Here is a 576716-nt window from a genome sequence, read left to right as displayed (position 1 = left end):
TCATGGACTGGGCAGGCTGCCTGGTACTTCTGCTCAGTAGAGGATGACCTGTTCTGCCACATTGTTGACCATTGGTGGTGAATTGACCAGATGATTGACCTGTGTTTGGATCGCCTCTGACTTTGCAGGCTGTCAGTATCAGCAGAGAATTAGCATTTCAAAACATGAAACAAACCAAAGGTCATTTTCACATTAACCACTTTACCATCGGAGGATTTTGCTGTCTTACGTCCAGGCCACTTTTTGCGATTCGGCACTGTGCGACTTTAACTGACTGTCGTGCGACGCCGTACCCAAACGAAATTTACGTCCTTTTTTTCCCACAAACAGAGCTTTCTTTTGGTGGTATTTGATCACCTGTGCAATTTTTACTTTTTGCGCTATTAACAAAAAAAGAGCGTAAATTTTGAAAAAATAACAATATTTTTCACATTTTTTTATATCAAATTCCCCCCCAAAAAAATGTAAAAATCAAAATTTTTTTAAAATTTTTGGCCAATTTGTTTTCTGCTACCTATGTTTGGTAATAAAATTCACAATAAGCGTATTTTGATTGGTTTGCGCAAAAGTTATTGCATTTACTAAGGGAAAGATTTCTGTCATTTTTGGTGTTTTTTTTTTTAACGAGTAATGGCGGCGATCTGCGATTTTCTTTGCGGGACTGCGACATTGCGACGGACAGATCGGACCCTTGACTGACATTTTTGACACTTTTGGGGGTACCAGTGACATTACTACAGAAATCAGTGCTATACATATGCACTGTTACTGTAAAAATGACACTGGCAGGGAAGGGGTTAATTTTATTGGAGAGGGAGGGGTTAATGTATGCCTGGTGCTTTCTGACATGTGTGGGGGGAGGTGACTGAATGACACAGGGACAGATCGCAGGTTCAGCTATGCTGAACCCTGCAATCTGTCACTGTTTGTCACTTAGGAGATCCGCCCGCTTTGTTTACACAAGCGGGCGGATCTCCAGACTCGATTTCCCGACGATCGCCGCTGCTCCTCCCCTGGCCCGACTCCCACTGTGACTGAAAACAGCGGGATCGAGCCTCCGGCGGCGCGAGCGGCGCCCACAAGGGGAGGAGTCCAGCGACGTAGACGGAATCGAGCCACTTTGCCGCAGTACAGTCCCAGTGACTGGTTGGCAAGTGGTTAAAGACACTATGTGGTTGATTTACTAAAACTGGAGAGTGCAAAATCTAGTGCAGCTGTACATGGCAGCCAATCAGCTTCTATCTTCAGCTTGTTTAAGCTTTGACAAAAAAAAAACAAAAAACTGGAAGCTGATTGTTTTCTATGCAGAGCTGCGCCAGAATTTGCACTGTCCAGTCTTTGTAAATCAAACTCTATGGGGAGAGATTTACAAAAACTGGTGCATACAGAATCTGATGAAACTGTGCATGGCAGCCAATCAGCTTTTTCCACTATGCTTTAACAATAAAACATGGAAGCAGATTGGTTTCAATGAAGAACTACCCCAGATTTTGCACATAACAGCTTTAATAAATCTCCCCATATGTGAGCTAATTGGCAATGATGGTGGTGGGCTTCTGTTCAACTCCAATGCTCCTACAGGACGCAATGCAAGTCACGGCATCGGTAATATAAAGACAACTGATCTAAGAAGGACTTCAGTTGGGAAACTCAGTTATCAGACTGATAAAAAGGACACCACACTGGAAAATGTCTAATGTTGGCCAGTGGTGAAAACATGGAATATAAATGGCAGTTGGCTGTGTTCCCAGTTACATATTTTAGTAGTCATATTTTTCCAAAAGGAGTATGAAATAAACAATAATAAAATGTAGAAGTGATCTGAAAATGAATCTGTCCTTAAAAGGTCTGTCCATATTTTTTTTTACAAAATACTGAAGAATTAAACCTCCAACTGGGTTTTTATATCTTTCAGAGCCTCAAGCTGTGACAGTGAGGTATCTGTGCTTACATACCCAGCCATACAAACCAGACATAGCCTTGGCAATTTGGCCCAACTGTGACTCATGTATTTATCTTTTTTTTTTACTTTTATAGTTTAGGGAACACAGCTGGGAGAATGGAAACACCCAAAGGTGGGCAAGAGCAGATTCAGGGTCTAGCAGGAAAATCTCACCATTGGTGGCCTTAGGAAGCCAGGAGATGTCACCCCAGGGCCGGGACAAGGGGTGGGGAGGAGCGGCAGCTGCCCTGGGCACTGTGTCTTTATGTGAGATGAAGGGGGGGGGGGGCGCTGCAAAAATATTGAGGAGGAGGGGATATGTGTTGGGAGGGGCAATTTGGGGGGGGGGGGGCGCAAGCAGGGGGTAAGAATTGCTAGGAGTAGTGATTTAAGAGGATTTGTGTTGGGAGGGGGGATGGGAAAGAGGATTTTTGTGCTAGGAGGGGGGATTCAGAGGGTTTGTGCTAAAAGAGATGATATGGTGAAGGGGGAAGGAAAATTGTGCTAGGAGGGGAAATTTTTGTTTGCGGGAATTTGTACAAGGATGGGGGATTTGGAGTGGCGGGGGGGGGGGTATACTCGGAGGGGAAATTTTAGGAGTAGGATTTGTACAAGGAGGGATGACTTTTTTGGGGAGGGGTTTTTGTGTTGGAGAATGGGGGAAAATATTTGGGGTGGGAAGGGAGGATTTTAGCAGGGGGGCAGATTTATGCTTAGGGGGTAAGCATACTTATTAGTGCTCTATTATTTGGGGGGGATTTTTGCTGACACATAATGCTCATACATCTTGAGGGGGGCACAGTTTGGCATGTTCACCCTGGGCTCTAGAATTACTGGTCCTGGCATTGGATATCACTAGGCCACTGCAACCTTACTATTGCCCTTGGATGGACCAACCCTTTGAAATTGTGCATAGGAAAATCAGGAAATGGCCTGTATTTGGAGAGTGAGCACTTCTCCCAAATTCCTCTCTTTAGCACTTGCCAAGCAGCTTTTGTCTAAACCTTTTCCCATACCCTGCTGGCTTTCAGAAGGCCTGGGTGTGTAGGATATGGAGGTCTGTTCTTTTATTAGATGTGTTTTATCATGACAGAGAAGTCTACACATTGAGAGACCGCTCCTGGCTTGGGTCAGGCAGCTCCTGGCTAAAGGTGACCCCATTTGGCCTGCGAAGGTTATTAAACTGGATAAAGGAGGAATGCAACAACCCCCCCATCTATATTACCGAGAATGGAATATCTGAACATGAGACAAACTTGAAAGACGTATGGAGAGAGCATTACTACAGATACCATATCAACGAGGCCATGAAAGGTACAGAACAGAAGTATTTCCTTATACTGTAAGTGAGCATATAATTGAGAAGTATATTAAAGCATAAAAATACATAACCTGAGGTTGCCATCAGGGAATACTTGTTGAAATGGTCAATAGTAAAGCTCTCAACTGTCTGAGGTGTGAAAAAAGGATACTTTTCAGCAGAAATTGTTTATGGAAAAGACATATCCTTGTCATACACGCAGCCCTCTTCCTCCAATCATCTTCATTAATTTGAAGTGTATCTAAAGCCAAGCCTGGAGACCATTGTTGATAAGCAGGGTTATCGACTCTGCGCAACTTTTTTTTCCCTGAACAAAACATGAAAAATTTACTGACAGAGCACATTTTTACTGACAACCTGAAATATTAGGCTGCATTCACATGTCAGCGTATGGATCGTGGGCAGAATCGCCGCGATTCCTGTGCGTTGCCCGTGATTTGCAATAGCGCCCCAAACGCTGAGCGATGTTGCCGCGATTTCCGCCTGCCGAATCGCGGTAACATCGCGTATAAAAAATCGCGGGATGCAATAGGCTCCAAAGAAGCTCTTGTACTTTTTTGGGCGTAATGCGTCCCGCGATTTTTTTTTGCGCGATGTTCCCGCGATTCGGCAGGCGAAAATCACGGCAACATCGCTCAGCGTTTGGGGTGCTATTGCAAATCACGGGCAACGCACAGGCGTCCCGCGATTTGCAACGATCTCCGGATCGCGGGCGGAATTGCGGCGATTCTGCCCACGATCCATACGCTGACATGTGAATGCAGCCTTAAAGAAACTTCTATAATAAACAAAATAAATCAGTATTGAAACAGTATAAAAAACATAAAAATATCAATCAATGACAATACCAACAACAAGTAACCTGCTTGGCTCTACAATTCAAGTCAAAACAGTGTGACAATATGTAACCCTGTAATTAAAGTACTTATGCGCTGCTATGTACAGTACATTAGTGTTTCTCAACCTTTTTTCAGTCAAGGCACCCTTTAAAAATTATTGACAGTCTTGAGGCACCCCATTCTAAAATGTAAAAGCTATTCTAATAGTTTTACATAATGCGGCAACATCCACACCTCCAAGTAGGGCCACCAACGTTTGAGGTGATTTATTCTTTTAAAGAAAATAGACTTTTGCAAACTGGTACTTACTAGTATTCCAATGTTTCTCTTCTCCCTCAGTTTTTCTCCATCACTCAGATAATGTGACTCCAACACAGATAGAGAGGGGCAGGAGAGGGTCAAACAGGGATGTTATGCTAACGACTTACATCCTGCTTAGAAACTAAAGATGCCATTGGTCGTTAGGACGCCAGCAGCTTGTAATGGTGCACAATGAAAACTTGTGACTTTGTGTAACTAAAAAGGCAGCCTTCATCCACATGGCAGCTGGTATACAATGTTTGGGCGATTTATAGGCATTTTCACCAAGGCACCCCTGAAGAAGCCTCAAGGCACCCGTGGTTGAAAAAGGCCACAGTAGATGATTTACTGGAACTCCCCTATACCTTTTAATGAACAACTGCAACCATTAATAAGTGAACTCAAACACTAAAATCCAAATAATAATTGTAAATAAACAGTGCGCTTATTTAAACACTTGTGAAATGTTGTGTAGAATATTTTTATTCCAAAATTTATAAAAAGTGTAGAATATAGAGAAAAAAAAATATCTTAAAACAAGCCTTTTTCAACCAGGGTGCCCAGGCACACTGGGGTGCCTTGAGGTGTCTTCAGGGGTGCCTTGGCAAAAGGCCTAGAAATTGCCCAAAAATTGTATGCAAGCGAGCGGGTGGATCAAGCCAACCTATTAATTACATAAAGCCACAAGTTTTCATTGTGCACCATTACAACCTTCAAGCCAACAGTGTCCTAACATCCAATTACATCATCGGTTGATGAGGAGAACGTCGGGCACCTGCACAGCATCTTTGTTTGTCCCTCCCCTTCCACTCTCCATCAGCACTGGGGTCAAATTAGCTGAAAGAGGGAGAGAAACTGAAGGAGAAGAGAAACACTGGAATACTAATCAGTAGCAGTGTGCAAAGGTGTGTTTGTTTTGAAACAATAAATTACTTCTGATGTTGGGTGTCCTATGCATTTGGATGTTGCTGCATTATGTAAAACTATTAGTTTTGTTTTTAGAATGGGGTGCCATGAAATTGTGCTGAATTTTAAAGGGTGCCTTGACTGAAAAAAGGTTGAGAAACACGGTTGTAAACTAAAAATAGATAGTGATGAGCCGAACACCCCCCCGGTTCGGTTTGCACCAGAACACCACAAACAGAGGAAAAGTTCGTTCGAACAAACGAACCCCATTGAAGTTTATAGGACTCGAACATCGAAAATCAAACGGCCTAATTTTAAAGGCTTAAATGCAAGTTATTGCCCCAAAAATGTGTGTGGGGTTCCGGGTACTGGCCTGGGGAACATGAAGCAATGAAAAAAAAAGTTTTAAAAAAGATAATTTTTAAAGGAGCAGTGATTTACTGATTTTAATGAGGTTTAACGTGAAACTATAAAAATGATAAATTCCTTTAAATATCGTGCCTGGGGGGGTCCCCTGAATGTGCCTGTAAAGTAGTGCATCTCTACGATGTATGTAGCCTGCTGCAGCAATACTGACATTTGTAAAGCAAAAAATGTCATATACAAATATACATACAAAATTCAAATGGCATGCACTTGCCATACAGGTGCAGAAAAATTGGGCCTTGGTTGTTGGTGGTGCCTGAACACCATAACCCCTCGCAGTTACTCTTGCTGGGCGCAGGAACGGGCCCTGCTGGTTAAAAATCCATACAAATTTGAAATCGCATGTACTTGTCATACAAGTACAGAAAAATTGGGCCTTGGTTGTTGGTGGTGCCTGAACACCGCAACTCCTCACAGTTACTCTTGCTGGGCGCAGGAATGGGACCTGCTGGTAACAATTCCATACAAATTTGAAATCGCATGTACTTGTCAGTTGTCATAGAAGTGCAGAAAAATTGGGCCTTGGGTGTTGTTGGAGCCTAAACACTGCCACCCCTCACAGTTACTCTTGCTGGGAGCAGGAACGGGACCTGCTGGTAAAAATTCCAAGAAGAAGAAAGAAATTGACAAAAATCAAGTATTGTATGTGTTCTTATCAGTGATCTAATGGGGGTGCTGTGCTGTCATCTGACCTGGCCAAGGTTGGGTGGCGGCTATGCAAACTGGCTGGAGTGATGGGGACCTGGAAAGTTAGTATTAGCAGGAACTGAAACTGAAATTGGGCCTTGGTTGTTGGTGGTGCCTGAACACCACAACCCCTTGCAGTTACTCTTGCTGGGCGCAGGAATGGGACCTGCTGGTAAGAATTATATACAAATTTGAAATCGCATGTACTTGTCATACAGGTGTCAAAAATTGGGCCTTTGCTGTTGGTGGTGCCTGAGCACCGTAACCAAGCCTTCTCAGTTACTCTTGCTGGGTGCAGTAACGGGACCTGCTGGTAAGAATTCCATACAAATTTGAAATTCCATGTACTATACAGGTCCAAAAAATTGGGCATTTGCTGTTGGTGGTGCTTGAACACCATAACCAACCCCTCACAGTTACTCTTGCTGGGCGCAGGAACGGGACCTGCTGGTAAGATTTCCATACACATTTGAAATTGCATGTACTATACAGATGCCAAAAGTTGGGCCTTTGGTGTTAGTGGTGCCTGAACACCGTAACCAACCCCTCACAGTTATTCTTGCTGCGCGCAGAAATGGGACCTGCTGGTAAGAATTACATACAAATTTGAAATTGCATGTACTATACAGGTGCCAAAAATTGGGCCTTTGCCTTTGGTGGTGTATAAACACCGTAACCAAGCCCTCAAAGTTACTCTTACTGTGCGCAGGAATGGGACCTGTAAGAGTTCCATACAAATTTGAAATTACATGTACTATACAGGTGCAAAAATATTGGGCCTTTGGTGTTGGTGGTGCCTGAACACCGTAACCCCTTACAGTTAGCAGGGCACAGGGACAGGGCCTGCTGTTAAAAATTACATACAACATTTAAATTGTATGCACCTGTCATACAAGTGCAGAAAAATTAAGCCTTGGGGGTTGGTAATGACCTAAACCAAAAACACTGTTGGAAGCTAGCAGGATCAAGGTAGAGGAATTGGGATAGGCAGCACATGCAGTCTTCAAGGGATGGCAGACCCCTAGCAAATTCAATCAGTTACATCAGCATCAGGGGCTTGATAGCTCTTGTTGATCAAGGACTGGTTCATTTTGATAAAAGTCAGCTGGTCAACAGAGTCTGTGGGCAGTCACACTCTTTTGTCCGTCACAAAATCTCCATCAGCACTGAGCATCCGTTCGGAAAGCATGCTGGAAGCAGGACAGGCCAGTAGCTCCATTGCATATTGAGCAAGTTCTGGCCAGTGGACCATCTTCAAGACCCAGTAACCCAGTGGATGCTCAGCTGGAAAGGTCTCCAAGTCTGCTCTTGCGCCTAGATAATCATGCACCATATGATGGAGACGCTGCTGATGGTTGCTTAAACCTAACAGCCCTGGGTGCTGCTGAGGACTAAAGAACTGTTTAAAGGCATCGGTCAGCCGACCGCCTTCTCCACTGCTCCTCCTTTGGCTGAACGATGCCTCAGAAAAACGTCCAGAAAATGTTGACCTCCCAGTGTCTGGAAAAGTGTCTGGAAAGGTGGATCACAAATTTTTTTTCAAGGCCTCCTCAAGATGTTTCATCCTCTGCTCTCTCTGTGAAGGCAGGATGAGCTCTGCAACTTTACCCTTGTAACGTGGATCAAGAAGGGTTGCCAACCAGTAATTATCTCTCTCCTTGATAGCACAAATCCTCAAGTCCTTTCACAGGCTTTGCAGAATCAGGGAGCCCATGCAACGTAAGTTGGAGGAGGCATGAGCTTCTGAGTCCTCTGGGTCACTAAGGATGACATTGTCAGGAGCAACCTCTCCCCAACCACGTACAACTCCTGGGGTTTCTGAGGAATCAAAACCATCCCTTGAAGACTGCTGTATGCTATCCTCTACATCCATGCTGCCAAAATCCCCCTCCTCCTCTTCCTCCTGTGTGTTTTGTGGCTCTGCAGGAATGATATATGCATAAAGGGGGTCTTGTGAGGAAAGGAATTCCTCCTCTTCCTCCCGCTGTTTTGCCTCAAGTGCCCTGTCCATGATTCCATGCAGCGTGTGCTCCAGCAGGAAGACTAGAGGGATAGTGTCACTGATGCATGCATCGTCCTGGCTCACCATCCTTGTAGCCTCCTCAAATGGTGACAGGACGGTGCATGCATCCTTTATCAAAAGCCACTGGCGTGGCGAAAAAAAGCCAAGCTCCCCTGACCCTGTCCTTGTGCCATACTCACCCAGGTACTCATTGATGGCCCTCTGCTGCATGTGCAGCTGCTGCAGCATTGCCAATCTTGAGTTCCACCTAGTGGGCATGTCACAAATGAGGCGGTTGGTGAGCAGGTTGAATTCCCATTGAATGTCAGATAAGCGAGCACTGGTATTGTACGAAAGGCAGAAATGGCCACAGACTTCTCTGGCCTGCCTCAGGAGATCTTGGAAGCCCGGGTATCTGCTCAAGAAACACTGCACCACCAGATTCAGAACATGTGCCAAGCATGGAACATGTGTCAAGTGTCCCTGTCGGAGGGCGGAGAGAAGGTTGTCGCATACAACCATTCCTGGCTCAAGCTATCGTGGCATCAACCTGAGCCTGTCCCTGCAGAGCTGATTGGTGAGCAGGTTGAATTCCCATTGAATGTCAGATAAGCGAGCACTGGTATTGTACGAAAGGCAGAAATGGCCACAGACTTCTCTGGCCTGCCTCAGGAGATCTTGGAAGCCCGGGTATCTGCTCAAGAAACACTGCACCACCAGATTCAGAACATGTGCCAAGCATGGAACATGTGTCAAGTGTCCCTGTCGGAGGGCGGAGAGAAGGTTGTCGCATACAACCATTCCTGGCTCAAGCTATCGTGGCATCAACCTGAGCCTGCCCCTGCAGAGCTGACAGAATCTCTGCACTGGTGTGACTCCTATCCCCTAGACTGACCAACTGAAGCATGGCATGGCATCTTTTAGCCTGACTGCTTGCATAGCCACTTAAACGCTTAGGAAGCACTGCTGCTTCAGAGGACAATTGAGCAGAAGAGGACATGGGGGAGGAGGTGGTGGAGTAGCCGGATGTGGCAGAACCAGCACCAGCTTTTTGAAGGCGTGGTTGCAAAACAAGCTGCAACACCGAACCCTGTCCTGCATCCTTCCCAGCTGCCAGCAGAGTTACCCAGTGCACCGAGAACGATATGTAACGTCCCTGTCCATGCCTGCTGGACCAAGGGTCAGCAGTAATGTGCATCTTCCTGCTGACCGCTCTCTCAAATGAGGCCAAAACACTACATTTTACATGACGGTAGAGAAGCGGAATGGACTTACGCAAAAAGAAATGCCTTTTTGGGATCTGCCACTGTGGTGCAGCACATTCCACAAATTCGCGAAAGGGAGCAGAGTCTACCAGATGAAAAGGCAGCAATTGTAATGCTAGCAATTTGGCCAAGCTAGCATTAAGACGCTGAGCATGTGGATGGCTGGGACAGTATTTCATTCTACAGTTCAGCAACTGGGGTAGTGAAATTTGCCTGCTGCTCAAATCAAGCGTTGGAGTACTGCTTGCAGATTGGGTGCAAGTCTCTGTGGCACTCATTCACTCATCATCCCTCTCAATGCTGGTATTTGAGAAGGCATGAGGTATAGTAGGGTTAGAGATCACAGATGAGGAGCAGGCGATGTATGCTTGTTTTGATCCGGTAGCTCTTTCAGGTGCTGTTGCCAACGGACAGCATGGCAGGTCGTCATATGCCTTGTCAAGCATGTGGTGCCCAAGCGGCTGGTGTTCTGGCCACGCTTGATCCGCTTCAGACAGATGTTGCAAACAGCAATGCTGCGGTCTACTGCACATGTAGTGAAAAAAGCCCACACTAATGAACTTTTGGGAGTCCGCGGGGAGTTTGCAGCACCCTGCACCTGTGGAGCTCTGTGCTGTGACGCAACAGGTTGGCTACTCCTATGGCGGCCCCTGGAGCACATCCTGCCTCATTGGGGTTGTCTGTCAGGTGCCTGTCAGGCACCAAAGTACAGTCAGTGACCTCATCATCCCCTCCCTCCTCCTTTGCAGTATGCTTCAGCTGTGGCAGCATGACTGCTGGTTTCTTGTCCGTCATTGTCACCCCCTCTCTCTAGACTCACGTTATTCCCTTCATCAACCTGTGAACCAACATCACAGCTTTCAAACTGCTGTGCATCCTCCAGCAGCATGTCACTGACACTATGATTGAATAGTTCAGTCGACTCCTCCGTGCATGATGGTGGGGCGACAGAAGGAGCCTGTGGAACGGGCCGCTTTGGCAGCTGCGGTGGAAGGCAAACTACTGTGAGCGTGGGTGTCCGAGGACGAGGAGGATGAGGACGGCTTATTTTTCCACTCCACCAACTCTTCCACATGTTGTGGCTGAATAACACGGACAGCACCAGAAATAAAGGACGGCGGTCCCCGCCTGCAGAGGATGCACCATGTCGACTGTGACCACCACTTTTCACAGTGGGCAAAGAGGCTGCGTGCCCTCTTTTTGTGGCCTGTGAGCGTCTGCCTCTCCTTGTCGGCCTTTTGGACATGATGTGAATAGAGTTCAATATAGGGTATACGCAACTGACCGATAGATACTCAATGACCTGATATGATGTATTTGATAGTCCTATATATATAGATCAGATGGATATAGGGTATACGCAAGTGACCGATAAAATACTCAATCACCTGATATGATGTAATCGATAGCCCTATATATAGATAGAATTGTGATGGATTTAGAGTATACGCAAGTGACCGATAAAGTACTGAATCACCTGATATGATGTAATCGATAGCCCTATATATAGATAGAGATCTATGTATGGTATATGGTGTATGGTATGCACTACTGAATATACTTCATTATCTGATCTCTGAACTTGTAAAAAGCACAAATCTCTCTCCCTCCCTACACTGCTATCAATGTCTCACAGCACTGTCTGACAAACTGCAAAAAAACTATTCTCTCCCTGCCTCAAACACGTTCCTCTCCCTGTCTCTTCGCCTGTACAATTACACTACACGCTGCAACTGCGCAAGCAGCCTTCATGTAGTGTGGGGTGTGTACTTAGCCCCTGAGCCATGTTTGGCTAAAGGCAGCCTGCCTTTTGTCCAATCATGGCAGAGATCATTTGATTGGCCAAAGCATGAGGTCAGGGTGCATGCTTTGGCCAATCACATAACATGCTGCACGCACCGCACGCACGCATTGTATTATGGGATCTCAAATTTCCCTCGAAGAAGCACATTTGTTCGTCATTCGACGAACGATCGAACGACCGATGTTCGAGTCAAACTTAGCTTAGACTCGAACTCGAAGCTCATCCCTACAAATAGATGCTAAATTGGATCAGTAATCCACCTTTCTTATACAGTTATCAAATGTCCATACCCAGTGTAGATTGTCAGCAAAAAATTGTCAGCAAAAAGCACACAAAAAAACTAAAAAATTGTCCAAATAGGGAGATTTTTAGTGATAATCCAATAGTGTGTGGAGATACTCAATCCACAGGAGACTCTTTCCTGCTATAAATCGTGCCCAAATAATTCTATATTCGCAAATATTAAGTGAATTGGCCGCTTACCTTAGGAAATGACCAGATCGGTTAAGCAGCGCCTTTTTGAATACATAAATAGATGGTCTTCAGGTTCTGTATACTTCTGCCTGATATGATCCGTCCCACTAGCGGTCCTCCTATTGGGACTGGTTACATCCACTCCTTACGCTTCTGGTATAACTCAGGATATATAACGAAGAGTGCAATATTGCTAAAAACTTCCGTTCTTTATTATAAAATTTTTTGAACACTCACATTTTATACATCTTTAAACAGCACTTTAAACAAGATAAACCTCGGCTGATTGCCTTCCCACCACTTTCCGGGTATCGAATACACTGGAAATCATGTCACTGGCCCCACCCAACGCGTAGCTACACTTGTCATGTGAGTTCTTTAAGTGACGCAACACATCGGGTGGGGCCAGTGACGTAATTTTCTATGTCTCCGATACCCGGGAGGTGGTGTGGAGGCGATCAGTCGAGGTTTATCTTGTTTAAAGCACTGTTTAAAGATGTATAAAATGTGAGTGTGTTCAATCAATTTTATAATAAAGAGCTGACGTTTTTAGGAATATTGTGCTATGAAATCTTCCTTATATATCCGGAGGTAAACGGAAAGTGTAAGGAGTGGATCTAGCCAGTCCCAACAAGGGGACCGCTGGTGGGACAGATCGTATCAGGCGGAAGTATACAGAACCTGAAGACCATCTATTTATGTATTCAAAAGGCCCTGCTTGACCGATCTGGTCATTCTCTAAGATGAGAGGCCAATTCACCTAATGTTCACAAATATAGAATTATTTGGGCACGATTTATAGTGGGGACGAGTCTTCTGTTGATGGAGTACCTGCACTTGCATTATCACTAAAAATCTCCCTATTTGGACAATTTTTTTAGGTTTTTTTTTTTTGTTTTTTTGCTGACAATCTACACTGGATATGGACATTTGAGAGTTTGATAACTGTATAAGAAAGGTGGATTACTGATCCAATTTAGCATCTATTTGTAGTTTATGATATGTTTTTTTCTTGATACTGTATTCTACACATATTTCACAAGTGTTTGAATAAGCACACTGTTTATTTAGAATTATAATATGTGAGCATGACTAGAATAATGAAAGGCCTAGGAGACAGCAGGAAAACACTGTGCTGCAACGGTGGACTTAGCCAGATCTTTCCTAGCAGTGGGTGGAGCTTAAAGGGAGATAATTAGAAACAGAATCTGCACCTAGTCGCTATATAAACTGTACACACATATCATAGTCCTTGTACACACAAATACCTCTTATACCCCCCCCCCCATAAAAAATATCCCCACAGATACACATAAACCTCAGAACAAAGGATAATTAAAAAAATAAATAAATAAACATTTCCATTACATATGTTTTTCTGCACTTCATTAAATCCAGAAACTGCTGGGGCAATAAACACGTTGATCAGCACTATATCATGTACACTACAATATATAGTGTGAAAGGATTAGGAGTAAATAGCATAAAAAACAACATATATAATTCAGCAGTCAGGAAAAGCCTCTTGTTCAGTTTTAAATTCCCCTTTTACATCAGAAGTCCCCATCAGAGTCCCTCTTATATAAAGAGTCTTCATAAAAGTCCCTCTTTACATCAGGGTCCCCAGAGTCTCCCCTTGGATCAGAGTCTCCAAAGTTCTTCTTCCTTACATCAGGGTCCCCAAAGCTCCCAATTACTTCATAATATGGACACATGCTGCAGATCACAACTGCAGGTCATTTTAAATGCAGTGCAGGGAATGCGCATAGGAATCGGGTTTCCCGAACCTCGTTCTGGTGTGAACAGGTCCTAAAGAGATTTTGTTGCTAGCATGGAGAATCGATTAGATGATACACAATATAATATATTTGTTTTCGATGTTCCGTCATAGAGTACCCATAAAACTTTATAGTAATCTCAATATTTATTGACAGCGGTATGCTGGCTTTCTAATGAGCTCTCAACCTTTTATAGCCTTGTTGGGAGTTAGGAAAGTCTCTCTACTGGGGTCTTAGAAAGGAGTGAAGACCCAAAAAAGGGATTGAGTCTAGCCAAAACCTCATTGAAAATGGACGAACACAGTTTGGATGTGGTTTTGCTTTAAATTTAGGTATTAGCGAATGCTTCCTATTGGTTGTTACAAAGTAAAGCTAGTGGAAAATGTTGGCCAAGCCATAGTAGGTAAATCCAGATTAGGAAAAACAAATCTGACATTTTGTTTTCTCGCACAGCTGCCAAACTGGACGGGGTGGACCTGCGTGGTTACACAGCTTGGAGTCTCATGGATAACTTTGAGTGGGCTAGTGGCTACTCTGAACGCTTTGGTTTGTACTACGTCAACTTCTCAGACCCGGCTCTGCCTCGCACTCCCAAGGATTCTGCCAAATACTACAGATCCATTATTAGGTGTAATGGTTTTCCCAATCCCCGGAATATCTCTCATCCTTGTTTCCAACCAGAGAATTTGCCTGAAGGTGAGTTGAGGGGAGTTTTGTGTGGCCTAACCACGTTGTTATGCTAAGTCATAGTGACTAAAGTAAGGGAACAACTTAGTTGTAAGTAAGGGAGGAAGGTGGGTAGGGCTTGTCTGTTGCTTGTACATCCTTTCCTTCTGCCTAATCACCAGAATAAAACAGGGGAGCTGTGATTTTTAGCAGATAGAGGGGCACCTTTTAGCACAAAGTATTTAGGTGAAGAACTCGCCCTGCATACCACCAGTGAACAAAGATTTTTATACTAATTTTTCAAAAAAACAAATGCAACCATTTAGAGATTGGATGAAAAGTTTAGTGCAGTATACATAGAAACGTGACGGCAGAAAAAGACCAAGTAGTCCATCGAGTCTGCCCGTTATTGGTATAGAGCGGGCAATCATTAAATGGAAGACCAAATGTGGGCCGTGCCACGCTTCAAATCAGACCGCCGCGGTACCGCTATTTAGCAACCTTTTCTTCCCCTGCCGTTGCTCTGTAATCCTCACAGAACAGACAGCAAGAGGCAGGACAGTTGTGGATGGAGGGCGGAGCTGTCCGATGTTAATAAGCAGGTGATTGTCTGCTAGGATGAAGGGTGGTCCTAGCAACCAATCATGATCTTGCAACACCCCCCCACATTCAGACATGCTGTGCCTCCCTCCAATCTTCGACACTCATCAAGAGGGGAATCTTGATGTGAAGGGGGAGGGGACTGTGATGCACAGTGGGGAGTGAGGACACTGATGTAAGGATGGATTCAGATCTGTGCATGTGGCTCACACATCATGGGTAGGTCAGCCCATTTTAATGGGCTGAACTACCCGCGAGAAACATAGAGAAAGAAGTCCTTGACCTTTCTTTTCCAAAATTGTGCTGAACCAAACCACATGGTGCTGTGGCAACATGCTGTTTAGCACATGCAAAAAAGATGCCAGGGATACTATTATTCGGACCTCTGCTAGAAGAAAATTTTACTGACTGGACCTCGGTGAATTTTAATTCAATAACCCTTGGTATAGAGTATAGATCTAGGTTTTTGATAGATAAATGGGACATATTTTCCAAGAGGTTTATACAAACAGAGGGACAACTGAGGAGGAGAGAGTGACTGAATGAATGACAGTTGGGTGCTCAGTGTACTCCAGTCAAAATGAAAGCACCAACCTCTCTACCTTCATACTGCCTCTATTTTTGATTACAATTTAGCTGTAGTGAATCAATCTACCCCACTACTTATAATGAATGACCTTACTACAGTAATATGATATTGTGGAAACTCTGTTCCTCTCAGTTAAACAGAAGCCATCCCTCATGTAAAACCTGAAAGTGCTGGTGTGCACACTGCATCCACATGAGGTACCTCTTAGATCTAGGCCCATTTATCCACCATGTGAGTCAGCTAGGTACTGGGACCCCTTCCTGCTGTCACATAGAACTGAACACTGCTTATTCTTAGGCAGGTGAGAAGTGAGCATTCCTCATTAACCCCTCCTCATAATTGAATGGAGAAAGGGGAGTTGGCAGATTTTTTTTTTTTTTAGGGGCTTTTCAGACTATGTCTGCCACTTTTTAATTCTAGGGCTTTATCTGTTCTGATAACATGTAAGCATGCTGGCCAGTGTGGAAAGTGTGGCTGCTGAATGATTGGCTGCCTCTGCCTGAGCAGCAAATTGGTGCCTCTGTCTCAAATCCAGCCCCTTGCCATGGATGAAAACAGGAAGCAGCTGCAAGGATCGAGTCACCTTAGAATGGAGGGAGATGGTGACACTTGTAGGTATATCGGCACCTAAATTGCAGTTTTTAAATAGTCAGCAGTGGGGATGGGGGAGTTGTATAATATGACTGTAAGTCACTCTACATAAGGACAGAGACTCTTTATATTAGCTATGTAAAAATAATTTTAAAATTAATTTTTAAAAAAAGCTAAGCTTCTTACTAAAGACCTTGTTTTGCTCTGCAGATACAACCACCAGCACTTCAAGCACCAGCAGCTCCTCCAGGAATACTCAGACAAGCGGCAGCCCAGAACCCACCAAGGGAACAGAATCTGTCAGTTTCCTGGGATTGGACATCTCTATGAAGGATGCCTCCACTGCTTTGTACGTGGAGTTTGCTCTGTTACTCACTTCTGTCTTGGGCATTATTTTATCTATTGTGATGTACGTTAAAAAAGGCAAGACACTTCAAAGTTCAAAAACTGAAGCATTCTAAGTGTGTTTGTTGCTAAAGTATAGTTTTATATAAAAGATCTTCCTGAATGGCCTGAAATAAATGACTCCAAACAAATATCGCATTTTATTTTTGTTTGTCTGAGACTTTGAATGGTTAACCACATAGTCATCCAAAATGTAAGTAAATGCAAGTAACCAGGGCATGCTAATTGACAATGAGGTGGCAAGATGGCTGCTTAGAACAAAATGGCTTTCTTAATGAGTCTATTTCTTTATCTTACATGCACACTGGCATATGGCATGGCCATAAATAAATCTGATGACTAATGGAACATTTGATTTACATTTGGGGAACCTGTTGCAAAAAGTTCCTGGAAAAGCCCAGATGGCTGTCTGGCAAGAAAACCACAAGCTATAAACATCCTTCGGTGGTGACCCTTGATAAACTACAATCATAAGACTATTAACTCTAAGCTTGCTGTAAATTTTACTAACCTTTGATTGGTCAAACTACATCTTGATACAACCTACCTTATATACGTCATTTTGTGTATTTAGTCTGAAGCGCGGAAAAATAAAGCAGATCAACTGATTCAAACTTCCTGATTCTGCCTTTATGTAGCTACATATTTGTTTTTGAATTTATTATCACTGACTAACAGGTGTTCAGTATCTGTACCTGAAGTAGAAGATTCCACGACAACTCCATCTCAGGTTCAATTCACCTCTAGGCGTGTACTCCTGTTTCCATATTCTCTGTAGAGCACCCCAGAAGCTTAAAATCCTACATTGGAAATTGCAACCATAGCTTGCATAGTTCCTGTGTAGCCCTTCCCTTTCCCACTGCCTGTGCCCAACTATTGAGGAGGACATGAATGGTATTGCTGGCCAAAAGGGAGGTGCAGTGGGCAAGAATTAGTGGGGCCTCACAGGGACCAGTAGTGCTGTTCTAAGAAATTGAATAACATGGAAAGACCCTTGAAATAACTTGCTGGTCTCAGGGAACTCCTGCTAATAATTACTATATCTACAGTTCAGAGTACACTATATTACCAAAAGTATTGGGATGCCTGCCTTTACATGCACATGAACTTTAATGGCATCCCAGTCTTAGTCGGTAGGGTTTAATATTGAGTTTACCCGCCCTTTGCACCTCTAATAGCTTCAACTCCTCTGGAAGGCTGTCCACTAGGTTTAGGAGTGTGTTTATGGGAATGTTCGACCATTCTTCCAGAAGTGCATTTGTGAGGTCAGGCACTGATGTTGGATGAAAAGGACTGACCCGCAGTCTCTGCTCTAATTCATCCTAAAGGTGTTCTATCAGATTAAGGTCAGGACTCTGTGCAGGCCAGTCAAGTTCCTCCACCCCAAACTCACTTATCCATGTCTTTATGGACCTTGCTTTGTGCACTGGTCCAAATCATTTGGTGGAGGGGGGATTATGGTGTGGGGTTGTTTTTTATGGGTTACACTTGGCCTCAGGGAAGGGAGCTCTTAAGGCGGCCACATACCGAGACAATTTGGACAATTTCATGTTCCCAATTTTGTGGGAACAGTTTGGGGATGGCCCCCTCCTGTTCCAACATGACTGGTTATCTTGATGCAGAGTATTTTATGGTGTTTTTCCATTCATAAAATACTGCACTATGAGATTATCTCTTGAGGTCCCTTTTAAAATGCATGTCTATTGAGATCCAAAGAGGCTTTTCGTGGAGCTAAGGAGTGATACTAAAGAGGATCTCTGGACCAAGCAGGGAGAGTTATCCTGGTCTATAACCAAAGCGCATATTGACCTTCTTAGTGATAAGAGGTCCGGTGAGTCAGAGTTGTTTGGCCATAGTCATGTGGAAACATGGTGGGGGAGCAGAAGATTTTTGGATGTGTCAAATTATTTTACTAATGAGTTTATTTTACTTCACTTCTGAAGTTTATATATTCACTTATTTTGATTACTTTATTGATTGGGAGTTTGATATGGAAGTATTTCATGACTGAAGTACAGTATCTCACAAAAGTGAGTATAGCCCTCACATTTTTGTAAATATTTTATTATATCTTTTCATGTGACAGCACTGAAGAAATTACACTTTGCTATAATGTAAAGTAGTGAGTGTACAGCTTGTATAACAGTGTAAATGCTGTCCCCTCAAAATAACTCAACACACAGCCATTAATGTCTAAAGCGCTGGCAACAAAAGTGAGTACACCTTCTGAGGACAATGTCCAAATTGGGCCCAATTAGCCATTTTCCCTCCCCGTTGTCATGGGACTCTTTAGTGTTACAAGGTCTCAAGTGTGAATGGGGAGCAGGTGTGTTAAACTTGGTGTTATCCCTCTCACTCTCTCATACTGGTCACTGGAAGTTCAACATGGCACCTCATGGCAAAGAACTGTCTGAGGATCTGAAAAAAAAATTGTTGCTCTACATAAAGATGGCCTAGGCTATAAGAAGATTGCAAAGACCTCGAAACTGAGCTGCAGCACAGTAGCCAAGACCATGCAGCAGTTTAACAGGACATATTCCACTCAGAACAGGCCTTCGCCATGGTTGACCTAAGAAGTTGAGTGCACGTGTTTAGCGTCATATCCAGAAGTTGTCTTTAGGAAATAGATGTATGAGTGCTGCCAGCATTGCTGCAAAGGTTGAAGGAATGGGGGTCAGCCTGTCAGTGCTCAGACCATATGCCGCACAGTGCATCAAATTGGTCTGCATGGCTATAGTCCCAGAAGGAAGCCTCTTCTAAAGATGATGCACAAGAAAGCCCGCAATCAGTTTGCTGAAGACAAGCAGACTAATGACCATACAGCGGTTTAACAGGACAGGTTCCATTGAGAACAAGCCTCGCCATGGTCTACCAAAGTAGTTGAGTGCACGTGCTCAGCGTCATATCCAGAGGTTGTCATTTAGAAATAGATGTATGAGTGCTGCCAGCATCGCTGCAGAGGTTGAAGGGGTGGGGAGTCAGCCCGTCAGTGCTCAGACCATACGTTGCACACTGCATCAAATTGGTCTGCATGGCTGTCATCTCAGAAGGAAGCCTCTTCTAAAGATGATGCACAAGAAATCCTGCAAACAGTCTGCTGAAGACAAGCAAACTAAGTACATGGATTACTGGAACCATGTCCCGTGGTCTGATGAGACCAAGATAAACTTATTTGGTTCAGATGGTGTCAAGCATGTGTGGCAGCAAACAGGTGAGAAGTACAAAGACAAGTGTGTCTTGCCTACAGTCAAACATGGTGGTGGGAGCGTCATGGTCTGGGGCTGCATGGGTGCTGCCAGCACTGGGGAGCTGCAGTTCATTGAGGGAACCATGAATGCCAACATGTACTGTGACATAATGAAGCAGAGTATAATCCCCTCCCTTTGAAGACTGGGCCACAGGGCAGTATTCCAACATGATAACGACCCCAAACACACTTTCAAGATGACCACTGCCTTGCTAAAGAATCTGAGGGTAAAGGTGATGGACTGGCCAAGCATTTCTCCACACCTAAACCCATTGAGCATCTGTGGGGCATCCTCAAATGGAAGGTAGAGGAGAGCAAGGTCTCTAACATCTACCAGCTCCGTGATGCCGTCATGGAGGAGTGGAAGAGGACTCCAGTGGCAACCTGTGAAGCTCTAGTGAACTCCATACCCAAGAGGGTTAAAGCAGTGCTGGAAAATAATAGTGGACACAAAATATTGACACTTTGGGCCCAATTTGAACATTGTCACTTAGGGGTGTACTCATTTTTGTTGCCAGTGGTTTAGACATTAATGAATGTGTGTTGAGGTGTTTTGAGGGGACAGAAAATTTACACTGTTATACAAGCTGCACACTTACTACTTTACATTGTAGCAAAGTTTCATTTCTTTCAGTGTTGTCACATGAAAAGATATAATGAAATATTTACAAAAATGTGAGGGGTGTACTAACTTTTGTGAGATACTGTATGTACACACAGCGCCCCTTTTTGACTTAGTATTACCTATGTAAATGTGGGCATACATAGTAAGGTGGCAATTTAAGTTTGGTTAAGTGTTTTCATTTGACAGGGGCGCAGGGGGATTTTGTGTACAGTGGCCCCCTGCATTTCAGCCTATGTGTCCATGCACACATAGACTTTTAGAGTAATTTAGAGGCAGAAAAAAACCCCACTGCCTCTGTGTTCAGGAGCAGCAGCATTTTGGTACAAAAAACTCTTTAGCGCTTGAGCGTTAATTCATTTAAATTGCCAGAATAAATTATTATTTTCTCTTACGTCCTCCGACAGTCGCCGCCTCTTCATATTCGTCACATATGGGGTATTAGACTTTGCTCCGAAGGAGTAGCTAGGCAACAGAATATGTTAACAATAAAGCTTTAACATATCCCACCCTCAAGGGGTGGTCCCCTCAGTCAATACCCTCCTACTTCCTGCAACCATATCTCAGTTTTAATGTCTAGCTTGTCAGGAGTGGCTGGCTCTCTCTGTGCTGGGACTTTTTGTCCCAGACTCTTTCTTCTTTTTGATATTTTGTTTGAGTTTTCTCTCTACCTTTACTTAGCTGTTATTTTTGTCAGCATTAGTTAGTTCTTCGGACGAAGAGGATCATGCGGACTGGGTCTCGGGCTGATCCCCCTGGTCGCAGGTCGTGGGTCAGTGGCTTCCCAGTCTGCCATCGAGCGTTCAGCCAGGTAACGCTCCTGGCACGGTGAACGACCCATCCCTGTTCGGTGCAGGGATGATTGGTGAGGTGGCTACCTCACCGGACGCTGTGCGGTTTCTGAACCGCCATTGTGTGCGTCTTGAATTGCGACTCTCCCTGCCTCATGTGCAGCGGCTTGTTCGCCTGTGCGGGTTCCCCACGCCATGTGAGGTAAGTGTATCTATGTGGGGACCTGTCTGTCTGGGGGGGGTCTCAGTCTGGGACTGTGTAACCTGCCTTTAATCACACTGCTTGTCTCCCTATATCTCGGCTGCATGCTGTGGGCTGCAAGGGGGGGGGGGAGCTGTATGACACTGAGTATGTCAGGCTGGGCAGTGTGAGGAGCTGTGTGCTGTGGGGCATGTTTTTAATGGCATGTTGGGGCATATACAGCGATCGCTGCGGCGATCTAACATGTATCCATAGTATGGGATAATATTGTGTGTGATTTTATGCACTGTGGAGCGGCGATTTCGGCGCCAAACGGCGCCATTTTACCGGCGCCCGCTCCGGCCGCATGGTTTACATGCACGGCGGCCATTTTCTTGTAGCCTCCATAGGCTTACATAGAGCGCCCTGGCAGCATCACTTCCTCTCTCCTGGAAGCACCGATCGAGGCAGCAGCAGCAGCGGAGTCTCCTCAGGTTTTATCCTTCTATTCCTGTATTCCATTGCCTGTATTCAGTCTGTATATTCCCTGTGGGGGTCTCATTGTGCCTGAGTGTGGTGCGGTGGGCTGCGCTTGCCGCGCTTGCTGTAAGGGGGCAGTTAACCCTTGGTTGTCTGGCATACAGGGGCAATGGATTCTCAGGAGGGCAAGTTTCCCACAGTATTGGTGGAAAGCCAGGGGACCGCTGTTTCCCCCCCAGGGGGGGATTTGGCCACTATTGTGGCTGGCCTTGCTGCACAGGTGCAAATGCTGGTGGCTGCTCAATCTACTAAACGGCCCAGAGTTACTCTGTCCTCTGATTCTGAGGGTGAAGGTGATGGGGCTGTTCTGGCGGGGACCCCCCTATCGGGGTCCCGCTCCTCTCTTGATCTAGTGGGGTCTGAGGTAGAGGCTGAAGTTGAGGGGGTTGATAATTCTCCCCCTGGCTCGCCTGAAGAGCTTGCAATCATGGATGAGTTGATTGCTTCCATTAAGCAGACGCTACGTTTGCAGGACGAGGTGTGTCCCCCAGCTGCCTTGGCGGCTTATGGGACGCAGAGAAAACGCAGGACGCCGCAGGTTTTTCCCTGCAATGCTGATTTTCAGCGCGCTGTTAAGGACCAATGGCGCGATTTGCGCAAGCCTTTTGCGGTACCAAGTAAATTTAAGCTGCGTTATCCTTTCTCGCCTGCCACTGATGAACGGTGGTGTGTGCCTCCGCCAGTGGATCATGCTATTGCGGTTTTGAACAAAGCCACTGCGATCCCTGCAGAGGGATCCCCTGTTTTCCGTGATGCCACGGATAGGAGACTGGAGTCTCTTGCCCGTCATACTTATTCTGTTACGGGTTCTATGCTTAAGGCTCTGTTTGCTTCTCTCATGGCGGCCCAGGCGATCGCAAGTTGGACGCAGATGCTTAGGCGCGTCCTAGTGGCCGATTCGGCCTCGGCGGCGACCCTGGATATGGTGGATCAGATCCACCAGGGTGTCATGTATCTGTGTGATGCGGACCTGGACCTGATTCCGTTGGCCGCGCGTGTGCACAGCGTGGCGGTGTTGTCTCGCCGCCTGGTTTGGTTGAAATGTTGGTCGGTGGACCAATCTTCACGTAAAACCTTAGCCAATCTGCCTTATGATGGGTCTCGCCTTTTTGGGGAGTCCCTGGATGTGTTGATTAAGGGGATTACCGGGGGTAAGAGCACTCTCTTGCCCCATTTCCCCAAGGCTAAGGGGGCTTCTGGGAAGAAGCATGCTCATTTTCGGCCCCCTCAGGGGTCCTTTCGTGCCTTTCGGCCGCACTACAAGGGCAAACCGTTCAAGGGCCAGGGCTCTCAGAAGAAACCCTGGTCTGGGAAACAGAAGTCCGGCCAATCCGGACCTGCGGCCCATAACAGTTCGGCCTGAAGGGGCGCCCTCACCCAGTTTTGGGGTGGGGGGACGCTTGCTCGGTTTTCTTCAGCCCTGGTTGGCCCGTGTGCGGGACAGATGGGTTCTGGAAATCGTTCGATCTGGTTACAAGATCGAGTTTCTCTCTCGGCCAGAGAGCAGATTTTTTCCCTCAAATCTACAACTGTCTCCAGAGCGCCTGCGGGATCTGCACCTGGCGGTGCGGGACCTGAGGGCTCAGGGAGTGGTGGTTCCGGTGCCTCTTCGGGACAGATTTCGGGGGTTTTATTCCAATCTGTTCACCGTGCCCAGAAAGGAGGGCAAGGTTCGTCCAATTCTGGACTTGAAAGCTCTGAACCGCTCTGTGCGGGTTCGCAAGTTCCGCATGGAATCCCTGCGCTCGGTGGTGGCTGCCCTGGTTCCGGGGGAATTCATGGCCTCCATCGATTTGAAGGATGCGTATCTTCACATCCCCATATTCGAGGGTCATCAGAGATACCTTCGATTTGCCATTGCGGAGGATCACTACCAGTTCGTGGCGTTGCCCTTTGGGCTCGCCTCGGCTCCGCGGGTCTTCACCAAAGTGCTTGCACCGGTTCTGGCATTATTGAGAGCCCAGGGCATTTCTGTCCTGGGGTATCTGGACGACATTCTGATTCGGTCTGCGACCAGTCAGGGTCTGGAGAAGGACCTGTCTGTCACGATGCAAACTCTGCAGGAGTTCGGTTGGACGATAAATGTTCCAAAGTCGACACTGAGTCCGTCGGTTCGTCTTCCCTATCTGGGAATGATACTGGACTCGGTGCAGGCGAAGGTCTTCCTGCCGGAAGACAAACTCAGGACTCTTCAGGAGGAAGTCAGGTCCCTCAGGGACGTTCCGAACTCGTCTCTGCGGACGTGTATGAGATGTCTGGGATTGATGGTCTCGGCCTTCGAGGCGATTCCTTTCGCGCAGTTTCACACGCGGGGTCTCCAGGCGGAGATCTTGTCCAAGTGGGACGGGCGACCTCAATCTCTGGATCTTCAGATCTCGTTGAGTCATCGCACCAGGGAAAACCTTCTGTGGTGGCTCCAGTCCCCGTTGGTGTCCGGGGGCAAGTCGTTTCGTCCGATCTCGTGGACGATAATCACCACGGATGCCAGCCTGTCGGGCTGGGGTGGTGTTCTGGGCGTTCTGTCCGCCCAGGGGACCTGGTCGGAGGGGGAGTCTTCCCTCCCGATCAACATTCTGGAATTGCGTGCGATAAGGCTCTGTCTTCATCGCTGGACGGACCGGCTGCAGGGCTGCCCGGTTCGGGTGCAGACGGACAATGCCACGGCGGTGGCCTACATCAACCACCAAGGGGGCACCAGGAGTGCCCGAGCGGCTCGAGAAGTGGCCGACATTCTGTCTTGGGCCGAGACTCATGTCCCGGCGATAACGGCGGTTCACATTCCGGGAGTGGAGAACTGGCAGGCGGACTATCTGAGTCGCCAGACCCTGGATCAGGGGGAATGGTCTCTCCACCCGGCTGTCTTCCAGATGTTGTGCGCGAAGTGGGGTCTTCCAGATGTGGACCTGTTCGCGTCTCGCCTCAACTACAAGGTGAAGAGGTTCGTGGCAAGGACGCGCGACCCTCGGGCAGACGCGTCGGACGCGTTAGTGGCCCCGTGGCATCAGTACAGGCTGATGTACGCGTTTCCACCGATTCAGTTGCTGTCCCGGTTCCTTCGCAGGTTACACTCGGAACGCAGCACGGTGATTCTTGTGGCACCGGACTGGCCTCGCCGGTCCTGGTACGCAGACCTCGTGAATCTGGCGGTCGACGCCCCCTGGCGTCTGCCTCTTCGGGACGATCTACTGTCTCAAGGACCGATTTACCATCCTGCTTTACAGTCGCTGGCTTTGACGGCCTGGCTGTTGAGACCGAGGTCCTGAAGGAGAAGGGTCTCTCTCCAGAGGTTGTTCATACCTTGATCAACGCGAGGAAGTCTTCCTCGGGAAAGGTTTATTACCGTACTTGGAAGGCCTATTTTGCCTGGTGTGAGTCCAGGGGGTTTTCACCCCGCACGTACTCGGTTTCCCGTGTGCTGTCTTTCCTTCAGCCGGGTGTCGATCAGCGTTTGGCGCTGGCTACGATAAAGGGTCAGGTGTCTGCGCTGGCCGTTCTGTTTCAACGTCCCGTGGCTTCCAACTCCTTGGTTGGCACTTTTATTCAGGGTGTGCGGCATCTGGTTCCTCCTAGGAGGGATCCTTTGCCCCCTTGGGACTTGAATCTAGTCCTGTCTGGGTTACAACGTGCTCCTTTTGAACAGATCAGGGAGATATCGTTGTCTATGTTGTCCAAAAAGGTCGCCTTTTTGGTGGCGATCACTTCGGCTCGCAGAGTGTCGGAACTGGCGGCTTTGTCCTGCAAGTCTCCGTACCTGGTTGTTCATTTGGATAAGGTGGTCTTGCGTCCTAATCCTTCTTTTCTGCCGAAACGAGTTTCGGAATTCCATCTTAACGAGGATATTGTTTTGCCTTCGTTGTGCACGAAGCCTAAACATCCAAAGGAGGTGAGACTACATTCTCTGGATGTTGTTCGGGCGATTAGGGTTTACCTTAAATCGACTGAGTCTTTTCGAAAGACGGACTCCTTGTTTGTTCTTCCAGAGGGTCCTCGGAAGGGCATGGCGGCTTCCGCCTCTACCATTGCCAAATGGATCAGGCAGACCATTGAACAGGCCTATGCCTTGCAGGGGAAGGTTCCCCCTGTGCCTGTGAAGGCGCACTCTACTAGATCTCTGAGTACGTCTTGGGCCTGTCGTCATGGGGCTTCTGTAGCCCAGGTGTGTAAGGCGGCGACTTGGTCGACCGTACACACTTTCACAAAATTCTACAAAGTAGATGTTCAGGCATCGGCGGATGCTTCCTTTGGCCGCAAGGTTCTTAGTGCGGCTGTTCCCTAGGGTCCCTTGTTGGGGACTCCTGGCTGTTGGGATAAGTTTTGTATCCCCTGGTTTTTTGTCTTTTCCTGGGTTGTTGCTCCTGTTGAGCACTTATTTTTGCTGTTGCCCAGCTGGTTTCCTTCCTTTGGTAAGGTTCCTTTCTTTGATGTGGAGACTGCGTTGCCTTTCGGCGCGGATGCGTTTCCCACCCCTCATGTTTGCACTGCTTTGGGACGTCCCCATATGTGACGAATATGAAGAGGCGGCGACTGTCGGAGGACGTAAGAGAAAACGGAATTTTTGTAAAATCTTACCTGTAAAATTCCTTTCTCTGAGTCCTCCGACAGTCGCCGCCCCCGCCCCTCTTTTGGGGTTTGACTGTATACTCTACTGCTATTCCACTAAAACTGAGATATGGTTGCAGGAAGTAGGAGGGTATTGACTGAGGGGACCACCCCTTGAGGGTGGGATATGTTAAAGCTTTATTGTTAACATATTCTGTTGCCTAGCTACTCCTTCGGAGCAAAGTCTAATACCCCATATGTGACGAATATGAAGAGGCGGCGACTGTCGGAGGACTCAGAGAAAGGAATTTTACAGGTAAGATTTTACAAAAATTCCGTTTTTTCCAATGTAATGAATTAATGCCCAAGAGCTTGATGCGCCTAAACACACTTTTACAAGCGTCTGACATTTTTTTCTGCCAAAATGCTGCTGTCTGGAGAAAATTCATCTAGGAGAGTTAGCAAAATGTCCAGTGTGCATGAGCCATTAAAAGGTCAGTGTTCAACTATGTAATGGAGATTTGAGGCCTGCAATGTTTTTACCTTCAGCTTACATTAATGATAATCTTTATTATTAATGTGACTTACAGTGAACTTCTTATGGCTCTAGAGTTTCAGAATACTGCTTGCAAATTCTGAGACTCAAAATGGGTGAATGGGTGGGAGTGGTGCAAAAAGTGGGGTATAGAAAAGCAAGACAAACTCTCCAAAAATCCTCTTAATCTCTGGACACGAAGGGAACATAAGGTTTTTCTGTGTAATGTATTTCTATTGTTCTGTGTAATTTTTTTCTGTGACTTTCTTTCCTTTATGTATTAGTAACATTCTGTTTTTTTACATTGCATCACCAATCTTTTTGTATTACTTACTTACTTACTTACTTTGTATTTTATTTGTAACATCACTGCTTTTATATTTGATTAATAGTAGGTGTAATTAAATTAGATCTTTATTTTTTAGCACAGTTATTATTTGTTATTCATTTTATTGATAATAGCCGCAACAGCATTGGCTAGATTATTTTATAGACAAAAGGTTGTAATCACTAATTATATTTATCATTAAGCAAATAAATGAGGTGGTAGAAAATTGCCAAAACAGATGGTGCCCCGTGTGAGGAGTTTCAATGTTTGGGTGAATGTTATTTCTTGTATGGAAGACAGAGCTGATCTATAAAGTGCTAACTCTAGAAACGCTAAGCATTTTTTACGTCTTTGTTTGTTTTCACCTCTGCCTCCCTTGTCTGAATAGCTAGACTAGCAAGCTTTTTAGAACTTTCACTTTTTTTTTTTTTACCTTTTGTCTGTACTAATAATTTGATGAGACTGATATGAACAGTATAATTAAAATAAAACTGTACTCAGAGTGAATCTAAAAACATTCTAACTGCTCAGTTGTGCCTTATTGCAGGAGGGTGTAAGTGTGAATGATAAGGGCTCCGATTGGACTCTGTGCTTTTCTGCCAAAAAAAAAGAAGTTTCAGTTTACCCTCGATTCCCAATCTTTGAGATTGAAATGCACCTGTGGGCCTAAGTCACACTGAATGATCTAGATGTGTTTGACTCTTTCTTTTTTGTAATCTACTAGCTGGGGATTGTAAACTTTGTAATTAGACCTGTGAACACTGGCTATATTGTAACTGCTACAAATCATTTTGCAAATAGTTGTGCCTCAATTAACTGCCTTCTGTACTCCAAGCACTCAAAGGGTTCTGATTATCCAATTTTGTGCTAATCTTTCTTGAGATAACAGAAGTAATAGTACTACTTTAAAAATTATTTTTTAGAATACTTCTGAAAAGTCCACGGGAGGGGGGATTTGAACTCGCAGGAATTTCAGGAAATCTCTAGGCTAATTTGAAGGAATAGTCAGGATAGGGAAAATACTGTTCTGACAAGTAGTGGAAAATCAGCAACGGTGACAGGGGCAGTACCTGTCAACCCAATCACTGGCCAGAGATTAGCTACCTCTGGGGCAACCGTTTAAGGTTGGTAAGTTATTTCAGGGTCCGGTATCCATGAGGATGGGTAACAGTATCAGCTCAAGAGGGCGTCTAAGTGTGGTAAACCCTACCAACTGACCCCAAGGGAAGAGATGATAGATAAATATGGACCCTGGGTGGTACGATATATTAGTGATTGGGAAGGTTGGACTGGAAAGAAGTATTCTAAAAGAGATACATTTAAGCTTAAAGCAATAATCACAAACCAGGCACTCCTGGGATGCCTGGAGGGATAGAAGTAAGCCTGTGAGGCTCCCCAGCGGTTGTTCTGCTTTTAGCCAACTAATGGCTCAGTAAAGAGATTCACACCCAGGGCAGCCATAGGAAAAAATCCAGTCCAGAAGTCAAAGCAATAATCACAAATCTGGTGCTCTTGGGGTGCCTTTAGGGTGGAGGGATAGAAATAAGCCTGTGAGGCTCCCCAGCGGTTTTTCTGCTGCTAGCCAACGAGCATAGGAAGGGTGCTGATACGGACAAAAGTATATGAGGAAGCAGCGCATGAACCACACCGGGATGCAATGGATAAGGAAGTCAGGTGAACATCCAGTATAGAAAGGGTTAACAGTTTATTGGTATTGATTACCGAAAAACAAAGTACATAAAATGCTTACATCCCCCTGGGCTGGAGTGGACAAGGGCACCTGGCAGCAAGCAAAACAAGTGCGAGGAGGTCAGTCCCCCAGGACTGCTGAGCAGTGTGTGCACAAGTCATCTTGATAAAGCGCATAGCGTGAAACATGTAGTCATGGCAACCATATAGCTTGTGTTCCACCCTGGTTTCTGCTGTTTCCCCACAAGTGGCGCCTGTCCGGCTGATGTCACCGCTACGGCACTACAGCAGAGCCCTTTCATCCTCCCACCGGCTGGTTTCCGGCTTTGTGCACACACGGCTCAGCAGTCCTGGGAGACGGACCTCCTCGCACTCGTGTTGCTTGCTGCCAGGTGCCCTTGTCCACTCCAGCCCAGGGGGATGTAAGCATTTTATGTACTTTGTTTTTCGGTTATCAATACCAATAAACTGTTAACCCTTTCTATACTGGATGTTCACCTGACTTCCTTATCCATTGCATCCCGGTGTGGTTCATGCTCTGCCTTCCTCATATACTTTTTACATTTAAGCTTAAAGCATGGGAGAAGCTGTGGTATGCTCATTACAAAAAGATGAAAGGCCCAAATGAAAGCTTGGCGTATATGGATGCTAGAGTCATTAAACAGGGCAGAGGAAGGGAATGTTTTTACTATGGGATTTAAGGAGAAATCATCCCAAACAACGCTTCAACATGGAAAGCAGTTTCTGCTTCACTTCAACAAGCAGAAACTGCCACACAAGTCAAAACCCCAAAGTTGTGGCAGTTATGAACAGGGGGACAATAAGCAATTGTCAGGACTTTGGCCTTGTCATGCAGTTGCCCAGTCCTTGTCAGCAAAGTGCTAAAGTGCTAATATAAACTGTCACCTTTCAGCAGCTGACAAAAAGGGAGAGCAACAAAAAAACTACAAGTTTGATACCCCAGTAAAAGGTGAATTACAGGGAGATTGTGAGGCACAGGAACAGGAAGAGGAAAGTAGAACGGCAAGGCAGGGAATGGATGCCATGCTGGAATTAGGAAAGAAAGTCTCCAGGCAGAAAGAGCACTTTCTGCTCCTTTGATGGAAGGGGATTTAAAATAAACTTCACTGGAAAAAGTTAAGTGCGCGGGAAAGACTCCGCTGATCTTTGCGGTCAGGTGGATAAGTAGACAGTATGTACATTTGAAATTGCAAAACACGTCACTAAAAGAAGCTCTAGAAATAGCCAAAAGAATCTCAGTACTTTATAAGTTTCTAATTCAAATTCTGATGCTAGCCACCAGCAACTAGTACTAGAAAACAAGAGATTACAGGAAGAAGTTCATCAGCTGACTCCACTGACTCCAATAATGGGACATTATTTCTCACACTGACACCAATAATGGGACACTATTCCTCACACTGACTCCAATAATGGGACACTATTCCTCACACTGACTCTAATGATGGGACACTAAAAAAGGGCAGAGGCATGTCCCAGGAAATTATAGGCCGGTTAGCCTGACGTCAATAGTATGTAAACTTCTGGACCAACCTTGTTCAATTTATTCATAACAGCATTGAGGACGGGATCAGTAGCTCGATTTCAGTTTTTGCAGATGACACAAAATTGGGCAGGGCAATAACTTCACAACATGAGGCAGATATCTTACAGAATGACCTGAACAAAATAACAGAGTGAGCAACTACATGGCAAATGAGGTTTAATGTGGAGAAGTGTAAGGTTTTGCACTTGGGGACTAAAAACATAAAAGCACAATACACTTTAGGGGGGGGACCTTTGGGGGAATCAAAATGGAGAAAGATATGGGAGTCTTAGTAGAGGATAGACTTGGCAATAGCATGCAATGTCAAGCTGCAGCTGCCAAGGCCAGTAGGATATTGGCATGCATAAGGAAGGGGATGTATTCCAGAGATAAAACTATAATCCTACCACTTTATAAAACTCTGGTCCGACCGCATCTGGAGTATTCTGTCCAGTTCTGGTCGCCAGTCCTCAGAAGGGATGTGTTGGAGCTGGAGAGAGTCCAGAGAAGGGCAATTAAACTAATTAGGGGATTGGAGGACCTAAATTATGAAGAGTGTTTACAATCGCTTGATTTATTCTCCCTGGAGAAGAGTCACCTGAGAGGGGACATGATGGCAATTTACAAATACCTCAATGGTGATCTCAGCATAGAAAAAAATCTATTCAGTCGCAAGGATTGCATGAGGACACGAGGCCATACAATGCGATTATAGGAGAAGCGTTTTAACCTCAGGCAACGCAGGGGGTTCTTTACTGTTAGGATTCTTTACCACAAAAGGTAGTTACTGCGGGAAGTATGGCTACTTTAAAAAGACTCTTGGATGTACATCTCAAGGATCAGAACATTAAGGGGTATGAGAGATGATTACGGCCACACACACCTACACAGGTTGAACTGGATGGACTATTGTCTTTATTCAACCTCAACTACTGTGTAACTATGTAGCTGGTAAAAAGACTGAAGTATACAGAAAGTGAAGTGAAATCATTATCTGTCAGCTGCCAGGAGCAGCTTGCTCAGTTTTCAAAAAGAGTGGATAACAAAGCAATTGATTTGGTTACGTCTGAATTCAATGGGACACCCACACCCAATGTATGTACCAATAGGAATAAATCCATGGAAGGTAGAGTTCTTTAAAAATTGCCTCTATATTGCCTCTATATCTTGTAAGCAACCAGAAAAAAACTTCTAATCCAGTTGTAGCTATTCCAGTTGTAGCCATCAAACAGTTATCTAAAACAAAGCCTTCCATTAAGAGACGCCGTACAACTTTAGATAAGATAAAGTGTTATGCATGTGGACTATTTGGCCACATAGCTTGATTCTATCTATCCTGTCCCATTGAAAAAGTTGTAAAACAAAATCCATATAGGACAACGAGATGTAATTTTGACGTTTATACTCCGCACGCTTTGCAACGTGGCCTAGGTGTAATAAGTATGAACAGTCTAGATCATGGGTCCCATTCCAAAATCCTAATGTAAAGAATGGGTCCATACAGGCTGAGAATGAGGAAATGACTCAGGATGGGTCCTTGAAAGAATTTCAAACTTACCAAACAGATTTTAGGGAATTGAAAGGAAGAAGTACAGGTTATTATAGAAAACATGCCAGTATTTGTGGTGTCTAGAGTTTGTCTTTAACCTAGCTAATTGTGAGAGTATGTTTGGTGTGTGAAACACATGGAATATATGTTGTGTCGTCTGATATTTGTTGTCTCAGATGCTGACAGCCCACTGACCCCCTTCTTTCTAGCCATATCTATGAGTGTAAAGAGAACAGTATTGTCATGCAAATTAACAGAGCCTGGTAAATCATAAAAGTGAAAGGTGAGATCTCTGTAAAAGTGAATTGAGATGTGTATTCACTATAATGTGTTGGTTTTCAAGAGAAACAGTTCTGAAGAGTGTCATTGTGGTGAGGTATTATAATTTGTAAATGAGTGGTACCACTTAAATATTTTTTACGAGCTGCTCATTTTTCCCCATGGTGAAAAATCTTTTTTTTTTGGAAATGAATGGTATACCATAAACAAAATCCACGTGGTAATAATTCGTTTTAGCTCAACAATTTTTGGTATTTGAACATTTTTTTTCTTTCTTAGTTGTTTTGAAACAGTTCACTTTTTTTATGCTAATGTTTTGTTACATGTACCTAACCATCGGTTTTAATTGACAAGGAAGAAAAAATGTAATGTTTATTTCTAAATTGTATTGGTGTTTTATCCCTCAAATTCAATAATTGGGTTTCATGGCTTTCAGAACCAAAGGAGATCGCAGCCTTCATAGATAACTTTATATAAAAATGTTTTATTCCCCGCGCTTTGGAAATCTACATGAACCCCTTCCGTCAAACAGTGGCTCCTACGCCTCAAGAAGGTGGCGGAGATGGAAGAACTTATTTACATTGCAAGAGACGCTCCTTCTAAATACCACAAAAGTGGGCCTGTTGGACTCACTACACCTCCACACCTGAATATGCCCGCCTCTGCCAATAAGGACCTTCTGTCCCTGGACTTTGTCGCTCCACGACTGCACTGCTCATTTTGGGCCTTCTCCCCCCCCCCCCCTTTTTTTTTTTCCTCTCCTTCCCCCTCCTCTTCTTCCCCACCTGTCCTACTCCCCCCCCCTCTCCCTTTTCCGCTTCTTCTCGTTTCGTGCTGGGCGCATAGTTGTCACCGGGCAGGCCCAGGCGACTGGCACCCCTCCTATCCTCTACACATTAGTAGCCTGACTATTATTTTATTTTTGCGGACGACTCCCCTCTCTCCTGTCCCTGGGTGATGTTCGACCAAGGTATGGGCCTTCCTAAGGACCTACCCGACCCAAGTAGCTGTGCTCCCTTTGAGGCTTCCTTATTCCTGTTAGCTTTTCTTTCTCTCTTCTCAGCTTGGTGGAATACTTGAGAATGGCTCCACCTTTGTACTTTGGACCCCAACCTTTGTTATAAAGCCTGATGGTTGTTATATTGCTTACTTTTCCGCCATAATGTTTTTTATGCTGCCTCCTTTTACCTACTTCAGGTCCCCACTAACTTTCTCAGTATTACGCATTGGATAGTTGTCCTGTGTTAACTTTGTTTTCAATACCGTTCTTTGTACGCCAATGTGTTAAATTGTGCCTGTTTTCTACTGATGTTTTTATGCACTTTTATACCTCAATAAAATATTTTCAAAAAAAAAAAAATGTTTTATTCTTTTTCCTGGTTTATCACATATAGATGTTTTAGGTTTTCATCACCATTATTTAGATGGGGCTTCTGATGTACGTCCGTTTGGCTGTGTTTGGTTCTAGACCTTGTGTGTTGTAAGTTCTGATCTAACAGGTGTGGAGCTCTGGTATTAATGAGGTTCTTTGCTCAGATGATTAGCCAAACCAACTAGCTAAAGTCTGCAATCCCCTATTACCACTGACAATATGATTGGTCGTCTCCAGTCTTAAGTGGGGTACACACTATAAGAAAATCGGGTGAACGATCATCCGATTTTCCCTGTTGTTTCACAGCAAATCGGAACCGATGAAGGAACATTCGTACAAAAATTCTCATTTTGTTGTTTATTGTTTCTGATCATGCGCAGTCTTTCTTTTCTGATTTTTCTTGTACGAAAACAAGACACATGAAATGGAAATCGTTAGTTTTGTCCCGTACGAGAAACATTCTGGAGTTTGTCCCTTCGAGAATTTTCAACAAAAATTCTTAATCGTCTGTAGAAAGTTCTGTACACACTATATGAAAATCGTACGAAAATTCTTTGGACGAAAATGTTCGCCCGATTTTTTTAGATCTTTTTCTTCGATAGTGTGTACGAGCCTTTACTTAGTTTCTATAGATGAAAATTTGATTAAGATTGCAGTGGATAATTGTCACTCTAACACCTATATTAGGTTAAAGAAGTGTTATGAATCTCTGTCAGTGTTACTGCATTTATTGGTAAGGGTGTTTTGGTATTGTCCAGAGACAGTGTTGGGGGTAACTAGTTACAAAGTAACGGATTACAGTAACTACATTACTTTTTTTGGTAACGAAGTAACGTAACTAGTTACAATACTAATTTTGGTAACTACACTACTTTACTAGGCTATAGGAGGTAACTACACTACTTTACTAGGCTATAGGAACGCGCTTTCCTGCGTTACCCAAGCCGTGCGATACAATCGTTATTTCGAAGAATAGAGAGGGATGAAGTTTATGACTTTTTGTTGCACTTTATGTTTAATTCTGTTTTTTTCAGGTTTTGTTCTCATGTTTCCCAAAGCCTGTGTTTATACAATAAACTCTATGCAGAAAGAGTGTCATGTATCTTCTTCTACACGGTCAATTAAGAAAGAGGAGTGTAAAGTAATAAGTAGTGAAGTTACTTTTCAAATGCAGTAACTAGTAAAGTAATCTCGTTACAATTTACAGAAGTAACTAGTAACTAGTTACATTTTTTGAGTAACTACCCCAACACTGTCCAGAGATTAAATTGGATCAGTATCATAGATCTGTTACAGATCTGTTTCCTCTATGCCCAAAGATCAGTAGTCATGCTGGTACTTGTAGTTCCTTAGCTTTAACTTGTAAGAGTCTGCTGTTACCTGTTATCCCACAAGACTTGTGTTTAAGACAACAACCCTGCTGTTAATTCAATTAGCCACACATCCAGCCAGTCCTGTCTTTTCAAACTTCGCTCATTGCCTCAGGGCGTTAGGCTAATGTAACTTTGTGTTCCTAGCAGCCTCTCTGTGTGTCCCCAAGTGTATTTCAAGCTTTATTCCTGCCCAGTGTCACTGTACAACTTTATCTGCTGTTAAAGTTTCCTGTTTGTCTGTTTTTACGTGGCTGTTTGTTATTGGCCGTCTGTGCCCAGTAGCAGAAGTTCCTTGAGCTAAATACACACTATGCAGTTTTTGTTGTTCAATTTCCTCTGGATTTCAGATATGTAGTACGAGGGCCTGCCTGATTGCATACAATTTGAAGGTGTTTAGGTCTGACCTCATATTATATGGTTTTGGTGAATCTGAAGAAACGTAGTACAGGAAATTTGTATGCAAATTGTATGGTGTGTAGCCAGCTTTGGACTCTGTGCCTTGGCCTTTACAATGGTCCTCACTTTTGTTATACGGGTGGGCATGCTGTATTCTTCTCAGTTGGTGCCCATAGGTGTCCTTCCTGTCCTAGACTCCTTGTGTAGTCTGTGTCCTGCATGCCAGTAAGGCCAGCGCCCCAGTGCTGTACTATGCCCCTGCCTTTCATTTGAGTCCTGTCTGAATAGTGTAGGCAGTTTATGTTGTATGGGTGAAGGATAACATTGTCTGATTACCGGATTAGTAAATGGGTTATAACTAAGGTATGCAACCTTTGTAAAGAATCAAGATTACATATTGGAAGGTTGATTTCAATCCGGGTATTCAGACTATTCCCATACTTAGATTAAAGAAAGACTTAATGGAGACTGTCTTAGGATCTGGGGGCGTGGCACTGGGTGCTTTAAACACTATCGATCTGAAGGTACTCAGGAACACATTGGGGAGTCTGGGACTACATGTTGGTGAAGGGGTTAGGAAATCCCACTTACTCTGTCCAGCACCCAGGTACAATGAGAGGTGTTCCAGGACCCAGAAGAAGTGATTGCCTCTTTCTCAGTGGAACAATTTCTACTTTGCAAAGAAAGGCAGGTGGGGGGGGGTAGTATCCAAGTTTACTATGAGTCATATGGATTGGTGGATGGTTCAGTTCCATGGTTGTCAAAACCTGACTTGCACTGTTCTCATCCCTGATTGCAGGGACTGAACATCGTGCGTATACCTCAGTCAATTTGGGTACTATTCTATCAGACTCTACCGTGTTACACCCCAGAGTCCATTATGTTCTGATGGTATATGAGTCTGGACAACCTCAGATGATTGATGCTGATGGGTGCTGGAGAAAGGAAGGTGTTGTGTTATCTCAAAGGAAACAGGACAGAATCATGAGTCAGCAATGCTGGCACAGGAAGGGGTCATGTCTAATGGATGCCGAGGTTATGTCCCAACCTGTCCTAAACAAAGTTAATAATACTTGAGAGCAGGGTACTGGTGCTGGTATCAAATGTCTAGTGATGCACTGTATTCAGCATCAGGTTAAATTGTACTCAACGGGGTACACTAACTTGGGGATCTATTGTACATCTTCTCTTGTCCTTGGCATGGATATAGCAGGAACACTGGGACATATCCCTAATACCCCAGAGAAAAGGCTTTATATCAAACCTGACCCCTCCCCTTACACCTACAAAAACTTCCTTTGGGATTTGGGGCGGAGTTAAAAGTTTGGTAGTTAGAACTTGGGCAACAGAATTTAGATAGCACCAACAGTTTCTGCAGTGCATTAATAGAAGGGCCCTACTCAAGGGGTTTAGAATCCAAAGGGAAGGGGTTGTACAAAAGGTAATAGCTGCAGGGGGAAAGTATCTGATGGAGTTGGCTGAGGTAAAGGTGGAGGCAGAGTAAGCTTCCCTGAATAAATTCTTTTCAAGAATCACTTAGTGGTGGACAGGGTGGGAGCTGGCTGGACATACTGGAGTAGGGAGTTCCATTGATTCTGGAGCAATCCTGATATGAGCCTGGGAGGAGGTAACAAGGGTGCTGGAGATCAGGATGTCTTAGGAGGAGTGGATGATTTCGGTGATATCTTGGGATCAAATTGACTAACCCAGGTATTGCATGCATTAGATGAAGGTGCTAAGGTTTCTTAATGGAAAGAGTTTATTCAGGTACAGTCCTAGGGCCACAGCTTTAGTGAACTCCACCCTGTTGCTGTCCTGATGTGGGTAACTGTTAGGAGACTAATGTGGAGTATTGTGCGAATTTAATAGAGGACTCTAAAACAATATAAAGTTATAGGAAAAACAAGATACATTTTGAATTTTTGTTTTGTTTTTAGGGAGAAGCCTCTTAATTGAAGTAATAAAGTGCAGTTGGGTTTGAATAAATTCCAAAAGTTTTTTGGTAACAGTTGTTTTATTCTCTCCTTTTAACATATATATTTTTTTGTACCTGGCTTGCAAACTTATAGTAACAGTGATCCTGTTCACCTGTTGATCACTAATGTGATAGAGGAGTTAACAATTTTTTATTTTTTCTTTCTCAATTTATTTATTTATTTTTTGCTAAGTTGCTGCTGCAACAGCTGCAGTGTATTTTTTGAGGCACTTTACAATAATCATTATTTTTCTGGACAGTTAGGTACTGCTTTTTTTTTTTTAAGAATACAGATTCAATGTTCTTTGACATAAAGTGAAATGTGTGTGATAAACCGGTCTGGTTAAAGCAGCGTTAAATCTGTAAAGTCATTTTTTTTGCTAGTTTTTTTCCTCTTTTCTTCCTTCCTTAGTTTCATATTCTTATCTTTAATTACTTTAAGTTACATTACCAGTCCATTAGCTGGTAATTTTCTTCTACACAGTAGGGGAACTACCAGAGTCTCAGCAGTCGCCATTGCGACTGGACCCTAGAGTTTCCGCCACTGTGGGAGGGGGGGGTCTTTCAGTCCATTCGTCAGTCTGTTTGTTTATTCATTCTGCCATGTGGGGGGTGTGGCCAACCCCTGAGGGGAGGTGGAGCTGAGCACAGGAGTCTGGAGCCCCGCCTAGCCTTTCCAGGGATTGAGAGAAGCAGCGTGTAGGGAGGAGGAGTAGATAAAAAAAGTCAGCTGACCAGCTGATACCAATAGAGATAGGGGGGAGGAGCTCTCCCCTCTGCAAGGAGACCCCATGGAGGCACATGTAGTGGATGCTGAGGGGGAATGGACTGACGGACAAGGTATGTGACAAATTCCTAGCACAACTGTACCATCCTCCACCACCTCTGCTTCTTACTGATCCCCCCCCTCCCACCACCACCTCACCACCATCACAGATCTCATCCTTATTCCCCCCATCACCTCTACAACAGCCCCACCTCCCCCTCACCACCACCGCTGTCACTGATCCTACCCCCTCACCACCACCGCTGCCACTGATCCCACCCCGTTCACACCACCACTGCCATGGATCCCACCCCGTTCACCACCACCATTGCCACTGAGCCCACCCCGTTCACCACCACAACTGCCACTGATCCCACCCTGTTCACCACCACTGCTGCCACTGATCCCACCCCGATCGCCACCACCGCTGCCACTGATCCCACCCCTTTCACCAACACTGCTGCCACTGATCCCACCCCTTTACCACCACTGCTGCCACTGATCCCACCCTGTTCACCAACACCGCTGCCACTGATCCCACCCCCCTCACCACCACCACCGCTGCAACTAAACCCACCCTTCTCACCACCACCCACGCTGCCACTGATCTCATCCCCCTCACCACCACTGCTGTCACTAATTCCACCCCCCCTCACCACCACCGCTGTCACTGATCCCACCCCCTTCACCACCACCACTGACACTGATCCTACCCCCTCACCACCATGGCTGCCACTGATCCCACCCCGTTCACCACCACCGCTGCCACTGATCCCACTCCATTCACCACCACCGCTGTCACTGATCCCACCCCGTTCACCATCACTGCTGCCACCGCTGTCACTGATCCCACCCCTTTCACCACTGCCACTGATCCCACCCATTTCACCACCACCGCTGCCACTGACCCCACCCCTTTCACCACCACCACTGCTACTGATCCCTGCTCACCACCGCTGCCACTGATCCCATCCCACCACCACTGCCACTGATCCTATCCCACCAACACCACCGCTGGCACTGATCCCACCACAACCTCTGCTGCCACTGATCCCACCACCACAACCACTGATCCCATACCACCCCCACCTGCGCTGCCACTGATCCCATTCCACCACCACCACTGCTGCCACTGATCTCATCCCCACCACCACCGCTGACATTGATCTCATTCCACCCACTACCGCTGCCACTGATCTCATACCCACCACCACCGCTGCCATTGATCTCATTCCCATCACCACCGCTGCCACAGATCTCATTCCCCTCACCACCGCTGCCACAGATCTCATTCCCCCCACCACCGCTGCCACTGATCTCATTCCCCCCCCACCACCGCTGACACTGATCTCATTCCCCCTTACCACTGCTGCTACTGGTTCCATCCCACCATCACCTCTGCCACTCATCCCATCCTATCCCCCCACCACTGCCACTCATCCCATCCCCCCACCACTACCACCATCACTGCTGCTTATCCCATTGCATATACCCCACCACTACTGCTGCCACTAATCCCATTCCCCCCACAGCTGCCACTCATGCCATCCCTTTAACGCTGCCACTTATTCCATCCTCCCCATTACCATTGCTGCTCATCCCATTCTATCCCCCCATCACTACCACCACCGTTGCAACTTATTCCAACCCCATGCTCCAGGGGGCCCATGTCTCACCCCTGTACACCTGGATAGAAGGCTATATAGAGGTACCAATCCCCCCTGCTGCAGGAAGAAAATGTAGGGGATCAGTTCCTTTATATGCCGCCCCTACCACCCCTTCTATCCAGGTGTATGGGTGTGACGCAGGGGGCTAGGTCGCCCCAGGGGTCAAGGGGGCCCTTCATGGTTTCTTGCACCAGGGCCCTGAAGGTTCTAGTTACGCCTCTGCTTCTAGACATTTAAAAGTAAATGTATAAGGAACTTTTGTTTGAATATCAGAGATGAGCTGTGAATTGTAAGGATTGGCCTTCCTGGCTGACTCAGCTTTAAGAGTCTAATGGGGATCCATGGGCTTATAATTGCTTTGTGCGATAATCTTCCACCCCTCAGTCTGCCTACTGCTTTAACCTGAGCCCCATGAGCAGGTGTGGTGAACCCAGGGACTGCAATCTGGCAATGGCATGCAGCGCTGACTATCCCTACCATCAGGGGCTGTGGCAGATATGGGTTGTTGCTCAGACTCTGCATACCCTGTGGGGATCCCACTTTACCTGTCCACATTATAACCCTTATGAGTCTTAATGGCCGTACACTAACATTCTCCTTTTTGTATTCATGCATGGCTGTCCTGAGGCCTTCCTTACCACTACCTGAAGAAGCAAAAATGACCACCCCGCCATAGCTTGAGACAAAGGTGCAACAACTGGACTTTCCTTAACCATGCTGAAAAGTGCCATCTTGCGGTCCTAACCAATATTTGCAAACATCACACAGTATTCCCTTGTTACAGGACTAAAAGATGCCCAGATCCCGCTATCGATGTTGGAGTTCTGCTCTTCCAAGGCAGAGGGGCGAGGAAACATCTCAGCACAGGCACTCATGCTCCGGATGTGAGTTCTCTGAGGCACCAGGATTTCTATGGCTTCTCAGTCTCAAGTCTATGTTGATGTGTTCATAAGAACAGATAAAGAGTTTAGTAGTGTTCAAGAAAAGAAGTGGAGGCCGCAGTGGTGGTGGGGGGAGGGGGGGGTTTGGCCTTCTGGGCTGTTGTGGGTGGGTATAAAACCATTGAGGGAAAGCATAAGTTCAAGAATGAACTTCAGGGGGAACTGTAATGGAGATTTGAGGCCTGCAATGTTTTTACCTTAAGCTTACATTAATGATAATCTTTATTATTAATGTGACTTACAGTGAATTTCTTATAGTGAGTTTTAGAATATTGCTCGGACATTCTGAGAATCAAAATGGATGCCATACACAGCTGTGAATTTTATCTGAAGCAACTAGCTGACAAAAGCCTTTTTTCTAGACCCGGGGTCCTCAATAGGCGGACTCTGGGCCGTGTCCAGACCCAGTCGCGCTTAAATCTGGCCCGCCGAATCGGTCTGTGCAGAAGCAGCTGCCTGTTTGTTTTCTAGATCATTGGTTGCTAGATCACCGGCCGCCTGGCATCTAGCAACCAGTGACGTCACACGCCCACCGCCCAGCATTCACAGCGGAGGATCAGGGGAGGCCCCGTGGGAGGTTCTGTCTCTGCACTTAACTTGTTGCAGAGTGGTCTCCGTATATGCTACTCCCCTCAGCAGTCCAGTTTCCTGTCTATCCCGGTATCAATGACATACGATCGCACCCCCCCCCCCCATCCACCGCATGCACACAGACTTATTTTCCTGATGAGAGGAGTGGACAGAGACAGTGGACAGCTTTCAATGGGAAGAGCTCAGTGTTCAGCCAGAGAACAGGGAACACCCCTGCAGGAGAGCCGTGCATAGCAAGCCCCGCCCCTCCCTTGCAGCTTTGATCTCCTGATTGAAATATAGATCATACAGCAGCTCTTGATCCCGCCTGCCTGAGCCTAGGCGAGAGCAGTCTGGGGCAATAATTGTGAGTAGCAGATATACCCCCTCTCTCTCACCCTTACCCCCTTTTTCTGTCTCCTCTCTCTCACCTCACCCTTCTCTCTCCCCCCTCTCCCTGTCTCTTTCACCCCCTCTCCCCCCCCCTCTACCTTTCTCTCTGTCTCACTCAAGTAAGTGCGGGAATGCTGAATGGTTTCACGTAAAATAAATCTATAATTTTAAAATGTTTTTAAAAAGATTAATGTATTTCACCTGCATATCCACTGAAAATACACAGCAAAAAATAGTTTGTACTACTGTAAACCATAAAAATGAAGTCTTACTGCATTTTTAAAGAATTATTTTCATTAAAGTTTTGGGGAATGCCTTTTTTTGTTGTTAACGTTCTGTATTTGGAATTTGACGGTCACTTTTCTGGACCTCGGACTGAATGGAAAATTGGTAAGTGGACCTTTCAAGTTTAGATTTGAATACCCCTGCTCTAGACCATTTGGTTGCATAATTCATGGACTCTGTGGAATGTCACTTCAAAGGAGGAGGGAGTTGGGAATGGAACAGGAAGTATCTGACTCTAAATGGTAGCTGGGTGTGTTAAAACGGTTGTATACTTAAAAAATAAAATAAAATAAAAAAACCCCTGCAAGACAAAGGCATAATGAGCAAGTATGCATCGCATACTAGCTCATTATGAAATACTTACCTTAGAACGAAGCCCCGTCACGGACCCCCGGACACTGCTGTGGGAGCTGACATGATCCCTCGGCGTCTCTCCCGGGTTCGGCGGCTCCGGCGCTGTGATTGGCCGGAGCCGCGATGACGTCATTTTTCAGCAAGTTCCCGGAAAGGAACGCTGAAGGTCCGCCGGACCTTCAGAGTGCATGCTCCGCTCGCATGAGCGGCTGCATGCAAAGAAAATATCTCCTAAACCGTGCCGGTTTAGGAGATATTAATTGTACCTACAGGTAAGCCTTATTATAGGCTTACCTGTAGTTAAAAGTCGCAAAAAGAGGAATACTACCGATTTAAAGAGGACCTGTATTAAGAGTCTAAGAATACCCTCTCCCCCCCCACTTGTTGATACCTGGATGGGTGGGAGTGGGGCAAAAGTGGGGTATAAAAAAGCAAGCCAAACTCTCCAAAAATCCCAAATCTCTGGACACGATGGGGACGTAAGGTTTTTCTGTGTAATGTATCTATATTTATCTGTGAACTTTTATTTCTGTGACTTTCTTTCCTTTATGTATTAGTAACATTCTGTTTTTTTACATTGCAACGTTTTGTATTAATAACTTACTTACTTACTTTGTATTTTATTTGTAACATCACTGCTTTTATATTTGATTAATAGTAGATGTAGTTAAATTAGATCTTTATTTTTTAGCACAGTTATCATTTGTTATTAATTTTATTTGGTAATATCCGCAACAGCATTGGCTAGAATCTTTTATAGACAAAAGGTTGTAATCACTTATTATATTTATCATTAAGCAAATTAGTGAGGTGGTAGAAAATCGCCAAAACAACTATAGGCCTTTTGTAGAAAAGTAGACTAAAAAGGCTACCTATAGCGCTTGCTTTAAATAAATATAAATATAAAGTGTTAAATTAATATTGCACAGTGAACAATAATACATACAAATATATAATATTTAAACTCAAAATATTCCAAAAGATCTGAACAAAATCCTTAGTGAAGAAAATTTTCCGTGAAAGTTCCAATAAATTATATATATGCAATGAGTTGTATATATGAAAGTCCCAAAAAAATATAAAAAATGTGCAAACAATATTATATAAAAGGTGATTCTTCAGTGCAGAAATAATTCTTGAGTAAAGTGCAGGTGCTGTGCGCAATAATAAATCCAAGTGACAGGGGTAAGATTCAATCACTCACCGAACGTTGTGGGTCATGTGTGCCTTATAGCACCAAGACCTAATCAGGCTTGTATAGCCCTCCGGGCTAAAAAACAATTTCTTTATCTTGCTTCTAGGTGAGTGGGATCATGGGGTCCCCCTCCGTCTCCTCTCCCCTCGCCAAGCCAAGATATATGCAAAAAAATGAAGCTCCAGATGGTGTATTACCTTTTTTAAAACTTTTTATTCCCAACCGGGCAAAAGTACATACATGCCAAAAAATGAAGTTCAAAGGAAATAGACAAACTTCAAACAAAAAAAACGCCAACATAAAATCTAAACGTCAAGCCAAAAAGGGCCAAAATATAAGTGTAGGGGAAGTCAGGTATATTCCTGTTCAAAATTGTAGCCTTGTGGGCCGCTTGTGACCGTATGTGTGCGGTGCAAACCAATCGGCGTGGACGCCAGCGGGAGAGCTTCTGGCTTGCGTTCCACCCTTCACATACGTCACCGCACTGTGCGTTCCAATCTGATCACTTCCGGTGACGTCTTCGGAGATCACTTTACTCAAGAATTATTTCTACACTGAAGAATCACCTTTTATATAATATTGTTTGCACATTTTTTATATTTTTTTGGGACTTTCATATATACAACTCATTGCATATATATAATTTATTGGAACTTTCACGGAAAATTTTCTTCACTAAGGATTTTGTTCAGATCTTTTGAAATATTTTGAGTTTAAATATTATATATTTATATGTATTATTGTTCACTGTGCAATATTAATTTAACACTTTATATTTATATTTATTTAAAGCAAGCGCTATAGGTAGCCTTTTTAGTCTACTTTTCAACACAAGTTTTTTTTACTATAGCAGCTGCTAAACATAATTTTATATAATTTTATATGATTTATTCACTGAAGTATTTATGTAAGATTTTTATCAACTATAGGCCTTTGCATGCCTTATGTAAGGAATTGTGAACTGTTGAACCATACGTGTCGTCATGTTCTTGTACAATCACTACTTTAGATAACTTACAAGGCTAAGTTAATGTGTTATATACAAGGAGAGTGGAAATATACGTACAATTAGATTAGACTTTCATTATGTTATAGAAGAGAATTTGATATCTACTTAAAGTGGCTATAGATCAGCCTTTCTCCATCAGAGATGTGTGGAATCTTAGGGTTCCTCCAGAAGTTGCTAGGGGTTTCTTAAGAAATTAGTAAATTTTTATCTTTTAGATTACTAACCACTGACCCCAATCTCTTCCCAATGACCACAAATGTAAGGAGCACGCTTCCTAGTGACCATCATGCTGATGTATAATAAGCAGTAGATACAGAATAATTGGTAGGGGTTGCCTGAGACCGAAAACTTTATTTCAAGGGTTCCTCTGTTAAAAAGGTTAAGAAAGGCAGCTGTAGATGATCAAATTACTAGAGATTCTCATGAATTCTAGCTTATTTGGTGATGACTGAGTGGTTTTCGAGGCCTAGACCAGTGGCTGTCAATTTACAAGGTTTAGCAAGGCCTTAGTTGTGGCCCTTGACATCGCCAAAGGCTGCACATAATGTTCAGTATATGTAATGCTAGAGAGGACTTTCAGACTGTGGACATGATATAAGTTTGGTTGGAGACTAGAGACAAGCTGCAGCTGCCGATGAGAAACTGGGGACAAGTTACTTGAGACTAGTGGAGATCATTGTTGTCTTACCAACCAATGCTCCCCTGGCAGAGTGCTGGGGTCTGAGGGTCATGTGCTGCCCTCAGGCTAAAGCATAATAAGTGTCCCTGACTGTCTGAGATATTCGTCATCTACATTTTTTTACCATTGACACAGCTGTAGGAGAATCACAAAGTAACTTGAAGACTGGCAGATCTCTGCACTCTTCATCCTCCAGGAGATATCTACCAGGCTGCAGATACCACGCTTGGACATCAAGGTAGTTGCCTTGTAAATAGATTGAGATTCCTCTGAGCTGTAACACTGAGGCTGGCCATCCACATAATGATTTACTATTGATTACTGCAGGTGGTCTTTGGTCCACGAAAGTTGCCAAAACAGACCAGTCCTAGCTTGTTCATCAAATTCTTTCCTTGACTGTTCTATTGAAGTGTCATTGTGTTACACCTATATCCAGCAATACATTTTTGGGCTGGAAAAAAAGTGCCCTTTCATTGGTGACCCCCCCCCCCTCCCCCTACACTGCAAGATTTATAGCTGAGCTCCAGGACAACTAAAAATCCTTCCTTACAGTGGGGCTGCACCCGCTCCGCAAGTGTATAGGTCTGGAGGATTTATAAAAGCAGTTTTATTTACTTGACCGTTTTGACTTGGGCTTTAAAGGGATTGTAGAGGTAGAAGGTTTTTTTTTTTTTTTTTTATCCTAATGCATTCTATGCATTAGGATAAAAAAACCTTCTGTATGCAGCAGCCCCCCTAATACTTACTTGAGCCCCATCTTTATCCAGCGATGTTGCAGAAGTTTGTTTTAGCTGCCCTGGACTCCCCTCCTCATTGGTTGAGACAGCTGTGTGACGCGATTGGCTCCCGCTGCTGTCAAAGCCATTAAGGAGAGAGAGGGTGGGTCCGGGTCACAGCTCCCTGTTTGAATGGACACAGAGAACTGTGACTCCGCTTGGCTGCCCCCATAGCAAGCTGTTGGCTGTGGGGGCACTCAACAGGAGGGAGGGGCCAGGAGCACAGAAGAGGGAGCCGAGAAGAGGAGGATCTGGGTTGCTCTGTGCAAAACCAACTGCACAGCGCAGGTGAGTATAACATGTTTGTTATTATTATTATTTTTTTTAAACCAGACTTTATAATCTCTTCAAAGCGCTGAGACACAGGAGCGCCATCAATAAATAACTTCTACATGTTCCACGTATACACTTTTTGAACTATTGAACTATACGTATCTTTTTTAAGCTACAGACCAAGTAAGATAATATGCCAATGGGTAAGTTCTAATGCAGCACATAGATACAGTATATGATTGCAGACTTATCTTTATACCTAATGCACCTTAAATATCTAAATGGTTATGAAAATTAAAGTGACACTAAACAATGTCCTTTCTCTCCACATTATACATAATTCATACACATCCAGTGCTTATTGGCTCTGTTATCTATTTTTCATTAAATCGCTTCTTACTGTATTTTTCTGCCTCCTTGTTATGTCCTCCATGAATTTCCTGAACCTCTCCTTTTCCCCCCTCACTTTCGGTTGTTTGTAACAAGCAGTGGATGTTAGTTGCAGTCATGTGCACTGCTCTATGCACTCTACACATCCCTTGGTTCATAGTCAATCTTGGAAGAGAGCATTGAGGGTGGCTACGTTCCTACATACAAGGGGACCATGGTGAACAAATGTAGCCACCCTCTAGAAGGAAGTCGGATCACCGCAGCTATAGAAAAAGGAATTTGGATATTTGGAAGAGGCTGAGAGCAACAGGAAGGAGTATTTTGAGTTAAGAATACATACTTGAATAGTATTTTTTCATTTTCAATCAAACCTTAGTGTTACTTAAATGAAAAAGGAATTCTTTACTGAATTAAGCTGGTTATACAGGTATGAAAATTCGGGTTGTAGGTGTGTACCCCCATCTGTTCAACAGAAGCCTGTCATTCAGCTTCTGTCAAATGGTCCTGCTGGAAAAACCAGCATTCGATCAGTGCTTGCAGCTGGATTCCTCCCATCAGAATAAAATATTGCAGCAGGGGAGATCCCTGCATCTACATAGGTTGTGTGGATGCAGGGATCTGTGAGGTTTTTTTTTTTTTTTTTTTCGTTCAACCCAAACAATTCTGTGTGTATATCCAGCTTTACTCCGTGCACATCAGTCTAATATAGTTACTTATTTAATGAGGATTTCAGCGCATGAGTGGTTCTGCCAGTCTGTCTGCAGCTGTAGTGAAGGACAAAGTGTCCCATAATTTTTTGATAGAGGCCGGAGCCTTAATGCTGGCTGATAATGAGTTCTTCCTGACCAATTTGTTTTCACCCTACAAGATTGGTAGCCAGTTTTGCAATCTCTGCATCCACTCTAAAAAAGTATTGAAAATGTTCACCAGGAACTTTTGCCTTTACTGGAGACTTAAAGTGGTTCTAAAGGCTGAATATGTTTTACCTTCATGCATTCTATTCACTAAGAAAGAAAATCTTCAGTATGCAGCTTCACCCACAGCCCCCCCAAATACATAATACATCCCGAGCCCCATCACAATCCAGCGATCTGCATGAGAGCGGCTGCTCTCCTGGGTCTCTGCCTCCTCCTAGTCAGTGAGGAGGGAGTGGGGGGCAGGGCCGAGCCCCATTTTGTGGGCCTTATGGACACACAGAGTGGGGTTCAGGAGCAAGCAGGTTTGCTATGTGGGCACTCGGAGAAGAGGAGGAGCCAGGAGTAATTTTTTTTTACGTCACAAACAGAGGGAGCAAAGGGGAGAAGATGGGTGATGAAAAGGAAAGGATAAGTGGACTGGGGGGGTGGGAGATATGGGGAGAAAGGATTAGAACATCTCGAATTTTCATAGGAGGAAGACCAGTTGGAGTTTTTGTATCCGGATAAGGGGTGCCCCCACCCCTTCACATTGTCTCTTGCCTCCTCCATGGGGAAGAATCACGATACATATTGTTATTATGATAGGGTCCTATCAGATGCACCTTTTATAAATGTTTGTTAGTGTATTTATGTTATGTTGTGCTTGAGATGTTAGTATATTGGAAGAATACTGTATTGTTTTTTTTATGGTGACATTTTGTAACTGTCTGGACTTTAGATATATTTTAGGGTATATAACTGCTGGTAGACTGACCATTTTGGTTATAAACCCAGCTGCTATTAAAGTGCTTTAGTAGCCAGGTTCAATAGCTTGGTTTTGGCTGAGAATATTGTCCTAATAACCTGTAAGGGTCTTCAGGTGACTGATTACATCGTTTAACATACATTATCTCACAAAAGTGAGTACACCCCTCAAATTGTAAATAATTTATTATATCTTTTCATGTGACAACACTGTAGAAATGACACTTTACTACAATGTAAAGTAGTCAGTGTACAGCTTGTATAACAGTGTAAATTTGCTGTCCCCTTAAAATAACTCAACACACAGCCAATAATGTATAAACCACTAGTAACAAAAGTGAGTGCACTCCAAATTGGGCCCCAATTAGCCATTTTACCTCTCCGGTGTCATGTGACTAGTTAGTGTTACAAGGTCTCAGGTGTGTTAAATTTGGTGTTATCGCTCTCACTCTCATACTGGTCACTGGAATTTCAATATGGCACCTCATGGCAAAGAACTCTCTGAGGATCTGAAAAAAAGAATTGTTGCTCTACATGAAGATGGCCTAGGCTATAAGAAGATTGCCAAGACCCTGAAGCTGAACTGCAACACGGTAGCAATGACCATACAGAGGTTTAACAGGACAGGTTCCATTGAGAACAAGCCTCGCCATGGTCGACCAAAGAAGTTGAGTGCACGTGCTCAGCATCATATCCAGAGGTTGTCTTTTGGAAATAGATGTATGAGTGCTGCCAGCATTGCTGCAGAGGTTGAAGTGGTGGGGGGTCAGCCCGTCAGTGCTCAGACCATACGTTGCACACTGCATCAAATTGGTCTGCATGGCTGTCATCTCAGAAGGAAGCCTCTTCTAAAGATGATGCACAAGAAATCCCGAAAACAGTTTGCAGAAGACAAGTAGACTAAGTACATGGATTACTGGAACCATGTCCTGTGGTCTGATGAGACCAAGATAAATGTATTTGGTTCAGATGGGGTCAAGCGTGTGTCAGCAACCAGGTGAGAAGTACAAAGACAAGTGTGTCTTGCCTACAGTCACACATGGTGGTGGGAGCTTCATGGTCTGGGGCTGGATGGGTGCTACCTGCACTAGTGAGCAGCAGTTCATTGAGGGAACCATGAATGCCAACATGTACTGTGACATAATGAAGCAGAGCATGATCCCCTCCCCTTGGAGACTGGGCCACAGGGCAGTATTCCAACATGATAACGACCCAGAAAACACCTCCAAGACGACCACTGCCTTGCTATAGAAGCTAAGGGTAAAGGTGATGGACTAGCCAAGCATGTCTCCAGACCTAAACCCTACTGAGCATCCGTGGGGCATCCTCAAACAGAAGGTGGAGGACCACATGGTCTGTATCCTCCACCAGCTCCGTGATGTTGTCATGCAGGAGTGGAAGAGGACTCAGCTGGCAACCTGTGAAGCTCTGGTGAACTCCATGCCCAAGAGGGTTAAGGCAGTGCTGGAATATATTGGTGGCCACACAAAATATTAACACTTTGGGTCCAATTTGGACATTTTCACTTAGGGGTCTACTTACTTTTGTTGCCAGCGGTTTAGACATTAATGGCTGTGTGTTGAGTTATTTTTTAGGGGATGGCAAATTTATACTGATATACAAGCTGTACACTCACTACTTTACATTGTAGCAAAGTGTAATTTCTTCAGTGTTGTCACATGAAAAGGTATAATAAAATATTTACAAAAATGTGAGGGGTGTACTCACTTTTGTGAGATACTTTATTGTTGACCTGCCATTCTGCATTGAGGAATTAATTGACAGAATGTACATTCTTGATGAGGTCAGTAGATACTTGCTTTTTGTTAACCCTTCCTCATAAAACTTTCTACTTGCAACAGATATCTAAAGAGTCAGAAGACTTCATGATGGAGCAGTACAAGAGGCTGCAATTAAATATGCAAATTAAATGTGTTTTTAACGACATCCAATTTGCATAACGTGAATGTGACCAGCTTTCAATGGAGCCAGTTCACACATGTCCAGTAATGATTAAGCACACAGTCAGTGTGTGAAACGCGTCTACCTTGTCACGATTGTCATATTTGGATGTCCAGTCAATAAACCTGGATTTTGACTCAACCTGGAGTGCTGCCAATTCCTTTTCTTTTTTCACACATGTCCAGGGTGGCCACAGTGCGGTTTTGAATAAGGTCCTTTGTGTTTTTGGGTTGGGTTCAGGTGCAAATTCAGGCAAAACTTTGCACCTGAATCGCATCTGAAGCCATGAACAGAAACGCTTCGGACTGCAAACCGCAGCCGGACATGTGTGAACCCAGCCTAAGCCAGGTCGGAGGATCACTGTCCGACAACTGGAGAATATGATCTGGTTGTCTGAAGCCATGGCAAGGGTGTATTGCAGTGATGGTGAGAATCCTGGAGCTTTAACAGTAGAGACAGATTTGCTTCATGTGGTTATTGTTCACTTACAGAACATAAAAGTTCCAAGTTGCAGTGATTGAAATAATCCCCACAGTTATTACATTTTATGCTTCATCATGGCCTATGAAGACCATACAGTACTTTTCTCAATGCAAAACCACACGTGCACACAAATTCCCTGGGAGGGAGCTGGAGCACCAGAGAAGAAACTTGACCGGAAAGATATAATAGTGATGACAGAGGGTAGTCACGGGGACCTAGATCATCTATCTGGGCTATATACTGTATACCAGAACATATGATGGACCTAGTATACCGGATGGTGTACCAATTTTCACAACTTCACTGATCACATTCAGATTTCCATCTATGTGTAAAGTCACCCAATAATAAAACATCACCCAAATAATTTTTGACAAATGTTCAAATTACCTTCTACACCCAATACCCTGCTGTTCTAGCTAATGATATCTGAGTAGTGCATTGACCCTGTAGGGTTCACATTCCTCAAATAGGTACCAGCTATACAAGTTGTCGTCACGCAATATGGCTAACTTTAGTTTTTCCCAACTATATAAAAATTAGAGAGATTAATGTTTTATGAAACCCATGAGCTATAAAACTTAATATAGTGGTATAAGTGACGTGGTTGCTGGATTGCTATTAAGTTTCTTTCTGAATGCTTTTTTTTTTGTGCAAATGGTCACCGTAGATTTTTACTTACTGACAGTATATCCCATAATAGGGCCCCTGTTCCCTATTATGGGATATACTAGTACTGATGGACCCCGTAATATGTGATATATTGGGAGAATTTGTTCACGCAAGCAAAATACAGGGGACAAAATGGGTGGAGTCCATAAGGGGTGGGGCTTCTGAGAAATGGGAGGGGTCAAATAGAAGGGCGGGGTCTTGCACCCCATCCATCTTAAAACTTCACCAGCCGCCACTGTTACTGAGTGGCTACACTGCCTTGCAGGCTCTTCCTAAAACCGCAGTGTAGCCACACTGACGTTTGAGCCCCCAGTCCAGACTGCAGCTTTACGTGAAGAAGCTTCATCCACACACACAAGCAGCAAAAACAGCCACCTCTGTTATCCACCTCTTGATTTGCCTAACATAATGTAGTGCTACCCCCGCAGGAGCAACTGGAATTTGAGTCCCTGTTAGATATTATTCCAAATTCATAATTCAGCACTTATTGGAATTATATTATATTCACAGCAAACTTGCAAAATATATGTGGTTTTATGATTAATCATAATATTAATATATGTGAATGACCTTGATCAGGTGATTAGTGATGAAGTTCTTCATCTGAGCTGAGGCAGTAAAATGTCAGATATTTCTGGTATATGTAGCTAGTTGGAGGAGGACATAAGGTATCTGGTATAGAATGTCATGGGAAGTCAAGAATAGACTGGATCCATGTAATATGAGGAATAATACATATATTTGTTTAAATAATGTTAGTTAGGATTAGTGTAATCTCAGTCATAATTAATAGTATTTGAATATATATTCTTAATGTTGGATAAGTTGGTAATATGTATTACTTTTGTGTCTATTTTTGGTATAGGATGTCACATGACATCAGCCACATTAGACACTTTAAAGAAAGAACTCCTGTCCTTAAGGGGTTGTCATGCGACTAGTATCCTGGAGATGTGACTCAGATTTAATGGTCGTTCTTCTCTGAGCAGGTCGTGGTAACCGAAACGAGACTCTAGAAAAGAATGGACAGAGGGCGCACCAGCCTAGCACATTATCTTTAAAACAGTTTATTATAAATAAGATAGCATACAAATCATACTCACAAGGCAAATGTGAAACACGAGCAAATTAAGTACAATAAAAGTCCACCGGTAATCTCCCCTGAGCATCTTCCACCGGTTCAGGCTATGGTGTAATCTCAGTGGAGATTCCCGGTGGACCTTTATTGTACATAATTTGTTCGTGTTTCACATTTGCCTTGTGATTATGATGTGTATGCTCTCTTATTTATAAAAAAACTTTTTAAAAGATAATGCGCTAGGCTGGTGCACATTAGACATGTTACAAGAATAGAGTGTTACATGTTGACTTGTCGATCAAAGTCCATATATGACTTTATGAATTTAGTACCACCTCTTGTATAGAAATAACTGAAGTTAGCAGAAAGCATGGATGCCATACAAGGTTTTGAGCATTGTATGGTTATGATGTCTACATGTAAGATAAATGGCTAAGGGATCGATATTCAGGGGGGCACACAGACACACAGACTAGGAGAGATCACACACACACATCACAAACTCCTACAAACACAAAGACTATCCAAGACTCTTTGACAACCTTAAACAGGTGCAACCAAAAGATGTAATTTCCTGCTTCTTCTTGTACTTGAAGATTAGAGTGAAGGACATAGGGGAACACACGTGTCTATACAGCCATGATTTCAAGTTGGACACATTTTTCATAAGTAGCTTTTATTCTTTATATTTTTTTACCTACACTGAATTGAACTGTTATACTTTTTACACTGTATTTATGATGCCAACTATGTGACAATAAATTCACACTTTGTTTTTAAGTCAGTCTGGCTATCAATGCTAATCATCTGGAAATGCCTAAAGATACTAAAATATTAGAGATCTTCATTATTTTACAGTCCCCCTATTCCTATACAGCCAGGCATCACACATTTTCAACTCTCATTCAGAGACAAGAGTCCATGGGCTTGTTTTTTGACGTTTTATTGGAGAAAACAACTTGGATAGGGATTATGGGATGCCCAACTTGACTTGAAGAACAACAGATTAAGACAAACTTCCTTCTTTAAGTACACAAAAATTAAGATCCTGGACTGTACTCCCTCCAGGATAATCGCAGTCTCTATGGAACTGTGGCAAGGTTCTTTATGAACTAGGAGCTATCAGTCCTCTTTAGTGAAATAGCACAAAGTTCCAAACTGTATGCAGGAGTATCGTGTCTCCTCTTTAGAACCTCACACAGTTCTGACACTTGCAGATACTTCCAGCCTACCTAGCTGCCTTGACTACCAGCCCACCTGGTTGCTTTGAAGAATGCCCCAGGCCAAGAAAATGTGATTTAGCTGAACACTGTCCCTGTGAAAGTATGCTGTGTCTGTCAGTCTTTCCCCTTGTACGTCCTGTGTGCTGAGGTACTCACACTGTCCCTTGATTCTTGCTGCACTGGGCAAGACTTCTGTTTAGACCTCCTGCTGTCCAGATCTTGCCAGCCAGGGTGTCTTCTGCAAAAGACCCAAAATGTAACAGAGATTCCTCTCCTTCATTTTCTTGGCTCAAGCCTGGAGGCAGAGCTCCCTGCCCTGGCGTCCACCTCCCAGCCTCACAACAGAAACCTCTGCATTCCATCTTCCACCCAACTCCATTTCTGGCCAGGCTCCATGATATTTAAGGGCTGGTCCAGCCACCCTGCCAGGGCCTTCTGCCTGGGGATTGGCCAGATACCCTCAAGTATGTAGATCAGGACCTCAGGGCCTCCGCCAACTAACTTCCAGATGCTTCTCCAATCTTCTAGAACCAGGGGGAGGTACCAGAGACCTGCCCTGTAGAGCCCTCCAATGTGACCAAAAGTAACCTGACCCAATAACAGATTCACACAACAGTGGAGGCTCCAGAAAATTGTTTTGGGGGATGCTGTAATGATGCTGATAGTATAAGTGGAGGAGCTATTGCAGTGTGCTTAGTGCGCCACCCGCTATGCTCTTGCGGGTGTGGCCAAAGGCGATCATGACTAAAAAAGTGGATGTTTTTTTCATTGTCTATGTCTTGTATAGATAAATTAGGAACTTGGGGCGCACTAAAAAGATTGTTGGAGTAAAATAAGCCCAAGTGGGATCAGCAATGATACCCCGGGTCAGCAATAACCCCAACAAGTGTAAAGGCCAGAACCACATAATAATTAAACTCTAACATGGAGCAAAAATAAACACCCATACTTTCACAATAATTGGCCCCAAGCACAGAGCCATAATTAACCCCAGCACAGCACAATACCAAACCATCAGCAAGGCAAAATAATACAGTGTCTCACAAAAGTGAGTACACCCCTCACATTTTTGTAAATATTTTATTATACCCTTTATTGTGACAACACTGAAGAAATTACACTTTGCTACAATGTAAAGTAGTGTGTGTAAATCTTGTATTACAGTGTAAATTTGCTGTCCCCTCAAAAAACAGCCATTAAGGTTTAAACTGCTGGCGACAAAAGTGAGTACACCCCTAAGTGGAAATGTCCAAATTGGGCTCAAAGTGTCAATATTTTGTGTGGCCACCATTATTTTCCAGCACTGCCTTAACCCTCTTGGGCATGAAGTTCACCAGAGCTTCACAGGTTGCCACTGGAGTCCTCTTTCACTCCTCCATGATGACATCTTAAAGCTGGTGGAGGTTAGTGACCTTGCTCTCCTCCACCTTCCGTTTGAGGATGCCCCACCAATGCTCAATAGGATTTAGGTCTGGAGACATGCTTCGCCAGTCCATCACCTTTACCCTCAGCTTCTTTAGCAAGGCAGTGGTCGTCTTGAAGGTGTGTTTGGGGTCATTATCATGTTGAAATACTGCCCTGCGGCTGAGTCTCCGAAAGGAGGGGATCATGCTCTGCTTCAGTATGTCAGGAGTGGCTCTGAGGAAGAGGTTAAGCCCCGAAACGCGTCAGCCGTCATCTTATCGGATATGGACGATTTTATGGACTATTCCTGACATTTGAGCAACTGAGCTCGATATGATTTATTTTCATCTATGTCTGTGAGTAGCCATTTTTAAATGTTACATGAATAAAGCCTGTTAATGAGGATAATGCGCTAGGTCGGTGCGCCCTTTCTTTGTTTTCTTTGCCTTTAGTACCGGTGGACTACCCCAGTCCGTTATGGGCAGCAAGACCCTAGCCATCTAAGACGCCAGTTGTGAGTCCCGTGAGGAGTGTGGTCAGGGGGCTTGGATTCCAAGCGCAGGAGAAAGGTGTTCACACCTTATTGTTTTTGGAGATGTCACAGTACATGTTGGCATTAATGGTTCCCTCAATAAACTGTGGCTCCCCAGTGCCGGCAGCACTTATGCAGCACCAGACCATGACACTCCCACCACCATGCTTGACTGTAGGCAAGACACACTTGTCTTTGTACTCCTCACCTGGTTTTTGACACACATGCTTGACACCATCTGAACCAAATAAGTTTATCTTCATCTCATCAGACCACAGGACATGGTTCCAGTATTCCATGTCCTTAGTCTGCTTGTCTTTTGCAAACTGTTTGTGGACTTTCTTGTATATCATCTTTAGAAGAGGCTTCCTTCTGAGATGACAGCCATGCAGACCAATTTTATGCAGTGTATGGTCTGAGCACTGACAGGCTGACCCCCCCACCCCTTCAACCTCTGCAGCAATGCTGGCAGCACTCATACGTCTATTTCCCAAAGACAACCTCTGGATATGACGCTGAGCATGTGCACTCAACTTCTTTGGTCGGCCTGTTCTGAGTTAAACTGCTGTATGGTCTTGACCACCATGCTGCAGCTCAGTGTCAGGGTCTTGGCAATCTTCTTATAGCCTAGGCCATCTTTATGTAGAGCAACAATTATTTTTTTTAGATCCTCAGAGAGTTCTTTGCCATGAGGTGCCATGTTGAACTTCCAGTGACCAGTATGAGAGAGTGAGAGCACCTGCTCCCCATTCACACCTGAGACCATGTAACACTAATGAGTCACATGACACCGGGGAGGGTAAATGGCTAATTGGGCCCAATTTGGACATTTTCACTTAGGGGTGTACTCACTTTTGTTGCCAGCGGTTTAGACATTAATGGCTGTGTCCTGAGTTATTTTGAGAGGGCAGCAAATTTACACTGTTTTACAAGCTGTACACTCACTACATTACATTGTAGCAAAGTGTCATTTCTTCAGTGTTGTCACATGAAAAAATATAATAAAATATATTACAAAAATGTGAGGGGTGTACTCACTTTTGTGAGATACTGTATATACCCAGCACAGCAATTAACCTCCAATAATGCACAATAACCTACCCCTTACCATGGCACAACAATTAACTCCCAGCATGGCAGAGTAACTCCCAGCACAGCAATAAACTCCCAGTATGTTGCATTATTAACCGGTTGCCGACCGCTGCAAGTACATATACTGCGGCGGTCAGCCCCGGCCAGGCAAAGTGACGTACCGGTACGTCACTAGCCTGTGAGCCAATAGGGGGCGAGTGCGCGCCGCCGGAGGTGCCCCCCCGCCCCCGCTCGTTCACGGACACCTCAGCGCGAGTGACCAGCGGACCGGATGTCCGCCGGTCACTCGCGATCGTCCGCGGTGAAGGGAGAAAGGCAGGCGGCTAATGTAAACAAAGCCATCTGTCATTCTTCTCTGTGTGACAGCAGAGATCTAATGGTCCTGCTATGTAGGACCATAGATCTCTGCTGTTACATGCAAAGCCACATCCCTGCACAGTTAGAAACTCGCCCCTAGGGACACACTTAACCCCTCCTTCTCTAATAAAGTTAACCCCTTCCCTGCCAGTGTAATTTTTACAGTAACAGTGCATATGTATAGCACTGATTACTGTAGTAATGTCACTGGTACTCCCAAAAGTGTCAAAAATGTCAGTCAAGGGTCCGATCTGTCCGCCGCAATGTCGCAGTCCCGCAAAAAAAATCGCAGATTGCCGCCATTACTCGTTAAAAAAAAAACCAACAAAAATTACAAAAATCTTTCCCTTAGATAGTAAACGCAATAACTTTTGCGCAATCCAATCAAAATATGCTTATTGTGATTTTTTTTACCAAACATATGTAGCAGAAAACAAATTGGCCAAAAAATTTTTTTGGGGGAATTTCATATAAAAAATGTAAAAAATATTGTTATTTTTGCAAAATTGTCGCTCTTTTTTTGTTTATAGCGCATGATCAAAAAATCGCACAGGTGATCAAATACCACCAAAAGAAAGCTCTATTTGTGGGAAAAAAAGGATGTCAAATTCATTTAGGCACAGCATCGCATGACCGCGCAATTGTCTGTTAAAGTCACGCAGTGCCGAATCGCAAAATAGGGCCTGGTCAGGAAGGGGGTAAAATCTTCCGGGGCTTAAGTGGTTAACCACCAGATCTACCCCGAACATTAAATAATAATAAACCTCCAGGAGTATAGCAGTTCATGTGCCCTCTTCAGTATGAAGTAGGGCACTAAGCAGTATGCGATGGGGCAGGGAACAGTATGCAGTGGGGGCAGTGAGCAGTATATAGTGGGACAGTATGCAGTGGGGCATGGAGCAGTACAAAGTGGTGCAGTATAAAGTGGGGGAAGTGAGCAGTATGCAGTGGGACAGTATTTAGGGGGTCAATAAGCAGGATGCAGTGAGCAGTATGTAGTTGGGCAGTGAGAAGTATGCAGTGTGCAGTAGAGCAGTATGTAGTAGGGGCAGTGAGAAGTATGCAGTTAAGCAGTATGTTGTGGCGGCAGCATGTTGGCTGGGCATATTGCAGTGGGACAGTATGAAGTAGGGGCAGTATGAAATGACACCCCTGGGAGCAGTTCCCAGCTATTTGTGTGCAGGTTAAGGAGCTGAAGCATTAAAAATGGAAGAATTTTCTGCAGGAGAAAACTTCTCATCAGTCACTAATAGCTGCAGGTGAAGACTCCCGAGGCTACCATCTCATCTCCTCCTCCCAGTCCAGTCCAGTCCAGTGCATTTTCAGCCAGAGAGGGCACCAATGTTTGTGGGAGATAACCACATCCCCGCCCGTCCTGCCCACCATCTCGATCAGCTACAGGATTAAGAGAGAGTCCTTACGGGCTACCAGCCCTAGGAGGCTAATCACCGGGCACTGCAGCTGAGGACAAAGTCAGGCTCAGCTCTTGCCGGTCCCCCTTACAACCTGATGGAGCAGAGGACTGCCTATAGCCTATGGGTGGCCCTGGTCAAAACGATGGGGGTGCTAGCAATAGCAGCCCCAAGCACCCACCTGGCGCCGCCCCTGTCACACAACTACTATGAGTCAACAAAATAAATTTACTAACACTAGTTGCACACTAGAGGGTGCTACAATACCTACATCAATGGAAATGTGATTACCACAATACCACAACAGGCTTTACCACAGCATACCACGCATTCTGGTGAATGTTATACAAAAAAAATTGCAAATCTGTTTTTGTTCTTTAGCTATTATTTGGCAGCTCATTCTTAATCAATGGGCCTCAATATAATATTAATCCAGGAGTGGACTGAACATTGTGATTAGGAGCTGTCGAATCTATTCTAGGAGCCAACGCATTTCCTGAGCCGTGTCCAGCCTCTTCCAGATCTAAGCAGCCAGCATACTGCAGTGTCCATTCAATTCTATAGAAGACACATAATGTAACAGGTCACAATGTGCCACACATTGTGTGTCCTTTTGATTGAAATGACCTGTAACTGCAGAGCACTAGCCAGGTGGGTAGATTCCGAAGAAAAAAATGCTTCTGTGCAAATGTTTTAGGCAGGTGTGAAAAATGCTGTAAACGGAGAATGCTTTCAGAAATAGTGTTAAAATTGTATTTTTATCAATTAACAAAATGATAAAAAAAAGCAAAATGAACAGAAGGGAAATCCAAATCAAATCAATATTTGGTGTGACCAACCTTTGCCTTTAAAACCACATCAATTCTTTTGGGTACACTTGCACACAGTTTTTGAAGGAACTTGGCAGGTAGGTTGTTTCAAACATGTTAGAGAACTAATGATAAAACGTTAGTGGATGTAGGCTGTCTGAAATCCATCTATCTCTTAATGTAATCCCAAACAGACTCCATGATGTTGAGATCAGGGCTCTGTGGGGGCAAAGCATGACAGCATGACTGTTAAAGCCCAGGTTTTAGGGGTACTGGTATAGCTGAGTCGGCGATTCCTACTACGCTCAATTCTAGAAGTCCACTTCCAGCAAGGTCTCTCATTGGATGTGGAAGGCATACTTCAGTTGGTATGAATCTATGGGCTTACAAACCAGAAGTTTGTTTGCGGGATGAATCCCCCCCTTCCTAAAGTTGGGTCTGGACCAGCGTGAGGCTTTTGCCCCCTTTAAAGGTCAAAGTCAAAGTGTCTGCTCTTTCAATTTTGTTTCAGAGACCATTGGCCTAACACTTTTTGATTTAGACCTTTGTTCAGGGGTTCTCACCTTTGCGAGATTAGTGTCTGCACTAGTGGCCTTATCTTGTAAAGAACACTTTTTGGTCTTGGGTAAGGTCCAGGGCTTCCTTCCTGCCCTGAGGTAGTCTCCACCTTTTACCTCAGGACATCACTTCATCTAAAGAAAAGTTCCCTCCTTTGTCTGAGTGTTATTGGCTTTGTATGACTTTCAGTCACTTTCAGCAAGACTGATTCTCATTTTATAATTTTGGAAGGGTGCCACAGCTTTTCATTTGACCAACTCTAGACACATCATTCAAGCTTATGATTTCAAAGATCGCGTTCCACCCTTTCCTCTCAAGGTGTACTCTACTAGATCTTTGAGTGCTTTTCAGCTTTAGGGTCCTTTCACACGGCCGCTCCGTGTGTCCGCAAATCATCCCATCCGTTTGCGGATGATTTGCGGACATAATGTAAGTGAATGGCATTGCGGATGTCAGCGGAATACCATCCGCTGACACCCGATTTTCCTCCTTTCAGTTCTGTTCCGTTTTTTCGAATGGAACAGAACCCCATTTTTTCATCCGTGTAAAAAACGGAAAGGAAGGAAAATCGGATGTCAGCGGTGTCATCCGCTGACATCCGCAGTGCCATATACTTACATTATGTCCGTATATCATCCGCAAACGGATGGGATGATATGCGGGCACACGGAGCGGATGACACAACTGTCATCCGCTCCGTGAAAAAAAAAAAAAAAAAAGTCCTGCAGCGGACTTTAGCAGCGGAGCGGCCGTGTGAAAGGAGCCTAAGGCATCTGTTTTCCAGTCTTCTGTTCACATATTCTCTGAGCTCTACCAGGTGGATGTTTCTGCTTATCTGATGCCAGCTAGGGATATAAGTTCTTTAAGGTTGTACTTTAAGCTGCAAGCAGTCCCTAGGTCTCTGTTGTTTTTTGGGCCTGTTAATGTTTGATGCGTTTCCCACGTCTCGGTTAGACTGCATTTGGAAGTGCTGAAGGTTAAGACATTCTGTATTCCTAAAAGGAATAAAGGGAAAGTAGGATTTTTGCACTCACTTTTTTGGAGTCCATTGAGGTATATCGTTGCCATTGCCATGTGATTATGGTCTTAGTTCTACTTTGCTACAAAACCGAGGCTTTTGGGTGGTGGAAAGGATTATCTTGGGCTGGTCTGCAGTTTTTTTGGCTTGCCAGTGTCCAATCCTGTAAGCAGCAAAATAACTCAAATGTTAAAACTTCCTGGGGTTGATTTACTAAAGCTGCAGTGTGCAAAATCTGGTGCAGCTGTGCATGGTAGTCAATGAGCTTCTAACTTCAGCTTGTTCAATTAAGCTTTCACAAAAAAAAAAAAAAAAACTGGAAGCTGATTGGTTTCGATGCAGAACTACACTGGATTTTGCACTCTCCAGTTTTAGTAAATCAACCCCCCTTGTGTTCTTCAATTGACTCCGTTGACGATTGTTCTTCAATGAACTCTTATGGTGAGTAAAAAAAAAATATGTTTCACCACTATTTCCCTTGTTCTAGTGTTTGAAATGTAATAAATGCATTATACTAAAGGTTTCATGGAAAAAATAGAGCATTAACCACTTTAATACAGGGCACTTCCCTCCCTTCCCGCCCAGGCCAATTTTCCCCTTTTAGCGCTGTTGCATTTTGAATGACAATTGCGCGGTCATGCAACACTGTACTTACACCAAATTTATGTCATTTTCCCCCCACAAATAGAGATTTCTTTTGGTGGTATTTGATCACCTGTGCGATTTTTACTTTTTGCTAAACAAATAAAAAAAGACAGAAAAGTTTGAAAAAAAAAAAAGTTTTTTTGTTTATGTTATACAATTTTGTAAATAAATAAGTTTTTTCCTGCACTGATGAGCACTGATGAGACTGCACTGACAGGCACTGATGAGGAGGCAATGATGGGGTGGCACTGATGGGGTGGCACTGATGGGGTGGCACTGATGGGGTGGCACTGATAGGCGGCACTGATAGGCACTGATATGTGGCACTGATAGGTAGCACTGATATGCAGCATTGGTGGGCACTGATAGGCGGCACTGCTGGGCACTGATAGGCGGCATTGATGGGCACTGATAGGCGGCACTGACGGGCACTGATAGGTGGCACTGACGGGCACTAATGGGCACTGATAGGCAGCACTGGTGGGCACTGATGGGCACTGATGGGCGGCACTGATCGGCACTGACGGGCGGCACTGATGGGCACTAATGGGCACTGATAGGCCGCACTGGTGGGCAATAATGGGCACTGGTGGGCGACACTAAAGGATGGCAATGATGGGCACTTGTGGGCAGCACTGATAGGGAGGACACTGTTGGGCACCACTGATGGGGAGGGCAATGGGGGGCTCCCTGAGCCCTGATTGCCATCCCTGGTGGCCATAGTGGACATCCCTGGGGTCATAGTGGGCATCCCTGGGGTCATAGTTGGCATCCCTGGGGTCATAGTGGGAATCCCTGGTGGTTCTAGTGGCATCCCCCCCCGAGGGTCTGCACTGGTAATCAATGATCTGATTACCAGTGCTGACCCCCCCCCCTGTCAGGGGAGCCGCCCGATCGGCGCTCCTTTACTCGTGCCTGTCAGGCACGAACTAAGGAAAGCCGATCAACGGCTGTTCCTGTTTTACTATGTGACCAGCCGTGATTGGACACGGCTGATCACATGGTAAAGAGCCTCCGTCAGAGGCTCTTTACCGAGATCGGAGATGCAGGGGTCAGACAGAGCGGTGTTATCCTGCCGCCGTCATATGACGTCCGGTCAGGATAACTCAACCACGTTCCCGCCGTCATTTTGTAATAGGGCGGGCGGGAAGTGGTTAAATAAACCTTTTGTGCTGTTACGTAGTGTGTGTGTTTATGTATGTGTGAACAAATATATATATATATTTATACACATACAGTATATCTGTATGTAAAGCAGACCAACCAGGAAAATATGAGAAGTACCTTAACCACTTCACATTGAGCGTACTGCGGCAAAGTGGCTCGTTATCGTCCAGCGTCGTAGGTCTACGTCGCTGGACTCCTCCCCTTGTGGGTGGCGCACGCCGCCGTAGGCTCGCTCCCGCTGTATTCAGACACAGCAGGAGTCAGGCCAGGGGAGGAGAGGCGGTGATCACGGCCGCTCTTCCCCGATCGTTGGGGATCGAGTGAGGAGATCTGCCCGCTTGTGTGAAGAAAGCGGGCGGATCTCCTATGTAACAGCATAGCTGAACCTGAGATCTGTGCCTGTGTCACACAGTCCCCTCCCCCCACACACATCAGTAAGCACCAGGCATACATTAACCCCTTGATCACCAATAAAAGTTAACCCCTTCCCTGCCAGTGTAATTTTTACAGTAACAGTGCATATTTATAGCACTGATTATTGTAGTAATGTCACCGGTACCCCCAAAAGTGTAAAAAATGTCAGTTAGGGGTCCGATCTGTCCGCCACAATGTCGCAGTCCCGCAAAAAAAAAAACGCAGATCGCCGCCAGATTGCCGCCATTACTAGTTAAAAAAAAACAATAAAAATGACATCAATTTCCCATAGTTAGTAGCTGCGATAACTTTTGCGCAAACCAATCAAAATACGCTTATTGCGATTTTTATTTTTACCAAACATATGTAGCAGAAAACAAATTGACCTAAAATGTTAAAAAATTTTGATTTTTACATTTTTTTTTTGGGGGGGGGGGGGGGATTTCATATAAAAAAAATGTGAAAAATATTGTTATTTTTTCAAAATTGACGCTCTTTTTTTGTTTATAGCGCAAAAAGTAAAAATCGCACAGGTGATCAAATGCCACCAAAAGAAAGCTCTATTTGTGGGGGAAAAAAGGGACATAAATCTAATTTGGGTACAGTGTTGCACGACCGCGCAATTGTCCATTAAAGTAACCCAGTGCCGAATCGCAAAATATGGCCTGGTCGGGAATGGGGTAAAATCTTCCGGTCTTAAAGCGGTTAAAAATACGCTCATTGAGATTTTTTTTGTCAAAGACATGTAGCTAAATACATTTTGGCCTAAATATATGAAAAAATTGAATATATTGGATATTTTTTAACTGTCAAAGTAAAAAAATATTGTTATTTTTTCAAAATTGACGCTTTTTTTTTATTAATATCGCAAAAAATGAAAAGCGCAGAGGTGATAAAATACCACCAAAAGAAAGCTCTGTTTGTGGGGAAAAAAAAAGGACGTAAATGTCGTTTGGGTACAGCGTTGCATGACGCAAAATTGTCAGTTAAAGTCGCACAGTGTCGATTCGCAAAAAGTGGTTTGGACATAAAGCAGGAAAATCCTCCGGTCCTAAAGTGGTTAAAATGAGATTATAATGTACTATTCATCAGCAGAACCAGTCTCCTCTGTCAGGGCCACCCAGCCATTTGTGGCTCCCTAATTTTCAATGGGTCCCTGTACTAAACCAAAGGCATCGTGTCCTACCCTTAATCATGTCCCTTTCCGATAATAATTAACATTAGTTTCTGTTAAAATACATTCCATGGATTCCTATATCATACTTTAGCAAATCTTCATCAATAAAAAGCTTTTCAGCAGTTTCCTTATCTGTAAGAAAGATAATAAGGAGTTTATGATCCCAGAGCAGCTATAAGTGTCCTAATACCAGTATGTTTGTACATTCTGATCAGAATGGCTCTAGCCTGGAGAGGATTTATTTTAGTTCTCCTCTCATTACTGTATCATGGAAACTGTTCTGCAACTGCTAAAGAATTGATTACAGTTGCTGGACCTCTTAGAAGGAACATTGAAGGCTTCTATAATGAAGCAAGGCCATATGATGTGTTTGATTGTCACGAAAATGATGTGCATGAGATCAGAGAGCAGATTTTGGTTCTGCACAAGTATGGAGTCACCCACTACAAGATACATTTAGAAGAGAGCTCCATGGTCAAGGGTGACAGTCAAGTGCAGTGTTACAGGAGCCTTCTCCAGGTCCTGGCTGAGGCTGGGATAAGACCTATAGCAGTATTGCATAGTGGAGATGGGCTACCCATCCCCCATACTACAGAGCGTAATATGTATGTAGACTATTCTGACTTTGCCTTCCGCACGTTTGGGGACCTGGTCCACACTTGGATCACCTTCGATATCCCCAAACATGAGACAATTGTTTCTTTGAAGGATCTGCTACAAGAACATGTGAAGATATCCAGCTTATACCGCAGCAAGTACTCCACAACTGGTGAGGCATCCTATTGCATTTTAAATTATATCGTGTTGAAGCCCTTTGTATAGGTTGTATTTTAGCAACTAGATATTTTGCCTGTTTTACTTATTATTGCACCCTTTAACAACTTGGCATAAACCAATCTGTCACTTCGGAGCAACTTTTTCTTCTGCTATGTCAGTTGGGTTCAGTCATCAGTGCTTTGCCAGGTCATCACTCTTAAAGGGCAGTAATCACCTGGTAGGAATTGATGTGGTCAGCATCCTGCTCTCTCCATGGTGACAGTGACAGTAGTTGAATGCCCATGATCATGCCTTGGTCTTGGAAATATGTATTATTAGATCCACTATAATTACAATAGTGGATCTGCATACTAGTAATGTGTAAAACATGACTCATGGCACAAAGAGTCACAACCAAACCCAACCAAAATTTGTATTTTTTAGTTTTTGATAGAGTGAGGAAGGGTTTTTTCACTTTTTGTTTAGTGACAGGTAATTAGTGAAACAGGCAACAGGCTAATCATAGAGAAAACACGCAACCAACTGATTGGTGTGGTGAAAAGAAATGTAGAAATAAAAACGCTTTCATTTGATGGAATTATTGATTATTATTTATTTATTAGTTTATTGATCAGTCTGAAATTCTTCATGAACATGCTGCTAACACATAGTAATGTAGCACTACTCCCATGGGAGCTGCTGGTTACGGATTACCCTGGGTTATCCATAGCAACGACTTGACAATATAGCATTTTCAAAGTGCTTGGCTCAGTCAGAAAACAGTCTAGGGGTTTTGGTTTTTTGTGGTTTTATTTGAGAACTTGGATAGGAGAAGGGATGAGTGGGATACTCCAACTTGAATAACTATGCACAATTGCTGGGACTACTGAATAACTGAATGCGGCAAGGCCGCTGCTTCACCTTGACAATGCAGTGAAGAAGTATTAAATGAGCTGTACTGTAATGTAGAACACTCTTCAGGGCCCTTCCTGGTACCCCCTTTGTCCCTATTCTTTAGGGTTCTCTACACGGCACCTCCTTTACTGTAACTCTCTGTGTGAGCTGGCTCCCTGATCCCCTGACTTCACTGGAATGGTCCCCCTTCCTGGGCAGACCTTTAGGCAAATCTCCTGGTACTCACGGACACTGTTTTTCCCGAGAGACTCTGCCAGCAGCTCCACTGTCAGCTTCACTGGATCCTCTGCAGCTCAGCTCCACACCTGGTTCACTAGGTCGACTGTCTAAGACCACCTTCCTCATACACAGCAGGAGGAGAGACAGCCGTCAGCCTCCTCCTGGGACTCTGCTTTCCGCCAAAGACGCCCTGTCACATGTCCCCCCAGCTTTTATGGGCAATCCCAGGATGCATTGCAAGAATGCCCTCCCACTGGGACTCCCACAGAAGCCAGTGTGTCACTGGCTGGGTTTCCTCCACTGTCCAGAAAGCTCCCTCATTGGATACAGTATGGACACTCCCTCAGACTCAGTGAATCACACCTGAAGACATGTAACAGGCAACCTAATAGATCAGGCTCCCCTGAAGGAGCAGAAGGAGCAATATATGCTTTTGCCTAGCACCTACCTAGGAGGGTGCTACAGTAACATTTCTCTTTCAAATTATAAAAAGTATAGTGGTAGTTTAACCCCTTAATGACCAGGCCATTTTTTGCGATTCGGCACTGTGTTACTTTAACTGACAATTGCGCGGTCATGTGACGCTTTACCCAAATAAAATTGCTTTTCATTTCCTCCCACAAATAGAGCTTTCTTTTGGTGGTATTTGATTATTTTTTTGCACTATAAACAAAAAAAGAGCGACAATCCTGAAAAAAAAAAAACAATATTTTTTACTTTTTGCTATAAAACATTCCCAATAAAAAAATATTTAAACAATCTAATTTTTTCATCAATTTAGGCCAATATGTTTTCTGCTACATGTTTTTGGTAAAAAAAAATATCCCAATAAGTGTATATTGATTGGTTTGCGCAAAAGTTATCACGTCTACTAACTAGGGTATAGAGTAATCAGCGATTTTTAGCGGGACTGCAACATTGCGGCGGACAGATCGGACACTTAACTGACACTTTTGACACTTTTGGAGGGACCAGTGACATTACTACAGTAATCAGTGCTAAAAATATGCACTGTTACTGTACTAATGACACTGACAGGGAAGGGGTTAACACCAGGGGTGATCAAAGGGTTAAATGTGTGCCTAGGGGATGCTTTCTAACTATGCAGGGGTTGTATTCACTGGAATAACACAGAGACCTGTGTTCCTAAATAGGAGGAACACAGGATTCCTGTGTTCATCACTGACAGAACAGCAGTCTGCCGTGTTTACATTGGCAGACTGCCATTTAGTCTCCATGGGGAGCGGTCGCGGGTGCCCGGCAGCACATCGCATCCAGCGGACCTGCTGATTGGCTCTCCCTCTAGCCAACCGGCATGTGTGTGCGCCTCCGTCAGCACACTCCCCCACTATCTGCCACATGACGTTATTTACAGGTACGTCATTTCACGTAACATAGCCGACTTGCCACAGTAAAACTACTGGTTGGCAAGTGGTTAAATAATGTCTTATCAAATTTCTATGCTATGGACAATACCAGGGTCGACAAATTCCAGGCTCCAGGTCGCGAAGAGAAATTGCGTCATGGTGCCTGGAATGCTGCCGGAATGCTTTCCCTCCCCTGCTCGCACCCCCCCCCCCCCATCCACTATGTATCCTGGGTTCCGCTTTCCCATCCGGGCCCAGGACCGAAATAGCGGGTGCCACCGGGCAGGCGTCACTTCTGGATCCCTGACAGTTTTCCCAGCCATCAAGGCCAGGAAAGAATGTAATGCAGTGTGATGTGCATCGCATTACATTCAGTGGAGTACAGGGGAGACATCCAGAGTCTTTAAGACTGCGCACGCGGGAATGAGAGCAATAATTCTAACACCAGACCTTCTTCATAAAACGAATGACCTATAGGGGGCTTTTAAAGGGTCACCTATGGAAAATATAGGGTACTGACGTTTGTCGCCATTTCACAGGCTCATGTAAATTTAAGGTTTGACACGTTGGCTATATTCTATATACCCGGTGCACCCTCAGCTTTTATATTTTACAAACAAATTGGGTAATTTATTGTTATTTTGTGCCCCCTAAAATTTAATTTATTGCGTTTTTTTTTTTTTAATGAAATGTTGTGTTTCCTAGAACTTTGCGGTAATAGCGTGTGACATAAAAATTGGAAATACCCCTATTTTATTCTCTCAGGTGTCTGCTTTCAGAAAATATATAATGTATGTGGATTTTATCCAATCTTCAGGCCTAAAATTATTTTTTAAATGTGTGAAAAAAAAAAAAAAAAACGGCTTCAGTCTGTGAAAGGGTTAAAGAATAAGTTTACCTTTGGGGAACATGTTACATGTTCTACCCGTCAACTTTGTGAGTTAAACAAAGACTGGCTGGCTCCTAGATTCAAAGTATGTTTGTCAAGGATTGGACAATACAATAGCTTTCAGAGCAATGCCCTACCCTCTGGACCCTAGGGTGGTCCATTTAAGACATACATTCGATTGTGCATTACTTTCATTAAGGCAGCCCTTTCATTTGAATGAACTGTCTAAAGCACCACAACAGACCAAACATTTGGACCTGCAGAACTTTCACTAGCACAGCGTTCTTCAATGAACAAAAGTGTGTTACTACATGCTGCAAAGCAGGAATGTTGGGGTGCCATTTATGGAAAATGCAGTGCACCATCACATGTAGCATGCTTTGCTGCAACACAATGGTATGAATGGGCCCCAAAAAGCCCTCACACTATTTCTTGATGTAACCCCAAACAACCAGCCCCCTTGACTACCCCGCCCCCCCCACCCCATCACCTCTACCAGCCCTCACACTAATCCTCCCTGTTTTCTTTTGACTAAAGCTGGCCATACACCTAAAAATAAAAGATTAATCAGAAGTTTAAACATTTCAAGCTCAAAGATGACACGAAAAATCTATTTGATAAAATTCAGTTGGATTTTATATTGGGCCAAATAATTCCTTTTGCTATAAATTATTATTTGTAAATCAAAACAATTAATGCAATGAGTTTTTGAAAAATTTCTAGAACATCTGATCCTTATTATGAAATAGTTGTATTGTTGCAATATATCCGGCATTACACATGGTATAACAAGTCCTAAGATCCTGTAAGTCATTACACCTAGCCAGATTTATAATTGATAAAGAAATGGGTTCTTATATCTCCTAAAAGCAGATATAATTAAATCTAATATATAACAATATTTTTTAAATTCCTCTATCAGGTGGACAGCTGTCAATTGCTGCAGATCCAACCCTTGTGGACGTATTCCCTACATTTCAAGAACATTTCATGGTAAACGTAACCCCTTCATTAACCATTTATTCTCATATATATTTCTGTTTTTTTTGTTGTTGTCTGTGGTAAATAAACAAAACCACCAAATGTACAAAAATCTAGCTCAAGCAAATAATATATTGTAAAAACTAAAGAAAGGGCCCTTGGTGAAACTCACTCTGGATATCTACAGATCATGTTTCAGGGACTGTCAAACCCCAAGCACCCATCTTCATTATCTGGCAACCCGAAACTGGACGCTTGCACGAACACCCAAATTCAACTGACATTTTTTGTTTACCGTGTTCAAACAAGTTCTTGCTAAAGCATGGTGATCTTCAAACCCCACAATTGTACAAGTTAAATGGAAAATGAATTGGTTGCTATTCCTAACGCTTCTGTTCATTAAATTTGAATGGATTTGGACTCCATGGATAAACAACTATTTCCCTATGGACTTTGACCATAGTATTCCTTTTGTATTAGGCTAGGATCCATCCTCAGATCTCCCATCCTTTTCCTCCCATTTCACTTGAGATGAGATGTCCCTCCCTTTATTTTACTTTTTTCTTTGCTGTCTTCTCACCTACAAGATGTTAGGCCCTGGACACGCAATACGTTACAACCTGTAATCAGTAGCTGACCTTGTTCTTCCCATACCTATGTGATTTTTGTAGCTCTAGGTACCTGAGCTTACATAGTGCCTCTGTTGTGCTAAACATACATCACATACCTTTTAATACCATCTGACGATATTATTTTTTAGGATTGCTGAAAACAGCTAAAAGTCAAATATCTGTTTATGATTAAAGAAGGATGTGGGCTAGTGAAGAGTCTCTCAATACCAGTACATGTACCACTGTTTATACCTTGTACTTGTCAACTGTTTTATTGTCAAACTCGTAAACTCTCAACAAAAACTTATTATCCACTTCTGGACCGGAAGGTTTTACCCCCTTAATGACCAGCCCATTTTTTTGTGATACAGCACTGCATTACTTTAATTGACAATTGCGCCGGCGTGCGATGCTGTACCCAAATAAAATTGATGTCCCTTTTTCCCACAAATAGAGCTTTCTTTTGGTGGTATTAGATCACCTCTGCGGTTTTTATTTTTTGCGCTATAAACAAAAAAAGAGCAACAACAGTAATTTTTACTTTCTGCTATAAAACACAGACAGTAAAAAAATTTAATTTCTTCATCAATTTAGGCCAATATGTATTCTGCTACATATTTTTGGTAAAGAAAATCCCAGTAAGTGTATATTGATTGGTTTGCGCAAAAGTTATAGCATCTACAAACAATGCAATATTTTTATAGCATTTTTATTTATTTATTTATTTTTAGTAGTATTGGCGGCGATCAGCGATTTTTAGCGGGACTGCAACATTGTGGCTGACAAATCGGACATCTAACTGACACTTTTGACATTTTTTGAATTTGTTTTTTTTTCTAACTTTATTCAAATTTCTGTGTTAATTTGGAGTAGACTAAGCATTTACATCTTTATATAACTGCATTTTTCCAGGAGTCCGTGGATTTCCTGGCACTAAACCTGGAATATAATTGCCAGGATGCTAACCAACTGCCAACATGGACAGCCTATAAGGTAAGATTTGTGGCCAGCCATAGTTCAAGTAAAAAAAAAATGCAAAATGTCTTTATTATTCTACTTTATGGTCCTATTAATTTTCATATAATTATAATAAACACATGACAGCACTTCAGTAAAGATCCTTGGTATCCTTTATTACATCAAATGGCTAAAAAGTAGCTTGACAGGTCTGCTTACATAAAATAATGGAAGAGCCGCTGAAGGAAGATCCAAATACTGGTACCAACACCCAAAGATATTTTACATAAAGAAATAGAGAAAGGAGACTAGTTCCCCAACTATCAAGTCTCCAGAGAATGAAGAGACACAGGACTTTCTAGGTACCTTAACCGCATATACATGTACGCAAATACATGTCCAAAAATTATATTCAACAAGGGAATATATAGATATAACCAAACATTACCCTCCCAGTAGATATCCAGCTATGTTTGGTTATATCTATATATTCCCTTGCTAAACATAATTTTTTGGACATGCATTCTATTTGTCTATTTTAAACTCACCTATGTGTTAAATAATTTTTATATCCTTTGCGTACATTTTTATGAGTTTAAGGTACCTAGAAAGTCCTGTGTCTCTTCATGCCAATGTAAAAGAGCTCTTTGAAGCCAACAATGTAGCCTCTGTGGCGGACAAAGAACTGCTTAACTAAGTTTAAATTATACGGATTGTTTGGGTAGGCCGCTGGTGAGTCTGTTGTTTTTCTAAAGAACAGACTGTCCTGCAGATGTTTTTGGATTTATTACCACTTTACCAATCTTTCTTCTTTACATTTTTAGAACCTGAAGAAGAATCTAAAGATTTTGGTCTTTGGTTTGTCTCTCACAAACTGTAATGGCAATCCGGAGAGTGGTAAAAATCTTATGGCATTTAACATACATACAGGTAAGAAAGTGTCAGATTTTATGATATTGTGACTACACCCAACTTAGACATGTTCCTCCACCTTACCTAGCATATACTTACTCTTCCTTTGCTCCCCCACACCTACATGCAAAGAAGCTAAAAGGTAAAAAGTACTTCCAGGTACCGAGGAGCATGTGACTCACTCCATGTGACAGCACAGGGCCAGTCAGCTGAATCCACAGCCCTGTGTGAGCTGTAACTCTGATGATTTATAGCTTATTCGAAGGATAGTCCTTCAATTCCAGCAGCTAGTCAGAGAGAGGGGGAATGAACTGAAGCTAAGTGAAACCCATACTTCTCAAATTTTGAAAATGGGAAAGAGTGACACCTATTAGCAAAAGTATGTAGGCATGGGAAACAGCCCCTGTCATGCCCCACTTAAAGGAGAATTATACAAAAAAAAAAAAGGATTAGTTGAACCCATAATGGCTTTTTTTTACCATTTCTAGTCCTTTATATTGGCTTTTGGAATTTAAAAATGCAGCAATTTAGAAATTCGATGAAAGGTTTAGCACTCGGAAACACTTTTTGAAAGGTAAATAGTGCATTTTATATACAACTATATAGATCAGACCATAATAAGGGACAAATGAGGAAAAAGGGACAGAGGGACATTCTTCCAAATCAGGGACAGTCCCTCGAAACCAGGGACAGTTGAGAGCTATGGTAGAACCCGTTGCTTTCCAAAAATGATTAATCTTGTGTTCCTTGACGGACACAGCTCCTCTAATTTTTGAGCATAAGATTTTAGCGACACCTACAGGATTAGGACTCAAGACGGAAAAGAACACAGCACCATCTATGGGCAGTCCCTTCTGGCATAAACACCCCCCTCTCTGCTATAGGCAAATCAGTTCTTCTGTCTAGTGTTCAGGAGATTAAACAGATGGCCTTGGGAACGGCCTGGAGGCGTTCTCTTCCACTATTTCCAGTTGAAATCAGAAGGAGAAGGTTTAGGCGCATGCTGGTAGGGGTCGGCTCTTTCCTTTCCTGTTATGGCACACTCTACTAGGGCAATTAGCGACTCCAGGGCCTCTGACATCAGGTGTTAGTGTCTCCATTTTGCGAGGCAACTTCTTGGTCATCTTGCATATGCTTTTCCAACTTTTTACCGAATTGATGTGTTTGCATCCTTGGGTGCTTGTTTTGGCCGCAAGTTTTTGCTGACTGCGGTTTGGAGTTTCTTGTCTCTTAACGGTTGTTTTGGGGTTGGCGTTTTTTTTTGCCTGGTTGCTCCCATTGTGTTTGGTTTGCCCACCCCTCTTTGCAGCACTGCTTTGGAACATCCCTATGGTGAGGAATTAGAAGAGCTGTGTCTGTAAATGAATGTAAGAGAAAATTTCTGTTATTCACTGTGAAATCCCAAACAAATGTAAGAAAATGTATTACGAATTCTATTACTCACTGTAAATCCTCTGAGTTCAATGACAGACACAGCACCCACGCCTTTATTGAAGGTTTTATGCATGAAATAACTGTGTTCTTTTCTGTCTAGTGTTCTACTCCTGTAGGTGGTGCTAATACACTATGGTCAAGAATTAGAGGAGCTGTGTCCATCAATGAACCCAGAGAGTAGGAGTAGCTAAAAATCCCTTTATTACACAGTACAGAGAATTTAAATAAATCTGAACCAACTTACTGTAATAAACTGAGAGGCAAAGTACATGTTCAAGCGGAGCTCCACCCAAAAGTGGAAGCTCCGCTTGTTTGCTTCCTCCTCCCTACTCCGCTGCCACATTTGGCACCTTTCTGGTGGGAGGGGGAGCGGGGAGCAGATACATGTCAAAACCAGGTACCAGCTCCCACCTCTGGGTAAGATCACAATCATTGTGCAGTGATCTATGACATTTCCGGCCCCTCCTCCTTCCCCCACATTGCCTTCTGGGAGACACACAGGTCCCAGAACACAGTGGGACCATTTAGAAAGCACTGGGGGGGGGGGGGGGGTGTTGGGTTTTTTTTTTCTCTCTTTTCTTGTTGTTTATCCTGATGTATGTATTATTTTTTTTTTATGGTTTAATTGGTCTGTATTTGTAAAAAATAAAACCCAATAAAAATTGTCAAATTTAAAAAAAAAAAGCACAGCACATCTTGCGCATGCGCAGTAGGAAACAGGCTGTGAAGATTCCCTTAGTGAAGATGCTGGCACCTACACCCAGAGCTGATGGATGGATCGGCTTGGGGGGCTGACATTGCGGGATCCTTGGACAGGTAAGTGTCCTAATATTAAAAGTTAGCAGCTACAGTAGCTGTTGACTTTTCCTTTATTTTTTTATTTTTTTTGCAGGCTGGAACTCCTCTTTCACTTTAAGGACCTTTCCGGCAGGCTTTGGGGTTGTGTCAATCGCATCAATTTGATATCAGTTTTATACACTACTGAGATCATTTAAAATTATTTGACAGATGCACTCGGCTTGCAGTTTTAAGACTGGGATCACACTTGATTCGCATGCGGCTCACATCAGGGGTGCGGTGCATCCCTGTTCTCCGTTTAAGGGGTGAATCAGGCCCGAATTTTTGCCTGAATTCGGACCTGAAACGGAGCCAAAGATGCACAGGACCTTTGTTCAATTCACTCCGCAGCCATCCCGGACCTGTGTGAACCAGCTCCATTGAGAGCCAGTCACGATCTCCTGTCATGAGAATTGGATGCAGGGAAACCCACATCCAATTTGCATGAGTGTGAACCCAGTTTTAATGAGAAAGAGAGGCCGGAAGCAAAAAAAAAAGTAGGCGAAGGTTAAACATAATAAGGTCAGCAGTGTTAAAACGTTTAGAGACAGTGATTGGGTGGAAATTAAGGTAAGGGTGGGGCAACAGATGTGGGGAGCGGGACCGTGAAGTCTGAAGGGACACTCAAGTAATGGATGAAGAAGAAGCTTCCCACCCTCCCAACCTGTTGATGGAGATCCTATTGGATTGTCGTAGTGGTATGGCGGTTGGGGTGCTTGGAGGCGTCCAAATTTTTCTGTGTAATATCAGAGTAAGCACCCGTCTATGGTATGGCATCCTATGGTCAATCCCAGTTACCGGTGGGTTAACGGGAATTTGTGGAAATGGAGGTTGTCTGTGGGAATTTTGGAATGTTGTTATGTTGTTTATGATTAATCAATAGACAATACGGCCAATTTTCACTCAAAAAGGTGTGTCAGTTGTTTTTTGGGTATAAGTGGGAAATGGGGTTATAATAATACCTCTGGTATGCCCTAGTCATGCAACACCCACTTGTGATTCACAATCAACACATGCCCTAAGGGCAAAATCTCAGTATTTGCAGATGATACTAAACTAAGCATGCCAATATCTTCTGGGCAGGATGTGGAAACCTTACAAGCGGACCTGAACAAAATTATGGGGTGGGCAACTACATGGCAGATGAGGTTCAATGTTGAAAAGTGTAAAGTAATGCACCTGGGTGCCAGAAACCAGAAAGCAAGCTACTCACTGGGGGGGGGGGGGGGGGCTCTGGGTGAGTCTAGGATGGAAAAGGACCTGGGGGTACTGGTAGACAACAGGCTTGGCAGTGGCATGCAATGCCAAGCCGCTGCAAGCAAAGCCAACAGAATACTGGGATGTATAAAAAAGGGGATTCACTCCAGAAATAAAGAGATTATTCTCCCACTATACAAGACTCTGGTCCGGCCACATCTGGAGTATGCTGTCCAGTTCTGGGCACCGGTCCTCAGGAAGGATGTGCTGGAACTGGAGAAAGTCCAGAGAAGGGCAACAAAAATAATTAGGGGAATGGAGGACATCAGCTATGAGGAAAGACTACAAGCACTGAACTTATTCTCTCTGGAGAAGAGACGATTGAGGGAGGATATGATATCAATGTACAAATATTGTACTGGAAACTCTAGCATATGGAAAAACCTATTCAGAGAAAGGAAATACAATAAGACGCGTGGCCACTCACTAAAACTAGAGGAAAGGCGGTTTAACCTTAAAATATGCAGGGGGTTCTTCACTGTAAGAGCAGTAAGGATGTGGAATTCTCTTCCGCAAACAGTTGTATCAGCAGGGAGCATTGATAGTTTCAAAAAACTATTAGATGGGCACCTTAACCTCCTTAGCGGTAATCCCGAGCGTGACTGGGGGTTGATTTTTCATATCAGGATCGGTAACCCCGAGTCACGCTCGGGGTGGATTGCAGAGAGCGCAGCGGTGTTCTCTTACCTTATCCTGGCGATCCAGCGATGATCTCTCATTGCTGTGACTGCCAGCCGAGAGTCCCGCCGCTCCTCCGTCCCTCCGTCGGTGTGATCACTTCCTAGTTCCGTTCCCTGCAGCAGCAATGCTGCATGGGAGCGGAACTAGGGAGGGAAATTCAAAAAAAAAAAAACAAAAAAAAAAAACGTTGCACAAAACACAAAACACATTTTATATATATATATATATATATATATATGCATATATATATATATGCATATATATATATATGCATATATATATATATATATATATATATATGCATATATATATATATATATGCATGCATATATATATATATATATATATATATATGCGCATATATATATATATATATATACACACCGGTATATATATATATGCATATATATATATATATGTATGCATATATATATATATATATGTATATATATATATATATATATGCACACACACATATATCTATATATAATATATAATGCATGAATTATAATCTAATCAATAATATAATTTTATTATATATATTATATATTAAATAATAAAATAATATTATTGATTCGATTATAATTCACGTGTTTGTGTTTCAAATTTATCACATCTGGGATGTCTACTAGACTCTTGTTTTGGTCAGGTTTAAGTCAGTAATTACTAAGAATTGTAGGCCTATAATACATAACGCCAAATTTCCATGAAAAGAATTGTACCGCTTTTGGTATGTAATTCCTGACATAATCATACCGCCAGGGAGGTTAAAGACCACAAAATACAGGGGTATACAATGTGTGGTTAACAGTAGACACACACACACATCATAGGTTGAACTGGATGGACTGATGTCTTTTTTCAACCTCACTAACTATGTAATTTGTTGCAGAGGGTAATAGAGCTGGATCCACCATCCGTGTTCCTCAAAGTATGAACAATTCTCTTGGGACTGTACACACAGCCACAGGAGTCACTTACTCCATTCTTTGTATGCTGCAAACTTACATGAAATAAATTGAAGGTTTAGCAGGCACCCCCAAACTCCACACCCACCCCACCACGGAAGCTGAAAGAAATAGAGGAGGTAAATAAGCCATATTGTAAGGCAGAGCTGCTCCAAGGCTGACATACCTTTCATCTGACACCTCCACCAGGACTACAAATCCCATATGGGGCGATACATGAAAAACAAATAAACTTGGATTTTTTCATAACGAGGTGACATAGGCCCACATTTTGTTATGTTACAGCCCTATTCCAAAATGGATTAAATTCATTATTTTACTCAAAATTCTACAAACAATACCCCATAATGACAACGTGAAAGAAGTTTATTTGAAATATTTGCAAATTTATTAAAAATAAAAAACTAAAAAAAAAATCACATTTACATAAGTATTCACAGCCTTTTCTCAATATTTTATTAAAGCACCTTTGCACCATTCTTCTTTGCAGGACCTCTCAATCTCCATCAGGTTGGATGGGGAGCGTTGGCGCACAGCCTTTTTCAGATCTCTCCGGGTTCATGTCTGGGCTCTGGCTGGGCCACTCAAGGACATTCACAGAGTTGCCCCATAGCCACTCCTTTTTTATCTTGGCTATGTGCTTAGGGTCGTTCTCCTGTTGGAAGATGAACCTTCACCCCAGTCTGAGGTTCAGAGCGCCCTGGAGCAGGTTTTCATTAAGGATGTCTCTGTACATTGCTGCATTCATTTTTCCCTCGATCCTGACAAGTCTCCAAGTTCCTGCCACTGAAAAACATCCCAACAGCATTATGCTGCCACCATTATGCTTCATTATAGGGATGGTATTGGCCATATTATGAGCAATGCCTGGTTTCCTCCAGACATGACGCTTGCCATTCAGGCCAAAGAGTTCAATCTTTGTTTCATCAGACCAGAGCATTTTGTTTCTCATGGTCTGAGAATCCTTCAGGTGCCTTTTGGAAAATTCCAGGTGGGCTGTCATGTGCCTTTTACTGAGGAGTGGCTTCCATCTTTCTACTCTACCATACAGGCCTGATTGGTGGAGTGCTGCAGAGATGGTTGTTCTTCTGGAAAGTTCTCCTCTCTCTCCACAGCGAAACGCAGGAGCTCTGTCCGAGTGGTCATCAGGTTCTTGGTCACCTCCCTGACTAAGGCCCTTCTCCCCCAATGGCTAAGTTTGGCCATGCAGCCCACTCTAGGAAGAGTTCTGGTGGTTCCAAACTTCTTTCATTTACAGATGGTGGAGGCCACTGTGCTCACTGGGACCTTTAATGCTGCAGACATTTTTCTGAACCCTTCCCCAGATCTGTGCCTCAATATAATCCTGTCTCGGAGGTCTACAGACAATTCCTTGGACATCATGGCCTGGTTTGTGCTCTGACATGCACTGTTAACTGTGGGACCTTATATAGACAGGTGTGTGCATTTCCAAATCATGTCCAATCAACTGAATTTATCACAAGTGGACTCCAATCAAGTTGTAGAAATCTCTCAAGGATGATCAGTGGAAACAGGATGCACCTGAACTCAATTTTGAGTTTCATAGCAAATGATCGTGTGTATACTTATGTACATGTGATTTTTTTTGTTTTTTAATAAATTTGCAAAGATTTCAAACAAACTTCGTTCACGTTGTCATTATAGGGTATTGTTTGTAGAATTTTGAGGAAAAAAATGAAATTAATCTATTTTGGAATAGGGGCTGTGACATAACACAATGTGGAAAAAGTGAAGCACTGTTATAATTTTCAGATGCACTGTAGTGGAAGCCAACACAATTGTTTACTCTATGTATATGGGGGACTGAACCTTTGGCCCTAGGACTGTAGAACCACAGGACTAACTGCTCCAAATTCATGTTTGAAACCTCTTCGCCTGTTCATTGTTGCTCGTGGCCATCAACACAGCATAATAATTTTTTTCTTAATTTTTAGGCTTGAATGGTTGGCTGGTTGCTATTTTCTTTCAAAGTGCCACTTCAACCAAAACCTTACAAGGGAAGGGAACAGTTAAAACCTTTGTCTGGACTTTATTGCAGTCTGTGTCTCCAGAGATTTTTCCTCACTTCATGTGTAATTTTCCTTTACTCCCTATCCTGACGACACCCCATCACTTTTATAAGACATAGGGTGTCACTGAGACAGGAAGTGAAGTGGCAACATAGATCGCAAATGGATGGAGGTTCCAACGCCGTCAATTGTAGCAAAAATGTATTTTTTGCTCTTTGTGTCAGTATTAAAGAGCTTTTTTTCACTTTTTGTGGAAGACCCTGTATTCCAATGACAGGTACAGGAAGTAAGACGAGATCTCCCCAACAGAAACAAAAATAGCAATAACAACCCTACTGTGGGTCTAATCCTTCTCTACTGTATCCAAAACAAGTTAAAAAGGGTTGGTTGAAGTTCGACTTTAAATAAAGAGTAGCCATACCTGTAGCCTATCCCATTCCTTATCTATTTTTCTCTTCTTGTTGTGTCTGCAGGTTATTATCTCTGTTTTCTTCTTTTCAGCTATAACTGGGACAGGCGCCACCTACTTGGGATATGATGTTAACAATTTCCTCCCTGTATCTTCAGGTAAAGTAGGGTAAGTATTTGCTGCTCTTATGGGGCCGGTTTACACAAAAATGGTGCTTATTTATTGGTTTAGTCAGAAGTCTGCTTACATCTTTTATCACTTAGAAGTGAAAACTCCCAGCAATAGTTAAGAGACCCCAAGAGATAGAAAAGAATGCTGGGTGAAGGGTGAAAAGAAGCTGAATGTATCAATAACTGTCCATAATGGTGTTAAAGTGAAATGATTATCAAGTAGAAAATGCAGGCTTAGAGCAAGAGAAGGGGGAAGGCAATCACAATTAAAATAATGTAGACTTATCTAGGAGAAGGCTTTCAAGTTCAAAGCTGAACTTGGTTCAGCTCAAAAATGACCTTGGTTCCTCAAGTTCAAAGATGACCTTGGTTCCTCAGCACATTGGAATCAACATCCATGCCATTAAACCTTTAACAAATACATACTTTGCCATTGTCTGGAAAACCAGGCCCAGACCATGCAGCAGTACTTCTCGGGAAAAAATGTCAAGCTAACACTATGTTATACCTTCTAGGACTCCCAGCTAAATTACCAGCAGTCTGCTGTATCCCACAATATGCATTCTAAAAACTTAGTTAAAGCTGAACTACACCCACTGATTTAACAGTTTTTAAAAAACAGTTACATCCCCGCCCAAGAATGTAATTGTCACATTGGTTGTGCTCTAAACCAAACTGTCAAACCATCACATGGCTGGTATCATAACTGATCACATGTGCAGCACCATGGCAGTTAAAGATCAAACAGGAGGCCAAGATGGCAGCTTCCTTGGCTGAAAAGGATAGGATTGTTTAGTTCGGCTTTAGGGCTGGCGCTGGACAGATCCTTTAGTTTTTAACTGTAACCCTAGCAACCAAGAGAAACCAAGAGAAGTGTTATTGTATGTTCAGCAACTATTTACAACAAAGTAACTTTTTCTGGGGAAATGATTTTACTCACTTCAATATCTGGCACCATGGGAAAAGGCTCATTGTTTCTTGTGTTGCAGATCACAGAAGCAGCTGGATAGATCTTCTTCACGGTCAGCATTCACCACTGTTTGGGAGAGGTTTGCCAGCCAGACATCGGATGAGCGTGATGCCTTCTTATCCGAAGCATTCCCTGGTAGTGTTTTGTGGGGTTCTTCTTCTGCTGCCTTCAAAGTTGAAGGAGCCTGGGCTGAGGGAGGAAGAGGACAGTCTATATGGGATGTGTTTGGACAACAAGGCAATGCTCAAGACAATGCCACTGGAAATATGGCCTCTGACAGCTACAACAAAATTGACTATGACATATACCTCCTAAAAGGTCTACAGACTAAGGTCTACTACTTCTCCATCTCATGGTCCCGAATCTTCCCAACGGGGCAAAAGTCCTCAGTTAGCACTTCGGGGGTGAAATACTACAATAAACTGATTGATAGATTAATAGAAGAAAATATCACACCAATTGTGGCTCTATACCACTGGGATCTGCCCCAGGCTCTGCAGGGGACAGGTGGCTGGCAGAATGAAGCCATCATTGATGCCTTTGGGGAATATGCTGATTTCTGCTTTAGCAGTTTCGGAGACCGTGTGAAGCTCTGGATCACCTTCCATGAACCCTGGGTGGTCAGTTATGCGGGTTATGGCACTGGAGAGCATGCCCCTGGAATTAAAGATCCAGGGAACGCCTCGTTTAAGGTAAAACTTACAAAAATAAAAAGCATAATGTTCAATATTTTTTTTTGTTCAATAACTTTTTATTAAAGGAAAAGAGTACATTCAAAGGATGCCATTACAATGTAAATAATCACAATAATCCAGTAAAAGACAACATAAAATCTGTTGCTAATCTGAACATGTGTTACTAGCATAAACTTAAACCTAGGTCTTAGACCATTGTTAAGTCATGGAATGCTATTAACAACCCAGTTATGGAAGAAACAGCTCCTATGTCATGTATAAAAGGAAGCATAAGAGAATAAGAGATGAAGCGAAAAAGGTTGTGAAGGAAAAGAGGCTATAGAATAGAGGGGGGGGAGGGGAATGAGGATTGGGGCTGGATGGTCGCCCAATTGACAAATGCGGGACAGTAGTAGCAATGTTCATACTTATGTTGCCAATGTTCAATCCGACTGGTGCATAACCTCTGTATACGCGCAGGAGGATGTAAAGGCGAACAAGCAGGCCCTTGGTCTCTGAATTCATAAGTAAGGTCTTCCATGTGACATATGTGGTCAACTGTTTGCAGCCATTGTTTTCGAGTAGGGATAGAAGATTGTTTCCAATATCTAGGTATGAGTGATTTGGCGGCATTATGTTCAACCTTGTTATTACATTTTTACGAATTTAACAAAACTGCCCCCCACAAGGGGGAAAAAAGTAGATAAGCACTTGGGTACAAATTCCCTTCATGGAGTAACCAATGTAGCGAAGACAAAGCATTTAATTAGGGTAGAGAAGAGAAATACCATTACATCTCAACAATTGCTAGAACACTAGAGGAAAGAGCAGGTTCTAAAGAGGTCATCTCTCTTATTCGACATTCTCACTTGCTATCTTACTTGCACCACATGCCTAAATAAAAACAGATTACCATCAAGTAGAAATTTAACTTGGTTGTCCAAAAGAAGAAAGAAGGAGGCTGGGCAAGGGGGAAACATGAAGTAGTTTAGAGAGAAAAGAAGGAAGTAGAAAAGATGTGATCAAGATCCACAGGACGTATTAGACTCTCTCCACATACCGCACCCAGGCTCCCAGGTCTTGGTAAACTTGAACTGGGTATTATTGAGGGTGCGCAAACATTTATCGTTATTGTATCGAGTAACGTATTTAATTGAGACCACCAATGTTGGTGGTTCCAACACCTAGCTCAACCTACCTGGTAAAACCAAACAAGATCCACAAAGCTGTAACAAACATCAGTGATCATTCATCAATAGCATGTGAAGTCACAAAGCACAACCAATGCATTTGGCCTAATTGGGTGCTTTTATGGCTCTTGAGTATTGATGCAATATACACACCACAAAACAATATAAAACATGCCATATATATACTGTATACAAAGTATATTCTGAAAATGATTAACGCCTCCACTTGAGGATAAAATCAGTCCTTTATTCTTTTTTCCATGAAACATCTAATCCTGTCTAAGAAACACTACATTATATGCAGATACCGCAATTTAATTTGATGCATATGATAAAGACCCTCAGGTTGAATTGTTTTATCTGCATATCCGACGTCTAGTGGTGGAAAAAAATTACTGCAAGAGACATCGCTGGAGAGTTGGTGAGTATTGCAGTCAACACCTCAAGGGAGACTTTTTCTTTTGATTTTTTTTTTTTTTTTTTTTTTCGGAGTTGGGTTTTAAGGTCTTATTTTAGGGGTTCACTGTAAAGAGATTTGTAAAGTGATTAGATAGAACAGGATTTGTAAAGCCAAAACTTTTTTTAGATTTAGACAGTAGAGAATGGCAAAGACCCCTGATGGTTTTTTTTTTTTTTTTTTTGCTCTCTCTATCCCATTGGTCCGATTTCATTTCACATTCAGTCTTAAGGTACAGAAAAGCGAACGGAGAGCTCCCTAAAGAAAGGGAAATGTGCTCCCTCTGAACAGCAGTAAAATCTGATAGGGGTTGTAATCCCAATCCTATCCAAAACATGGAAAAAGTTTTGGCTTGACATACACTTTAGACATATTTGAAATGTTTTGATTTGTCATTCTGTAAGCAGAACTGCCTGCTCAGTAAGACTCTTTCTTATGTTGTTTTCACAGGTTACCCATAATATTGTGAAGGCTCATGCAAGGGCCTGGCATGTCTTTGATGAAAAGTACCGTGCCGAGCAATATGGAGCAGTGGGTATCTCTCTGAATTCAGACTGGGCAGAGCCGGCTAACCCCAATGACCCAGAAAGTGTGAGCGCTGCAGAGCGATATGTCCAGTTCATGCTGGGGTGGTTTGCACATCCTATTCTGTTGAATGGAGACTACCCCGAGGTTCTGAAGACACAGGTACATCAGAAGAACACCCAGTGCCCCAGTATAGTGGCTCCATTGCCCACTTTCACTGAAGAGGAGAAAAACTATATCCTAGGTACTGCAGACTTCCTTGGGATCTCGCACTACACATCCCGACTGGTCAATGTCTCTAGCAGCTCTGCTTGTGAGTCCAGCTATGAAAACATTGGTGGGTTTACTACACATGTGGATCCATCCTGGCCAACCACTGCCTCTCCATGGATCTCAGTTGTGCCCTGGGGCCTCAGGAGGCTTTTGAACTTTGTCAAGGAAGAGTATGCGAAAGCAGTAATGTCAATATTCATAACTGGTAATGGAATGCCAACATCCACTACAGGAGATGTTTTCAATGACACGGCCAGAGTGCAGTACCTGACCTCCTACATCAATGAAGCTCTTAAAGGTAATGCCCATTGAATAGGAATTATGAAGTTTAAAAAGCTTAAGAATTGCATTCAAAAAATATCTGTTACTTTGCCCGTTTGCCTCTTAACACACTGATACTTACCTTCTTCTGCCATTCAATTATCAGTCTGTAGGAGCCCTCAGAAATACTAGAAATGTTATTCTAGTATGGAAGAGCATGTGACCTTCTCTTATTCCTCTTATTATGCTAGGACCAAACATTCTTACATTGGGGAGGAAGACACAAAGCTTACATAGGACTGTTTTCTTGTTCAACCAGCGAAGTGTGTCCATTCCCCCATCCACACATTTGATGTGGATGAGGGAATCACTCCATTAGAGTTGTTGTATTTTGCAAGCAGGGAGCCTTCCCCACCGGCAGAATACAATGACCAGTGTTGCCAGCTATAGCTGGTAGCACTAATCGTTCAGGAAAAACCTGACAGTCTGGTGGTACATAAGTTGATCAATAGATCGACTTATGTAAAAAAGTACAGCAACCCAACAGCTGTTGCAGAAAATACAGTGATAAACACCAACCACACTTCAATCCCATTTGGCATAAAATATTTAGAAAATATAATTTGACACATATCATACTGCGACACCTCATGTGGCTGCTAAAGGCTTTGGTTGGAAAAAATCCTGTGAAATAAAGCTAGTTACCCATCTCAAAGTGGTTAAAACAGTTAAAGGTTTTTTACGTTCATGCTTCTATGCACAAAGGTAAAAAAACCTTCTGTGTGCTGCTCCCCCCACAGCCCCTCCTAATACTCACCTAAGACCGATCTTGATTAAGCGATAAGCTTGGCTGTCCCAGGCCTCCCTCTCCTCATTAGTTGAAACAGCAGCGGGAGCCATTGGTCTGAGCTGTGGCTCTTTGTGTATGTGTCTTATGAGCTCATTGAGTGGGCCCGAGAGAGAACACGCACCAGTGTCCCCGTAGCAAGCTGCTTGCTATTGAGGGCACTGGTCATGGGGGGGGGGGGGGGGCAGGAGTGCCGGCGTGGGACACTAGAGAAAGAGGATAGGGTCTGTGCAAAACTATTACAATAGGCAGGTAAGTATAACATGTTTGTTATTTTTTCTTTTTTTAAAAAGCCGAACCTTTAATACAACTCTAATGAAATGTACAACATAGCGTATACAGTGCAGGAGACAAAATTATATTTTACAATACAGTGAATGTAGTCAGGACAACATACAATATAACATATATAGTGCAGGGGACGGAGAAATATAATGTACACCATAGCATTTACAGTGCAAGTGTCAGGAGTAAAATGTGTAACATGGCAAATACAAATCAGGGGTCAGAAGTATAATGTATAAAAAAGGTGAATGCAGTGCAGAGGACAGGACTAAGATACAGCACTGTATACAGAGTTTGTTGGTTAGTTATATTTTGCCCCCAACTTGTGGTCAGTGGGAGAAAAAAATGCCTCAAAGCTGGTGATATAATGGATAGCCCCACTTTGCTTCCCCTCTAAGAGAACTGCAGTGCCTGGGGATCTATGTGGGTGCCCAGTGTGGATAGCGTCTGTGCATAGTGTGGGTGAGCAGCATCTCACCTCTTGCTCCCCTCACCAGTTTTTCACTGCTTCATCTTCTAAGCACTGTTCCATTTGCTATGATGGACACCCTTTTTGATCAATAGGGATGTGCTGGAGCTAGGGAGGGGCCACATCAGGAAGGTTTGAGAGGCTGCTGGCTAAAGATGCACAGCTTCATACCTGCCACATATTACTTCCCCCAGTGATGCTTTAAATACTAATTTTTCATGCTTTACTGGATTATCCAATTGATACAATAAGTCATGCTTTACATATTTTTTTTCATATTCTGACCTTTGTGCCTCCTTATTCTACTTGCAGCATTCATTTCTGATGGTGTAGTTATAAGATCCTACATAGTCCGGTCCCTCTTGGATGGCTTTGAGGGCCCTGAGGGATACAGCCAGAGGTTTGGCTTACATCATGTTGATTTCCAAAACTCAAATAGACAGCGGACCCCAAAAACATCCGCCTATTCCTATTCCACCATTATTAAAAACAATGGCTTTCCTGGCTTCAAAACTGACAAAAAGTTCTCAAGTGCAAAATGGCCGCAGTCTCAAAAGTTGGTTTCCCAGTCGGCATCAGAGGTTCCTTCAAAAGCAAAAGTTGTGTGGGAGAAGTTTTCAGGGCAGACAGCCTTTGAAAGAGACATGTATCATTATGCAGCTGTTCCAGAAGATTTTAAATGGGGGGTTTCAACGTCAGCCTACCAGGTGGAAGGAGCATGGAATGAAGATGGAAAGGGACCCAGTATTTGGGACACATTTACACATGTACCTGGAAATATATTTGCAAATGGCAATGGGGACATAGCATCCGACAGTTACCACCAGCTGGATGCGGACTTGTACATGCTTAGAGGCTTAGGAGTTAACAGTTACCGTTTCTCCATCTCCTGGTCTAGAATATTTCCAACTGGACAAGGCACGCCAAATGAAAAAGGTGTTGACTACTACAACAGACTCATTGATGGTCTACTAGCAAGTAACATTTCTCCAATGGTGACCCTCTACCACTTTGATCTACCCCAAGCTCTCCAAGATTTAGGTGGCTGGGAGAATGACATTGTTATTGAAGCATTCAATGACTATGCTGACTTTTGCTTTAGGACATTTGGTGATAGGGTCAAGTTCTGGATGACATTCCACCAGCCCTACACTATTGCAACAGCTGGCTATGGGACTGGTATACACCCACCTGCAATAAAAGACCCTGGCTATGCTCCATACAGAGTAGGTCACAACTTGTTGAGAGCCCATGCCAGAGTCTACCATACTTATGATGATAATTATCGAGGAAACCAACAAGGTGTGATCTCATTAAGCCTCAACGCAAACTGGGTGGAACCCAATGACCGAACAGACCCAAAGGACATTGAAGCCGCTGACCGTTACCTGCAGTTCGCACTGGGGTGGTTTGCTCACCCCATCTTCATAAACGGTGATTACCCTGAGGCCATGAAATGGCAAGTGGCCAACAAGAGTGAACTACAGGGTCTTCCATCTTCCAGACTTCCAGCTTTTACAGATGAAGAGAAGACCTACATCCAGGGCACAGCTGATGTTTTCTGTATTAACATCTACACCACCAAGATAGTTCAGCAGAAAATTGTCAGCCTGTACCCTCCATCTTTCAGTACTGATATGGACATTGTAGAAAGATTTGATGATAGTTGGCCCACCACAGCTTTTTATGATGTTTACAGGGCAGTAGCCTGGGGGATGAGGAGGCTGCTTAATTGGGTTAAAGAAGAGTACGGAGATGTCCCAATCTATGTCACTGAAAGTGGACTTTCAATGGACAGTAATCCAGATTTTGATGACAATCCCCGAATAGAATATTACAAGACATACATTGATGAGGCATTGAAAGGTTTGTAAGCTATCTATCTATCTATCTATCTATCTATAGATCGCTGAAAAAGTCTCACAAAATCAATGTCTTTAATAATGATAAACACCAGCAGTCATTTAGGCTGATGAAAGACTCAGGGTTCTTAAACCAGGTACACACTATTATTTTTTTTTTCATTCAATCCCGTGGGTTGAACGAAAAAAAAACTGTCAGCTCCGAACTGGCATTACGGTAGTCGGAGCCGCTGTACTAACCATGCAAGGTTAGTTCAGCGATCTCCCCTGCTGAGCTGTTGTGTTCTGACAGGGGGATGGCCCCCTGCCAGATTACTCTGATCAGCGCTCTCCTTTGGGTTAAAGCCCCCCCAACCTTGTCTTCAGACCAGACATGGTACATGCAGGGTCCTCCGCAGATTGTTTCCTGTAAAGGACAGCCCTTAAAGTGGTTTTAAACTCAAAAGGGTATGGGGTGTTAATACTCGCCATAGTTGTCCCATGTCAGCTCTAAGACTGAGAGCTCATGATCACGTGACCGATTATCACTCAGTTCTGGCCTGCGTGGAGCCAAGGGCAGTGACTGTCAGTCACCGGCTCTCTTCTCGGAACCTCCTGCGCTCACAGGAACGCCAGGCTGGGTAGGTTACAAATGCAGCTGGCTGCAGCTCTCATCTTTGTGCTGGGAGGCGCAGCCAGGTGGAATGTGATTATATTGTTGGGATCCTTCAAAAGCCTGGAGCAGCTCATTTTTATTAGCTAATAGTGGGCAGTAGCCCTAAACATAAATAGGTTTTGTGGCTTACCGGTGTTGTGCATGTCTGTGGATCCACACAGCCCAGCTAGGGAGTGCTCCTGCACACGTAGCACGCGACACTCAAAGGAAAAAGGAGCAGAAAAAGCCGGTGGGGGATTTAAGGAATAGGAGGTAAGGGACCGTTCTGTGCAATATCGCTGCACAAAGCAGCTAAGTATAACACTTTAAAAAAAAAAAAAAAATAGCCTTTAATTTCACTTTAATGATACAGATTGTAATACTGATATAATGATGTCCCTCTCTGCATCATTTTATGTAAGTGCAATGTGTCATTGTGACACCCAGTGCTCAAAGCCTTGACATCAATTGATGTCCTCAGTCTGCAGGGTTAAATAATGCTGAACATTGTTCAACCCAAATGAAGGGGACATCTAGCTGCAGAAAGGAACTACAGCACCACTCTCTGGGAGATGTAAGTATTGCATCCAGAGCTGCATTTTGTTTTAATCCCCTGCTTGGAGGATTCAATTTGAGGTTTTTCTATATAGACCAGAGTTCTGTAATGATGGTTCTGGATGAGTGACTCACAGTATTAAAGCTCAACACAGAGGTTAGGAAAGGCAGCATCCATGTATCTGTTTACCTTTTATAGTTTCTGATGATACGTTTAAATGGAGGAAGCCTTATTTGTTAATTGCACATAAAACTGTGTTCCTTGTTTAGTAGTGCAGCATAGTGACTGTGCTTCTGTATTCCCCTTTTCCCACAAAAGTCTGTTGAGAGAGTTCTGTCAATAGCTGAGTGAAAATACACTTGGCTTTTAAACAATTTCTCACAGTAGACAAGGATGTTGACTAACTAGAGGATGTTCCTATGAATCTATAAAATTTGATTTTGAACATTTTTACTGTTTCTTTTGTGAAGCTTACAACATCGATAGTGTCAATCTAAAGGGTTACTTTGCGTGGTCCCTAATGGACACCTTTGAGTGGGACCAAGGATACCGACTGCGATTTGGACTTCATCATGTGGATTTCAATAATCCCAATCGCCCAAGAACAGCCAAGCGCACAGCCATTTATTACACCGAGGTGATACGCAACAACGGAATTGTACAGTCTAGAGATGATTATTTCCTGTATGATGAATTCAGCCCTGACTTTGCTTGGAGTGTGGCCTCCTCTTCTTATCAGGTACAGCAATGGTGCTTTTCTGGATTTTTTATTTCCCTGACAGATGGTTATAACAGATGCAATAACCTGCAGTGACTTATCAGATGTCAGGCTACTGCAGCCATGTTAGTTTAACCACTTTCCCACCGGAGGATTTTGCTGTCTTCCGTCCAGGCCACTTTTTGCGATTCGGCGCTGTGCGACTTTAACTGACAATTGCGCGGTCGTGCGACGCCGTACCCAAACGAAATTTACGTCCTTTTTTTCTCACAAACAGAGCTTTCTTTTGGTGGTATTTGATCACCTGTGCAATTTTTACTTTTTGCGCTATAAACAAAAAAAGAGCGTTTATTTTGAAAAAAATAACAATATTTTTCACATATTTTTATATGAAATTCCCCCCAAAAAAAATGTAAAAATCAAATTTTTTTTACATTTTTGGCCAATTTGTTTTATGCTACCTATGTTTAGTAAAAAAAATCGCAATAAGCGTATTTTGATTGGTTTGCGCAAAAGTTATTGCGTTTACTAACTAAAGGAAAGATTTCTGTCATTTTTGGTGTTTTTTTTTTTAACGCGTAATGGCGGTGATCTGCGATTTTTTTGCGGGACTGCGACATTGCAGCGGACAGATCGGACCCTTGACTGACATTTTTGACACTTTTGGGGGTACCAGTGACATTTCTACAGTAATCAGTGCTATATATATGCACTGTTACTGTAAAAATGACACTGGCAGGGAAGGGGTTAATTTTATTGGAGAGGGAGGGGTTAATGTATGCCTGGTGCTTACTGACGTGTGGGGGGGGAGGTGACTGTGTGACAGAAGGACAGATCGGATGTCCAGCTATGCTGAACACTCCGATCTGTCAGTCCCTGTCACTATGGAGATCCGCCCGCTGTGTTTACACACAGCGGGCGGATCTCCAGACTCGATCCCCGACGATCGGGGCAGAGCAGCGGCAATCGCCGCTGCTCCTCCCCTGGCCCGACTCCCGCTGTGAATGAACACAGCGGGAGCGAGCCTCCGGCGGCGCGCGAGCGCCGCCCACAAGGGGCGGAGTCCAGCGACGTAGGTCTACGTCGCTGGACGGGATCGCGGCACTTTGCCGCAGTAGCCTCAATGTGAGCGGGGCTAAAGTGGTTAAGACATAGTTGCCAACATTTGAAACAAATTTCCAGGGACATTTTGCAGCACAGCTATCAATTACTTACTTGAAAATGTACCACACCCACTTCCCCAAAGCTCCGTCCACTCTGCATAATTAATCTCCGCCTACTTATCATCAGATTATAGTGTCTACTCAATAAAGAGAGAATTACAGGAAATTGAAAAGGGAATTTCAAACTTAAGGCCAAAGTAGCAGAGTTGGAATAATTGTGTGTGCATGCAGTGTGAAAGTAAAACATGTGCGTATTTGTGTGTGCATGCAATGTGAAAGTAAACAGAAAAGAAACAGTGATAGGAGAGGATGGTCCGCCCCTTACCACAGCACACAGACGGACTTATCATCCTCTGGTGGCCACGCCTACTCACTCCGGACTGACCAATCTGCAAACAGCCAGGCAGCATCTGACCTCCTGGAGGTGGAGAAGGTAGGAGGAGGGATCTCCCTGATAGTCCACGACAGAGCAAAATTATCGGGATTCTGCTTCAGATTGCTATACCTTAACAGAATGCTATACCCACATCACTTCCGATGCGGCCACATCATTCAACAGCTAGTGCCGTGTCCCGTTTCCCAGTGCGCATGCGCAGAAGATGCTCTCGGGTCGAGAAAAATTTTACTGCAGATTGGAGAGCTGACTGAGAGGAGGCGGGGCAGAGCACTGACTGAGGGGGAAAGCGGCTCCTTCTGATCACAGCAGTGTGTGCAATGGCTATACATCCCTGTGCATATACAGTTATACCAATGGAGGGCTGTTCCCCTGATTACATTATATATATATATATATATATATATATATATATTGTAGCACCCTCCTAGGTAGGTGCTAGGTGAGAGCATTTATTGCTCCTTCTGCTTATCATGGAAGCCTGATCTATTAGGTAGCCTGTTGCATGTTCCCTGGTGTGATTCACTGGGTCTGAGGGAGTGTCCCTACTGTATCCAATGAGGGAGCTTATTGGACAGTGGAGGAAACCCAGCCAGTGACACATTGGCTTTTGTGGGACTCCCAGTGGGTGGGCACTCGCAGTGCATCCTGGGATTGCTCATAAAAGCTGGGGGGACATGTGACAGGGTGTCTTTGGCGGGAAGCAGAGTCCCAGGAGGAAGCTGATGGCTGTCTCTCCTCCTGCTGTGAAAAGAAGGTGGTCATAGGCAGTCGGCCTAGTGAACCAGGTGTGGAGCTGAGCTGCAGAGGATCCAGTAAAGCTGACAGTAGACTGCTGGCAAAGTCTTCCGGGAAAAACAGTGTCCGTGAGTGCCAGGGGACTTGCCAAAGGGTCTGCCCAGTAAGGGGGACCACTCCAGTGTAGTCAGAGGATCATGGGGTCAGCTCACACAGTGTGTCAGAGTAAAGGGGGTGTCGTATAGAACCCTGAAGAGTAGGGACAAAGGGGGTTCCAAGTAGGACCCTGAAGAGTGATTCACAGTACAGAACAGTTCATTAATTTCTCCTTACTATAGTGGCAAGGTGAAGCAGCTGCCTTGCCGCATTCAGCTAAGTTCAGAAGTCCCAGCAAATATGCATAGTTTATTCAGTTGGAGTATCCCACTCATCCCTTCTCCTATCCCAGTTCTCAAATAAAACCCAAAAAAAAACCCCTGGACAGTTTTCTGACTGAGCCAAGCACTTAGAATATGCTATATGTCAAGTTGTTGCTATGGGTAACCCAAGGGAATCCGTAACCAGCAGCTCCTACGGGGGTAGTGCTAAAATATATATATTTTTTAATCCCTCCATTTATATATATATATTGTCAGAATATTTATACTGCTCTGAATATAACAGTGTCCATTTATGTTAATAAGCAAAGATCTGTAAGGAAGGAGAATCTCAACTTATTTCCACAAATCAATATGTAACAAGTTCTTTTTAATTGATTAATTTCTTTTTAAAAGCATATACCAATCTTAGTGAGTACAGTCTACAGTATGGAATATATAAAAATATTTATTCACAAGACATGTATTCACTATAAATGATCAAACTGGAAATGACACAAAAAGATATTTTTACATAAAATACAAACTTCAAACAATAAATGCAATGTGATATGTAGCCTAATGATGAAAGTAAAATAAAAGCAAGATTACCTTTTCTCAGGTATAGCATAAACCATAGGTAAGTATTCTAAATAATCAGACCACAATTGTCTGCGAATGGCGCAGCCGACAGTCACTCCACTGCAGATGGAGCGAAAATTAGCTATGCAAAACGAGAGACTAAAATCGCAATAATGCGCTGAATCTGATATTAATAAAAATGTATAAAAACAAAAATCAGTTTTTTAGAGAAAAATCTACTATGGTTTATACGGCTGGGATTGTAATCTTATTACCCTTAAATATGCAATATAAAACATATAAGGAAGGAAATAAACAATATTGAATAAACTAAAAAAAAAAACAGCAAGGTATATTTACCACACTTAAGATGGCTGCTAGCTTCAAATGGTCGTTACCAGAGTCCTTAAGATGGATGCCTTCTTAAAATGGTGGCCAGTTAGGGAGGAGTTTCGTTTTGGCATCCCTCAAAGTTTCAGATAAATGATGGAGCAAGATGGAGTATGTTTAGATGAGTATATATAGATGGATGTGAGTAGCGTGTGTGTTGCAAGTGTAATGTTGTCAGTAGTGTAATGTGTCTCTCACATCTGGGTTCTCCTTTTTGTATGGTATTGAACAAAGGACTATTAAAATTACCATAAGTTAAACCCAGAGGGAGGAACATTATCCCCATTGGTTGGGATATCTTATCCATTAACTGATGAGGTCATAGTCACGCCTCTTTAATTAACCCAATACTTTGGATAATAAAATGAAAGGATGATTTCTTTATATTTAAGAGTAATCATAAAAGCAACATATAAACTTGTCCATACTCTCAGTACATACATAAATGTCCATCTAATATCTCCATCACTCATCTTGGCAGAGATTGGATCTGGTAAAGCCATTTATAAAGATAATTATTAATACAATATATATATTTATTGGAAAAATACTGAGTTACCCCCGAGACTGCATTTAGTAGCATCTCCAAAGGGGGCAGTATTATACTGTTCATTAGATTCAGCATATAGAATAATTACCATTATTATTATCTGATGACCTATCCCGACCTCTGGCTACTGAAAATCCATTAATTATTTGGATTCTGTCAAACACTTCAGACTGAGTGTCTGGAATATAGTATTTATGATCACCATAAACACTTAAACACAAACTTAAACTCTAAAATTAGGTAATTAGTATTCACTCTAAGTAAGATTATTACTGTAGCAAGAATATAAAACCAAAATATGATATAACATTCCTAAATATATATGTATACGTATACGTATAATTATTACTCATATTTTCTTACACACGATATAATGCATCTTTAACCACTTAAGCCCTGGAAGATTTTACCACTTCCTGACCAGGGGGTATTTTGCGATTCGGCACTGCGTGATTTTAACGGAGAATTGCGCGGTCATGCGACGCTGTACCTAAACGAATTTGACGTCCTTTTTTCCCCACAAACAGAGCTTTCTTTTGGTGGTATTTGATCACCTGTGCGATTTTTTGATCATGCGCTATAAACAAAAAAAGAGCGTCAATTTTGCAAAAATAGCAATATTTTTCACATTTTTTTATATGAAATTCCCCAAAAAAAATGTAAAAATCAAAATTTTTTAACATTTTCGGCCAATTTGTTTTATGCTACATATGTTTGGTAAACAAAATCGCAAAAAGCGTATTTTGATTGGTTTGCGCAAAAGTTATCGCGTTTACTAACAAAGGGAAAGATTTTTGTCATTTTTGTTGTTTTTTTTTTAACGCGTAATGGCGGCGATCTGCGATTTTTTTGCGGTACTGCGACATTGCGGCGGACAGATCGGACCCTTGACTGACATTTTTGACACTTTTGGGGTTACCAGTGACATTACTGCAGTAATCAGTGCTGTACATATGCACTGTTACTGCAAAATGACACTGGTACTGAAGGGGTTAACTTTATTTGAGAGGGAGGGGCTGTGTGTGTCCCTAGGGGAGTGATTCTAACTGTGATTGGCTGTGGCTTGGGCTGTAGGAACAATGATCAACGGTCCTACATAGTAGAACCGTGTGATCGTTGTTTCTACACAGGGGAGAATGACAGGCGGCTTGTTTACACTAGCCGCCTGACTTTCTACCTCTGCAGCGGCGATCGCAGAGTGACCGGCGGACATCGGGTCCGCCGGTCACACGTGCGGGGGGTCCGTGACCACGCGGGAGCGGGAGCGCGCCTCCGGGGGCGGGTGCTCGCTCCCTAGACCCTCACAGGCTAGCGACGTAGATCTACGTCACTTTGCCTGTGAGGGGCTGACTGCCGACGTAAATCGTCGTTAGGCAGTCGGCAAGTGGTTAAAACTTATATAGTTTAAATGTCTGATAGAGTACACTGGACCATTGTCCATTGTTAAAATACTTACAGACAGACTGGCACTACCATTATGTCTTATCTGATGAGATGTCCATGTACCACTTATTTACGATCAAGAAAGACAGAGATCTTCTATTGAAATTCTAGACTCTCTTGTAAGAGACATTTTGTAAAAGAACATATATGAACTTTCATTCACCTTCAAACAAGATGGAAGCTGTGCTGTTCAAAATCTATATATATATATATATATATAAGACTGAATATACATGTAGCTTTTAATAATTCAATTTTTTTCTCTTTTATTTAATCACCCCCAATAATCCTGACAATATATATATATATATATATATATATATATATATATATATATTCAGGAGAACAGCCCTCCATTAGTATAACTGTATATGCACAGGGATGTATAGCCATTGCACACACTGCTGTGATCAGCAGGAACCGCTTTCCCCCTCAGTCAGTGCTCCTGTCAGTCAGCTCTATGATCTGCAGTAAAATTTTTCTCGACCGGAGAGCATCTTCTGGGTATGCGCACTGGGACGCAGGACGTGGCACCAGCTGTTGAATGATGCGGTTGCACCGGAAGTGACGTGGGTATAGCATTCTGATAGGCTGTCAGAACACTGGAACAAGCCGGGACAAGTGCTTTTTTTTTAATTAAAAAAATTCAAAGCATTCGCTGAATAGCGCATGTGCCAAGAGGCCAACCTCCTGTGTCAGGGGACACTGGTACAGCTAGACCGGGGGGATGGGGAGGGGGTCCAGTACAAGTTCACCTTACAGATTATCTGTAAAGGTGAACTTACACTTTAATGTGTGTTACCAAAAGAATAAAGATTTAAATCCAGTCTCAGTGGATAAGTTAAATATTAGCCTCTGTATTCACTATATTATATTGGCAGGCTTAGGGCTTTTGGACACCTTTTTTGGTCCTTTCCCGCATTCAGATGGAGGAGGAGGGGGCAGGGTTAGCACAACATGAAAATTTTCTCTCACTTGCCATAGAACCCTATACGCCAGCAGGGTCCAGGTCTACATGACAGCAGGAAGGGCCCCAGTGCCTAACAGACCCACATCATGTGTAAATTGTCCACCTAAATTAACAAAGGCTTGTTGCGCAATTGGACAGTGTTCACACATGGTTCATCAGCCATTTTCAGACCACTCTTTTTCTTTTTGATGTATCATGAAATCACTAGTTCACCAGTTCAACATGTACTCGGGAATGTATTGTGCCCTAACCCCACCTCCATTCTGATCTGTAGATTGAGGGAGCCTGGAGGGCAGAAGGAAAAGGGATCAGCATCTGGGACCAATTTTCACACACAGAGTCAAAGATTCTAGATGGAGGGACTGGAGATATAGCATGCAGCAGTTACTACCGAATTGATGAAGATGTAGAGATGCTGAAGAGTCTGAAGGTCTCAAACTACCGCTTCTCCATCTCCTGGCCGAGGGTTCTTCCAGACGGTACAAGAAACTTTGTGAATGAACCAGGGCTCAATTACTACAGTCGTCTGATTGATGCCTTACTGGATGCCGGTATTACTCCCCAGGTGAGGCAAAGTTTTTTTTTCTCCCATTGTTGACCATAATTTCTGCTCAGCTAGGAGATACTTGGGCACCTCAACTCCAATCTTCAAACACCAACATTTTTTTTATTTTCAATAAAGAGGACACTGATGACCACAAGTTAGCTAAAGCCGAACATGCTGTAATTCATCCTTATGATTGCAAGATTCCCTCTTTAGTGATACAGCCCTAAATTAAAGGTGTTCAATCTGAAGCCTTGACACAACCTTTACTTGCTACCTTGGTTGGCTTTTGTGACCTTGTAACAAGGTAATTTTGGCAGAAAATATAACTTTAATCCATCTCTTCAACCTTGCTTAGAAATATACTCCGTTAGGCTTCTTCTAGTGCTGGTCACATGACCAAGAGCTTAGGTGTTTGGTCATGTGGTTTCTGCTGAAGGTGAGGATCAGCCAATCTGAACATTTATCCACCATTTCACCAGAATCTTCTACCTACAGTCCTAGGCTTTTAAATAAGAGACCAGCACTGAAGGGAGTCTGAAACAGCATTTTCTCCATGAATCCTAAGTATTTCATACCTTCTGTTACTCTTTATTCATCTGTAGGTTTAGAATAGCAATTTCAATATAACATGTCTATGTTGTAGTTTAAATTGAATAGAAATCTACAGTAGGGAAAATAATGATTTGACCCCCTGCAGATTTTGTAAGTTTGCCCACTTACAAAGAAATTAAGGGTCTATAAATTTTTTATCATAGGTGTATTTTAAATGCTAGAGACAGAATATCAACCAAAAATCCAGAAAAAACACATGATACAAATGTTATAAATGGAGTTGCAGTTTAGTGAGTAAAATAAGTATTTGATCCCTAAGCAAAGCATGACTTAGTACTTGGTAGAGAAACCCTTGTTGGCAAGCACAGAGGTAAGACATTTCTTGTAGTTGTTTTTTTTTTTTTTTTTTTTAATGTATCTGTTATTGAGAAATATATGTATTATTACAATCATAAAATAAAGAAAAGGAAGAGGGAAAAAAAAAAAAGAAGAAGAAGAGGGGGGAGGATATGGCCTCCATATACGAGCCCTATTTAAAGAGCCTATAAATTGTCTCTATGCAAAAATACAGATATGAGTGGCTCCCATGAGGTGTCCTAACAATTAAATACATAAAACACAAGAGAGGACATCTGAGTGTCCATTGGTTGGTATTCAGTGTTCAAGCGGATTGTTATAACCCATCAGATCATATGTTTAAGCGGAGGCCTTTCCAAAAAAAAAAAAAACAGTTAATGAAAGGAAAAAAGGGGAAGGGGTGGGAAAAGAGGGAGGGGGGGGAAGTCCCTTGGTGTACTTCAGTCATCCCCATTATCCTAAAGAGGTGTTAGCCAGATGCGATGCGTATGAGCTGGATTGGGTAAATATTACCCACCCAGACCAAATCCTCCAGGCCAGGGGTGCCTGGCCACGGAGGTCCATGGTCATATCCTCCAAATAATAGATATGGTTACCGCACACAGCCACTCCGCTATCGAGGGGGCTGCGGGCTGCTTCCAATGTTTCGGGATTAAGGCTTTGGCTGCGTTTAAAAGGTGAGGAGTAATAGATTTACGATATTGTGTAAGTTGAGTTTTAGTGTTATGGAAAAGAACTGTCAACGGATCTTTCGCAATCGGTGAACCCTGAATTATTTCAACTAAAGATAGTACTGTATTCCAAAATGGGCGAATCGCAGGGCAAAACTACCATATATGCGCGTGTGTGGCTCTAAGCCCGCATCCTCTCCAGCAGGTGTCCGAGAGAGATGGAAACATCTTCTGTAACTTGGCAGGGGAATAATGCCATCTAGTAAGAAGTTTATAATTGGCTTCTGCCATTCTGGCAGAAATTGCTGAGCTATGGGTCATTTGTAAGATAACCTCCACATGTGTCGAAGAGAGGGTACAATTGAGGTCCAGCTCCCACTTTTTAATAAAGGATGGAGTAGAGCTAGGAAGTAGTGCTTCTAAAGCTTTATAAAACTGAGATAGCAGTCCTTTACCTGGTTCTGAACGTGAAAGAATTTGTTCAATCGGATTCAAGGAGTGCATATGACGTAAAGGATGGGGTAGTGCTTTCACAAATTGCTGTAATTGGTAATATTTCCACGAATCCATGAATTTCTTTGGTGCTGAACAACATAATTTAGATAATGGCAGTATTCCCTCCGTCCCGGTTATATGATGGAGAAGAGTGGTTTTACCCTTAGAAAGCCATTGGGAAAAAGAAGGGTCCTTATGGCCCGGCGGAAAGTATCTATGGCCAAGAATTGGCATTAGCGGTGAGTTGTATGGTAACTTGTGATGTTTATGAAGCCCGTCCCAGACACGGAGAACCGAACTGGAAAGGGGTGACGCGGTATCGGCTAGATTTCTAAATGTCGGAGGTATCCAGATTTGGGCATATAGCGAAGTATTTGCCAATTTCTCCTCCAACTGGACCCATAGCTTTTCCCCAAGAGAGAATTTCCAGTCGGCTATCCGTACCAGGGAGGCGGCAGTCAGGTATCTATCGAAATCTGGCACCGCCAACCCACCCCGGTTTTTATCTTGCATCAAAAGCGATAACGCCAGACGAGGTTGTGAACGGCGCCACACGTATGTTCTTACCAAGGTGTTTAAAATCTTAATAAAATTCCCTGGCACATTAAACGGGAGCACCTGGAACATAAAGAGCACCCTGGGTAGCACGTTCATTTTGACAACATTTACCCTCCCAATCCAAGAAGTAGCCAGGTGCTGCCAATTTATGAAGTTAACTCTGATTGAGTTGAGTAACGGGATATAATTCACTCGGGCTAAGTCTTCTACACAGGCAGTGATGTAAACTCCCAAATATTTAAGTGAGTGAGATTGCCAAGTGAAGGGGAAGGATGAACGGATACTAGAGACTTCATCCGGGGGAATAGAAACATTTAAGATCTCCGACTTCGCAAGGTTAATTTTAAAATTAGACAGATTGCTATATCTGTCCAATTCCGAGAGAAGATTAGGAAGTGAAATCAAGGGTTGTTGGACATAAAATAGGACATCATCCGCGTACGCGGCATATTTATGTGACATTGATCCAACTGTAATGCCATGAATGGAAGGATTTGCTTGAATTCTGGCAAGTAGGGGTTCCAATGTCAAAGCAAAGAGTATCGGAGAGAGCGGGCAGCCTTGCCTAGTCCCATTAGAGAGCGTAAATGGTTCGCTAAGAATACCGTTAACTCTAATCTGAGCAGTAGGGGATTTATAGAGGGCGTTAATTAATTGTAGCAAACGAGGACCCAGGCCAAACTCCTGAAGTGTAGCCATCAGAAACTCCCAGTCCACCCTGTCAAATGCCTTCTCCGCATCTGTGGAGAGTATCAGGGTGGGCTGGGAGTACCGACGGACATAAGATACAAGGGAGATGGTACGTGACACATTATCCCTGACCTCGCGGCCAGGAACAAAGCCTGTTTGACTGTTTGCAATACAGGCAGGGAGGAAAGGGAGTATTCTATTCGCAATTACTTTGGCGTAAAGTTTAGCATCAATGTTTAGCAAAGTAATGGGGCGGTAGCTGGAGCATAAAGAAGGGTCTTTACCCTCTTTCGGAATCACTGTGATGTATGCTTGTAGGGTCTCCGAGCGTAGTGGTGAAACTTCCGAGATAGAATTAACATAAGAGGCCAAGTGGGGGAGAAGAATATCAGGATACTGTTTAAAATAGTAAGCCGAGAAGCCGTCAGGGCCAGGGGCCTTTCCCGTGGATGTAGAAGTTAAGGCAGACTGAAGTTCTTCCACCGAGACGTCAGCCTCCAGGCGTTGCAGTTTCTCTAAAGGAATAGAGGGCAAGTAGGCACCCGCCAAATATTCCATCGTCAATAATCTACGTGTTTCAGTGTCCCGGATAGATTTGGGGACAGAATAGAGATATGTGTAAAACTTGTAAAATTCAGCAGCGATTGATGTAGAGTCATGCACCAAGGAGTCATCCTTACGTTTAATTTTTGAAACAAAGGAAGCCGCCTTTTGTTTTTGCAAAGATCGTGCTAAAACCCGGCTCGGTTTATCACCCCATTCATACACCCTTTGAGAAACCTTACGATAGTAAGCTTTATTTTGTACGTGAAACAAGGCTTTAAGTTCCTCCAGTTTCTGGGTGAGTAGGGATAAGGTAGATGCCGCAAGGGATGCCTTATGAGAACGTTCAAGAACGTGAATTTCGGCGATGAGGACTCTTTGACGCCGAGTACGCTCCTTCTTCCTCCTCGCTCCCAACTCTATAAGCTTACCCCGAATATAAGCTTTGTGGGCCTCCCATCGCACAGCTGGGCTAACATCAGGCGAAGAATTGTCAGTAAAGAAACTGGCAATTTCTTCCCGTATGTACTGTTTATCTGGGAGTTCGTGAATTAGGTTATCATTTAACTTCCATGTAGATCTTTTGTAAGGGAGAGAGGGGATCTTCAAAACTAACCTAATGGGAGAATGATCTGAAATAGTAGATGAAGCTATACTAGAGGAGTCAACTATTTCGAGGTGGAAATGATCCACCAGGAAGTAGTCAAGTCTTGAGTAAGAATTATGTGTTTTGGAAAAATATGAGTAGTCCCTATCTGATGGGTGCATAATACGCCAAATATCTATTAGTTGAAATTCATAAAGCTGTGTACGCAAGAAGTTTAAACGTTTGTGTGCAATATAGGTCTTACCAGAGGATGTTTCCATTAAAGAGTCCATTGGGCCATTAAAGTCACCTGCCACTACCGATATTCCAACAGCGAATTCTTGAAACTTGCGCATGGTAGACACTAAAAAAGACACTTGATCTTGGTTAGGAGCATAAACATTAGCATAAGAACATACTGTGCCACCCAGAGTGCCCTTCAGGAACAGATATCGACCGCAATCGTCAGCAACCTTATGTGTAAGTTTAAACAATGATCCCTTGTGGAACCCAATGGCAACGCCTTTCGAGTTACGGGTGTCCGAGAGGCCATAATACCAAGTGGGATATGAGGGGGTATTCAATTTGAGATTAGAAGTATGGGTAATATGGGTCTCCTGGAGAAACACCACTTCTCCTTTTAATGCTTCCAATTCCCTAAATAAGCAGTGACGTTTAGCTGGAGTGTGAAGACCTCTCACATTATAGGATATATGTGTCACAGATGCCATGGCTATCGCACCGGGCGGGTACTAACCTCTACGTATTGACTAGCGAACACCAAGGGAAAGGGACAGGGAAAGCGTGAAGGGAAGGGACAAGGGGAGAAGGGAAAAGAGTGGGGTGAGAAAATCAAAAAAGAAAACTTAGGGAGGGAAAAAAGAAAAAAAAAGGGATAGAACAACCGCCAGAATCGGCGGTATTTTGGTGAGGAACACTCACCATTGAGCGAGAGGTCGGAGTCACCCGCCCGCGGTCCCCCCGGGAGTCCCGCTACCTGGGTGGGAACGCAGGCGAGGGAGAACCGCACCCCGCACATGGTCTTGTAATTGGTTACCAGGTTTGCACACATCTCAGGAGGGATTTAGGTACACTCTTTTTTTTTTTTTTTTTCTTTTACAGATCTTTTTTAAATAATTAAGGTTTCTCGGCTGTCACTTGGCAACTCGAATTTTCAGCTCCCTCCATACATTTTCTATAGGATTAAGGTCTGGAGACTGGCTAGGCCACTCCATGACCTCACTGTTCTTTTTTTGAGCCACTCCTTTGTTACCTTGGTGGTATGTTTTGGGAAATTGTCATGCTGGAGGGAAGAAGGTTCTTCTCCAAGATTTTACAATACATAGCCCTGTCCATTAGGCCCTTCCATGCGGCAAAGTTGGTCTGTACCTTTAGCAGAGAAACAGCCCCAAAGCATCATATTTCCACCTCCGTGCTTGACTGTAGGGATGGTGTTCTTAGCGTTATAGTCAGCATTATTCTTCCTCCAAACACGGCAAGTCCTCCTCCTCAATGAACATCTAAATGATTCAGAGAAGGATTGGGAGAAAGTGCTGTGGTCAGATGAGACCAAAATTGAGCTCTTTGGCATTAACTTGACTCGCCCGTTTTTGGAGGAAGAAAAATGCTGTATTATGTGTTTTTTTTTATTCCTGGATTTTTGGTTGATATTCTGGCTCTATCATTTAAAATACACCCATGATAAAATTAGACCCTTCATTTCTTTGTAAGTGGGCAAACTTACAAAGTCTTCAGTGGATCTAATATTTGTTTTCCCCACTGTATATGTTCATGGGTAGTAGAAGGCACCATCTGCCAACCATTTCTCAAGTGAAAGCTAGTGATTGACCAGGATGGATTTTGTGGCCTGATTGCTCGCCTTTCCTCTGAGTATTTTAGCTTCTGAGATATTGTTATATGACTGCACAACATAATGGAAGAGATTGCTTACTCAAACTCACTGTTTGCAATGTCCTATCACCATCTATCCCACTTTATCAAGATTGGCAGTAAAACAACTATATATTTATGTCTAGGTGACATTGTATCACTGGGATCTGCCACAAGCACTGCAGAATGTAGGTGGCTGGGAAAATGAAACTATAGTGGAGAGATTTAGAGACTACTCGGATCTGCTGTTCCAGAGACTGGGGGACAGAGTGAAGTTCTGGATCACCCACAATGAGCCATACATCGTTGCCTATCTCGGATATGGAGCAGGCTCATTTGCACCTGGTAAGGGTTATGAAATTACAAAGTCACTGGATTTATTAATTCATGGAGTATACAAATTGTCTCAAATTTGCAACGCTTTTGTTCTATGGCAGTATTGTATGTGACATTGTTAGCACTGCACTGAGCTTAAACAGAATCTGACAGAATGAGAATACAAGTAAATAATAATAATAAAAAAAAAAAAAACAGGTAATCCCCAGAAGGAAAGAAGGGATGCCACCTTACCCTTTAAAACTGAACACAATGTATATACAGTATATTATATTTCCTACTACAGTACTATCCAACAAATCAACAGTTTTTATAAGCCCTGTGAGATTCACATCAAATGTAGAGCATTTAACCTCCTTCCGCCCGCGCTATAGCCGAAAGACGGCTACAGCGCGGGCTCTAATTTCCGGGATGCCGTCTTTATACGGCCTCCAAGTGACAGGCTCCCCGCGCGCTCCCGCGAGCGTGCATCGGGGAAAATCTGTGTCGGCGTGTCCCTTGGACACAGCCAATCACAGATCGTGGTGAATGGCCAATCACAGCGGCCATTTACCACGTGATCGGAGCATCCAATGAGAGATGATCTCAAATGTAAACATATGAGATCATCTCTCATTGCCAGCTCTCCTTCCTCACACAGAGGCTGCAGTGTGAGGAAGAGGAGAGCGATTCAGCGGTAAGGGGACACAGAGGAATGTAATCAGGGCACTGATCACCAGTGCCCTGATTACACAAGAGGGGGAAAAAAATGCCATAACTGCCCACAGTGCCCACCATCAGTGCCCCCCATCAGTGCCCACAATCAGTGCCCATAGTGCTGCCAGTCAGTGCCCATCAGTGCCACCCGTCAGTGTCCATCAGTGCCGCCTCTCAGTGCCCATCAGTGCCGCCTCTCAGTGCCCATCAGTGCCGCCCGTCAGTGCTGCCTCTCAGTGCCCAGCAGTGCCACCTCTCAGTGCCCAGCAGTGCCACCTTTCAGTGCCCAGCAGTGCCACCTATCAGTTCCGCCTATCAGTGCTCATCAGTGCCGCCTATCAGTGCCACCTATCAGTGCTCATCAGTGCGGCATATTAGTACCTCCTCATCAGTGCCACCTCATCAGTGCCCATAAGTGCCACCTCATCAGTGCCCATCAGTGCAGCCTATCAGTTCCCATCAGTTCCGCCTCATCAGTGCACATCAGTGAAAGAGAAATATTTATTTATTTTCAAAATTTACTCACAGAAAATAAGAAAAACTTTTTTTTTTTCAAAATTTATTGTCTTTTTTCTTTTTTTTGTAAGAAATAAAAAACCCAGTGGTTATTAAATACCACCAAAAGAAAGCTCTATTTGTGTGAAAAAAAATGATAAAAATTTCATATGGGTACAGTGTAGCATGACCGCGCAATTGTCATTCAAAATGTGAGAGCGCTGAAAGCTGAAAATTGGCCTGGGCAGGAAGGGGGTAAAAGTGCCCGGTAGGCAAGTGGTTAAAGGACACCGCCACTCGCTTTTTCTTTTAAGGGCTTTCCTCGCCCATGTTTATTAAAGGAAAATTCATCTAGCAGAAAAATAACATAGGTTTCCCATGCAAGGGGTTCTTCTCCAGTCAAAATATAGAAACTGAAAATGCCAGCCCACCTGGCTCTCAAGCTCTCACTCCGTTGTGCTCAGTAGCAGTACCTCTGCTCTTTTCACTGGTCCCCAGACCATGAACTCCCAAAGCTGGCAGCTTCACTCTGGCCTTAGTCCTCAGGCTGTCACCTTGTCTCTTGCAGACAAACGTGTGCTCTGGCTGCCACCTGCAGCCTCTCTCTCAGAGAGATGGTGGGAGTCCTCCTGACTCTCACACACACACCTCGTGTCTGACGGCTGGAGTCCTCCTGACTCCTGGGGCCAGACCTCCTGTCTGCCCGGGTGCAGCTGTCTCCCCCTGGGAGCTAACCCTGGGCATAATATGAACCCAGCCCACAGGTGTGCAATCAGCAGGCCTGTCTTAATCAAGACCAGGCTTAGATTGTGAACACACACAGTGACCTGGGGTCTCCTCTCTACATATATCGCCCCCCCCCCTTGTTTCGCACCAGAAGAAGAAGCACTTCACCTTTCACACTGGCACCTCTGTGTCTACTACCACCCCCAGGGGTCCAAACCTGTCTGACCTTCTTCCTAAAGGGGCACTCCACCCACATTTTTTCTGGGTGTGCTTCCACAAGCACTTCCTCCTGACCTTTGGGGTCCTACTGATCTCTCCATCATCCCATCTACCTTTTTGCTCTGGGTTCCTAAATTTCTTTTCACCTTCCCCAGACCTACTCTCCCAGGACTGTAGGGGGCCTAGTTCTATTACACCTGTCTTACTACCTGACTCAACCAGCACTGTCTGAGTTTCAGGTCCACTACTACCTGTGGGGTTGCCCTTGGCCACAAATTCCTCAGAAATATACACATCATCAACGTTGTCAAAAACTTCAAGAACTATTGTCCAACCGCTTGTTAGGACAGTGTCTGTGGAGGGACCGCATACAGACAAGCAGTTACTCTCTATGGGACTTTCCCACAGTTTCACATTGCTCCCTGTTGTCCAACACTCCATCAGCGACTGTTCTACCAAGAAACATTTTTCCAAACCAGTCTCTTTAACCAATTTCTATTACCGCTGGTATATCCAGTACCTCTGACCTGTCCAACAGTGTTCCAGATTGCCTCTCATACACAACCTTTGTATGAAGCAATCCAGCACACTGTGAGACAACTTTCCACATTAACACCAAACATTGCATTAAATGATTCCACCATTGGCTTTCTCTGCACAGTACAGCCTGCAATATCCAGCTCCAATCAGCCATACCCCGTGGTACAAGTTCTACAAATGCAGGAGAGGATGGCAAAATATACACCGACTGTACACTCCCATGATGCTAGCATTACTTTTAGCACGTCTGTCACAAAATACACATCATTTTCCTCTGTATGCATTGTGGACAAAATTTCTGCTGTGCGTTTACACTCGCTCGGACCTTCAGTCATGAGAGGGCGAACCTCTGCAACAGCCAATGCACCTGTGAATACTGCCTCTGCAGCCTCTCCATCTACCGAAGGAGACACAGGACAAAGTATTTCAGCACCAGACGCATTGCCCATATCACTTTGGTTTAAACTAAACTGTGGCAATAGCTTTTTAATCATAGCAGGTTGCAGTATTCCGCCCCCGCCCTCATCATTGCGAGCACATGGAGCTTCATTTAACCACTTGCCGACTGCTCACTAGAGCTGTACTGCGGCAAAGTGGCTCTTGTAGGTCTGACAACGTAGACCTACGTCGGCAGATCCTCCCCCTTCTAGGCGGCGCGCGCGCGTCGCCGGAGGCTCGCTCCCGCTGTATTCAGTCACAACGGGAGTCGGGCCAGGGGAGGAGCAGCAGCGATTGCCGCTGCTCTTCCCCGATCGTCGGGGAATCGAGTGTGGAGATCCGCCCGCTTGTGTAAACACAAGCGGGCGGATCTCCGAAGTGACAGGCAGGGTCAGATTGCAGGGTTCAGCATAGCTGAACCCTCGATCTGTCCTTGTGTCACACAGTCACCTCCCCCCACACACGTCAGTAAGCACCAGGCATACATTAACCCCTCCCTCTCCAATAAAATTAACCCCTTCACTGCCAGTGTCATTTTTACAGTGACAGTGCATATTTATAGCACTGATTTCTGCAGTAATGTCACTGGTACCCCCAAAAGTGTCAAAAATGTCAGTCAGGGGTCCGCTCTGTCCGCCGCAATGTCGCAGTCCCGCAAAAAAAAAACGCAGATCGCCGCCATTACTCGTTAGAAAAAAAAACACCGAAAATTACAGAAATCTTTCCCTTAGTTAGTAAACGCAATAACTTTTGCGCAAACCAATCAAAATACGCTTATTGCAATTTTTTTTTACCAAACATAGGTAGCAGAAAACAAATTGGCCAAAAATTTAAAAAAATTTTGATTTTTACATTTTTTTGGAGGAATTTCATATAAAAAAATGTGAAAAATATTGTTATTTTTGCAAAATTGTCGCACTTTTTTGTTTATAGCGCATGATTAAAAAAATCGCACAGGTGATCAAATACCACCAAAAGAAAGCTCTGTTTGTGGGAAAAAAAGGACGTCAATTTCATTTGGGTACGGCGTTGCACGACCGCACAATTGTCAGTTAAAGTCGCACAGTGCCGAATCGCAAAAAGTGGCCCAGACGTAAGACAGCAAAATCCTCCGGTGGTAAAGTGGTTAAGACATCAACCTTTCCATTTTCATTGAGAGACTGCATTAACCCATTATGAGCATTTTCACACATTTCAGTTTTAGCATTTAAAAGATTCCTATTACCAGGTTCAATTGTCTTTGTACTCCTCACCTGGTTGACACCACACACGCTTGACACCATCTGAACCAAATAAGTTTATCTTGGTCTCAACAGACCACAGGACATGGTTCCAGTAATCCATGTCCTTAGTCTGCTTGTCTTCAGCAAACAATTTTCAAGATTTCTTGTTCATCATCTTTAGAAGAGGCTTCCTTCTGGGAAGACAGCCATACAGACCAATTTGACGCAGTGTCCGGCATATGGTCTGAGCACTGACAGGCTGACCCCTTTTTTTCAGATCCTCAGAGTTCTTTGCCATGAGGTGCCATGTTGAACTTCCAGTGACCAGTATGTGAGAGTGAGAGCGATAACACCAAATTTAACACACCTGCTCCCCATTCACACCTGAGACCCTGTAACACTAATGAGTCACATGAGGGAGGGAAAATGGCTAATTGGTCCCAATTTGGACATTTTTCACTTAGGGGTTTACTCACTTTTGTTGCCAGCGGTTTAGACATTAATGGCTGTGTGTTGAGTTATTTTGAGGGGACAGCAAATTTACACTGTTATACAAGCTGTACACTCACTACTTTACATTGTAGCAAAGTGTAATTTCTTCAGTGTTGTCACATGAAAAGATATAATAAAATATTTACAAAAATGTGAGGGGTGTTCTCACTTTTGTGAGATACTGTATGTATGATATAAAACTAAACACAAAAACAAAATTTCGGTGGCTACATTCATTTTTTTTTTCTTTTTCCATTAATTTCACATTAGTGATCTATCACCTGCCCACTAAGACACTTCCTGTGTTATGCTGGGTAGACCCAATTCTTTTTCCTTCAACCCAGTGATCGCTGTACTAACACAAACAATGTTAGTGCAGAAATCTCCCGCTGTCTTATTGTATTCTGATGCCCCATTCAGTAATACCCCCAGTTCTGCTGATCCCATACCTCCCAACTTTTTGAGATGGTAACGAGGGACACCTATTAGCAAACATATGTAGGCATGGGACACACCCCCTGTCACGCCCTCTTAAAGGAGAATTATACAAGTGCTTTTTACCACTACTATTCCTTTATATTGGATTTTTGAAATGTAAAAAAGGCAGTAGTTTAGACATTGGGTGAATGGTTTAGCACTGGGAAAACACTTTTTGAAAGATAAAAAGTGCATTTTTTATATAACTATACAGATCAGATCAAAATCAGGGGCAAGTGAGGTGGAAAGAGGGACAGAGGGACTTTATTCCAAATCAGGGACAGTCCCCTGAAATCAGGGACAGTTGGGAGCTAAGTAATCCCCTACTCAGTAGTAACCCCCAGCTTTGCTGATCCCCCACTCATTAGTAATCCCCAACTCTGCTGATCTCTCACTCAGCAGTAAATCCCAGCTCTGGTGAACCCCCACTCAGTAGTAACCCCCAGCTCTGCTGATCTTCTGGTTTGATTATCCTCCTCTCTCTCTAGTCCCTGCATGCCTCCCTCTATATTGTGCCCATGCTGTACAGCATGTGAGACCTTTGCTAGTTTCTCCCACCCTGGTCCCCCAGCTCTGCTGATTCTCCATGACTCAGTCATTTCTCTCTTCAGGCCCTGCTCACCTCCTGCTATATTGCTCCCATGCTACTCACCATGTGTTACATCTGCTAGCTTCTCCTGCTTTGGTGCCCCAGCTTTGCTGATCCTCCACTGTTCAATCCTATCTCATTGGTTCCCACTCAACTTCTGCTATAAGATTCCCACGTTGCACACTAGATGTGAGTGTGACGTCTGCACCAGACACTCCTAAAATATGTACACATGAACCAGAGGTGACTACTGATGATGTCTGTTTCGCTTGTTGGTTTCTCAGTGCATACTGGGATGTCTCATATCTCCAATACCTCCAAAACAAAGCAACGCGAACTCTGAGTCCCTTCAAAAGCAGCAGGTGCTGTTGCAGAATGTTGTGATAGACTTCTATGGAGGCTTTGGAGACGCTTTGAAAGAAGACAGTATTCTTTTAGACAGTTACCACTGGAACAATGTCACCATGGAAAGATATCCCCTCACTTTGTTGCATCAACTAAAAATATTGAATTTTTCCTTATTTTGAGTCCCAGTGACAGCGGTCCCCATGGCAAATGTCCTAATCGGGAACACAGATCACAATAGAAATCTTACAGGCATTCTAACCCTTCACCACTCTGTTCAAAGCTAAACACTTACCTTTAATTACACTCTGATATAAAATGATACATGCACTTTGATGGGACCCTGTTAATCAGTAATGTTCTCTTTCAATTACAAGGTATTCAGTCTCCCGGAGTGGGGACGTATGTGGTAGGACACAACCTGATAAAGTCTCATGCTGAGGCCTGGCACTTGTACAATGATAAATACAGAGCCACACAGGGAGGACAAATCTCCATCACCCTCAACTCTGACTGGGCCCAACCCATCAACCCATACAAACAAGAAGACGTGGAAGCGGCACGAAGATACTTGCTGGTACGTTGTATCTGTGTGACCATTAAAGCGGCATTAAACCCAAAACCAAAAATGTCATATATTGCAGATCTGGTGGCTGCCTTACTTTTATTTTTTATGCTTTATTTCCTTTATTTTTACCTGGTGATCTGACCAGTAAGTCTGCTGTTTTATAACAGATGTAGCAGTAGGCCTCAAATCTAAGTGTTCTGGGAATTCAGGCAGAAACTCGCATTCATTACCGCATTTCCAGACACAAGGTGAAAAAAGTGGCAAAATGCACAACGCACTTACGGTGCAAGTATATCTTAGTGTCTCAGCCTCTTGTTTTACTGCCCCTCAACCACAGGCATAAACTAAGTTTTACTGCTCCTTCTCACATTGCAAGTCTATAAGTTGCTTGATTCATTCCATTCTGTTTTATTATATATTCCTGCAATGAAGTCATATGAAGGAATAGCTGGGCATTATAACACAGTGTGTGCTCTTTGGTTCTATATGATAAATGTACCAGTAGGTATTCTTTTGCATTCTAAACAGGTGAACAATTAAGAAATGGTCAGGGTCAGGTATTATTATAGTCACTAGCTACTACACAGCAGCTGAGAAAGACATTTATGACTCAAGCTTTAGGCTGGGTTTTACAAGTGTCCGGCTGCGGTTTGCATTCCAGAGTCTAGTGTGTTTCTGTTCACCTGTTCAGGTGCGATTCAGGTGCAAATTTTTGCCTGAATTTGCACCTGAACTAAACGCCAAAAAGCACAGGACTCTTTTATAATCTGGATGCGGTTAAAAATGCATCCAATTCAAATATATGTGAACCCAGCTTTAAACTTTCAGCAAATCAGTCTCACTGCTCCTGTAAACCATTGCCTAGCTTTGCCACAGAACTGATAAATACCCCCACCCCCACAACTGTATTCAGCACTGGATTTCAATCACTGGGGAATCTCTCAGCTATAATAACCTCTTTACACAGAACACAGATAAGGTTATAGTGGATAACTGAACATCTAGGGATAATGAGAAAACAAATGTGTAGCCAATCAAAAGACAAAAAAAGCAGCTTCTTTATTTCTTCGGCCCACTGTGTCTAAGCCTCATTTACATGGGTGTAGTACAGCATGCACCCATGCCAGGGCCGTGTTTGCCCACACGGGGATGCACAGGTGTTCCATGTATCCCTGTACAGACAGATTAATTTATGTCAATTGGGATGCATGCAGTAGTTGCACAGACACAGCCGCTGCTCCCAATCTGACAGCTGTGCGGTGCGATTGCACAACCCCCAACCCAGACAGTGTTAGCCTTAAAATAATTTCAGTCCCGTGTGTATTGCATTATTTGGATATTAGGTTTTATCACATAAATTATAGTTCTCTGCTTGTTGCCTTAGTTTACCGTTGGTTGGTTTGGATACCCAATATTCAAAACAGGGGATTACCCTGAAGTCATGAAGACCAATGTGCGGGAGAGGAGCCTTGCCTTTGGATTGCCTGAAAGTCGGTGAGCATTACATGTTATATGTCACCTGAATACAGTATGTACTGGGACCTATGTTACATGACACATGAACACAGTATGTACAGGGACCTATGTTACATGACACATGAGTACAGTAAGTACAGGGACCTATGTTACATGACACATGAGTACAGTAAGTACAGGGACCTATGTTACATGACACATGAGTACAGTAAGTACAGGGACCTATGTTACATGACACATGAGTACAATAAGTACAGGGACCTATGTTACATGACACATGTGCACAGTATGTACAGGGACCTATGTTACATGACACATGAGCACAGTATGTACAGGGACATATGTTACATGACACATGAGTACAGAATGCACAGGGACCATTGTTAAATGACACTTGAGTACAGTATGTGCACATGTAACACTACATGTAACACAACATCAAAAGGCTGCTTCTTAGTCCACATGTGGGCTGTGGCCACATTCATTCCTATTGAACAGCCATACTCCAAGTGACCACTTGTGGCAGTAGTGAGTATGGTTTTTCCCATAGGAATGAACTGGGCTGTGGCCCACATTTGCGGTACTAAGTGGCCATTTTTGGGAGAAAGTCTATGTGGTTCTTAGTAAGGCAGCACAGTGAAGATCATTGATCAGAGCTGAAGGTATGTACGAGACTTAGAGGAAAGCACCCGGAGGGCAGGGAGAAGTTGATCATGGACAACTGTACAAAGGTGTCCTTTAATGTCATGTTTCTGCTTTTTTTCACCCCACAGTTTGCCAGAGTTCACAGAAAGTGAGAAGCAAAGGATTAAAGGGACATTCGATTTCTTTGGCCTGAACCACTACACTACAGCCCTGGCGGGACGAGCCGTCTATGACTTAAATTACCAGGCTTATGAAGGAGACCGGTAAATGTTAACACAGGGACATTATTGTGGTTGTTGTTCCAACATGAATTAGATATACGTGGGTCTAAAGGTCACCATGGACTGGGCAGGCTGCCTGGTACTACTGCTCAGTAGAGGATGACCTGTTCTGCAACATATTTGACCATTGGTGGTGAATTGACCAGATGATTGACCTGTGTTTGAATCGCCTCTGACTTTGCAGGCTGTCAGTATCAGCAGAGAATTAGCATTTCAAAACATGAAGCAAACCAAAGGTCATTTTAAATAATACAAAATCTCAGTAAAGTCACATTTTCACATATATGACACTATGGGGTTGATTTACTAAAACTGGAGAGTGCAAAATCTAGTGCAGCTGTACATGGCAGCCAATCAGCTTCTATCTTCAGCTTGTTTAATTAACCTTTCACAAAAAAAACATGGAAGCTGATTGGTTTCTATGCAGAGCTGCACCAGAATTTGCACTGTCCAGTCTTAGTAAATCAATCTCTATGGAAGAGATTTACGAAAACTGGTATATACAGAATCTGATGAAGCTGTGCATGGCAGCCAATCAGCTTCTAACTTCAGCTTTTTCCCCTATGCTTTAACAATCAAACGTGGAAGCAGATTGGTTTCTATAAAGAACTGCACTAAAATTTTGTACATTCCAGCCTTAATAAATCTCCCCATATGTAAGCTAATTGGCAATGATGGTGGTGGGCTTCTGTTCAACTCCAATGCTCCTACAGGACACAATGTAAGTCACGTCATCGGTATAATAAAGACAACTGATCTAAGAAGGACTTCAGTTGGGAAATTCAGTTATCAAACTGATAAAAAGGACACCACACTGGAAAATGTCTAATGTTAGCCAGTGGCGAAAACATGGAATATCAATGGCAGTTGGCTGTGTTGTCCATTTACATATTTTAGTAGTCATATTTTTACAAAAGGAGTATGAAATAAACAATAATAAAATGTAAAAATGATCTGAAAATGAATCTGTCCTTAAAAGGTCTGTCCATATTTCTTTCTTTTTTTTTTTTTTTTTTACAAAATACTAAATAATTAAACCTCCAACTGGGTTTTATATCTGTCAGAGCCTCAAGCTGTGACAGTGAGGTATCTGCTGTGCTCACATACCCAGCCATACAAACCAGACACAGCCTTGGCAAGGTGGCCCAACTTTGACTGATGTATTTTTTGTTTTTTTTTTACTTTTATAGTTTAGGAAGCAAAGCTGGGAGAATGGAAACACCAAAAGGTGGGCAAGAGCAGATTCAGGGTCTAGCAGGAAAACCTCACCATTGGTGGCCTTAGAAAGCCAGGAGAGGTCACACCAGGGCCAGGACAAGGGGTGGGCAGGAGGGACAGCTGCCCTGGGCACTGTGGGTTTATGTTTGATAGGGGGGGGGGGCGCTGCAAGGGGATTGAGGAGGATGGGATTTGTGTTGGGAGAGGCAATTTGGGGGGGGCAGTAGAGGGTAAGAATTGCTAGGAGTGGTGATTTAAGGAGATTTGTGTTGGGAGGGGGGATGGGGAAGAGTATTTGTGCTAGGAGGGGGGATTCTGTAAGTTTGTGCTAGAAGAGGTGATATGGTGAAAGGGGGAGGAGAATTGTGCTGGGAGGGGACATTTTAGTTTGGGGGGGGGGATTTGTACTGGGGGGGTTTAAGTGGGGGGTTTATGCTTAGGGGGTAAGCATGCATATTAATGCTCTATGATTTGGGGGTGGGGTTTTGCTGACACATAATGCTCATACATCTTAAGGGGGGGGGGGGGGGGACACAGTTTGGCATGTTCGCCCTGGGCTCTAGACTTACTTGTCCTGGCATTGGATATCACTAGGCCACTCCTGCAACCTTACTATTGCCCTTGGATGGACCAGCCTTTTGAAATCATGCACAGGAAAATCAGGAAATTCAGATGGCCTGTATATGGAGAGTGAGCACGTCTCCCAAATTCCTCCCTTTAGCACTTGCCAAGCAGCTTTTATCTAAACCTTTTCCCCTACCCTTCTGGCTTTCAGGAGGTCTGGGTTTGTAGGATATAGAGGTCTGTTCTTTTATTAGATATGTTTTATAATGACAGAGAAGTCTACCTATGGAGTGACCCCACCTGGCTTGCATCAGGCAGCTCCTGGCTAAGGGTGAACCCTTTTGGCCTGCGAAAGTTATTAAACTGGTTAAAGGAGGAATTCAACAACACCCCCATCTATATTACCGAGAATGGAATATCTGAACGTGGGACAAACTTGAATGACGTATGGAGAGAACACTACTACAGATACTATATCAACGAGGCCATGAAAGGTACAGAACAGAAGTATTTCCTTATAAGTGAGCATATCATTGAGAAGTATATTAAAGCATAAAAAAATACATAACCTGAGGTTACCATCAGGGAGATGGGGAAAAAAAGGATATTTTTCAGCAGAAATTGTTTATGGAAAAGACATATCCTTGCCATACATGCAGCCCTCTTTATTAATTTGTAAATAAAGCCAAGCCTGGAGACCATTGTTGATAAGCAGGGTTATCGACTCTGCACAACTTTTTTTTTCAGGAAAAAAAACGTGAAAAATGTACTGACAGAGCACATTTTTACTGACGACCTGGAATATTAAAGAAACTTCTGTAATAAACAAGTAAATTAATTTTGAAAAAGTATAAACAACATAAAAATATTAAACAATGACAATACCCGCAACAAGTAACCTGCTTGGCTCTACAATTCTAGTTAAAACAGTGTGACGAAACAATATGTAAGCCTGTAATTAATGTTAAAGTACTTATGCGCTGCTATGTACAGTACATTAGTGTTTCTCAACATTTTTTCAGTCAAGGCACCCTTTAAAAATTATGGACATTCTTGAGGCACCCCATTCTAAAATGTAAAATCTATTCTAATAGTTCTACATAATGCAGCAACATCCACACGTCCAAGTAGGACCACCAACGTTCAAGGTGATTTATTCTATTAGGCTCCGTTCACATGTAGGTGTTTTGGGGCGTTTCTGGGGAGTTTTTCTGCTCTAGGATCAGCTCTCAGAACGCCCAACAAGACAAATCCTATTCATTTCAATGGCCCCTGTTCACATCTGAGCGTTTTGACGCTGTGAGCAAAACGCCCAACGCTCAAAAAAGTACATGAGCTTCTTTTTGGGCAGATTACAGGCGTTTTCCATTGGTCTCTATTCAATCTAAAAACGCCTGCACAAAAATCGCGGCAAAAATCGTGGTAAAATCGCGGCAAAAATCGCGGTAAAATCGCGGTAAAAAACCGTGCGAAAAACGCTACGCTCAAGTGTGAATGTAGCCTTAAGGAAAATATACTTTTGCAAAATGATACTTATTAGTATTCCTATGTTTCTCTCCCCTCTCTGTTTTTCTCCATCACTCAGCTAATGTGACCCCCAACGCACATGGAGAGGAGCAGGAGAGGGTCAAACAGGGATGTTATGCAGATATTCTCCTTAGCAACTAATGATGCCATTGGTCGTTAGGACCCTGGCAGCTAGGAGGTTGCAATGGTGCACAATGAAAACCTGTAACTTGGTGGAACTAAAAAGGCAGCCTTCTTCCACATGCCAGCTGGTATACAATGTTTGGGCAATTTAAAGGCATTTTGCCAAGGCATCCCTGAAGAAACCTCAAGGCGCCCCAGGGTGCCTGGGCAGTGGGCACCCTGGTTAAAAAAGGCCACAGTAGATGATTTACTGGAAGTCCCTTATACCTTTAAGTGAACAGCTGTAACCATTAAGAAGTGAACTCAAACACTAAAATCCAAATAATAATTGTAAATAAACGGTGCACTTATTTAAATACTTGTGAAATGTTGTGTAGAATGTTGTTATTCCAAAATTTGTGCAGAATATAGAGAAAAAAAAAAACGATATCATAAACCAGCCTTTTACAACCAGGGTGCTCAGGCACCCTGGGTGTGCCTTCAGGGGTGACTTCAGGGGTGGATCAAGCCTACCTATTAGTTACATAAAGCCACAAGTTTTCATTGTGCACCATTACAACCTTCAAGCCTACAGTGTCCTAACAACCAATTGCATCATCGGTTGATAAGGCGAACGTCGTGCATCTGCACAGCATCCTTGTTTGTCCCTCCCCTTCCCCTCTCCATCAGCACTGGGGTCACATTAGCTGAGTGAGTGAGAGAAACTGGGGGAGAAGAGAAACACTGGAATACTAATCAGTGACAGTGTGCAAAGGTGTGTTTGCTTTGAAAGAATAAATTACTTCTGATGTTGGGTGTCCTATGCATTTGGATGTTGCTGCATTATGTAAACTATTAGTTTAGTTTTTAGAATGGGGTGCCATGAAATTGTGCTGAATTTTAAAGTTCTTTGACTGAAAAAAAGTCTGTCATAAACTACAAATAGATGCTTAATTGGATCAGTAATCCACCTTTCTTATGCAGTAATCAAAATTATCAAATGTCCATACCCAGTGTAGATTGTCAGCAAAAAACACCCAAAAAAAAAAAAACTCAAAAATTGTCCAAATAGGGAGAATTTTTGTGATAATCCAGTAGTGTGTGGAGGTACTCCATCCATCTGCTATAAATCGTACTCCATCCATCTGCTATAAATCGTGCCCAAATAATTCTATTTATGTGAACATTAGGGGAATTGGCCGCTCAACCTTAGGGAATGACCAGATTGGTCAAGCAGGAGGGGTTCGGGTTCCCCGAGAACTGGGCTGACTTTTCAGTCGGCTACCAGTTCTTTAGTAAGGACGGGCTGCACCTGTATGTGGATGATACATCTCTATTGAGGAGAGAGATGGCCACAAAGTTGGAGGGTCTTTTAAACTAGGTACCGGGGGGGGGGCTCAGAGGTAGAGTCAGTTAGTAGGGAGCAAAGGACAAAAGATATTATGGGGGTCAGCAGCGACAATGCAACCATAACGACAACCACTGGGGGGAATGTGCGGACAAACCACAAACCAAATAGGAATAAACTTAAGGATAAAGCACTACCCACTCCTACAACAACACTAAGAGGGGTATACACAAATGCTAGGAGCCTAGCTAACAAAATGGATGAATTGGAACTGTTAGTACATGAGGAGGACATAGACCTTGTGGGAATAACAGAAACTTGGCTTGACCCCTCACACGACTGGCTGGCCAATATTCAAGGGTACTCTGTGTCTCGGAAGGACAAGGAAGGCAAAAGGGGTGGAGGGGTAAGTCTCTATGTCAAAAATAATGTAAGGGTGGTAGAGTGGAGTGACATTATGGAAGGAATGTGTGCGGAGGTGGAACCTGTGTGGGTAGAACTCATTAGGGAAGAAGGAAATGGGAAAGTATTAGTGGGGGTATGCTATAGGCCATCCAACCAAAGGGAGGAGGTAGAGCTGGAATTTCTATCGCATTTGGGAAATGTGGCAAAGCTGGGGCAAGTCATATTGGGGGACTTAAATTATATCGACATTGACTGGGAAGAGGGAACTGCACACTCACTACAGGGCCCGTCATTTCATGAATCTCTTACAGGACAACTACATGTCTCAGTTGGTGGATTCTCCTACTAGAAAGAATGCAGATCTATTATTTACTAATGACCCAGATCTAATCACAGATGTAGGAGTCCGGAACAACTTGGGTTCTAGCAATCACCCGATGATCACATTTAGCATAAATCACAAGATAGCAAGGCAAGAGGGGAACATAAGAACGCTGAACTTCATAAGGGCAAACTTCCCTCAACTGTGCTCAATAATAGGGAAAATAAATTGGGACCAAACCCTAGGAATACTGAACACGGAGGAAAAATGGGAATGATTTAGGAACATATTAAACAAAAGTTTCTCACAGTGCATTCCAAGGGGTAACAAATTTAGAAGAGCCGAGGTCAAACCAGGGTGGCTAAAACATAAAAAAAAAAATGTAAAAAAGCTTATTAGAGAAAAAAAAATGGCCTTTAATAACTATAAAATCGGAGAGGACATTATTGGCTTTCCACCAATACAAGAAATAGAACAAGAAATGCAAAAAATGAAATAAAGAAGACTAAAATTGACTTTGAGAAACAAATAGCAGAGGAAAGTAAAAAGAACCCTAAGAAACTCTTTAAATATATTAATAGCAAAAAAGCGAGGTCAGAGCACGTTGCACACATAATTAACGATGATGGGAGGCTGGTTACAGAGGACACAGAGAAGGCAACTGTGTAAATGCTTTCTTCTACTCAAGGAGGGGTATACTGACCATGACTGTATGGTTAGCAAAACATCACAGAACTTTTCGCTATGGCTAACAGAGGGTGAAATCAAGGGAAGGCTTGATAATATGAACACAAATAAATAACCAGGCCCGGATGGCGTGTATCCGAGAGTACTCAAAGAACTCAGTAAGGTTATATCAAGACCGTCGTTCCTGATCTTTGCAGATAGTATTTTGACAGGAGCTGTACCAGGTGACTGGAGGAAAGCCTACGTGATACCAATATTCAGAAAAGGGCGGAGGCATATCCTGGGAAACTATAGGCTAGTCAGCCTGACCTTAATAGTAAGTAAATTACTGTAAGGGATGATAAGGGACTATTTTCAAGAATTTGCTAAAGTCAACAGTATCATCAGTACTATTCAGCACGGGTTTATAAAATTACGTTCTTATCAAACCAGTCTGTTAACATTTTACGAGGAGGTGAGCTGTGAGCTAGATAGAGTGAGCCCTGTGGATGTGGTATATCTGGATTTTGCTAAGGCATTTGATACAGTTCCCCACAAACGCTTAATCTACAAACTTAGGTCTGCAGGCATAGACCACAAGGTTTGTTCTTGGATAGAAAATGTATTCATAAATAGCATAGAGGACGGGATCATTAGCTCAATCTCAGTTTTTGCGGATGACACACAAATAGGCAGGGCAATAACTTCTCATCAAGATATAGAAATCTTACAGAATGACTTGAACAAAATAACAAAAGTGTGCAACTACATGGCAAATGAGGTTTGATGTGGAGAAATGTAAGGTACTGCACTTGGGAACTAAAAACATAAACGCAAAATACGTTTTAGGAGGAACCTCTGGGGGAATCAAGAATGTAGAAAGATCTGGGAGTCTTAGTGCAAGATAGACTTAGCAATAGCATGCAACAAGCTGCAGCTGCCAAAGCTGGCAGAATATTAGCATGCATAAGGAAGGGGATTTATTCCAGAGATAAAGCTATAATCCTACCACTTTATAAAACCATGGTCCGCCCACATCTGGAGTACTCTCTCCAGTTCTGGTTGCCAATCCTCAGAAAGGAGTTGTTGGTACTGGTGAGAGTCTAGAGGAGGGCAACTAAACTTATTAGGGGATTGGAGGGCCCTAATTAGGAGGAGCGTTTGCAAGTGCTTGATTTATTCTTCCTGGAGAAGAGAGATGCCTGAGAGGGGACATGATAGTGATTTACAAATACCTAAATGGTGATCTCCGCAGTGGCGGCTGGTGCATTGGGGGCGCCCATCCATGTGTCCAGCCCCCTAATCTACATGCAGGGTGCCGGACGCATGGATTCCAATGGGGTTTTTATTTTTTTGAAGCACGTGATTAGAGCCAGAGGCTCTAATAGGCTTCTAATAATATATAGAGTGAAAGGGTTAGGAGTAAGTAACATACAAAACAATATATTCAGAAGTCAGGAAAAGCCTCCCGTTCACATTTAAATTCCCCTTTCACATCAGAAGTCCCCATCAGAGTCCCTCATAAAAGTCCCCCTTTACATCAGGGTTCCCAGAGTCTCCCCTTGGATCAGAGTCCCCAAAGTTCTTCTCCCTTACATCAGGGTCCCCAAAGCCCCCCATTACATCATAATATTGACACCCTCTGCAGATCATAACTGCAGGTCATTTTAAATGCAGTAAAGGGAATGCGCACAGGACTCAGGTTTCCCGCACCTCGTTCTGGTGTGAACAGGTCTTAAAGAGATTTTGTTGCTAGCATAGAGAATCGATTAGATGGCACACAATATAATATATTTGTTTTCTGTGTCCTATCATAGCGCACCCATAAAACGTAATAGTAATCTCAAAATTTATTGACAGCAGTATGCTGGCTTTCAAATGAGCTTTCAACATTTTATAGCCTTGTTGGGATTAAGGAAAGTCTCCCCATTGGGGTCCTAGAAAGGAGTGAAGACCCAAAAAAAAGGGATTGAGCTTAGCCAAAACCTCACTGAAAATGGACGAGCACAGTTTGGATGTGGTTTCGCTTTAAATGTAGGTATTAGCGAATGCTTCCTATTGGTTGTTACAAAGTAAAGCTAGTGGAAAATGTTGGCCAAGCCATAGTGGGTAAATCTAGATTAGGAAAAACAAATCTGACATTTTGTTTTCTCTCACAGCTGCCAAACTGGACGGGGTGGACCTGCGTGGTTACGCAGCTTGGAGTCTCATGGATAACTTTGAGTGGGCTAGTGGCTACTCCGAACGCTTTGGTTTGTACTACGTCAACTTCTCAGACCCGGCTCTGCCTCGCACTCCCAAAGATTCTGCCAAATACTACAGATCCATTATTAGGTGTAATGGTTTTCCCAATCCCCGGAATATCTCTCATCCTTGTTTCCAACCAGAGAATTGGCCTGAAGGTGAGTTGAGGGGAGTTTTGTGTGACCTAACCACATTGTTGTTATGCTAAGTCATAGTGATTAAAGTAACCAGTTCGCTTTTTCTGTTACCTTGGCATTGAGGAAGGTGGGTAGGGCTTGTCTGTTGCTTGTACATCCTTTCCTTCTGCCTAATCACCACAAGAAAACAGGGGAGCTGTGATTTTTAGCAGATAGAGGGACACCTTTTAGCACAAAGTATGTAGGTGAAGAACTCACCCCAGCAAATCACCAGTGAATCACAAAGATTTTTATACTCATTTTTCAAAAAAACAAATGCAACCATTTAGAGATTGGATGAACAGTTTAGTGCAGTATACATAGAAACATGACGGCGGAAAAAGACCAAGTAGTCCATTGAGTCTGCCCGTTATAGGTATAGAGCGGGCATCACTAAATGGCGGACCACAGGCCAAATGCGGGCCATGTCACATTTCTATTCGGACCGTGGCGGTATTGCTATTTAGCAGCCTTTTCTTCCCCTAGCTGTTGCTCTGTAATCCTCATAGAGCAGACAGCAGGAGGCAGGACAGTTTTGGATGGAGGGCAGAGCTGCCCGAGGTTAACAAGCAGGTGATTGGCTGCTAGGAATGAAGGGTGGTTCTAGTAACCAATCACGATCTTGCAACACCCCCCTCCATCCAGACAGGCTGTGCCTGTGCCTCCCTCCAATCTTCGATTTGTGTTAGCAAGGTAAGACAGTGAGGGAGGGGGTGAAGTCACAGGGAGTGAGGACACTAGTGTGAAAAGCTGAAAATGAGGAATGTGTGCTGAGAACAGCGACATGGGGGGGGGGGGGGGGGCGTCATGATGACATCTAGGTTGGAGGAGCCTGAGGACTGTAATGTGGATGCACTGAGTACATTGAAGTGGGAGAGCTGGGGACTGTGATGTGGTGCACTAAGGACATCAAAGTGGGGGATGGGGGGCTGAGTACTGTGGTGTGTGTGTGCATGTGTGTGTGCACTGATGTGTGTGTGGGGGGGGGGGCTGAGGACATTAAACTGAGGGACTGAGTAATATGGGTGGTTAGGAAATGAAAGGGGGGGGCTGATAACTGCAATGTTGGGTGTGGGGGGGGGAGGCTGAGGACTGTGATGTTGGGGGGAGCTGAGGCTGTGATGTGGTGAGCTGAGGATATCATAGTGGGGGGGGGGGGGATAAGGACATTAAAGTGGGGAGCTGAGGACTGTGATGTGGAGGGGGGCATGAGGACTGTGATTTTGGGGGAACTGAGGACAAAAAAGTGGGGGGCTGAGGACTGTAATGTTGAGGGACTGATGATTTGTAAGGTGGAGGGAGCTTAGGACATTAAAATGTGGGGGGGGGTTGAGAAATGTAATGTGGGGGGCAAGAAGCACAGTAATGTGAAGGGGGCTGAGGGCAGTATTGTGGGGGTGGGGAGGGGGATTGGGGGGCAAGGGACAGTAATGTGGGGGGATGATGTAAATAGGGGCAGAGGATAGTACTGTTGGGGGGGGTCGATGCCAAGTAAGTGTGAGAACGTTACTGTGAAAGGAGTGGAGGTGGGGGTGATGTAAAGGGGGACCTGAGGACACTCATCAAGAGGGGATCTTGATGTGAAGGGGGAGGGGACTGTGATGTGCAGTGGGGACTGAGGATGCTGATGTAAGAATGGGTTCAGATCTGTGCATGTGGCGCACACATCAGGGTAGGTCAGCCCATTTTAACCACCTCCCACCCGGGCCATTGTACATATACGGCCGGGTGGGAGTCTCGTCCTTCTGATCGGACGTTTCGGAATGTCCTTCAGAAGGAGCGAGATCGCGCCGCCGCGGGCACGCGCAGCGGCGCGATCTCGATGTGCCTGTGTCCCTCGGACACAGCGCAACAAGATGCGTCAGGAGGGCCCTGTGATTGGCCCTCCTGATCACATGACGGCTGTGTCCAATCACAGCCGTCATGCAATGTAAATACAGCCGTTGTAACGGCTTCGATCTCTTCTCCTCCTGACAGATCCTGTCAGTGAGGAGAAGAAGAGGATCGATACTGGAGCTGGGGGGGATCAGTGAGTATTTCTAAGTACTCACTGATCACAGGGGGGGTCTGTGCTGGCAATCAGAACATTGATTACCAGTGCAGCCCTGGGGGGGGGGTGGGGTGCCACTAGAGCCACCAGGGATGCCCACCCATGACCACCAGGGATGCCCACCATGGCCACCAGGGATGGCAAACAGCCTGCCAGTGGTGCCCTCTTATCAGTGCTGCCCACCAATGCCATATATCAGTGCTGCCCACCAGTGCCCGTTATTGCCATCCATCAGTGCCGCCCATCAGTGCCCATTATTGCCCACCAGTGCTGCCTATCAGTGCCCCCATCAGTGCCCCCCATCAGTGCCAATCAGTGCCGCCCACCAGTGCCAATCAGTGCCACCTATCAGTGCCCATCAGTGCTGCCGATCAGTGCCCATCAGTGCTGCCTATCAGTGCCCACCAATGCTACATATCAGTGCTATCTATCAGTGCCACATATCAGTGCCCATCAGTGCTGCATATCAGTGCTACCTATCAGTGCCACCCCATCAGTGCTGCATATCAGTGCCACCCCATCAGTGCCACCCCATCAGTGCCACCCAATCAGTGTCTCCTCATCAGTGCCTGTCAGTGCGGCGTCATCAGTGCTCATCAGTGCAGGAAAAAACGTATCTATTCACAACATTTTATAACCTAAACAAAAAAACTTTTTTTTTTTTCAAACTTTTCGGTCTTTTTTTATTTGTGTACCAAAAAAGAAAAAACCTGGCGGTGATCAAATACCGCCAAAAGAAAGCTCTATTTGTGGGGAAGAAATGACACAAATTTGGTTTAGGTACAGTGTTGCATGACTGCGCAATTGTCATTCAACTTGCAACAGCGCTAAAAGCTGAAAATTGGTCTGGGAAGGAAGGGGGTTTAAGTGCCCAGTATTGAGGTAGTTAATGGGCTGAACTACCCGTGAGAAACATAGAGAAAGAATTCCTTGACCTTTCTTTTCCATAATTGCGCAGAACCAAGCCGCATGGTGCTGCAGCAACATGCTGTTTGGCACATGCAAAAAGACGCCATGGGTACCGACATGCTATTCGGACCTCTGCTAGAAGAAAATTTTACTCACCGGACCTCGGGGAATTTTAATCCGATACTCCTGGTATAGAGTAGAGAACTAGGTTTTTGATAGATAAATGGGACATATTTTCCTAGAGGTTTATACAAACAGAGGGACAACTGAGGAGAGAGTGACTGAATAAGGGACAGTCGGGTGCTCAGTGTACTCCAGTCAAAATGAAAAGCACCAACCTCCCCACCTTCATACTGCCTCTATTTTTAATTGCAACTTAGTGAATCAATCAACCCCACTACTTATAATTAATGACCTTGCTACAGTAATATGATGTTGTGGGAACTCTGTTCCTCTGCCTTAAACAGAAGCCATCCCTCATGTAAGCCTGAAAGTGCTGGTGTGCACACTGCATCCACATGAGGTACCTCTTAGATCTAGGCCCATTTACCCACCATGTGAGTCAGCTAGATACTGGGACCCCTTCCTGCTGTCACATAGACATGAACACTGCTTATTCTTAGGCAGGTGGGAAGAGTGCATTCCTCATTAAACCCTCCTCATAATTGAATGGAAAAAGGGGAGTTTTTTTTTTTTTTGGGGGCTTTTCAGACTATGTCTACCACTTTTTAATACTAGGGTTTTATCTGTTCTGATAACATGTAAGCATGCTGGCCAGTGTGGAAAGTGTGGCTGCTGATTGATTGGCTGCCTCTGCCTGAGCAGCAAATTGGTGACTCTGTCTCAAATCCAGCCCCTTGCCATGGATGAAAACAGGAAGCAGCTGCAAGGATCAAGTCACCATAGAATGGAGGGAAATGGTGACACTTGTAGGTATATCAGCACCTGAATTGCATTTTTTAAATAGTCAGCAGTGGGGATGGGGGAGCTGTAAAGTATGACTGTAGGTCACTCGACATAAGGACAGAGACTTTTTATTAGCTATGTAAAAATAATTTTCAAATTAATTTTAAAAGAAAAGCTAAGCTTCTTACTAAAGACCTTGTTTTGCTCTGCAGATACAACCACCAGCAGCTCCTCCAGGAATACTCAGACAAGCGGCAGCCCAGAACCCACCAAGAGAACAGAATCTGTCAGTTTCCTGGGATTGGACATCTCTATGAAGGATGCCTCTACTGCTTTGTACGTGGAGTTTGCTCTGTTACTCACTTCTGTCTTGGGCATTATTTTATCTATTGTGATGTACGTTAAAAAAGGCAAGAAACTTTAAAGTTCAAACTGAAACATTCTGTGTTTATAAAAAGAATAGTTTTATATAAAAGATCTTCCTGAATGGCCTGAAATAAAGTGACTCCAAACAGATATCGCATTTTATTTTTGTTTGTCTGAGACTGTGGGCCTAATTTACTATAACGCTACGCCGGTGTATCAGCGTTCTTTTGAACTTACGGCAAACTTGCCGTAAATACAATGCATAGCCGAATTCACTATAACGATCGGGAAAACGTAACTGCGAATGCGAATTTACCAAAGGGAATGTACAGAGCGAGGGAGTAAAAAAGTAGTCATGAAAAATGTACCACTATTTTCCTGGAAATAATGTTTGGAGCATGATAGCATGGCTGAAATGGTTCTGAAAGATTTGGTATAATGATTGGACATGTTCTGTTTTGAAACTTTTTAAAAAAATGATGTGGAAAAATAAATATCTAGAAAAGGGGGAAACGTAAAAAAAAAATATCTTGCAGCCTACGACTGTGGGGCCGCACATGTGCACATGCTCACACCTAAAAAATAGTTCTCAACCTATGCCTGGGAAATTGTAAACTACTGTTATAGTGAATTAGGAAATTTGCCTATGCGATTATGTGTGCTCGGCCGAAAAAAATAGGTGTAAGTGTAGAAGAAAAGCAAGTGTCATGCATTCATTCAAATTCTGCAACTCTGTTATTGACACAAAAGTATAAATTTTATTTGTGGTATGAATTGTTTAATTATTAAAGACAATTGTGTTTGCTGGCTTTTTTATTTTGCTTCTGTTTCCTTTTTATGTTCAACAATGTTAGTAAGCTGCAATGTTTTCATGTGTTTTAGCAACAGATATTCTCCTCTCTTGCTCTCTCTCTCTATATAGATATAGATATAGATATAAATATAGATCTATATCTATATCGAGAGAGAGAAAGAGAGAGAGGTACTGCCATGTCCATTTTGTATGCCCAGGGACTTTTGTCATTTGGGATAAATTTCTTGTTACACTGAGCATGAGCATGCTCAGACACTTTGCTGTTTGACATCTGAAATTAAATTTACAACCACTGAGTGGTCTGTGCAGACAAACCTTAGACCAAACAGGAATAAACTTAAGTACAATTCTCTATCCTCTTCTACAAAACTAAGAGGTGTATATGCAAATGCCAGGAGCCTAGCTAATAAAATGGATGAGTTAGAACTGTTAATACATGAGAAACTTGGTTCGACCCCTCACACGACTGGCTGGCCAATATCCAAGGGTACTCTGTGTATCAGAAGGACAGGTAAGGAAAAAGAGGAGGAGGGGTATGTCTCTTTGTCAAAAATAATATAAGGGTGGTAGAGAGGAATGACATCATGGAAGGGATGAGTACGGAGTTAGAATCCGTATGGGTAAAACTCCATAGGGAAGAATTAAAGGGGAAAGTATTAGTGGCGGTATGTTATAGGCTGCCCAACCAAAAGAAGGAGGTTGAGCTGGAATTTCACTGTTGTGTAACATGGCAGAGCTGGGGCCAGTCATCATATTGGAGGACTTCAATTATCCCGACATTGACTGGGAAGAGGGGACTGCACACTCACTAAAGGCCCATCTCTTCATGAATATCTTAATGGACAACTACATGTCTCAGTTGGTAGATTCTCCTACTAGAAAGAAATGCAGTGCTAGATCTATTATTTACTAATGACCCAGATCTAATCACAGATGTAGGAGTCCGGGACAACTTGGGTTCGAGCGATCACAGGATGATCACATTTACCATAAATCACAAGATAGCAAGGCATGAGGGGAATATAAGAACCCTAAACTTCAGAAGGGCAAACTTTCCCAAACTGTGCTCAATAATAGAGAAAATAAACTGGGACCAAACCCTAGGAATACTGACCACGGAGGAAAAATGGGAATGCTTTAGGAACATATTAAACAAAAGCACCTAACAGTGCATTCCTAATGGAGAAAAATTTAGAAGAGCCAAGGCCAAAATGGGAATGCTTTAGGAACATATTAAACAAAAGCACCTCACAGTGCATTCCTAATGGAGAAATATTTAGAAGAGCCAAGGCCAAACCAGGGTGGCTAAACCGTAATGTAAAAAAACGTATTAGGGGAAAAAAAAATGGCCTTTAAGAGATATAAATCGGAGGGGACTTTATCAGCTTCTCACCAATACAAGGAATCGAATAAGAAATGTAAATAAGAAACCAAGAAGGCTAAAATCAACTTTGAGAGACATATAGCAGAGAAAAGTAAAAGGAACCCTAAGAAATTCTTTAAATATATCAACAGTAAAAAAACGAGGTCAGAGCATGTTTCATACATAATTAACGATGATGGGAGGCTGGTTACAGAGGACATAGAGAAGGCAACTATGCTTTCTTCTGCTCAGTCTTTACACAGGAAAAGGAGGGGTATACTGACCATGGCTGTATGGTTAGTAGTACCTCACAGGACTCTGGATAACAGAGGGTGAAATCATGAAAAGGCTTGATAACATTAACACAAATAAATCACCAGGACCGGATGGCGTGCATCCGAGAGTACTCAAAGAACTCAGGTTACATCTAGACCGTTGTTCCTGATCCTTGCAGATAGCATTTTGACAGGAACTGTACCAGCTGTCTGGAGGAAAGCTAACGTGATACCAATATTCAAAAAAGGGCAGAGGCATATCCCGGGCAATTATAGGGTGGTCAGCCTGACGTCAATAGTATGTAAATTACTGGAAGGGATGATAGGGGACTATATCCAAGAATTTGCTAAAGTCAACAGTATCATCAGCAGTAATCAGCATGGGTTTTCAAAAGAACATTCTTGTCAGACCAATCTGTTGCATTCTAGGAGGAGGTGAGCTGTGAGCAAGATAGGGGGGAGACATGTGGATGTGGTGTATCTAGAATTTGCTAAGGCATTTATTACAGTCCCCCACAAACGATTAATTTACAAAAAAAGGTCTGCAGGTTTAGACCACAAGGTTTGCTCTTGGATAGAAAACTGGTTAAAGGGGCATGTCCAAAAGGTGGTAATAAATAACGCGTACTCAGAAGTGGGGTCCCCAAGGCTCAGTCCTGGGACCAATTTTGCTCAATCTATTCATAAATAGCATCGAGGACGGGATTGTTAGCTCAATCTCAGTTTTTACAGATGACACAAAATTAAGCAGGGCAATAACTTCACATCGTGAGGCAGAAATCTTACAGAATGACCTGAACAAAATGACAGAGTGGGCAACTACGTGGCAAATGAGGTTTAATGTGGAGAAGCGTAAAGGTATTGCACTTGGGGACTAAAAACATAAATGCAAAATACGCGCTGGGGGGGGGGAACCTCTGGGGGAATCAAGAATGGAGAAAGATCTGGGAGTCTTAGTAGAAGATAGACTAAGCAATAGCATGCAATGTCAAGCTGCAGCTGCCAAAGCCGGCAGAATATTGGCATGCATAAGGAAGGGGATATATTCCAGAGATAAATCTATAATCCTACCACTTTATAAAACTCTGGTCCGGCCACACCTTTAGTATTCGGTCCAGTTCTGGTCACACCAATCCTCAGAAAGGATGTGCTGGAACTGGAAAGAGTCCAAAGAAGGACAACTAAGCTAATTAGGGGATAGGAGGACCTAAATTATGAGGAGCGTTTATAAGCGCTTAATTTATTGTCCCTAGAGAAGAGACGCCTGAGAGGGGACATGATAGCGATTTACAAATACCTCAACAGTGATCTCAGCATACAAAAAAACTATTCAGTCGCAAGGAGTGCAAGAGAACACGAGGCCATTCAATGCGATTAGAGGAGAAGCGATTTAACCTCAGGGTACGCAAAGGGTTTTTTACAGTAAGGGCAAATAGATTGTGGAACTCGCTTTCACAAATGGTAGTATCTGCGGGGAGTATGGCTACTTTTAAAAGACTCTTGGACATACATCTCCAAGATCAAAACATTCAGGGGTATGGGAAATGAATACGTCCACACACACCTACACAGGATGGACTATTGTCTTTATTCAACCTCCACTACCATGTAACCATGTAACAAATGCTAGATAATGCACTCCTTGCTCTCCATCTCACACAAATCTTAACCCAAACTCCCACAGCTGTCTTCACAAACCACATACAATACCATTGCTCATGCAAATTTACAAATGATAAGCTTTTTCAACACAAAAATGCAATATGTGTACCAACATCATTAATCAAATTTAAAATGCCAATACCAACGTTCAGAGGGTAACATCACTATTCTACGCTCACCAATATTCAAAAAACATCACAGAGTAAATCAAGAAACAAAACTCCTGACGATGGAATTTCACCACCTATAGGTAAATGGCGCAAGAAATTTAATTTTTGCTTGTAGGAGGGTTCCATCACCATTGCACATTGCCATATGTGTTCCACGGGCAAGGACAAGAAGCAGCCTTGTGAATTCCACACCAGCACCAATTGCAGCCTCTTAACAATAAAAAAAGCCGCATAAATAGGAGTATGCTGACAATAATCAGACATACCAGCCTTGGACCCAGATGGCATATCAAAGAAAAAGGTTGCTCAATGCCACTCAGGACTTCCAGAGTACATCTGCATTGATTAACTTTAGGCACCCCAGAGACTTAGGGATGTTTAACACCACAGAAATGGAGGCTCCTTGCGTGTGGCAGCACAGTGGCTTAATGGTTAGCCCTTCCACCTTGCAGCACCGGGGTCAATGGTTCGAATCACCAAACCCTGCCACTACCTAGATAGAAGTTTCTTTGTTGCTCTAGTTTCATTTTCACAAGGTATTATATTTCTGACAGGTTTTATATAATGGAAAACCAAGAAATTACATTCTAGAGAAAGCAACTGTGCTTTTGCACCCAATCTACAACTGTGTGTTTGTGGGCAGATATGTGTGATCCTGCACTCCTATTTGAATGTTGTATGCTAGTCAGAGGCGTAACTAGAACCTTCAGGGCCCCGGTGCAGGAAACCATGAAGGCCTTCCCGGACCACTGACTTGGGCCCTTCTCGTCAAGCCTGGGGCTTTTCCCACTGATCTAGGGGCCCTTTACTCTCGTTGCAGGGCCCTTTATTATGGTTCTGCAGTGGGACCCTTTCACAAGTTCTGCAGTAGGCCCCCTTCCTGCCATCTTGGGGCCTCCCCACAGTGGTGGAATACCAGGGCCCGGTTGCAAGTGTGACCTTTGCGATCCTGGAAGTTCACCCACTGGTGTCAGTAGTTTTTATCTCTTGGTACTTTAATTGTATTATTTTTTATCATTTTATTTTATTTTTTTACAATGTCACTGACAATGACTCTGTCCATTCAGAAAAAGATGGAGCCGGTAAATTACATATTTACCGACCCCTTCCTGGTTCTCTATTGTGACACATTCCCTGCAGCAGCCGGCAGGAAAGGGAGCACAGTGGGGGGGGGGGGGCAGCATAGTGGGGAGGGGACCAGGGGAGCACACAGGGGCCCAGAGACAGCAGAACACAAGTGAACTGGATAGGAGGAGTGGTAGGGGCAGCATACAGAGGAACCAATCTCCTCCATTTTCCTCCTGCAGCTGTACAAAAATCCCAGAACTAGTGGGTTTTAGGAGGCGTTTTGCAGCTGGAAAAACGCTCTAAGGGCTCTTTCACACGGCCCGTGTTGCTCAGCGGGGATCGATCCGCGATCCCCGCTGAGCCGGTGGATGACAGCTCCGTCTCCGCTTGCAGAGCGGAGAGGGAGGTGTCTCAGCCCCCTCTGCCCTCCATGGGGGATCGGATGAGAGCGGACCGCTTGTCCGCTCTCATCAGATCCGATCCGATCCGATTACTGAACGGATGGAAAAATAGGGTTTCCATCTGTCCAGATTTCAAGCACAGGATCGGATGCGGATGGCAGCGGGTGTCAGCGGAGGTGTCTCCGCTGACACCCGCTGCCCCATAGAGCTGCATGGAGGATCCGATCAGATCCGCCTAAAAAACTGACAGGCAGATCTGATTGGATCGCCCGTGTGAAAGAGCCCTTACTCTGATAAAAGCAAAAAAATGCAGAAAAATGCTACTGCAAAAAAGCTAAAAAAGGCCTTCTACAACTACAGCTTTCTTCAAACGTTTTGATAATGTCCAGTGTGCATGAGGGTAAATCATTTTTTTTTTTGTTTTTTTTTTTTTGTTTTTTAATCACTGATCATGGCCAGAGCCTAGGAAATGTGTCTTTTTTCTGTTTACACTGCACAGATATACAGTGCATTGCGAAAGTATTCGGCCCCCCCTTAAATTTTTCGACCTTTTGCCACATTTCAGGCTTCAAACATAAAGATATAAAACTGTAATTTTTTGTGAAGAATCAACAACAAGTGGGACACAATCATGAAGTGGAACGAAATTTATTGGATATTTCAAACTTTTTTAACAAATAAAAAACTGAAAAATTGGGCGTGAAAAATTATTCAGCCCCCTTAAGTTAATACTTTGTAGCGCCACCTTTTGCTGCGATTACAGCTGTAAGTCACTTGGGGTATGTCTCTATCAGTTTTGCACATCGAGAGACTGAAATTTTTGCCCATTCCTCCTTGCAAAACAGCTCGAGCTCAGTGAGGTTGGATGGAGAGCGTTTGTGAACACCAGTTTTCAGTTCTTTCCACAGATTCTCGATTGGATTCAGGTCTGGACTTTGACTTGGCCATTCTAACACCTGGATATGTTTATTTGTGAACCATTCCATTGTAGATTTTGCTTTATGTTTTGGATCATTGTCTTGTTGGAAGACAAATCTCCGTCCCAGTCTCAGGTCTTTTGCAGACTCCATCAGGTTTTCTGTATTTGGCTCCATCCATCTTCCCATCAATTTTAACCATCTTCCCTGTCCCTGCTGAAGAAAAGCAGGCCCAAACCATGATGCTGCCACCACCATGTTTGACAGTGGGGATGGTGTGTTCAGGGTGATGAGCTGTGTTGCTTTTACGCCAAACATAACGTTTTGCATTGTTGCCAAAAAGTTCGATTTTGGTTTCATCTGACCAGAGCACCTTCTTCCACATGTTTGGTGTGTCTCCCAGGTGGCTTGTGGCAAACTTTAAACGACACTTTTTATGAATATCTTTAAGAATTGGGTTTCTTCTTGCCACTCTTCCATAAAGGCCAGATTTGTGCAGTATACGACTGATTGTTGTCCTATGGACAGAGTCTCCCACCTCAGCTGTAGATCTCTGCAGTTCATCCAGAGTGATCATGGGCCTCTTGGCTGCATCTCTGATCAGTCTTCTCCTTATATGGGCTGAAAGTTTAGAGGGGCGGCCAGGTCTTCGTAGATTTGCAGTGGTCTGATACTCCTTCCATTTCAATATTATCGCTTGCACAGTGCTTCTTGGGATGTTTAAAGCTTGGGAAAAATTTTTGTATCCAAATCCGGCTTTAAACTTCTCCACAACAGTACCTCGGACCTGCCTGGTGTGTTCCTTGTTCTTCATGATGCTCTCTGCGCTTTAAATGGACCTCTGAGACTATCACAGTGCAGGTGCATTTATACTGAGACTTGATTACACACAGGTGGATTCTATTTATCATCATTAGTCATTTAGGTCAACATTGGATCATTCAGAGATCCTCACTGAACTTCTGGAGAGAGTTTGCTGCACTGAAAGTAAAGGGGCTGAATAATTTTGCACGCCCAATTTTTCAGTTTTTCATTTGTTAACAAAGTTTGAAATATCCAATAAATTTTGTTCCACTTCATGATTGTGTCCCACTTGTTGTTGATTCTTCACAAAAAAATACAGTTTTATATCTTTATGTCTGAAGCTTGAAATGTGGCAAAAGGTCGCAAAGTTCAAGGGTGCCGAATACTTTCGCAAGGCACTGTATATATAATGTTTCAATCTTGTTTTTAAAGGAGCAGTGATTTGATGTAGTTGGTGCTGTGCGCACACAAATATGCATCATGTCATTAGCTGGCCCTGGTCACAGAGCATTTGCATGCAATATTGCTAGCAGTGCTGAGTGTGCACCTTTGGTCTTGCGCACTGATTGACAGCTCACTGCAAGTTCCTTCTCACTACTTGTAATTTGTGATTTTGTCGATCATGTGTCCAATTATGGTGGTCACATGGGCAGTCACATGGCCGTAAGCCCCCCTCCCAGAAGAGAAAATCCTAAGCTGGCCACCTCATCCCCTTAAACCACAACACACATGAATTACACAGGTTCTGAGGCAAATGTATTGCAGATAAGGCATCAAGTGAGTTTCATTAACACTTTAATTCGCCACGGAACCTGTGTAATTAATGTGAATGGTTTAAAAGGGATGAGGTGGAAAACATAGCAAACACCTTAAAGTGCCAATGGTAGCCAACGCCAAGGGGTTAAGGATGTTTAACCGCTTCCATACAGAGCAGTTAGACCCCCTTCCTGCCCAGACCAATTTTCAGCTTTCAGCACTCTCACACTTTGAATGACAATTGCTCAGTCATGCTACACTGTAACCAAACAAAATTTTTATCATTTTTTTTCACACAAATAGAGCTTTCTTTTGGTGGTATTTGATCCCAACTTGGGTTTTTTTTTTTCGTGATATAAGCAAAAAAGAGCAAAAATTTTGCAAAAAAAAAAACACTTTTTTTTAGTTTCTATTATAACATTTTGTAAAAAATTAATTTTTCTTCATACATTTGGGCCAAAATTTATACCGCTACATATCTCTGGTAAAATTAACCCAAATTAGTGTATATTATTTAGTCTGTGTGAAAGTTATTGAGTCTAGAAGCTATGGTACCAATTACTGAAAATTGATCACACCAGATGTACTGATGGCCAATCTCCTTTCTTGAGGCCCTGAAATGTCAGGACAGTACAAATACCCCCCAAATGACCCCTTTTTGTAAAGTAGACAGTCCAAGGTATTTAGTAAGAGGCATGGTGAATTTTTTGAAGTTATAATTTTTTCCCACAATTCTTGAGAAAATTAAGAAAATTTTTTTTTTTTCCCAAAACGTTGTCAATTTATAAGCTATTTCTAACACATAGCATATACACAGCAAAAATGACACCCCAAAATTCATTCTGCTACTCCTTCTGAGTATGGTGATACCACATGTGTGAGACTTTTACACAGCCTGGCCACAAAAAGAGACTCCACGTCCAAGTAGCACCATGAGGCGTTTTAGGAGCATAAATACACATAAAACTTTCTTACTACCTATCACACTTTTCAAGGCCCTAGAGCACCAATACAATGGAAAAGTCCACAAAATGACCCCATTTTGGAAAGAAAACACTCCACCGTATATTCTATGAGGCATTATGGGTCCTTTGAACATGTCATTTTTTCCACAAGTTTTTGGAAAATGTGGGGAAAAATTAAAAACTTTTTTTTTTTACACAAAGTTGTCAATTTATAGGATATTCCTAACACATAGCATGTACATAGCAAAAATGACACCCCAAAATACATTCTGTCACTCCTCCTGAGTATGGCAATACCACATGTGTGAGACTTTTTCACAGCCTAGCCATATAGAGGGGCCCAACATCCAAGGAGCATCATCGTGCATCCTAGCCACTTGTCTAGGCCTATTTTTGACATTTGGTGTTTACAAGCTAAAATCAGTTGTTTTTGCTAGAAAACTACTTAGAACCCCAAAACATTATATATTTTTTTTTAGCAGAGACCCTAGAAAATAAAATGGAGATTATTGCAATATTTTTTATCACACCGTATTTGCGCAGCGGTCTTCCAAACGCAATTTTTTGGGAAAAAATTCACTTTTTTGAATTAAAAAATAAGAAACCAGTAAAGTTAGCCCAATTGTTTTCCATAATGTGAAAGATAATGTTACGCCGAGTAAATAGATACCCAACATGTCATGCTTTAAAATTGCGCACGCTCACAGAATGGTGACAAACTTTGGTACTTAAAAATCCCCATAGGTGACACTTTAAAAATTTCTACAGGTTGCTATCTTAGAGTTACAGAGGAGGTCTAGGGCTCAAATTATTGGTCTTGCTCTAACGATCGCGACGATACCTCACATGTGTAGTTTGACTACTGTTTACATATGTGGGCAGGGTTTCAGTATGCGTTCGCTTCTGCGCGCGAGCTCACGGGGACAGGGCGCTTTAATTTTTTTTTTTTTTTTTACTATTTATTTTATTTATTATTTTTTATTTTTACACTGTTTTTTTTAAAAAAAAAATTGATCATTTTTATTTCTATTACAAGAAATGTAAACATTACTTGTAATAGAAAAAGGCACGACAGGGCCTCTTTTTTGTGAGATCTGGGGTCAAAAACTCCTCAGATCTCACAAGTACACTAAAAGATAGAAAAAAAAAAAAAATAAATAAAATGAAAAAAAAAAAGGGACCTTTAAACTGGTTGCTAGGCAACGACGTTTGCCGTAGCTCCGGTCCTCCAAGACCATAGAGTCGAGTGAGGGCAAGCTTGCCCTCACTCGACATCCTGTCTGTGAGGATCCGGGACCGAATCGTTTTCCCCACTGCCGGCGGGTCCGAATCACCAGAATGGGGCGGGAGGGGGGGGGGGGCACCTCTTCCGCCACCCCCGAAGGGTGATCCCACGGTGAATCCGCCGCTGGGACCACCCTTATCGGAAAGCCAACCGTCCACCATTTAAAAAAATACCAGGGTTATGGCAGCTATCTGCTGCCATAACACCGGTATTTAGGTTTAAACGGAGGACGTATATAAACCTTTTTGGACTTAGACATGGTGGCTGTATGAAGGGTGACAGGTAGTCGGGTACTTTGCTGGGCAGGTGACAGGTACTCTGGTACTGATGAGCAAGTGGCAGGTACTCGAGTACTCCGATAGGCAGGTGACAGGTACTCGGGTACTCTTATGGGTAGGTGACAGGCAGGTGATAGGTACTGATGAGTAGTACTGATACTGATAGGTGATACTGATACTGTACTGATGGGTACGGATGATCAGTACTGATACTGATAGGTGATAGGTACTGATGGGTACTGATGAGTACTGATGAGTAGTGATGAGTAGTGATGGGTACTGATGAGCAGGTGGCAAGTACTCGGGTACTTCAGGTGTCAGGTACTCTGATGAGCAGGTGGAAGGTACTCGGGTACTCTGATGGGTAGGTGACAGGTACTCGGGTACTCCGATGACGGTTACTTGGGTACTCCGGTGACGGGTACTCAAAGTACCAGAGTACCTGTCATCAGAGTACCCGAGTACCTGTCATCAGAGTACCCGAGTACCTGTCATCAGAGTACCCGAGTACCCGTCATCAGAGTACCCGTGTACCCATCATCAGAGTACCTGAGTACCTGTCATCAGAGTACCCGAGTACCCGTCATCAGAGTACCCGAGTACCCGTCAGCAGAGTACCCGAGTACCCGAGTACTGTCATCCTGTCATCAGAGTACCCGAGTACCTGTCATCAGAGTACCCGAGTACCTATCATCAGAGTACCCGAGTACCTGTCACTAGCCCATCAGAGTACCTGTCATCAGCCCATCAGAGTACCCGAGTACCTGTCATCAGAGTACCAGATGGGCTGGTGACAGGTACTCGGGTACTTTGATGGGCTAGTGACAGGTGCTTTTTATTGGGGGGGGGCAATCAGTGTGGTTGGGGTGCACTGTACTTGGTAACTAGCTGTTACCACAATCTCCTCCTCACACAGGATCAGTGTGTGAGGAGGAGAACATTTGTGACCGGCTGTGATTGGACACAGCCGGTCACGTGGTAAAGAGCCAATTTCATTGGCTCTTTACCTAGATCGGGGATGGGCTCTGTCCGAGGGATGAGCCTCGTCCCCGATCCCCGCACTGCGCACCCCCGAGGGGCGCGCATTAAGGAAGGAACGAGCGGCTCGCGCTGGAGCGGCTCATGTGATCGGCTGTGATTGACACAGCCGATCACGTGGTAAACAGCCAATTTCATTGGCTGTTTACCTTGATCGGGGTTGGGCTCAGTCCGAGGGACGAGCCTCACCCCCGATCGCCGCGCTGGCGGGGAGATCCGGGGGCCGTCATATGACGTCCGCCCGGATCGAGAAAGGATTCCTGCCGACATCATTTGACATGGCGCGGTATGGAAGGGGTTAAAGTGAACCAAGAAAAGCAAACCTTTCAAATAAATATAGTGCCTGGGGGTTTGCCTTAGTCAGCTTGTAAAGTGATGCATCTGTACTGTATCTAGACCATGCGTTCCCTCCCCCCCAAAATCACATATGGAAAGATTGTGCCAATTTTGAAGGGTGGCTTTTTCATGACAATTGCATCCTAAAAAACACCTGCACCCCCCACCAATGAATACGTTGACCTTTGGTGCTTGTATGGCTTTTAAGAGAAATAACATGCAAAAAAGTATCATATATCCACGTCATGGGGGCCCCTACCAAATCCATAGCAGACCTGCCATCACTGCCCCAAAGCACCTTGGCTCTATGTTGATACGGACATGGGTCTCTTCCACAGAACCCAGGCCAGTGGTTATGGCGGCTCTATGGCCAGAAAACTTATTGATGTCTGCATGCCTCCTTTAACAAGTCTTCCCCAGATCCTACCCATCTGAGAATGAGTATGGGTTGTGTTGAGCAACAAATATTTTCTACATAAAACTGAGGTAATTACACAATCAGTTTAGGGAAAGTCCTTTCTTTAAGTTACAATAGAAGACATCACTTTCCACCATGAAGATCCATTGTTAATTAGGAGTCCTGTTGCCCCACCAGCCCAAAATAAAAAAGCGCTGGTTGGTATTGTGACAAGGGGACGGGGTCACCAGGTGACATTGCCATTTGGCCCCGCCACTCGCCTATTAACAACTGCCATACAGAGGAGCAGCACATTGGTGATTAGCATTTGCTGCGGGTGGAGCTCCTGTTTTGGATATCCTTTTTTCTGTGCTGGCGGCCATTGTGATTGCCTATGGATTGACATTTGTGGCAAGTGTTTTTGTGTTTTTGAAAATTGCTTCCTAAAAATTGCTTTGCTCAAATGTGGGTTTGTCTTTGGCTGTTGGGCCAACTTTTTGGAGGGGAGTTAGTAGGGGCACAATATAGCCCATTCTCATTCACATGGCAGGTCTTTGGTGCAGGATTTGGGTGACACCTTTTAAAGGTGGCTTTACAATCCTGAGAAGCCCCCTGCATATAGCCCTCCCTCAAACACTGGCCAAGGTTGTGTGGGAAAAGCCCTTGTTCCCATCAACTTGGGGACAAGATACTTGGAGGTGGGTGTTTAGAGCTCCCTTTCCCAATGCAACCCCCATGTTGAGGTCAGCAATACTTCATTACATTTTGCCACTTTTTGGTGACATAGGTCATGTAGATACAGTAGATGTGTAGATAGCTGTATGTGTATCATCAGAAACTGGCCAAACGTTTTTCCTTTGTGATAAATCTCTAAAGGTTTCTTATGTATGTTTTGAGTTTTGCTAACACAATCTTAATGAATGTAAGTAAAACATAAATTGCTGTTTCCACAGAACTACTACTCTTCTGCAAATATGATACACCAATCAGCAATTTCGCCAAGCAGACCACTGTGCGGCGGGTGAAGCGTCAGCTGTGGCAGAGATTCTGCCACCGGACCACCCTCCTGGCCATTCAACACTCTTGGAGCAATCTCAAAAGACTCAACCCAAGAGCGCTGAAGAGGGCAGCAGCGCGAGTCTGTGTGGTAAGTGTGTGTGTGTGTGTTCACAGCCTTTTTGAATCTCTTTAGATTTTGTCTGTAAATTCTATCCTCTTTGTGTTCTTTTTCTAGACACAGCTGAGCAATGGTCTGCTTGGTGAAGCAGCGGAGGAGGAGGATGGCCATATTATGTTTTGTGGCCCCAGGGAGTGAGACATTCCAAAGGCTCCAGGAAGTGGAGGGTAAGCAGAAGCATGGGAATGTTGTACTTGCTAAATTTGAAGCCCTTTGGGGGGAGTGTGGAGCCTAAATAATGTTTTATTTCTAAATTTGGCTCCTTTTAATACAAACACTTCCGTCTGAACAGCTTGGGAGCAACATTGTAAGTAAACTACTCTTGAAGGTGGGCAACTGATATTCTTTCCCCTTTGCAATAATTGGGGTTGCTCTTCAAATGAGGACAATTAGTACAGAAATGTTTGAAAGTAGCCTGAATGGCCTACAATTCCTGACAACTGTATTTGACAGTGATCTGGGCTTGCCTACATCTAATCGCATGGTGAAAAAGTGCTGTGATTGGGCCAGCTAGTATTTACTAGCTGGGGGCAAAACACAGCTTACTGGGAATCGCAGAAAAACTGTTCAGAATAACCTGATTTCAGAACAACTTGGTGTAGCTTCGACTAATGTGACTGCATAGTGAATACATGATTTTTCAGGCTGCTTCAAATGACCTGAAAGTGTGAACCACTAGATACTTTATTGTGGGGGATGGGGATAGGGTGGGGCGCACCATAGTGGATGTCCTCCTGGTTAAAAAGATGCACAATGAATCTCATTGATATCATTGTTCCTGTATGTACTGCCTGGCCTGAGGAAATAGAGATATTCCCTAATGCGTTACTAGCTTTGGAACCAAAATTGTTGGGGTATATCGCTGCCATGTGGATAAGTAGCTGATTGTTTGTGTCTGAAAATTGTGTGTAATTTGTGCTGTTTTTTTCTATAGATTTTAGTGATGATGCTGAGGCTGATGAGGAGAAGCAGGAGGCCACCTCCCCTCGGGCCCACTGTAAGTACTTTGACTGTGAATGACTGTCTATTGCCTCCTTGTTCAAACTTGTAGGACTGCAATTTTTTGGGTGTTTTCTTTTCTTTTGTTGTTTATGTAGCTTCAGCCATGGTGGAGCAAGGGGATGGAGAGGAGGAGGGGGAGGAGGATGAAACGGAGGTGGAGCAGGAAGAGGTGGAGGTGGCCACTTCCCCTGGGGCCCACTGTAAGTACTTTGACTGTGAATGTATGTTTTCTTTGTCCTTGTTCAAACTTTAAGGACAGCAATTTTTGGGGGGTTTCTTATATTTTGTTTCTGTATAGTCAGCCATGGTGTCCAGGAGGGAGGAGGAGGAGGCAGTGGAGGAGACGGCAGAGGCCGAGCCAGGCCAGCCCTCAGAAGAGGACAACCCTCTGACTGGAAACCACCGTAAGTACCTTCAATGGGATTCACCCATTTAATGTGTGTGCTAGGGGATGTGTATATGGGTATAAGTTGAAGAGGATGTTGATGGGGACAAGGGCCTCTTCCCGACAACCCTGGGCTGTGGTTATGGGGATCTGTGGGTGGAGGACTTATCGGAAACTGGAAGCCCCCTTTAGCAAGGGGGCCCCCAGATCCCTGCCCCCCCTATGTGAATGGGTATTGGATACATCGTACCCCTACCCATTCACCCAAAAAGTTTAAAAAAGTAAAAAACACAGAACGCAGTTTTGGACAAGTCCTTTATTCAAAATAAAATTTCCCAAATAGTGTCCCTCGATGTAAATCCATTGGCAATCAAGATGCCCACTGAATAGAAAAAAAACAAAAAAGCTTTGTCTCTTCTTAGGCTCCCCGACATCTGCCAATTTGGAGCTTTGACAGCTCTTTTCTAGACAAGGGGCGGGGCTACCCGGTTACATCACCTGGTGGCCCCGTCCCCGTCTGATGTCACGTGATGTCAGAAGGGGGCGGGGTCACAGTGTAATGGGAACATGTGGCCCCGCCCCTTGCCTAGAAAAGAGCTGTCAAAGATCCAAATTGGCTGACAGTGGGGAGCCTCAGAAGAGGCAAAGTGTTTTTTTTTTTTTTTCCCCAAATTTTTTCAGGTCTGGCAGGCATTGTGATTGATAATAAATTTACATTACATCACATTACAAATTAGTGTCAAGTTTCCAATGATCATGCATTTGAGCTTATTGAGTTCAATATTGAGTTGACCGCCCTTTGCACCTCTAATAGCTTCAACTCCCCTGGGAAGGCTGTCCACTAGGAGTGTGTCTATGGGAATGTTTGACCATTCTTCCAGAAGCGCATTTGTGAGGCCAGGCACTTATGTTGGATGAGAAGGGCTAGCTCGCAGTCTCTGCTCTAATTCATCCCAAAGATGTTCTATCAGATCAAGGTCAGGACTCTATGCAGGCCAGTCAAGTTCCTCCACCCCAAATTCACTCATCCATGTATTTATGGACCTTGCTTTGTGCACTGGTCCAAATCATTTGGTGGAGGGGGGATTATGGTGTAGGGTTGTTTTTCAGGGGTTGCGCTTCGCTTCTTAGTTCCAGTGAAGGGAACCTCTTAAAGCGGAGTTCCACCCAGTGAACTTTTTTTTTAATAAAAATACCCCCGGGACAGTCAGGGCTAGTGCATTCCACAATGGATAGCCTCTGAACTGTCCTGGGTTGCACTTACTTTAGAAGAAATACTTACCTTGAAAATGTATTCTCCAGCGCTGCCATCTCAGGTGTGGGCAGCTTGAAGCCAAGTGCGATCCTTTTCTGTGTCCTCTTCCGCCTTCTTCGGTCCCACGATGCACTGCACCGGCCCTGCCGTCACTTCCAGTGCCGCAGCGTCATCCCTGCACAGCTTCTGGGCATGCCCAGAAGCTGTTTAGCAAGGTATGACGGCGCCTGCACCGGAACTGACCTCGGGGCCGGTGCAGGCGCATTGATTCCTGGGAGCGATGACGTTCAGCTCCCAGGAATCATTGCAAGCCAGGAAGTGACGAATCCCCGTGGCCGCCGAGGGGAGGAAGAGGAAGTAAGGTGAGTATATTTTCTTCTAAACCAGGTAAGTGAAAAAAAAAAATTGTCATTATCCATTTGTTTTTCAGGTGACCCCAGGCATGAAGATGGAGGTAAGTATAATTTTAGGGTGGAACTCCGCTTTAAGGTGTCCGCATACCAAGACAATTTGGACAATTTTGTGTTCCCAACTTTGTGGGAACAGTTTAGGGATGGCCCCCTCCTGTTCCAACATGACTGCTCATGACTGGTTATCTTGATGCTGAGTGTTTTATGCTGTTTTTCCATTCATAAAATACTGAACTGTGAGATTTTCTTGTGGTCCCTTTTAAATTGCCTGTCTATTGAGATCCAAAGCTTGTCTATTGAGCTAAGGAGTGATACTAAAGAGGATCTATGGACCAAGCAGGGAGAGTTGTCCTGGTCTAAACCAAAGTGCATATTGACCTTCTTAGTGAAAAGAGGTCCGGTGAGTGAGAGTTGTTTTCCCATGGTCACGTGGAAGCACAGTGGTGGAGCAGAAGATTTTTGGATGTGTCAAATTATTTTACTAAGAAGTTTATTTTACTTCACTTGTGAAGTTTATATATTCACTTATTTTAAGTATTTCATGACTGAAGTATGTACACATAGCGCCCATTTTTGACTTAGTATTACCTATGTAAGTGTGGGCATACTTAGTTAGGTGGCAAGTTAAGTTTGGTAAAGTGTTTTAATTTGACAGAGGTGCAGAGGGATTCTGTGTATAGTGGCCCCTGCATTTTAGCCTATGTGCACACATAGGCTTTTAGAGGAGCTTAGAGGCAGAAAAAAATAACCCACTGCCTCTGTGTCCAGGAGCAGCAGCATTTTGGTAGAAAAAACGCTTTCAATCACCAGAATAAATGATTATTCTGTCCAATGTAATGAATTAATGCCCAAGAGCTTGATGTGCCTAAACACAATTTTACAAGCGTCTGACGTTTTTTTCTGCCAAAATGCTGCTTCCAGGAGAAAATTCATCTAGGAGAGAAAATGTCCACTGTGCATGAGGCCTGAAAAGGTCAGTGTTCAACTATTGTCCTTTGCATGTCTTATGTAAGGAATTGTGAACTGTTGAACCATGCGTGTCGTCATGTTCTTGTACAATCACTGCTTCAGATAACTTACAAGGCTAAGTTAATATGTTATATACAAGGAGAGTGGAAATATGCATACAATTAGATTAGGCTTTCAATATGTTACATAATAGGACTTCATATCTACATAGGGTGGCTGTAGATCACCAGAGTTGTGTGGAATCTTAGGGTTCCTCCAGAAGTTGCTAAGGGGTTCTTAGTAATTTTCTTTTTTTCATATTTTATTTTTATTATTATTCAATGGACATTTTACAAGCATTGTAACAATCCAAAAGGCCACTCCATACAACATTTTAATTAAAAGCTTATTATACAGTCAAGATACTCTCAATCATCCATTTTCTTTTTTTACTTCAATTAACTAAAAAACAACTACAGAACCAAAACCCCAGGCAAAAAAAAAAAAAAAAGAGGGGAGGGAAGGGGGGGAAAATGACCTAAGAAAAATTTACAATTGGACCTCTTTAGGTTCATGGATCCAAAATCAGTAAGTTCCAAAATCCTAATCTATACTTAAAGACTCACATTCTTCCGAGTCATCGGCTCCATTTTAAGATATATTTATCAGATTGATGGCCAGCCCTTTCTTAATCCACACGTTTTGAGCGGATACACTTTTCCATTTAAGCGGAATACACATTTTAAAAGCATTCAGCAAATGGGGACACGCAGAGTTTCTATATTGTTGCCCTGAAATGTTAGAGACGTGTAAAAGGAAGAGTGCCGGATCCATAGGGAGCTGATGGTCCATAAACCTCTGGACTATTTCACCAACCCAGTCCCAGAATTGTTTCAATTTAGGATACGACCATAAAAATGTGTAGAAACTACCCTCTTCCTAATCCACACCTCCAACATCTATCAATATTTACTGGTGCAATTGTATTCATTTTCACTGGTGTTTGATACCATCTTGTTAATATTTTATAATTAACCTCTTGTATCTTTGTACATATAGATGTTGAAAATGTTGATTGAATTATTCGGTTTTTCCACTTTGGAGAAAAGGTACAATTCAGTTACCTTTCCTATACGGTTATAAAAGAAAGTTGGTAACGTTCATCCGGCCTGATCAAAATTGAGTATGTAGCACACTCCTAGAAAGGTGAAAGGTAAAAGCCTAGTTTTTTAGCTCTGCCTGCTCATCAGGAGAGTCTGATTGTTAGTTCTGCCTGTTGCATGTGTCCATGTGTAATTCACATGGTCTGAGGGAGTGTCCCCACTGTATCCAATAGGGGAGCCTGTTGGACAGTGGAGGAAACTCAGCTAGTGACACACAGGCTTTTGTGACAGTCCCAGTGGGAGGGCACAACCACAGTGAATCCTGGGATTGGACATAAAAGCCAAGGGCACATGTGAAAGGGCATCTTTGGGCAGGAAGCCAGGTCCCAGGAGGAGGGTGATGGCTGTCTCTCTGTCAGCGAGGAAAGTGGCCACAGTCAGTCGGCCTGGTGAGCCAGGGTGTGGTGCTTAACCAAGAGGTCCAGGATACTGACGGTGGAGCTGAAGGCAGAGCTACCTGAGGAAAAACAGTGTCTGTGAGTACCAGGGAGCCTGACAGGGGTCTGCCCAGGAAGGGGACCACTCCAGTAGGGTCAGAGGACAAGAGCTAGCACATTCGGTCAGTGAGAAAGGGGGTGCCAAGTTAGACCCTGAAGAGTAGTTCACAGAATAGTTTCCCCCTTCATATCTTCACTTCAGTGGCAAGGTGAAGCAGCGGCCTTGCCGCACTCAATCCAGTGAGAAGTCCTCAAAATATGTGCATAGTTGTCAAGTTGGAGTATCCCACTCATCCCTTCTCCTATCCAAGTTCCTAAATAAATACAAAAAACCGAATCCCCTGGACTGTTCATTGACTGAGCTGAGTGTTAAAGTGCCAAGATTTAACAGACTGTTGCTATGGGTAACCCAGGTGAATCCAATCTAAGCAGCTCCTATGGAGGCAGTTCTACAAGTATATTCCAGATATCATTGAACAACACGTGTTGTCATGATCTTGTACAATCAATACTTCAGATAACTTACAAGGCTAAGTTAATGTGTTTTACACAAGGAGAGTGGAAATATACATACAATTAGATTAGGCTTTCATTATGTTACAGAATAGGATTTCATATCTACTTAAAGTGGCTGTAGATCAGCCTTTCTCCACCAGAGTCATGTGGAATCTTAGGGTTCCTCCAGACGTTGCTAAGGGTTTCTTGAGCAATTAGTAATTTTCATCTTTTAGATAACTAACCACTGACTCCAATCCGTAAGGTAGGGTCTCTTCCCAATGACCACAAATGTAAGGAGCATGATTCCTAGTGACCATCATGCTGATGTATAATAAGCTACAGCTTATTATACCAGAGCTAGATACAGAATAATTAATAGGGGTTGCCTGAGACCGAAGACGTTATTTCAAAGGTTCCTCTGTTAAAAAGGTTGAGAAAGGCAGCTGTAGATGCTCAAATTACTTGAGATTCTCAAAAAAAAAAAAAAAGGACCCCTTTATTGGTGATTGCTGTGGGGGCACTCAACAGGAGGGAGGGGCCAGGAGCACAGAAGATGGACTGGAGAAGAAGAGAATCTGGGCTGCTCTGTGCAAAACCAACTGCACAGAGCAGGTAAGTACAGTGGGTACGGAAAGTATTCAGACCCCCTTAAATTTTTCACTCTTTGTTATATTGCAGCCATTTGCTAAAATCATTTAAGTTCATTCTTCTTGAAGGACTCCAAGATGGTGAGAAATAAGATTCTCTGGTCTGATGAGACCAAAATAGAACTTTTTGGCCTTAATTCTAAGCGGTATGTGTGGAGAAAACCAGGCACTGCTCATCACTTGTCCAATACAGTCCCAACAGTGAAGCCTGGTGGTGGCAGCATCATGCTGTGGGGGTGTTTTTCAGCTGCAGGGACAGGACGACTGGTTGCAATCGAGGGAAAGATGAATGCGGCCAAGTACAGGGATATCCTGGACAAAAACCTTCTCAGACTGGGCCGAAGGTTTACCTTCCAACAAGACAATGACCCTAAGCACACAGCTAAAATAACGAAGGAGTGGCTTCACAACAACTCCGTGACTGTTCTTGAATGGCCCAGCCAGAGCCCTGACTTAAACCCAATTGAGCATCTCTGGAGAGACCTAAAAATGGCTGTCCACCAACGTTTACCATCCAACCTGACAGAACTGGAGAGGATCTGCAAGGAGGAATGGCAGAGGATCCCCAAATCCAGGTGTGAAAGACTTGTTGCATCTTTCCCAAAAAGACTCCTGGCTGTATTAGATCAAAAGGGGGCTTCTACTAAATACTGAGCAAAGGGTCTGAATACTTAGGACCATGTGATATTTCAGTTTTTCTTTTTTAATAAATCTGCAACAATGTCAACAATTCTGTGTTTTTCTGTCAGTATGGGGTGCTATGTGTACATTCATGAGGAAGAAGAATGAACTTAAATGATTTTAGCAAATGGCTGCAATATAACAAAGAGTGAAAAATTTAAGGGGGTCTGAATACTTTCCGTACCCACTGTATAACATGTTTCTTATTTATTTTTATTGTTTTTAAACCAGACTTTACAATCACTTCAAAGCACTGAGACACAGGAGCCCCATCAATAAATAACTTCTACATGTTCCACGTATACACTTTGAACTATTGAACTATACGTATCTTTTTTAAGCTACAATTCATACGTAAGATAATAAATATGCCAATGGGAAAATTCTAATGCAGCGCATAGATACAGTATATGATTGCAGACTTATCTTTATACCTAATGCACCTTAAATATCTAAATGGTTATGAAAACATTAAAGTGACACTAAACAATGTCCTTTCTCTCCACATTATACATAATTCATACACATCCAGTACTTATTGGCTCTGTTATCTATTTTTCATTAAATCGCTTCTTATTGTGTTTTTCTGCCTCCTTGTTATGTCCTCCATGAATTTCCTGAACCTTCCCTTTTCCCCCTCACTTACAGTTGTTTGGAACAAGCAGTGGATGTAAGTTGCAGTCATGTGCACTGCTCTATGCACTCTACACATCCCTTGGTTCATAATCAATCTTGGAAGTGAGCATTGAGGGTGGCTACGTTCCTACAAGGAGACCGGATGACCGGGGACCACGGAGAACGAATGTAGCCACCCTCTAGAAGGCAGTCAGATCACCGCAGCCAAAGAAAAAGGAATTTGGAGATTTGGAAAAGGCTGAGAGCAATAGGAAAGGAGTATTTTGAGTTAAGAATACATACTTGAATAGAATATTTTTATTTTAAATCAAACCTTAGTGTCACTTTATTGTAAAGGAATTCTTTACTGAATTAAGCTGGTTATACAGGTATGAAAATTCGGGTTGTAGGTGTGTACCCCGTCTGTTCAACAGAAGCCTGTCATTCAGCTTCTGTCAAATGGTCCTGCTGGAAAAACCAGCATTCGATCAGTGCTTGCAGCCGGAGTCCTCCCGTCAGAATACAATATTGCAGCAGGGGAGATCCCTGCATCTACATAGGTTGTGTGGATGCAGGGATCTGTTAGGTTTTTTTTTTTTTCGTTCAACCCAAACAATTCTGTGTGTATATCCAGCTTTACTCTGTGCACATCAGTCTAATATAGTTACTTATTTAATGAGGATTTCAGCGCATGAGTGGTTCTGCCAGTCTGCCTGCGGCTGTAGTGAAGGACAAAGAGTCACATAAGTTTGTGATAGAGGCTGGAGCCTTAATTCTGGCTGATAATGAGTTCTTCCTGACCAATTTGTTTTCACCCTACAAGATTGGTAGTCAGTTTTGCAATCTTTGCATCCACTCTGAAGAAGTATTGAAAATGTTCACCAGGAACTTTCGACTTTACTGGAGACTTAAAGTGATTCTAAAGGCTGAAGGTTTTTTTTAACTTAATGCATTCTATTCATTAAGGTAGAAAACCTTCAGTATGCAGCTTCACCCACAGCCCCCCTAATACTTACCCGAGCCTGATCACAATCCAGCGATCTGCATGAGAGCGGCTGCTTTCTCAGGTCTCTGCCTACTCATAGCCAGTAAGGAGGGAGCGGGGGGCAGGGCCAAGCCCTGTTCTGTGGGTCATATGGACACACAGAGTGAGGCTCAGGAGCAAGCATGCACAAGTGCCCCTTAACAAGCGATTTGCTATGCGGGCACTCGGAGAAGAGGAGGAGCCAGGAGTTCTGGTATGAGACCTAAGAAGAGGAGGATCTCGGTTGCTCTGTGCAAAACCACTGCATTCTCCCATCTCCATCCACAAGTGGGACTTTACTAACTTGTAACTTTCTTCATCAGGAAGTGCTGAAGGCAAGGACATCCATCTTGACTGCTGCAAATTTTGTTGGTGGTCATGACAGATCAAAGTCCCTTGTAACTATTGTGAGTTTTTTTTTTCTTGAAATAGTGAATGGGCATGTAGCACCCTCCTAGGTAGGTGCTAGGAAAAGTATATGTGTGGCCCTGTCTGCTTATCAGGGAGGCCTGATCAGTTAGTTAGGCATGTGTTTCCAGGTGTAATCTAATGAGTCTGGGGAGTCTCCCCACTGTATCCAATGAGGGCTCTTGTTGGACAGTGGAGGAAACCTGGCCAATAGTGCACCAGGGATGTAGCTGTTCCCAGTGGGTGGAGTTCGCCGCAATGCACCCTGGGATTTGGTATAAACCTGGTGGGAGCATGTGACAGAGCGTCTTTGTCTCCGAAGCAAAGAGCAAGAAATGGGGTTGGGACTATGTAGGCAACCACGCATCCAAAAGTATAAAAATATAGATTTATTGGTTACATTAAAAAGAAAATCGCTGGATCATAATATACAAATGATTACAAACAAGCAAATGGAATATAAAACATACATGAAGATAAATAGGTATGAAACCCAAAATCGAAAATAAAACCACAAATAATGATAACAAGTATATGGTGTGAATCACCAAAAGTATAGAAGCATGTGGAAATCCTCCAGACCCAACGCGTTTCATTAAGGATACCTTTCTTCAGGGGTATATCGATGGAGTGATTTGATTTCCAAATGGATGTAGGAGGCGGCAAGAGAGTCCCAAACAGTTAAAATCACAAAAGGCAAGTGAAGGTCTGCTGTGGATGACAATGTCCACGAACTAGTGTTGCCTGCGAAGGAGGCGGGCAGAAACCGCGGCATCCCCCGGAGGATCCCAAAAATCAAGGCCAGCGCGTTGTCCCTCAGAAGGTACAATGAATGGTCTGTATGTACGTTTTTAAACTTAAGTAGGATGACAAGTTCAAGCAGGTCAATGGAGGACAGGGTGATATTGTCCACGCAGAGTATATGAGACCTGTTATATATTTGGGTTAGAACCTTTGGAGGAATCTGCAGATGCTAGGGCAGGACTTGTTCATGAGACCGATAGCAGCATTGTGACCCGATGGAGCAGAGGACTGCCTATAGCCTATACATGGCCCTGGTCAAAACTATAGGGGTGCTGTGGGGGTGCTAGCGATAGCAGCCCAAGCACCCACTTGGCACTGCCCCTGTCACACAACTACTATGAGTCAATAAAATAAATTCACCTACACTAGTTGCACACTAGAGGGTGATACAATAGCTTACATCAATGGCAATGTGATTACTACAATACCACAACAGGCTTTACCACAGCATACGACGCATTGTGGTGAATGTTATGCAAAAAAACTGCAAATCTGGTTTTTGTTCTTTTGCTATTATTTGGCAGCTCATTCTTAATTAATCAATGGGCCTCAATATAATATTAATCCAGGAGTGGACTGAACATTGTAATTATGAGCTGTCCAATCCATTCTAGGAGCCAACGCATTTCTAGCACACTGATCATTTAGGCCAACCGCCCATCCCTGCATTGAATATTTCACTAATAGCATTTACTTTCCGGGGCCGTGTTGAGCATCTTCCAGATCTAAGCAGCCAGCATACTGCAGTGTCCATTCAATTCTATAGAAGACACATAATGTAACAGGTCACAATGTGCCACACATTGTGTGTCCTTTTGATTGAAATGACCTGTAACTGCAGAGCACTAGCCAGGTGGGTAGATTCCGAAAAAAAAAATGCTTCTGTGCAAAAGTTTTAGGCAGATGTGCTGAAGAATGCTGTTAGAAATAGAAGTGTTAATAATTTATTTTTATCCATTAACAAAATGATAAAGTAAATGAACAGAAGGAAAATCCAAATCAAATCAATATTTGCTGTGAACACCCTTTGCCTTTAAAACCACATCAATTCTTCTAGGTACACTTGCACACAGTTTTTTGAAGGAACTTGGCAGGTAGGTTGTTTCAAATATCTTAGAAAGCTATGTGTCTCTTAATGAAATCCTAGACAGACTCCATGATGTTGAGATCAGGGCTGTGTGGGGGCCAAACCATCACTTCCAGGACTCCTTGTACTTCTTTATGCTGAGGATAGTTCTTAATGACATTGGCTGTATGTTTGGGGTCATTGTCCTGCTGCAGAACAAATCTGGGGGCAATCACATGTCTCACTGATGGATAAGAATCTGCCTGTATTTCTCAGAATTGGGGACACCATTGATCCTGACAAAATCTCCAACTCCTTTTGCAGAAATGCAGCCCCAAACTTGCAAGGAATGTCCACCATGTTTCACTGTGTCCTGAACAATTAAGGTACAACCTCCATAGTGATCAGTTTTTAGTGGTCATAACTGAAGATCACACGAGACCCATTTATCATCTAGTACCTTTAACACGCATGCGACTATCATTTGCATTTCTAAGATCTTTTTTATTCCTAAACCTACTGATGATTTAAATGTCTCCATAAGATACCATTTAAATTCTAACACTACAATTGACGGGAATAATTTTGGGACTATATGTTCATCACAGGCATCTACTGGAATATCAAGAGAGACAATTAGGACCTGGTTTTTCAATCTATGATGTAACAAGCAATTATTTCGCTAACCCATAATGTTATTTCCTCACTGAAGAAATTGATTTCAGAATCTCTGCACTTTACTTGATCCGAGCTTCCAACAGGAATCAGCATAGACATATACTATTCGATCCATTAGTGATCGATCTATTAGGGGAAATTTTCCAGTCTATGCTCAGATTATGTTTTTTGTTCACACTGGCCAGTTTTGTTATTCATTTCTGTTATATGTCAGTTTGTCTTGTCTTCTGTGTTATATGTCGCTATTTTGTATTACACTGCAATTGATGGTCCATGTAATAAATGTCTACAATTTATTAAACAAAATTGAGGTAATTGCTATAAAGAATAATTTCCTTTGATACCCACCATAAAACCTATCTTTTCTTCCACGTTTTATGTGGAATACTTGTAGCCTATTTCCTACTTAAACAAGATGTCCCTGTCTTTAAAGATTCTATGGATAAGAAGTTAGAGGCCCTCTTTAAGGTGTCACTCTTTCTGGAAGGAGTGGTCTGCAGTGCCTCTGCAGTGGTAGACTGCCAAACTGATTTCTATGAGCGATGCTTTCTTTTCACTGCAGCTTCTTCCTTGCTTGTTGTGTAGGATAAAGGCAGGGGGCGTTCTGGTGATTCTGATCGCACCTGCTAGGCCTAGAACAGTGGTTCTCAACTCCTGTCCTCAAGACCCACTAACAGGCCAGGCTTGCAAGATAACTCAAATACATCACAGATGATATAACTTGCTGCTCAGTGATTGCAGTTTTCTAGTCTGCATCTCTCCAAGGTTATAATTAAAATCTGGCCTGTTATTGGGTCTTGAGTACAGGAGTTGAGAACCACTGGCCTAGAAGAACATGGTATGCAGAAACCGTAAAACTCTCTGCAAAGGAGCCATGGGCTCTTCCAGAAAGGCAAAAATTAAGTCACATGGTCCAATTATTCCATCCTGCTTTACAGTCACTGGCTTTGATGACATGGCTATTTAAATCAAGTCCTGAGGGATAGGGAAGTTTCGGACTCTGTATTCCCTACCTTCCTTAAGGCTAGAAAGTAAAACTTCAGGAACCTGTACCATCATACATAAAGGCTTATTTCTCCTGGTTTGAGGCATGTAAGCCTCATCCCCGACAGTGTGTCATGGGGCACATTTCAGCCATCTCCAGTCTGGTGTGGAGATGTCTCTGTCTTTAGATACGATCAAGGTACAGATCCAGGCCTTAGCCATTGTTTCAGAGACAACTTGCATCCCATTTCTTTGTTAAGACCTTGAAGATTGTCACAGATTTTTCCACCTTTGCAGTCCCTCTTGTCTCCATGGGACCTCAACTTGGTCTTGTCTGTTTGCAGACTTCTCCCTTTGAACTTCTCTGAGATTCCTATGTTGCTCTTTATGCACAAGGATGTCTTTTTGTGGGCCATTACCTTGGCTTGCAGGGTCTTGAAGTTGACTGCGCTTTCCTGCAAGGAACATTTCCTTGTTTGTCACCAGGATATGGTGGGATTCCTACCTAAATTGGCTAATGTCTATTCTGAAGTTGGCTGCATAAACCAAGTAGTCATAAATTTGAACTCCTCTGTGTCATGTGATTTACTCCAAGAAAAGGATTTTACAGGTAAACCAAAAGTCCTTATTTTTATTCTTAAGTGCTTTAATTACTACTGAGATGTATATTTAAATAAACATGCTGACCACCTGCTGAAAATGCTATGCTTTCTCTGGATTCAATATCTTGTCAATGATCTGCAAAAAGTATGCACATCATAGTCTGTTGAAGTGAGAACTGTCTTTGCACATTTTCTGAGTCAGGGACTGAGAATTCTGAATCCACTGGATCTTCCTGATTGCCACGGAACTGCCATTTTTAGATGAAATTGGCAATGGCAACCTCTCTTCATCCTTACCAAGGGTTCCTTCAAGACCTTTCTACTAATAGTGTTGCACATTGTGAAGTCTCAGAAAAAAAGAATCAGCTGCAATAGAAGTGCATAACTATAGTGTTACTTGCCTAAAACCATTGCATGAAAGTGTAAGATAAGTCCTAAAAGAAAGAAATGTTGCTGTGCATGTTTTTTTTAAACATTTTATTAAACCTAAGTGTTGCACTGTGCTTACTATTTTGGGGGGCAGAATGTTTTTTCAGCAACTGCACCATTGCACAAAGATGCTGAAGTATTTTATTGTATGTTGGCTGGCTGTATTCCAAGCTGCATTAATGCTTATTCAGGTTACTAAGTAAAAGACAAAGCTTGAATTTATGGTGAGGGTGTGAATGTTTGTTGTGTGACCAGAGGCGTAACTAGAACCTTCAGGGCCCCGGTGCAAGAAACCATGAAGGGCCCCACGGACCCCTGGCCTGGGTTCTTCTCTTCAAGCCTGAGGCTCTTCCCACTGATCCTGGAGCCCTTTACTCTCGTTGCGGGGCCCTTTATTATGGTCCCTCAGCGTGACCCTTTCACAAGTTCTGCAATGGGCCCCCTTCCTGCCATCTTGGGGCCTCCCCACGGTGGTGGAATGCCAGGGCCCGGTTGCAAGTGTGACCTTTGCAATCCTGGATGTTCACCCACTGGTGTCGGTAGTTTTAATTTTTTTGGTATTTTTATTGTATTATTTTTTTATCATTTTATTTTATTTTTTTACAATGTCACTGACTATGACTCTGTTCATTCAGAAAAGGAAGGAGCAGGTAAATTTACATATTTACGACCCCTTCCTGGTTCTCTATTGTGGCACATCCCCTGCAGCAGCTCGGAGGAGAGGGGAGGGACTCAGTCGAACCTGGAGATTTTCTTGCTACTGTAGACATAAAAGATGCTTGCTTGCATGTGCTCATCTTTTCAGTGCACCGTAGTTTACTGAAGTTTGCTGCAGAACCACTGTGTTACCCATTTGTGGCCCTGTATTTTGGCCTATCCTCTGCAACTTGAGGTGTTCACCAAGGTGTTGGTTCCAGTGTTGGCCCTGTTGTGCTCTTGTGCCATCCCCATTGTGGGATATTTGGAAGAACTTCTGTTGAGAGAAAAATCAAGTGCATTGTCAGGACAATATATCTCTGACTGTCAAATATTAGAGGGGTTCGAGTGGGTTCTGAACCTACAAAAATCATTGCTGGAACAGACTCGTCAGTTGGAATTATCTGGATATTGCCCTGGACACATCTCATGGCAGAGTGTTCCTTCCTCTCTGTTTTTGGATTAATCTTGTAGCTGGTAGTGTCCTCCTTTGAGGTGGTTCTCTTTGCCCAATTTCACTCCACAAAATTTGCAATGCAATATTCTGTCAGCATGGGACCATTTGGTCCTCTCTCTGGACAGGCTGTTTTAGTTAATGCCAAGGGTGATATTGCCCCTGGCTTGGTGACACAGGAATCTGTATTTCAAAACTAAATTGTATGAGGAAAAGTGGTACGTATGGATACAAAGAAGAGGAATGCCCAAGGGACTTTGAAAAACACAAACCAAAGGTATAAAATGGAAAACATTTTTTAAAATCTTAAACACTTGAATACATACAATTGAAATAATTCTAATAAACATAGGTACATAGATATATGCATGGGTTCCCATAGTCACATAAATCAAAATATGACTGAGAATCCAAGGTGTAAATGTATATATGGTAACATTTCTCTATGCGTTCCACGAGTCCATGCTCGCTTCCTCAGGAGATATATATATAAATGCCTGAAATTAGAGACAGTTGTTAGGCCTCAGAACAGAAAGGTAGCATAAGAAAGGAAAAAAGGGGGGGGGGGTAGCAGGCAAAAAAGGGAGAGGGAAGACCAAAACTTACAATTGTGTATATAATAGTCCTAACAAACTTCCAAACCAGGGTAAACAGTCAAGTAAATTCATGGTTCCCATAGGACTCATCATTGAAGATGAAGATGTAGGAAAACAGATAGAGCTCCCCAAATGGTCCATGTAGTTCTCCCTGGGGGTCTGGGGAGGGGAAAGAAAGTGACAGGGTGTCACAGTGGGCAGGTTGTTAGTCGCTACTGGGACCAATGGCCCCCTATTGAGCTTTACTGTTGCTGTTTTCCAACTTTCAGTATTTGTACAACCCTGACCACTGTGATACCCTGTCACCTTCTTGGATGTTTGCCTATCTGGCTGGCCCCCTCCCCTCCGCAGCCCCCGGAGAGAACTACATGGACTGTTTGGGGATCTCTTTCTGTTTTCCTACATCTTCATCTTCAATTGGGAATCCTATGGGAACCATGAATCTACTTGACTGTTTACCCTGATTTGGAAGGTTGTTAGGACTATTATATACACAATTGTAAGTTTTGATCTTCCCTCTCCCTTTTTTGCCTGCTCTCCCCCTTTTTCTTTCTTATCCTCCCTTTCTGTTCTAAGGCCTAACAACTGTCTCTAATTTCAGGCATTTATATATGTATGAGCATGGTCTCACGAAATGCGTAGAGAAATTTTACCATATATACATTTACCCCTTGGATTATCAGTCATATTTTGATTTATGTGACTCTGGAAACCCATGCATATATTTATGTACCTATGTTTATTAGAATTATTTCAATTATATGTATTAGAGTTTTTAAGATTTAATACATTTGTACATTTTATACCTTTGGTTTGTGTCTTACAAAGTCCCTTGGGCATTCTTCTTTTTTGTATTCATACATATCGGGACTAAGACACTTTCATGCCCCTCATATGCAAGCTGTCCTCTGTAGAAAAGTGGTATGTGTTTAAAAGAATTATTCTGTCAAGTCCAGGAATCTGTATTTGGTGCTAGAAGTCCTTTTTCCCTCTTTTTGGAAGATTCAGCCTGTTGGGCAAGAAGGCAGGTAGGGGAGTCCTGGACACCTTGTCAGTGCAGGAGACTTGGTTGTCAGAGGAATCTCCTCTCACAATAAACATTTTGGAGCTGCAGGCATTTTACAGTACAGCCCGGAGCAAAAGAGCAAAGAAATAAGCACAGGGCTAGCATGACTTGGCCATCAGTGGAATTGTCCTAGCAAGGGTTAACAAGTTAGGCAGTCGTGGGGGTTTCCCTTCTATTGGTCAAGGTGCAGATAAGGGAGGGGCTGTAGAGGGGGGAGTGAGCTCACTGCATTCTTTCCCGGGCAGCAGTTCAGCGTGGGTGAAGAAGCATTCCCGCCCGCCCGCCCCTACATTGGAATGTCTGTTTCATGTGCTCGTTTGCTGATTTTTGGTTGGGGGTCTTTGGAGGTGTTTCTGGTAAAACCTGCTGTACTTAGCAGCTGAGGGACCCATCTAAGGTATGGAGTCAACTGGGGAATACCAGTTAATAGATGGGTTAACTGGTATTTTAAATTGGGAGGTATCTGCTGTGTGTTGAGGTCGTCCCCGAGCCGGTGCTGCGGCTGGGGACAGTTAAGAGTTACAGATACACAAATGGTACTTGGTATTTGGGGCCTCCAAAGATCGGCAACCTTATGTTATCTTTTATTATAATATTTTGGTTCCTGTTCTAAGGAACGTGTTATATATATTTTGTTATTGGTTAATAAATGGCCACGTTGGCCAATTTTACTCCAATAAAGGTGTCCATGTATTTATTGCAGGAAGTTTATTGAAAGGGTTTGGGATTTGGGATAAGGGTTATGGTAAGTGTCCAAATTACATCTGGGGTGCCTTAGTCATGTCCCTTCAGCATTAGACCAACTTGTTAGAAGGCCAGCCAATCTATATGAGGATGAAGAACTTCAATCACCAGGGGTAAACTGAAGTCTCCATGCGGCAAGCGAGGTAGAAACAATCCTGTCCTGAGCAAAACTGTATATTACAACCTTTGTTGACTATGTTGATGTACACAATTGTCAGGCAGATTTTCTCAGCCCACAGCATCTGAACACTTCCTGGTCTTCAGGTTCAATAACAAATTATACATATCTTATACAGGTGCAGATATCCACTTGTGGAAGCAGTGTATGCTCTGGTGGCCCCATGAAATCAATACACTCTGATCTATACCTTTCCTACCCAGAAACTTCTTCCGAGCCTGATCTAAAGGATTAAAATTAGGCGCATTTTGGTGATCCTTATAGGCTTGGACTGGCCTAGGCAGATGTGGTATGCTGATCTGGTAGTACTTCTAGCAGATGTATTGTGGACCCTGCCAGACCATCTGAAAATACTGTCCCAAGAACCAGATCCATCCTGCCTCCCATTCGCTATGTTTAACAGCATGACTGTTAACGCCCAGCTTTTAAGGGGTACTAGAATAGCTGAGTCGGTGATTCCTACTACGCTCAATTCTAGAAGTCCACTTTCAGCAAGGTCTCTCATTGGATATGGAAGGCATACTTCACTTGGTGTGAATCTATGGGCTTACAAACCAGATGTTTGTTTGTGGGATGAATCCTCTCCTTCCTACAGTTGGGTCTGGACCAGCGTGGGGCTTTTGGCACCATCAAAGGTCAAAGGCAAAGTGTCTGCTCTTTCAATTTTGTTTCAGAGACCATTGGCCTATCACTTTTTGATTTAGACCTTTGTTCAGGGGTTCTCATCTCTGCGAGATGAGTGTCTGCACTAGTGGCCTCATCTTGTAAAGAACACTTTTTGGTCTTGGGTAAGGTCCATGGGTTCCTTCCTGCCCTGAGGTAGTCTCCACCTTTTACCTCAATCAGGAAATCACTTCATCAAAAGAAAAGTTCCCTCCATTGTCTGAATGTGGTTGGCTTTGTATGACTTTCAGTCACTTTCAGCAAGACTGATTCTCGTTTTATCATTTTGGAAGGGTGCCACAGCTTTTCATTTGACCAACTCTAAGAAGCTCAGACACATCATTCAAGCTTATGATCTCAAAGATCGCATTCCACCCTTTCCTCTCAAGGTGTACTCTACTAGATCTGTGAGTGCTTTTCAGCATTAAGCATCTGTTTTCCAGTTTTGCAAGGCTGCCACCCAGTCTTCTGTTCACATATTCTCTGAGCTCTACCAGGTGGATGGTTCTGCTTATCTGATACCAGCTATGGGCATAATTTCTTTAAGGTTGCACTTTAAGCTGCAAGCAGTCCCTAGGTCTCTGTTGTTTTTTTTTTGGAATGCTGAAGGTTAAGACATTCTGTATTCCTAAAAGGAATAAAGGAAAGTAGGATTTTTGCACTCATTTTTTTTGGAGTCCATTGAGGGATACCGGTGTTTGTGATTATTGTCTCAGTGCTACTTTGCTATAAAACTGAGGCTTTTGGGTAGTGGAAAGGATTTACTTGGGCTGGTCTGCAGTTTTTTGGCTTGCCGGTGTCCAATCCTGTAGGCACTAAAATAACACAAAGGTTAATGCCCCGTACACATGTGCAGATTATCTGAAGACTTTTGTCTTCAGATTTACCTTTTCTATGTAGTGCAAGGGCCTGCCGGATTGCATACAAATTGAAAGTGTTTAGGTTTGACCTCATATTATATGGTTTTGGTAAGTCTACAGACAAAAGTCTTCAGATAATCTGCACGTGTGTACGGGGCATAAAACTTCTTGGGGATGCTTTACTAAAGCTGCAGAGTGCAAAATCTGGTGCAGCCGTGCATGGTAGTCAATGAACTTCTAACTTCAGCTTGTTCAATTAGGGTCCTTTCACACGGCCGCTCCGTGTGTCCGCAAATCATCCCATCCGTTTGCGGATGATTTGCGGACATAATGTAAGTGAATGGCACTGCGGATGTCAGCGGAATACCATCCGCTGACATCCGATTTTCCTCCTTTCAGTTCTGTTCCGTTTTTTCGAATGGAACAGAACCCCATTTTTTCTTCCGTGTAAAAAACGGAAAGGAAGGAAAATCGGATGTCAGCGGTGTCATCCGCAATGTCATATACTTACATTATGTCCGCATATCATCCGCAAACGGATGGGATGATATGCGGGCACACGGAGCGGATGACACAAATGTCATCCGCTCCGTGAAAAAAAAAAAAAAGTCCCGCAGCGGACTTAAGCAGCGGAGCGGCCGTGTGAAAGGACCCTTAAGCTTTCACAAAAAAATAAATAAATAAATAAACGGTAGCTGGTTTCTTTGCACAACTGCACTAGATTTCGCACTCTCCAGTTTTAGTAAATCAACCCCCTTGTGACCTTCAATTGACTCAATTGACGATTGATCTTCAATGAACTCTTACGGTGAGAAAAAAAAATATTTTTTTCACCACTATTTCCCTTATTCTACTGTTTGAAATGTAATAAATGCATTATACTAAAGGTTTCATGAAAAAATTAGAGCATTAAATAAACACTTTGTGCTGTTACGTAGTTTGTGTGTGTTTATGTATGTGTGAACATATATATATATATATATATATATATATATATATATATAAATGCTGCTATATGGCCATATATGAATCCATATAAAAAAAAATATATATATACAGTATATCTGTATGTAAAGCAGACCAACCAGGAAAATATGAGAAGTGCCTAAAAATGTGTTTATGTACTTTTCATCAGCAGAACCAGTCTCCTCTGTCGGGACCACCCAGCCATATGTGGAACCTTGTGCTAAACCAAAAGCATCATGTCCTACCCTTAATCATGTCCCTTTCAGATAATAATTAACACTTGTTTCTGTTTAAATACATTCCATGGATTTCCTATATCATTCTTTAGCAAATATTCATCAATAAAACGCTTTTCAGCAGTTTCCTTATCTGTAAGAAAGATAATAAGGAGTTTATGGTCCCAGAGCAGGTATAAGTGTCCTAATACCAGTATGTTTGTACATTCTGATCAGGATGGCTCTAGCCTGGAGAGGATTTATTTTAGTTCTCCTCTCATTACTGTATCATGGAAACTGTTCTGCAACTGCTAAAGAATTGATTACAATTGCTGGACCTCTTAGAAGCAACATCGAGCGCTTCTACAATGAAGCAAGGCCATATGATGTGTTTGATTGTAACGAAAATGATGTGCATGAGATCAGAGAGCAGATTTTGGCTCTGCACAAGTATGGAGTCACCCACTACAAGATACATTTAGAAGAGAGCTCCATGGTCAAGGGTGACAGTCAAGTGCAGTGTTACAGGAGCCTTCTCCAGGTCCTGGCTGAGGCTGGGATAAGACCAATAGCAGTATTGCATAGTGGAGATGGGCTACCCATCCCCCATACTACAGAGCGCAATATGTATGTAGACTATGCTGACTTTGCCTTCCGCACGTTCGGGGACCTGGTCCACACTTGGATCACCTTCGATATCCCCAAACATGAGACAACTGTTTCTTTGAAGGATCTGCTACAAGAACATGTGAAGATATCCAGCTTATATCGCAGCAAGTACTCCACAACTGGTGAGGCATCATATTGCATTTTAAATTATATTGTGTGGAAGCCCTTTGTATAGGTTGTATTATAGAAACCAGATGGTCTGGCTTTTTTATCTATTATTGCCCCCTTTTACAACTTGGCATAAACCAATCTGTCACTTCACAGCAGCTTTTTCCTCTATGTTCAGTCATCAGTGCTTTGTCAGGTCATCACTCTTAAAGGGCAGTAATCACCTAGTAGGAATTGATGTGGTCAGCATCCTGCTCTCTCCACCGTGACAGTAGTTGGATGCCCATGATCATACCTTGGTCTAGGTCACCATGGCAAAGAGAAATTACATCCTGGTGCCTGGGCTGCCGCCAGAATGCTTTCCCGCCCCTACTCGCACCCCCCCCTACTATGTATCCTGGGTCTCGCTTGCCCATCTGGGTCCAGGAGCAGCATAGTGGGTGCCGTCAGGCAGGCATCACTTCTGGATCCCTGTTGACTGTTTCCCCGGCCATCAAGGCCAGGAAAGAATGTAATGCAGTGCGATGTGCATTACATTACATTCAGTGGAGTACAGGGGAGACATTCAGGGTCTTTTAGACTGTGCACGCGGGAATGAGAGCAATCATTCTAGCACCAGACCTTCTCCATAAAACGAATGACCTATAGGGGGCTTTTAAAGGGTCGCCTATGGAAAATATAGGGTACTGAAGTTTGTCGCCATTTCACAGGCTTTGGTTTGACATGTTGGGTATATTCTATATACCGGGTGCACCCACAGCTTTCATATTTTAAAAAACAAATTGGGTAATTTATTGTGTTTTTGTGCTCCCTAAAATTAACTTTACTGTGTTTTTTTTACTGAAATGTGTTTCCTAGATCTTTGTGGTAATATCGTATGACATAAAAAATTGGAACTACCCCTATTTTATTCTCTAGGGTGTCTGCTTTCTGAAAATAAATAATGTTCACGGCTCAAGGCTATGAAAGGGTTAAAGGATAAGTTTGCCTTTGGGAACATGTTACATGTTCTACCCATCAGCTTTGTTAGTTAAAAAAAAAAAACTGTCTGGCTCCTAGATTCAAAGTATATTTGTCAAGCCCTGGACAATACAATAGCTTTCAGAGCAATGCCCTACCCTCTGGACCTTAGGGTGGTCCATTTAAGACATACATTAGATTGTGCATTACTTTCATTAGGGCAGCCCATTAATTTGAATAAACTGCCTAAAGCACCACAACAGACCAAACATTTGGACCGGCAGAACTTTCACTAGCACAGCGCACTCCGTTGAACAAAAGTGTGTTACTACATGCTGCAAAGTAGGAATGTTGGGGTGCCATTTATGGAAAATGCAGTGCACCATCACATGTAGCATGCTTTGCTGCAACACAATGGTATGAATGGGCCCCAAAAAGCCCTCACACTATTTCTTGATGTAACCCCAACCAACCAGCCCCCTCGACTACCTCACCCCCCGTCACCCCTACCAGCCCTCACATTAATCCTCCCTGTTAGCTTTTGACTAAAGCTGGCCATACACCTAGCAATAAAAGATTCATCAGAAGTTTAATCATTTCAAGCTCAAAGATGACACAAAAAATCTATTTGATGAAATTCTGTTGGATTTTATATTGGGCCTTTCAATATAAATTATCATTTGTAAATCAAAACAATTAATGCAATGAGTTTTTGAAATGTTCTAGAACATCTGATCCTTAATATGAAATAAATGTATTGTTACTATATAGCCGGCATTGCACATGGTATAACAAGTCCTAAGATCCTGTAAGTCATTACACCTAGCCCGATTTATAGTTGATAAAGAAATGGGTTCTTATATCTCCTAAAAAGCAGATATAATGAAATCTAATACATAACAATATTTTTTTAATTCCTCCATCAGGTGGACAGCTGTCAATTGCTGCAGATCCAACCCTTGCGGACGTATTCCCTACATTTCAAGAACATTTCATGGTAAACGTAACCCTTTCACCAACCATTTATTCTCACATATATTTCTGTTTTTTTTTTGTTGTTGTCTGTGGTATATAAACAGCCAAATGTACACAAACCTAACTCAAGCAAATAATATATTGTAAAAACTAAAGAAACGGCCCTTGGTGAAACTCACTCTGGATATCTACAGATGATGTTTCAGGGACTGTCAAACCCCAAGCACCCATCTTCATTATCTGGTGGGAATACCCTAAGATTAGATGTTATTGTAATTGCATATATCAAATGGAATATTTACTTTTGGGTGAAGGTTTTCCAGAATCTCCAAAAAGAGGCCCTGCTCAACCTGAAACTGGACGCTTGCACGATCACCCAAATTCAACTGACATTTTTGTTTACTGGATTCTAAGACAATATTCCCCCGGGCAATATCCCCCGGACAATATCCCCCCGGACAATATCCCCCCTGGACAACATCCCCCCGGACAATATCCCCCCGGGACAACATCCCCCCGGACAATATCCTCCCTGGACAATATCACCCCTCTAACCCTAAGCCTAACCCTCTAACCCTAACCCTAACCCTATCCCTAAGCCTAACCCTATGTCCCAGGGGATATTGCCCGGGGGATATTGTCCCGGGGGGATATTATCTGGGGGGATTATGTCCAGGGGTATGTTTTCCAGGGAGATATTGTCTGGGGGGATATTGTCCTGATACCTGTTTACTGTGCCCAAACAAGTTCTTGCTAAAGCATGGTGATCCTCAAACCCGGCAATTGTTAAAGTTAAATGGAAAATGAATTGGTTGCTATTCCTAACGCTTCTGTTCATTAAATATTTCCCTATGGATTTTGACCATAGAATTCCTTTTGTGTTGGGCTAGGATGCATCCTCAGATCTCCCATCTTTTTTCCTCCCATTTCACTTGAGATGAGACGTCCCTCCCTTTATTTTACTTTTTTCTTTGCTATCTTCTCACCTACAAGATATTAGGCCCTGGACACTAAATACGTTACAACCTGTAATCAGTAGCGGACCTTGCTCTTTCCATACCTATGTGATTTTTGTAGCTCTAGGTACCTGAGCTTACATAGCGCCTCTGTTCTGCTAACCATACATCACATACCTTTTCATGCCATCTGACGATATTTTTTAGGATTGTTGAAAACAGCTTATATAATATCTGTTTATAATTAAGGAAGGGTGTGAGCTAGTGAAGGGTCTCTCAATACCAGTACATGTACCACTGTTTATATCTTGTCAACTGTTTTATTGTCAAACTCGTAAACTCTCAACAAAAACTCATTATCCACTTCTGGACCGGAAAGTTCTACCCCCTTAAGGCCAAACCAATTTTTTTGTGATACAGCACTGCGTTATTTTACCTGGCATTTGCATGGTCATGCGACGCTGTACCCAATTAAAATTGATGTCCTTTTTTTCCCCACAAATGGTGCTTTCTTTTGGTGGTATTTGATTTTATTTTTTGCACTATAAACAAAAAAAATGTGACAATTTTGAAAAAAAAAAAACATACATATTTTTGGTAAAGAAAATCCCAATAAGTGTATACTAATTGGTTTGCCTAAAAGTTATAGCAACTACAAACGATGCAATATTTTTTATAGCATTTTTATTCATTTATTTGTTTTTACTCGTATTGGCGGTGATCAGCGATTTTTTTCAGCGGGTTTGTGACATTGCGGCGGACAAATCGGACATCTATCTGACACTTTTGACATTTTTCAGGACCAGTGATGATATTACAGTGATCAGTGCTAAAAAAAAATGCACTGTCACTACACTAATGACACTGGCAGGAAAGGGGTTAATATCAGGGGTGATCAAAGGGTTAAGTGTGTCCCCCGGGGGTGCTTGCTAACTGTGTGGGGGATGGTCTGACTGGGGGAAGACAGATATTGGTGTTCCTGCTTAGCGGGAGCACAAGATCTCTGTCTTCCTCCCTGTCCGAACGGCGATCTGCCTTGTATACATAGACAGATCGCCGTACTTCCTCTTCTGGGGGATGATCGTGGATGGCCAGTGGACATCTGGGTCCGCCGGACCCATTGATTGACATCTCCGCTAGCCAATCAAGGTGTGATTGTGCCTCCAGCAGTGTGATTGCGCCATCTAGTGGCTGTTGACTGAAACGACGTACACCTTGCGGCTGGTCAGCAAGTGGTTAAAACAAAAAGTGAGGGCAACTCAGACCTATATGTACAGTAAAATGCATGTTACACACAGTGACTCAAGTACAGCGTTGTGGTGCTTTGCGGTGTTATTGATTTTAAAAGTACTCCAGCGCAACAAACTAAAAAAAAAAAAAAAGGTATTTTTGAAATTGCCAGCAGTGTTCCAACTGAGGTTGTACCTACAAATAATGATTAGAAGATTTTGCTGCAGGGGTCCTAGGAAAATAGAAAGTCAGCAAATAGTTTAGCTCACCATGGTTCACCTATTATAGAAATTAAACCTTTGGCAGACTGACACTTGAGTTAGGTTTTTTTTTCTAACTTTAATCAAATTTCTGTGTTCATTTAGAGCATTTATAAGCATTTACATCTTTATATAATTACATTTTTCCAGGAGTCCGTGGATTTTCTGGCTCTAAACCTGGAATATAATTGCCAGGATTCTAACCAACTGCCAACATGGACAGCCTATAAGGTAAGATTTGTGACCAGCCATAGTTCAAGTAAAAAAAAGCAAAATGTCTTTATTATTCTACTTTAGGATCCTATTAATTTTCATATAATTATAATAAACACATGACAGCACTTGAGTAAAGATCCTTGGTATCCTTTATTACATCAAATGGCTAAAAAGTAGCTTGACAGGTGTGCTTACATAAAATAATGGAAGAGCCGCTGAAGTAAGATCCAAATACTGGTACCAACACCCAAAGATATTTTGCACAAAGAAATAGAGAAAGGAGACTAGTTCCCCAACTATCAAGTCTCCAAAGGATGAAGAGACACAGGACTTTCTAGGTACCTTAAACACATAAATATGTACGCAAAGGATATACAAAATATATACATTTTATTTAACACATAGGTGAGTTTAAAATAGACAATTAGAATGCATATCCAAAAAATTATATTCAACAAGGAATATATAGATATAGCCAAACATTGCTGGATATCTACTAGAATCTACATCCAAGTAGATATCCAGCCATGTTTGGTTATATCTATATATTCCCTTGTTGAATATAATTTTTTGGATAGGCATTCTAATTGTCTATTTTAAACTCACCTATGTGTTAAATAAAATGTATGCATTTCTTATATCCTTTGTGTACATATTTGTTTTTAAGGTACCTAGAAAGTCCTGTGTCTCTTCATCCTTTGGAGTAGGGATCTTCAAACTATGGCCCTCCAGTTGTTCAGGAACTACAATTCCTATCATGCCTAGTCTTGTCTGTGATTGTCAAAGTTTTACAATGCCTCATGGGACGTGTAGTTCAGCAACAGCTGGAAGGCCGTAGTTTGAGGACCCCTGCTTTGGAGACTTGATAGATGGGAAACTAGTCTCCTTTCTCTATATAGGTGTGCTTACGTGTTTCAGCCACTCCAGGGCCTTACTCGTTACTATGAATAAGGCCCAGAGTGGCTGAAACATGGCAGTGTTCCTGTCAAGCTGCTTTTTAGCCTTTTGATGTAAAAAATTATACCAAGAAAGAATCTTTACTGGAGTGTCGGCTTGTGTTTATAATAATTGTTACTGGAGTGGCTTGCAGAGGCTGAAGCTGAGCACCAGTGTTCCCTGATGAATGGAATTGTGTGGGATGATTGAGCGCATATTTGCATGATCATTTTCAAAAAATACCCTAATTTTTGTCTTATGTTTCAGTGTTACAGTTCAAGCTGTGTTTGTCTGTCTGGAACTGTTCGCATCTGACATTACAACCCCTGCCTTAGTAATGCTGGCCATACACGTATAGATTTTTGGACGAGAATGTTTGTACGAACATTTATGCGAAAATGCTTTGAACTTTGGATAAATGGACAAATGTCATTCGAAATTGTCTTTTGCTTTTAACATTCAGTTTTAAAAAGAATGTAATTTCTGAGCGATAACCATATACTGGTTTTCCTTTCTGCCCCTTCAAATTTTCCTGTCACTGCAGTCAAAAACGGACATCGATTTGACCCCACTAACAATTAGAAAATCAAATGAATTTTCTTAAAACAAAAACTTTGAAACGAAAATCTATAAGTGTATGGCCAGCATAACTGTCAGGTGTGCACATGCTCAATGAGAGATAACTGACAAACTCTGCAATGTTGCCTGTGCATGTAATGATTGGATCAATAATAGATATGTTTAAAACATTTGTCAAAAAATAATAAAAATGTTGTGCGTTGCCACTTATTCTTATATATATAACGTGAGGCTGCTGCTATCACTAAATGTGTTCCTACATACAGTGCCCAATAGTGAACAATCGATCATTCAATCAATTGAAAAAAACAAAAAATAGTGACTTCCATAAATAATTGGGTAACAATAAAGTCCTGTGCTATAAAGTTGATATAAACATTATTTTTAAAGACATAAAATTGTTTAAAACATTCTTTTTCTCAAAAAAACAGTAATTTGACATAAAAAAAGGAAAATATTAATTTGGTAAAATTTTTATTAACCACTTTAGCCCAGGAAGATTTGGCTGCTCAAAGACCGGGCCCTATTTTGCGATTCGGCACTGTGTGATTTTAATGGACAATTGCGCGGTCGTGCAACGCTGTACCCAAACAAAATTGATGTACTTTTTTTCCCACAAACAGAGCTTTCTTTTGGTGGTATTTTATCACCTGTGCGATTTTTATTTTTTGCGCTATAAACAAAAAAACAGTGACAATTTTGACAAAATAACGATATTTTTCACATTTTTTATATGAAATTCTCAAAAAAAAAATGTAAAAATCAAAATTTTTTAACATTTTAGGCTAATTTGTTGTTTGCTACATATTTTTGGTAAAAAAATCGCAAAAAGCGTATTTTGATTGGTTTGCGCAAAAGTTATTGCGTTTACTAACTACGGGAAAGATTTATGTAATTTTTTTTTTTTTTTTAACTAGTAATGGCGGCGATCTGCGATTTTTTTTGTTGGACTGCGACATTGTGGCGAACAGATCGGACCCCTGACTGACATTTTTGACACTTTTGGGAGTACCAGTGACATTACTGCAGTAATCAGTGCTATAAATATGCACTGTTACTGTAAAAATGACACTGGCAGGGAAGGGGTTAACTTTACTGGTGATCAAGGGGTTAAGTGTGTCCCTAGGGGCGTGATTCTAACTGTGGAGGGGCATGGCTTGTGATGTAATCACAGAGACCTGCGATCCTACATAGCAGGATCGCATAGCCTCTGTGCTTACCTCAGGGAGAATGACAGACGGCTTTGTTTACATTAGCCATCTGTCCTTCTCTCACTGCAGCGGGAGATCGCGAGTGGCAGGCGGCCATCGGAGCTGCCGGTCACACGCACTGACTCCCCAGCCGACGAGCGGGGGCAGGAGCGCACCTCCGGCGGCGCGCGATCGCCCACTAGCTCCTTCCAGGCTAGAGCTGTACATGTACGGCACTTTGCCTGGGAGTGCCAGACTGCGGTGGGCGGTTGGCAAGTAGTTAAATCTTCTACCAAGGTTTCATATTCTTTTTCCATAGAAAGTTTTTTTGTTGTTGATGAAACCACACTTTTAGTGCAGCATGTTTCAGAAAAATACAGTACTGGCCCCTTTTACTGGCCCTGCCAGTCCCTTTCTACATGCTTTTCTCTCTAATGCCTGTGGTCAATTTCCCCCACATGAGCCGATCATTTTATAGCCCACCATTTCCCTTTCACAGCCAGAATGGGACCTATAACCTACTGATTGTAATCTTTCCTCCCAACAAGGGACATATCTATTGGTTGCACCCCTCCTGCTTTCCAGTATGTTGCTTAGGCAGACCAGAAGATATGTCTTCTATCGATGTAATACTTCTTCATACTGAACTTGTAGTAATCTTTTGACTTGTTGGAACGTTGGTTTTGGGCCTTCTTTGGTCTCTCTATCTCCTCTATCTAAGTAAAGTACTTGTGGAAGTAAAGTGTGTTAGGAAGGGGAGAGGAGGTGGGATCTTGTTGGTGTACAGACCCCAGAGAATAAACTTCAGCGGAAGCTAATTAAAAAAAAAAACTCCTGATTGAAATTAAGGATTTATTGGAGTATGGGACACAAATGAGGAACACCATCAGTGATTCCAAAAAGAACAAATGTAATGAACTATGAAGCTCATGAGTGATACTTTTCACCTTTCCTCTCCAAGTTGGAAAATATGTTTGATAACAAATGCCTCCAAACCAATTAGAAGGCTTATTAGAAGGTAAGAAATGGCAAGAGTGCTGCAAACGATGATTAAAGTGACACTAAACATACACTGTTTAATCTACATTTTACCCTCTCTTTATGATATGGATGATGGCAGTTTAATTAATTTAATTAAACAAAAAACATCTAAGTACCTTTTTTCCTAATCAATATACAGCTGTCACATTATCCAGATCTTTCCCAGCCTGTCTGCAGGGAAACATCAGCGGGAGGAGCCGGTAACAAAAAAAAAAAAAAACAGCCTTTGAAATACAAATCCCAAATAATTGTTTTAAACTGTCAAACAAATATGTATTTGAACTCAAATCTGTATTATGTTTGTGCAAAAACATGGTTCTAGAGGGAGGTTCTGCCAATCAAAGCCTGTTTAACGCCCCTCTAGTCTGTGTCTGTTGTTTGTTTGTACTTAGACGTACAGGGAGGTGAAGCCCTACATCAATAAACATGTAATATCCTGCCCCCATTGTGTTTAGCTGTTTAGTGGGCATGGAGGAGTAGGGAAGGAGTGGGCTGTCATTTATCCAGAGTGTATATGCCCACATGTGTGACTCTATAGTTATGTGGGTTGCACAGATAAAAACTAGGAGAAAATTAACAGCTTAGAAGGGAACTGAAACTGGAGCATGCTCAGTAGATGTGGCAATGGCTGGTCTACACAATGCCAGACTGCAGCGGGGACACAGACAACGAAGGAGGGACAGTGAACAGCAGGATCACCAGGATTTTTGCAGAATATAGAAAATGAATCCCATTGTGAGTATGAACAGTATGTAAAACCAGGTGTTTGAGCCATGGTTTCACTTCCTCTGGCCACCCACCTAAATTCTAAAAATACAGGCTGTACACATGTTGCAGCCTTCATGCTTTGCAGCCCCAGCAATTTTTACTGGGCTAGCAGGGTTTGGCAGCGAGCACCGCCTGTTGACCTCACCCATTGAGGTCAATGGAAATTGTTTAAATTATACGGATTGTTTGGGTAGGCCGCTGGTGAGTGTTGTTTTTTATAAAGAACAGGCTGTCCTGCAGATGTAGCAGTTAGAGGGTTGAGACAAACCATTTAGCACTGACAGGGGTGTGTACAATGGGCAGCTTTTATTCATGTATGTAAAACCTTTATCCCAAAAGGAATAAAACTGTTTGCTGTAACTGCTTATATGTTGGCTGGCTTTAATCTGGTAGTGTATATAAATATGCTACCCCATCTAACCCCTCCCTCCCTCCAGATTAACAATGCTGCTGTCCAAAGGTGTCTTTGTTGCACAATGTACAGAATGTAGCCACCCTAATATAGGAGGTGTGTTACTGGCAGGATCACAGCTACAAATAAAGGAAAACAAGCCTATAAAAAGAAAGCTAATGCAGCCACCACATTAAATAAATGGTGATCTGCAATATATTACATTTTGTTTTTGGATTTATTACCACTTTAACAATCTTTCTTCTTTACATTTTTAGAACCTGAAAGATAATCTAAAGATTTTGGTCTTTGGTTTGTCCCTCACAAACTGTAATGGTAATCTGGAGAGTGGTAAAAATCTTATGGCATTTAACATACATACAGGTAAGAAAGTGTCAGATTTTATGATATTGTGGCTGCACCCAAATTAGACGAGATCCTCCACCCTACCTAGCATATACTTACCTTTCCTTTGCTCCCCCACATCTACATGCAAAGAAGCAAAAGGTAAAAAAGTACTTCCAGGTACCGAGGAGCATGTGACTCACTCCATGTGACAGCACATGGCCAGTCAGCTGAATCCATAGCCCTGTGTGAGCTGTAACTCTGATGACTCATAGCTTATTCAAAGGATAGTCCTTCAATTCCAGTAGCTTATCGGAGAGGCGGGGGATTGAACTGAAGCTAAGTAGAACTTGTTGCTTTGCAAAAAATGATTTATCTTGTGTTCCTTGATGGACACAGCTCCTATAATTCTCGAGCATAAGGTTTTAGCACCACCTACATACAACACAGCACCACCTATGGGCAGTCCTTTCTGGCATAAACACCCCCTCTCTGCTATAGTCAAGTCAGTTCTTCTGTCTAGTGTTCAGGAAACTGAACGGATGGCCTCAGGAATGGCCTGGAGGCCTTCTCTTCCACTATTTCCATTTGGAATCAGAAGGAGAAGGTTTAGGCGTATGCTGGTAGGGGTCAGCTCTTCCCTTTCCTGTTATGACACACTCTAGTAGGGCAATTAGTGCCTCCAGATCCTCCGACATTAGGTGTTGGTGTTTCCATTTTGCCAGGCAACTGCTTGATCATCTGCATATGCTTTTCTGACTTTTTACCGAATTGATGTGTTTACATCCTCGGATGCTTGTTTTGGCCGCAAGTTATTGCAGGCTGATGTTTGGAGTTTCTTGTCTCTTAGGAGTTGTTTTGGGGTGGTTTGCATTCTTGCCTGGTTGCTCCCATTGTGTTTGGTTTGCCCACTCCTCTTTGCAGCACTGCTTTGGAACATCCCGATGGTCAGGAATTAGAAGAGCTGTGTCTATAAATGAATGTAAGAGAACATTTCTGTTATTCAGTATAAAATCCCAAATAAATGTAAAAAAATATAAGAGAAAATGGGAGTTTTCTTATTCACTGTAAATTCCTTTGCTCCGAGTTAAATGATGGACACAGCACCCACCCCTTTATTGAAGTTTTTACTTCTGACACTGCTTTGTTGCGAACTGGATTGCTTATATCATGGAGGTTTTATGCTTGAAGTAACTGTGTTCTTTTCTGTCTAGTATTCTTCTCCTGTAGGTGGTGCTAATGCAATATGGTCAAGAATTAGAGGAGCTGTGTCCATTAATGAACTCAGAGAGTAGGAGTAACAAAAATCCCAATATTACCAGTACAGAGAATCTAAATAAATCTGAACCAATTTACTGTAATATAGTGATAGGTAAAGTACATTTGTGGAAATGGAGGTGTCTATGGGAATTTTGGTATTGTCCTCAAGCCGGTGTTCTCTGGCTGAGGGTCTTTAGGTGGTCCCGCAGATACAATTTTGTGTTGGTTCGGTAGTGCCTGCAAGGATTGGTCATTACTGTTATTGTGCTATATTTCTGTTCTAATGAATGTTGTTATGTTGTTTATGGTTAATGAATAGCCAATACAGCCAATTTTCACTCAAAAAGGTGTGTCAGTTGTATCTTTTTAGGTATAAGTGGGAAGTGGTGTTATAAATGGCCATAGCGGTCTATGGGGGCATAGTGGGCAATACCTCTGATATGCCCAAGTTATGCAACACCCACTTAAAGTGAATAAAAGCCAATCAACACATTCCCTAAGGGTGGTGCTCTTTTTTGCAGAGGATAATAGAGTTGGATCCACCATCCGTGTTCCTCAAAGTATGCACAATGATCTTGGGACTGTACTCGCAGCCACAGGAGCCACTTACTCCATTCTCTTTGCATGCTGCAAATTTACATGAAATAGATTGAAGGCTTCCTTGTTAAAGGCTTGTCAGGTACCACGAAACTCCACACCCACCCCACCACGGAAGCTGAAAGAAATAGAGGAGGTAAATAAGCAATATTGTAAGGCAGAGCTGCTCCTAGGCTGACATACCTTTCATATGACACCTCCGCCAAGACTACAATTTCCATATAGGGTGATATATGAAAACAAATAAACTTGGATTTTTCATAACGAGGTGACACAGGCCAATATTTTTTTTTCATAAGTGCCACCCAGTAACCTTCATTTTCTTTAACACCGGCTGTAATACAGAATAACAGATACAAGGTGACATCTGTTTGTGTGTAAGCCAACCGTAAATATTTTTTTGTATTTATATAGTGTTAATTCATTGCTCAGCACTCCACAGTATACAGAGAACCAATCACATTAGTAGTCACCCCTGAGGAGTTTTAAGTTTCTTCTTGCCACAGACATGCAAACCTTAGGGCCAGTTTGGACAGAAGCTGATATGTTGTTGGGATGTGCAAAGAAACCAGAGCACATACAGTGCATCCGGAAAGTATTCACGGCGCTTTACTTTTTCCACATTTTGTTATATTACAGCCTTATTCCAAAATGGTTTAAATTCATTATTTTCCTCAAAATTCTACAAACAACACCCCATAATGACAACGTGAAAGAATTTTTTTTTTTTAAATATTTGCAAATGTATTAAAAATAAAAAAATCCCATGTACATAAATATTCACAGCCTTTGCTCGATACTTTGTTGAAGCACATTTGGCACCAATTACAGCCTCAAGTCTTTTTTAGTATGATGCTACAAGCTTGGCACACCTATTTTTGGGCAGTTTCTCCCATTCTTCTTTGCTGGACCTCTCGAGCTCCATCAGGTTGGATGGGGAGTATTGGCGCACAGCCTTTTTCAGATCTTTCCGGGTTCACGTCTAGGCTCTGGCTGGGCCACTCAAGGACAGTCACAGAGTTGTCCCATAGCCACTCCTTTGTTATCTTGACTGTGTGCTTAGGGTCGTTCTCCTGTTGGAAGCTGAACCTTCATCCCAGTCTGAGGTTCAGAGCGATCTGGAGCAGGTTTTCATCAAGGATGTCTCTGTACATTGCTGAATTCATCTTTTTGTTGATCCTGAGAAGTCTCCAAGTTCCTACCAAATGAAAAACATCCCCACAGCATGATGCTGCCACCACCATGCTTCACTATAGGGATGGTACTGGCCAGATGATGAGCAGTGCCTGGTTTCCTCCAGACATGATGCTTGCCATTCAGGCCAAAGAGTTTATTTGTTAACTTTGTTTCATTAGACCAGATAATTTTGTTTTTCATGGTCTGAGAATCCTTCAGGTGCCTTTTGGCAAATTCTTGGTCACCTCCCTGACTATGGCCCTTCTCCCTCAATGGCTCAGTTTTGCCAGGCAGCCCGCTCTAGGAAGAGTCCTGGTGGTTCCAAACCTCTTCCATTTACAGATGATGGAGGCCTTCTGTGCTCATTGGGACCTTTAATGCTACAGACATTTTCCTGTACCCTTCCCCAGATCTTTGCTTCAATATAATCCTGTCTCTGAGGTCTACAGACAATACCTTGGACATCATGGCTTGGTTTGTGCTCGTACATGCACTGTTAACTGTGGGACCTTATAAAGACAAGTGTGTGCCTTTCCAAATCATGTCCAATCAACTGAATTTACCACAGGTGGACTCCAATCAAGTTGTAGAAACATCTCAAGGATGATCAGTGGAAACAGGATGCACCTGAGCTAAATTTTGAGTGTCATGGCAAATGCTGTGAGTACTTATGTACATGGGATTTTTTTGTTTTTTAAAACATTTGCAAAGATTTCAAACTTCTTTCATATTGTCATTATGGGGTATTGTTTGTAGAATTTTGAGGAAAAAATTAATTTAACCACTTTACCACCGGAGGATTTTGCTGTCTTACGTCCAGGCCACTTTTTGCGATTCGGCGCTGTGCGAATTTAACAGAATTTTAACGAAATTTACGTCCTTTTTTTTCCACAAATAGAGCTTTCTTTTGGTGGTATTTGATCACCTGTGCGATTTTTACTTTTTGCGCTATAAACAAAAAAAGAGCATTTATTTTGAAAAAATATAAATATTTTTAACAAATTTTTAAATTTTTGGCCAATTTGTTTTCTGCCACCTATGTTTGGTAAAAAAAAATCACAATAAGCGTATTTTGATTGGTTTACGCAAAAGTTATTGCGTTTACTAACTAAGGGAAAGATTTCTGTAATTTTTGGTGTTTTTTTTTAAACGCGTAATGGCGGCAATCTGCGATTTTTTTTGCGGGACTGCGACATTGCGGCAGACAGATCGGACCCTTGACTGACATTCTTGACACTTTTGGGGGTACCAGGGACCTTTCTACAGTAATCAGTGCTATATATATATGCACTGTTACTGTAAAAATTACACTGGCAGGGAAGGGGTTAATTTTATTGGCGAGGGAGGGGTTAATGTATGCCTAGTGCTTACTAACGTGTGGGGGGGAGGTGACTGACTGACACAGGGACAGATCGCATATGTTCAGCTATGCTGAACACTGCGATCTGTCACTCCCTGTCACTTAGGAGATCCGCCCGCTCTGTTTACACAAGCTGGCGGATCTCCAAACTAGATTCCCCGACGATCGCTCCTCCCCTGGCCCGACTCCCGCTGCGACTGAACACAGCGGGAGCGAGCCTCCGGCGGCGCGCGCGCGCCGCCCACAGGGGGCGGAGTCCAGCGACATAGGTCTACGTCGCTGGACGATAACGAGCCACATTGCTGCAGTAGCAGCAATGTGAGCAGGGTTGAAGTGGTTAATGTATTTTGGAATAAGGCTGTAACATAATAAAATGTGGAAAAAGTAAAGCACTGTTATAATTTTCAGATGCACTGTAGCGGAAGCCAACACAATTGTTTACTCCATGTATATGGTGACTGAACCTTTAGCACTAGGTCTGTAGAACCACAGGACTAACCACTTTGCCTGTTCATTGTTGCTTGTGGCCATCAACACAGCATAAATATTTTCTTAATTTTCAGGCTTGAATGGTTGGCTGGTTGCTATTTTCTTTCAAAGTGCCACTTCAACCAAAAACTTACAGGTTTATTTTTTTGGATAACCAAGGGAAAATGTAAAACCTTTGTCTGGACTTTATTACTGTCGGTGTCAACAGAGATTTTTCCTCACTTCATGTGTAATTTTCCTTTACTCTCTATCCTAAAGACACCCCGTCACTTTTATAAGACATAGGGTGTCACTGAGACAGGAAGTGAAGTGGCAACATAGATCGCAAATGGATGGAGGTTCCAACGCCCATCAATTGTAACAAAAATTTATTTTTTGCTCTTTGTGTCCGTGTTAGAGAGCTTTTTTTCACTTTTTCTGCAAGACCCTGTGTTCCAATGACAGGTACAGGAAGTAAGACAAGATCTCCCCAACAGAAAAAAAAATAGCAAACTATAGCCTACCTGTAGCCTACCCCATTCCTCATCTATTTTTCTCTTTACTGTTGTGTCTGCAGGTTATTATCTCTGTTTCCTTCTTTTCAGCTATAACTGGGACAGGCGCCACCTTCTTGGGATACGATATTAACAATTTCCTCCCTGTATCTTCAGGTAAAGTAGGGTAGGTATTTGCTGCTTTTATGGGGTCGGTGTACACAAAAATTGTGCTTATTTATTGGTTTAGTCAGAAGCTTACTTCTTTTATCACTTAGAAGTGAAAACTCCCAGCAATAGTTAAGAGACCCCAAGAGATAGAAAAGACTGCTGGGTGAAGGGTGAAAAAAAGCGGAATGTGTCTATAACTGTCCATTATGGTGCTAAAAGCAAAATGATTATCAAGGAGAAAATTCAGGCTTTGAGCAAGAGAAGAGTGGGAAGGCCATCACAATTTAAAAAAATGTGCTAATGTAGACTTATCTAGCAGAAGGCTTTCAAGTTCAAAGCTGAACTTGGTTCAGCTCAAAGATGACCTTGGTTCCTCAAGTTCGAAGATAACCCTGGTTCCTCAGCATATTTGAATAAACATCCATGCCATTAAACCTTTAACAAATACTGTACATACTGTACTTTGCCATTGCCAGTTTCCATGATCTAGCAATGGCCATGTTCTCCACTATAAAGATGAATGAGATCAGTTTTTTTAGAGTGTCCAAGTGCCTCCTCGATTGCGTGTTTTTTCTTTTCAGTAAAGCATTTAGAGGAGAATTTTTTTTTAGTTAGATTTGTGTAAAAGAATTTATAAAATTGTATATGCGGATCCAAAACCTTTTAACTTTCAAGCTTTCCCACTACACATGGAAAGCCGTTCCCTCTTGTCCATAAACTCTGAAACCGGTTCAGAAGGCATTTGGGATATATGAGGCGAATCTTGTCAGAACCATCTACATGCGCAGTACTATTTTTTAATTTGATTCTATGACTGAATCTGAGATACTTTTTAGTATGTAAAATCATAGCATAGCACAGCAGGATGATCACAAACTTTGGACATGTTTTTCAACCAAAGGTGATGAATGAGCTGCTTCGAATATGAAATTCGTCCTGGATTTCTGATCTTGCAGCTGTTTTATGCTATGAGTTTGCATAATAAAATATCTCCAATTTAGCAAGACACTCCTGGAGCCTGACTTCTTCTCTGTAACTATGCCATTAAAGCCAGCAACTAAAAAGAAGGATGAAGCATGGACCTTCATCATAGCAAAGGATTCCAGCCAGCACCAAGTGTGGAAATGATCAAAAATAGCAAGCCTGCAACAAATTGTAGGGCAGAGGTTAAGCAGATTCCTCACTACAAAAAGGAGACGGAGGCCTAGGGGATGCAGCTAACAGCATAGTCACAGCACAGAGGGAGAGGGCTGCATCAGATAGGATCCATCAGGGATACTAGGACTCAGACAACAATTGTGTAAGCCTACAGTGAACCTCTAAGTGGAGGCCCAGTTTTACAGTCCATATATAAATACTCTCATCCAGAGATCCAATCTTCAATAAGGAGAAAAAAGTTCAAGCTAAAACTTTGTTATTACTTCTTGGACTCCCAGCTTAAATACCAGCAGTCTGCTGTATCTCACAATATCCACTCTAAAAAGTTAGTCAAAGCTGAACTAAACCCACCAGCAGTTTTTAAAAAACAGTTACATCCCCGCCCAAGAATGTACTTGTCACATTGGCTGTGCTCTCAACTAAACTGTCAAACCATCACATGGCTGATATCATAACTGATCAAATGTGCAGCACCATGACAGAGGAGAGATGGCAGCTTCTACGCTGAAAAGGATAGGAGGGTTTAGTTCAGATTTAGGGCTGGACAGATCCTTTAGTTTTTAACTGTAACCCTAGTAACAAAGAGAAACCATGAGAAATGTTACTGTATGTTCGGTAACTACTTACAACAAAGTAACTTTTTCTGGGAAAATGACCGGCACCATGGGAAAAGGCTGATTGTTTCTTGTGTTGCAGGTCACAGAAGCAGCTGGATAGATCTTCTTCACGGTCAGCGTTCACCACTGTTTGGGAGAGGTTTGCCAGCCAGACATCGGATGAGCGTGATGCCTTCTTATCCGAAGCATTCCCTGGTAGTGTTTTGTGGGGTTCTTCTTCTGCTGCCTTCAAAGTTGAAGGAGGCTGGACTGAGGGAGAAAGAGGACAGTCTATATGGGATGTGTTTGGACAACAAGGCAATGCTCAAGACAATGCCACTGGAAATGTGGCCTCTGACAGCTACAACAAAATTGACTATGACATATACCTACTAAAAGGTTTACAGACTAAGGTCTACTACTTCTCCATCTCCTGGTCCCGAATCTTCCCAACAGGGCAAAAGTCCTCAGTTAGCACATCGGGGGTGAAATACTACAATAAACTGATTGATAGATTAATAGAAGAAAATATCACACCAATTGTGGCTCTATACCACTGGGATCTGCCCCAGGCTCTGCAGGGGACAGGTGGCTGGCAGAATGAAGCTATCATTGATGCCTTTGGGGAATATGCTGATTTCTGCTTTAGCAGTTTCGGAGACCGTGTGAAGCTCTGGATCACCTTCCATGAACCCTGGGTGGTCAGTTATGCAGGCTATGGCACTGGAGAGCATGCTCCTGGGATTAAAGATCCAGGGAACGCCTCATTTAAGGTAAAACTTACAAAAATAAAAAGCAAAATGTTCAATCTTTTTATAACAATTTTATGAATTTAACAAAACAGCCCCCCACAAGGAGGAAAAAGTAGATAAGCAATTGGGTACAAATTCCCTTCATGGAGTAACCAATATAGCGAAGACAAAGCATTTAATTAGGTTAGAGAAGGGAAATACCGTTCCATCTCAACAATTGCTAGAACAATCGAGGAAAGAGCAGGTTCCAAAGAGGTTATCTCGACATTCTGACTTGCTATCTAACTTTCACCACATGCCTAAATAAAAACAGATTACCATCAAGTAGAAATTGAACTTGGTTGTCTTATAGAAGAAAGAAGGAGGCTGGACAAGGGGTAAACATGAAGTAGTTTAGAGAGAAAAGAAGGAAGTAGAAAAGATGTGATCAAGATCCCCAGGACATATTAGACTCTCTCCACGTACAGCACCCAGGCTCCCTGGTCATGGCAAGCTTCAACTGGGTATTATTGAGGGTACACAAACGTTTATCGTTAATCATTATCCAGTTCAGTTTTTGAGTAACGTATTTAATTGAGACCACCAATGTTGGTGGTTCCAACACCTAGCTCAACCTACCCGGTAAAAACAAATAAAATCCACAAAGCTGTAACAAACATCAGTGATCACTCTAAGAATTGGATGTGAAGTCACAAAGCTCAACCAATGCATTTGGCCTAATGGGATGCTTTTATGGCTCTAGAGTATTGATGCAATTACTGTATATACATATAAACATGCCATATAAATAAAGTATATTCTGAAAATGCTCAACGCCTCCACTTGAGGATAAAATCAGTCCTTTATTCTTTTTTCCATGAAACATCTAATCCTAATTAGAGCAATTTAATCTGAGGTATATGATAAAGACCCTCAGGTTGAACTGTGTTATCTGCATATCCAACATCTAGAGGTGTAAGAAAATTACTGTAAGAGACATCGCTGGGGAGGAGGTGAGTATTGCAGTCAACACCTCAAGGTTGACATTTTCTGTTTCTTTTTTTTTTTTTTCGGAGTTGGGTTTTAAGGGCTGATTTTAAGGGTTAACTGTAAAGATATTTGTAAAGTGATAAGACATAACAGGATCTGTAAAGCCAAAATCTTTTTTTAGATTTAGACAGGGAATAGCAAGAACCTCTGATGTTTTTTTTTTTTTTTGCTATCTCTATCCCATTGGTCCGATTTCCTTTCACATTCAGGCTTAAGGTACAGAAAAGTGAATGGAGAGCTCCCTAAAGTGTGAAATGTGCTCCCACTGGCCAGCGGTAAAATCTGATTGGGGTTGTAATCCCAATCCTATCCAAAACATGGAAAAGGTTTTGGCTTGACATACACTTTAGCCATATTTGAAATGTCATGATTTGTCATTCTGTAAGCAGAACTGCCTGCTCAGTAAGACTCTTCCTTATGTTGTTTTCACAGGTTACCCATAATATTGTGAAGGCTCATGCAAGGGCCTGGCATGTCTTTGATGAAAAGTACCGTGCCGAGCAGTATGGAGCTGTGGGCATCTCTCTGAATTCAGACTGGGCAGAGCCGGCTAACCCCAATGACCCAGATAGTGTGAGCGCTGCAGAGCGATATGTCCAGTTCATGCTGGGGTGGTTTGCGCATCCTATTCTGTTGAATGGAGACTACCCTGAGGTTCTGAAGACACAGGTACACCAGAAGAACACCCAGTGCCCCAGTATAGTGGCTCCATTGCCCACTTTCACTGAAGAGGAGAAAAACTATATTCTAGGTACTGCAGACTTCCTTGGGATCTCACACTACACATCCCGACTGGTCAATGTCTCTAGCAGCTCTGCTTGTGAGTCCAGCTATGAAAACATTGGTGGGTTTACTACACATGTGGATCCATCCTGGCCAACCACCAGCTCTCCATGGATCTCAGTCGTGCCCTGGGGCCTCAGGAGGCTTTTGAACTTTGTCAAGGAAGAGTATGGGACAGCAGTAATGTCAATATTCATAACTGGTAATGGAATGCCAACATCCAGTACAGGAGATGTTTTCAATGACACGGCCAGAGTGCAGTACCTGACCTCCTACATCAATGAAGCTCTTAAAGGTAATGCCCATTCAATAGGAATTGTGAAATTTTAAAAAGCTTGAGAATTGCATTCAAAGAATATCTGTTACTTTGCCCGTTTGCCTCTCAACATACTGATACTTACCTTACTCTGCCACTCAATTGTCAGTCTATAGGAGCCCTCAGAAATACACGGTTATTCTAGTATGGAAGAGCATGTGACCTTCTCTTATTCCTCTTATTATGCTAGGACCAAACATTCTTACATTGTGGAGGAAGACACAAAGCTTACATAGTTTTTAGGCAAGCCATACATTATACATTTTGTTTTTTTGTTCAACCAGCGAAGTGTGTCCATTCCCCCATCCCCACATTTGATGTGGATGAGGGAATCACTCCATCAGAGTTGTTGTATTTTGCCAGCAGGGAGCCTTCCCCAGCTATAGCTGGTAGCACTAATCATTCAGGAAAAAACTGACAGTCTGGTGGTACATAAGTTGATCAATAGATCGACTTGTGTAAAAAAGAACAGCAACCCAACAGCTGTTGCAGAGAATACAGTGATAAACACCAACCACACTTCAATCCCATTTGGCGTAAAATATTTAGATAATATGATTTGACACATATCATACTGCGACACCTGTTGTGGCTGCTAAAGGCTTTGGTTGGAAAAAATCCTGTGAAATAAAGTTAGTCACCCAGCTTAAAGTAGTTGAAACAGTTAAAGGTTTTTTACCTTCATGCTTCTGTGTGCTGCTCCCCCCCACTGCCCCTCCTAATACTCACCTAGGCCCGATCTTGATTCAGCCATAAGCTCGGCTATCCCAGGCCTCCCTCTCCTCATTGGCTGAAACAGCAGAAGGAGCCATTGGTCTGAGCTGCGTCTCTTTGTGTATGTTTCTTATGAGCGCATTGGGCGGGCCAGAGAGAGAACACGCACTAGTGCCTCCATAGCAAGCTGCTTGCTATGAGGGCACTGGTCATGGGGGAATAGCCAGGAGCGCCAGTAGGGGACCCAAGGGGAAGAGGATCGGGGCTGCTCTGTGCAAAACTATTGCAACAGGCAGGTAAGTATAACATGTTTATTTATTTATTTTTTTTTTAATTCCAAACCTTTAGTGCCACTCTAATGTAATGTACAACATAGCATATACAGTGCAGGAGACATAATTATATTATACATTACAGTGAATGCAGACAGGACTATAACGCACAATATAACTTATATAGTGCAGGAGACGGAGAAATATAATGCATACCATAGCATATACAGTGCAAGTGTCAGGAGTAAAATGTGCAATATGGCAACTATAGGAGTCAGAAATATCAGGAGTCAGAAGTATAATGTATGAAATGGTGAATGCAGTGCAGTGGACAGGACTGTAAGATACAGCATTGTATGCAGAATCCATTGGTTAGTTATATTTTGCCCCCCAACTTGTGGTCAGTAGGAGATAAAAATGCCTCAAAGCTGGTCATATAATGGACAGCCCCACTTTGCTTCCCCTCTAAAAGAACTGCAGTGCCTGGGCATCTATGTGGGTGCCCAGTGTGGATGGTGTCTGTGCATAGTGTGGGTGAGCAGCATCTCACCTCTTGCCTCCCTCCCCAGCTGTTCCACTGCTTCATCTTCTAAGCACTGTTCCATTTGCTATGATGGACACCCTTGTTGGTCAATAGGGATGTGCTGAAGCTAGGGAGGGGCCACGTCAGGAAGGTTTGAGAGGCTGCTGGCTAAAGATGCACAGCTTCTTCCCTTCCACATATTACTTCCCCAACTGATGCTATAAATGCTAATTTTTCATGCTTTACTGGAGTATTCAGTTGATACAATAAGTCATGCTTGACCCTGCCTTACAAATTTTTATATATTCTGACCTTTGTGCCTCCTTATTCTACTTGCAGCATTCAATTCTGATGGTGTAGTTATAAGATCCTACATAGTCCGGTCCCTCTTGGATGGCTTTGAGGGCCCTGAGGGATACAGCCAGAGGTTTGGCTTACATCATGTTGATTTCCAAAACTCAAATAGACAACGGACCCCGAAAGCATCCGCCTATTCCTATTCCACCATTATTAAGAACAATGGCTTTCGTAGCTTCAAAACTGACAAAAAGTTCTCAAGTGCAAAATGGCCGCAGTCTCAAAAGTTGGCTTCCCAGCCAGCATCAGAGGTTCCTTCAAAAGCAAAAGTGGTGTGGGAGAAGTTTTCAGGGCAGACAGCCTTTGAAAGAGACATGTATCATTATGCATCTGTTCCAGAAGATTTTAAATGGGGGGTTTCAACATCAGCCTACCAGGTGGAAGGAGCATGGAATGAAGATGGAAAGGGGCCCAGTATTTGGGACACATTTACACATGTACCTGGAAATATATTTGCAAATGGCAATGGGGACATAGCATCCGACAGTTACCACCAGCTGGATGCGGACTTGTACATGCTTAGAGGCTTAGGAGTTAACAGTTACCGTTTCTCCATCTCCTGGTCTAGAATATTTCCAACTGGACAAGGCACGCCAAATGAAAAAGGTGTTGCCTACTACAACAGACTCATTGATGGTCTACTTGCAAGTAACATTTCTCCAATGGTGACCCTCTACCACTTTGATCTACCCCAAGCTCTCCAAGATTTGGGTGGCTGGGAGAATGACATTGTTATTGAAGCATTTAATGACTATGCTGACTTTTGCTTTAGGACATTTGGAGATAGGGTCAAGTTCTGGATGACATTCCACCAGCCCTACACTATTGCAACAGCTGGCTATGGGACTGGTACACACCCACCTGCAATAAAAGACCCTGGCTATGCTCCATACAGAGTAGGTCACAACTTGTTGAGAGCCCATGCCAGAGTCTACCATACTTATGATGATAATTATCGAGTAAGCCAAAAAGGTGTGATCTCATTAAGCCTCAACGCAAACTGGGTGGAACCCAATGACCGAACAGACCCAAAGGACATCGAAGCCGCTGACCGTTACCTGCAGTTCGCACTGGGGTGGTTTGCTCACCCCATCTTCATAAACGGTGATTACCCTGAGGCCATGAAGTGGCAAGTGGCCTACAAGAGTGAACTACAGGGTCTTCCATCTTCCAGACTTCCAGCTTTTACAGATGAAGAGAAGACCTACATCCAGGGCACAGCTGATGTTTTCTGTATTAACATCTACACCACCAAAATAGTTCAGCAGAAAATTGTCAGCCTGTACCCTCCATCTTTCAGTACTGATATGGACATTGTAGAAAGATTTGATGATAGTTGGCCCACCACAGCTTTTTTTGATGTTTACAGGGCAGTAGCCTGGGGGATGAGGAGGCTGCTTAATTGGGTTAAAGAAGAGTACGGAGATGTCCCAATCTATGTCACTGAAAGTGGACTTTCAATGGACAGTAATCCAGATTTTGATGACATTGCCCGAATAGAATATTACAAGACATACATTGATGAGGCATTGAAAGGTTTGTAAGCTTTCTATCTATCTATCTATCTATCTATCTATCTATCTATCTATCTATCTATCTATCTATCTATCTATCTATCTATCTATCTATCTATCTATCTATCTATCTATCTATCTATCTATCTATCTATCTATCTATCTATCACTGAAAAAGTCTCACAAAATCAATGTCTTTAATAATGATAAACACCAGCAGCCATTTTAGGCTGATGAAAGACTCAGGGTTCACACTATTAGTTTTTTTTTCGTTCAACCCCGTGGGTTTGAATGAAAAAGAAAACTGTCAGCTCCGAACTGGCAGTACGGCAGTCGGAGCCAATGTACTAGCCTTGCGAGGTTAGTTCAGCGATCTCCTCTGCCAGAAAACTCCAATCAGCGCTATCTGCCATTGGCTGAGAGCCCAGAAATTAGGATAGAGATAAAAGGGAAATGAAGGAGTGGTAAATCCTAAAATGTACCATAAGGGGTTTTAATTCTGTATGAGTGGAGCGCTCAGAGAGCGCTAAATGTCCGCTGGTTAGGGGCACAAATTGCTTGCCTTGCCTTGGGTGCTGACAACCCATGCTACGCCACCGGGTCTGGTATGAAATTATTTCCAGGGCTGGTTTTGATGCCCAGTCCGGTCCTGTTGATCACATGACTGCTGATCACCCTCGGTCGAGGGCAGTGACTGTCAGTCACAGGCTCTCTGCTCTGAACCTTCTGCACTCACTGGAACGCCGGGCTGGGCAGGTTACGGGTGCAGCTGACTGCAGTTTTCATCTTTGTGCTGGGAGGAGCAGCCAGGTGGAATGTGATTATATTGTCGGGATCCCTCAAGAGCCTGGAGCAACTCATCTTAATTAGCTAATAATGGGCAAATAGTGGGACTGTTCTGTGCAATATTGTTGAACAAAGCAGGTAAGTATAATATTTAAAACATAATATAAAAAAAAAATATCCTTTAATATCACTTTAATGATACAGATTGCAATACTGATGTAATGATGTCCCTCTCTGCATCATTTCATGTAAGTGCAATGTGTCATGGTGAAGCCCAGTCCACAAAGCCTTGCCATCAATTAAGTCCTCAGTCTGCAGGATTAAATAATGCTGAGCATTTTTCAACCCATAAAATGGGGACATCTAGCAGCAGAAAGGAACTACAGCCCCAATCTCTGGGGGGATAAAAGTATTGCATCCAGAGCTGCATTTTGTTTTAATCCCCTGCTTGGAAGATTAAATTGGAGGTTTTTCTTTACAGGCCAGAGTTCTGTAATGGTGGTTCTGGACGAGTGACTCACAGTATTAAAGCTCAACACAGAGGTTAGGAAAGGCAGCATCCATGTTTCTCTTTACCTTTTATAGCTTCTGAGGATACGTTTAAATGGAGGAAGCCTTATTTGTTAATTGCACATAAAACTGTGTTCCTTGTTTAGTAGTGCAGCATAGTGACTGTGCTTCTGTATTCCTCTTTTCCCCCCAAAAGCCTTTTGGGAGAGTTCTGTCGATAGCTGAGTTAAAATACACTTGCTTGTTGTAAATGATTTCTCACAGTAGTCAAGGATGTTGATTGTACTACTAGAGTATGTTACTATGAACCTATAAAATTTGATTTTGAACATTTTTACTGTTTCTTTTGTGAAGCTTACAACATAGATAGTGTCAATCTAAAGGGTTACTTTGCGTGGTCCCTAATGGACACCTTTGAGTGGGACCAAGGATACCGACTGCGGTTTGGACTTCATCATGTGGATTTCAATAATCCCAATCGCCCAAGAACAGCCAAGCGCACAGCCATTTATTACACCGAGGTGATACGCAACAACGGAATTGTACAGTCTAGAGATGATTATTTCCTGTATGATGAATTCCACTCTGACTTTGCTTGGAGCGTGGCCTCCTCTTCTTATCAGGTACAGCAATGGTGCTTTTCTGGATTTTTTATTTCCCTGACAGATGGTTTGTCTGACAGACATAAGCATATATGTTCCTGTGAAACTCCAGCAACCCGCAGTTAGGTTACTTTGATGTTCGGTTATTGTAGCCATGTTAGTTTAAGATACACTTTGACCAGGGGCAGACTGGAAATTTTCCGCCCAGGGGGCAAGTACAAACCAGAGGCCCATGGTGCAGGGACTCGGCCCCCCTCCTACTGTCCCTATTCCAATCCCCTCCTGACCCCTATTTCAGGCTGAAACCCTGCTCCAGGTACTCTCTACTCACTGGCTAAATCCGGGTTCCCAACTTGGCCAGCAGGGGGCGGTTGGGGGGAGCTGGGACAGCTCGGTTAGGGCTGGCCAGGGGAGGAGAGTGTCAAGTAGGGCATGGACCTGGCCTCTGCTCAGACACAGTGTAGACAATCCATGCTGGAAAGGGAGGCCTGCGCTCTGTCCTTGTCTTCATCCCACACTCAGTAGGTCAGTGGTGGGGACTTTTTACTTCTCTTCACCAGGAATCCTTTAGGCTGTGGCAGAAGCAGTGCAGCCTTTATACAGGACATGAGAGTGGCCCAGGGGGCAATTGCCCCCCTGCCCCCTGGCCCAGTCCTCCCCTGACTTTGACAGGTTGCTATACATTGAAAATTACTACTTGCCTTCTTAACATGCAACTCTAGTTTGCATTTTCTCAATTGGATTGGATGAGATGAAGAAGCACGGTGAAGACAGCACGCTCTCCACCTAGTCCAATCAGAGAATTATTTGCTTTCATTAAAACAATTCAAAGCATTCTTTGAATAGCGCATGTGCCAAGTGGCCAACCTCCTGTGTTTTCACAATGCAGCAGGGTAGCCGCTTGGCTCAGGACCCAGAAGCTAGCAGTGATCACTGGAGTAGTGGTGATTTCCAGATTCCACAGGTATGGTACATCCAGCTTGTAACCAATATCCAGCAATGTAACTATGTAAAAAATACCACATATGGGATTCTTCCTTAAAACGGAGTTCCGGCCATGAAAAATTTTTTTCAATAAAAATACCCCCGGGACAGTCAGGGCTAGTACATTCCATAATGGATAGCCTCTGTACTGTCCCGGGTCGCACTTACCTGCAAGAAGAAATACTCACCTTTAAAATTTCTTCTCCAGCGTTGCCATCTCGGATGTGGGCAGCTGAAGCCAGCACGATCCTCTTCTGCGTCCTCTTCCGACCTCTTCGGTCCCACGATGCACTGCACCGGCCCCGCTCGTCACTTTCAGTGCGGCGCCTCATTCCTCCACAGCTTCTGGGCATGCCCAGAAGCTGTTTAGCAGGGAATGCGTCGTCGCACCGGAAGTGACGAGCGGGGCCGGTGCCGTTGCATTGACGCAATGACGTTCAGCTTCCAGGAAACATTGCAAACCGGAAGTGACGGCGAGGGCCGCGGCCACCGAGGGAGGAAGTGGAAGAAAGGTGAGTATATTTTTCTACGATAACAAGGTAAGTAAAAAAAAATTAAAAATCGTAACTATCCATTTCCTTTTCAGGTGACTAAAAGCAAGCGGATGGCCACAAAATCGATTATGTCGATTTTGTGGCTGGAACTCCGCTTTAAAGAGTAACATCACCTTTGCAGAAAATCTGTGAACTTACACTGGACCACATTCCTCCTGGTCCCACTGTACCAGTGTCTTGTGACTCCCTGCTGTCAGACACTGGGATGCCACTTCACCGGTACAGGGATTTGAAATCCTCCTGGCTTTCTCTCCCCTCCTACAGTGCTGACAGGGCAGCGCCTCGGTGTCTGACAGCGGGGGGGGGGGGGTGGGGGGGTCAAGGGACACTGGTACAGTGGGACCAGGGGGATAAGGAGGGGGTCCAGTGCAAGTTCACCTTACAGATTATCTGTAAAGGTGAACTTACACTTCAATGTGTGTTACCAAAAGAATAAAGATTTAAATCCAGTCTCAGTGGATGAGTCAAATATAAGCCTCTATATTCCCTATATTCTAATTGGCAAGCTTAGGGCATTTGGACACCTTTTTTGGCCCTTTCCCCCATTCAGATGGAGGAGGAGGGGCAGGGTTAGCACATTATGAAAATTGTCTCTCACTTGCCATAGAACCCTATAAGCCAGCAGGGTCCAGGTCTACGTGACAGCAGGAAGGGCCCCAGTGCCTAACAGACCCACATCCTGTGTAAATGGTCCACTTAAATTAGCAAAGGGTTGTTGCACAATTGGACAGTGTTCACACATGGTTCTTCAACCATTTTCAGACCACTCTTATTCTTTTTGATATATCATGAAATCACTAGTTCACCAGCTCAACATGTAGTAGGGAATGTATTGTGACCTTACCCCACCTCCATTCTGATCTGTAGATTGAGGGAGCCTGGAGAGCAGAAGGGAAAGGGATCAGCATCTGGGACCAATTTTCACACACAGAGTCAAAGATTGTAGATGGAGGGACTGGAGATGTAGCATGCAGCAGTTACTACCGAATTGATGAAGATGTAGAGATGCTGAAGAGTCTGAAGGTCACCCACTACCGCTTCTCCATATCCTGGCCGAGGGTTCTTCCAGATGGTACAAGAAACTTTGTGAATGAACCAGGGCTCAACTACTACAGTCGTCTGATTGATGCCTTACTGGATGCTGGTATTACTCCCCAGGTGAGGCAAAGGTTTTTTGTTCCCATTGTTGACCATAATTTCTGCTCAGCTAGGAGATACTTGTGCCCCTCAACTCCAATTTTCAAACGCCAACATTTTTTTTTTTTTCAATAAAGAGGACAGTGATGACCACAAGTTGGCTGAAGCCAAACATGCTGTAATTCATCCTTTCAATAGCTAGATTCCCTCTTTAGTGACACAGCCGTAAATTAAAGGTGTTCAATCTAAAGCCTTGACACAACTTTTACTTGCTACCTTGATGGCTCTTGTGACCAAAGACAAGGTCATTTTGGCAGAAAATACAACTTTAATCCATCCCTTCAGCCTTGCTCAGATAAGTAAATATGCTGTGTCAGGCTTCCGCTAGTGCTGGTCACATGACCAAGAGCTTAGGTGTCTATATTTTTGTTATCATATGTGTATTTTAAATGATAGAGACAGAATATCAACCAAAAATCCAGGAAAAAACACAAGATACAAATGTTATAGTTAAAATTATTGAGTTGCAGTTCAGTGAGTAAAATAAGTATTTGATCCCTAAGCAAAGCATGACTTAGTACTTGCTGGAGAAACCCTTATTGGCAAGCACAAAGGTAAGACATTTCCTGTAGTTGGTTACCAGCTTTGCACACATCTCTGGGGATTTTGGTCCACTCTTTTTTTTTTTTTTTTTCAAACTGTTTTTATTAAATTTTTTCAGAACAGTACAGAACAGGTAGCATGCAAGCTACCACATTTGCATCTATAGTAGAGGTACATACAGCAATGCAGATGGGAAAGTAACAACAATAATAATAACAACAATTGTAACACTTGCAGGGTGTTAGCAGTGACTGATCGTACTCAATATTCACTGCTGTCAATTGGTTCCACTCTTTTTTACAGATCATCTTTAAATAATTAAGGTTTCTTGGTTGTCGCATGGCAACTCGAATTTTCAGCTCCCACCATAAATTTGCTATAGGATTAAGGTCTGGAGACTGGCTAGGCCACTCCATGACCTCAATATTCTTATTTTTGAGCAACTCCTTTGTTACCTTAGTGATATGTTTTGGGTCCATGTCATGCTCGAAGACCCATCTTCAGTGTTCTGGCTGAGGGAAGAAGGTTCTCCTGCAAGATTTTGCAATATATGGCTCTGTCCATTGACCCCTCAATGCGGTAAAGTCTGTAAGAATATTTAATAATATCTCACGCTCGTACTTCATTATGTCAGAATATTTATACTGCTCTGAATATAACAGTGTCTATTTATGGTTAATAAGCAAAGATCTGTGCGGTAGGAGAATCTCCACTTATTTCCACAAATCAATATGTAGCGAATTCTTTTTAATTGATTAATTTCTTTTTAAAAGCATAAAACAATCTTAGAGAGTACAGTCTACAGTATGGAATATATATAAAATATTTATTCTCAAGACATGTATTCACTATAAATAATCAAACAAGAAGTAACACAAACAGATAACTCTACATAACATACTAACTTCAAACAATCAATGCAATGTGATGTTTAGCTCAATAATGAAAGTGAAACTGAAACAAAGTGAAAGCAAAACGAAAGCAAGATTACCATTTCTCCAGGTATAGCATAAACCATAGGTATGTGTTCTACATAAACAGACCACAATTGCCTGCGAATCGCATGCCGAAAGTCACTTCACTGCAGATGGAGTGAGAATAAGCCATGCAAAACAGAAGACTAAATTCGCAATAATGCGCTAAATCTGATATTAATAAAAATGTGTAAAAACAAAAATCAGCTTTTTAGAGAAAAATCTACTATGGTTTATACGGCTGGGATTGTAATCTTATTACCCTTAAATATGCAATATAAAACATATAAGGAAAGAAATAAACAATATTGAATAAAATCAAATAACATAGCAAGATTATATTTACCACACTTAAGATGGCTGCTAGCTTCAAATGGTTGTTACCAGAGTCCTAAGATGGATGCCTTTCTTAAGATGGTGGACAGTGAGGGAGGAGTTTCGTTTGGCGTACCTCAAAGTTTCAGATGAATGATGGAGCAAGATGGAGTATGTCTAGAGGAGTCTATAAATGGATGTAGTAGTGTGTGTGTTGCAAGTGTAAGGTGTGTTGTCAGTAGTAATGTCATGTGTCCTATCTGGGTTCTTCCTTTTATATGGAATGAACAAAGGGCTATTAAAATTACCATAAGTTAAACCCAGAGGGAGGAACACTATCCCCATTGGTTGGGATATTCTATACCTTAACTGAGGTCAGAGTCACACCTCTTCTAATAATTCAATATTTTGTATAATAAAATTAAAGGATGATTTCTCTATGTTCAAGATTAACTATAAAACACAACATAAAACTTTATCCATACTCTCAGTACATACATACATGTCCATCTATCTCCACCATTCACACTGGCAAGAAATGCCATTTCAATAATTATATTTTTAATACAATATATTTTTATATTGGAAATATCTGAATTATCCCAAGACTGCATTTATTATTTCGTCCAAAGAAGGCAGTATTATACCGTTCATTAGATTTTGTATTTAACAATAATTAGAATATATTCTTATCTGATGACCTTTGACCTGTTGCTAGTGAATGTCCATTAATTATTTGAATTCTGACATAACTGTCAGACATTTAGTCTAGGACTGGAAAATCTATTACTTAGTCCATTCTAAAGCAACGCTTATATAAACACTCCTACCACATGCCTTAAAACAAAGTAATTAGTATTCACTCTTAAGTCTAAGTAAGATTTGTTATTTAGCAAGAATATAAACCCAACATGTGATATAACATTCCTAAATATATATGTATATGCCTTACATAATATAATGACATAATTATGGCTAATATCTTCTCACACATAATAATGTATCTTAAAAATATATATTCTAAATGAACCTATTGTTCATCTTTAGAATACAGACAATTAAGGAGATATCACCCCCTTACATCTGGTATAGCGTCAGGCTGACTGAGTCTTATCTAAAAGACCGTCAGTTTTCCATTTATTTATCACTACATAGATACAGAAATATCTGCTGAAATTATAAGACCCTATTGTAAGAGAAATTTTGTTTAACAAGTACATATGAACTTTCCTTCACCTTAAACAAAATGGAAGCTATACTATTCAGAATCTAAGATGGAATATACATGGCTTTTAAATCCATTTTTTTTTCTAATTTTTAATCACCCCAATACCCCTGACAAGTTGGTCTGTACCTTTAGCAGAGAAACAGCCCAAAAGCATCATTATTCCACCTCCATGCTTTACTGTAGGGATGGTGTTATTAGGATTATAGTCAGCATTTTTCTTCCTCTAAACACAGCGATTCCTTCTCCTCAAGAAGGCACATGTACAGTCATCCAATTAACATCTAAATGATTCAGAGAAGGATTGGAAAAAAGTGCTGTGGTCAGATGAGACCAAAATTGAACTCTTTGGCATCAACTCGACTCGCCGTTTTTGGAGGAAGAAAAATGCTGTTTTATGTGTTTTTTTCCTGGATTTTTGGTTGATATTCTGTCTCTATCATTTAAAATACACCTATGATACAATTATAGACCCTTCATTTCTTCTTAAGTGGGAAAATTTGCATAATCTTCATGAGCTCTAATATTTTTTTTTCCCACTGTATATGTTCATGGGTAGTAGAAGGCACCACCTGCCAACCATTTCTCAAGAGAAAGCTAGTGATTGACCAGGATGGATTTTGTGGCTTGATTGCTCACCTTTCCTTTAAGTATTTTACGGCCTCTATGCCCACTCCCAGCTTCTGAGATATTGTTATATGACTACACAGCATAATAGAAGAGATTGCTTATTCAAACTCAGTATTTGCAATGTTCTATCACCATCTATCCCACTTTATCAATATTGGCAGTAAAACAACTATATATTACATTACAACTATATATATATATATTTACGTCCAGGTGACAATTTATCACTGGGATCTGCCACAAGCTCTGCAGAATGTAGGTGGCTGGGAAAATGAAACTATAGTGGAGAGATTTAGAGACTACTCGGATCTGCTGTTCCAGAGACTGGGGGACAGAGTGAAGTTCTGGATCACCCTCAATGAACCATACATCATTGCCTATCTCGGATACGGAGAAGGCTCATTTGCACCTGGTAAGGGTTATGAAACTATATCAGTCACTGGATTTATTCATTCATGGAGTATACAAATTGTCTCAAATTATCAAACTATCAACGCTTTTGTTCTATGGCAGTATTTTACGCGACATTATTAGCACTGAGCTTCAACAGAATCTGACAGAATGAGAATATAAGTAAATAATAAGAAACAAGTAATCCCCAGAAGGTAAGAAGGGATGCCACCTTACCCTTTTTAAACTGAACACAATTTATACACAGTATATATTATATTTCCTACTACCGTGCTATCCAACAAATCAACAGTTTTTATAAACCCCAATAATGTGAAAAGCAGCTGTGGTTAAATAAGTATATTATATATACATAACATAACCAGAGCTAAAATGATTGTGGACTTTGCAACACTGTATTCATTATTTGTAGCACATATGTATGATATAAAACTAAACACAAAAACAAAAATGTGGTGGCTACATTCATTTTCCTTTTTTTTTCCTTTCCCCATTCATTTCACATTAGTGATCCATAATCCGTCCACTAAAACACTTCCTGTGTTAAGTTGGGTACACACAGTTTTTTTTACTTTAATCCAGTGATCGCTGTACTAACACAAACAATGTTAGGGCAGAAATCTCCCCCGCTGTCCTAGTGTATTCTGATGCCCCATTCAGTAGTACCCCCAGCTCTGCTGATCCCATACCTCCCAATTTTTTGAGATGGGAACAAAGGACACCTATTAGCACACATATGTAGGCATGGAACACACCCCCTACCACGCCCTTCTAAAGGAGAATTGTACAAAAATAAAAGATTGGTTAAACTCCCATGTGCTTTTACCACTACTATTCCTTTACATTGGCTTTTGAAATGAACACATGCAGTAGTTTAGAAATTGGTGAATGGTTTAGCACTGGTAAACACTTTTTGAAAGACAAAAAGTGCATTTTATATATAACTATATAGATCAGACCAAAACCAGGGACAAATGAGGTGGAAAGAGGGGCAGAGGGACTTTGTTCCAAATCAGGGACCTACGTGATCCCCCTAACTCAGTAATAACCCCCAGCTCTGCTGATCCCCCACTCATTAGTAGCCCCCAACTCTGCTGATCCCTCACTCAGCAGTAAACCCCAGCTCTGGTGAACCCCCACTCAGTAGTAACCCCCAGATTTGCTGATCTTCTGGTTTGATTATCCTCCTCGCTCCCTCTGGTCCCTGCTTGCCTCCCTATATATTGTGCCCAAGCTATACAGCATGTGTGACATTTGCTAGTTTCTCCCACCCTGGTCCCCCAGCTCTGCTGATTCTCCATGACTCAGTCATTTCTCTCTTCAGGCCCTGCTTACCTCCTGCTATATTGCTCCCATGCTACTCACCATGTGTGACATCTGCTAGTTTCTCCTGCTCTTTAGCCCCAGCTCTGCTGATCCTCCGCTGATCAATCTTGTCTCTCTGGTTCCCACTCACCTTCTGCTATACCATGCCCATGTTGTACACCACATGTGCTGTTTGCTAGTTGCTTCACTCCAGTCCAGACCCTGCTTACCTTCCTGCTGATCCACGCTGCACACCAGATGTAATGTCTGCACCAGACACTCCCAGAATATATACACATAAACCAGAGGTGGCTACTGATAATGTCTTTCTGGTTCGTTTGTTGGTTTCCCAGTGATTATTGGGATGTCTCATACCTCTAAAACAAAGCAACGCTAACTCTGAGTCCCTTCAAAAGCAGCAGGTGCTGTTGGAGAATGTTGTGATAGACTTCTATGGAGGCTTTGGAGATGCTTTGAAAGAAGAAAATATTCTTTTAGGCAGACACCACTGGAACAAGTTTAACCATGGAAAGATATCCCCTCTCTTTGTTGCATTGAAAACTAAAAATATTGGATTATTTCTTACTTTGAGTCCCAGTGACAGTGGTCCCCAGGACAAACATAGACGGTAAATTTCCTCATCTGGAAAACAGACCACAATAAAAACCTAACAGGCATGCTAACCCTTGACCACTCTGTTCAAAGCTAAACACTTGCCTTTAGTTACACTCTGATATAAAATGATACATGCACTTTGATGAGACTCTGGTAATCAGTAATGTTCTCTTTCCATTACAAGGTATTCGGTCTCCTGGAGTGGGGGCGTATGTGGCAGGACACAACCTGATAAAGTCTCATGCTGAGGCCTGGCACTTGTACGATGATAAATACAGAGCCACACAGGGAGGACAAATCTCCATCACCCTCAACTCTGACTGGGCCGAACCCATCAACCAATACAAACAGGAAGACGTGGAAGCGGCACGGAGATACTTGCTGGTACGTTGTATCTGTGTGACCATTAAAGCGGCATTAAACCCAAAACCAAAAATGTCATATATTGCAGATCTGATGTCTGCATTACTTTTCTTTTTTTAGGCTTTATTTCCTTTATTTTTACCTGGGTATCTGACCAGTAAGTCTGTTGTTTTATAACAGATGTAGCAGTAGGCCTAATTCGAATCTAGGTGTTCTGGGAATGCAAGTAGAAACACGCATTCATTACAGCATTTCCAGAAACAAGGCGAAAAAAGTGGCAAAATGCACAACGCACTTACGATGCCAGTATATACTAAATCATAACTCCACTTTTGTTGAGAAAAAAACTTTCCCCTCTGGGTGATCTCTGTACATTGCAAGGATTTTAACAAACTTTGTTGCAGATTCCTACCTTTTGTTTTTCTGAAGAAATCATTGTTTGTTCCTCTGTGCTCCTGTACTAAGTGGGTCTAATGGGATTGGTTTCATAATTATCAATCAGCTGTGGCAGCTGCAGGGCTCTAATGAGGAAAGCTGCAGGGCCTGCATCCGTTTAGACATGTTCCTTTTGGTAATATCTCACCAAAAATTACATTTTTGTTCCGGGTGCCTGAAATCTGACTTGTATCTTAGGCAGACTTCTGGGAAAATTGGTGAGCCAATCACATAAGCAGGAAATGATGTTTCTGGGGTGTGGTCAGTATACATTCTATGTACAGAACAGCTTCAGGTAGCCATATTGCATTGCATTTTCAGAAAATGACCACAGCTGCAGATTGAAAAGGAAAGGTAATTTTTAATAACATTCAATTACAATATGACTTGTGTAGCAATTGTATATGCTATATTATTTTTTCTTTATTTGCTTTTTTTTTCCGCACAAAAGTGGAGTTACCCTTTAAGCAGTGCCATGTTTTTTCTCACATGTATCGTGCAGCAACACATGCTTAGCTCAGTGCCAAAAAAAAGCTACTTTGGCGTGTTGGACGTGCGTAGGGAAGTCCATTCAAATGCATTCATGTGACAGATGCCCCACAAAATGTGATGCTTCATGAAGGTGTGAATGCAGAGGGTTGAGACAAACCATTTAACACTGATAATGTAATAATAGTAATAATAATATTAAATGTTTGCTTTTGGGTTTTATAATGCTTTAAGGCAGTTTGCAAAAAGACAAAGTACTGTAGCCCACAGCCAATAATTACCACGCATGTTTCCCTAACCCAAGACCAGCATACAGAAATCAAACTTGTCGTTAAAGTGATTGTATACGATCACCTTGTAAAACAACCCATTCAGTTTAAAAAAGAAATGAAAAGGCAAAACATTTTTGTAAAGGTATAAAAAAACATTATAAATACCTTTTTTCTCCTTTTTTATAAGTGATCACATTCCCTCTGTTCTCAGCTGCATAAGAGCTGGGGGGAGGAGAAGAAGCAGAACACTGTGCTTGCCTGTAAATGGCTGCGCAGTGGGGGCGTGTCAGGACAAGCCTGATCATTGGAGGAGAGCAGACTGACTTCCCAGTATAGCTAGAGAACTGACCATGCTGTGTTCTCCCGCTTAGTATGGTCAGTTTTAATAGTAAAGCAGAAGGACTGGCAGGAACACAAAGGAAGCAATACAAAGAGAACAGGAAACTTTCTCATACAAGTACAGGGTACAGCAGCCACATATCGGGAATATGAAGTGTTGGGGTAACAAAGGCTTTAGGCACATTTTTCAGCAGAGCACTTAGCACATTGTGATTGCTTTTCTCGCTGGCATAAAAAACACCTGACATGGAGAAGTAGGCAAAGTCTTCAAGCACAGACATGTCTGGCTGATGCTCCACTCCTAGGGGACAGAAAACCACATACAGCAGCGGCTGCCCGCCGAATATTCGCTCAGTTTTTACAGCATTGGTACAGGAAACTGTGCTGTACATAAAGGTATGGTTTTCAGTGGGTCTCGGACTAAATTAAGTCCAAAAGTGGCAAGGAAGTGCTGTCCAGAGCCTCAATTAAAATGGCGTCGGCTCCCTTTCCCTCAGCTGCCTCAGAATCACCTCACAGCGCTGACACAGCAGTGAAACTATTCTCTCCTCTCCTTACATATCAAACTGAAACAGTCGGCAGTACCTCAGTTTCACAGGATGAAAAGGACATTGAGTCAGTCTCTCCCAATATATTATCACATATTGAACGTATGTTTCAAAAGGCACTTAAACAGACTTCTGACCATATTACTAATAGCCTGACTAAAGAGATAAGGGAGCTGGGCACACGCATAGCTAATCTTGAAACAAGGATAGCGGATATTGAGAATTTTACACAGGACCAAAATACAGAAATTGAGAATCTTAAAGAGGAAAACTTAGTACTTCAGTCTCGTCTAGAAGATTTTGAAAACAGGGCAAGACGCTCCAATTTGCGCATAAGAGGCATTCCTGAATCCATAACTGACTTACAAGCGACAATGTTAGCCTTGTTTCAGGAATTACAACCTGCTATTCCAGTCGAACGCCTGGAAATGGACAGAGTCCATAGCGCCTTATCTCCTAAAAAATCGAAATTCCATTATTACCGTACAAAGGAACAGCTCTTATCAGCTGCTAGAGAAAAAGGATCCTTAAATTTTCAGGGTCACGAATACCAAATCTTCGCGGATCTGTCTCCTATCACCATAAATAAAAGAAGAGCTCTTAAACCATTATTACAAATATTGCAGCAAAAACATATCCCCTACCAGTGGGGCTTTCCTTTTTCGGTGCGTTTTACTTTTCAAGGTACTAAATACAAATGTCATTCATCTGAAGATTTTCAAAACACCCTTCAAGACCTTCACCTAACTGAACACCAGAACTTGCAAGGCTCAGAAAATGCTCGACGCAGATCTGCCTCTGGCTCACCCCGCACTTTCTCAAAAATCCTCTGGGAAACAAAATCGTCATGATTCACATAAACGTAGTCGCTTCATTTCTCCTTCTCCATCTGCTGAAGATTCCATGGACTGATGGACCAGATAATTCTTTTATCTCCTCTGTCCCATGTTGGTCATCCAATTTCTTTTTCCTAGAAAAGACTTCAGTTTTTTTTTTATCTTGCCAGTATAATATTTCATGGATCTAATCCCTTTTTGCCACATACTTCTAATTTGTTTTTTGAGCTAAATGCTCAAGCTCATACATGTTATAGCAAACTACACTGTGGCACAGAATTCCATTTAGTTCTACTTATTGTAGATTAAGCCCTGTTGCTTGGTTCAAATCAATCTTCCTTTTTTTTTTTTTTGAATATGGTTATTATTCAGTTTCACTGTGCTACATCCTTTCCTATCTATAATATGTGCTAGAAGACATGGATAACTTCCGTTAGAGCTCTATAAAGTTCTTTATAGTTGATACTTATTCCTATGAAATTAATTCTTACATTCGCAGTATCTTGCACAGCTACTACTGGCAGGAGTACTGTGATTTCTGCTCGTTATTATAGCATAAGTCGCTTATGCTACTGTATATTTTTTAGTGATTATTAACTTGTGGTTTTCTGTACCTTCCTAGGTTGTTCCGTGCGTCCTCAATTTGTTACCCTCGGTGGCCTCTCCCTTTCAGAGACTACTGACGGTAGCTATTTAGCCTTTGTTGGGGGATTTCCATCTCCCATCAACAGCATACGTTCCTATTGGTTGTGCCTTAACTATTTTTTTTATATATTACCTTCTATGCTAAGCACACAATTGTCCCTTCTGTTTAGTTCTTCCCTTTTTTCTACACATTTCCTCCCCCTTCCCACATCGAGTATGAAACAATCGACAAATTCCACAATGGTAGGGTATGCTAGACATCGTTTATATACAATCTTATGGCCCCCCCTAAACATAATGTCCTTGAATGTTCAGGGACTAAATAACCCAAACAAACGTACTAAAGCTTTTCGCAACTTTGCATCATTAAAAGCACACATTTTGTGTCTTCAAGAGACACACTTCACCTTACAATCCACTCCCAAATATTTTAGTCCTAAATATCCTCAAATTTTCACTGCCTCTGCCTCTACAAAACAACGAGGTGTGCTAGTGGCCTTTCATCGGTCTACTCCATTTACTCTTGTACATGAAATCAAGGACCCTGAGGGCAGGTATCTGATTCTCACGGGATACCTTATTGACCCCGCTATCACTATAGTGTCATATTATGCTCCCAACAAAAATCCTATTCCATTTCTTTCGCATCTTTTCCAGGTTGTGGATTCTCATAGAATGGGTGCAGTTATGATTTGTGGTGATTCAAATCAAGTTATTTTCCCATTTCTGGATAAATCCCCTATATCTTCTTCGAGCAGCCCTAATAAACTCTCATTCTCACAACTGCTTGCAAAACATAATATGGTAGATTCTTGGAGAGAGGTGAATCCAAACAAGCGTAGATACACATATTATTCGCGCCCTCATAAAACCTTCTCCCGCATAGACCATATATTTCTCACTATAGGTCTCATACCTGAAACGATTGTATCTATGGTCATACCAATCACATGGTCTGACCATAATGCAGTATGCACAGTTATTGCTTCAACTATTCCTAAAGCACATGACACTACATGGTGCCTTAATGACTCTTTATTAAAAAATACATCTCACTGTCTGGATATTAAAAATGCTCTCTCTGAATATCTATTACATAATTCAACGCCAGATGTGTCTCCTCTTACTTTATGGGAGGCACACAAACCAGTTATTCGTGGTATTTGTTTGAGACAGGCTGCACTCTTTGGACGTGAACGTAAAACACTTAGCCAGAAATTAGAAATAAACTTTAATACATGCTACACAGTATATCGAAATAATCCTACTTCTTCTAATAAAACTAATCTTGATAAAGCTAGGCTTGAATTTGATCTGTTTCTTACAGAATCTGCAGATAAGACACTTCGGAGATCGCGTCACAATTTTTACATTAAAGCAAATAAACCAGATTCACCCATGGCCCGCATGCTCGCGTCACTCCATAAACCAATTAAGCCCATACGTCTTAAAATCTCGAGAGATACATTTTCCAGCAACCCTATAAAAATTCTTAAGAAATTGAAAACACACCTAGCTACTCTATATTCATCTGAAAACAATTCGAATTTTTCTGCGGCAAATTAATTTTTTGCTCAACTATCACTACCGACTCTTTCTCAGTCTCAGATGGAATTTATGGAAAAATCAATAACACCAGATGAAGTGTCCCAAGTTATAAAATCACAAAAATTAAATAAAAGACCAGGCCCTGATGGTTTTTCGGCATTATACTACCAGGTTTTTTCCGATTCCCTTTCGCCTATCCTAGCTAATGCTTTCAATACACTTCTTAATGGCCAATCCTTTAAACAGGAAACTTTAACAGCAATCATCTGTATGCTCCCGAAGCCTCAAACTGATGACACAATTTGTCATCTATCTTTGTCAACTATCGACCCATTTCCTTATTAAATTTAGATATTAAAATTTTAGCCAAAATTATAGCTTCCAGACTAAATAACTTCATAGGACAACTCATTCATAGGGATCAAGTAGGTTTCATACCTATTCGCCAAGCTACTGACAACATCAGACGTGCAACTCTGTTATCTCATATAGCTAAAACACGCCGCATCCCCTCGTGCTTCCTATCACTAGACATTAAAAAAGCCTTTGATACCATATCCTGGCCATATATGCAATATACTCTTAGTAAATGGGGTTTTGGCCCAAATTTTTTAAAATGGATCTCTGCGCTTTATAACAAATCCTAAAGCATATATTAAATACGCAGGCTATAAATCAGACTTGTTTAACATAGAGAGAGGCACGCGTCAGGGGTGCCCTCTCTCCCCTCTCTTATTTGCCCTTCTCATAGAACCTCTAGCACACAGTATTAGAAGTAATCTCTCAATTTCTGGTATAGAACTAGGTGGTCACCATCATAAGTTGTGTTTATTTGCAGATGACATTCTTCTTTTTCTATCATCTCCCCATACATCAGCCCCTAATCTCATTGCTACCCTTAATAAATTCGCTGCTATTTCAGGACTGAATATAATTTTTCAAAAATCCACGGCCCTTAATATCTCATTGAGTGAATCTGAGTTAAATTTAGTGCAGAATGCGTTACCATTTTCATGGTCTTTGAAGCACATTCCATATTTGGGTATAAAATTTATTCCCAACCATTCTGATCTTTATGCAGCCAACTTTACTCCATTGTTGAAAAAAGTTACTGAACTACTGACGAAATGGGCATCACTTCCATTGTCGTGGTTTGGGAATATAAATGCAATCAAAATGGTTATTCTACCCAAATTTTTATTTTTATTTAGGGTCCTGCCAATTCATATACCTGCACATTTTCTTCGAATCTTACAACGTAAAATAATTAAATTCACCTGGGGTTCAATTAAACCTAGATTGCCCGAATCCACATTGATTCTCCCCAAAACAAGGGGTGGACTGGGTCTCCCCAATTTTGCCACATATTACAAAGCTGCACAATTGGCACAATTAACTAAGTATCATGCCACTACTGAAATTCCCTTATGGGTTACGATTGAATCTATCGAATATGACCCCCATCTCAATTTCCAATCTCTTTTGGTTACAACCATCAGATCGAAAACATATTACTAATCCAATTACCAAGCATTCTCTCTCTTTATGGGATAGACCAAAGACTACAATCTTTTCTGAGAAATCCAGCCTTTTATCCGACTTGGGAATTCCCAAATTCATTTCAGGCATGGTCTAGGTCAGACCTGTCAAGGCTATTTAATCTGGTCTCTAGCTCTTCTATCTTAAGTTTTCCTGAACTTTGTGAATCACATCATTTACCACATTCAGAACTTTTTCGATATCTCCAAATTAAAAGTTTCTATACCCCATTTATAACAAATGGTACCATTCTGAATCAGCTCTCTCAATTTGAGCATATCTGTATCAACAACCCACACTCCAGAGGTCTAATTTCTAGCCTATATTCTCAATTGCTTAACAATCCAGACGTAGATACACCAAACTATGTCAGGAAATGGGAAACAGACCTTGGCCGTACACTTAACCAATCAGAATGGTCTGAAATCTGGTCTGTAACGAAATCTTCTTTTTCAAATATTATCGCAATTGAATCATCATACAAGGTTCTTTCACGATGGTACTTGGTGCCAGCTAGAATCGCCAAGTTCACACCAAATTATCCGGCCTTTTGTTTTAGAGGTTGTACGGAAATAGGTACACATGTTCATATATGGTGAAATTGCTCAATTGCTACAGTTTTTTGGAAAGAAAGATTCTCTCTAGCATCTAAAATGTTTGAAATAGGTATTACTCCAGATCCGGTGATTGCCATTTTAAATTTAAAACCTGCATGCCTGACACGAAAACAATTCAAATTATTCCTTCAACTTCTTAATACCGCTAAACAAACCATAGCCAAAGCTTGGAAGACTACAACTTTGAATCTTGTAGAAGTTAAACATAGGATGAATAATGCATTATTACATGCAAAAATGGAAGCCATGGATTGCGATAAATTTAGTACTTTTATAAGCATTTGGGACCCTTGGATTAAACATGGCCTATCACCGGGTTTTGAGGAACAGGTTCTGAATGCTTGGTAGTTAAGACTTATATTTTATTTACTTTGTATTAACTTTTGTGGTACAAGTTCTATTCTCGATGCCCTCTCCTTTACCCACTTTACCCTACCCACACCCTGCTGACTTCTTCATTTTCCCCTTTCCCCCCCCCCCCCCCCCCCCACAGCCATGTTCTGAATACCCTCTCAAAATCTAAATATCTTAGAATATCATATTAATAATTCTACCTTTTTCTTTTGTTCCTTCCTTTTGTGCAAACTTCACTATTCACTATACAGTATAACATTTATAATACCTCTGTAACAATAACAGTATTTCTACTTCTGTTTTGTAACTTGCTTTATGGCTGTTTTATAAAACTCAATAAAAGTATTGAACGAGAAAAAACACCTGACACGCCTAAACATGGGTAAACACGCGTAAATGTGTCTAAGCGTGTGTTAATGCTAGGCACTTTTAGCACTAAAGAAAATATTCATTTCATTGGCCAGAATATTAGACGTTCAATCGAGTGATGTGCCTAAATGCGCTTGAAAAAAAACAAACTGCGGCTTAGGAGCGTTTTTGCATCTGCTTTCCTCCTACCTGGAGAGAAGCGTTTAGGAAAGCCCCAGTGTGCATGGGACCTGAGGGTCATCACCTTGGGAATAAATCGAGCCTCTCTGTGTATTTATAGATTAAGCTCGGGCTGTGGTGTCTGGATGGGAACCTGCCAACATCCCTAATATAATTGTAATATAAAAAAGAAGGTTCAGGACTTTTTAGGCAGAAAACCATCCAAAAAAGTAAAAAAGTATCTGCACGAATGTAAAAAGTAAATACAATTTATTCAAAAAGTAGAAGGTTACTTCAAGTTAACATATAATGTGAGATAAAAACAAGAACAATACATATTACATGCGGTCTGAATACACCAAAAGGAAAACTGAAAAGACAAAGATCTTGAGTGATCTCCCAAAGTGGGACCTTGACTCGTTTCGGGTGATGACCCTTTATCCAAAAAGGTTGATTTGGGATACACTTCTAATTATGAATAGAGAAAGTATAAATGAGTTTAAGTTCATAATATCGTAATCATGTACAATACAAAAGACAAAAGATGTGTATATACATTGCATTAGCCATCTCTAATATAATGGAAGTGTGTATACGCACCACGTATCCATTTCCAGGGGTTCATGACCACATGTCTAAAGAACTGTTGAGTTAGAAAGCCACAATATAAAATGGGAGCGCGCCAGAATGGGGTGAAGGGCAGGGACAAGGAAATGACCCCCTGCGTAATTGGGGGGGGGGGGGGAGGGGGGAGAGCAGCAAAAGTATAGCCACCTGGAAGTAGTAGGTTCTTAGTATTGTGCTTGAAAGACCCTCCGGAACCTATCCCACGAGGATCTCAAAGGGCCAGTGGCCAGAGACACAAGGATATCTGGATAGAAAAATTATGAAATAATAAGAATTACCATAGATTCAATTATCAAAAGGAAAGAGAAGAGGAAAGAACTATATCAAAATCATAACTAGTATGTGTAAGTAAAAAATTGATTATAGTAAGATGTGAATTACCTGTAGTATTGTGGAAAGGAGTAGATAGAGGAGAGGTTCCGCTTCCGTAAATTAAACGGACCTGTATATATATATATGTCAGAGAATGGTAATGCTGATAAAGCGGTCTCCGATAGAAAGAAACGAGATGATGTGTATTTAGGAAATGCTCAGAATCCCCCAGAGACTCATGAGATGCTTTAAAATCCCTCTTTCTAAATATATTTATAATTGAAAAATGTATGCACAGGGGGCACAGCCATATTTGCTTATAACTTATGCATATTATGCTTTCTGCTTTGCAGTACTACAAATCAGTTGTGCTTTGGTGCTCATTTACCGCAGTTGCCTCTTCTTCACCTGTTTAAACCCGAAAGGGTTCACTGCCGAACATAATGAGGAGTTCAATTTTGCCATGCAGCAATGCAAAGCAGCGCAGCTGCAGTATGTTTTCTTTATCCTTGTAAGGCTGCTTTTGCAGCTTGAAGGGTGGTTAGAGGGGGCGGTAAAAGTTTTGTCTCAGCCTCTTGTTTCAGTCCCGTGTGTATTGCATTATTTAGATATTATGTTTTTATCACATAAATTATAGTTCTCTGCTTGTTGCCTTAGTTTTTCGCTGGTTGGTTTGGATACCCAATATTCAAAACAGGGGATTACCCTGAAGTCATGAAGACCAATGTGCGGGAGAGGAGCCTTGCCTTTGGATTGCCTGAAAGTCGGTGAGCATTACATGTTACATGACACATGCACACAGTATGTACAGGGACCTATGTTACATGACACATGAGTAGAGTATGTACAGGGACCTATGTTACATGACACATGAGTAGAGTATGTACAGGGACCTATGTTACATGACACATGAGTAGAGTATGTACAGGGACCTATGTTTCGTGACACATGAGCACGGTATGTAAAGGGACCTATGTTACATAGTTACATAATTGTTGAGGTTGAATAAAGACATCAGTCCATCCAGTTCAACCTGTATAGATGTGTGTGTGTGTGTGTGTGTGTCAGTGGCCTGATCATTTCCCATATGAATGTTGTGCTCTGTGAGATGCACATCCAAGAGTCTTTTAAAAATAGCCATACTTCCCGCAGCTACCACCAATTGTGGAAGAGAGTTCCAGATTCTCACCGCCCTCACAGTGAAGAACCCTTTATGCAGCTTAAGGTAAAACCGCCTCTCCTCTAATCTCATTATGTGGCCACGTGTCTTCTTGCACTCCTTGAGACTAAATAGTTTTTTTTACCTATGCTGGGATCACCATTGAGGTATTTGTAAATTGCTATCATGTCCCCTCTCAGGCGTCTCCTCTCCAAGGAGAATAAGTTAAGCGCTTGTAATCGCTCCTCATAATTAGGGTCCTCCAATCCCCTTAGTTTAGTTGCTTTGGACTCTTTCCAGTTCCAGCACATCCTTTCTGAGGATTGGCGACCAGAACTGGATAGAATACTCCAGGTGTGGCCGGACCAGGGTTTTAAAAAGTGGTAGGATTATAGCTTTATCTCTGGAATATATCCCCTTCATTATGCATGCTAATATTCTGCTGGCTTTGACAGCTGCAGCTTGACATTGCATGCTATTACTTAGTCTATCTTCTACTAGAACCCCCCAAAATCCTTCTCCATTCTGGATTCCACCAGAGGTTCCCCCCCCCCCCCAGAGCATAATTAGCATTTTAGTTTTTTGCCCCCAAGTGTAATACCTTACTCTTCTCTACACTAAATCTTATTTGCCACGTAGTTGCCCACTCTGTTATATTGTTCAGGTCATTCTGTAAGATTTCTATATCTTGATGAAAAGTTATTGTCCTGCATATCTTTGTGCCATCTGCGAAAACTGAGATTGAGCTACTGATTCCGTCCTCTATGTTATTGATGAATAAATTGAACAAAATTGGTCCCCATACTGAGCCCTGGGGGACCTCACTTACCACTCCAGACCAGTCTGAGTACGCGTTATCACCACTCTTTGGACACACCCATGTAACCAGTTTTCTATCCAAGAACAAACCTTGAGGTCGATGCCTGCAGACCTTAGTTTGTAGATTAAGTGTTTGTGGGGAACTGTGTCGAATGCCTTAGCAAAATCCAGATACGCCACATCCACTGGTCTCCCCCTATCTAGCTCATATCTCACCTCCTCGTAAAATGTTAACAGATTGGTTTGGCAAGAACGTCCTTTTGTGAACCCGTGCTGATTACTGCTGATGATACTGTTGTCCTTAGCAAATTCTTAGATATAGTCCCTTAACAACTCTTCCAATAATTTACATACAATTAATGTCAGGCTGACCGAGCTATAGTTTCCCGGAATATCCCTCCCTTTTTTGAATATTGATATCACATTAGCCTTCCTCCAGTCACCTGGTACAGTGCCTATCAATATACTGTCTGTGAAGATTAGGAACAACGGTCTAGACATAACCCTACTCAGTTCCTTGAGTACTCTCAGGTGCAAGCCATCCGGTCCGGTTGATTTATTAGTGTTAATGTTATCAAGTCTTTCCTTGATTTCACCCTCTGATAGCCACTGCGGCAAGTCTTGTGATGTTGTTACATGACACATGAGCACAGAATGTACAGGGACCTATGTTACGTGCCACATGCGCACAGTATGTATAGGGACTTATGTAGCACCCTCCTAGTTAGATAGGTGCTAGGTAAATGCATCTATGCTCCTTCTGCTTATCAGGGGAGCCTGATCTATTAGGTTGCATGTCACATGTTTCCAGGTGTGATTCACTGGGTCTGAGGGAGTGTCCCCAGTGTATCCAATGAGGGAGCTTGTTGGACAGTGGAGGAAACCCAGCCAGTGACACATCCTCTTTTATGGCAGTCCCGGTGGGAGGGCATTCCTGCAATGCATCCTGGGATTGACCTTAAATACGGGGAGGGCATGTGACAGGGCATCTTTGGTGGGAAGCAGAGTCCCAGGAGGAGGCAGACGGCTGTCTCTCTTCCTGCAGCGTGTGAGGAAGGTGGTCTTAGGCAGTCGGCCTAGTGATCCAGATGTGGAGCTGAGCTTCAGAGGATCCAGTGTTGCTGACGGTGAAGTTGCTGGCAGAGTCTCTCAGGAAAAACAGGTAACACATGAGCATGAAATGGCTGCTTTTTAGTCCACAAGTGTGCTGTGGCCAAATTCATTCCTATTGAACAGCCATACTCCAAGCAACCACTTGTGGCAGCAGTGAGTATGGTTTTTGCCATAGGAATGAACTGGGCTGTGGCCCACATTTGCAGTACTAAGTGGCCATTTTTGGGAGAAAGTCTATGTGGTTCTGAGTGAGGCAGCACAGTGAAGATCATTGATCAGAGCTGAAGGTATGTATGAGACTTAGAGGAAAGCACTCGGAGGGCAGGGAGAAGGTAATCATGGACAACTGTACAAAGGTGTTCTTTAATGTCATGTTTCTACTTTTCTTCCCCACAGTTTGCCAGAGTTCACAGAAAGTGAGAAGCAAAGGATTAAAGGGACATACGATTTCTTTGGCCTGAACCACTACACTACAGTCCTGGTGGGACGAGCCGTCTTTGACATAAATTACCAGGCTTATGAAGGAGACCGGTAAATGTTAACACAGGGACATTATTGTGGTTGTTGTTCCAACATGAATTAGATATACGTGGGCAGGGCTTTTTTTCTCAGAGAGTAGGTGCAGGAACTCCCCCCTTCTGAGTCGCCCATTGTCTCCGCCCCCTAACCACCCCAAGCACATCCCTTAGTCCCACCCTCTACCCACCTCCAAATGCCACCCCTTTTAGGGAACATAAAACCAAGTATCATTCTGTGGTGCTAAGTAGTTTGTATGGAACTTGATAATTATAACAAGAAAAGCAGAAAAATAGATCCCCTGCAGCTAGCAACAATAGACCCCTCAGAATCAAGTGATCACCCACACAACAATGCCCCCCCACAACAAAAAACCACCCCAGCAACAAAAGATCCACCCCAACGACAATAGACCTCCAGCGGCAACATTAGATTCTCCAGCAGCCAGCAACAATAGACCTCTCTCTCAACAGTAGATCCCTCCTAGCAACAACTGACTCCCCAGAAATATACAGTGGGTACGGAAAGTATTCAGACCCCTTAAATTTTTCACTCTTTGTTATATTGCAGCCATTTGCTAAAATCATTTAAGTTCATTCTTCTTCCTCATGAATGTACACATAGCACCCCATACTGACAGAAAAACACAGAATTGTTGACATTGTTGCAGATTTATTAAAAAAGAAAAACTGAAATATCACATGGTCCTAAGTATTCAGACCCTTTGCTCAGTATTTAGTAGAAGCCCCCTTTTGATCTAATACAGCCAGGAGTCTTTTTGGGAAAGATGCAACAAGTCTTTCACACCTGGATTTGGGGATCCTCTGCTATTCCTCCTTGCAGATCCTCTCCAGTAGGGATGATCGAACGGTTCGGGTCCACCATCGGTTCGGCCCGAACATTGGGTGTTCGAGGTTCGGCCGAATTTAGAACTTTTTGCCCAAAAAGTTCGGAATTCGGCAACCAGAACCGCCCAAAATGCAATGCTTCAGGAAATGGGCTTTAAAAGCCCGTGATTGGACCAGAACCATTAGCAAAAGCCAATTGAGGGGGCAGAAGAATGCTAGGAATGTGATTGGAGTGACTAGGGGGTCCCTAGACCAATCATTAGTGAATACGCCCCCCAGTATATAAGATCGCCCCGCCATATTCCCAGCATTGTTATACTGGACATGGAAGAGAGTGGAAGCAGTTCTGTTAATTTTACTTTAAAAGTGTCATTTAGCTATTTTTAGTGTGAGGAAAGGGATATCTAGTGTAGTTAGAGTGCTCCTTTACACTTAAGTTAGCTTCAAAAATTTAGTTTCTGTAGGGAAAGTGTTAAGTGTCAGGGGACCGTAGTGTAGTGTAGGGTTAACTGACAGTGACTGCTATGGCAGGGTGACAAAACCCTTCCATAGCAGGGTGACCGCTATAGAGAAATGATCATTTCTCTGCTTCGGGACAGGAATGTGGCTTCTCACCAGCAAGCATTTTTTAATGCTGCAGGGGCTGCCACTGCCAGTGCTTTTTTGAGGACATGTTTGATGTCAGACATGACATCTGAATATGTGTATAGGGGGTATATATAGACATATATGTCTGAATATATACCCCTAGACATATATAGGTGTGATAGTAGCAGAAATAAATGCTTGCGCTAATGAAATCATTTACAGTAATATATTTCTGCTACTATCACACCTATATATGTCTAGGGGTATATATTCAGACATATATGCCTATATATACCCCCTATACACATGTTCAGATGTTTTGCCTGCCTCAAAAGAACCCCAAAAAATGCCAAAAAAACGCTAGTGTCAAAAAAAAAAAATGCCCAGGTGTGTTTTTGCTGGCATTTTTTGGGGGGTTTTGGAGGCAGGCAAAACATCAGAACTTGTGCACAGTACCACTATACACAAGTTCAGATGTTTTGCCTGCCTCAAAAGAACCCCAAAAAATGCCAAAAAAAACGCTAGCGTCAAAAAAAAAATGCCCAGGTGTGTTTTTGCTGGCATTTTTTGGGGGGTTTTGGAGGCAGGCAAAACATCAGAACTTGTGCACAGTACCACTATACACAAGTTCAGATGTTTTGCCTGCCTCAAAAGAACCCCAAAAAATGCCAAAAAAAACGCTAGCGTCAAAAAAAAAATGCCCAGGTGTGTTTTTGCTGGCATTTTTTGGGGGGTTTTGGAGGCAGGCAAAACATCAGAACTTGTGCACAGTACCACTATACACAAGTTCAGATGTTTTTCCTGACTGCAAAGAACCCAAAAAAATGCCTGCTATTAAACCGGCAAGGTGTTACAGCAGAGAAGCCATATTCCTGTGCTTAAAGTTTTCTAATACAAACGATCTTTTTTTTTTATGGTTCTGGACATGCTACAGAGCTGAAACTTCACAGGTACACCTTTTAGACCCCCCAGACACAAAATCACACAAAAAAAAGTTCTTAAAAATTGTCATTTTTGATAAAAAAGCCAATTATTGAAAAATTAAAAAAAAAAAAAAAAAAAGAGATTTTTTGATTTTTACTTTGGATTTAGTATCTGGGGGGTCTAAAAAGTGTACATGTGAAGTTTCAGCTCTGTAGCATGTCCAGAACCCCCCAAAAATTAGCATTTTCTTATAATTTTTATTAGAACAGGAATACGGCTTCTCTACGGCGCTTTTTCTTGCATTTATCGGGCATTTTTGGAGGCAGGCATGACTTTTTTTGGATTTAGTGTCTGGGGGGTCTAAAAAGTGTACCTGTGAAGTTTCAGCTCTGTAGCATGTCCAGAACCAGAAAAAAAGATAATTTTTCAGTAGAGCAGGGATGGTGGGACCCCTCTTTTACACTTATATGATCTTTTTTTGGGGTTCTGGACATGCTACAGAGCTGAAACTTCACAGGTACACCTTTTAGACCCCCCAGACACAAAATCACACAAAAAAAGTTCTTAAAAATTGTCATTTTTGATAAAAAAGCCAATTATTGAAAAATTAAAAAAAAAAAAAAAAAAAAAAAAAAAAAGAGATTTTTTGATTTTTACTTTGGATTTAGTATCTGGGGGGTCTAAAAGGTGTGCATGTGAAGTTTCAGGTCTGTAGCATGTCCAGAACCAGAAAAAAAAAGATCGTTTGTATTAGAAAACTTTAAGCACAGGAATATGGCTTCTCTGCTGTAACACCTTGCCGGTTTAATAGCAGGCATTTTTTTGGGTTCTTTGCAGTCAGGAAAAACATCTGAACTTGTGTATAGTGGTACTGTGCACAAGTTCTGATGTTTTGCCTGCCTCCAAAATCCCCAAAAAATGCCAGCAAAAACACACCTGGGCATTTTTTTTTTGACGCTAGCGTTTTTTTTGGCATTTTTTGGGGTTCTTTTGAGGCAGGCAAAACATCTGAACATGTGTATAGGGTGTATATATAGGCATATATGTCTGAATATATACCCCGAGACATATATAGGTGTGATAGTAGCAGAAATATATTACTGTAAATGATTTCATTAGCGCAAGCATTTATTTCTGCTACTATCACACCTATATATGTCTAGGGGTATATATTCAGACATATATGTCTATATATCCCCCCTATACACATGTTCAGATGTTTTGCCTGCCTCAAAAGAACCCCAAAAAATGCCAAAAAAAAACGCTAGCGTCAAAAAAAAAAATGCCCAGGTGTGTTTTTGCTGGCATTTTTTGGGGAATTTTGGAGGCAGGCAAAACATCAGAACTTGTGCACAGTACTACTATACACAAGTTCAGATGTTTTTCCTGACTGCAAAGAACCCAAAAAAATGCCTGCTATTAAACCGGCAAGGTGTTACAGCAGAGAAGCCATATTCCTGTGCTTAAAGTTTTCTAATACAAACAATCTTTTTTTTTCTGGTTCTGGACATGCTACAGACCTGAAACTTCACATGCACACCTTTTAGACCCCCCAAATACTAAATCCAAAGTAAAAATCAAAAAATCTCTTTTTTTTTTTATTTTTTTATTTTTTTTTTTTAATTTTTCAATAATTGGCTTTTTTATCAAAAATGACAATTTTTAAGAACTTTTTTTGTGTGATTTTGTGTCTGGGGGGTCTAAAAGGTGTACCTGTGAAGTTTCAGCTCTGTAGCATGTCCAGAACCCCAAAAAAAGATCATATAAGTGTAAAAGAGGGGTCCCACCATCCCTGCTCTACTGAAAAATTATCTTTTTTTCTGGTTCTGGACATGCTACAGAGCTGAAACTTCACAGGTACACTTTTTAGACCCCCCAGACACTAAATCCAAAAAAAGTCATGCCTGCCTCCAAAAATGCCCGATAAATGCAAGAAAAAGCGCCGTAGAGAAGCCGTATTCCTGTTCTAATAAAAATTATAAGAAAATGCTAATTTTTGGGGGGTTCTGGACATGCTACAGACCTGAAACTTCACATGCACACCTTTTAGACCCCCCAGATACTAAATCCAAAGTAAAAATCAAAAAATCTCTTTTTTTTTTTTTTTTTTTTAATTTTTCAATAATTGGCTTTTTTATCAAAAATGACAATTTTTAAGAACTTTTTTTGTGTGATTTTGTGTCTGGGGGGTCTAAAAGGTGTACCTGTGAAGTTTCAGCTCTGTAGCATGTCCAGAACCAGAAAAAAAGATCATATAGGTGTTAAAGTTAAAGGAGGCTCCCGAACCACATCCCTGTTCTACTGAAAAATTATCTTTTTTTTTTCATGGTTCTGGACATGCTACAGAGCTGAAACTTCACATGCACACCTTTTAGACCCCCCAGATACTAAATCCAAAGTAAAAATCAAAAAATCTCTTTTTTTTTTTATTTTTTTATTTTTTTTTTTTAATTTTTCAATAATTGGCTTTTTTATCAAAAATGACAATTTTTAAGAACTTTTTTTGTGTGATTTTGTGTCTGGGGGGTCTAAAAGGTGTACCTGTGAAGTTTCAGCTCTGTAGCATGTCCAGAACCCCAAAAAAAGATCATATAAGTGTAAAAGAGGGGTCCCACCATCCCTGCTCTACTGAAAAATTATCTTTTTTTCTGGTTCTGGACATGCTACAGAGCTGAAACTTCACAGGTACACTTTTTAGACCCCCCAGACACTAAATCCAAAAAAAGTCATGCCTGCCTCCAAAAATGCCCGATAAATGCAAGAAAAAGCGCCGTAGAGAAGCCGTATTCCTGTTCTAATAAAAATTATAAGAAAATGCTAATTTTTGGGGGGTTCTGGACATGCTACAGACCTGAAACTTCACATGCACACCTTTTAGACCCCCCAGATACTAAATCCAAAGTAAAAATCAAAAAATCTCTTTTTTTTTTTTTTTTTTTTAATTTTTCAATAATTGGCTTTTTTATCAAAAATGACAATTTTTAAGAACTTTTTTTGTGTGATTTTGTGTCTGGGGGGTCTAAAAGGTGTACCTGTGAAGTTTCAGCTCTGTAGCATGTCCAGAACCAGAAAAAAAGATCATATAGGTGTTAAAGTTAAAGGAGGCTCCCGAACCACATCCCTGTTCTACTGAAAAATTATCTTTTTTTTTTCATGGTTCTGGACATGCTACAGAGCTGAAACTTCACATGCACACCTTTTAGACCCCCCAGATACTAAATCCAAAGTAAAAATCAAAAAAATCTCTTTTTTTTTTTTTTTTAATTTTTCAATAATTGGCTTTTTTATCAAAAATGACAATTTTTAAGAACTTTTTTTTGTGTGATTAATAGTCCCTGGGGCATGACCCAGAACCCTAGGCACTTTTTAGGGGCATTTATTGGGTTTTAGGGCTTAAAAATGGTGTTTTTTGATTACAGAAGTTCGGGTCCCATTGATTTCAATGGGGTTCTGAAATCCGAACCGAACTTTCGTGAAGTTCGGGTGTTCTGGTCGAACCGAACTTTTCAAAAGTTCGATCATCCCTACTCTCCAGTTCTGTCAGGTTGGATGGTAAACGTTGGTGGACAGCCATTTTTAGGTCTCTCCAGAGATGCTCAATTGGGTTTAAGTCAGGGCTCTGGCTGGGCCATTCAAGAACAGTCACGGAGTTGTTGTGAAGCCACTCCTTCGTTATTTTAGCTGTGTGCTTAGGGTCATTGTCTTGTTGGAAGGTAAACCTTCGGCCCAGTCTGAGGTCCAGAGCACTCTGGAGAAGGTTTTTGTCCAGGATATCCCTGTACTTGGCCACATTCATCTTTCCCTCGATTGCAACCAGTCGTCCTGTCCCTGCAACTGAAAAACACCCCCACAGCATGATGCTGCCACCACCATGCTTCACTGTTGGGACTGTATTGGACAGGTGATGAGCAGTGCCTGGTTTTCTCCACACATACCGCTTAGAATTAAGGCCAAAAAGTTCTATTTTGGTCTCATCAGACCAGAGAATCTTATTTATCACCATCTTTGAGTCCTTCAGGTGTTTTTTAGCAAACTCCATGCAGGCTTTCATGTGTCTTACACTGAGGAGAGGCTTCCGTCGGGCCACTCTGCCATAAAGCCCCGACTGGTGGAGGGCTGCAGTGATGGTTGACTTTCTACAACTTTCTCCCATCTCCTGACTGCATCTCTGGAGCTCAGCCACAGTGATCTTTGGGTTCTTCTTTACCTCTCTCACCAAGGCTCTTCTCCCCCGATAGCTCAGTTTGGCCGGATGGCCAGCTCTAGGAAGGGTTATGGTCGTCCCAAACATCTTCCATTTGAGGATTATGGAGGCCACTGTGCTCTTAGGAACCTTAAGTGCAGCAGAAATCTTTTTGTAACCTTGGCCAGATCTGTGCCTTGCCACAATTCTGTCTCTGAGCTCTTCAGGCAGTTCCTTTGACCTCATGATTCTCATTTGCTCTGACATGCAATGTGATCTGGAATGTCTTATATAGACAGGTGTGTGGCTTTCCTAATCAAGTCCAATCAGTATAATCAAACACAGCTGGACTCAAATGAATGTGTAGAACCATCTCAAGGATGATCAGAAGAAATGGAAAGCACCTGAGTTAAATATATGAGTGTCACAGCAAAGGGTCTGAATACTTAGGACCATGTGATATTTCAGTTTTTCTTTTTTAATAAATCTGCAACAATGTCAACAATTCTGTGTTTTTCTGTCAGTATGGGGTGCTATGTGTACATTCATGAGGAAGAAGAATGAACTTAAATGATTTTAGCAAATGGCTGCAATATAACAAAGAGTGAAAAATTTAATGGGGTCTGAATACTTTCCGTACCCACTGTAGGTCCTCTGCCAGCAAAAACAGACCCTCATGCAAAAATAGATCCCCACTAGTGACAATATTTTCCCCAGCGGCCATCATCAATAGACCCTCCAGGACACTCCATCACCCCTTGCACTTACATACATTCAGTATTGGAGGTGCCGGAACTGCGTTCCCCCGCGTTCCCCCTAAAAAAAAGCCCTGTACGTGGGTCTAAAGGTCATCATGGACTGGGCAGGTTGCCTGGCACTACTGCTCAGTAGAGGATGACCTGTTCTGCAACATATTTGACCATTGGTGGTGAATTGACCAGATGATTGACCTGTGTTTGGATCGCCTCTGACTTTGCAGGCTGTCAGTATTAGCAGAGAATTAGCATTTCAAAACATGAAGCAAACCAAAGGTCATTTTAAATAGTAAACAATCTCTGTAAAGTTGCATTTTCACATATAGGACACTATGGGGTTGATTTATTAAAACTAGAGAGAGTAAAATCTAGTGCAGCTGTACATGGTAGCCAATCAGCTTCTAACTTCAGCTTGTTTAATTAACCTTTGACAAAAAAAAAAAAAACATGGAAGCTGATTGGTTTCTATGCAGAGCTGCCCCAGAATTTCTACTCTCCAGTCTGAGTAAATCAACCTCTATGGGAGAGATTTACGAAAACTGATATATACAGAATCTGATGAAGCTGTGCATGGCAGCCAATCAGCTTCTAAGTTCAGATTTTTCCACTATGCTTTAACAATCAAACGTGGAAGCGGATTGGTTTCTATGAACTTCACCAGATTTTGCACATTCCATATGTGAACTAATTGGCAATGATGGTGGTGGACTTCTGTTCAACTCCAATGCTCCTACAGGACGCAATGCAAGCCAAGTCATCAGTAAAATAAAGACAACTGATCTAAGAAGGACTTCAGTTGGGAAACTCAATTATCAGACTGATAAAAAGGACACCACACTGGAAAATGTCTAATGTTGGCCAGTAGTGAAAACATGGAATATCAATGGCAGTTGGCTGTGTTCCCAGTTACATATTTTAGTAGTCATATTTTTCCAAAAGGAGTATGAAATAAACAATAATAAAATGTAGAAGTGATCTGAAAATTAATTTGTCCTAATAGGTCTGTCCATATTTCTTTTTTTGCAAAATACTGAACAATTAAACCTCCAACTGGGTTTTTATATCTGTCAGAGCCTCAAGTTGTGACAGTGAGGTATCTGTGCTTACATACCCAGCCATATAAACCAGACACAGCCTTGGCAAGGTGGCCCAACTTTGACTGATGTATTTTTTTTTTTTTTTTACTTTTACAGTTTAGGGAACACAGCTGGGAGAATGGAAACACCCAAAGGTGGACAAGAGCAAAATCAGGGTCTAGCAGGAAAATCTCACCATTGGTGGCCTTAGGAAGCCAGGAGATGTCACCAGGGCCAGGAAAAGGGGTGGGCAGTATGGACAGCTGCACTGGGCACTGTGATTTCATGTGAAATGGGAGGGGGGGGCGCTGCAAGGAGATTGAGGGGGAGAGATTTGTGTTGGGAGTTGCAGCAGGGGGGTAGGAATTGCTAGAATTAAGGGGATTTGTGTTGGGAGAGGGGATGGGGAAGAGGATTTGTGCTAGGAGGGGGGATTCAGAGGGTTTTTGCTAGAAGAGGTGCTGTGGTGAAGGGGGGGAGAAGAATTGTGCTAGGAAGGGAAATTGTTTTTTTTGGGGGGGGGGGGGGATTTTTACTAGGAGGGGGGATTTGGAGTGGGGGGGTGTACTCAGAGGGTAAATTTCAGGGGTAGAGGATTTGTACAAGGAGGGGTGACTTTTTTGGGGAGGGGCATTTGTGTTGGGGGATGGGGGTAAAGATTTGGGGTGGGAGAGGTGGGATTTTAGCAGTGGGGGGAGTTGTATGCTTAGAGGGTAAACATACATATTACAGGGTTCATACGGTGCTGGAAATCCTGGAAAAGTTTTGGAATTTTTAGATGACGTTTTCCAGGCCTGGAAAGGTCATGGAAAATTAGGAAACACACTAGGTTTTGGAAAAGTCATGAAATTAAATTACTGTGGAGGAGCGGGGAGCGGATGCATAATTATTTTAATTATTTTATAATTATATTGCCACATACTGTATTTACATTTTGCTGTATTAGCGTCCTTCCGAATCCGCGGTATGCGCGTGCTGTCATTGGCCAGCAGCAGCCGAAGAGATGACCCATCCGAGTCCGCGGTATGCGCGTGCTGTCATTGGCCAGCAGCAGCCGAAGAGATGACCCAATCAGGCACTAGGGAGGGCCGGCCGCGGTTTGCCTGGAGACACTGTGACTGGCTAGCAGTAACAGCCGGGAGATTATCAACCCATGAGGCAGCGGAAGCGTCACTGGAGGGCAGGCCGGCCGCATGAACGTGATAATGACGCGGAAGGGGGTGGTAACAGTTTTGGTTACTGCACCCCCGCGTTATCACGTTCATGCGGCCGGCCCGCCCTCCAGCGACGCTTCCGCTGCCTCATTGGTTGATAATCTCCCGGCTGTTACTGCTGCTGCTAGCCAGTCATAGTGTCTCCAGGAAAATCGCGGTCGGCCCTCCCCGCTGCCTGATTGGGTCATCTCTTCGGCTGCTGCTGCTGGCCAGTGACTGACAGTAAGGGCAAACTGCGAACCCGGAAGGACACCTACCTGTACCAGTGCTATACGCTGAATGTAAAAATGCCCCCCCCTCAGTGCTCTTTAGCCCCCCCCCCAGTGTTCTTTAGCCCCCCCCCAGTGTTCTTTAGCCCCCCCCCGGTGCTCTTCAGCTCCCCACAGTGCTTTTCATCTCTCTCCCCCCATGCTTTCTGGCTCCCCCAGTGCTCTCCAGCTCCCTGGCTCCCTCCTCAGTGATTTCCAGTTCCCCCCAGACAGTGCTCTCCAGCCCCCCCCTCTCCCCCTGTGCTCTCCATCCCCCTGGTTTTCCATGCTCCCCCCCCGCGCCTTCCAACCCCCCTGCAATGCTTTGCAAACCCCCCCCTTAATTCTCTCCAGTACCCCCCCCCGTGCCCTTCAGCTCCTCCAGTGCTCTCTGCTTCCCCTGTGCTCTTCTATCATGTCTGCAGTCTCTGACCTTCTCTTGTATCATGTCTGCAGTCTCTGATCTTCTCTTGTATCATGTCCGCAGCCTCTGACTACCTCCTGTATCATGTCCGCAGCCTCTGACTACCTCCTGTATCATGTCCGCAGCCTCTGACTACCTCCTGTATCATGTCCGCAGCCTCTGACCACCTCCTGTATCATGTCTGCAGTCTCGGACCTTCTCTTGTATCATGTCCGCAGCCTCTGACCACCTCCTGTATCATGTCCGCAGCCTCTGACCACCTCCTGTATCATGTCTGCAGTCTCTGACCTTTTCTTGTACCATGTCCGCAGCCTCTGACCACTTCCTGTATCATGTCCGCAGCCTCTGACCACCTCCTGTATCATGTCCGCAGCCTCTGACCTTCTCCTGTATCATGTCCGCTAAATGTACAGTGTTTGTCATAAAACGTTTGACATTTCGAACATGGGAGAGGCAGCGCTGTCTAGCCACGCTAAAGGTGCAAAGCACCAGTCTGCAGCTGCGTGCTTGACAGCTTCCAATCCGATCGCTGGCTTTTTAACCCTGTGCGCTGGCTTTTTAACCCTGTGCACCTGAAGTGACACCGGCTCCAAGCTGTGGCAGCGGTGCTTCCATCTCATCCACTGTAAAACAAGGGACCATTTTGAGTCACGCTGTATCCAGAAACGAAACCCTAACTGCAGAGGTACTGTACACTACAAAGATTGTCATTTATTTTAGTAAAAATATGCAGGGTGTGACATGGATTTTCTTCTTATTTAACATGTATACATAGACATTTCATTAAACATTAGGTCATGAATATTTACGTGAAGTCATGGAAAAGTCATGGAATTTTATTGGTGAAAATGTGTATGAACCCTGATATTAGTGCTCTATTATTTGGGGGGGATTTTTGTTAACACATAATGCTCATACATCTTGGAGGGGGGGGGCACAGTTTGGCATGTTCGCCTGGGCTCTAGAATTACTTGCTCTGGCACTGGATATCACTAGGCCACTCCTGCAACCTTACTATTGCCCTTGGATGGACCACCCCTTTGAAATCGTGTATAGTTTAATCAGGAAATTCAAATGGCCTGTATTTGGAGAGTGAGCACTTCTCCCAAATTCCTCTCTTTAGCACTTGCCAAGCAGATTTTGTGTAAACTTTTTGCCCTACCCTGCTGGCTTTCAGGAGGCCTAGGTTTGTAGGATATAGAGGTCTGTTCTCTTATTAGATATGTTTTATTATGACAGAGAAGTCTACCTATGGAGTGACCGCACCTGGCTTGGGTCAGGCAGTTCCTGGCTAAGGGTGACCCCATTTGGCCTGCGAAGGTTATTAAACTGGATAAAGGAGGAATTCAACAATCCCCCCATCTATATTACCGAGAATGGAATATCTGAAAAGGGGACAAACTTGAATGACGTATGGAGAGAACACTACTACAGATACTATATCAACGAGGCCATGAAAGGTACAGAACAGAAGTATTTCATTATAAGTGAGCATATAATTGAGAAGTATATTAAAGCATAAAAATACATAACCTGAGGTTACCATCAGGGAATACTTGTTGAAATGGTCAATAGTAAAGCTCTCAACTGTCTGAGGTGGGAAAAAAGGACACTTTTCAGCAGAAATTGTTTATGGAGAAGACATATCCTTGTACATGCAGCCCTCTTCCGCCAATTATCTTCATTAATTTGAAGTGTATCTAAAGCCAAGATTGGAGACCATTGTCAATGAGCAGAGTTATCGACTCCCCACAACTTTTTGTTTTCCTGAAAAAAACAAGAAAACTTTACTGACAGAGCACATTTTTACTGGCAACCTGAAATATTAAAGAAACTTCTATAATAAACAATTTTGAAACAGTATAAACAACATAAAAATATCAAACAAACAATGACAATACCCGCAACAAGTAACCTGTTTGGCTCTACAATTCAAGTTAAAACAGTGTGACAATATGTAAGCCTGTAATTAGTGTTAAAGTACTTATGCGCTGCTATGTACAGTACATCAGTGTTTCTCAACATTTAAAAATTATGGACAGTCTTGAGGCACCCCATTCTAAAATGTAAAAGCTCTTCTAATAGTTTTACTTAATGCAGCAACACCCACATGTCGAAGTAGGACGACCAAAGTTCGAGGTGATTTAATCTATTAAAGAAAATATACTTTTGCAAACTGGTACTTACTAGTATTCCAATGTTTCTCTTCCCTCTGTTTTTCTCCATCATTCAGCTTATGTGACCCCAACGCAGATGGAGAGGGGCAGGAGAGGGTCAAACAGGGATGTTATGCAGGCGACTTACATCCTCCTTAGGAACTAATGATGCCATTGGTCGTTAGGACGCTGGCAGCTAGAAGGGCAGCCTTTATCCACATGCAAGCTGGTATATAATTTTTGAGCAATTTATAGGCATTTTACCAAGGCACCCCTGAAGAAACCACAAGGCACCCCAGGGTGCCTGGGCACCATGGTTGAAAAAGGCCACAATACATAAATCACTGAACCTCCCCTGTACCTTTAATTGAACAGCTGCAACCATTAATAAGTGAACTCAAATACTAAAATCCAAATAATAACTTTAAATAAACGGTGCACTTATTTAAACACTTGTGAAATGTTGTGTAGAATGTTGTTATTCCAACATTTGTGAAACGTGTAGAATATAGAGAACAAAAACATATCATAAACCAGCCTTTTTCAGCCAGGGTAACCAGGCACCCTGGGGTGCCTTCAGGTGTCTTCAGGGGTGCCTTGGAAAAATGCCTAGAAATTGCCCAAAAATTGTATACAAGCCAGCGGGTGGATAAAGCCTACCTATTAGTTACATAAAGCCATAAGTTTTCATGTGCACCATTACAACCTTCAAGCCAACAGTGTCCTAACATCCAATTACATCATCGGTTGATAAGGAGAACGATGGGCACCTGCACAGCATCCTTGTTTGTCCCTCCCCTTCCCCTCTCCATCACCACTGGGGTCGCACTAGCTGAAAGAGGGAGAGAAACTGAGGGAGAAGAGAAACACTGGAATACTAATCAATGACAGTGTGCAAAGGTGTGTTTGCTTTGAAACAATAAATTACTTCTGATGTTGGGTGTCCTATGCATTTGGATATTGCTGCATTATGTAAAACTATTAGTTTAAAATTCAGCTAAATTTCATGGCACCCCATTCTAAAAACTAAAGGGTGCCTTTAAAAGGTTGAGAAACACTGTCAAACTACAAATAGATGCTAAATTGGATCAGTAATCTACCTTTCTTATACAGTTATCAAATTATCAAATGTCCATATCCAGTGTAGATTGTCAGCAAAAACATTGTTAGCAAAAAACACACACAAAAAAAAACCTAAAAAATTTGTCCAAAAAGGGAGATTTTTAGTGATAATCCAGTGGTGTGTGCCAGTACTCCATCCACAGGAGACTCATCCCCGCTATAAATCGTGCCCAAATAATTCTATATTTGTGAATATTAAGTGAATTGGCCGCTTACCTTAGGGAATGACCAGATCAGTCAAGCAGTGCCTTTTTAAATACATAAATAGATGGTCTTCAGGTTCTGTATACAATCTGTCTAACCAGCGGTCCTCCTGTTGGGACTGTCTAGATCCACTCCTTACGCTTCCCATATAATTCAGGATATACAAGTAAGATTTCATAGTGCAGTATTGCTAAAAAAACTTCCGCTCTTTATTATAAAATTTATTGAACACACTCACATGTTATGCATCTTTAAACAAGATAAACCTTGGCTGATCAACCCCCCCACCTTCCAGGTATCAGAGACACTGGAAATGATGTCACTGGCCCCACCCGAAGCGTAGCTATACTTGTCACGTGACACAACCGTCAGGTGGGGCCAGTGACGTAATTTCCATGGTCTCCGATACCCGGACGGTGGTGGGGAGGTGATCAGCTAAGGCTCATCTTGTTTAAAGATGTATAAAACGTGAGTGTGTTCAGTCTGTTAGGTCCTGGGCTTGAACCTTGGATCTCCATGGTGTCTGGCAATGACTCTGCTTGCGGAGCCACCTAGAATGCTGGACAAATCTTCAAATGATCCTGCCATGAATCCTAATTACCTTGAACCTTGAACCCTTAGCTCCTCCAATGAACTTCGTGATTTAAGCCATGTCTCTGCACTTTCTGATTGCCAGAATATTGTGCCTTCTTCAACCAATATCTCGCTGGTCTCTCCTGCTGTCGCCCGTATCTTCGCTACCATTCGTTATCGATATTTGGCTTGTTCCTTGACTTTGCTTCTGCTTATCTTAACCTGCAACTACTCGTTACCGACCTTGGCTATTCCTTGACTACGCTTTTGCTTGATCCCTACCTGCTATATCTGCTTTTGGACCCTGGCTTGCTCACCTCCTGGTGGGGCAATACTGAGGACCACGACCTGGTGCTAACACACAGCAATATCCATGTCCACCATCAGGAGCTCTGGTGAACACTGGTTAGTACTTAGATTCCACACCTCAGGTGAGCCTGCATCATCTGCCTGGCTGATCTACCTGTGTTCCTATCCTGCGGGTTCCTGTGTGAGCTTCCACTGCTATAGCTACTGGTCTTCGAGCCTGACCCCTGATCGTGACAGAATATTCTGGCCTAAACATGGAGGCCGCTATAGCAAGTGTCGTGACTCCTCTGAGGCAGCAGATTGCTGCACTACAAGAATTTGGTGCTACCTACCAAGGAAGAGTTGCTCAACTTAAAGGTATAGTGGAAAGGCTACAGGAAGAGGTTTGTACTCTGCAGAGACAACTACTAGACCGAGATGATACTAACAGTGTTACCAACCTCCCGGAGTAAAATTTACTGACAGAATGCCAAAAATTTACGGACGGCACCAATTTTTTACTGACATTGCAAAAATGTACATAAAATAGCCGTTTTCAGTGCTAAACTGTGCAAATATGAATAATTAAACTATAAACATGTAGATACTGCTATTAGCAATGTGTTTAAGTTAAACAAAAGTTTAATGAAATTGTCTTGGTTTAGTCAGCAATAGAAGAGACTGGTGGGGGGCCCAAAAGGTGAATCTCCTCAGCCAGTCTGCTCTGCTGAGATGAGCTCTCTCCTCACAGGAGCTTTTAGGCTTCGTTTCCACTATTGCAACTTGCTGTGCGACTTGACACATGTCAAGTCGCACAGCAAGTCAAAAGCCATTGATTTCAAAATCGGCCCGTTTTCACTGCTGCGACGACTTCAAAAGTAGTTTGTGCACTACTTTTGGGCCGACTTCAGTGCGACTTCCCTCTATAATGAGGGACAAGTCGCACTGAAAGCAGCAAACAACTTACACTACGAAGTCGCGCTAGAAGTAGCACGACTTCGTAGCCGCAGTAGTGGAAACGGAGGCTTAAGCTACAATGTAAAACAATTTTTCAGCAAGCATTAGGCTTTTAAATTAAAGTTCTTCTCTGGGCACTCTTAAACCACTCTCCCAATTTAAAAGCCTAATGATTGCTGAAAATGGTTTTACATTGTAGCTTAAAAGCTCCTAATACAATAAATTGTCTTCAGCTCTGACATTTGTCTTTGCCAGAGGCAGAGCAAACATTCTTTTTAGTAAAATGACTGAAACATACATTAACCCAGGTCCATCTACACAAAATAAATCTATCTGCTGCATTAACTTAACAGTAAGCTCTGAACAGCAAAGACTGCCTTTATGCCTTTATCTGACCGACCAGTGTCTTCCTGAGCTGGTGTCTGTGACTCCCTCTGTGACTGTGGATGGATGCTGGCCGTGTCCGACAGACTCCGTCCTGCAGCACAGTCACACTGTCTCCTCTCCAGACTCCACCACGGCTCCATATTCCGCCGCCGCGGCCACCTGCTCAACTTTAAGCTCAGCTTTGCTCCACATTTTCAAATTCTGGCGCCTGGCGGTGGTGTGGCGGGAAATGCGCCATGACATCCAATCAGCAGCACTCAGCGGCGCCTTGTCACAAGTAGGCGTGCCGCACTCACATCTTCTGAGTCCTGACAGCAGCCAGACCCACCCCCCCTGGCCAGGGCTCCGCCCGCCTGCCCGAAAACAGGAAATGATCGGGTCATCTCGGGCATTTCCGGAACTGCACATGCGCAGTTCCAAACCGAGCCGATCGTTGCCGTTTTTCACGGGCACTTTTCTCCTGCTACGGGCATTTACGGGCAGGAGAAAAGTGCCCTGATTTTACGGACTGTCCGCAAATATACGGACGGTTGGCAACACTGGATACTAACACACATATGCCTCAGCCTCTACCATCTAAATTTACTGGAGGCTGCCATCATTACAAAGGTTTCCTAAATCAGTGTCGTTTACATTTCGATATGCACCCTGCTGCATTTGCTTCTGAGAAAATGAAGGTAACCTTTATTCTCAAACTTCTGACTGGAGAAGCTCTAGCTTGGGTCTCCCCATATATTAAAACAGGACAGTCCCACTTTAAATAATCTGCAGACTTTTTTGACTGCAATGAATCAGGTTTTTAATGATCCCAACCGCTGTTCTACTGCCGAAGCAAAGTTGCATAGTCTGAGGCAGGATAAATGCTCTGTCGCTGAGTACACAGAAGAGTTCAGATGTTGGGTCACAGATACTACATGGAACCCTGCAGCGCAAAAGAGCCAGTTCCGCCGAGGGCTTTCTGAGCAGGTAAAGGATGAGCTTGCTAGAGTTGAGACTCCTAATGATCTTGATGCTTTCATCCAATTATGTATCAAGATTGATCAGAGACTTACTGAAAGGAGAAAGGAGAGGCTGGGAATGTTTGCAAGTAAGGGTGGCATGCGTTTCTCTGCTTCTCCATTTGTTCAGCAGGATTTCAAGGTTTCTCCGGATTCTAGCACTCCTGAGCCAATGCAGGTAGATGAAATTAAGAGATCCATTTCTATTCAGGAGAAAGAAAGAAGACGTTCTGAGAACCTATGTCTTTACTGTGGAGATTCTGGACATTACACAGTTAACTGTCCTGACAAAGTTAGAAGAACAATTGCGTTGGTTGATGTGATCATGCCCGAACAAATAAAATCCATTAGTCAGTCTATCTCCCCTTTGGTCCAGGAAGAAAATAAAGTAAATTATTCACTACCTCATTTTGTCCTCCCTATTAAACTTATCTCTGAGGGCGTTGAGATTCCTTGCTCTGCTATGCTTCACTTTGGTGCAGGGGAGAACTTTATGGACATAGACTTTGCCAGAAACAATAACATTCAAAGAAGAAATAAATCTGCCCCTATGAATATGGAGACAGCGGATGGTTCACCCTTAACTTCAGGACCTGTTACCCATGAAACAGTCCCTCTGGTTCTCCAATTTGAGGCTGACCATCGTGAGACCATCAGTTTTCAGCTAATTATATCACCTAAATTTCCTGTCATCTTGGGCATCCCTTGGTTCTCCACCCATAAGCCCTCAATCAATTAGGAAGCACGAGTTATACATTTTTACATTCCCCCATTGAGAGGAATACTGTAGAGAGTCTTGTCAAACTAGTTCTCCACCAATTAAGGAGTCACAGTTGGATGTGGTTTCCGCACAGTCATATCTCAACCTGCCTCCACAATGCCATGAGTTTCAGGATGTCTGCGATAAGAAGAATGCTGACCAGTTACCTCCTCATTGCCCATATGATTGCCCCATTGAGCTGCTCCCAGGGGCAATAATACCTTTCGGCCAAATTTTTAATCTGTCAGAACCTGAATTAAAGGTGCTCAGGGAGTGGCTTGATGAAAATTTAGAGAAGAGGTTTATTAGACACTCAACATCTCCTGCTGGAGCAGCCCTGTTTTTTGTTAAAAAGAGAGACTCCGCCTTGCGTCCATGCATTGATTACAGGCACATGAATAAAATTACTATTGAAGACCGTTATCCTCTCCCTTTAATCTCTGAAATGTTAGAAAGACCAAGACATGAAAGTTCTGCCAAAATTTTTACAAAGCATGACTTACGGGGGGCATATAACCTTGTTCGTATTCGTCAAGGAGATGAATGGAAAACTGCCTTTAGAACCAGATAAGGACATTTTAAGTCCTTGGTTATGCCTTTTGGTCTTTGCAATGCCCCTGCAACTTTTCAACACTTCATCAACTATGTTTTTCGAGATCTGTTGGACCAGTTAGTCATCGCTTATCTGGATGACATCCTTATTTTTTTCCGATAACCTGGAGGAGCATCGCAAGCATGTCTGCACTGCTCTTCAAAGATTAGGGCAGAATCGACTTTACATCAAATTGGAGAATTGTGAGTTTGAATAAACCCAGATCCAGTTTCTGGGGTATATTATTTCTCCAGATGTAAGCATGGATCCTGACAAGATTAAAGCAGTAGTAGATTGGCCTGTCCCTGGAAACGTTAAGGAAATTCAACAATTCATCGGGTTTGCCAACTTCTACAGGAAATTCATAAGAAATTTCTCTAAAGTGATAGCTCCAATAACACAGCTGACAAAGAAACGGGCGCCCTTTGTGTGGTCACCTGATGCTCAGGCTGCTTATGCTAAAGACTCTTTTCACTTCTGCACCAGTATTGGTATATCCCAATCCTGAGCTACCTTTTGTAGTGGAAGTGGATGCTTCTGACTCTGCTGTGGGAGCTATCCTTTCTCAACGAAGCGGTGAAAAGATGGAGCTTCATCCTTGTGCTTACTTCTCTCATGTAATGTTTTCAGCCGAGAGGAATTATGACATAGGGAATAAAGAGTTACTGGTAATTAGGGAAGCCTTTTCTGAATGGAGGCATAGGCTGGAAGGTACTAAGCATCTTGTGACCGTTCTCACTGGTCATAAAAATCTAGAATTCATTTGTTCTGCCAAAAGATTGTCTTCTAGACAAGCACGTTGGTCGCTGTTCTGTTCTAGATTTAATTTTATTATTTCATATAGACCTGGGTCAAGAAATGGTAAGGCCGATGCCTTATCACGGATGTTGTCGGGCCTTTCCGGGAAAACAACTCTGAATGCACTATCCTGCCTCAAAATAACTTCCTAGGGGCTACAAGTTCAAAGGCATTTTTAAGTCTCCTCAAAGAACGGTAGGAGAATGACTTTTTCCTCAATAATCCTCTGATGGACATCAACCTAGAGTACAAAAAGGGCTTTTGGACTCAGACACATCGCCTCTATGTACCTGAATCTGCTCAAGGTGAAGTCCTCCGGTTGATTCATGACTCAAAACTTGCTGGACATTTTGGAGTTTCCAAAACAGAGGAACTTTTATCACGTTCCTTATGGTGGCCTGGGTACAAGAAAGATGTTAAAAGGTATGTAGCCTCGTGCCTGATCTGTGCACGCAATAACCACTCCCTATCCCATCAAGACCATGGGGGTCAATTTCTATGGACTACCTGGTCGATTTACCCCCCTAAAAAGGAATGACCCCTATCTTTGTAGTCATTGACCGCCTCACCAAGATGGCTCACTTTATACCGGTTAAGGGTATACCTTTTTCTGAACAAACTGCAGAGTTAATGGTTCGAGAAGTCTTCAGACTACATGTAATTCCTGAAGACGTTGTGTCAGATAGAGGAGTACTGTTTACTTCAAAGTTTTGGAAAATTTTTGCTCAGCTTTAAGAGTAGCAATCAATCTGTCCTCTGCTTTACATCCTCAGTCTAATGGTCAGACCGAGAGGACCAATCGAGCTTTAGAGCAGTACCTTCGATGTTTTGTTAGTTAGCTTCAGGATGACTGTGTGGACTATCTTCCTAAGGCAGAGTTTTCTTATAACAATTCTAGACATGGCTCAATCTCTGAAAGCCCATTTTTCCTAAACAATGGGTACCATCCCGTTTTTATTCCTGATCTCCCTATCTTAACTCCAATTCTCCCTATTTGGACAATTTTTTGAGTTTTTTTCTGACAATTTTTTTGCTGACAATCTACACTGGATATGGACATTTGATAATTTGATAACTGTATAAGAAAGGTTGATTACTAATCCAATTTAGCATCTATTTGTAGTTTATGATATGTTTTTTTCTTGATATTCTACACATTTCACAAGTGTTTGAAAAACAACATTCTACACAACATTTCACAAGTGTTTGAATAAGCACACTGTTTATTTACAATTATAATTTGTGAGCATGACAAGAATAATGAAAGACCTAGGAGACAGCGGGAAAACACTGCTGCAGCGGTGGGCTAAGCCAGGTTTTTCCTAGCAGTGGGTGGAGCTTAAAGGTAGATGATTAAAAACAGAATCTGTGCCTAGTCGCTGTATACACTGTACACACATCACAGTCCTTGTACCCGCAAATACCACTTATACCCCCCTTTCAAAAGTGGCAGTCTCATAGATACACCTAAACCTCAGAACAAAAGATAATTTTTAACAAAAATAAACATTTCCATTACATATGGTTTTCTGCACTTCATTAAATCCAGAAACTTCTGGGGCAATGAACACGTTGGTCAGTACTATATCATGTACACTATAATATATAGAGTGAAAGGGTTAGGAGTAAGTAACATACAGAATTCAGCAGTCAGGAAAATCCTCCCGTTCACATTTAAATTTCCCTTTTACATCAGAAGTCCCCATCAGAGTCCCTCTTATATTAAGGGTCTTCATAAAAGTCCCCCTTTACATCAAGCTCCCCAGGGTCTCCCCTTGCATCAGAGTCCCCAGAGTTTTTCTTCCTTACATCAGGTTCCCCAAAGCCCCCCATTACATTTTAATATTGACACCTGCTGCAGATCACAACTGCAGTGCGGGGAACGCGCACAGGACTCGGGTTTCCCAAACCTCGTTCTGGTGTGAACAGGTCCTAAAGAGATTTTGTTGCTAGCATGGGGAATCGATTAGATGGCATACAATATAATCTATTTTTTTTTCTGTGTCCTCTTGTAGAGCACCCATAAAACTTTATAGTAATCTCAAAATGTATAGACAGCAGTATGCTGTCTCTCCACTGGGGTCTTAGAAAGGAGTGAAGACCTAAAAAAGGGATTGAGCCTAGCCAAAACCTCACTGAAAATGGACAAACATAGTTTGGATGTGGATTTGCTTTAAAATTTAGGTAATAGAGAATGCTTCCTTTTGGTTTTTACAAAGTAAAGCTAGTGGAAAATGTTGGCCAAGCCATAGTAGGTAAATCCAGATTAGGAAAAACAAATCTGACATTTTGTTTTCTCGCACAGCTGCCAAACTGGATGGGGTGGACCTGCGTGGTTACTCAGCTTGGAGTCTCATGGATAACTTTGAGTGGGCTAGTGGCTACGCTGAACGCTTTGGTTTGTACTACGTCAACTTCTCAGACCCGGCTCTGCCTCGCACTCCCAAGGATTCTGCCAAATACTACAGATCCATTATTAGGTGTAATGGTTTTCCCAATCCCCGGAATATCTCTCATCCTTGTTTCCAACCAGAGAATTTGCCTGAAGGTGAGTTGAGGGGAGTTTTGTGTAACCTAACCACGTTGTTGTTATGCTAAGTCATTGTGACTAAAATAAGGGGACCAGTTCGCTCTCTCTGTTAATTTTGTCTTTGAAGAAGGTGGGTAGGGCTTGTCTGTTGCTTGTACATCCTTTCCTTCTGCCTAATCACCACAAGAAAACAGGGGAACTGTGATTTTTAGCAGATAGAGGGATGCCTTTTAGCACAAAGTATGTAGGCGAAGAACTCGCCCCATCAAACCACCAGTGAATCGCAAAGATTTTTATACTCATTTTCAAAAAAACAAATGCAACCATTTAGAGATTGGATGAACAGTTTAGTGCGTACATATAGAACGATAGAAAAGTGACGGCAGGAAAAGACCGAGTAGTCCATCAAGTCTGTCCGTTTTTTTTTTTTTTCTTTTTCATCTGAGTAAAGATCTATGTTTTTGATAGATAAATGGAACATATTTTCCTAGAGGTTTATACAAACAGAGGGACAACTGAGGAGGAGAGAGTGACTGAATGAAGGACAGTTGGGTGCTATATGTACTCCAGTCAAAATGAAAGCACCAACCTCCCCACCTTCATACTGCCTCTCTATTTTTAATTGCCTTAAACAGAAGCCATTCCTCATGTAGACCTGAAAGAATTACAGAAGCAAAGTGCTGGTGTGCACACTGCATCCACATGAGGTACCTCTCAGATCTAGGCCCATTTACTCACAATGTGGGTCAGCTAGATACTGGGACCCCTTCCTGTTGTCACATAGACCTGAACACTGCTCATTCCTGGACAGGTGGGAAGTGAGCATTCCTCATTAATCCCTCCTCATAATTGAATGGAGAAAGGTGAGCGGGCAGATTTTTTTTTTTTAGGGGCTTTTCAGACTATGTCTGCTACTTTTTAATACTAGGGTTAAATCTGTTCTGATAACATGTAAGCATGCTGGCCAGTGTGGCAAGTGTGGCTGCTGATTGATTTGCTGCCTCTGCCCCACCCAAATCCAGCCCCTGACCATGATGAAAACAGGAAGCAGCTGCAAGGATCGAGTCACCATAGAATGGAGGGAGATGGTGACACTTGTAGGTATATCAGCACTGGAATTTCAGTTTTTAATTAGTCAGCAGTGGGGTTGGGGGGAGTTGTATAATATGACTGTAGGTCACTCGACATAAAGACAGTCTCTTTTTAATAGCTATGTAAAAATAATTAAAAATATTTTTAAAGAAAAGCTAAGCTTCTTTGTTTTGCTCTGCAGATACAACCACCAGCACTTCAAGCACCAGCAGCTCCTCCAGGAATACTCAGACAAGCGGCAGCCCAGAACCCACCAAGGGAACAGAATCTGTCAGTTTCCTGGGATTGGATATCTCTATGAAGGATGCCTCCACTGCTTTGTACGTGGAGTTTGCTCTGTTACTCACTGCTGTCTTGGCCATTATTTTATCTATTGTGATGTACGTTAAAAAAGGCAAGACACCTCAAAGTTCAAAAATGGAAGCATTCTAACTGTGTTTGTTGCTAAAGTATAGTTTTATATAAAAGATCTTCCTGAATGGTCGGAAATAAAGTAATTCCAAACAAATATCGCATTTTATTTCTGTTTGCCTGAGACTTTATATGGTCAACCACATACTCATCCAAAATGTAAGTAAATGTAAGTAACCAAGGCATGCTAATTGACTCCATCTCAGGTTCAAGGCACCTCTAGGTGTGTACTCCTGTTTCCATATTCTCTGTAGAAGCTTAAAATCCTACACTGAAAATTGCAACCATAGCTTGAATGGTTCCTGTGTAGCCCTTCCCTTTCCTACTGCCTGTGCCCAACTATTGAGGAGGACATGAATGGTATTGCTGGCCAAAAGGAAGGTGCAGTGGGCAAGTATTAGTGGGGCTTCACAGGGACCAGGGGTACTGTTCTAACAAACTGAATAAACATGGAGGGACATGGAGGGACCCTTGAAATAACTTTCTGGTCTCAGGGAACTCCTGCTAATAATTACTATATCTACAGTTCAGAGTACTATATGGTCAAAAGTATTGGGGCGCCTGCCTTTACATGCAAATGAACTTTAATGGCATCCCAGTCTTAGTCTGTAGGGTTTAATATTGAGTTGGCCCGCCCTTTGCACCACTAATAGCTTCAACTCTTCTGGGAAGGCTGTCCACTAGGTTTAGGAGTGTGTCTATAGAAATGTTTGACTATTCTTCCAGAAGCACATTTGTGAGGTCAGGCACTGATGTTGGACGAGAAGGGCTGACTCGCAGTCTCTGCTCTAATTCATCCCAAAGATGTTTTATCAGGTTAAGGTGCAGGCCAGTCAAGTTCATCCACCCCAAACTCGCTCATCCTTGTCTTTATGGACCTTGCTTTGTGCACTGGTCCAAATCATTTGGCGGGGGGAGGGGAGGTTATGGTGTGGGGTTGTTTTTCAGGGGTTGCGCTTGGCCCCTTAGTTCCAGAGAAGGAAGCTCATAAGGCTTCCCCATACCAGGACAATTTGGACAATATCATGTTCCCGACTTTGTGGGAACAGTTTGGGGACGCAGTGCACAAAGCTAGGTCCATAAAGTACATGGATGGGCAAGTATGTGGTGGAGGAACTTGACTGGCCTGAACAGAGTCCTGACCTCAACCCCAATAGAACACCTTTAGGATAAATTAGAGCGGAGACTACAAGCCAGGCCTTCTAGTCCAACATCAGTGCCTGACCTCACAAATGCGCTTATGGAAGAATGGTCAAACATTCCCATTGACATACTCCTAAACCTTGTGGACAGCCTTCCCAGAAGATTTGCAGCTGTTATAGCTGAAAAGGGTGGGCCAACTCAAAATTGAACCCTACCAACTAAGACTGAGATGCCAAGAAAGTTCATGTGCATGTAAAGGCAGGCATCCCAATACTTTTGACAATATTATGTATATTAGCATGATGGGCACTAGAAAGAATGTTCCTTACCGTTGTATTTGTGGTCTTTACGAATAACCTAAAAATCAGATCATAGTTTCAGTGGTCCAAGAGGCAGAAATTTCTCAAGAAATACCTAACAACCTTTTGAGGAACCCTAGGGTTCCACAGAACCCTAGATTTTAAAATAAGATTTTAAATAAACCTCTGTTAGACATTTTTGCTACTTATGTCTCATGGGAAGATTTATCCTTTATTCTTGTTCCAACCACCATAACTCCAAATTTTTGATTCCCCATTACTTTCAGTCCTGTGTCTATGGTGAACAAAATAAATGGGGGAGGGTGAATCCCACAATTGGGACCCAGACATCTATTACAACCCAGAAGAAATCTTAAGCCTTCCATATTTTAACCAAATTTAAAAAAAAGTTGTGGCTTTAGATCAGGGGTGGGGAACCTTTTTTCTGCCAAGGGCCATTTGGGTATTTATAAAATCATTCGGGGGCCGTAAAAATGATCACCTTAAAAATTAGCCTGTTATATTTGGTCAAACATTTAATTAACTCACCCCTAATGTGATGGCTGCAACTGCTTATCTTTGGTGAGGTGTGTGATGTTAGCTGGTATTGGTGATGTTGCTACTCGCAACAGGTTTTCCAGGTTTGCGTCGGTCAGTCTGGAGCGCAGTCAACTTTTTTGTGGTGGTAAGTTTTGAAAAGAACTGCTGGCGGGTACTGCTGGTGGGTATAGATGGCTGGTACTGCTGGTGGGTATAGCTGGCTGGTACTGCTGGTGGATATAGCTGGCTGGTACTGCTGGTGGGTACAGCTGGCTGGTACTGCTGTGGGTACTGCTGGTTCTGGCTAGTACTGCTGGTACCGCTGTGTGTACTGCTGGTTCTGGCTGGTACTGCTGTGAGTACTGCTGGCTCTGGCTGGTACTACTGGCTCTGGCTGGTACTGCTGGCTCTGGCTGGAAGAGGTGATGTTTCCTGTATTGGTCACAGGCAGAGTGCATTTGATATCACTCCGCCTGTGACTCCCTCAGACTGTCATAACATAGCAGGAACTATACAGGAAGAATCGGCTCCATTCTGACAAATCAGCTGAGAGACACAGACTCAGCTGCATGGGGGGCCGGATCAGATGACTTTGGGGGCCACATACGGCCCCTGAACTGTAGGTTCCCCACCCCTGCTTTAGATACATGTAGGCAGGTAGAGTTATATGCTGCCCCAGTTGGGAGGGTTAGAGTTAATTGTGTTCCTAGTTCTTTCTTGGTGGGCTTTTCTGGGTCTGACCCACTGGTTCTGAGTATTATAAAAGGGATGGGGTTTGGACCCAGGGGGCTGGAGTTCATGAGAGAGAGCAGTTGCTGCTGTTACCATTGCCACGAGTCCATCCTACTAGACTGCTGAAATGTGCCAAGACCAGAGTGCCAACTCGTGTACATCCAACTTCAGGATCCTTCTACAGCCAAGGGGGGTTGCTGGGACTTGCAGTCCACCTGAAGATGCCAATCCTGGAGGCCATTATGAACTCAGCCAGTTATGGACTCTATCCTGTGCAGGCTCACTGGGGCAGCCACAAGCCTGAGTTAGGGATTAGAATAGGGAAAGACTGTTGCCTTTTTTTTGACTGTCATGCCATGTTTTTCAAGCAAAGCTTTTGAAAGGTTGCCTTTGCCTGGTCTGAAGTTAGTCAAGGGTTGTAATGCAAGTAACCAGCACATATAGCCTACAGTTTGAGTCAGCTAAACATACTGGGGTATGAAGTCAACAGTAAATGCAGCGTGAAGATACAAGTGGTTACCAAGGGTAACAAAGGTTTCTCTAGTAGCCTGTCGTAAGCATGTACATGTGATGGGTAGGATAGCTTCTTGCAGGACAAATTGTTGTCTGCACTCTCTCCGAGAGCAGGACTGTCTTCCATAGCAACGAGAGCAGATCAGCACCCCAGAGGTCCTCAGACTGGGCACAGGTATGGAAGAAGAAGAGTTACAGTAAGTGTAGTGCACACACAGGGGATGATTTACTAAAGGCCAATAAACTGTACACTTTGAAAAGTGCAGTTGCTCCAGAGCTTAGTAAATGAGGGGGAGCTTTGCTGATTTCTATCATCCAATCACGTGCAAGCAAAAATGCTTTTTTTTTTTTAATTTTCCTTGCATGTGATTGGGTATTCTTTGCAAAGTGAAGCTCTGGAGCAACTACACTTACAAAGTGCACAGTCTATTTGCCTTTAGTAAATCAACCCCATAGAGTCAGCACTAGGTGCACGAGGGGCTATATTTGGTTACTGAGAGTGAGGTAGCGGAAATAGGCTGGACAGGTGGAGAGGGCATTGGCTCTGCTTGTCCTTCCTAAATGCATCAGTGACTGTTAGTGTATATTTATATTACATTTAGAGAGTTTATTAAAGTCCAGTCATCCTTGAAAGTAAAGGCAACTCATGTGTAAAGCAGTGACCTTGTTCTAAGTGCTTAGCGTAGCCCAACATAAGGCCAAGTAAGCCTCTCAACAAGGAGGGAAGCATGGAGGACGTGACAACTACCCACCAACTAGCCCCTTAAAAAAATACAATTTACCATTCTTTATATATATATAAATAGGGACGCTTTTACAGCCCACCCTCTCTTCCCAAAACTCTATACTTAAAGTGTTTGTAAAGTCTTGTTTTAAAAAAACAAAAACAAACATGTTGTACCTATCTGCTCTGTGCAGTTGGTTTTGCACAGAGCAGCCCACATCCTCCTCTTCTCGGGTCCCACCTCGGCTATCCTGGCCCCTCCCTCCTGACTAGTGCCCCCACAGTAAGCAGCTTGCTCTGGTGGCACCCGAGCCGAGTCACAGCTCCCTGTGTCCATTCAGACACGGAGGCATGACCCAGCCCCGATCCTCTCTCTCCTGATTAGCTGAATGATTTTGATTGACAGCAGTGGGAGCCAATCGCACCACACTGCTGTCTAAGCCAATGAGGAGGGGAGACCCAGGCAGCTTAGACACTCCTGCAACATCGCTGGATAAAGACGGGCTCAGGTGTGTATTAGGGGGCTGAAGGGGGGCTGCTGCGACGCCATACCCAAATGAAATTTACGTCCTTTTTTTCCCACAAACAGAGCTTTCTTTTGGTGGTATTTGATCACCTGTGTGATTTTTACTTTTTGCGCTATAAACAAAAAAAGAGCGTCAATTTTGAAAAAATAACAATATTTTTCACATTTTTTTATATGAAATTCCCCCCAAAAAAAATGTAAAAGTCAAAATTTTTTTACATTTTTGGCCAGTTTGTTTTCTGCTACCTATGTTTGGTAAAAAAAAAATCACAAGCGTATTTTGATTGGTTTGCGCAAAAGTTATTGCGTTTACTAACAAAGGGAAAGATTTCTGTAATTTTTGGTGTTTTTTTTTTTAACGAGTAATGGCGGCGATCTGCGATTTTTTTTGTGGGACTGCGACATTGCGGCTGACAGATCGGACCCTTGACTGACATTTTTGACACTTTTGGGGGTACCAGTGACATTACTGCAGTAATCAGTGCTATATGCACTGTTACTGTAAAAATGACACTGGCAGGGAAGGGGTTAATTTTATTGGAGAGGGAGGGGTTAATGTATGCCTGGTGCTTACTAATGTGTGTGGGGGAGGTGACTGAGTGACACAGGGACAGATCGCAGGTTCAGCTATGCTGAACCCTGCAATCTGACCCTGCCTATCACTTAGGAGATCCGCCCGCTTGTGTTTACACAAGCGGGCGGATCTCCACACTCGATTCCCCGACGATCGGGGAAGAGCAGCAGCGATCGCCGCTGCTCCTCCCCTGGCCCGACTCCCGCTGTGACTGAATACAGCGGGAGTGAGCCTCCGGCGGTGAGCGCGCCGCCGAGAAAGGGGAGTGTCTGGCGACGTAGGTCTACGTCATCAGACCTACAAGAGCCACTTTGCCGCAGTAGAGCTCTAGTGAGCAGACGGCAAGTGGTTAAGCATAGCAGTGAGGTCTCACTGTGTAGAAATGCTTATGAAAAAGAGGGTCCTTTACCACCACACTTAAGGAGTCAGACTAGTACTCTGCAACATATTAAATTTTTTTTTTTTTTTCCTTGGGTTTGGTTATCCTACTGGCTTCACACTACTGCAATCAGATTTTAATGGGATTTTCAGTGCAATTATGTAGAGCAGCTTTGTCGCAACTTGGTGGCCTTTTGCATGTAGTTTGCATATTCTATGAGGCCAAAATCACACTGTTAATCACATCAATGAGGGCCTCTTGATCCCCTTGGGAAAGAGAGCCCTGACTGATGGGGTATGGCCAGGAAAGATCAGCCCCTGGGGGAAGTCAGTGCGTGAGGTGGTCTTAGTCAATTGGATCAGTGGGACGGGGGTCAGGCCTGAGCTCACTAAAGTTATCCCCTCATGGAATTCTGGGTCTTTTGGATCCAACATGTGGCTGACAGAGCTGCCCCCCCCCCCCTCTCTCTCTCTCTCTCTCTCTCTCCTCTCCGTCACAGCTTTAGCAAAGTTTTTTTTGACCGTGCCAGCATTAAAACTTGGTAATGGGCTATACCCTTGACTGGAAGTTGGAGTTAGTCTGTCCAGCACTTATGGTAAGGACAGGCCCCATTTGGAATTGTATGGTTACACGTGCTCACAGTACAACTGTGAATGGCACTGGGTTAAAATGTTAGCATGTTCTGTGTTGGAAATTAGATAACGCTGTGGCCTTGCTCTTTCCAACTCAATTGTTGTAAGCGTGGTGTTTGGTACTTGGAAGGGGCAAGGGAGTTTAATATGTTAAAATTGGTTTTCCTAGGCGTATGCGCCTCATCAGTCAAGTAGTACAGGAATCTTTCAAAATCATGCTGCATGGAGTCGCATTGATGTGAACGGGCACCATTAAAAACAATAGGGTTTCCATTGTCATGTGATTCTGTGTGAAACAGGCCCTAATCTGAATTCAATATAATCCCCAGATTCACTCTGCATAATCAACATAATGATCATTTAAAATGAATACTGACTGAAACCATAGTATCATTTCCCCTAAATATTCTCCCCAGATCAGTCATATGATTGGTTACTCATTATACCTGCTAATCATATCAGAAAATTGTAGATTTGTTGATTAACAGATTGCAATAAATGCTAAGAGTCCCTATAACTGGGATCAAAGACCAAACTGATCCTGATAAGATATAGAAAAAAAAACACACCAACAACAAATACAACAATCATGCGTCATCTGAAGACGGCCGCTCCGTGTGAAAGGTCCGCTGCGGGACTTTTTTTTTTTTCCACGGAGCGGATGACATTTCTGTCATCCGCTCCGTGTGCCCGCATATCATCCCATCCGTTTGCGGATGATATGCGGACATAATGTAAGTATATGGCACTGCGGATGTCAGCGGATGACACCGCTGACATCCGATTTTCCTTCCTTTCCTTTTTTTACACGGAAGGAAAAATGGGGTTCTGTTCCATTCGTAAAAACGGAACAGAACTGACAGGAGGAAAATCGGGTGTCAGCGGATGGTATTCCGCTGACACCCGCAGTGCCATTCACTTACATTATGTCTGCAAATCATCCGCAAACGGATGGGATGATTTGCGGACACACGGAGCGGCCGTGTGAAAGGACCCTAACTCAGTCTATTGAATTATTATGTCATTTTTTTTTAGATTTTGTTGCTAAATCCAAAAACATTATAGGATGCTGAGTAAATTGGCCATTTTCCCTGGAGATTCCACAGTGCTCACTGGGTAATAAAACCCCACCATTTCTTTCTGCATTGCACAGACTTCTTACAATTGCAGCTTTAATTTCAAGGAAGAATGGTTTCTGGACTAATTACTATTAACTTTTTTTGTACTAATTATTAATATGATATCAATTATGATTAAAGACAAACCTTTTTTCAGTTTTGGAAAGAAGGGAAAGGGAATAGATTACCTGTCAGATTTGTATTGCTGTCTGTGTCCTTGTTAGGGAGATTCACCCTCTTTATTTGTTATGTTTACTATTATCACCGAAAGTGGAAAAAAAAAAAAATCCCAAAGTTTGGACATCAAGGTTGCATGACAAGTTGCAGCCCTTTTTTTTCAATGGCACCCATTCAAATTAATGCAACTTAAAGTCGCAGCGACTTTGAAAAGGTTCCTGCACTTCTTTGATGCAACTTTGATCCAGAGAGTGTAAAGCCGCATCAAAGTCACACTGGAAATCGTTCAACTTTGGAGTAGCACTAGTGTGAATAGAGCCTAATAGAGGGATGTTTATATATATATATATATATATATATATATATATATATAATTATTATTTATTATTACATAACGTGATTGTAAAGCTTCATTTTTTTTATTAAAATAACAAACATGTTATACTTACTATTATATTGCACAAAGTGGCCTGAAGCTCCTCTTCTCGTGTCCCCAACTGACACTCTGTGCTCCTCCTTTTCTCGGTGTACCACCATAGAAAGCCACTTCCGATGAAGGCACCCCTGTGGGCTCAATCCTGAGCCGCGCTGTGTGTGTGTCTATTGACACACATACAGCACAGCTCAGCCCGACCACCTGCTCTCTGCTCACAGGATTTGATTGACGTGGCCCCCACTGCTGCCTCTGAGTGCAGAGAGAGTGGAGAAAGCCATTGCAGGTGGGCACAGTGCTGAATCAAGATTGGACTTAGAAAAGTATACATGGAGGTCAGGGGGGCGATACAAATACAGGGACTTTTTTAAACTTAATGCAGAAAATGCATTAAGGTAAAAGAAAAGCCTTTAGAGCCACTTTCATGATTAATATTACTAAATATTACTGCTGGAAATGCCCCCTTTTCATAAAGGAGTAACCCTAAACAGAAAATGCAGAATCCTATTTTCACTGCTTGAACCACATTCTTTTAGGCATATCATCATCTCATTGCAAAAGTGAGTATAAACCTGAATATTCATAACTTATACTGTCATTAAAAACTATCAATAAATGGTGTATTACATGCTGTTCATACTCATTCAGTCACTATGGGATGCGTCTTCTGTATTCTGCAAAAAAAAAAAAAAACCTGGTTGATCCTGCTGCTCTATATCTCCCCCTCCTGTCCATGTCCCCACTGCAGCTGGGATTTTGCAGAGCAGCGTTGGCAACTCTGCACATGCTCAGTTTTCAGTGAGTTTCTATGTTGAGCTTTTCCTCCCTATCACATCTGAGCAGCCCATGTGACTATAGAGTCACAAATTGGGTCATATACACAGCGGTAAATGACAGCCCACTCCCTTCCTCCTCCTCCATGCCCATAAACCAGCAATACACAATGGGGGTGGGATATTACATGTTGATTGATGGAGGCTTCTTCTCCCTGTTATTCTAAGGGGCTAATCAATATGTCATTTACCAGCCCCTTCCTTTTCCAAATGAACACAGTGAACAGACTCTCTCACCCTGTTCATTCATGACTGAAATCAATGCTTCAGTTTGTGAATGAACAGGAAGCCTCTCAGCACAGAGCACTTCCCATTCATTCACTGTCCAGTGCAGCTGAGGCTGCAGAGAAACATGTGTGTTTGAGCTTTGGGGTGCACTCCCTAATGCAATAGACTGTGCACACCTATGTTCCCTGCAGATAGGCTGGGAAAGAGCTGGGTCATGTAAAACAGAAAATTGTATACTTACCTGACAGTAATTTTCCTTTCCTGATGCATAAGCATGACAGCATATAGGTATGGGTATAGGCTCCACTCCTCACCCAATCAGGACTGGTTATACTATATAAATGAGTCACCTCCCCTAAGGCGGCATTCTTGTAACTATACTCAAATGCGAAACCCCCAAGGGAGGGACCTGTATGCTGTCATGCTTATGCATCAGGAAAGGAAAATTGCCATCAGGTAAGTATAAAATTCAGTTTTTCTGACACACGCCTTACAGCATACACGTATGGGACGTAGCACGCCAACAAAAATAATCCTTAGACAACATATCCTTAGACTAATTTAGAACTGAAGTCAACTCCCCTGCTTGATTAACCTTTTAATAGGCTAAAAATGGTTTGTAGTATATGAACCTAGTTGGTATCCTGTTAAAAATAATTCTGGACCTATGTATTCTGCCCGTGAGCACACCACCCATCATTAAGAAGTCGGTTCATTCTTAGCTGCTTACCCGCAGCTTGCTGGTAAGCGGCCACTACCTCAATTCACATTCATAGCACCTGGATTTTTTACTAATCAATATTCAATATGTGTCACTGAGTGGAACTTCACATGTGAATGATTTTGAATACACTTTATGAACTCACCATTGGATTTTATATTCAGTTTTTAGGAACTCATATTTTTCTTCTTTACAACATCATCACACTGCACACTTGTGTGTTTTTTTTATGTTGGATTCAAATTTGCTTTAAAACATTTGTTTATACACTATTTTTCATTGAATTTATTCGATGATATTTATGTACATTCAGGATAACGCACTTTACATATATCTTTTTCTTCTGATACCGCCAGGCCTGAAGAGGCCACTGTCTGACCTTCTAGAGACTGGCCACTTCCATGTATTTCTTCCACATCAAGTCCCCCACCCAAGCTTGTGACTTGGACATTTCAGTTTGGACATGCTGGAAGGGTGATGTCCTGTTCCAGATGCAAGGATGCAGACCTTTTGTATGGTGCTGGAGAAGAAGAAACTGGAGCTATTTTGTTTGATAAAGGTAGCAATAAGATAGTTTACCGCTTGACGCTTGGATATCTGAAGTCCTTTTCCGACGTGATAACCTTAGGAATTTTGCTTCAGGGTCACAGAAAATATTGAGAAAGTCTTGCTCAGAAGAATGGAGGAGTGGGACAACCTTCCCAACACTAGTTGCACTGCAAGTTCCAAGGGGAAAGAAAGATCTGTACAGGCCTTTGGAAATTGGTTTACCAAGATGTGGGGTGGTCACGGGGCTGGTGCAAGACTATTTTGCGCCCTAGGCAAGACCAGCTACTTGCGCCCCCCCCAAGATTTTTTTAAAAATTAACTCAATAATTCTAGCGCTAAAACTCCTGCCTAACACTAAACTGATGACCTGTAGGGGCTTTGCGTATGTGCGCCCATGAAACTACGAAAAACTTCAGTTCCGTATATTTTTTCTTAGGCAATGCTTTAAAAGCCCCATACAGATCATCAGTTTAGCGTCAGGCAGGAGTTCTGTTGCTAGAAATATTTCTCTCACTCCGGTGTGCGCTATGATACAAACCATGTATAGGCCAATCATAGGCACTAAAGCACATGCATTTTTGTGTGTACAGCATACAGGTGTGGGCGAGCAACGCTGGCACTGGGGTGTACAGTATACAGGTAGGGGGTGGAGGTGTACAGTATTCAGGTAGGGGGGGCAGGGGTGTGCAGTATGCAGGTGGGGGTATGCAGTATACAGGTAGGAGGGCGGGGGGTGTACAGTATACAGGTAGGGGCGGGGGCGTATGCAGTATACAGGTGGGGGTGTGTGCAGTATACAGCTGGAGGGCGGGGGGTGTGCAGTATACAGGTGGGGGCGGGGAGTATGCAGTATACAGGTGGGGGGTGTGCAGTATATAGGTAGGAGGGCGGGGGGTGTACAGTATACAGGTAGGGGGCGTACAATATACAAGTGGGGGCAGGGGGGTTTACAGATTACAGGTGGGGTGGAAGTGTATAGTGAACAGGTGGAGGGGCAGAGGGGGGTCATGCAGTATACAGGTAGGGGGCGGGGTGTGCAGTATACAGGTGGGGGTGTGCAGTATACAGGTAGGAGGGCGGGGGGTGTACAGTATACAGGTAGGGGGGCGTACAATATACAAGTGGGGGCAGGGGGTTTACAGTATACAGGTGGGGTGGAAGTGTATAGTATACAGGTGGGGGGCAGAGGGGGGTCATGCAGAATACAGGTAGGGGGCAGGGGTGTGCAGTATACAGGTGGGGCAGGGGGTGTGTGCAGTATACAGGTGGGGCAGAGGTGTATAGTATAAAGGTGGGGGGCAGAGGGGGGTGTGAAGTATACAGGTAGGGAGGTGGGGTGTGTGTAGTACACAGGTGGGGGGGATGTGCAGTATACAGGTGGGGGGAGATGTGCAGTACACAGGTGGGGGGAGATGTGCAGTATACAGGTGGGGGGATGTGCAGTATACAGGTAGGGGGGTGCAGTATACAGGTGGGGGGATGTGCAGTATACAGGTGGGGGGATGTGCAGTATACAGGTGGGGGGTGTGCAGTATGCAGCTGGTAGGGAGATTGGTGTCCCCCTGGCAGTAGGTCCTCTCACACACCAGGCAGTCAGTGTGATGTGTACAGAGCCCCATCCTGGCTCCTCACATCACTGGACACCGACTCCACTCTCCTCTATTACCGATCATAGACTCCTCCCTCTTCCTGACTCTGGACCGTCCAACCCCGCCTCCTCCATGACGTCATTCAACTCCGCCCTTCAGAGTTCCTCATTCGTCCTGCATCTGGGCAGAACAAGAAACAAGGGAGGGGGTGATGTATGTGAAGGAGGGGGACAGCAGGATGTCAGGAGAGGCAGGGCGCGCCATCGCAATGGGCTCTGTATCGATCCTGTTTTGCCTAATGGCAGCGCCGACTCTGCAGATGGCCCCTCCTACCTCCCCCCACCGGCCGGGACAATACCACACCCCCCACTGCACCCGTCCTAGTCCTCCGGGCCGCTGTCACATCACATGACGTTGTAGTGAAGAAATCCAGGCTCTGGGAGGTGCCGCCGCCCCCACTGCTGCTCACCTCCCTTCCCAGGCTCTCAGGCTTAGCTTCCCCTCGCTGTTCTCTTTCTCTGTGGCCGCCGCCCACTCGCATCGTGGAGACAGATGCCTACTCCACGAGAACACAGCTGCTTGCTTCCACCACCCCAAACCAAAACTCTCCAATGCCTGTGGCAGCTCCCTAGGCAGCAGTGCGCCCTAGGCGGCTGCCTTGTCAGCCTAGTGGTAACGCCGGCCCTGGGTGGTCACTGAAGCTCAGGAAGTGAGGATCTGACCAAGACTTGACTACTACTTAGTCCCTTATCTCGGCTTACTTGCAGACATCTTAATCTTTACAGTTTGGAGCAGAGGATTCCATCCTTAAATTCTGTGAGGTTTCCCATGTTCTAGTATACCTGAAGTTTGTAGCAGGTGCCCAGGCTTCCACAGGGATTCAAATACTGAAGGTGAGACCCCTAGATAAGCCTTCCATACTTGGTCTCCCAGCTGCTAGATCTAACTTGGCTGAATTTGGAAACACTTGGCCCCACTGTGTAAGGCCTGAAATCTCAGGAAGGAGAATAGGAGGTTCTTGGGCCAAAGACTGTACTTGAGGACACCGCGGGCTGCAAGGCCACCAGGACATTATTGCCCTCATCACAGATGGATGACTATGGATTCTGATGAGGAGCTTGGAGACCACTGGGTCTGGTGGCTATATAGGTTAACCTCCTGACCCAACTGGATGTTAATAGATCCACTGCTTCAACTTCTGGGAAGCTCCTTCTTGCAGGAATAACTTCCATGCATAACCATAGAGGTTACTGTCAGGTTGACATTCATTGAACTGCTTGTTGGTCTAGGGACACACTCTTGACATCCAAGACTTTGTAGCTTACAGTATCTGACAGGAAGTTCTGGGAAGCTAGAACACAAAGAACGATGAGATGAGACTACTGTTCTACTGTTGGCAAACCTGAATGGGAGATACTTTTGACATAAGTTTAATAATATTGTATTCCTTCTTGCCATGAAGATATGAGATTACCATTACCGTCTGTTTGGAGCATAACTGAGGCCTCCTAGACTGTGTTGTCCAAATGACTTCAACGCTTGGGAATCACTGCATGTTAGTCACTTCATTGACCTTGAGCTAGGAGGTCACTGAGGTGAATAGCAAGAAAGTGAATAGATTGTATATGACTGGTATGCCAGGAAGCTGATGAAAGCTGAAAGGATTAACTATCTTTAGCCACCACCAACGAGACTTGTCTCATATGTGGGGTCATCTTATCTGGAGTAGGAAGCGAATCTTCCATTACCTTTGAAGGTCAGATTATAATGTTCTCAATCTTCCAGTGAATCCAACTGACTGCATGGATTACTGCAGACTACTTCGACCATTTGAGACCATGGGATATGAACAGATAGGATAGAGCTATAACTTGCCCCAAGTGAGAACTTGATATTGTCACCTTCTGTGAGGGCAAATCTACAGTATTCCCCCGAGAATCCAAAATGTCATTATTATAATGCGATGAGTTGGCCTTCCCCAACTGATGATCCGTTCAAATTTGTTCTGAGTCTGAATCAGAATTAGCCAGTATCTGGAGGAAGTTTGTGAAATTTGTGATCATTCCTGCAATAACACCTACTGGGCAAATTTAAGTGAGAGGAACTTTGTTTCTCCTAGGGAGGAGCAGACTTGGATTTAGGCTACCAAAGAAAGATGATAATGAATCCTTCAATCTCTTCTATAGCTCTTCTCAGGCCCTGTCACCAACTCTATGTTCTGGGCCTAGGGGACTAGCCTAACGGATTAGTCCCAAATCTAGACATCACTGATTCCATCTTGAATAGCAGTCAATTCCCTTTTTAAGTACCACAGATTGTTGTCGTTCCACGAGTGCGTGCATTTTTGAAGCATGACATGCTAGGTATCTGTTTACTTAGCGTAACATCATCTTTGACAATATACAAAAAAAAAAAATTGGGCGAACTTTACTATTAGTTTACTATTAGTTTTTTTTTTAATTCAATGAAGTGTTTTTTCCAAAAAATTGTGTTTGAAAGACCGCTGTGACAAAAAAAAATATTGCAACGACCGCCATTTTATTGTCCAGAGTCTCTGCTAAATATATATATATATATATATATATATATATATATATATATATATCGACTTACTGCCTGCCCACCATCAAATGACGGCGGAATGGTGCGGCTCTTGTTCTGGGCTGATGTCATATGACGGCAGCCCAAGCAAGGCATGCACGCGATCGTGTGCGCGCAGCCCTGCACTGTCAGTAGCGGCCTGTCCCCGAGACATAGCGCATCACCGACAGTGGGTAAACAACCAATGAGCATGGCTCTTAACCCCGTGATTAGCTGTGATCCAGTCACAGCCAATAACATAGCTCTGCACACGATTTAGGCTGCTCATGAGCGTGATCAGGAACGCACTGAGCAGTTATGTCATTGGTGGCATGTTCCCAGGAACACAGCTCATCACTGACAGTGGTAAACAGCCAATGACAATGAATTTGAGAGAAAAACCAGCGTTGAAACCTCTAAAAAGGTGAACCATACATCACAGTACTGAATATCAATAAAACAATATTGTAATAAAATGCGGTAATAAAATATGGAGGATATTCCTCAAAGGCTCAATACAGCAATAAATAGCAAAATCAATGAAGTGATGAATGTATATAATGGAAAGATAAAGTGACAAGTGCAGAAAAAATGTGCCAAAGTGCTTGGTTGATCTAAAAGTGATCGGAGAACTGAATATCAAGATGATCCGTGCTCTGGAAAAAATATTCAAAAAAATAGACAAACATTTCTTATGTGCAGACAATGAGCGATTGTACAGGTTCTATATACCAAGAACTGATCAAAAGCTCCAACTGAGGCAATTAATGTTCAATAAAAACGCTAATAAATGTGCCCTATGAAGAGTGAGCTGATAACAGCTTTTCAAAGTGTGCTAAAGCAAAAAGCCGTGTAACAGAAGAGCGAATTGCGCAAGTTCTATGAGTAGAAGAACTGGTCAAAGGCTCCAAAATAAATAAAAAGAGGGTATAGGGAATGTGCCCTATGAAGGGTGAACCAAAAAACAATTCTTCCAAGTGTAGTGAAAAGGTGATTTGAGAATCAAAGTGATATAAATGAAGTGAATTAATCCAGAAGTGAGACACAAAAATACATATAATAATGAATAGACAAAGCCCTATGACAAGCGAACCACTGTGAAATCTTCCGAAATTGTGAAAGAAAAAAATATATTAATAATAAAAAGTGGTAAAAGGTGAGATATAATAAAATTCAAAAAAGTGGTCCATATCACTGTGTGAATAAGTCCAATAAAATTTTTTTAAAAATTAGAAGGAAAGTTCATAGCAGGTGCGAATATAGCAGGCGGTATCTAGTGATCCCAGTGCCAGTGTGAGTGAGCAAAAATCCTCAGAATAGGTGTAATGGCCGCTCACCTCACTTAGCATTCATAAGGGCGTATCAGGTGTCTCATGTCAACCTGTAGACCTTTGGGGGAAAAGACTTTCCAGGAAGAGAAGGGGTCTCCACGATATGAGTATAATATGGATCATATGCCCAGGCCCAGCACCAGCGCTGCGGTATCACTCCCAAGTACCAGCGCAGGAATCTCAAATCCCCCAACTACCAGCACTAGAGTGTCACATCCCCCAAGAGCCAGGGCCACTACATCCCTCCCAGATGTTCTTGCCAACCTAACATGGCTGCCTTCCAACTCGGGATCAGCAAGCATTCCCCCTTTCACTGCATAGCCAGGTGCGCAAGCCAATCCTGAGAATTTCTCGGAAATTTTTATTTTTTATTTTTTTTTTGCCCAACACTTTGCTTCAATTTATCGTAGACCAGACTAATCTCTATGCCCAGCAGTATATTGCAAACAACCCCCAATCATCCTATGCCCGTTGAGTGAAGAGACTTGAATTTGGAGGAGTTCAAATTGTTTATGGGCCTCACTATAAACATAGGGCTTACAAAAAAAAAAAAAATGAAGGACATGCCTGTTCAAAATAGACTTCTCAGCTGTCACGATACTTCAGGAAAGTTGTTTATTTTCTTTAGGAAAAGCAAAACATACGATACAAAACAGAATAAAACAAAAATTGACAGAGCCCCGTTCACACTGGGGCGACCTGTGAGGCGACCAGGTCGCCTCACAGGTCGCCGCAGGTCGCCTCCCATAGGGAAGCTGCGGACCCGTTCTGATAGGAGCGACACAAGTCGCTCCGACTCAGAAAAAGGGTCCGGAGCTTCTTTGGGGCGACCAGGAGGCGACCGCCATAGACTTCAAGGTTATGAAGTCCATGGCGGCCGCTCCGAGGTCGCGGCGCGCTGCTCGCACCGCGACCTCGGAGGTCGCGGTGCGAAGTAGCGTCGCCCCAGTGTGAACGGGGGCTTAAGGAGAGAGAGCGCTATTACGTGTCTTCAGGGTGTAGATGTCATTTTCTCTTCTCTGTTTATTCTATAGGTTTAGCTGTCTTTTATGCTGTATGTAAATACAATGTCAGCAAAAACTGTATCCTAAAAAGGTAATAATTATAAATATAAATCTAACCACCCACTCTTGCATATATGGTTTTTACTCTCTATAGTTGACACATAACTCCTCCCAATATACTAACATCTCAGAATAGAAATACATACATAGCAAAATGGCATGGCATGTCCCTGATAAAGACAAAATTAAGTAACCTTCAAACTAACATCATTACATGATATATTTCATATGTACAGTGGGTACAGAAAGTATTCAGACCCCCTTAAATTTTTCACTCTTTGTTATATTGCAGCCATTTGCTAAAATCATTTAAGTTCATTCTTCTTCCTCATAAATGTACACATAGCACCCCATACTGACAGAAAAACACAGAATTGTGGACATTGTTGCAGATTTATTAAAAAAGAAAAACTGAAATATCACATGGTCCTAAGTATTCAGACCCTTTGCTCAGTATTTAGTAGAAGCCCCCTTTTGATCTAATACAGCCAGGAGTCTTTTTGGGAAAGATGCAACAAGTCTTTCACACCTGTATTTGGGGATCCTCTGCCATTCCTCCTTGCAGATCCTCTCCAGTTCTGTCAGGTTGGATGGTAAACGTTGGTGGACAGCCATTTTTAGGTCTCTCCAGAGATGCTCAATTGGGTTTAAGTCAGCCATTGGGCCATTCAAGAACAGTCACGGAGTTGTTGTGAAGCCACTCCTTCGTTATTTTAGCTGTGTGCTTAGGGTCATTGTCTTGGAAGGTAAACCTTCGGCCCAGTCTGAGGTCCAGAGCACTCTGGAGAAGGTTTTTGTCCAGGATATCCCTGTACTTGGCCGCATTCATCTTTCCCTCGATTGCAACCAGTCGTCCTGTCCCTGCAGCTGAAAAACACCCCCACAGCATGATGCTGCCACCACCATGCTTCACTGTTGGGACTGTATTGGACAGGTGATGAGCAGTGCCTGGTTTTCTCCACACATAACGCTTAGAATTAAGGCCAAAAAGTTCTATTTTGGTCTCATCAGACCAGAGAATCTTATTTCTCACCATCTTGGAGTCCTTCAGGTGTTTTTTAGCAAACTCCATGCGGGCTTTCATGTGTCTTACACTGAGGAGAGGCCACTCTGCCATAAAGCCCCGACTGGTGGAGGGCTGCAGTGATGGTTGACTTTCTACAACTTTCTCCCATCCCCTGACTGCATCTCTGGAGCTCAGCCACAGTGATCTTTGGATTCTTCTTTACCTCTCTCACCAAGGCTCTTCTCCCCCGATAGCTCAGTTTGGCCGGACGGCCAGCTCTAGGAAGGGTTCTGGTCGTCCCAAACGTCTTCCATTTGAGGATTATGGAGGCCACTGTGCTCTTAGGAACCTTAAGTGCAGCAGAAATCTTTTTGTAACCTTGGCCAGATCTGTGCCTTGCCACAATTCTGTCTCTGAGCTCTTTTAGGCAGTTCCTTTGACCTCATGATTCTCATTTGCTCTGACATGCATTGTGATCTGGAAGGTCTTATATAGACAGGTGTGTGGCTTTCCTAATCAAGTCCAATCAGTATAATCAAACACAGCTGGACTCAAATGAAGGTGTAGAACCATCTCAAGGATGATCAGAAGAAATGGAAAGCACCTGAGTTAAATATATGAGTGTCACAGCAAAGGGTCTGAATACTTAGGACCATGTGATATTTCAGTTTTTCTTTTTAATAAATCTGCAACAATGTCAACAATTCTGTGTTTTTCTGTCAGTATGGGGTGCTATGTGTACATTCATGAGGAAGAAGAATGAACTTAAATGATTTTAGCAAATGGCTGCAATATAACAAAGAGTGAAAAATTTAAGGGGGTCTGAATACTTTCCGTACCCACTGTATTTCAGAGACATTTATCATTTAAACTCTAAATCTCTAACAATGCCTATTGGTCCACCAACCCCATACACCATATGCCCATTTATTCTGACGTAATGTCCAGGTCCCGATATGAGAGGATAATGCGCTTCCTTCACTTTAGTGACAACACCCAGTGCCCTCCCCGAAACTATCCAAATTATGACAAATTATGTAAAATTCGCCCCCTCATAAATTTTGTTTTCCCAAAGATTTTCAGAACTTTATGTAGCACTACTCCCAAGGGAGCTGCTGAGTGTGGGTCCCCCTGGGTTACCGCTAGCAACAACGGTACTTTTAAGCTTTTTTATCAAGTGTGAGCACCTCAGACAAGAACCAGTCCAGTTTCTTTGGTTTTTAGGGTTTATTTGAGAACTTGGATGGGAGAAGTGGGATACTCCAACAACTGAACTATGCACAATTAGGGACACTGAAAAATGCTGCTTGACGCTGATGCATACTGAACTATGCACAATTAGGGACACTGAAAAACGCTGATTAACGCTGACTGATGTTGGCCTCGGCTAGGCCAGTTACTAGAACTTCAACTCTGACTGTGGAAAATTCCATTTGAGCTTCCCAAAGTACTCCTTCCTGAGGTAGCTGACTTTAATGCAAACTGTACTGCTGAACACTTCAGGGCCTTTCCTTGCGCCCCCTTTACTTCCCAAACTTCAGGGCTTTACTACTTGGCAGTGGCACCCCCTTTACTGTGCACTCCTGGTTAGCTGGCTCCTGGATCCCCTTTGACCTCTCTGGAGTGGTCCCCTCTCCAAGGCAGACCCCTTGACAGATCTTGAGTACTCACGACACTGTTTTTCCTGAAGATCTCTGCCCAACAGCTCCACTCGGTCAGCAACTCCTTTGCAGCCCAGCTCAACCTCTGGTCCCTAGACCGACTGCCTGGACCACCTTCTCACTTTTACAGGAGGAGAGACAGCCGTCACCTTCTCCTGGGATTGATCCCGCCAAAAGACACTCTGTCACATGCTCCCCACAGATTTATTTCCAATCCCAGGGTGCATTGCGGCAAACCCTGCCCACTGGGACAGTCATAAACCCTGGTGTGCTATTGGCTAGGTTTCCACCACTGTCCAACACGATCCCTCATTGGATGCAGTGGGGAGACTCCCCAGACTCAACAGGCCACACCTGGAGGCATGTGACAGAACAGCTAACAGATCCAGCCCCCCTGATAAGCAGACAGGGCCAATATATTATTTTTCCTAGCACCTACCTAGGGTGCTACATCTATGTGCCTGATCAGAACATATGCGTGGATGAGTCCCTGGTACACTTTACAGGCCGGCTAGGAATAAAACAATATATTCCTAACAAAAGGGCCAAATACAGGGTCAAAATCTACAAGTTATGTGAAAGAGTCACGGGATATCTGTATGCGTTCCGCATATATGAAGGAAGAGATTCCCAGCCCCCTGAGTGCATGGCCTACATGGGCAGAACCCGAAAAATTGTATGGGACCTGGCATACCCACTGCTGAACAAATGTTATCATATATACCTGGATAACTACTATACCAGCCTGCCCCTTTTCAAACACCTATACCTTGCAAAAACCCTGGTCTGCGGAAACACCAGAAAGAACAGGAAGGTCTTCCCAAAATCCTTGGTCACTAAAAAAATGCGAAGGGGGGAAAAATAAGCTTTTGAGAAGCAATGAAGTGCTGGCCTTGAGGTGGAAGGATAGTAGGAATGTATATATGATGTTCACCATCCATAATGACACCAAAGTTGACGAGGTCCCATTCAAAAGCCAACGTGCGTCCAGGAATATAATCTTCACATGGGGGGGGGGTGGATTTTAATGACCAAATGCTTCAGCCCTACTTAGCAACAAGGAGGTCCCGTTTCTGGTACAAGAAAGTTGCAATTTCTTTAATTAATTTGGTTATTTATAATGCATATATTATCTACACCAAATCCACAGAATGCCCCACTCTCTTCCTAAAATTAATCAAAGAAATTGTCACATCCCTCATCTATCAACAAAGACCCCTCCCCCCAGATAACCTTTGCTCTGATGCTGTTAGCCGACTTCATGAGCGCCACTTCCCAGACCCCATCTGAAGCAGGCCAAAGACGCCAAAAAAGATGTTGTGTATGCAGCAAAAGGATTTCGTAGAGATACCAGCTACCATTGTCCCCAGTGTCCCTCCCAACCCGGCCTGTGCATTGGAGAATGCTTCTGACTTTATCATACATCCCTAAAATATTAGCCCATATTTTAATAATTTCCCCATTTTCATCCCTCCTGACTATTTTCCATGTTTCCTCAAATAACCATGCCATTGCCTTCCACCTAAACTGACCCTGGCCTGTTTTTCCACTATGCCTCTGTCTACCGTTTCGACTGCTTTCACGTGAACTGACCCTGGCATGTTTTATCGACTACGCTTCTGCCTATCATTTGGACTGCTTCCCCGTGAACTGATCCTGGCCTGTTTTATCAACTACGCTTCTGCCTACCGCTTGGACTACTTCCCCGTGAACTGACCCTGGCCTCTTTAACAACTACGCTTCTGCCTACCGTTTGGATTGCTTCCCTGTGAACTGACCCTGGCCTGTTTTATCAACTACTGTTTTTCCTGGTGGAGAAAACACATTTTTGGTTCTCTTCGGTTTTTGTGATTTCCGGATTAGGGCCTGGAGTCTTGAGGCTTCAAAGAGATTTGGGTGGGAGAAGCCTCTACCCCTGTCCCCAGGTCTTACCTGACCAAGGCCCTCAGCCTGCTGCTAACTTACTACCATCATGCCTCTGCCTGCCGCATGAAATTAGCTGTAGCAAGAGGGAGTATGTTTATGAAGGGCTGGAGAGCGGTACAATGAGTGTCTGCAGGTAACAGTGTGCCAGGACCAATATTATGGCTGTGCTGACCATGTCTCTGCCTGGACAATTCCTTTGGACAAATGCTTTGGCTGTGCTGACAATATTCCAGTATTGACTACAGACGATATTCCTGCCTGCTGCCTGGAAAATTACTATTGTAGTCACTTAGCACGTCATGCCTGCTGCCAGGACCAATGCTCTCCTCTGTGGACAACTGCACTTCTAAAACCACAGGTAATACTTTTTTTTTTACACTTTCCTCAAAAGAATATATTTTTTATTGTAATTCTTGGTATGTACATGCTATGTGTTAGAAATGTAGCAGTATTTCTAGCATCAGTGCTGGATATGGGTCTGCCATGGTTACCGTTAACACCAACAGCACATTTAAGCTCGTTGCCCAAGTGTGAATACTGAGACAATGACCAGTCCGGCATCTTTGGTTTTTAGTTTTATTTTAGGAACTTGGATGGGAGAAGGGAATGAGTGGGATACTCCTCTGGCTCAGCTAGTTACAAGAATGGGACACTTGAGAAAAAAATGCCTTCTAGCGCTGACTTGACACCGGCTGAATGCCGACCAATGCTTACTGGCGCTTGTGAACACTGACTTGTGGTCACTAAACTGAAACTGACTTCTGACACTCCACTTAGCTCAAAGTCCTTTTTCACTGCTTCCTCCAGTCCTCCCTTACTGAGGTAGCCACTTGCAAATACTGCTGCAACACTTTACACTTCAGGGCCCAACCGCTGGCACCCCCTTTACTCTTCAGGGTTAACTCTGGCACCCCCTTTACTGTCACCGCTGCCCGGCTAGCTAGCTCCTGGATCCCCCTGACCTTCTCCGGAGAGGTCCCCTCTCCTAGGCAGACCCTAGGGGCAGTTTGCAGTACTCATGACTAAGAATGCCTTCCTGAAACTCATCCCCCAACAGCTCTGCTGGTCCTCAGCACACTGGATCCTTCTCTGCAGCTCAGCTCATCCCTGTATCCCCTCAGGCAAGCCACCTGGGATACCCGATTCCTCTTGAAAGGAGGAGAGACAGCCGTCACCTCCCTCCTGGGACTTTGCTTGCCACCAAAGACAATCTGACATGCACCCCTCACACACTTATACCCCCTCCCAGAATGCTGTGCGGCAGAATCTGCCCTTCCAGGATGGATACAAGCCCTGGTGTGCTCATTGGGTTACAGTGGGGAGACTCCCCGACACAACAGACACACCTGAGAGCACATGTCAGCTTAGCTGAACAATATGGCCCTGCTGTTTAGCAGGCAAGGCCCCACTATAATTTACCTAGCACCTACCTTGGAGGGTGCTACAGAAATATGAAGGGCCTTCAAAAATGATAGGTTGTAAGGAAATTAAATGTATATTTTATGTTCCCAGAACGCCTGACGGTGCTACATGAATGTTGGGCCGCTGTATGTAGCCAGGCTGTGTAAAAGTCTCACACATGTGGAGTACCATACTTAGGAGTAGCAGAATGTATTTTGGGGTACAATGTTTGCTATGTACATGATATGTGTTAGAAATATTGTATAAATGGACAACTTTGTGTAAAAAAAAAAAAGAAATGCGTTTTCATTTTCTTTCCACATTTTCCAAAAACTTGTGGAAAAAAATGACATGTTCAAAAGACTCATTATGCCTCAAAGATTATAAGTTGGGGTGTTTGCTTTCCAAAATGGGGTCATTTTGTGGGTGTTTCCATTGTCCTGGTGCTCCTGGGCTTTCAAAAGTGCGATAGGTTGTCAGGAAATTATATGTGTAATTCATGCTCCTAGAATGCCTGACAGTGCTACTTGGATTTTGGGCCTCTGTATGTGGCTAGGCTGTGAAAAATTCTCACACCTGGCATTGCCATACTCAGGAGGAGTAGCATAATGTGTTTTGGGATGTAGTTGCAAGTATTTGTATATATATATATATATATATATATATATATATATATATAGGGATGAGCTTAGAATTTGAGTTGAACGTAAGTTCGACTCAAACATTGGCTGTTCGCTCGTTCGTTGAATGGCGAGCAAATGGGCTTCTTCGCGGGAACTTCGAGTTCCCACATTATAATGGACTCTCTGACTTCTGAATTCCAATAAATAAATCACTGGCTGGGGGAATTGAACTCACAGCTCTTATTATTGCAAGTCTGGTATTCTACCACCTACAACACCAAGCCTGCTTAAGCTGAATACACTCTCCCTAACCTTTATCTCATCCACTGTGTGTAGGGTGAGATAGGAGTTAGTTAGTTTGGCAGGGAAAGTGTATTCAACCTGACTGTACTTGATGGTGACATAGCTGGTAGAATACCAGACCTGCAATTGCAATGGTTGTGATTGTCTCCATATTTGATAGTCATTTCTTTTGCATGTGTGCGCTATTCCTTTTTAATATAAATGGTTGTGAGATTGAATCCCTTGGCCAGCAGGTGATTTATAAGTGGAATTTTATAATTAATACATTACTAGCAGGGAGAGAGATTTTTGCTTTTTAGTTTGTTGAGATCAAAGTTATATATATATATATATATATATATATATATATATATAGGCACTTCAGTTTATATCAGTTTATGTCAGTATTGCTGAAAAAACGATGTGCCAAAATAAAAAAAAAAAAAAACGGCGTGGGGTTCCCCTATAATCCATACCAGACCCTTATGCGAGCACACAGCCTGGCTGGCCAGGATGGGGGTGGGGGCGAGTGAGCGCCCCCCCTCCTGAACCATACCAGGCCACATGCCCTCAACATGGGGGGATGGGTGCCCCTATGTTGATGGGGACAGGGGTCTCTTCCCCACAACCCTTGGCTCTGGTTGTGGGGGTCTGCGGGGGGAGACTTATCAAGGGAACCCTCAGATCCCGCCCCCCCCCCCATGTGAATAGATATCGGTACATGGTACCCCTACCTATTCACCAAAAAAGTGTACAAAAAAAAATATGACAAAAGCCAGTTTTGGAAAAGTCTTTTATTAAAAAATAAAAAAATACTGTCCCCCCCGATGATCAGTCGCCTGTCCACCCGAAAAATAGAAAAAAAAAGAAGAAGCACCTGCTTCTCCGGATGCTTCCCGCGGAATGAGCTGTTTTGATTTTGACAGCTCTTATATAGTGACCTGACGTCACAAGCCATCCCACAATGCACTGCTCAGGTACAGTGAATAAATTACTGATGTCAGTAATTTATTCACTGCACCTAAAGCAATGGATTATGGGGCAGCGTCAGAGCCCTATAAAAGAGCTGTCAAACTCAAATAGAAGTTAGTTAGCCAGAGAGAGTCCAATGTTAATCAGCTGGCTTGGTGGCTTAGCTGGTAGAATAACGTGCTTGCAAATGAAAGATTGTGAGTTTGAATCCCCAGGTCAGCAGGTGATTAATAGTAATTTTGGATTTTAATTAAAACCTATTAATTGTTCCACCCCTTCTGAAGTGACATCAGTAATTTATTCACTGCACCTGAGCAATGGATTATGGGGCTGTCAAACTCAGATAAAGAATTGTTAGGCAGAGAGAGTCTTAGGTTACTCAGCTGCCTCAGTGGTGTGACAGCGTGCGATCTCCTGGGACCTTTGACGTGTCCCAGAAGATTGCAGGGAGGGAGAGAGAAAAACTTCCGCTCTGGCTGCCTAGCCGGAGTGGAAAGTGGGACCTGGTACCTGTCAAAACTAAGTACCTGCTCCCCCCCAAAAAAAAAAAAAAAATGACATGCCAAATGTGGCATATTTGGGGGGGAAAGAGTGCTGAAAGCGGAACTTTCCCTTTTGGGTGTAGCTCCGCTTTAAGTTGTTAAGTAACCCATGGGTATTGGATAGTGTATATCAGGGGTCTCCAAACTATAGCCTTCCAGTTGTTCAGGAACCACAATTCCGATCATGCCTAGTCATATATGTGAATGTCAGAGTTTTACAATGCATCATCGGACATATAGTTCCACAACAGTTGGAGGGTCGTAGTTTGAAGACCCCTGGTGTATATGGGGGATTTCTAGCTGAGAGTTTCGGTTTTCTTATTTTTTCTCTGTTGGTTGAACTGGATGGACTTATGCCTTTTTTCAACCAGATTAACTATGTAACTATAAACCTTGTGTAAATACTTCCCTACAACCGATCACTACAGTGTTTCTAAATATTCCTTTTGATTTGATTCTGTTATCCTCCTGCACAGGGCCGCACTGGCCTACCAGGATACCGGGAAATTTCTCGGTAGGCCGGCATGTCCCCCTGCCCTGGGGCTGCTTGAAGGGCAGTGGCACCTGTAAAAAAATGGCTGCGGCAGGCCTGAAATCAACTGCGCATGCGCCACCACTGCTCGGAAAAGCCAATACTCGCAGATTTGCGTTTCCCTAGTCTTGATATGCTCCTGAAAAATGGCAGCTTGCCTAGGCACTCCTGTGTTTTGAACCTCATAATTGTTTATCTGGCATATGAGAACATCTAAGGCACTACTGTCTTTGAATGCTAGCCTCTTGAAATTGATGTGATGGGATGCCAGTACTGTGCTGCTCACAGGGCCGGTGCTTGACTTTTTTGCACCCTAGGCAAGACCAGCTACTTGCGCCCACCCCCCAATCCAGAAAAAATTGGTTTGCGTAAAAGTTATAGCGTCTACAAACTATAGGATAGATTTATGGAATTTTTAATTTTTTTTACTAATAATAGTGGCGAGCAGCGACTTTTAACGGGACTGTGACATTGCGGCGGACAAATCGGCCCAATGTCCTTGTTTAAGCTCCAAACAGTGGGACTATTGTGGAGGGCTGGAGGGTGGATGTTATCTATATGTAGCTGCTGGTTCCTGCTTGCTGTATGCCTTGGGTTTGCCAATGCCAATGTTTACCCACAATCCAGTATCCAATGTTTGTCCATAATAAATATCTATATGATGCCATAATGCAGTGACTACACAGGGAATTCTGAAGAATACGACTGCTGCAGACTGTGTATAATGTTTGTCTACAGCCAGGTAGCCTTTATTACAGGCCATACACTGTTATACACACAGCACCTTCTCTTCTCAGCTCCATCCTTTACAGTCCATACGAACATCATGTGGGACAGCCAGGGACTGTGCAGGCTCCTCTGCTCTGTGGGTGGGACTGGATGAGGAAATAACGTCACGTTGAGGCGGATCGTGCGCTGCGCCCGTGCTCAGCACCTCATTGGCTGGCATGGCATTTGTCCTGGTACACAGTGCCAGCCAGGCCACAGCTAATCGTAATCATGACAGGGATTGGTGGGGTCTGGCGGGCGCTGGCTTCAACCACCAATCCAATTCACACACAGAGACAGTGCTGCCCGGACAGACTGCCTTGTGAGGCCTGCACTGCACAGCAATGCACACATTTAATGTCACTCAGAGTGGGCCCACTGTCACACAGCACTATTCTCGTGGAGCCTCGCTGGCCACAGCTGCCGCCGGGCTCGGCGAGCTGACTACATGATGATCTAACTGGGCCGACCTGCACCCACCCGACTAGGCTAGGCAGCAGTGCGCCCTGGGCAGCAGTTTGCCCTAAGCGGCTGCCTAGTTCGCCTAGCCAGAACACTGACCCTGGCCTGCTCACTTTTTTTGCTCGAGAGAAAGCACAATTCCTTGGACTTCATGGCTTGGTTTGTGCTCTGAAATGCACTGGTAACTGTGGGACCTTATATAGACAGGTGTGTACCTTTCCAAATAATGTCCAGTCAACTGATTTTACCAAAAGTGGACTCCAATCAAGTTGAAGAAACATCTCAAGGATGATCAGTGGAAACAGGATGCACCTGAGCTCATTTTTGAGTTTCATGGCAAAGGCTGTGATTTCAAACAAACTTCTTTCATTTTGTCATTAGGGGGTATTGTTTTTAGAATTTTGAGGAAAATACTGAATTTATTAAATTTTGGAATAAGGCTGTAACATAAAATGTGGAAAAAGTGAAGCACTGTGAATACTTTCCATATGCACTGTATATATGTGAAAAAATGAAATCCCAGAAAGAGAAAAAGAGGCTTATCTTTAAGTCCCCAATGATTTTTTGGTTGATTACCAATCCCACTGAAATTGTGACTTTGGGGTTACAGTTGTGGGTATATGAAATGTAACAACAGAATATTTTGAAAGGGGTTCTATATATTTTATCTAATGTTGTAGCAGCCTCATTATCCCTTCATAAATAGTTTTTCTAACCTTTATCTGTATTGGAGATAAGACAGCCAGTGCTAATTTTATGGCTTTTATCAATCCATAAATAGCTTTCCTGGTACAGCTTAGGATACAGACTGGCCAGAATGGGTCTAGCCTGGGGAGGGCTCCTCCTGGTTCTCCTCTCATCCTTGTGTCATGGAAGCGTCTCAATAGCCGATAAAGACCTAATTTTCATTGCTGGACCTCTGAGCCAAAGTAAAATAGGTCTTCATAATGAGGCAATGCCAAATAATGTACTTGGGTGCAGTAAAAGAGATCTACAAGTGATGACGGAACAGTTACCTGTTCTACAGAAGTATGGAGTCACCCACTACAAGATTTATCTAAATTGGAACTTTCTACTCAAGGATGAGACTCAAGTACAGTGCTACAGGAGCCTTCTTCAGGCCTTGGCCAGTGTTAGCATCAGACCTATTGGTGTCCTACACACAGGAGACCTTAGTGGTCTTCCAACATCCATCACTGAAGACAAACCAACGGAATTGTATATAAAATATGCTGACTTTGCGTTCTATACATTCAGGGATTTGGTCCACACCTGGATCACCTTTGATGTTCCCAAAGAGGAGACACTAAACCCTCAGTCTTTGCAGATTTTGATCGAAGCACATGAGAAGATTTCCACCTTATACCACACCAAGTATCTTACAGCAGGTGAGAGTTCAGTCAGTGCTGGTTAAGTTTATTAATGAACTCCAATTCAATTGCATAAGCCTCATACATTGAATACTCATGTATTTTTTAAGACAAAATAGGAGTATTTAATGTTCTATACAAAGGTTTTCAAATGTTATATTAATAACTATTTATAACAGCGATAAAGCCAGATGTAATTCGTTTTTTTTTTTTTTACGGATTTATATTTCAACGCTTTTCGATGAAGTTTCAATATGCAAATTTTTTGAAACTTTTTGTCAATATTAAGAGGACACGTTCAGCTATGAGCACCATCGTCTTGCCATAAAGATTTGGCATGCTAGCTTGCTATAAAATACATATCTTTTAATTGCCCAGCTTCACCAAGCTGCAATAGCACCAAAAGTACATGTCCAGGGAAAAAAAAAAAACATATACAGGACATCTCTCAAATACATAAACATTTTACCATATTTATTCCTTTAACAATGCTAGAACAGAAAGATATGTAATGATCTGCCCTTGACTTCCTGTTTGAGCAGCCAACACAGTTCCTTTGCTGCACTGAAATGCCAGTGTTGTCAGCCCTAACTGGTTCTCTTCCGAGGAGGACAGTAGGAGGAGGTGTTCTGTAGTTCACAGTGAGAATGGAGCAGGGCTGATAATGCTGCTAACTGAAAAAAAAAAATACAGCACAGGCAAAATTTGCAGAAAATTACAAGCTCACTGAATTTCCTGCAGGTATTTTTTATTTATTTTTTGCATTTTTTAAACAAATATGACAAAACACAATGGTATACTTCGCACCAAATGGAAGCAAATAAGATACGTTTATTATTAGGGTAGACAGCCAAGGTTTCTGTGCTGAGAGTGCACTCCTTGTACGCTCCCAGCACAGTGCCCAGGCTATCATAGACAGCTCTCGGTCTCTAGTCATAATTGTGTGCGAGCGTGATCATTGGGACAGCCAAGCACAGAGGGAAGTCCGTCCCACCCCCCAGGCATGAAGACCCATGTAACGGGACACCAGGGCTGGGTTGGAAGGGGTTAAGGTTCTGTGTTGGGGCCATGCAACATGCCTGTGTACCTCTCAAACTTGGCTGTGTATGGCTCCGAGTCCATACAGCCAATGCATATCCATTCACTTATATGCACACAGCTCAGTGCCAGTACAAAAAAAAAAGATTTACAAACCGCTCTTCACACTGCACGGGGCTCTACATCCATGTTAAATTAGCCCTAAGGCCCTAAAAATGGCATGTCTACCTGCCCCCTCTGTGGCATGCTGACAATGAGACATATAGTAAAGCAGTGGTTTCACCCAGAAGCAAAAAATGACATCCTAGCTAGAGCAGGGATAACAGTAAACTGTAAGGGTCTATGTTGAGTGGCCTGTATGAACCATTTCTCTCCCTATACAAGTCAATTAGGAATACAAAAATCAGCTTGGAACAGGTTAGTGCAGGTCAGCAGGAGGTCTACAGCAGGTCAAATGGACCCATCAATTAGCTCTGAGTGATCTCAGAAGCATCCCAAACTGATCTCAAATTCAAACCTTCAAAACTGTACTATCTCCCCATTATCATGATACCGAAGGTCAGATCAGGCTCTGAACTTTGCACTGAGATAATTCTTGTTTGTGCAAAACCAATATCAGAAAGTGATAACGCCTTTATATCAGAGTGATAACACCATCATTGAGAGAAGTAATATATCTTTGGTCTAAAACTTTCCATAGACTTGTATTTTTGTATCATGCTACCAAAGAAACACCTATGAAAATAGTTATTTAACCACTTGACCACCGGAGGATTTTGCTGTCTTCCGTCCAGGCCACTTTTTGCGATTCGGCGCTGTGAGACTTTAACTGACAATTGCGCGGTCGTGCGACGCCGTACCCAAACGAAATTTACGTCTTTTTTTTCCCACAAACAGAGCTTTCTTTTGGTGGTATTTGATCACCTGTGCGATTTTTACTTTTTGCGCTATAAACAAAAAAAGAGCGTTTATTTTGAAAAAATAACAATATTTTTAACATTTTTTTATATGAAATTCCCCCCAAAAAAAATGTAAAAATCAATTTTTTTTTTTAATTTTTGGCCAATTTGTTTGCTGCTACATATGTTTGGTAAAAAAAATCGCAATAAGCGTATTTTGATTGGTTTGCGCAAAAGTTATTGCGTTTACTAACAAAGGGAAAGATTTCTGTCATTTTTGGTGGGTTTTTTTTAACGCGTAATGGCGGTGATCTGCGATTTTTTTTGCGGGACTGCGACATTGCGGCGGACAGATCGGACCCTTGACTGACATTTTTGACACTTTTGGGGGTACCAGTGACATTACTACAGTAATCAGTGCTATACATATGCACTGTTACTGTAAAAATGACACTGGCAGTGAAGGGGTTAATTTTATTGGAGAGGGAGGGGTTAATGTATGCCTGGTGCTTACTGACGTGTGGGGGGGGAGATGACTGAGTGACAGAAGGACAGATCGGATGTCCAGCTATACTGAACACTCCGATCTGTCAGTCCCTGTCACTATGGAGATCCGCCCGCTCTGTTTACACAGGCGGGCGGATCTCCTCACTCGATTCCCCGACGATCGGGGCAGAGCAGCGGCAATCGCCGCTGCTCCTCCCCTGGCCCGACTCCCGCTGTGAATGAAAACAGCGGGAGCGCGCCTCCGGCGGCGCACGAGCGCCGCCTACAGGGGGAGGAGTCCAGCGACGTAGGTCTACGTCGCTGGACGGGATCGTGCCACTTTGCCGCAGTACGCTCCATGTGAGCGGTCGGCAAGTGGTTAATTTCCGATATACAATTGACATTCCACAATTAAAAGACAGAAAGGTCAATTCACTGATGCACAATTCATTTATTGCACTGCATTACTTGTGGCACGTCTTTTCCATTATTTTTGAAAAAATCAATATCTCCTTATTTTACTGAATTAAAATAAACAAGGATTGGTCCAGACAGCAGGCAGGAACATGGTTCATAAACAGGAAAAGGCCAGTACGGGCAGCAGGTAGAGACATGGTCAGCAAATAGCCAAAGGATTGGTCTAGGCAGCAGGCCCGGAATGTGGTCCATAAACAGGCCAGGGTCAGTAGAGCCCGCAGGCAGAGATGTGGTCAGCAAATAGCCAAAGCATTGGTCTAGGCAGCAGGCAGGAACATTGTCCATAAATAGGCCAGGGTCAATAGAGGCAGCAGGCAGAGACGCCGTCAGCAAAAAACCAAAGGATTGGTCTAGGCAGCAGGCAGGATCATGGTCCATAAACAGGCCAGGGTCAGTACAGGCAGAGATGAGGTCAGCAAATATCTAAAGAATTGGGCCAGGCAGCAGGCAGAAACATCAGGCGTTAGGCCTTGGTCAGGTAAAACCTGGACACGGGAGTTCTGCCTACCCAAAATGCTTCAAAGCCTCCAGAACTGATACAGGAATCCAGAAGAAACCCAAAGAAAACTTAAAGCTTAGTTTTCTCTGCTCTGAAACAATACTCTGGAGCCCGTTACTCCGCATATGTGATCAGGGCCAATCAAAGTGGCCCTACACCATGATCGTAATGCACTGTAAAGCCCCTAGAGTGGTAGGACGTACTTGTACATGAGCCCCCCCCCCCCCCCCCCCGGGTGTGCGCAATCCCCTAGAGTGGTAGGACATACTCGTCCATCCTCCCAGAACGAGGTTAGGGATTAAACCCATCATTACCTGGTCACTGTTCTTCACTATGTAATGCAGATCATGGTAGGTAAAAGAAGCTGGCAGTATGCTTTCTGAAAAGATTACAGAGCCCTGCCTCAGAACTCCTCACTAGAGCCCTCAGCCCTGATGCAAGCAGCGGGCTGCCTCTTGGGGGTTATTATGCCTCCATGATTGCAAGAACAAAAATACAGTAAAACCAAGGGGTGGATGATGATGGATGACTTCCAGCCAAGGAATGGAACTGGCTCCATCTGACTTGCTGCAGCTTCTAATGCACACTGTGAGAAGCTTACAGTATGCTGTGAAATGAGTAAACCATTTCAGTACAGGATTCTGCACAACTGACGGAGGGTAATGCTGGAGTTTAGCTTTAAAGTGGTTGTAAACCCACTTTAAAGACTTTTACCTAGAGGTACGCCTATATTAAGGCTTACCTATAGGTGCTATAAATATCTCCTAAACATGCAACATTTAGGAGATATTTACCCGTGCCGTTCCTTCAGAGCCCAGTGCCGTGAACGGCGGATCCTGCGCGCATGCGCGGGAGTGATGTAATCGCACCTCTGGCCAATCAGATGGCCAGAGGACGCGATCCAGGAAGCAGGGCGGCATGACATGTCGGCCGTCCTGTCGGCACTGCTGGGGCTTAGTTTTTAGGTAAGTACTTCATAATGAGCTAGTATGCGATGCATAGTAGCTCATTATGCCTTTGTCTTTACAGGTTTTTTTTTCACATTTTTTTTCAGAGGGTTTACTTCCTCTTTAAGGGCAAAAAACTTGAATTCACTTCAATCAGTGGCTGCTTAATTTTCTAAACTTTTATCATTTAACCATTTGAAAGCTCATATAGGGAGGGTACACTTATTTCCTGTATCAGATCTTTATTCCTGTCCTATAGACTCTTACCTTTATATGGAGCTGCATAATATGTTGGAACTTTATTATTAATAATTACATTTGCATTTATATATACATAATTATACATTTGCTTATTTTGTCAGGTGGGGAGTTGTCTATTGCTCTTGACCCAGAAGTCCTGGATGCCTGCCAGTCACTAAGCAGCAATTTCTTGGTAAATAAACCTTATTTTGTAGTTTTGGTTCTTCAGGTTTCATGGCATTGGTAATCCCATAAAAATAGTTTTGCCCTTACTTCAGAATTAGCTACTTTTCTAACTCCAATTATTACTTCAGCTATTGAATTAATCAGTAAAAAAAACTCTTATCCTTAAGTATGCGGCTAATGATTAAAGCCCATTTAAAGTTATGGAAATTGATATGCGGTCAGACTTCGCAATCAGTACTGCCTTCAGTTTTATAGCTTACCCAGGTACAGTAGCTGTGATGGGCTTCCAACTATGGCTATTCAGTCCAGTAGGCACCAGTGTTAAACTGGCAATACTAATTAAGATTTCCCCTGATTCATCCATCAAAGCTTAACAGCGTGGATGGCCAAATCTACAGTGCACAATCACTGAGATTCAACTCACTGTGTCCACTAGAAAAATGTTTATTTAGGTCAAGCAAAGAAAAAACTAGCAATACAAATGGTACCACATCACACAATAAACACTCATACTAATAAAAAGCCGATGTCCACCGTATGAGAATGTCTATGACCACAAGGTATCTGTAAAGTTATTGTACTCTGACCCCCTGGCTAGTGCTGCCAGTGGATGGGGATATGTACAGGGTCCAGTAATACTGGATAGATGGTCCTGCAAAGGAACAATCCGGTATAGTCCTTTAAATGAATGTCTCCACACCAGAGCCACAGTTCTTGGATATGATCAATAGGAGAAATTCACACAGTTCCTACTGGATTGTAGAAAGGCGCACAAGGACAGAGTTGTATAAAGTACTCGAAACCCATACTTGAGTAAAAGTACAAGTGCTCGATCAAAAAGTGACTTGAGTAGAAGTGGAAGTGCTCGATCAAAAAGTGACTTGAGTAGAAGTACTAAAGTATTCAACATTTTTTGTACTTAAGTATTGCAAGTAGTTTTTAAATTTTTTTTTAAAAAACTACACAAGTACTGAAAGTAAAAGTACCAGTAGTTTTGAAAAAAAATTGCTACTCAAGTACTGAAAGTAAAAGTACAAGTACTGTGTTATGTAGTTATTAAAGAAAGAAGTCAAAAGTTTGAACATCATATTGTTTTTTATTATTTCAAATGCAGCTTTTATTTATACATACAGTAGCTTTTATTTTCGTATGCGCTGATAATACACATGTTTTGAGCTTCATGAAACCTGCCATCTACTGTTCTGGCAGTGGTAATTTTTATAATAGTAACGAGTAACTATGCAGCACAAAAAAAAAAAATATCGGAGTAGAAGTATTGAAATCATTGAAATAATGTAGTGAAGTAAAAGTGGAAGTAGGAGAAAAAAATTCTACTCTAGGAAAGTACAGATACCGCCTTTCGGTACTTAAGTACAATAGTGAAGTAGTTCTACTTAGTTACTATACATCTCTGCACAAGGATTATGGCAATGTGGGATATATCCAAACAGATTTGGAAAGTTGCAGTGGTCTAGAGAAGGCTATGTAGTCAAGGTTCTAAGGGTGCAGTAATGAGATCCCAACCAAAGGTCAGATATTATCTGCCGCGCCAAAACAAATCTCCATGCCTTGAATAAAAGCTGGCCACACTGACGGGGCAAACGGAAGTCTAAGACCATCAAGCACAGTTCCAAAGATTATAGTTGTAATCCATAAAGGTCATGATATGATATGAAGACATTTAAAATCCCACATCTATGAGAAGTAAGATATGCTTATTAAATACTGTCACCTATGGACCTCCTATGGGCAGTAGAAGAGGCATTCATTGCAGTGTGTATCCATCCCATAAAGTGGCTTTTGGGTCATAGTAAGGAGGTGGACAATGGCGTAGTCCTGACCGCTTTCGCCAGTCTCAGCCGGCTGCTTCAGAGGCTGATGAGAGTATCTACAGTGACGGCGATTATATTCTGACCGCTAGCACCTGTGGCTGTCAGAATACCACAGTGCTTTCATCCAATTGGTTGCAAAGAATTTTCCACCTGGCTTCCTCAACAAAATCAATTGAAAAATCAACTTTTGTCAAGTCCACTAATGCAGACAGGACCACCCCCTGTAATAATCAGTCAAAATGTGATTAACATATGCCCAGTTTTAGACATGCTCTCTGCAATCAGCATTCAGTAATGCAGTTGCACTGTGTGAGGACACTTGAGATGAGAGGTGTGACTATTAGTTAGCTCTGCCAGTGCAGACCACTGCAGTGGGAGGGAAGGAATTGTCATTTTCATTTACTTACATGATATTTTATAATATTTCCAAGCAAAAAGTAGTCACAACTTGTACCAGGGCACAGGACAATAAAAAAAAATGAAGATGTGAAATTTCAATTGGGCTTTAACATTTTAAATATTATATGTAATTAATTTCCCCAGTTTCAGTTCAGTTCTATGATCTAAACACATCTCTCAGAGATTTCCTGGCCAACCAGAAAACACTTTGCACTCTGAAGGATCCCACAGGTACGGCACATACATACCCATATTGGTCAAAGCTGGACCAATGTACAGTAACAGTAAAAATTTGCATACCTAAACTTCATTTTTAGTTATAGTGATGCACCATATGGTGAATTAAAGCCCTACACTAACTAAACTAACTTCTTAAAAATGTTTCCTCCCCTCTCTTTTTTTTTTTTTAGTCCACGTCGGTCTGGTCATGTGATCCTGCAGCTCCAGTTCTCCTATGTCAGGGAGAGGAGGGAGCGGTGACATTAGCTGGTCATTGGAGTCTATGGGTAACGTCACAACCCCCAGAATTCTCAGCTGTTGTCAGCGCTCCCTCCTCTCTCCAGCAACCACTGATTCAGGAGAGCTGGAGCTGCAGGATCACATGACTGGACCAGACTGTACTTAAAAAAAAGAGAGTATACAGATCTTTTTTTACATAGGGTAGGCAGGATAGCTAGGAGAAGGAGGAGGGAACATTTCTAAGAATAGTTAGTGTTAGGCTGGCCATACATGTTCAATTATCTTGTACAATTTTCCCTTAGATTTCCCTTAAACTGTGTAGTGCACGGGCCTGCCTAACTTGGTACAATTGAAAGTTGTTTCATTTTGAACTCATTAGGTTTTTGGTAAATCTAATTGAACATGTATGGCCTGCCTTAGGCTTTAATTCCACTTTAAGGTCAACTTAGATATTGACCAAAAGGTTTGTGATAGCAGCTTAGAGGGTTTCAGCTTTTAAATTAAACTAACAATTTATTGGTGGCCACTTTTCTCTGAACATCTCTTTATTTCATTGCTAAATCTCCTAGTTGTCAAAAAAAATTCATTTTTATGAAAGCAATCCAAGATTGTGGCTCTGGGGGGGGGGGGGGGGGGGGCGATATTCATGTCAGGATTGTGGGTCGGAGGGGGTGGGGAGGTTATGGGCACTTTTGAAGACTCCAACATTTTTCCAAATACCATCTATTCCAAGCATGTTTGCCATATTATATGATTGTGTCTGACCCTCGTTTTTGTCTCTGCTAGGAATCAGTTGATTTTCTTGCACTGAAGATTGAAAACAATTGTCAGAATTCAGAAAAGCTGCAAAAGCCGACATCCCATCTGGTAAGGTGGAAAATTACTACAAACTATGATATAAGATTTTTCTTCCAGGGGTGATTACTGTGTTCCTTGTTGGTGGACTAGAGGATCGACTTTTGGATGTGTACTAAGGAGCGCCTAGCACAAGTATTCCTATCCCCTAAAAAGTCCTTTTGAAACATTTATTGGTTAAGAGCATCAGATACAGCCAACGTGTTTCAGGGGAAAAGGCCTCCCCATTCTTCAGGGCTTGAGTAATGGATGGTAAAAGAATCACAATAGAATGTATATTAAAAAAGAATAGCGCGCAAATGCAAAAGAAATTACTACCAAATCTGAAGACAATCCATAAATAAAAATGGGGATTTGGTCCCACCATATGGCCATATAGTGCTCAAGCCCACTACTGCGTCAAAGTACCCCATTATCAGTGGGTCCTACACTATCCATGAAAAAGAGATGAATCCAGCCTTTCTAACCCTTGGAGATAATACTCCTTGCTAGGAAAGATGTGCAAATGCACTACAGGGGACTCCTCCTATATCCACTTGATGGTGGACACTGATTGAGTACAGGTGTGTGTGGGGGGTGGGGAGGGCTGCTCAACCACGGTAGTCTGGTCAGACCGAATACATAATAAACAGGCAAAAAATTTGGGGGAGCATACCCATGTATTTCTAAAGCTGCTGCAGCTATGAACCAAAAGAAATGTATATTAAAAAAGAATAGCGCGCAAATGCAAAAGAAATTACTACCAAATCTGCAGACAATCCATAAATAAAAATGGGGGTTTGGTCCCACCATATGGCCATATCGTGCTCAAGCCCACCACTACGTCAAAGTACCCCATTATCAGTGGGTCCTACACTATCCATGAAAAAGAGATGAATCCAGCCTTTCTAACCCTTGGAGATAATACTCCTTGCTAATCACAATAGAATGCACTAGAGCACTGGTCTCCAAACTGGGGCCCATGGGATGAATGCAGCCCTTTGTTTTCCTTGGGGCACTGTTCTTTCCATTGATAAAAGACAATATTCATCCCACTGACACCAACAATGGAGCACTATTTCTCCCACTGACACCAACAATGGAGCACTATTCCTCCCACTGAGACCAACAATGGGGCACTTTTCCTCCCACTGACACCAACAATGGAGCACTGTTCCTCCCAGTGACACCAACAATGGAACACTGTTCCTCCCATTGACACTAACAATGGAGCACTGTTCCTCACACTGACACCAACAATGGAGCACTGTTCCTCCCATTGACACTAACAATGGAGCACTGTTCCTCCCATTGACACTAACAATGGAGCACTGTTCCTCCCATTGACACTAACAATGGAGCACTACTTCTGCCACTGACACCAATGATGGAGCACTATTCCTTCTACTGACACCAATGATGGGGCACTATTCCTTCCACTAACACCAACAGTGCCCCACTATTCCTCCCATTGACACCAACAATGGTACACTATTCCTCCCACTGACACCAATGATGGGGAACTATTCTTCGCACTGACACAAATAATGGGGCACTAATCCTCCCACTGACACCGATGTTGAGGCACTATTCCTCCCACTGACACCAACAGTGGGGAACTATTCCTTTTACTGACACCAATGATGGGGCACTACTCCCCCCACTGACACCAGTGATGAGGCATTGATCCTCCCATCGACACCAATGATGGGGCCCTATTCCACCTAACGACCAAAGGCGACCAAGCCTGAGACATTGTCTACTCCCACTGACACCAGACATTTTCCTACTACCCGACTACCCTACTACCCCACAGTCCGGCCCCCATAAAGCCTGAGGGACACTGCTTAGAGAGTTTTAAGACCCATGTACTAGAAGACCTGAATTAGAGTGGGTGTTCCCAGGCAGACTGTATTTGCATGCAGATCACCCTAGGTAATGCCCACAGGTGATGCTGAGCCTCCATGAATAAAAAAAATGAAATCCAAAGAATGAAAAGGGGCGGGCCAGGTACAATCTGGCTGGGGAACAAAGAGCTAGATGATGCTGGACATCCTCCAACCAGGAAATGAGGCAGGCACTGTCTGACTTGATGCAGCTTCTAATGCACATTGTGAAAAGCTGACAGTGTGCAGTAAAATCGGTGTGTACACACTTTTGGTACAGCATGTACTACTGTGCAAGGCTGAAGGAAAGTCTGCAGGCAAATAGCTAAAATACATACTCTATAAAGTGAGCTGTGTTTACCTGACAATTGATTTGTATTTCTGTCTATCCAGTCCTGAGATTTGCACAGCCCTGTCACACTTCACAGCCAAAATGCTTACCTGGCTCTTCTCTGCTATGGTAATGTGATTTAGCTTGGTTACCAACCTGCTCCCACCATTGGCCTAGCCAGGAAAGGTGCAGTAGTAGAAGGATAAGTTCATCCCTTTGCTCTCTCCTCCTGCCAACAAGTTCCTTTCAGCATGTTTGCATGCAGCACAGCTGACTGACCTTCAATGCTGCCCTGCTCCTCCCTCAACATCTGTGTTCTACTGGGAAAAGGATTGCAAAAGGCAGATACCAAGTCAATGTAGGTACTGTGATATTCTGTATTTTGGGGGTGGTAGATGCATTTTTAGTGAGACCATGTCAGCCTGAACTGTGGTTTTATGGCTTGCCACCCCACTTTTATTTAAAAACAATCGCAAAGTCCCTACATCAGGGTTTCCCCATATAGGGGGTTTTCATTATCCAAACAGATAACAGAAAATGCCAAGCCACCGGCTCCCTTTTCAGCCGCACTGCTGTTCTTTTCACTGGTCCCCCAGACTGTCCCCTATACACATGGGCCAAAAGTCAGGAGACATCGGCCATTTGGAAAAAAGCTGGCTGACATTCGGCCCTTGTGAGTGTATGCCACCCTGTTTGACCGGCTTCTGTAGAATGAGTATACTGGAAAAACAGCATTGGACCAACCACCAATCAGCATCCTCAGCCAATGGTGGAGAGTGCTGATCGGAGTGCTCTGGTGGTGGGGGCCTTCCCCCTGTTAGAACACAACAGCTCAGCAGGGAAGATCGTCATACTAGCTTCTCTAACTTCCCGCTGGGTTGAATGAAAAAAAAAAAACTCATAATGTGAACAAGGCTTTACCCAGCTCTCTGGGTTCTCCTGACTCCTTCAGAATTTAAGTTGCTTTCACTTTAAGGTCATCACAGAGGACAGGGGGCACTCTTTACATCTAGAGGAAAACAGATTTCGTCTCCAAATACGGAAAGGTTTCTTCACCGTAAGAGCTGTGAAAATGTGGAATAGACTCCCTACAGAGGTGGTTCTGGCCAGCTCACTAGATTGCTTTAAAAAAGGCCTTGATTCTTTCATGGGTGGACTTAATATAAGTGGGTACTAAAATTTATAGGTAAAGTTGATTCAGGGAATATCAGATTGCCTCTCGGGGGATCAGGAAGGATTTTTTCCCCTGCTGTAGCAAATTGGATCATACTTTGCTGGGGTTTTTCACCTTCCTCTGGGTCAACTGCGGGTATAGGATTGTGTATATGGGATTGTATGGTTGGGTTTTCTTTACTGTTTTTTGTTTTTTATTGGTTGAGCCAGATGGACTTGTTTCTTTTTTCAACCTAACTATGTGTAGCACCCTACAGGTAGGTGCTAGGTAAAATATAGTGGGCTTTGTCTGCCTAATAGCAGAGCCATGATTTATTTTTGTCAGGTAGGTTGTCATGGCTTCCAGGTGTGTCTGCTGAGAGGGGAATCTCCCTCTCTCTGTGAGAGGCTTCTCATAGGGCAGTGGAGGAAACCCAATCAGGGACAGATTCAGGCTTGTAACTACCCCAGAAGGCAGATTCTGGGTATAAGTTTGAAGTTTGAAGGGAGTGCATGACTCATGGTCTTTAGCGGGAAGCGGAGTCCCAGGAGGGAGAGGACGGCTGTCTCTCCATCTGTCAGAGGAAGCAGATGTCTCTGGGAGAGGCCTGAGAATCCAGAGGGTGCTGATGTGAGCTGAAGAGGATCCGGTGTGCCGAGAACCAGTGGAGAGAGAGAGGGGTCCAGTCCCTGGAAAGCCTACAAAGGTTGTGAGTACTGCGGATTGCCCCTGGGGGTCTGCCTAGTGTTAGAGGGGACCACTCTGGAGAAGGTTCTAGGATCCAAGTGTCAGCTAGCTGTAAAGGGGGTGCCTACTCAGAGGACCCTGAAGGGTTAAAGGGGGCACCTGCAGTTTGGGCCCTGAAGAGTCAGTGTACAGTGTGCAGTGTACCAGTTGAGAGTTGCAGCACCACAGAAATTTACAAGGAGCTACCTCAAGCCAGCGCAGAGCTGGAGGGAGCTATTCAGTGACTTTTGAGCAAAGCACTGTCAGGAGACAAGTATTCTACAGTCCTGGATCTTCTGAATTAAAGTGGAGTTCCGGCCACAAAATCGACATAATCGATTTTGGGCCATCCGCTTGCTTTTGGTCACCTGAAAAAGAAATGGATAGTTACTATTTTTTTTTTGGTTTACTTACCTTGTTATTGAAGAAAAATATACTCACCTTTCTTCCACTTCCTCCCTCTGCGGCCGCGACCCGCACCGTCACTCCCTTTTTGCATTGATTCCTGGGAGCTGAACGTCATCGCTCCCAGGAATCATTGCGCCTGCACCGGCCCCGCTCGTCACTTTCGGCGCCTCATTCCCTGCTAAACAGCTTCTAGGCATGCCCAGAAGCTGTGGAGGGATGACGCGCCCGCACCGGAAGTGACGAGCAGGGCCGGTGCAGGCGCATTCTGGAAGAAGAGGACACAGAAGAGGACGCGCTGGCTTCAGCTGCCCACATCCGAGATGGCAGCGCTGGAGAAGAAATTTTCAAGGTAAGTATTTCTTCTAAAAGGTAAGTGCGACCCGGGACAGTACAGAGGCTATCCATTGTAGAATGTACTAGCCCTGACTGTCCCGGGGGTATTTTTATTGAAAAATAAAAATTTAGTGGCCGGAACTCCGCTTTAAGTCGAGGTTCCAGCACAGTTTTCAGTGTTACAGTGTATTCAAGCGTCAGGAAGCGTTGGCTAGCGTCAGCTTGTGTCAAGACAGCGCTAATAGGCATTTCTTGCCAAAAGAGTCCCAAAAGTGTACCTAGTTGAGCCAGAGGAGTATCCCACTCATTCCCTTCTCCCATCCCCTAAATACAATAAAAAAAAAAAAAAAAAAACAAAGATGCCGGAATGCAATTTGTCATTGTCTCAGTTCCCACACCTGAGGTCACAGCTCACATGGGCTGGAGAGGTAAAGGTAACAATGGCAGACAATGCCTGGAAAACCTGCTACATATGTAACTCCACTGAACAGGCCCATTCCCTGGCCTCTTGATATGGGTTCTTCTGACACCCCAGGCTCTCACATCCAGATTCCCTTAGTCCCTTGGACTCGCCTAGTCAACTCGGCTCCCCCAGACTGTCTCAGCCATCTCGCCTCTATCTCAGCCCTATGGACAAGGAATCCCTTGCTCCGGCATGGAATGATGTTTTGAGTTTTGCTCAAGAGTACTGCTGTTTCCCAACAGGAGCACATACCTGTTTCCAAAGGAGAGCCCTAAACTAATGTCAGATCCTTGCTTATAACAAGTGTGCATGCCTGTACCCTCACACAGCCTGCAAGTCTCTACAAAAACATGGACACAGAACTGAAGGCTCTGTCCCACCCAAAACTCTTTAAAGCCTTCAGACTCTGCACCCTGATTCAGAATTACAAAACCCAATACCCAGTTTTCTTCACTCAGCACAGAAACTCTGGAGCCCCTCAATCTGCATTCATGATAACCTAGTGTTGATTTTGCCCACTTTCACACAGTGTTAGGGCCTAGCGCTATCACAGTATTTACATTAGTCGCATAACAATACATAGATGCATAAATACAAGATTTCTCCAATGAATACAGAGCTGTGTTTATTTATTTATTTTATTACAGGTACTTATAGGCCTCATGCACACTGGACGTTTTTGGAGCTGCTGTTAGCAGCGTCAGACGTTTTTTTTTGCAGCTGCAGAACGCCCATCCATGTTATTCTATGGACTCATGCACACATAGAGCTTTTAGGAGCTCCAAGTGGCATAGGCGAATTTACAGCTCCAAAAAAAAACCCAGGAACTGTGGGTTCAGGAGCTCCAGCGTCAAGCTGCAAAAAACGCCTGACGCTACTGAACGCGCCTAAACGCGCCTAAACGCGTCATGACGCGCGTCAAGCGTTTTTTTTTTTTTTTTTTTAACTGTGATTGGTCATTGTAATGACCTGGAAACCAGGAAATACAGAAAAAATTTGATTGGTGACTGTAATCACATGGAAAACAGGAAATACATGCCCACATTACCCAAGAGACCTTTGCCCCTGTTGAGAAGAGTGGAAAGTGTGGAAAAGAAGCATGGCTACTGACATTCAACAGGCAGAGCTGATTTCAGATCCTATGCAGAGCAATCAGAAGGATTGCCTCATCGATTTTTTGAATCACAGGATCCATTTTCCTCAAAACAAATGCTCTCTCCTCAGTTTCTCCTCACAAAATGGCATAGTCATGTCATATTTCTCATATTTTATGGAATTCTGGGTAATATGGGAGTGAATTTATGTAAAAAGTTGTGTTTACTTTAAAAAAAGCTTGTTAGCGCTGACGCGCCTAAACGCGCTATGACGCCAATGCAAAACGCGGCTTGACGCGCGTTTTTGACGCCGCTTTTTTCCGGCGTCAAGTAAACAGCTTTTGAGCACGTTTTTAGAACGCCCTGTGTGCATGGAGCCATATAGCGCCATCAGTTTACACTGAGCTGAGAACCGAGCCATTGAACACCCCTAATCACTCGGTCCTGACAGCTCCCAGAGCAGAGGGCTGCTGACTGTCAGTCACTATAGATAAGGAGCTGCGCTGAGCAAATGAAAGTGATAAATCTTCCAAAAAATACCATTAATATGAAAATGTGTATCAATCAATAAGAAAATGACAGATCAAATGTAAAAATCCCAAAGAATAAATAGTTTAAAACGGTACATAGCCAAAATAACCAATACATATGTTCAAATAAATAACAAATGCTAGAATAGATGTGCACTAGAAATATGTGATGAAAAACAATGGTGGACAATAAATAAGTGCTGAAAGATAAATAAATACGTTAATTTCATAAAAGGTCCATCAGAGTGAATGCTGTGATACATTCAAACAAGTAGCAGTGAGCACTCAATGGTGTAGGAAGTGAGTGAAAATAAGCTCCAGCACCAGATGGTTAGGCAGGGAGAGGATCACTGTTCTGGGTGCACTACACCTTCCCTTACTGCTGTAAGGTAACAACATGAAGTAAATCCACTAGCGGTAATGAGGTAAATTAGGGGGAAATCCTGTCGTCTCCAGTTCAAGCAGAACGGCATAGGGGTACAGAAGACTCCATATAGTGTAGTAATTTAAAATAAATGTATTGGATAAAATAGTATAACTCACATTTGAGTGGGGAAAAGACAGCAAAGCATCGATAATGTATCCTTCGAACAGACCACTGGCCGCACTTCCGGTTTTGCCTATCACCTACATCCCGACGCGTTTCCTCCTGGTCATGTGACTTCCTCAGGGGATGCTGACAGGCTAATGGAATTTGCTTAAATACTAGAATGGTTTCGGTCTCCATTATGTTGTAATCTGAGGGAGCGTGCATAGGACCAATGTGCGGCATCCATTTCTTTGTAGCCGTCCAAATAAGAATGACAATAATGTCAGCAAATAGTAAAGATATAATTGCATCACGATGTTTCAGGGATAACGCCAAATTAATCGGTGATCCAAAAAAAGGGGAACTCTATAATTATGCTAAAAATAGTAAACTGATCAACTAGATAAGGTTCACCCAGGGGCGACCGCAGAACTTTTTTCGGGGGGGGGGGGGGCATAATTTTAAGGTCACCCATGCTCCGCCCTTTTTCAACAATGTCATTAAGGGGAGGGGCATGATCATTATACCTATTTTGAGTATTTATTTTTAAAGGGAAAATGGCAGCATTTATTTTTAAAGCATTTGTTAACCTAAAAAAAAAATTTATCACATTCCCTTAACCACTTGCCGACTGCCTAACGACTATTTACGTCGGCAGTCAGCCCCTCACAGGCAAAGCGACGTAGTACTACGTCGCTAGCCTGTGAGGCTCTAGGGAGCGAGCGCACACCGCTGGAGGCGCGCTCCCCCGCTCGCTCACGGACCTCCCCCGCGCAAGTGATTTCTTTTTACCAAACATATGTAGCAGAAAACAAATTGGCCTAAAATGTTATAAAATGTTGATTTTTACATTATTTTTGGGGGGGAATTTCATGTAAAAAAATGTGAAAAATATTGTTATTTTTGCAAAATTGTCTCTCTTTTTTTGTTTATAGCGCATGATCAAAAAATCGCACAGGTGATCAAATACCACCAAAAGAAAGCTCTGTTTGTGGGAAAAAAAGGACGTCAAATTCGTTTGGGTACAGCGTCGCACGACCGCGCAATTATCCGTCACGCAGTGCCGAATCGCAAAATAGGCCCTGGTCAGGAACGGAGGGGGTAAAATTTTCCGGAGCTTAAGTGGTTAAAGCATGTTATACAGCACAGTGCTTTGCTGTGTAATTTGGCCCCTTCTATCACCTAAAATACCTGTCTGATCCTGCCTGGTTATGTCCTCCCCTCTGTAAACTGACCACAGTATACCATGGCTGCTGAGCCCTGACACTGTGGTCAGTTTACGTGCCTCCATCATCCGCAGCCCTCCTGTCCTCTCTCCCCCCTCCCCTTCCTGCCTGTCTGCTCCTGTGTCAGTGCCCGTCCTGTCTACAGTCTGTTTAATAATCCTGTGTGCCCCTGTGTCTGTTTTATAAAAATAAGCCATTCTTTACAAGTTTTCAGAGCACCAATCGCCACTCACGTGACCTGCCGCCTCTCTCCTCCTCTCCTCCCCTCCTCCTTCCCTCCTGACTGATGACAGCGAGGAATCCTCAGCCCCACCCGCTGCATTCAGCTGTCAGACGGGGAGAGGAGAGAGCTGACGGTCACGTGAGCGGCGCCGTGAAAACTGGTAAAGACGCCTTATTTTTTAAAAAAACCCATACACACCGGGGCACACAGGATTATTAAACAGACCAGACAGGATAGTATAAAGCCACTTAACAACCACTTTAAAGGGGAAGTTGACATTCCGGAGGGGGGGGGAATGCCCCTACTTGCAGATGCCCATGGGTTCACCTATGGTCCGTTGGCCATAATATTGGAGTCTGGTTGGTAGCATAGACTTCTCAGATATGGCCATAAAAAATAAATATAGACTAAAATAAAAGCTCAAATGAGCGTAAAAGATATTAAAAATGAAAGGAAAAAATTACTTTATAGGGGCAAGATAACTAGCAAAAGCTGTAACTAGATAATAAGACTGCAAAAAAGCCCTGACGATCCCAGAAATGAGACCAGTGGATAAACAACATAAGAACAAATATAAAAACCTCATAGATAATTTAGACAGAAAGATAGGTGGAAAGATGATGTTCATAAATACAAGTGTAAATAAATATAAAAATGTATAAAAATGGGAGATGAGACTAATAAAAAGATGTAGGAAACCCCAATTGAATAAATAATAAACCAAGTCAAAGATGTGGACAATTAAAAGTCACTGATAAAACAATTCAAATCAAATTCGATATTTAACCCTTGGGGGGCAAGGGTATTCATAAAAAATATCCATTTTGATTCCAATTGGCTGAGAGTTCTAACTTTATGACTCCCCCGCCAATGTCTCTGATAAGGGGTGATACCCCAAAATTTAAGATGTTTGGGATCTTTATTGTGGACTTTGGCGTAATGCCTCGAAACACTATGTTTACCGTATCCTTTGAGGATGTTCTGGACATGTTCTTTGATTCTTATTCTTAAGAGTCTTTTTTTGTTCGGCCAACATATTGTAACCCACATGTTGGCCGAACAAAAAGACTCTTAGGAATAAGAATTAGCTTCACTAGAGAGCGCAGGGGTCTCTATCTTTTTTATGACTGTCAGTCACCGCTCTCTCTGCTCTGCCCCCTCCTCGCTCACTGGAGCACTGGGCTGTGGAGGGGTGAGGAGGGGCCGGCTCAGGCTCTCAGCGGCTTGTTGAGAAGCCGAGCCAGGTGTCGGTCCAGGCACCTGGCAGATCCCAACTTCCATTGTCGCGATGACTGGAACTGACTTCTGTGACGTCAGCCGAAAATGGGTCACAGGAGTGTAAAACGATCCATTGAAATACAGCCAAACTAGTTTTTGGTTATACTTCTCCTTTCTTCCCAATACTGATGCTCGGTTTAAACTTCAGCAAGTCGTCTTCACCACATCTAGATACCAAAATTGAGTTGCTGCCATGTGATTGGCTGATTAGAAATTTGTGTTACCAAGCAATTAAACAGGTGTACCTGATAAAGTCGCGAGTAAGTGTATATTGTGCATTCAGTCCCTGTTATATGTTTATTTTGTAGTATACAGTATCTTCCTGCAGATGAGCTTGATTATTATTTTAAAATGATTTGCCGTAATCGAAAAAGTGATTTTATTCCCTCGCATTATTACCAGATTCTAATGAGTATAGTATTGTAGGGAGACTGCGAGCTGGGAACTCTAATAGGATTTTTGAATGTTTTCTTTGATTTTCAGAAGACACTTTGATGTCGGACAGCTGCAGTTTTTAGCACAGCTTTCAGAGGACAGACAGGAAAAAAGCTATACAGTATTTCCAAACTTGCTTTAGTTGCTCATTCAAAGCTGATAAACTCCTGTTCTTTCACTGTGAGGATCAAACAAATACAGTAAAGTTATATCAGTCTTATGGCTAGTTTGTAACTGTAACAGATAATAAGTCTTTGTTGTCTACTCCGGGTTTCTGATTTTTTTTATTTCTCTGATCTGTCTTATTTTACAGAAGATCAAGAAAGGTCTGGGGGTTCTAGTTTATACTTTGTCGCTGAGTGACTGCACCAGCCTGAAGGAGGAGAATCATCATGTCTCAGCTTTTAAAGTTTTAGAAGGTAATAATCAGAGTTGTATAAAGTACTCGAAACCCATACTTGAGTAAAAGTAAAAGTGCTCGATCAAAAAGTGACTTGAGTAGAAGTGGAAGTGCTCGATCAAAAAGTGACTTGAGTAGAAGTACTTAAGTATTCAACATTTTTTGTACTTAAGTATTGCAAGTCGTTTTTTTTTTAATTTTGCTACTCAGGTACTGAAAGTATAAGTACAAGTACTGTGTTATGTAGTTATTAAAGAAAGAAGTCAAAAGTTTGAACATCATATTGTTTTTTATTATTTCAAATGCAGCTTTTATTTATACATACAGTAGCTTTTATTTTCGTATGCGCTGATAATACACATGTTTTGAGCTTCATGAAACCTGCCATCTACTGTTCTGGCAGTGGTAATTTTTATAATAGTAACGAGTAACTATGCAGCACAAAAAAAAAATATTGGAGTAGAAGTATTGAAATCATTGAAAAAATGTAGTGAAGTAAAAGTGGAAGTAGGAGAAAAAAAATTCTACTCTAGGAAAGTACAGATACCGCCTTTCGGTACTTAAGTACAGTAGTGAAGTAGCTCTACTTAGTTACTATACATCTCTGGAATATATCAAAAGTGTTTGCTACCCCAACACTTCATATTCCTGCTATGTGTCACCATGTACTTGTATGAGAAAGTCTCCTGTTCTCTTTGTATTGCTTCCTTTGTGTGAAATCCCTGATGTTCCTGCCAGTCTCCTTGAAAAAAACAAAATTAGTCCTGGCGCTGGTCCTCCGGATAAACAATTCCTAGGACAATCAATCCATTGACCACAAATCCATATAACAATAATAATGGTGATGATGATGAAGTTGATAATTGTAACCACCACTCGCAGTGCAGCCAATCCCTGGCATGGGATGTAGATGCAAATGTCTAAACTAAGAAGAAGGGTGGCGCACAGGAGTGGTATTGATGTACAATCACCCCAAGATATGGACACAGTCAATAGGGGATAAACAATACAATTTATTCATATTACCAATTAAAATTAAGAAACAGCGTCTGGTTGTCTGATCATGGGTGTCAGATGAAGACGTTGTGAGGGTCCCGGAAGGATCAAATGGAGTTGGATGACCCCATTTGAAGATAACTCTTGGGGGGTGAACCACCCCTGGGATAGTTGGAACGAACCCCGATGGAAGAGAGGAGTGGAGCCAGATGGAATGCCGGCGTGTGTGTCGGCCGTGTCACACAACCGCCGAAGTCCACATCACTTCCGGGAACGGCGTCACGTAATCATCAAGCAGCCACGCCCAGAGCAGGAATCAGCGTGGAACTAAAGCTTCTCCTTGTTGCCGTGACTACATGTTTCACGCGCCTGCACTTTGTCAAGTCACCTTCGGGGTTCGTTCCATCTATACCAGGGGTGGTTCAACCCCCCAAGAGTTATCTTCAAATGGGGTCATCCAACTCCATTTGATACTTCCGGGACCCTCACAACGTCTTCATCTGACACCCATAATCAGACAACCAGACGCTAATTCTTCATTTTAACTGGTAATATGAATAAATGTTATTGTTTATTCCCTAATGACCTAGCTCCTATGCAGCCGAGAACCGAGGGAATGTGATCACTTTTACAAGGTGATTGTTTACAATCACTTTAAAGCGGTTGTATACCCAATCAAACCAGTTTCTTTAAAATTATTTAGTGCAGCCTATGGTACTGTGTGCTCGGTCTTTTTTCGCTTCTTACCTGCTTGCTTTCAGTGTAATCCTTCTGTTTCTTGTCAATGACGTCACCAGCGCATGCGCTGTTAGCCCTTTTTTCCCCAAGCTTATTCTGCCAGAAAAATGCTGTGTATATGCAGAGGCTGCGTCATTTCCTAATGTTGGCGTCAACCTCAGCGACCCCGCTGCACTCCTTTCCCATTGAGAAGCTGGGCAACACCACGATTGGCTCCTATTCACTGGACATAGTTTCCAAAGTAACCGGAATCAAAAACTAGGCTTGGTTTCTGGAAATGATGCGCATGCGCGGGATTACGAACACAGAGAGAGTGAGGGTGGAAATAAATTACTGTTGGGATGCCAAAGACAGGACTTATAATGGCGGCGGCTGCATACAAACTGGAGTGTTCAGAAAAAGTTTATTGGAGCAAGTAAGAACGTTTTATTTTACTGTATGCGGCACAATGATTATAAAGGGCAACATGAAGTTGCATATTGCAGATTTGGAGTAAGGTTGTCTGAGCTTACTACGGCTTTAAGTCTGAACTCCAGGGATGAAAAACATTTACCGTTGCACTGGGTCAACTTTCCCCACTGTAAGGGCTAATCGCTCATTTTGCTCATAGGATAAAGGACAAGGTAATATAGTTACTGTGTTTGTCACTCCAGTGGTAGACGGTGCTATCCTTCACTGTCTGCCACTCCAGTACCTCCGGTACAATAGAGGAGAGTTGCAACAAAGGGAAATTTTCTAGGGACAAGTCACATGAAGAGGAGGAAGCCTGAAGGAGCAAGGAATGAGGTCAGTATATCACCCTATTCATCATCCCCTAAGAAAAACAAGCAGTTCACTTTAGAAGGGGGGAGAGGAACCCACTGCAAGGGTAAATGTTTTTCATTTCCAGAGCTCATCTTTAAAGGGAGTATATACTGCAATGGTTTGAGCTCAACTTTATTTCACTATTTTTTTATAAAAATAAAATCATTATTTTACAAATAAACATTTAACTTAGAGTGTTTAGTAAGGTCACAGAGCATCATGCACTTCATAAAGAGAAAGAACAAGCAGTAACTGATTGCTTTCTGACTGTCTCACTCTAAGTGACAGTCTTTATGGTAAGAGTGATAGGGAAACCTAAAAACTCAAGGGGTTTCAGTAACATTGACTGCTGAAGCCGAATTAAAAGAAAAATGTATTTTACAAGCATGCAGGGAGAGCAACAAGCAATACAGAGTATTGTTTCAAAAAATGGCTGCTCTACTGACTAAGGATTTTCTATTACAATATATACATTCTAAAGTGGGTGGCACCTAGCTAACTGAATTCTTTTGAAGTCCCATTTGGTGACATTTTGGAGTCTTTGGTGACATTCTTTGATATGCGGATGGTCATTCACATAGACGTTTCACTTCCAAAGTTTGTTAGTTGAACAGATCTTCAAAGACTTAAGATAGCAATCTTACAAATGAAGAGCTGAGCAACTGGTGTGAAACTGCTGGTCTCAGATATAAGAAATGCAAGATGTTAGACAATCAGCTTCATTACAAATATATTTTATATAAAATATTTTTGGTTTATAACTAAAATGGCTGTTCCCTTTTCCCCATCAAGGGTCACTCTTTTATTCATTAATCGCTTCCGGACCACCCTACGTACATATACTGCAGCAGGGTGGCCCTTCAGCGTGAAATCACGTACCTGTACACCATTTCCATTTCCGGATCTGGGGTGCGCATGTGCGCTAATAGCGACCTGCTCCCGCTGTGATTGGACACAGCGGAAGCCAATCAGTGGATCTGGCCGGGCCAATGTTCGCTGGTACCCACTGATAGTTCCCGAAAGAGGCAAAATGGCGGTATGTCAGAGGGGAAGATGGAGATCCTGTGTTTAGGCTAGGCAGGAACACGGATCTCTGTCTTCCGCCAGTCAAAACATCCCCCACACAGTTAGCAAGCACTCCCAGGGTACACATTTAACCCTTTAATCACCTCTGATGCTAACCCCTTCCCTGGTAGTGTCATTAGTACAGTTTCAGTGTATATTTTCAGCACTGATCTCTGTATTGGTGTCACTGGTCCCCAAAAAAATTCATTTATTGACAGATTTGTCCGCCGCAATGTCGTGGGTCCCGCAAAAAATCGCTTATCACTGCCATTGCTAATATAAAAAAAAATCCATAAATCTGTCCCATAGTTTGTAGACGCTAAAACTTTTGTGCAAACCAATCAATATACGCTTATTGGGATTTTTTTTTTTTTACCAAAAACATGTAGCAGAAAATATATTGGTCTAAATTGATAAAGAAATTTGAATTTTTACATTTTCTTCTTGGATATTTTTTATAGCAGAAAGTAAAAAAAAAATTATATATTTTTTTTTAAATTGTCGGTTTAAATTTTTTGGTTTATTGTGCAAACAATTAAAACCGCAGAGGTGATCAAATACCACAACAACAACAAAAAAAGCTCTATTTGCAGTGAAAAAATATACAATTTATTTGGGTACAGTGTTGAACGACCGCGCAATTGTCAGTTAAAGTAACGCAGTGCCGTATCGAAAAATTGGCCTGGTCATGAAGGGGCGTAAACCATCCAGAGCTGAAGTGGTTAAACTGTATGTATAATGTGAGCTTAAGACGGAACTAGACTGTATATGAGCACCTCCAAATGAAAACTTTATTTATTAAATTTGTAATATTCACAGCAAGCTCACCCATCCATCCATGCCTCCTTGCTTTATTTTGTTGTGAATTCATTTTGAAAAACTCTAGCGGCCCTGACATGCTCCCCTGCGCACTGCAGTCACTAATCAGCCGTGTTCCCTGAGCAGCACTGCTGGTTGGAGCAATGTTCAGCAGCAGTCTGAGTCTGGGTAATTTAACCCCGTACTACAACACTTAGCTAATAAATATTAAATGAGCAGCATAGTTATTGCTGTACATGAAGGCTGACTGCATTACAGTAAGAAATCAAGAGGTTTCAACTGGGCTTTAAAGCCAAATTCTGTGTATTTGGCAAAATCTACTTTCGCAGTAGGACTACCCCACACTGCAAAGGTTAAACGTACAGGGCTATAAACCCTGCATTGTACATGGAGGAGGCAGGCACAGCTGGAGGGAATATACTGGAGCGAGGAATTAGGTGGGAATAACATCTTATTGATTAATCCTTAGACTTAAAGGGTAACTCCACTTTCGTGGGAAAAAAATTGCAAATAAAGAAAAAATAATATAGTGTATACAATTGCAACACAAATCATATTGTAATTGAATGTTATTAAAAATGACCTTTCCTTTTCAATCGGCAGCCATTGTAATTTTATGCAAATGCAATGCAATATGGCGACCTGGAGCTGTTCTGTACACAGAATGTATACTGACCACACCCCCAGAAACATCATTTCCTGCTTGTGTGATTGGCCAGATGTCTGCCTAAGATACAAGTTAGATTTCTGGCATTTTTGCTGAGATACTCCCAAATGGAAAAACGCCTAAAGGGATGCAGGCCCAGCAGCTTCCCTCATTAGTGCTCTGCAGCTGTCACAGCTGATAGATAATTATGAAACCACTCCCATTAGACCCACTCAGCACAGAGGAACAAACAGGGATTTCTTCAGAATAATAAAAGGTAGGAAACTGCAACAACGTTTGTTATAATCCTTGCAATGTACAGAGATCACCAAGAGGGGAATGTTTTTATTTTTTTTCAGCAAAAGTGAATTTACACTTTACCAAGCACTTACACTGCAAGGGTATTTTTTTTTTATTGTACTCAGAGTTGGACTGATTTTTTTCTGAATGTGGCCTACATAAACCCTTAAAATTGTTAATATACATAGCTGCAAATTTCTCATCTTTCCATCATAGGGTTGCCACCTCATCCCTTTAAACCAGGACACACAATAATTACACAGGTTTTGTGGCTGATTAACCACTTCTGGGCCGAAAGATTTTTCCCCTTAATGACCAGGACAACCGCGCGGTCCTGAGACGCTGTACCAAAAATGAAATTGATGTATTTTTTTTTCACAAACAGAGCTTTCTTTTGGTGGTATTTGATCACCTGTGCGATTTTTATTTTGGGCGCTATAAACAAAAAAAGAGCGACAATTCTGAAAAAGAAAACAATATTTTTCACTTTCCGCTATATAACATTCCCAATGCAAAAATGTAAAAATCAATTTTTTTCATTTTAGGCCAATTTGTATTCTGCCACATATTTTTGGCAACCCCCCCCCCCCCCCGAATAAGTGTATATTTTGATTGGTTTGCGCAAAAGTTATAACGTCTACAAACTAGGGGAAAGATTTATGTCATTTTTTTTTTATTTTACTTGTAATGGCGGTGATCTGCGATTTTTAGCGGGACTGCGACATTGCGGTGGACAGATCGGATCCCTAATTTACATTTTTGACACTTTTGGGGGGACCAGTGACATTACTACAGTAATCAGTGCTAAAAATATGCACTGTTACTGTAATAATGTCACTGGCAGGGAAGGGGTTAACACTAGGGGCAATCAAAGGTGTTAAATGTGTCTCTAGAGGGTGCTTTCTAACTGTGTGGGGGGATGGACTTATGGAATGAACACAGGGCCCTGTGTTCCTAAATAAGGAGCCTTGTGTTCACTGCTGACAGAACAGCGGTCTGCCATGTTTACAACGGCAGGCCGCCATTCTGTCTCCACGGGGGTGCCTGGTGGCAATTGCGGCCCCCCGCAACGCAGATCAGCTCCCCCTTTGGCGAATGGGTGCGTGCGCCCCCCACGATCACTCCTGCATAACTATGTATATCTGCGGCGACTGGTCGGCAAATGGTTAAGGTGATAATTAAACTCACTTAGTGCTTTATGTGCATTATATTAGCCTTAGAACCTGTGTAATTATTATGTGTCCTGGTTTAAAGGGAGCATTTCATACAATGGCTTACAAACTCCTTGCTGTTTGGTAACTAGTTGTTGCAGACAAAAAGAAACTTGGAAAACGAAAGCAGCCAGTCACAGTGCAGCAATAAGGGTTGCAGTGGGAGTGATATTTCTGCTCATGCTACATAATGTATGTTCTATTCCTGACCTAAGTTTTTTATTTTTACAGCGGTGTTTGGCACCGGAGCTGTTTTCTTGGGCTATGACATCAACGAATTTCTGCTTCAGACACATGATGGTAAAATAAGGTAAGACTGCAGCTTGAATTTCAACCAGTTCTGGACCGGAAGATTTTCTCCCTTAATGACCAGGTCATATTTTGCGATTCGGCACTGCGTTACTTTAACGGACAATTGCGTGGTCGTGCGATGCTGTACCCAAATAAAATTGATTTCCTTTTTTCCAACAGAGATTTCTTTTGGTGGTATTTGATCACCTGTTTTTTTTTTTTTTTTTTTTGCGCTATAAACCAAAAAAAGAGTGACAATTCTGAAAAAAATATATAACATTCCCAAAAATAAAAATTTTAAAATCAACATTTTTTAACATTTTAGGCCAATTTGTTTTCTGCTACATATTTTTGGTAAAAAAAAATCGCAATAAGCGTATTTTGATTCAGTGACTGCAATATAAACAATTGCACTCACATAGCCAGGCATTTAACTATTATCCGGTATCCATTCGAGCCTGTCATGCCCGCACTTGGCTATGTGAGTGCAATTGTTTATATTGTTCATTTTTCAATAAAAATACTCGGAGAGCACTAGGAGCCTTTTCTGTTTACTTTCACATATATAACGGTATCCCCGAGCCTGGGAGGAGGAGGAGGTGATCCCGGGATATCCCTAGCACCTTTGCAGTGCAAACAGCTTATCTGGCTCATTGAAATATATGAGTCAGAGTGTGAGGTGAGCTGCTATATACAGCACTTAATTAGCACATGGATCCACTTGTGTGTAATTGGAGCACCAGCACTTTATTTTCATCCTTGCACGGCACAGAAGGAAAAACTTTTATTACGTTATTATGGACTTGGCACACCAATATTAATAATTTCATATTGGTTCACATTATATTTTCTATTTTGTCTTGTGATTGTTTGTGGTTCAATCACTGTCACATACTATATTTATTTAAATATTCACTATTTATTGTCATCACATTGTGTAGTCCCCTTTGGTGTTTTATTAATTTGATTATTTATGCTTGTAATCACTTCTCCCCTTATTATTGTCACTAGACTTTGTAGTCTCCTTTGGCGCTGCATTAATTAGATTATTTATAGCATGTACATACCTATAATTACACCCCAAAATACATTCTGCTGAGTAAAGGGTAAACAAAAGATTACCTGTGGTTTTAGTAGTGCAGTTGTCCACAGGAGAACATTGGTCCAGGCAACTAGGCAGGGACGTGGTCCGCCACAGCGAACAGAATTGTCCAGGCAGCAGGCAGGAATATTGTCCAGGCAGGAGTATTGTCCATAGTCAGTACAGGCAGGGATACTGTCCATATTCAGTCCAGGGTCAGTGCAGGTAGAGATTTTGCCAGCAGTGCCAAAATATTAGTCCTGGTAGTAGGCAGGAAAATGGTCCATACTACAGGTAGCAGGCCAGGAAAGAATGGGGACAGGGGTAGAGGCTTCTCCCATCGAAATCTCTTTGAAGCCCCCGGTCTCCAGACCATAATGCAGGAATGAGAAAACTAAAAAATTAGTTTTTTTCATCCAGAAAAACAATTCTGAAGCCCCTTACATATGTGAGACCCCTGTGTTAAAACTCCCACTACTCCAGTAGCAGGATAAAAGATCAGTCCAAAAGGCAGGCATAAAACGTGGTCAATAAAACGTCCGGGGTAAGTTCCAGAGAAGGGCAGAGATGTACAGTTTAGCGTTAGGCAGAAGCGTGGTTTTATAACAGGTCAAGGTCAGTTCCGGAGCAGGCAGAGATGTACAGTTGAGGTGTTGAGGTAATTGACAGGATTTGAAAATTATGTTTACCATTCTTCACTAATAATGTAGAGAAGTAAGGTGACAGCGGAAACTGTCACCTATGCAGAGGCCTGGTTGAGAAGGACACTAGGGACAATAATATGTGGTGTCTCTTCTATCTCCTCCTCTGGAGCATACCCGACATTTCTTCTGACTTTTTTGGCCTGTTTCATGGCAGAGGAGTCTCTCAGGAAAATGCCCCTCATAGAGTCTTCCCCTTGAATCTGAGCGAATGCTTTCTGGTGAGCCTTCAGGGTACAAAAGTGCAGTGATAATTTCTTCTTGGTATCAAAGATAGGATACGGGGGCCTCGGTAGATTTACCGTAAATAATATAAGTATTATAAATGGCTAAACTGAAAAAATAAATGGGGACTTTTTTATACCAATGGTGGGTTTTTCTTGTGGGAATATAAGGTTTGATTATTTGATCATTGAAGTCGACTCCCCCATGAACAAATTATAGTCGTGGTCACATGCTGGTTTCTGGATTGGGCCGTTCCTTTTGGGGATTTCCACATAGGTGTCATTATTAATAGTTGAGAGCATGTAGATGTTTCTTCTGACCCTCCACCAATATCTCATCATTCCGCAAACTAGCCATCTCCCCTCCTCGTAGTTTTTGATTAACAAGCTTTTGCGGGAAGCCCTTCCTATTGGCTCTCACTGTACCACATGCTGGAGTCTTCTTCCTGTGAAGTTTGCGGAAGAAGGGGAAGCTTGTGAACTAGTTATCCACATATAGATGGTAACCCTTTTCAAGGAGTGGATATACAAGCTCCCAAACAACCTTTCCGCTGGCTCCAATGTACTCTGGGCATTCAGGGGAATACAGCTGGGTGTCCTTTCCTTTGTACACCAGGAAGGCGTAGATGTAACCCGTGGCTCTGTCACATAATTTGTAGTTTAACCCCATATCGGGTCCTTTTGCTGGGGATAAACTTATTGAAGCCCAGCTGTCCTGTGAAATGGACAAGTGACTCATCCACGGAGAAATTTTGGTCGGGGGTAAATAACTGGGGGAATTTCTCAGTGAAAAAAATTTAGAAATTTTAAATAATTTGTCCTATGCTGGGTCATTTCAGGAAGGGCACTGGGTGTTGTCATTGTAATTTAGAAACTGCTAATTCATTAGGTATCTTGATCTTGGCATAATGGATGAGAATATTGGCATGTGGTGGATAGGGTTGGTGGACCAGTAGGAGTATAATTCTTTTTTTTTTTTGTGAGTCCCATATTGAAAGTGAGTCCTAAAAATATTTTAGTTCTCTCCACTCATAGGGATGGGCGTAACTTGAACCTGGGTTGCTTGAGATAAACTGCTGTGCATAGAGTTTGCACTGGGCCACAATAAAAGATATTAGGTCTTGGGTAAAAATTTAATTTAAAAAATCATTAGGAGCAAAATTCTCTGTGTTCACCTGGACACCTGGCTGGGCGGTAAAAGGGGGGATGGTTGCTGCTCCTGAATTAGGGGGAAGCCACAGAGGGTTTTTAAGGGCATAGGGAAGGCTGGCATGGGTTCGAACCCTTTGGGGCTGACATGGCTCCCCACTAGTGCTTGGCCTTTCTTGCAGTGATACTCCATTTCTAATGGATACCACTACGCCACTAGTAAATGCCACTGCGCTAATGGTGGATGGCACTGAGCTACTGGTTGATGCCACTGCTCTATCTGTGGCAGCCAGGCTCTTTGCCAGAACGCCTTAATTTCATGGGCACATTTTCTTCTTCCTCTGATTCTGCAGCAGACCCACTGCTTACAACTGGTTCTAATTCCGAATCAGAATAATGCTCAGACTCAGAGAGCTCGCTGCTGCTCTCGTTGGTCAAGCTAAGAAGCTGTTATGCCTCCTCACTGTAAAAAAACATTTTGGCCATACTGGTGACTGTGGGCTGTGGTGACAAACTGCTGTCATAGGTAAACTTGGACAGATGTGGCTGCACAGATGGGTGCTGATGAGGCTGGTCTAATGAGGCTGCACTGCTGGGTTCTGATGAGGGTTCACTGGTGGGTGCTGATGAGCTTGCACTGATGTGCACTGAGACAGCACTGATGTGCATGGATAAGGCGGCACTGACAGGCGATGATGAGGATCCACTGATAGCACTGATGAGTGCTCACTTATGAGCACTGTAGTGCAAAAAATTAGTTGAAAAACTAGTAATTGGGGCTATAGCGGTGCTGTATGCCCCCGTCCCTGGAGACAAAGAATAGCAAGACAATATTATTATAAAAAATAGCTTTATTTCAAATTACAAATATTAAAATGACAACTAACATATAAACATAAATACAACCCCCAACACATATCAACCAGACCATAAGTGTGGGCCTCTATAGGTAACCCGTACCCTGCACCACTATAGGCAAGTTTTATCTATATGTGGAGCTGGGTGTGAGTAAGGTGACCTATAGAGGCCCACACTTATGGTCTGGTTGATATGTGTTGGGGGTTGTATTTATGTTTATATGTTAGTTGTCATTTTAATATTTGTAATTTGAAATAAAGCTATTTTTTATAATAATATTGTCTTGCTATTCTTTGTCTCCAGGGACGGGGGCATACAGCACCGCTATAGCCCCAATTACTAGTTTTTCAACTAATTTTTTGCACTTTCAGTCTAGGGGTGATGGTGCTGTTGGTTGAATGACTGAACGTTCATTTTTATAATATGAGCACTGTAGTGGCACTGATGGGCACTTTAGTGGCACTTTAGTGACACTGATGTGGCACTGTAGTGTCACTGATGGCACTGTAGTGGCGCAGATGAGCACTAATGGCACTGTAGTGGCACTGATGTGGCGCAGATGAGCACTGTAGTGGCACTGATGTGGCACTGTGGAGCACTGATGTGGCACTGTAGAGGCACTGATGTGAGACTGATATGGCACTGATGGCACAGATGAGCACTGATGGGCACTGTAGTGGCACTGATAAGCACTGTAGTGGCACTGATGGCACAGATTAGCACTGTAGTAGCACTGCTGGGCACTGAAAAGCACAGTAAACTAAATTAAACTTACTGTGCTGCAAACAATCCCTCTGCTGTCCACACACGCTGTATCGGAGTGAGGAGAGGAGAGAGCTCAACCCCTGCATGACCCCAATTGTTTACATTGTGATTGCTCCGTCATTGGAGAGAGCGATCACGTGGTAAAGGGCAACTGTCATTGGTCCTTTACCGTGATCCGTGATGCGCTGGGTTCTGTGAACCTGGCAAGCATGGACACTTACGCAGGGTGCGCGCAGGAAGCGGGAGTTCTGGAGGATGTCCACTTACTTTGCATTTTGTAAATAAAAAAAAATGAAAATAAATATATATTTTTGAAAGCATTCTTTCTTTATAGCATTCACACCTGCCTAAAACATTTGCATAGTACTGTATACACCAGTTATGGTATTTACATAGTTACATCGGTCCAAGCTAGACCGATGAAGCTGTATAAAATATCCATACCTGGAAATCCTCTTTAATGCATGGAAATAAACTGTATATACAAAAATTGGGATAAAACCTTTCTGTTGGCTATTTACTTATTAGAAAAATTAGTTATTACAATTTGCCAAACAGTAAACAAAAACAAAAAATAGACAGATAATATGAGTATAATTTATCAACCCATAAATATTATTATCCAATTGATGTGCGGTTCAAATGAATAGAAACAATCAATTGTCAAACAATCAAATAGCCATAACTTCCCATCCGACCAATTTAGATTTGGTTTAGGTCAGATTTTATCAAACCAAGTTGATTGGCCAGGGGGTGAAAATTATCAATAATTTTTTATCAATCGGCAGCACTGCGATGCATTGATCATGATTCCAATGGTATTTTGATAGAGCACATTATGAGATTGCAGTGTAAAGAGATAGTGGAAACAGAGATGCTATGGATAACTTACAATTGTATTTTCAAACTTACATTTGTATCTTCCAAGCAGCACAAGGAGCCTATCAGTGCTTTGGTGCTCATGTGCTAACAAGGAGGAGTATGCTCATAGCAGTAAAGCACAGAGTGACAGAGAGATGGGCTCATCAGTTGGATGCTTCACCTTTCACTGTTCAGATGGGGAAGAAAAATAAGTGTTACATTTCTGCAGAAGGAAAAAAATATGTATTCTGCCTTGCCAGACAGGGCTATACTAGGTAAATCTTAAAAAATTAAGGTTGAAAAGGATTAAAAGAGGTGCATGGAAGCCAGCCAGCCCCCAGTCTGATGTACTCACCCTCCAGTCTGCCACCAACCAAGTAGACCTGTCTCATGATATAAATAAAGAACAGGGGTTTAGTTGACACGCATTTGCAAACGCATGTGTAAGCTGCAGGGCCACTACACGGCACCCTGTTTTACCTGCAGTCCTAACACTTTTAATTTGAGTGTCTCCACAATGGGAGCACATGGCTGCTAATGGATGGATAGGAGGCAGGTGGGAGGGAAAAGCACCAAACCTCCCCCAACCCACCCCCATCCATGACTGGTCTAGTATCTCAAAACTCTAATAGCGATGTTATGCGATGGTACAAACTGAAAACGACCAGCTGAGAAGCATACACCTTCTCAGCTGGTCGTTTTCAGTTTCTACCATCGCATAACATCGCTATTAGAAATTTGAAATACTAGACCAGTCATGGATGGGGGTGGTTTGGGCTGCTCCCTCCCACCTGCCTCCTATCCATCCATTAGCAGCCATGTGCTCCCATTGTGGAGACACTCAAATTTAAAGTGTTAGGACTGCAGGTAAAACAGGGTGCTGTGTAGTGGCCCTGCAGCTTACACATGCGTTTGCAAATGCGTGTCAACTAAACCCCTGTTCTTTATTTATATCATGAGACAGGTCTACTTGGTTGGTGGCAGACTGGAGGGTGAGTACATCAGACTGGGGGCTGGCTGGCTTCCATGCACCTCTTTTAATCCTTTTCAACCTTCGTTTTTTCTGATACAGGGATGGAGACGCTGGGCATTACCTGCTGGTGTCTCACCTAAAGTTCCACATAGCCTACATTGTTTACTACGTAAATCTTAGGACTTTCAAAAAGACGTTTCCTTATATACATCTCATCTTTGTGCTTAGCTGTTTGCCTGAAGTTTGTCTTTAATACAATAAGGCTGTTTAGTTTTTTTTTTTTGTATGATGAGAATAGTTTAAAGAAACCTACTTTAGTTACTTTTATATTGCAGGTCAAAGGAGCAGCCAGAAAAGTCTTTATCCTCACAGTCTGCGTTCACCACAGTTTGGGATAAGTTTGCCAGCCAAACTCCAGCAGAACGGGATGCCTTCTTGCCTGGTACATTTCCAAATGACTTCTTGTGGGGCTCATCCACCGCAGCCTTTAAAGTAGAAGGTGGTTGGACCGAGGGAGGAAGAGGGCAGTCTATATGGGACCTGTTTGGACAACATGGCCATGCTCTTGACAACGCTACTGCAGATGTAGCCTCTGACAGCTACAACAAGATTGACTATGATGTATATCTGCTGAGAGGTCTACAGGCCAACACCTACCACTTCTCCATCTCCTGGTCCCGGATCTTCCCAACAGGGCTTAAGTCCAGAGTCAACACAGCAGGAGTGAAATACTACAATAAACTGATTGACAGATTAATAGTTGAAAATATCAAACCAATGGTGACACTGTACCACTGGGATCTCCCTCAAGCCTTGCAGGAGTCTGGAGGCTGGCAGAACGAAGCCATCGTTGATGCTTTCGCTGAATATGCTGATTTCTGCTTTAACAACTTTGGAGACCGAGTGAAACATTGGATCACCTTCCATGAACCTTGGGTGATCAGTTATGCTGGTTATGGAACTGGAGAACATGCCCCAAGGATTCAGGATCCAGGGAATGCTTCATTCAAGGTACACCAATGGGAGAGCTTTAGGTTTATGACAATATATATATATATATATATATATATATATATATATATATTAAAAATTGTATGGTATAATTTTTGTGATCGGTTTAACGTAGAACTGTAGTCAGGCGGAGGACATCAAAATATTAACAGTGCCTATCTCAATAGGAAGTGCCCTGAGTTATTCTGCTCATTCCCCCTCCTAGCAGCTGCCTCTGCAATATTCTTACAAGCCTAGAAATATTGTGACAGGGAGTAATTAAAACTTATTCCTGCTACAGAAACAATCTAAAAGGAAAACATTTGTGATGGGACATGCTCTCGAGGAGGAGGAGGAGAGGAAGGTTAATAGGTCATGCCTGGAGATCACCTTTAGGTTCAGTTTCCACCAGTGCTACTTGTCATGCAACTTTGGACACACTGTTATGGGAACAAATAAACTTTTAACCAGGTTGGAAATACTTCAGGTTTTCATATGTACTATTAGCTAGCAAAATTGTTCACACCACCAACTGTAAAAAAAAATGTATACATTCCTTGTTTATGGTGGAAATTGTTTTATGTAAATGCCTATTGCATTTACAAAAAATGCCTTTTGCCTTACTAGCATGTTAACATGGAACACGCCATACCAATGCTTCAATTTTATTTTTATTTTTTTTTATGTAGGTGACCCACAACATAGTGAAGGCTCATGCCAAGGCCTGGCACACCTACAATGATAACTACCGTGGCAAGCAGCATGGGCTGGTGGGCATCTCTTTGAATTCTGATTGGGCAGAGCCAGAAACTGCCAATAACCCAGAAAGTGTAAATGCTGCAGAGCGATATCTCCATTTCATGCTGGGATGGTTCGCTCATCCTATTCTGGTGAATGGAGATTACCCGGAGGTTCTAAAGACACAGGTACAACAGAAAAATACCCAGTGCCCCAATATAGTGGCTCCATTGCCCACCTTTAGTGAAGCTGAGAAGATCTATATTCGGGGTACTGCAGACTTCATCGGCATCTCCCACTACACGTCCCGGCTAATCAATGCTTCCAGCAGCTCAGTTTGTGAGAACAGTTATGATTTTATCGGAGGGTTTTCTCGACATATTGATCCTTCTTGGCCAACCACCGCCTCTCCATGGATCTCAGTGGTGCCATGGGGCTTTAGGAGGCTTCTAAATTTTGTCAAGGAAGAGTATGGGAAAACAGGTCTGTCAATATACATAACTGGCAATGGAATGCCAGCATCTATGATCGGAGATGCTTTCAATGACACAGATAGAGTGGAGTACCTGAATGCCTATATCAATGAGGCCCTTAAAGGTAACATATATAAATGGTAAATCAAAAGCAGTTCATATCAATATAGTTATGGATTTACTAGCATAGAGTGCTAAGTGTCTGACAGGAAACAGGTTTATTTTATTATTTCACATAACTTTGCTACTGTGGTTTGGAAAAACAGGAGGAACTGAATTTTCTATCGGCACAGAACAATCATAGAAAGGTTTTGTAAACCAAACCATACCATAACCGAGCAGGAAGACTGTTGCAGTAGAATTCTTTGTAATTTAAGCAGAATTTCCATTAAATTAAAAAGACACCAATTCATACAGTTCTGTATTCAATAAATCATTATTAACCTCCCTGGCGGTCTGATTATGTCAGGATTTATGTGCTAAAAGCGGTACATTGTTTTGCACGAAAATCTGTTGTTTTACATTTTACAACTCACCTTCCCCTGCGATCCCCCACCGTCCTCCCACTGTCTTCCCGCTGTCCCTATGCTGTGTGCTCGGCCGATGCCGGCATCCAGGAGAGGGACCCCGGATCACGGAGGGACTACAAGGCCCAGCAGATACCTCCTTCAGGCCGATGATGCCGACACCTGTCTTCTGGTTCCCTTCCCTGCGAGCGTTGCGACACAGGGGGGTGGAACCGGCGGCGATTTAAAAAATGTAAATACACCAAATGACATGATACAAAGCTGTGATCCTAACGGATTTTATTGTATCATCCCATTTCACCACAGTATTGCACCTGGTGACTTTTCCAGTGCCCTGCCTGTGCTTTTCCAGTGCTTTGTGCCTGGAAAATTGAGAATGACCATGGCGTCCAAAAAGTGTTCTTTTTCAGCAAAAGCGCTTTTAGACGAACTGGAAAACAGCGACAGCAAAACGGAGTTACTTGAAGAACTGAGCGATAGCGATTCATGGGAAAATTCGTCATCAGGTACGGAAAGTGAGGACAGCGACGATTCTGATGTCTCTTTCTGTCACATAGCTCCGTTGGAAATTCTGTAGAACCATTTGATATACTTCCCAAATTCCACAAGCGATGTGCCAGAAAGAGACATCAGAATCGTCGCTGTCGTCACTTTCCGTACCTGATGACGAATTTTCCAATGAATCGCTATCGCTCAGTTCTTCAAGTAACTTCGTTTCGCTGTCGCTGTTTTCTAGTTCGTCTAAAATCGCTTTTGCGCAAAAAAAAATGCTTTTTGGACGCCATGGTCATTCAAAATTTTCCAGCCACAAAGCACTGGAAAATCACAGGCAGGGCACTGGAAAAGTCACCAGGTGAAATCCTGTGGTGAAATGGAATGATACAGTGTAATCCATTAGGATCTCAGCTTTGTATCGTGTCATTTAGTATGTTTACATTTTTGAATTTGCCGCCGATTCCTCCTCCTGCATCACAACGCTCGCAGGGAAGGGAACCAGAAGGCAAGTGCCGGCATCGGCCAAGCACAGAGTGGGGAGAGAGTGTGAGGACGCTGGGGAGGACGGCAGGGAGGATGCCGGGGAGGACGGCGGGGGATCGCAGGGAAGGTGAGTAACATTCTGGGGTAATCCCGAGTGTGGCTCGGGGTTACCACTTTTGGTACTGAAAATTAGCCCTGAGCCACACTCGGGAATACCACCAGGGAGGTTAAAGTGGTTGTAAAGCCTTAAAGTAGAACTATAGGCAAAACTTTTTTTTTCATTTTGGATCAAGCAAGGGAGGGCTATAACCCTTGTCAGATTTTTTTCCCGCTATATGTGTTCCAGTGCAGAGATTTTTCTTCATGTCCTGTCCCATAGCAAAACAGTGAGAGGAAATCCCTACAAATTAAGGGCAATCCTTAGGGACCCCAGTGTCCCCTTTGGAAGATTTCCCCGCTATTACTTTTCTGGGGAGAGCCCAAAATCTGAGATTTTCTTTTACTTTCAGTTATAATGATAATGGTAAACAGAACAAATAGAGAGGGCGAGTCTCCTTAGCGGCTCCCGTCACTATCTCCCTCCTCATTGGACAGATTGATAGCAGTGGAAGCGACTGGCTTCGGCCGCTGTCAATCAAATCTGGTGACGCAGGAGTGGGAGGCGGGGCCGAGCCCCTCTGTCTGTGTCAATGGACATAGCAGTGGGACTTGGGAGCAAACACACCGGGTGCCCCCAGGAGAAAGCGGCCTGGGGGCACCTGATAAAGTGGAGGGGCTTGGGGCGCCAGCGGGGGACCCCAGAAGAAGAAGATCGGGGCTGCTCTGTGCAAAACCTTTGCACAGAGCAGGTAAGTATAGGCATGTTTGTTATTTTTTGAAAAAAAAAAAAAGCTTTGGAACTACTTTAAAGTCGTTCTAAAGCCTTCAAGTGGTTGTAAACCTCAGGTATTAAATATGAACAAAGCATATCCCTCTATAGTGTGTGATTGTCTTAATTAAGAGCACTAAGTGTAATTTCTGTCTGCTGCCTCCTTCCTCTGCTGTCAGCATGAGTCACTTCTGAAAAGTTTTCCTGAATCCAAGAGAAAAATGGTGACAGGGGAGGGACCTCCAGCTGATTGACAGCCTCAGTTCTGTTCCTGTGGGCTGTTTTTTAACTCTCAGACAAGCTTTAAAATTCTGGACTTTGAATGGATGTAAGAAACGAAAGGGCTGCAGATAGACAGGTACAACTTATGTAGGAGGATTCTTTTAAATCTCTGTGTATCATCTGAGACCAGTCACTTCACTGGGTATAGTTAAGGGTTTACAACCCCTTTAAGGTTTTTTTACCTTAATGAATTCTTTGCATTAAGATTAAAAAAACTTTCTGTACTACAGGATTTCCTCATCCTATCCCTTATACTAACCCAAACCAGATCTCATTCCAGTGATGTGCACAAGAGCAGCAGCTCTTGCTGCTGTCCCCCTCCTCACTGGGCAGATTGATAGCAGTGAGCGCTATTGGCTCCTGCTGCTGTCAATAAAATGCTGTTACGAATAAGCACAGAGCAGGTAAGTATAACATGTTTCTTATTTTTTAAAAAACATTTTTTCTTATTTAATTTAAAAAAAAATGAAGATTTAATGTCACTTTTAATGCATTTTTTTTTAAATGCAAGCTGTTCAAGTATCCAAATTTGCAGTTCCTGTACAGCAGAGCTGAGAAAGAGGAAGCAGCAGCACAAAGAGCCAATCAGTTGTGCTCCAGCGCAAGGCGTATGTTGATAGGAGAACACAGCAGAGTGACAGAGAGATGAGCTAATCAGTCTGCTGCTTCTCATTCACTGTCCAGTCATGGGCTAGGGGTTGCGTAAGAGACCTGTAAGTGTCACCTAAATGCAGCAAAATCAGGTTTCCTGTTCTGTTAGACAGAGTTGCACTGTGTTGCAGGGCTGTGTAAATCTCAGTCTCAAGTTTAGGCAGACAGAAATACAAATCCTTTGGCAGGTAAAACCACTTCATTATACGTATCTCATTTGCTGATTAAACCCTTCACGGCGACCGTACCAAAATATGCAGCTTGGATTGGACTGGGCTTTTCTTCCTCAGAACCCGGAACGTCTGATTCCGGGTCACCTGATTGCTGTGATAGGCTCTAATTAGCCTGTCCCCCCCCCCCCTTGTGTTTTCTGTCTCTGTCCATGCAGAGATAGAGAAAAAAAAGTGTGAAAAAAAAAAGTGTGAAAAAAAAAACCAAAAAACAAACATAAAAATAATTAAAAAACAAAACAAAAAAACACAATTTAGATCAAGGTTGGATCTAGGTCAGCCCCAGGGTTAGTGTTTGAGTCAGGGTCAAAGGTCAAGGTCAGTGTCAGTATTTTTTCCACAGGATTTTTTTTTTAATTAGTGTCAGTGTGTTCTAGGTAGGATAAAAAAAAAAAAGCAAAATGCAATGTTTCTGGGCTATACTACAGGTACAAACAACAGCTAACATACAAATATGCAAATATGTGGTATTGCTGCAATCGTCTGTGGCTGCAGAATTTATTTTTGGTTGTTCTTTGGTGGTAGGTTATGGTAGTAGCAAGAAATATACAGTTACATTTTTAAAAAAAATGTTTCTTTTTTTTTTTTTTTTTACTATTTTGGGACAGCTGTCCTTAAATAATAAAAAAATCAGGAGATATCCATTACCTTTTACCACCAAATGAAAGCCCAATTTGTCCTGAAGAAAAAACAAGGTATAATCCACCTGGATGCACAAAGTTATTTGTTTGATTTGTTTTATCCTTAGGCGTGAAGTTCAGCTTTCACAACTATCTGTAATGTTCAAAATTCATAAAAAGCAGCGCTAACAGGTAAAAACATCAATCTGTGTATACAATACTAAAAAAGTGCACAATGTGTTCAAGATAAATACAAATTCATCAAAAATAAAGTGCATATGTGGAATACAATTTAAATGTCCATAAAACAATCAAATATATATTGGTGCAAAAAAATTAATTAATAAATAAGGTGCAGTCCAGATAGATGGTTCCCTTAGAGGAACTAAAGTGCTGAAAGGTGCTCAAATGATCCAAATAAGGTGCCCAAGTGCTCTCAAGAAGAAGACCCCCTAGATCTGAGTAAGAGGAAAGGAGTAAGCAAAAGGCATCTTAAAGAGGTTGTGCAGGATCCATCCATCTACCCTGGGAATACAGTGTGAGCTTAATGCGTCCTTTTTCTTATCATCTGGTGAGTGCATCCCCATAGGGGGTCTTCTTCTTGAGAGCACATGAGCACCTTATTTGGATCATTTGAGCACCTTTCAGCACTTTAGTTCCTCTAAGGGAACCATCTATCTGGACTGCACCTTATTTATTTATTAATTTTTTTGCACCAATATATATTTGATTGTTTTATGGACATTTAAATTGTATTCCACATATGCACTTTATTTTTGATGAATTCGTATTTATCTTGAACACATTGTGCACTTTTTTAGTATTGTATACACAGATTGATGTTTTTACCTGTTAGCGCTGCCTTTTATGAATTTTTAACTTTTCTGGTATTTTACCTAGTGAGCAGCAGCTTCAGGATATATTATCAATTTATTTATAATTTTATTTTCACTTATTTAACATCACAGCGCGGGTATTAATTTTCTAGTTTTATCTGTAATGTTCACTAATTTACAAAGTAAAATCTGAAAAATATACCTTACAACTAGTTTTAGGCAAAGCTACGCTCCTCAGTAACCTCAGTATTGACTTTCATTCTTGAAACATTTCTTTGCAGCTATCAAGACTGATAATGTGTCCATAAATTCATACATAGTCCGGTCCCTGATGGATGGATTTGAGGGTCCTCAGGGATACAGCCAGAGGTTTGGTCTTCACTATGTGGATTTTGGAAATCCAAACAGACAACGGACTCCCAAAAAATCTGCATATTTATTCAACTCAATTATCGAGAATAACGGTTTTACAAAACCAAAGTCAGTTAAGCCCAAAGCTTCCAGCAAAAGTTGGCCATCTGCAAGAAAGCTAGCACCCCTCCCAGCTTCAAGTGTTCCATCAAAGGCAAAAGTTGTATGGGAGAAAATGTCAGGGCAAACTGCTTTCGAAAGAGACATGTATCAGTATGCTACTTTTCCAAAGGATTTCAAATGGGGAGTGTCAACATCGGCCTATCAAGTGGAAGGAGGATGGAACGCAGATGGAAAAGGGCCGAGTACCTGGGACATTTTCACCAAAGTTCCAGGAAATATTGAAAATAATAACACCGGCGACATAGCATGTGATAGTTACCATCAGTTAGATGCTGACCTCTACATGTTAAAATCACTAGGAGTGAACAGTTACCGATTCTCTATTTCATGGCCCAGAATCTTCCCAACAGGACAAGGCACGCCCAGTGATAAAGGTGTTGAGTATTACAATAACCTTATTGATGGCCTTCTAGCAAATAACATCTTTCCAATGGTGACTCTCTATCACTTCGATCTTCCTCAGGCTCTAGAGGATTTAGGGGGCTGGGAGGATGATACAGTCCTTAATGCTTTTCATAACTATGCAGACTTTTGTTTTAGGACATTCGGAGATAGGGTCAAGTTCTGGATGACTTTTAACCAACCTCACAGCATCGTGACAGCTGGTTATGGTCTTGGTATATTTCCACCTTCTGTAACAGAGCCTGGTTCTGCTCCATATAGAGTAGCGCACAACTTGCTGAAGGTCCATGCTAGGGTTTACCATACCTATGATGAGAAATATCGAACTAGCCAAGGAGGTGTAATCTCACTGAGCCTCAACACAGAATGGGTAGAACCTAAAGACTACACGTTACGAAGGGACATTGAAGCTGCTGACCGCTACCTGCAATTTAGTTTAGGTTGGTTTGCTCACCCCATCTTCAAAAATGGTGATTACCCAGAGGCCATGAAGTGGCAAGTGGCTAACAAGAGTGCCATGCAGGGTCTCCCAACGTCAAGACTTCCAGTTTTTACAGAGGAAGAGAAGGCCTACATCCAGGGCACAGCTGATGTTTTCTCTATTAACATCTATACCAGCAAAATAGTTCAGCACAAAACACTTAGGTTGACCCCTGCATCTTTTGAAAATGATATTGACCTGCAAACAGAGATTAACAATAACTGGCCATCAACAGCAGTTTCCTTTCACAGGGCAGTAGCTTGGGGGACAAGGAGACTGCTTAACTGGGTGAAAGAAGAATATGGAGATGTTGCCATATACATCACTGAAAATGGAGTTGCCACAAACAGTAACCCTGATTATGAAGACACTGCTCGCGTGTTTTTCTATAAAACCTATATCGATGAGGCTTTAAAAGGTTTGTTTTAAATATACTTTGTATTCCTATCAAATATGGCCTAACCCTAGTGGCTTCTTATCGGTATTTAATCAGTATGACTAGTTACTCAGATCTGCCAATAAAGGGCATGCAAAAAATGTACTGTTGCAACTAATGAAATCAGAACTTTTCGTTTTGCACTTATGTGTTACTCATTCTTCAGGAACAATCCACAGTTACATGCATTGTCTAATTTAGTTTACTAATGAGATCATAAAATAAAGTTTTTTTTTTTTTTTTTTTAGTTTTGTGAGTTAGTTATTTAGGAAGAAAATCTTTCCAATTAGAACACAAACACCAACATAAAGACCTATTTTGTAGGAAATTAAAGTGTTAGAATGTTTGCTATTATTCTATTGCTTTCTGCTTTACGTGTCTCCAGTATAGAAAGTTAGGATAAATCACAGAGGAGACACAGACTCTATCCAAAACTGAAAAAAAAAAGTTTTGGGTGGAGGCAGTTAACCAATAGATTAACTTAGCTAGACATCTATGCCTAATATATCTAAGAGGACAGTTGTTAAGGAAGAAGGGGCAGAAATATTTTGACTGACCAAAATAGGACTAGCGATGGGCTCATTCACATGGGCGGCTGGGGGCAGTAAAAACAGCCCACTGAGCTGCAGTTTTACCACCTTCATGGCCGCCTAGCTAGGTACTGATAGGACTGTACACATGCTGTGGCTGCAATGCTTTGCTACACAGCCGTGGCATTTTTAACTTGGGCAGGCGGCACCTCCTGTCAAACTCACCCTTTGAGTTCAGTGCACCTCAACTATGAGCCAAAGGCTCAGCACGCTGTGTACATTTTTTTTTTGATATTTCAATAATTTTTATTGAAATAACAAGATATTATCATATAAAGTACATCATTAGAACAGTAGTGCAAACAAGTGCCTAAAGCAAAGCCCCAACCAAAAGGGGAAGCTCCGCTTATTTGAATCCTCCCCCCCCACACTGGTGCCATGTTTGGTACCTTTGGGGGGGGGTACCTGGTTTTGACAGGTACCGCTACCATTTCCGGTTGATCTTGCCATGGCGAGATTGCCCAGAAGCTCAGCCCTGCTCCTCCCCCCGCCACCGGTCCATTCACAAAAGCGCAGTGCTTCACGCATGTGTAGTAGGAAACCCGCTGTGAAGTCACAAGGCTTCACTTCCGCTTCCCCTTCCAAGCAATGGTGGCAGCAGCACCTGAGAGCTGATCGAAAAATCAGCTGGGGTGAGAAAATCACGGGATCCCTGGACAGTTAGTGTCCTAAAATTAAAAATAAGCAGCTACAGTATTTGTAGCTGCCGACTTTTATTTTTTTCTGAAGGAGCCTCGAGCTCCTCTTAAGTTACTGCAAATACAAAGATGCACTTCCTTCAAGAGGCAACAAATATAGTACGATTTGTCAGCAGGTAGGAAGATCTCCGCTGTGCAAAGTTTTACTACAAAATCCCTATTGCCTCCTGAACACCTGCCAACTGCTGCTTAACTGCTCTCTGAAAAGTGGTTCACCTCTTTTCAGAGGGAGGTAAGCATCGCCATCTGTCTGAAAGAAGCCTATCAGTTAGGCCCCTTTCACACGGGCGATCGGATCCGCCTGTCAGTTTTTCAGGTGGACCTGATCGGACCTGAGACATCTCCACTGACACCCGCTGCTATCCGATTCCGATCCCGTCCTTGAAATCCGGACGGATGGAAACCCTATTTTCCATCCGTCTGTAGGATCGGAAGGGATCAGATGAGAACAGACAGGCGGTACATTCTCATTCGATCTCCCCATAGAGGACAGCAGGGATCTGACAGCTCCATCTCTGCACACAGAGCGGAGATGGAGCTGTCATTCGCCTGCTCAGCAGAGATCGGCGGATCGATCCCCCGCTGAGCAAAACGGACTCCATCGCCGTGTGAAAGGGGCCTTAGAGGAACTGCTGTCTTCTAATGTTTTTTTTGTGTATGTAATTTGGGGCCCATTCACACCAGCAGCGTTGGGCTGCATTGGGCTTCATTACATGAACAAGGCTTTTTGCATTATGTCCTATTGTTTCAGTTCACACCAACGCACTGCATTAATGTGTCCTGAAAAAAAAAATGGCATGTTGCATTTTGTTTAATATGCGTCACAAGGCAATGTCGCGCCCAACAATCATTGAGAAGTAAAAAAAAATAAATAAATAAGTAAAATAAAGCACTGCAATGTGTATTAACAATGTATTGCAGCACCGTGTATGTTAACATGCACACCAATGTGCATTATAATACCTGCTCGGTGGTGTGAATGGGTCCTAATTTTTTAGTGTAAAATGTATTTATTATATCTATGCTGTGACATGTGCATGACCAACACCATAGTAGCCACAGTCACCAATCACCCAGTGATAAGAAATAACTAATATTTATTGTACAGCCTACAGCTTAGATGGTGTGAATCTTAAGGGCTACACAGCCTGGTCTTTGATGGACACCTTTGAATGGAATTCTGGATACTCCGTGCGTTTTGGGTTACACCATGTGGACTTCAATAACCCCAACCGCCCAAGGACTGCAAAAAGATCCGCCATTTACTATGCTGATATCATTCGTGACAATGGTTTCCCTCTGAAAGAAGAAGACAAGTTTCTGTATGGAGAGTTTCGACCAGACTTTGCGTGGAGTGTAGCCTCAGCATCCTATCAGGTGATATACCTTAACCCTTTTTTTTTCTGAGCGCTTGTTTTCTTGAGTGGTCCTGACTTCATAAGCCATTAAGGAATTACAGGAGTAGTCACAGTTTAAGTAAAGACATTGGTCATAAATGATTAGCAAAAATCAATGGAGTACATGACTTGTGACTTAAATTGGTTGTAAGGCTGAAAGGTAAAAAAAACTTCTCTGAGCAGTCCCCCTAAGAGCCGGTCCACACTAGCGCAACTTGTCAGGCGACTTGTCAGCCTGACAAGTCGCGCTCCCTCGCAGTCCATTGACCGCTACAGGACCGGTTCTAATAGGAGCGACACAAGTCGCTCCGACTTAGAAAAAGGGTCCTGTACTACTTCGGGGCGACCTCGGAGCGACTTGCATAGACTTCCATTATGTGAAGTCCTTGCAAGTCGCTCCGAAGTCGTGGTGCATGGGAATGCACAAGTCGCCCCCGAAGTAGTAAGGAGTCGTGTCGCCTTAGTGTGAAGCGACTCTGATACTTACCTGAGCCTAATCTTCCTCCAGCAATGTGCACAAGAGCCTCGGCTCTGCAGGAACTCGTTATCCGCATTGACTAAGATAGCAGTGGGAGCCATCAGCGCCTGTTGCTGTCAATTATAGCCAGGGAGCCAATCAGGAGAGAGGGGGCAGGGCCGATCCACAGCTCTGTGGGTGAATAGACACACAGAGCCGTGGCTCGAGAGAGAGCCCCCTCGGGTACCCCAATTGCAAGTCGTTTGCTCTGGGGGCACTTGGAAGGAGGGAGAATGAAAAAAAGGGTTTGGGACTTTAAATGAGGTGCATGAGAACAACCAGCCCTTAGTAAAATATTCTCACCGACCAGTCTGCTTACAAACCAAACTTACCTGTCTAACAATGTATGTTAAAAACTGGGGTTTAGTTAACACACATTTGCAAACGCATGTGTAAGCTGCAAGGCCCCTTCACGGGACACTGTATTGCTTGCAGTCCGAAAACTACTCATTTATAAGTGTCTCGAAAGTGGGAGCACATGCAAGCTAATGGATAGATGAGGGACAGGTGGGCCTGGAGGTAGCCCAAACCTCCCCTAAGTGGCCCCTGCCCCCATCTATAACTGGCCTTCAATGTATATTGTAACATCACCTGTAATTACAATCTAATAGCTATGTGATAGCCATAGGGTCAAAACTAAAATGACCGGCTGAGGAGCACGCACCTCCATCCCTAATTATATGTAGAATAAAGGCAGTTTGGGACTTTAAATGAGGCACAAGCCGGGTAAGGCCCAGCGTCTCCATCCCTGTATATGGAAAATGAGGAACAGGGTTTGGGACTTTAAATGAGGTGCGTGAGAACAACCAGCCCTTAGTCAAATATACTCAGCAGGGGGGAGGCCAAAAGCGGCCAGGAGCGGCGGTGGGGGACCTGAGAAGAGAAGGGCCACAGCTGTTCTGTGCAAAACCACTGCACAGAGCAGCTAAGTATAACATGTTTGTTATTTAAAAAAAAAAAAAAAAAAAAATGTACTTTAATACCACTTTAAGTCATTAATATATGCTTTAAGTCCAAATCTAGCCAAAACGTTTTGCCTTTTTTACTGTTGGATACATTGGGGGGGAAACATTATGCCTCATGCACACTAGGCTCTACTGAATGCCTTTTTTCTGACAGGAGAAAAGCAGCTTTAAAAATGCGTCTAACGCCGCGTTTTGACATGTTCAGATGTGTCATTAATTTTTTTGTCCGGAATATTAATTTGTTCTGGCCATTGACATGAAATAACACTCAAGTGCTATATGCGCCTAGTGTTTAGGTGCGTTTACATGTGTTTAGGCATAAAGCGCCTTTGGTGCGTTCAGATTTATGCCCCCAAATACCCCTGCCTCTGAAGGTCTGTTAATGCCTATATGTGCATGGACACATAGACTAACGTAAAGGGGTGTTTGGGGGCAGAAAAAAAACTTAAATTGCCTGTAAAACAGGCATTTGTCGGCTGCAGTTTGCATGAGGCCTAAATCTGAACTCCGGGGAAATTCAAAAACGACCCTCACTGCAAGGATTAATTGCTTGTTTTTGTCTAAGGCAGTGGTCTCCAAACTGTGGCCCAAGGGCCGGATGTGGCCCTTTGCTTGCCTCTTTTCAGCTCTTGGGGCACTATTCCATCCACAACTGATAGCAATGATGGAGCACCATTCCTCCTACTGATACAAGGGGTGGGGCACTATTCTTCACACAGACAGCAATGATGGGGTGCTGTTCCTCTCATTGATATTGACAATGGGGCACTATTGCTCCCACTGATACCAACAATGGTTTGTCCAGCTTTAACATTTCCGGTTTTCATTGCTGCCTGTGTCCCTTTTAGTAAGATTTCCCCTCGCTTCCTTCCTCAGTGATACCCTGTCGCACTTTAACACAGAGGGTGTCACCAAGACAGGAGGTGAAGAGTCAACAATGGGGACACAAACCAAATAGGGGTTCAAACCCTTTCTTACTTGGTGAGATCTCCCCTCACATCCTGTTCTGATGAAGGTTGAGGCAACTAATAAAGCCTTGAAGAGGTTCTAACCCTTTGTCACTCTATTCCAAACCTAAAAAAAAAAAATACAAAAAGGATACCCCCAATGGTTTGGGACTTTACATGCCACTAAAACACTGAAAAATTGGACAAAGGAGTATATAAAATAAAATTTTTATTACATAAAGAAAACCAACAATGACTACATACACATAATTATATATACCCAGCAGGCAGCTGGATATACACAAGATTAAAATTGCATGCAAGGACAGACCAGTTTCCGTACAGAAAACTCCTAGGCACCATTGGAGAGAACCGGACAGGACCCTACGCGTTTCGGGTATAAAACCCTTCTTCAGGGGTTCAACCAAAGTTCAATGCACTAATTATACCAAAGGGAGTCCTCCTATAGAGATAACTGGGCTGTCAATTAAAACGGTATTCACCGAAAGAGGAGTGCCAGGTCTCCCATAAACATAATTCACTGAGAAAGAAAACAATGTGTAAAATGGCTGGTAAGCGGCAAGTCCGTGGGCGCCACAGTGATCCACCGTTAGTCCTTGACGGTCCTTGATGGGCATATAGGCCGGTATGGAATACCTGCCATAGATAAGTATTTCTCGTGGCTAGAGGTAGGCAAAGTATAATAGGAGTATCAGTCCAAGACGTGGAATGTTCCTGCGTCTTGTCTGTGAGAGAGATGGCAACCTCTGCTAAAAACCTAAAAACAAGGTTATGCTTTGAACATTAAAACAGGATAATGGAAAAGTAAAGCAAGCTAGCAATCATAATCATAGTTGTGAGTATTCCTCTCCTACAAATCTATAATATATTACTCATGCCTGTATTGCCTACATGATGAAGATAGTTGCAATATGGAACACAAAGTTCTTTTAGTCTAGCTTATGCATGGGTACTCAAACATTTCTACATTTTGTGTCCCTTAGATCGAAGGTGCCTGGAGGTCTGATGGAAAAGGATTGAGTATATGGGATAGGTTCACACATCTCCCAATCAGAATCGACAACGATGATAATGGAGATGTAGCCTGTGATAGCTACAACCGACTTGAGCAAGATATGGAGAGTCTTAAAAATCTCAAAGTCACACATTATCGCTTCTCTATTTCCTGGTCACGGGTCCTCCCAGATGGAACACGGAACTTTGTAAATGAACCAGGGCTTAATTACTACATCCGTCTGGTGGATGCTCTTTTGGCTGCCAATATTACACCACAGGTAACAGAAGTCGTCTCCACAAAAAAAAAAAAAAGTAACAAAAGCCATTTTTCAACTGCTTTAGGAGCTTGTTTCATGAGAAAGGTCCTTTGCCCTCTCTACAAAGGACCCATAATATAGAAAAACCCTTTGCCCTCTTGATAAACCCCTATCATGGGAAAGGCCCTTTGCGCTCACCTCAATGGTATCTTTTCATGTAAAAAGCCCTCCGTCCTCACCTTGATGGACCTTTATCATGAGAAAGGCCCTAGTGCTAGAAATCCTTCAGAAACAAGGTGCAACTAACAGTTGGGGATTGCTTCATCAGTCTGACAACTAGGGATGTTTACAGTGTACCCCAGAACTGTTTTCTAGTAGTGTGCAATACAAATAAAATTTAGTGTAATTTTTGCCCCACTGAAAATAATGGAAATTGTTACAACGGATTTCCATACTTTTAAACCTACTTACAAAATAGAAAATGAATAATGGAATATGTAATTTACTATTACTAACCTATAATTTCTTTGTCACCAACTCACTCCACCTCACCCCAAGAATTCCCAGACAGATTTAGGTACCAATCTAAAAGTACATACACTATATTGTCAAAAGTATTGGGGCACATGAATGTTAATGACATCACAGTCTTACTCTGTAGGGTTCAATAGTGAGATGGCCCACCCTTTGCAGCTACAACAGCTTCAACTCCTCTGGGAAGGCTGTCCACAAGGGTTAGAAGTGTGTCTATGGGAATGTTTGACCATTCTTCCAGAAGCGCATTTGTGAGGTTAGGCACTGACGTTGGACGAGAAGGCCTGGCCCCCAGTCTCCACTCTAATTCATCCCAAAGGTGTTCAATCCCAAAGGCCAGTCAAGTTCCTACACCCCAAACTTGCTGCATGTTCCTCCACCCCAAACATGCTGCATGTCTTTATGGACCTTGCTTTGTGCACTGTCCAAATCATTTGGTGAAAGGGAGATTATGGTGTGGGGTTGTGTTTCAGGGGCTAGGCATTGCCCCTTAGTTCTAGTGAAGGGAACTCTTAATTCGTCAGCATACCAAGATATTTCAGACAATTTCATGCTCCCAACTTTAAAATTATAAAAATCACAATATTTTTGTCCCCCTCTCTAGGTGACAATATATCACTGGGACTTACCACAAGCTCTGCAAGATGTGGGAGGTTGGGAGAACGAGACAATTGTTACAAGATTTAGGGATTATGCTGATTTGCTATTCCAGAGATTAGGAGACAAAGTGAAGTTCTGGATCACTCTGAATGAACCGTACATTATTGCCAATCTGGGGTATGGTTATGGCACAGCGGCACCAGGTAACAATCCTATTATACAGTGCTATCTGCCTTTATTAGACACTGCTCTTTTCTGTAAATTATTTTTAGAATCTTTCTGCTACAGTCATGTGACTTTTGTGGATAATCTCTGTTTCCCTTTATCCTTTATTTATAGAAGAACAATATGCTGCTTGTTAGTGACTGTACATTTGGTTCCATGCTTTAAGCTGACATTTAGTGAAAAAAAGACAACACAGCACCAGGGACGGTACTTACGACAATGAATGAAAAGTGTCCCGTGTGCTGGTGGCTTCTGTGTTGGGCTGAAATCTTCATTACTTTGCCCTTGTATACACCTGTAGCTGGGATCATCTGGTGCTGTAGGGGTTAATACAAGCAGCTCCATCTGTCATAGGCATTCATCAAAAGTGCAGACTATGCCCATCCTTTCCGCCTGTCTCCTTCATTCATAGAAGCCATATTATCAGTTCCAACAGGTAAAAGCGCTCTATGTATGGAGGACCTGCAGATGAATGAAAGGTCTACCTTCATCCTTCACAGAGTGCTTTTCATTGTGGGACCCAATATGATGGCTTGTATGAATGCACACTGGGGTGGAAAGGGTGGGCATAGTTGGCTCTCCTGACTAGTGACTCTCACAGGTGCAGACACTCATATTATCTCCCACAGCACAGGAAGATCAGATGTGGGGGTATCCAGGGTCTTGCAACTTTTGCATAGTTACACTTATACAGCTTGGACCAATATAAGTATTATATATGCCATAGCTGCAGAATCCCCATGGAAGCTGAAGGTCACTGTAGTAGGCACCGCTACTACAGTGATCACCACTAGTTCCTGGGTCCCATGCTGAGAGACTGCCCTGCTGCTTAGTGAACACATGAGGTTGTTGACCATATGAGACCATTGTGGATGGTGTTACCCTTTGACTCCGTCCACCTGCTCGTTCAAACACACCCTAGAGTTGGGTGTCTTAGTCAGTGCTCTGAGGAAGGGGGCCGGTCCACTGAAACGTGTTAGCTGTTTCCGCCACTTGTGTGATCCCATGAGGTTGAAGGGCAAACTTCTGTATTTTGGATCATGATATGCTACCATTCTATTTAGGCTTGGCAGTACATTTTGTATCTGTTTAGCTTTTAACCACTTGCCGACCGCCGCAAGTACATATACTGCGGCGGTCAGCTCCGTGCAGGCAAAATGATGTACCGGTACATCACTCGCCTGCGAGCCAATAGGGGGCGAGCGTGCGCCGCCGGAGGCGCGCTTCCGCCCCCGCTCGCTCACTGGGATCCCCGCGCGTGTGACCGGCGGACCCGGCGGCCGGTCACTCGCAATTGTCGGTTACAGAGGGAGAAAGTCAGGCGGCTAATGTAAACAAAGCCGCCTGTCATTCTCCCTTGTGTAACAGCAGAGATCATACAGTCCTGCTATGTAGGACCGTAGATCTCTGCTGTTACATGAAAAGCCACGCCCCTTTACAGTTAGAAGCACGCCCCTAGGGACACACTTAACCCCTCCTTCTCCAATAAAGTTAACCCCTTCCCTGCCAGTGTCATTTTTACAGTAACAGTGCATATGTATAGCACTGATTACTGTAGTAATGTCACTGGTACCCCCAAAAGTGTCAAAAATGTCAGTCAAGGGTCCGATCTGTCCGCCGCAATGTCGCAGTCCCGCAAAAAAAAATCGCAGATCGCCGCCATTACTCGTTAAAAAAATAAAAAAATAAAAATGACAAAAATCTTTCACTTAGTAAACACAATAACTTTTGCACAAACCAATCAAAATACGCTTATTGCGATTTTTTTTAAGAAACATATGTAGCAGAAAACAAATTGGCCTAAAACGTTAAAAAAATTGTGATTTTTACATTTTTTTTGGGGAATTTCATGTGAAAAAATTTGAAAAATATTGTTATTTTTGCAAAATTGTCACAATTTTTTTGTTTATAGCGCATGATCAAAAAATCGCACAGGTGATCAAATACCACCAAAAGAAAGCTCTGTTTGTGGGAAAAAAAGGACGTCAATTTCATTTGGGTACAGCGTCGCACGACCGCGCAATTGTCCGTTAAAGTCACGCAGTGCCGAATCGCAAAATAGGCCCTGGTCAGGAAGGGGGTAAAATATTATGGGGCTTAAGTGGTTAATAAAGTGCTTGAGATAATGCACTAGGCATTTGTGCCCTTCTGTTTCTTATCGTTCGACAATGCTTTTGTTCCATAGATACAGTACAGTAAGGGAGCGTTGTCATCCTAGAACAGAAAGTGTGATCAAGCTAAAAATAAAAGAAAGCTTAACAAAAATAAAAATAATGCAGCTGGCACATCTAAGGACCAGATAACAATATATTACATTTTTAGTTTTTGGGTTTGAATGTACTTTAAATTGTATAAGAATAAATATTTTGTTTAATGCTTTTAAGGAGTCAATACAAGGCCTGGCCGTGCACCATACATTGTTGGGCATAACCTCATCAGGGCTCACGCGGAGGCCTGGCATCTCTACAACACTACGTACAGGTCGAAACAAGGAGGCCTCATTTCTATAACCATTAACTCTGATTGGGCAGAACCAAGAAACCCGTACAAGCAGGAGGATGTGGAGGCAGCGCGCAGATACATGGCGGTATGAGATATATGGATGTATGGGATAAAGGTTTGCGTTTTATAGAACAAACTATAGATTTACAAGAAAGGAACTCCAGACCATAACCCAGATAAAAGGGTCCAAGATTTTATTTGGTGGTAAATTGCTACCCTGATGAAGAGGGAGTGGTGTTGCCTCTGATGAAACATGTTATGACTCATGTGGGCTCAGTGGTGTTAGCCCTGTCTAGTTTTCCTTTATTAAGCTACATAATCTATCCCATGGTCGTCATCTCCAAAGCATAGCCTCTAAGTGACTTGTACAGTGGGTACGGAAAGTATTTCAGACCCCCTTAAATTTTTCACTCTTTGTTATATTGCAGCCATTTGCTAAAATCATTTAAGTTCATTCTTCTTCCTCATGAATGTACACATAGCACCCCATACTGACAGAAAAACACAGAATTGTTGACATTGTTGCAGATTTATTAAAAAAGAAAAACTGAAATATCACATGGTCCTAAGTATTCAGACCCTTTGCTTTGACACTGATATATTTAACTCAGGTGCTTTCCATTTCTTCTGATCATCCTTGAGATGGTTCTACACCTTCATTTGAGTCCAGCTGTGTTTGATTATACTGATTGGACTTGATTAGGAAAGCCACACACCTGTCTATATAAGACCTTCCAGATCACAATGCATGTCAGAACAAATGAGAATCATGAGGTCAAAGGAACTGCCTGAAGAGCTCAGAGACAGAATTGTGGCAAGGCACAGATCTGGCCAAGGTTACAAAAAGATTTCTGCTGCACTTAAGGTTCCTAAGAGCACAGTGGCCTCCATAATCCTCAAATGGAAGACGTTTGGGACGACCAGAACCCTTCCTAGAGCTGGCCGTCCGGCCAAACTGAGCTATCGGGGGAGAAGAGCCTTGGTGAGAAAGGTAAAGAAGAACCCAAAGATCACTGTGGCTGAGCTCCAGAGATGCAGTCAGGAGATGGGAGAAAGTTGTAGAAAGTCAACCATCACTGCAGCCCTCCACCAGTCGGGGCTTTATGGCAGAGTGGCCCGACGGAAGCCTCTCCTCAGTGTAAGACACATGAAAGCCCGCATGGAGTTTGCTAAAAAACACCTGAAGGACTCCAAGATGGTGAGAAATAAGATTCTCTGGTCTGATGAGACCAAAATAGAACTTTTTGGCCTTAATTCTAAGTGGTATGTGTGGAGAAAACCGGGCACTGCTCATCACCTGTCCAATACAGTCCCAACAGTGAAGCATGGTGGTGGCAGCATCATGCTGTGGGGGTGTCTTTCAGCTGCAGGGACAGGACGACTGGTTGCAATCGAGGGAAAGATGAATGCGGCCAAGTACAGGGATATCCTGGACAAAAACCTTCTCCAGAGTGCTCTGGACCTCAGACTGGGCCGAAGGTTTACCTTCCAACAAGACAATGACCCTAAGCACACAGCTAAAATAACGAAGGAGTGGCTTCACAACAACTCCGTGACTGTTCTTGAATGGCCCAGCCAGAGCCCTGACTTAAACCCAATTGAGCATCTCTGGAGAGACCTAAAAATGGCTGTCCACCAACGTTTACCATCCAACCTGACAGAACTGGAGAGGATCTGCAAGGAGGAATGGCAGAGGATCCCCAAATCCAGGTGTGAAAGACTTGTTGCATCTTTCCCAAAAAGACTCCTGGCTGTATTAGATCAAAAGGGGGCTTCTACTAAATACTGAGCAAAGGGTCTGAATACTTAGGACCATGTGATATTTCAGTTTTTCTTTTTTAATAAATCTGCAACAATGTCAACAATTCTGTGTTTTTCTGTCAGTATGGGGTGCTATGTGTACATTCATGAGGAAGAAGAATGAACTTAAATGATTTTAGCAAATGGCTGCAATATAACAAAGAGTGAAAAATTTAAGGGTGTCTGAATACTTTCCGTACCCACTGTAGATCCAAGATAAAAACTAGGAGGGTAAAATAGAGTCTTTGAAATAACACAGTAAGTGTGGAGGACACATGACAGCTCTGAATTTATGAGAAGATCAGCAGATTTTTTGCACCTATAAAACAGTTATAACAAAATTCTTTTACTGGTATATTTATTAACCAAAACTGAGCAATATCTAAAGTTCATTGTTGGGGTTTACAATTACCTTAAAGCTTAGTGAGTTGCACAGTTACTTTAGTCCTTCCCCCTAGAACAGGGGTCTCCAAACTTTCTGAAGAAAAGGACAGTTTATTGTCCTTCAGACTTTAGTGGGGTCTGATTGTGGCCAGCGGGAGTGAAAATTTTCCTGGCATCAGTGGGAGTAAACATTGTTACATTTTGGTATTAAGGGAGGAATAGTGCTCTGTCGTTGGTATCATAGGGAGGAATAGTGCCCCATTAATGGTGTCAGTGGGAGAAATGGTACCCAATCGTTGATGTCAGTTGGCAGAATTGTGTCTTGTATCAGTGGGAGGAATGGTGTCCTAAGAAAAAAACATGCGAAGGGCAACATTTGGCCCCCGGGCCACAGTTTGGAGACCACTGCCCTAGAATATCACACCGACCCTTTGATATGTGGTCATGGCAAAAGCTATTGTATTAGCAGAACTCCAGCAACTCATAAAGACTAATGGCAAGATAACTATAATGCACTAGGCTACAAATTAGTTATGAAGGGTAGCTTACAGTATACAACAGCCATTCTCAACCAGGGATTTCTAGGGGTACCCTAAGCTGTGGCTGACTGAGCTCCCATTTGATGGTGCCTGCATTGTTCTGGGTCCAACACCACTTGGCAGAGCCAGCAGCATGACATCAGTGTTCTTTTTAGCTGTCTGTAAGAGTGAGATTCTGACCACCAATGTAAGGAGCATTCTTCCCAATGACCACCAATGTAAGAAGCATTCTTCCACAGTAACCACTAATGTAAGGAGCATTCTTCCCACTGACCACAAATATAAAGGGCATTCTTTCAACTGACCGCTAAAGTAAGAGCATTCTTCCCCCTGACAACCAATGTAAGGAGCATTCTTCCCACTGACTACAAATATAAGGGGGATTCTTCTCACTGTCCACCAATGTAAGGAGCATTCTTCCCACTGACTATCAATGTAAGGAGCATTCTTCTTGCTGACCACCAGTGTAGGAGACATTTTTCCTTCTGACCACCAATGCAAGGGACATTTTTCACTCTGACTAGCAATGTAATGGGCATGCAAAAAATTTGGGGGAGCATACCCATGTATTTCCAAAGCTGCTGCAGCTATGAACCAAAAGACATGTATATTAAAAAAGAATAGCGCGCAAATGCAAAAGAAATTACTACCAAATCTGAAGAGAGTCCATAAATAAAAATGGGGGTTTGGTCCCACCATATGGCCATATCGTGCTCAAGCCCACTACTGCGTCAAAGTACCCCACCATCAGTGGGTCCCACACTATCCATGAAAAAGAGATGAATCCAGCCCTTCTAACCCTTGGAGACAACACTCCTTGCTGGGAAAAATGTGCAAATGCACTACAGGGGACTCCTCCTATATCCATTTGATGGATCTCTTCAGATTTGGTAGTAATTTCTTTTGCATTTGCGCGCTATTCTTTTTTAATATACATGTCTTTTGGTTCATAGCTGCAGCAGCTTTGGAAATACATGGGTATGCTCCCCCAAATTTTTTGCCTGTTTATTATGTATTCGGTCTGACCAGACTATCGAGGTTGAGCAGCCCTCCCCACCCCCCACATACACCTGTACTCAATCAGTGTCCACCATCAAATGGATATAGGAGGAGTCCCCTGTAGTGCATTTGCACATTTTTCCCAGCAAGGAGTGTTGTCTCCAAGGGTTAGAAGGGCTGGATTCATCTCTTTTTCATGGATAGTGTGGGACCCACTGATGGTGGGGTACTTTGACGCAGTAGTGGGCTTGAGCACGATATGGCCATATGGTGGGACCAAACCCCCATTTTTATTTATGGACTCTCTTCAGATTTGGTAGTAATTTCTTTTGCATTTGCGCGCTATTCTTTTTTAATATACATGTCTTTTGGTTCATAGCTGCAGCAGCTTTGGAAATACATGGGTATGCTCCCCCAAATTTTTTGCCTGTTTATTATGTATTCGGTCTGACCAGACTATCGAGGTTGAGCAGCCCTCCCCACCCCCCACATACACCTGTACTCAATCAGTGTCCACCATCAAATGGATATAGGAGGAGTCCCCTGTAGTGCATTTGCACATTTTTCCCAGCAAGGAGTGTTGTCTCCAAGGGTTAGAAGGGCTGGATTCATCTCTTTTTCATGGATAGTGTGGGACCCACTGATGGTGGGGTACTTTGACGCAGTAGTGGGCTTGAGCACGATATGGCCATATGGTGGGACCAAATCCCCATTTTTATTTATGGACTCTCTTCAGATTTGGTAGTAATAATGTAATGGGCATACTTTCCACAAATCCATAATTGTTTGTTTTAGCTGAAGTTCTGCTGCGATCTGAAAATTATTTTAAGGGTTCCTCTGGGATAGAAAGTTTGAGAAAGGCTGGTCTACAGCAATATGGTATTTTATAGATAAAAGAGGGAGAAATTCAAAACTGATCCTCTTGTGAAGAATTTTACTCTTCAATTTAGCTTTTACTATGAAGCATATAGTATAGGTATACTTGGAAAATGACTATTGCTAAAATTGCTGACAAATATGTAATTATCACAGACAATTATAGTATGCTATCTGTGCACATGATCCTCAAACAACTGTAGAATTACACAACCAAGCATCTCATTTCATCCTCAGCCACCATGGCATAATTTGTAACATTTGTTCTCAATGGACCTTGCACCTCTATGTGCGATAAGTACTACTATTAAGTTAACAACATGTCCTCATAATCTGCTAGCTCATAGTTCCAAGTCTGACAAAGGTAAATAAGGCGAACCCACATTGATGGAAATATAAGATACATCCAGGCCCTGGTAATACAAATCAGTGTTAGCTAGGCCTTTGCCTGTTTGCATAAGCTAGAAATAAATAAAATGAGGATTAATAAATCCATATGGTGTTAAAAACCACAAAGCAATAGTGAATGCGTGTCTGCCATACCATTTTAAGCAACTCTGTAACATTGCACATATTTAGCTAAGGAAGCTTGTTACCAGCTCTGTAATATAGGACATAATGAAGTTTATTACCAGCTTTGGGCTTTTGGATTTAATGAACCTTATTACAAGCTTGGAAATGGTGTTGGACCCAGTGAGGTTTATCACCAGTCTTAAACTATGTTTTCATAAAAATATGAACTAACAGATTAAGAGAACATATTAACTTATTAGTAGTAGGGATGATCGAACGGTTCGGGTCGACCATCGGTTCGACTCGAACATTGACTGTTCGAAATTCGGCCGACTTCCAAACTTTTTGCTGAAAAAGTTCGGAATTCGGCAACCAGAACCGACCAAAATGCAATGGGACAGGAACTGGGCTTTAAAAGCCCGTGATTGGACCAGAACTATCAGTAAAAGCCAATTGAGGGGGCAGGAGAATGCTAGGAATGTGATTGGAGTGACTAGGGGGTTCAGAGGCCAATCATTAGTGAATACGCCCCCCAGTATATAAGATAGCCCCGCCAAATCTCTACTCTCTTCCACAGCCCTGTATACACATACACATATATAGGTGTGAAAGTAGCAGCACCCTATGCTTGCGCTAATGAAATAATTAACAGGCATATGTCTCCGCTCCTATCACACCTATATATGTGTATGTGTATAAATACATATAAGTGTGTGTGTGTATATATACCCCTGTACAGAAGTTCAGATGTTATGCCTGCCTCCAAAGACCCCCAAAAAATGCCCCAAAAAAACGCCTGCTACAACACACCTGGGCGTTTTTGTAGCAGGCGTTTTTTTGGGTGTGACCAAAATAGAATAATGCAAAAAAGAGAGAAATGGAAGGTACAGACACCCAGCAAGCTACCACCTAAAATAATCTTTAGTGTGTAAACAAAATACAATAATAGCAAGATAAGTCTCATGCCCCCCCCCCCGACCCCCCAAAAAAGTATGCCACAAGAGTTACAAGACCCACCCCACATCCCCTACCTCCCAAAAACCAACTGCCCCCCACCCATTGGTACACAACTTATTATTAACACCTGCTGGGGTTCTATTGTAGTTACAAAACAATGTTGCCGAAAGTTGTGCATTTTGAATGGGTTGGGTGCAGCTGAGCAGACATAATGCATTCGGAAATACTTTCTGATCTTTTAATTTTAATTTTAATTCATCTGTTAATAACATGCAGTGCCTTGCGAAAGTATTCGGCCCCCTTAAACTTTGCGACCTTTTGCCACATTTCAGGCGTCAAACATAAAGGTATAAAACTGTAATTTTTTGTGAAGAATCAACAACAAGTGGGACACAATCATGAAGTGGAACGAAATTTATTGGATATTTCAAACTTTGTTAACAAATAAAAAACTGAAAAAATGGGCGTGCAAAATTATTCAGCCCCTTTACTTTCAGTGCAGCAAACTCTCTCCAGAAGTTCAGTGAGGATCTCTGAATGATCCAATGTTGGCCTAAATGACTTATGATGATAAATAGAATCCACCTGTGTGTAATCAAGTCTCCGTATGAATGCGCCTGCACTGTGATAGTCTCAGAGGTCCGTTTAAAGCGCAGAGAGCATCATGAAGAACAAGGAACACACCAGGCAAGTCCGAGATACTGTTGTGGAGAAGTTTAAAGCCAGATTTGGATACAAAAAGATTTCCCACGCTTTAAACATCCCAAGGAGCACTGTGCAAGCGATAATATTGAAATGGAAGGAGTATCAGACCACTGCAAATCTACGAAGACCTGGCCGTCCCTCTAAACATTCAGCTCATACAAGGAGAAGACTGATCAGAGATGCAGCCAAGAGGCCTATGATCACTCTGGATGATCTACAGAGATCTACAGCTGAGGTGGGAGACTCTGTCCATAGGACAACAATCAGTCGTATACTGCACAAATCTGGCCTTTATGGAAGAGTGGCAAGAAGAAAGCCATTTCTTAAAGATATCCATAAAAAGTGTCGTTTAAAGTTTGCCACAAGCCACCTGGGAGACACCAAACATGTGGAAGAAGGTGCTCTGGTCAGATGAAACCAAAATCAAACTTTTTGGCAACAATGCAAAACGTTATGTTTGGTGTAAAAGCAACACAGCTCATCACCCTGAACACACCATCCCCACTGTCAAACATGGTGGTGGCAGCATCATGGTTTGGGCCTGCTTTTCTTCAGCAGGGACAGGGAAGATGGTTAAAATTGATGGGAAGATGGATGGAGCCAAATACAGGACCATTCTGGAAGAAAACCTGATGGAGTCTGCAAAAGACCTGAGACTGGGACGGAGATTTGTCTTCCAACAAGACAATGATCCAAAACAAAGCAAAATCTACAATGGAATGGTTCACAAATAAACATATCCAGGTGTTAGAATGGCCAAGTCAATGTCCAGTTGAGAATCTGTGGAAAGAACTGAAAACTGCTGTTCACAAACGCTCTCCATCCAACCTCACTGAGCTCGAGCTGTTTTGCAAGGAGGAATGGGCAAAAATGTCAGTCTCTCGATGTGCAAAACTGATAGAGACATACCCCAAGCGACTTACAGCTGTAATCGCAGGAAAAGGTGGCGCTACAAAGTATTAACTTAAGGGGGCTGAATAATTTTGCACGCCCAATTTTTCAGTTTTTTATTTGTTAACAAAGTTTGAAATATCCAATAAATTTTGTTCCACTTCATGATTGTGTCCCACTTGTTGTTGATTCTTCACAAAAAAATTACAGTTTTATATCTTTATGTTTGAAGCCTGAAATGTGGCAAAAGGTCGATAAGTTCAAGGGGGCCGAATACTTTCGCAATGCGCTGTAACTATGTAACCGCTCCAGTTAAACTGTTACAGAAATAGGATTATGAGTCCTCATTATTGTGCCAAAAGTTCAGCAGCTTAATCCTTCTGCAGGATAGTCATTTCTTCTCTGTATGAACTGTAGTCAAATCTCTGAATATTTTTTTTTATATGGCCCAGTGACCTTAATGAACCAGATATAATTGTATCATATTGACTAAAAGTACTTTGTACATCATTGAAGGAGACCTTTTCACCCTTTCACTGTCATTTCTCATCTGTAAAAACAGGAGGTGTGCAATTGCATGTCCAGAAATAGATATACATTTGCTCTTACAAATTATAATGAAACTTACATTATTGGGTACACACATAGCTGTAATCTGCGCCAACCAATCAGAATCCATCATTTACAAATTAGCCTAAACAAAACTGCTAAATATTGAATATATCTGATCTCACTGAAACTTTTATTTTCTCATTTTTTGTCTATCTAGTTTTATGGAGGATGGTTTGCAAACCCAATTTTCAACAATGGCGACTACAACGAGATAATGAAATCACGGGTGCTAGAAAGGAGCTTAGCACAAGGCCTGACACAGTCTAGGTGAGAATTTGTACAAAAGTTTGGCTCGCTGAATCCACTCTGTGCAAATTTGTGTAATATTAGGCTGTCATGTTAATCCAAGTGTATGTAGCACTACTCCCATGGGAGCTGCTGGTTACGGATTCCCCTGGGTTACCCATAGCAACAACTTGATGATTTAGCATATTCTAAGTGCTTGGATTAGTCAGAAAACAGTCCAGGGGTTTGGGTTTTTGTTGATTTATTTGAGAACTGGGATAGGAGAAGGGATGAGTGGAATACTCCAACTGTATAAATATGCACAATTTGCTGGGACATCTGATTAACACTGAATGCGGCAAGGCCGCTGCTTCGCCATGCCATTAAAGTGAAGTAGAATTAAGCGAACTGCACCGTACAGTGAATCACTCTTCAGGGTCCTACTTGGCACCCCCATGTTCCCTACTCTTCGGGGTTTTACACGGCACCCCCTTTACTCTGACACACTGTGTGAGCTGACCCTTTATCCTCTGACTTCACTAGAGTGGTCCCCCTTCCTGGGCAGACCCTTTGGCAAGTCCCCTGGCACTCACGGACACTGTTCCTCCCAGAGGACTCTGCCAGCAGCTCCACTGTCAGCTTTACAGGATCCTCTGCAGCTCAGCTCCACACCTGGTTCACTAGGCCGACCGCCAAAAAACACTTTCCTCATGCAACAGGAGGAGAGGCAGCTGTCACCCTCCTCCTGAGACTCTGCTTCCCGCCAAAGACACCCTGTCACATGTCCCCCTGGCCTTTATAAGCAATCCCAGGATGCACTGCAAATGGGCCTTCCCACTGAAACTCTCACAAAAGCCTATGTGTCACTGGCTGGGTTTCCTCCACTGTCCAACAGGCTCCCCTTTTGGATACAGGTGTGACACTCCCTCATACCCAGTGAATCACACATGGAAACATGCAACAGGCAAAACTAGAAGATCACGCTCCCCTGAAAAGCAGATGGAGCATATTATGCTTTTTCCTAGCACCTACTGTATCTAGGAGGGTGCTACATGTACACAAACATACAACAGGTCTGTGTACAGTACTGTTGGGGTACAGAAACTGGAGTTAAAATAGTAATAATGCCTCATTGATTTTTACCTGGGAGGAGGGATGCAGGGGCATGGTTTGCCAACTGTGCTTCAATAGACAAACACAACTCCAGTTGGGAACACGCATGTGTGGGGAGCGACCAGCAACAGGGAGACAGAGGAGTTACTCAGTGATAGACTAGGTTGCCGGGAAGGAGTAATACATTTTATGTATGTCTGGACTTTCTGAACTAAAATAAAAAGGGTTTAGTGACCCCCTCTTTTTGCCTTCTGAGCTAAACTACTCTAACCCCCCCCCCCCCCCCCCAACGACATATGAATTTCCTCAGTTGGGACACAAACAACAATAAAGACCTAGTTGCACAAGGTGGAAAGTACCCAGGGACGCCCTAGGCAAGACCAGCTACTTGCGCCCCCCCCAAAAAAAAGGAAGGGGTTAAAAACTCCTCTATGTCATACCCAGTGACCCTGATCTGATGGTTCCTCCATGTTATGCTTTCATACCCAGTGACCCCCCCCCCCATATTCCTCCATGTCACACTCGGGGACCCTAATGTCCCTCCGTGTCACACCCAGGGACTTTGATGTTTTTCCATGTCACACCCTTGGACCCCAATATTCCTCCATGTCATGCTGTCATACCCACTGACCCTGATGTTCCTCCATGTCACACCCAGGGACCCCCGTGTTCCTCCATGTCATGCTATCATACACAGTGACCCCAATGTTCCTCTATGTCAGACCCTGATGTTTTTCCATGTCACAGTTGGGGACCCTGATGTTTCCCCATGTCACACCTGGGGACCCTGATGTTCCTCCGTGTCACACTTGGGGACCCCAATCCCCCATGGCACACCCAGGCACCCCAATTCCTCATGGCACACCTGGTGACCCCGAACTCCTGTTACACCCGGTGACCCCTATCCTCCATGTCACACCTGGTGACTCTGATTCCCCATGGCACACCTGGTGACCCCGATTCCCTTTCATACCAGGGATGCTCCATGTAACACCCAGGGACCCCGTTCCCCTGTTCTGGGGACACTCACTGGGCGGTATGAAGAGAGTGGCCCCCCACTCTGCCCTCCTTCACAGTGATCCTGCTGATTCCTTCTCCCAGGATGCTCCTCTCCTTGACTACAGTGCTCACCACAGCTCCAACCGACTCCTGGTGGAGGGAAAAGCAGCAGTCAGAGAGCTCCGCATGTCCTTCATCACCAACCTCCTCAGACCATTCCGGTGCCTCGTCGCTTCTGCCCCAGTAAAGGTTCTGCCCTCCAGTGCAGAGCTTCGGCTCAGGTTAAGCTCTCCTCCACTCCCTGCTTAATACCAACCCAGGGAAATGAACGGCTGTCCACCAGCTCAGTGCAGAGAGTCACTTCCTGCCTGGGGTTAAGGCCGTTCAGCTCCAGCTGAAGAGGATCATCATGCAGGCAGCACGCTGGTGGACTCACTTCCTGCCTCTTAGGGCCCCTCCAACAGTGGTGGAAAGCCAGGGCCTGATAGTTCCGCCACTGCCCAAGACACCTGGCATCTTTCTTTGTCCCTTCTTCCTCCCCTACCGCCACCTCTCCCCTCAGCTCACAATAATCATTCATGATGGAGAGAGAGTGCCGACTCCTGGCTGCGCCCCTAGGTGGCAATGCGCCCTAGGCAGCTGCCTAGTTTGCCTAGTGGAAGCACCGGCCCTGAAAGTACCACAAGCAGAACTGATGAAGTCCAGATTTAATTTTATTTAGAATTTTGAATCATAAAATAACGTTTTGTGGGTGGCAGTTTTTTGGGTGGAGTGGGTACTTGGTTTTGACAGGTACTTGCTTCCATTTCTGGCTTAGATTGTCGCTGCAAACTCCTTCCCACATCACAGGTCCCAGAAGACTACAGAACCATGGTTCACTGTGGTCCTCAACTCCTGTAGTGGGAACCGATCCTCAGGGTCTTTGTGAGATACTGTATGTATTAGCATCTGCTCCTCTGCTGCCAGCTCCAATGTCTCCTCTCTACTACCTCTCACCTAGATCACTTTTGGGACTATTCACATAATAATTTTTTTGAATACTCAGCACTTTGCACTTTACTATACCTGTTATCACCTTTAGGGAAGATTATTACTCCCTTATAAACACTATTGTATTATTCACATAATAATTTATTTTGATTATTCAGCACTCTGCACTTTATTATACCTGTTATCACCTTTAGGGAATATTAATACTCCCTTATAAATATTCATCACTCAGGTGTGTGAACAAGAAATTACTCACCCCTGATTGTCTAACAGCAAGCGCTATATTAACCCCTCAGGGGGCTAATTACCTTCACGATTTTTTAAACTATAGCAGCTGCTTAATAACACGCTCTTATCACTTGACACCAAATATTTATTTATTTATTCAATTAAAATACACCGGTTTAGTAACTTATTTAGGATCTCTCCAGAGGGGCGAGGATATATACTTATATAGTATATTTTTTGTCATACAGCAGTAAATACCGGTAGTCGTTCCCTTCCTTTACTTTTAGACATCTTTTTTTAAGTAGACCAATGTATTTTCCTTGGAGCCCCAAAACTTTTTTCCATTGCTTTGGACACAGCAGGGAAGGGCTAAATGAACTTTTGTTGAGTTATTGCTATCTTAGACCTCATTATGGAGACTATCCTTTATTTTCTCCCCCGGGGACAGGAAGTGGAGGGAAATTTCCTGAGAGCTGGGACAAAAAGCATTTATTTATTTATGTAAAGTAAGAGCCGGTTCACGCTAATCCGACGTCGCCTGACAAGTAGCTCCCAAGTCGCTCCGACTTAGAAAAAGGTTCCTGCACTATTTTTTGGCAAAGTCAGAGCGACTTGCATTGACTTCTATTATGAGAAGTCATTTGCAAGCCCCGATAAAGTCACGCTGCACGGGCGACTTCAAAGTCGCCCGAAGTTGGGGCGACTTTGAGTCGGATTAGTGTGAACCGACTCTAAAACCTCTGTTGGCTATTTACTTATGCCTGTTTCTTATTGCCTTTGTAGACAACACTGTTCCTCAATCACCTGGTAACAGGGAGGAAAAAAAAGTATAGGAAGTTCTCTCAAATGGGGACACAGCAATAAAAACACTGATTCTACATTTTTCCCAGTAGATCCGAAACTGGAAACAGTTTTGGGCCAGAGATGTGCTTTATTGTAGTAACATTTTGTGTTTGAATTACAATCAGGCTTCCTGAATTCACAGAGGAAGAGAAAAAAAGAATTAAAGGAACATATGACTTCTTTGGCTTCAATCACTACACCACCGTCTTGACTTCTCCCCTCAATTTTCCCCAAAGCACGCAGTCATATGATGCAGACAGGTAAGAGACATCAACATGCTTGTCGCTCACTTTATATATAACTCCAAAATGACACTTTTCCTTTCCAAACGCAACACCATGGCACTCAATACAATGAAAATATAATAAGCCACATAAGTTATCTTTATTTTCTGTCCTGGGGTGTAGGTGACACTGGTATGTTTGCAAATTACTTATTTACAGAGTGGAATAGCATATATAACATGTGTCTAAATTGATATATGACTAAATTGCTGCAACTAACAGATTATCTCTTTTAATTTTATGTGTTGGCGTGCTTATGAAAGACATAAAGATTAACTCAACTTTTCTTGAGATTTTTGTAGAAGTCAAATTGGGACTGCTTTGATTTCAGGTCTTTTTTAATCTCTAAGCCCCCGTTCACATTGGCGCAATTTGACAGATGGCAGCCTATTGCCAGTAATGGGAGACTTTGCGGCGCCGCACCAATTTCCAAACTGGAAACCGGACTGAAATGCTATAGTTTAATACTATAGTCTACAACAGTATTCTCCATGATGCGGCACCCAGGCCGTATACAGCTGTTTGCTTGCCTATATCCGGCCCGTGTGACACTATTCCTCCCTCTGACCTCAACAACAGGGTATTATTCCTCCCACTGACACCAATGATGGAGTTCAAATTCTTCCTCTGACACCAATGATGGCGCACTATTCCTCCCACTTACACCAATGATGGCGCCCTATTCCTCCCACTTACACCAATGATGGCACACTATTCCTCCCACTTACACCAATGACGGCGCACTATTCCTCCCACTTGCACCAATGATGGCGCACTATTCCTCCCACTTACACCAATGATGGCACACTATTCCTCCCACTTACACCAATGACGGCGCACTATTCCTCCCACTTACACCAATGATGGCGCACTATTCCTCCCACTTACACCAATGATGGTGCCCTATTCCTCCCACTTACACCAATGACGGCGCACTATTCCTCCCACTTACACCAATGATGGCGCACTATTCCTCCCACTTATACCAATGATGGCACACTATTCCTCCCACTTATACCAATGACGGCGCACTATTCCTCCCACTTACACCAATGATGGGGCACTATTCCTTCCACCTACACCAATGATGGCACCCTATTCCTCCCACTTACACCAATGATGGCACACTATTCCTCCCACTTATACCAATGACGGCGCACTATTCCTCCCACTTACATCAATGATGGCGCACTATTCCTCCCACTTACACCAATGATGGGGCACTATTCCTCCCACTTACACCAATGATGGCGCACTATTCCTCCCACTTACACCAATGATGGCGCACTATTCCTCTCACTGACACCAATAATGGGGCACTATTCCTCGCACTGACACCAATAATGGCGCACTATTCCTCTCACCTCACTGACACCAATAATAGGGCACTATTCCTCTCACTGACACCAATGATGGGGCACTATTCCTCTCACTGACACCAATGATGGGGAACTAACTCTCCCACTGACACCAACAATAGGGCACTATTCCTCCCATTGACTACAATAATAAAGCGGAGTTCTACCCACTTTTAAAACTTTGCGCCATCCAGTTCATTGTTGCAATTTAAAAATATATTGGCAATTTTTTTTGATCGATTTTAACTAAATTTAAATTGCATATCGATTCTCTTCCTGTGTATCTCACCGCAGCGAGGTACATCACTTCTGGCCGCTCATTGGCTCCTTGGAGTGTCATCAATCCCAGGAGTCAATGGGCATCCCCGGCTGGTAGCATTGGGTTATGTCCAAACAGGAAATGATGCGATGCATGGTGGAGATAAGCGCCATCCTGGGAGAGAGACCCAGTGGGCTTCACATGCCCACAGTCTGCATGGCCGCACTGTGCAGGAGAACTAAGTTATCAATGCTTCACAACTACAGAAAAGGGGACACGTTTGCAGATAGCTAATTGTAAAAGAATGAGCTGTGACTATAACTGGAGTAATTTTAATTAAAAAAAATAAACAAAAAAAATGTCTGGAACTCCGCTTTGAAGTGGTTGTAAACTTTGTTACACCACTTGTACCTACAGGTAGGCCTATAATAAGGCTTACCTGTAGGTACTGTGAATACCTCCTAAACTTGCACCATTTAGGAGATGTCCAGAGTGCTTGCACCTGATGACGTTGCATTCTCTCTGAGGGTCCGGCTTACTGTGCTGGACCTTCAGAGCCCATGCCGCAAACATGCACGGGAGTGATGTTATTAAGGCTCCGGCCACTCACAGCCCACGAACTGGGAAGGAACACCAAGGAAGATGTCAGCTGTCTCAGCGATGAGCGGGCGCCGCTGGAGGGCTTCGTTCTAGGGTAAGTATTTCATAATGAGCTTGTATGCGATGCATTATGCCTTTGTCCTACAGGTTTTTTTTTTCGTCCAGGGTTTTACAACCTCTTTAACCACTTTACCACCGGAGGATTTTGCTGTCTTCCGTCCAGGCCACTTTTTGCGATTCGGCGCTGTGCAACTTTAACTGACAATTGTGCGGTTGTGCGACGCCGTACCCAAACGAAATTTACGTCCTTTTTTTCCCACAAACAGAGCTTTCTTTTGGTGGTATTTGATCACCTGTGCGATTTTTACTTTTTGCGCTATAAACAAAAAAAAGCGTTTATTTTGAAAAAATAATATTTTTAACATTTTTTTATATGAAATTCCCCCCCAAAAAAATGTAAAAATCTAATTTTTTTTTAATTTTTGGCCAATTTGTTTTCTGCTACCTATGTTTGGTAAAAAAAATCACAATAAGCGTATTTTGATTGGTTTGCGCAAAAGTTATTGCATTTACTAACAAAGGGAAAGATTTCTGTCATTTTTGGTGTTTTTTTTTAAACGCGTAATGGCGGTGATCTGCGTTTTTTTTTGCGGGACTGCGACATTGCGGCGGACAGATCGGACCCTTGACTGACATTTTTTAAACTTTTGGGGGTACCAGTGACATTACTGCAGTAATCAGTGCTATATATATGCACTGTTACTGTAAAAATGACACTGGCAGTGAAGGGGTTAATTTTATTGGAGAGGGAGGGGTTAATGTATGCCTGGTGCTTACTGACGTGTGGGGGGGGGAGGTGACTGTGTGAGACAGGGACAGATCGGATGTCCAGCTATGCTGAACACTCCGATCTGTCAGTCCCTGTCACTATGGAGATCCGCCTGCTCTGTTTACACAGGCGAGGGGATCTCCTCACTCGATTCCCCGACGATTGGGGCAGAGCAGCGGCGATCGCCGCTGCTCCTCCCCTGGCCCGACTCCCGCTGTGAATGAAAACAGCGGGAGCGCTCCTCCGGCGGCGCGCGAGGGCCGCCTACAGGGGGAGGAGTCCAGCGACGTAGGTCTACGTCGCTGGACGGGATCGTGCCACTTTGCCGCAGTACGCTCAATGTGAGCGGTGGGCAAGTGGTTAAGAACCTTCTCCACCACCCCCAGGGGTGCTATGTAATTTTTCACTCCCACTGACCACCAAGCCTTAGGCATTATCTACTTCCACTGTCCAGCCCCCCTAAAGTCTCAAGGGCAGTAAACTGGCACTGTGTTTACAAAGTTTGGAGACCCCTGGTTTACAACATTAAAGTGGCTGTGAAGGCAATTTTTTAAAATTAAAAAAAAAAAAAAAAAAAAAACAAAAATAAAGGTATATTTACCTGCTCCGTGCAATGGTGTTGAACAGAGAGGTCCCTTACCTCCTCTCCTGGAGACTCCTGCTGGTGCTGTCCACTCCTCTCTACCTGCGGGTGCCCCCTCAGCAAGCCATGTGCATATGTAAATCCCATACCTGAAAGGCAGAAATTTAAATCATTTGGCAGGTAAAACAGTTTGCATTTATGTATTTTGTGTGTTTTTTATTACTGTTTTCAATATTCAAAATTCAATAAATGACACTGAAATGCCTTTACCTAGGGGAGTAGCAACTATGGCTGACCGCAGCTGGCTCGGGGCCGGTTCTATTTGGCTCAAAGTGACTCCTTTTGGCTTCCGGAGGATTCTGAATTGGATAAAGGAACAATACAACAACCCCCCTATTTATGTGACAGAGAATGGAGTTTCTGAACGTGGGACAAACCTAAATGACAAATGGCGGAATCACTACTACAAGCACTACATCAATGAGGCTCTGAAAGGTACAAGTAAAATAAACTTCATTAAGAACTCCTTAAAGAGAATCGGCTTAGTGGGAGCTGTCAATGTGTTGGTTTGAAGTTAGGAATTATTAAGGTATGTAATGGGCTATATAAATATAAGACCATTACAATACATACAGTGAGTATAGAAAAAAATCGCCCCCTTTAAAATAAACACATTTTGTTGCTTTGCAGCCTGAAATAAAGACAGACACAGTTTTTGTTTGATCCAGCTGTATTTACTGAGTGCAACTTATAACATCCAAGTGAAAGATAGAACACCAGCATGTTTGGAAAAAAAAAAGTCAAAAATAAAATCACTGAGTTGGAAAAAGGATTACTTTGTGTCAGTATTTTGTTGAACCATCTTTTGCTTTAATTACAGCCTTTAGTCTGTTGGGATAGGTCTCTACTAACTTTGCACATCTAGACTTTGCAATATTTGCCTACTTTTCTTTGCAGAACTGCTCAAGTACAGTTAAATTTGATGGTGAACATTTGTGGACTGAAGTCTTCAAGTCATTCCACAGATTTTCAATGGGGTTTAAGTCTGGGCTCTGACTCTCTGACTAAGCCATGCAAGGACATTCACCTTTTTATCCTTCAACCACTGTGTGGTCATTTTTGCTGTGTGCTTTGGGTCATTGCCATGTTGGAAGGTAAACCTTCTTCCCAATGACAACTTTCTGGCAGAAGGCAGCAGATTTTCCTCAAGAATTTGACGGTATTTTGCCCTATTTATTTTACCTTCTATCCTGACAAATGCTCCAGTCCCTGCTGCAGAGAAACACCCCCGTATCAGGATATTACCACCTCCATAACAGGATATTACCACCCCCATAACAGGATATTACCACCCTCATAACAGGATATTACCACCTCCATAACAGGATATTACCACCCCCATAACAGGATATTACCACCCCATAACAGGATATTACCACCTCCATGCTTTACTGTAGGAAATGGAATGCTGTTATTTGGATGGTAAGCTGTATTGGATTTCCGCCAGACATATCGTTTGGTGTTGAGCCAAATAATTTAATTATTTTTATTTGTGATTATTTTAAAGGGGGTGATACTTTTCTATACCCAATGTATATATTTTTTTGGTTTGGTTAGATTTTTTTGATGGACAATTAAAATGTTGCAATTGGAATATTATTTTGAAGTTTTATTTGTAATTTCCTAGGGTGATAGCGCTGAACCTTATTTGCTATGTTGTTAATATCTTAAGTGGTATAATACATCAAGGGGCATCTACACACTATTTTATTTTCATTAGGCAAAAGGTTTGTTCATTTGGAGTATCACATTTTTGATAGGATAGACGCCCACTATTAATTATTTATAGAGTAGATACATTACAGATCCCTAAAGAGCCCAGACTAGGATTTTAGTAATGGAGCACAGCAGAGGTTCAAGTTAAAATGTTTGCACTTTTCCCTCCCCTGCCCCTGAAAAGAAAAAATAATCAGGTTACATTTTGCCATATAGTGTACATTTCCTTTAAATCTATGACCCTTTTACATGCTATAGATATTAGGATAATAATCCATTAAAAATAGGATTTTTGTACTTACTGTCAAATCCTTTTCTTGGAGTGCATTGGGAGACAGGAAGTTTTAAACCTTTGGGTTATACTGCCGACTACAGGAAAAATTGGACACTCGCAAAAAAAAAAAAAAAACATAACTTTACTGTTAGAGCTACAATATTGTGGAATTCTCTACCACAAGAGGTGGTTTCTGCGGGAAGTATGGTGGCTTTCAAAAGACTCTTAGACGTACATCTCAAGAATCAGAACATTCAGGGGTATTCAAGATGATTACGGCCACACACACCTACACAGGTTGAACTGGATGGACTATTGTCTTTATTCAACCTCACCTACTATGTAACTATATTTAACTGTAGGCTATCCCAATGTATAACCACTCAGCTATATACATATCAGCATGCCTCCGTTTTGTAGCAAAGCAGTAAGAAGAACGTGATCATTAACATAGAGGAGCGTGTCCCCCAGTGGACTTGAATAAGAGGATTTTTAAGATAGGAGCAAAAATACAATTTCCCTTCTCGTCCATTAAGGGACACAAGAAGTTTAACATTTTCAGGACGTACAAAAGCAGTCCAACTGAGAAGTGACAAAGCTTTGTTAACCTGGTTTAACTTGGAGAACAACCTTGGCAACCTTCTAGAAAACAGTTGGCTAATGCTGAAAAGGAGCTCACAGACGTGGTGGAGTTATCATTCACAGGAAAAGAAGCCGATCCTTGAGACCATAAGCTTGAATGGCGGTCTGTCTGATCCACCTAGAGATGGTGGATGCAAAAGTCAAGATGCCATTCGAGGACACATCAAGAATGACAAAAGGGGAATCAGTCTTTCTGAGAAAAATAGATTAGATAGATTCACACACCCCGAGCCACATCCGGACAATGGAATGACATTTTCTTTTGATAAAACCTAGCTGGACAAAAGATGAAAAAACAATGTCCTGGTGAAGGTACAAGCTAGAGATTACTTTAGACAAAAAGGACGTCTTATGATTTTAATAAACCCTAACCAGACAAAAGAACAGAAGAACAGATGAAAGGCAGAGACTACTTTAGGCAAGAAGGAAATAGTGATATATAGGTGATAGTAGAGAAAGGAAAACCTCTAATGGGTTCAGATAGTGGGTTCTGAAGTGCAGCGAGAAAAAAGTTTGGATCTCCCAGAGTTAAAAGGAAATGGAGTGGGAGAACCCCATGGGAGATCTCCTGCACAGAGCTCTTCTTCAAATAGTGAGGGGTCGACGAAAATATTTTCGTCAAATAAATTAACACTATTTTAGTCAACTAAAACTAAATCAGTTCAGATGACTAAAAAACGACTAAAACTAAAATGGCATTTTAGTCAAAATACTATGGCTAAAACCAAATCTAAATTTGACATCAAAATGAATACTGCACGGCCACATAAAAAAAAGTAGGGAGCTTCTAAGCTGCTGAAAGCAAGAAATTCTAGAGAAATGCTTAAATAATGCATTATAATATAACTAAACCCATTCGATTTTAGTCAACTAAAATGTAGGAGATTTTAGTTGACTAAAACAATTCAGATGACTAAATTACGGCTAAAACGAAATCGAATTTTGACGTCAAAATTAACACTGGATACCAATGGTCTCTCAAGCAAAACTTAAAAGCAGAGACCTGATCTTGATGGTGCTAAGAGCCAAATGCTGGTCCAGAACGAACTCAGGAAGGAGAGGATTCATGCCATTAGAGAAGCTCCTGGGCGGAAACCTATAGACTCACATTAGGTGAAATGAGTCGGAAGTAGTCCCTGATGTCTGGTCAGTCAAGGATACATAATCTAACAGAGCCCTCAAGAGTGTAACAGGGCTAACACTGGAGCCAACACATTCTTGAACATCCAGTGTGCCAAAGACAGGCTGAATGGCAGGATCACAAATTGATAGTGCAGAGGCTCTGCAGCAAGAAAACCTTGGTGCTTAAGAAAGATGAGTACATGCAAGTAAGCATCTTTTATGTGTACAGAAGCAAGAAAGCCTCCCAAGCGAAGGGAGCAAGGAAAGATCCTGTCGATTCAATTATGAATTTGTGGACCCGAATGAAGACATTCAGGGCTTTGAGGTCAAGGATGAGGGAAATTACCCCCTTAAGGTTTAAAACAGTGAATAGCTTGGGTGTAAAACCCATGATAATGCTCTGCATCCAGGACTGGAACTATACATCTTGGTTCAGAATGCCAGAGAAAGCCTGATGGAGATCTTCCAGTCTGTGAGGAGAGACAGAGAGGATTGAAGGAAGAAAGCAAGAAGGGGCATGGAATGAAACCTGAGTTTGTAGCCCTGGGACGCTATCTGCAGCACCCAGGCATCTGGGACACAAAGTGCCCACGCGTCAACAGACTTAAAAGTGGGAGCACGAAGGCGGCTTGTTTGAGGATTTGGAAAACATACACTAAAGTGCCTGACTTTGCAGGTGGACAGTGAGCCAAGTTTAGGGAGCCTTGATGTTGAACTAGAGGGAGTGAAGAATTTAAAGAGATACTTCCTGATGGTCAGAGATGGAAACAATGTTTTAGTCTGTTCCTTAGGCTTCTTTTGCTCAGGACAATGAGTACTCATACAATATACATTGACAGGAAACGCATGCAAGAGGCTTCACAGCTGAAATGTAAAGCCATAGTCATGTGCTCCACACAATCCACAAGCAGAGGGTCAATGGCAGCGGTGAAGGCTTCCAATTGCTTATCGATTGGGTCCTTCAAAGCAGATGTACTGTATCCTCTGGAATAATAGTTGTCTTGCTAAGGTGAGATATAGCTGGATTCACACAGAGCAAGGACCACTTTTACACAAATTACGCACCAAATAGATACAAAGCCAGCAAGTGCTTTCTGCCTAAAAACAGTTGGAAAGACCATTTGCTACAACAGAGGCTTATATGACCCAAGGCTGGAAGCAGCACTGGTAAAAGCAACAGGCTAAAGCCGGCCATAGAAGGTTTGAATCTCAGCTTGATTAGCAGGAACCGGCCAATATTCGAACCATGTATGAGCAGGCTGAATGTACCCAAGTTGATCAAATTTTACATGCAATTATAGCTAGCACCTGTTATAGCCACTGGCAATAATCACTGTGTTCTCTTGGTGGGGATGGCTTTCCCTGCTGGGAGAACACAATGGCTCAGAGTAACATTGACTGTGTTGCTGGGGAAATCAAGCGAATGTCGGGATACATTTGCAGTTTCAAAAAAAATATGGCCGACATTCGTCTTGTGTATATGTCAGTCTGTCCAACAGAAGTCGGCCATTTGGCGAGCATGCTGGAAAACCAGCAGCCAACCGACTCCTGGTCAGTGCTCTCAGAATGTTCTGGTGGGGGAACAGAACAGCTCAGCGGGGGAGATCACTGTACTAATGTCGGATGGTTAGTACAGCGGCTCCGACCAGAGCTGTCAGTGTTAGTGTATACCAGGCTTTAGACTCTTTAGGGTAAGCTCATCTGATAGCAACATAGAAACAACAGAGGAAAATCAGATACAGTATCTGCTGTAAAGATTGCAGGAGCGCATTTTTGGCCTTGGATCAAAGTCTACAAATAACTGGGAACCTTAGATCATCAAGTCCTGCATGACTATAGAAAAATTCTCAGGTAGGCACGCTGTAATTTCTGACCAGTTAGTAAAACGTGAGACAGCAGGACTGTCTCCCCCTCCTACCCCCTGTATCTAGTATCAGACATATTGCATTTGGAAAGCAGTTAGGCAACACACAGGCTCAGGAGAAAGGCAAGGCCTCATGAAATCTGGATAGCTTGTAGTAGGTGAGGGTCAGTGACCAGAGGGTTGGATGGCTAAAAGTGACCAAAGTCACTGTAAAGGGCAATAGGAACAGATCAAAGATTGAAGTTCTATGTGTTTTTTTGCAACAGGAACAGCAGCAAGGAATGCTTTGTTAATGCTGTATGGTGGGAAATAGTGTGGCATGCACACCCGTGACATCCACCCAGCAGATACATTAGTGCTCAGTCCCACAGTCTTAACCCTTTCCATAGCAAAATAAGCTGGGAAAAAAAAAATAACCAAAGTGACCAATGAAATGCAGGAGTTCTCAATGCCCTGTCCAACCAGCCTACTCAATAGAAGAGTTTTCAGAGACAGGGAAAGTACAGAGACAATGGCAATGACTATGGACCTGGAAGGAAATCCACGGCTAACTTAACTAGCACTAAGTCAGGAAAGCACCCCATGTGGAACCTCTAGGGCAGTACAGTAACTTTCAGCCCAACGGGGTCTGGATGCAGCAAAAGTGAGGTTGAGGGTGAGTGAAGGGGAAACCTCCAGCAGCTCTGTAGAAAAGAGCTTGATTTCAGTTAACATTGAAGAAGAGGAAAACCAGATTTGTTTTTACACCAGCAGAGATAAAGAAATGCTGTCCATCCTCCTGGCAAAAAACTTTGGTCAAATTCTGGGCTGGCCTACTTTTTTTTCTTTGTCAGTATCTAGTCCTCCTGTAGGTGGCAATACAACCCAAAGGTTTATTACTTCCTCGTAGGACAAGGAATATAATTTATTTAGTTAAAACTCTCATGCACAGCCTAATGTTTAACATATTTTCTTCTTCTATATTGCACCCTAGTAGGGGACTCAGGACTGTATGTAGAGATCACGTTGCACTAGGTGTATGTAAGCAGACATGCTTTCATATAGGCCCAACCCCTTTAGTGACTAAGGCTCCATGTACACGGGACGTTGTTAAAAGTCCCTTTGAATGCTGGAATTTTTAGGACGTTTGAAACATCCGTTCGGTCGCGTTTGTACCCGCGTTTAGCGGGCGTTTGCGTTTAGAACCGTTCCTAGAGGTCAAAAAAATTATTCCCCTTTAAAATGGAAAAACGCGAACACTAAACGCGGGTCATCGCGTTCGGACGCGTTTGTGCGTTTGAAACGCCGGGAAACACACGTTCGAACGCAAATAATTGCGTTCTAAAAACAGTCCCTGAATGCAACTGCCTGCAAATGACTGTAAACGACCTGGTGTACATGGACAGATAAGATAAAATGTAGATGGGTTCAGGGGCTTCTGAAAAAAACGCCCAACTGCTCCTAAACGGCCATTTCCAGCGTCCCGTGTACATGGAGCTTTAACGTTAAACAACGACCATTATGGAAACCATAATGTATTATGGGAAGAAGCATCCCGTGTGTTATATATTAGGAGATCCTGTTTAACAGTGGAGTTCATAAACTGAGCAGATATTGGACACAAGCCTATTTTAAGTGCCTTTGGACTTCCTTTTTTTTTTTGTATAATCTTTATTTATATATTTCAAGAACAGAACAATAAGCTTAAATATCAGCTTGTTACACTGAAGTGTGACATAGAAGATAGATATATCTTTTCACTTATTTGTCACCGAAAAGCTTATTAAACAGTACATTGATTGCAATAAAAAAAAAAAGCAAAAGGAAAACGTGTGAAAAAAGAAAACAAATGCCAGAAAATGGAGCTATCCTGAGATCTTTGTAGGATCATAGGACCAAATAAGTGTTGGGTGGCTGAGGGTAAAGTCAATCAGCTCACCCAGGTCACATTAGGCCTCATTCGCATGAAGGGTCTGATTGGATCCTCCATTCACCCCTATGGGCTGGTGGGTGTAAACAGACTTGTGTCCGTTTACACCTACCTACCTCCGATCCGCAAAAAAAAAAAACAAAGCAAGAAAAAACAGATTGGGATGCTTAGTCTAGGTGAACTGGATCAGAGGGCAGTTGGGTGTAAACAGATAGTGGAATTCATTTATACCTGACCTAGGGCCTGGTCTGTGTCCGCTCTGCAAAAACTGAGCAGACATGGGCATGTCATTCTCCTGCTCTGATCAGCAGACAGAAACCCTGCTGATTTAAACCGAGTATGCCCTGTGTGAAGGGGGCCCTACTATGAGTGCTAAATCTCTGTAAGGTAGTTGAGGTTGAATATAAGGAGTAACCAAAAATCACTGGGTTTGTTTTACTAAAACTGAGGGTGCAAAATCTGCTGCAGATGTGCATGGTAGCCAATCAGCTTGTAACCTCAGCTTGTGCAATTAACAACTTGCTGACTAGCCGCCATGTATTTACTGCTGCAATGTGGCGCTAATACGTGAAACGATGTACCTGTGCATCGTTTCGTTCAAAAGCCACTAATTGGCGCGGTCATGCCGTGATTGGCTAGCGGGGATGTCAATAAAAGAGTCCAGCAGACCCAATGTCCGCCGGCCACCCACGATCATCCTGGGGAGAGGCAGATTGGCGATCTGCCTATGTAAACAAGGAAGATTGCCGTTCTGCAAGGGGACAGGATGGAGACCTTATCTTGCTGCTAAGCAGGAACCTGGATCTCTGTCTTCCCCCAGTCAGTGCACACTTAACCCTTTGATCGCCCCCAATGTTAACCCCTTCCCTGCCAGTGTCATTAGTATAGTAACAGTGCATATTTTTTAGCACTGATCACTGTATTTGTGTCACTGGTCCCCAAAAGGTGTCAGATGTCCGATTTGTCTGCCGCAGTCCCACTAAAAATTGCTGATCGTCATCATTACTAGTAAAATAATTAAAAATTATATAACAATATCGCATCGTATGTAGACACTATAACTTTTGCACAAACCAATCAATATACACTTATAAGGTTTTTTGTTTATTTTACCAAAAATATGTAGCAGATTACATATTAAAACATTTTTATTGGCTGTGTTTTATAGTAGAAAGTAAAAAATATATATAATTTTTTTTAACATTGTCGCTTTTTTTTTTTTTGTTTATAGCGCAAAAAATAAAAATCGCAGAGGTGATCAAATAACACCAAAAAAAAGCTCTATTTGTGGGAAAAAAATTAGATAAATTTTATTTGGGTACAGCGTCGCACGACCGTGCAATTATAGTAACGCAGTGCCGTATCGCAAAAAATGGTCTGGTTATTAAGGGGGGTAAAACCTTCCAGTCCAGAAGTGGTTAGGCTTTGAGAAAAAAAAAAACAATCTGGAAGCTGATTGGTTTCTATGTACAGATGCATCAGTTTGCACTCTCCAGTTTTAGAAAATCAACCTACACCTACATGGGTCACATATCTGAGGTTTCTGCAAAAGAGAGCAGTGCAACGTCTAGGCTTGATCGTATAGTATCTTCCCCAGAGGCGTAGTGCCACCAAGTGGCCCATATTAAATCGTTCACATGAGATTTCACCTTGTTTAAGCTAGCGAATTTACCTATTGGTGTCCAGGTGGTCAGACAAGAACAAAATGTAATCACAAACTGTAACATAGGTGCTTTGGTGCTCCCCCCTCTAACTACACCGCCCTGGTCATGTTTTATGGTGAAGATAGTTGTGTGTGTAACTTTGAGTCACCTGTACCTTATAGAGTAAACCATAATTTAAAAGGGTACTTTTATTACAAATTAGCACCCATTGGTTGTTAGCAAGTCAGGCCGTATCTTTTTAGAATTGCATGTACAGGCAGTCCCCGGTTTATGAACAAGATAGGGACTGTAGGTTTGTTCTTAAGTCGAATCGTTTGTAAGTCGGAACAGGTAAATTTTTTAAGTTCAGCCCCAGCCAAAAGAATCATTTTTAAGTTTTTTGAATAGCATAGGGAAGGGTTAACACCCCTGTACCATTTGTTTTGCTGTCTGTACCCCTGTTCAGAAGATTTCACCTCACTTTCTGTCCCTATGACAACTGGATTTTGAAAATTTTGGGTTGTTGTGCAAACAAAGATTAGTGATAAAACTTCAGTGGAGACCCCTTTTTCTCATGATAACTCTTACAGGAGTGAATTTCCCTTCCTAGGTGGAGATTTCCTCTCACTTCCTGTAGTCTTCCTCCTTTTGTAAGAAGGAGTCGTTTCTAAAGCCCCGTACACACGATAAGAAATTCGGCCGGGAAATTTCGTCCGACGACCGATCTGCCGATTTTCGGCTTGTTAGTATGGTGCTTTCGACAGTCGACTCCGACTTTTCGGCTGACAAAATCCTGGTGTGCAGGCATTAAAATTTTTGTCCTCCGTCAAAACACGTCCGATTTTCGTCTCATTAGTACAGATTTCGATGGGGAAAAATCTTATGAGCAAGACTAGGCATGCTCAGAGATGAAAGAACACATAGAAAGCAATCCAACACATGACATGACTTCTGAAGTAGAATTCTGTTGTACGGGAAAATTCATGTGCAGTCTAGAGCACATTCCAACTAACAGACACGCACTCTGGACAAAAGATGGATTACTGGTCGGCGGAAATTTGTTGCGTGTGTACGAGGCTTAAGTCGGATGTTTGTAACCCAGGGACCCCCTGTATGGTGTTTTTCCAGAGGGTATAGAAAGGGGTAACTTTTTAAAATATCATTAAAAAATTGCGGAATTTCTTAAACATGACCTTTTTGTTATTTCTCCACAGCGGTTAAGTATGATGGGGTGGACCTCCGCGGTTATACTGCATGGTGCCTTATGGATAACTTTGAGTGGGCAACAGGTTACGCAGAAAGGTTTGGTTTGTATTACACCAATTACAGTGACCCAAATCTGACGCGCATCCCAAAGGAGTCTACCAAGTATTACAGAACACTCATCCAGTGTAACGGATTTCCAGACCCGGACAGCAATCATCCATGTCTGGGGGTGGATCAGCAACCTACAGGTGAGCCGTAGAACGTATACAGAGAAGGAACATTACCTTCAAGCTTTCCTTCACTATCCCCAAACTCTGGTGTCCTGATTAGTTACTGGACAGTAAGTGTTCCAGTTACATGCTCTATGCCACTTGAGTACTACAGAAATCTGCAAGGTTCTAATATAGCATTAAAAAACATTAAGCATCGCACAAAAAAGGTGTATCTCAAAAATGTTGAATATCATCAAAAAGTTAATTTCAGTAATTCAATTCAAAAAGTTAACACATATATTATATAGATTCATTACACACCGCGTGATATATTTCAAGTATTTCTTCCTTTTAATTTTGATGATTATGGCTTACACCTAGTGAAAACCCAAAATTCTGTATCTCAGAGAATTAGAATATTGTGAAAAAGTTCAATATTGTAGACTCATGGTGTCACAATCTAATCAGCTAATTTACTCAAAACACCTGTAATGCTTTCCTGAGCCTTTAAATTGTCTCTCAGACTGGTTCAGTAGGTTACACAATCACGGGGAAGACTGCTGACTTGACAGTTGTCCAGAAGACAGTCATTGACACCCTCCACAAGGAGGGTAAATCACAAAGGGTCATTGCTAAAGAAGCTGGCTGTTCAGAGTGCTGTATCCAAGCATATTAATGTAAAGTTGCGTAGAAGGAAAAAACATGATAGAAAAGGGTTCACAGGCATAATAACCGCAGCCTTGAGAGGATTTTGAAGCAAAGGCCATTCAAGAATTTGGGGGAGATTCACAAGGAGTGGATGACTGCTCGTGTCAGTGCTTCAAGAACCACCCCAAACAGACGAATCCAGCAGATGGGCTACAACTGTCGCATTCCTTGTGTCAAGCCACTCCTGAACCAGAGACAATGTCAGAAGCGTTTTACCTGTCTGAAAGAGAAAAAGGACTGGACTGTTGCTCAGTGGTCCAAAGTCCTGTGTTCAGATGAAAGTTAATTTTGCATTTCAATTGGAAATCAAGGTCCCAAAGACTGGAGGAAGAGTGGAGAGGCACAGAATCCAAGTTGCATGAGGTCCAGTGTGAAGTTTCCACAGTGTGATGATTTGGAGAGCCATGTCCTCTGCTGGTGTTGGTCCACTGTGTTTTATCAAGTCCAAAGTCAGTGCAGCCCTCTACCAGGGAATTCTAGAGCACTTCATGCTTCCCTCTGCTGACCAGCTTATGGAGATGTTGATTTCATTTTCCAGCAGGTCTTGGCACCTACCCACCCTGCCTAAAGTACCAATACCTGGTTTAGTGATCATGGTATCACTGTGCTTGAATGGCCAGCAAAAGCACCTGACCTAAACCCCCATAGAAAATGTGTGGGATATTGTCAAGAGGAACATGAGACACCAGACCCAAAAACGCAGATGAGGTGAAGGCCGATATCATAGCAACCTGGGCTTCCATAACACCTGAATTTATACTATACTGTCCATGGACATTCTTTTCAGTGAACCAACATTTCTGTAAAAAAATCCTTTTTTTTTTTTTATTGAGCTTATGTAATATTCAAATTTTCTGAGAGACTGAATTTTGGGTTTTCACTAGCTGTAAGTCATAATTATCAAAATTAAAAGAAAGAAATTCTTGAAATACAGTGGGTACGGAAAGTATTCAGACCCCCTTAAATTTTTCACTCTTTGTTATATTGCAGCCATTTGCTAAAATCATTTAAGTTCATTCTTCTTCCTCATGAATGTACACATAGCACCCCATACTGACAGAAAAACACAGAATTGTTGACATTGTTGCAGATTTATTAAAAAAGAAAAACTGAAATATCACATGGTCCTAAGTATTCAGACCCTTTGCTCAGTATTTAGTAGAAGCCCCCTTTTGATCTAATACAGCCAAGAGTCTTTTTGGGAAAGATGCAACAAGTCTTTCACACCTGGATTTGGGGATCCTCTGCCATTCCTCCTTGCAGATCCTCTCCAGTTCTGTCAGGTTGGATGGTAAACGTTGGTGGACAGCCATTTTTAGGTCTCTCCAGAGATGCTCAATTGGGTTTAAGTCAGGGCTCTGGCTGGGCCATTCAAGAACAGTCACTGAGTTCTTGTGAAGCCACTCCTTTGTTATTTTAGCTGTGTGCTTAGGGTCGTTGTCTTGTTGGAAGGTAAACCTTCGGCCCAGTCTGAGGTCCAGAGCACTCTGGAGAAGGTTTTTGTCCAGGATATCCCTGTACTTGGCCGCATTCATCTTTCCCTCGATTGCAACCAGTCGTCCTGTCCCTGCAGCTGAAAAACACCCCCACAGCATGATGATGCCACCACCATGCTTCACTGTTGGGACTGTATTGGACAGGTGATGAGCAGTGCCTGGTTTTCTCCACACATACCGCTTAGAATTAAGGCCAAAAAGTTCTATTTTGGTCTCATCAGACCAGAGAATCTTATTTCTCACCATCTTGGAGTCCTTCAGGTGTTTTTTTAGCAAACTCCATGCGGGCTTTCATGTGTCTTACACTGAGGAGAGGCTTCCGTCGGGCCACTCTGCCATAAAGCCCCGACTGGTGGAGGGCTGCAGTGATGGTTGACTTTCTACAACTTTCTCCCATCTCCTGACTGCATCTCTGGAGCTCAGCCACAGTGATCTTTGGGTTCTTCTTTACCTCTCTCACCAAGGCTCTTCTCCCCCGATAGCTCAGTTTGGCCGGACGGCCAGCTCTAGGAAGGGTTCTGGTCGTCCCAAACGTCTTCCATTTGAGGATTATGGAGGCCACTGTGCTCTTAGGAACCTTAAGTGCAGTAGAAATCTTTTTGTAACCTTGGCCAGATCTGTGCCTTGCCACAGTTCTGTCTCTGAGCTCTTCAGGCAGTTCCTTTGACCTCATGATTCTCATTTGCTCTGACATGCATTGTGATCTGGAAGGTCTTATATAAACAGGTGTGTGGCTTTCCTAATCAAGTCCAATCAGTATAATCAAACACAGCTGGACTCAAATGAAGGTGTAGAACCATCTCAAGGATGATCAGAAGAAATGGAAAGCACCTGAGTTAAATATAGGAGTGTCACAGCAAAGGGTCTGAATACTTAGGACCATGTGATATTTCAGTTTTTCTTTTTTAATAAATCTGCAACAATGTCAACAATTCTGTGTCTTTCTGTCAGTATGGGGTGCTATGTGTACATTCATGAGGAAGAAGAATGAACCTAAATGATTTTAGCAAATGGCTGCAATATAACAAAGAGTGAAAAATTTAAGGGGGTCTGAATACTTTCCGTACCCACTGTATATCACTCTGTGTGTAATTAATATATTTATTATATGGGTTTTTTAACCATTTGCCGAACGCCGCAAGTACATATACTGCGGCGGTCAGCCCCTCACAGGCAAAGTGACGTATGGGTACATCACTAGCCTGTGAGGCTCTGGGGAGCGGGCGCGCTCCTGTGCGGTCACGGACCCCCCCTCCGCGCGTGTGACCGGCAGCCCCGATGTCCGCCGGTCACTCGGCGATCGTCGGTGGAGAGGGAGAAAGGCAGGCGGCTAGTGTAAACAAGCTGCCTGTCATTCTCTCCTGTGTAGAAACAGTGATCATACGGTTCTACTATATAGGACCGTTGATCACTGTTCCTACAGCTCAAGCCACAGCCAATCACAGTTAGAATCACACCCCTAGGGACACACACCACCTCTCCCTCTCAAAAAAAGTTAACCCCTTCACTACCAGTGTCATTTTACAGTAACAGTGCATATGTATATATTGATTACTGTAGAAATGTCACTGGTAACCCCAAAAGTGTCAAAAATGTCAGTCAAGGGTCCGATCTGTCTTTCCCAATGTCGCAGTCCCCCAAAAAAAAAAAAAAAATCGCAGATCGCCGCCATTACGCGTTAAAAAAAAAAAACAACAAAAATGACAAAAATCTTTCCCTTTGTTAGTAAACGCGATAACTTTTGCGCAAACCAATCAAAATACGCTTTTTGTGAGTTTTTTTACCAAACATATGTAGCATAAAACAAATTGGCCGAAAATGTTAAAAATTTTTGATTTTTACATTTTTTTGGGGGGGAATTTCATATAAAAAAATGTGAAAAATATTGTTATTTTTGCAAAATTGTCGCTTTTTTTTTGTTTATAGCGCATGATCAAAAAATCGCACAGGTGATCAAATGCCACCTAAAGAAAGCTCTGTTTGTGGGAAAAAAAGGATGTCAAATTAGTTTAGGTACATCGTCGCACGACCGTGCAATTGTCCATTAAAGTCACGCAGTGCCGAATCGCAAAATACCCCCTGGTCAGGAAGGGGGTAAAATCTTCCGGGGCTTAATTGGTTAAATTGAATAACTTAAATAAAATGAATTCTAATTTTTCGAGATGCACCTGTAAAACAAGAAAATTTCAGCTGATATCTCAATAACGTTGTATAAACAATAATGACAAGTTTAAAGAAGGAATAAAGTTGCTTTAAGTTACTCTGCTGCTAAATGATCCCCTGGTAAGGAGATAGTGGAAACTTACCTCTCCTATTTACCTTGGCATCGAATGCTGCTTCACTGAAGAAAAAAAAATCCCATGAAGTATCAGAATCCAACACAAGGAGTGCTGATCTTTGGGTCCCTCTCAATGCCCAGTGGTTCGTTATCCTGACCCCTAGGTCACTACTAAATCCTGTAGTGACATAGGGGCTGGTAGGGTGAACCATTGAGTGTGGAGGCAGGGAGAGTGTCATATGTTCCCTCACACTAGGGAACACTGGGTATTTGGGCTCTGACGGTGAGCTAAAATGGCATGGGGCACAGGGAATGTAGGTACAGGCCCAATGGTTAAAGTGTAGGTTAATTTAAAGTGATATTAAAACACACATTGTTTAATTTACATTGTCCCTTCTAATTTTGCATGTGAATGATGGGACTGAAATTTTGTTTAATTTAAAAAAAAAAAAAACATCTATGTTATATACAGCGGTCACATGACCCAGATCTTTCCCAGACTGCCTACAGAGAAACACAAGCAGGAGATGCTTCTAGTCCTCTGCTGCTGGTCACATGTTTAAAATAAAAATACAGCCATTGGAATACAGAGTAAAAATAAATAAATATCAATAAACTGTTTTACATTGGCAATAAAATATACAGTATATTTGAAACTTTGTGGAAATAACATGGTGTGGGGTGGGCTGGTACCCCTCCAGCCTGTGCCTTAAAATAAGAGGGAGGTGAAGCCACTATTAATCTACATGTAATATCCCTCTCCGTTGTTTTTAGCTGGTTGGTGGGCATGGAGGCGGACAGAGGAAGTGGGCTGTCATTTACCACTGTGTATACAATGTGTAACTCTATAGTCACATGGGCTGCAGAGATGAGATAGGGAGGAAATTCTCAGCACAGGAGAAAAAAAAAAACTGAGCATGTGCAGATTTGCCACCACAGCTGCAAAATCCCTAGCTGAATCGGGGACATGGACAGAAAGAACGTGGTAATAGAGAACAGCAGGATCAACCAGGTTTTTTGCAGAATACAGAAAACAAAATCTTATAGTGAGGATAAACAGCATGTAATACACAGTTTATTGCTCTTTTTCTGTGGGTTTATATATTGATAGCTTTTAATGTGGGTTTAGTGACACTAAAGTGTAAAGAAATCCACCTATCTACTACAATTCCTTAAGATCTTTTTTATAATCCATTTGTTGGTTTCCTCCTACAGTCACAACACCTAGGCCAGATCTGACCACTGAGACACCGAGGCCATCTGACCCTGACACTCCAAAATCCACCAGCGTCAGTTTCCTGGGCCTGAACATCTCTACAGAGGATGCCATGATTGCTCTGTACGTGGAGTTTGCCCTAGTACTTGCCTCCGTTATTGGAATTATTGGGTTTATAGTGATGTACAGCAAGCTGAAGAAGAAGTTAAAGTTAGCAGAATTATTTTAGAATGCAGATACTGGCAATACAGCGAATTGAATGGATGCTTAATTGTTTCTGTACATTGTAAGAACTGCCTGAATGGAACCAATTATGTAATAAATTAAATAGTTCATTTTGTACAACTAAAATTCTTTATACAGAGAGTCTATGCTAGTAAGAGAATTTCACTAAAAGCCTTTGTTACACACACACAGCACTAATTCATTTTGGATGACACAATTACCAATACAGTTTTGGTTTGAGAGTAACTTGGTTTGAGAGCGCTTTGCAAGACAAGCAAATTTTTAAAATAAATTTTGACTTGATATACAAGCGATGTCTTGATATACAAGTAGCGTCATGTCACAACTGGGTATAAAAGAGAAGAGAGGCACCTCTAAGTGTAGCAATATTGTTACATTTAATGAAGGTTCAATATTTAGCAGCTCACATGGTTGATGATTAAAACAGGAACATCTAAGTATGTCCATCCTCCGCACTGCCATCTTCATCATCCCTTCCAAGCTGCGCTCCACGAGGGATTCAAAGTCTCGCTTTCAGATCACTCTACTGCAGGGTATTCTTCCCAATCACAATTGCAGACTGACATCGGTGAGAGCCAGTGGTTCAGAAGGTGGTCTATGTGGACAGCTTTACCCCGTATGCCTGCATACTTAGATGTGCCTCTTTAATCATCAACCATGTGAGTTGCTAAATGTTGTACTTTCATTAAATGTCCCCATACTGCTACACTTAGAGGCGCCTCTCTTCTCTTTTATACTCTGTAGCTCCTGCTGGATTTTGCTTCTAATCCCCTTGTGGAGGCTGCCATTTGTGGATGGACATTTTATGACGACACAACCTATCACATTGATATAATCTTTGTATATAGACTATAAACTGAAAGACTTATGAATAAATGGTTGTGGAACGAATCATCTGAGTTTCCATTATTTCTTATGGGAAAATTTGCTTTGATATAAGAGTGCTTTGGATTACAAGCATGTTTCTGGAACGAATTATGCTCGCAATCCAAGATTTTACTGTAATGGGATTTTTGACTTACCGTAAAATCCATTTCGCTGATGTTCATTGACGGACACAGCTCCTGATTCTTCTTAACCATTGGGTGATACTGCCCCCTACAAGAGTAGGACACTAGGCAGGAAAAAGTTTGACTATGCCTATGGGCTGTCCCAGGGGGTATACACCCACTCTCAGCTATAGGCACTCGGTTTTGTTACAAGCAGTGTCAGAAGAAAGTCAACTCCACAGTGGAGTGGGTTCTGTGTCCGTCAATAAACATCAGAGAAATGGATTTTTCGGTAAGTCCCCTTTCCCCTTTTGTTCATTGACAGACACAGCTCCTGATTCTTCTTAACCATTGGGATGTCCCAAAGCAGTGTTAAACATGAGGGGTGGGAAAACATCAGAGAAAAATTCCTAAGGCTAACCATAGCCAACCAGGTAACAGAGCTCAACGATAAACAACTGGAGCTCACCTGATAAAAACGATACGCCCTAAAAAAAAGACCAGGCCACTCCTGCGAAGACCCGAGGTGCGGAGATGAGACCAAAGGTCAGCACCACAAACTGATAATGCTCCTCGTCCACGGCAAAACAGAGGAAGCGCTGGCGACCAGCACATATTAGAATGTGCAGATACTCGTCCTTGATGTCAAAAGAAGCGAGAAATCCCCCCAATGTAGGGACGCCACTATCATGTGAATGAACTCCATGCGGAACTTCTGTACTGTTTTCACAGAATTATACACTAAGGACATAGAGAGAAGGTTATAAGCTGATTAATTTATTTTAAGCAGCATTGCTAGTGATGTCCCCCAACCCCCAGTAAATGGATTAGGTGTATTTTCAGTAATGGCACTGGTCTCTATTTAAGGCCCCTTTCACACAGGCGGACCGTTCAGATCCGCCTGTCCGTTTTTTTGGCGGATCTGAACGGTCCCCCCATGCATTCCTATGGGGCATCAGATGTCAGCGGAGACATGTCCGCTGACATCCGACCCGATCCGTCAAATCTGGACGGATGAAAACCCCATTTTCCATCCGTCCAGCGGATCGGATCAGATCGGATCGGGTGAGAACGGACTGACGGTCCGTTCCCATCCGATTTCCCCCATAGAGATGCATGGGGAACGGTCAGCTGTGTCTCCGCACACAGCGCGGAGACACAGCTGTCCTCCTGCTGCTCAGCGGGGGATCGGCGGCTCGATCCCCGCTGAGAAAAACGGACGGAGTGTGTGAAAGGAGCTTAATAGACAGGTTGCAGCAACGGTGATGTCACGCATCTCTAATGAACTGATGTCTGCATTCATAGTGGTGTCACCAGTCTCAAATGATTTCATTGGCTACATTTGATGTGGTGTCACAGGTCTCTAGCAAGTGGATAGGCTGCATTCTTTTTTTTTTTTTTTTTAAACTTCAACCTTATTAAAGTAACCAGTCATACAAAAGTAAAACACAACACTCTTGATGGAAAGAATTACAAGCCCAGCCTCAGGACTCCAAACAGGTAGAAATAATAAGGAGGAGCAAAGATGAGTGTTAAAGAAATCATTGCAATACACACTGGCACGGGATATAAAAAGGAGGGGGGAGGGTAAACCAAAAGGAAGTCAAGTAATTAAGGCAAATTACACAAAGATATCATCAGCATTCAATATCACTCAAAAGAAAAATATAAGCAGTGAAAAACAGGTACTAAACAGTGTAGGTCTCGCAGGCGGTACACAGCTCCAGTAATAGGCTCTCCATGCTCACACGCCCCTCGCCTCACACAGGGTGGGAGGTTAAACCTCCTCTGTAGCACAGGTCTCAATCATATCAACCCAGGCTCCCCATATTTTAATAAACTTATCTGGGCAGCCCCTAGCCTCCTACGTCAATTTATACAAGGGAAGAACTTGATTCACCATATGCTTCCAAAGATTCAAAGAAATACCGGAAGTACCGGTCCACTGCATCACAACTGTTTTCCTGGCATAAAACAATAATAGTCTTAGGAATTGTTTTGGGCTAGAGCACAAACCTATATCTTCGAAGATTCCTAGAATGCACCATTTGGGGTTACATACGTTAGGGAGATCAAAGTGTGCAGACAGGAAGCAAGTAACCTGAGACCAGAAAGGCCTAATTTTATCGCATCCCCATAGCATGTGAAGCAGATCACCCGTCATTTTACTGCACTTATGACACTCCGCAGTGGACCTGTGTTTCATAAAGAACAATCTATGGGGGGTACAACATGTCAGATGAAAGATCATCAACTGTATCAGTCTGTCTCTAGTGGAAATAGCAGTCGTAAAGTAGGTATGGAGCAGTTCCTCCCAATCATCCTCCGACAAGTCCGGAATATCTTTCACCCACCCGGCTCTAATGGCATCCAAACAAGACGGAACACTACGAATCAGGACACTATAATAGGAACTGGTCAATTTGGTGTGAACATCACACAAAACAATTATTTTTCCAACGGGGAATAGGCAAGAGACACTTGGGCTGCACCGAACTGGGCAGCAGCCGCGTGTCGTAGTTGCAAGTAATGGTAGTGGCAAGAGCCAGGTGCCTGAAAGTCCAGCTGAAACTGCCGGAAAGTTTTAAAGATTCCATCAGAGAACAACTGGTGAGCATATTTGAGCCCCCTACCTGCCCAAGCAGTAGCATCTGGCAAGTCCCAGAAGTGAGGAAGACTGGGATTACACCAGAGAGGCTGATTAGGCGAGAACTGCTCTGCAGATTCCTGCATCAGGGAAGTACATCTAACATATATTTTAAGGGAGGACTCCAGGAGGGCCGTACCCTCAAAGGGAACAACGGAGCAGCGGTAAATAAGATTTGTCAAGAGGCTGCATTCTTAGTAGTGATCGACCGATATAGTTTTTTAATGCCTATACCGATATTTTGGTCATCGAATATCGGTATCGGCTGATATTTTCAGACATGTAAAATAACTTTTTTTTTTCACAGGTACTCCTTGTGGAGGGATCTGGGGGGGGGGGGACCCCAAACCCCTCCTCAGCACTAAAAAGCATTCAAAACGCCAAGTTTAGCTGTTTTGAATGCTGTCAGTTTTTTTAATTTGGCGCCGAGTACCCGGAAGTGATGTCATGACATCACTTCCGGGTTTTTTACATGGAGACCCGATCAGAGCCGAATGCAGCTTTGAGTGGGCCTTCGGCGGCCATGCAGGTAGGATGCCCGGGTCTCCCGGTGGGACAGGAGACCAGGGCAAGCCGCAGAAGGCGGCGGGAACATCCCCTCCCACTCCTTGTAATGACAGCCGCATTGGTATGGACGCCGGTACCGGGGTGATGCCTCTAGCTGCAGGCATCACTCCGGTACAGCACTTTCCCGTAATATCGGTAACCTCAGGGGCCGATTCCGATATATCGGGGAAAATGCATATCGGCCCCCGATATGTCGGTGTTGCCGATAATCGGTCGATCCCTAATTCTTAGTAATATCATTGGTCTGTGGTAAATCGATAGGCTGAATTCTCAGTGACTTCACCTGTAATGTATCATTTATACCCTTACGTACATTGTATACCCTTGTATGTTGTGGTCTTTAAGGTGCCCATCTAATAGTTTTTTGAAACTATCGATGCTCCCTTCTGATACTACTGCTTGTGGAAGAGAATTCCACATCCTTACTGCTCTGACAGTAAAGAACCCTTTTTTTATACATCCCAGTATTTTGTTGGGTTTGCTCGCAGCGGCTTGGCATTGCATGCCACTGCCAAGCTTGTTGTTCACTAGGACCCCCAGGTGCTTTTCCATCTTAGATTCACCCAGAGGTTCCCCCCCTAGTGAGTAGCTTGCTTTCGTGTTTCTGATGCCCAAGTGCATTACTTTACATTTTTCAACATTAGGGGGATGAAGACACGTGGTCCCCTTGTGTCGTCACGCGTAGGGGAGGGGCAAGGACGGACGGAGCGCTTCGCTATCAATTGGTGAGACTGTCAGCTGCCGGTACATACTAACAGGCAGACGCGAACGGCGTCTCCCGCTATACCACCACAATATTATCGTTTTCCCGGATGGATTGTTTTTACTGATATGGCTGTTTGAAAGTGCATGTTATGCACTGTTACATGTGAGTGAGATGGTCTACTTTTTTATGAAACAAAAGTTTTATAAGGATTCCATGCACTATTGTGAGCTTTCTATTTATACATGATGCTGCATTGAGGGATACGGTATACCAGCCTTGGTTATCTCGGATGAGAGGAGTCATAGGGATCCGGATGGATGTTTACTAAGATCTCATTATATATATTATATATATATATATTATATATGCCCTATTGTATATATTTTAAAGGTGAGCACCCACTCACAAGGGGGTGCACGGTTGCGGTTTCACTGTGACACTCTGGTCACTCACCATTGGGAAGCACTAGCCATTTTTAGTTAGCCGATTCACTGTTATAGGACTATTTTTTTTAAGCACTATTATTCACGTGGACTATTTAATTATTGGACTTTCTTTGCAATTTTTGCACATTTTTATATATACTGGATTTTATTATATTTCTTTATTGGCACTTTTTCTGCATTTGCACTTTACTATTTTGCACTGTTGCATATCTATGCATATATATATATATATATATATATATATATATATATATATATATATATATATATATATATATATATATATATATGTTTATTATTTTGGCACTGATTATTTTTCACTGCTTGACAGTTTTTCAACTATTCCTATTTTTTTGCGCAGCACTATTTTATTGATTTGTTTACACTGCTATAAGAAGTGGAGTGTCTGCAGCAATTTATTAATTTTTCATTAAGAGGTTGCTCGCAGGATCCTTTTTGTGACCTCTCTGCTGTGCTCCTTATGAGATATTCAGCTTGGCATCAGATGATCTAGTGCCCCAGGACGTCGTCACTTATGACAAAACGCGTCGGGTGTGCAACGTGCTGACGTCACCGAGTGTTACGAGGATCCCGGTAGGACGAGTGCAGCGTTCAGCCGGAACGGCTTTTTATACATGTTTGATGTTTACTTCTACTTGCTGTAAGTGCATTACTTATTTATTCAATAAATCGCACGATTTTACACAATGGCATTTTATTAACATTTACGGAGATCATCGGATGCCAAGCTGAATATCTCATAAAGAGCACAGCGGAGAGATCCACTGGTCACCCATCATCTACTTACCTCTGGCGCGTTTGACCCTTTTGGGTCTCTCCATTTGGTACGCAAGCATTGCGTGTGGTGGTGGATACACAAGTTGATGGTGCAAGATCGTTTTGTATATGTCACCGTTTGTTTACTTGCAATTGCATTCAACTCTTCACTGATGTTGGACTTGTATATTGCCAATATATGATTGCACATTTCATTTATTGTTCACGTCAAATGGTGTTTATTTAGCACATTTTTGTCAATTTAGGTTAATCATTTTCACAGTGCAGCTTTTAGTCTTTGTATTCCCTTTGATATCACTGATCCCTAGAGAATGGTTAGGCTGCATGCTCAGTGATGCCACTAGTCTATGCATAGGCTGCATTCTTGGTGAGGTCACTCGCCTACTGGTATCTAATGATTGGAAAGACCGCATTCTTCACGAACAGATAGGCTAAATTTTCAGACATGCCACCAGTCTCCAGTTAATGGAGGGATTACAATCTTAAGTATGGTCACCAGTCTCAGGTGAGTGGATAGGCTGCATTCTCAGTGACTTTTATGGTCCCTTGCAAATTTAGGTTGCAGCCTGCGGGATGTCTCAGGTCTATGATAGATTGCATTCTCTGTGTTATTACTGCTGTCTTACAAATGGATAGACTGCAATCTCCATGATGTCACCAATCTCTAACAGGCAGGATACATTCTCAATGTCGTCGCTGATGTCTAGAAAACACAGACAGGATGCGTTCTCTGTGAAGGGTCTACTTTAACAATAAAATGTTTATTTGCTCCCTTTTGGTCTGTTAATCATACCACTGAAAGCATACTACAAAGCATCTCCACCTATGAGGGTCCTTTCACACCTATGCAATTTTGCCATGCTAGAAGACACATTTCCAATTTTACAAAAGCGCATCAAAGGTATTTTCATTTGGATCCGGCGTGACTTTTCACACTGATGTGCTGCAGTTTAAAAAAATCACTTTTTAAAAGTTCACCAAAAAGATGCACCTCCCGTTTAAGTCAATGGGAAATGCACCCAGGGTGTGTTTTTAGGTGCGCTTTGGGTGTCATGTGGCATGTGTCAAGCAACCGGCACCCGCCAGCATCCTCAACAACCAGCCTTTATTGCAAATAGTGGGATTGGTTCCTGAAGCTGTAAGTCAGATTCAGTAAGGAGGGAGCAGGGGGGCGTAGGTTTGCAGAAGGGGCACTCCGAGAAGAGAAGGGGACTCCAGAAGAGAAGGTAAGGGATTGTTCTGTGCAATACCACTGCACAGAGCAGATAGGAATAACAGGTTTATAATTTTAATGAAAAACAAAAACAACTTTACATTTCTAATGCTGTGAAGTAATATCTTGAAATCTCCATGGTAAAATATTTAAGAAAGGCTACTTTGGAAAGTGGCACCCTAGAAAGTGTGCTAGGGCAACAAAACTCCTCCCTCTTACATAACCTCTAACATAGTGGGGGAGGTGTTCCGTAATTTGAAAAGGTAAACAGGGCAGGGCTAATAATGTTTGAGATTTCAGTGCAGTATTGCCAGTTTAAAGCGAGTTACAAGCACACTGGATTTGTGGCAGAACAAGTATTTTTCTTTACCTGCCATATTTTGAGGGGTAAAACATATGTAAACGTATTGCAGAAATGTACTGATTTTTTCTTTGCCGAGACATACACAGAGTATCGTTTACTTTGAACACCAACCCCAAGACACAATTTGTTGAAAAATTTTTTTCTTTTTATTGGCAATGTTTGAAAACGGATGATGTAAAACTATGAGAAATGACTGAGGTCTTGCAGAAGTGATAAAGAAAACTGATCAATATAAATAAGTTATGTAGAATAGAGTTTATGATTAATAAACACATTATATTCTTGCAAAAAACCCAATGGTGACCGCATGTGCTGAATATAAAGGCTCAGAGAAAAGTCCTGCGGAACTCATCGGTTATCCAAAAGACAAAAAAAAAAAAAAAAAAACAAATCAATTTTTATCATAGAAGCATATATTATAGTGAGCGGCGTCTGTAAGAACCAAACCTTAAATTAAAAGAGTTAAAGGATCCTAATTCATGCATATCGCTATGTATTAAATGGCCATGACGGTGCTTAAAATAGAGGACCCCCGATCGCTGGAAAGTGGCTCAAATAAGAGTCTAAATAAACATCTACTATATTACTCCTTTATTACATCTGTTGTGTGGAATTTCCATTCCACGTGTTGTTTTCATCTTCATCGTCCTGCGTTCTTAACCTGTAAACTTTGCCTTCTTTTTTGAATTCGTCTGTCCGTTTGTCAAGTACTCTTCTTCGAACTGCTTCCCTGTGAAACAATGGAAAACAAAATTAACGTGCATCTAAACCCACAAAACAAAAATTTCATCTATTGCAGCTTACCAATCCTTCGGTGTGGTGGCTGTATTAGATTTCTTTGCTCAGGATTGTTTTCCTTTAATTGTCACCTTACACTTTCTTCCTTTCACTTCCTCTCCTAGAGGGACAATTCTCACTAAAGTGGGGTACACACTAGTAGAAAATCTGCTGAAAATTCCCGTCCAAGGTAAAAATCATACAATTTTCGGCTAGTGTGTACACAACTTTCAGCAGCCGATGCCGACATTTTCAACGAAAAAAAACGGAGGGACAAACGCCAAAATTTTTATCGTCCGTCCCCAGACGACCAAATTTCGTTTAATGTGTATGCATTACGTCTGTGAAAAATCAGATAGGAAAGACCGTGCATGATCTGAAGTTGCTGACTACCCGGAAGTCTAGGAACAAATGTCCCAAAAAAAAAAAAAAAAAAAATCGGACGAGAAATTTTGTGAACATTTATGCACTGTCAACTAAAAACGGTTATGAACACTGAGGAAGAGAGAGAAAAATCGGAGGATATTTCGTCCAATTTCCATCAAGAGTGTACGGGCCTTTACTCTACTGTATCTATAGAGGTATCTATAGAGGTATAGGATCTCCTGTACTCTACTGTATCTATAGAGGTATAGGATCGTCACCCTACAAGAAGTATATCAGGACTAGATAACACGGGGGGGGGGTCAGTCCTAATATATTTCCTGATAACATTATTTGAGATAAAAATGCAGTATACACAGAAGAACACTGTCAGGTATTTTTTTTTTGCATTTATTGAGCACTCATAACAAAAACACATTCAATATTTGTAGCAGACCAAAAAGCAGCAAATAAGGTAAGCTTGCCTTCATGATTACATATTCTGCACTTGTTTAAAACTTTGCAGAACTGGGATCCTGGATGGTGCAAGCAGTTCAGAAATATGAAAAGCGACAGCAGAAACAGGCCAAGCAGTCTATAGAGTTTTTTTTTTCCTGACTGAGCATAGCAATCAACAATCAGAAACCAGGCACATCTGGAGGAATGCTGGGGCTGCCGAGTTTGAAATAGCCCCAGCAGCAGCTAATGCTGTGACGCTCAAGAGCTCCAGGCAAGTAAATTCAACATGGCTTTATCTAGGGGAGTGCTAGGGTGGGCTGTGCTGCCCCAAAGCCCCCTGCCTACAACCTTCCCTCTACCTCCCCACACAGCACATACCAGGGTTGCCAACGGTCATGAAACTCAAGGACAGTTTGCAAAATCCTTGATTTTTAGAAAGCCAATTGGCTTTTTTTTTTTTTTTTAAAGCAACAAATGTTTTAACCCAGTTGCCAATCGTTCCCCTGCGATTAAGGCAACACCATGGGTGCCTGCTTCAGTAGTTCCCCTTAACATACATGTTTGTGCAGTACAAATATTAAAAGGAGGTTTTCTTTTACAATTAAGACCATGAATTTCAAAGAAAGCAAAAATTGGATTTTTTGACTTATCGTAAAATCCATTTCTCTGATGTTCATTGACGGACACAGCTCCTTATCTTCTTGACCATTAGGTTATACTGCCATCTACAGGAGTAGGACACCAGGCAGGAAGAAACTTGACTACGCCTATGGGGCAGTCCCAGGGGGTATACTCCCACTCTCAGCTATAGGCACTCAGTTTTGTTACAAGCAGTGTCAGAAGAAAGTCAACTCCAGAGCGATGGGTGCTGGATCCATCAATGAACATCAGAGAAATACATTTTAGAGTAAGTAAAAAAAAAAAAAACATTTCCTCTTTCGTTCATTGACAGACACAGCTCCTTATCTTCTTGACCATTTGGACGTCCCACAGCAGTGTCAAACATGAGGGGTGGGAACAGTAAGAAAAAATTTTCAAGGCTAAACAGTAGCCAACCAGGTAACATGGAGCTAAACCATAAACAACTGGAGCTCACCTGAAAAAAAAAAAAACAATACACCCTTGACGAGGATCAGGTCCTCTAAACAGCAGCCTGGAAAACCTTGCGGCCAAAAGAAGCATTCGTAGATGCCAACACATCCACCTTATAAAACTTTGTGAAAGTGTGCACAGACGGCCAGGTGGCCGCCTTGCAAACCTGCAGCACTGACGCCTGAGAATGGAAGGCTCAGGAGGCACTAAGCACCCAAGTAGAGTGCACCTAAACAGGGAAAGGAGGAACTTGACCCCTTATGGAATAGGCCTAAATAACCATCTGTCTGATCCATCTGGAAATGGTCGTAGTGATTGCCTGAACCACATCCAGGGAATGCAAGACAATGTCCTTAGGATGTTTAGGCCTGGGAAATCTGAAAGGCACCGCGTCTTCATTCAAATGGAAATCAGATGACCTTTGGAAGGAACAACGGACAGGGACGAAGAACCACCTTATCTCTGTGAACCACCAGGTAAGGTGAACTACAAGACAACGCCGCCAGCTCCGACACCCTGCGCGCAGCAGTAATAGCCACCAAAAAGGCCACCTTCTGAGACAAATCAAGCAGGGGAACCTCCCAAATATTTTGAAAGGGAGGTTTCTGGAGAACGGACAGCCAAATTGAGGTGTCATGGCGGCAATGGAGACCGCACTGGAGGAGCCAAGTGTCGAACTCCCTGGGTAAAGGTACGCACCAAGGAATGTGTGGCCCATGGACGTTGAATGAAAACCATCAAGGCTGAAATCTGGCCCTTAATGGTACCAAAGGCCAGGCGCTGCTCAACCCCTCATTGGAGGAAAAAGGGGGAACCCCAAGAGACTCACACCACGCAATGTACGTCTTCAAAGTATGATGGTAGATCTTCCTAGAGGTAGATTTTCTAGCCTTTAACAGCGTAGAAATTACCAATTCAGACAAACCTCTATTCTTCAGCACCTGGCTCTCAAGCCGTTAAAGCCAGCAACTGTAAAGCAGGATTAGCCCTTGGGACAGCAGACCTTCCCTGAGAGGAAGTCTCCAAGAAGCATTGGTGACCAGCCATACCAAATCGGCGTACCAAGACTGGCAAGGCCAATCTGGAGCCAGTAGAATGCGTCTGTGGCGTTGGCCAGAGGATCCCGAGATCGTGCCACAAACCTTTGCACCATCCTTGAAATGTTTACAGCAGAGAGGGCTGGAACGAATCGGTCTGCCCACCTTAGAATGCCGGACACTACAGGTGGGACCATCCACTTTTTAAACAGGGAATCCTTGGGATAACACATAGCAAAACGCTAAGGGACCACAAGAGTGTGTTTTGGACAACCCCACTGCTTAGGGAACAATGTTGTCAAAGTAAGCGGAAAAGGGGAACACCCTCACCGCTTTGGAGGGCCTGTGGGTGCCAAAAGGGACAAGTGCCTCTGACGCATCAGCCACATCCTCAATTTTAAAGGTTTCATGCACTGACACAATCAGTGCATCCACCAGCTCCTTTTTATGCGCGCTAGAGGAGCAGAGGAATTATCCTCACTATCTGAGCACTCAGGGTGCGTGGACCCAGACCCAGTAGGGTGACTCGAAACAGATTCAGGATCTGATGAGAAAGATGAGACAGGGGGGTGCTATATACTAAGCTCACACGGAAAACATTACATTCAGAGGAGGGCTGCCGACTGCGATCCTGCAAAGGGAACGCCGATCAAGGGCCCACGAATGGAAAACCTACTGGACCCTGCAAAAAAAACAATGGGGGGGGGGGGGCTGCCCGCCGTGACGCAGATGCACAGGCAGGGTACCCTGATGGTCCCCCAGCGCTCAAAGGGGGCAGGTGCCCTACACAATAATGGTATGGCTGCCATAAAAAAAATAAACTGCCCCCACAGTGCCACCTCTTCCAAGGGGGGCGCCAAGCTGGCCGCATGGCCTAGTAGGCTGCAGCCTAAATTTTTGTGGAGGCCCAGCCGCAAGTGCACGGATCCCACCCAGACAGATGCCCAAAAGAAAGAGCGGGGGCTTCAGCTAACCTCACTGGGGCTGCCCCCCCAACGGAGATGCGTGGCCTAAATTTTTGTGGACACCCAGCTGCCCCAGCAGAGCCGACCACCCAGGGGCAGCAGAGGGGAGGGCGGATGCCCAAACGGAGGGTAGCTTCAGCCACCCTCACTGGGGCCGCCCCACATAACCCCACATAGCTCTCAAGCAGTAAGTCGCAAAGCCAGGGCCTAATTTTTTGGCTGGATCCGGTCGTGTGAGGCGCGGACCCGTAGATGCTAAACCATCCGCTCACCCAGCCCAATAACTGCAGCAGCGAGCCCAGAGGACATCCCTGCCCTAATCGCCAACCCCCAGGGTGGCGAGGAACCCTGCTCAACCCCTCGGTGCGCACCAGGAAAAACCCGGTCAGCAGCAGCAGCGCCAACAAACCCCCTTAAGAGCCTGTGGCAAAAGCCAGCTCATAACCTCACCCAGGGAGGGGGGGGAGCTGGAAGACCCACAGTCCCCACCAAAATTTTAGACGGGCTGAGGGGAAACCGAGGGTCCCACCGTCCCAGGGAGGGGCCCCCATCCACCCCAAAACCCTCCAGTGGAAGAGGGGGGGATAGCTTCTTTCCATACCAGGAACAGGGTGGGCACCGCTCCTGACAGAACACCGCTCCATCGGAATGGGGGGGCTGGCAGCAAGGAGGAATTCTGCGACTCAGGCCGAGGCCAGGTCGTATGCGCCCGCAAGCCAGCCCCCGTCCAGAGGGGCTATGTCGCAGCCAACCTAGTGTGGAGCTGAGGCGTGCGCGCTCTCGCTGGCTAGACTGGGGAGACCCTCTGGATCTAGATTATTCAGTCCGTCGCCAGGTCCAGCAGTTGATTGTAGATTCTCACCAGGTACAAAAAAAAAAAAAACAAAGATAGGAAAAAGTGACATTTAAAAAGGAAAAAATTGCCAGGACCAGAGATTCCAGCAAAAAAATAGGTCCTTACTCCTGACTAGGCAGAAAAAAAACTAAGTGCCTATGGCTGAGAGTGGGAGTATACCCCCTGGAACTGCCCCCATAGGCGTAGTCAAGCTTTTTCCTGCCTAGTGTCCTACTCGTGTAGGGGGCAGTATAACCCAATGGTCAAGAAGATAAGGAGCTGTGTCCATCAATAAACGAAAGAGAAAATGAATTAAATGCATTTTGAAACTATAAATCCTCAGGTTAATTCTAATTTCAAGAAATAAATGGATGTGTCAAAGTAATTCTACCACTTTCTTGCTCTAAAATGTATTTTTATAAATACAAGGATTTATCATTTTTAAACACAGTAAGGCTTCATTGAGACATGTAGTTGTGGGAGGCAGTAAAAATGCTCTTTTGAGCTGTTTTTTTGTTGCCTGCCAACTGCAACGTAAACCATTACATGTGATTTAAAGGGGACTACTTTTCATTTTCACTTTTCAGGGAAATACTTGTCATGTGCTCTTGTGAAAGGGGCTATACAGTGCAATTTCTTTAGAAAGCAGACACAGCCTGGGTAAAAATACCTGTCTGTAGCCAACAGCTATAAAGAAGGACCTCTGCTCTCTATGTGAAAGCAGTGGTCTCTCTGTAGAAGTCGAACAAGCATCCCCATCTGTATCTGGTTTGCAATCTTTATTCACAAGTTTTCACTTACCTCTTTGGCTCCGAACTGTTGGATGATGTAGGATTTGTGCTTTCCTGCTGGGTTGCCCTGTCTGAGTGCTGTGCGGGAGGTGGGCTACTGAACAGGAAATTGCTGATAAACCGCCATACTGCCACAAGAGGGTACAACAGTGTACCCAGAAACCCGAAGACACCACTATCTGATGACTGTACTACAGCCCGAGCTGGTCTACCAGCCTGTAAAAGAGAAGAATGACAAAATCAGTATTTTAATATTAAGACAGGACAAGTAACTGATTACATTACACAGGCGATAACCAATATTAACCAACCAACATTCAATTGCTGCACGTCAGATATCTGAAACTCATTTTGGTTACTTGTCAGTCATTTATCTTAAAGGACCCTTTATTTTTTCAGCACAATCTCCAACAAAGATCTATAAGATTATCTATAAAAAACCTCAATATAACGACTAATTATTTATACACTACACACCCATATAGATAAATCCATGGATAGTATCTAGTTATATACAAGCAATTTTTCCTTATGATCACAATTTAGTGTAGACTTACTGGTAAGAGGACTATGGAGGCGCTGGGTGCCAGTTCTAAAGAAAGCAGAGATTTCCCATAATCTTCTTTGGTAAATTCCCTGCGGGGAAACATGGTGGCTAGGGAGAAATTACCATAGGTGCTCCCAACTGCCTGCAAGCATAGCGTAGGAAAAAAAAAAAAAAAAACTTTTTATTTACTTAATTATATCAGCCAATAAGATCAGTGTAAACAATGAATTGGGTACAGCCTACAGACAAAAGGCTTAAATCATGGGTGTCCAACCTTTAGGCTTCTTTGGGCCACATTGAGTGTAGAGAAATTTTCTCGGGCCGCATATAAAATATATACTATAGTAAGGTATATACTGTAAGTAATAAAACGCCGCCACGTCCTTCCCACGCCACCCCCCGTCTATCATAGGAGCCAGTCCAGGAAGCGGGGCTTCGTATGACCCCCTGCGTAAGCAGGAGATCCCCGATCTGCTTTTAATGCGGCAGTGCTCCCCCTTCCCTCCCCTCCGAGGCAGCCTCTGCCTACAGTTAGTTGGAAGCCACTGTGGCTGTGCCCCCAAACTTTATTTATTATCTTATCATTGTTACCTACAGTTTTTAAGACCATTGAGGATTAGACATTAATAGTCAGAAAGAGCGGTCCCCCTCATTTAGAGTTAAGCGCTGATTTTTTGTAATTTTTTAAGATTACTGTGCCCCCAACTCGACTTCCTTCCTCCCCAGCAAAAAAAGAATAATTGTCAGGGGGCAGTGGGCCGCATTGCCTGCGGTTCCGGGCCGCAGGTTGGACATGCCTGGCTTAAAATGATAAGTTCACAAAAAAAAGGAACATTTACTATTTTTTTCTTAGAAGCCTGTAAAGCATTGCACCTATGATCAGCAGATCGCAGGTACAATGTCAGGCTCCGAAGAAGTTAGCGTGATAGGCTAACGCACGTCAGCACTTTGTCATCGTCTCTGATGTTCTATGGGGAGTGACCAGGCAGACATGCGTACCTGAACATACAGTGCCTAGTCGGGATGGAGGCGGCTATCTGAAATCATCAGAGCGCCCCCCGGACATATGTTGTCGCTGACTTTACAGCACGGTTGTGCAGCTACTGTAGGGTGACTGATGTGAACTTAACTACTGTGGAACTTGGGCACTCGGCTTTGTGCAGTATACACAGCTTCAAAGTCTATATGAAGTGCAAGCTACACTCCTGACACTTAGCACCCAATTTTTAATACAGGAGGGCCGCCAATCTAGTGATAGCCTAAACCCTCCTACTAATCCCTACATCTGCAATGGCACCATGAATTATAATAACATACCGTACAGCCTGGTGAACTATTAAGATACTATAATCATTATTTCTAAACTGGGCGGAGTCCCACAACCAATAGCTCTATCCATGTGTTTTGTGAATGTTGATTGAATGTTACTGGGTAATGCCTGTGCAGCTGCAGTTATCTCCCCCGTTTTTGTTATAGACAACGTTGTCGGATTTTAATGGTGTGGGCTATATACACAGCCTGTGGTGGTAGGGTTGAATTTTTGTAAAACTCAAATTTTTTGTAAATAAAGCTACTTCTATAATCTCCATGTGTCCTTAGATGAACCTCTTTTGAGATCCTGTGCCTTACAGGTTCAATATTCTTTTTTTTTTTTTAACTACTTTTCCTAGGTTGGAGACTGCCCAGCCCTCGTGGCTGTGATAGAAGACTGTGTAGCTATGGTTTAATTAGTTGGTATTACCAACTGACCTTCCCTGATCAATCAGAGTGCATTATTGAGTGGTGACCCGGGCGTTTTCCTCCTTTTTCTTAGCAATGTCAGGCCCCTGCAGACTGTCAGTGTAGCAGTCTGCCCGTACCTCCCACACAAGCAGGCAGTTACTTCAGTCATGGCAGCCCAATGAACTTACAAGCTTTCAGCTGCAAAGGCCAACGGTATTTATTTATTTTTTTTTTTTCCAAATATTTTATTGAGTTATAAAGATGTAAAAGTACAAACATACATTCAGCACAAGTTGACATATGTAAAAATACAGAATGGCTTATAACGAGCAATATTGGTAATCAAGGGAGCATAGGACAACAACCCCCTGTGGGGCTTACACATAGTTAAGTATAGACCTGCAGCGTGAAGGAGTAGGTGGTAAATGAAGAGGTAAGAGGAAGGGGCAAGAAAGAGGAAACGAGCCATCAGGGGATCGGAGCATTCAAGTCAGACAGGGCCGCAGTGAGGCCCATACCCTGGGTGAACAGTACCCAGGGACGGGAGACAGGGGAGTCGTCCGAAAGGGGAGTCGGCAAATGAGTCACTAAATTGCATAAAGGAGGGGGGGCCAGTTGACCGGGCCTGCCCAGTAACAACTAGGCTCCCAGGACAAAAGGAGGTGGATGAGGATGTAGGGAAGGGGAGGGGGAGGTGGAGGGGAGTAAAGGTGGGGAGGGGGGAAGGAAGAGAGAAAAAAAAAAAAAAAGGGGGGGGGGAGTAGGGAAGGTGGATAGAGAGATGAGCCCAGAGAACGGAGTATCCGGTGAAGTGGCTAATAGAAATATATACAGACTTTACTGACAGAGTTGAGAGTATTCCGGTGTGGACGTATAGTGGGTCCAACACGCCCATTTTTTGTGATGCTTGGAAGGAGTATCCCTCGCGACAGAAATGAGCTCCTCCATCTCCGCCACCTTAGAGAGGCGTTGGAACCACTGCTTAACGGTGGGCACCTGCGCTGTCTTCCAGAGTGCCGGAATGCATTGTCTGGCGGCATTCACCATAAGTAGTGTTAGAGATTTAGAATAAGTCCTACTGGAAGTAGGGGAGTGGTGCAAAAGGTATTGGGCCGGGGTGAAGGCGACATCTGACGTGGTGACCTGCTTTATAATCCTATGAACTTCCGTCCAAAAGGGGGTGAGGCGAGGGCAAGACCAGAAGATGTGCAGGAGCGTGCCAGGTTCAACGTGGCACCTCCAACAGATCTGTGAGGTGGAGGGGAAAAGCTTGTGTAGCCTTGAAGGGGTGTAGTACCAGCGGCTGACCAGCTTGTAACCACTTTCCTGAGAAGTGACATTAAGAGAACATTTGTGATTGTTGGTGTAGATCAGTTCCCAGTCTTCTGGGGTGAAATCAACCGCCAACTCCGCTTCCCAATCCTCACAACGCTTGAGTTTCTTTCGTTCAGGGTCGTCAAGTAAAAGAGAGTGGATGGTAGAAAGAAGCCCGCGAACCGGACCCTCCTGTTGGCACAGGGAGTCAAACGGGGTCGTGGACGATAAGGAGGGGCACGTCCGGAAGACAGACTGAAGATATTGCTTAAGGAGCAAATATGGCCAAGGGGGTAAGGGGGGCAAGCCGGACTTTTCCGAGATGGAGGCTATCGAGAGGGGAGCATCGGTGCCCCAGAGGTGGTGAACCCGCAGTTGATCCTGAGCCCAATGCGAGGATAGGTAGGTACGGTGCATGCCAGGGGGGAAGTCAGGATTCAACCGAACAGGGGACATCGGACCCGGAATTGCAGAAATAGAGTGAGACGCACTTACCGACCGAAAAACTTTGAGAGAGGGACCGATAAGGGGGTGGTGTTTAAGAGAAGTGCGAGTCTTGGAGCCATGGTGATGAGCGTAGATCCAGGGAAGTAAAACCCTTCTCTAGAGAAACCCAGTCTTTTTGGGGCGCATGTATGTTCCAGTCAACTATTCTGGTAAGGTGGCAAGCTGCATAATAATTATGTAGGTCAGGAAGTCCAATACCTCCTCTGGTTTTAGGCAATGTAAGGATCTTGTAGGAAATGCGGGGTGGTTTGTCTCCCCACAGAAAGGCAGTGCAGATGCGGCGGTGATTCTTGAAAAAGGACCGAGGAATCAGGACAGGAACCGTCTGGAGGACATAGAGAAGGCGGGGCAGGGCGTTCATCTTTAAAACTGCTGCCCTGCCGAACCAGGACAGCTGAAGTTTGGACCGGGACCGGAGGTCTTTCGAGATTCGTGCGAGGAGCGGGGGGAAGTTGCGTTCAAATAAGTTTTGGAGGTTAGACGGGATCTCAATACCCAGATATGTGATCGAATCCGATTTCCATGCGAATCGGAAGTTCGCCCGACAGCGCTCCACTTCCGGCTGGGGCAAGGAAACGTTCAAAGCAAAGGACTTGGAGAAGTTAATCCGGAAGTTGGAAATGGAGGAATATTCCTCGAATACTTTGAGGAGTGCAGGAAGAGTCGTGACAGGGTCTGAGAGAAACAACAGTAGATCGTCCGCATAGGCGGCGATCTTGTATGTTTCGTCAGCAAAGTGAATTCCGTGGACCGTGTCATTTTGCCTAATCTTATGAAGAAGGGGTTCCAGGGTCATGATGAAGAGCAGGGGTGATAAAGGGCACCCTTGTCTGGTCCCGTTGGAGACGTGAAAGGCACTCGACAGGGTGTCATTAACACGGACCCTCGCCTGCGGTTTAGCGTACATGGCCATAATATATCCAAGAAACCGAGGGCCCAGTCCCCAGGCGGAAAGCGTAGCCGCCATAAATTCCCATGAGACCCTGTCGAATGCCTTCTCCGCATCCAGGGAGAGCAGGAACCCCTTCTGATTAGTGGTGGAGAGGACATGGTGCAGGTTAATGGCTTTGATGGTGTTGTCTCGGGCCTCGCGGCCCGGGACAAAACCAACTTGGTCCTTGTGGATACCTTTGGGGAGGAGAGGGAGAAGTCTATTAGCCAGGATCTTCGCGAACAGCTTGACGTCCACATTGATGAGCGAAATCGGCCTGTAGCTAGCAGGGGAGGTCGGATCCTTCCCTTCTTTAGGGATAACAACAATGTGGGCCTCAAGCATCCGCGAAGACAAGGGATTGTCCGTCGAGACAGAATTAAAGGCCGACAAAAATGGAGAAGCCAGGATGTCAGGGAAGGACTTGTAATAGGAAACAGGCAGGCCATCAGGGCCAGGGCTCTTGTTAGGCTGCATCTGCTTAAGAGCCAAGTCCCATTCAAGTTTGGAGATGGGGAGGTCCAGCGCAGAACGAAAATCGGAGGAAGCCTTTTGGGGCAAGTTAGTCGCGAGGAAGTCGGAAATGGCCTGAGACGTGGAGGGGCTAGAGGAGGGGTGGGGACGTGAAGGGTCCAGATTATACAGATTACTGTAGAAAGCCTCGAATTCCGCAGCAATGTCCCGGTTGTTGGATACCAGAGAACCAGAAGACGAACGGAGAGAGTGGACTATGGTCTTCGCCTTCTTCTGACGAAGAGCCGTAGCAAGGAGACGGCCGCTCTTATTGGCATGTTCATAGAAAAGCTTCTGCGAAAGGAGGAAACCACGCCTGGTCTTTCTATCAAGCTCCTCTGTGAGTTGTTCACGAGCGGAGGTGAGAGCAGTTAAGGTGTCTTGGGCAAGGGACCGTTTATGAGCAATTTCCAAAGTGCGAATGCGCGAAAGCAGCTCAGAGATAAGGGCCTCTCTTTGTTTTCTTAGAGCCGCCGAGAGCGCTATAAATTTTCCCCGGACCACACACTTGTGTGCTTCCCATTGAGTGAGGGCCGACGTATCTAGAGTCGCGTTAATAGAGAAGTAATCCTTTAAAGTGTCGCGGACAGCGGCTGACCTTGCTTTGTCCGTCAACAAGGAGGAGTTAAGGGACCACACCCGGTCTCTGGGTAAAGTTAAGGGGAAGGACAAGGTGAGAGAGATGGGGTGATGATCCGAGAGTATTGACGGTTCAATAGAGGCCCCCGTAAGGGACGTGAGAGCCGGTTGAGACAAGAAGAGGTAGTCGATCCTTGAATATTTAGCGTGGAGCGGGGAAAAATAAGTGTAGTCCTTGTCTCGAGGATGAAGCGTCCGCCAGGAGTCGTGAAGCTGAAGGTCCCGGAGAGACAGCTTAATCTGTTTTAAAGCCTTGTATGGCAAGCAGGAGGAACCCGAGGAGGTGTCAAGCAGCGGCTCCAGGGGGACATTGAAGTCTCCCCCGAGGATCAAGGTGCCCTGCTGGAAGGGCGTCAATTCACTTATCACCGACCTAAAGAATGAGACCTGAGACTTATTAGGGCTGTATACATTCGCAAGGGTGAGCTGAATATGTTTGAGTGTACCCCGAAGCAACAAGTAACGTCCCTGGGCATCCGCTACAGAGTCAGAAATGGAGATAGGGGTAGATTTCGCGATGAGAACAGAGACACCCTTAGATTTAGAGGAGTCCGACGCAGCGTGAAACGCTTGGGTGAAGTGCTTGTTTGTGCATTTTGGGAGGGCGTCCGAGCGGAAGTGCGTCTCTTGCAGGAACACCACATCCGCTCTGAGCCTGTGCATGTGCATGAGCAGTTTTGAGCGTTTTTGGGGCGTGTTCAAGCCGCGGGCGTTCAAGGATACAACCTTAAGACGGAGGTCACTCGGCTGGGGAGCGGATGCGGGCATTTTCAGCGCACTCAAAGGGGAGGATGCAAAGAGAGAAGAAAAAAAAAAAAAAAAAAGGAGGGGGGGAGGGAACCAGCAAGGGGAGAGGAAGGGGAGGAGATTGGTAGGGGAACTACTTTACCGTGAGGGCCAACAGACCAGCTGAGGAACTCAGAGGGGGTGGGGGGACTGGAAGTCGGAGAAAGTCGGACGACCGTTAAGGAACGTCGACCGTTGGCGGGCGTAGAAGGAGACAACCAACACGGTGGCCAGACCTCCAGGGACCTGCAGGGGTCAATAGTAGCTTCTGAATGAGCCCAGCGCAACAGGGAGAGGGGGAGATCCGGAGCAAGAATGATCTGCATTGGAGAGTTGAGGAAGAGTCAGGGACATAGAGCGAGTGAGAGAGCCAGAGAGATATACGAGGAGTATCAAGGAGTGTGGGCGAGGGTGACCGTGGCAAAGTGTCGGGGGTCCATTGGTTAGGCAGTAGCAGTCTGGAGGGTAGTGGGCAAGTCCGAAGCGAGGGGTGCGCGCGGTAGCAAGACATCCGAGGGTCAGGTAGGGTGCGGACGGTCAGTGTTGTAGTCGGGCGAGAGGCAGAGAGAGTAGGAAGGAGGAGCAGTAGAGAGGAAGAGCATTTCGGTGGGATGCATCCCATGAAGAGCATTTCTTAACAGTGGAGGTAGACGTGAACCAGAGAGCATAACCAATCAACACAGCACAGAGAAACAATCGAAAAAAAGGAAACATGTTGGAACCAATGCAACAGGGGAACAACAGTGCATTAATACATCAGTAATACAGTAATAACTTCCAGCAGCTGTCAAACAACACACAGCTCAAGTCCCGGTGTGGTGCTGCCTGGCAAAGCTGTATTCACCGCCATCACCATTCAGGACGCCGTGAGCCCACCGGCGGCCAGCACCCCCGCACACCCGTAAGGATGTAAACCAGCTGGAGGGTTGCCGAGGAATACACATCCAGGGGTGCAGGCCGCCGGCGGGAGCGGGCGCCCACTGCCACAGCAATGAGTATCGTCACCAGGGGCACTGGCACCCGTGAAGCATCCCATCTCCCCCAGGAGCGTGAGCAACAGCCCGGGGGGAGGGCAAGGTAGAGCAGGAATATCCCGCGGGCAGCAGTGTGACAATGACCTGGTCAACTAGGGGGAAGGGGAGCCCAAAATCAGCGCTAAGGCTCCGCTCCCTACCAGCAAGCAGGGCATCATTCATCCAAAGGGCAAAATGTCCAGGAGAAGGGCAATACCAGTAAAATAAAATAAAAAAAAAAAAAAAATCACAGAGGAGTCCGGGAAAGGTAGGAGGGGAGGAGGAGGGGCGGAGTAATTGGAGGAGGAGAGAATGTGGGAGGGTAAGGGGAAAGGGGAGGGGAGGGGAAGAGGAGAGGGGGAGGACGGGGGAAGAGGGGGGGCAAGAGGGGGGGAAGAGGGAGAGAGGGGGGAAGGGAGCGAAAGGGAACAACAATAAAATGCTCTACAAATACAGTGCCGCAGACCTTATATTCCCCCAAGCATAGTAGTGAGCAGTACCCCAAGAGAACAAATGTAGTCCGTGTCCATATGAGCATGGGGATAACCATGAGGGTATCGCACTGGGTCGGGGGGGGGGGGCCGGGAACAGTATCTCAAGGTGCTGGCCAGAGCTAGGGCCGAAGTGGTCCATCGGCGGACAGTCTCGGGCAGCAAGGAGTGGTAGCAGGTGACAATGGGGAAGGCAAGAGGGAGGGGGGGGAGAATCGAGGCACAATGAGAGGGGGAACCAAGGCACATACCGGTAACGATCATGAGGAACTCGAGTCCAGAGTAGAGGGGGCGAAGAGGCATAGCTGCCGGCTTTTCCAGTGACGAGGGTGGGAGGATCAGGCTGCTCGGAGGTACCGTATGTGAGGGAAAGGCAGCTCACGGTTACCGGATGCAGGATGCATTGTCAATAGGACCCGCGGGATCGTTTACAGCAGGCATCAGTGCCGAGGCATCAGGCAGCTCGGTGGTGCGGAGGAGTCCGGGATCGTGGACACATCACGGAGGCAAGGGAGACTTCATGACAGGACAGCAGGAGGAGAGAAAAAAAAAAAAAAAAAAATAAAAAGGCATGACCAGCCGACGAGCAGATTCCAAAAAAGAAAAAAAAGAAGGTCTCTGTGCTACTAGATGAAGGTGATGAGCGCAGTCAGCTACGGAGCGTGCCGCGCTCTTCGGTGGACGGGCGAGGCCGTCGGGCTTCCGTTGCGAGGAGCATCCCTGCTATTGCCCGGTGGTGAAGAAGGCGGGTGGGAGCGGCGGCGGCCCAAAACGAAGTTGTCAGCCATCTGGATACCATCCATGGAGATCGCCCGGTGCATCGGGGAAACGCGGAACTCACTGTACCAGTCGGGGACACTAACCGGTGGGATGCCCAGGGTGGCACAGAAGTGCTCGAGGTCTTCTGGTACTCTCAGCAAAGCCGATCGGCCTTGTGACGAGGCCGACAATCCGAAGGGGAACTTCCAGCGGTAAACGATCGCCCTGGATCTAAGTTCTTCTAGTAGAGGGCGTAGTTCTCTCCTTCTCTGCAATGTTATGGCAGAGAGGTCTTGGTACAGTTTAATGTCCGCGCCTTGAAACGTGAGGTGCTGCCGCATTCTGGCATTCCGTAAAACATCTTCCTTGAGCTGAAAGTTGGCCAGGCAGCACACCACGTCTCTCGGCGGATCATTCTCTCTTCCACGGGGTCTCAGGGCTCTGTGGATGCGCTCAAATACCACAGGCGCTTCGGGGGGCCTCCCAAGCAGATCATTGCATATGGAGGTGATGGTCTGAGGTAAATTTTGATGCTCAATGCTTTCGGGTACTCCCCTCACCCTCAGATTCCTCCGGCGACCCCGATTGTCCAGGTCCTCGACGTGTCTGTTAAGGTCCCTCAGGAGTATGGCATGCGATTCAGTAACTTGATGTACATGACCCAGGGAGGCGTCATGGCGGGCAGTGACCTGTTCTACCTCCTCCACTCTTACTGTCATGGCCTGGAAGTCACTGCGGAGCTCTGCTATAGCCGCCGCCATGGCAGCCTTAATATCCGCGGCAACAAATTGTAAGTCCGCCATTGAGAGGGTCGGTGGGGCCGTCGGAGCTCTCGGAGGATCCTGGGCGGACATAGGCAAGGAGGCACCCAGCTCTGCAGATTGCCTGTTTGGTGAGCGGGAGCGCGAGCGGGCGGATTGAGAGGATGAGGGGGACGGAGAAGGCCGCTGTGTCCGGAAGATGTCCGGTATATTGCGGCTGAGCTGAGTCTCCACTTCTCTTGAAGTGCCCACTCGGGTGGCAGAAGAGCTCCTGGCTTTGCTCCCCATGTCTCAGGCTGTGGTAGGCGCAGGGAAAGGGCTCAGAGAAGGCAAAATCAGACCCCTCAGTGCAGGAGCTCAGAGTCAGGCGGCCATATCAGATCGGGTCCAAGCCACGCCCCCCCCGCCAACGGTATTTATAATCATCTAGTCACAGAACTCTGAATGAATGACGCCACTGTTTGGTTGGCACCCCTGTTTGGTTGGCGCCCCACACACCCACACTCTTATGCTAATTCAGCGGGTGCAGGGAGAAGATACCCGCCCATTGTAACAGAGGGTGGGATCAGGCGGAGAGTTGCAAAAACGTGTTACATTTTCCACCCTAAAAATGGGTGGAACAGGTAACATGTTCCAAAAGGAGAACTTATAGTGAAAAGAGTTGGATTTCAGCTTTAAAGGATAACTGAATGGAATGATCAATCTCAGCATAGCACATACCTGTGTACCATGTTGCTCAGTTCTCTGCAGATCCCCTGATATTTTGGGTTTATTTGTGGCTTTGTATCATGTGACACTGTATATCATGCTGATAAGACTGTCCCTTCCACAGCAGCTAGTGTCTGTAACAGGACCCCTTTTTAGTCTTTCAGACTCAGCAAATGATGTAACTTCCTTCAAAACTCTGATGGTCGGTGGCATCCTAATTAGCATTCAATGCTGCCCAGTCACGCCTACAGGAAGAGTCTCACCTCACAGAGCAAAGAATTGTTCAAGGAGGAAACACCTTCATACACGTCATGGAAGCTAGCTGTGCTGCTGCTGGGCAGGATTGAATGGACCACATTTAGAATGCAGTCCTTCCCAGGTAAATATGCCAACCAGTGTGAACAGGGGGAAGTCCCATCCCTCAGATCCCACCCTCCCAGAGCCCTGCTTTCTGTGAAATGATTTATTCATATGAAGGAAACACCTGCATAATAACCTCCAATATCCCTACCTCTGTAGTCTTGCAGTAAGCATTTATTCTTTGGCATGCTTCAAGATAGCAATGACATTTACACCTTTCACCACCCACACAAAGACCCAGAAACACCCACAGTAACCCTAGGACCCACCCACATCAACTCCCAGAACTGGTACAAGTGACTCCAATAGCCCATCTTGAAGCTACAGTCTCAAAGGATCATGGGACATGTAGTATTAGGCCTGGAAAAAGGAAACAGGGAGCCAGAGAACTTTGACATTCAGACAGGAGTGACATCACAGACACAGAAACCTGCTGTATACTGCTAAAGGAGGTAAGTTACACACAAACTGACAGTGGGGTTGTGATCCATTCACATGCCCAATGTATCGATTGTTTTGAGGAGGAAAAAGCTGGAGTTTTTTTCTTTTTGTGTTCAACACAAAATGGCACATGATTGTGAAGTGGAAGGAAAATGATAAAAGGTTTTCCAAATTTTTCACAAATAAATATCTGAAAGTGTGGCGTGCATTTGTATTCAGCCCCCCTGAGTCAATACTTTGTAGAACCACCTTCCCCTGCATTTACAGCTGCAAGTCTTTTTGGGGACGTCTCTACCAGCTTTGCACACCTAGAGAGGGACATTGTTGCACATTCTTCTTTGCAAAATAGTTCAAGCTCTGTCAGAATCAATGGGGAGCGTCTGTGCACAGCAATTCAAGTGTTGCCACAGATTCTCAACTGGATTTAGGTCTGGACTTTGACTGGGCCATTCTAATGAATATGCTTTGATCTAAACCATTCAATTGTAGCTCTGGCTGTATGTTTAGGGTCATTGTCCTGCTGGAAGGTGAACCTCCGCCCCAGTCTCAAGTCTTTGGCAGTCTCCAACAGGTTTTCTTCTAAGATTGCTCTGTATTTGGCTCCATCAACTCGGACCAGCTATTCTGTCCCTGCTGAAGAAAAGCATCCCCACAACATCATGCTGCCACCACCATGTTTCACGGTGGGGATGGTTGTTCAGGGTGATGTGCAGTGTTAAGTTTTTCTGCCACACATAGCATTTTGCTTTTAGGCCAAAAAGTTTGATTTTGGTCTCATCTGAGCAAAGCACCTTCTTTCACACATTTGCTGTGTCCCCCACATGGCTTCTCGCTAACTGCAAACAGGTTTTATAATTGCTTTCTTTCAACAATAGCTTTATTCTTGCCACTCTTCCATTAAGGCCAGATTTTTGGAGTGCACGACCAATAGTTATCGTGTGGACAGATTCTCCCACCTGAATTGTGGATCGCTACAGCTCCTCCAGAGTTACCATTGGCCTCTGGGCTGCTTAATGCTCTCCTTGCCCGGCCTGTCAGTTTAGGTGGACAGCCATGTCTTGGTAGATTTGCAGTTGTGCCATACTCTTTCCATTTTCGGATGATGGATTGAACAGTGGTCCTTGAGATGTTCAAAGCTTGGGATAATTTTTTTTTTAACCTAACCCTGCTTTAAACTGCTCTACAACTTTATCCCTGACCTATTTGGTGTGTTCCTTGGCCTTCATGATGCCATTTGTTTACTAGGGTTCTCTAACAAACTTCTGAGGGCTTCACAGAACAGCTGTATTCATACTGAAATACAATAACACACAGGTGGACTCTACTAAATAGGTTAGTTCTGAAGGCAATGGTACCACTATATTCTAGTTAGGGGTATCAAAAGAGGGGGGGGGCTGAATACAAATCCACACCACGCTTTTTAGGATATTTGTAAAGGATATGGAAAAATATTTATCATTTCCTTCCACTTCACAATTATGTGCCACTTTATGTTGGTCTATCACATAAAATCCCAACAAAATCCATTTACCTTTTTGGTTGTAACATTACAAAATGTGGAAAACTTCATGGGGTATGGATACTTTTCAAGGCTCTGTATAGAATATATAGAAGTTTCACTTTTTGAATTGAATTACTGAAATAAAATTAACTTTTTAATGAGATTCACATTTTTTGAGATGCACCTGTATTTTCTCAACATCAGAAGCTGCTATAAGGATTGGGGAGGCTTCAAACTTGAGAATGATAGGCATGACAGAGCTGTAAGGATCTAAAGAAATGAGACTAAAGCGATTTTTTAGGCTGTCAAACGTTACCAGAACACCTTGAGCACAAATATTGCCAAGTGTCTTGATGCCAATGAATGCCCAGACAATCGGATTGGGGATCGATTGGAACTCTGGAAGGGTTGGATTAAAGCAAAATGGGGTGTGGGGGGACCACTGAGGGGCTTTGGCAGTGCATTTAGGCACAGTGGACTGCCAGAACTTGAGCACTGCCTGCATAGAGAGAGTGGGAATGGGGCTCCAAGGCCCCTGTAAGGGAGGAGTCGATTTTCACAGGAGCCCAAGTATGACAAAAAGTGTGCGATATCCTGCGCTACCTTATAGGTTATAATATATGGCTTGTGAGGAGGAACAGTGTCCCATCATTGACGTCCCATCATTGGAGTCAGTGGGAGAAGGAACAGTGTCCCATTATTGGAGTCAGTGGGAGAAGGAACAGTGTCCCATCATTGGAGTCAGTGGGAGAAGGAACAGTGTCCCATCATACGAGTCAGTGGGAGAAGGAACAGTGTCCCATCATACGAGTCAGTGGGAGAAGGAACAGTGTCCCATCATTGGAGTCAGTGGAAGGAATAGAGTACCACTGTTGGTGTCAGTTGGAGGAATAGTGTCCCAAGGATCCCAGGCAGAGGGCTGCGCCTGGCCCCTGGCCCAAGTTTGGAGACCACTGGTCTAGGCGAAGGACATGCACTGTCCTCCCTTTGACTCCTGGGATATGCGCATCAGGCTTCCATCAGAGAGGAGGAGGGGTGGGCCTAGCGCCGCATCGAGAGGTGCACCAGGAAGAGCCAATGGGCCTTTTGATGTCGCAATCAACATGGTGGTGTGAGACCGAGAGGTGGCAGAATACAAGAGGATCTCTGCGGGACAATGCTGGATCTTCTGTGTGGGTCAGTATCAGAAATGTGCCAACTAGTAAGCAGGTGGGGGGCTGCCGAAGATCTGCTTTAATTACACTATTGTTTAAGTGATCGTGAGAAATAATTTCAACCATTTTGTTTACATAAAAAGGGCAATGCCCTTCGCACCTTTAATTTTTTTCCCAGACGCAAAAAAAAAAAAAAAGAGGACGTTAGAACCAGGCTGAAAACGACTTCAAGCTGTACTGAATCAGGAGCCAAATGTTAGTAATTCTAACATATACTGCATACATAAACAGGACTCCTATTCGGGGATCACACACTGCCATGTGATTGTATATGTATCACATACAAATGGCTCTTCTCAGCTCATATCACAGTCCTATAGCCATATCTTGCTGCCATAAACAATAAGGAAAGCGCTTACAGGTGTAGTGAGATTTTCGCTGTCTACAGAACCAGAAACGGTTAGGAATGTAATAAGCAGACCTCAATGATAGGAGTGTGTATTCGAGTTTGCCTTAGCACAGCAAGTAGGAGTTACTGATCAAATCAGTCAGATCCTGCAAATACAGCATAATGGTCTCATTCTGCAATATCAACGACTAAGACTAGAGACAAACCTGTGCAGCAAACTGCCGTGCCTCTTCCAGTGGGGCTTCTGATGGGAACTGGTTTGTAAGCGAAGAACCATCAGGAATTCTGAACTGTATCCTGGCAATGGTCCTGAGAAGCAAAAACAGTATGTTTAGGATTATTCACACATGCACATTTCTGAACATATCCTCCATTACTGTACTCTGGCTACAAGTAAAACCCTCTCCAAGTAGCACATATCTGCACAGATGTCTGGAGATAGCGTATGACATGACACACTAACCCCCATGTAATCTAAATGGTGCACTTCCTGAATGGTTCAATGAACTGCATGGGAAGCATCTGCTCAGTTAAGTCTGGTACACATGGGCCGAATATCAGCCGGTACTGGCCCATGTGTACAGCAGTCTGTCCGACTGAAGCCGGCCAAACGTTCGGCTTCTGACGAACGGGAATGCTGTAAAAACAGCTGCGTATCGGCATCAGATGAGCCGATGGCTGTCAGCGCTGACCTGTGTGATCTGGCGGGGGGGGGGGGGGGGGTGTCAGAACACAATAGTTCAACGGGGAGATTGCTGTACTAACATCATATAGGTGGGTTTAACAAAAAAAAAAAAAAAAAGCCTGTGTGTACATAGCTTTACGCAGTGAATAGACCCAAGAGCAGACAATTACCATGCACACAGTTTTATTAGTACAGCTACACACGAGGAAAAAAACGGATCACCTCTTCTCTTTCTGTGCTGCATCCCTTCTGGCTTCCATCTCTGCCTGTCTTGCTTGCAATTCTGCTGCTTTTATTGCGTCATGTTCTTCCTTATTCTTTGCATAGCGAGCTGCACGGTCAGCACGATCCTTTGGAGATTGGAAATACATATATTAACTCCAAAGATAGCAATGATAAAAGCATATATCCAAAAGGGTCATGCAGGTGAAGCAGAGTATGTGGTCTGATGATGGTTACATTCTTATTTTTTCACTCAGATAAATGGGGGGGGGGGGGGGGGGGAGATTCTACTAACAGTTTAGGTCCATGTAGATTACGTTGGTACTGCACCTTTGACCACCTGCATGACCAGACCATTTTTTGCTATTCAGCACTGCTACTTTAACTGGCAATTGCTCGGTCATGCAACACTGCATCCAAATTTATACCATTTTTTTCACACAAATAAGTCTCTCTTGTTCTTTGATCACAGCTGGGGTTTTTTCCTTTTTGTTTTTGATATATAAAACGAAAATTAAAAAAAAAAAAAATATTTTCTACTTTTTGTTCTAAAACATATCCAATAACATCAAATTTCTCCTAAAATGTAGGCCAAAAATGTATTCTACCACATGTCGCAAGTGCAGGCAGTGATCAGGGGCTGATCCTGCTAACACTGCGTTTTTGGGGCCACTACTGATAATAATCCGTATAGACACTATACTAGTAATGGCGGTGATCAGTGACTTACAGTGCGACTGTGATAGTTACATAGTAGTTGAGGTTGAAGACAGACAATAGTCCATCCAGTTCAACCCATTTAGGTGTGTGTGGATGTATTAATTTCCCATACCCCTGAATGTTTCGATCTTGGGAGACGTACGTCCAAGAGTCTTTTAAAAGTAGCCATACTATCCGCAGTTACCACCATTTGTGGAAGAGAGTTCCACAATCTTATTGCCCTTACTGTAAAAAACCCTTTGCGTAGCCTGAGGTTAAATCTCTTCTTCTCTAATCGCATTTGTATGTTTTTTTTTTTTTTCATGCTCACCGTTGAAGTATTTGTAAATCGCTATCATGTCCCCTCTCAGGTGTCTCTTCTCTAAGGAGAATAAATCGAGCGCTTGTAAACGCTCCTCATAATTTAGGTCCTCCAATCACCCAATTAGCTTAGTTGCCCTTCTTTGGACTCTTTCCAAATCCAGCCACATCCTTTGAGGATTGGTGACCAGAACTGGACAGAGTACTCCAGATGTGGTTGGACCAGTGTTTTATAAAGTGGTAGGATTATAGTTTTATCTCTGGAATATATCCCCTAATTATGCATGCTAATATTCTGCCAGCTTTGGCAGCTGCAGCTTGCATGCTATTGCTTAGTCCATCATCTACTAAGACTCCCAGATCTTTCTTCATTCTCGATTCCCCCAGAGGTTTCCCCCCCCCCCCCAAAGCGTATAGTGTGGAGGACAATCTAGCATTGACACTGGCTGGGAGAGGCACTAACTCACGTCACTTGTGACATTAATACAGTGATAATACTGTACACTGACACTGGCTGGGTGACAGGGGTAACCAGGAGTGCAATCAAGGGGTTGATTGTGTGCCGAACAAGTGTATGTGTGCTTTTTGTACTCCCTTATCTGGCTGGGTTTCTCTCCTTTTGTGCTGTGATTGGCCACAGCCCATTACCAGGTATACAACCATAATCATTGGCTGTAACCTGCTGACAAACTTGCGCTGTTTTCACGTGCGCCCAAAAACCAGGAAAAACACATTGATGTACAGGCATGTCGGGGTGCCTGGTTGTGCTAACCACCTCTAGTAAATGTAATGTGGGTGGAGCAGCAAGCCATTAAACCAGGAAACAGTTACAAAAGCACTCACCTGTGCTATCTGTTGTCGGATGCGGTCTCTGGCAGCTTTATCCTCTGCCTTCTCCTTATTCCTCTCCTCAAGTGCCCGCCGTGCCTGGTCATCCTCATGCTTCCGCTTATAATCAAGCATCTCCTTGCCCACCTTCCTTCTCTCAATTTCTCGTTTAATTTCCTTCTGCATTAACACAAAAAAGTTTAGCAACTTTAAACAACAAAGCTGCACTGTAAACACCAGCACCACCAACAAAACACCAAGAGAACCTCCAATGGTTATTTAAAGCTATGGTCAATCTAACGAGGGACAGACAAGTAATGGATAAAACAAATCTGCAACCCCCCCCCCTACTCACATTTGAGAATTTTTATGCTCGTTTTCTTAACTACGCAGAAGCCCATCCTTTCTATTTGTCCCTGTTCACACTCAAAAGTACAAGTTTTTTTTTTTCTTTTTCCATAGATTTCAATGGGAACGCCTGTAAAATGTGGGATATGAAACATTCCTCTTTCCCCAGTTCCTATAGTATTGCTCTCTTCCCCTTATCCAGCCCAAGAAACAAGCTTCTGAAGCTTAAAACATGTTAAAAGCTTGCAAAACATGCTTCAAATCGCCAGGAATAAGCTCTGCTAGGGTGTGACAGCGGGACAGTACCTTACATTTGTGAAGAAAATGCTGACCATATTTTCAGCATGCAATCGCCATATGCTAATACAGTTTATTGGCAAGTCTGTCATAATGTGCTAATATGTGATGTATACTAGCACATTATGACAGTAACCTGCACAGGGACCATTTTTTTATAATGATTTTACAGCTTACTACTTAACTATTTGTAATCCCTATGCAGCTAGCAATCGTAAATAGATAGGAAGGTATAATATATTTACTTTTTTTATTTTTTTTTACATTTCTTCAGTTGCTTCCTGGTTTCTGGACAATTCACACCTTCAGGCACGTAAATCACAGGAATAGCACATATTGCAGACTGCATGTTACCATGGGATTGGAATATGAAACTAAAACAGGCTGGTTCCACAAACGCTCACCTCACATTCTGTCCTTAGGCAATCTTCCTTGCCACATTCTATAGCAATTGAATTAAACTGAGCTACCTGTGTGTTTATAAATACTGGGGTATATTACTGGGGTATATTACTGACACATTTGGAACTAAGGCCCCTTTCACACTAGTGCGACTTGTCCCGCGATTTTGGACCGCAAAATCGCATGACAAGTCGTTTTCCATTATTTTCAATGAGCCCCATTCATATCAGTGCGTTTTGAAGTCGCACCGACTTCAAAGTACTTCCTGCACTACTTTGCCACGATTTGATTGCGTTTTGAGCCATAGCAATAGCCATTGCTTTCAAAATCGCGTTGCATAAGTGTGAAAGGGGCCTTAGGGCTCTTTCACACACGGAGTCCGTCCGACGGACCCCGTTTTTCTCAGCGGGGTATCGATCCGCCACTGAGCAGGAGGATGACAGCAATGTGCGGAGACACAGTTGTCAGGTCCTCATGCATCTCTATGGGGGAATCGGATGGGAACGGACCGTCTATCTGTTCTCATCCGATCCCCTGGACGGATGGAAAATAGGGTTTCCATCTGTCCAGATTTGACGGATCGGATGTCAGCGGACACGTCTCCGCTGACATCCGATGCCGCATAGATACATGAGGCATCTGTTCAGATCCGCCAAAAAAAAAAAACAGACAGGCGGATCTGAACAGACCACCTGTGTGAAAGGGGCCTAAAGAAGTGGCTTGATTAAACCTTGAAACATCTTCAACATTACAAAACAATTCCTGTTGCGTTTGACTATTACTAGCTATGTCATGCGTTTTGAGTTCTGATAAAAGCATAGTACAGAGAAAGAATGAGACATAGAAAAAAAAACCTCCCAATTTTTTGCCTTTAGTGCCTTTGTCGACTTGCATATTTTGTCATAATGTTACTTTGAAAAAGGACCCATGCGAATGGGTAATAACAGTGGCTGATCTGGGTTTCGTTTAAAACGAATCTTCAGAGAGGCGGGCTGATGGTGTTACAATCACCAACTCAGCCAATTGGAGGAAGCTTTGCATTCATTGATTGCCTATGAATGGCTAAGCACCACTCAGACAGATGCTATTTTGTTCCGTTCTATGATTTGTGAGAAAGGAATGCCTCATTTTGCACCCCGGAACACAGTGCTGTATACTGTATGTAGCCTCAGCTACATACAGTTTATACAGCACACCCAGCAGCAGCACGTTAGTGAGAGAAATAGTTCATTAGGGCTAGCTCGGCATGAACAAACTATTTAAACTGAAACTAAAGCTGGAGAATAGCTTTAAATAAAAAGTAATAGAGCCTTCTAAAAGGTACCTGACAGGTGAGGCAGACTGTTCCGATGAGCAGAGGATCCGCTCACAGATTCCCTGCGGATCAGAGCATAGCGTGTGGATAACAGGTCGTGTCTGCCCACTTTATGAAGGAGCGGACACGGACACAGCCCGCTCTGCCGTATGGACGGTTGGGTGTAAGCGGACTCCATTATCCCTTTACATTTGAACACCTCCAATTCGCCTACACAGAGGAGAACGGATCCCCTTCGGTTTGTTTTTGGCAGATCAGATTAGAGGTAGGTGGGTGTAAATAGACACAAGTCAGTTTACATCCACAGGTCCATGGGAATGGATGGATCGTCTGATCGGGTCCACTTGAAAAACGGAAGAGTCCCGTGAAAGGGGCCTTATGCAGATGGGTAGCACAGGTCCTATTCACATGCATCAGCCTCGGTTCAGCAAAGGGCTAGTGTCAATATACAAATGTATGAAAGGGGAAAAAGGGGAGAGATTCTGTAACATCAATATAATAATCAATTTCATGCCAAGGCACTATCCATCAATAGTTAGGTAATGGAGAGAGGAGTCCACCCATTTTTCCCCGTTAAGAGAAATAGGGGTAGGAAAATAGGGGGATTTTGAAAGTGCCAGGCATGAATACACAAGTATAAAATTTAGAAAGATTTTATTAGTATACCAAATGTTAAAAACAAGCATTAAATTTAACAATACATTTCTCCAAATGGTGTGTCTGACTAGGCACAATCAATTGTAACAGGTGTGGGTAATTCTGGATCGATGCATTTCGCCCAAACGCAGGGGCTTCTTCAGGATTCAAAACAGTTGAATTAATACCACTTCAATCGTTAACATAATTCATCAAAACCTGGAGGATGAAATTGCCACCAGATGCGATTATCCAAAGTCGGGTCCACCAAAAAGGATTTATAAAATCAGTGCAGTAGATAACTTTTGATCGCAAATAAACTAGTGAGGAATTTCCTAGAACGGAAGATTTAGAAGAATCAGTGAAGCAAAAAAACAAAAAAGGACTTAAAAAAAGCCCTTCCGTGAGCAATCGATTGAATTAGATTGGGTTCAGAGATCGACAATAAGCCATAGGTAGCAATAGAGCCAAATAGTCCCATATGAAAGGAGAGCCCAGGCTAAGATATCAAACCACTAACCGTCTTCCTGACAAGCCAGTGCAGCCGCCCTCACACACAGCCCGCGATCAACAAGCCGTTGATCTACTGCACTGATTTTATAAATACTTTTTGATGGTCCCAACTTTGGATAATCACATCTGGTGGTAATTTCATCCTCCAGGTTTTGATGAATTATGTGAACGATTGAAGTGGTATTAATTCAACTGTTTCGTATCCTGAAGAAGCCCGTGCGTTTTGGGCGAAACGCGTAGATACAGAATTACCCACACCTGTTAGGATTGTGCTTAGACACACCATTTGGAGAAATGTATTGTTAAATTTGATGTTTGTTTTTAACATTTGGTATACTAATAAAATCTTTCTAAATTTTATACTTGTGTATTCATGCCTGGAACTTTCAAATCCCCCCATTTTCCTACCCCTATTCTCTTAATGAGGAAAAAAAGGGTGGACTCCTCTCTCTAATATACAAATGTAGATCGCTTTATTGTGCTTGACAATTGCATTCGACATCAGTGTGAGACGTTTCTGAGATCATTCAGGTGTCACTTCAGCACAATTGGCCTACAGTGGACTTCATCTAAGGTTGCATCACCCAGTTTCAAGTCTTCCTACTGACTTGTATGGGAAGCAGTTCTGACATGAACAAACACAGACCCTATAAGCTGTGTTATATGCGAAACTGCACTACCCATAGAGTTCAATCAACATTGTCATCCAAATCAGTACTGTGCTTGGTGCTAGTTTAGAAGAGGGCTTTTTAGTTCCTTTAAGCACACCCCAACATAACCTGACTAGTTATAATTTCCTGGGGTTCCTCAAGACCTATTCCACAGAAGCCAATGTTTCCATACAATGCATTGATGATGGGCAACAAGCTTGTATGGAATTTGGAACAAAAGGCCCTGTAATAACTTGTATCTGATGTGCACCAGCAGTTCTGGACTCAAAATTGTCCCAGGGCAAAAAGGAAATTTCCATAGCTCTGCTTACTTTCCTATAAAACAAAAAATATATATTTTTGTGATAAAGTGAGATGTTCAGATACATTGTTTTAAGAGTGTTCTACTGTGTTTAAAGTGTATAGATTACCCCAAAAATAAAATGACTTTTATGGGTTGTGTTATACCTTGGTGATCCTAAATTAGATTTTAAAATGACCACGCTAGGCATGAAAGCAGATCTGTCCTAGCCTGGCCAATTTGCGTCACTTCTGACAGGGGAAAAGAAAAATTCAACTCATTTTAAGACAATGGAGCTATGCTTCTTAATGCTATATTATGCTATGTTATGTGTCTATGTGTCATTGTGTGGTTTTCACACCCTTTTCATTCACATACACGAAGGCTGAAGCCTGGTAATCTGTCCATGGCATTGCTGGGAAGAGGGAAAACTAAAATTAAACAATTTATATATGACCTTCCCACCTCCTGTTCCTCTTTCTTTTTCTGCTCCTGCTTCTGTTCCAACTTCTGCAGTACCCTATAATAGGAAAACACAGCTTAGAACTACGTTCAGGTCATCTTCCATTAAATTAAAACCATACGTTTGTAGATAAAGTGAATTCTGAATAAACTAGGCAACCCCCTGCACCAACAAATCTATCATTATAGCAGAACTGAGGTCAAACTTTACATCATGTGACGCAGGCTAACTATACCAGTAGAACCAATGAATAGGCACTTCTTTGGAAAGGGGGGCTCTTAATTCTACAGTAAAATCACTGCAGTGTGGTCACCCTGGCTGCCGACGTAGCTGCTTGGACACTGGCACCCCCCATAACCCAGTTTGCTTGGACACTGGCACCCCCCATAACCCAGTTAATACATAGCAATACTATCTCTGCATTCTGAACTAACCTCCCCGCAGTAAAAATTTTTAAAAACATGTCCTTACTATTTGAAAGATTTTAATTTCTAGCAAAAAAATGCTCTTTTTCCAAGCACCCGGGAAGGACATATGCTGATGCTGCACATCACAACTGCACTAGTTGCATTATTTCAGATAATTTCATAGGAATGCACGATGTGCTGGGAAAGTGCGAGGGACAGTGCTGTGCTGAAGAAAGCAGCTATAAGCATAGCTTGCCAAATGGATGTGGCGCCATTCAAAACACGCCCACAGAAGCTATGAGGAAGGCTTAGGTCGAAATGCGTTAGCTGTTATAACTGCTTCAGTGCAAAATAAAATTTCATAAGAAGCAATCATGTACTGGCTTTTGATTTCTATGGATTCATATTGGACAGGATAGCCAGAGCACTGACACACAGCCCATTATCCTTTTATTGCGGTCGAGCTTGGGTGAGTTCTTATACACCCACAGAAGGAAGTGTGACAAAGGCCCCTTTCACACTTGTGCGATCTAAAAGTTGCGAGATTTTGAGTCGACTTGAAGCAATGCCTGAGTAATCCTGGGCTATGGACCTCAAAATGCATCAAAATAGTGCAGGGACTGCTTTGAAGTCGCGCAGATATTAACGGTACTCAATGGAACTCCTGGAGTATGACTTGTCATATGACTTTGCAGTCTCAAGTTGCAGGACAAGTTGCACAAGTGTGAAAGGGGCCATAATCACACTTTTTTCACCCTGTACATCACAAAATGTCAAAACACAAGGCCTGCAGGATAAATCTGGCCCTGCTGTCACAAAAGTCTTCTGTGTTTACAAGGAACAGCTTTGCCCTCAGTGGCTCTCAGGTTTAACAGATCCCTGCATGCACTCATGGTGGGGCACAGAAGGGGCATACCTACAGAATCAGAGAGAGAGAGAACCATTTCCCTGCAAGGCGAGGCAAAGCTGCCTACACAGGGTGGTACTAGAGCCATCTACACAAGGAAATGGTAGAGCTGGGCCAGGTAGGAGAGAGAAAGGATGCAATGAAGCTTTGAGGGGAGGAGTTGGGGTTGCACACTGTACATAACGCACCCCTGAACCCGGCACGTAGCGCAATCCTGAACTGTGCATTCTGTACGTAGCGCACCAAAGATACAAACTGCCCTTTGAGGGCAACCATACTGCTGATGTGGTCCACGATGAAATTGAGTCCAACACCCCTGCTGTACATCTTACAACTAGGAGGATATGCAACAGTAAGCCATTTCTCTATAGGAAGAAAACAATGGCTCCTGGTCGTATAAATAAAAGCATAAAGAGAAGGAATGAAGGACCTGCATATCAGATACAAAATTCTTCTAACATGGACTGCAAAAATGAATGAACACACAAGGCGGCAAGTAACTTGTTAATAGTACTGCAATCCTCCTGGCTGGAGTTCAGCTTTCGTGATTTTACCGATGCTTCTGCATCGGCATATTTCTGCACCAAGGGCAAATACCAGCACAAAGGTTATGGTGGTAATAAAGAGTTATACCGCAGTTTAAGACACGTTAACCTCCCTGGTGGTATGATTCTCTTGGATTTTGGGTGCTGAAAGCGGTACCATTATTTTGCATATAATTCTTGTGAACGAGCAGCCCAAACCAACTGTATACATTATATATTATATATATTATATATACATACACACACACACACACACATATATTATATATATATATATATATATATATATATATATATATATATATATATATATGATATTTACATAAAAAGTACAGTAAAACTGCAGGAAAGGGCACTGGGGGGCAAACTAATGTGATTTTTTTTTTAATTTTGAATGGTATCAGTGTGTTTGGTGTGTTTTTACATTTGAATTTGCCGCCGGTTCCACCCCCCCTGCGAACGTAATGTCGCAGGAGACGGAAGCCGGGGCACGGAGACGATCGGGAGGAAGATCCGCCGCGAGACACATCGCTGGATCCCGGTGACAAGGTAAGAAACCTCTTTTACAGGATCCAGCGATGCTTCTGGCGGTACCCCGAGTGTGGCTTGGGGTTACCGCTTTTGGCTCTGAAATGTAACCCCGAGCCACGCTGGGGAATACCGCTAGGAAGGTTAAAGGGTTAAAAACTGTGTGTTACTATGACTTTGATTTAAAAAAAAACAGCTAGAAGATGGCAGCTGGAAGAAAATGGCACTGGTTGTCTAATGAATATATCAAAAAGGAATTTACAGAGGAAGTGCTCAGGACGTTCCACTCAAAACAGTACTGATTGCCACCAAGGAAGAAAACATTTTTTCCCCCAAAAAGAGGGCAACATGTAAGGACCTAATCCTTTAACACTCTAGCAAAAGAAAAAAAAATTTTGTTTTGGAGTTCCACATAAGTAAATGTAAAGGCCATTTTTTTTTTTAGCTTTTTTTATTTTTTATTTATTGTGAAAAAATATTAAAACCCACAAAAAGTCTTTACAGTAAACCCCCCTCCATTGCGGGGGTTACGTTCCGGACCCAGCCGCGAAAAGTGAAATTCCGCGAAATAGAAAAACCCTATTAAAATGCATTGTAGGCATGATTTTTTTACTGTCACTGTACGTGTAGAAGCATTTTAAGGTCTTTAAACACACTTTTAAAACAATAGAAACTCATTTAAACACATAAAAGATACTTAGAGACAGAGCAAGAGCTATGAAAAACACAAAAATCTTTCATTTTTAATGATTTATATAGTAAAATAACATTACAAAAAAAAACGCGAATTACCGGGACCGCAAAAACTGAACCGCGATGTAGCGGGGGATTACTGTACTACTTTTTCTGTCCCTACTGGGGCAGAAAATTTCTTCTGGTAACCATTGTCTTCAGAACAGAAGTGATGTTAAATCGAAGATTGAGTCCCTGGATCAGCAGGGGAGGAGAAATTTTCCAACAGGGATACCTGTTACAGCGACAACTTTTTAAGCAAGAGGAGATCTCTCCAAATCAAGGGGAAATCTACTTTTGAAGCTTTGGCTATACATACACTTTACAGGCTAAGTTTACAAAAAATAAAAAATAATAAATGCATATCTTTTTGCAGGTAAAAAATAAAATAAAATGTGCATTATTTTGTTTTTACTCTGCAGCCAGTAAGGCACTTTACCCACAATCAGCAGATTGCAGGTGCAAAGCCTGAATCCTGCAGACTATTAGTACACTATCTTCCCGGGAAGGCAGTTACTTACTGGCAGGAAGAACCAATGGACTAGGAGATCACCAGTGTCCTCGCAATTCATGGAGAACTACAAGCAATCAGCCCAGAGGCGTAACTAGAACCTTCAGGGCCCCGGTGCAAGAAACCATGAAGGGCCCCCTGGACCCCTGGGGCCCTTTACTCTAGTTGCTGGGCCCTTTATTACGGTCCCGCAGTGGGACCCTTTCACAAGTTCTGCAGTGGGCCCCCTTCCTGCCATCTTGGGGCCTACCCACGGCGGTGGAATGCCAGGGCCCTGTCGCAAGTGTGACCTTTGCGATCCTGGAAGTTCACCCGCTGGTGTCAGCAGTTTCTTTTTTTTTTTTTTTGTGGTATTTTAATTGTATTATTTTTATCATTTTATTAAATTTTTTGACAATGTCACTGACTATGACTCTGTCCATTCAGAAAAGGAAGGAGCTTGTAAATTACATATTTACCGACCCCTTCCTGGTTCTCTATTATGACACATCCCCTGCAGCAGCCGGCAGGAGAGGGAAGGGAGCATTCTGAAGGGGGGGGGGGGCAGCACAGAAGGGGGGGGGGGGACCAGGGGAGCACACAGGGGCCCAGAGACAGCAGAACACAAGTGAACTGGATAGGAGAAGTGGCGGGGGGGCAGCGTACAGAGGAACCAATCTCCTCCATTTTCCTCCTGCAGCTACGGAAGGAAAAAAGGAGGACAGTGATTTCTCTACATGCTGCCCCCGCTGCCCCTCCTATTCAGGTGTACAGGGGAGCCACATGGGCCCCCTTGAGCATGGGGCCCGGTTGCGATTGCAACCCCTGCAACCCCTGTAGTTACGCCCCTGAATCAGCCAGAAAGGCCAACAATACTTCCAGTTCATTCACTTACAGAACTCTGAATAAATGATGCGGCCACGCGGTGTTAACCACTTGCCGACCGCCGCAAGTACATATACTGCGGCAGTCAGCCCCTCACAGGCAAAGTGACGTACGTCACTAGCCTGTGAGGCTCTAGCGAGCGCGCGCCGCCGGAGGCGCGCTCCCGCTCCGTCACGGACCCCCCCGCGCGTGTGCCTGGCAGAGCCCATGTCCGCCGGGCACTCGCGATCGTCCGTTAAAAGCGGGAGAAAGGCAGGAGGCTGATGTAAACAAGCCGTCTGTCATTCTCCCCTGTGTAAGAACAGTGATCATACGGTTCTACTATGTAGGACCGTTGATCACTGTTCCTACACCTCAAGCCACAGCCAATCACAGTTAGAATCACGCCCCTAGGGACACACACCACCCCTCCTTCTCAGATAAAGTTAACCCCTTCACTGCCAGTGTCATTTTACAGTAACAGTGCATATGTATAGCACTGATTACTGTAGTAATGTCACTGGTCCGATCTGTCCGCCGCAATGTCGCAGTCCAGCAAAAAAAAAAAAGACAAAAATCTTTCCCTTAGTTAGTAAACGCAATAACTTTTGCACAAACCAATCAAAATACGCTTTTTGCGATTTTTTTTTATCAAAAATATGTAGCATAAAACAAATTGGCCTAAAATGTTAAAACATTTTGATTTTTACATTTTTTTGGGGGAATTTCATATAAAAAATTGACGCTTTTTTTTGTTTATAGCGAATGATCAAAAAAAAAAAAAAAAATTGCACAGGTGATCAAATACCGCTGAAAGAAAGCTCTGTTTGTGGGAAAAAAAAGGACGTCAAATTCGTTTAGGTACAGCATCGCACAACCGCGCAATTGTCCGTTAAAGTCACGCAGTGCCGAATAGCAAAATACCCCCTGGTCAGGAAGGGGGTAAAATCTTCCGGGGCTTAAGTGGTTAAAGAAATGATCTTCTAACTATACATAGAAGCGTAGCGCTGACCTCTCCATTTTTTCTGTTCCTTCCTCTCCAGGCTGGGAGTCTGGCATCTCACTATTCCCAACTTCTTGAAGTTCCTTTGTTTGCTCTGTGGGTGGATTCTCATCTTGCACTACAGAGAAATCAGAGAGAACATATAAAAAAAAAAAATTTTTAAATCAGAATGCTGAGTGCACCTTCCGATTCTGACCTGGGGTGGAGGCTGAAGAATCGCTGGGGGTTTCCACAGATGGGGGTAGTACGTCCTCTGAAGGAGACTGTGGTACAGGGCAGGATTCAGCAGAGCAGGTCACTGGGGGGCTAGTGGATAGGTGAGGATTAGTTGGTAACCCGTCATTATCTCCTGTGTGCATCTAAAGAAAAAAAAAAAAAATGTAAAAAAAAAAGGACTGCCAGCAAAAAAAAACCTGGAACAGAACTTGATTATACCCTTTTCAAAGCTGCCGGGTAAAATCCATGAACGGTTAAAAAGGAGCACAGAAAACACAGCTACACAGTTAAAAGGGCTTGTAAATTATATATTGAAATGTATATCTAGGTAAAACATTTTTGGTACATTAAAATACAAAGACATTTTTGCTTTAACCCCTCCCCCGCCAGGAGCGAAACCTTTAGGCTAATGCTAATTGGACGCGGGTTTCCCCTCGCATTCAATTTGCATGACAGGAGACTGTGACCGGCCTTAATGGAGTCGGTTCACACATCTCCATGAGGGGCTGTAGAGAGAATTGCACAGGGGTCTTCTGCGTCTTTGGCTCCGTTTCAGGTCGAAATTCAGGCAAAAGTTTGGGCCCCCTGCTGTAAGCCGCAAGCGAATCAAGTGTGAACCCAGCCTTAAGGGCATCCACACTCTGGAGGCATTTCCTTGGCTTCCCAATCATGTCATTACTGCCACAGTGGTCAAGTGATCAGAAGCCTATGCTACTGGCTTCGGATTTTAAACAGTGACCAAAAACTGTTGGTGACTGATGAACGCCCATTTGCTGGAACGTTCGCTGGGGGCTACTGGAGGAGTGTGGAGGCCAGCCTCCTGCCCACAGACTATGGCCCTGGCTTGTAGGGGAGCACGGCTCTGGTTGGGGGTGTATGCAGGGGGGACCCTTGGAGTACTGTTACTTTGAATTCAAGTCCCTGTCACCCCAAGCACCACAGACTTTGGGCCTAAGCTGCAAAGGACTTCACACCATGAGAGACTAGACAGATGCTAATGACATAAGACTCAGCTTTGGTATACTGGGGGGATGTGTATTGACAGTTCTACTAAGGTGTGTTGTATATGGAGACGGGCTGTCTGAAAGCCTATGTCTCCTGCTTTTATCTGTTTAGAGGTGAAATGTGTATTCGGCTAGGTTTTGGGTTTGTTGTTTGTTGTATTAATTATGATAATGTTGCAGTCTCATTCACCTGTGTCTGTCCAGATGGCCAGGTATGTTAATTACTGGATATATATTGCAAGTGAGTTGGTAAATAAAAGTGTCATTTGTTTTAACCTTTATCAAGCTGGAGGCTGATGTATGGGGGGAATTGAGGGCCCAGGACTGCATCACTTGAGATTGAGGACCTAAGACAGAAATACTTGGTCCAAGTATTGGGGATCTGTTACAGTGACAAGCTTGGATCACAGTGGTGGGAGCGCTCCCACCCTACATGCTCCAAGAACAAAACAGTGACACTACCTCTAGGCATACATGTGGCAGCACAGCACAAAGCAAACCACCGTGCTGCCACATATGCACGCGGCTGCTGTTCAGGTGTTAGGAACTAAACGCCCCTATTCTTTACAGCCAAGGAAGCGGCCATCTTAGTCTCTGATCGGCAGTGGCCATGGTGCTGCGCATGTGATCAATTATGACACGGGCCATTTGATACCTTGACAGTTTGCCTAATTAATAGCACAAGCAGCTTTGACTAGGCGAAACGTGTTGATCCATATACATCATATCACGCATTGTTGCACAAAACGGTTATACTATATAATTATAGTGTTGGTACAGCATGCCTTTATGAAATGTGTTTTAAACTTTGTATAAATAAAATTTGATATTTTTTTTTATATATTGTACTATGGAATTACTACTTTTTAGGCACCCAAAAATCCCCTTTTCCCATAATCTCTTTCTATGGGGACTGGTTTTTAATCAGCTGTGACAGTTATTCACAGGAAACTGTTAGAGCCGGTTCACACTGAGGCGACCCGACTTACCGGGGCGACCTGTGAAGTCACGGTGCACAGCGCGCACCGCGACCTCGGAGCGACATGCACGGACTTCATATCATTGAAGTCAATGCAAGTCGCTCCAGGTCACCCCAAAGTAGTACAGGAGCCTTTTTCTAAGTCCGAGCAACTTGTGTCGCTCCTATTAGAACGGGTCCTGTGCTAATCTATGGCAGGCGACCCACGGCGACTTGTCAGGCGACCAAGTCGCCTGACAAGACGCCCCAGTGTGAACCGGCTCTTAAAGATCAATGGGTTTAGTTTTAAAAATGCCACATGTACAAAATATAAATAAATAAGAAGAGAAAACTGCCAAAAAGCAAGTGAGCGCCTGACTGTGCTGCACATGAATTCTCAGCAGTGTTTTCAGCCCTGCCAAGTTCATCTACGAACTACAAAACCCCCTCCCCCCATGCTATGTAGATGAGGAAAGGAGGCTGTGTTTTGTAGTCCAGACCTGGAGAGAGGAGCCTAGGGTGACAATGCTTTCCATTAATACAGATGGTGAGTGAGCATGGTCACTCTGAAGGAAGTGTATTACTAGCAGGATCACCAGGTAAAATACAATAAAAAGCCTGAAATAGGAAAATGAACACAGCCACCACATCGAAATTGCAATGTTCTACGCTTTTTTCTTAGGTTTAGATACATCTAAAGTGGTTCTAAAGCCTAAAGGTTTTTTTTTTTTTTACCTTAACGTAGAACTATAGGCAAAAATTGTATTTTTGACTTACTGTAAAATCCATTTCTCTGATGTTCATTGACGGACACAGCTCCTTATTCTTCTTAACCATTGGGTTATTCTGCCCCCTATAGGAGTAGGACACTAGGGAGGAAAAAGCTTGACTACACCCATGGGCAGTCCCAGGGGGTATACACCCACTCTCAGCTATAGGCACTCAGTTTTGTTACAAGCAGTGTCAGGAGAACGCCAACTCCAGAGGGGTGGGTGCTATGTCCGTCAATGATCAGAGAAATGAATTTTACGGTAAGTCTAAATCCCATTTTCTCTTTCGTTCATTGACAGACACAGCTCCTGATTCTTCTTATCCATTGGGCCGTCCCAAAGCAGTGTTTAACAAGAGGGGTGGTCAAACATCAGAAAAAAATTCACAAGGCTAACCATAGCCAGCCAGGTAACAGAGCTCAACCATAAACAACTGGAGCTCACCTGAAAAACTATAAACCTTCAAAGGAGGACCAGGTCCTCTCAACAGCAGCCAGCAAAACCTTGTGGCCAAAAGAAGCATCCACAGATGCCAACACAACTAGAAGAAGTGTACACCGAGGACCAGGTGTCCGCCTTGCAATCCTGCATCACTGACACTTGAAGACGGAAAGCTCAGGAGACACTCAGGAGAAGTCCTAGTAGAGTGTGCCTAAACAGGGAAAGGAGGAACCTGACCCCCTAATGCAATAGACCTGAACCACTGTCTGATCCATCTGGAAATGGACGCAGAAAAAGTGGACAACCCTTTGTGAGGTCCGTCCATGAGCGCAAAATAAAGAATCTGACTTCCTAAAAGACTCAGTAGCTGCCAGGTACACCCTAATTGCCCGGACCACACCCAAGACATGCAAGACAATTTCCTTCAGATATTTAGGCCTGGGACACAGGGAAGGCAACACAATGTCTTTATTCAAATGACAGTCAGAGACCACCTTAGGAAGGAATGACGGGACAGCGGCAAAGCACCATAAGGTGAACGACAGGATAACGCCATCAGTTCCGACACCCTGCATGCAGAGGTGATAGCCATCAAAAAAGGCCACCTTTTGGGCAGCGTAAGTAGGGAAATCTCCTTAATATTTTTTAAAGAGAAGCTTCAGTGGGGCTGAAAGCACCACATTAAGATTCCAGGGCAGCAACGGAGCCGGCACTGAAGGAACCAAATATAGGACACCCTGAAGAAAAAGGTAGGCACCAGAGTGTGTGGCCAAAGGTCCTTGGGAAAAAAGACCACCAAAACCCGATACCTGGCCCTGGATGGTACCCTCCACCCCAGATATGGGTGAGGGTGCCCCTTTATGCAGAGGCAGCCTTGTCCGCAGGTCTGGAAGAACCTGCTCATGGCTTCCCAGACCAGGTCCTCTTGCAACCCCTGGTGGAGGCCCTGACTTTTGATCCCTTGTCTTGAGATCCTGAGAGATGAAGAGGCCACTTAGGAGCCTAGGAAAATGGCCCATGTCTACGACGGGGCTCCTTGCCCTAGGTAGCCTGCAGAAGAAGAGTACTCTTTCCCCCCGTGAGACCCTTAACGATGTCACCCAAGGAAGCTCCAAACAGGCGATCAGATAAGGCCTTCTTAGAAGTCTAGTCCGCAGATCAGCATTTCAGTCAGACAATACGCCGAAGGACCATGGCGGATACAGACAGCCTAGAAATCAAAGGAGCCGCATCCAAAGAGGCATCACAGACCAACTGTAAATCCTGGACCAACCGGTCCGCCAGCTCAGCTAAGGCAGGGAGAAGCTATTCTCCCTCTAGGTCCCGGAGTAAAAGCCTCATCCACTCCGAGTTTGCGACACCAGGGCAATAGTAATCCCCAGCCTAATTGCTGAACCAGCCACAGTGCACATATGACGGGCCAGAGCATCCGCCCTCTTATTGGCTGGATCTGTAAAGGTCAGGGACTCATTAACTGGGATGAAGGTTCAATTTGAACTGAAAACTGGCGAGTGCACTACAGGTGGGACCGTCCACCTTTTATGCAGTAAATCCTCATAAGGCTACTGCAAGCAAAAAACATCTAGCAACCACTGCGTTTTGGACAACCCCACAGTTTTGCGACAATGTTGTCAAGGTAAGCGGAAAGAGGAACACCCTCGCCTCTTTGGAGGGCCTGTGGGTGCCAAAAAGGGGGCTGCTCGCCGTGACGTAGACACGCAGGCAGGGTACCCTCGCTTAAACAAGGCAGGTGCCCCACACAAAAATGGCGGCAAGACTGTCATTAAATATGAAGTGCCGCCACAGCGCTACCCGATTCAAGGGAGGTGCCAAGCTGACCATATGGCCCTGCAGGCTGCAAGATGTGGCCTAAATGTTTGTGGGGGCCCAGCCACAATTGCACGGATCCTCAGCCCGGCAGATGCCCAAAGGAAGAGTGGGGGTTTCCGCTACCCGCACTGCAGCGCTTGACTTGGCCGCATGGCATAGTAGGCCACAGACGGCAGCCTAGGAGGACGCGGACTAAATTTTTGAAGGCGCCGGCCACCAGGACGCGAGCCCCAGCGGATCTGACCATCCAGGGGCAGCGGAGGCCAAGGTGGATGCCCAAACGGGAGGCAGTGACTTCAGTCATCCTCACAGGAGCCGCCTCACATAGGTTCCGACGAGTAGATAGAAAGCCACGGCTTAAATTTTTGGCCAGATCCGGCCACGTGAGGAGAGTGGTAAAAACATCTGCTGTCCCCATTTCCAATAACCGCTGCAGGGAACCCAGAGGACATCTTTGTCCTAGTCACCAACCCCCAGATGGCAGGGAACCCTGCTCAATCCCCCCTTTGCACACCCAGGAAAAACGTTCAGCAGCAACTACAACCAACCCCCCTTAAGAGCCGGTGGCAAAGCCAGCTCATCACCTCACAATTTTAAAGGGGCTGGGGGAGGGGGGGAGGGGAGGGGAACCCAGGGGTCCGACCATCCCAGGGAGGGGCCCACTTCTACCCCAAAACCCTCCAGGGGTAGAGGGGGGGACAGCTACTTACCACCCCAAGAACAGGGTGGGCACCGCTTCATCGAAAATGTGAGTGCTGTCAGCCAGGAGGAAACGCTGCAACTCAGGCCAAAGCCAGTTCGTATGCGTCCTCGCGAGACGTTTAACTCGCAGGCCAGCCCCCGCCCAGTGGGGCTATATGCTGCAGCTGACCTAGCACGGACCAGCGGTCTGCACGCACTCTGACCTGCCTGGGGGGACCCTAAGAATCTATATTATCCACAAAATCTAATTCCTTGATTAGCAGGTGGGGGGGGGGGGGGGGTTGAGTGCGGGGCTGAGCTGCCAGGGTGGTTTGGGAGCAAGCCCACAAGTGCCCCATAGAAAGTGGTTTTCTATGCAGGTACTCTGCTAGGGGGTGGGCTTTTGGAGAGAGCAAGGAGCACTGGCAGGGGAACCAAGAAGAGGAGGACCAGGGTTGCTTTGTGCAAAGACCATTCAGAGCAGGCAAGTATGACATGTATTATAAAAAAAAAAAATTTGAAGCTTCATAATCACGTTAAATCTAGGAGTCAGCACATATTTACATCCATTATCAACTGAAAAGATTGGCTGAAAAGCTCCAGCTCTGACTGGTTAATGTCCTGGCAAGTCTGACTCCTAAGAAGTGTCTCGACCTTTGCTAGCATTAAATATAATTGCATTTCAATGATGACAGAACATAGAAAAGTGCCAGCAACTGCATTTAATATGATTACATTATACACTAATCCAAGATCAGGAGACACCTGTGAAAGTTTGTGGCAAAGTGCATTCAAATGAAGCCAAAAAAAAAAAAAAAAAGACAACATTTTCTAGCAGAGCTTAAGCAGCATTCAATAAATCTGACTGCATTGCAGCCTGCACTATCCTGCCCAGCTATTGGTTAACCAATGTGCTCAATAACCATTAGTTAGAACCAGGAGGAAGTGGGCAAGGCATTGGAAGAGGAAGCAAAATGGTATTTGCATAAGTCAAGAGGGTTTTAGCAGGTACATTTTTTCCTCTTTTTAATTTATTGCATTCATTGTAAAGTAACACTATATTAATTGACTAAAATATTACTAAAACAATTCAGATGACTAAAACTAAAATGACATCTTAGTCAAAAGAGTGACTAAAACTAAATCGAAATTTGGACATCAAAATGAACATTGCACTACCACATAAGAAATAGGGGACATCTACTAAGCTGTTGAAAAGGGAAAAAAATAAGAAAAAGGCTTTTCCTACTTTTTTTTTTTGCTTAATATTTAATGTTCGTAATATATTCAGGTATTGAGTGCAATGGCATTACAGCCAATAAAGTTTACAGTTTTTTTTTTTTAAAGTTGCGCTTCTGTGTGTCAAAAAGCATTATTTTTGGTTATGAAACTTGGTTTTATTTATAAAGACGTTATATATCACAACGGCTAAATCGGTGTCTATAGTGTGTGTTCAAACCTTAATACCATAAATAATAACATGCTTTTGAAATGTTAGGCTCCATGCACACTAGCGTTTTTTTTATAAGCTCAAAAGAACACTACAAGAAACGCTGGATGTAAAATGCTGATAACATGTTTGATCCAGCTTATAGTAGCATTTCAGTAGCTTTTAGGAGCGTTAGCGTTTTTACAGTATATGAAGGAGAAAAAAAAAAAAAAAGGCTTGAAAAAAAGATGTTAGGAGTGTTTTAGTAGCGTTTGGAAGCTTTTAGCGTTTTTTTCTGCTGGAAAAAACGCTCCAAAAAATCCTACAAAAACAAAGTCAGTGAGCCAATCAGGAGAGGGGAAGGGGGGGCGGGGCTGAACGGCAGCTCCGTGTCTAAATAGACACATGGAGCTGCAGCTCAGCTCTAGTGCCCCCATAGCAAGCTGTTTGCTGTGGGGGCACTCAATAGGAGGGAGGGGCCAGGAGCAGCAATGAGGGACCCAAGGAGAGGAGGATCCAGGCTGCTCTTTGCAAAACCAACTGCACAGAGGAGGCAACTATGACATGCTTGGTGGTATTAAAAAAAAAAACGAGACTTTAAAAACACTAGTGTGAATGAAGCCTTAAGCCCCGTACACACGTACCGATCGTGGGCCGAACGATCGGCCGTCTTTTTTCCAAGGCTATCGTGTCTGTTGAAAACTGCAAAAGACTGCACACGAATTTTGTCGGCCAACAACAGCCGACTGCAGAAGTGATGTCATGTGATGGTTAACTTTCCGTGTGTTTTTTCTTTTCTGAGCATGCCCAGTCTTGCAAATCTGCTGTCTGTCGGCCGAAATCTGTACTGACTGGCGAACAATCGGCCGTTCTGGTGTTGGCCAACAAAAGTTTTAATGCCTGCGCGACAGATTCTGTTCGGCCGAAAATGCGCTGTCGGCTGTCGGAAGCATCATACTAACAAGAGTACAATCGGCCGATCGGTCGTCGGCCGAATATTTACGGGCGACAATCGGTACGTGTGTACGGGGCTTTACTCCAGGAGTATATGAGTTTGGCAATTCTAGAGAAATGTTTAAAAAATGCATTACGATTTTAAGTAGAACTATAGACTTTTTTTCCCCCCATTTTGGATAAAAAAAGGGAGGGGTATACATCTTAGACCCCCCCCCCCCATCTGTATCCCATTAAGAAGATTTACCTTCACTTCCTGTCTCATAGCCAAACAGGAAGCAAGAGGACATCCCTGCAAATTAAGGGAACTTCTTGGGGACCCTCAGGTCACCAAAGCTAGTGTCCCCATTGGAAGATTTACCCTCTATTACTTTTCTGGAGACAAACCAAAATTAGGGATTATTTTTACTTTCAACGAGAATGGTAAACAGAGCTAATAAAGAGGGTAAATCTCCCTAACAGGGGAACGGTTGGAATAAAAAACTTACAGAATATCCAAAGCAAAAAAAGAAAGACGTTTTGCCTTTAGGCCTCTTTCACACGGCCGCTCCGGTTTTTTTGTCCGCTGCGGCACTTTTTTTTTTTTTTAACGGACACGGATGACACTTGTGTCATCCGGTCCGTATGACCGCATATCCTCCCATCCGTTTGCGGATGATATACGGACATAATGTCTATGGGGATTGCGGATGACACCGCTGACATCCGATTTTGCATCAGTTCTGTTTTTTTTAAATGGAGGAAAAATAGGGTTCTGTTCCGTTCCAAAAAACGGAACAGAACTAAAAGGACGCAAATCGGATGTCAGCGGATGGTCATCCGCTGACGTCCGCAATCCCATTGAAATGCATTATGTCCGTATATCATCCGCAAATGGATGGGGTGATATACGGACATACAGAACGCCCGTGTGAAAGGGGCCTTATACTTTAACTAGTAAACTAAAATGCACTGGAGATTTTAATTGACTAAACAATTTAGATGACTAAAATACAACTAAAACGGCATTTTAGTCAAAAGGCTAAAACTAAATCGAAATCGGAGGTCAAAATTAACCTTGATTGCATTGTTTCGGCATGTTTGGAAGGCTGAGCAAAGCAGATAAGAGAACCTTGTGTGCAAGCTTCAATTTTAAAGTCCATGCAGTAAAGATCAGGTTAAAAAGAAGTGACAGTGTCAAAGCTAGAAATAAACATCATGCAATCTGTGAAGGAGAACAAATGGCTTAGCGGCCTTGGCACAGAATCTTGGCTGCTCTACAAGCAAGCAAAAATAAACATCCAACAACCACAGCACCTGTTTAACTTTGGTGATCTTTCCTATAAGCTCCTCTGCCGAGATACTACCAGCAATCACTTCCAGTGGAATTCCATTGTCCCCGATGAAGAAGCTGGAGGGGACACAAACCACAGGATCTACAGCAAGGCTTGTCAAGGAGAAATCACATGAGATGTTGTGCACACTGGATGTATGCAGGATATCAAAACCAGATTTAAAAATCAACAGCGGTTTCCAACAGCAACCAATTTACCAACACTGGAGATTGCAAAATCTGGTGCAGCTCTGCATAGAAACCAATCAGCTTCCCAGATTTTTTTTTTTTTTGTCAAAGCTTGATTGAACAAGCTGAAGTTAGAAGCGGATTGGTTTCTATGCATACAGCTGCACTAGATTTTGCACTCTCCCGTTTTAGAAAATCAACTCCATTGTCTCAGCTTGGTCTCAGTGCTGAGTGTGCAATCAAATGCACTTCCATCACAGAGGAACACATACAGCAGGAGTCAGCAACCTTTTTCCACTTAAGGGCCGGATTCAATGTATGTGAATGCATAGCCATAGAGGGCCGCATTCACATGCTAATAAATGAAGATAATAATCCTAAGGGCTCTTTCACACGGTCCGCCTCCGTAGGCGGATCCATGTTGCTCAGCGAGGATCGATCCGCGATCCCCGCTGAGCCGGCAGATGACAGCTCCGTCTCTGCTTGCAGAGCGGAGAGGGAGGTGTCTCAGCCCCCGCTGCCCTCTATGGGGGATCGGATGAGAGCGGACCGCCTGTCCGCTCTCATCAGATCCGATCTGATTACTGAACGGATGGAAAAATAGGGTTTCCATCCGTCCAGATTTCACAGACAGGATCGGATACGGATGGCAGCGGGTGTCAGCGGAGGTGTCTCCGCTGACACCCGCTGCCCCATAGAGCTGCATGGAGGATTCGATCAGATCCGCCTAAAAAACTGACAGGCGGATCTGATCGGACCGCCCGTCTGAAAGAGCCCTAACAGTAATAATAACAGTACAGGTTTATCTCACTTTAAGCTGCTTCACTAATACAAAGCCAGATCACCTTGAGGGAGCATGTGGCTGGGGATTCAGATTTTACTGAACCTCCCCCACATCCTGCCACCCAAAAGTGGTTGATGCCAGCCATGCCAGCCAGCAAAGTCTGGAGATGGGGCCCCTGTCCCCAAGTGAGATGGGGCAGTGTCCTCTGTACCCCCATAGTGTCCTCTGCCACTCTGCACCCCATTTTACACACAAACACTTTGTAGGTAGAACTCTCCTACCTTACAGGTGTACAGCAGAGCACAGACTGGCCAGCATCACAAGGTTGGATAGGGGCAGAACTGCTGAAGTTACCTTTTCACATTAACAGGCTGGTGATTGGTTGCTAGGATCCCTAGCAAACAATCACCTGCTGTTTAATGTGAAAGCAGCTCCCGCCCCTATCCAGCACTGTGATATCAACCGCTGTACAATGAAAAAGGAAAGAGGCGAAAATGTCCGCGGGCTGGGTGACAGGCCAGACATTTAGCGGTGGCGGGCCGTAGGTTGCCGACCCCTGACAAAGTTTATGCGGCACCCAGGATTAAAGCCCATTTGCTGGATGTCGCATATATGTTACATGGTCATGAAGGGGTTACTCATGTTGTATGTCAACATCCAGTATATCATTTATAAAGAAATTCACAACTTTATTAAAATGTTTTTCTATACTGTAACTGCCTGGAGTTCCGTTTTAAAGCGGTAGTATACTCCGCTTTTTAACTTTTACCTACAGGTAAGCTTCTAATAAGGCCTATAATAAGGCTTACCTGTAGGTACAATTAATATCTCCTAAACCTGCACGGTTTAGGAGATATTCGCCCTGCATACAGCCACTGACACTAGCAGCGCATGTGCTCTGAAGGTCCGGCGGACCTTCAGAGCTCCTTGCCGGAAAGTGAACTCCAGCGCACATGCGTGGGAGTGACGTCATCGTGGCTCCGGCCACTCACAGCGCCAGAGCCACAGAACCTGGAAGAGACAGAGGGAACATGTCAGCTCCCTCAGCGGTGTCCGGGCGAACCGTGTCAGGGCTTCATTATAAGGTAAGTATTTCATAATGTGCTAGTATGCGATGCAGGAAAAAAGGGGTGAGTGCGACACCTAGTGCTTCTTTTTATGCACAGCACTTCTTGGCAAATAGCCTCAGTGATTCCACCACCTTTTCTTTTTCACTAGCACTGCGTTTGGCACAGTATAGATCAAAGTCCTACCTCTATATTTATGGACAAGACTTCTTTTTATCTTAATATTTTTTTAATACCCGCACTATTATTGCACTGTTGTGAATAATAAAAATAGCACCTTATATTTGATGCTTCACATTTATTTCTAGCACTTTCTGGGCACATACATATTATTAAGCCCAAAAATAGATCCTGTCATTTGGCACTTGCACTTTATGATCACTTGGAATTTATTTTCACTGTCTTTTATTGTATTTATCACCAATACATACACACGGGATCTAGTGCAATATTTTGGAAAAAACAGGTTAGCGCCATTACCAATCCTTTAATCCTTTCACTCCTTTTATATATTATGCCATGGTCTTGCAGGGATTTTTTTTTTTCTGTATAGGTATACTACCGCTTTAAGTGTGACATGCTCGGTTTTGTCCTCAAATGATAGCATAAATACAGCTAAGTAAACAGCAGGTTCCACTTAAAGGGCCTGACGGAAGATAAAAATAGGTAGAGCTTGAAAATAATATCTATGATTAGTGGTTACATCTAAAATATCTACAGATGGAAATAAAAAAATACATGTACAAACACAGCAAAAGGTCAAAGCCATCTACGTGTCTGGAAGAATTCACATAAAGTGCCAGTTATGGATGTTCTAAATCAGAGCTGGTCAGGCTTAATAAAAAGGACAAATTCAAATAAATCAGCTTTTCTCAACCTTTTTACACCAAAGGAAGCCTTAATAATGTTCAGATGTAAGGGAAGCTTGCATTGAAAGCTCACAATCCGTGTCATCGGTAAGTTGTGGAGATCATAAAATAAACAATGTGACATGCCTAGAGTATCCGACACCCAAAGTTGATCATTTCCGCCCCCCGCATTGGTGGTTAGTGGGAGAGAAAAAAAAACCTTACATCAGCGCTCTTTGGGAAAAACGTCACTCTTAGGGCTCTTTCACACAGTGGAGTCCGGCAAGACGGACTTCATTTTTCTCAGCATGGGATCGATCCGCCGATCCCCCGCTGAGCAGGATGACAGCTGTTCTCCGTGCTGTGTGAGGAGACACAGCTGTCAGGTCCCCATGCATCTCTATGGGGGAATCGGTTGGGAACGGACCATCCGTCCGTTCTCATCCGATCCGCTGGACAGATGGAAAACAGGGTTTTCATTAGTCCAGATTTGACGGATCGGATGTCAGCAGACATGTCTCCGCTGACATCCGATGCCCCATAGAGATGCATTGGGTGTCCGCCTGTGTGAAAGGGGCCTTACAGAGATCTAAAAGATAATTGGTGTCAGTTGTTACTTTTTTTAAAAGAAAAGACGAGGAATTCCACTGGCTCTACCCAATGACGTTGGCCCCCGAAGTATGTAAGCACTATGAGGCAGGAAATCAATCCACTGCTTATTGCTCAAGAAACCCCTCCTAGCAATCTCTGGAAGAATCTAATGCTGGCCATACAATAGCCAAAAAATTGTTCGAAAATCTGTCATTTGGTCTGTTCGTTTTTCGTCCAGTTAATGGGCACAAATAGAAAAATCGCTTTTAACTTTTCAGAGCTGAAAAATCGAAAACAGTTTGGAAAATTCTGCTGATAGAACGATAAATTGAAAGGTTAATGTGTTTCTCACCCTGTTTGCACTGCACATATGTGACAAAATGAACGAAAAACTGATTCATCTATGTCCATTAAACAATTTATCGTTCAAAATGCAGTTATTACATGATGGCACGATCGTCTGCTCTCACAGCTGAGTGTTCGTTTTTCTAAAAGGAGTTCAAACTATTTTTCAGCTAGTGTATGGCCATCATAAAGGGTTCTAAAGATGCCAAATTGAGAAAGGCTGACATATTTATTCCCCAATGGCCTCCTCCCTCAACTCTTTTATCCCATAGGAACCCCTTTCTATTTACTTGTCAGCCACTCACCTCCACCTCTGGCTGTGGCCTATGCTGGCCCCGGTCCTCTTACCTGAGCTAGCAGGGTACCTTACATTTTCCATAATGAAGAAGCCATATTCATAATAAATAAGTCTTCTGTAATTTCCCCGGAGACAACCCATCTCTCTGGAGTTTTTGTTGGCTCCTTTGCCTAATCATGCTCCCAAGAGACATCTTCAGAGGGTTTACTATGGCAAACTTGGGTACCTTCAGGCTGGGTTCACACTGGTGTGAACAAAGACATCCATCGCTTGTGAGTCACACCGCATTGCTGTGTGACATAACAGCGACTGCAAGTAATACAGGGTGCCGTGAAGGGGCCTTGCAGCTTACGCATGCATTTGTAAACCCCTGTTTTTAACCATTACTGTTGGACAGGTTAAGTCGGTTGGTAAGCAGACTGATTGGTGAGTTGAGCTGGGAAATTTCTCTGGTTTTGTCTTACCAGGGAGAACAGCATTTGAATTATACAGCAGTTTTCGGAATCATGTTTGGGTGTGGAATAATAATAAAAAAAGACAATTTTAATAAATGACAAGATGACATATGTAGCAATTATTTTCCAATTAGTGCAGTTTTCCTTAAGAAAAAATAAATAAAAGCACTCCATGTAAAAGGATACAGATCTGGGAGAACTGAAGACAGGTATCACTGTAAGAAAGAAAACATAAAATAAATATAATATAAAACCACAATCATGTTCACATTATTCATTACACTCTTTATAATGCCTATAGAAATTGTTGTCTTGCATTTGTAAATCCAGAAAATATTGCTAACATCTGGATTACTACAACGCTGAAGGTAAACATATATACATTTGGCCTTCCCTGTTGCTTCCTTTCCCCTCCTCAGCATGCTAATAAAATATTTAAATAAAACCTTTCCATTTTCATTACACACCTTATTTTAGGTCTAGTGATATCATCACTGGGCCTCTGTGCTTTCTATGCAGTGCAGACGGATCATGGCTGGTGGGAGGGGCTTGCAAGGTGCTGTACATGGCTTTCTGAAAACATTCCTGCACCCTTGTATCACATCACAGCACTCCTCTCAAGAGCCCTGAGCACTGATCCAAGCACTGGGCTGGCACTTGGGAGGAGTTATGCAAATATCAAAATGCCTTAATGAGTAGACGTCTGGCCCGGGAGGAGTGGGTGTTCTAAGGCAGGCTGTATTTGCATACAGACCACCCCAGGCAATGCCCAGATGGGATGCTGAGCCTCTATATTCAAAGAACTAAAATCCAATGATTGTGCCTCTATGCAGCCACTAGGGCGTGCATGAGGCACAAAAGTGGGAGGACGCCATACGAAGTCTACTCGTTATAAGACCCCCTGTCTGCCCGTATTACAGGCCGGGTGGGAAATGGTTAAAGTATTGAAGCCGGAGATTAGCGTTTTTATAGACGAACACCAAAGGCAGCAAACATTTCCTCCAGTGCAGGATTTCTTTTACCACTTGCCGACCGTAGGACGTCCTCAGCTGGCAGTGGCTTATGCCAGGATGATGCCTGCAGCTACAGGCATTCTCCCGTTATTAAAATTACCAGCCGACAATGCCCTGTACTGCAGAAGGTTTTCGGGAACAGCTACTCGATCATTTCTGTGAGCAGTGGAAGGTGCCCCCCCCTCCGCCTATCCTGGGCCCTGCTGTCTGATCGCGGAGCCCAGGAGCGCCCTTACCAAACGGTGGCAGTAAGCAGAGAGAGAGGAATGGATGTTGTTCAGTCTGTTTACCTGGCCCCTAACGGGCAGGAAAGTAGGGCGATCAGACTGATCTGTGTCTGATCGGCTGCATTAGAGGCCAGAGGAGAGATCGGGGTGATCAGATGCTTTTAAAGGACAGAGGAGAGGAGAGATCTGGGGGTCGGACCTAAAAGGACCTGACACTGCTTATGGTTATGACAAGGGATGTCTAAATTCCTTGTGAGAGCAATAAAGGTGATCACAAAAAAAAATGTTGTTAAAAGAGCCCCCGTTCCACCATGCTTGTGCACAAAGGTGAACACACGAGCGCATACATAAACAGCAATCGCACCACACATGCGAGGTATCGATGCGAATGTCAGAGGGAGAGCAATCGTTCTAGCACCAGACTACCTGTGTAACTGTAAACTGGTCACCTGTAAAGCAGGGGTCCAAACTGGTGGCCATCCAGCTGCTGCAGAACTACAATTCCCATGAGGCATTGCAAGACAGACAGTTACAAGCATGACTCCCATAGACAGAGGCATGATGGGACATGTAGTTCCGCAACAGCTGGAGGGCCACCTGTTTGAGACCCCTGCTGTAAAGGTTTTTAAATAGTCATTGATGGATATTTTTAAGCATTGTAGTTTGGAGCCATTCCATGAGAGTGCATAATTTTAAAGTGTGACATGTTGGGAATCGATTTACTCAGCATAACATCTTTAATATGTTACCCAAAAAAAAAAAAAAAATAGGTTATTGTATTGCATTGGTAAAAAAAAAAAAAAAAAAAAAAAAAAAAAAAAGTTTGAAAAACTGCTGTGCAAATACTGGGACAAAAAAAAAAAATATATCTTTCGCAAACCCGCTATTTTATGCTCTAGGACAGGGATCCTCAAACTACGGCCCTCCAGCTGTTGTGAAACTATACATCCCATGAAACATTGGAAAACTCTGTCATTCACAGACTTGACTAGGCATGATGGGAATTGTAGTTCCTGAACAACTGGAGGGCCATAGATTGAAGACCCCTGCTCTATAACCTCTGCTTAAAAATATATAATGTTGGGGGGTTCTAAGTAACTTTCTAGCAAAAAAAAGAAAATTTTTACAAGTAAATAATACGTGTAAGAAAAGGCCTGTTCCTAAGGAGATTCATTTAGGCCTCTTTCACACTTATGCGACCTGAAAGTCACGCAATTTTTTGTCGCGATTTTGAAAGGACTTGAAGCAATGCCTATGTACCTCAAAACGCAATAAAAATCGTCCCAAAGTGGTGCAGGGACTACTTTGAAGTCGTTGCGACTTGAAGTCACACAGATATGACCGGTACTCATCGGAAGTCATGGAGTACGACATGTCCTGCAACTTTGCAGTCCCAAGTCGCAGGACAAGTCGCACAAATGTGAAGGGGGCCTTAAGGAGCTTCATACAGCAGTGAGAACACCCTGATGCTGCGAGTAGCCCTATGAGTAAGCAGTGTAGAGCTAAACGTGTCCAGGCCTTCTCACTGCGGTTTTTACCTTGTGGACACCGTTTTCCGGTTTGGTTGGATTACCTAGCTGAGCAATGCTGTGGAGTGGGAGGAAACTGAAGGGGTGGATGTGCGCTGTTTTCTCTAGCCACAGCACTCTTCTTTCTCTGCAAATCTCCACAAAGATATCCCTGCAGCAGGGTATTGGTAAGTTCTCCTAAAACAGATTCCCTGCCTGTCTTTAGTTTAGAGTTTAGCAGGTGGTGACAGGGTCTCTTTAAATTTAGTACACATGATGCAATAAAAATAATAAAAATAAAATTATGTACGGATTTATTGAGGAGGGGGTTAACCTTGTTATCTTGTTACCAGCATAGCTTATACCATGGCTCAGCGATGCGTGGTTGTCCAGTTGTTACCTCCTAACATGCCTGGGCAACAGTCCAGCAGCTGTTACTCGTCAGGCTGAGTGTAGCAATAATCATGGAAAAAAATTGCAGTTAATCACATTCAACCAGTCTCTTTCTGTAATGTTGAAGATGTTTTGTAGCTTCTCCAACCCACTTCTTCAGTGCCGGTTCACACATATGCGATTTCAGATATCGTATGTGATCCGCAGCGCACTGCTCTGCCAATCACATGTGATGTCTGTGCGTTGAGAGTTCAGCCATACAGATTGCATGGCTGATTTTGCATCATATTCAGACCAAAGTTTCACAGGACCCTTTTTTTGGTCCGCACCAGAATCAGATCGCATGGGTGTGTCACACCTATGTGATCCGATTAATGTCTGACCTGACAGTTCGCACTGCGATATGTGAACTAATCTGGGGGTGTCGTTAACTGTGTATTGACACCCCCAGCGATTCGCATATAGCAGTGTGAACTGCCTGTGAGTGGAGTGCGACGTGGGAACCCGCAGTGGATTCTCAGGGTTCCCGCATCGTATATGTGTGAACAGGCACTCCGTTCTGGAGAAGCTATTTAGTGTCTTCAACAATACAGAACAGGTCCAGTTGAATGTGACTATTAGGCCCCATGCACATAGGGCGTCAGAAAAAAAACGCAAAGCTATTTCTGACGCCAGGAAAAAGCGGCTTCAAAAACGTTTCGCATCCGCGTCAATGCGCGTTTAGATGCGTCAGCGCTTAGCAGCGTTTGTAAATAAACACAACCCTCTTCTATTTGTGACCAATAACATTTTAAAAAAGCCTGACGCTGATAAAAGCCGATATACAGCGTTAAGCCGCGTTTAGCAGCATCGGGCGTTTTTACAGCTTAAAGAGGTTGTAAACCTGAAAAAAAAAAAATTCTCTTTTTGCAACCTGTAAGCACCAGAAACACATAATGAACTAGTATGCATCGCATACTAGCTCATTATGAAATACTTACCTTAGAGCGAGCCCCCGCCGTGCCATCCGCTTACCTCTATGACGGGCGACATGTCCAGTCGCCCGTCTTCCGGGATCGCGGCATCCGGCCCTCTGATTGGCCGGAGCCGCGGTGACGTCACTCCCGCGCACGCGCGCGGGAGCCGATGGTCACGGCAGGGGACTCTGAAGGAACGGCACGAGCGGCCGTCCCTTCAGAGCGCATGCGCCAGTGACGTCACTGGCTGCATGTAAGGTAAATATCTCCTAAACTGTACATGTTTAGGAGATATTTACAGTACCTATAGGTAAACCTTATCATAGGCTTACCTATAGGGAAAAGTGTCAGAGGAGGGTTTACTGCCTCTTTAACGCTGCTGCTCCTGATCGCACTGGCCCTGGGTATTTTTTTGCAGCTTAAAAACGTCTATGCCACTTGGAGCTCCTAAAAGCCTGTGTGTGCATGAGGCCATAGAATAACATGGAGAGGCGTTTTTAAGCTGCCAAAAAAAAAAAAAAACAACATCTGACGCTCCTAACAGCAGCTGCAAAAACGCCTTGTGTGCATGGGGCCTTACTAGCATTGCTGGGACCTGGATAAACAAAAACCTTCACAGACAGTAATCATGGAATACATTTATTATTACACACGGGATTACTACAGGAACAACACAGATGGATCCTTTATAAGTCACTTTGTAATTTTACTACATAAAAATTATAGTAAAAAAAGGTTCACAAACCTCTTACTGTCGATTTTGATAGCAATAAATCCTTCAGAGGTGGCCTGAACCACGCCTTCATCTCCCCAGCTCTCCGCCATCTGCAGCGACTGTTCATCGTCCCCTGGAATTAGAGAAGAAGATGAGTACCTGCAATGTACTATGTATACCAGTCCTGGGAAGAATGATAATAGGGTAGAACTGAGACCGGTCCGGAGGGAGCCTGAATATAGGCCTTGTGTACACACCAGCACAGACACAGCTGTTACAGGACCCTCATCATTATCATGTTCACATTTTAAATACTAAAGCCCAACTCCAGCTAAATCTTTGTGCGATCTGCTGTACAGCCACCACCAAATCGGTCATGTAAAGGCCTGAGTATTGGATACAAACTAAATACATTGTTTAGATTTGTGCTGTTATATGAAAAATTGGTAAGTTTAGTGCCGGGTCACACTTGTGTGATGCGGGAAGGCTGCAAATTTGCAGCCTGTTCCCGCATCGCATCCGCACAAGAGGCAGTTCACACTGCCATATGCGATACGCAGGGGGTGTCAATTAAAGGTTAACGACACCCCCAGCTTGATCGCATATCGCAGTGCGATCTGACAGTTCGCACAGGATCGGATCGCACAAATGTGAACCCCTGTGTGATCCGATCCTGATGCGGCTGAAAAAAAGGGTCCTGTGCGTCTTTTGTGCGGGTGTGGTGCGAATTTCAGCCATACAAAGTGTATTGCTGAATTGGCATCCACACAGAGATCGTATGTAATGAAGGAACAGTGCGCTCCGATATTACATACGATCAGCGCACCCGCAGTAGTGTGAACCGGCACTTAACCCCTTTACCGCCGAGTACCGTAGTACTACTGCGGCAAAGTGGCTCGTTATCGTCTGACGACGTAGTACTACGTCGTCAGACACTCCCCTTGTGGGCGGCGCTCGCGCCGCCGGAGGCTCGCTCCCGCTGTATTCAGTCACAGCAGGAGTCGGGCCAGGGGAGGAGCAGCGGCGATCGCCTCTGCTCTTCCCCAATCGTCGGGGATCTAGTGTGGAGATCTCTGAAGTGACAGGCAGGGTCAGATTGCAGGGTTCAGCATAGCTGAACCCTGGATCTGTCCCTGTGTCACACAGTCACCTCCCCCCCCCCACACGTCAGTAAGCACCAGGCATACATTAACCCCTCCGTCTCCAATAAAATTAACCCCTTCCCTGCCAGTGTAATTTTTACAGTAACAGTGCATATGTATAGCACTGATTACTGCAGTAATGTCACTGGTACCCCCAAAAGTGTCAAAAATGTCAGTCAAGGGTCCGATCTGTCCGCCGCAATGTCGCAGTACCGTAAAAAAAATTGCAGATCGCCGCCATTACGCGTTAAAAAAAAAAAACACCAAAAATGACAGAAATCTTTCCCTTTGTTAGTAAACGCAATAACTTTTGCGCAAACCAATCAAAATACGCTTATTGTGATTTTTTTTACCAAACATGGGTAGCAGAAAACAAATTGGCCAAAAATTTAAAAAAATTTTGATTTTAACTTTTTTGGGGGAATTTCATATAAAAAGATGTGAAAAATATTGTTATTTTTTCAAAATTTACGCTCTTTTTTTGTTTATAGCGCAAAAAGTAAAAAAAAAAAAAAAAATCGCACAGGTGATCAAATACCACCAAAAGAAAGCTCTGTTTGTGGGAAAAAAAGGACGTAAATTTTGTTTGGGTATGGCGTCGCACGACCGCGCAATTGTCAGTTAAAGTCGCACAGCGCCGAATCGCAAAAAGTGGCCCAGACGTAAGACAGCAAAATGCTCTAGTGGTAAAGTGGTTAAAGAAGATTGTAACATGTATGATCACCCCAAGTGCTGGTTCACATATATGCGATGCAGGAACCCTGTGAATCCATTGCATCGCATTCAAATCGCAGGCAGTTCACACCGCCATATGTGAATCGCTGGGGGTGTCAATACAATGTTAACAACCCCCCAAGATCAGTTTGCATATCGCATGAATCGGATCACATAGGTGTGAACCAACGTGCGATCCGAATGTGTGGCCCTTGATAAGAGAGTTGACCATCGCTGGTTTACAGCCAAATCAATTTCCTTTTATTTTGGGAAAACATGGGAACAAAAAGTAACCATTATAGATGTTACAATGGGGGGAGAATTACAAAAAAAAAAAGTGTCAACTGGTGCTGTTGCTCATAGCAACCAATCACAGCCCTAACCTCTAATGGAAAACAGTCCCACATCTCCCCTCGCTTGTCCCCATCATTTCTTGTCATTAGTCCCCGCAAATGCATAAAGTACCCTGCTTGTCTAAGGGATGTGCAATTTATATCGCCTGACGTCCGGGATATGCAGTTCTAGGCGCCAGACAAGTAGATTTCTTCTATATTTAGTCCTGCTGTGGGCCAGCAGCAGGTCTCACGCCGGTAAAGTGAAGTGCCCTCCTCCCCGCTACACATCTTGCCCATCTGCGGGCCGGGACAGCAGGTGCCACAGTAGACGGGAGGGAGGAGAGCAGGCGTCCGCTATCCTCCCCTTCTTGTTTCGGACCCAGAAGCAGTGTGTATGATGTCACTTCTGGGTCAGCGTCCCCTTCGATCGAGGCCAGGAATGAATGTAATGCGATGCGATCTGCATTGCATTACATTCCATTCAGTAGAGCATAGGGGACACATGCAGGGTCTTTTAGACCTTGGGAGTCTCAATAAAGAGAACCGGTCCCAAAAAAAAACTTTTTGATTAAAAAAACAAAATGTATTTATTTCTTTTTTTTTTTAATTGTAAAAAAATAGTTACACCCAAGCACATAAACTCCCCCCTCAAAAATATTGTGAGGCCCCCCCACCCCTACACACGTAAAAACGAAAACGCACCTACACATGAAAATGTAAATTGTGATACACGTTACATAATAATTCCAGCACCAGACTTCCTCCGTAACACTAAACTGAAGACCCACGGGGGGCTTTTAAAGCTTCGCCTATAAAAAAAATATAGGGTACTGAAGTTTGTCGCCATTTCACAGGCACACGTAAATTTAACCACTTACTACCCGCTGGCAGTCAAATGATGGTGGAGCGGTGTAGCTATTATCCCGGGACACCGTCATATGACGGCGCACCAGAACAGCCTCTCTCGTGCACCCCCGGTGGCGAGCAGAGTGGCGATCGTGACCGCGCCGTGTTGCTAGGACACGGCGCAATTCCGATCTCGGTAAAGAGTCAATGACATGACTCTTTACCCATGTGATCAGCAGTGTCCAATCACAGCCAGTCACATGTAAATGAGGAAGAGCCGTTATTCGGCTCTCCTCGGCTCACACTGTCAGTGTGTGAGGCGAGGAGAGCCGATCAGCGGCTCCTCCTCAAAGGGGACACGGGGAAAAGAAATCAGGGCACTGATCACCAGTGCCTTGATTGTACAAACGTGAAATTAAGAGCCATATCAGTGCACACAGTGCCAACCATCAGTGCCCATCATTGCCTAGATGAGGAGACACTGATGGGCACTGACTGGCAGCACTGATCACCGGTGCCCTGATTTTACAAACGTGAAAGTGCCATATCAGTGCACACAGTGCCAACCATCAGTGCCCATAGTGCTGCCAGTCAGTGCCCATCAATGCCTAGATGAGCAGACACTGATGGGCACTGACTGGCAGCACTGATCACCGGTGCCCTGATTTTACAAACGTGAAAGTGCCATATCAGTGCACACAGTGCCAACCATCAGTGCCCATAGTGCTGCCAGTCAGTGCCCATCAATGCCTAGATGAGCAGACACTGATGGGCACTGACTGGCAGCACTGATCACCGGTGCCCTGATTTTACAAACGTGAAAGTGCCATATCAGTGCACACAGTGCCAACCATCAGTGCCCATAGTGCTGCCAGTCAGTGCCCACCAATGCCTAGATGAGCAGACACTGATGGGCACTGACTGGCAGCACTGATCACCGGTGCCCTGATTTTACAAACGTGAAATAAAGTGCCATATCAGTGCCCACCATCAGTGCTGCTAGTGAAAGAGGCCTAACTATAAAATTTATTGGAACCAATTACCTTCAGAAGTCACCTAATTAGTTACTAGAGTCCACCTGTGTGTAATTTAATCTCAGTATAAATAAAGCTGTTCTGTGAAGCCCTCGGAGGTTTGTTAGAGAATCTTTGCGAACAAATAGCATCATGAAGGCCAAGGAACACACCAGAGAGGTCAGGGATAAAGTTGTGTAGAAGTTGTAAAGCAGGGTTAGGTTATAAAACAAATATCCCAAGCTTTGAACATCTCGCAGAGCACTGTTCAATCCATCATCCGAAAATGGAAAGAGTATGACACAACTGCAAACCTACTAAGACATGGCCGTCCACCTAAACTGACAGGCTGGGCAAGGAGAGCATTCATCAGAGAAGCAGCCAAGAGGCCCATGGTAACTCTGGAGGAGCTGCAGAGATCCACAGCTCAGGTGGGAGAATCTGTCCACAGGACAACTATTAGTTGTGCGCTCCACAAATCTGGCCTTTATGGAAGAGTGGCAAGAAGAAAGCCATTGTTGAAAGAAAGCCATAAGAAGTCCCATTTATAGTTCATGAGAAGCTATGTAGGGGACACAGGAAAAATGTGGAAGAAGGTTTTCTGGTCAGATGAAACCAACATTTAACTTTTTGGCCTAAAAGCAAAATGTGTGGGGCAAACTAAAAAACTGCACATCACCCTGAATGCACCATCTGTGAAACATGGTGGTGGCAGCATCATGTTGCAGGGATGATTTTCTTCAGCAGGGACAGGGAAGCTGGTCAGAGTTGATGGAAAGATTGATGGAGACAAATACAGGGCAATCTTAGAAGAAAACCTGTTAGAGTCTGCAAAAGACTTGAGACTGGGGCGGAGGTTCACTTTCCAGCAGGAAAACAACCCTAAACATACAGCCAGAGCTACAATGGAATGGTTTACATCAAAGCATATTCATGTGTTAGAATGGCCCAGTCAAAGTCCAGACCTAAATCCATTTGAGAATCTGTGGCAAGACATGAAATTTGCTGATCACAGACGCTCTCCATCCAAGCTGACAGAGCTTGAGAAAAGAATGGGCAAAGAATGGGCAAAACTGTCACTCTCTAGATGTGCAAAGCTGGTAGAGACGTCCCCAAAAAGACTAGCAGCTGTAATTGCAGAGAAAGCGTTCTACAAAGTATTGACTCAGGGGGGGGGGGGGGGGGTGAATACAAATTCACGCCACACTTTTCACATATTTGTAAAAGATTTGGAAAAACATTTATCATTTTCCTTCCACTTCACAATTATGTGCCACTTTGTGTCGGTCTATCACATAAAATCCCAATAAAATACATTTACGTTTTTGGTTGTAACATGACAAAATGTGGAAAATTTAAGGGGTATGAATACTTTTTCAAGGCACTATAGCACAGTACAGACCAAAAGTTTGGACACACCTTTTCATTCAAAGAGTTTTCTTTATTTTCATGACTGACAATTGTAGAGTCACACTTCAAGAGGTAGTCATCTGAAATGGATTTCACTTCACAGGTGTGCCCTGTAAGGTTTAATAAGTGTGATTTCTTGCCTTATAAATGGGGTTGGGACCATCAGTTGTGTTGTGCAGAAGTCAGGTGGATACACAGCTGATAGTCCTACTGAATAGACTCTTAGAATTTGTATTATGGCAAGAAAAAATCAGCTAAGTACAGGAAAACGAGTGGCCGTCATTACTTTAAGAAATGAAGGTCAGTCAGTCCGAAAAATTGGGAAAACTTTGAAAGTGTCCCCAAGTGCAGTCACAAAAACCATCAAGTGCTACAAAGAGACTGGCTGACATGCGAACCGCCCCAGGAAAGGAAGACTAAAGGCCCGTACACACGTACCGATCGTCGGACGAAAAGCGTCGGCCGATCTGCCGATTGTAGGCTTGTTAGTATGATGCCTCCGACAGCCGTCAGCGAACATTTTTTGTATGCCGACACCAGAGCGGCCGATTGTTCGCCAGTCAGTACAGAATTCGGCCGACAGACCGCAGATTTGCAAGACTGGGCATGCTCAGAAAAGAAAAAACACAGGGAAAGTTAACCATCACATGACATCACTTCTGCAGTCGGCTGTAGTCGGCGGACAAAATTCTTGTGCTGTCTTTGCACTTTTCAACAGACACCGACAGCCCTGGACAAAAGACGGCCGATCGTTCGCCGACGATCGGTACGTGTGTACGGGGCTTTAGAGTCACCTCTGCTGCGGAGGAGAAGTTCATCCGAGTCACCAGCCTCAGAAATCGCTCAGATTAGAGACCAGGTCAATGGCACATGGAGTTCTAGCAGCAGACATCTCTAGAACAACTGTAAGAGGAGACTGTGTGAATCAGGCCTTCATGGTAGAATATCTGCTAGGAAACCACTGCTAAAGAAAGGCAACAAGCAGAGGAGACTTGTTTGGGATAAAGAACACAAGGAATGGACATTAGACCAGTGGAAATCTGTGCTTTGGTCTGATGAGTCCAAATTTGAGATCTTTGGTTCCAACCCCCGTGTCTTTGTGCGATGCAAAAAAGGTGAACGTATGGACTCTACATGCCTGGTTCCCACCGTGAAGCATGGCGGAGGAGGTGTGATGGTGTGGGGGGTGCTCTGCTGGTGACACTGTTGGGGATTTATTCAAAATTTAAGGCATACTGAACCAGCATGGCTACCACAGCATCTTGCAGCGGCATGCTATTCCATCCGGTTTGCGTTTAGTTGGACCATCATTTATTTTTCAACAGGACAATGACCCCAAACACACCTCCAGGCTGTGTAAGGGCTATTTGACCAAGAAGGAGAGTGATGGGGTGCTGCGCCAGATGACCTGGCCTCCACAGTCACCGGACCTGAACCCAATCCAGATGGTTTGGGGTGAGCTGGACCGCAGAATGAAGGCAAAAGGGCCAACAAGTGCTAAGCATCTCTGGGAACTCCTTCAAGACTGTTGGAAGACCATTTCAGGTGACTACCTCTTGAAGTGTGACTCTACCATTTTCATAGTCATGAAAATAAAGAAAACTCTTTGAATGAGGCGTGTCCAAACTTTTGGTCTGTACTGTATATTGGTGAGATATAAAGTGCTTGTGGCTTATTTATTCAAGTCCATATATTTTAACTGTAGTAATAAAAGGTTAAAAAAAAAAAAAGGGGGGTTCTCTTGTGCAAGTAACGCTTATCCAACAAAAAAAGTGCAGGTGCTTAACGTGGAGATTTCGGCTTCACTTTGTGACAATGGTGCAGCTCTGATTCCTTTTCCACCGTGGTAAGATAAGGGTGGGTCACTTACCAGATGGAGTGGGTCTTGTATGCCTGTAGAGCCACGAGAAGACCCCTATTAGCCTGGAGGCTACTAAAGCGATATTGGTCTTGATGCTATAAGGCATACAACACCCACTCCATCTGGTAAGTGACCCACCCTTATCTTACCACGGTGGAAAAGGAATCAGAGCTGCACCATTGTCACAAAGTGGCCCGAAATCTCCACCATGGGGGACTTTTATCCCTGTATGTTGTGATCATTAAGGTTCCCATCTAATCGTTTAACTATTTATGCTCCCTGCTGATACCACCGCTTGTGGAAGAGAATTCCACATCTCCACCGCTCTGACAGTAAAGATCACTCTACGCAGTTTAAGCCTAAACCGCTTCTCCTCCAATTCCAGTGAATAATCTCATGTCTTTTTAAATTCCCTTTTACTGAACAGTTTTTTTTCCTTATGCTCGGGTCACCAGTACAGTATTTGTACATTGATATCATATCCCCCCTCAATCGTCTCTTCTCCAGAGAGAATAAGTCTTGTAGTCTTTTCCCATAGCTGAGGTCCTCCAGTTTCTTTATTTTTGTTGCCCTTCTCTGGACTCTCTCCAGTTCCAGCACATCCTTCCTGAGGACCGGTGCCCAGAACTGGACAGCATACTCAAGAAGCAGCCAGGCCAGGGTCTTGTAGAGTATGTGCCCCCTCTCTCCTCTCTCTGGGTGCCCGGTCTTCCCAGTCTCCTCCCACCTCTCTTTCTCTCCGTACCCCATCTCCACATCTTTCATCTCCCTTTCTCTCCGTTTCCCTCTCTCTATCCGTCTCTCTCCCCATCTCCCTCCCTTTCTATCTGTCCCCCTCTCTCCGTCTCCTATCCTACCTCTCCCCGTCTCCCTCTCTCTCCCTATCCCCCCATCTCTTCTCTCCCTCCCTCTCTCTTAGTCTCTCTCTCCTTCTCCCCCTTCCCATCTCTCTCTCATTCTCTTCGCCCCCCCTCCCACGTCTCCCTCCCTCTCTCTCCTTCTCTCCCTCCCCCTCCTCTCGCTATATCTGTCTCCCCTCACTCTTCTCTCTCACTCGTCTCCCCCTCTCCCTATCTCCGTCACCCCCTCTCTCCCTATCTCCATATCTCCATTCCCCCCCCCCACTCTCCCTATCTCCGCCCCCCCCACTCTCCGTCTCCCCTCTCTCTCCCTATCTCCGCCCCCCCCCACTCTCCGTCTCCCCTCTCTCTCCCTATCTCCGCCCCCCCCCCACTCTCCGTCTCCCCTCTCTCCGCCCCCCCCACTCTCCGTCTCCCCTCTCTCCCTATCTCCGTCCGTCCCCCACTCTACCTATCTCCGTCCCCCCCATACTCTCTCCCTATCTCCGTCCCCCCCCACTCTCCGTCCCCCCCATACTCTCTCCCTATCTCCGTCCCCCCCCACTCTCCGTCCCCCCCTCTCTCTCCCTATCTCCGTCCCCCCCTACTCTCTCCCTATCTCCATTCCCCCCCCACTCTCCGTCTCCCCGCCCCCCCACTCTCCATCTCCCCTCTCTCTCTCTCCCTATCACCGCCCCCCCCCACTCTCCGTCTCCCCTCTCTCCGCCCCCCCCCCCACACTCTCCGTCTCCCCGCCCCCCCACTCTCCGTCTCCCCTCTCTCTCCCTATCTCCGGCTCCCCTCTCTCCGCCCCCCCCACTCTCCGTCTCCCCTCTCTCCTCTCTCCGTCCCCCCCCCACTCTCCGTCTCTCCCTATCTCCGTCCCCCCCCACTCTCCCTATCTCCGTCCGTCCCCCACTCTACCTATCTCCGTCCCCCCCATACTCTCTCCCTATCTCCGTCCCCCCCCCCACTCTCCATCCCCCCCCACTCTCCGTCCCCCCCTACTCTCTCCCTATCTCCGTCCCCCCCCCCACTCTCCATCCCCCCCCACTCTCCGTCCCCCCCTACTCTCTCCCTATCTCCGTCCCCCCCTACTCTCTCCCTATCTCCGTCCCCCCCTACTCTCTCCCTATCTCCGTCCCCCCCTCTCTCCATCTCCCCCTCTCTCTCCGTCCCCCCCTCTCTCAATCTCTGTCCCCCCCAATCTCTGTCGCCCCCACTCTCCATATCTCTGTCTCTCCCTGTCTCCCTCTTCTCTCTCAGTCCCCGGCCCACTCTCGGACCCCGCCCCCCTGTATCTTTGTTATTTATCCCGGAAGTGCCCAGGCGGTCCATGCTGAGACTTGCAGTCCCCCGTCAGACACACGCTTCTCCTCACCCGCCACAAAGACGACGAAGACGGAGCGCTTCTCCTTGGCCGAGGCTATGGCCTCCGGGATGGAGCCCTGAAACCACAGCATGTCCTCGGTCTGGCGACCTCCCTCCCCCGATCCTGTTACGGCGATCCGGACACACAGCGATGACGAGGCGGACAGAACCAACAAGACGTCATTACGCCGTACGTACACCCCCTCAGTACTGACAGAACGTCCGGGAACGCCCCCGGGCGGTGTAGAAGCCACACCCAGAGAAATAGATGAAGGGGGTCAGAGTCCTAGCAGAGGCACGCCCCTAGATTGTTGTCATGGTGACAGACGCCGGCTGGGGCTCGAGGTTTATTTAGGGACATTTCCTTCAAAACACAGCGAGCATCCTCCAATCACAGCTCTCCTCAGTGGCCAGTCACTGAGAATTATTACTTATGATCTATTTTTAGCTGCTTTCTATTATTACCACTTCCTGCTCGAGTCAATTCTGGCCTCTCACTCTGACAATCCCACACACATTACAATCTCAAATATTCAAGAAGAAAGAAATACAGCCACTGGCCATCCCACAAAGGCTCATCCCATGTTCTCCATCCTTCTCCATCCCATGTTCTCCTCCTTATCCATCCCATGTCCTCTTCCTTCTCCATCCCATGTTCTCCTCCTTATCCATCCCATGTCCTCTTCCTTCTCCATCCCATGTTCTCAATCCCATGTCATCCTCATACGGTCCTATCTTCTCCATCCCATGACCCCCTCGTCCTGTCCAATCTCCCCCATCCCATGTCCCCCCCTTCCCCCATTCCACCATCCCATGTCCTCCTCCTCCATCCCATGTTCTCTTCCTCCTCCAGGTCCATCTCCTCTATCCAATGTCCCCATACCTGCCAACTGTCCCATTTTTGCAGGGGCAGTCCCAGGAAATAGGACCCTGTCCCGGGTAATTTAATTTGTCTCGGCTGTCTGTAAATGCCCGTTACAAGCAGCCGGTGCCCAGAAAAAAATTGGTTGCGGGCCGACATCAACATAAACATAGGATTTATGAGTGCAAGGCTTCACTTACAAAAATAATGGTATGCATTAAAACTTGAAAAAGCATATATTAAAAGAACCAGTTTAAATTTAAATTTCAGCCTTAAGGGAGGACAAATGTAATCAAAGTGTTTTCAATGAGCATGTGTCACTTATGATATAATTCATTAGATGTGCACCTCCCTTTTCAATTTCCTGTAATTCTCTCTTTATTGAGTAGACACCATAATCTGATGACAAGTAGGCAGAGATTAATTATGCAGAGTGGGCGGAGCTTCAGGGAAGTGGGTGTGGTAAATAATTGATAGCTGTGCTGCAAAGTGTCCCTGGAAATTTTTTTCAAATGTTGGCAGCTATGCATGTCCCCCTCCTCCATCCAATGTCCTCCGCTTCCTGTCTCATCTCCCCCATCCCATGTCCTCCCCCTCCTCTATCCCGTGTCCTCCTCCATTCCATGTCCTCTTCCTCCTCCAGGCACATCTCCTCTATCTTCTGTCCCTCTCCTCCATCCCATGTCCTCCTAGTCCTGTATCATCTCCTCTATCCCATTTCCACCCCCTCCCCCATCCCATGTCCGCCTCCTTCTCCATCCCATGTTCTCAATCCCATGTCGTCCTCATACAGTCCCATCTCATTTTTACCATGACCTCCTCCATCCCAGGACCTCCTTGTCCTGTCTCAACTCCCCCATCCCATGTCCTCCCCCTCCTCCATCCCATGTCCTCCCCCTCCTCCATCCCATGTCCTCTTCCTGCTCCATCCCATGTTCTCTTCCTCCTCCAGGCCCATCTCCTCTATCTCATGTCCCCCTCCTCCATCCCATGTCCTTTTTGTCCTGTCTCATCTCCCCCATCCCATGTCCTCCTCCTCTGCAGGCACCCATCTCCTGTATCTCATGTTCTCCTCCTCCATCCCATGTCCTCCTGGTCCTGTCTCATCTCCCCATCCCATATCCTCCCCCTCCTCCAGCCTATGTCCTGCTCCTCCTCCATCCCATGTCCTCCTCCTCCTTCATCCCATATCCTTTTCCTCCTCCAGGCACATCTCCTCTATCTCATGTCGTCCTCCTCCATCCTATGTCTTCCTCACCCTGTCTCATATCTCCCATCCCATGTCCTCTTCCTCCTCAAGGGCCATCTTCTCCATCCCATGTCCTCCTCCCCCTCCAGGCCTATCTCCTTCATCCCATGTCCTCCTCCTCTGTCCAATGCCCTCCTCATCCTGTCTCATTTACCCCATCCCATGTTCTCATCCCCCTCCATCCCATGTCCTCTTCCTCCTCTAGGCCTATCTCCTCCATCCCATGTCCTCCTCCCCTCCATCCCATTTCATCTTCCTCCTCCAGGCCCATCTCCTCTATCTCCTGTCCTCCTCAACCATCCCATGTCCTCCTCGTCCTGTCTCATCTCCCCCATCCCATGTCCTCCTCCCCCTCCATCTCATGTCCTCTTCCTCCTCCTGGCCTATCTTCTCCATCCCATGTCCGCTTCCATCTCATGACCTCTTCCTCCTCCAGTCCCATCTCCTCCATCCCATTCCTCCTTCAGGCCCATCACCTCCATCCCTTGTTCTCCTCCTCCATCCCATATCCCCCTCCTCCGGTCCCATCGTCTCCATCACCTTCCTCCTCCAGTCCCATCTCCTCCATCCCATTCCATGTCCCTGTCCTCTCGTCACATCTCCATCCCATGTTCTCTTCCTCCTCGAGTCCCATCTCCTCCATCCCATTTCCTCCTCCTCCAGTCAAATCTCCTCCATCCCATGTCCCAATCCTCCAGTTCCACCTCCTCCTCCTCATCCATCCTATGTCCCCCTCCTCCAGTCACATCTCCCTCCCATGTCTACTTCCTCCTCCAGTCCCATCTCCTCCATCCTATGTCCTCTTCCTGCTCCAGTACCATCTCCTCTGTCTCATGTCCTACTCCTCTATCCCATGTCCTCCTCGTCCTTTCTCTTCTCCCCCATCCCATGTCCTCCTCCCCCTCCATCCCATGTCCTCTTCCTCCTCCAGGCCTATCTTCTCAATGCCATGTCCTCCTCCATCCCATGTCCTCTTCCTCCTCCAGTCCCATCTCCTCCATCCCATTCCTCCTTCAGGCCCATCACCTCCATCCCATGTTCTCCTCCTCCTCCTCCATCCCATGTCCCCCTCCTCCGGTCCCAACTCCTTCACCCCCTTCCTCCTCCTGTTACATCTACTCTATTCCATGTTCTCTTCCTCCTCCAGTCCCATCTCCTCCATCCCATGTCCTGTTCATCATGCAGTCCTATCTTCTCTATCCTTATCCACTTCCTCCTCCAGTCCCATCGCCACTCTCCTATGTCCTCTTCCTTCTCACCTTGTCCCCCTTCTCCAGTCCCATCTCCTCCTCCATCCTATGTCCCCCTCCTCTGGTCCCATCTGCTTCATCCCTTTCCTCCTCCAGTCACATCTCCTCTATCCCATGTTCTCTTCCTCCTCCAGTCCCATCTCCTCCATCCCATTTCCTTCTCCTCCAGTCAAATCTCCTCCATCCCATGTCCCAATCCTCCAGTTCCACCTCCTCCTCTTTATCCATCCTATGTCCCCCTCCTCCAGGCACATCTCCTCCCTCCCATGTCCACTTCCTCGCCCAGTCCCATCTTCTCTACCCCATGTCCTCTTCCTGCTCCATTCCCATCTCCTCCATCCCATGTCTTCTTCCTACTGCAGTCCTATCTCCTCCATCCTTGTCCTCATCCTCCTACAGTCCCATCTCCTCCATTCCATGTCCTCTTCCTGCTCCAGTTCCATCTCCACCAGCCCACGTCCTCTTCCTCCTGCAGTCCTATCTCCTCTATCCTTGTTTTCTTCCTCCTCTAGTCCCATCTCCTCTATCCCATGTCCTCTTCCTTCTCCATCCCTTGTCCCCCTTCTCCAGTCCCATCTCCTCCATCACAATCCTCCTTCTCCTCCTCCATCCCATGTCCCTCTCCTCCAGTCACATCTCCTCTTTCCCATTCCTCCTTCTCAGCCTCCATCCCATGTCCCCCTCCTCCAGTCACATCTTCTCAATCCCTTGTCCATTTCCTCCTCCAGTCCCATCTCCTCCATCCCATGTCCTCTTCCTCCTCCAGACTCATCTCCTCCACCCATGTCCCCTTCCTCCAGTTACATGTCCTCCATCCCATGTCTTCTTCCTCCAGTCACATCTCCTCCATCCTATGTCAACTTCCTCCTCCAGTCCCATCTCCTCCATATCATTCCTCCTCCAGTTACATCTTCTCCATCCTCCTTCTGTCCCTTTTCTTCCATCCTTTGTCTTCTTCCTCCTCTATTCTTATCTCCTTCATCCCATGTCCTCTTCCTGCTCCAGTCCCATCTCCTCCATCTCATGTCCTCTTCCTCCTGCAGTCCTATCTCCTCCATCCTTGTCCTCTTCCTCCTCCAGTCCTATCTCCTCCTTCCCATGTCCTCTTCCTCCTGCAGTCCTATTTCCTCTATCCCATGTCCTCTTCCTTCTCCGTCCCATGTCCCCCTTCTCCAGTCCCATCTCCTCCTTCTCCTCCTCTATCCCATGTTCCCCTCCTCCAGTCCCACCTCCTCAATCCCCTGTCCCCCTCCTCTAGTCACATCTCCTCCATCCTATGTTCACTTCCTCCTCCAGTCCCATCTCCTCCATCCCATGTCCTCTTCCTCCTCATCCCATCTCATCAATTCCATGTCCTCCTGCTTCAGCCCCATCCCCTCCATCCCATATTCTCCTCCTCCAGTCAAATCTCCTCCATCCCATGTCCCCCTACTCCAGTCCCATCTCCTTTCTCCTTCATCCCATGATCTCTTCCTCCTCCAGTCCCATCTCCTCCATCCCATTTCCTCCTTCTCCAGTCAAATCTCCCCAATCCCATGTCCCCCTCATCCAGTCCCATCTCTTCCTCCTCCTCCATCCCATGTCCCCCTCCTCCAGTTATATCTCCTCCCTCCCATGTCATCTTCCTCCTCCAGTTCCATCTCCTCCATCCCATGTCCTCTTCCTCCTCCAAGCCCATCTCCTCCATTGCATGTCCTTCTCCTCCATCCCATCTCCCCCATCCCATGTCCTCCTCCCCCTCCATCCCATGTCCTCTCCCTCCTCCTCCTCCAGGCCCATCCCCTCCCTCCCATGTCCTCCTCCCCCTCCATCCCATGTCCTCTTCCTCCTCCTCCTCCTCCAGGCCCATCCCCTCCCTCCCATGTCCTCCTCCCCCTTAATCCCATGCCCCTCCTCCAGTCCCATCTCCTTCACCACATTCCTCCTCCAACACATCTCCTCCATCCCATGTTCTCTTCCTCCTTCAGTCCCATCTCATCCATCCAATTCCTCCTTCAGGCCCATCTCCTCCATCCTATGTTTTCCTCCTCCGCCATCATATGTTTCTCTCCTCCAGTCCCATCTCCTCCATTCAATTTCTCCTCTAGTCACAGCTCCTCCATCCCGTATTCACTTCCTCCTCCTGTCCCATCTCCTCCATCCCATGTCCTCTTCCTCCTCTATTCTTATCTCATCCATCCCATGTCCTCTTCCTGCTCCAGTCCCATCTCCTCCATCCCATGTCCTCTTCCTACTGCAGTCATATCTCCTCCATCCTTGTCCTCTTCCTCCTGAAGTCCCATCTCCTTCTTCCCAAGTTCTCTTCCTCCTGCAGTCCTATCTCCTCTATCCTGGTCCTCTTCCTCCTCCAGTCCCATCACCTCCATCCCATGTCCCCCTTCTCCAGTCCCATCTCCTCTTCCTCCTTCAGTCCATTCTCCCCCATCCCATGTTCTCCTCCTCCAGTCAAATCTCCTCCATTCCGTCTCCTTCCATCCCACCTGAAGGCCCGAGCGACCAGCGGGCATGTCCGCCGGCTGGCCAAAGACCCAAACAAAGCCGCATTTGGCTCTGATTGGGTCTTCGGTGTAAAAACCTGGAAGTGATGTCATGACATTAATTCCGGGTACTGGTGCCAAATTTAAAATAAAATGACAGCATTCAAAACAGCCAAACTTGGCGTTTTGAATGCTTTTGAGTGCAAAGGAGTTGGGGTCTTTTAGACCCAAAATCCCTCCATAAAGAGCACCTGCCACTGCCTATTACTGTCACAAGGGATGTTTACATTACTTGTGACAGTAATTAAAGTGATCAAAAAATGTTTTCTAAATGTAGCACCCTACAGGTAGGTGCTAGGTAAAGTATACTGGGCCTTGGCTGCCTAACAGCAGGGCCAGGATTTCAGCTGGCTGTCATGTCTCCTAGGTGTGTCTGCTGAGAGGGGCGTCTCCCCACTGGCTCATTGAGAGGGTTCTCATTGGACAGTGGAGGAAACCCAATCAGAGACACATTCTGCCACAGAGGATTCTGGGAGTGGGTATAAGTTCTGAAGGAACGCATAACACAGCGTCTTTGGCGGGAAGCAGAGTCCCAGGAGGGAGAGTACGGTTGTCTCTCCTCCTGTCAGAGGAAGCGGGTGTCCTGGGTGGCTGCTCAGAATTTGTCAAACATAAACCCTCCCTCATAATATGATCTGGGCAATCCCTTAAGGCCAGTGGCGCATGAAAGACAGTACCCACGATCTTCTCACCCAGGAGTCTCCTAGGGAGGGACCTGATATCCTCCGCTGTCACATGCCACCGTCTAAGACTTTTGGGCAAAATAAGCCGGGAGCTTACCATGCTTGACCCTTAGGCTTTTCATTAGCCCGCCATTCTCCCAACAGCCCAGAAAAGGTCTAAACCAAATATGGAAAATACTTACCCATCCAGGCGGTCTCTCTGTTAGCATTTTACCAAAATTATGTTTTAAAAAAATCTGAGAGACAAACACAACCGGCTTGACCATCCCTAGGCCACCCTTCCGCCTAGATAGGTAAGTCACATTCTGCTTCACAAGATTCAGCCTGTTCCCCCATAACAATTGGAAGAAACAACTATAAATCCTGGTTTAGATTTAGATCTAGCAAGATACAAACAAAGCTGACATACAGAAAAGTAGGAATCAGGTAGGTCGTAATCAAGTCCACCCTTTCCCTCTAGGAGAGCCACCACCCCTTCCAGCATTGACATCAGCATTATTCAGCCTGGCTTCCCAATTTCACTTACCATAATTATCAGGGCCAAACTCGATGGCTAATACTTTGAATTTCTTCTGAGGCCTCGGGAAGGTGTCCGAAAGCTCTCACCTTCCTCGCTCATCCATAAAACTTCACTTTTATCATGGTTGATCTTGGAGCCTGATGCCTTGGAATACTGCTCTATCACTGAGACCACCTCTGACGCCTCCTCTGTCCCACAGATAAAAACAGAAATGTCATCGGCATAGGCTACAACCCTCAAGGGCTGCTCACCAGTAATGCCCACCATCACCCCGCACAACAGCCTGCTCTCTAGCCTTTTGACGAAAGGGTCAATTGTGAACATGTATAGCAAAGGGCTCAGTGGAAACCCCTGGCACACCCCCGAACCAACCCGAAGGGCTGTCCAACCCAACCGTTAACAAACATGAAGCTCTCTGCCTCTCTGTACAAAGTTTTTAGCCATCCAATAAACCCACCCTCTAGGCCATACTTGTCAAGGAGAAGCCAGAGGTACTCATGATTGACATGACCAAAAGCCTTCGCCTGATCCAATGCCAGCAAATACCTTCCCCAGGCTTCAGCCCTGCAACGTTCCAGAGCCACTTTCTGCTACTGACGACAAGTGCGAGAAAATTATCTTTGCCAGAATCTATCGACACTGAGAAGGACAACAGAATCACAGTAGATTGTCTAATGGAGGGAGGGAGCAAATCCTCTTGTAGACAGCTATTAAATACCAATGTACCAAGTTGGATTTGAATGTCTTATAAAATTCAGTCTTAATCCGTCTGACCCAGGCAGTTTCTTAATAGTCAGACTGTCTATAGCTTTGACTACCTCTTGTGCTGTGATTTCCCCTGTCAAACGTGCCAGCGGAATATAATTTCCCAGACCTGGTGTAGAGTCCAGAAAACGCAACATCTTTGCCGATTGAGGTCCAGGGCAGGAGCAATTTTTTAGCGGTGTTAGCTGTCCAGGCTCTGGAACGTTGCAGGGCTGAAGGCTGGGGAAAGTATTTGCTGGCATTGGATCCCTGACCTGGATTTCGTCAAAGAGCCCATACTATCCCTTAGTGCTTAACCCAACAACCGTCTTAACTGCTGCACTTTGTTTGCAGTTCTGATAAGGGTCAGGCGAGTGATATTTCCCGTAGTCCTTTTCCAGAACCAAAGAAGCATGCTGGTCATACTGATACTTCCCAAGGAGAAGTTTCACCTCAGAGATCGCCCCTGAATCTCCACCCACTTGAGACAAGGCGAACAAGTTTTCTCCGCAGCTACTGATAGGCAATGTATTTACCAAGCTGTTACCTTTTTCCCTATGGCCTTGAAAAACCCACTGATCTGGCTTTTGGCAAGCTCCTACTACCCTGACTTACTGCTACAAAAATCCAGGATGGTTACCTGAGCCTGGAAAAAAATCCTCAAAAGATTGTCTTACCTCCTCGTCATCCAGCAGAGCCAAATTCATCCTCCTAATACCACTTGCTTTAGGTGGCATATCTGAAGCATTGAGAATAACAGACAGCATAAGGTGATCAGAGAATTCCACAATACGAGCCAAAAAAGCAGAGTCCCCCCTTAAAAAAGAAAAACTATTTCTCCTGCTCTCATAACTGCCTCTCTTAAATGTGTAACCCGTGCTGTCTGGGCAAAGCTTAATATGCGCATCTTCCAGACCTGCTTCCCAGGCTATCATATTAGGAAAGACGCTATCATATCTCAGGCTGTCAGTAGAACCTTTCCTGTCCTTGGGCCTAGTGACGGTGTTAAAATCACCTCCAAAGGCAACTTGCCGAGATGTAAAAAGGAAAGGCTTAATCTTTGCAAAGAGGCATTTTCTGTCCCACCTAGTTTGTGGTCCATTAATATTTATTAAAGCGCAACTCCACTTTTGCTGAGAAAAAAACATTCCCCTCTGGGTGATCTATATACATTACAAGGATTTTAACAAATTTTGTTGCAGATTCCTACCTTTTGTTATTCTGAAGAAATCATTGTTTGTTCCTCTGTGCTGAGTGGGTCTAATGGGAGTGGTTTCATAATTATCTATCAGCTGTGGCAGCTGCAGGGCTCTAATGAGGAAATCTGCTGTGCCCGCATCCCTTTAGACGTGTTCCTTTTGGGAGTAGCTCACCAAAATGACAGAAATCTGACTTGTATCTTAAGCAGACTTCCATGGAAAATTGGTGAGCCAATCACACAAGCAGGAAATTATGTTTCTGGGGTGTGGTCAGTACACATTCTGTCTACAGAACAGCTCTAGGTAGCCAGATTGTATTGCAATTTCAGAAAATACAACAGCTGCAGATTGAAAAGGAATGGTATTTTTAATAACATTCAATTACAATATGATTTGTGTCGCAATTGTATACGCTATATTGTTTTTTCTTTATTTGCTATTTTCTATTCCTCACGAAAGTGGAGTTACCCTTTAAACATAGATCATGCCCCTTCACAGAGACATCCAGGACCATACACCTTCCAATCTCTACCTCGAAAACCATGCCAGTAAAAAGTACTGCAACTCCGCCATAAGGCTCATCTGCAAGAGACCAGAAGGAGGGCCTGCGCCTCCACTCCCTCTTTGCCAGGTGGACATCGGCAAGGCTATTTAGCCGGGTCTCTTGCAAAAATAAAATATTAGCATCTATTTCACTGAGCAAAAATAAGGCCATATTACGAGCTCTTACAGATTTTATGCTGGCAAATATTATTCATTGCCACCTTTTCAGAGTGGGAACTGCCATCAGGGTGATTGAGGTAGGCGTTTCTTAGCCTGAGCTCCCCCCCCCCCCCCTCCTTATTGGAGATCCTCACCTCTTCAGAGTACCCTCTACCCCATCCTCCTCCATCTGAGACACAAATTTAAAAGACTCCTCCTCCCCCTAGGATAAGGTCCCAAACTTGTTTTCCAAAGGTAGATCATCTAGCTCCAAAGATAAACTTGAGGAGGCAGAGGACAGGACTACCTTATTCCTCCTTCTCCCCACCTTAGTCCACTCCCCCTCCTCCCTTGAAGAAGCATCACCCTGAAAAGCCCTAGCTTTTTCATCAGCTGTGGCAACTTCCTCCTCCCCCACCCTAGAGCCCCCACTAGATGTCTTACGCTGCCTCAGGGAAGGCCCTGCTGAAGCTGCCACCTGAGATCTGCATGAATCTGCCCCTTTGGCCGCCTCAGCTAATCTAGATGGCTTAGATACATTTGAAACACTGGGCGCTTAAAGCGGAGTTCCACCCTAAAATTATACTTACCTCCAACTTCTCGCTCCGGGTCATCTGAAAAACAAATGGATAATCGCAATTTTTTTTTTTTTTTACTTACCTTGTTTAGAAGAAAATATACTTACCTTACTTCCTCTTTCTCCCCTCGGCGGCCACGGCGATTCATCACTTCCTGGCTTTCATTGATTCCTGGGAGCTGAACATCATCGCGCCTAGGAATCAATGCGCCTGCACCGGCCCCGACGTCAGTTCCGGTGCAGGCGCCATCATACCTTGCTAAACAGCTTCCAGAAGCTGTGCAGGGATGACGCTGCGGCACCGGAAGTGACGGCGGGGCCGGTGCAGTGCATCGTGGGACTGAAGAAGACAGAAGAGGACACAGAAGAGGATCGCGCTGGCTTCAAGCTGCCCACACCTGAGATGGCAGCGCTGGAGAAGACATTTTCAAGGTAAGTATTTCTTCTAAAAGGTAAGTGCAACCCGGGACAGATCAGAGGCTATCCATTGTGGAATATACTAGCCCTGACTGTCCCGGGGGTATTTTTATTAAAAAAAAATTTCCCAGGGTGGAACTCCGCTTTAAGACAATACTGGGTAAGAAAACACAACTGAAGTCGACACTGACATAGAAGGGAGCACAGACTGGGGAGCAGACACAAGAGGGACCACATCTTCAGATCGGGAAACTGACACCTGGGAGCTCCCCTCAAAACTAGCTAAAACATCCCCACCAACCCATTGCTGCACCCTACGTTCCTCCTCCTCCATCCCTAACAGCTCTTCCACTACCTCTGGCTGATTATGGAGGTCTTCAGGGCAAAGTCTATAGGGAAGTCCCAGCTTGTCACACAGATTACAACGAATATGGTTGCAGTCTTTTCCCACATGCCCTGGGCCCTGACAGAGGGAACATCTCTGAACAAAACATGAGCTTGAAAATGTCCTTTTTCACCACAGCGATGACAAAGCCTTGGTTTTCCAGCATAAAAATTGACGATCCTGGTCCCAATCTATGAAAGCCGATGAAGGGATGTGCTCATTGGTGGGATTCAAAAATTTTAGTAACCAGTTCTGACTTTCAAGCATGGTGTAATTTTTTTATCTAATGTCAGTTAGGGGTCCGATCTGTCCGCCGCAATGTTGCAGTCTCGCTGAAAATAGCAGATCGCCGCCATTACTAGTAATAAAAAATCAAAAATTACATAAATCTTTCCTGTAGTTAGTAGATGCGATAACTTTTGCACAAACCAATCAAAAAATCTGCCATTTGATTTTTTTTTAAATATATAACCCTATAATATTGTCTTTCTAAAACTTACATTTGTTTGATTTTATGTTTTTTTTTTTGCATATTATCGCATTATCATTAATATTATTGCAAGCCAACACAAAGAAAAATGATCCTGATAAATCCCTGTTACTTTTATTAGATGAATAATAAATACATAAAACTTTCCAAACTACTGTATAATAAAAATCATAGGCGTAGTAATAGTCAAAAAAATCACAATGGTTTGTAAAATGTTCTTTTGCTCTTTTGAATATATATATATATATATAATATATATATATTTTTTTGCATCTTAAATAGTCTCACAATATTTCCATTGTAAAACTTATGGTACCCACCTTGTTATAACAATGCGTGGTGGCAGTCTGCAAAACTTGGGAATATTCTCGAATACAGTATTTGAAAACAATGTTCAGATCTCCAGATGTTATCTTCCGTCCTCCTCATGTGCTCCATGCTGCGCACCTGCAGGCAGCCTGCAGACAGCGCTAACCGCGCTGAAAGTGAGTGGAGGCGGAGCCAAATTGTAAAAGGAGGGGAGGTGGCGGCGCGGCAGCGTGGAGGAGAAAGGGGTGACATCACTGGTTGCTAGACGCCAAGTGGCTCTAGGCTAGCAACCGGTGCTGTGTGTGTGTGGGCTCCGGCCGCCTCCCCGCAGCGAGAGAGAGCACCGCGGCAAAAGGCAGAGAGCCAGAGCGGATGATGATGGATTCCAGATGGTCACTTAAGCTGGATACACACTATCCAACTTTTGTGGTTAGATTTCCTTCAGATTTACCTTCATCTATGTAGTGCAAGGGCCTGCCAGATTGCATACAAATTGAAAGTGTTTAGGTTTGACCTCATACTATATGGTTTTGGTAAGTCTGAAGGAAAAAGTCTTAAGAAAATCTTATGTGTGTATGGCCTTTTAACAGTAAGTCAGCGGTTCAGCGAACTTCCATATTTTTAGTAACAAGTTCTGTGGAACCGGTACGAACCAGCTGAATCACACCACTGGATGTGCTGAACTACATTGGCCGTAACATAAAATTTTCCTAGCACTGTCCAAGCCCCCCCCGTCCATATCCCCTTATCTAAAACCTTTCTCAGAGGGGCTTGGACATCTGCATATCTCCCCAACCACCCTGCCAGATCTGCAGAGGGAATGGACTCATTACGCACTAATATAGTGACATTTTTATATAATGGCTGGCGAAATACTACCTTAGGTGACAATCCTGCCCACATTGGCTTGGCCTCCACTTACATCACCCCTTGTGATTGCAGAATAGCTGGCCCTATCTACCCTAGGGAAAGGTGCAGTCACTGCTGCAGCTTAAAGTGGAGTTCCACCCTAATTTTATACTTACCTCCATCTTCTCGCTCCGGGTCACCTGAAAAACAAATGGATAATCGCAATTTTTTTTTTTTTTTTTTACTTACCTTGTAGAGAAAATATACTTACCTTACTTCCTTCTTCCTCCCCTCGGCGGCCGCGGCGATTCGTCACTTCCTGGCTTTTGTAATGATTCCTGGGAGCTGAACGTCATCGCTCCCAGGAATCATTGCGCCTGCACCGGCCCCAACTTTAGTTCCGGCGCGCGCGCATCATTCCCTTCTAAACAGCTTCTGGGCATGCCCAGAAGCTGTGGAGGGATGACGCGCGCGCACCGGAAGTGACGGCGGGGCCGGTGCAGTGCATCGTGGGACCGAAGAAGAAGGAAGAGGACGCAGAAGAGGATCGCGCTGGCTTCAAGCTGCCCACACCTGAGATGGCAGCGCTGGAGAATACTTTTTCAAGGTAAGTATTTCTCCTAAAAGGTAAGTGTAACCCGGGACAGATCAGAGGCTAGCCATTGTGGAATGTACTAGCCCTGACTGTCCCGGGGGTATTTTTTTAAAAAAAAGTATCCCCTGGGTGGAACTCCGCTTTAAGAAATGACAGCATTCCTTGCTCCATCCTGCACACCACTTTTAGTTACTGATCCCTCTTTCATACTTGCCAACTGTCCCGTTTTTGCAGGGACAGTCCTGGCAAATAGGAGCCTGTCCCGGGTAATTTATATTGTCCCGGCAATGTACTTATTTACACTTTGCACTTTATATTTTATTTATATTTTTATATTTATATTATATGGTCACACCTGAGCACATTTGACACTTTAGAATTGCAGGGAATTGTGATGAGAATTTTAAACTTTAGGCAGAAGTAGTGCAGCTGAATGGTAGAATTATTCCAACTCTGCTTGGCCTCAAGTTTAAAATTCCCTTTTCAATTTCCTGTAATTCTCTCTTTATTGAGTAGACCCTATAATCTGATGATAAGTAGGCGGAGAGTAATTATGTGGAGTGGGCGGAGCTTCAGGGAAGTGGGTGTGGTAAGTAATTGATAGCTGTGCTGCAAAGTGTCCCTGGAAGTTTTTTTCCAATGTTGGCAACTATGCTCTTTAGATAGTGTAGAAACAGCATTATTATCACAGGTAGATGGAGCAGAGGCTCCTGACGCAGAGACCGCATTTCAATTACTATTGTCAATTCTTGCTTCATTACCAGCAACTAAGGGGTTACCAACAATGGAAATGTCCTCTTTAGCACTCTTCACAGCAGAGTCCATACACCCTTCACTGGCTGGCTGAACACAGGTGGGAATAAAAACCTCAGTCAGGCAATGCTCTTCAAAGCCCTCTGCTGCACCATCCATAGGAACTGCACCTCCATTTTGCTGCACAGGTAAATCGTAAACAAAAACAGCTTTTTATTTCATCTTTGGCTTTAATGGCTTTGGGGGGGCCATCATTATCCACTTCTTCATCCTCGGAGACACCCGACAGGGCAAACTTGCGACCATGTAAAGGTGATTCCATCTCCGTAATACATTTTAGCATACCTGATCCTTCCACAGGCTCAGATAGGTCACCTTGCTCCAAAGGCTAATTGGGGGGATAATTGGGGGGATAATTGCATAATTGGGGGGATAATTGCTAGTTGGGGGGATAATTGCACAGATTTTTCTGGACTCAATGGCACACTGCTGGTCAAATTATCGGGCTGCTGATCACCCCCAGCTTGATTGGCAGAACTTTCCCCACTTTGCACAACCTTATCGGCATTTGGTGCAGGATGCAAAGATTTTCCAGGGTGCTGTGCAGAAACTTGATCCATTACCATGGAACATTTTTATAGGATACTGATTGTGGTTTCTTATGCCCTGATGATGCCTGTACTCCACTAAGGGGCAGACTGGCAACTTTCAGCCCAGGGGGCAGGTACAAACCAGAGGCCCATGGTGCAGTGACTCAGCCCCCATCCCACTCTCCCTCTTCCCGTCCTTCTCCTGAGTCCTGACCCCCATTCCAGGCTGAAGCCCTGCTCCAGGTACTCTCTTCTTTCCACCAGGCTGAATCCGGGTTCCAAACCTGGCCAGCAAGGGGTGGTTGGGGGAGCTGGGACAGCTCGGTTGGGGCTGGCCAAAGGAGGAGTGTCTCAAGTGGGACAGGGAACGAGTCTCTGCTCAGACACAGTTTACACCATCCACGCTGAGGGAGGCCTGTGCTCTGCCCCTGTCTTCATCCTGCACTGAGAAGGTCAGTGGTAGAGACGTTTTACTTCTCTTCACCAGGAATCCTTTAGGCATGTCTGTGGCAGAAGTGGTGAAGCCTTTTTACAGGACATCAGAGCGGCCCAGGGGGCAATTGCCCCCCTGGCCCAGTCCTCCCCTGACTCCACTGGCCTTCATGGGCCCTCTGCGCATTGCACAGTACCGATCCTCATTGTTATATTTTTCTTTGAAAGCCCCACTGGTTTCCATTAGCGTGGCCACCAGCAGACTGTGCTTCTCCATTTTAGCCTCCAAAGCCTTTAACTCAGGCCACATCTGCTTTCTCTTAGAACTGTGAAGCTGATCACAAGCAATTTTTTTTATGTTTAAAGTCAAACCTTAACTTTGCCAGTACCTCCTCCTCCTTAGCAACTCTCTCAATCCTCAAACTTTCTTCCTGTAGGTTGCCAAGCTGTCGCCTTTAGCTGGGCCATTTCCCAGGTCCTCAAAGACTGGTATGGGAGGACCGATACTATGACTATGATCTGGGGGATCTTCCCCTGGGTCCAACCCAGGCTCCTGCATCCACCCTGGGTATAGGAAAAAATCAAGCTCCCCTGGCTCAGGAGAGCAACAGTAGTGCAGCCGCACCCTTTGCAGCTATAACAGCTTCAACTCTTCTGGGAAGGATGTCCACAAGGTTTAGGAGTGTGTCTATGGGAATGTTTGACCATTCTTCCAGAAGCGCATTCGTGAGGTCAGGCACTGATGTTGGAGAAAGGGACTGGCTTGCAGCCTCCGCTATAATTCATCCCAAAGGTATTCTATCGGGTTGAGGTCAGGACTCTGTGCAGGCCAGTCAAATTCCTCCACCCCAAACTCGCTCATCCATGTCTTTATGGACCTTGCTTTGTGCACTGGTCCAAATAATTTGGTGGAGGGGGATTATGGTGTGGGGTTGTTTTTAAGGGGTTGGGCTTGACCCTCTTATTTCCAGTGAAGGGAACTCAGCATACCAAGATATTTGGACAATTTCATGCTCCCAACTTTGTGGGAACAGTTTTGGGGATGTCCCCTTCCTGTTCCAACATGACTGTTCACCAGTGCACAATAAATATTATTAATAGTATTGTTATATTTATTTTTTTACAAAACATAGTATTACAAAACAGGGAAACAAGTCAGAAGTGGTATAGTAACAAAGCAACAAGCTTATGAATTATTATTATTATTATTATTTTAATTATTATTGATATTATTTCTGATAATGTATATGCGTTTATATTATACATCTTTCTTATTAATAATAATAATAATAATAATAATAAAATATTTATTATTCATTTTTTTTTTATTATTTGTATTTATAATTTTACCTGTACTGTAGTACAACTGTTTTTTTTTTTTTTGCTTTACTCATATTCATGTACCAATGTTTCGAACCAATGTTACTTAAAAAAAAAAAATCTTTTATTGGTGTAAACAGCACCAACATACAACAAATACATACAGTTATACATGAATTAAAGTGACCCTCGCAGAGGAGTGCATTACACAGTGCATAGAAAAGTTATATGTAGCAGGACTGTATGAGGGTCAGAATACTAGAGAAGAAGGCCTAGCTCCCATAGGTCAGTTAGAGGCGGGGGCAATCACTTCTACATATACTGTAGGTCCATGCAAACCTAAGTGGTGTAAGTATGAGACTACTTGTGAACCAAACCGTGACATTAATAAGAGACACATTAAACCTAAGGCTCCTTAGAGGATGTAAGAGGCTCCACTAGCCATTTGGACCATACCTTATCATATATTTTGGGACAACCCCTGTGTGTATAGATATCTTTAGAGGAAGGCAAGCTATTGTTGACCAGCGGCTTCCAGAAAGAAAGAGACGGAGGAGAGGATTTCTTCCAATGAAGTGCAATGGCCTTCCTGGTGTAGAACTAGAGCAAACAAACCTATCATGGTGCGCCCCGTGACTGTGGGGACTGATTGTTCAACAAGGCCAAGTATACAGATGAACATGGATGGCTGTAGGGATAGGACACTGACTAGATGGTGACCAGGCAGGTCCAGAAAATATGGGCAAAGTACCCTGGAACTCCTCCACACCGCAAACATCCAGGGGAAGAGCTGGAGTTCATTTTGTGTAACCTGTAAAGTTTGAAGTATGCCCAGTGGACCAGTTTAAATTGAATTACTTGGTCCCTTAAGGCAGTGGTCCTCAACTCTGGTCCTCGGGGCCCACTAACAGGCCAGGTTTGCAAGATAACTAAATTACATCACAGGTGATCCCATTTGCTGCTCAGTGATTGCAGTATTCTAGTCTGCATCTCCCCAAGGTAATACTTAAAATCTGGCCGGTTAGTGGGCCCTGAGGACCAGGGTTGAGGACTACTGCCTTAAGGAATGGAAGGGAAAGTCCCAGATATAATCCCAGTCATCATCATCAAGCTCTGGGATGTCATGTTGCCATCTGGCCAAGAGTCCCCTTAAAGCAGGCAGAGATATCGGCCCCAGATGAGAATACAGTCAAAAAGTGAGTTTTGTCACACATTCCAATCTTCGTACCTCCTCTAGTGTTGATTGTAATATCTGAGGGCCTGAGTGAGAAAATTGGCTATGAAAGGCATGGGAGAGTTGGAAATAGCTGAATGAACAGGTTTCTGGGATATTAAATTTAGAGAATAGTAGCGGCAAGGGAGTCAGGGATTGGTCAACCGTAATCCGGGAAATCGTTTTAATGGTGAATTTAGTCCAGGCATATGGTTCTAACATTCTGTGGAATTCATGTAGATTGGGATTGCACCATAGGAGTGTATCAGGGGAAACTACATGTTTGGGGTAGTGTTCATATTTGAGACCAACCTCCCAGGCTCGGATGGTGGTGATCATGGAAGGCGTCAAAGGATAAGGGGTGTGAGGACCACAGAATAAAATAAATTTCAACGCCTCCAAGGATTCCACCACAGCTGCCTCGACCATCACCGATGGATTGGTGGCATCAGGGTTCAACCACCAGGCCGCCGTGACAAGCTGGGTCGCCAAAAAGTATTTATGTAAATCAGGGAGGGCCAATCCGCCCTGGGAGGCAGGACGCATGAGTGTGGACCATTTATATCTCAGGGTTTGAGAGCCCCAAAGGAAGGAGGAGAATAACTGATTACATTTCTTAAAAAAGGACTTGGGTATCCATTGCAGGGAATGGCGGAACAGGTATGTGAAATTAGGTAAAATTCTCATTTTAGGTAGGTTAATGCGTCCCAAAAGAGATAAAGGGAGGGACTCCCATGCCTTTAGTTTTAGCCAGACCTCCTGTACCACTGGGGTTAGATTCAAGGACATGTAATCTGAAGCTTGTCTGGATATTTCAACCCCTAGATATCTAAAGCTTTCAACCCAATGTAGCGGAAGATTAGGGGGGCCTCAGTTCAGGCCACAGAGTCTATGGGGAATAATAGGGATTCGGACCAGTTAACTCTGGGGCCCGTGACCACAGAGAATGAATCTAAGACTTGTAAGGCCCCTTGTAGGGTTGGACTGCCATCATTTAGAAATAGCAGCAGATTGTCCGCATACACTGCCACTCTCTCTTCCAGCCAACCAATACACAGCCCCTTGATATGCATCGAAGTATGAAGTGCCTCCGCCACAGGCTCAATGGTAATGGCAAATAAGGCAGGAGAGAGAGGGCAGCCCTGCCGGGTGCCTCTGGACAAGGGGAAAGGCTCCAGCAGACTGCCTCCAAGTCTAAGAGCCAACGTGGGGTGTTTGTATAAAACCTGTAGCCATTTGATGAAGACCAGAGGAAAGCCCATTCTGCGGAGGACCTCCCACAAGAAGTGCCACTTGACAGTGTCGAAGGCCTTTTCAATGCCCAGGGATGTCTGTCGATGTCTTTCGCTCTGTGGGCCATAGAACCAATCTGGTCTGTCTCAATGATAGTGGGTAGGATGGGTTGTAAAGGTAGTGTAAGTATTTTAAAGAGAGCGATCCGCCTATACGAGGCACAGGAAGTAGGAAGAACTTTCTCCAGTTCCCAGATGTCCTTTTTGAGAAAACTGAACTGCATATTCCAGATGAGGTCTTACTAATGATTTGTACAGGGGCAAAATTATATCTCTCTCTCTGGAGTCCATACCTCTCTTAATACAAGAAAGGACATTGCTCGCTTTGGAAACCGTAGCTTGGCAGGTATGATCCTAGGGTCACAGACCCCTGGGTGCAGAAATATTTCTGGTGCCCCCACTTGGGCGTAGTCATCTCACTAAGTCCTCCCCTTTACAAATGCATCTATGGCAACAACTCAAACACAGAGATGCCCCCCTAAGGAGTCTTCGTTACCCTGGGATCCTCCAACGATCTCTTAACAATAAACAAAATACAGGAAGAGAAGCAGAGTACTCTAATGGGACCTGGAGGGGGGTCTCTCTAAGGCTACATTCACACCTGAGCGTAGCGTTTTTCGCGCGTTTTTACCGCGATTTTACCGCGATTTTTGCGGCGTTTTTTACCGCGATTTTACCGCGATTTTTACCGCGATTTTTGTGCAGGCGTTTTTAGATTGAATGGAGATCAATGGAAAACGCCTGTAATCTGCCCAAAAAGAAGCTCATGTACTTTTTTGAGCGTTGGGCGTTTTGTATACAGTGTCAAAACGCTCAGATGTGAACAGGGGCCATTGAAATGAATAGGATTTGTCTTGTTGGGCGTTTTGAGAGCTGATCCTAGAGCAGAAAAACGCCCCAAAAACGCCCCAAAACGCCTAGATGTGAACGGAGCCTTATGGACACAGAGAAGGCCTCTGTTAGAAAGAGCTCCCAGACATACTACAGGAGATGGTCAGACACTGCAAACATACTACAGGAGATGGTCAGAGACTGCGGACATGATACAAGAGATGGTCAGAGACTGTGGACATGATACAAGAGATGCATTGTTGGAATTCCAATGGGTGACCGAGAGGTAGTAAAACTGCGACTAAGCCACCTGTTTTTACTGCCCTTAGGCTACCTATGCCAAAGAGCCCTGAGGGCCAATTTAAGCAGACAACAAAAGTGCAGTAAAACCAAGGGTTGCCACACATTTTTACCACCCCTGGCCAGCCACCTAAATCTTAACTTTGCAGTCTTGGGACCTTGTGGAGACCCAGAGTGTCTATGCTCATGCATGGGAGACTCCAATGTGGGTGCAGAAATACCGCGGGTCTCAAATACCAGGCACAGAGCACCATCATGTCTGCGCACGTGCAGATGGCACAGTGTGCATGTACCCCTGTGTACAACATTATCTCCTGAGATGTGATGTGGCAATCCCAGGAGGCAGTGGGGTGTCCCAATGTCATTCTCAAGCAATCCATAATTTCCGCGGAATGTATGTCTATGGGATTGCGGACGTTGGCGGATGACCATCCACTGACATCCATTTTGCGTCCATTCAGTTCCGTTTTTTGAGACGAAAAGAACCCTATTTTCTTCCGTTTAAAAAATGGAACGGACGCAAAAACGGATGTCAGCGGATGTCATCTGCTAACGTCCACAATCCCATAGACATACATTATGTCCGTTTTTCATCCCAAACGGATGGATGAAAAACGGACATACGGAACGGACCCTACAAAAGTGTCATCTGTGTCCGTTTAAAAAAAAAAAAAGTGCCTGAGCAGAAAAAAAACCATGCCATGTGAAAGGACCCTTAGAGGGAGAAACCAAAAAAGAAATGCCCTTGTAAGGGTCCTTTTACACGGCATGGTCCGTTTTGTTTTTCAGCTCAGGCACTTTTTTTTTTTTATAGGGTTTATAGGGTTCTCTTTCGTCTCAAAAAACGGAACTGAACGGAATGGACGCAAAATGGATGTCAGTGGATGGTCATCTGCTGACATCCGCAATCCCATAGACATACATTATGTCCGTTTTTCATCTGCAAACGGATGGGAGGAAAAACGGACATACGGAATGCCCGTGTGAAAGGACCCTTAAAGTTGAAGTAAACCCTTTTTTGGCACTTGTACCTACAGGTAAGCCTAGAATAAGGCCAGGTTCACACTGGGGCAACTTGTCAGGCGACTTAGCCACCTGACAAGTCGCGATCCATTCAGTGCCATGGAACCGTTCTAATCGGAGCAACTCAATTTGCTACGACTTAGAAAAAGGTTCCTGCACTACTTTGCATTGACAACTATTAGAAAAGTCGTTTGCAAGCTACACTGAAGGCGCGCTGCACGGGGCGGCTTCAGAGTCGGGCGACTTTGAAGCCACCCCAGTGTGAACCCAGCCTTAGGCTTACCTGTAAGTACTGTGAATATCTCCCAAAACCTGCACTGTTTAGGAGATATTCACACTGCATGTAGGCGGTGACATCACTCTAAAAGGACGGTATACCTGTGCCGTCCATTCAGAGCTCTGTTCCGCAGTCCGTGGCGAACGTGTGGGAGTTCTAAGGTAAATATTTCATAATGTGCTAGTATGCGGTGCATACTAGCACATTATGCCTTTACCTTGCAGGCTTGGTGCGAATAAGCCTTCTCTAGAACATCTGCTTATAAGGTACAAATGTGTTCATGAATTTCTAACACACTGCACAATATCTGTACAATACTGCCATCATCTGTTCAAAAGGGGGAACTGACATCTTTTTAAAGTAGAATCAAAGGCAAAACTTTTCTTTCTTTTTTTTCATTTTGGATAGAGTATGGATTGGATGGTTATAACCCTGTGAGGTTTTTTTTTGCCATCTGTATCCAATTGGAGAAATTGCCCTTCACTTCTTTTCCAATAGGCAAAACCGGAAGAGAGAAAATCTTAAAAATTAGGGAATCCCTGGTTGTCATCCGAACTAGTGTCCCCTTTGGAAGATTTCCCTCTCTATTCCAGTGGTGGCCCATCCATTAGGGGCGCAGGGGTGCTGCCCCCCCCCCATCCATGCATCCAAGCTCCTAATCTTGATGCAGGGCGACGGACGCATGGATTTCAATGGGGGATTTTTTTTTTTTTTTTTTGAAGCACGTGATTAGAGCCAGAGGCTCTAATAGGCTTCCAAAAAGGGTGGGCTCGGAGCGCAGAGCACTGCGTCCTGAGCCCACCCAGTTGTATGGCAATAGCGAATAAATATTTGCTATTGTCACACTCATTCTTCTCCCAGCCAATCAGGAAGAGGGTTGTGAGACCCCTTTCCCAATTGGCCAAAAGGAGAAGCGATCTTACTGGCCAGAAAGAGGAAGGAGACACACGGCAGCGGCTCAGCCATCCAGCGCTCCCCGGCTCGGACAGGAGGAGGTAAGGAGGCAGGCCGGCCGGCTGACCATTCAGGGCCCCCCCCGAATTACCCCCCCAAATTACCCAGAATTGGTTTGCCACCCCCCCGCCAATTACCGACCACCAGCTGCCACTGCTCTGTTCCTGTCCTGGTAACAACCCACATTTTTGGGATTTTCTTTCACTTCCGATAATAAAATTAAAAAGGACAAAAAGAGAGGGAGACTCTCCCTAACAGGGACACAGCAGTAAAAACCTTGCAGGTGTTCCAATCCCTCACCACTCCGTCCAAAACAAAAAAAAAAAAAGTTTTTCCCCTGTTCCAGTTTAAGTTGGAGCCATGACCGCTGCCCCAGGTTTCCTGTGTCAGGGTGGCTCCAGCCCTCCACAGAAAAATTAAAAGTCAGCAGCTTCACCTACTGTAGCTGCTGACTTTTAATATTCTGAAACTTACCTGTCCTGGAATCCAGCTATGTCAGCACCCAGGCCGATGTTTCCATTGGCTCTCGGGTGCTGCTGGCACCATAGCCTGTAAGAGAAACCGGCAGTGAAGCCTTGTGGCTTCACAGCTGATTCCCTACTGCGCATGCGCGAAGTGCGCTGCGTTTTTTGAAAGCCCAGTGGCAGGGAAGGAGGTGGGGGGGGTCAAACGTCTGATGTACCCAACCGCGGTGGGGTCCGATGGAAGTGGGGAGGGGTACCTGTCAGAAACAGGTACCTGCTCCCCCCTGAACAGTGCCTAATGTGGCACTGGAGGGGGGGAGGAGACAGATAAGCGGAGCTTCCACTTTTGGGTGGAACGCTGCTTTAATATCAAAAGCCCATGTTGACCCATTTACTAAAGGTTGAAAGGCTCTGGTGAGTTTATATTCAAGCGGGGCGCGTTTTGGATCACTATACGGGGTGTTATATGTGGACTAAAGTGGTTAAACACTTGAGCACAGACTGTTCTTGAAACAATGCACTAAAAGTGTGAACTTTATACATTGGTTACAAAATCTTATATGGTGTATAAAGTGATGCACTAACAGTGTGGCAACCAGTTTTTAAAATTTGTATGATATTTTTTTTTTAAGACAGCAAATTTCACTAATACAGAGCACTGTTTTTAGGTATATTAGCACGGCTCATTGGGGAGCATATTGAGAGCAGCAGCTGGGATTTCATGTATAAGAAGTTTCATTTACAGGATCTGTAGCTAGTGATGTCGCGAACATAAAATTTAATGTTCATGAACGGCGAACGCGAACTTCCGCAAATGTTGGCGAACCGGGCGAACCGCCATAGACTTCAATAGGCAGGCGAATTTTAAAACCCACAGGGACTCTTTCTGGCCACAATAGTGATGGAAAAGTTGTTTCAAGGGGACTAACACCTGGACTGTGGCATGCCGGAGGGGGATCCAGGGCAAAACTCCCATGGAAAATTACGTATTGACGCAGAGTCGGGTTTTAATCCATAAAGGGCATAAATCACCTAACATTCCTAAATTGTTTGGAATAACGTGCTTTAAAACATCCTGTGTGTGTATACGATCAGGTATGATGTTGTATCGATCAGGTAGTGTAAGGGTTACGCCCACTTCACAGTGACAGACCAAACTCTGACAGACCAAACTCCCCGTTTAACGCACCGCAAACATCCGCAAACAGACCAGAACTGACCAAAATGGGACGGGAACTGGGCTTTAAGGGTTAGGGTTAGGTTTAGTGTTAGGGGATAGGGTTAGGATTATGGTGAGATACTTAGGGTTAGAGTTAGTAACCCTACCCCTACGCCTCTAACCCTAACCCTCTAACCCTAAGCACTAAAAATAACCCTAACCCTATCCCTAACCCTAATTCTATTTTTTTTTCTGGTTCTGGACATGCTACAGAGCTGAAACTTCACAGGTACACTTTTTAGACCCCCCGACACTGAATCACACAGAAAAAAAGTTCTTAAAAATTGTCATTTTTGATAGAGAGCCAATTATTGGAAAAATTAAAAAAAAAAAAAAATTCTTTGGATTTAGTGTCTGGGGGGTCTAAAAAGTGTACCTGTGAAGTTTCAGCTCTGTAGCATGTCCGGAACCAGAAAAAAAATACGAATTATGGTTAGGGCTAGGGTTAGGGGGTTAAGTTTAAGGTTAGAGGGTTAGGGTTAGGATTAGGGTTAGGGCTAGGGTTAGGTTTAGGGTTATTTTTATGGCTAGGCTTAGAGGGTTAGGGTTAAGGTTAGAGGGTTAGGGTTATGGTTAGAGGGTTAGGTTTAGTGTTAGGGGATAGGGTTAGGGTTACGGTGAGATACTTAGGGTTAGAGTTAGTACCCCTACCCCTCTAACCCTAAGCACTAAAAATAACCCTAACCTTATCCCTGACCCTAACCCTAGCCCTAACCCTAACCCTAGCCCTAACCCTAATTCTAATTTTTTTTCTGGTTCTGGACATGCTACAGAGCTGAAACTTCACAGGTACACCTTTTAGACCCCTTAGACACTAAATCCAAAGACATTTTTTTTTTAATTTTTCCAATAATTGTCTCTCTATCAAAAATGACAATTTTTAAGAACTTTTTTTTTGTGTGATTTAGTGTCTGGGGGTCTAAAAAGTGTACCTGTGAAGTTTCAGCTCCGTAGCATGTCCAGAACCAGAAAAAAATATCATTTTTCAGTAGAGCAGGGATGGTGGGAACCCCTTTTACACCTATATGATCTTTTTTTTCTGGTTCTGGGCATGCTACAGAGCTGAAACTTCACAGGTACACTTTTTAGACCCCCCCTCCCCCGACACTAATCCAAAAAAGGTCATGCCTGCCTCCAAAAATGCCTGCTAAATATATAGAAAAAAAATAAGTAAAAGCAGACTGAAATACCAGCCCTAAAAAGGGCTTTTTGGGGTGCTGTCAGGATGCTGTCCTTACAGCAGGAGTGGACACAGAACACTGGCCTAGCTAATGATTTCCTTATCAATTCAGCAGCAACAGCAGCCATCTCCCTGCTCTAACTAACTCTGCAGCTTCAGAATGAATCTAAGATGGATGCTGCCCTTGCTTTTTTATAGGAGGTGGGAGGGTCTGGGAGGGAGGGTATGCTGATTGGCTGGAATGTGTCTGCTGACCGTGAGGTACAGGGTCAAAGTTTGCTCAATAATGATGTATAGGAGGCGGACCGAACATCGCATATGTTCGCCCGCTGAGGCGAATGCGAACATGCGAAGTTCGCCGGGAACTGTTCGCCGGCGAACAGTTCGGGACATCTCTATCCATAGCTCAGGTGTTAATATAATGTAGTGCTTCTCTCGTAGGAGCCAAAGGAGTACTGTCCAGGTCTTCCCCACAAGTTTTGCCCCACAGCCAGGCACACAGACTCATTTTCATATTTCTTCAATGACTGTGTGACTGCCTGACTGGGTATTTGTTTTTGTTGCTTTTTATTTTTGGAGAACTTTTGATACAGTTGAGGGAATTAGGTGAAATACTCCAAAAATAAGAACTATGTGCAACTTGAGGATTTTCCAGAACATGCTATTTTAAAGTTTGTGCTTGTAGCAAACAGTAGTAGTAGTAGTAGTAGTAGTAGTAGTAGTAGTAGTAGTAGTAGTGGTAGTAGTAGTCTCCTCTCTTAGAGCCACAAGAGCAAAGCCTCTTAAAGTAGACAAATAGATGGACAAAGCTCTTCAGGACAATAGCATGTGCCCCCTTTAACTAGACCCACAGCTGACTCTCTGGCACCAGAGGGGTGGCTAAAGCACAAAGGTCCCCAAGACCTCTTAGAAGCGCCTGTACTCACACAAGGCCCAGGGACAGTTGGTTGCCTTAATTTAACTTCCAAGTGCAACCTCCTGTGATACCAGACCAGATCTTCAGGGGATAGCCCCCCTCAGTCAGATTTCTATAGCTCCAGGGTTTCAACATCCAGGCTCTCAGGTTGCCCACCTGAGGTCTCATGACAGCAGACATAACAGCATTGCATTTAAACCTCTGAGACAGTTCACATACTGTCTTTAAAAAATCTGCGAGCTTCGGACATGACCAGAAAACATGTAGTAGTGTCCCCCGCCCCCTCTGGCATCTCCAGCACGGATCTGGGAAGAACCTGTTCAACTGTGACGGCCTGCGGTACCACCTCATCAGGAGTTTGAAGTTGGTTTCTTGTATTTTCGTACATATGGATGACGTAAGTGTACACTGAATGATGTGATTTTGTTGGTCTGGATTAAAGATATAGTCTAAGTCCCGTTCCCACTTAGCTAGGAATGGAGGTTAGTAAGTCCCCTGGGGTGTGATCGGTAGTGCATAGTTCGTGGACAATGCATATGGCAGTATTCCTTCTAGCGAGCAATGTTCCTTGAAGAGTGTGAGTTGTGTGTTGCGCTCACTGGGGGGGGGGGGGGGGGGGTCAGTGGATTAAAAAAATTATGGAGTTGTAATGCCCTCCAGAAATCTAGGCGGTAGGGTCCTGAGGAATCCATGAGGTCAGTGAGTTCGGGCCAACTACATGTCGTTTAGAAATGGGAGGCTTGGAAGTAGCCTGATTCCATCAAGGTCTTAAATGCTTTATCTTGATAGCCCGGGGTAAACTGGGGATTCCCCAGTATGGGCGTCAATAGCGAGTGCATCGAGGAAAGTGAAAGTTGTATGAATAACCTTGAGCAGGTTCTTATCGCATGGCTTATGAGGGGATGGAGTCTCATAGAGCCTGGTAGTGAACGGTGGCACCTCGAAATTCTATGGAGTGGTATTTCACATGGCGACACCAGTCTATGAGTCTCCCCAGTTGTGTGGCCTGGTAGTACTTGCGTAAGTCTGGCACTGCCAGTCCACCTAGCCGTTTAGGAAGCGAGAGTAATCTCCTACCTAACCTGGGTCGCTTACGAGCCCAGATAAAATCTACTAGTAGGGTGTCAACTTTTTTAAAATAGTGAGAAGGGATGAATATCGGAAGGGCTTGGAAGAGGTAAAGGAATTTCGGGAGTATGCTTATTTTAATAATGTTGCATCTTCCAAACTATGAATGGAGACCAGAATTCCATTTATTTAATAGTGTGGACTTTCTTTAGGAGGGGGGAAAGGTGAGTGTGAAGGTGTGAAAATTTAGGTGGGATGAGGGTGCCCAGGTATTTCAGCGCTAAGTCCATCCAATTAAGCTTAAAAATCAATCGTAGTTGATGGAGGAGGGAGTTTGATAAACCTACTGCCATAGCTTCAGATTTATTAGAGTTGATTTTTAAATAGGACAGTGTGTCATATGCCTCAAACTCATGGAGAAGATTCAGTAGAGAAATTAGGGAGTTTGTGAGGGAAAATAACATGTGGTCTGCATACGCTGATATTTTCTGCTGGGTCGCCCCAACAGTAATGCCTGAAATATCCGGGTGGAGGCGTATCCTACATAAAAAGGGTTCCAGTGATAGTGCAAAGAGTTAGGGTGACAGGGGGCACCCCTGTCTTGTCCCATTCGTGATTGGGAAGTAGTCCGATAAGATGTCGTTTGCCTTAACCTGGGCGGGGCAGAGTAGATCTGTGAGATTCAATTTAGCATGGTGTTGCCAATGCCCACATGTCGAAGTACTGCAAACGTAAAACGCCAGTTTACCCGGTGAAAGGCCTTCTCGGTGTCTGTACTTAGTAGGACACAAGGTGTGCGGGTCTTGTTGGCTACGTGCAGGAGGTTAAGGACCTTGATTGTGTTATCCCGTGCCTCACGTGTAGGTAAAAATCTGACTTGATCCAAGTGGATCAGTTGCATCAGATGTTATTGGATCCTAGATGCTAGAATTTTTGTGAACAGTTTAAGATCTACATTCAGCAAGGAAATCGGTCGGAAGCTACCACAGGATGTAGGCTCTTTTCCCTCTTTAGGGATGACTGAAATGTTAGCTTGTAAAGTTTCCTTGGGGATGGATGTTCCACAACCCTACGTATTAAACATGTCAACCATAAATTGTCCAAGTGACGGCAAGAGTGTTCTATAATATTGGATGGTAAACCCATCCGGTCCCGGGGCCCTTCCCACTTTAGTGCCACCTATGGCCTGTTTTAGTTCATCTAGGGTGACGTGTTCTTCTAGAGATTTACTTTAAGCGCTGGACAACTGGGGCACCTGGGAAGAGAGTAGGTATTCCTCTATTTGGGTCTGTTAGGGGGTTGAGGTATGTAAGTTATAGAGCGAGGCATAAAAGGATTTAAATTCTTGTGTGATATGTCTGGGTAATGTGGCCTTTTGACCCGTACGGGACATAATCTGAGGGGTATATGTTGCCAGAGTTTGTTCCAGGAGGCATCTGGCCAGTAGTCTACTGCACTTATCACCTGTAAGAAGAGGTTTTGTCAGAAAGGCTCTGGCAGAGGATGAGTTAAACTCACAGGCTAATCCTGGCTCCACCCTTCTCATCAGGAAGAGCAATATTTAAGCTGGATCAGCACACAGGTTCAGTGCTGCTTTGTCTTCAGCCTTGTTGACCTGAACCTGCTACCTGTATCCTGTTTACTAGTACCAGACCCGGCTTGTCCTGACTATCCTCTGCTCTCCGCCTGCACCGACCTCGGCTTGTCCCTTGACCTCTGCTCCAGTATGACCGTTTGGCTTCTGACCCGGCTTGTCTCACTACGCTCCTGCCACCAGCACCAGTTGCCTGCATACCTGCTCTGGACCTACCCGGCTACCCCTGTCTGTGGACATCAGCCTGCTTCCAGCTACATCAGGCACTCGTGCTACTCTATACTCGGCACCCCCTGTCTGCACTATCAGGGGTCCCGAGTCAGAGGCGTAAGAGAGGCCTTCCTCAACGTTCAGGCTCACCTCCAGGTACGTGATATCACCTGACTCTTATGACATTTTATGACAAATTTGCATGGCCGCCTTGGCTTTGTAAAGTGAAAGGTCATTGATTTGCCTACACTGAGCCAAAGGTTCTCCCTCTAAGGAGAGTGATGGAGTGTGTTTGTGACGGGACTCTAGTGTATGTAAAGCTTGGAGTAAGGAGTCTAGCTGTGCTGTACGCTGTTGTTTGATCCGGGAGCCGTGTTTGATAAGCACCCCACGAATCACTGCCTTGTGTGCAGGGTCAGTATCTGCAATGGTGTTAGTCTGAAAGAAATGGTCTAGTTCCGCAGTAACATCTGTCAAAACAGTCTCGTCTTGAGGTAGGCTCTCATTCAGTCTCCATGTCCAGGTTCTGGATGATCGAAAGTCTCTCAGTGCATAAGAAAGTAGAACAGGGGCATGATCGGACCATGTGATAGAGCCCATTGAAGAATCACGGATCGCGTGCAACTGACAATGCGGGATCAAGAAATAGTCTATATGGGAGTATAGTTGAGATGAGGAATAGAAAGAATAGTCTCCGAGATGCATTAGGCGCCAGACATCTATCAGTTGTGCACCATGGAGGGACAGAGGAGGATCCCAGGGATGTATCCTCCGAATGAATCAGAGGGCTATTAAAATCTCCTCCAATATTTAGTTGACCTTCAGAGAACCCCAGGAGTTTCTCCATGCCTCTAGTAATAAACACATCCTGTTGGCTGTTGGGAGCTTAAAAGGTGGCAAAAGTCACTTTGATGTCACTAACATCAGAAACAAAAATCGGCCTTTGGGGTCTTTTAGAATAAGCACGCAGGTCCACGGTACCATTCTGGAAAAAATGATAGAGACTCCTTTTGATTTAGCCGCTGAGTTGGTAGAATGGTAGGTCAAGGGGAAGTACAGATTCTTAAATAATGGGAGCTTGTCGTCTCTGAAGTGGGTCTCCTGAACAAAGGCGATATCAATATTGAAATGTTTCAAATCGTTCAACAAAATGCGCCTCTTTTCTGGAATGTTAAGTCCCTTAGCATTGTATGAAAGGATGTTATCCATGTGTTGAGAAGGGTGGGGGGAAGGTTGGGAAGTAAGGGTGGGAGGAGGGAGGGAAGGGTAAGAAATAGGGGCAGCAAAGGGGGGTATGAAGAGAATGGAGATAAGAAGAGGGGAGGCTAAGATAGTATGAGGGAGAGGGAGAAAGGAAAGTCAGGCAAGCTAAGAATATGGGAGAGTGAAAGAGAAAGAGGCATTCCCATGGGGAGAAGCCTCAATCTACTAAATGACAGCAAAGAAAATGCTAAGACGCTCATCAGCGGTGGGGGGGGGGCTTCGTGGGTTAAATGAGCGTGTGCCTATGTGGGGTTGTGGTTGGAAAGATCCAAGGGATGGGCCCCCGACCCACTCCCCCAGGCCTGATAGTTTCGCAAGTAATTGAAAGGTACATAGGGCATGCATTAAAGGCGTTCACACAAAGAGCATAGAACAGGGAAAAGAAAATTAGCTCTGAACAAACCCGTGGAATACAGTAACGAAATCAGTAGGTACCAAATAATTCTGAACAGTGAAGGAAACCTCAACTTTAAACCGTAACTCCAAAATGGGAGTGTAATTCCGCCCAGATGTCACCGAAGTGGGGCGGCACAGAAGACAACTGGGGCAGACACCACCCCCAAAGCTGAGCAGGCAAAGGGGGAGGCGCCCCACCATGCCAGCCATCCCCCCTCCGCAACCAGCGCCACCCAGACCACGCGCCCATGCCCGCACTATGCACCCCAGCCATAGCGCCCCCCCCCAAAACCCACCAGGGGGCAAAAACAGGGCAGTTAATTCCCACCGTGGAGGAGGGGGGGTAGGACAGGCCACCAGCCCGGCGACACAGGCCGGCATGAGGGCAACCCCATCAATCACCGGAGGGGCAAAAAGGGCAGAAAATATAAATCTCAACATGAACATTTAAACAGACAAGGTGACCATATGCCTAGCAAAATACACATGGTAATAAACATTGAGGCGCTAGGACCTCCTAAAGATATTATCCTTGTGATGGGTAGGGCCCGTTAGGGCATGAGTAGGAAGCATAGGAGGTAATGTGCCCAAAGGCGAGGAATCACATGGATGGCACACTGGAACTCCAATGGAGGAATGTAACTCTGGTCAGACCATTCATGTTGGGGAATGTCTGGAAGCCAGTCTGTAGCGGCAGTTACAATCACTCCACAGTCAGGTTGTAAGGAGGTAGGAGTCTCTCAGTCAGAACATTGCCACTCATGACTCACATATCCCCTCCACAGACGGTGTCCAGTATCTCCCCTTGGACCGATGTGGACGGGCTGACCAGTTGCCCTGGTTCGCCGCCATTCCGGAACGTCCCGATGGGTGGGGGAGAATGAGGAGCCAGTTCAGGATCTGTATAAGATCTGTCCACGGAAAACTGAAGAGAGCCGGTAGGTCTGCAGGCATGTAGGAAGCCGTGTTCTTGTGAAAGGTGACCGCCAGAGAGTAACCCCAGCGGTATGTAAACCCGAGTTGTCGTGCGATATCTAAAACCAGCCTCAACAAGGCCCTACGATCCAGGGCGGCTCTCAAGAGGTTCGAGAGAATTTTGATGGCTGCGCCGTCAAAGTCCACCATGCCCAGCTCCCAAGCTTTGCGGAGGATCTCTTCCTTTTGGTTGTATTGGTGGACACACCACGTAGCGAGGTCTGCTTGGGTCAGCGGGCTTGGGGCCTAGGGATCTATGCACCTTGTCCAGTTCCAAGGAAGCGGGAGGGGTGAGTCCATAATTTTATGAAAAAAATCTCTTACTGTGTCTTGAAAGTGTTCCCGTCCCTTCGCCTCTGGCAAGCCCTGGAAATCGGAAATTATTGCGTCGACTCAGGTCCTCCAGGTCTTAAATGTAGAGTTGGCGAAGGCCATGTCCGTATAAGAGTCCCTGGAGCTCTCAAGGGCCAACACATGATGCTCTAATGCTGAGAGGGACGACTCCCCAGAGGTCACTCTATCTGAGAGGGATTGAACGTCTGTGCGCACTGCCTGGATGTCCCAGTGGTTTGCCTCCTCCAGCCGAAGTATGAGTGACTCGATCTCCGTCCGGGTAGGGAGGGTCCGTGGGAGCACACGTATCTCCAAGTCCAGGGCAGCGGTCCTAGAGGCCTGTGGTGCGTCTGTGTATTCCATAGAGAAAGGTTTAGGAGTCTCCAGGACATTGTTGACTATGGTGGAGGGGCTAGGAGACGTAGGCAGGGTCCCAGCACTGGGCTGTCCGAGTAGGGCCTCCTGATGCCGCCATCTTGGAACCGGGGGACCCGGATTGCAGATTAGGGAAAAAGTGGTGTATTTCCCCTGCTGGCCTGGGTGTTCAGGCTGCTCGGGTAGACGAGCGTGTCCTGTGCCTTTTCGCCAATAGCAAGCCGGTGCAGTGAGTCTAAGTCAGCCGGGCTGAGTAGAGGATAGCCGGGAGCCCATGCAACATGCGTCCTCACATGGCCATGGCTACGCCCCCCCCCCCCCCCCCCCCGTGGCAACTAAATTTACCTATCAAAACACATACTAATTCTATCTGTCTAATTCTAGCACCTACCTAGGAGGATGCTACATCAATATTTTTACCCTAGGCCCACCGTGACAGTTAGATCCCAGTGTTCTCATTTGCAGTACGATGACATTATTGTGAAATAACCAGCAACAAGCAGTTAAATCTCTCCATAGCAAAACAATTCAATTGCATATGTAGCCCTAGGCTGAACATAAAACAAATTCTTTTCACTAAAGTCTCACGCAAGCTTTAAAATGACGATGTCATTTCACAACGTCTTTTTACTCTGCAGCTTTCTTAATAAAAAAAAGCTAAAAGGAAAACCTGCCATGCAGTTCCTGTGCAGGCACTTCTGCGTCCGGTATAAATCTAGATAGATCCGGATGTGCCAGTGCTGCGATAACTACATGGAAACGGTAAGCTAAGATTTTTATTGCCAGTTTGTGTTTAGATCTACTTTACAGTCTGAATTTTTTTCTTTTTTTGTTAATGTGACTCCAGGTGACTTCAGATCAACTAACACCTCACATTCATCTACGTTTGTGTGGTTACTGGAACTGGAAAGAAGTGTGTGTGTTTTATTGTGGATATAGAAAAGCAGACACATTCTAGCTGCTGTATGTAATCACATCTCTCCTGGATGTAACATTCTAGATATGTGCATGACGAAAAAAATGTGTTTCGTTTCGATTCGTTAATCTAGTTATTTAGTTTCGGTATATTTGGTTGATTCGTTTAATTCAGATTCGTATTCCGAATTCATATTCAGAGTTCGTTTATGTCTTTTTTGAATTTTCTTTGAATTTACCGATTTTATTTATTTATTTTTTTATTTGAAACAATAGATTTGATACATTTCTAATTTTTTTTTTTTTTCTTATTCGAATGTGGCAAAGTGAACAAACAAAAGAAAAATCTTCATCAAATGATTCCGAAAACTCTTTAAATCATCTTTGGCTTAACCAAAACAGCATTATTTTGAAATGGTATTCTAATAACAAACACAGTCTTTGATTTCAGAAATATATTTACAGTTGGAATTTGAATGGAATTCGATGTAAAATTCTATTCAAATTTCAATTTGAATTCAGAAATTCTGACAGATTTTGTGACGTTATTTGGAGCATTCTGGAAACTTTGTTTACACTGTAATTCGAATATTCGGACATATTCGAATCTCCGAATAACGAAAATTTAGCCCGAATATTTATTCAGAATTAAACAAACCGCACATGTCTACAATACTGTATTCATGACTCCATTTTATCAGGTAACACCAACATTTATCCTGTACTATGCCTGATCACTTATATTGATTTTCAGAATTTCACCTGTAGGCTGAACATAGATCAAATTACCTGTACGTCGTTTCATGTAATAGACAGCAGGGGCGCGTGCATATTGGCCAGAGGGGGAGCCAATCAGCAGGTACGGTGGACTCGATGTCCACCCTGCAACCTGCGATCCCTCCCATTGAGACAGAAAAACGGTCTGCCGATGTAAAAAAAGCAGACCGCTATTCTGTCACAGATGAACAGAGGGATCCTGTGTTCCTGCTATTTAGGAACACAGATCTCTATGTTCACCTAGTGAGCCCACCCCCCCACACAGTTAGAAAGCACCCCCTAGGGGCACACTTAATCCTTTGAACGCCACTAGTGGTAACCCCTTCCCTGCCAGTGTCATTAGTACAGTAACAGTGCATATTTTTTAGCACTACTGTAGTAGTGTCAGTTAGGTGTCCGATCTGTCTGCCGCAATGTCGCAGTCCCGCTAATAATCGTTGATCGCTGCCATTGCTAGTAAAAAATAAATAAAAATGACATAAACCTATTCCGTAGTTTGTAGACGCTATAAATGTTGCACAAACCAATCAACATACGCTTATTGGGATCATTTTTACCAAAAATATATAGCAGGATACATATTGGCCTAAAATGATGAAAACATTTGATTTTTAAATTTTTTTTTATCGGAAATGTTTTACAGCAGAAAGTAAAAAATATATATATATTTTTTTTCAGAATTGTCGCTCTTTATTTGTTTATAGCACAAAAAATAAAAACCACAGAGGTGATCAAATACCACCAAAAGAAAGTTCCATTTGTGGGAAAAAAGGGACAATAATTTTACTTGGTTACAGAGTTGCACAACCGTGCAATTGTCCGTTAAAATATGCCGTATCGCAAAAAATGGCCAGGTCATTAAGGGGGTAAAACCGTCCTTAAGTGGTTAAAATCCAGGAAAGTGAACTCCCAAGGCATCAGCATACCAGGGCCGGTGCTTCCACTAGGCAAACTAGGCAGCTGCCTTGGGCGCATTGCCACCTAGGGGTGCAGCCACCAGTCAGCACTCACTCTCCATCATAAATGATCCTTGTGGGCTGAGGGGTGGGGCGGCAGTGGGGGAGGAAGGAGGGACAGAGGAAGATGCCAGGTGTCTGGGCAGTGGCAGAACTACCAGACCCTGGCTTTCCACCATTGGGGCAGGAAAGGAGCCCACCGGAGTGCTACCTGCATAATGATCCTCTTCGTCTGGAGCTAAGCAGCCTAAACCCTGGACAGGAAGTGACTCTCTACACTGAGCTGGTGGGCAGCCGTTCATTTCCCTGGTCGGTATTAAGCAGGGAGTGGAGGAGAGCTGAACCTGAGCCGGAGCTTGGTAATGGAGGGCAGCACCTTTACTGGAGCAGAAGCGACGAGGCACCGGAATGGTCTGAGGATGTTGGTGATGAAGGAGGTGCGGAGCTCTCTGACTGCTGCTTCTCCCTCCATCAGGAGCCGGTTGGAGCTGTGGTGAGCACTGTGGTCCAGGAGAGGAGCGTCCTGGGAGAATGGAATAAGCAGGATCATGGTGAAGGAGGGCAGAGTGCAGGCCACTCTCTTCATACTGCCCAGTAAGTGTCCCCCAGAATAGGGGATCAGGGTCCCTGGGTGTGACATGGAGGATCCCTGGTGTGAAAGAGAATTGGGGTCACCAGTTGTGACATGGGGAATCGGAGTCACCAGGTGTGACATGGGGAAGAGGGGTCACAAGTGTAACTGGTTCGGGGTCACCAGGTGTGCCATGAGGAATTGGGATCCCTGAGTGTGCCATGGGGGATTGAGGTCCCCAGGTGTGACATGGAGGAACATCAGGGTCCCCAGGTGTGACATGGAGGAACATCAGGGTCCCCAGGTGTGACAAGGAGGAACATCAGGGTCCCCAGGTGTGACAAGGAGGAACATCAGGGTCCCCAGGTGTGACATGGAAAAACATCAGGGTCTCCGGGTATGACATGGAGGAACATCAGGGACCCCTGATGTGACATAGAGGAACTTTGGGGTCACTGAGTATGACAGCATGACATGGAGGAACACAGGGGTCCCTGGGTATGACATGGAGGAACATTAGGGTCAGTGGGTATGACAGCAGTATATGGAGGAATATTGGGGTCCCAGCATGTGACATGGAAAAACATCAGGGTCCCTGGATGTGACATGGAGGAATATGGGGTCACTGGGTATGACAGCATTACATGGAAGAACCATCAGATCAGGGTCACTGGATATGACATAGAGCAGTCTTTAACCCCTTCCCTTTTTATTTTTATTTTTTTTTGGGGGGGGGGGGCGCAAGTAGCTGATCTTGCCTAGGGCGTAAAACAGTCTAGCACCGGCCCTGCAGCATACCAAGATATTTTGGACAATTTCATGCTCCCAACTTTGTGGGAACAGTTTGGGGATGGCCTCTAGGTCCATAAAGACATGGATGAGTGAATTTGGTGTGGAGGAACTTGAATGGCCTGCACAGAGTCCTAATCTCAACCCGATAGACCTCACAAATGTGCTTCTGGATGAATGGTCAAACATTCCCATAGACACACTCCTAAACCTTTTGGTCAACCTTCCTTAAAGAGTTGAAGCTGTTAAAGCGGCAAAGGGTGGGCCAACTCAATATTGAACCCTACGGACTAAGACTGGGAAGCCATTAAGCCAATAAGCAATTAACATTCATATGCATGTAAAGGCAGGCGCCCCAATACTTTTGACAATATACAGTATATATATATATATATTTTTTTTTTATTTAAGTTTGCTTTGTGAATAGGACCCCATAACAAACATATAGCTGGGGTTTCTCCAAACTGCTGCAAAAGAGAACTATACTTTAAACTAACTCAGGGAACACAGCCCCCCTCTATAGGGTATTTTAGTCTATGGATCCCCTCCCTATCTTGGCACTAAAGTTGGCCATACATGGCTCCATTTTTTTTTTGTTCAGGCAGCCGGCTGAAAAAAATAAAAAATTAACTGTTTTTCCCCATCCACATATGCGAGGTGGATGGGGAAATTGTCCCCGCTGTGTGATGTCAGGACAGGAGAGGACTGGCAACTTTTCACCCAGGGGGCAAATACAACCCAGAAGCCCATGGTGCAGCGACTCGGCTCCTATCCCAGACATTATAAAGCAAAAGAATAATAGTGAGGATCTTACCTAACTGACTAGGTGATAATTAGCCCGCTGCAGCCTCGACCTCTGGGTCTCTTCCCTCCTACGGAGCTACATAGGATGCTGGGAGGAAATGATAGGGGAGAAATCACTTCCTGTCTGCCAGCACTGATGCTGACCTTGCCAGCCGGCCCCTCTGGGGAAAAAAAACTCTGCCCTTTCCACCCCCAGCCAGATCATAGGGTATTCGTGCTCTGCATACTGCGGCTGTGAGAACAGGTGAGTGGATAGTCGTGGGCACTATTTCAGTATTACTAAAGGCCAGTGTTGCCAACCTACAAAAGTGAAATTTACGGACATGACACCCAAAATTCTTACTGACATTTCAAAAATTTACAAAATCACAGTTTTAAGTGGAAATTTCGGAATTTAAGCTACAAACAAGTATCATGTGCAATCAGCAGTGTAATTTAAAGTAGGTTTGAAGGCAAAAAACATGTCTTATTTTCATTATAAAGGGCAGTAAATATAACCCATCAGGTTTTTTGTAACCTATGTTCAACTGGTGAGATGTCCCCTTAATTTGTGTGCCAAGAGAGAGAGAGAGACCTCTCCAAATTGCCCATGCCAGTCCTCTCCTGTCCTGACATCACACAGCAGGGACGATTTCCCCATCCACCTCGCATATGTGGATGGGAAAAACAGTTCATTTTTTTTTTTTTTTCAGCCGGCTGCTTGAACAAATAAAAAAATGGAGCCATGAATGGCCAACTTTAGTGCCAAGATAGGGAGGGGATCCATAGACTAAAATACCCTATAGAGGGGGGGCTGTGTTCCCTGAGCTAGTTTAAAGTATAGTTCTCTTTTGCAGCAGTTTGGAGAAACCCCAGCTATATGTTTGTTATGGGGTCCTATTCACAAAGCAAACTTAAATAAAAAATAAATATATATATATATATATATATATATATATATATATATATATATTAAAAACAAACGGGTGTAGCGCTAGCACTGAGTACAAAAGGAGAACTACAAAGTCCTTAAAAACAGACAGTCCAAATCTGTATAATAAAGATTCCAGGTGGAAAAAGACAGGGTGCTCCTAAGGACATTCCAAACTCCGATCACCATGTGTAGGGAGAACCACCACCAAGGTATATATTGGCCTCTTACCACAATAATTTGACCCCCGTGACAGAGATCAAATTCAGCCTGTATAACATCCACTCGTTATTCCGGTGTCTGTCACGGGGGTCAAATTATTGTGGTAAGACCATTCTTCCAGAAGCGCATTTGTGAGGTCTATCGGGTTCTGGTCAGGACTCTGTGCAGGCCAGTCAAGTTCCTCCACCCCAAACTCACTCATCCATGTCTTTATGGACCTAGAGGTCATCCCCAAACTGTTCCCACAAAGTTAGGAGCATGAAATTGTCCAAAATGTCTTGGTATGCTGACGCCTTGGGAGTTCACTTCATTGGAACTAAGGGGCCAAACCCAACCCCTGAAAAACAACTCCACACCATAATCCCCCCTCCACCAAATGATTTGGACCAGTGCACAAATTAAGGTCAATAAAGACACAGATGAATGAGTTTGGGGATAGTGACTAACAATGTCCACACATTATATATTTTTTGTTTTAGGTAAACTTGGGCTTTAACAGTCCAAAATGGAGCGAATATGAGAAATTCATTATTAGGGTTTACACAAACAAGCTAAATATCCCCAAGATATAAAAACATTTGATCACTGTTAATTAGAGCAAAAATAACCTCCTTTCTTTAACTTGGATGAGACAACCTAATTTGGCATCTCTCAATCCAGATCCTTATTACATCAGAACATCCTGGGTAATTTATTCCTTGTAAGCCTGTTATTTCCGTCTACATGGTTTTGGCCATCTATTGTTCACCATTGTCATCCTGTTAACCGATTGTTAATCATGGAACCACATAGTCGTGTGACTACATAGTCATGCAACTACAGTTCTTTAACCACTTCTGGACCCAAAAGGTTTTACCCCCTTAATGACCAGGCCATTTTTTGCGATACGGCACAGCGTTATTTTACTGACAATTGTGCGGTCGTGCGACGCCGTACCCCTAAAAAAATCTATTTTCTTTTTTTTCCTACAAATAGAGCTTTCTTTTTGTGGTATTTGATCACTTCTGCAGTTTTTATTTTTTTGCGCTATATACAAAAAAGAGCGAAAATTTTGAAAAAAAAAAACAAAAACATTATTTTTTACTTTCTGCTATAAAACATATCCAATGAAAAAAAAAAATTCCGCAATTTAGGCCAATATGTATTCTGCTATATATTTTTAGTAAAAAAATCCCAATATGTGTATGTTGATTGGTAAAGTTATAGCGTCAACAAACGATGCAATATTTTTATGGGATTTTCTTTTTTACAAGTAATGGTGGCGATCAGCGAATTTTAGCGGGACTGCGACATTACAGCAGACATTGTCGCTGATCGGACATCTAACTGACACTTTTGACACTTTCTGGGGACCAGTGACACTAATACAGTGATGAGTGCTAAAATGCACTGTTACTGTACTAATACACTGGCAGGGAAGGGGTTACCATCAGAGGCGATCAAAGGGTTATGTGTGTCCCTAGGAAGTGCTTACTAACTGTGGGGGGGGGTTGCACTGATTAGGGGAAGACCAAGATTCCGGTTCCTGCTTAGCAGGAACACAAGATCTCCATCTTTACATTTTATATATATCTTTATATTTACTTTGCATGCAGCCAGTGACACCATTTGCGCATGGGCTTTGAAGGAACGGCCTCCCGTGCCGTTCCTTCAGAGCCCTGTGCCGTGAACAGCGGCTCCCGTGCGCATGCGCGGGAATGACGTCATCGTGGCTCCAGCCAATCAGATGGCCGTGATCCCGGAAAGGAAGACGGGTAAACATGTCGGCCTTGTCAGCGGTGTGCGGGAGCCACTGCGGTGGCTTTGTTCTAAGATAAGTATTTCATATTATGCCTTTGTCTTTCAGGTTTTTATTTTTTAAATTTTTATCTTTTTTGAAGGTTTACAACCTCTTTAAAGGGATTGTAAAGTCTCAAGGTTTTTAACCTTAATGCATTCTATGCTGCAGCTGCCCCCGGACCCCCTTTTTCTTACCTGAACCCATCTGTTCCAGCGATGTGCAGGAGCCCAGAGGCCGCAGCCACTGTCTCTGTCCTCATTGGATAGATTTATGGCAGCAGGAGCCATTGGCTGCTGTCAACCAAATCCAGTGACATCGGTAGCGGTGGGTGGACCTAAGTCCTGCCGTCCGTGTCAATGGAAGCAGCAGCGGGGCTTCGGAGCCTGCCAGCACGGGTGCTCCCATACAAAGCGGCTTTCTGTGCAGGCACCTAAGGAAGAGGAGGAGACAGGAGCGCCGACTGGGCACCCCAGAAAACGAGGATAGGGGCTGCTCTGTGCAAAATCCTTGCACAGAGCAGGTAAGTATAACATGTTTGTTATTTTTATTTTAATAAATTCGAACCTTTACAATCACTTTAACCTCCTGCCGACAAGCCGCCGTAGTTTTATAGCGGCAGGTCAGCTCTGTCCCCCGAAACTACGTACCTGTACGTCCAGTGCCATCTTAAGTGCCTTATAGGCCCCTGGGCAACGCAGTGCACTGGGGCCCCCTGCCTACACAATCACGCACGAGAATAAAAATGTAAGAAAGTACAACTACCTGGAGTATATACCTTACTATATACAGTACATATTACAGGGAACACTATATACTACAAGAGTCTCTTGTAGTATATAGGATTCCCTGTAATATGTATATAGTAAGGTATATACTCCAGGTAGTTGTCTCTTGTAGTATATATTGGTCCCTGTAATATGTATATAGTAGGGTATATACTCCAGGTAGTAGTTGTACTCTCTTGTAGTATATATCGGTCCCTGTAATATGTATATAGACTATTTACACATTACAGGGAACACTATATACTACAAGAGAGTACAACTACTACCTGGAGTATATACCCTACTATATACATATTACAGGGACCGATATATACTACAAGAGAGTACAACTTCTACCTGGAGTATACTGTATACCCTACTATATACATATTACAGGGACCAATATATACTACAAGAGAGTACAACTACCTGGAGTATATACCTTACTATATACATATTACAGGGAACACTATATACTACAAGAGTCTCTTGTAGTATATAGGATTCCCTGTAATATGTATATAGTAAGGTATATACTCCAGGTAGTTGTCTCTTGTCTTGTAGTATATATTGGTCCCTGTAATATGTATATAGTAAGGTATATATCCTCTCCAGGTAGTAGTTGTACTCTCTTGTAATATAGTGTTCCCTGTAATGTGTATATAGACTATATACACATTACAGGGAACACTATATTACAAGAGAGTACAACTACTACCTGGAGAGGATATATACCTTACTATATACATATAGGCCAGCCAGGGACCAATATATAGTAGGTAGTATATCCTCCAGGCTCAAGCCAGGACAGGTAGTAGTTGTCTGACTCTGTCACATCGATTAGATCCCATCATACTTACATGCCATCATCATCACATCATGCCATCATGCCATGAGAATGAATATAAATATTTAATCAGCCTGGCAGGCTGTGGCAGCCTTACCTTACACGGCTGCACATGGGAGGAGGTGGGTGGAGGCGGAGGCGGAGCCAGTCTTCTTCTAGGGTCGACGGAGGAGAGGAGTGAGGAGGAGAGCCCGACGAGGAGGAGGATCCTCCTCCGAGTCCTCCGCTGCGGCGGCGGCGCTGTGCATCCTGGGTCTGCTCTGCTGCTCACGTCACTGGTTGCTAGATGCCAATCGGGCTTGCCTTAGCAACCAGTGTGTGCAGTGCAGACTCGAGCAACCCACGGCCGCCGCCGGACTCCGAAGCGGAGGGGAAGAAGCAATAAGGGGGGGGGGGGCCCGGGCGGGCCGGCGGACAACGGAATGGGGGGGCCCTAGACCACCAGGGAGTGGGAGGACATGCCACCAATCCATCGATCCATGTGGGGCCCCTGGGCAACCGCCGGGTATGCCCAGTGGAAAAGACGGCCCTGTGTACGTCGCTTCACGGGACCGCTAGTGGGGGCACATGCACGCACCGATTGGCCACAGGGGAAGCCAATCAGCGGCTCCTGCAGCCGCAATGTCCGCCGGGCACCCACAATCGCTCCCTATGGAGACAGAATGGCAGTCTGCCATTGTAAACACGCTGTTCTGTCAGTAATGAACACAGGGATCCTATGTTCCTCCTATTTAGACCAGGGTCTATTGACATGGATGGGCCTCGGGAGACCCAAACATCTATTGTGCAAACATATGGTACACTTGAATCTGGTAATTCACACGGATGATATTTTTTGTTGGAAGCCACCTCTCTGTGTCAGAGAACATGGGCGCTGTGGCACAGCGCGCAATACATATTGGGGAGCCGTGACTCATTGTTAGCCGCATCTGGTACAGCTGGGAGTTTGCAATATTTGTTGTATATATATATCCTTGGTCTCCCCCTTACTGGACCACACCTGACAATCATGTTTCTCTTTGATCTTACCCTTTGGTATTTTTGAAAACCATACATACAACATACAAAAAAAGCCTTGAAGAAGGGGAGAAGATATACCGCGAAACATGCTGGCACATTGTGTTTTTATCCGTTATATATTCTGTTGTTTTTAAGTACAAAATCTTAGGGTGACTTTGGGTTTTTGTACACTTTTGAATGTTTGTTCATTTTTGTATAATATAGAATGTGTGTATAATACATTTATATTTATATATATATATATATATATATATATAACATGTTTATATGATTTTGGGAGTTACCTCCTGTATCTATCCCCTAGCCTTCTCTTTGTACAATTTATTCAGATCTGGTTTCCCCAAAATAAATTAGTGTGACTCACATTTATCTAATATACTGTAGGATCAGACAAAGTGTTATTTCTGTGCAGAGAAATGTACATGTTATTAAAAAGTTTACATTTTAAAGTGATCCTTTGTGTCACTGTAATTAGAGAATTTTGTAAGTCCAAGAAATGTGGCATAAGTGTGTGATGTATACTGTAAAAAGGCTCAGAGTCTATTGTAGCACTACCCCTAGGGGTTTCAGGTGACAAGGCTCCGCACTGCTGCACAGCCAGGCACACCACAGCTTCATATAAGAGAGAAGAGCTGGCAACTCCAAAGTCCTTGATGCAAAACTTTATTGCCTACATTTGAGCATTAAATAGCAAATACAGACATGTCTTGGCGTGAGCCTTAGTCATAGCTTATGCTTTGACTAAGGCTTACGCTCAAACGCATCAGATGTTTTCTTTTTAATGCTCAAATGTAGCCAATAAATTTTTGCATCAAGGACTTTGGAGTTGCCAGCTCTTCTCTCTTATTTATCGTATTCAGTGTGAGAAGACACACTTAGCCTTGGGACCTGTGCTGCACACTAAGATAGGATTGCGTCTGTTGAGAGCGCTGCACCTTCCATTTTTACACCACAGCTTCAGCTTTCACCCAGACACAGTGAACAGTCCTTGAGCTTTATTTTTATGTTTATTAGGGGGTAATAACTTGTATAGGGATAGGAATTATGGGATGCTGATAGTGACAAAACCAGGGGCAACTTCCTCGCTATATGCAGCTCCACTTGATCCTCTGTACAAAATCCAATTGATTCTTCTTTTAGCAGCTAACAGGCTCAGCAACAGCCCCTTACAGGCTAGGAACTCCCAGTCCCTTTGGAAAGTGTTGTGAACTGCATTCTGGAGTACCGCCAACTCCCCTGTAGACACTGGTCCCAGCTCTACCTGCAGGAAATGCTAGCCCACCTGACTGCCCCTTCACCAGCCCGCAGGGCTGCTTCTTCACCAGTCTACCCGACTGACTCTCTTCACCAGTCTACCCAACTTACTCTCTGGAGATCTCCCAGGGCCAGGTAGAGAAGATTTAAGCACACTGCTATCTTCCAGAGAGACCTGCTAAATGTTGAAGTCTCTCTCCTTGTAGGCCCCTGCACCGAACTGTAGTACTCACACTGTCCTCCTTGCGGCCGCTGCCTCTCAGTGAAGACTCCTTTCAAGCTTTTTCTGTTGTCGGGATGCTCCCAGGCCAGCACCCGAGCCTCTGCCCAAGGCAGAGCACCCCCCCCCCCTTCCCAGACTAGGGGGATTTGCCTCAAGGGACACCAACAGTCTCTTCAGCATTGCAACTTCATCTTCCACCGACTCCCTTCCCAGCATGACTCATTCCTATTTAAGGGCCCACTTAGTCCCCTGCCAGTTCCACCTCCTGGGGATTTGCTAAGTGTCCCTAAATATGCAGAACAACCCTCCTAGCCTCTGCTCTAGTTTCCAGAATGTTCTCCAACTTTCCAGAACCAGGTAGAGGCATTAGAGAGCTGTCTGTATGAATCATGCTGCCCTGAACTCTAATAACCCCGACCCAGATTAGGACTCGCAGACAGACTTAGACATGAGTCAGAATATGTTTTACCTACTCTGACACTAGTAGCACACTAGAGGGTGGTAAACTTAAAACCCCACTCTGGAATCAATGGCAATCAAATTCTTACTCTCAAATATTCCACCTGAACTTCCCTTTGCAACTCAACTCACTTTTATATATACTAGGAAAGAGTGCCACTTAGTGACCAAACCAGGAATCATCCTAACACCCGGTTACCCACAGCCACATGATGCTTCAGCCCTGAGTCTTCTCCTCTTGTGCTTACTTCCTGATTGGGGTCCTTCTTGAGTTGTCTGCCTGCGTGATGTGGACACTTCCTGTTGGGTGGCCACCTCTCAGAAGAGGACTGATGTCATCACAGGGGACAGCAGGAGACAAGTGGTCTCAGGGCATCATTGGACTGGATTAGCAGTCCCCCAGCACTGGAACCAATGGTGGTAAGGGACCTGGATGGGGGACTTAGGTGAGTATTGTTGGCTTTACCAGGTAAGGGGGAAAAAAGAGTGTCAGTATTGGTTAGAGGTTGATGGAAGGGGTGGTAGTAAGTTCCTTTTATTGCTGCATAATATGGTTTACATATTCTAAATGGAGATTGCAGTCTTTTTATAATATTTTGTGGAGATGTAACCAGCCTAGTGTAATTAGTCTATTTATGTTTTATTTTACATAGGCTGTACCAATGATGGAAATAGCACCAGTTCTTGTGTCAGACAGTACAGACTTCCCAGACCCAGAGTTTGCAGGAAAACATATGTACTCTAATGAGTCTTACAGCGTGAAAGTCGTGAATCTTTCCAATGTAATGTCGAATGAGCATGACAATTTCAAGAACTTTTTCAATACAAAGCTGCCAGAACTGGTCTCAGGGTAAGTTGACTGGCATATATTGACATTAAGAAAATAATGTTTTCCCCTCCAGTAGGTTTAGACTGCAACCCAGTACAGCTGATATCTAACCAATCAGATTTCTCCTCTCATCCACTCAAAACAAACTCAACAATGAGGATGATTTCCTGTTGCTCATACATTTCTCTTGTCTCTTTATCAAAATACCGTAATCTTGGCAATTTTAGACTTTTGACAGATGCTATTCTCCACTGTGAGTGCAGAAGACTAATGGTGGCCATGTTTGTGTTCTCTTTCAGGACTACAAAAGAGAAATCACAGTTTAATGTCCTAGGCATTGGGAGTGGACCTGGTGAGATCTCGTTCAACTTGCCAATAGATACAAAATTATTTAGCAAACGGCAGTGAAAAATATTGTATTCTGACAACTGTATATGGTTAATACCTGTAATTAAAGTGGAGTTCCACCCATTTTAGTAACTTTAGATGTATGTAATCCCCTTTAAAACAACTTTTACCAATGGAAACTTTTTTTTTTTTTGCTAGGAAATACCTTATTTTCTTCTTTATTCATCCTCTCCTCACTTCTGGGTCCGGCCACCGATCAGCGATTACGTCATTCGGCGATTCGCAAGGGCTGCTGGGATGTATCTCATGGGATGAAATCTCACATTATTACTTAGGTGTCCTGAGCTGTACTGTATGTATTGGATTGAGTCCGTGCTCTGCCCTCCTCCGCCCCGCCTCCTCTCAGTGAGCTCTATGGAATATAATGCTTTCAGTCCGCGCTCACTGAGAAGAGGCGGGGCGGAGGCGGACGGAGCACGGACTCAATCCAGTACATCCGAGTACAGCTCACTGAGAGGAGGTGGGGCGGAGGCGGGGCGAAGCACGGCCGCAATCCAATACATACTAGTACAGCTCAGGACTCCTGTGTAATAATGCGAGATTTCATCCCATGAGATACATCCCAGCAGCCCTTATGAATCGCCGAATGACGTAATCGCCGATCTGCGGCCGGACCCGGAAGTGAGGAGAGGATGAATAAAGAAGAAAATAAGGTATTTCCTAGCAAAAAAAAAAGTTTCCATTGGTAAAAGTAGTTTTAAAGGGGATTACATACATCTATGTAATCCAAGTTATTAAAATGGGTGGAACTCCACTTTAAAGTATTTGGTGTATTATTCCCTTTTTAGAATTTCAGTTTAAATATTTTTTAATTTTTATTTATATTATTCTCAATAACAATTTGAAATTATTTTACTGAATTAGTAAATTATTATTAAAGTGTCTGTAAACCCTTACATATACCCAGTGAAGTGACTATCCTTAGGTGATACACAGAGATTAAACAAATCCTCCTAATTAAATTGTACCTGTTTATCTACAGCCGTATTTCCCTTAAAGCCATTCAAAATGCAGAATTTACACAGGATCTCTTAGCTCTGAAAAGCAGGGGGCGGAGAGCTGAAGTTGCATCAGTGAGGAGAGCTCTGATAGCTGATTGGAGGGAAGGGACACACCCCATTCACACAGCACACAGGAACAGAGCTGAGGCTGTCAATCTGCTGGAGGTCCCTCCCCTGTCACTATTTTTCACTTGCTGTCAGGAAAACCCCTACTTGACCATTACTCAAAAAAAAAAAAAAAATATATATATATATATATATATATATATACACACAGTATATATATATATATATATATATATATATATATATCCCTAAAATAGGCATAATGAATATACCTATATCCTTTTCTAAAACCTATTCCAAAAACATTTTAACTATACATATAAGTTTAATCAGACATATACAGACACACATACACGTATACACACTTAGGGTCCTTTCACACGGTCAGTTCAGTTTTTTTGTCCGTTCAGTCATTTTTTATGACCATCCGCTGACATCCGTTTTATTTTTCAGTCCATTCCGTTCAGTTCCGTTTTTTGAGACAGAAGAGAACCTTATCTTTCTTCCGTTTAAGGAACGGAACCGACGCAAAATCGGATGTCAGCGGATGTCATCCGCTAACGTTCGCAATCTCATAGACATGCATTATGTCCGTTTTTCATCCGCAAACGGGAGGAAAAACGGACATATGGACCGCCCGTGTGAAAGGACCCTTACACTCATTGGCCACTTTATTAAGTATACATGTCCAATTGCTTGGTAACATTAATTGCTAATCAGTCAATCACATGGCAGCAACTCAATGCATTTAAGGCATCTAGACGTGGTTAAAAACGACTTCTAAAGTTCAAACCGAGCATCAGAATGGGGAAAAAATGGGGGTCTAAGTGACTTATACGTGGCATGGTTGTTGGTGCCAGACAGACTGGTCTGAATATTTCAAAAACTGCTGATCTACTGGGATTTTAATGCACGACTATCTCTCGGGATTACAGAGAATGGTCCGAAAAAGAGAAAATATCCAGTCTAAGGCCCCTTTCACACATGTCTGATCCTGTCCGTTCTGTTTTCTGCTCAGCGGGGGATTGATCGCTCGGTGTGCAGAGACGGAGGTGTCAGATCCCCGCTCTCCTCTATGGGGGAATCGGATGAGAAAGGACCGCCTGCCCGTTCTCATCCGATCCGATCCGCCAGACGGATGGAAAATAGGGTTTCCATCCGTCCAGATTTGACGGACAGGATCGGATCGGATGTCAGTGGACATGTCTCCGCTGACATCCGATGCCCCATAGAGATGCATGGGGCATCCGTTCAGATCCGCCTAAAAAAACAGACAGGCGGATCTGAACTCCAATCAGCTGTCCCACAGTGAATGGCCAAACTTCTCTCCCACAGGTGAACCAGGAAGAGAAAATTCTAACAGGACGTGCACTTTCTTAACAGTATGGAAAGCTGAAGACAGTACATATACAAGTATAACGTATATAAGGAGATTTGTTTCATCCCTGTGTATCATCTGAGACTGTTCACTTCACTGGGGATATGTGAGGATTTACATTTTAAGCTGCATTTAATATAATCTGTAGGTGCGGTTTGCCCAGGGCGAGCATTTATTAGATCCGTAAAGCGGTTGTAAACTGCTCCTGGTTAACAAAAAAAAAAAAAAAACAACCTGTAAGGCAATTGCATAATGTGCTAGTATGCATCGTATTCTAGCAAATCATGAAATACTCATCTTGGAATAAAGCCATGCTGTGGTGCGCTGTCACCGCTGAGAGGGCTGACATCTTCCTCTGGTTTTTCTTTCGGGTTTGTGAGCTCCGGCTGTGTGACGTCGCACATGCGCAAGGGAGCCCTCGGTTCTGGCACAAAGCTCTGAAGTTCCCGGCAAGGTATGCGGGACCTTAAGAGCGCATGTGTCGGTGATGTCATCTGCTGCATCCAGGGTGAATCAATATCTCCTAGGAGATATTTATTTTACCTTCAGGTAAGTCCTCTTATAGGCTTATCTGTATGTAGAGAACAACAAACGGGATTTACTACCAATTTAATTGGATATAGAACCCCCCCCCCCCCTCCTCAGTCCCAAAATACCAACAAGGCAGATTAGGCACTGGCCTATGAGCCCCAAGCAGTTTAAGGACCCCGTGACAACAGAGTAAATTAATATTGATTTGATCTTTAAAGAAAATTACAATGAAGCTTTCTTGAGTGATTTACAAAAGATAGAAAAAAATCAATCAACTAAAAAACTAAAACTTTTAAGTAAAGACTCTACGGAGAAAATACCGTATTGATGTAATTTATCCAATAACATTTTACATAAACCATAGAGATCAGGTTCACAATACAGTTTGTCTCTGATTTCTCATCTTATTAACCCCTTCATGCCTAAGCTTTTTTCTGACACTTGTTGCTTACAAGGTAATATTAGTATTTTTTTGCCAGAAAATGACTTATAACCCCCAAACATTTTATATATATATATATTAGCAGAGACCCCTAGAGGTTAAAATGGCCTTTGTTGCAATATTATATGTTACACTGTATTTGTGCAGAGGTCTTTGAAATGCATTTTTTTTTTGTGGAAGAAATACAATTTCATGAATTAAAAAAAAAAAAAAGAATACAAAATAGTAAAGTTAGCCCAATTTTTTTGTATAATGTGAAAGATGTTACTCCAAGTAAATAGATACCTAACCTGTCATGCTTCAAAATTGCGGAGACTTGTGCAATGGTGACAAATTACGCTTACCAGATGAAAATGATAAACAGGCATTCAGATTATAACATGGCAAACTGCATGCGCGTCCAGGCGTCCAATCGGGAGCGGCCCAACGCGTTTTGACATACGTAAATGACGCCTTTTGGGCCGCTCCCGATTGGACGCCTGGACGCGCATGTGCAGTAGAGGACAACGCGGCCATCTTGTCGGTTGGATCCGGAACCACGCCGATCAGCGTTTTTTATGCTCAGATATCCCCTACACAATGTGAGTTGTATTCTTATGCATACTTATTAAAGCTTAATGTCTGCATGCTACACTATGAGGGTTATCGTTTTTCCTTTATGAGCGGTTCCCGATTTGATGAATTGTTGACGTTGTATCCGTGAGATTCCCCTTGAGAAGTGGATTGGGATGAGGTTCCTGTGACAGAGTAATGCAGTTTGCCATGTTATAATCTGAATGCCTGTTTATCATTTTCATCTGGTAAGCGTATTTTGGCACTCTTATTTGGTGGCGGATCTTCCTCGCTTGTCACACAGTGTTGGTTGCTGTGCATTTCCTCACCGGGATATCTGGAAAATCTTTTATATGGACTATATAGATTATGTTATGGTTTAGCGCTACATAATATTACCATTTTTATCTTGTCCACAGATCTTCAGTATATGACCAGTGTAGCTGCTGTTTGATGTATTTAAAATCATATATTTATACATTTAAATTTATACTTAGCGCAGCTATTCATATATTAATTTGACAAATTACGGTACTAAACAATCTCCATAGACGACGCTTTAAAATTTTTTAACAGTTACCTGTTTAGAGTTACAGAGGAGGTCTTGTTCTAGAATTATTGCTCTCGCTCTAACAATCGCAGAGATACCTCACATGTGTGGTTGGAACGCTGTTTATATTTTCGGGCGCAACTTGTGCGCACAAGCACGGAGGTATGGGGCGCTTTACATTTTTTTTCCTATTTTTTTTTATTTATTTTTTTACACTGTGTCTTTTTTTTTTTTTTAAACTGTCACAAGGAATGTAAACATCTCTTGTGACAGTAAAAGGCAGTGACAGGTACTCTTTATGGAGGGATCTGGGATCTAAAAGACAGCATCTTTGTTTGGGACTCCAGCCAGATGGCGGACGTGGCGGCTGGTCGCTTGGGTCTCCCAGTGGGACGGGAGAGCCAGGCAGAGCGGTGGGAGGAAGAGGGATGTTCCCTCCCGCTGCTTGTAATAACACGTGAGTGGCTGATTAGCTGCATCGATTGTTATCACAAGAAAGCCGACCGTCCGCTCTAAAGAATGGTACCGTGGTGATGCCTCTAGCTGGGAACAATCCCTTGAAGCCATGGGATGCAAATTTGCGTTACGTCGGCGTTAAGGGGTTGAGAAGTTCAACTGCTTTTAGCTGTCAGTTTGTAAACACGCAGTAGTGATGTTCATTTTAATTTAGCAGCCAACATGCATACTTCTTACTTCAAAGATATCCCACTAGAGTGTATGCACAGGAAACCTCCAGAAACCTGTGAGGGTGGCCCCATGTTTTCAACTGCTTAGGGGCCACCACAGAGTTTAATCTGGCACTGCACAACCTCCCCTCCCCCCTTGTGTTCACACCTAATTTTGACAACAAGAATTTCCGGTCCTGGCATACTCTCAGCTTTGCATACGTTGACATACATGTAAAGGAGCTGTTTTTTTCCCAAGGCTTTAGTATTTCTCTCCATCTAGTTATGAAAATTACACAGCACAGTCCCATATGGCATGGCAGAAGACCTGAGCTTTTTCCTCTACTGCAGTTAAATAACAATTATAGGTCTCCCTCCAGCCTGGGACTGGACAATGAAAGAGAAGCAGCACACTTTTGAGCTCATCTGCCTGTCATTCTGCTGTCTCCTTCTATCCTTTGTGTCAGCACATCATCTGATTAGCTCCCTGTGCTGCTTCTTGGTCCCCCAGTCTAAGCTCTGCTATATAGGGATTTCAAGCAAGTGATAAAGTACTTACGCTACTAGCATATAAAAAATATTGGAATAATTGTAGCGCACCCCCTAAGGAGCCGCCAGTAGAATGGAATCCAACACCCTGCACAGCCAGGCACACCAAATTTTCACAGTCACTTCAGAATCAGAAAACAGTCCAGCACTTTGTGGTTTTTTTTTGTTTTTTTTATTGAGGGTATTGAACTTGGATGGGGATAGGGGTATTATGGGATGCCCACTTGACTTCAAAGCAAGTACTGGGGACAATTCCTAGTACTAAATACAGCTCCGTTCCTTCCTCCAGCTCTTCATTTGCTTGCAGAATCTCCAGCAGTGCCACCTCTTCAGGCCCTGCCTGCACTCCTGGCTGCAGCAGCACCACATTCTCTAGCCCTCTTGGCTACTGCTCCCCAGTCCTCCAGACTGACCCTCTGGAGATCTCCTGGACCTGCTGACTTGCTCACGCTGTCCTCTCCTTGCTCCCATGCCCCTAGGATAGGAGTCCCCCTTGTGTTGTAGAGGGTCCCTACTCCCTACAGCACCCAAGCTCCAGGCCCGAGGTCATCCCCCCTCCCCAGACTAGGGTGCATCCTTAAGGGCAACAGACATTTTCCCCAGCGCTCCATATCCATCTTCCACCAAATGTCCCTGCTGGCATGACCCCAAGAGTATTTAAGAGGTGTCCGTCCCCCCCAGCACACCTTCTTGGGATCAGCTGGGGCTCTCATCAATACTCCAAACAGCTCCTCCTAGACTCCACCCTCTGCTTCTTGAAGCTTCTCCAAGGTTTTAGAGAGCAGGGGGAGTTACCAGAGGTGCTGCTTGATGAGTCATCCAGCCTCCCTTAGTCACTCAGCCCTGACCCAGATTCAATCCAAGCCTGTCTCTCTCGGCCAGGCCAATTTACCTACACTAACAACAATTTACCCTAGCACCTAGCTAGATGGCAGAGCTGCATAAATGTGTGTCTTTTCTATCCAGTTGAAGTTGAGCTGTAGGTCTTTTTATAGGGATTAAAGTAAGTGTTATTGTTTCAGGCAGGGAAGGGTTAAGTGACAGGGTTGGCTCTATTGTTAGTGGTCAGTTAGAGGTTGTTGAAAGTTTTGGAAGACTTACCTTTTTTCTAGTTTTCGGTGCCAAAACCCCTGTACTTTATTGTGCCAATACTCTATTCCAGGTGAAATGGACTTATACATACTTTCAGCAATACAAAAATTCAGGCCTGACCTTAAGATCAGCAGTGAAAGCATTGAACCAAACCATTCACAAATAGAACTTTACAAAGGTAAGTGACCAGCATACAATAGGCAGCTGCTGCTGTGCCAATAGGGTCCCATAATAAGTACCAGTTGTACTTTACAGAATGGGGTACCATTCACACTTTTATTTGTGGTAACAGGCATGTTAACAAGCGGAATACATGCTGCATGCATTTGTCTAATCGCATTTATTCTGACTGGTAACTAGCGCGTTTCGTCACTCCGTTTCACGTCTACAGAGTGACGAAACGCGTTAGGAGGAATGCACGTCGTGACGTCACGGGAGCGGGTGGAACGCAAGCCGGACATTACCGCTCTCCACTCTTGGCTTCAATCGTGACTGCTCACTGGATGGATTTTATGCACTGCTTTTATTGCTACTATTTATGAAGGAAAATAAAGGTTTTAAAAATGTAATGCACCATCTGGAGGTTCATTTCTATACCCTTGTCTTGGCCTGAGGTGGTGAGAAAAGAAAAGGTGAAACCTGCCATACACTGGGAACCTGAGGACCATACCAGGAGTGATTACTGGCGGTGCACTCCCGCCCCCGCTCGTTCCCTGCCTAGCCAGCGCGTGTGACCGGCGGCTCCAATGTCTGCCGGCCACTCGCGATCTCCCACAGGAGAGGGAGAAAGGCAGATGGCTGATGTAAACACAGCCGTCTGTCATTCTCCCTTAGATCATCACAAAGGCTATGCGATCCTGCTATGTAGGATCATATGTCTCTGTGATTACTTCACTAGCCACGCCCCCCTAACAGTTAGAATCACGCCCCTAGGGACACACTTAACCCCTTGATCACCAATAAAGTTAACCCCTTCCCTGCCAGTGTCATTTTTACAGTAACAGTGCATATGTATAGCACTGATTACTGTAGTAATGTCACTGGTACCCCCAAAAGTGTCAAAAAGGTCAGTCAGGGGTTCCGATCTGTCCGCCACAATGTTGCAGTCCCGCAAAAAAAAAAATCGCAGATCGCCGCCATTACTAGTTTAAAAAAAAAACAATAAAAATGACATAAATCTTTCCCGTAGTTAGTAAATGCAATAACTTTTGTGCAAACCAATCAAAATATGCTCATTGTGGGTTTTTTTTACCAAAAATATGTAGCAGAAAACAAATTGGCCTACAATGTTAAAAAATTTTGATTTTTACATTTTTATTTGAGAATTTCATATAAAAAAATGTGAAAAATATTGTTATTTTTTCAAAATTGTCGCTCTTTTTTTGTTTATAGCGCAAAAAATAAAAATCGCACAGGTGATCAAATACCACCAAAAGAAAGCTCTATTTGTGGGGAAAAAAGGACGTCAATTTCATTTGGGTACAGCGTCGCACGGAGCGTCTTTGAGCAGCCAAATTCTCCGGGGCTTAAGTGGTTAAAAATAAATGAAAAAGCATTTTCAGTTTGGGGTGCTCAGTTACGGTTTAGCTCCGCTCTAACATGTCTAAAATACAATATTCCAAATGCATTTATTTCATTGTTATTCACTTTTTAAGTTACTATACCGTCATTATAGTGCCATTATGGCTTTGTTTTTTAGCCAATCTCTCTGAAATACCAGACCTGGGGGGTGTAACTTTTACTTGGCATGAAAAGACCACAGCTCAGTACAGAGAAGACGCCAAGCAAAATAATGAGTTTAAGAAGTTTGATCTCATTCATATGATTCAGGTAATGTTTAAATGGAAGTTACAAAGTAAACAGAATGGCTAATAAAAGTGTTATTGGGTATTGGGTCTGTTTGGGGGGGGGGGGGGGCAGAAAGTTAATCTAGTGCAGTGTTTCTCATCCTTTTTTCAGTCCAGGCACATCCCCAAATTATGGAGTCTCGAGGCACCCTTTAAAATTATGGAGGCATCCCATCCTAAAATGTAAAAATCTATTCTAATAGTTTTACATAATGCAGCAACATCCGCACACGTAGGACGCCTAAAGTTGGTACTGACTAGTATTCCAATGTTTCTCTTTTTCCTCAGTTTTTCTCCATCATTCAGCTAATGTGACCCCAAAACTTACAGAGGGAAGCAGAGGAGGGTCAAACAAGCATGCTACGCAGGCAACTGACATCCTCCTTATCAACTGATGATGTCATAGCAGGTCAGCAGCTAGAGGGTCGTAATGGTGCACAATGAAAACCTGCCACTAAAAGGCAGGCTTCATCCACCCCGCCGCCTTGTATACAATTTTTGGGACATTTTTGGGGCATTTTGCTGAGGCACCCCTGAAAAAACCTCAAGGCACACCAGGGTGCCTGGGCACACTGGTTGAAAAAGCCTGATCTAGTGTAACAAACCTCATAAAGTGACTCCAGTTATTTGAAATGGCCCCCCCCACAAACTACATCCAGAGTGCCCTGCTCATTATATGTTCAGCATCAACATCCCTTATACTAACACACGTTCTGTTTAACCTCCTAACCCATTTGAGATCCAGTAGTCACCAATTTGCACGACTGCTGACTCTCAGTTCTAGCTGCTGCTGACAGCTGGGGCTCCTATAGACGTCATTGAGGAAAATAAGTTTGCCTCCTGTAGGTGAACAATCTCTTCTTTTGGCTAAAGTTCCTTCATTTTAATACTATAATTGTCAAGTAAACAAATGATCCTTGTACATGGCTGTCAATTGTATATAAATATTATCACTATAATTTTTAAATATATTTGTCACATTAGTTTGGAAACCTATCTGTATCCATTCACACCCACCCCTCTTGTGGGATTTGTTTTATATACATATATAGCCATGCTAGCACTTTATATTTGCACCTTGATTGCTATGTTGCACTTCTTTTAAGCCCCCTACACACGCGTCGAAAATCGGCAGGGAATTTTCGGCCAACGTCCGATCTGCCGATTTTCGGCTTGTTAGTGTGATGCTTCCGACAACCAACTCCGACTTTTCGGCCGAAAAAAATCTGGTGTGCAGGCTATACAATTTTTGTTGGCCGTCAACACAACGGCCGATTTTCGTGCAGTCAGTACAGATTTCGACAGGGAAAAATCTGATGAGCAAGTCTGGGCATGCTCAGTGAAGAAAGAACACAAAGAAAGCAACCCAACACATGACATCACTTCTGAAGTAGAATTTTGTTGGCCGAGAAAATTCGTGTGCAGTCTAGGCACATTCCAACCAACAAAACACAACTTGGACAAAAGTCGGACGATCGGTCGGCCGATAATCGTTGCGTGTGTACTAGGCTTTAGTCTATCACTATTTATTCCACTGAGACACTCAGTCACTTTAATTTATGCACTTTATTCTTATCACTATTAGTCACCTAACTTGCATATCTATTTATTGTTCGCTCATTTATGCACTGTTTGAAACTAATTAGCACATTGAGGCTAAGGATCTAACTTATGTATTTATATTTTTAAGCAATATTTGAACTCACAACAGGTTCTCCCATTGCCCTATATATATATATATATATATATATATATTTATATGGTTTTCTTTTTCTTCATACACACATATCTGGCAGCGCCATTTACCTCCTTACTATTCCCTTACCTTTACTGAACACATCCTTTGTGAACACTTTTAGAGGTAGGCAGCGGCCATTTCCCCACATTATAGACTGAATTTCCTATCCTAAGCGTGGATTCCTCTTTCTCCTAACTAGAAAATGTCATCAGTTTGTAAACTTGAAAACATCAAAGAGGCCATTCAGCCGCCTTTACCTTCATATTAGCTGGGTTACAATACCAGTAGTGTCCACCAGAGGTCGTCAGTTACTCTATGCTTTCCAGTAACTGTGCAATTTGGATGGTTTAATCCTATTTTTTTTCTTGGTATTCACAAAAAAGTAGATATTTACATGTATAAAGCTGTGCATAGCTTTAGATCGTATCTGCAGTTTATAAATGTAATTCGTTGCACTAAGATATGAACTACTTAGCTTTACAATGTATTTAAAAAAATATGGGCTTGACTTTACAGAGTACATAGAACCATTTACAACAGTGTCTGTATACAAAGGACACAGCTTACAGACTAATTTCCTTGTATTTAAAAAACAACACACATATATATATATATATATATATATATATATATATAGATATATATATATATATAGATATATAATACAGTATTGGGACGCCTGCCTTTACATGCACATGAACTTTAATGGCATACCAGTCTTATTCCGAGTTCAATATTGAGTTGGCCCACCCTTTGCAGCTATAACAGTTTCAACTATTCTAGGAAGGCTGTCCACAAGTTTAGGAGTGTGTCTATGGGAATGTTTGACCATTCTTCCAAAAGTTAATTTGTGAGGTCAGTCACTGATGTTGGACTAGAAGGCCTGGCTCGCAGTCTCTGCACTAATTTATCTCAGAGGTGTTCTGTCGGGTTGAGATCAGGACTCTGTGCAGGCCAGTCAAGTTCCTCCATTCCAGACTCACTCATCCATGTCTTTATGGACCTTGCTTTGTGCACCGGTGTGCAGTCATGTTGGAACAGGAAGGGGCCATCCCCAAACTGTTCCCATAAAGTTGGGAGCATAAAATTGTCCAAAATGTCTTGGTATGCTAACGCCTTAAGAGTTCTCTTCACTGGAACTAAAGGGCCACGCCCAACCCCTGAAACACAACCCCACACCATAATCCCCCCTCCACCAAATGATTTGTTGAGGGCCAACTCAATATTGAACCCTACGGACTAAGACTGTGATGCCAATAAAATTCATGTGGGTGTGAATGTAAAGGCAGGCGTCCCAATACTTTTGTGTGTGTGTGTGTGTGTGTGTGTATATATATATATATATATATATATATATATATATATATACAGTATCTCACAAAAGTGAGTACACCCCTCACATTTTTGTAACTATTTTATTATATCTTTTCATGTGACAGCACTGAAGAAATTACACTTTGCTACAATGTAAAGTAGTGAGTGTACAGCTTGTATAACAGTGTAAATTTGCTGTCCCCCAAAATAACTCAACACACAGCCATTAATGTCTAAACCGCTGGCAACAAAAATGAGTACACCCCTAAGTGATAATGTCCAAATTAGGCCCAATTAGCCATTTTTCCTCCCCTATATCATGTGATTCAGTAGTGTTACAAGGTCTCAGGTGTGAGTGGGAAGCAAGTGTGTTAAATTTGGTGTTATCGCTCTCACTCTCTCATACTGGTCACTGGAAGTTCAACATGGCTCCTCATGGCAAAGAACTCTCTGAGGATTTGAAAAAAAGAATTGTTGCTCTGCATAAAGATTGCCTAAGCCATAAGAAGATTGCCAAGACCCTGAAACTGAGCTGCAGCATGGTGGCCAAGACAATACAGCGGTTTAACAGGACAGGTTCCACTCAGAACAGACCTCGCCATGGTCAACTAAAGAAGTTGAGTGCATGTACTCAGCATCATATTCAGAGGTTGTCTTTGGGAAATAGACGTATGAGTGCTGCCAGCATTGCTGCAGAGGTTGAAGGGGTGGGGGGTCAGCATGTCAGTGCTCAGACCATACCCCGCATACTGCATCAAAAATGTGAGGGTTGTACTCACTTTTGTGAGACTGTATATATATATATATAGGCAAGGTTTATCATATTATGTAGTTAGCCCCCAAAGGTTTTCAAGGTGTAAATGCCTCTTTTTTAAAAGGAAAAAAAAACAAGCCTTTATTGCAAATTCTGACCTGTTCTGTAGGAGAGTAGGAGAGATGGGGTTTCATTAACGCCTTTAAACTTTATATTAAAAGTGAAGGTGTCGGCTATAATCAAACGATCAGTCTCAGTCCTGTAAAAAGAGAACTGTATCTCTAGGCAAGTATAATCATAATGCAAAAAACTATAGACAGGGCCAAATATACCTGATATTTTAACTCAAACTGTGTAAATTGGAAAATCAGTAAATTGAGCATGGAATGATCAGAATGTACTATTTAATTGGGCAGTTTTGTGGAAAATGAGCTTTAAGGTTGATAAACTGTAAAGTTATGTACTTTGGTGCTAAAAACATGCATGTATCATACATTCCAGCAGGAGAACAGCCGGGGGAGCCAATGGTGGAGAAGGATCTGGGTGTTCTGGTAAATCATAGACTGGATAATGTCATGCAATGCCAAGCTGCAGTTTCTAAAGATAGCAAAATCCTTTCTTTTATTCAAAGAGGCATGGACTCCAGAGAGAGATATAATTTTGCCCCTGTACAAATCATTAGTAAGACCTCATCTGGAATATGCAGTTCAGTTTTGGGCACCAGTTCTCAAAAAAAGATATCGGGGAACTGGAGAAAGTGCAGAGAAGAGCAACCAAACGATAAGAGGCATGGAGGAGCTCAGCTATAAGGAAAGATTAGAGGAACTGAATTTATTGTCTCGAAGAAGTGATTAAGGGGGGATATGATCAGCATACAGTGCTTCTGGAAAGTATTCACAGTGCTTCACTTTATGTTACAGCCTTTTTCCAAAATGGATTCAATTAATTATTTTACTCAAAATTCTACAAACCATACTACATTATGAAAAACAGAAATAAGTTTATTTGAAGTCTTTGCAAATTTATTAAAAATAAAAAAATAAAAAAATCACATGTACATAAGAGTTCACAGCCTTTGCCATGACACTCAAAATTGAGCTCAGGTGCATCCTGTTTCCACCGATCATCCTTGAGATGTTTCTACAAGCTGATTGGAGTCCACCTGTGGTAAATTCAGTTGACTGGACATGGCTTGGAAAAGCACACACTTGTCCCACAGGTAACAGTGCATGTCAGCACAAACCAAGCTGTGAAGTCCAAGGAATTGTCTGTAGACCTCCAAGACAATATTATATCGAGGCACAGATCTGGGGAAGGGTACTGAAATATTTCTGCAGCATTGAAACTCCCAATGAGCACAGTGGCCTTCATCATCCAGAAATGACAGAAGTTTTGAACCACCAGGACTCTTCCTAGAGCGAGCTGCCCGGCCAAACTGAGCGATCGGGGGAGAAGGGCCTTAGTCAGGGAGGCGACCAAGAACAACCATGTCTGCAGCACTCCACCAATCAGGCCTGTATGGTAGAGTGGCCAGATGGAAGCCACTCCTCAGTAAAAGGCACATGACAGCCACCTAGAGTTTGGCAAAAGGCACCTGAAGGACTTTTATGGCACTTTTCCACTGCAAGTACCGGCTCGGCTCTACTTGGCCCTGCTTGGCCCTGTTTGGTTTTCCACTGCATTGTACCGCATGGTACGGTGTTGGAACGGTTCGGTACGGTTTGGTATGGTTTGCTGCTACACTAAAGTAGTACTAAAGTAAGTGGGTGGGATAACAATGATTCTCTGACCAATCAGTGGCTAGTAGTGACAAACAGTCAGCTGCATGCAAAGGATTGTGGGATATGGTACCGGTATGGTACTTCTTGGAACCACAATCGAGGTGGTACTGTTTTAGAGAACCGTACCATTCGGTTCCATGTAGTGGAAAAGCGCCGCTGTATCGTACCGTACCGAACCGTTCCTATACCGTACCATGCGGTACCATGCAGTGGAAAAGCACAAAAGCGAGCCGAACCGTTCGGTTCCATGCAGTGGAAAAGCACCATTAGATCATGAAAAACAAAACTCTCTAGTCTGATGAAACAAAGATTGAACTCTCTGGCCTGAATGGCAAGTGCCATTTCTGGAGGAAACCAAGCACCGCTCATCACCTGGCCAATACCATCTTTACAGTGAAGCATGGTGGTGGCAGCATGATGCTGTGGGGATGTTTTTCAGCGGCCGGAACTGGGAGACTAGTCAGGATTGAAGACGAATGCAGCAATGTACAGAGACATATTTCATGAAAACCGAAAGGTTCATCTTCCAACAGGACAATGACCCTAAGCACACAGCAAAGATAACAAAGGAGTGGCTACGGGACAACTCTGTGAATGTCCTTGAGTTCCCCAGCCAGAGCCCAGACTTGAACCCGATTGAACATCTCTGGAGAGATCTGAAAATGGCTGTGCACCGACGCTCCCCATCCATCATGATGGAGCTTGAGAGGTCCTGCAAAGAAGAATGGGAGAAACTGCCCAAAAATAGGTGTGCCAAGCTTGTAGCATCATACTCAAAAGAGTACAATCAAAGAATTGAGGCTGTAATTGGTGCCAAAGGTACTTCAACAAAGTATTGAGCAAAGGCTGTGAATACTAAATGTACATGGGATTTTTTTTTCGTTTTTTATTTTTAATAAATTTGCAAAGATTTCAAACAAACTTCTTTCCCACTGTCATTATGCGGTATTGTTTGTAGAATTTTGAGGAAAATAATGAATTTATAATCCATTTTGGAATAAAGCTGTAAATCAACAAAATGTAAAAAAAGTGAAGCGTTGTGAATACTTTCCAGATGCACTGTATATTAATACATAAGTGGTCCATATAGTGAACTTGAGTAGAGTTATTCACTTTCAGGTCAATACAAAGGACAAGGGGCACTCTTTATGTCTGGGGTAAAAGAGATTTCCAAATATGGAAAGGCTTCTTCACAGTAAGAGCTGTGAAAATGTGGAATAGACTCAAGAAATAATTCCAGCATAGATTGTTTTAAAAAAAGAAGCTGAATTCATTCTTAAAAGCACAACATTTAACTAGATACTAACATTGCTAGGTAATAAACAGCATGTTGATCCAAGGAATATCTGATTGCCTTTGGGGAATCAGGAAGGAGTTTTTTCCCCCCAGGAGCAATTTGGACCATGTTTTATACGATTTTTTGCCTTCTTCTGGATCCGCTTTGGGTATAGGATTCTGCATATGACGGTTCCTATGTATTTAATTTGTCCTATTTGTTGAACTAGATAAATTTGTGTCTTTTTTTATCCTAGCTAAGAAACACTTCTGTCACAAACAAATGTTATGTTTACAAGAGCACAAAACTTGAATATTTTTCCATATAAAAAAATATTAGCAGCTGCAGAGTAATGAAATGACCTTCTCAACACTGTATTATTTTTATATTATTATTGTAGTAATTACATGTGTTTTATTTAGGCACACATTGGTTACTGAAGTGGGGTTATCCTGTGTTTCAGGTGATCTACTATACAAAGCCAATAAAAGAAACCTTGGAGTTTTTCCTATCATGTCTGTCCCCAGAAGGAAAGCTTATCATCACCATTATAACAGGTGAGTTACATGGATTTCTGTTCTGCTCGTGGAATCATAAACTCTACAGTGCAGATTCTGCTTAACCACTTAAGCCCCGGAAGATTTTACCCCCTTCCTGACCAGGGGGTATTTTGCGATTCGGCACTGCGTGACTTTAACGGACAATTGCGAGGTCGGTTTGCTGTACCTAAACAAATTTGACTTCCTTTTTTTCCCAAAAACAGAGCTTTCTTTTGGTGGTATTTGATCACCTGTGCGATTTTTTGATCATGCGCTATAAACAAAAAAAGAGCGTAAATTTTGCAAAAATAACAATATTTTTCACATTTTTTTATATGAAATTCCCCCCCCCAAAAAATTTGAAAATCTAAATTTTTTAACATTTTCGGCCAATTTGTTTTATGCTACATATGTTTGGTAAAAAAATCGCAAAAAGCGTATTTTGATTGGTTTGCGCAAAAGTTATCGCGTTTATTAACAAAGGGAAAGATTTTTGTCATTTTTGTTGTTTTTTTTTTTTAACGCGTAATGGCGGCGATCTGCAATTTTTTTTGCGGTACTGCGACATTGCGGCGGACAGATCGGACCCTTGACTGACATTTTTGACACTTTTGGGGTTACCAGTGACATTACTGCAGTAATCAGTGCTATACATATGCACTGTTACTGTAAAATGACACTGGTAGTGAAGGGGTTAACTTTATTTGAGAGGGAGGGGTGGTGTGTGTCCCTAGGGGCGTGATTCTAACTGTGATTGTCTGTGGCTTGAGGTGTAGGAACAATGATCAACGGTCCTACATAGTAGAACCGTATGATCACTGTTCCTACACAGGTGAGAATGACAGGCGGCTTGTTTACACTAGCCACCTGCCTTTCTCCCGCTGTCACGGACGATCGTGAGTGAGCGGCGGACATCGGGTCCACCGCTCACACGCGCGGGGGGGGGGGGGCCCATGACCGCGCGGGAGCGCGCGCTCGCTCCCCAGAGCCTCACAGGCTAGTGACGTACCGGTATGTCACTTTGCCTGTGAGGGGCTGACCGCCGCAGTATATGTACTTGCGGCGGTCGGCAAGTGGTTAAAGAGTAACTCCACTTTTGTTGAAAAAACATTCCCCTCTGGGTGATTTCTGTACATTGCAAGGATTATAACAAACTTTGTTGCAGATTCCTACCTTTTGTGATTCTGAAGAAATCCCTGTGTGTTTCTCTGTGCCCCTGTGTAGAGTGAGTCTAATGGGAGTGGTTTCATAATTATCAATCAGATGTGCACCCGCAGGGCTCTAATGAGGAAAGCTGCTGGGCCTCCCTTTAGGCCCCCATTCACACATCTCCAACTTGTCCAATGACTTGGGAGCGCAAAGTCTCATGACAAGTCGTACCCCATGATTTCCAATGAGTATCATTCATATCTGCGTGACTTCAAGTCACAGCGACTTCAAAGTAGTCCCTGCACTACTTTGGTCCTACTTTGATGCGACTTGAGGTCCATAGACCTCAATATTACACAGGCATTTCTTCAAGTCGCATCGAAGTCGCGCGACTTTCAGGTCGTACAAGTGTGAAAGGGGCCTAAGCCTTGATTTCCTATTGGGAGTATCTCACCAAAAATGAAATTTTTGTTGCAGGGGATGCCAGAAATCTGACTTGTATCTTAGTGCAGACTTTTGGGAAAATTGGTGAGCCAATCACACAAGCAGGAAATGATGATTCTGGGGTGTGGTCAGTATACATTCTGTGTACAGAACAGCTCCAGGTAGCCATATTGCATTGCATTTTCAGAAAATTACAGCGGCTGCAGATTGAAAAGGAAAGATCATTTTTAATAACATTGAATTTAAATATGACTTGTGTCCCAATTGTATACACTATATTATTTTTTCTTTATTTGCTATTTTATTCCTCATGAAAGCGGAGTTATCCTTTAATGTAGTCAAATCAGTGAGGTTTGCGTCTGTGACTTGCTGCACTAACATTGCTTTCTTGGAATATTGATGTCTGAAGTGAAAGCCATAGAGGTACATGGATTCAATATAGAAGTAAATAGAGGAAAGTTTGTGTCATAGTAATAATAAAGTATGGTATCTCTGTGAAATAAATAAAATAAACTAATATGTATATATATATATATATATATATATATATATATATATATATATATATATATATATATATATATATATATATATATATATATGCACGTAGTACTGTAGAAAGGTTTTAGGAAGTTTGAGGCAGGTGTGAAAATATTCTGCAAATGAAGAATGCTTTCAGAAATAGAAGTGTTAAAAGTTTAATTTTAGCAATTAATAAAATGGGAAGTAAATGCACATAAGAAAAATCATAATCAAATCAATATCACAGCTTTTGAAGGAACTTAGCAGGTAGATTGTTCTAAACATCTCGGAGAACTAACCTCAGATCATCTGTGGATGTCGGCTGCCTCAGATTCTTTTATCTCTTCATGTAATCCCAGACAGACTCAATGTTGAGATCAGGGATCTGTGGGGGCCAAACCATCACTTCCAGGACTCCTTGTTCTTCTTTACGCTGAAAATACCTGTAATTCTTAAAGTGGATTTCCAATCCCCAATTCATTTTTGTTTTAAATACACCACCGTAATTGTGTTCAGTTCCAGTGCAACGTTTAGATACTGTCATTAATGTCCTAGTTTTAGTTTGTTTAAATTATTAAAAACTGACCAGATCTCGAAAGCAGGCAGGGTCCATCTTTGCTGTGGGCATCTGAAGCCCTCCTGTTTTATTTCCGGGATTCAGGGGAGCTGGCTACCCAGCATGCACCTCCCTAGCTCGCTCCTGCACAGTAATGCCAATGCGTGGTGCTGTTTCGGTATTGGGGGATTTCCATGGACTCCTGGGATAGATGTTGGTGATATTCCAGGAGTTCATGCGAATCGCCTGTGATGAAATCACCTATGCAGCCGCAGCTGGAAGTGCTGCAGAAAATAAGTGCAAAAAGGGTATTTACAAAGAACCAAAAAAATAAAAATTTTGCTGAATCCCTGAATTTGCAGGGATTTTCTCTCACTTCCTTTTTTGGCTATGGGACAGGAAGCGAAATCTCCAAAATGGGGCACAGATGGTGAAAAATAAATCTGACAGGAGTTATAACCATCCTCTCCTCTATCCAAAATGGAAAAAAAAATGTTTTGCCTATAGTTCTTCCTTAGGTTTCTCGGCTGACCACTGTGCCTATGGTCCTCAACGTTGCCCCTGTCTTTGTGCTTCTTCAAAAGAGCTTGAACATCACATCTTGAACCCCTAGTCTGCTTACAAATATTTGCCTGGGCTGGGAGAAACCTTGCTGATGGAGTATAACTACCTTGTGTCTTGTTGCTGTGCTCTGTCTTGCCATGGTGTATAACCTGTGACATGGGGGCGGATCCAGGGGGGGGGGGGCAACGGGGAAATTGCTGCCCTGAGAAAATATTACTGACTCCGGGGATCCCAGTGCCACCACCTGCACTGGGATAATGGGTCAGTAAGCCCGGATTGCAGGTTCCTGACCTGCCAATCCCCAGCTTTAGTGTGAAGAATGGAGCCGGCACTAGAGAAAGCAGAGCCAATGCTTCCTGTATCGCGCCAGCTCCTGTCAAAGGCGGAGTGATAACAAATTTACTCCTGTACGTTTACACCCGCCTATCTCTAATCTTATTCCAATCCACCTAAAAAAACAGAAGGGGATTTGTCCCCTTCTATCTGGGCGGATTTGATCAGAGGGCCCATAGAGTAGAGCAGGCTGTGTCTGTATCTGCTCTGCATATGCTGAGTGGACACAGACCTGTCATCTGCCCGCTCTGCTTATTGTGGCCCGTAACCGGTTACCAAGTCGCTAAAGTGGCCCTCGCTCCTCGAAAGGTTGGGCACCCCTGCTGTAGGGGCATAAGTCCCAGATGGAGAGGTGCACTGTACTGTAGCGCATCAGGAAACCCGCAGAGAAATCATAAAGATCTTCCATGAAGTTGATAAAAGAGTAAGACCACCACCACTGTCATAGCTTTCATCACTGTGGTTGGCAGGTCTCACTATTCTTCCCTACCTCCTCTGCACTGAGAGGAAGTGGCATCATTTTAAACATATCACTGTTTTAAACAAGGTTAGGACTGTATGATACGTTAAAAACAGTTCTGTAAGCAACACCTTATTTTCTGGCAGTACCCCTCCCGGGACTAGACTCTGGATCCGCCCCTGCTATGATATGAAACTGTCTTCTACAAACTCATCTTAGCAGAGTTTGGCTGTTCCTCACCCAGTTTTCAGTCTCCTACACAGCGGTTTCTGTTTCTGTGTTTCAGCCTACATATGAAATTGATGATCATTAGCACCTGCTTGGTATAATTGATTAATTATACACTTGACTCTAATCCTACAAAATCCCTGACTTTGTGCATGTGTGCAATGTGTGCAAGTGTAAGAGTTGATGCTGGTTTGAAGCCAAAGGGTAGTCATACCAAATATTGATTGTATTTAGATTTTTCTTCTGTTTCCTCACTTTGCATTTTGTAAGTTGATAAATATAAACAATTAAAATATATATTTTTGAAAGCATTCTTACTTTAACCACTTGCCGTCTGCTCACTAGAGCACTACTGCGGCAAAGTGACTCGATAACGTCTGACGACGTAGTACTACGTTGGCAGACATTCCCCTTTCTCGGCGGCACGCGCGCCCCACCGGAGGCTCGCTCCCGCTGTATTCAGTCACAGCGGGAGTCGGGCCAGGGGAGGAGCAGCGGCGATCGTCTGGAAATCGAGTGTGGAGATCCACCCACTTGTGTAAACACAAGCGGGCAGATCTCCTAAGTGACAGGCAGGGTCAGATTGCAGGGTTCAGCATAGCTGAACCTGCGATCTGTCCCTGTGTCACTCAGTCACCTCCCCCCACACACGTTAGTAAGCACCAGGCATACATTAACCCCTCCCTCTCCAATAAAATTAACCCCTTCCCTGCCAGTGTCATTTTTACAGTGCATATATATAGCACTGATTACTGCAGTAATGTCACTGGTACCCCCAAAAGTGTAAAAAATGACAGTCAAGGGTCCGATCTGTCTGCCACAATGTCGCAGTCCCGCAAAAAAAATCGCAGATCGCCGCCATTACTCGTTAAAAAAAAAAAACACCAAAAATGACAGAAATCTTTCCCTTAGTTAGTAAACACAATAACTTTTGCGCAAACCAATCAAAATACGCTTATTGTGATTTTTTTTTACCAAACATAGGTAGCAGAAAACAAATTAGCCAAAAATTTTAAAAAAATTAGATTTTTAAATTTTTTTCGGGGGGAATTTCATATAAAAAAATGTGAAAAATATTGTTATTTTTTCAAAATGTCGCTCTTTTTTTGTTTATAGCGCAAAAAGTAAAAATCGCACAGGTGATCAAATACCACCAAAAGAAAGCTCTGTTTGTGGGGGAAAAAAGGATGTAAATTTCGTTTGTGTACGGCGTCGCACGACTGCGCAATTGTCAGTTAAAGTCGCACAGTGCCGAATCGCAAAAAGTGGCCTGGACGTAAGACAGCAAAATCCTCCGGTGGTAAAGTGGTTAAAGCATTTTTTTACACCTTATTTTGAGTAGGTTCCCTTTTGCCATCAAAACAACCCTGACCCATCAAGGCTTTGATGCCACAAGACCTCTGAGGGTATGTTGTTGTATCTGGCACCAAACTGTCAGTAGCACATCCTTTAAGTCCTGTAAGTTGCAAAATGGGGTCTCCGTGATTGCTCATCCCACAGATGCTTGACTGAACTGAGAAGAAGGATCATCATGATGCCATCACACATCCTGGAGTCCTGAAGTGGCCTGTTCGATTCCACTGACTGGCTTGATTCTCTATAAGCATTACACATTCATTAATTTGTGAATCTGTTCAATTTTATTTTTTTTTAAACTTGTATTCTCATGGTTTTATATTATTTGGCACCCTTGGCTTTTCTTTTTATGAACATCTTGGGTCATTGGGGGGTGACCAACAGAGACCTGTATGTGATGAGTGCTACACCTTACTACGGAGGATCCCTCATACACAAACGCATATTGACTTCTCTTAAAGTGTTACTAAACCCATAACAATATAATCAGTCTGTATATGCAGCAGAGCATGCTTGTTATACTCACTGTAGAACCTAACAGGTTAAAGTGATTGTAAAGTTTTTATATTAACCATTTGCCGACTGCCACACGACTATATACGTTGGCAGTCAGCCCCTCACAGGCAAAGTGACGTAAGGTGTATGAAGAAAAAGTGCGCTGGATAGAGTAGGTGAAAAAAGCAGCAACCTTAGAGCCAATAGGTGATATGAAATGAAAAAAGAAAATCAGGTGCGCTAAATTCACATATGTCACACATCAAGACTTGGGTGTGACACTATAATGAGTGACCAACCAACCTCTGCAGTGTGTACCTTAGTTGATGTGCACTAAGAGGGTGTATGGTATTACCAGATACCCTGGTGCTAGCAAATGAAAGGTGATGGATGAAGTAATAGTTTTCAATGTGATAATAACATAATCAAATGGTGCTTCACAAATAATACAAAATAAAGTCCAAAACTCCAGTGTGAACCACCTAAAGTGTATATACACCCTTGAGGGGTACACGAGTCCCAAGTTCCCACACAAATAATAATACAATCCACAAACGTGTATTGGGTAAACTGTGAGGGTGCAATGGTTCCACCACCTTGATGGGGATTGGCCTCTTACCATAAGAAAGAGGTCAAGGGCGGATAATTAACCCAGTGATGTCCTAGGGGTCCCGGGGATCACCTTGGGATGTGCAGACAAAATTGGCCTCTTACCAGATCACTCAAAGTATGGGCAAGTTGTCTCACTCTTGGTATTATGTCCCAATCCCGGTCCTCTATCTTCCTGGGGGTTCTCTCTATTGTCCCGGATGGAGGCTTCAACTTGTGGCTCATGAAAATAAATCAGACCATAGTGCAGTACCTTGGGTGGTTTTATTTAACAAAAGTAGATGCACTTACATTTAGATGGTCATCTCAAATCACAAAAACCAATTCCAGTAATAGAGGCCGAGACCACCTGCAGTGCGGTCCGGCGACCAACGATGACGGCGCGGCGCTCCTCTCTGACGCGTTTCCACTCAATAGTCGTCTACAGAGATAGGAGTATGCCTGCACCGTCATCTTCCGCCCTTAAGAAGCAAATGTGTGACGCACTTCCGGTGTCCGCAGTATCCTCCTTCCTGTGCGCGCACAGGAAGTGACCTCACACAAGAAGTCCGTCCCGATACTTCCTGTTATGAAGAGTAAACATCCGGATCAAAGTCCGTGACGCTACCATAAGCAGCACGATCGCCACCCATGTAATGGGGACCGATCCGGCCGCCACAGGAAGTCGGGATCTGGACTAACTAGTACTATACAAATAAAGGTCATATATGAAATGCCCATTACAATTCCGTACGGTACAAAATAAAATAAAAAGCCGCAATGCTTCTCAGCTAAATGCAGCCGTTATACAATAAAACAATGTAAAACCCTGCCATCAATGTAGGTAGGTAGATACATTTTACACAATATTAAATAATATTTAAATCACATGTTTAAAATAATAATAATAAAATCAATAAAATATTACCTCAAATTATACATGATTTGGGCAATAGGTAAAAGAAGAAAAAGAAAGCCAATAAGTAAATGACCTGCCTGTTATCAGAACAAGATGTGTCACTAAGTGTAAAGAGGAGAAGGGAGCAAAGATTTGGCGAATCTCAAAACCATTCACCTGTTATTAATGAATGAGTTAATGTCAAGATCTACATTATGTCCTGTTCTTTGATAAGACAAAGAATGATTTCACAGATATGAGAGGCATTTTCATGCGACTCAAAAATGTGTTAGTGGCAGAACTCCATGCTTCTTGGGACATCGTCTTTTTGGAAAAATATATGCAAGAAAAGATGGTCCTACGAAGCTTGCGTTGGAATATCAATCCTGACCAGGGTGATCCCGAAGTCACGGATTGGTACCAATTTTTTAATGGAGCTGGGATGAGTCTCCTTAGCTTTCTCGTTGATAGAAAGAGGAAAAAAGTCATCCGATTAAACAAGGAGATTCAAGAAATTAAAGAGAAACTAACACCCCTTATGCAGGAACCAGCCTACAAAGTTTATAATCAAGAACTAAGAGAGATTATGACGATGGAGGAGGTTACGCAGAAAGCCAAAAAGAGGAAGAAGTACTTCCATGATTTGGACGATTACTCCTCAGGGAGAGTTTTCAAATGGCAATTAAATCAAGGAGGAGAAGAACCTATGAGTGTCACCCCCTTAGATCCAGGAGAAGGACCATCAAGAGAGTCAACTAGAAAAGTGGATTTTGTGGAACCTCCAGAGGTCCCTACCAGAAACCTCCCCGGAGAAAATCCTGGCGGAACGCCGACCCAAACCGGTGTTGCTACCAGTGGGCAATCCTATCACAGGAACTTCAGACCGTTAAGGGAGACACAACCACCCCCCCCCCACCTAAGGGCAAGGGGAAGGCTAAATGGGAAGATAAAAAGAGAAAAGAACATCCAAACACCGGATATAACAGAAGGGATCGATCGGATGAGAGGAATCGGAGACGATCGAGATCTAGATCCCCGTTTAGAGGACAGGTGGACCATACTGGATATTATTCCCAATCATCCCATACACCTCAAGAGTCGAGGTATTCGATGCCTAACAGATATGAATCATTAAGTTACGATGATTCGGATGAGGATGAAAGGCACCCACCAAAAAGAGGCTTATTATCAACCCCCATTAATTCCAAGCCAAAGGGTTTTTTAGGCCAGGGACCAGGCAAAGCCAAAAGAAAAAAACCAGTAGAGGCTGCAGGGGGGGCAGCGCACGGAAAAAAGAAAAAGTAGATACCCCTGGAATTTTCAATCTGAGTGGAGTGGTTTTAACAGAAAAGGAAAAACACACGCTTAATAAGGGACTGAAATATGCCCCGAAAAAACCACTCAACAAGTTCCAGACCTTTGTTGACATGCACAAATTTATACGCAAACTGAATGTTAAGCGACATTTTTTGTGCAACGCCAAAGAAAGGAATTATGTGTCATACAGTCAGACCGCATGTATACCCACCAACCTCAGGAATGCTTCCCTGTTCAACCCTGGAGGCAAGTCCAGTGATCATGTCAAAATTTTCAAGGAGGTTGTCCTGAGGGAATTGGAGGAGAAAGATATGAAAATTCAATCCCAAAGAGATTTATCTTTAGGGATCAAAGCTATATGCGACAACAAAAATCTGATTGTTCGACCGGCTGATAAAGGAGGGGGAACGGTACTCCTGAACAAAGAGGATTACCTTGAAGAGATGCAAAACCTCTTATCAGACCGAGACACTTATCAAATCCTTCGGAAGGACCCTACTGGGACTTATAAGAGGAGGCTCGAAAAGATTGTGAAAAGAGGTTTTGAAGATGGTATTATAAGTGAAAAGGAAAAAGAATTCCTGGTTCCACTGGCTCCACGTATACCAATCATCTATTATCTTCCAAAAGTTCACAAGAACTTGACTAGACCTCCAGGAAGACCTATAGTGAGCGGAATAGATTCCGTAACATCTAGGATAGGCAAATACGTTGACTTCTTCCTGCAACCTCTAGTTAGGGAAACTCCGGCCTACCTGAAGGACACTTCCCAGTGTATACAGGAGATCACCAATTTAGAAGTAGAGGGGAACATTCTACTAGTTACCGCGGACGTTACGTCCTTGTACACTGTCATCCCCCATGATATGGGGTATGAGGCAGCTAGCGTGTTCCTGGACCAGGCATATGAGATTCCATTACAACAAAGGCGGTTTATCCTGGAATTACTCACATTCGGCATGGAACACAACTACTTCTACTTTGGAAATCAGTTTTTTCTCCAAAGGAAAGGCGTGGCGATGGGGGCTAAATTTGCCCCCAGCCTCGCCAATCTTTTTATGGCACTCTGGGAAGACAGGAATATTTTTTCCGAGAGGATACAGGAACTGCTGTTCTGGCGACGTTATATAGACGATGCTATCTTTATTTGGAAAGGAAACGAGGAGAGTTTACACAAGTTTATGGTCCATCTTAACCAAAACAGTTGGGGCATTAGGTTTACCTATTCCTGGAGTACTGTGTCAGTACATTACCTCGATCTAGTCATCTCAAGAAGAGGGAATGGATTCGTAACAAGTGCCTACCACAAACCCACAGATAAGAACGGGTTTATCTCACTCGATAGTTGCCATCATCCAGCATGGCTAAAGTCTATTCCCAGAGGGCAATTCAGGCGGATACGAAGGAATTGTACAGAACGTTCTGATTATCACACTCAAGCAGAAATTCTGAAACAACGCTTCACAGAGAAGGGCTATGATCCCATTACATTGGATAGAGAGATGAAGGAGTTAGAAGATTGCACATAGAAACATAGAAACATAGAATGTGTCGGCAGATAAGAACCATTTGGCCCATCTAGTCTGCCCAATATATCTGAATCCTATGAATAGTCCCTGGCCCTATCTTGTATGAAGGATAGCCTTATGCCTATCCCATGCATGCTTAAACTCCTTCACTGTATTTGCAGCTACCACTTCTGCAGGAAGGTTATTCCATGCATCCACTACTCTCTCAGTAAAGTAATACTTCCTCATATTACTTTTAAACCTTTGCCCCTCTAATTTAAAACTGTGTCCTCTTGTGGTAGTTTTTCTTCTTTTAAATATGCTCTCCTCCTTTACCGAGTTGATTCCCTTTATGTATTTAAATGTTTCTATCATATCCCCTCTGTCTCTTCTTTCTTCCAAGCTATACATGTTAAGGTCCTTTATCCTTTCCTGGTAAGTTTTTTCCTGCAATCCATGTACTAGTTTAGTAGCTCTTCTCTGAACTCTCTCTAGAGTATCTATATCCTTCTGGAGATATGGCCTCCAGTACTGCGCACAATACTCCAAGTGAGGTCTCACCAGTGTTCTGTACAGCGGCATAAGCACTTCTCTCTTTCTACTGCTTATACCTCTCCCTATACATCCAAGCATTCTGCTGGCATTTCGTGCTGCTCTATTACATTGTCTTCCCACCTTTAAGTCTTCTGAAATAATTACTCCTAAATCCCTTTCCTCAGATACTGAGGTCAGGACTGTGTCAAATATTCTATATTCTGCCCTTGGGTTTTTACGCCCCAGGTGCATTATCTTGCACTTATCCACATTAAATTTCAGTTGCCAGAGTTCTGACCATTCTTCTAGTTTTCCTAAATCCTTTTCCACACAAGTAGAACTGACCGTTCAACGAGATGAAGGAACAACTAAGAAAAGTTTTGACTTTGCTTTCATCACGCAGTTCTCGGGCAACTACAGATGGATGAACCATGTTTTTCGTAAACATTGGAACATATTAAGGCAGGATAAAGTATTAGGTCCAGTCCTCCCTACGGGTCCACAGATGATCTTCAGGAAAGCCAAAAACCTGAAGGAGACGATAGCTCGGACATATGTAGAACCACCTGTAACCCCAATCCTCTTTCCCAACCTTAAGGGGTATTATCCATGTAAAAATTGCAATCTCTGTCGAAGTGCTAAGACCAAAAGGACCAATACCTTCACATCAACTGTCACTGGAGAAAGTTTTCCCATAAAAGACTTCATTACCTGCCATACTAAAGGGGTCATTTACCTTGTGACCTGCAGCTGTAAAAAACAATATGTAGGCAGGACCATCAGGACAGCGAGTATCCGCGTTTGTGAACACCTGGCAAACATAAGGAAAGGTTTTCCAGGTCACAGCCTATCCCAACATTGTGCTATATACCACCACAAGAAACATCATGATTTAGAGGTGGTAGTAATAGAGAAATACACTCCCCACTGGCGAGGTAGCGATTTGAGAAGGACTATATCCAGAAGGGAAACCTTCTGGATTTACCAGCTGAAGAGCTCCCGCCCCCTAGGACATAATGTAGATCTTGACATTAACTCATTCATTAATAACAGGTGAATGGTTTTGAGATTCGCCAAATCTTTGCTCCCTCCTCCTCTTTACACTTAGTGACACATCTTGTTCTGATAACAGGCAGGTCATTTACTTATTGGCTTTCTTTTTCTTCTTTTACCTATTGCCCAAATCATGTATAATTTGAGGTAATATTTTATTGATTTTATTATTATTATTTTAAACATGTGATTTAAATATTATTTAATATTGTGTAAAATGTATCTACCTACCTACATTGATGGCAGGGTTTTACATTGTTTTATTGTATAACGGCTGCATTTAGCTGAGAAGCATTGCGGCTTTTTATTTTATTTTGTACCGTACGGAATTGTAATGGGCATTTCATATCTGACCTCTATTTGTATAGTACTAGTTAGTCCAGATCCCGACTTCCTGTGGCGGCCGGATCGGTCCCCATTACATGGGTGGCGATCGTGCTGCTTATGGTAGCGTCACGGACTTTGATCCGGATGTTTACTCTTCATAACAGGAAGTATCGGGACGGACTTCTTGTGTGAGGTCACTTCCTGTGCGCGCACAGGAAGGAGGATACTGCGGACACCGGAAGTGCGTCACACATTTGCTTCTTAAGGGCGGAAGATGACGGTGCAGGCATACTCCTATCTCCGTAGACGACTATTGAGTGGAAACGCGTCAGAGAGGAGCGCCGCGCCGTCATCGTTGGTCGCCGGACCGCACTGCAGGTGGTCTCGGCCTCTATTACTGGAATTGGTTTTTGTGATTTGAGATGACCGTCTAAATGTAAGTGCATCTACTTTTGTTAAATAAAACCACCCAAGGTACTGCACTATGGTCTGATTTATTTTCATGAGCCACAAGTTGAAGCCTCCATCCGGGACAATAGAGAGAACCCCCAGGAAGATAGAGGACCGGGATTGGGACATAATACCAAGAGTGAGACAACTTGCCCATACTTTGAGTGATCTGGTAAGAGGCCAATTTTGTCTGCACATCCCAAGGTGATCCCCGGGACCCCTAGGACATCACTGGGTTAATTATCCGCCCTTGACCTCTTTCTTATGGTAAGAGGCCAATCCCCATCAAGGTGGTGGAACCATTGCACCCTCACAGTTTACCCAATACACGTTTGTGGATTGTATTATTATTTGTGTGGGAACTTGGGACTCGTGTACCCCTCAAGGGTGTATATACACTTTAGGTGGTTCACACTGGAGTTTTGGACTTTATTTTGTATTATTTGTGAAGCACCATTTGATTATGTTATTATCACATTGAAAACTATTACTTCATCCATCACCTTTCATTTGCTAGCACCAGGGTATCTGGTAATACCATATACCCTCTTAGTGCACATCAACTAAGGTACACACTGCAGAGGTTGGTTGGTCACTCATTATAGTGTCACACCCAAGTCTTGATGTGTGACATATGTGAATTTAGCGCACCTGATTTTCTTTTTTCAAAGTGACGTAAGGGTACGTCACTAGCCTGTGAGGCTCTAGGGAGTGAGCGCGCGCCGCCGGAGGCGTGCTCCTGCTCGCTCACGAACCCCCCACGCGAGTGAGTGGCGGACCCGATGTCCGCCGCTCACTCGCGATCCTCCGGTGCAGCGGGAGAAAGGCAGGCGGCTAATGTAAACAAAGCCGCCTGTCAATCTCCCCTGTGTAACAGCACAGATCATACGGTCCTGCTATGTAGGACCGTTGATCTCTGCTGTTACACACACAGCCACATCCAATCACAGTAAGAAGCACGCCCCTAGGGACACACTTAACCCCTCCCTCTCAAATGAAGTTATTCCCTTCACTGCCAGTGTCATTTTTACAGTAACAGTGCATATGTATAGCACTGATTACTGTAGTAATGTCACTGGTACCCCCAAAAGTGTCAAAAATGTCAGTCAAGGGTCCGATCTGTCCGCCGCAATGTCACAGTCCCACAAAAAAAATCGCAGATCGCCGCCATTACTCGTTAAAAAATAAAACAATAAAAATGACAAAAATCTTTCCCTTAGTTAGTAAACGCAATAACTTTTGCGCAAACCAATCAAAATACGCTTTTTGCGTTTTTTTTTTTTTTTTAACCAAACATATGGTAAAAAAAAAAATTGCCCTAAAATGTTAAAAAATTTTGATTTTTACATTTTTTTTTTTTGGGGGGGGGGGGGGTTTCATATAAAAAATTGTCGCTCTTTTTTTGTTTATAGCGCATGATCAAAAAATCGCACAGGTGATCAAATACCACCAAAAGAAAGCTCTGTTTGTGGTAAAAAAAGGACGTCAATTTCATTTGGGTACAGCGTTGCAGGACCGCGCAATTGTCCGTTAAAGTCACGCAGTGCCAAAACGCAAAATAGGCCCTGGTCAGGAAGGGGGTAAAATCTTCCGGGGCTTAAGTGGTTAAAATAACAAACATATTATACTTACCTGCTCAGTGGTTTTGCACAGAGCAGCCCAGATCCTCCTCTTCTCAGGTCCCCGGCTGGAGCTCCTGGCCCCTCCCTCCTGTTGAGTACCCCCCACAGCAAGCAGCTTGCTGTAGGGGCACCCGAGCCAAGCTGCAGCTCCGTGTGTTTACTAAGACGGTGAATGGCAAACCTTGGCACCCCAGATGTTTTGGAACTACGTTTCCCATGATGCTCATTCACTCTGCAGTGTAGTTGAGCATCATGGGAATTGTAGCTCCAAAACATCTGGGGTGCCAAGGTTCGCCATCACTGTACTACAACATGAGCCGCTGCCCGGCCCTGCCCCTCTCTCTCCTGATTGGCTAACTGAGTCTCATTGACAGCAGCAAGAGCCAATTGTGCCGCTGCTGTGTCTCAGCCAATCAGGAGAGAGAGTCCCGGACGGTTGAGGCACTCGTGAAAATCACTGGATAGAGAAGGGGGCTCAGGTAAGTATTAGGGGGGCAGAGGGGGCTGCTGCACACAGAAGTCTTTTTATCTTATTGCATAAAATGCATTAGGATAAAAAAAAAAAAAAACCTTCTGACTTTACAACCCCTTTAATGCTCTGCATTGTGTAAAAGGGCTGTTGGATCCTGTCTTCTCTGATCCTTCCACTGTCCCCAAACCATCTCCTGATAGAACAGAGCCTTTGGGGCACTCCACACATGCTCAGTTTGGTATGTATTGCTAGAGATTTTTCTTGGGAGAGTGCATGTGATCAGCACAGGGCCAATCAGCACTGTCCAGACAGAGGGTCAGAGGTCCTTCAGACTTGTAGGACAGTCAGAGGAGAACAAAAACTCCTCCTACAAGCTTTAACCAGACACTGATGGAAGTCACAAGACTGCTCTATACTGCTAATAGGAAAAGGTATTCAGCAGTTTATATTTACTAAAATAATTGCATTTCCATGTTCTGTGTACTGTGGGAGACCGGATATAGTGACTGCAGGCTCCTGGGTTTAGTAACACTTTAAACGGCCAAATTGCTTTAGTAAGCATGTTTTAATGAGCATGTGGTAGAGAAAAAAAACCTGGTGTCTAAAAGTGTGAAGAGTTGCACTTTGCTTCCTTTAAAGGACAATATATTGCAAGTGATTTTGTTTTCACATTTCACTGGATGGTGGACTTATATATGTTCATTTGGACTTTTGAGTAAATGTATTACCTTCCGCACACGGTAAACTGGATTTAATATTTTTTTTTTACTACGCTGTGTGTTTTCTTGAAAAACTTTGTGAATTGTTTTACCAATTATTATCTGTTGGTATGCTAGCAGCTGAGATTGGATCACACCCAGTTTTGCTATTTCTTTTCATATTTATATGTCTTATGCTTTTTTTTTTTCCATAAAGTCTTATGCTTATCTCTATTGCTGATCAACAGTGATTCGCAATGGTAGTTGCAGTCAATATTTGCATGATACAGAGCCCAGATTTTAGGGTTTAAGTACTCTGAAGATGACCTAACGACACCTTAACCACTTAAGCCCTGGAAGATTTTACCCCCTTCCTGACCAGGGGGTATTTTGCGATTCGGCACTGCGTGACTTTAACGGACAATTGCGCGGTCGTGCGAAGCTGTATCTTTTTTTTCCCACAAACAGAGCTTTCTTTTGGTGGTATTTGATCACCTGTGCGATTTTTTGATCACGCGCTATAAACAAAAAAAGAGCGTAAATTTTGCAAAAATAGCAATATTTTTCACATTTTTTTTATATGAAATTCCCCCCCAAAAAAATGTAAAAATCAAAATTTTTTAACATTTTCGGCCAATTTGTTTTATGCTATATATGTTTGGTAAAAAAAATCGCAAAAAGCGTATTTTGATTGGTTTGCGCAAAAGTTATCGCGTTTACTAACAAAGGGAAAGATTTTTGTCATTTTTGTTGTGTTTTTTTTAACGGCGGCGATCTGCGATTTTTTTTTTGCAGTACTGCGACATTGTGGAGGACAGATCGGACCCTTGACTGACATTTTTGACACTTTTGGGGTTACCAGTGACATTTCTACAGTAATCAGTGCTATACATATGCACTGTTACTGTAAAAATACACTGGCAGTGAAGGGGTTAACTTTTTTTGAAAGGGAGGGGCTATGTGTGTCCCTAGGGGCGTGCTTTCTACTGTGATTGGCTGTGGCTTCAGATGTATGAAGAGTGATCAATGGTTCTACATAGTAGAACCGTATGATCATCCTTCATACACAGGGGAGAATGACAGGCAGCTTGTTTACACAAGCCGCCTGTCTTTCTCCCTCTCCCCCGCTGATCGCAGAGTGACCGGCGGACATCGGGTCCACCGGTCACACGCGCGGGGGGGTCTGTGACCACGCGGGAGCGTGCCTCCGGGGGCGCGCGCTCGCTCCCTAGACCCTCACAAGCTAGTGACGTAGCCCTACGTCACTTTGCCTGTGAGGGGCTGACCGCCGACGTAGATCGGCGTTAGGCAGTCGGCAAGTGGTTAAACTAGACCTAGACCTGGGGCCACCTTAGAAGGTAAGATCACAGGTCCATTGTACTGAAGAGGTATAGATGTTGTCATTGCTGTCCTCTCTTTTTGGGGATGTTAACTGCCTGGCTGTAATGCTGATCCAGTAATGTCAGTACTTTATCGAGTCCTTGACTGAGAAAACATATCCAAATCAGTTCTGATTTCACTGTCTGTATGGTTATGCTGAATCTCCAGTATTGAAGCCAAAGACAACCAGGCAACTAATAGCCATCCACAGTTTAGCCCCCAACTACATCACTAGCCTAGTCTCAAAATACCAACCTAATCGCTCTCTTAGTTCCTCTCAAAACCTCCTGCTCTCTAGCTCCCTTGTCACCTCCTCCCATGCTCGCCTCCAGGACTTTACCAGAGCCTCTCCAATCCTATGGAACTCCTTACCCTTATCTGTCCGATTATCTCCTACTCTATTAGCTTTTAGGCGATCTCTGAAAACCCTCCTCTTCAGAGAATCCTATCCTACCCACACCTAACAACTCTACCTCCATTTTATCCATCTGCCCATCCCCCTCGATTACTGCCTTTTTTTTCACTTGACCCTCCCTTCTAGATTGTAAGCTCTAACGAGCAGGGCCCTCTGATTCCTCCTGTATTGAATTGCATTGTAACTGTACTGTCTTCCCTACACTGTAAAGCGCTGCGCAAACTGTTGGCGCTATATAAATCCTGTATAATAATAGGTTCAGAAGAATGTCAGCAATTGCATCTTCTTTATGTAGCAAAGTTTCCAGGCCTATGGCCTGATGTGGGTCTGCCATTAGTACCGGAATCCTCTCCAGCCCATGTGAGCTGAGTCCCCAGGTGTGATAATTGAGACAGTGACAACTCCGGCATCTTTGTTTGTAGTTTTATTGAAGTAAAGGGGATGGGAGAAGGGAAATAGTGAGATACTCCTTGAGGCTTTAACTAATTACAATTTGGGACTTTTCTCCGTAAATGTCCATTGGCGCTTCCTTGACGCCAGCCAACACTCACTGACTCTGAGTACACTCTGTATAACAGAAGAAGTGTTGAATCCCCGACTTATAGTCCTGTAGATCCAAGACTGAGAACTGTAGAACTCCTGACACTGCTGTGCTGTGTAAGTCACCAAATACTTTCCCCCGCTTGGTGCAGCTTGAGGTAGTATGATGTAGAACTCTGTGTAACTGCCACTGTACTGATACGCTCTGCACAATTCAGTGCCCAAACTGCAGGTGCCCCCTTTGACCTTGAACTCTTCAGGGTCCACTGACTTTGTACCTCCTCTGCATCTTCAGGGTCCTCAACCTAGGTATCAACTTTACCGATAGCTGACACTGGATCCCAGAACCTCTCCCGGAGTGGTCCCCTCTGACTCTAGGCAGACCCCCAGGGGCAATTCTCAGTACTCACGACCTGTGTAGGCTTTCCTGGGACTGGACCCCTCTCTCTCTCCGCAGGCTCTCAGCACACCGGATCCCCTCAGCTCTACTCTGCCTTCCTCAGACAGGAGGAGAGACAGCCGCACTCTCCTTCCTAGGACTCTGCTCCCGCCAAAGACACCGTGCCACGCACTTCCCCCCAAACCTATACCCACTCCCAGAATCCTTTGCAGCTTAATCTGCCTTCTGGGGTAGTTACAAGCTGGGATGTGTCCCCTGATTGGGCTTCCCACACTGCCCTATGAGAAGCCTCTCACAGGAGCCAGTGGGGATACTTCTCCCTTCAGCAGGCACATCTGGAACACATGACACCCTACCTAACAAATCACAGCCCTGCTGTTAGGCAGACAAGGCCCACTATATGAATCGCACGGATCCGAACATCCGCATTGCACGGCGGACCGCATACAGGATTTCCAAACTGTAAGTGGATATTTTATTTGTGAAATAAAAAGCTTGATATACTACACCAAGGGAGCTCTTTTATATCTTTTCATGGTGGGGACCGAATAAAGCACAATACCCAGGATAAGGAGAGGAGATCTGAATATCAGATACATACAAGGCTTTATACCCTTGTTGGGGTGAGCAGCTCCGGTGAGTGCATTCACATAAGGGGGAGAGCACGTGTTTGTGTACCCACCAGAGCACTAAGGAGGAGGAAGGCACAAGTCACTTTAGCACCTTTATGTTCACCTGGTTATCCAGTAACCCTGCATTGATTCCTGCTTTTAAATACTGGAAAATTATTGGAACATTATACGGACTTTGCAGTTATAGAATATTGTTTGGACTCTTTATAATATTTCCAATATCATCGCATGAAGAAAATTTTTGCACATTGGCACTTCACTTTTTAGGTACTTAAGAACACATATGTTTCTATTTTATTTTATTTTATTTTATTTTATTTTATTCATCACAGCACAATTTATCCAAGCTGCACACACTCCCTCTAGTGGTAGCAGGGAAACACTTAGTCACACACTGGTTTATTATTGATTTTTATCAGCATTTTATTCTAAAATATGCACAGCACTTTTTGCTATTAGTTTGCAACGTATGTATTTAACAATTTTATGCCATTGCACATATATCACCTACCCATGACCACATAGGATTAATTTATATATTGACACCAATTAACACAGTGGTGCATACTCATGCACATGAAGGATTAAATATCAGCATTGTAGAGGAGCGCCTACCCCAAACTCTCTTTACCACTATATCTTTACCTAGCACCTACCTGTAGGGTGCTACATTTATTTCTCCTTGTATGGGTTTCTTTTTAACTTCTGTATATACACTATATTGTCAAAAGTATTGGGATGCCTGCCTTTACATGCACGTGAACTTTAATGGCATCCCAGTCTTAGTCTGTAGGGTTTAATATTAAGTTGGCCCACCCATTTCATCTATAACAGCTTCAACTCTTCTGGGAAGATGGTCCACAAGGTTTAGGAGTGTGTCTATGGGTCCAGAAGCCCATTTGTGAGGTCAGGCACTGGTGTTGGATGAGAAGGCCTGGCCCCCAGTCTCCACTCTAATTTATCCCAAAGGTTTTCTATTGGGTTGAGGTCAGGACTCTTTGAAGGCCAGTCAAGTTTCTCCACCCCAAACTCACTCATCCATGTCTTTATGGACCTTGCTTTGTGCACTGGTGCGCAGTCATGTTGGAACAGGAAGGGGCCATCCCCAAACTGTTCCCACAAAGTTGGGAGCATGAAATTGTCTAAAATGTCTTGGTATGCTGACGCCTTAAGAGTTCCTTTCACTGGAACTAAGGGGTCACAAATTTCCATAGACACCCTCCCAAACCTTGTGAACAGCTTTCCTTGAATAGGGATGATCGAACGGTTCAGGTCGACCATCGGTTCAACCCGAACATTGGCTGTTCGAGGTTTGGCCGAATTTAGAATTTTTTGCCCAAAAAGTTCGGAATTCGGCAACCAGAACCGACCAAAATGCAATGGGACAGGAAATGGGCTTTAAAAGCCCATGATTGGACCAGAACCATTAGCAAAAGCCAATTGAAGGGGCAGGAGAATGCTAGGAATGTGATTGGAGTGACCAATCATTAGTGAATATGCCCCCCAGTATATAAGCTAGCCCCCGCCAAATTCCTAGCATTGTTATAAAGGGACATGGAAGAGAGTGGAAGCAGTTCGTGGACTTCTGCTACAAAGTATCATTTAGCATTTATTAGTGTGAGGAAAGGGATATCTAGTGTAGTTAGGGTGCTCTTTTACACTTTGGTTAGCTTTAATTTATTCAGTTTCTGTAGGGAAAGTGTTAAGTGTAAGGGGACCGTAGTGTAGTGTAGGGTTAACTGACAGTGACTGCTATGGCAGGGTGACCAAACCCTTCCATATCAGGGTGACCGCTATAGAGAAAAGCTAGTTTCTCTGAAGTCACTTTCGCTGCAGTAATATGGCTTCGCAACTGTCAGCATTCTTTTTGGCTGCAGGCGTCTATAGGGATCTTTTGAGCACATGTTTGGAGTCAGGCATGACATCTGAACATGTGTATAGGGGGTATATATACACACCCATGTATGTATATATACACCTGCGCATATATAGGTGTGAAAGGAGCAGAAAAAACTACTTGCGCTAATGAAATAATTAACACCAATATAGTTACGCTCCTATCACACCTATATATGTCTAAGTGTAAAATACATATAAGTATGTGTGTATATATACCACTATACACAAGTTCAGATGTTTTGCCTGCCTCCAAAGAACCCAAAAAAATGCTAGCGTCAAAAAAAAACGCCCAGGTGTGTTGTTGCAGGCATTTTTTGGGGGTTTTTGGAGGCAGGCAAAACATCTGAACTTGTGTATAGTGGTATATACACACACATACTTATATGTATTTTACACTTAGACATATATAGGTGTTATAGGAGCGTAACCATATTAGTGTAAATGATTTCATTAGCGCAAGCATATATTTCTGCTACTATCACACCTATATATGTCTAGGTGTATATATACATATAAGTATGTGTGTATATATACCGTATACACAAGTTCAGATGTTTTGCCTGCCTCCAAAGAACCCAAAAAAATGCCCAAAAAACCTCTAGCGCCAAAAAAAAAAAAAACGCCCAAGTGTGTTATTGCAGGAATTTGTTTGGGGTTTTTGGAGGCAGGCAAAACATCTGAACTTGTGTATAGTGGTATATATACACACATACTCATATGTATATACACACCTAGACATATATAGGTGTGATAGCAGCAGAAATATATGCTTGCGCTAATGAAATCATTTACACTAATATGGTAACGCTCCTTTAACACCTATATATGTCTAAGTGTAAAATACATATAAGTATGTGTGTGTATATACCACTATACACAAGTTCAGATGTTTTGCCTGCCTCCAAAAACCCCCAAAAAATGCCTGAAACAACACACCTGGGCGTTTTTTTTTTTTTACGCTAGCGTTGTTTTGGGCATTTTCTTGGGTTCTTTTGAGGCAGGCAAAACATCTGAACTTGTGTATAGTGGTATATATACCACTATACACAAGTTCAGATGTTTTTCCTGCCTCCAAAGAACCTAAAAAATGCCCAAAAAAACGCTTGCTACTAAACTGGCAAGGTGTGAAAAGCGAGAAGCCACTAACCTGTTCTATAAGTGACCTAATACAAACAATCTTTTTTTATGGTTCTGGACATGCTACAGAGCTGAAACTTCACAGGTACACTTTTTAGACCCACCAGATACTAAATCCAAAGAAATTGTTTTTTTTTTATTTTTTATTTTTTTTATTTTTTCAATAATTGGCTCTCTATCAAAAATGACAATTTTTAAGAACTTTTTTTTTGTGTGATTAATAGTCCCTGGGGTATGACCCAGAACCCTAGGCACTTTTTAGGGGCATTTATTGGGTTTTAGGGCTTCAAAATTGTGTTTTTTGATTACAGAAGTTCGGGTCCCATTGATTTTAATGGGGTTCTGAAATCCGGGCCGAACTTTCGGGAAGTTCGGATGTTCTGGCCGAACCGAACTTTTGAAAAGTTCGATCATCCCTATCCTTGAAGAGTTGAAGCTGTTATAACTGCAAAGGGTGGGCCAACTCAATACTGAACCCTATGAACTGGAATGCCATTAAAGTTCACGTGCCTGTAAAGGCACGCGTCCCAATAATTTTGACAATATAGTGTATCTCCTAAAATGTAAATGTCTTCTAAATGTCTCTTTGTAAATGTAAAGGCAAAAGTCAACAGAAAAAAAGTGACTTTGTACATTTAATAAAGGTGATTTATTAGATTCTGCCAATGATTGTGTATGGTGCCAGTGATTGGCTGCTCCTGCGAAGTCACACCTCTCACTCTCACTGATTGTTCTATAGGGGACTGCGGATGGAATAAATTGTACAAGAGACATAAATGGCTTTCACAGGAAGATTATTGCATGGATTTGTGCTCGGAGGACCTCACTGGAATCCTTGATACCATCCCCGTGAGATACGAGACCCATGACATCGACTCATACTTAGACATCACTGAGTGTTTTGTAGAGGGCAGTGATGTTGGCGAGATGTTGCTCGATGCAGTCACAGAGAAATTACACTTTACAGAAACGGTACCCGCCAACATCAAAGCAAAAATCATGGAGGACCTGAAGAACCCAGAATTCAGCACCATGAGAGATGGCAAGATCTTCTTAGATACAAGGATTAAAGCAATTGTGGTTGGGTAGCAAATAGTTTTTGTTTTTTGTTTTTTAAAAAGTTTTGTCAAATGACACCTGTCATTAGAGACATCCTAAGATTGTCATTGCTAGCCTTCCTCTAAAAATGCTTGTTTTTTGGCTGCATTTGACGTTACCCTTTTGAATCTCCTACATCACGGGTCTGGAATAGGGGCAAGCACAATTTAGAGTTTTCTTTTCACTAAAATTTGATATTAAAGTGGTTGTAAACCTTAGACATTAAATATATACAAAACTTATTCCTCTATAGTGTGTACTTTGTCATTTCTGTCTGCTGCTTTGTTCTTCTGCTATCAGCAAGAGTCGCTTCTGACAAGCTTTCCTGACACCAATAAAAAATGGTGACAGGGGAGGGATCTCTGGCAGATTGACAGCCTCAGCTCTGTTCTTGTGTGCAGAGTGTAGTGGGCATGTCCTTCAATCAGCTCTCAGAGCTCCTCTTAAGCCTATAAACTTGTCTGAGAGTTCAGAAAAAAGCGGCAGAGAGTGTAACTTCAGCTCTCCATCCCATTCTTCTGAAGTTTCAGACAAGCTTATAAATTCAGGACTTTGAATGGATGTAGAGAAGAGAAGACAGGAGATAGACAGATAAAATTTATGTAGGAGGATTTGTTTCATCTCTGTATATCACGTGAGGCCAGTAACTTCATTGGGTATATGTGAGGGTTTACAACAACTTTTAAAGCAGTATTAAAGTGGTTGTAAAGGCATTCTATGAATTAAGATTAAAAAAACCTTCTGTGTGCAGCAGCCCCCCAATACTTACCTGAGCCCCATCTCTGTCCAGCAATGTCCATGAGTGCCTTGACCGTCCAGGACTCTACCTCCTGATCGGCTGAGACACAGCAGCGGCGCCATTGGCTCCCGCAGCTGTCAACCAAACTCAGAATGACAATCAAGAGAGCAAGGGGGCAGGGCCAAACCCAGCTGTGTCTGAATGGATACACGGAGCTGCAGCTCAGCTTGGGAGCCCCCATAGCAAGCTGCTTGCTGTGGGGGCACTCAACAGAAAGGAGGGGCCAGGAGCTCCAGCCAGGGACCCAAGAAGTAGAGGACCTGGGCTGCTTTGTGCAAAACCATTGCACAGAGGAGGGAAGTATAACATGTTTGTTATTCGAATAGAAAAAAAAATGAGACTTTACAATCACTTTAAATCCAAAAGCAGGCATTTACTGTATTGTATTGCAGTTTACCAAATCCTAAATGTGATGGTGTCACGATTCGACCACGCCCGTGGCGACTAGCTAACCGAGACGTGGTAAACCGTGACTGGGGAGTATAAGGGGATAAGGGGAATAAAGAAAATTCCTACTAAGTAATAAAATTGACTGTGACACTTTCACAGCCTGCGCTGCCTTTGGTCACCACTAGAGGGAGACTCCACTCTAATCCTGCTGGCTGACCACACACAGGCAGATACAAATCTTACATACAATCTGGTGCACTCTAAGGGTTGGGGAGCAGTCTAGCAATTACCACACACTACTAGGATTCCTCCAGCTAAACTACAAGCCAGAACCGCTGTGTTAATCACTCTTCCCACTGTCCACACACCACAAACAATAGCCTGCCACCACCCAACAGTTTGTCTGCAGACTGGTCTGCTGGGACACCACACACACGCAGATTTCCGTCTGGTTTACAATCTGCATGCAATCTGCCAACACCCAGTGCAATTGCATACAGATTGGCATGTAGCGTAGATCAAGCAATTTAGGCACTAAAATGCAAAAACCTCTTTAGAGATATGAGTCCTAGCTTAGTACACAGAAGTCACGTATTAATTTTATAATTTAATATCCCGAAAGTGGGCAGTGCATAAAAAATATATACAAAGCAAAAGCAGTTACAAAAAATACACAAAAGATAAAAAGACACACATTTGGCAATTTGCTATGAAAATAAAAAGGAATAAAACAGAAATAAACTTTACCGAAGCTTATCCCGTTGGCAGCAGCATACCGGAAATCGTGCGGGAACTCCCCAGTTCAGAACTGGCTTCAAGGAAGAACAATGTCTATTCTCAGGTTCCCCAATTTATTGGAAAAGAATGTGGGCTGGACTTTAGCCCTTGGCCTATCAACCCCAGGGTGTTGTCCCCGTCTCAGCCCACAGGAGGCTTTGTGTTCTGGACTGACCAGAGTTGAATTGGCCCAGAACGGCGCAGACCGCTGGGTCAGGGATAGGAGTTCTGACACCAGCGCATCGGTCTGATGGCAACAGTACCAAACACTGCTTGCCTGCCGCAATCAAGTGCCATATAATGGTTTTGTGCAATTGTTTAGGATTCGACACACGCTACAGACACAGACTCACATGTACTTGTAGCCCAACTTGTAAGCTATAAGAAGGAATTATTTTCATCTCTCTGCCACTAATATTTTAACTTTTATGAGAGATAAAATACATTCCTTTGATCTGATGATAGCAATAAACGCTTGTAGACTGTTTGGAGCCTATGGCTGCCCCCTGCTGATTTCCGCAGTCAAGGTGACCAGCAGTCTTCTTTGAAGTTTCCGGAAGGTGACAATTCCTGTCCATTTGTATGGGGGACTTTATGTGGCACCCAGGTGTCAACTCTATCCCAGAGAGCAGCTCTGTCCTTTCAAATGCTAATAAAAGGACATATTGACTGATACTAAATTAATTAACCCAAAATGACACTACATCTACAATTCACTATTTCTACAGATCACTTCATATTTCGCTAATGCAAAGTTACTCTGACATTATGTTAGAGATGGCTGTATTGATTTCATTTTTTTAGGCTTTCTTTCTTCTATTTTAATCTGGTAATCCAGCCAGAAAGTCTGCTGTTTCTCAAAAGCAACTCTCCAGCAGAATTGATCAGTTCACATGAATGAGAAAAACCACTTAACATTGGCAGAGGTGATTAAAATAATCAGTTTTTATTTATTCATAAAAAACATTTATCCCAAAAGAAAATGAAAGAAACTGTTTTCTGTAACTGATTATAAAGTGTGACTTCGGGTTTGGCTTTAATTTGTTAGTGGTTCTATATGGTACCATTCTGGAAAAAATGATAGAGACTCCTTTTGATTTAGCCTCTGGGCTGGTAGAATGGTAGGCCAAGGGGAAGTATCGATTCTTAAATAATGGGAGCTTGTCGTTTCTGAAGTGGGTCTCCTGAACAAAGGCGATATCAATGTTGTACCATTTCAAATCATTCAACAAAATGCGCCTCTTTTCTGGGACATTAAGTCCCTTAGCATTGATCGAAAGGATCTTGATGTTATACATATTTTGAGGAAAGTAAGGGTGGGAGGAGGGAGGGAAGGGTAAGAAATAGGGGGAGCAGGGGGGGTCAGAAGAGAATGGAGATAAGAAGAGGGGAGGCTAAGATAGTATGAGGGAGAGGGAGAAAGGAAAGTCAGGCAAGCTAAGAATGAGAGAGAGTGAAAGAGGAAGAGGCAATCCCACGGGGAGAAGCCTCAATCAACTAAATGACAGCCAGTGGAATGAGCGTGTTCCTATGTGGGGTTGTGGTTGGAAAGAGCCAAGGGACGGGCCCCCGACCCATTCCCCCCAACCCGATAGTTTTGTGAGTAATTGAAAGGTGAGTAATTGAAAGGTACATAGGGCATGCATTAAAGGCGTTTACATGAACAGCATAGAACAGGGAAAAGAAAATTAGCTCTGAACAAACTCGTGGAATACAGTAACAAAATCAGTAGGTAATAAATAATTCTGAATAGTGAAGGAAACCTCAACTTCAAACCGAAACTCAGAAATGGGAGTGTAATTTCTGCTGCGCAGCGCCTGGATGTCACCGGAGCAGGGCGGCACAGATGATAACTGGGGCAGACGCCACTCCCAAAGCTGAGCAGGCAAAGGGGAAGGTTCCCCACCCCGCAATTAGCGCAACCCAGACCATGCGCCCATGCCCGCACCATGTTCCTCAGACATAGCGCCCCCCAAAACCCACCAGCGGGCAAAAACAGAGGGCAGTAAACTTCCACTGTGGGGGGGGGGGTAGTGCAGCCCAGCACACAGGCTGGCATGAGGGGCAACTCCATCAATTACCAGAAGGGTGAAAAGGGTGGAAAATATAAATCCCAACATGAACATTTAAACAGACAAGGTGACCATGTGCCTAGCAAAATACACATGGTAATAAACATTGAGGCGCTAATAGCTCCTAAAGACATTATCCTTTATAACATTTAGGCCCCGTCAGGGCATGAGTAGGAAGCGTAGGAGGTAATGTGCCCAAGGGCAGAGTCGCCAGGAATCCTATGGACGGCACACTGGAACTCCGGTGGAGGAATGTAACTCTGGTCAGACCATTCATGTTGGGGAATACCTGGTAGCCAGTCTGTAGTAGCAGTCACAATCACTCCACAGTCAGGTTGTAAGGAGGTAGGAGTCTCTCAGTCAGAACATTGCCACTCATGACTCACGTGTCCTCTCAGCGGATCTTCTCATGGACCGATAGGGATGGGCTGAATTGCCGCCATTCCGGAACATCCCGATGGGTTGGGGGAGAATGAGGAACCAGTTGGGGATCTGTATAGGATCTGTCCCCCAGAAAACTGAGGAGAGCCGGTAGGTCTGCAGGCGTGTAGGAAGCTGTGTTCTTGCGAAAGGTGACCGCCAGAGGGTAACCCCAGCGGTATGTGAACCCGAGTTGCTGTGCGAGATCTAAAAGGAGTCTCAACAAGGCCCTATGATGCAGGGTGGCTCTCGAGAGGTCCGGAAGTATTTCGATGGCTGCGCCGTCAAAGTCCACCGTACCCAGCTCCCAAGCTTTGTGGAGGATCTCTTCCTTTTGGTTGTATTGGTGGATGTGACACACCAAGTGGCGAGGTCTGCTTGGATCAGCAGGCTTTGGGCCTAGGGATCTATGCACCCTGTCCAGTTCCAAGGAAGCGGGAGGGGGTGAGTCCGTAATTTTATGAAAAATATCTCTTAGTGTGTCTTGAAGGTGTTCCCCACCTGTCGCCCCTGGCAAGCCCCGGAGTCGGAGATTATTGCGTCGACACAGGTCCGCCAGGTCCTCAAGGTCCTCAATGTGGAGTTGTAGGGCGATGGCCGTGTTCATATAAGAGTCTCTGGAGCTCTCAAGGGCCAATACATGATGCTCTAATGCCGAGAGGGAAGACTCACCAGAGGTCACTCTATCTGAGAGGGATTGAACGTCTGTGCACACTGCCTGGATGCCCCAGTGGTGTGCCTCCTCCAGCCGAAGTATGAGTGACTCGATCTCCGTCCGGGTAGGGAGGGCCCGTAGGAGCCCACATATGTCCGAGTCCAGGGCAGCGGTCCCAGAGACCTGTGGTGCATCTGTGTATTCCATAGAGAAAGGTGTAGGAGTCTCCGGGACATCGTCGGCCATGGAGGAGGGGCTGGGAGACGTAGGCAGGGTCCTAGCACTCTAGGCCATCCAATTTGGGTATTCGTGGTGACGCCATCTTGGAGCTGGGGGACCCGGATTGCAGATTAGGGTAAAAGTGGTGTATTTCTACCACCGGCCTGGGTGTTTAGGCTGTTCGGGTAGACGAGCGTGTCCTGTTCCTTTTCGCCTATAGCATGCCGGTGCAGTAAATCTAAGTCAGCTGGGATGAGTAGGGGATAGCCAGGAGCCCATGCAACATGCATCCTCACACGGCCATGTCCAAGCCACGCCCCCCCCCCCCCATGGCAACTATATTTACCTATCAAAACACATACTAATTATATCTGTTTAATCCAAGCACCTACCTAGGAGGGTGCTACATCAATAGTATTACCCTAGGCCCACCTTGACAGTTAGATCCCAGCGTTCTCATTTGCAGTACGATGACATTATTGTGAAATAACCAGCAACAAGCAGTTAAATCTCTCCATAGCAAAACAATTCAAATGCATGCCTAGCCCTAGGCTGAACATAAATCAAATTCTTTTCACTAAAGTCTCACGCAAGCTTTAAAATGACAATGTTAAAAGGAAAACCTGCCATGCAATTCCTGTGCAGGCACTTCTGCGTCCGGTATAAATCCAGATAGATCCGGGTGTGCCAGTGCTGCGATAACTACATGGAAACGGTAAGCTAAGTTTTTTATTGTGTTTAGATCTATTTTACAGTCTGATTTTTTTTTTATGTGATTCCAAATAATTTCAGATCAACTAACACCTCACATTCATCTACATTTGTGTGGTTACTGTCACTGGAAAGTCTTGCTCTTGAAGTGTGTGTGTTTTTTTGTGGATATAGAAAATCAGACACATTCTAGCTGCCGTACGTGATCACATCTCTCCTGGATGTAACATTCTAGATGTGTGCATGACAAAAAAAATGTTATGTTTCGATTCGTTAATCTAGTTATCTAGTTTCGGTAAATTCCGTTGATTCGTTCCATTCGTATTCGAGATTCGTATTCCGAATTCATATTCAGAATTTGTTTGTCTTTTTTGAATTTTCTTTGAATTTACTGATTTTTTTTTATTATTTTTTTTGGATTCGAAACGTTAGACTTAAAATTTCGAATTTATTTTTTATTTGAATGTGGCAAAGTGACCAAACAAAAGAAAAATCTTCATCAAATGATTACAATGACTCTTTAAATCACCCTTGGCTTAACAAAAACAGCATTATTTCGAAATGGTATTCTAATAACACACACAGTCTTTGATTTCCGAAATATGTTTACAGTTCGAATTCAAATGGAATTCGATGTAAAATTCTATTCAAATTTCAATTCGAATTTCAGAAATTCAGACGAATTTTCGTGACGTTATGCGGAGCATTCGGTAAACTTTGTTTATACTGTAACTTGGATATTCGGATGTTTTCGAATCTCCAAATAACGAAAATTTAGCCCAAATATTTATTCAGGACGAAACAAACCACAAATGTCTACAATATTCATGACTCCATTCAATCCTGTTCCGTGCCTGATCACTTTTATTCATTTTCAGAATTTCGCTCTCCATAAGCCTTTCCAATGCAGCGCTGATCAGTGTATTCCAGTGGCGGAGGGTTCTGACACAGGGGCAGACTGGGCTGGGGGGCAGGGATGGATTTTCCCCCCCAGGCCGCTCTAACTCCCATAAAAACACCGCTGTGCCGCCAGCTGGGAACTGCACATGTGCAGTTCCGGAGCACGCCGAGTATACCATTCGGGCGGTGTCGGAGGGGTGCAGCAATGCTCGTGCTGCGAATCGGCGATGTGTCCTGTGACAGGGAAGTTGGCTGCACCTGTCACAGGGGTGAGAGTCTGTTTCATACACAGCACAAGCCCCCTCCACATGAATGGGAGAGGAAGCTCTGCCTCCTCCCACCCCTTTCTCCCCGTGCCCGCCCACACGCAGGGAAGCCCATGTCTCTGTCTGTAATGAGGACTGTGTGGGCGGGAAAGTTTGAACTGAGAAGCTGGCAGTGCTCGCTTTGGGGAGTCTAGGGGGTGAGCGCACGCCTGCGGCGGCGTGCCCCCGCTCGTCAGCGGGAAGCCGATGCGCCGGGCAGGCGGCTCTGATTGCCGCCTGACAACCGCAATTGTTCCCCGCTGAGAGAGAAGCATGGTCAGCTCTTGTAAACACAGCTGACCGTTCTTCTCCCTGCGATGATCATAGAGCTCCTGTGATCCTTCTATATAGGATCACATGTCTCTATGGTCCTTTTTAGAAGCCACGCCCCCCACAGTTAGAAACACTCCCCCAGGCTCACATTTAACCTCTTGATCACCAACAGGGTTAACCCCTTCCCTGCCAGTGTCATTATTACAATAACAGTGCATATTTTTAGCACTGATTACTGTAGTAATGTCACTGGTACCTCCAAAAGTGTCAAAAATGTTAGTTAGGAGTCCGATCTGTCCGCCGCAATTTTGCAGTCCTGCAAAAAAACGCAGATCGCCGCCATTACTAGTAGAAAAAAAACAATAAAAATGACATAAATCTTTCCTGTAGTTAGTAGACGTGATAACTTTTGCGCAAACCAATCAAAATACTCTTATTGCGATTTTTTTTGTAGCATAAAGCAAATTGGCCTAAAATGTTAAATTTTGAATTTAAAAATTTTTTTTGGGAATGTCATGTAGCAGAATGTGAAAAATATATATTTTCTTTCAAAATTGTCTTTTTTTGTTTATAGCGCAAAAAATAAAAATCGCACAGGTGATCAAATACCACCAAAAGAAAGCTCAATTTGTGGGGAAAAAAAGGATGTAAATTTAGTTTTGATACAGTGTCGCACAACCGTGCAATTGTCCATTAAAATAACCCAGTGCCGAATCGCAAAATAGGGCCTGGTCAGGAAGGGGGTAAAATCTTCCGGGGCTGAAGTGGTTAACTGCAGCTAAGGAGTTATATTTCAGCAGCCTATGTAGTATCTGGTCCTATGTAGTGCGATTTGGCTGCAGTGCTGGTGCGCTCGCAGTCTTACTGCATGTTACCCCCAGTCCCATAAACTTCTATTAGGTTGTACATTTAACCCTTTTGCTTATCAGCCCCAGCAGTTTTACTGCGTATCTGTATGTCGTTTTGTGTAATAGACAGCAGGGGCATGTGCCGATTGGCCAGAAGAGGAGCCAATCAGCAGGTACAACGGACGCGATGTCCACCCTGCAAACCGCGATCGCACCCATGGAGACCGATGTAAACAAGGCAGACCTATTCTTTTACAGATGAACACAGGGAACTTGTGTTCCTGCTATTTAGGAACACAGATATCTGTGTTCATCTAGTGAGTCCATCCCCAACACAGTTAGAAAGCACCCCCTAGGGACACACTTAATCCTTTGATTGCCCCTGGTGGTAACCCCTTCCCTGCCAGTGTCATTAGTACAGTAACAGTGCATATTTTCTAGCACTGATAACTGTAGTAGTGTCACTGGTTCCCTCAAAAGTGTCAGTTAGGTGCCCGATCTATCCGCCACAATGTCACAGTCCCACCAAAAATCGCTGATCACTGCCATTACTAGTGTAGCACTACTCCCATAGGAGGTGCTGAGTGTGGGTTCCCCTGGGTTACCATTAGCAACAGCATGACATTCAGACATGTTTCCAAGTGTTTTTACCTTAGTCAAGGACCAGTCCAGTTTATTTGGGTTTTGTGTTCTTATTTGTAACTTGGATAGGAGAAGGGATGAGTGGTGTAGTATGGTGGGTGTGGCTGAAGTTTAGTTGCATGCGTGATGTTCAGTGAATAAAGAAGCAACCTGTACAGCCTGGTCTGTGTTAATACACTACAAGTGGGATACTCCAATAACTGAACTATGCACAAAAAGGCAGGGACTGTACAGAAAATGGAACTAAGGGACCAAGCCCAAGGGGCCAAGCCCAACCCCTGAAAAACAACCCCACACCATAATCCCACCTCCACCAAATGATTTGGACCAGTGCACAAAGCAAGTTCCATAAAGACATGGATGAATGAGTTTGGGGATAGTGACTAACAATGTCCACACATTATATATTTTTGGTTTTAGGTAAACTTAGGCTTTAACAGTCCAAAATGGAGTGAATATGAGAAGTTCATTATTAGGGTTTACACAAACAAGCTAAATATCCCAAAGATGCAAAAACATTTGATCACTGTTAATTAGACCACAAATAGCCAACTTTTTTTAACTTGGATGAGACAACCTAATTTAGCATCTCTCGAACCAGATCCTTATTACATCAGAACACTACATCCTAGGTAATTTATTCCTTGTAAGCTTGTTATTTCCGTGTACGTGGTTTTAGCCATCTATTGTTCATCATTGTCATCCTGTTAACCGATTGTTAATCATTGGACCACGTAATCGTGTGACTACATAATCATGCAACTACAGTTCTTTAACCACTTCTGGACCAGAAAGGTTTTACCCCCTTAATGACCAGGCCATTTTTTGTGATACGGCACTGCGTTACTTTTACTGACAATTGTGCGGTCGTGCAACGCGGTACCCCAAAAATATGTATGTATTTTTTTTTTTTTTCACCACAAATGGAGATTTCTTTTGGTGATAATTGATCACCTCTGCAGTTTTTATTTTTTGCGCTATATACAAAAAAGAGCGACAATTGAAAAAAAAAAAAAACCCAAAAAACAATATTTTTTACTTTCTGCTTTAAAACATATCCAATAAAATTTTTTTTAAAAATCCAGTTTTTTTCAGCAATTTAGGCCAATATGTATTCTGCTATATATTTTTGGTAACAAAACTTCCAATTAGCGTATATTGATTGGTTTGCACAAAAGATATAGAGTCTACAAACGATGCAATATTTTTATGGGATTTTCTTTTTTACTAGTAATGGCGGCGATCAGCGAGTTATATTGGGACTGCGACATTGCAACAAATCGGACACCTAACTGACACTTTTTTGACACTTTCTGGGGACCAGTGACACTAATACAGCGATGAGTGAAAAAAAATGCACTGTTTCTGTACTAAAGGCCCGTACACACGTAGCGATTGTCGGGCGTAAATATTCGTCCACCGACCGATCGGCCGATTGTCGGCTTGTTAGTATGATGCTTCCGACAACCGACTGCGACTTTTCGGCCGAACAGAATCTGGTGTGCAGCCTTTAAAATTTTTGTTGGCCGTCACCAGAATTGTCCACCAGTCAGTACAGAATTCGGCCGACAAACAGCAGATTAGCAAGACTGGGCATGCTCAGAGAAGAAAAAACACACGGAAAGTTAACCATCACATGACATCACTTCTGCAGTCGGCTGTTGTTGGCCGACAAAATTCGTGTGCAGTCTTTAGCACTTTTCAACCGACAGGACAGCACCGAACAAAAGACGGCCGATCGTTCGGCCGACATTCGGTACGTGTGTACGGGGCTTAAGACACTGGCAGGGAAGGGGTTACCATCAGAGGTGATCAAAGGGCTAGGTGTGTCCCTAGGGAGTGCTTACTAACTGTGGGGGGTTGCACTGATTGGGGAAAGACAGAGATCCTGGTTCCTGCTTAGCAGGAACACAAGATCTCCATCTTTTCCACTTGCAGAACGGCGATCTGCCTTGTTCTGCCTCTCCCGGGGATGATCGCGGGTGGCCGGCGGACATCAGATCATCCAGACCTGTTGCTTGACATCCCCGCTAGTCAATCACGGTACAAAGGCACCTCTAGCAGGCGCGATTGCACCATATTGAGTGAACTGACGTACAGTTACCTCGTTTCACACAATAGCACCACTTTGCCTCAGTATATACTGTATTGTTTCCCAAAAATTGCGCTTGAAAGACTGCTGTGCAGATACAGCGTAACATAAAATATTGCAAGGACTGCCATTTTATTTTCTAGGGTCTTTGCTAAAAAAATATATATATAATGTTTGGTTCTATGTAATTTTCTAGAAAAAAATACAGATTTTTACTTGTAAAAACTAATGTCAGAAAAAGGCTTGGTCTTTAATTATTGAAAGTGAAAAAAGTCCATCTAGTTTAACCAATAAAGAAAACTAACTTAATAGAAAACCTATCCTATCTTAAGCCAACCATAGATTTTTTTTTGTGGTTGCAGGAAAGAAAATCGCTTCATTCCCCAAAAACATAGTCAGTGTTGATGGGGAAACACTCCTGCAGAGCGTTTGTGGGGGGTGGGGGGGGGCGTCCTGGCAGGAAGGACACACAGCGATTATTGCTAGTGGCTATAAGAGCCGTTCGCGCTAATGGCATGAAAAATCCGACAGCTGGTTGTAACCAAGGTGATTGATCGATCAGCTTGGGTACAACCAGCCTGCCCATACATGGTTCAAATCTTGCCTGGTCTCTGCTGAACTGGCCGAGATTTGCACCATCTTTGGCCAGCTTTAGCACAGTGCAATATTGAAAAAATGAAAGCAAGCATAGTTTAAGAATTATTTTGGAGTATTTTAGAATTTCATCGTCTTCATAATTTACTTGAGGGCAGGATTCCGAAGGAGGGACAGTTATAAGGAGCATCTGAGGGGCAGGAGGGCATGGGTCAGAGCACAGTAAAGTCTTCTGGGTTTGGGGCTTCTGGGTTGATCTGTAAAGAAACGGAAAATGTGAACAGACACTGGATCTACAGAATGAATGCTAGTTTATAATAGCATATGAGACCACATGACAAATAAATCACGACATAAACGTCTGGCAAAGAAAAATTCCTATATCTGCTGTGTAGGAGCCACGCTGGAAAGAGGTCCGAACTGGGAGAAGGAGGACAGGATTGCTGGTAATCTGAAGAGTGGGAGGGAACACCACTGGCCACCATTATTCATTCACCATCAGTTCCTTCTTCCTCCTATTGATGCAAATGTTGTGATGGGGATTCTGCCTCTCACTGAGGTAGATGATGGGGAATTCCTTCATCTGCTGACAATGGTAATTTTTTTTCCTTCCACCGACCGACACGTTCTTCACATTTGTTTCCTCTCACTGACTGCTGATACCATGACATGTTTTCTGACCAGCAGGAATGTAACATACTCCTGACCCTTACACCTTGTATCTTGTGCTGTGTTTTATTCCTGATCTCTGAATTCTTTAATAAATACGCCAGACTCAAGCATGCGCTGTAATGTAAGTTATCCAGTCCTGACTAGTTCGCTCTGTAAGATGTATATTACATACTCCTGACTCCTGCATATGCTGTGATTTATATATACTATATACTTTCAATAAACAGTGCAGTGCTAAAACAGTGTAAATGGCTAAAACCAAATAGAGAAATAAAGATAAGAAGCAAAGAGTCCCAATGTGAAAACTAAGTGATCATGCACATATAAATGATGTACAGTGTGCTCCACTCAGTGCGTCCTACACCATTCACACACCTCAGGAACAGCCCCTGTGTTAACAGACGGGCTAGACAGGCAAAGGCACTCAAGGATTACAAAGAAACCCAATGCAGATGGCACACTTGCAAGGAATCAGGAATCCTTAGTCAGGGGTCACTCCCAGTGCAGATGAGACTCCCATATAAATCCAGAATCTTCACACCAGGGTTGCTCCAATCATTCACATAGAATAGACAAAAGGACTGGACATAACGCATAACCTCTTTAAACACAACTTTATTGCTTCACATAAGGGATAAAATTAACTAGACAGGCACTGAGCACAGTGCACGGTATACAGCTGTAATAGTATCACACTCCTCACGATGGATGGCGGGTGACGTCACTGGCTCCTCCCCCTCTGTGCACGTTACATCCCCGTAGACGGGACTTCATCAGCAGATGAGAGGATGGAGGATGCGTCCGCATTAATAGGATGGAGAACTCGAAGCGAACCGCCCTCAGGAAAAGAAAGCACTGCAGCCCAGAAGACATACTCTATTGTCATAGATACGGGGAGGTCAACAGACAGACTCAGAAGCAGTACATAGCAGGGACTCCTTTCCCAGCATGACTCATTCCTATTTAGGGTCCCACTTAGTCCCCTGCCAGGTCCACCTCTTGGGGATTTGCTAAGGGCCCCTAAATATGCAGAACAACCCTCCTAGCCTCTGCCCCATTCCAGAACCAGGTAGTGGCATCAGAGAGCTCTCTGTATGAATCATGCTGCCCTGAACTCTAATAACCCTGACCCAGATTAGGACCCACAGACAGATTTAGACATGAGACAGAATATGTTTTACCTACTCTGACACTAGCAGCACACTAGAGGGTGGTACACTTAAAACCCCAATCTAGAATCAATGGCAATCAAATTTCTCAATCTCAAATTTTCCACCTGAACTTCCCTTTGCAACTCAACTCACTTTTATATACACTAGGGAAGAGTGCCACTTAGTGACCAAACCAGGAATCATGCTAACACCCGGTTACTTGCAGCCACATGATGCTTCAGCCCTGAGTCTTCTCCTCTTGTGCTTACTTCCTGATTGGGGTCCGTCTGGAGTTGTCTGCCTGCGTGATGTGGACACTTCATGTTGGGTGGCCACCTCTCAGAAGAGGACTGATGTCATCACAGGGGACAGCAGGAGACAAGTGGTCTCAGGGCATCATTGGACTGGATTAGCAGTCCCCCAGCACTGGAACTAAGGGTGGTAAGGGGCCTGGATGGGGGACTTAGGTGAGTATTGCTGGCTTCACCAGGTAAGGGGAAAAAAAGACAGTATAGGTTAGAGGGTGATGGGAAGGGTGGTAGTAAGTTCCTTTTATTGCTGTATTTCCTCATCTTCCAAAGGTGTTTCTCTTGTTATGTTGAGCCTTGAAATAAAGGACATCTATGCCAATCAGGTTTGCATTTGTCTCCATATGCTTACTTAGAGTATACGCCATACAGCGGACCACATATCCTCCAACAGATATGTGACCCAGATTACATTTTGGCTACAGCTTTTATAGTACATAAACGGGCACAAGGCCAAGTTACAGATTACACAAGATTTCACAATACAGTCTAGGAGGATGACAATACATACGGTCATCTTGACCCCATAATGGCGTCGAGTAAAAGGGTAGTCTGACAATTAAAAAAGATTGATTAGGGGCTTTTTACATAAACATCTCTTTCCGGGAATCTTATCATATCTTTGGCAGAACATTTCATACCATCTGGAAAACAACTGGGACACAGCTATTAAATACCAACTAGAGTTCTAAACATTTAGAAGAATATATTCTTTAGTATATTAAAGGGGACTCTTTGACTATATAACGATATGCTCTTCATATATTTTCATATCTTGACAGTCCCTCCTGTGGTTAGAATTATTTGGTATTCATCTAACTTGAATTTCAAACTTCTTCTGTGTCATTGCGTTGTACTCCAGGTATGCAGGCAACCATTTGACGAGCAGTTTTCACTCGAGACCTTGTGGGCTCAAAAGAACCAGTATTAGTACAATCATCACAAGTATCTGAAGTAATTTTCAAGCAGCATTTGCATAGCATTGGTACACATTTGATTATGAGGAGTATCAACACTATAATTCCAACAATATATAGAATACCATGCAATATACCTGCGAACCACCCACCAATACCAGTAAACCAGTTGATAGGATTTAGCCAAGAGAGCCAGCTCCCTTCGATCCAAGCGGTTTCGGTATGTTCTTTACAAAAATCAAGCTTTAACTGCTGCGCCCTTTCTACATGTGAAATGATTGCATCTTCAGCCTTTGTATAATTTCCTATGTAATTGCAGCATGCGGTTCCCACTATGGTACACATTCCACCCTGACTGGCAGTAAAGTAATCCAACACCAGCTGGTGTTGCAAAACCTCCTTTTTAATCATCTTTAATTTGGTGGCCATTAATATGAAATTCCTATCATATAAAACAGTAATATTATCCATCAGATCAGCTAAATCTATAATGAAACTTGAAAGCCTTTTTAATACAACACCTATTTACCCAAGGTATGGAAAATAATGGTTTTATTTCTTTATCATGGGATTCAATGTCTGTATCATTATCATCTTCTTCTGGGCCTGTGTCTTTGGCTGTATCTAATGGGGGTATTTCAAGGTTAGTTTCTTTTTCAGCGTCAGCTTCAGCATTCTTACCGGTATCATCATCCACTTGTCCAGGGTCAATTTGCTCAGTAAGGTCTCTTTTGAAGAAATGGGCAGGGATTTTACGCAGTTGTCTCTTTAAATTCATTGTCACTCATATACCATGTTGCAGGCACTAATATCACCAAAATGAGCACCGTCTTCTATTTCGGTCAGTGTACTAGGTATACCTAACAAGGGCAGAGTCTTATGTGAGATTGGCGCATGCGTGCATATCCAACACTTAAATGTTGAGTGATTTCCAATTTCTTGGCTGCCTGTAGTTGCATAGACACAAAAGAATTATGGAAGGGTTCTCCCAACTTAGCATGTAGATCTCTCTTCAGCCGTTGCTCAGATTCAGGTTCTGTGCTAATATGCAATTTTTCAGTCATTACAGTAGCATTTAGGGAAAAGGTATCACGTATCTTACCCTTTGTTTTCATATGGGTCCATTCGTACATCATGACCGTGATCCACACCAAAGCTCCTCCGCTCAGGATAATACCCCAGAGATGCATATCTGCTCTAGGTGCTAGGAGATACATTCTGTAGTCTTCTGGCTCGAGCACGAGTCAATGGTGGAGATGACCTTGAAAGCAAAGGTACAGAACAATGTGAGCCATGCACCCAATACTTGTAGTCTTTTAGCTTTACAGCTGTGGGAGACACAAGAATAATCTGGAACGGTCCTTTCCACTTAGGGGACAAAGTGGTTATGGGTGTGTGATTCTTGATGTACACCCAATCTCCAGAATTTAGTCCATGAGTCCTTTCACTTGGGTCCACTGGTTGTCCTGCTTTGTAAAAAGTATCAAAAAACACGTTTTGCCAAATTGCGTACATAGTCTATCATAGAGTCTTGACCATTTATTAAAGTCACTGTTTCTGATGTTACAGAAGCTGTAGGAAGTCTTTTAGGTGGACGCCCAAACAATATATCAAAAGGTAATAATCCATGTTTTTCCTTAGGGGTAGTCCTGATGGTTGCTAGGGCTATGGGCAATGTTTCTACCCATGTACTTTTTCCATTAGTAGTCATCTTGGCCAGATACCTTTTTAGGGTTTGATTACTGCATTCCACCATCCCACTAACCTGTGGTCTATAAGGTGTGTGTAACTGTTTTTTCAGTCCCAAGATATCTACTACCTATGCTATTAGTTTGTTATCAAAGTGTGTACCTCTGTCTGAAGAGATCACAGCTCCTATACCAAACCTGGGAATCAATTCTCTAGTAAAACACTTGACTACTGTTCTGACATCATTCTTCGCAGTTGGGTAAGCCTCCACCCAGCCCGAAAACCAAAAGATACCTGAGCCGGCCACAAGGGGGCATTTCTGAGAAGTCAATCTGCACAATTTGAAACGGCTCCTCGGTATGCGGAATGTGTTTCATAGGAGTAGGCACTGGCTTACCTATGTTATGCATTTGGCACACAGCACATGCACTAACCTGTTTAGCAGCATATGTAGAAAAACCTGGTGCCCACCACTGTTTGTTCACAGCCCGACACATCCCTCCTGTTGAGACATGGCAAGGCCCATGGCTCAAAGCAAACAATGAAGGAAATAGAGTCGGGGGAGCAATCAGCTTGTCTTTCAACCTCCACAGACCATCTTGTCCACAAACAGTTCCTTTTGTAGACCAAGTGGATCGGTAGGGTGAATTTTCCTGTAGAGCAAAAAGAACACTGAGGTCTACCTGAAGATCGGTGACCAAAAAAATGTAGGGAATACAGGTGGCTGGTAAGAATGAATAGCTTCTTTTGCATACTTATCAGCCAAAGCATTTCCAACCGATACACTGTCATTAAACCCGGTATGTGCTTTACATTTAATCACTGCAAATTTAAGAGGCAATTGGACTGCAAACAACAGTCTAACAATTAACTCTTTGTGCTGAATGGGTGTTCCTGTTGCTGTCAGATACCCTCTTTCTTGCCATAATTGTTCAAAGCTGTGCAATATACCTACAGCATAAGCAGAATCACTGTAGATATTTACCGTATCTCATTCTGCTAGCTTCAATGCAACACAGGGAGCTGTAAGTTCCACAGCCTGCACTGACTTAAAATTTAGCAGAATTTCAGTATGCAGTAGTCGGCTCTCACCGTTTACTACTGCACAAGCAGCTAATGTTAACCCATCAGGTCGTCTGAGGGATGAGCCATCTACAAACAAGTCTGCACATAAAGGCAGGCTTGCCATAGGCTCATCTCGCAGATCAGGTCTGGGTTTTGTTACTTCATCAATAGAGGTAGCACAGTCATGTATCAAGTATTCAGAGTCTTCAATCTCCTCACTGTCAGCTTCCTGTAACTTGCATATTCATTATTTTAGTCTTTTCTTTCCTTTCTATTTTTTCTTTTTTTGTAACACTTCACAAGCTATCTGTGCTATGTCAACCAACTCAGGGACAGGTTTAATTCTCCAGCCCGCTTGTGCGGAGCTCTATTTCTTTTCTAATCTAGGACAACAATCCACTTGCAAAAATATTTATCACTTTAGGTCGTTTTCATGTCATCCTCACTTTGTCGCCCAATCACTGTGCTTCTGTATAGCATCTTTGAATCTATTCCATAGTTCAACACATCCTCACCTTCCTTTTGAACAACATCCAATAACATTCGCATATCCTGTCCTTTATCAAACGGGCTTGTTACCCAGTCCTTTAGAATTTCATTCAACCTATCAATCTTTGTTTCATAGGTATTTTGGCCATCTGCCTCTACCTTCAATATCCCTTATTCATGCGCACTTATTTATTTATTTATTTTGTGCAAATGTGTTCCATACATCCACATATTTTTCAGGTACTGCACAATCAATCAAAATCCACATATCTGTATATATGTATATTTCTCCATTCACATCAACCTTTTGTACCATTTCTTTAGGACACTTGGCAAAGTTTGGGAGATCTTCTACAATTGTCCTAATTTCTTGGTGTTTCTAAGGGACATAAACTTTGCCTATCCTTCCTGTATACTGACCTCCATCACCTATTTTTAAGGGCATTTCTACACCAGGTCAGTTACCCGGACTCAAAAACAAGAAACGAAGATGGCTTTGTCTCCTCGTCCACAAAAAAAAGTGCATTACTTCACTGTAAAGTGGGTAGCATCAGATGGTATGGCCATCAGTAGAGATGGCACATCAGATACCACTTGTATGCTACAATCAGATAAAACTAAAAACTTTTTGGCTCCGTGCCAATCTTACAAAAAAACTTTTGGTCTTGTGTCAATTTTACAAAAACCTGACCAGAGGTTCCCCTTCTTCAATAGAGGACACCCCTAAAATATCACTCAAAAACTGTAATCAGATAAAAAGTTAATCTGGTTTGAAACTTTTGGCTCGGTGCCAACAGGGTCCAATGGTCACACTAATTGCGGTAACCCTTTCTGTCCAAAAATGAATTCCATAAATATAACGGAAACAAAGATATTTACATTTGAACTCTTTCTTGGCAAGTAGCCAATTTTCTAAATTTTGCACCAGAGCTCCCTTTCACACAGGGACCCATGAGAAAAATGTAACTTCCCATTATCCATAATTCTATATAAAAAAAAAATAAACTATGTTTTCCCTGATAAAACTGTTTCTATTACTCTTCCTCATCTATTTGTAAAGCAGTTTTTTTCTGAACACATTTTATAGGGGGGCAGTTTTACCTCTTTTATAGATGCTAATCCCCCCACAATAAGACATTTTAAAAAGCAATTTTAAACAATGCATCAATTGTTGGGGTATTAAGGGATCCCTCTGGTGGCAACCATTTAGAAGGATCTTCCTTATACGCCTTCTAGTAATTTGACATAATTTTACATGGATCCCTACTTACCATCATCTTAATGATAGGTGCGTTGGGATGCAATTTAGCAACATTAAGTCCTGTTTATTTCCCTATTTTTTAATAATTTCTTAACTCTAGTTTTTGTGAGTTCTTAGTCATTCATGATGGGCAAAACATTCTTACCAAATAAGTTTCTCATAATTTGTTATTTTTCTTGTTACCCTTCCAGAAATTACAATATTTGGAGTTCCGGGACCAAGAACACCCACACTTCTTATCGTTACGGCTGTGTACCAGCAGCCCAGTACATTTTTTACGGCTGTGTACCAGCAGCCCAGTACATATGTTACGGCTGTGTACCAGCAGCCCAGTACATTAATTGAGATATCTCATCAGTTCTTATGCTCAGAAAGACGTCTCTTACCCTTTCTTTGACTCCCTAATCCAAAGAACACTCAGCAGGTCACAAGCACTGTGGCTTAAGGCAGTCTTGCCTTAATACCACCCCCCTTGTCATTCAACAACTTATACACACTTCAGAAAATAGTGGTACCTGCTTAAATACATCCCTTAATGCATAACTATATATATTGTAATTTCTGAGGGTAAGAAGAAAAAAGGACAAGTACTTCTAAAAACCTCTAACAAAAACTTTACATAAAGTTATATCTGCATGCACAATTTATATCTGGTACCATATAATAGTCTCAGTAATCATACACAGACAGAATGCAAAATAAATTCAAAGGAAACGTGTTACCTTCTGTGGCTGCAACCCCCACCTCGCACCTCACTATCGCAGTTGAAGAGACAGTATCAATATGAGAAATAAAATGTTTCTCACCTGAGGCTTCATTGTTGCTGTCCCTCCCATTGCGGAGTGATTGCCGGTGGTGGAGATGCACTCAAGAAGACATGATTCGCGGTCACCAATGTTATGTTGAGCCTTGAAATAAAGGACATCTACGCTAATCAGGTTTGCATTTGTCTCCATATGTTTACTTAGAGTATACGCAATACAGGGGACCACATATCCTCCAACAGATATGTGACCCAGATTACATTTTGGTTACAGCTTTTATAGTACATAAATGGGCACAAGCCCAAGTTACTCTCAAGTTGTGAAGTTGGGAGGTATGGTTTACACATTCTAAATGGAGATTGCAATCTTTTTATAATATTTTGTGGAGACCAGTAACCAGCCTAGTGTAATTAGTCTGTTTATGTTTTATTTTACATAGGCTGTACCAATGATGGAAATAGCACCAGTTCTTGTGTCAGACAGTACAGACTTCCCAGACCCAGAGTTTGCAGGAAAACATATGTACTCTAATGAGTCTTACAGCGTGAAAGTCTTGAATCTTGCAAATGCAATGTCGAATGAGCATGACAATTTCAAGAACTTTTTCAATACAAAGCTGCCAGAACTGGTCTCAGGGTAAGTGGACCCGCATATGTTGACATTGAGAAAGTAATGTTTTCCCCTCCAGTAGGTTTAGACTGCAACCCAATACAGCAGACATCTAACCAATCAGATTTTGCCTCTCATCCACTCAAAACAAGCTCAACAATGAGGGTGATTTCCTGTTGCTCATACATTTCTCTTGTCTCTTTATCAAAGTACCTTTATCTTGGCAATTTTAGATTTTTGACAGATGTACTGCTATTCTCCACTGTGAGTGCAGAAGACTAATGGCAGCCATGTTTGTGTTCTCTTTTAGGACTACAAAAGAGAAATCACAGTTTAATGTCCTAGGCATTGGGAGTGGACCTGGTGAGATCTCGTTCAACTTGCCAATAGATACAAAATTATTTAGCAAATGGCAGTGAAAAATATTGTATTCTGGCAACTGTATACGGTTAATACCTGTACTTAAAGTATTTGGTGAATTATTCCCTTTTTAGAATTTCAGTTTATATATTTTCTAATTTTTATTTATATTTTTCTCAATAACGTTTTGGAATTATTGTACTGAATTGGTAAAGTATTATTAAAGTGGCTGTAAACCCTTACATATACCCAGTGAAGTGACTATCCTTAGGTGATACACAGAGATGAAACAAATTCTTCTACATAAATTGTACCTGTTTATCTACAGGCATCTTTCCCCTACAGCCATTTAAAATGCAGAACTTACACAGGATCTTTTAGCTCTGAAAAGCAGGGGGCGGAGAGCTGAAGTTGCATCAGTGAGGAGGGCTCTGAGAGCTGATTGGAGGGAAGGGACATACAGGAACAGAGCTGAGGCTGTCAATCTGCTGGAGGTCCCTCCCCTGTCACCATTTTTCACTTGCTGTTAGGAAAACCCCCACTTGACCGTTACTCAAAAAAAAAAAAATATATATATCCCTAAAATAGAGAGATATAAAATAGCCATTATGAATATACCTATACACTTACTGGCCACTTTATTAGGTACACATGTCCAATTGCTTGGTAACACAAATTGCTAATCAGTCAATTGCATGGCAGCAACTCAATACATTTAAGGCATCTAGACGTGGTTAAAAAAGACTTTCTAAAAATCAAATCGAGCATCAGAATGGGGAAGAAAGGGGATTTAAGTGTCTTGTACGCAGTGGCGGCCCTTCCATTGGGGGTGCAGGGGCGCCACCCCCCCATCCATGCATCCGGCCCCCTAATATACATGCAAGGCGCCGGACCATGGATTCCAATAGGGGATTTTTTTGTTTTTTGAAGCATGTGATTAGAGCCAAAGGCTCTAATAGGCTTCAAAAAAGGGTGGGCTCGGGGTGCAGAGCACTGCGCCCTCCCAGTTGTATGACAATAGCGAATGAATATTCGCTATTATCACACTGATTTTCCTCCCAGCCAATCAGGAAGCAGGTCGTGAGACCCCTTTCCTGATTGGCTAAAAAGAGAAGCGATTTTACTAGCCATTGGCCAGGAAGCGGGAGGGGACGTACGGCCGGAGGAGACTCACAGCCGATCGGGGAAGGAGCAGGTAAGGATGCTGGCTGTCCAGCTGGGCGGCCAGCCAGCCATCCCAGGAGGGGGGAGGAGGGAGGGGGTGGTAGATTTGATTGCCCGCCGCCTGGCCATCCCGCCGGGGGGGGGGCTGTTGGTTTTGCCGCCCCCCCCAAATTTTCATTCACCAGCCGCCACTGCTTATATGTGGCATGGTTGTTGGTTCCAGACAGACTGGTCTGAATATTTCAAGAACTGCAAATCTACTGGGATTTTTATGCACGACTATCTCTTGGGATTACAGAGAATGGTCTGAAAAAGAGGAAAATATCCAGTCTTAAGCACACTTCAAGTGAAGTAGCATGATTTCAATGTTGCATTCAGTGTGAACCAGAGCTAAATGGACAAGCTGAAATTAGAAGCTGATTGGTGACTATGCAGAGCTGCACCAGATTCTGTGTGAACCAGTTTTAGTAAATCTCCCCCAATGTTACAGAAAAACAAAAAATGCCTTATGAAGTGATGAAGTGACAGATTGCAGCATATACGTCCGTTTTTGTCCAAAGTTCCATTTTAAATAGAGTTAAGCGGACACCTGGATGTTCTGGTTCGGCCGAACTTCGCAAAAAAGTTTGAGTTCGGTACCCGAACTTGACCCGAACTTGAACCCGAACTTTTGAACGGGGGACCCGAACTTTTGAGCACTAAAATGGCTCTAAAAAAGTAATGGAAAGGGCTACAGCGCTGCAAATGGCAGCAAAATGTTGTTAAGAGCATGGTAAGTGTTCTGCAAACAAATGTGGATAGGGAAATAACTTAAAATAACATAAAATACATAAAAATAAAAAATAATAATCTTGATGTAGGAGGACGAGGTCCATATGGAGTAGGAGGTTTAGGTGGCAGTGGATGTGGCGGTGTAGGTGGAAGCGGCAGCGGTGGAGGAGGACAAGGTAGCCAACACTGGTTTTGGTTTAATTTTATTTTTTTTTTTAATTAGGGTACACCCCAAAAGAGTGAGAAAGATCAAAAATACAACAATGGCTGGGTAAGGCCGGTATACATGTCTATACTGCACAAGGTACGGACAAGTCCTGTGGGATCCATGCCTGGTTCATTTTAATGAACGTGAGCTTGTCCACATTTGCTCTGGACAGGCGGCTGCGCTTGTCTGTGATAACGCCCCCTGCCATGCTAAATACACGTTCAGATAATACACTGGCTGCAGGGCATGCCAGCACCTCCAAGGTGTAAAGGGCAAGCTCAGGCCATGTGCCCACTTTGGAGACCCAGAAGTTGAAGGGGGCAGACCAGTCATTCAGTATTGCTAGGCGTGTGCACACATACTACTCCACCATGTTGGTGAAATGCTGCCTCCTGCTAAGACGTTCCATATCAGTTGGTGGTGCTGGTGGTTGCGGCGTGTTGACAAAGCTTTTCCACATTTCGGCCATGCTAACCCTGCCTTCTGAGATGCAGGCGGTGCCTCATCTTTATTAGCTACCTCTTCCTCATCCTCTGCCTTCCCCTTGAGCTTCCACTGTGCCCCCACTGTCAGGTGGGAATGCCACCAGCAGCGCGTCTACCAGCGTGCGCTTGTACTCATGCATCTTACGATCACGCTCCAGTGAGGGAATTAAGGACAGTACGTTGTCCTTGTAACGGGGATCCAGCAGCGTGGCCACCCAGTAATCAGCACAAGTTATAATGTGGCAAACTCAGCGGTCGTTGTGGAGACACTGCAGCATGTAATCGCTCATGTGTGCTAGGCTGCCCAGAGGCAACGAAAAGCTGTCCTCTGTGGGAGGTGTATTGCCTGTGTCCTCTATATCCCCCCAGCCACGCACCAGTGATGGCCATGAGCTGCTCTGGGTGCCACCCTGCTGTGAACGTGGTTCCTTCTCCTCCATCTCCTCCTCCTCATCCTCCACCTCGGCATCCTCTAGAACTATGCCCTTGCTGGACAATTGTGTACCTGGCGTTTGTGGGTGCAGGATCCCACCCTCGGAGCCACTTGTGAATGACTCCCGTGAAAGCCTTGGAAATGATCCCTCTTCCTCCTCCTCCTCCTGTGCCACATCCTCTTCCATCATAGCCCAAATTATTTTTTCAAGGAGGTATAGAAGTGGGATAGTAACACTGAGAACGGTGTCATCGGCACTGGCCATGTTGGGGGAGTACTCGAAACAGCGCAACAAGGCACACAGGTCTCGCATGGAGGCCCAGTTATTGGTGGTGAAGTGGTGCTGTTCCGCAGAGCAACTCACGCGTGCGTGCTGCAGCTGAAACTCCACTATCGCCTGCTGCTGCTCGCACAGTCTGGCCAGCATGTGCAAAGTGGAGTTCCACCTTGTGGGCACGTCACATATGAGGCGGCGAGCGGGAAGGCCGAAGTTACGCCGCAGCGCTGACAGGCGAGCAGCAGCAGGGTGAGAACGCCGAAAGTGCGCACAGATGTCCAGCACTTTCTGCAGCAGCTCTGACATATCGGGGTGATTTTTAAGGAACCTCTGCACCACCAAATTCAGCACATGCGCCAGGCAAGGGATGTGCGTCAAACCGGCTATGCCCAGAGCTGCCACAAGATTTTGCCCATTATCGCACACCACCAGGCCAGGCTTGAGGCTCACTGGCACCAACCACTCATCGGCCTGTTGTTCAATGCCCCTTCACAACTCTTGCGCTGTGTGGGGTTTTTCCCCCAAACAGGCAAGTTTTAAAACTGCCTGCTGTCATTTACCCCTGGCTGTGTTGAATTTGGTGGTGAAAGTGTTACGCTGACCGGATGAGGATGCGGTAGAGGATGATAAAGCGGAGTAGGAGGAGTTAGCAACAGGAGGCAAACTGAAGCACCCTGCAATCCTTGGTGGGGGAAAGACATGCACCAAACTGCTATCCGCCTCAGGCCCAGCCGCCACTGCATTTACCCAGTGTGCTGTTAGGGAGATATAACGTCCCTGACCGTGCTTACTGGTCCACGTATCCGTAGTTAGGTGGACCTTGCCACAGGTGGCGTTGCGCAGTGCACACCTGATTTTGTCCCCCACTTGGTTGTGCAGGGAAGGGATGGCTCGCCTGGAAAAGTTGTGGCGGCTGGGCAAGACTTACTGTGGGACAGCCACCGCCATTACGGTGGGACAGCCACGGGCTTTTAAAACTCTGCGTCTCCACCAGACGGAATGACAGCATTTTAAAGGCCAGGAATTTTAAAATGCTGGCATTCAGGGCCAGGGATCGTGGGTGTTTAGGGGGGTACTTCCTCTTCCGCTCCAGTGTTTGGGAGATAGAGAGCTGAATGCTTCCATGGGACATTGGGGAGATGGTTGATGACCCAGGTGGTGGTGTTGCTGGCTGAACCTCTCTTTTTGGGGTGGCAGGTGCCACTGTCACTACAGAGGTGGATGAAGAGGCAGAGACTGCAGCAGAAGAGGAAGCAGGAGGAGCCAGAGACCTTTCTTGGTTTTTGAGGTGTCTACTCCACTGCAGCTCGTGCTTTGCACTTAGATGCCTGGTCATGCAGGTTGTGCGCAGGTTGAAAACGTTTATGCCTCGCTTCAGGCTCTGATTGCACAGCGTGAAAACCACTCGTGTCCTGTCATCAGCACATTGTCTGAAGAACTGCCACGCTAGACAACTCCTTGGACCTGGCTTTGGTGTGCTCAGTCCCTTGCTGCGTTGGGCAGTAGCAGGCGTAATGTCTAGGGGACGTCCCGCTCTGCTTTTGCACCCTACTCTGCTGTGCTGGTGGCTATGTGCGACCACTGCCTCTTCCTCCGAACTTCGCCCCCAAGTAGTGCAGGAACCTTTTTCTAAGTCGGAGCGACTTAAGTCGCTCTGATTAGAATGGATCCATTGCACAGAATGGAACGCTACTTGTCAGGCGACCAAGTCGCCTGACAAGTCGTGGCAGTGTGAACCGGCTCTTAATGGAGGGATCTGGGATCTAAAAGACTGCCTCTTTGTTGGGGACTCCAGCCAGACAGTGGGTGTGGCGGCTGGTCGCTCCGATCTCCCGGTGGGACAGGAGACCCGGGCAGAGCGGTGGAAGGGGGAGGGATGTCCCCTCCCGATGCTTGTAATAACACGTGAGCAGCTGATTAGCTGCATCGGTTGTTATCACAAGAAAGCCGACCATCCGCTCTAAAGAATGGTACCGTGGTGATGCCTCTAGCTGGGAACAATCCCTTAAAGCCATGGGATGCAAATTTGCGTTACGTCGGCGTTAAGGGATTAAGAAGTTCAACTGCTTTTAGCTGTCAGCTTGTAAACACGCAGTAGTGATGTTCATTTTAATTTAGCAGCCAACATGCATACTTCTTACTTCAAAGATATCCCACTAGAGTGTATGCACAGGAAACCTCCAGAAACCTGTGAGGGTGGCCCCATGTTTTCAACTGCCTAGGGGCCACCACAGAGTTTAATCTGCCACTGCACAACCTCCCCTCCCCCCCACACCTAATTTTGACCATGTTGTCATCTGTGTTTTCTGGCCAATGGAAGCCTTTCAACAAGAATTTCCGGTCCTGGAATACTCTCAGCTTTGCGTTGACATAAATGTAAAGGAGCTGTTTTATCTGCCAAAGATTTAGTATTTCTCTCCATCTAGTTCTGTAAATTACACAGCACAGTCCCATATGGCATGGCAGAAGACCTGAGCTTTTTCCTCTACTGCAGTTAAATAACAATTATAGGTCTCCCTCCAGCCTGGGACTGGACAATGAAAGAGAAGCAGCACACTTTTGAGCTCATCTGCCTGTCATTCTGCTGTCTCCTTCTATCCTTTGTGTCAGCACATCATCTGATTAGCTCCCTGTGCTGCTTCTTGGTCCCCCAGTCTAAGCTCTGCTATATAGGGATTTCAAGCAAGTGATAAAGTACTTACGCTACTAGCGTATAAAAAATATTGGAATAATTGTAGCGCACCCCCTAAGGAGCCGCCAGTAGAATGGAATCCAACACCCTGCACAGCCAGGCACAAAACATTTTCACAGTCACTTCAGAATCAGAAAACAGTCCAGCACTTTGTTTTTGTTTTGCTTTTTTTATTGAGGGTATTGCACTTGGATGGGGATAGGGGTATTATGGGATGCCCACTTAAGTTCAAAGCAAGTACTGGGGACAATTCCTAGTCCTATACACAGCTCCTTTCCTTCCTCCAGCTTTTCATTTGCTTGCAGAATCTCCAGCAGTGTCACTCTGTAAAAGTTTGTAGCAACGGCCAATTACAGGCAAGGACTCTTGTGGAATGCAGAATGATACCACTAACACATTTACTGCACTTCCTCCTGTGATCACTGGTCCCAGCACCACCTCTTCAGGCCCTGCCTGCCCTCCTGGCTGCAGCAGCACCACATTCTCTAGCCCTCTTGGCCACTACTCCACAGTCCTCCTGACTGATACTTCCCAGTCCTCCAGACTGACCCTTTGGACATCTCCTGGACCTGCTGACCTGCTCACGCTGTCCTCTCCTTGCTCCCATGCTCCTAGGATAGGAGTCCCCCTTGTGTTGTAGAGGGTCCCTACTCCCTACAGCACTCAAGCCCCAGGTCCGAGGTCAGCCCCCCCCCCCCCCAGACTAGGGTAAATCCTCAAGGGCAACAGACAGATTTCTCAGCACTCCATCTCCATCTTCCACCAAATGCCCCTGCTGGCATGACCCAAGAGTATTTAAGAGGTGCCCGTCCCCCGCCAGCCCACCTTCTTGGGATCAGCTGGGGCTCTCATCAATACTCCAAGCGGCTCCTCCTAGACTCCACCCTCTGATTCTTGAAGCTTCTCCAAGGTTTTAGAGAGCAGGGGGAGTTACCAGAGGTGCTGCTTGATGAGTCATCCAGCCTCCCTTAGTCACTCAGCGATGACCCAGATTCAACCCAAGCCTGTCTCTCTCCGCCAGGCCAATTTACCTACACTAACCACAATGTACACTAGCACCTAGCTAGATGGCAGAGCTGCATAAATGTGTGTCTTTTCTATCCAGTTGAAGTTGAGCTGTAGGTCTTTTTATAGGGATTATAGTAAGTGTTATTGTTTCAGGCAGGGAAGGGTTAAGTGATAGGGTTGGCTCTATTGTTAGTGGTCAGTTAGAGGTTGTTGAAAGTTTTGGAAAACTTACCTTTTTTCTAGTTTTCGGTGCCAAAACCCCTGTACTTTATTGTGCCAATACTCTATTCCAGGTGAAATGGACTTATACATACTTTCAGCAATACAAAAATTCAGGCCTGACCTTAAGATCAGCAGTGAAAGCATTGAACCAAACCATTCACAAATAGAACTTTACAAAGGTAAGTGACCAGCATACAATAGGCAGCTGCTGCTGTGCCAATAGGGTCCCATAATAAGTACCAGCTGTACTTTACAGAATGGGGTACCATTCACACTTTTGTTGTGGTAACAGGCATGTTAACAAGCGGAATACATGCTGCATGCATTTGTCTAATCGCATTTATTCTGACTGGTACCGTAAAGCGTTTGGTCACTCCGTTTGATGTCTTCAGAGTGACGAAATGCGTTAGATGGAACGCACGTCGTGACGTCACGGGAGCGAGTGGAACGCAAGCCGGACATTACCGCTCTCCACTCTTGGCTCCAATCGTGACTGCTCACTGGATGTATTTTATGCACTGCTTTTACTTGCTACCTATTTATGAAGGAAAATAGAGGTTTTAAAAATGTAATGCACCATCTGGAGCTTCTTTTCTATACACTTGTCTTGGCCTCATGTGGTGAGAAAAGAAAAGGTGGAACCTGCCATAGACTGGGAACGTGAGGACCATACCGGGAGTGATTACCTATCCTGGCCCTGGTGGCCAATCAAGAGTTTTTTGGTCTTAGTGCTGTATGGTATCTATGACCACCTACATTTGGTGAGTGACCCATCTACTGCCTTCACAGGGTGGAGAGTGATTGGCGCTACTTACATATCACAGGGCCGATCGCCAAACCTGCATTGAGCACTTGCACCTTATTTCTATTTTGGCACAAAGAACTATCTTTTTTTGAACTGTGATCACAAAAGTCACCTTATATCTATATCTATATGGACTATAAAAGCACCTATGGAACACCAGCACTTTATATAATTTATTTACTCTTTGCACAATAATTGAATTGTTTTATATGCATTTTCAAGTTTTTGATCATCACTGCATAATTTTGCACATATACTTGATGCACATTTGTATATTTATTTATTTTTCATACATTCATTTGTTTACAAAGCATTTGTATTCATTTTAAAAACAACTTGAAAGTACCACAGTAATCACAAACAGCAAGCGCTATAGGTAACCCCTAATTTTAGTGGTTAAATATATCTATCTATTCTCCTGTCCTGTAGCAGCTGCTTATCATTATAATAACTCAATACATTTTTTTATTTATCATTTATTATATATTTATTTTTCCACGGTCCATTTGGCGCGGGGGATATACCATTAGTATATCTTTTCTGACACACCTTAATTAAGGTGACCAGATTTTCAGAATGAAGTCCAGGGACACTCTACTCACCACGTCCAATTTTATTGGTGGTTGAAATGTGCTAACAGTGGGAGGGGCTTAAATAGGTATAGTGTGGGTCAGGAGTGCAAACCCAGGTGTGCACTGCATACAGGGGAGGACCCAGCCAGGGGGCAGGGGGGAAATTGCCCCCTGGGCCACTCTAATGTCCTGTAAAAAGCCTGCACAGACATGCCTAAAGGATTCCTGGTGAAGAGAAGCAAAAAGTCTCAGCCGCTGACCTACTGAGTGCAGGATGTAGACAAGGACAGAGCGCAGGCCTCCCTCCCCAGCATGGATGGTGTAAACGGTGTCTGAGCAGAGGCCGGTTGCCCCACTGGAGAATCTCCTCCCCTGGCCAGCCCCAACCAAGCTGTCCCAGCTCCCCCCAATCGTCCCCTGCTGGCCAGGTTGGGAACCCGGATTCAGCCAATGAGTACAGAGTACCTGGAGCGGAGCTTCAGCCTGGAATGGGGATCAGGAGGAGCACGGGAAGAGGGAGAGTGGGGCCGAGTTGTTGCACCATGGGCCTCTGGTTTGTACTTGCCCCCTGGGCTGAAAGTTGCCAGTCTGCCCCTGACTGCATATCACCATCACAAGCAAGGGCAAGGCGGCAAGCAAGCCACATCCTTACTTCCTGCAACAAAGTCTACACAAGTAGAGAGGGGAGGAACTGGAAAGACCATGTAATATTGGCATGTGGTCCCATCAATAACCCAGACACACACGGAGCAGACACACCTCTCCCCTCCTTCCTCCAGATCAATCACAGAACTATTGCTAAGATGGATTACCCTGCAGCTTCCTGGTACATGGACCTCATTATTAAAGCTGGAAAGAAATCAGGGACACCGATTTTTACCCAGGGATGAAGTCGGTGTAGCACCCTACAAGGTAGGTGCTAGGTAAAGTGTAGTAGGCCTTGTCTGCTTATCAGCAGGACCATGATTTTCAGCTAGGTTTTCATGGTTCCCAGGTGTGGCTGTTGAGACTAGGGAGTCTCCCCACTGTGCTCAATGAGGGTTCTCATTGGACAGTGGAGGAAACCCGGCCAATGGCACACCCAGGCTTGTATCTACCCCAAGAAGGTAGATTCTGCCGCACAGCATTCTGGGACTGGGTATAAGTTTGAGGGGAGCACATGACGCAGCGTCTTTGGCTGGAAGCAGAGTCCAAGGAGGGAAGCGACGGCTGTCTCTCCTCCTGTCAAGAGGAATCGGGTGTGCCAAGCGGCTGGCCTGAGGGGACAAAGGGCTAAGCTGAGCTGCAGAGAGGATCCGACGTTTAGAGGACCAGCGGAGCTGAGAGGGGTAGAGTTTCAGGAAAGCATTCCCAGTCGTGAGTACTGCAAACTGCCCCTGGGGGTCTGCCTAGTGAGAGGGGACCACTCCAGGGAAGCTCAGAGGCATCTGGGAGCCGGCTAGCGGGTGCAGGAGCAAAAGTAAAGGCGGTGCCAGTGTTGACCCTGAAGAGTAAAAGTGGGTGCCAGTGTGGTTAGCGGTTAGCTAGCGGTTGGGCCCTGAAGTGTTAAGTGTACAGTGTGCAGTGTTGAGAGTTGCAGCAGAAGCAGTTTACAGAGGCTACCTCAGTCAGGAAGGACTGGAGGGAGCAGTGCTAGACATTTGAGCTAACTAGAGTGTCAGAAGTCAGTCTTCAGTACAGTGCTTGACTTTTGAGCTAACCAGAAGTGTCAGAAGTCACACACAAATTCACAGCAAGTCAGATTCACAAGCGCCAACGGGCGTTGGCCGGCATTCAGCCAACGTCAAGGCAGCGTCAGCAGGCATTTTTCTTCAAGAGTCCCAATTTGTACCTAGTTGAGCCAGAGGAGTATCCCACTCATTTCCTTCTCCTATCCTCATACAAAATAAACAAAACAAACCACAGATGCCGGACTGTTCATTGTCTCAGATCTCACACTTGGGTATTTAGCTTAAATGTGTGGCTGGCGCTTCCGGTAACCATGGCAGACCCACATCAGTCCCAATGCCTGGAAATTCTGCTACATCAGTAAAAACATTTTTTTTCTGTGAGACATCCCTGAAAAATCAGGGACTGTCCCTAGAAACCAAGGACATCTGGTCACCTTAACCTTGATGTCTATCTATTGCCTCTATCCTTTTTTTTTTTTTTTTTTTTGACAAAGGTCTTGGCCCCATCCCCACAGATTTCCTATGTCTCCCTCCCAGATAGCAAGTAATCGTGCTGCAAGTTTGACAAGGACTTGCTAAGCTATTACTAGACTGGCCAGGCTTCACAAGTTTGTTGCACAATTGCAGCAAGTCCGCATTGCATGACTCCAGGTGAACTTTCTTTGCAAACATTCTGCAAGTGTACTGCAAGTTCTGGTTCAGATAAATCAGAGTCAGCAACCTTATTCCACCTAAGGACCAGATTCAATGTATGTGAGTGCATGTAGGGCCGCATTCACCTGCTAATAAATGAAAATAACATTACACAGCCCCCACACCTATGGCCCCCTTTACATTACACAGCCCCCACATCTCTGGCTCCCTTTACATTACACAGCCCCCTGCACCTCTGGACCCCTTTACATTACACAGCTCCCTCACTTCTGGCGCCCTTTACATTACACAGCCCCCAGCACCCCTGGATCCCTTTACATTACACAGCCCCCGCACCTCTGGCCCTCTTTACATTACACAGCCCCCGCAAGTCTGGCCCCCTTTACATTACACAGCCCCCTGCACCCCTGGATCCCTTTACATTACACAGCCCCCACATCTCTAGCCACCTTTACATTACAAAGTCCCCGCATCTCTAGCCACCTTTACATTACACAGCCCCCGCACCTCTGGCTCCCTTTACATTACACAGCCCCCTGCACCTCTGGACCCCTTTACATTACACAGCTCCCGCACCTCTGGCCCTCTTTACATTACACAGCCCCCACATCTCTGGACCCCTTTACATTACACAGCCCCTGCATCTCTGGACCCCTTTACAATACACAGCCCTGCACCTCTGGACCCCTTTACATTACACAGCCTCCACACCCCTGGACCCCTCTACATTACACAGCCCCTGCACCTCAAGACACCTTTACATTACACAGCCCCTGTACCTCTGGACCCCTTTACATTACACAGCCCCCCTGCATATTACACAGCCCCCTGCACATCACTCCCCCTTCTTACCCAACCCCCCTGCATATTACACAGCCCCCCTGCATATTAAACAGCCCCCCTTCAAACACCCCCTGAATTTTACACAGCCCCCCCAGCTACTTAAGCTACTGCTTAATCCACTTTGTTATGTTTACACAAATGTTCCTGTTTGCTAATGACAAGTGTCCCAGTGACTGTGCTTTATTAATAAAATGCTGCCGTATACCTGATTTCTAAGCGCCCCTCTGCCCTCACGTGACCGGCCGTTTATAGCGGCATTTATTAATAAAGCACAGGCACAGGGACACTTATTAGCAAATAGGAACGTTTCAAAGTGTCAACTAGAACTTGTGCTTCAACTGCTCCGCAAGTGTACAACTTACCAGTGAAAATGTGCAGCAAGTTAACAGACTTACAATTCAACACTGCCACAGGTTTGTGGCAAGTTATACCTGCTATCTGGGCTATCGATCCTTTATTGTGATGAGTAATCTCACTGACTAATAGGGATGCTGGTGATTGGAGGGGGCAAACCCAAGCTTATGGGCCATACACACTATACAATTGTCTTTGGATTTTTTCCTTTAGATTTACCAAAACCATATAATATGAGGTCAAATCTAAACACTTTCAATTTGTATGCAACCAGGCAGGCCCCTGCACTACATAGTAAAGGAAATCTACCAACAAAAGTTGTATAATGTGTATCCAGCCTTAAGCCTCGTATAAACAATCAGATTATCAAACGATCGTGCGTACGATATTTGTTGCATGCTTGTCCCATATGAAAAGTGAAGAGGTTACTTTCATACGAAAATTCTCATACGACAGAATTCAACTTCAGAAGTGATGTCATGTGTTGAATTGTTTTGTATGTGTTCTTTCGTTTCTGTAAAATGCCTAGTATTGCTCTTACGATTTTTTTTCGGACGAAAACTGTACTAATTAAACGAAAATCAGACGTTGTGTTGACCTATGATAAAAATTTTATAGCCTGCACATACAGATTTTGTCGTCCGAAAATTTGTAATCGGCTGTCGAAAGCACCATACTGACGATCCGAAAATCGGCAGATCGTTCGTTGGACCAAATTTTACTTTTACCGATTTTCGTATCCTGTGTACCGGCCTTAAGTCTTTGGAAGAAAAGTTATGTTGCTTTAGCTGCCATAAGTGTTCACTTTCCAAAGGAATTTTCCCTTAGCTTAGCAAATGAGGAGAACCTCAGCAGACTACAATCAGCCAATCATGTGCAAGCAAAAATTTAGGTTTTTCTGGGTGTTCTTTGCAAAGTGAACTTTCACCAAGCCAAGGGAAAATTCTGTTTCTGAAGTGAACAACCTATCTGCCTTTAGTAAACCAGTACTGAATATGAAGATTATTTGATAATTTTCACATTCAGTTTTTACTAAAGGTAACCACTGCTTAGGCATTTGACCATCTTGAGCTCAGTTTGAATCACCCTGGTTTGTCACTCATTTACTTTAAAAGTAAAGTATGGAAATATAAAATAATAAACATACATACTAATGTAGATGGCTGCAGCCTCCATCTGATGCAGCTGCCCCCCTCCCCCGTTGGTTCTACACCAAGAACTGAGTGATCAAAGACTGCAGATTGCTTAGTTCTCGGGACCGCTCTGATCACAGAGCAGTGACTGTCAGTGTCTTCCCCTCCAGCGCTCACTGGAGGGTTGGACTGTGGAGGAGGCAGGAGAGGCGGAGCCAGCTGCTGGTCAGGCACCTGGGAAGATCCCAACATTATTGTCAGGATCCCTGCAGAGCCTGGATCGGTTCTGTGACAACAGGGTGTGGGTCGTCAGGCTGAATCTGGGTCACAGGGGTGCAGAACTAAGTTCACTCTTGTGACCCACAGAGGTATGGCAAGAAGAGCTATGTCCATACTCCTTGCTGAAATGTGCTGCTTCTTCTGTAGAACTTCACTCTCTCAATCAATGTTAACTATTTTTAATCCATTTGCCGCTAGCATTTTTAAATAGATATAAAAAAGTATATTATATTTACTTGTTTTCAACTGTTTTTTTTTACATATATTCAGCTGCTTCCTGGTTTCTGGCATAGACCAAAATGATCTCAGGAGTCTTCATGGGCCTTTTATTCTTTCATCTGGAGGACGGGAGGGGGGAGGGCTTTCTCAGCTAAACACACCCTTCCGTCTGCACGCCTGAGTGAAGGGCAGATGGATTCCAGGAAGTAAATGCTACATGAATCATCTGTCTTTACTCAAGATAGCCGCGGCTAGAAATGCTGGGGGGGGGGGGGGGGGGTGTCTTTCATAGTAATTTCTCAACAAAACAAAGCATGGAGATATGGATGGATGGGAAGGTTTGCTTTATATATTAAAAATAAATGAAAAAGCATTTTCAGTTTGTGGTGCTCAGTTACGGTTTAGCTCCGCTCTAACATGTCTAAAATACAATATTCCAAATGCATTTATTTCATTGTTATTCACTCTTTAATTTACTATACCGTCATTATAGTGCCATTATGGCTTTGTTTTTTAGCCAATCTCTCCGAAATACCAGACCTGGGGGGTGTAACTTTTACTTGGCATGAAAAGACCACAGCTCAGTACAGAGAAGACGCCGAACAAAATAATGAGTTTAAGAAGTTTGATCTCATTCATATGATTCAGGTAATGTTTAAATGGAAGTTACAAAGTAAACAGAATGGCTAATAAAAGTGTTATTGGGTCTGTTGGGGAGGGGGGGGGGGGCAGAAAGTTAATCTAGTGTAACAAACCTCATAAAGTGACTCCAGTTATTTGAAATGGGCCCCCCCACAAACTACATCCAGAGTGCCCTGCTCATTATGTGTTCAGCATCGACATCCCTTATACTTTAACACACGTTCTGTTTAACCTCCTAACCCATTTGAGATCCAGTAGTCACCAATTTGCACGACTGCTGGCTATCAGTTCCAGCTTCCGCTGACAGCTGGGGCTCCTATAGAGATGACTAAATTCATATAATGTGAATACTTGCAGAATGGAGGCTTCATTGAGGAAAATAAGTTTGCCTCCTGTAGGTGAACAATATCTTCTACTGGCTGAAGTTCCTTCATTTTAATACTATAATTTTACAGTAAACAAATGATCCTTGTACATGGCTGTCAATTGTACGTAAATGTTGTTTTCTAAAATAAATGTTTGATATACAGTAAGTAACCAGAAAATGTCATCAGTTTGTAAACTTGAAAACATCAAAGAGGCCATTCAGCCGCCTTTACCTTCATATTATCTAGGTTACAATACCAGTAGTGTCCACCAGAGGTCGTCAGTTACTCTATCTATGCTTTCCAGTAACTGTGCAATTTGGATGTTTTAATCCTATTTTTTTTTTTTTTTTTTTTGGTATTCACAAAAAAGTAGATATTTACATGTATAAAACTGTGCATAGCTTTAGATCGTATCTGTAGCTTATAAATGTAATTTGTTGCACTAAGAAAGATATGAACTACTTAGCTTTACAATGTATTTAAAAAAATATGGTCTTGACTTTACAGAGTACATAGAACCATTTACAACAGTGTCTGTATCCAAAGGACACAGCTTACAGACTAATTTCCTTGTATTTAAAAAACAACATATATATATATATATATATATATATATATAGATATAGATAGAGATAGAGATAGAGATAGAGATAGAGATAGATATAGATATATAGATAGATATCTCTATCTATCTATCTATCTATCTATCTATCTATCTATCTATCTATCTATCTATCTATCTATCTATCTATCTATCTATCTATCTATATATATATATATAGATATATAGATATATAGATATATACAGTGCCTTGCAAAAGTATTCGGCCCCCTTGAACTTTGCAAACCTTTTGCCACATTTCAGGCTTCAAACATAAAGATATAAAACTGTAATTTTTTGTGAAGAATCAACAACAAGTTGGACACAATCATGAAGTGGAACGAAATTTATTGGATATTTCAAACTTTGTTAACAAATAAAAAAACTGAAAAAATGGGCGTGCAAAATTATTCAGCCCCTTTACTTTCAGTGCAGCAAACTCTCTCCAGAAGTTCAGTGAGGATCTCTGAATGATCCAATGTTGACCTAAATGACTAATGATGATAAATAGAATCCACCTGTGTGTAATCAAGTCTCCGTATAAATGCACCTGCACTGTGATAGTCTCAGAGGTCCGTTTAAAGCGCAGAGAGCATCATGAAGAACAAGGAACACACCAGGCAGGTCCGAGATGCTGTTGTGGAGAAGTTTAAAGCCGGATTTGGATACAAAAAGATTTCCCAAACTTTAAACATCCCAAGGAGCACTGTGCAAGCGATAATATTGAAATGGAAGGAGTATCAGGCCACTGCAAATCTACGAAGACCTGGCCGTCCCTCTAAACTTTCAGCTCATACAAGGAGAAGACTGATCAGAGATGCAGCCAAGAGGCCCATGATCACTCTGGATGAACTGCAGAGATCTACAGCTGAGGTGGGAGACTCTGTCCATAGGACAACAATCAGTCGTATACTGCACAAATCTGGCCTTTATGGAAGAGTGGCAAGAAGAAAGCCATTTCTTAAAGATATCCATAAAAAGTGTCGTTTAAAGTTTGCCACAAGCCACCTGGGAGACACCAAACATGTGGAAGAAGGTGCTCTGGTCAGATGAAACCAAAATCAAACTTTTTGGCAACAATGCAAAACGTTATGTTTGGCGTAAAAGCAACACAGCTCATCACCCTGAACACACCATCCCCACTGTCAAACATGGTGGTGGCAGAATCATGGTTTGGGCCTGCTTTTCTTCAGCAGGGACAGGGAAGATGGTTAAAATTGATGGGAAGGTGGATGGAGCCAAATACAGGACCATTCTGGAAGAAAACCTGATGGAGTCTGCAAAAGACCTGAGACTGGGATGGAGATTTGTCTTCCAACAAGACAATGATCCAAAACAAAGCAAAATCTACAATGGAATGGTTCACAAATAAACATATCCAGGTGTTAGAATGTCCAAGTCAAAGTCCAGACCTGAATCCAATCGAGAATCTGTGGAAAGAACTGAAAACTGCTGTTCACAAACGCTCTCCATCCAACCTCACTGAGCTCGAGCTGTTTTGCAAGGAGGAATGGGCAAAAATTTTAGCCTCTCGATGTGCAAAACTGATAGAGACATACCCCAAGCGACTTACAGCTGTAATCGCAGCAAAAGGTGGCGCTACAAAGTATTAACTTAAGGGGGCTGAATAATTTTGCATGCCCAATTTTTCAGTTTTTTATTTGTTAAAAAAGTTTGAAATATCCAATAAATTTCGCTCCACTTCATGATTGTGTCCCACTTGTTGTTGATTCTTCACAAAAAAATTACAGTTTTATATCTTTATGTTTGATGCCTGAAATGTGGCAAAAGGTCGCAAAGTTCAAAGGGGCCGAATACTTTTGCAAGGCACTGTATATATATATAATGAAGTATTGGGACACCTGCCTTTACATGCACATGAACTTTAATGGCATCCCAGTCTTAGTCCGTAGGGTCCAATATTGAGTTGGCCCACCCTTTGCAGCTATAACAGCTTCAACTCTTCTGGGAAGGCTGTCCACAAGGTTTAGGAGTGTGTCTATGGGAATGTTTGACTAGTCTTCCAAAAATTCATTTGTGAGGTCTGTCACTGATGTTGGACGAGAAAGCCTGGCTCGCAGACTCTGCACTAATTTATCTCACAGGCGTTCTGCTGGGTTGGGGTCAGGACTCCAGACTCGCTGATCCCTGGCTCTATGGACCTTGCTTTGTGCACTGGTGCGCAGTCATGTTGGAACAGGAAGGGGCCATCCCCAAACTGTTCCCACAAAGTTGGGAGCATAAAATTGTCCAAAATGTCTTGGTATGCTGACACCTTAAGAGTTCCCTTGACTGGAACTAAGGGACCAAGCCCAACCCCTGAAAAACAACCCCACACCGTAATCCCCCCTCCACCAAATGATTTGTTGAGGGTCAACTCATTATTGAACCCTACGGACTAAGACTGAGATGCCAATAAAATTCATGTGCGTGTAAAAGGCAGGTGTCCCAATACTTTTGACAATATAGTGTGTACTGTATATACAGTATCTCACAAAAGTGAGTACACCCCTCACATTTTTGTAAATATTTTATTATATTTTTTCATGTGACAACACTGAAGAAATTACACTTTGCTACAATGTAAAGTAGTGAGTGTACAGCTTGTATAAGGCCCCTTTCACTCGAACGATCCGATTAGATCCACCTGTCAGTTTTTTAGGCGGATCTGATCGGATCCTCCATACATCCCTATGGGGCAGCGGATGTCAGCGGTGACATGTCCGCTGACACCCACTGCCGTCCGCATTCCGATCCTGTCCATGAAATCCAGACGGATGGAAACCCTATTTTCCATCCGTCCGGGGGATCGGATCAGATGGGATCGGATGAGAGCGGACAGGCGCTAGAGAGCCCAGTGAGCGGACAGGCCCCCCCCACCCCAAAGCACCATGCCCCCATGTTGATGGGGACAGGGGTCTCTTCCCGACAACCGTGGGCTGTGGTTGTGGGAGTCTGCGAGGGGAGGCTTATCGGAATCTGGAAGCCCCCTTTAACTTTCCTGGTGGTCTGATTATGTCAGGATTTCTGTGCTAAAAGCGGTACATTGTTTTGCATGGAAATCTGTTGTTTTATATTTAAAAACTCACCTTCCCGTGCGATCCCCCGCCGTCCTCCCAGCCAATGCCAGCACCTGTTTTCTGGTTTCCTTCCCTGCGAGCGTTGTGACGCAGGGGGGTGGAACCGGGGGCAATTTCAAAAATGTAAATACACTAAATGACATGATACAAAGCTGTGATCCTAAGACCCCGTTCACACTGGGGCGACGCTACTTGCCGGGGCGACCTCACAGGTCGCGGTGCGCAGCTCGCACCGCGACCTCGGAGCGGCCGGCACGGACTTCATATCATTGAAGTCAATGCAGGTCGCTCCGGGTCGCCCCAAAGAAGCTCCGGACCCTTTTTCTAAGTCGGAGCGACTTGTGGCGTCCAAAAAGCATTTTTTTTTTGCGCAAAAGCGCTTTTAGCTGTCACTGTTTTCCAGTTTGTCTAAAAGCACTTTTGCACAAAAAGAATGCTTTTTGGAAGCCATGGTCGTTAAAATTTTCCAGGCACAAAGCACTGGAAAAGCACAGGCTCGGGGTTACCAATTTTGGTACTGAAAGTTAACCCAGAGCCACACTCTGGAATACGGCTAAAGAGGTTAACAAGGGGGCCCCAAGATCCCGCCCCCCCCCCTATGTGAATGGATATCGGGCACATCGTACCCCTACCCATTCACCAAAAAAGTGTACGAAAAAAATAAAGACAAAAGCCAGTTTTGGGTATAGGATTCTGCATATGAAGGTTCCTATGTATTTATTTTGTTCTAATTGTTGAACTAGATAAATTTGTGTCTTTTTTCATCCTAGCTATGTAAAAATTCTGTCACAAACGAATTGTTATGTATCCAAGAGCACAAAACTTGAATATTTTTCCTTTTAAAAAAATATTAGCAGCTGTAGATTAAAATGAACTTCTCAACACTGTATTATTTTTATATTATTATTGTAGTAATTACATATATTTTATTTAACCACTTGCCGACTGCCGCACGACTATCTACGGCGGCGGTCAGCCCCTCACAGGCAAACTAACGTAGGTCTACGTTGCTTGCCTGTGAGGGTTTAGGGAGCGAGCGCGAGCCGCCGGAGGCGCGCTCCCGCGTGGTCACGGACCCCCCCGCGCGTGTGACCAGCGGACCCGATGTCCGCCGGTCACTTGGCGATCGGCGGGGGATAGGGAGAATGTCAGGCAGCTTGTGTAAACAAGCCACCTGTCATTCTCCTCGCTGTAAAGACACTGATCACTCGGATCTAGTATGTAGATCCGTTGATCAGTGTCCTTACAGCTGAAGCCACAGCCAATCACAGTAGAAACCACGCCCCTAGGGACACACACAGCCCCTCCCTCCCAAATAAAGTTAACCCCTTCACTACCAGTGTATTTTTACAGTAACAGTGCATATGTATAGCACTGATTACTGTAGAAATGTCACTGGGACCCCCAAAAGTGTCACAAATGTCAGTCAAGGGTCCGATCTGTCCGCCCCAATGTCGCAGTACCGCAAAAAAAATCGCAGATCGCCGCCATTACGCGTTAAAAAAAAACAACAAAAATGACAAAAATCTTTCCCTTTGTTAGTATAACTTTTGCGCAAACCAATCAAAATACGCTTTTTGCAATTTTTTTTACCAAACATAGGTAGCATAAAACAAATTGGCCGAAAAGTTAAAAAATTTTGATTTTTACATTTTTTTGGGGGGGAATTTCATATAAAAAAATGTGAAAAATATTGCTATTTTTGCAAAATTGACGCTCTTTTTTTGTTTATAGCGCGTGATCAAAAAATCGCACAGGTGATCAAATACCACCAAAAGAAAGCTCTGTTTGTGGGAAAAAAAGGACGCCAAATTCGTTTAGGTACAGCGTCGCACGACCGCGCAATTGTCCGTTAAAGTCAAGCAGTGCCGAATCGCAAAATACCCCCTGGTCAGGAAGGGGGTAAAAAAAGAGGAGTTTTCCTTTAAGCACACATTGGTTACTGAAGTGGGGTTATCCTGTGTTTCAGGTGGTCTACTATACAACGCCAATAAAAGAAACCTTGGAGTTTTTCCTATCATGTCTGTCCCCAGAAGGAAAGCTTATCATCACCATTATAACAGGTGAGTTACATAGATTTCTGTTCTGATTGTGGGATCAAAAACTCTACAGCGCAGATTCTGCTTAAAGTGTAACTCCACTTTTGTTGAGAAAAAACATTCCCCGCTGGGTGATCTCTGTACATTGCAAGGATTATAACAACCTTTGTTGCAGATTCCTACCTTTTGTTATTCTGAAGAAATTCCTGTGCGTTTCTCTGTGCCCCTGTGTAGAGTGAGTCTAATGGGAGTGGTTTCATAGTTATCAATCAGCTGTGCACCTGCAGGGCTCTAATGAGGAAAGCTGCTGGGCCTCCCTTTAGGCCCCTTTCACACATCTGTGACTTGTCCTGTGACTTGGGAGTGCAAAGTCACATGACAAGTCGTACCCCATGATTTCCAATGAGTACCATTCATATCTGTGTGACTTCAAGTTCCAGCGACTTCAAAATAGTCCCTGCACTACTTTGGTCTGACTTTGATGCGACTTGAGGTCCACAGACCTCAAGATTACACCGGCATTGCTTCAAGTCGCGTCGAAGTCCAAGTACAAGTGTGAAAGGGGCCTAAGCAGTGATTTCCTATTGGAAATATCTCACCAAAAATGACATTTTTGTTGCAGGGGATGCCAGAAACCTGACTTGTATCTTAGGCAGACTTCTGGGAAAATTGGTGAGCCAATCACACAAGCAGGAAATTATGTTTCTGGGGTTTGCGTCTGTGACCTGCTGCACTAACATTGCTTTCTTGGAATATTGATGTATGAGGTGAAAGCCATAGAGGTACATAGATTCAATAACGAAGTAAATATATATCAAAAAATTAGCATATTGTGATAAAGTTCATTATTTTCTGTAATGTACTGATAAACATTAGACTTTCATATATTTTAGATTCATTACACACAACTGAAGTAGTGCAAGCCTTTTATTGTTTTAATATTGATGATTTTGGCATACAGCTCATGAAAACCCAAAATTCCTATCTCAAAAAATTAGCATATCATGAAAAGGTTCTATAAACGAGCTATTAACCTAATCATCTGAATCAACTAATTAACTCTAAACACCTGCAAAAGATTCCTGAGGCTTTTAAAAACTCCCAGCCTGGTTCATTACTCAAAACCGCAATCATGGGTAAGACTGCCGACCTGACTGCTGTCCAGAAGGCCATCATTGACACCTTCAAGCAAGAGGGTAAGACACAGAAAGAAATTTCTGAACGAATAGGCTGTTCCCAGAGTGCTGTATCAAGGCACCTCAGTGGGAAGTCTGTGGGAAGGAAAAAGTGTGGCAGAAAACGCTGCACAACGAGAAGAGGTGACCGGACCCTGAGGAAGATTGTGGAGAAGGACCGATTCCAGACCTTGGGGGACCTGCGGAAGCAGTGGACTGAGTCTGGAGTAGAAACATCTAGAGCCACCGTGTACAGGCGTGTGCAGGAAATGGGCTACAGGTGCCGCATTCCCCAGGTCAAGCCACTTTTGAACCAGAAACAGCGGCAGAAGAGCCTGACCTGGGCTACAGAGAAGCAGCACTGGACTGTTGCTCAGTGGTCCAAAGTACTTTTTTCGGATGAAAGCTAATTTTGCATGTCATTTCGGAAATCAAGGTGCCAGAGTCTGGAGGAAGACTGGGGAGAGGGAAATGCCAAAATGCCTGAAGTCCAGTGTCAAGTACCCACAGTCAGTGATGGTCTGGGGTGCCATGTCAGCTGCTGGTGTTGGTCCACTGTGTTTTATCAAGGGCAGGGTCAATGCAGCTAGCTATCAGGAGATTTTGGAGCACTTCATGCTTCCATCTGCTGAAAAGCTTTATGGAGATGAAGATTTCATTTTTCAGCACGACCTGGCACCTGCTCACAGTGCCAAAACCACTGGTAAATGGTTTACTGACCATGGTATTATGGTGCTCAATTGGCCTGCCAACTCTCCTGACCTGAACCCCATAGAGAATCTGTGGGATGTTGTGAAGAGAAAGTTGAGAGACGCAAGACCCAACACTCTGGATGAGCTCAAGGCCGCTATCGAAGCATCCTGGGCCTCCATAACACCTCAGCAGTGCCACAGGCTGATCGCCTCCATGCCACGCCGCATTGAAGCAGTCATTTCTGCAAAAGGATTCCCGACCAAGTATTGAGTGCATAACTGAACATAATTTTTTCAAGGTTGACTTTTTTTGTATTAAAAACACTTTTCTTTTATTGGTCGGATGAAATATGCTAATTTTTTGAGATAGGAATTTTGGGTTTTCATGAGCTGTATGCCAAAATCATAAATATTAAAACAATAAAAGGCTTGCACTACTTCAGTTGTGTGTAATGAATCTAAAATATATGAAAGTCTAATGTTTATCAGTACATTACAGAAAATAATGAACTTTATCACAATATGCTAATTTTTTGAGAGGGACCTGTGTATATATATATATATATATATATATATATACAGTGCCTTGCGAAAGTATTCGGCCCCCTTGAACTTTTCGACCTTTTGCCACATTTCAGGCTTCAAACATAAATATATAAAACTGTAATTTTTTTGTGAAGAATCAACAACAAGTGAGGCACAATCACGAAGTGGAACAAAATTTATTGGATATTTCAAACTTTTTTAACAAATAAAAAACTGAAAAATTGGGCGTGCAAAATTATTCAGCCCCCTTAAGTTAATACTTTGTAGAGCCACCTTTTGCTGCGATTACAGCTGTAAGTCGCTTGGGGTATGTCTCTATCAGTTTTGCACATTGAGAGACTGAAATTTTTGCCCATTCCTCCTTGGAAAACAGCTTGAGCTCAGTGAGGTTGGATGGAGAGCGTTTGTGAACAGCAGTTTTCAGTTCTTTCCACAGATTCTCGATTGGATTCAGGTCTGGACTTTGACTTGGCCATTCTAACACCTGGATATATTTATTTGTGAACCATCCCATTGTAGATTTTGCTTTATGTTTTGGATCATTGTCTTGTTGGAAGACAAATCTCCGTCCCAGTCTCAGGTCTTTTGCAGACTCCATCAGGTTTTCTTCCAGAATGGTCCTGTATTTGGCTCCATCCATCTTCCCATCAATTTTAACCATCTTCCCTGTCCCTGCTGAAGAAAAGCAGGCCCAAACCATGATGCTGCCACCACCATGTTTGACAGTGGGGATGGTGTGTTCAGGGTGATGAGCTGTGTTGCTTTTACGCCAAACATAACGTTTTGCATTGTTGCCAAAAAGTTTGATTTTAGTTTCATCTGACCAGAGCACCTTCTTCCACATGTTTGGTGTGTCTCCCAGGTGGCTTGTGGCAAACTTTTAACGACACTTTTTATGGATATCTTTAAGAAATGGCTTTCTTCTTGCCACTCTTCCATAAAGGCCAGATTTGTGCAGTATACGACTGATTGTTGTCCTATGGACAGAGTCTCCCACCTCAGCTGTAGATCTCTGCAGTTCATCCAGAGTGATCATGGGCCTCTTGGCTGCATCTCTGATCAGTCTTCTCCTTGTATGAGCTGAAAGTTTAGAGGGACGGCCAGGTCTTCGTAGATTTGCAGTGGTCTGATACTCCTTCCATTTCAAAATTATCGCTTGCACAGTGCTCCTTGGGATGTTTAAATCTTGGGAAATCTTTTTGTATCCAACTCCGGCTTTAAACTTCTCCACAACAGTATCTCGGACCTGCCTGGTGTGTTCCTTGTTCTTCATGATGCTCTCTGCGCTTTAAACGGACCTCTGAGACTATCACAGTGCAGGTACATTTATACTGAGACTTGATTACACACAGGTGGATTCTATTTATCATCATTCGTCATTTAGGTCAACATTGGATCATTCAGAGATCCTCACTGAACTTCTGGAGAGAGTTTGCTGCACTGAAAGTAAAGGGGCTGAATAATTTTGCACACCCAATCTTTCAGTTTTTTATTTGTTAACAAAGTTTGAAATATCCAATAAATTCCGTTCCACTTCATGATTGTGTCCCACTTGTTGTTGATTCTTCACAAAAAATTACAGTTTTATATCTTTATGTTTGAAGCCTGAAATGTGGCAAAAGGTCGCAAAGTTCAAGGGAGGGGGCAGAATACTTTGCACTGTGTCTATATATATATATATATATATATATATATATATATATATATATATACACATAGTACTATAGAAAGGTTTTAGGAAATCGCTGGATAGAGAGGGGGCTCAGCAGTGGCGGCCGGTGCATTGGGGGCGCAGGGGCGCTGCCCCCCTATCCATGCATCCGGCCCCCTAATCTGCATGCGGGACTAATGGAGCTCAATGGGGTTTTTTTTTTTCGGAGTCACCTGATTAGAGCCAGAGGCTCTAATAGGCTTCAGAAAAGGGTGGACCCGGGGCACAGAGCAGTGTGCCCCGAGCCCACCCATTGTGTGACAGTAGCGAATTGGTCCGAGACCCGCTTCCTGATTGGGCGAAAGGCAAAATCATGCCATTGGCCGAGGAGGAGGTGGGAGGACTCGAGGAGAAGTTGCAGGTAAGTGCACTGGTCCTGGAGGGGGGGGGGGGTGCACGGCACGCTACGCTGGTCACTCTGCATTGAATGAGGGCACGATGATCTCTCTGTATTGAATGGGGGCACACTGATCTCTCTGCATTGAAAGGGGCACACTGATCTCTCTGTATTGAATGGGGGCACGCTGATCTCTCTGCATTGAAAGGGGCACACTGATCTCTCTGTATTGAATGGGGGCACACTGATCTCTCTGCACTGAAGGGGGCACACTGATCTATCTGCATTGAATGGGGCACACCGATCTCTCTGCATTGAATGTGGGGGCACACTGATCTCTCTGCATTGAATGGGGGCACACTGATCTCTCTGCATTGAAAGGGGGCGCACTGATCTCTCTGCATTGAAAGGGGCACACTGATCTCTCTGCATTGCAAGGGGCACACTGATCTCTCTGCATTGAAAGGGGGCACACTGATCTCTCTGTATTGAAGGGGGCACACTGATCTCTCTGCATTGAAGGGGGCACACTGTTCTCTCTGCATTGAATGGGGGCACACTGATCTCTCTGCATTGAAATGGGCACACTGATCTCTCTGCATTGAAAGGGGCACACTGATCTCTCTGCATTGAAAGGGGGCACGCTGATCTCTCTGCATTGAAGGGGGCACGCTGGTCACTCTGCATTGAAAGGGGACACGCTGGTTACTCTGCATTAAAAGGGGGCAAGCTGGTCATTCTGCATTGAAAGGGGGCACGCTGTTCTCTCTGCATTGAAAGGGGGCAAGCTGGTCACTCTGCATTGAAAGGGGGCACGCTGGTCATTCTGCATTGAAAGGGGGCACGCTGGTCTCTCTGCATTGAAAGGGGGCAAGCTGGTCACTCTGCATTGAAGGGGGTACACTATACCTTGATTACTGAAGGCCCCTTTCACACTTTTGTAACCTCAAAGTCACGCAATTTTTTACAGCTTTTTTTGCCGTAAAGCAATGCCTATTACATTCTTCTGTTTGCGCCCCCCCAAAATTTTTTAGCACCAGCCGCCACTGGGGCTCAGGTAAGTATTAGGGGGGCGGAGGGGGCTGCTGCACACAGAAGGCCTATTATCTTACTGCATAGAATGCAGTAAGATAAAAAAAAAAACCTTCTGAATTTGCTAACCCCTTTAATGCTCTGCATTGTGTAAAAAGGCTGTTGGATCCTGTCTCCTCTGATCCTTCCACTGTCCCCAAACCGTCTCCAGATAGAACAGAGCCTTGCGGGCACTCCACACATGCTCAGTTTGGTGTTTATTGCTAGAGATTTTTTTTGTTTCTTGGGAGAGTGCATGTGATCAGCACAGGGCCAATCAGCACTGTTAAGACAGAGGGTCAGGGGTCCTGCAGACTTATAGGACAGTCAGAGGAGAACAAAAACTCCTCCTATAAGCTTTAACCAGACACTGATAAAGTCACAAGACTGCTGTGAATGCTGATGAGAAAGGTATTTAGCAGTTTATATTTACTAAATAAATTGCATTTCCATGTTCTGTGTACTGTGGGAGACCATATATAGTGAGTGCAGGCTCCTGGGTTTAGTAACACTTTAAACAGCCAAATTGCTTCAGTAAGCATGTTTTAATGAGCATGTGGTAGAGAAAACTGTAAAGAGTTGAACTTTGCTTCCTTTAAAGGACAATATATTGCAAGTGATTTTGTTTTCACATTTCACAAGATGGTGGACTTATATATATTCATTTGGACTTTTGAGTTAATGTATTACCTTCCGCACATGGTGGACTGAATTTAAATATTTTTGTTTTATGTTTTCTTGAACGCAGCACTTAATTTGTGAATTGTTTTACCAATTATTATCTGTTGGTGTGCTAGCAGCTGAGATTGGATCACACCCAGTAGCGCCCAGTAGCGCTATTTATTTATATGCCTCATGCTTATCTCTATTGCTGATCAACAGTGATCAGCAATGATAGTTGCAGTCAATATTTGCATGATACAGAGCCCGGGTTTTAGGGTTTAAGTACTCTGAAGATGACCTAAAGACACCTTAAACTAGACCTTGGGCCACCTTAGAAGGTAACATCACAGGTCCATTGTACTGAAGAGGTATAGATGTTGGCATTGCTGGCCTCTCTTTTTGGGGATGTTAACTGCCTGGCTGTAATGCTGATCCAATAATGTCAGTACTTTATCGAGTCCTTGACTGAGAAAATGTATCCAAATCAGTTCTGATTTCACTGTCTGTATGCTTATGCTGAGTCTCCAGTATTGAAGCCAGAGACAACCAGGCAACTAACAGGTTGAGAAAAATGTCAGCAATGGCATCCTCTTTATTTCCCCATCTGTATATCCACTATATTGTAAAAAGTATTGGGACGCCTGCCTTTACACGCACATGAACTTTAATGGCATCCCAGTCTTAATCTGTAGGGTTTAACGCACACTTTGCAGCTATAACAGCTTCAAGTCTTCTGGGAAGGCTGTCCACAAGGTTTAGGAGTGTGTCTATGGGAATGTTTGACCATTCTTCCAGAAGCGCATTTGTGAGGTCAGGCACTGGTGTTGGATGAGAACGAGAAGGCCTGGCTTGCAGTCTCCACTCTAATTTATCCCAAAGGTGTCCTATCGGGTTGAGGTCAGGACTCTGTGCAGGCCAATCAAGTTTCTTCACCCCAACTCACTCATTCATGTCTTTATGGACCTTGCTTTGTGCACTGGTGCGCAGTCATATTGGAGCAGGAAGGGGCCATCATCAAACTCAGTTGGGAGCATGAAATTGTCTGTAGCACTGCCCCCTAGGGAGCTGCTGAGATTGGATTCCCCTGGGTTACCCATAGCAACAGTCCATAAAATCTTATCACTTTAACACTTGGCTCAGACAATGAACAGTCCAGGGGATTTGGTTTCTGTGTTTTATTTTAGAACTTGGATGGGAGAAGGGATGAGTGAGATACTCCAACTTGAACTATGCATAATGTAGAGGACATCTATCTGTAGAGTATGCGGCAAGGCCGCTGCTTCACTCTGCCACTGAAGGTATGATAGTGAAAATGATCCTGTTGTGTTGAACCTTCAGGGTCCTAAACCTGGCACCCCCTTTCTCACTTGCTGTGTGTGCTAGCTCTTGTCCACTGACCCTCACTGGAGTGGTCCCCTTCCTGGGCAGACCCCCAGCAAGCTCCCTGGTACACACGGACACTGTTTTTCCTCAGATTGCTCTGCCTTCAACTCCCTGGTCAGCATCCACTGGACCTCCTGGCTCAGCACCACACTTCTGGTCCCTTAGGCCGACTGTCTGTGACCACCTTCCACACTGACAAGAGGAGAGACAGCCGCCACCCTCCTCCTGGGACCTGGCTTCCCACCCAAAGACGCCCTGTTACTTGTGCCCTTGGCTTTTATGACCAATCCCAGGATGCACTGCACTTGTGCCCTCCCATTGGGACAGCCACAAAAGCCTGTGTGTCATTGGCTGGGTTTCCTCCACTGTCCAACAGGCTCCCCTATTGGATACAGTGGGTACACTGCCTCAGACCAAGTGAATCACACATGGACACATGTAACAGGCACACCTACTGATCAGGCTCCCCTGATAAGCAGATGGAGCAAACAATGCTTTTACCTAGCACCTACCTAGGAGGGTGCTACATGTCCAAAATGTCTTGGTATGCTGACGCCTTAAGAGTTCCCTTCACTAAGGGGTCAAACATTCCCATATAAACACTCCTAAACCTTGTGGACAGCCTTCCTAGAAGAGTTGAAGCTGTAATAAAGGCAAAGGGTGAGCCAACTCAATACTGAACCCAATGGACTGGAATGCCATTACAGTTCATGTGCCTGTAAAGGCACGTGTCCCAATACTTTTGACAAGTGTACCTCCTAAATAGTATACCTCCTAAAATGTAAATGTCTTCTAAATGTTTCTTTGTAAATGTACAGTAGATGGCAAAAGTCAAAAGAAAAAAAGTGACTTTGTTCATTTAATAAAGGAGAACTATTAGATTCTGCCAATGATTGTGTATGATGCCAGTGATTGGCTGCTCCTGTGAAGTCACACCTTTTACTCTCACTGATTGTTCTATAGGGGACTGCGGATGGAATAAATTGTACAAGAGACATACATGGCTTTCACAGGAAGATTATTGCATGGATTTGTGCTCGGAGGACCTCACTGGAATCCTTGATACCATCCCCGTGAGATACGAGACCCATGACATCGACTCGTACTTCGATATCACTGAGTGTTTTGTAGAGGGCAGTGATGTTGGCGAGATGTTGCTCGATGCAGTCACAGAGAAATTACACTTTACAGAAACGGCACCCGCTGAAATCAAAGCAAAAATCATGGAGGACCTGCAGAACCCAGAATTCAGCACCATGAGAGATGGCAAGATCTTCTTAGATACAAGGATTAAAGCAATTGTGGTTGGGTAGCAAATAGTTTTTGTTTTTCAAAAAGTTTTGTCAAAGTACACCTGTCATCCTAAGATTTTCATTGCTGACCTTCCTTCCTTTGAATCTCCTACATCACACAAAATTTAGAGTTTTCTTTTCACTAAAATTTGAAAGTGGTAAACCTTAGACATGAAATATGTACAAAACATATCCCTCTGTAGTGTGTACTTGTCTCAAATAAAATTGTAATTTCTGTCTGCTGCTTTGTTCTTCTGCTATCAATAGGAGTCATGCCTGCCTCCAAAAATGCCCGATAAATGCCTGCAAGAAAAAAAGCCAGGTGGAGAGAAGCCGTATTAATGTTCTAAAAAAATTATAAGAAAAATGCTAATTTTTTGGGGGTTCTGGACATGCTACAGAGATGAAACTTCACAGGTACACTTTTTGGACCCCCCCAGACACTAAATCCAAAAAAAGTCATGCCTGCCTCAAAAAATGCCTGATAAATGCCTGCAAGAAAAAAAGCCAGGTGGAGAGAAGCCGTATTAATGTTCTAAAAAAATTATAAGAAAAATGCTAATTTTTTGGGGGTTCTGGACATGCTACAGAGATGAAACTTCACAGGTACACTTTTTGGACTCCCCAGACACTAAATCCAAAAAAAGTCATGCCTGCCTCCAAAAATGCCCGATAAATGCCTGCAAGAAAAAAGGCAAGGTGTACAGAATCTGCCACACTGCTGTATTAATAATTATAAGAAAAATGCTAATTTTTTTCTGGTTCTGGACATGCTACAGAGCTGAAACTTCACAGGTACACTTTTTAGACCCCCCAGACACTAAAGACATGCCTTCCTCCAAAGACACCCAAAAAATGCCCGATAAATGCCAGCAAAAAAAAAAAAAAAAAAGGAAAGGGAAATTAGGTCACAACACATCATATTCTGATTGGCCAAATACGAAGTCCTACAAAGTCGTCTCGCGTAAGTCGCACTGAAGTCGTGCTGAAGTCGCGCTGAAGTCGCGCTAAAAGTCGCGCTAGAAGTCGCCCCTTATGAGGCGACTTTAGTGGTCGCGGCAGTGTGAACCGGCTCTGACAGGAAATTGAAAAGGGAATTTCAAACTTAAGACCAAAGTAGCAGAGTTGGAATAATTCTCTCATTCAGCTGCACTACTTCTGCATAAAGGTTAACATTTTCATTACAATTCCCTGCAATTCTAAAGTGTGAAATGTGCTCAGGTGTGACCATACAAAAAATGTAATATGTAAATATAAATAAAGTGCAAAGTGTAAATAAGTACGATTATACTATCTGGTATAATTAGGTTTTATCGCACTTATTTACACTTTGCACTTTATTTATATTTACATATTACATTTTTTGTCTGGGCACAACACAATGCAGAGGGGAGGCTCCAGTGACATAACAGACTCCCCCCCCTATCAAGGTCCAATAGTGGAGAGGGTACACCCCAATTACATGAAAGACCCTTCACCCATCCCGCCACTAGTGATCTGAACTTACTACAAGGGGGACACCCCAACCACATGACAGAACCCCACCCCCTCACTTGTTACCCCAATACAGAAAAGAGGGGACACCCCAACATGACAGACCTTCCCCATCCCACAATGAGCGATCCCAACACAGTGCAGAGGGGACCCCCCGTCACATGAAAGAACTCCATTCTGGCACCTGTGACCCCCAACAGTGCAGAGGGAAACCCTCCAGTCACATGACAGAAACCCATTCTGGCACCTATGGCCCCCCAACAGTGTAGAGGGGATCCCTCCAGTCACATGACAGAACCCCTTTCTGGCACCTGTGACCCCCCCAACAGTGGAGAGGGGACGCCTCCAGTCACATGACAGAGCCCCTTTCTGGCACCGGTGACCCCCCCAACAGTGGAGAGGGGACCCCTCCAGTCACATGACAGAACACTATTCTGACACCTGTAACCCCCCCCCCAACAGTGCAGAGGGGACCCCCAGTCATATGACAGAACCTCATTCTGGCACCTGTGACCCCAACAGTGCAGAGGGGACCCCCAGTCACATGACAGAATCCCTTTCTGGCACCTGTGACCCCAACAGTGCAGAGGGGACCCCTCTGACACATGACAGAACACCATTCTGGCACCTGTGACCCCAACAGTGCAGAGGGGACCCCTCTGACACATGACAGAACACCATTCTGGCACCTGTGACCCCCCAACAGTGCAGAGGGGACCCCTCTGACACATGACAGAACCCCATTCTGGCATCTGTAACCCCCCAACAGTGCAGAGGGGACCCCCAGTCACATGACAGAACCTCATTCTGGCACCTGTGACCCCAACAGTGCAGAGGGGACCCCTCTGACACATGACAGAACCCCATTCTGGCACCTGTGACCCCAACAGTGCAAAGGGGACCCCCAGTCACATGACAGAATCCCATTCTGGCACCTGTGACCCCAACAGTGCAGAGGGGACCCCTCTGACACATGAAAGAACCCCCCAACACGGAGGGGACACCTCCCTTCCCTCTCTTTCGTTCCTCTCAGACATTACCGAATGCGGAGCTCCCTCAGTACGACATGAAACCATGACACCCTACTAAAAGAAATCATGGCCCTGATGTTAGGGAGACAAAGCCCACTATACATTTACCTAGCACCTACCTGTAGGGTGCTACATATGGTTATGCATTTTTTCCTCCTGTCCCCTGTTTTGTGCCATCTTTATAGTATTACCAGCCTCTGAAAGTTGCAGTTTGCTGTTTTGTCCAGTAGTGTGTCCCTTTGGCCTCCATTGTCTCCCTGGGGTCTCCCTGGATGTGCGTACTTCTGCTGCCTTGCACGTTTTCTGAGATGCTAGCGTAGTATGATCGCTGGGGCTGTCCTGCTGCTTTGTTAATGGTGGGTGACGCTTTCCCATGTGCACTCTTGAGCAGCACAAGAGCAAAAAGTGGATGCTGGCTCTGCTTTACCCCGCGCCTGCCGCTACATGCCAACAGGACAATGCCAACATCCCCTACTGCCTCTACTGCCCCCCACAGGGCGTGCTCCTGACCAGACATTTTCAGGGGAAGATGGAGGGATACAGGAAAGAGAAGAAACAGAGGTATTTAATTGGATAGGCCTGAATTACACTAGATACACTTTACTACAAAGTTTTAATAGTACTTTAACCACTTGCCGATCGCCTGCCGCACATTTACTGCGGCAGGGTGGCTTGGCTGCGCTCAGTCACGTAATACTACGTAACTTCGTGCACGTGGTTTTGGCGGGGCGTTTGCCGCTGCTCTCCCACGATCGTTGGAGAAACCGAGAGAAGACCCGCCTGCTTTTGTAAACAAAGCAGGCGGATCTTCTGTCAGACAGGCAGGGACAGATCTGCAGTTTCAGCTAAGCTGAAACCCCAATCTCTCTGTGCCTGTCACAGAACCCCCCCCCCCCCCCCACACACACACACAGTGAGCAAGCACTTTAGGCATACATTAACCCCTTTGATCACCCCCAATATTAACCTCTTCCCTGCCAGTGTCATTTATACAGTAACAGTGCATATTATTTAGCACTGATTACTGTATTAGTGTCACTGGTCCCCAAAAAGTGTCAAAAATGTCAGTTAGGGGTCCGATCTGTCCGCCGCAATGTCGCAGTCCCGCTAAAAATCGCAGATCGACGCCATTACTAATAAATAAATAAATAAATAAAAAGTCCAAAAATCTATCCCATAGTTTGTAAACGCAATAACTTTTGCGCAAACCAATTAAAATACGCTTTTTGGGATTTTTTTTACCAAAAATATGTAGCAGAATACAAATTGGCCGAAACTGATAACATATTTTAATTTTTAAAATATTTTTATTGGGAATGTTTTATAGCAGAAAGTAAAAAATATGACGTTTTTTTTCAACCTTGTCGCTCTTTTTTTGTTTATAGCGCAAAATCTAAAAACCTCAGAAGTGATCAAATACCCCCAAAAGAAAGCTCTTTTTGTGGGGAAAAAAGGTCATCAATTGTATTTGGGAACAAGGTTGCACGACCGTGCAATTTTCCGTTAAACTAACACAGTGCCGAATTGCAAAAAATGGCCTGGTCATTAAGGGGGTAAAACCTTCCGGGGCTGAAGTGGTTAAAGTATAACCAAAGGCTGAACCTTCTTTTATATTGAATAGAGTGGAGAAGAATTAGAATTCCTGATTTTTTTTTTTTTTGCTGTCTGTGCCCCTGTTTTGGAGATCCTCTTGTTGCCCTGGTGACCATTATCACCAAAAGTGAAAGAAAATCCCCAAACTTGGGTTGTCAGCAGAGCATGGATAGAGGAAGAGTCTTGCAATGCTGACACTAATTCTGGTGACAGCCAGTCATTCCATCCTCTCACTTCCTGTTTTGGCTATGGGGCAGGAAGTGAAGGGAAATCTTCCCAATGGACATAAAACACTGACCAGGGTTATAAGCAGTGCTTTAAGTGGGCCGTTATGCACTGGTACTCAGTACCGCCACTTCCAAATATGGCTCTTGAGCATACCGCCACCTCTCCGTGCCCCTTAGCGTACCAGTACACTCATTTTGGACATCTGCGCCCTCAATTGCCCCCACCCCAAGAATATTTCCCACTCCAGAGCCAAACCAGTCAGCACCAGTGAGTCCCCCTGCTCTGGAGTCCTAGCCCAGGCCAGGGGGGGGGTGCTCTGTGGGGACCCTGATGTGGGGTGGGGGGGGGGCGACAAAATTTATAATAGAGTACCGGCACCTCTTTTGGGCCACTTAAAGCACTGGTTATAACACTCCCTCACTTTCAATTTTATCTTGAAAAATATAGAGGTGGTTATGGCAACCAGGACCGGCCCTTCATTGGACCCAGGCAGCACTTTGAGAGGGGCAGCAAATTGATGCCCAAGATTTTTTTTTCCAGCAGTTTTGTGTGTCATCAGTTTGGGGCGCGTTACGGGTGGCATTTCCCTATCTCATACTGCCGTCCGTAGTGTAAGCTGATGGGTATGAGGAGGCGGAGGGTCTCCTCCGGGGAACGTTCATTATGTGATTGTGTTGTGATGTCAGACATTTAGACAAACAAAATAATAGTGGAGTTTGTGGTTTGGAATTGAACATAATGGTATGTGTCATATAACTGTGCATGTAGACAAGGTTGCATAAAAATCTAACTGCCCCATACATTTAAATTGAGTTTTCATTATCATGATATAAAATAAAAAAAGTGTAGGCCTTTTTTTTTGGGGGGAGGGATGGGGGGCAGCATTTCATTTTTGGACCCAGGCAGCACAATGTCTTGGGCCAGCCCTGATGGCAACACTGTGATTTCATATTTCCAGAATACAAGGACTGTTGTCAAAGTTTGCTAAAGAAACATTGGATTAAAAATTCCCTTTGTGACCAGCAGATGGCACATTCTGTTTTGTTTCAGCCAGAGACATCAATGTAGATGCAGCAGTGTATACAATATACATATAGAAAGAGAATCTGAATGAATGGTTCCTTCTCTAATAAAAAAAATTATTGGCTCTACTTGTTGCTATTTAAAAGCCACGAATGGTCAGCTAGCAAATAATCTAAATAACCAGAAAACACTGGATGTTAGGGAATGAATGGAAAATAGGTAGCACATAAGGAGCGCATTATTATTTAACCACTTAAAGTGGAGTTCCACCCTGGGAATACTTTTTTTAATAAAAATACCCCCGGGACAGTCAGGGCTAGTACATTCCACAATGGCTAGCCTCTGAACTGTCCCGGGTTACACTTACCTTTTAGGAGAAATACTTACCTTGAAAAAGTATTGTCCAGGGCATGCCCAGAAGCTGTTTAGAAGGCGCCTGAACCGGAACTGACGTCGGGGTCGGTGCAGGCGCATTGATTCCTGGGAGCGATGATGTTCAGCTCCCAGGAATCATTGCAAAAGCCAGGAAGTGACGAATCGCCGTGGCCGCCGAGGGGAGGAAGAAGGAAGTAAGGTAAGTATTTTCTCTACAAGGTAAGTAAAAAAAAATAATAAAATTGCGATTACCCATTTGTTTTTCAGGTGACCCAGAGCGAGAAGATGGAGGTAAGTATAAATTTAGGGTGGAACTCCACTTTAAGCCCCGGAAGATTTTACCCCCTTCCTGACCCTGACCCCCTTCCTGACCAGGGGTTTTTTTTAAATTTTTTACTGCATGATTTTAACGGACAATTGCGCGGTCGTGCGACGCTGTACCTAAACGAATTTGACATCCTTTTTTTCCCCACAAACAGAGCTTTCTTTTGGTGGTATTTGATCACCTGTGCGATTTTTACTTTTTGCGCTATAAACAAAAAAAGAGCGTAAATTTTGCAAAAACAACAATATTTTTCACATTTTTTTATATGAGATTCCCCCAAAAAAATTTAAAAATCTAAATTTTTTAACATTTTTGGCCAATTTGTTTTCTGCTACATATGTTTGGTAAAAAAATCGCAAAAAGCGTATTTTGATTGGATTGCGCAAAAGTTATTGCGTTTACTAACTAAGGGAAAGATTTTTGTCATTTTTGGTGTTTTTTTTTTAACGCGTAATGGCGGTGATCTGCGATTTTTTTTGCGGTACTGTGACATTGCAGCGGACAGATCGGACCCTTGACTGACATTTTTGACACTTTTGGGGTTACCAGTGACATTACTGCAGTAATCAGTGCTATACATATGCACTGTTACTGCAAAATGACACTGGTAGTGAAGGGGTTAACTTTATTTGAGAGGGAGGGGTTATGTGTGTCCCTAGGGGCATGATTCTAACTGTGATTGGCTGTGGCTTGAAGTGTAGGAACAATGATCAACGGTCCTACATAGTAGAACCGTATGATCACTGTTTCTACACAGGGGAGAATGACAGGCGGCTTGTTTACATCAGCCGCCTGCCTTTCTCCCTCTGCAGCGACGATCAGCGAGTGACCATCGGGTCCGCCGGTCACACACACGGACTTGCTGGGGAACGAGCCGGGGCGGGAGCGTGCCTCCGCCGGCGCGCGCTCGCCCGCTATTGGCTCCCTAGCAAGTGACAGGCTAGTGACGTATATACATCACTTTGCCTGGCCGGGGCTGACTGCCGACGTATATCGTCGTGCGGCGGTCGGCAACCGGTTAAAGGCCAAATGTACAATATACACTCACCGGCCACTTTATTAGGTACACCTTGCTGGTACCGGGTTGGACCCCCTTTTGCTTTCAGAACTGCCCTAATTCTTCATGGCATAGATTCAACAAGGTGTTGGAAATATTCCTCAGAGATTTTGATCCATAGTGACATGATAGCATCACGCAGTTGCCTCAGATTTGTCGGCTGCACATCCATGATGCCAATCTCCGTTTCACCACATCCCAAAGGTGCTCTATTGGATTGAGATCTGATGAGTGTGGAGGCCATTGGAGTACAGTGACCTCAATGTCATGTTGAAGAAAGCAGTGGTGAGATGATTTGAGCTTTTTGACATGGTGCATTTTCCTGCTGGAAGGAGCCATCAGAAGATGGGTACACTGTAGTCATAAAGGGATGGACATGGTCAGCAACAATAGTCAGGTAGGTCGTGGTGTTTATTCAATGCCCAATTGGTAATAAGGAGCCCAAAGTGTGCCAAGAAAATATCCTCCACACCATTACACCATCAGCCTGAACCGTTGATACAAGGCAGGATGGATCCATGCTTTCATGTTGTCTATGCCAAATTCTGACCCTACTATCTGAATGTCGCAGCTGAAATCCAGACTTATCAGACCAGGCAACGTTTTTCCGATCTTTCATTGTTCAATTTTGGTGATCCTGTGTGAATTATAGCCTCAGTTTTCTGTTCTTTGCTGACAGGAGTGGCACCCGGTGTGGTCTTCTGCTGCTGTAGCCCATATGCTTCAGAGTTTGATGTGTTGTGCGTTTAGAGATGGTATTCTGCATACCTTGGTTGTAACGAGAGGGTATTTGAGTTACTGTTGCCTTTCTATCATCTTAAACCAGTCTGCCCATTCTCCTCAGACCTCTGACATCAACAAGGCATTTTCCTCCACACAACTGCCGCTCACTGGATATTTTCTCTTTTTCTGACCATTCTCTGTAAACCCGAGAGATGGTTGTGCATGAAAATTCCAGTAGATCAGTAGATTTTTAAATACTTAGACCAGTCTGTCTGGCACCAACAACCATGCCACATTCAAAGTCACCTAAATCCCCTTTCTACCCCATTCTAAAGCTCAGTTTAAACCTTACCAAGTTGTCTTCACCACGGCTAGATGCCTAAATGCTTTGAGTTGCTGCCATGTGATTGGCTGATTAGCAATTTGTGTTACCAAGCAATTGAACAGGTGTACCTAATAAAGTGGCTGGTGAGTGTATGGGTCCTTTCACACATGGAGTCCGTCAGGCATCTCTATGGGGGAATCGGATGGGAGCTTTCGGGAGCTTTCAGTTAGACGCTGGTCACTGCTACCGAGACCGGGCAGGGCGCGCACTCTCGGCACATCGCTATTGACCTTAATTCACGTAAATATGCGGCCTCTCTGCGCTAAGGCCCAAGGGTCAAGAAGCAGCATGTTTGCAAGCAGCCAGCAACAAGGGGTTAAGATAATCAAGAGCGAATCTTAGCTAAGATCTGTGCCTGTTTATTATATGAGCTGTAATGTTGTGTTTGTCATCTGCATCTTTTTTTTATTCCCGTAGCCTCAGATTTGGAAACCTCAATGAACATTAGCACAGCGAAAGAGTCGGTATTTACTAAAAGCATTCTACAATCATGCTCATGTCTTTATCCTTTGCAGATGTTGTCTTTAGTCTAAGACATTTTGTAATGCTCAGCGACAGATGGAAATGAAAACAAAGCATAAAATCATCTTCTCGTCAGAAAAAGACAAAAAAAATGTGTAAGAAGGAAAATATAATTTCTTTATCCTGAACGGAGATTCCGCTTCTCTGAAGCGATAGTTATTTCAATTTTGGAGTCACAATTCTTGACACATATCTGAACCTTATCTGCCTTTCTTTGTGTTGTCTAAACCAATCTTGTTCAACCAGGGTGCCCAAAAATGATCAACAAGCTAGTGAGTGGATCAGGCCTACCTTTGTTACACAAAACCTTAGTTTTTATCGTGCCGCATTCAGAGATGTATAGTAAGTAAGTAGAACTACTTCACTACTGTACTTAAGTACCGAAAGGCGGTATCTGTACTTTCCTGGAGTAGAATTTTTTTCTCCTACTTCCACTTTTACTTCACTACATTTTTTTGATGATTTCAATACTTCTACTCCAATATTTTTTTTTTGTGCTGCATATTTACTCGTTACTATTATAAAAATTACCACTGCCAGAACAGTAGATGACAGGTTTCATGAAGCTCAAAACATGTGTATTATCAGCGCATACGAAAATAAAAGCTACTGTATGTATAAATAAAAGCTGCATTTGAAATAATAAAAAACAATATGATGTTCAAACTTTTGACTTCTTTCTTTAACAACTACATAACACAGTACTTGTACTTTTACTTTCAGTACTTGAGTAGCAATTTTTTTTTTCAAAACTACTGGTACTTTTACTTTCAGTACTTGAGTAGCAAAATTTAAAAAAAAAAAACTACTTGCAATACTTAAGTACAAAAAATGTTGAATACTTTAGTACTTCTACTCAAGTCACTTTTTGATCAAGCACTTCTACTTCTACTCAAGTCACTTTTTGATCAAGCACTTCCACTTCTACTCAAGTCACTTTTTGATCGAGTACTTGTACTTTTACTCAAGTATGGGTTTCGAGTACTTTATACAACTCTGGCCGCATTACAACCTTGGGCACTGCGCAGGTCAACGGTTGGCATCCTAAAAACCAGGGAAGTCATCAGTTGATAAAAGGACATTAGGCACCTGCACAGCATCCTCCTTTGTCCCCCCATAGCCCCTCTCCGTCACAACTCAAATCTGATGAGTTTGTAACCACATCCGATTCACATAAGAAGTGAATCGGATCGGCCTATGTTATGTTGGAGAATAGGAGAGGGAGAGGTGTTATGTAGCACCAACATCTTTCCTATCCTAGCCTGACAGCTCTGCTACTCAACTGCAGTACAGTTAGTATCGCCCCCCCCTAGGACAGGAAGTGTGTTACAGACAGGATCACCAGGCGAAAATAAAGGGGAATAATTCCCTGAAAAAAGAAAACAAATTCAGCCACCACATACGCAGACCGTATACTGTATATACTGTATACAGCGGCAAGGCAGCTCTCCTACACAGGATTAAAGAGGAAGTAAACCCTCCTCTGCAAGTTGTACCTATAGGTGATCCTATGATAAGGCTTACCTATAGGTACTGTAAATATCTCCTAAACATGCACCGTTTAGGAGATATTTACCTTACATGCAGCCAGTGACGTCACTGGCGCATGCGCTCTGAAGGAACAGCCGCTGGTGCCGTTCCTTCAGAGCCCCGTGCCGTGACCGTCGGCTCCCGCGCGCGTGCGGGAGTGACGTCACTGTGGCTCCGGCCAATCAGATGGCCGGATGCCGCGATCCCGGAAGACGGGCGACTAGACATGTCGCCCATCATACAGGTAAGCGGGCGGCACGGGGGGGGGGGGGGGGGCTCGTTCTAAGGTAAGTATTTCATAATGAGCTAGCATGAGATGCATACTAGCTCATTATGTGTTTGTCTTTCAGGGTGAAAAAGAAAAAAAAAAAAAGGGTTTACAACCTCTTTAAGTGCCTGTACATGATCTTGTACTTCCGGGTCTGGAGCATGCACGCACCGCCGGTGACCCGCTTCCACTGTGATTGGACCCGCCGATCGTTTGGGAAAGAAGCAGAATGGTGGTCTGCCAATATAAACAAGGCAGACCACCGTTCTGTCAGAGGGGAAGGTTCTGATCCTGTGTTTCTGCTAAGCTGGAACACAGATCTCTGCCTTCCCCCCAGTCAAAGAACCTCCCCCTACAGTTAGTAAGCAGAACTTAAGAACATATTTAATCCTTTGATCAACCCTGATATTAACCCCTTCCCTGCCAGTGTCATTAGTACAGTGACAGTGCATAATTTTAGCACTGATTACTGTATTGTTGTCACTGGTCCCCAAAAAGTGTCAAAAGTGTCATTTAGGTGTCCGATTTGTTGGCTGCAACATTGCAGGCCCACTATAAGTCGCTAATCGCAGCCATTACTAGTAAAAAATAAAAATAAAATAAATAAATAAAAATATCCCATAGATTGTAGACGCTATAACTTTTTCAGCAACTAATTAATATACGCTTATTGGGATTTTTTTTTTTTTTTTTTTTTTTTACCAAAAATAAGTACATATTGGCCTAAATTTATGAAGAAATTAGATTTTTTACTGGGTATGCTTTATAGCAGGGTTTCTCAACCAGAGTTCCTGCTGAGGTTGCTAGGGGTTCCTTGAGCAATGGGCAATTTCTGTCTCTCAGTGACACCATTGTTCCTTTTAGCGATCTGTAAGGGGATAATTCTTCCCAATGATGACAAGAGTAAGGAGCATTCTTCTCACTGACTGTCACACTAATGTGTCATGAGTTGTAGATTTTTAATTTTTAGCAGGAGTTCCCCGAGACCAGAAATTTATTTCAAGGGTTCCTTTGTGTTGAAAAGGTTGACAAAGGCTGCTTTATAGCATAAAGTAAAAAATATTGTTTTTTTTTTTTTTTTTTCAAAATTGTCAGTCTTTTTTTCGTTTATAGTGCAAAAAATAAAAACCGTAGAGGTGATCAAATACCGCCAAAAGAAATCTCTATTTATGGGGAAAAAAGGACAAACATTTTATTTGGGTACAGCGTCGCACGACCGTGCAATTGTCAGGTAGAATAAGACAGTGCCGTATTTTAAATAATGGCCTGGTCATGAATGGGGGTAAACCTTCTGGAGGGGAAGTAATTAACAACATAGTAATTATTTGTAAACGTGACTAATAAAAATTATAATTAATATTATATAAATGAATTGAGCCGGTTCACACTGAGGCGATCCGACTTCGAGGGGCGACCTGTGCACAGCGACTTCGGCACGACTTGCAGGGACTTCCATAATGGAAGTCTATGCAAGTCGCTCCCAGGTCGCCCCAAAGTAGTACAGGACCCTTTTTCTAAGTCGGAGCGACTTGTGTCGCTCCTATTAGAACGGGTCCTGTACTACTCAATGGCGAGCGAGCCTGACAAGTCGCGCTAGTCTGAATGGGCTCTTAATGTTATGATCTCAGAAGAGAAAAATAGTTATTCTAATATCACCAGCAGATGGCATCAGTGGGCCATATAGTGCACTGCTGTTCTGATCTGCTGAAATACTGCATTTTGTTATCTGTTTATTAATATTAATAAATTATTAATATTATTATTATCATAAAACAATTAAAAGATGACCTTTTTAGAAACTATAGTTTGTAATTTATGACTGAAGATCCTAAAGGTTTGGTCCACTAGAAAGTGTTATTTTAGTTCCAGGTGGAATCTGGTGGATTCTGTAGTGGTAATCTCTCCCTGCTATAAATCCAGGATCTGTTCCCACCCACCTGGGAGATTTATATCTATATCACCTTTGTGTGTTTCAGTTTTTCCTGTTACAATCTCTACAGTATAAATTAAATAAGAATTCCAGCAGGGGGCATAAGAGCCCCTCATAATGGCCACAGCAGGGGTGCAGTCCTTGAAACTTATTAGATATCTCACTAATAAAGTCCCCGGAGATAGAAAAAAAAACTGAGAAGTGGTTTAGTGGCTCGCACGACTGTAATATAATTTTACTTGGTTTTCAGCGCAATTATGTAGTGCGACTTTGGATGTGGTTTGCATATTCTGTGGAGCCAATTGTAAATTAAACCACAAATGCACAGGAACCTTTTCTAAAATCGAACCGCACGGTGTCGTATTGATAAGAACAGGCACCATAAAACACAATGTGATTTCCTTTGTCATGCGATTCTGTGTGATTAAAGTCACATCTGAAATTGCACCAGTGAGAATCAGGCGACCACTTGCCTACTGGCCACTTTTCCCCCCTTCCTGCCCAGGCCAATTTCCAGCTTTCAGCGCTGTTGCACTTTGAATGACAATTGCGCAGTCATGCAACACTGTACCCAGATGTATATTTTTATAATTTTTTTCACACAAATAGAGCTTTCTTTTGGTGGTATTTAATTATTTTAGTTTTTGCTAAATAAACAAAAAAAGACAGAAATAAAAAACTTTTCCAAAGTTTGTTATAAAATTTTAGAACAGGTAATTTTTCTCCTTCACTGATGTGCACTAACGAGGCTGCACTTATGGGCACTGCTAGGCTACACTGATGGGCACTGATGAAGCGGCATTGATGGGCACTAATAGGCAGGACTGATGGGCACTGCTGAGGAGGCACTGATGAGGCTGCACTGATAAAAAACACTGATGTGGACTAATAGGCGGCACTGATGGGCACTAATAGGTGGCACTGATGTGGAGGCACTGATTGGCAGCACTGGTGGGCACTGTTGGGACTGCACTGATAATCAGGACACTGATAATCAGTGCTCTGATTATCAGTGTTGATGTCCCTTTTACACAAGCCGGTTATCGGCTCTCCTCTCCTCTCCTCAGCTCTCCCTGTTGTCAGCGTGAGGAAAGGAATGCCAATAACCGGCTTCTGTTTACATAGTGATCAGCTGTGATTGGACACAGCTGATCCTGTGGTAAAAGATTGGGTGCTATATGTAGTATGTAGAAATGTAGGGTATGCGGGGCTAAAGATATGCCTGATGTAATTCTCTAGTTTGATGTCACTTAGCTGGGAGTGCAAGGGAGGTTTGAGTTTATCCTGAGTTATGTTGCCATTGTAGTTACCAAGATGACCATTGGAGATCCCTAGCGAAGGAGTGAGCAGTCACTTTGCCCTACCAGTACAGGGGCACCATGGGCAACAGGACAATAGCATAAGTAGTTATTTTGGAAAGCCACAAGGAGGATTGGTTACTTGAGTAATGATGTAAAGCAGAATATAGTCAGCAAAGTTATATCCATTTAGCTTCCGTCCAGGAGGGAAGTAGAGTAGGATGATGATGATGTTTTTGAGTCCGAATCTCTTTTGCATGGAAAGCTAGACTTAGGGAAACTCCTTCTGTAGTAGTTATGGGCTACTCTTCAATTCTTCTCTTGATTCTTGCTATATCATTTGCAATTTAAAGGAATGTGCCCTCACCCGTTAAGGGATGACAGAAGTATGTACATATGTAATCCTGTGTTCAGAAAATAGTTCAATGACTTTCTGCCTGTGGAGTCTTCCTTTTCCTTACCCCAAGATGGGGACATTCTATGGAATCGAGCGGTGCCCAAAACTGGGGTCCTTTACCATACGGCCTGAAGCAGGTATGTGGTGGACAGCTGGGGAACCATGCCAAGCTGAGGTTCTGCTAGTATGAGTGTTACAGGAGCAAGGTATAGAAATTCCACCCAGTACAGTCAGTATCCTGGGGATCCTGTGCCCATAGTATTCTAGTAGATCTAGGGAACCAACACTGGGTCTGGGCAGTAATAGGTTAAAGAGACTATGTGCTCCTCACCACATGATAGTTAAACACCTGGAGGACATGCAGCCCAACATGTGGCTCCTGTTACATTACAGAAATGTTTTTTTGTTTTAAAACAAAGGCAACTCCCTTGAATCTGATGGGCCCAAATAGTGTCTCAGACTTTTAGCATTGAGTACAGTATAAAGATGAGAGCACCACAGGATCTTTGTTAGTCCAGTAGGTGTTTACTGATCATAGTGAAAAATCACATCAATACCCAACACTTTTCAGGGGATCATAGCTCTTCTTCAGGGCTTATAGTGGCAAAAAAGACCTATCAAAAACTAGACCAGAACAGGTTTCTTAGGAAAAAATACTTGAGTTGGCATGAAAGGCTTGATCTGGTCACCTGTCTAACAGCAGATTCAGCTGTTTCCTTAAAAAACCTGCTCTAGTCTACTTTTCAATATGTGTCCTCTAATACCAAAAGTCCTAAAGAAGTGGAACTGATGAGACCCTAAAGTGTGTTGGCTATTTTTGTGATTTTCACTATTCCACTAAATACCTACTGGACTAACAAAGATCCTATGGTGCTCTCATATTTAAGAACAAAGTCAGCTCCCTAGAAGCTGATGGGCTAATAAGGTTTGTGGACTAATAGCAGTGGGTACAGTAAAAAGTCAAGAGAATTGGTCATATATGGTCAAAGTGAATATCACATTTACATCCAATACATTTCAGGGGCTCATAGCCCCTCATTATAGTGGTAGAGGGGATATATAAAAAAAATGAGACCAGAGCAGGCTTCTTTGGTAAAAACTTAAGCATGCATGAAAGGCCCTTTTCCGATCACCAGTCTAACAGCACCTTCAGCTATTCCCTTAAGAAACCTGTTCTAGCCCAATTTTCTATTTTCTTCTTCTAATTCCAAAAGCTATGAAAGAGGACTGATGAGCCCCTGAATTGTGTTGGCTATTTTTGTTATTTTCACTATGGCCAATAAAGACCTACTGAACTAACAAAGACCCTGTGGTGCACTCATTTTTTAGAACAAAGTCATTGCCCTAGAATGGGCCCAATACGGTTCTTGGACTATCAGCAGTGGGTACAGGAAAAGGATGAGTGTTACAGAATCTTTGTTAGTCCAGTAGGTCTTTATTGGTCATTTTACAAAACCACATTAATAGCCAGCATGTTTCAGGGGCTCATAGACTTTCTTCAGGTCTTCTGGTGGAAAAGGATATGAAAAACTAGACCAGAGTGGACTTCCTCTTGGGCATGCATGAAATACTGGTCACCATTATAACAGCGCCCTCATCTGTTCTATTCTTGTTTTCAATATATCTCCTCTAACAAAAGTCCTAAGGGAGGGAGACTGATGAGACCCCGAAATGGGTTGGTTATTTATGTGATTTTCACTATGACCAATAAAGACCTAATCATCCAACAATGATCCTGTGATGCTCCTAAAGAATAAAGTCAACTTCCTTGGAGCCAGTGGGCTGAAATAGGTGTCTCCTCCAACAATAAAGGCACTGAAGAAGGTGAACTGATGAGACTCCAAAATGTGTTGACTATTTATGTGATTTTCACTGCGTCATATAAAGATCTACTGGACTAGCAATGATCCTGTGTTACTCTCGTCTTTCTACCATACCCAGGAGAATAATGAATGACCTTTTGGTTGTCTCCTTTGACCCTGTCTGTGGCTGAGAGATGGCTCTTTCTTGTGGGAGGTACAATTTTTGCGTGAATATATACAGTATATGATGATAGTTAAACTGGTTAGTCATCGCTCTAAGGAAGGGGATTCGTCCCCCGAAACACGTCAGTCTGCCAACGCAGTAGTGCATCAGGTCAGGCCACGTAATTCTTGCACTGGATTGTGATTTAGTGTATTACAACGCTTATGTATTTCCTACTTTTGTGAGTACTGATTTGGCTGTTTGTTCAATATAACAATAAACCTTGAGTAATGCATTTGGCGCTCCGCTCCTGTGTGCTAATTTTATAGATATCTACTAGATTTGCCCGTCTGAGGAGGGCTGCACCAATGGAGCATACCAGAAGGATTCCCTCACACTTTCTGTTGATGGTCTGCATAATATTGAACTTTTATGCCAGCACTCTGGAGCAGTGGCGGCCCCCGTCCATTGGGGGCGCAGGGGCACCGCCCCACCATCCATGCATACAGCCCCCTAATCTACATGCAGGGCATCGGACGCATGGAGTTTAATGTTTTTTTTTTTTTTAAGCACGTGATTGGAGCCAGAGGCTCTAAAAGGCTTCAAAAAAAGGGTGGGCTCGGGGCGCAGAGCACTGCCTGGATGGGTATGGTGTACGGGCTGGTGTGGTCTAGGGGGGGGGGGGTATGGTGTGGTCCGTCTGCCGCCCCCTTGGCCCATGGAGCACCAGCCGCCACTGCTCTGGAGGTAATTGTGTGTTTTTTATACCGAGTACTATAGTCCAAGGGGGTTTGGCTTAGCGCAGGGATTCCCAAACTACGCCCTCCAGTTGTTCAGGAACTACAATTCCCATCATGCCTAGTCATGTACTGTATGTGAATGTTGCAATGCCTCATGGGATGTGTAGTTTTGCAACAGCTACAGGGCCGTAGTTTGGGAATCCCTGGGTTAGCGGTTATACTCCTAGAACAGGTTCACTTTAACTCTTGAAAACCATACACAGCCCACTTTAAAAATGACTAGATTTTCTGTTTTTCACTCTCTAGATCAGTGGTTCTTAACCTTGTTGGAAGTACTGAACCCCACCAGCTTCATATGCGCATTCACCGAACCCTTCTTAATTGGAAAAATAAAATATGATTTTATGAGTCTAGTCTCGGGAGGTGCACTGACAGAAAATAAGGTGTTGTTTACAGAACTGAATTAAACGTATCATACAAAGTAACATGTACAGAGGTCAGTAGGCTGTAGGGCAGCGTACAGAGGTCAGTTGGCTGTAGGGCAGCGTACAGAGGTCAGTAGGCTGTAGGGCAGCGTACAGAGGTCAGTAGGCTGTAGGGCAGCGTACAGAGGTCAGTAGGCTGTAGGGCAGCGTACAGAGGTCAGTAGGCTGTAGGGCAGTGTACAGAGGTCAGTAGGATGTAGGGCAGTGTATAGGGGTCAGTTGATTGTAGGGCAGGATAGAGTGGTCAGTAGGCTGTAGGACGGTGTGCAGAGGACAGGAGTTGACAGGACAGTGTACAGGGATCAGTAAAGCCACACACCAGGCACCAGGGGGCTGGGAGGGCACACACCAGGGGAGGGTCAGGAGGGCACACACCGGGGGGTTATGAGGGCACACACCAGGGGGTTGGAAGGGCATACACTGGGGGGAGGGTCAGGAGGACACACACTGTGGGGGAGGGTAGTGAGGGCACACACCAGTGGAGAGTCAGGAGGCCACACACTGGGTGTCAGGAGGGCACACATCAGTGGTTGGGAGGGCACACACTGGTGGAGCCAGGAGGGCACACACTGGGGGGGTTGGTTGGGAAGGCATACCATGGGGTATCAGGAGGGCACACACTGGGGGGGGGATGGGAGGGCATACCATGGGGTGTCAGGAGGGCACACTGGGGTGGGGTTGGGGGGGCACAATTGGGGGGGGGTTGGGAGGGCATACCATGGGGTGTCAGGAGGGCACACACTGGGGTGGGGGGTTGGGAGGGCATACCATGGGGTGTCAGGAGGGCACACACTGGGGGGGAGATGTTGGGAGGGCATACCATGGGGTATCAGGAGGGCACACACTGGGGGGGTTGGGAGGACATACCATGGGGTGTCAAGAGGGAACACACTGGGGGGGAGGTGTTGGGAGGGCATACCATGGGATATCAGGAGGGCACACACCAGGGGGCATTCACAATGCTTTATTGAGCTAAATGAAAAGGACATGCATTTCCATTTGTCAGCTAACAGCACCTCTATGCTAAGCTGCAGTAACTCAGCAGACTTAGCATAGAGGTGCTTGCAAACTAATCCATCATGTACAGCTAGCTGAGCCTACCTCCAGGAACATTCCCTCGGCTCCCTCTGCTCAGCTGCTCACACTTCCCTCTTCCAGGCGGGCGCGATCTCCATGGTCAGGTACATCCCCATCCCGCCCACTCAAGCAGCAAGCAGCCTGCAGGAGATGGGCTGGAAACCTGCTGGGGGAGGTACAGGGGGCAGAGCGTCAAGTGTCTATGTGTAATGGCTGTGAGTCGTCCCGACCGCAGCTCTTATTTCCGGGGGGGGGGGGGCTGGCCTCACAATCAGTAATATTTTCTCGGGGGGAGCAATTGCCCCGTTGCCCCCCCGCCGAACCCCTGAGACTAACTCACCGAACCCCTGGGGTTCGATCGAACCCAGGTTAAGAACCACTGCTCTAGATATATGAGCCCTCTTTTCTTCTAAAACGTCAAATTATTTATATTATTTTATTTCTCCTTATTCCACTATTCACATTTTGAAGAACGCATTGCCAACAACAAGCTGATACAAGCAAGTAACGGCGCTCGTTCATTTTGAAAGAGTTTTTTTTGATTAGTTTTCCAAAAGGAGAAGGAACATGCAAGCTTATCCAACCGACTGCAACATGAGATCGTTCATGGGGATGAATATAAGTGTGATTTTATTGTAAATTAAAATGTTTCTTTATTCTTAAGCTGCGGAAATACCCGAATACATTATCTGAAAGAGGCAGGCTCTACTTCTTCCTTTTTTTTTTTTTTTTCGTGAATTGAAACAAAATTGCATTTGGACGAGTTCCTGCAACATGAAAAGGATCCGCGGTGAAAGAGAAGGCTGTTCAGCTTGTAAGAAGTGTTTATTCAAAGGAGCCAAGTGATTAAACAAGGTTTTCATGGAGGGGAAACCGGGGGCCGGGTCATTGATATTCTACGTTGTTATCCTGCAGTCTAAATAAAGTGGTTGCCGGTTTATTTCCAAAGGTTATCAAGAATTGCTTCAGAGTCGGTTATGGTGTTTGCAAGTATCACACGGACATGTAAGCATCTGCTGAAGTCGTTCTGCGGGCCTGTGAAGCCTTTTTTCTAAGTACTTTAAAAAATGTTGGCAAGCAGGGATTAAAACATGAAATAACATCAGATATATTAACGCTTCTGAAGTAGACCTATTATTAAAACATGAAAAGTTTAAAGCTGAACTTTAAGCAAACTGCTAAATACACAGATGAAATACATATATCAGAGCTGTTCTGCCTTTCAAAGCATTTGAGATTATCACAGCCCCGTCAGACACCAGATTCAGGAGGGCGACCTTACTTTTCTCTACTGCAATTAAATTATACAGCTTGGTCACCTTCCTTTCCCCAGCCTGTGATTGGACAGTGAAGAGGAAGCAGCAGGCTGACTAGCTTACCGGTCTACTCACTCTGCTCGCCCCTCCTGTCAGCATGTTCTTGTGCACTGACTGGATCCTTATACGACTCCTTCTCTTTTATTCTAAGCTCTGCTATACTGAGTATGACAAGAGGCTGATATGAAGTCAAGTTCAGGAACCTACTACACTTGTTAAACTAAAAATATTGATTAAATTATTGATTTTAAATTAAATTTAAATGAATGTAAAGGCATTTTTTTTATCACAATAAAAAAAGATGGTATACTTATCTGCTCTGTGCAATCGTATTGTGCAGAGAGGTTCCTTATCTCCTCTTCTGGGATCTCCTGCCGGCGCTATCTACTCCTTCTCTCCTCCAAGTGCTCCCAGAGCAAGCCATGTGCCGAGGGGGCACCCATGTAGGCACGCTCCTGAGCTGGGCTGTGAGTGTTCATAGACACACACAGCATGGCTCAGACATGCCCCCTGCTCCCTCCTCACAGGATTTGACTGACAGCAGGCTATGGCCTGCTCCTTAGGCTCTTGCTGCTCTCAGAGTCTCCTGCAGACCAGAAAGAGGGAGCAGCAGTGCCGAAGACAGGACAATGGTGGATCGGTGGAGGAATCAGGTAAGTGTTTAGGGAGAAGGGGGTAGAGTTTGTGAGGGTTTTTTTTACCTTAAGGCAGGGAATGTCAGCTTACATATGTAGCACCCTCCTGGATCTTCTAAAGGCAGGGTGCAATCTCTAGAAGAAGGAAGTAAAATAGCATTTACCCCAGTCCATGGCTATAATGGGGCGTTTTGAACAGAAATTGGGCACCAGTCACTTTTGATCTGTTTAAAGCTTTAATGTGGAACATGGAAGAAGGTAGTAGGAGAGGGGGTTAGGGGTCTCAGACACTACAGAAGATCACTTACAGACTCCTTGGTTTCAGAAAAAGTACAGCTTCACAGTACCAGGACCTTTAAGCCAACCCACCGATAATGCAAACACATTTTCAGATGTAGAACAAGATCCAGCTTCACATTGTCAGAACGACTCGGCAACACTGTAAGCACATTTTAGATGTAGGTGCACCCTCCAAATTAATCACCAGGCCCTTCTGAGAGACTACCCTTCATCCTGGCTCTCTCCAGCATGGGTCCTCCCCTGGGTCTTCTCACCATGGCTTGGCTTCTTCCACGCCAGGCAAGACAGCCTCAGGACAACCTCAGTATTGCTAAGCCCCAGACAGGCTTTTGGGCCTACTTGCAGAGCTCACTTTAGCAGCAGGAAAGCAAGCACATGGCCCTGTCCCAAATATATATCCTCTCCAAGAATGCACCAGTGTTAAAGAACCTCCCACTGGGTGGCTGGAAGAAAAATAAACATTCATAACTCAGTCTAGTTGCCAGTGACAACAAAGAAGAAGGCGCTAAAGCTACAGATCTGGAGAGACAAAGGGCATGGGGGAGCAAAAAAAAAAAAAGGTGGGGTAATGAAGTCCATGTACTTCATAAGTACTAAAAAGTCCATGTACTTAGGGCTGCCATCAAGGGAAATTAAAACCAAGTATCCAGAGCTGTAGTGAAGTTAAAAGAGAGAGGCGCCTCTAAGTGCAGACTTTTACAGTTTAATATAGTTAAAAACAATATAAAACTCACAATGAGGTGAATAAAATCAGGCACATCTGTGATAGGTGAATAAAGTAGTCCTCGGTGGGGGTCAATTCCCATGCGCTGGTGGCGTCGCCAGAGTAGTGTATAATACATGCTGCCTTGCTGGTCACCGTTAAAAAGCCGGCTGAACTGTAGATGTGAATCGGACCAAGACAAGGCATGAGACGCTGTCAAAATAAATCTTTTTTTATGAGTATTATTCTATTGAAAGACATAAAACAACTTACAACATTTCAGAGCTCAAAAATATTCCATTTCTTTCTTCATGGAGGACTCAACAACAGTACAGTGATCAAAATTAATGATTTAAAGCAGAGGTCTCCAAACTTTCTAAGGAAAGGGCCAGTTTAGTGTCCTTCAGGCTTGGTGTTGGGGGGGGCGGGGGGGGGGGCGGTATGCAGACTGATGCCAGTGGGAGTAGAAAATGCCCTGGCATCAGTGCTTCCTCATTGGTTCTAATGGGGGGGAATAGTGCCCTATTGTTGATAATATTAAGATGAATAATGCCCAATTTATTATGTTGGTATGGAAAACGGTGCCCCATCATTGGTGTCAGTTGGTGGAATAGAGCCCCAAGGGCCAGATAAAGGCAAGCAAAGGGCAACTCCAGCCCCCAGGCCACAATTTGGGGACCACTGATATAAATGATGAACTGTGTAGAGTAAAACGTGCCCAGAAACCATAGAGCAGCAACACATCTGTCTGTCTGTCTGTCTGTCTGTCTGTCTATCCATCAATCCATAGGTAGAATTAGTGTTTAATATTATACTGTATGTCTAATAATATATATTCCGATGTAACATGTCAGTGTTATTTATTCCCCCTCTACAATCATTTTGTATGATCCTATAAATATGGAAAGTGAAAACTATCAGCAGAAGATAAAAGGCAGGTAATGATGAGATGAATTGACACTCTACAAATGAGTGACAAACGCCCATTACGGAAAATTTTAGCTAAAAGCTCTTTAGTGATTTAATCAATGTTAATGAAGTCCTCCCATAGTAATTAATTCAATTCCTGCACAAAGCTTTATTACACGGTGTCTATCTATCTCACTTCATCAAACAGAGTGTTCAATCCATATGTAATTACAGAATCACAACTTACATGTACAGCTGAGGGATACGGTGTGCCTGGGTCTGAATAATGATTGTCCTAGGTGTATTTGTAGAGAATAGCTAATCCATTTCTGGCCATAAGATACAGATCTGGAGTGAAAGCTGTCTATTAGATGATTGTTGGACATTCATACTTTGATGTTTTTTTTTAAACCCGATGTGTAGACACATAAAACTTGCAATGGAATCCTATAAGTCTACCAGCCAGAATATTGATCTACATTGTAGACTTCCTCACCATCTCTTAAAGCGGAACTTTACCCATAACAACTTGATGAAAAAAAAAATGTTCTTTAGCAAGGAACATACATTCCACATTAATAATGATGCGACCAAAATAAGTGTGTGCTGTAAATTGCCTCCAGCATTGCTCCTGTTTCTTCTTGCTGGGGGTTTCCGTTTTGCTGAAGCCCAGATCCCCAGCAGTAAGTCATAAAGTATATCCTGGAATGTCAGGAATGCTAGCTGTCATATTTGCTTGTGTCCTCAAACAAACTGTCAAGACTTCAAATGGCTGGTGTTATAACTGATCACAAGTGCAGCACCATGGCAGTTGCAGATCAAACAGAAGCAGCTACCTTGGCTGTAAAGGATATGAGGGTTTCATTCTGCTTTAAAGCTGTCAGCAGATCAGCCTCTACAAACTCGGAAGTGCCTAAAAAAGGAGAGCAACTGAGCATGTGCAGAGCAGGGTGGGACAATGTATCGCTGGATTTTAAGCAGTATAGACACCTATTTTTACATAGCTATACTTGCAAAAGGGGCCAGCCTAAAGTGATCTAGCAGGACTTAATTTTCTGACTAAAGTTCCACTTTCAGATGGCTTTACGCATTGCAATCTGATTGTAGGTCTCTTTACAACCTCTTCACCTTCTTCTTCCTCTGGAGGTAGATGTATCCTTTAAGCCAGTGGTCCCCAAATAATTTGGCACCAGGGACTGGCTGCGTGGAAGAAAATAATGGCAAGGCCCGGGGCAGATTTTCGCAGGCAATTTGTCGGGGCAATGGCTGGTGTTGGTGCTCCAATCATCACGGCACCATGGTTGATTTGGTGTCAGGATGATTGAAGAACATTACTTCTATTGTTACATTGTAATATAAAATGAAATAGTTCAACTCACCATAATGCAGAATCAGTGGGAGCCCTGAGCATGTTACTTGCCACCTCACCTACCACCAGATGCAGCTTGTCACTTGCCACATCACCTGCCACCAGATGCAGCTTGTCACTTGCCATGTCACCTGCCACCAGATGCAGCTTGTCACTTGCCACATCACCTACCACCAGATGCAGCGTGCCACTTGCCATGTCACCTGCCACCAGATGCAGCTTGTCACTTGCCACATCACATGCCACCATATGAAGCTTGTCACTTGCCATGTCACCTGCTACCAGATGCAGCTTGTCACTTGCCACGTCATCTGCCACCATATGCAGCTTGCTTGTCACTTGCCACTGTCCCCTGCCACCAGATGCAGCTTTTCATTTGCCAGAGTCGCCTGCCACCAAATGCAACTTATCACTTGCCACATCACCTGACACCAAATGCAGCTTGTCACTTGCCATGTCACCTGCCACCTGAATTGATTAGCACTTTTACCACTTCCCTACTGCCTATCAATACCACGCACAATTATCAAGACAGTCCTGCCACCAGATGCAGGTTGTCACTTGCCACGTCACCTGCTACCAGATGCAGCTTATCACTTGCCACGTCACCTGCCACCAGATGCAGCTTGTCACTTGCCACGTCACCTGCCACCAGATGCACTTGCCCCCTTCGCCTGCCACCAGATGCAGCTTATCACTTACCACGTCACCTGCCACCAGATGCAGCTTGTCACTTGCCATGTCACCTGCCACCTGAATTGATTTGCACTTTTACCACTTCCCTACTACCTATCAACACCACTCACAATTATCAAGACAGGGAAATGCGTGTTAAAGGCTGTTTTAAATTTCACTGCCTATGTGAACTTAACCTTACTGTCTACTTAACCCTACTTGTTATGAAACCTGTATCCAGCAAGGCATGGTGACAGACATACTAAAAATAGACTTAGGTTTTCAGATACTTCAAAGCCTTAGATTAGATTCTTGAATTAACCCAACGGCCGCTGCTTCTCTTTAGCTGTGCAGTCAGTTGGAAACTCTCACCCTGGAAAAAAAAGGTTCATATATAATAATTTTAAGTTCTTCCTATAAAACCCCTACAATCTGGTGGATCCAAGCCAAGCTTAGGAAAGTTAGAGCCAGTAACGTTGTAAAACGAAATCAGAGATGGACACAGGGGAATTTTTCTTGGATAACATAATTCTAGGGATGTCTTTCCTAGCAGTCCTTCTGTGAAAGTGCTTTAATATTTTACAGGATCTTCTCAAGAACCTGCTAATCAGGGGTTTTATGCTAATCACTTTGTTGGGAGAGCTCCAGAGTCCTGTGACATGGTCGGTACAGAGAGCTTTGTCTTGTCCACTGGTCAACTCTTGGTGGGTTTGTCAACATTGGGTTGGACCAGCCGCTGACAAAACAGCTGAACAGTTCGAAAAGGGTCCACATAGAGAGGAGTTGTCACTGTTAGCAGGCTGTGTACTTTTCAGGAGGCCCCAGGACCGATCCCAGACCTATAGGGTGTGAGCAGGTTATTGGTCTGAAGAAGGCCAATATTAAGACTTAAGGCCCGTACACACACGCAGATCGTCGTCATACAAACGTCGGCGGACGAAAGATCTGCCGATTGTACGCGTGTTAGTATGGTGCCTCCGACAGATGTCTGCACACAATCCGCGGACAAGAGTCTTTCTTGCAAACATGAAAATTTTTGTCTGCAGACACCAGAACGGACGATTGTTCGCCTGTCAGTACAGAAATCAGCCGACAGACCGCAGATTTGCAAGACTGGGCATGCACAGAAAATAAAAAACACAGGGAAAGTTAACCATTACATGACATCACTTCTGCAGTCAGCTGAAGTCTGCGGACAAAATTCTTGTGCTGTCCTTGTGCTGTCTTTGCACTTTTCAACAGACACCGACATCCCGGGGAGAAAAGACGAACATTTGTATGACGACGATCTGCGTGTGTGTACGGGGCTTTAGAGAACTTGCATTACAAAAGAACTTGTGTGGCTGCATTGCTCCAACTGAAGCCATAGCTCTAGGAAACTAAGACCCTCACCATGGAATGCCAAAGAAGCTGTGGGAGATCTGGATAGTACCGGGTATTCCACCTTCTTCTGTCTACTACTCTCTGTCCACAATAAAGAGTTTGGAAATGCATCGGTGGTAAAATCCTACCTTGAGACAAGGTAATCCTGGATTTAGGTCCCACTTGCATTCCAAAGGCCCTTTTAGATAGAGGTACTAAAGAATCAAGGACTCAGGAAATTTACCCCAGCTCCCACTTAGTAAGATCGTCTTACATGAACCCTACAAAACCCTTACATGGGTTTTATCAGGAATTGCGTGGTATTAGGACCTCCGATGGGCCTCGCGGATTGGTGGGCCCAGAGTAATTGCATCTATTATCTTGTTTGTTAGTGCGGCCCTTTCAGGTTATGCATACATAGAGACTCTGGAAACAACTGTCACACTGTGAGAGTTTCCAGGAAGTGACTTTAAACACAGGACATATAAATCTGGCCCACGTAGTTGCAGCATGCTAATATGGTCTTGATGGCTACTTCTGCAGTGCCGGTGTAACGTGAGAAAACCATACCTTGTTAGAATTCCATACCCTCGTCACTTCCTGTCTGAAACAGCTGAGCAGCGTAGCAGTGCGCATGCTCAGAGCCCCGGATACGTCATTGCACAGCAGAGAAGTTCACAAATACGCATGCTCGGAGGGAATGAAATTATCACGGCACTGTGTGTAATGTTCTACTTGCGGCGGTTACATTAAAACAGTTCAGCTGCAACATGGGGCATCTCCTCTCCTATCCCTGACACTTCCCTGATCTCGGCTAATGAATATAAAAGCGGCGGCAGGTGTATGAAATGTAAGTGACGGCGATCTCGGCTCCGTGACCTGCTTTTATATTTATTAGCCGAGATGAGGGAAGTGACAGGGATAGGAGCGGAGATGACTCATGTTGCAGAGGAGCTGTTTTAATGTAATCGTGGCAAGTATAACATTGCACACACTAATGTGAGAAATCCATACCCTCCGTAGGTGCACCAGAAGTGACGAGGGTATGGTTTTCTCACTGGTATGGTTTTTTCACGGAACACCGGCACTAGTCTAGGATAAGGAAGAGAATATTTTTCCAGCCATAACAAGAAGCAGAGTTAAACAGGCATCACCGCTCTAAGCTTCCACTGCCGCAAAGCTGATTGGGTGCCA

General features: G+C 43.7%; 5 protein-coding genes across 7 annotated transcripts in view; 4 read left to right on the top strand and 1 right to left on the bottom strand.

Moving 5' to 3' along the window:
* Positions 1-125515, top strand: part of LOC309558741 (uncharacterized protein) — a gene marked incomplete at both ends in the record, with an annotated part of 190696 nt that extends 65181 nt beyond the window's left edge. Inside the window, 22 exons of the mRNA XM_082261788.1 lie at positions 3036-3256; positions 14198-14440; positions 16401-16613; positions 18304-18426; positions 40775-40874; positions 64735-65288; positions 69588-69658; positions 71170-71250; positions 72039-72144; positions 79835-79910; positions 80902-81574; positions 83654-84299; positions 86176-87729; positions 89386-89654; positions 96494-96784; positions 103255-103453; positions 110062-110261; positions 111637-111746; positions 112502-112636; positions 114710-114930; positions 120966-121208; positions 125304-125515. Coding sequence (XP_082117914.1) covers positions 3036-3256; positions 14198-14440; positions 16401-16613; positions 18304-18426; positions 40775-40874; positions 64735-65288; positions 69588-69658; positions 71170-71250; positions 72039-72144; positions 79835-79910; positions 80902-81574; positions 83654-84299; positions 86176-87729; positions 89386-89654; positions 96494-96784; positions 103255-103453; positions 110062-110261; positions 111637-111746; positions 112502-112636; positions 114710-114930; positions 120966-121208; positions 125304-125515 — 6541 coding nt within the window. The remainder of the gene's footprint in view (positions 1-3035; positions 3257-14197; positions 14441-16400; positions 16614-18303; positions 18427-40774; positions 40875-64734; positions 65289-69587; positions 69659-71169; positions 71251-72038; positions 72145-79834; positions 79911-80901; positions 81575-83653; positions 84300-86175; positions 87730-89385; positions 89655-96493; positions 96785-103254; positions 103454-110061; positions 110262-111636; positions 111747-112501; positions 112637-114709; positions 114931-120965; positions 121209-125303) is intronic.
* Positions 125516-159875: 34360 nt separating this feature from the next.
* Positions 159876-344291, top strand: LOC309558740 (uncharacterized protein; the record flags this gene model as incomplete). Its single annotated transcript, XM_082261787.1, has 35 exons — positions 159876-160428; positions 162301-162371; positions 164946-165026; positions 170195-170300; positions 175728-175803; positions 177642-178314; positions 179755-180400; positions 182270-183823; positions 185452-185720; positions 188105-188395; positions 192335-192533; positions 194637-194836; positions 204562-204671; positions 207392-207526; positions 219011-219231; positions 228912-229154; positions 230410-230622; positions 247295-247355; positions 258295-258887; positions 263578-263648; positions 267118-267198; positions 278094-278199; positions 284991-285069; positions 291998-292673; positions 293342-293987; positions 299137-300690; positions 303105-303373; positions 306827-307117; positions 308235-308452; positions 310853-311042; positions 319391-319500; positions 323757-323891; positions 327819-328039; positions 337989-338228; positions 343890-344291. The coding sequence occupies 35 exons, from the start codon at positions 159876-159878 to the stop codon at positions 344117-344119; spliced, it is 11412 nt and encodes a 3803-aa protein (XP_082117913.1). The 3' UTR covers positions 344120-344291.
* Positions 344292-352106: 7815 nt separating this feature from the next.
* UBXN4 (UBX domain protein 4) lies at positions 352107-414619 on the bottom strand. The gene is made up of 13 exons (XM_082261955.1): positions 414423-414619; positions 404912-405014; positions 400256-400284; positions 395477-395595; positions 386094-386256; positions 385907-386015; positions 380424-380478; positions 375512-375676; positions 373649-373776; positions 372948-373050; positions 358743-358874; positions 358196-358401; positions 352107-352596 (listed from the first exon to the last, which is right to left on the bottom strand). The coding sequence occupies exons 1-13, from the start codon at positions 414502-414504 to the stop codon at positions 352461-352463; spliced, it is 1530 nt and encodes a 509-aa protein (XP_082118081.1). The 5' UTR covers positions 414505-414619; the 3' UTR covers positions 352107-352460.
* A 45087-nt stretch (positions 414620-459706) lies between these two features.
* LOC309558301 (histamine N-methyltransferase-like) lies at positions 459707-499548 on the top strand. 2 transcript variants are annotated; one of them, XM_082261357.1, is made up of 6 exons: positions 459707-459899; positions 460178-460230; positions 467183-467290; positions 468812-468942; positions 476286-476379; positions 499078-499548. In XM_082261357.1, the coding sequence occupies exons 1-6, from the start codon at positions 459712-459714 to the stop codon at positions 499425-499427; spliced, it is 924 nt and encodes a 307-aa protein (XP_082117483.1). In that variant the 5' UTR covers positions 459707-459711; the 3' UTR covers positions 499428-499548. The 2 variants fall into 2 exon arrangements, with proteins under 2 accessions (XP_082117483.1, XP_082117484.1); XM_082261358.1 differs by lacking the exon at positions 467183-467290.
* Positions 499549-519892: 20344 nt separating this feature from the next.
* On the top strand, positions 519893-549840 carry LOC309559244 (histamine N-methyltransferase-like). 2 transcript variants are annotated; one of them, XM_082262463.1, is made up of 6 exons: positions 519893-520085; positions 520369-520421; positions 527750-527857; positions 534725-534855; positions 540868-540961; positions 549479-549840. In XM_082262463.1, the coding sequence occupies exons 1-6, from the start codon at positions 519898-519900 to the stop codon at positions 549826-549828; spliced, it is 924 nt and encodes a 307-aa protein (XP_082118589.1). In that variant the 5' UTR covers positions 519893-519897; the 3' UTR covers positions 549829-549840. The 2 variants fall into 2 exon arrangements, with proteins under 2 accessions (XP_082118589.1, XP_082118590.1); XM_082262464.1 differs by lacking the exon at positions 527750-527857.
* The last annotated feature ends 26876 nt before the right edge of the window (positions 549841-576716 follow it).

This window comes from Pelophylax lessonae, assembly GCF_965119305.1.
Source record: "Pelophylax lessonae genome assembly, chromosome: 6".
In the NCBI taxonomy this organism is placed as follows: Eukaryota; Metazoa; Chordata; class Amphibia; order Anura; family Ranidae; genus Pelophylax; species Pelophylax lessonae.
This window is presented reverse-complemented; position numbering and strand designations above follow the sequence as displayed.

Bases quoted from the DNA above. Each gene is read 5' to 3' on its own strand.
- UBXN4 (XM_082261955.1), bottom strand. From the start codon at position 414,504: ATGCTGTGGTTTCAGGGCTCCATCCCGGAGGCCATAGCCTCGGCCAAG. The intron at 405,015-414,422 runs GTGAGGAGAAGC...CTCTAATTCCAG, and splicing joins CTTCGTCGTCTTTGTGGCGG to GGGACGATGAACAGTCGCTG. The intron at 373,051-373,648 runs GTGATCCGTTTT...TTTGCTTCTCAG, and splicing joins GCAGCACAGAAAGAGAAGAG to GACCATTGCCAGGATACAGT.
- LOC309558301 (XM_082261357.1), top strand. From the start codon at position 459,712: ATGATGGAAATAGCACCAGTTCTTGTGTCAGACAGTACAGACTTCCCA. The intron at 468,943-476,285 runs GTAATGTTTAAA...CCTGTGTTTCAG, and splicing joins ATCTCATTCATATGATTCAG to GTGATCTACTATACAAAGCC. The intron at 476,380-499,077 runs GTGAGTTACATG...ATTGTTCTATAG, and splicing joins TATCATCACCATTATAACAG to GGGACTGCGGATGGAATAAA.
- LOC309559244 (XM_082262463.1), top strand. From the start codon at position 519,898: ATGATGGAAATAGCACCAGTTCTTGTGTCAGACAGTACAGACTTCCCA. The intron at 520,086-520,368 runs GTAAGTGGACCC...GTTCTCTTTTAG, and splicing joins CTGCCAGAACTGGTCTCAGG to GACTACAAAAGAGAAATCAC. The intron at 534,856-540,867 runs GTAATGTTTAAA...CCTGTGTTTCAG, and splicing joins ATCTCATTCATATGATTCAG to GTGGTCTACTATACAACGCC.